Below are 508,648 nucleotides of genomic sequence, written 5' to 3' on the forward strand. Positions count from 1 at the left end.
TTTATTTGAATGGACCCAGTGGGAAATCTCCTCCTGATGAAAGAATATGAGGACTAAGGCTAAGACAATGAGGTATCTTTAACATACATTTAGGAGGATGGAAAGGGATAAAAATAATCAAGACAAGAGAGGTAATATATTCCATGACTCCTACAGACATTTGTAACTAGAACTTCTCCTTGCCTCAAGGAGTGAGAAAGGAAGGAAAGCTTGAAGAAACTTAGTGATGCACTGGAGTTTTATTTCATCTCCTGTTTCCCTGCTTACCCCATTCAGACCTACCTGGGTTCAAATTCTAACGCTTAAACACTTGACCTTATACTTTTGACTATTTAGCTTTTCAGTTGCTATATGTGGAAACTGGAAATATGAATGTCTAGAATTCATTTTGTAAAAATCTTAGTCACTCAACATATGGTAGGAAAGATGATTCTGCTGTTGATGGGGAGTTAGAGAAAACAGGCAGTGTTCATCCTCAAATCTTGGGGGAAATGATGTTTTCTTAATTCTTCAGGCTATTCATTTGTTACAGAGAAGGCAATGGCACCCACTCCAGTACTTCTTGCCTGGAAAATCCCATGGACGGAGGAGCCTGGTGGGCTGCAGTCCATGGGGTCCCTAAGAGTCGGACACGACTGAGCGACTTCACTTTCACTTTTCACTTTCATGCATTGGAGAAGGCTTGGAGAATCCCAGGGACGGGGGATCCTGGTGGACTGCCGTCTATGGAGTCACACAGAGTCGGACACGACTGAAGTGACTTAGCAGCAGCAGCATTCATTTATTAAAGCAAAAATAGTTTGCTTTGCTCTGGAACTCTAATCTATGGCATTAGCTATTCAGATAAACTATAGCAACTAAGTTACTATACTGCTGAAGAAGGATAGATAGTAGATTCTGGGCAGATGATCAACACTAATTATGGTGGTAAATGGGGATAAGAACGGGTGAATTTCACTTTGTGGATGATGTCATGGTGGTTAACTAAATCTTCTTACACAAAGTATTTCTGAGTGTCTTCTGCCAAAATGTTCTGATACTGTACTTTGATGTGCCTGAATCTTGCATTCTCCCCAATCAATTGCTCTCCTGTTTTGTTGTTCATCCTTCAGATTCACCTGGGTTCAATTTCTTGATCATATTCAGAAGACAATTTGGAAACTAAATATTTTGAGCAGAGATCATTTTATCATTTTTATGATTACATCCAAGTACTGAATCTCAGACTCTTTCATTGACTATGATGGCTATTCCATTTCTTCTAAGGGATTCTTGCCCACAGTAGTAGATATAATGGGCATCTGAGTTAAATTCACCCATTCCAGTCCATTTTAGTTCTCTGATTCCTAAAATGTCAACGTTCACTTTTGCCATTTCCTGTTTGATCACTTCAAATTTGCCTTGATTCATGAACTTAACACTCCAGTTTCCTAGGCAATATTGCTCGTTACAGCATCAAACTTTTCTTCCATCACCAATCACATCGACAACTGGGTGTTGTTTTTCCTTTGGCTCCATCTCTTCATTCTTTTTGGAATTCTTTCCCCACTGATCTCCAGTAGCACATTGGACACCTACTGACCTGGGGAGTTCATCTTTCAGTGTCCTATCTTTTTGGCTTTTCATACTGATCATGGGGTTTTCAAGGTGAGAATACTGAAGTGGTTTGTATTCCCTTCTCCAGTGAACCACATTTTGTCAGAACTCTCCCCTATGACCTGTCTGTCTTGGGTGGCCCTATGTGGCATGGCTCACAGTTTCATTGAGTTAGACAAGACTTTGGTCCATGTGATCAGATTGGTAGTTTTCTGTGATTGTGGTTTTCATTCTGTCAGCCTTCTGATGGAGAAGGGTAAGAGGCTTATGAAAGTTTCCAGATGGGAGAGACTGACTGAGGGGGAAAGTGGGTCTTATTCTGATGGGCGGGGCCATGCTCAGTTCAATTCAGTTTGGTCGCTCAGTCGTGTATGACTCCTTGCAACCCAATAGACTGCAGGCTTCCCTATCCATCACCAATTCTCAGAGTTTACTCAAACTCATGTCCATTGAGTCGGTGATACCATCCAACCATCTCATTCTCTGACGACCCCTTCTCCTCCTGCCTTCAATGTTTCCCAGCATCAGGGTCTTTTCAAATGAGTCAGCTCTTCACATCAGGTGGCCAAAGTATTGGAGTTTCAGCTTCAACATCAGTCCTTCCAATGAACATGCAGGACTGATTTCCTTTAGGATGGACTGATAGGATCTCCTTGCAGTCCAAGGGACTCTCAAGAATCTTCTCCAATACAACAGTTCAAAAACATAAATTCTTTGGTGCTCTTTGTACTCCAACTCTTTATACTACAGCTTTCTTTATACTCCAACTCTCACATCGATACATGACCACTGAAAAAACCATAGCCTTGCTAGACAAACCTTTGTTGACAAAGTAATGTCTCTGCTTTTTAATATGCTATCTAGGATGGTCATAACTTATCTTCCAAGGAGTAAACATCTTTTTATTTCATGGCTACAGTCACCATCTAGAGTGATTTTGGAGCCCCAAAAAATAAAGTCTGCCACTGTTTCCACTGCTTCTCCATCTATTTTCCATTAAGTGATGGAACCAGATGCCATGATCTTAGCTTTCTGAATGTTGAGTGCTAAGCCAACTTTTTCATTCTCCTCTTTCACGTTCATCAAGAGGCTCTTTACTTCTACACTTTCTGCCATAAGGGTGGTGTCATCTGCATATATAAGATTATTGATATTTCTTCTGGCAACCTTGATTCCAGCTTGTGCTTCCTTCAGCCCAGCATTTCTCATGATGTACTCTGCATATAAGTTAAATAAGCAGGGTGACAATATACAGCCTTGATGTGCTCCTTTCCCTATTTGGAACCAATCGGTTGTCCCATGTTCAGTTCTAACAGTTGCTTCCTGACCTGCATACAGGTTTCTCAAGAGGCAGGTCAGGTGCTCTGGTATTCCTATCTCTTTCAGAATTTTCCACAGTTTATTGTGATCCACACAGTCAAAGGCTTTGGCATAGTCAATAAAACAGAAATCGATGTCTTTCAGGAACTCTCTTGCTTTTTTGATGATCCAGCGGATGTTGGCAATTTGATCTCTGGTTCCTCTGCCTTTTCTAAAACCAGCTTGAACAGCTGGAAGTTCATGGTTCACATACTGTTGAAGCCTGTCTTGGAGAATTTTGAGCATTGCTTTGCTAGAGTGTAAGATGAGTGCAATTGTACAGTAGTTTGAGCATTCTTTGGCATTGCCTTTCTTTGGGATTGAAATGAAAACTGACCTTTTCCAGTCCTGTGGCCACTTCTAAGTTTTCCAAATTTTCTGGCATATTGAGTGCAGCACTTTCACAGCATCATCTTCTAGGATTTGAAACAGCTCAATTGGAATTCCATCACCTCCACTAGTTTTGTTCGTAGTAATGTTTCCTAAGGCCCACTTGACTTCACATTCCAGGATGTCTGGCTCTAGGTGAGTGATCATACCATCATGATTATCTGGGTCGTGGAGATCTTTTTTATACAGTTCTTCTGTGCATTCTTGCTACCTGTTCTTAATATCTTCTGCTTCAGTTAAGTCTATACCATTTCTGTCCTTTATTGTGCCCATCTTTCATTAAATGTTCCCTTGATATCTCTAATTTCTTGAAGAGATCTCTAGGCTTTCCTATTCTATTCTTTTCCTCTGTTTCTATGCACTGATAACCGGGGAAGGTTTTATCTCTCCTTGCTATTCTTTGGAACTCTGCATTCAAAAGGGTATATCGTTCCTTTTCTCCTTGTCTTTTGGCTTCTCTTCTTTTCACAGCTATTTGTAAGTCCTGCTCAGACAACTTTTTGCTTTTTTGCATTTCTTTTTCTTGGTGATGTTCTTGTTCCCTGTCTTCTGTACAATGTCATGAACCTCTGTCCATAGTTTATCAGGCACTCTGTCTATCAGATCTAATCCCTTTAATCTATTTCTCACTTCCATTGTATAGCCATAAGGAATTTGATTTAGGTCATACCTGAATGGTCTGGTGGTTTTCCCCACTTTCTTCAATTTAAGTCTGAATTTGGCATTAAGGAGTTCATGATCTGAGCCATCGGAGAAGGCAATGGCACCCCACTCCAGTATTTTGCCTGGAAAATTCCATGGACGGAGGAGCCTGGTAGGCTGCAGTCCATGGGGTCGCTAAAGTCAGACATGACTGAGCGACTTCCCTTTCACTTTTCACTTTCATGCATTGGAGAAGGAAATGGCAACCCACTCCAGTGTTCTTGTATGGAGAATCCCAGGGACGGGGGAGCCTGGTGGGCTGCCGTCTATGGGATCGCACAGAGTTGGACACGACTGAAGCGACTTAGCAGAAGCAGCAGATCTGAGCCATAGTCAGCACCCAGTCTTGTTTTTGCTGACTGTACAGAGCTTGTTCATCTTTGGCTGCAAAGAATAGAATCAGTCTGATTTCAGTGTTGACCATCTGGTGATGTCCATGTGCAGAGTCTTCTCTTGTGTTGTTGGAAGAGGGTGTTTGCTATGACCAGTGCATTCTCTTGGCAGGACTCTATTAACATTTTCCGTGCTTCATTCTGTACTCTAAGGCCAAATTTGCCTGTTATTTCAGGTGTTTCTTGACTTCCTACTTTTGCATTCCAGTCCTCTATAATGAAAAGAACATCTTTTTGGGGTGTTAATTTTAGAAGGTCTTGTAGGTCTTCATAGAACTGTTCAACTTCAGCTTCTTTAGCATTACTAGTCGGGGCATAGACTTGGATTACCATGATATTGAATGGTTTCACCTGGAGACGAACAGAGATCATCCTGTCTTTTTTGAGACTGCCTCCAAGTACTGCATTTCAGACTCCTTTGTTGACTATGATGGCTACTCCATTTATTCTAAGGGATTCTTGCCCACAGCAGTAGATATAATGGTTATCTGAGTTAAATTCACCCATTCCAGTCCATTTTAGTTCTCTGATTCCTAAAGTGTCAATGTTCACTCTTGCCATCTCCTATTTGACCACTTCAAATTTGCCTTGATTCATGGACTTAATGTTCCAGATTCCCAGGCAATACCGCTCTTCACAGCATCGGACTTTGCATCTATCACCAGTCACATCAACAACTGGGGATTGTTTTTGCTTTGGCTTCATCTCTTCATTCTTTCTGGAGTTATTTCTCCAGTAGCATATTGGGGCATATTGGGTACCTACCAGCCTGTGGAGTTCATCTTTCAGTGTCCTATATTTTTGCCTTTTCATACTGTTCACGGGGTTCTCAAGGCAGGAATACTGAAGTGGTTTGCCATTCCCTTCTCCAGTGGACCACATTTTGTTAGAACTCTCCACCATGCATGACCTGTCAGTCTTGGGAGGCCCTACACTGTATGGCTCATAGTTTAATTGAGTTAGACAAGGCTGTGTCCCATGTAATTAGATTAGTTAGTTTTCTGTGATGTTGGTTTTCAGTCTGTCTGCCCTCTGATGGAGAAGAATAAGAGGCTTCCTGATGGGAGAGACTGACTGAGGGGGATAGTGGGTCTTGTTCTGATGGGCGGGGCCATGCTCAGTAATCTTTAATCCAATTTTCTATTGTTGAATGGAGCTGTGTTCCCTCCCTGCTATTTACCTTGAGGCCAAACTATGGTGGAGGTAATGTAGATAATGCTGACCTCCCTCAAAAGATCCCAGGCATGTACTGCTACAGTCAATACCTCAGCAGGTTACCGCTGATCCATGCCTTAGCCAGAGACTCCCAGACACCTACAGGAAAGTGTCTTGTGGGGTCAGTATTCTTTTCTCCTGGGTCCTGGTGCACAACGTCCTGTTGTTCCATCCAAGAGTCTATTTCCCAGTCCTATGTAAGTTCTGGCAGCTCTCTAGTGGGGTTAATAGCAACCTCCTTCAAGATGGCTTATGCCATACCCAAGTCTGCTGCACCCAGTAATACCCAGGTCTACTGCACTCAGCCATACCCAAGTCTGCTACACCCAGAGCTCCTGCCCCTACAGGCCATGAGGAGATAACTCATGTCCAAGGTCAAAGAAACCCAGCAAGATGGTAGGCGCTGGAGTGGTGGCTGCGCAGTGCTGGAGCGACTCTTTGGAGATACTAGTCCACTGCTGCCCTGTGCCTCCACAGGAGATGCTCAAACACAGTTCTGTCTCAGTCTCTGTGGGTTCTCTAGGTCCTGGTGCACACAAGGTTTGTTTGAGCCCTCTGAGCATCTCTGGTGGGAATGGGATTCTAAACGTTTGATTCTAAACTTGAATTTGCCCCTCTATCCTTTTGCTGGGGCTACTCCTTTGCCCTTGGATGTGGGGTAACTCCTTGAAGTCACTCCAGCACCACTGTCTTGCTGGGCTAATCTGACCTTGGGCATGGGGTATCTCCAAAGAGTCTCTCCAGCACTGCACAGCCACTGCTCCAGTGCCTACCATCTTTCTGGGGCTTCTCTGACCTTGGACATGAGTTATCTCCTCATGTACGCTCCAGCGCCACACAGCTACCTCTCCAGCACTGCACTGCCACTGCTGCTGAAATATCAGTAACTTCAGATATGCAGATGACATCATCCTTATGGCAGAAAGCAAAGAGGAACTAAAGAGCCTCTTGATGAAAGTGAAAGAGGAAAGTAAAAAAGTTGGCTTAAGACTCAACATTCAGAAAACTAAGATCATGGTATCCAGTCCCATCACTTCATGGCAAATAGATGAGGAAACAGTGGAAACAGTGGCTGACTTTATTTTTCTGGTCTCCAAAATCACTGTAGATGGTGACTGCAGCCATGAAAATAAAAGACGCTTGCTCCTTGGAAGAAAAGTTATGACCAACCTAGACAGCACATTAAAAAGCAGAAGCACTGCTTTGCCAACAACGGTGCGAATAGTCCAAGCTATGTTTTTTCCAGTAGTCATGTATGGATGTGAGAGATGGATAGTAAAGAAAGCTGAGCACCAAAGAATTGATGCTTTTGAACTGTGGTGTTGGAGAAGACTCTTGAGAGTCCTTTGGACTGCAAGGAGATCCAACCAGTCCATCCTAAAGGAAATCACTCCTGAATATTCATTGAAAGGACTGATGCTGAAGCTGAAGCTCCAATATTTTGGTCACCTGAGGCAAAAAGCTGACTCATTTGAAAAGACTCTTATGCTGAGAAAGATTGAAGGCAGAAGGAGAAGGGGTCAACAGAGGATGAGATGGTTGGATCACATCACTAACTGAATGGACATGAGTTTGAGTGTTCTTTCAACTTGTATGCCAAGTCACTTCAGTCGTGTCCGACTCTGTGTGACCCCACAGATGGCAGCCCACCAGGCTCCCCCGTCCCTGGGATTCTCCAGGCAAGAACACTGGAGTGGGCTGCCATTTCCTTCTCCAATGCATGAAAGTGAAAAGTGAAAGTGAGTCGCTCAGTCGTGTCCTACTCTCAGCGACCCCATGGATTGCAGCCTAACAGGCTCCTCCATCCATGGGATTTTCCAAGCAAGAGTACTGGAGTAGGGTGCCGTTGCCTTCTCCGTCAACTTGTATACACACATTAAAATGCCAGATTTGAACATATTTAAATATATTTGCTCATGTATTTTTTTTTACAAATTAGTTACATAATACAATTTTTATTAAAATATAGTTGATTTACAATGCTTCATGTATAAAGCAATGTGACTGTTCCACATATATATAGGTATATATATATATATATATACATATATTATTTTTCAGCATCTTTTCCATTATATGTTATTATAAGGTATTGAATAATATCCCCTGTGTTATACCACAGGTCTTATTGTTCATCTGTTTCATACATGGTAGTTTGTATCTGTTAACTCCAATTTTTTAATTTATCTTCTACACTTTCCTCTTTGATAATCATAAGTTTGTTTTCTGTATCTGTGAATCAGTTTCTATTTTATAAGTATGTTCACTGGTATCATTTTTTTTTTAGATTCCACTTAGAAATAATATCATATGATATTTGTCTTCCTTTGTCTGACCTCATTTAGTATGATAATCCCCGGGTCCATTCATGTTGCTGCAAGCAGCATTATTTTGTTTTTTATGGCTGAGTAGTATTCCATTATATATTTATAATGTATGTATTTATATTTATATATTCTTTATCCATTCATCTGTCAATGGTTACTTCTACATCTTGGCTATTATAAATAGTGTTACAATAAATATTGGGGTACATATATTTTTTTAAATTAGAGCTTTTCCCCAATATATGCCCAGAAGTGGAATTGCATAATCATATGGCAACTCTATTTTCAGTATTTTAAGGAACCTCCACAGTTTCCCATACTGGCTGCACTAACTTACATTCCCATCAAGAGTAAAGGGCTCCCTTTTCTCCACAGCCTCTCCAGCTTTTGTTATTTGTTGAATTTTCAATGATGGCCATTCTGACCAGTGTGAGGTTCATTTTTATTTTTATATTATTTTAATTTTCCATAGAACACATATATACAGCTGTTGTATCTTTTACGATGACGATAGTTTAAATGGTGCTGCCTGTTGTTCATGACCTTAACTAAGCCTATTCTTAATGTCTTTAAGGACAAGCTTTAGTCATCCCATATTTCTGAGACCACTGAAGATCTGTACTATGTGAGGTTTGAATGTTATTATTTTTATTATAATAAAAGCAATGCTGATGAGCAGTTAGCCCAATAACTCCACCTAAATGAAAAGTGCTATTTCTGTGATAGTCTACCATGCTGCTATTGGGATACATTTAAATGAACTGGAAGTCTTACCTCCATCAATTAGATTTAATCAACTAAACTTTTAAAAATACTTTCCTTAACATGAGGTTAATATTTAAAAGGCAATTTTAAACTCAGTGTACAGAAATTCAATAACTGCTTGACAGCAATAAGCTAGTAATAACAGCTGAATTTTCTGGGAAAAACAAATTCTTCACTTTACTACAAGGTTTTCAGGGATTTGTTCTTGACTTCATTTATATCTTCATCAAATTTAAATATTTCCTGGGGGTTATTTTCAAATATTTTACATATTATTTTCTGAACATTCATCACAGGCCTCTCTGCCTCAAATTGCCCACTCACGTTATTGTTGGTATTTTAGTCTGAAACTACTGAGCTATTCAATAATACAAATGAAGAGATCTTAAAGCCTTCTATGCTTTCAGGAATGTGTAAGGAAGTGTGTACTAAGGTTTGTTCACTGCCTTCAAGAATCTCAGAGACTGACAGGTAAAGATGGAAACAGAGGCATGCGGATATTTTAATCCCAGAAAATCTAAGGGGCAGACATCTTTGTCATATAACCCACAATAAAGAGAGAGTCCTTCATTTTCAACACCGTTTATATTAAAATTTGATCTTCTTTGACAAAAGCTTAAGTTTATGTTCCTCTATACAAATGTTTTGGAGAAGGCAATGGCACCCCACTCCAGTACTCTTGCCTGGAAAATCCCATGGGTGGAGGAACCTGGTGGGCTGCAGTCTATGAGGTCGCTAAGAGTCAGACACTACTGAGCGACTTCCCTTTCACTTTTCACTTTTATGCATTGGAGAAGGAAATGGCGACCCACTCCAGTGTTCTTGCCTGGAGAATCCCAGGGACGGGAGAGCCTGGTGGGCTGCCGTCTATGGGGTCGCACAGAGTTGGACACGACTGAAGCGACTTAGCAGCAGCATACAAATGTTTCCCCTTTCTGGTTTTTTTTTTTGGATGTACCATGTGGGTTGTGAGATTTTACTTTCCTTAGTCTTAACCAGGGATCAATACAGTGCCCTCTGCAGTGGAAGCACAGAGTCTGAATTACTGGACCACTAGGGAATTCCCCCTTCACCTTTCTGAACAAGTGTTTTTGCTATCTTCCCTCATGTTCATCAAATTTTATCACCTTTTCTTTTTTTTTTCAATAGTTAACTTGGCCAGCTTATAATATCATCTTGACATATATTTATTCCTTTTATAGTTCTGCCCAGTGAGTTTTATCTGTATATTTGATAAGGATATTTCCAATTTTTAAAGAGGGGTTACATAAGTTGTAAAATATAACACATTCTAGGACTAATTATTGTTACATTATATACATGGCCCTAGTTGGGATTGAGTTATTGATAATTACTTTAAAGTCAGCTATTTTTCAACCAAAATATTATTCTGAAGTCTGCCCTTTTGTTACTTATTGAGAAGAATGTCTTTTGAGATAGAATTGATCAAAGACTTCTTGGAAATAAGACAGATGGCTGTTATTGTTTCCATCTTGTTTCTATATTCTTGTACATTTTCACTGAAATAAATTAAACTGATCTAGGGAGATTTGTTCTTTTCAAAACCTTGTGTTCTAAAACCATAACATCTCATGCTACTTTAGGTTATCCACAATGGGTTATTTGATGGTTTGCTGGCTTCTTTTCCTTTTTCTTGTTTTATTTCTGACTGGCCTGTAATTTTTTATAATGTTTTTTCTCCTCTTAAGGACAGGTACCTAGGTTAAAATGCCGGGGATCATGGCCAAGACAATTGAAAGTCTGAAGGGCATGACATTGAATCCTGATTTAAATAGACACTGTTCATGGCTCTTTTTTATCTTTCAACACTGCGATTTGACCTTGCAACAAAACTGACAATTATTCTACTAAAAACATTCACATCCAGTCTCTTTTTTCAAACTGAAAGGTGAGTAAGTCATACGAACTCCAGGATTTTTATGGTTTTTTATTTAAGAGCTTTTTTTTTTTTCCCGAAAGGACACAAAACGTGTGTAAATTTTCACAAGCCACCCCCTCTTTTTTGGGGGGTTTTGATTAGCATTGTCTTGCTAGCTTTAGTCTTCCTATATTTAATCCTTAAATAGCCTTTCAATTGCTTTCTACTTAACTATTTAGTTTATGGTGCCTATTTCATTTCCAAAATAGAGATTTGGGCTTATTGAATTTGAGCCACCATATCTGAACCATTATTTTAGGAGCTTCAGACATGGTCCCCAACTTGAGTAATCCAGTCACCCAAAGCCCTGTCATTTCTCACTAGGAACTTAGAGAATCAGTATCTTACTACAGGTTTGGAAACTTAAAATTGGCCTATTGAGTCTTCTTATACATTGACATCATCTATGCCAAGCAAACAAAACAATATTTTTTTCTCCTCAATAATTATTTTCTTTAAAGTGACTTGGCCTAATTAACTTGATCATACAATTAAATGTAACAGCCGCTCATACCCTGTGGCATTTGCAAAAGTTTCTAACTTCTTTTGGCTCTCCCAAACCAAACTAGCAAGATTACAACAAAGAAGAGAATTTGTCATCATTCACATCTATATAAACTTTATGGATAACAAGTATCTTCATATTCCCAGCCTCTTCTTTTTCTAAAATTTTATTTTCATAGCAACTCTTTGAGGTAAACAGGAAACTGAGGTCAACCAGCTCATGCTAATCAAAGTTGTGGTCCAAAGGGACCCTCTGTTTTAACCCCTTGTCATTAAACTCACTAAAGAGCAGTCTTGATCTCTTTTGAATTCCATATCCCTCAGTTGAGTTCAGTCACTCAGTCATGTCTAACTCTTTGCGACCCCATGAACTGCAACACACTAGGCTTCCCTGTCCATAACCAACTCCTGGAGCTTGCTCAAACTCATGTCCATCAAGTTGGTGATGCCATCCAAACATCTCATCCTCTGTCATCCTCTTCTCCTTCTCTGAGAGTATTCAGAATTTCAATCTTATTTTCTATGTTTGTGTGCACATTTTAATGATATTGGGTGAAAGAAAAAGAGCAAATATTTTATATCTCCACTTCTCACACTAACAGAGGCTGGACTTTAAATTCAGTGAGTAATTTGTTTAATTAAGGAGTTAGCAAACTATGACCTGGAAGTCAAATCTGGCCAACTACCTATTTTTGTACAGCCTGTGAATGGAGCATGATTTTCCGCATTTTTAAGTGGTTGAAAAAAAATCAAAAGTAGACATGTTTTTAGTTTCAAGTCATGTGAAAATTCTATGTCATTTAAATTTCAGTCTCTAGGCATAAAGCTCTATTGGAACATGCTCACTTATTTCCATAGTGCCCGCAGCTGCTTTCACACCATAAGGGCATAGTTGAGTAGTTGTACCAGAAACTGGTCCTCAAATCCTAAAATATTTACTGTCTGGCTTGACTGTTTAATTGATGGATATTTTTTCCCCACTATAGGCTTGCAGATGTAATATTAATTAATATTTGTATTGCTTTATGTAGTTTAAAAAATGCTTTCGCATTTCTTATTTTATTAATTATTCATAACAACTCAGTAAACATTCCATACTCATCTGAAAAATTAGACATGCAAAGCTGAAAGTACTGATTCAACTCTCCCTGGTATATATAGCCAGAAAGGAGAGAGTTAGGACAGGTTGGGAATCGTCTGACATCAAATCCAACTTAACACTTGGTTGGACATGATATAATCTAAATATTACATAAAACCATTTCACTTTTACACATCTCTTGTTTTGCCACTTTTGCTTTCCTTACCCCTATGAAACTCTGATGTGACAGGTCATTTTTACATCTTTGCTGAGTTGCCTGTCATATTTGAATAACAACTATTTAACTTTGTCCTAAGCCATATTGAGCTATGTACAATTTCCTGAATTGGTATACTTGTTCTTGCCTTGGTGCCTTCTTTCAAATGCTATTTCATTTTTAATTAATTAATTAATTTACTTGGGTGCCTCAGGTCTTAGTTGCAGTACATAGGATCTTCCTTGCAACATGTGGGATATTTCATTCCAGACGTGGATTCTCAAGTAGGCTTCTCCAGTTGTGGCATACAGGTTTCATCGCTCTATGGCATGTAGGATCTTAGCTCCCCAAGCAAGGCTCAAATTGGCAATCCCAGCATTGAAGGTGGATTTTTAAGCACTGGACCACCAGGTAAGTCCCTCTCTTATTTTAAACCTAAATTTTAATCTTTCTCTAGATCTTCGAGACACCAATGAAACAACACTCACTTTGGTCAAAGGCATGGTCCCTTATCATTTTTGCTGCTCAGAATTCTGGGCTATTCACGGTAGCACCTGCTTTACAGCTTGTCCTTTACCTGATGGCTTCCCCAATTAGACCTAAGGATCTCTGCTAGAAGAGATCATGTCTTATTATGTGATTACTCCCATAATCTCACTTGAAATCCTCATCAAAAGAGCTCACCACTGTTTGATGAATGAATGAGTTAATGAATAAATGAGAGCGGAAACAAATGGTTAGCCTCAGATAATATACAATGGTGGTGGTATTATATATACCTTATGATATTAACACTATGAAGGTATCTTACAAATCCTAAAGGGTAACAGATTTAAAAGATGTGTTTTCATATAAGGTAAAACACTGAAGAACCTACATATATTTTGATCCCTGTATGTTTGACTTCTTGCAATTTGGTTTGTGTTTGCTTATTTTGTAAAATTTAAATCGAGAAGGCATAAATAGGGAATTCAACATCTAGCACGCTGCAGGTTCTTAATTAACACCACATACCATTCACAAGTGTAGGTTTATTGACTCCTTCATAGATCCAAAGGCCGGACCCACCGGAATTGGAGTATACTGTTACATGAGAGTACCACTTGTATGCCATGATGGGTAATGCCATTGATGAAAGATCTCTGTTTGATTATTGAGAGGGAGCATTTGAGGTTTACTTGGTTGAAAACTTACATGCTTCAAAATGTTTCCTATTGGCCCCAGTCTCAGGTTAGTATTATTCTTCCTAAAGAGAACATGTCTTTTTATGTATCCACAAAGAAAATATCAGCTACACTGCCCATGTCACCATTCACAAGGCATTGGCCTTGAGAGTAGTTGCATCATAGAGTGATTTTTCCAGGTACAAAATGATTCCTCAGTGCTAAATCACGCTCTACTGACATCTCGGTTTCATTGTTGATTAAATAGAAATTCTTCAAGCTTGAGAAAGCCTGGCTTTGGTATTTATGACTTCTAACAGCTCTCTTGGAGAAGACTCTTGAGAGTCCCTTGGATTGCAAGGAGATCAAACCAGTCAATCCTAAAGGAAATCAACTCTGACTGTTCATTGGAAGGACTGATGCTGAGGCTGAAGCTCCCATAGTTTGGGAAGGTTGACTCATTAGAAAAGACCCTGATGCTGGGAGAGATTGAAGACAGAAGGAGAAGGGGGTGACAGAAGGTGAGATGGTTGGATGGCATCAACGACTCAATGGACATGAGTTTGAGCAAGCTGCAGGAGATAGTGAAGGACAGGGAAGCCTGGCGTGCTGCAATACATAGGATCACAAATAGTTGGACATGACTGAATGAATGAACAACAGTAAGAACTCTCTTTGTGTGTGTGTGTGTGTGTGTGTGTGTGCCAATTGCTCAGTCATGTCTGACTCTTTGCAACCCCATGGACTGTAACCCTCCAGGCTCCTCTGTGCATAGAATTTTCCAAGCAAGAATACTGGAGCGTGTTGTCATGCCCTACTTCAGAGGAGCTTCCCAACCCAGGGTTGAACTCATGTCTCTTGCATCTCCTACATTGGCAGGTGGATTCTTTACCACTGAACCACCTAGGAAGCAACAACTCTCTTTACCATCTATTTATCTTTTTAGCTGTAGGTCTTCCTCTAGTGTCACTGAGCAGTAGAAGTCAGGAACAGAGTAGATGCACCAGCCCCCAAATATATTACTTGAATTAGTTCAAACAGCAGCTGGGTATAGGTAGGTATGATTTAAGGCCAAAGCATTTTAAATCTTTATTCCTTTTTACTCATATATATATTAATTTTTATGTTCTCTTCCCTTATGGTTTATCCCAGGATATTGAATATAGATCCCTGTACTATACAGTGGGACCTCATTTTCCATCCATGGATATAATACTTTGCATCTACTCACTCCAAACTCCCAGTCCATCCCTCCCTCACACCCCTCCCCATTGGCAATCACGAGTCTGTTCTCTATGTCTGTAAGTCTGTTTCTGTTTTGTAAATCAACCATACTTCACTAAAAGTAAATTTAAAAAGGATAAATTTCTACTCCTTCATTAACTATCTATGTGATTCTGTGAAATAGACATTAATATTCCTATTTTCCAAATGAGAAACTAAGACTCAGATAGGGTAAGAGGTTTGTCTTAAAGTGATATAGATAACAGACCAGGCATGGAATCCAAGTATTTGTGACAGAAAAAACTATGCAGTTCTTTTAGCAAATTAATTTTCTCATGTTGGATATTTTTATATGCACAGTGAAAAAAACAGCATCTCTCTTGTGGTTTTAGTGTGACAATAAGAAGGAAAGTGTTGCATGAAGTACCCAGCATGGACTTCCCTGGTGTTCCAGAGGTTAAGACTCTGAACTTGCACTTCAGAGGGTATGGTTGGATCCCTGGTCAGGAAAGTTCCACATGCCCTGGGGTTTGGCCAAGGGGGAAAAAAAAAAAAAATCCAACTCAACCATTAAGACTCCCTCATCAAGAAATTAATAAATAGTTTCTTTAATAAAATAAAAATAAAATAAAATAAACTACTTGACCTACAATAGGTCCACAAGCACTGGCAAGGTAATTATTTTATTTTTGCATTATTACTGCATGAGTATATTTGACTCATGCCAATCCTCCTCATAAAGCCCATAGCTCTTAAATGAGAGCTTTGCACACAACAAAGAGCCCTGGCAACCAAGGACAAATCGTCACACTTTCCAAACCAAAGTGTCAGGGCAGCGAGAGCCTCCATGTTGGCCTTTTGCCAGGGAGTATCTTCATGTGCTCTGGGGTGGTGGCATTTCTCCTTTCAGTGAAAGAGATGCTCTAAGGCAGCCTTTAATTATCCAAGACCTAGTTGAACAGTTGGGGCTCTCAGAGTACTCAGTTGAACTGGATTTGCCTTCTCAAATGGCGCTGTCACTAGCACTCCTGTGTCCTCCCCACGGATGGATTTCGTTTTCTAGGCTCAGCTTTCAGCAGCCCCCAGGTGTTGGTGTCAAAACTCCTTCCTCTACAGTTGGCGTGCCTTCAAAGTGCTTTTAGCCTGGCTCAGATGTGCAGATTCTGGGAGATCATTTGCCTGATCAAATTTGAGGCCATTGGGAATTTAAAGGTGTCATGAAAAATAAAATAGATTCATATATAATTTAAACATTTGCTATTAAAAATACGATGAGGGTCTCCCACACACACTTATTATATGTCTGTTTGGACTGAGAATCATTTTTCCTCTACAGACTTAAACCAAATACAGATATGAAGGCATGAACAGGAGGTTAAGATTAACAGAGTCCTTCATTACTTCTTGTACCTCTGATTATGTGACGTGAGGAGAAAGCAGAATCCGAAAAAGATATTTGGAAAACTGATATATATTTTAAGTACAAGCACATTGCTTTAAAATCTATTGAGTGATGAGGCTCTGAACCTCGAAAATGATAAAGGGCTTATCTATTTACTGTCTCTCAGCTACTAATTAGAAGAGTTGGTATTTGAAGGCATGATTGTCTGGCCAAATTCTTTAATCAGTTCCTCTGATAGCAAAAAGTATTGTCAAAGTTTAAGATACCTGACTCATTTCAGTATTTAGAATTGTGGACTCTCTTTTGGGCAGGTTGGGCCTCTCCAAAACATTGATGGTGGAGCTACAACTAGAATTCAAGACCTCTTCCTGGTCTTGTCTTGTCCACTTACAAACAACGTCTGAGCCCTCTTAAGAAGCAAAGCAGCACTGCCTTGTCTGTGCCTCCTTGTATTAAATTCTAGGTTATACGTGTTATTTTTTTCTACACAATAGGAGGTGGTAGGGTGATAATGATAGGGAAATTTTATGGAGGGCTCTGAAGATGATGGACCTGGCTACTTGGTTTGCATGTATTGTTTCATTTACTCCTAAAGATCTTTAAAGATTTTTGTTTTATTTTCCAATTTAAATATGAAAAAAGTAAGGATTATGGTGGGTCATTTAAGACACAAAACTAGAGAATGGATATTTTGTGATTTGAACCCCAGTGTGCCTGGTCCAGGTCTTCCCAGGTAGCACTAGTGGAAAAGAACCTGCCTGCCAATACAGGAGACATAGGAGACATAAGAGTCATGGGTTCAGTTCCTGGTTTGGGAAGATCCCCTGGAGGAGGGCATGGCAACCCACTCCAGTATTCTGGCCTGGAGAATCTCATGGACAGAGAAGTCTGGCAGACTATAGTCCATAGAGTCACAAAGAGTCAGACATGACTGAAGCTACTTAGCATGCACACATGCATGTGCCTAGTCCAAGTCCATGTATGTCCATACTCCTGGATTCCTTTAAGCCTTGGTCCTTGCCATCCCCTACCTTCTCTGTGGTGTCAGATGACTCCAAGCAGAATTTCCTTCCCATGTCTTTTGCAAGTGGCTCTGAAAAGGGTCTTGGATACCTTTTCTTGCTAAATATGTATTCTCATCTCACTTAGTTTCTCAACAGAGTTGAAGGACTGTCCATTTCTCCTTGATTAAGCACTTTGTTTTCTGGAACCCAGCTTACTCATCTGTTTTTCTTCCTCCCTCCATGTCTGGCCCTTGGTTCTCTGACAGATCACTGTTCCACTGTCAAAAATTTTCTAGTTATACTCACACTCTAGGCTATCTTAATTGGTCTCTCTCTCTCTCTCTCTCTCTCTCACACACACACACATATATGTATATGTCTATATCTATACATGTATATGCTTCCCTGGTGGCCTGGTGGTAAAGAATCCTCCTGCCAATGCAGGAGACAAGGGATTGATTCCTGGGTGGGGCAGACTCCTTGGAATAGGAAATGATAACCTTTTCCAGATTCTTGCCTAGGAAATCCTATGGTCAGAGGAGCCTGGTGGGGTCACAAAAGGTCCATGAGGTCGCAAAAGAGTAGGACACAACTTAGCCATAAAGAACAACAATAGATACATATAGGTATACATTATCTTCCACATGTCTCTCTGGACCAGACCTCACTCCTGAACTGCAGACGTATATATCCAGATACGTGCTCTGAATCCATAATCTATTACCTAGTTGGAATCTCAATCTTCACAAAATCCCAAGCTGGATTTTTTATCCACTTTTTCCACTTCACAGCCCACGCTCCTCTAAAACATACCTATTTGCTCCCACCCATTCAGTCACTTAAGCCCCAAATTCTCATCTTTCTAGATTCTTTGTTTCCCTCATGCTTTCTCTTTAATCTGTCAGCGAGCCCTATTGGTTGTGTTTGGACACAGCTTTATTACAACTTCCACTATGACAGCCCTGGTCCCAGACACCATACCCTACTACAGGCTTCTGAAGTGCATCCCAACTATTCTCTGCCTTTTCTTTTGTTTCCAAGGTCCACTCTCCACTGTGCAGTTTGATGAGTTTTTAAAAGTTAAATGTGAGTCTGCTTCATTGACAGGCTCATTTGTGCCATATTTTGGATTCCATATATAAGGGATAACATACAGGGTCCTACTGTAGAGCACATGGAGCTATATTCAATATCCTGTGATAAAGCATCATGAAAAAGAATATTAAAAATAATGTGTATATTATGCAAAACTGAATTGCTTTGCTGTATAGCAGAAATGAACAGAGAATTGTAAATTAACTACTTCAATAAAATAAATAAATTAAAAAAGAAAGCTAAATCTGATGTTGTCATGATTCTGTTCTGTTGAAAAACCATGTCAGTTTTCAATTTATGTTTGTTGGCTCCATACATAGAAATCTTAATAAACACTCAATGAAGTGAATTCCATTTCATGACAATGCATACTTAGTGTCTCAAACATATGGAATTAAGACTGTCTCTGATAAAAAGGGATAGCCAAGGAGAGGTATGGGGGATGGCTTCTGTGAGTGAGTGGGTGCTGAGGAAGGTTTAGGAGAGCACCCATCCCAGATTTCATGTGCATCCCTGAAACCAGAGTGACTCCTGAGCCTTGAACTTGACTTCTAATGAAGTCAGTGAGCTTGGTCTTGTATACATCTGAGCCAGTATAAACCACTGAGCTCTCAGAGAGCCCACAGCAGCACTTTTAGGCCTGGTAAAATCAATAAACCCAGAGAGTGTGAGGTTCATGTTTCTGCAGCAACCCCACAGGTCATGTTGTCTGGGAGTTAATGGTCTAAGGAATGAGAATGGGTGTTAAGGGATTAATTGTTTGACTCTTCATTAACCCAAGAAAACACAGTGAGACACATTTGTCTTCCACACAAAATCATACAAAATTCTCTCTTTATTAAATATACATTATTTACAGTGTAAGTCTTTCTTCTGTACAACAGGAACCATAGAAAACAAAGAAATCTAAGGCTAACTTTTATTTTTTTTTCCCCCATACAGTGTATTAAGACATGTTACATGGTCTACAAAACTGACTTGAAATGAGGCAACATCACTTGGGATTCTGTTTCAGGAACAAATATGGGAAGGTCAAAAGGAAAAGCTAGACTCCAGAAGATCTACAAAGAGAGGTGACCTGTTTTGTGCTTTTGCCATTATAGGTATCTGACATATATATTTTTGAAGAAGAGGTTATTTTGTATTTTAACATTTCCTTGTTAAAAATAATTTCCCTGCTCTTTCCCATTCTTCAAGAAGGAGGACCACTCTATGCCAGAACAAAACTGATTTTCCATCTGAAGTGGACATTGTAATATTGCATAACAAGGATCAGCAAACTATAGCCCATGAACCGAATCTGATATGTTGCCTATTCTTGAAAACAAAGTTTTACTGGAACATAGCCATGACTCTTTGTCCATGTTTGGCCCACTTCCTACTACAACAGGAAAGATGAGCAACCGCAATGGAGACTGGCTGTCCTATAAAGGCTAAAGTACTGACTATCTGGCCCTATGCAGTAAACGTTTGCTAGTTCCTTACCTAGCATATCCTGGAGACTTATCTGTGGTTCCTCCTCAGCCTGCATTCCAATTTCCAGTGACACCTCCAGTAGATTGAGGGGAGTGACAGCCCAAAGTGGCACAGCATATCAGGAGACCTATCAACTACCAGATTCAGAAGGAAAGCATTCTTGATGTTGGACCTCACTAAATACAAAGTCCCTCTTGCCTTATAAGCACACTGTTGTAAGCAAGGTTTGGTATTTTTGCATTAGTATTTAAGGCAGGGCAAGGTTACACAGATTGACACTGCCATTGAGAGAGAAGAGACTATAATTCCTGTGAAGACTGGGGGATGATGTTGGCTATAATTAGGATGTCTGACTAGGCAGAAGCTCATTAATACTATTCCTTAAGGTTTACTGAAAATTCTGTCTATGGGGAGGCTTTCCAAAGAGTCTGCAGGGCAATACAACAGTCTATTTCATCTGGTTTTCGTGTCCCCTGAGGCTACTTCTGGCATTGGAGGCATGGAAGAATATGATGTTGAGGAAAATTAAGACTAGGATTTAATCACTAAAACAACTAGCTTCACCTTTGATTGTGACCTAAGACAGCCCTCTTAATTTGTCCTGCTGTTTTTGCAAAAGTTCCCCTGTATAACTGGGGATGATTGAAGAAAGCAGTGTTCCCAGATAGTGTTGGGTGATAGGTCCCTGAAAGTATTCACTGTCAGGTATGGGGAGTAGCACATCTCATCATCATTCTGCCATGTCCACGCATGGCTGGACCAATAAGGGGGAGAGGAAGATCCCAAGGCTGATTTCAGGTCCTCGGGGCTTCTACCCATGGGGAATGCTGATTCAGGGTAGTGGGCCTAAGGAGCTTCCTCATAGCTCCTCTAACTGTTCAATCTGGGCAGATTAGATCATTGTGGTGATAGCTCTAAAGCATCCTAGAAAAATCCCAATGAAATACTAATCTAGAAAAAAAAAATGTGGTTGTTGTACTGGGAAGAGACAAAAATATTGTGCCAAGTTAAGTAAAGAATCCCTCATGCAAACCCCATGATATTGCCTCTTTCCCTAATGGGTAAAGTGAAGATCCAAATGCACTAAAGAGATTCCAGAATTAAAAGCCAGGAAAGTGGGAAGAGTTGCCACCAGTGAGGCTCTCTGGAAGCAGCAACCCTTCTGTGGGAAAGTCATCAGTTTTTATCAAGTTTATGCCACCTGTTCTCTCTTTCTCCTCATCCTGTTCCCACCAAGTGTGGTCAAAACACCCAAACCACTTTTGCTTTAATCTTTGCTCATGTCTGTTCTACTGCTTTGTAGACTATAAATGTTACAAAAGACAGACAACTCACTTACAAAGTACAGTAGTTCACTAAAAAAAATGTGCTTTTCTGTTCTCCCTCAGAGTACCTTAGTGCAAAGTAGACAAAAGTTACTCAAAAGCAGAAAAAAGAGTTAAATATGAAAACCTCCTCTGAAAGTTTCAAATAACTGTTGACTCAAAAGAAAATGTGTTTCTTCTTATCGAACAGAGATGTATGGAGGATGTCATAGAGGAAGCCTGTATATCAGCCCTATTTTGACAAAGAGATTATGTAGGTATGTGTTTGTGATTTTTTTTTTTCCCTTTAAGAGGTTCAAATATTTGGAATTTGTGAAGCAGAAATAAAAACGAAAGACAAGCAAAATCTGCAAATTAGATGACTTAACAAGTAAGAGTGTGGGTAAGGAAATGGAGGGTGGGTAAGAAAGACTCAAGAACAGAATAGAAATAATTCAATCACACTTTGTGTGTGTTTTTAACAAAACATTTTCAAACTGCATGAGAGACATGAAATAGCACTCAGTTGTCTTCCAAGTATTCTGAAAATTTTGAGTTTGATGGAATCTTCTTCCTTTAACCATCTCTGCATTGTCAGGAACAAGGAAGCCTCTTTATTGATTGGTCTATTCGGGACTTCTAGGACAAAGGAGGATTAAGTATGCCTCAGCCTTCAGGTTAAGAGCTATACACTGTGTCTCAGATTTCCTTTGGCAAGCTCAGGCTACAATATGGTTTTGATGGATTGTATCCTTGTAGAAATTCAAAAGATGCCAGTTATTGGTGGACAAGCTGTCAAGACATTTTATAGGAAAGAACTCAAGGGCCTGATTCCTATCTCTATAAGGGTCTTGGAGTCTCCCGGGGTAGCTCTTGTAACTGAATGAGCTTCTTGCAGAGATGAGAAATGTGTGATTTTTTTCAGAATTGGAAAAATCCCCCCAGAGCACAGATATGAGACTTCATTTAGATGGATGACACCTTTGAGTCAATGAGTTACTCAAAGCAGTGCTTCATCCAGTTCTCTGAGATCTTCCTAAATTGAGTCAATATGGTTCAGTAGGATGCAGTAGGGTTTTAGGAGAAGCTAGAGTAGGACAAAAATGCCTTAAGGAAAATCTGGAAGAACAAGGGCATGCAATAGGTCATGAATAAATTTCATAAAAGAACTGGGAAATGAAGAGGGGGAAAATGGAGATTGTTGTTTCCTACCCCAGATAGGGTCCCTGTGTGATCACTAAGGTCTGACCCTTAGAAGGAGGGCTTTCAGAATCCCCTACCCAGAGTTAAAACAAGAACGGAGAGAATACAGCTTCCCCAGAAGTACTCTAGAGATGGAGATCATTTATTCTTGTCCCTACAGAGTCAATCCATCTCCCTCCAGAGAAATATACCTGCAGAGATTGATACTTGCCTTAAGAAAGGAACACAAAGCAGCTTATTGAAGGCAGAAGTAATAAACAAGAAGAAATATATAGAAATATTTTCCAGAAAGTACCTGTTTCTTTCAGTCTCCAGCAAGTCTATGACAACAATACATGCCTCCCCTGCCAGATTTTGGCTTTCCAAGGGCAAGAACAAGGTGCAGTATATGTTAATATACTCAGTATCCAACACAGCCCTTAGAGTATTGGGTAATAATTACTCCATGAATGAAGTACAGACCAGTTTTCTTCTTTTGTTCTGATCCTGCTCCTGCTACCCTGTAGTGGGCAATAGTCTAACAAAAGAAGGAAGTCAGGTTAGTACCATCTCTGTTATTACTCAAGGGCATAAAAACTGTTTTGAAAAAACCAGCCCTAGGATGCTTAAAATAAATATTACATTTGCAGTTCAGAGTAGAGAATAAGTGAAGCTTTTCTTAAAAAATATATCTAGAGAAGTGACAAATGTCTAACTCTCTAGACAAATTCTCCTATAAACCATAGCATTCAAACCTATGCACATAAGGAATGATGCAGCATTAAATATGTTTACGGTAAGCAAACACACCACTACTTACATAAATAGATTTGTTTGGTGGGAATTATATAATTGAAATGGCCCCCTTAAAATGTGAAATTTCACAGGTGTTTTTGGTTTTCCTATAAAGCACATTCTATGAAATACTTTGGTAAACAGCAATTACCAAAGAGAGTTAAAGTATAGGATTATGGCGATCCAACTGGCCAACGTGTGCAGTCAGGAAACTCAAAGCAGAAAACTGTGGTTAAGGAGGCATCAGAATGCTTTCAAAGACTTTTGCTTTATATTATAATTGTTCAAGGATTGAAACATACAAATCAACAGTTGCACAAAACTCCATGGATTTTGGTACCAATGAGGAAATATAGGCAGAGTTCACACTTCTTTGTCACTGAAAAGTGTGTTTTCCTTTGGAAGGAGCAGCATGCTTGCTTTCCATATACATCTAGTGAAAGTTAGTGTTCTCTGGGGTTATGAAATATTCCAACCCTGTAAAAATAAGTTTTATTTAGCCCTGAGACTCTGCTTATAAGAGTGATGTGCTGATTGCACTGTCTTGGCATTCGTCATTAAGTCTGTGATACGTAGTATGTATGGATAGATAGTCTACAGATATGGGGAGGTTTGCTGGTAGATTCTGTAGTGGAGATGTGGCAAGGATGGAGTTTCCCAAAGTTTTCACCCTACAGAACTACCCACAAGCATAAGTAGATGAGAAAAACGAATACTCCAAATCGGCCTCTGTTAGTCCTCCATTTCTTTTATCTGTACTATGTCAGCAAAATGTAGTCCCTACTTCTCAGAGACTTGAATAACGAGCAGTTCCAGTTTTATTACTCAACCTTCTTTTTCTTTCCATTTCATTATTGGAGATGCTTCAGGCTAAACCCACTGCACTACATGATGACTTTTATTTCAGGGGACAGAGGACGATGTCGCCAAGCAAAAGGCTGATTTATAAAGTCTTTTTATGGAAATAGAAAATCCAAAAGTGAACATTGGAAGTAGGAGAGAACAGGGCAGGAGGAAACAATATTTTAAGATCTTTCCTGTTATGAATGGATCATTCATCTTATTAAAGTAAGAAGGGAAAAAAAAGCCCTTGTTAGAATTACTTTAAAATAAATTTGCTAGCAAAAGGATATAATGGAAATGATTAAGTAAGAATCCACATAAAATTTTTAAAAGAGAGTGTCTTTAGAACACCTACTATTTGAGAAATATGATTGCAAACGAAATCCTTTCCCCATGTTCTTTGACATTGAAAGCCTGAAATAGACCTGAAATGGGGTGAAGCTGAGGAGCCCCTCATTGTGAGCCTCATCATGCAGGAAAGTGTTAAAACAGTCAGAGGTGACAGACACAAAAAGGAAAAGATGGAATTCAAATTGAGTCTGTCTTGTAAAGAGAATCAGCAAGTACTTTCCACATCTGTGGCTCATTCTGTTTGCATTCCCAGCATACTAGAACATTTATATAGTTTCCTTTTTCCTGAAGATGGCCCAGAGGCAAAGAGTGAGGAATGTTCCTATAGCAAAACCACCAGGATTCTTACCACCACTTCGAGGATGAGCCCAATGATGTTGTTTCTTGAAGAAATGATGATGTTTCTCGGCTGTTTTGGTACCAAAATGATGCATACCCTGAAACATGTCACTGCCTCATCTGGGAGTTTATGCCTATAGAAGGAAGCATGTGGGGACCTTTATATACATAGGATGCAGCAGACTTGAATTGATGCGCTGTAGAACCTAAGGGCTCCTCTAAAATTATGAAAAGCAGTGGTAGCTTCCTGGAGCTAGTCAGAAAGCTTCATACGTCAGTTAATCCTAAACCTCCTAGAAAAAAATGGTTCAGTGGCAGACGTGGGTTATTTGTCTATTCTAAAATGTGAAACTTGTGTTTACGCTTTTCACCAGATCTTTAGTGAGGGGATGGAAGGAAAAAAATCTGTTTGGCATTTCTTTGCTTTCATGCAGTTTTTGTTTGTTGTTTGTTTGCTTTGCTTTTTGTTTTTGTCTTGTTTTTATTTTTCTTTAAAGCTGAGTGGAGATGATTTAAGCTCTTTCACAGAACCAAATACTATTTTAGACTTTGAGTTGCTTTTTGATGCAATAACTGATATATATATATATCAGTATAATAATCTCAGGAATAACCTAGCTAATATTTATTACAAAATTAGAAGAGGCATTTTCGAAGTTATAGAACATCTACTTCCTAGCAGCTGTCTTTTTACCTCCTAGTTTCAAGCGACTATTTTCCATGCTTCCCCTAGGTTTAAGCTATTGTGTGCTGTTCTAAAGTGTCAGCCCCAGGAGAGAGTGGTAAGAAAGGAACACAGTAATAGCTTATGACTATCAGGAGTCCTATTTTTGAAAATACTCAGGGGATAAGAGAGTGAACAATGATGATGAGTTAGGGCAATGGGCTTCCTATAGTAAGGAAAATTAACACACAACAAACCTCTCTTTTTCCTTTTAAAGTGCCACTGACACAAACCAGGCCCTAGCATCTTCCTTTTTGGTACCCTGAGTTCTCTGGTCAGAGTGGACTTGAAGTGGGGGAGGGTGTCGAGGATGATGGTTATATGCCGAAGTCACAGAGCTCAGGTTCAAGGTAAGCCTGCAAGACTGAATAGTTGCAGAACTGAAGGCTGCATCTTAGAAATCAGAAATACAGAACAGAATATGGACATGTGCACACCCATGTGTCTCTTCCTTGTCTAAAGTAGTCAAATCAATCTCTTGAGTGATCATTTTCACCATGATAAGTTTGTTAAAGAGGAAGGCAGTGGTCATAGCTGCCTAGTATTCTGGGCTAGTTTGAGGGGATAGATGCTCTGGTGAATGCAGGTATGTCCCCAAAATAAAAGGGAAACAGAGAAAGATAATGACCAAAATTAAAGTATGGGAGAAAGTGGATAAGGAGAAATCAAAAATAAAAAAGAATATGAGATGACCCTGCAGTTTTTCAGATGAAATATTCCCGCTTACACTCGCTCACTGTGTTTTGTAAATCAATGTCATTTCTAAAGGAACTGTCCAAATTTTCTGGATATTCCTTCTCCTTCATCTGGTTGGTGCGATGTGACTGCTTATGCTGGTAAAGGAAGCGGCTCATGATGCCAATGATCGAGAAGATGATGAATATCACCACTGCTATTACTCCTGTTGAGAAAGAGGGACAAGAGAGAAGGCAATTATCACAGATCATCTGATCAGGAGAAAGAATTTAAAGAAGACAACAAGGTCACTTAGGACAAAGAACCAAACAAAAACAAACAAGCAACAAACTCTGCCACATGTCCAGAAATAAACACAGGCTAAAATGTTTTCAGACTTCAATTAGCTAAAAAACCCCTCTTTCAGACTAGTGACAGAGCAAGGCAGTTTATATCAGAGAAGGTTATATTTAACAGACTAAGAATGTCATCAAATAAACATGAAATCAGACTAGAAAATGATCTCTTAATAAATTCCTTCAAGACTTGCCTTCAAGAATATGCCTGAATCACTTTTAATTAGCACACTTCTTTGTCACCTTGCAAATAAGTAAGTATCTTAGAACTATTTCAGCATCCTAGAAAATAATATTTAAGTATCTCACTTCCTGGTACATACACTATGGGTGTAAATTTGTTTGCAATATATGTTTGCTTTACTAAAAATGTCTTATTAATAATGAAATGCTTACTAAACATTCAGGGCATTTTACCCTGCTGCATACTCTGTAAGATGCAGGGTAGTCTGAAGATGGTACCCTTCTGTCTTCCAGAGTCAACTACAATAGCAAATGTCTGCCCTACTGTGTCACATTCTCCCCTACTTTGGATTGATTGTATGTGATTTTACCGGACCTACTTGGCAAGTCATCCTCACTGATCCTAAGGTCTTGACCCTACCTTTGGCAGGAATTCTCTTGAGAAGTGAATAGCAAAGTCAGCAAAGGATGGTAAAAATGTGGATACTGTCAAATTTCTAAAGAGAAAAAGAATCTATAGAAGAAAGAATGTTTCTCAACATTAAAATCTTTGAAAAATATTTATGATATTCAAAGATAAATTCATTCCTAATAAAGTATATTTTCTGCCGTTTTCTTATCTAAGTAGAATGACTCTTGAGACAAAATGTTTATTTTAAAAAGTAAGATGGTTTACTTTTTAAAATACTCCTAAACCATGATGTAACATTTTCCCCAACTATTTTAGAACAAGGCAAAGTAAAACCAGGTAAATTAACAAACCTAGAAATAAACTGGGTATAGTTAGTGATACCCAGGAATGGGCTGCAACTTTAAGAGATGAAATACAGAACTGGTTTCTACTTCTTCAGGACATGGAATATTTAGGGTGGGAGGCTGTGAACTCCCATGAATTTTCTTCAGGGGTTGGGGTGAATATCCTGTTCTTAGACTCAAGGAAGCCTATACACTAGTGGGAAAAAGTCAGCAGTCACTAAAGTCTTTTACTACTTGTCAAATGAAAAATTATGTGAAGAGAAATAGGCATCAAATGGTTTCCTATATTTCTTGTTGCAAAACAAAAATCAACTTGGACTTTATTCCTGAAGCAGGAATTCAGCCAGACATTTGAAGAACTTCGTTAAGGAAACGTGTGTATGTGTATGTGTGTGTCTTCCTCACAATCTTATTGTAATTATGCACCTCTGTGCTCCCCTTGCCAGTTGTGCTGCCTTCCTTAAAACACCACTCACTGGTTCTGTTGTTACCTGTTTACCCACCCCATCCCACCCGACCCCAGCCAAGCTGTGAGTTCTTACAGAGTAGCATCCATGTTTTTCGTCATTCTACTTCTATACTTAGTGCTGGTCCTGACCCGTAATGGGGCTCATTCCATAGATGTTAAATAAATGGTTACTGTTGATTTTTAAGAGCAAACTCCATCTGGTGTAGAACAGCTCATCTAGCCTGCCAGAAGGCAGAGATAGGGGCACTGTGAGGACCCTGGTTCTCAGATGGAAATGAATTCAGTCTCTCACAGGCATCTTCCATTAAACAAGGTTTGGGAGTCATTCTGTGTTGCAAGGCCCAGATGGACAAATCAAGCTCCCGGAGGTAGCAGCCAAGCTGAGGAAGAATACAAAGTGGAGAAACCAAGAGGCAGGGAGAAAATGGAGAAGTAAGGGAGGAGAAGGGAAGGCAGGGTTCACAGCAGAGCAGACAAGATCTGCCTCTGTAACCATATGTGTTGCTGGATTGGAAACTACAGTCCTGTGGGCTTCACCCTGCTCATTTGATCCACTTGGTGGAGAAAACCCGACAGGATGATGGCTTTGCCCATCTGTTTATGCCAACATGGCTTCTTTCCATATGTAGTTTTATTGGTTTGCTTTGTTTGTGCTTTAGGAAAAATGATAACTGGATGAGATCAACAGGATGCATGCTGCCTGTCTCGAAGTAAATTATCCAGCTGTTGACTCTGTGCTCAGCTGCCTGGTGGTTGAAGGGAAAGAAGATTCCATGGAGCTGCTGGTACCTGGCCTGGGGGAAGGGTGTCTTCGATCATCAAAGCATTATGACTATTCATGAAAAGGCTCACATTCTTGCAGATCATGCAGGGCTCTGGGTGCTGGATGGCCACAATTGAGGAAGAATTCAGATAATTCCTCCAGACCACAGAATCACTTATGTCTGTTCTGCTTTCAGCCACAAAGCATGGTTTACCTCCAATGATGGCCGAGTCACTTCGCACTGCATTGGTGAGTGGTTCCCGCTCATCTGTCTTCCCAAAAAGATCTGAAAGGAGTAAAAGACACTCAAAGTCCTAGCAGAAGGTCTACAATATGCAGTTGAGATGATACACCTGTGGGTTAGACCAGGTGATCTCAGAGAGTTAGTAGCTGGCATTTTGGAAGGAACCCAAACAAGCATATACAGAAAAAAAAAAAAAAGAGTATTTGAAGTACTCTGCTTATACCCCATACTTGCATGATTCTGTTAGATTCTATATAAGCTGTAATATAAGGGGTTAAACAAAGTGATGGTGGTATTATGTCTGCTTTATTCTACTGCTTACCTCTCAGCCTACTTTTGATGTCCTTTTCTGCTTTGCTGGACAGTTTCTATACATGACAACACCTTCTTCCCTCAATCACACTTGCCTCTGCTTCAGAGGTTTCTTTAATTACAAGAGATTTATGAGCTCATTGGCAGGAAAGAACAAAAGTGTTGGTGCATTAACACACCCAGGAAACCCTCACTAGAGGGTTTTACTAGATGTGCATTAACATATATGTTTTTTGTTTGTTTGTTTTTTAAAGAGCATCAAGTTTGAAGGCACCTGGACCTGGGTTCTAATCTTTGCTCTGACACTTATCAGTCTGGTGACACTGAACTATGTACATTTTAAAACAACAACCTGCAAAGGTATTAAAATGGGTTAATGATCCTAGAGGTATCCATATAGTGCACATAAAATTTTCAGGACTTACAGCACCTATCATTAGTACTGCTCTATCATTTAATTCTCTGAAAATGACTCCAACATGATTATTGTTTTTCCCATTTTCACAGATACCAAAGCTATTAAGTAACCTGCCAAAAGTTCCATAGTCTAGCATTGGAAGATTCAGAACACAAATCAAGCCCAGCCAAGTGTCACATTCACGTACTTTTCTAGGATACATACCTGACTGCTGCCAAGAAAACACCAAGATCAGTAATAAGAAGGTAGCAAAAAAACTCTATGCCCTTTCTTTGCTCATAATTCATAACTTATTTGGCAATTGATGAAGATACCTGACTAAATTAAATCCTAAGAGTACTTCTAGACACCTAGGATGATGGTGACTAATAAAGCTAGAAAAGGTATTTCAAGGAGTGGTAAAATAAGAGAAGATATGTGGATGATACTACCATGGGGCTTTCCTATTATTAAGGAAGGTTGGTTTTAATCACATGAATTTTATTAGTTCGAAGACCAGCTTACCTTCCTGTCCTCAAAACTCCTCAATCCTCAGAGCAGTAGCCACTTTAAATAGTAGTGAAAAAATAAATATACCTACATACATATATGGGCTTCCCTGATAGCTCAGTTGGTAAATAATCCACCTGCAATGAAGGAGATCCTGGTTCAATTCCTGGATTGGGAAGATCCACTGGAGAAGGGAAAGGTTACCCACTCCAGTATTCTTGGGCTTCCCTTGTGGCTCAACTGGTAAAGAATCTGCCTGCAATGTGGGATACCTGGTTTCAATCCCTGGGTTGGGAAGATCCCCTGGAGAATGGAAAGGCTACGCTCTCCAGCATTCTGGCCTGGAGAATTCCCTGGGGTCACAAAGAGTCAGACATGACTAAGTGACTTTCACTCACTCACTCACAGACATATATGTATGCATTTCTAACTACTCATTATATTAGAAGTTGTTGTTTGATAGCTAAATCCTGTCCAACTCTTTTTGCGACCCTGTGTACTGTAGCCTTCTAGGATCCTCTGTCCATGGGATTTCCCAGGCAAGAATATTGGAGGGGGTAGCCATTTCCTTCTCCAGGGGATCTTCCTGACCCAGGGATAGAACCTGCGTCTTCTGCTTGGCAGGCAAATTATTTACCACTGAGCCACCTCGGAAGCTCTATATTAGAAATAGGATTATTTAAATATATTAAATATCAATCTAAGAAACCAGTCATAATTCTTAACTGCCTGTAATCATACAAGGTAAGGAATTGATTCACGTTAGCCTTTAGCCTGAAAGCTTCTTGAAGACATCTAAGTAGTACTGGTGAAAGAAGTTTCATGGAGTATTTTCTTGCACACCTGATGAGGAATGCACCGTGGTCACCGCATTCACATCCGAATCCATCAGAGAGGCACAGCTGGATTCTATCAAGGCCCCTTGGATGGTTATAGGTGCAGTGGTAGAATGGCGCAGGGCTGCCTTCAGTGGTGTAATATGGTTGTATTGGACTGAGGCCAGACACCCAACAAAACCCAGGGCATTGGCTTTAGCAACTTCAGCATCCAATCCAAGATTCTCTGCAATGTGAAAAACAATTAGTTAAAAAAAAAAAAAAAAACTGCTCCATCTTCATGTTAAGTAATGTTTGAAATTACAGAAAGTGCCTTTTTATTCTTTGAATAAAGGAAATTGTCCTTTCTTTGTCTTCATCTACTTTCTTGAAAGTCTACCCAAAATATGTGTCAATACATCAACCACATATCACAGAAAATTGCTTGGGCTATTTTGCCTTGAGATAATGTTTCAAACTTCTAAATTTTCATTCATGTATTTTATGAACTGTAACAAATACTTAATAAATCTCCTCTACACTCTAGATGTTTTATATTACAGAATTTAGATCATTATCCCCATCACAATTTATTTATGGATGCTGGTGATTAATTCAAGCATACTACAATGCTCATTACAATACTTCACTCAAAATGATAGTAGGAAAAAAAGTGAAATGAGGCAGAGATAGGAAATTTAAAGTGATCCTCTCAAAAGTTTATCATGTTTGGTGTTTTCAGCAGCTTGTATACACTATATACTAATACATTTTCATACACTAATAGCTTGACCATATATTCAAGATTTTCACATGCTTAGTTCTGTCCATATTACTGACTGGTGAGCATGGATTTTCTATGACAGCACTCAATCTCCCAAAGTGTCTTTGAGTTTTTATAAAAGATAATGAGGGAATCATTTATGAATCATGGCGAGATCAAATGTCTCATTTTCTTCAAGATTTATGGTAATATTACTCAGTATGCCATTTCTTTATTTTAATAAGTATCATTTGAACAAATTTCTGTGATGCAATTGCATAAGATGACAAAGCAGGATGGACTTTTCCCCCTCTTTTAAAGCATAACAGTTTTAATAGACCTAGATGGTTCAAATAGTTATTTTATTATGATAATAGGCTTATTTTCTGGAAGAAGACAAGGACTTTCAATCAGATTAATTATAACTTACTTCCAGTCATTAATGATCAAAAAGTGCTTCCAAGGATCATCAAGCAAGCATTTTGTTGGCCACATTTAGGGAAGCTATATAGTGGACATATAGAGGAAAATTAGAAACTAATATCCCTCAACAATGCTATGTCTACTTTTGACCTTATTATTATTCCTTCCTGAGCAACGCCCATGTAAACCTCACTAATTTATCATCCCTCTTATCTTACAGGAAAATAAAAGAAATTATGTGTATTAATTTAATGTGGCTGTTGTAAAAAATTGTTGTTGATGTTGCTCAGTCACTCAGTCATGTCCAACTCTTTGCTACCCCATGGACTGCACCACTAGGCTTCCCTGTCCTTCACCATTTCCCAGCGCCTTCTCAAACTTATGTTCCCTGAGTCAGTGATGCCATCCACCATCTCATCCTCTGTCATCCCCTTCTCCTTCTTCCTTCAGTCTTTCCCAGCATCAGGGTCTTCTCTAATGAGTCAGCTCTTTGCATCAGGTGGTCAAAGTACTGGAGCTTCAGCTTCAGCATCACTCCTTCCAATGAACATTCAGGACTAATTTCCTCTAGGATGGACTGGTTTGATCTCCTTGCAGTTCAAGGGACTCTCAAGAGTCTTCTCCAACACCACAGTTCATAAGCATCAATTTTTCAGCAATCAGCCTTCTTTATGGTCCAATTTTCACATCCATACATGACTACTGGAAAACCATAGTTTTGACTAGACAGAACTTTGCCAGCAAAGTAATGCCTCTGCTTTTTAGTATGCTGTCTAGGATGGTCATAGCTTTTCTTCCAAGGATCAGCATCTTTTAATTTCATGGCTGCAGTAATAATCTGCAGTGATTTTGGAGCCTAAGAAAATGCAGTCTGTCACTGTTTCCATTGTTTCCCTATCTATTTGCTGTGAGGTAATGGGACTAGATGCCATGATCTTTGTTTTTTGAATGCTAAGCTTTAAGCCAGCTTTTTCACTCTCCCCTTTCACCTTCATCAAAAGGCTCTTTAGTTCCTCTTCACTTTCTGCCATAAGGATGGTGTCATCTGCCTATCTGAGTTTACAGATATTTCTCCCCACAATATTGATTCCAGCTTGTAATTTATACAGCCTGGTATTTCTCATGATATACTCTGCACAGAAGGTAAATGAACAGATTGACAATATACAGCCTTGACATATTCCTTTCCCAATATGGAACCAGTCTCTTGCCGCTGGAGACTCCCTAGCACTCACAGGAGAAGATGATTGCATGTCCTTCTACTTCACCATCTTGAAGCATTTGATCACATGGATCACAAGCCTTGTCTGACTCAATGAAACCATGATCCATGTCATATAGGGCCAGCCAAGATGGATGGGTCATGATGGAGAGTTCTGTAAATGTGGTCCACTGGAGAAGGGAATGGCAAACCACTTCAACCTTCTTGCCTTGAGAACCCCATGAACAGTATGACAATGCATAAAGATATGACACTGAAAGACGAACACCCCAGGTCAGTAGGTGCCCAATATGCTACTGGAGAAGAGCAGAGAAATTATAAGAAATTAGCATAAACTTAAACAACTTAGCATATAACAACACATGCTTTGTCTTACAGCTCTGCAGAAGTCTAATACAGGTTCCCACTGAGCTAAAATCAAGATGCTGTCAATTTGCATTTTTTGCTAGAGGCTCCAGGGGATAACCCATCTCTTTGTCTTTTCTTTTGTTCTCTTTCTTTAAATTTATTTATTTATTTTAATTAGAGGCTAATTACTTGACAATATTGCAGTGGTCTTTGCCACACAGTGACATGAATCAGCCACGGGTGTTCATGTGTCCCCTATCCTGAACCCCCCACCCACTTCCCTCCCATCCCATCCTTCAGGGTTGTCCCAGTGCACCAGCCCTGAGCGCCCTGTCTCATGCATCGAAACTAGACTGACGATCTAGTTCACATATGGTAATATACATGTGTCAATGCTAATCTCTCAAATCATCCCACCCTTGCCTTCTTCCACAGAGTCCAAAATTCTGTTCTTTACATCTGTGTCTCTTTTGCTATCTCACATATAGGGTCAACGTTACCATATTTCTAAATTCCATATATATGCATTAATATACTGTATTGGTGTTTTTCTTTCTGACTTACTTCACTCTGTATAACAGGTTCCAGTTTCATCCACCTCATTAGAACTGATTCAAACGCTTTCTTTTTAATGGTTGAGTAATATTCCATTGTGTATATGCACCACAGCTTTCTTATCCATTCGTCTGCTGATGGACTTCTTAGATTGCCTCCATATCTAGCTATTGTAAATAGTGCTGCGATGAATATGGGGGTACACGTGTCTCTTTCCCTTCTGGTTTCCTCAGTGTGTATGCCCAGCAGTGGGATTTCTGGGTCATATAGCAGTTCTATTTCCAGTTTTTAAGGGAATATCCAGTTTTCTATAGTGGCTCTACTAGTTTGCATTCTCACCAACAGTGTAAGAGGGTTCCCTTTCCCCCTCCACCCCACCTCCAGCATTTATTGTTTGTAGACTTTTTGATAGCAGCCATTCTGTCCAGTGTAAGACGGTACCTCATTGTGGTTTTGACTTGCATTTCTCTGATAATGAGTGATGTTGAGCATCTTTTCATGTGTTTGTTAGCCATCTGCATGTCTTCTTTGGAGAAACATCTGTTTAGTTCTTTGGCCCATCTTTTGATTGGGTCGTTTATTTTTCTGGAATTGAGCTGCATGAGCTGCTTGTATATATTTTAGATTAATTCTTTGTCAGTTGCTTAATTTGCTATTATTTTTTCCCATTCTGAAAGGAGAGAGTTGGCTTAAAGCTCAACATTCAGAAAACTAAGATCATGGCATCCGGTCCCATCACTTTATGGCAAATAGATGGGGAAACAGTGCAAACAGTGGCTGATTTTATTTTTCTGGGCTCCAAAATCATGGCAGATGGTGATTGCAGGCATGAAATTAAAAGATTCTTGCTCCTTGGAAGGGAAGTTATGACCAACCTAGACAGTATATTAAAAAGTAGAGACATTATTTATCAACAAAGGTCCATCTAGTCAAGGCTATGGTTTTTCCAGTAGTCATGTATGGATGTGAGAGTTGGACTGTGAAGAAAGCTGAGCGCCGAAGAATTGATGCTTTTGAACTGTGGTGTTGGAGAAGACTCTTGAGAGTCCCTAGGACTACAAGGAGATCCAACCAGTCCATCCTAAAGGAGATCAGTCCTGGGTATTCATTGGAGGGACTGATGTTGAAGCTGAAACTCCAATACTTTGGCCACCTGATGTGGAGAGCTGACTCATTTGAAAAGACCCTGATGCTGGGAAAGATTGAGGGCAGAAGGAGAAGGGGACGACAGAGGATGAGATGGTTGGATGGCATCACCGACACAATGGACATGGGTTTGGGTGGACTCCAGGACTTGCTGATGGACAGGGAGGCCTTGCATGCTGTGGTTCATGGGATTGCAAAGAGTCGGACACGACTAAGCAACTGAACTGAACTGAACTCTCCTATTCTGAAGGCTGTCTTTTCACCTTGCTTATAGTTTCCTTCGTTGTGTAAAAGCTTTTAAGTTTAATTAGGTCCCATTTGTTTATTTTTGCTTTTATTTCCATTACTCTGGGAGGTGGGTCATGGAGGATCCTGCTATGATTTACGTTAGAGCGTGTTTTGTCTGTTTTCCTTTAGGAGTTTTATAGTTTCTGGTCTTATATTTAGACCTTTAATCCATTTTTGACCTTATTTTTGTGTATGGTGTTAGAAACTGTTCTAGTTTCATTCTTTTACAAGTGGTTGACCAGTTTTCCCACCACCACTTGTTAAAGAGGTTGTCTTTTCTCCATTGTATATTCTTGCCTCCTTTGTCAAAGATAAGGTGTCCATAGGTGTGTGGATTTATCTCTGGGTTTTCTATTTTGTTCCATTGATCTATGTTTCTGTCTTTGTGCCGGTACCATACTGTCTTGATGACTTGTAGCTTTGTAGTATAGCCTGAAGTCAGGCAGGTTGATTCCTCCAGTTCCATTCTTCTTTCTCAAGATTGCTTTGGCTATTTGAGGTTTATTATTTGTGAAATTATTTGTTCTAGTTCTCTGAAAAATACTGTTGGTAGCTTGATAGGGGTTGCATTGAATCTATAGATTGCTTTTGGTAGTATACTCATTTTCACTATATTGATTCTTCCAATCCATGAACACAGTATATTTCTCCATCTATTTGTGTCATCTTTGATTCTTTTATCAGTGTTTTACAGTTTTCTATATAAAAGTCTTTTGTTTCTTTAGGTAGATTTATTTATTTATTATTTCTTTAGGTAGAAATATTTTATTCGTTTCGTTGTAATGGTGAATGGAATTGTTTCTTTAATTTTCTTTGTGTTTTCTTATTGTTAGTGTATAGGAATGCAAGGGATTTATGTGTATTAACTTTATATCCTGCAACTTTACTATATTCATTGATTAGCTCTAGTAATTTTCTGGTGGTGTCTTTAGGATTTTGTAGAGGATCATATCATCTTTATGTAGAGGATCATATCATCTACAAACAGTGAGAGTTTTACTTCTTCTTTTCCAATCGGGATTCCTTTTAATTCTTTTTCTGCTCTGATTGCTGTGGCTAAAACTTCCAAAACCATGTTGAATAGTAGTGGTAAGAATGGGCACCCTTGTCTTGTTCCTGACTGTAGGGGAAATGCTTTCAATTTTTCACCATTGAAGATAATGTTTGCTGTGGGTTTGCCATATATAGCTTTTATTTTGTTGAGGTATGTTCCTTGTATGCCCGCTTTCTGGAAGGTTTTTATCATAAATGGATGTTGAATTTCCCAAAGGCTTTCTGTGATCGATTGAGATAATCATACGGGTTTTGTCTTTCAATTTGTTAATGTGGTGTATCACATCGATTGGTTTGTGAATACTGAAGAATCCTTGCATCCCTGGGATAAAGCCCACTTGGTCATGATGTATGATCTTTTTAATATGTTATTGGACTCTGTTTGCTAGAATTTTGTTAAGGATTTTTGCATCTATGTTCATCAGTGATATTGGCCTGTAGTTTTCTTTTTCTGTGGCACGTTTGTCTGGTTTTGGTATTAGGGTGATGGTGGCCTCACAGAGTGAGTTTGGCAGTTTACCTTCCTCTGTTATCTTCTGGAAGAGTTTGAGTAGGATAGGTGTTAGCTCTTCTCTAAATTTTTGGTAGAATTCAGCTGGGAAGCCATCTGGTCCTGGGCTTTTGTTTGTTGGAAAAAATTTTATTACAGTTTCAATTTCAGCAGTTGTGATGGGTCTGTTAAGGTTTTCTATTTCTTTCTGGTTCAGTTTTGGAAGGTTATAGTTTTCTAAGAATTTTTCCATTTCTTCCAAGTTGTCCATTTTATTGGCAAATAGTTGCTGATAGTAGTCTCTTATGATCCTTTGTATTTCTGTGTTGTCTGTTGTGATTTCTCCATTTTCATTTCTAATTTTGTTGATTTGATTCTTCTCCCTTTTTTTCTTGAGGAGTCTGGCTAATGGTTTGTCTATTTTATTTATCTTCTCAAAGAACCAGCTTTTAGTTTTGTTGATTTTTGCTATAGTCTCCTTTGTTTCTTTTTCATTTATTTCTGCCTTAATTTTTATGATTTCTTTCCTTCCACTAACCCTGGGTTTCTTCATTTGCTCTTTTTCTAGTTGCTTTAGGTGTAAAGTTAGTTTATTTATTTGAATCTTCTCTTGTTTCTTGAGGTAAGCTTGTATTGCCATGAACTTTCCCCTTGGCACCGCTTTTGCTGAATCCCATAGGGTTTGGGTTGTTGTGTTTTCAAGTTCATTCGTTTCTATGCATATTTTTATTTCTTCTGTGATTTGTTGCTTATTCAGAAACATATTGTTTAGCCTCCATATGTTTGTATTTTTGATATTTTTTTCCTGTAGTTGATATCTAATCTTACCACATTGTGATCAGAAAAGATGTTTGAAATGATTTCAATTTTTTGAATTTACCAAGGTTAGATTTATGGTGCAGGATGTGATCTATCTTGGAGAATGTTCCATGTGCACTTGAGAAAAAGTTGAAATTCACTGTTTGGGGGTGAAATGTCCCGTAGATATCAATTAGATCTAACTGGTCCATTGTATCATTTAAAGTTTGTGTTTCCTTGCTAATTTAATTTTAGTTCATCCATAGGTGTGAGTGGGGTATTAAAGTCTCCCACTATTGTGTTACTGTTAATTTCCCCTTTCATACTTGTTAGCTTTTGCCTTACATATTGCAATGCTTCTACGTTGGGTGCATATATATTTATAATTGTTATATCTTCTTCTTGGATTGATCCTTTGATCATTATGTAGTGTCCTTCTTTGCCTGTTTTCACGACCTTTATTTCAAAGTCTATTTTATCTGATATAAGTATTGCTACTCCCACTTTCTTTTGGTCTCCATTTCCATGAGATATCTTTTTCCAGCCCTTCACTTTCAGTCTGTATAAGTCCCTTGTTTTGAGGTGGGTTTCTTGTAGACAGCATAGATAGGTGTCTTGTTTGTGTATCCACTCAACCAGTCTTTGTCTTTTGGTTGGGGCATTCAACACATTTACATTTAAGGTAATTATTAGTAAGTATAATCCCTTTGCCATTTACTTTGTTGTTTTGGGTTCGAGTTTATAAACCTTTTCTGTGTTTCCTGTCTAGAGAAGATCCTTTAGCATTTGTTGAAGAGCTGGTTTGGTGATGCTGAATTCTCTCAGCTTTTGCTTGTGTAAAGCTTTTGTTTTCTCCTTCATATTTGAATGAGATCCTTTCTGGGTATTGTAATCTGGGCTGTAGGTTTTTCTTTGTCACCACTTTAAGTATGTCCTGCCATTCCTTTCTGCTCTGAAAAGTTTCTGTTGAAAGATGAGCTGTTATCCTTATGGGAATCCCCTTGTGTGTTATTTGTTGTTTTTCCCTTGCTGCTTTTAATATTTGCTCTTTGTGTTTGATCTTCATTAATTTGATTAATATGTGTCTTGGGGTGTTTTGCCTTGGGTTTATCCTGTTTAAGACTCTCTGAGTTTCTTGGACTTGGGTGGCTATTTCCTTCCCCATTTTAGGGAAGTTTTCAACTATTATCTCCTCAAGTATTTTCTGATAGCTTTTCAGTCTTCTTATTCTGGGACTCCTATGATTGAAATATTGAGGCATTTAATATTGTCCTAGAGGTCTCTGAGGTTGTCCTCATTTCTTTTTTTTTTTTTCCCCCTCTCTGCTTCATTTATTTCCACCATTCTGTCTTCCATCTAACTTATCGTATCTTGTGCCTCAATTATTCTATTGTTGGTTCCTTCTAGAGTGCTTTTGATCTCAATTATTGCATTATTCATTATTGATTTACTCTTTTTTATTTCTTATAGGTCTTTGTTAAACATTTCTTGAATTTTCTCAATCCTCATTTCCAGTGTATTTATCTGTAACTCTATTTTGTTTTCAAGATTTTGGATCACATTTACTATCATTATTCTGAATTCTTTATCAGGTAGACTCCCTATATCCTCCTCTTTTGTTTGGTTTCATGGGCGTTTATTATGTTCCTTTACCTGCTGAATATTTCTCTGCCTTTTCATTTTGTTTAGATTGCTGTTTTTGCAGTGGTCTTTCTGTAGGCTGGAAGTTCGTGGTTCTTTTTTATTGTGGAGGTTGCTCCCTGTGGGTGGGGTTGGACTAGTGGCTTGTCAAGGTTTCCTGGTTAGGGAAGCTTGCATCTGTGTTCTGTTGGGTGGAGCTTTATCTCTTCTCTCTGGAGTGTAATGAAGTATCCAGTAGTGAGTTTTGAGGTGTCTGTGGGTTTGGTGTGATTTGGGGCAGCCTATATTTTAATGCTCAGGGCTGTGTTCCTGCATTGCTGGATAATTAGCTTGGTATGTTTTGCTCTGGAACTTGTTGGCTCTTGGGTGGTGCTTGGTTTCAGTGTAGGTATGGAGGTTTTTGGAATAGCTCTTGCCAATTAATGTTCATGAAGTCAGGAGTTTTCTGGGGTCTCAAGTTTTGAATTTCAGCCTTCTGCCTCTGGGTTTTAGTCTTATTCTTACAGTAGCATCAAGACTTCTCTATCCATACAGCACAGATGATAAAACATCTAGGTTAATGGTGAAAAGATTCTCCATAGTGAGGGACACCCAGAGAGGTTCACAGATTTACATGGAGAGGAGAAGAGGGAGGAAGGAAATAGAGGTGACCAGGAGGAGAAGAAAAGTGGAGAGAGCAATCTCGCCAGCAATCAATTCCCTGCATGCTCTCCACAGTCTGGAACACTCAGAGATGTTCAAAGAATTACATAGAGAAGCAAAGAGGGAGGAGGGAGAAAGAGGTGACTAGGAGAAGAGGGGGAGTCAAAAAGGGAGAGACCAATTGAGCCGGTAATTGGTCCCCTAAGTGTTTCCCACAGCCCAGAACTCCCAGAGAAATTCACAGAATTAAGTAGAAAAGTGAAGGGGAAGGGAGGAGATAGAGGTGACCTGAGGGAGAAAAGAGAGAGTCAAAAGGGGAGAGAGCAATCAAGCCAGTAATCACATCCCTAAGTAAAAATGGGTACTGAAGATTGGATTCTTAAAGGTACAAAATTGATAACAAAAACCATAAAGCAAAAATTAAAAATCTAGAGTAGAGGTTAGAGTCTCAAAAATACAATATTAAAAATACAAAACAAAATCAATCACAAAAATTATAATATATATATATGAAATTTGCTTTAGAATTTAAAAATGATAATAGTAAAAATATATCTAGGCATTTCTCTGGAGTTTTTGAGGCCAGTGTGGTGTCAATTCAGTTGCAGATAGTTCCTTGTTCCAGCTTATACTTTTTTTCAAGGTCTATAGGCTCCTTCCAATGCTTAGCCAATGTTAACTACAGGGTTTTAATCTGTTTCACCTGTCACTTCCAGAGTGGTTCCCTCTTCTTTATTTTGGCTTCCTCTGTTTGCAAGTCTCTTCAGTGTCTAATTTCTGCCCTGACACAAGAGGGTGAAGGTGGTCACTTATTTAGGCTCACTTGTTCAGGTGTGCTGTGGGGAGGGAGGAACACTGGAAAGAAATATCACTGGCTTGTGTGGGGAGTGCTCGCAGTGTATGGACCACACTGGGTTTGCCCCAGCTCACGGCAGCATGTGCTTTCCCAGCCTACAGTGCTCAGGCTCCAGGTTGCTCTGCAAGGGAACTGTCCAAAGCAGACCTGTGTTTCGTCCACTTTCCAGGTCTAAGCTGCTCAGGCTCAGGTTCTTGGGTACTCCACAAAGGCACAGACTCAGGCATGCATTGTGTGCTCTTCCCAAGTCTGAGCAGCTCAGGCAACGAGGTGCTTGGTGAGCACACTGACACACTGTCCCAGGTGGTCTGTGCATCTTAATTACCTCCCTGGTCCCAGCCACTCAGTTTCCCAGTGTGCCACAAGAGTGCCATATCAGGTGTGCTTTGTGTCTCCTCTAGGGAGTTGATCTCAGGCTGCGACCCTCCTGGCAGATGTCAACCGTACAGGATCCCAAGAAGACTTGGTTAGCAACTGGGAGCCTGCTCACAGTTTGGTGGAGGATGCCATCTCTGGGGCCGAGATTGCCCCTTGCCTTCCAGCTCTGGCTGTCGCCCACCTGCCTCTCTGCCTCAGGTGGGAGGAGGGGCCTGTCCACAGCTGGCTAGCTCTCCTTTGGTATTCGCTCAATTCTTTGTTCTCTGAGCAGGCCAGGCTGTGCCTTACTGAAGTGAAGTGAAAGTGAAGTCAGTCATGTCTGACTCTTCACAACCCCATGGACTGCAGCCTACCAGGCTCCTCCATCCAAGGGGTTTTCCAGGCAAGAGTACTAGAGTGGGATGCCATTGCATTCTTTGAGGCTGTGCCTTAGGTTAGAGCTTTTCACAGGGAAGTTCTCTCTCTCTCTCTCTCTTTTTCTTTTCTGTCTCTGGCTATCCCACAGTTTGGGTTGCTATCTCATGTTAACTCCCACAGATTGTCCTCAGGGCATTTACCCTAAGCAATGCAGCGTGTGCCTCTCTGTTCAGCCCCTGCTTGCTGGTGGTGGGTGCGAGCGTCTGGGCTACTTCTCCATTGGGAGTTATGGATATGCATATATTCTGTGTTTTTTTTTTTTCTTTGTTTGTTTTTCCTCCTGGTTATGTTGCCCTCTGAGATTCTAAAACTCCCCCACAGACCTGCTGGTGAGAGGGTTTCCCACTGTTTGGAAACTTCTCCTCCTTCACAACTCCCTCCAGGGACGCGTCTCCATCACTAACTCTTTTGTCTCTCTTTTTGTCTTTTATATTTTGCCCTACCTTCTTTTGAAGAGAATGGGCTGCCTTTCTGGGTGCCTGGTGTCCTCCACCAGCGTTCAGAAGTTGTTTTGTGGAAGCTGCTCAGCATTGAAATGATCTTTTGATGAATTTGTGGGGGATAAAGTGGTCTCCCTGTCCTATTCCTCTGCCATCTTAGGACCACCTCTCTTTGTCTTTTCTAACTGCCATAAACCACCCACATTCCTTGGCTTATAGCCCCCTTCCCATACTTTCAAAGCCAACAGTGTTGCATGTCTGTGCAACTTTCATCTGAAATCAGATTTAATTCTAATTATCTTCTTTTGCCACTTTCTTACACTTTTAAGGATCTTTGGGATTGTACCAAGCTGAGCCCTCCCTGGTGGCTCAGACAGTAAAGAATCCACCTTCAGTAAGGGAGACCTGGGTTCAATCCCTGGGTCAGGAATATCCCCTGGAGAAGGGAATGGCAACCCACTCCAGTATTCTTGACTGGAGAATTCTATGGATGGAGGAGCCTGGCAGGCTACAGTCCATGGGATTGCAAAGTATTGGATACAAGTGAGTGACTTTCACATCACATCCCTATTTTAAGGATAACTGATTAGCAAACCTTAAGTCTTCTATGCCAGTTAGCCTAACATGGTCACAGGTTCTGAGGATTAGTATTCAGCTGTCTTTTGGGGTCATTATTCTTCCTACCACTCTATTCTTCCAGACATGCTGCATCTGAGATTCTCTGAAAACTCTCCAGGTAATAATAATAAAAATAAAATAGAGATGTGAAGTGACACTTCTTCAAGTGTGAAAGAACATAGGGTGGGGAAGAAACTGCTCTCCTTCAAATATTCCAATAAATATCCTTCCAGGGTAGAACATATTTGTTACTTACTCATGAAAGCACCACATATGTTTATCTCTTATTCTAAGCTTTAAAAACAACATTATGAGGGTAAAAGACTGTTCAAACATTGTTATTCAACAGTCTTACACACCAAAAGTCTTTAATTAAGGCTAGGTGCTATTTGTTGAGTACCACAGAACTCAGTGTAATTCAGAAGATGCACTAGTTACTGATTGGTAGTTATTAAGGGGTAGTTAGAGATCAGAGGAATTTACAGAGAGAGGCAGAAGACAAGAGATGGAAAGCATGAACTGGCATGAGGTTTTTGCCTTGTAGAATTTCAAAGCAGTGGAAAGTGACATGTCATTGTAGCTAATGCTTTAAGTCAAAACTGTCACATCTCATGCCTAGAACTCAGTTAAAAAGAAGCCTATATCAGTGCCAATATTTCAAGGATATTGTTACTGTGACTACCTTGAACCCAAGTTCCAGGTAAAAGAAGTAGCACATGAATAAATAAGGCGACATGCCAGAAAATGACTACCTCTCTTAAAAGGAAGAAATATTTTGGATGAAACCTTATCTCTAGGAAAGCTTATTTATTATAGATATATGAAAAGCATGCAAACCTTGAGAGGTTTATGAGATGAAAAAAAAAAAAAAAGAAAACAAAGAGTCCTTGATAAGAGAAAATATTCTTAGTATGAAGTTGACATAATGACTTCTCAGATTCTTATATATATATGGAGAAGCAAAAAAAAAAAAAACCTGTTAGGATGATTCCAGATTGTATTTACCTCTTACAAACTTGTTAAATAATATGCCATAATAAACAATTATTTGCTAAAGATACATTTGTTCAATATTCAACAATTATTGAGCGCTGACTATATAATAATGCAATATTTTTAAAATTTTTGAGAAGTGGTTGACATAAAACATTATGGGTTTCCCAGGTGTGCTAGTGGTCAAGAATCGACCTGCCAATGCAGGAGACAGTGGGCTTGATCCCTGGGTCAGCAAGATCCCCTGGAGGAGGGTAAGGCAACCCACTCTAGTATTCTTACCTGGAGAATCCCATGGACAAAGGAGCCTGGTGGGCTACACTCTGTAGGGTTACAAAGAGTTGGATACAACTGTAGAAACTTAGTATGCACACACATACAATGTTAGTTTTAGGTGCACTATATTGTGATTTCAGAGAAGGCAATGGCACCCCACTCCAGTATTCTTGCCTGGAAAATCCCATGGATGGAGGAGCCTGGTAGGCTGCAGTTCATGGGGTCGTGAAGAGTTGGACACGACTGAGCGACTTCACTTTCACTTTTCACTTTCATGCATTGGAGAAAGAAATGGCAACCCACTCCAGTGTTCTTGCCTGGAGAATCCCAGGGATGGGGGAGCCTGGTGGGCTGCCGTCTATGGGGTCGCACAGAGTTGGACACGACTGAAGTGACTTAGCAGTAGCAGTAGCAGTAGCAGTAGCATATTGTGATTTGACATTTGCATATGTTATAAAGTGATCACCATGATAAGTCTAGCAACCATCTGTCCCATACAAATTTATTACAATATCATTTACTGTATTTCTTATCACCATGGCCCATTTATTTAATAACTGAAGGTTTGTATATCTTAAACCCATTCACTTATTTTGACCACTCCCCTAACTACCATCCCTCTGGAAACCACCAGTTTGTTCTCCATATGAGTGTTTCATTACTTTCTTTGTTTTGGCTTTTAGAAGTCACATATAAGTGAGATTGTATTTGTCTTTGATTTATTTTCCTCAGCATAATAGCCTCTAGATTCATCCATGTTGTAGTGTATACACACACACACATATATATATATTTGATGTAGTCTCATTCTTTTGTGTATTTTTTACACAAGTCTGAAAAAACTGAAATTATTAAAGTTAAAATATATACAGGAGATCATGTGGCAATGTTGAGATTTAAACCAAAGTCTTTATGACTTGAAATGCCAAACTCTTTATGTAAACTATGCTGTCTCCCTAAAAAAACCTTCCAAAAATATCCTAAGTACTTTTGTAAAACACCTTTACATAAATTAGTTAAGAAGAAATAGGTTGCAAAAACTAAGGAAATCATAGGTCATTCTGAACTCTTTGTTATATTAAAGATAATGCATGGTGGGAGAGAGTAATATTGAAACATGTATATTATCATATTTAAAATGGATGTTTCTGAGCATGCTAAGTTGCTTCAGTTGTGTCCAACTCTTTGTGACCCCATGGACTAAAATTCACCAGGTTCTTCTGTCCATGGGATTATTTAGGCAAGAATACTGGAGTGGGTTGCCATGCACTCCTCCAGGGGATCTTCCTGACCCAGGGGTTCAACCCATGTCTCTTGTGTCTCCTACATTGGCAGGTGTAATCTTTACCATTAGCACCACCTGGGAAGCTCATGTAAGGGATAGTCAGTGGGAATTTGCTGAATTATGCAGGGAACCCGAAGCTGGTGTTCTGTGACAACCTAGAAGGGTGGGATGGGAAGGAGATAGGAGGAAGGTTTAAGAAGGAAGGGACATATGTATACCTATGGTTGATTCATGTAGATATATGGCAGAAACCATCACAATACTGTACAGTAATTACTCTGTAATTAAAATCAAATTAAAAAAAGATAATCCAATTCTTAAGTCATTTTATTCAATTTTTAGATTACAGTCACATTCAAGTTATAAGGAATTAGGCAAAGGGACTACTGTGTGGGTTGAGCTACAGAATAAATATGGAAGACAAACTTCACAGTGAAGGCAGCTTTTCAGAAGCGGTAGAATGGGATTGCAAAGAAAGGCTCTACCATGGGAAAATGCCACTCTTCTTTCTCATTCTTCCCAAGGTTTTCTGCTCATATATAAAAGTATCACCTAATCAAGAACTGAAAGGTTTGTCTTCATATAATATATACCATCATCTTGAAAAACCATAAATATCTTACAAAGAAAAATCTTCAAAACTTCTTATTTAAAGCTGACATTGTTTCTACCTCCTAACACACTTTAAATATCACTGAAATAGTGTTTCTGATTCTTAATAGAGTTTGTCTCCCTGCCCTCAAATACATGTGTAGAAGCAGCATGGTGTGCTGAAATAGCACAGGTTGGAGGTAGTCTGAGCTGATGAATTATGCCCTTGAATATATGACTTGTATTTTCTCATTTCTGAGCTTCAGTTTTTTCCACTGTAAAATAGTGATAAATAGTACTGACCACATTAATTGTGATGGGAATAAATATAATAAGTATGAATTCCAGCTCAGTGCCTTTATATGCACTTATTATTATTATTTCTACTACTTATCCAAAGAGTTCCAAACTCCTTTGTCTACATTCAATGACCCTCAACATGCCCAAGTTCTAAACTCCTTTGTCTACATTCAATGACCCTCAACATGCCCAAGTAATACTTCATTTATATGAGAAAACTAAGATGTAAATCCTTATGTGCTTGCTGTAAAGACTGAATTTCCATTTCATACTGATGCATAACTTAATAAATGTAGTACTAAAACTTTGAATGACTCAGTTGGTTAAGTTATTATAGACTAACTTCTTTAAGCATCTAAAAATTTGACTATCTACATTAATTTGCAAGCACACCTTTCTTCAAAGCAAATCAATGCCCCTCTGTTGAAACAAGTGGATTTTGTTATGCCAAGGAAAAAAGCACAGAACCAGTTTTAGTCCCAGAAAGTCCAGCACTTTGCAGAGTCACAGTTGTTTGACACTAAGAGAGTGATAGAGTCCAACCAGGTAGGTGTTTTTTGTTTTTTTTTTTCTGGATATTAAAAAAAAAAAGATCAGCAATTTGCTAAAAACAGACATTGCCATAGGATGTACCATGACATTTGCTATATGTCAAAAGCCACAGAAGACATTTGAATCATGAAGTGTCAAAATACAGGTCATGCAGACCCACACATTCTGGACTTATGAAACTAAAATGCTGTATCTTCATAAAACATAAAGAAAAAAACTGATGTTAATGAAAAATATAAGTAATATATACAAGTAAAGAGTTTGCCCTCAAGAGTACTAAAAAGTGGCTTTCAGGTAAGAGACAAACAGTCTGATAATTTAGCTGGATATCGGAGATTATCCAGAGTCTAAAAACCATGTCCCTCAGATAAAGCTTTTAATCCTGAAAGAAGAATGTCAAACTGTATTAAAAAATAGCTGGCATTTACTTAATGCTTTTTTTTTTTTTGCTTTTCATGGAATGTACATTCATACAACCTGTGTATTAATAAATATTCATCCTTTTGTAATAAGAAAATGTAAGATAATTATACCCAATTACCAGTTAGGAAAGTTAAGACACAAGGTCAAGTAATTGTTTAAAGCAAGTTACCTAGTTCATGGCCAATTCAGGCCTGATATCTAGGTCTTATATATTCTGTACTTATTTCTTTCTATCATGCCATATTTAATACTTTTATGTAGGCATTTTAAAATTAACTTTTAGTGTAACATAAATTGTTTCATAATGTTGTGTTAGTTTCTGCTGTGAAGCAAAGTTAATCAGCAATATGTATACATATATCCCTTGTTTTTTGGATTTACTTCTCATTTAGATCACCACAGAGCACTGCGTAGAGTTCCCTGTGCTATACAGTAGGTTCTCATTAGTTATCTATTTCATTCTGAGTGTATGTATGTCAATCCCTATCTCCCAATTCATCCCATCCCCTTTCCTCTTTAGTACCCACACATTTTTTTGTCTATGCCTGTGCCTCTATTTCTGCTTTGAAAATAAGTTAATTTATACCATTTTTATAGATTCCACATATATGCATTACAATTGATTTTTTTTCTATTTATGACCTACTTCAATCTCTATGAAAGTCTCTAGGTTCATCTAGGTCTCTACAAATGGCACAATTTTATTCCTTTTTATGACTTGGTAATATTCCACTGTATAAATATACCACATCTTTATCCATTCTTCTATTGATGGACATTTAGGTTTCTTCTATATCCTAGCCGTTGTGAATGGTATTGCAATGAACTTTGGGGTACATGTGTCTTTTTAAATTATGGCTTTTTCTGGATATATGCCCAGGAGTGGGATTTCTAGGTTTTACTGATTGTTGATAAAGTGAAAAGAAACCTCAGCTCCAAAGCATAACTTAGAAACATTCACCAGCAAAATCCCATGAACCCATCCAGCCCCATTTGTGCTACATAGAACTGAACGGCTTCTTTCCTGAATAGTAGTACACATTCTCTCTGCCTGTAAGGCTCTTCTGTCCCTTAACTACCTGAGTAATATCCACTCCTTCTTTGTAAGACCTACATCTATTTATTAGCCACCTATGAGAACCACGCTCCTTGTGAGACAATTGTCAGCTAGAGGACATTTTCCTTATCTCTATGAGATTTCAGTCACTTTGGAGGATTAATTGAATAGACCAGCAATGATTTCAAGCAAAAGTCTTATGGCGGCACAGATGCTTATGGCTCTGGGAGTACAGATGAAACCCCTGACACAATCTAGGGCAGCAGGGATCAAATTTAGTTTGTAAAATAAAGTTCCAGGGATATGTATGAAAATTTCTATCTTTAGATTTCTACTCATTCAGTAGGTCTGGTGTGGAGGTACAAAATAATTTGCATTTTTAAAGTACATTCTTAGACAGTTATGATACGTATGATTCATGAACCACATTTTGAGGAACAGTACTTTAGAAAAGATGGCTTGGAATAAATATATTAGGTCAATAAGCATACATGAAAAGGTGGGCAGAGTGCTCCAGATACAAGCAAAGCCTGTACAAAGTCTAGAGTGCGAAAGACCATCACATTTCAAACATTAAAAAATTAAGTTAACTATGATTTAAATTAAGACAAAAGATGATGCTGAAAAAACAGGGAGGGACCAAGTCGAGTTAAGTAAGTCCTTCTCCACGTTCCCAAGGCATTTGCTTACTTTTATCACACGTCTTTTATTCCACCATTATGTTTACAATCTGTCTTCCAACTATATTGGTAACTTCTTGCTTTTGGGTAAACTGTCCTTTTCTCTTCACCCAATTAGGACACCACACCTAAGACACAGTGTTTCGTAAACTGAAAAAGGAATGAATAATTAAGAAACAAATGTTTCCAAATATCAACTATAATGCAACCTGATCAGTGATATTTAGATATATTTCAAACTTCTTTATTCTGGCCACTTATAAGCATTTAGTTTATTTACTTTTATAGTCACACTCACAACACGTTGTGTGGAATTCTCTTTGACAAGGCCCAATCCTGATAAGAATTTCATTAATAACTCTTAATGAAATTAAGATAATAGCTCTCCCAAGGGTACTCATCAAATATTTCTCTTCATTATTCTCAGTATTTTGTTATCTAAAATTAAATAAACTGCTTTTAGGGAACCTGAGTGACCATGTAAAGTGGATTGCTACACATCCCAGTGTCTATTTTCTTCATGACCCCACTGCCAAGGAAATACCTCCAAATGGTGCATGACAGACTCCTTACCTTTGGGTCCCATACTGAAAGCCCCTTCCTCAGCAAAGACATACTTAAACATCCAACTAAGGAGCACATACTCCTTCTGCAATTCTCAATTTCCAGCACGTTTGAAACCAGCTGATTTCCTTTCTAATTAATTGCATCAGACTTTGCAATTTTGTCTATGTGTGTGTGTATAACATTGTTTCACCTTTTAGGTACCACTCCAGACCATCTATTTTATGATAATAATGTCCTTATTTGTTTACTGCTAACTACATGTTGTTTCTGTTCAGTCACTAAATCATGTCTGACTCTTTGTGACCCCATGGACTGTAGCACACCAGTCTTCCCTGACCTTCAGTATTTCCCAGAGGTTGCTCAAATTTATGTCCACTGAGTCAGAGATGCTATATACTAACATATTATTTTAGCATAGAGGTTGCTAAACAAACGTCTTTTGGATGATTAATTGAGTCTGAATTGTACGGAACCTGGCATATGATAGGTATTGCATTACTTTTCTTTAAGTAAAAATATATACCTATAGATAAATAGAAGATAAATAGATGATAAATGATAATATAAGAAACATAAAAATAACCAAGGTGATTCAGCCAACAAAAATTCTGCCCTTTGAGAATTCATTATCTCCAGTGAACATCTCACAAGCTAAATTATATTATTCACTTTTTAATTGGGTTCCTTAGTTGCATGAATTACATAAAGGCAGTTCTGTGGATATACAACAGTGAGTCCTGGATAAATAAGACTTTAGCAGTATATCCAAAATTTAAACTTATAGATATCATACTCCCAATGCCAATTCTGCTTATTTTCTACAGAAAAATCACTTTTCTGAGTTTAAGACTGGAATGCTCAAGTTGATGTAAAAACTCATTCCTTTGGAATTGGAAAATTTTAAAAACAAAAACAAAAGATCCTTGTATGTTGATTATTTATTTGATGTCACCCCAGAACCAGATAATTCACATGTCTTGATTCATATCTCTGTTGTTTACTCTGTTAAAGGATATGAGCAAAACTAGAACACTACATGTCCCCAAAGAGAGTCTTTTAACAGAGTCCAAAAATAACCTATAGAAATATATTCTGCTCTGTTATGGAATTGCTAGCTGTGAAGTCAAAAGTACCAAAAGAGTAAAAGCCACACTGAGCACCTCCAGAGATCTGATGTTATTTCTTTTTGTTTGTTTGTTTGTTTATAGAGGTAGGCATACCTCTGCTGGAGGTTTTCTGCTGGAGGTCACAGAAAATCCAGTTTGCAGAGACTTAAACATTACAGGGAAGCTGTCTCAAATAAGAAGAAGTTAGAGACCAGGAGAGTTCTGAGCATGGAGTTTCAGGGCTTCTTCTGCGTGACTATCTCATATGCAGGCTGGAACAAGGGGTTGTGCAGTTCCAGGTATCACATCTAGATGCAATGATGTCCTGCTGCTGCTAAGTCGCTTCAGTCGTGTCCGACTCTGTGCGACCCCATAGACAGCAGCCCACCAGGCTCCCCCATCCCTGGGATTCTCCAGGCAAGAACACTGGAGTGGGTTGCCATTTCCTTCTCCAATGCATGGAAGTGAAAAGTGAAAGTGAAGTCACTCAGTCATCTCGAACTCTTAGCGACCCCATGGACTGCAGCCCACTAGGCTCCTCCACCCATGGGATTTTCCAGGTAAGAATACTGGAGTGGGGTGCCCAAGCAGTATATAAATACATAAACAAAAGCTGCTTCAATTTTATGCTGTTTTTCTTTTTGAGAATGGAGAATCCTTTCTCAGAACCACATACACACAGCAACCCTGCAGACTTCTAGTTGGCCATACTGTGTTCCAGGTTTGTGCTACTCCAATCACTGGCAAAAGGAAGGGACCATAAGCATTTGTTTAGATCAGCAGTTTTCAAGACCTGTTTTCAGTTTCCAGATCCATTTTCTGTATTCAAAACCTTGAAGAGATTTTGGATATCTATATTTGTTTTGTATATATCAGTATTCATTGTGTTAAAAATTAAAAACTAAAAACATTTTAAAAGAAGCCATAGCACATATGCCATTAGTTGACCAAGTGGTGATATCATTACATATCTTGGAGCCTCTGAAAAATTCTATTCTGCATGTGTAAGAGACAAGAGTGACAAAAGTTAGTTAATATCTATTATCAAAATGAAGATAACTTTGACCTTGTTCATCGCAGCACTGTTTATAATAGCCAGGACATGGAAGCAACCTAGATGTCCTTCAGCAGATGAATGGATAAGAAAGCTGTGGTACATGTACACAATGGAGTATTACTCAGCCATTAAAAAGAATACATTTGAATCAGTTCTAATAAGAAAGATGAAACTTGAGCCTATTATACAGAGTGAAGTAAGCCAGAAAGAAAAACACCAATACCGTATACTAACACATATATATGGAATTTAGAAAGGTGGTAACGACAACCCTGTATGCAAGACAGCAAAAGAGACACAGACGTATAGAACAGTCCTTAGGACTCTGTGGGAGGTGGGGGGATGATTTGGGAGACTAGAATTAAAACATGTATAATATCATATAAGAAACGAATCGCCAGTCCAGGTTCTATGCAGGATACAGGAAGCTTGGGGCTGGTGCACTGGGATGACCCAGAGGGATGGTATGGGGAGGGAGGTGGGAGGGGTGTTCAGGATGGGGAACACGTGTACACCTGTGGCGGATGCATGTTGATGTATGGCAAAACCAATACAATATTGTAAAGTAAAAAATAAATAAATAAATAAAAGTAAAAAAAAATAAAATAAAAAGTAAACTGTAGTGACATTAAAAAAAAAAGGTCAAACAAAAAAAAATAAAGTTGCAGCCAATGAATGTAAAAAAAAAAGTTATTTTTGATGAGTCATATATTGACCTCTGCAAAAATCCCCATGTCCAGGTTGAATGACCAAAATTTGGCTGCGCTATATGAGGAGAAAATGCACTATTCTCTAGGAATTGAATGGAGATTGGCCATAGGCAAAAATTTCCCTGCTGGTGATAATTATATTTAGTGCTACTCTCTATGTGTATGTGTTTGTGTGTGTGTGTGTGGTGCCAATTATCATCTATTCCAGTACTTATCTGTATCACAGGCCTCATACTACTTGACAATATTATATATCACTCAGAAAGACTTTTGAAGTACTGTCCCATAAAAATAATAGGAGATATTGATTACTGAGCATCATAGATTAAGTCGTGAAGTATCAGATGAAGGGCACACACTAGCTTTAAGACTTGGAAAAGACAGCAGTGTGGCATTATATCCATTATGCACATAAGGAAAATAATACCAGAGACATTTAAAGTCACTGTAGTGGAAATTCCTACCACTTCCATTATATATTTTTCTTTACAGGCATACTTATCTTTGAATCACAGAACAGAGCTTAACACTCAAGCCCCCAACTTGTCTATCTTTACAAAATGGCTCCTCTTGTCATTTTAGACAGTCAACTAATACAGATAAATCAGAATATGGTGGCTACAGAAAACTTCTTTGAGGAGGGGCCGTTCTCAAATCTCACGTGATAAGATGTGGATTTGGATGTGAGGAAAGCAACACATTGGGTACAGAGGCAGGGACAGCCTTGAACTCCCAGTCCTAGCAGTTCTATGTGTATAGCAATGACTAGTCCTTGCCTGGCAGCTGATCTTTCTTGGAAACTAACCTTTCTGTTCTGCTCCCAGGCCTGGGGAAGGAGAGAAGGCATATTTGTCTTTGTGTGTATAGATTATTATCCAACATATAATTGGTAACTTTTATATTAAATGAAAATAACTATTCAAATACTTCTAACATGATGATATAAAGCAACCCCTTCATCTCTCTAAGCCTCATATTCCGTGTAAGTAAAATTGATCATGTGTATGCCCCGAGATTTGGTTTACAAGACACATGGAATGGCAGAGAATAAGCTCTCTCTCTCCAAACATAGGAGAAGCCAATGGCACCCCACTCCAGTACTTTTGCCTAGAAAATCCCATGGACGGAGGAGCCTGGTAGGCTGCAGTCCATGGGGTCGCTAGAGTCGGACACGACTGAGTGACTTCACTTTCACTTTTCACTTTCATGCATTGGAGAAGGAAATGGCAACCCACTCCAGTGTTCTTGCCTGGAGAATCCCAGGGACGGGAAGCCTGGTGGGCTGCCATCTATGGGGTCGCACAGGGTCGGACACGACTAAAGCGATGCAGCAGCTCCAAACATATCCACATCCTAATTTCCAGAACCTGTGAATATTTTTTTTACTTGGCAAAGAAGATTTTGCTAATATGATTAGCATAAGTTACATTATACTCAATATGATCACAAGGATCCATATTAAAATGCAGGCAAGAAAGCCAGCCAGAAGTTGGAGATATGATGACAGAAGTAAGAGATTCTAGCAATTTGAGAAAGGGGCTACAGGCCAAAGAGTGCAAGTAACCACTGTAAGCAGGAAACAGAAAAGAAACAGCTTTTCCCCGATGCCTTCAAAAAGAACATAGCTCGGCTGACACCTGAATTGTAGCTTCATAAATCTCACTTAAGACTTCTAACCTCAAGATTATAAGATAAATTTATGTTGTTTTTAAGCCACCAATTTTGTAATAGTTTGTTAATGTACCAATAGGAAAAAAAATAAACGAAAGAACACTCTGAGAATGCTAAAATGGTTCTACACACTACATTCAAAATGTGTTCAGCTATTAATATTTTAGTGGCTATAAGGCAATAATAATTTTCTTATTTAAATATTTCTACTTAATAACATTAGCCATTGTAAACAGTCTCCACTTTGTCCAGGCCCAAAATGCATGAATTTCAGTTACCATGATTTAAATAACAGCAGTCCTCCAACAACATGATTTAAGCTTCAGCGACTATAATTTAAGCATGAGTAATTGCATAAAGTTCAAACTCTGCTGCTAGATCTTCAGCCCACAAATTAATATATAAATAACATATGCATATCAAGATTAGTAACCAATCATATTATTTCTTTCAAAGTCTGCAGGTGACTCGGCCACTGTGCCATTGCTTATTTAAATAATACACAGACAGCAAAATGCAAAATTATGTTGCTTCTTTGTATCTCAGTAATAGATCCATGTGACATTTTACAAAAAAAAAAGATAACTGAAAGAGGGAATTGGTCAACAAGATGATTTTATGGCAAAGAAACAGAAAATAAGAAGACTGTAAGTGAAATTTAAATGTAAATGGATTTATAGAAGAGCTGACCATGGAAATGCTGACACTGACAGTGTTTGAAAGACTGTAGATCTGCAGCCACAGGAAATTAGCGAAGGTGATGGGAATCGATATAAATGAGGTGGTTCATGACAAACAAAATGACAGTGTCCCAGAGGAAGTGATGCTAGCAAAAAACTTCACATTAAAGGAGCTGTCGAAGACATCTCATGACATTGAAAACACAAAGGATGAAATGTCAGAAGCTGATCCAAACTTTAAAAGCAGTATGACAGCTCACCAAGGCATAGAAAAGATGCTCCCTCCATATTCAGTCACACAGCTAGAAGGCAAACACTTCTCATATGCTTCTTGAGGTTTTTTCTGGCAAGCCTATGAAATACCCTAATTCTCAGTGTTTCTGATATTTTAGATTACAGTGTACTATGTTCTCATGACATTAAGATTTTTTTCCCAGTTTCAGTTTGTGTGGTCACTTTTTCGGCTCTGCCATATTGTGTAAAGGAAGGACAACTTCTATAATATTCATCATGAAAGGATTGCTTATTAACTGCCAAATGCTGCTTTAAGTGCCTTATAACACTTAATCCTTTTCTGTGTTATTATGCCCATTTCAAAGGTGAGAAAATGGAGACAAATGAGGTTAAACAATAAAAAAGGAACAACCAATAAGCGATGGGGTTAGGATTTGAACCCGGCCTAAGTAAACTCATTCTCAGACTGCAGGGCACTACCTCTGCTTGTGTAACTGCCAACACTCCTAAGACATCAATTATGTGCCTGTCTTTGCTCTGCTCAAGTCAGATAAACAGTTGTGTTGTGATGTGTGTTATCACAACAACTTTATAAAATAAGGACTATGTAATTCTCATGCCACAAGTGAATGAAATTAAGGTTTGCAGATGTGAAGTAACTTGTCCAAGGTCTCACAAGAAATGTTAAAACTTGATATCAGACAAAGAGGATAGGTGTGGCAAAGGTAGTGACACAGTATATTTTCTTGAATAACTTCAGTGTTTGACAAATACCATATGATATTATTTATATGTGGAATCTAAAAAAATGATACAAATGAACTTATTTATGAAACAGAAGTAGACTCAGACATAGAAAACAAACATAAGGTTACAAAGAGGGATCAGTGGGTGGGGAAGAGATATGGGAGTTTGGAATTAATATATATACACTACTATATAAAAAATAGATAAATACAAGGACCTACTGTATAGCACAGAGAACTGCATTCAATGTCTTACAATAGCTTACAATGGAAAAGAATATATATGTACATATTTTTGCTGTACACTTTTAACACAACACTGTAAATTAATTATTATGTAATTTAAATAATTGTTTTTGAAGAAAAAATGTGTTCAGTGATTGAAACTTGAAATTCTATTCTGCATGTGTTTTTTATAACCTCTGTAAATTTTTTTCCTGAATTTATTAAGCTACTTTAGCAAAGTGTGAGTCAAATTCTCTTCCCCTCTTCAAGTTAACTGGCTGGCAACCTCAGTTTTTAAATAAAGGGTGATGGCAAAGATAAGGATGGGACAGAAAATAGTAAAGTGTTTTCTTTTTTTTTTAAATCAAACCACCAGCACTGAGGGCAACTAGAAGTTAGTGCTGCCAGGAAAATTCTAGGAGCCACTGGGGAATACATACCTAAACAGGATTTATCCCCATGGATGGTAAGAAACTGGAATATTTATACACTAGCTCGCAGACATTAAGTCCTTGATACTTTGAGCTTGTGACATGAATAGACAAAGCATGTTTCAGTGGCCGGAGAAAGCCCTCAGCAAAATAATCCCAGGTGCTGGAACTTATAAATGACCTGCACTCAAGTGGTAAAGGCAAGAGAATAGGACAGAGCACCAGTAGAGTCTTCCGGAATAACTGTGGGCAAGTTACTGAAACTTAATTGAAGAATGTGCACCTTTGTTAAGTGAAAAAAAAATTGTACAAGGGCATATTTAATAAAACCAAAGACCTCCTCATATTTTAAGTCATCATTCTAGAATAAACCTTTGCTTATTGTCTAAAGTAATAAAGAAAACAGTACAAGGTTTAAAAAAAGTTACTAATTTTTAATTTCCTCTTCTCATAAATTAGGATAAAAAGAACTAATCCAAAAAGCAAAGCAATTGTACTGAATTCTATATACATTATTTTTAATAATTCCAAAGTCCTGCCCTTGTGGAATTCAGATAAAGAATAAAGTTGGGTAGGTAGTTAGGGTCAATAGATAATAATTGACTGAAACTCAGTCATTCTATTAAAAATAACAGTACTTAATTCTCTTTAAATATGTATTCCCTTCATCCTAGAAACAACAGAGATAACAGTGGAGATAATATTATCTTAGTTTAAATAACCCAAATAATGTAATAAAAGCAAAAAGAAAATACTAACAGGAAATGCCTTATATGAAAAGAAAAGCACCCAACTATCATGTTATTCTAGCAAGTGTTGCATTTGCAGTAACAGATAAGAGAATTTACATTTTTAATTTAACTGATTAAAAACTAGCTATGTTATATAAAAGCACTTGAGTATATGAGTACACAAGTATTACACAGTATGATCAAAAATATGATACCACAGCTTAGAAAAGAGCTCACTAGCTAGAGAAGACAAAGAAAGCTGTAGTTAATAATTCTATTCTTCTTTTTGTATCTCATCTGCCAAGTTTTCTTTCTGGTCTGAATTCCGAGGGAATTCCTTTTATTGTTTCCATTTTCAGATTCCCCTTCCATAACTGTGCCTCAACATAGCATTTAAATATTAGGCAGTCACTGTGCCCTAAGCAATGTGCATGCAAATACTTTGTACGTACATGTGCTTACACAAACACTGCATACACAATATTATTTAGCTATGTAGGCAATCATGATAAGTAGCAGTTATTATTACTGTTTTACAATACACAATATTGCATAGGAACCTGGGATGTGACAGGAGATGGCCAGCCTGAGCGTCAATATTTTAGGAATTAGTGAACTAAAATGGATGGGAATGGTCACATTTAATTCAGATGAACATTATATCTACTACGGTGGGCAAGAATCCCTTCGAAGGAATGAGATAACTTGCACAGTCAACTAAAGATTCCAAAATGCAGTACTTGGTTGCAGTCTCAACAATATTGTAAAGTAATTAGCTTCCAATTAAAATAAATAAATTTATATTAAAAATGACAGAATAATCTTTGTTCATTTCCAAGCAAACCATTCAACAGAGTAATTCAAGTCTATGCCTTAACCACTAATGCCAAAGTAGCTGAAGTTGAAGGATTCTATGAAGGCCTACAAGACATCTTAGAACTAACACCATAAAAAAAAAAAAAAAAAAAAAAAAAAAATGTCCTTTTCATCATAGGGGACTGAAATGAAAAAGTAGGAAGTCAAGAGATACCTGGAGTAACAGTCAACTTTGCCCTTGGAGTACAAAATGAAGCAGGGCAAAGGCTAACAGAGTTTTGCCAAGAAAATGCACTGGTCATAGAAAACACTCTTTTCCAATAGCACAAGAGATGACTTTACACATGGACAACACCAGATGGTCAGTACTTAAATCAGACTGATTATATCCTTTGCAGTCAAAGATGGAGAAGCTCTATACAGTCAGGTAAAACAAGATCTGGAGCTGACTGTGGCTCAGATAATCAACTAGTTATTTCAAATTTCAGTCTCAAATTGAAGAAAGTAGGGGAAACCACTAAGCCATTCATGTATGACCTAAATCAAATCCCTTATGATTATACAGTGGACGTGACAAATAGATTCAAGGGACTAGATCTGATAGAGTGCCTGAAGAACTATGGATGGAGGTTGATAACATTATACAGAAGATGGTAATTAAAACCATCCCCAAGAAAAAGAAATGCAAAAAGGCAAAGTGGTGGTTTGAAGAACCTTACAAATAGCATAGAAAAGAAGAGAGGTGTAAAGCAAAGGAGGAAGGGAAAGATATACCCAACTGAATGCAGAGTTTCAGAGAATAGAAAGGAGAGCTAAGAAAGCCTTCCTAAGTGAACAATGCAAAGAAATAGAGGAAAACAATATAATAGGAAAAACTAGAGATCTCTTTAAGAAAATCAGAAATACAAAGGGAACATTTCATGTAAAGATAGCACAATAAAAGGTAAAAATAGCAAGGACATAACAGAAACAGAAAAGAGTAAGAAAAGGTGGCAAGAACAAAAAGAAGAACTATACAAAAAAGCTCTTCATGAGCAATATGACCGTGATGGTGTGATGACTCACCCAGAGCCAGCCATCCTGGAGTGTGAAATCAAGTGGACCTTAGGAAGGATCACTACAAACAAAGCCAGTGGAGGTGACAGAATTCCAGTTGAGCTATTTCAAATCTTAAAATCCTAAAAGATGATGCTGTTAAAGAGCTTCACTCATTATTCTAGCAAATTTGGAAAACTCAGCAGCAACCACAGAACAGGAAAAGGCCAGTTTTCATTCCAATCCCAAAGAAGGGCATTGCCAAAGAATGTTCACATTACCATAAAATTGCTCTCATTTCACATGCTAGCAAAGCAATGCTCAAAATCCTTCAAGCTAGGCTTCAACAGTACGTGAACCAAGAACTTCCAGATGTGCAAGCTGACATAGAAAAGGCAGAGGAACCAGAGATAAAAGTGCCAACATACACTGGCTCATAGAAAGCAAGGGAATTCCCCCTCCTACCCCCCAAAAAACATCTACTTCTGTGTCACTAACTATGCTAAAGCCTTTGACTGGGTGGATCACAACAAACTGTGGAAAATTTTTAATGAGAAGAGAATATCAGACCATGTTACCTGTTTCCTGAGAAACCTGTATGCAGGACAAGAAGCAACAGTTAGAACTGAACATGAAACAACAGACTGGTTCCAAATTGGGAAAGGAGTATGTCAAGGCTGTATATTGTCACCATGCTTATTTAACTTCAGTGAAGAGTACACAATGTGAAATATGGGGCTGGATGAAGCACAAACTGGAATTAAGACTCCCAGCAGAAATATGAATAAACTCATATGCATATGATACCACTCTAATGGCAGAACGTGAAGAGGAAGTAAATAGTCTCTTGATGAAGGTGAAAGAAGAGAGTGAAAAATCTGACTTACAACTCAACATTCAGAAAACTAAGATCATGGAATCAGGTCTTATTACATCATGGCAAATAGGTGCAACAAATGTGGAAACAGTGTCAGAACATTTCATTTTCTTAGACTCCAAAATCAATGGATGGTGACTGCTGCCATGAAATTAAAAGATGCTTGCTCTTCGGAAGAAAAGCTATGACAAACTTAAATACAGTATTAAAAAGCAGAGACATCACTTTGCTGACAAATGTCCGTATAGTCAAATCTATGGTTTTTCCAGTAGTCATGTATAGATGTGAGAATTGGACCATACAGAAGGCTGAGCACCCAAGAATTGATGCTTTTGAACTGACTCATTGGAAAAGACCCTGATGCTGAAAAGATAGAAGGCAGGAGGAGAAGGGGGTGACAGAAAATGATATGGTTGGATGGCATTACTGATTTAATAGACAAGAGTTTGAGCAAATTCAGGGAGATAGTGAATGACAGGGAAGCCTGATGTGCTGCAGTTTAAGGGGTCACAAAGAATCAGACACAGCTTAGCAACTGAAAAACAATAACAATTTCTGTTTTACATTAAAAAAAAAAAACGCAAAACAACAAAGTGAGGCCTAGATAAAATGAGGAAGTTATTAAGATATTAACTGACCATCACTGAGCCAAGCTTCCAACTCAATCTTCTCCCCAGGGCCATTGCATTCTCCTGTTATTATAATCCACACAAGTTAAACTTCATTCAATTATTCAGATGAGTCTCTAACTGATGCTTAATAAATAAGTAGCTCTCTCCCAAATGACAAATATAGACTATAGACATTTAAGGAGGTGGGACCACTAACTAAGATATAAAAGTAAGTTAAACTCACCCTTCATTGTTCGAGGAAGCTCTAGATGGCATTCTTACATTGCTTTTGATCCCTGAAGATAGTTATCCATGAACCAAAGGACAGCAGTGGAAAATTTGAATTTGGTGCTTTTCAGTGTTACTAACATGCTGAAATGCAAATTGCAATTGCTAATAACATAGATGTTACTCATAAGATTTTAGAGCTTCCAGGAGCAGAGCCCAAGGAAAGATAAAAAGTTTCATACCACACTTATATATGAGGAAGAAGATTTTTCTGATTGGCTTCCTAGGGGAAGCCTAAATGGCTTGGGGCAGTTTCAGAACTCAATCCCTCACTGTATTAGTCACAGTTCTCCAGAAAACATATATATATATATACTTATATATTTTTTACATATATATGTATATATACACACATATATATGTATATATATTTTTTTCATCTTCCATCATCACAAGAGGCCTTATATAATGAAGAAAGTCCTCTTGTGATGACAGAAGCTGAAAAATCCCAAAATCTGCAATCAGCAAACAAGAGGAATGGGAAAGTCAATGGTGTGGTTCCAGTCCAAAGCCAAGAGGCTCCAGACCCAAGAAAAGCCAAATTTGAAAACCACAAAGGATCTAGAACCAGCTCTGCCTTTTTGTTTGATTCAGGCTTTTAACTGATTGGATGAGGCAATCTGCTTTACTTAGTCTACTGGTTCAAATGCCCATCTACTCCAGAAACACCTCATAAACACACCAGAATCATGTCTGACCCACTGTCTGGGTCCATGGATCAGCCAAGCAGACACAAAATTAACCATCATCTCCAATTTCTAAAGAAATCAACACATCCTCTAGCCTCCCTTAGCTGAAATTTCCTTTCCAACCTCACACAAAGGAAGAACTCTTACCAAGTATTAAAATTTCACAATAAGTCAATTACAAAGATGTGAGACGTATATAAATGGTACAAACAGAAGTTTTCAACCATAGAATAGATACCACCATGATCCTCTGATAAAGTTGATTGTAATGAAGTCCTGAGCAATCTTGAGACACAAAACTTATGACAGGGACAGACAGAGCACAGGGAACTGAGAAAGCTTGAAGTCCTGAGTCTTATTGGTGACCTCAAGTCTTTGGAGAGCCTTCTTCATCCCCCCTTTTAAATCCCTGGGCATGCCCAACACCATGAGTTCCATATGTCTTCAATCTGCCACATCTAAAGTAAAACTAAGAGCTTTAGGTGGCTTGTCATAAAAGTTCTAGGGGTTAGGAATTTGTGATCCAAGAGGCCTAAGGATTCTGAAAGCAATTATACTGCAGAATCCAGACCATGGTGAAAGTGGGTGACATGCATGCGTGTGTGCTGAGTCCTTTCAGTTTTGCCCCAGTCTTTGAGATCCCATGGACTGTAGTCTGCCATGCTCCTCTGCCCATGGGATTTCCCAGGCAAGAACACTGGACGGGGCTTCCATTTCATCCTGCAAAGTATCTTCCTGATTCAGGGATTGAACCCATGTTTCCAGTGGCTCCTGAATTGGCAGAAGGATTCTTTACCACTGAGCCACCTGGGAAGCCCAAAGTGGGTGCCATGTGACTCAAAATCACACAGATTAAGAAAAAGAAAAAGCTGAAGAGTAGCCAGGATGCCCACATGCAGAAGTGACAATATATTTCAAAACAAAATGATAATTCTCTGACAGTCCAGTGGCTGAGCACTTGTCTGCAGTGGGAAGTGTCAATGAACAGAACACAGTTATAGGAAACCAAGGATGTAGGCACGGTTCACAAATGGGTGCAAAGTACAAAGAACTGTGCCACCTATTGAGGTAGAGAGGGAAAGCTTAACATGAAAATGTTAAATATCATACAAATATACAAACTTCTGCTTAATATAATGATTGCATTCATGCCAGTATTTTAACTCAGAATTGCATAAAGTTCAGTGTCCTTTTTCTTTTCTTCATGTACTGAAAAGCATTTTTAATTACAGCCTAGGAGCTTGTCAATTTAGGTCAGAAAAATTGACTTTCAGTTGCCTTTGATTTTGTTTGTTTTGTTTTAATAGTGTGAAAAATGACTTTGACATTAGAATTTTTGAAAGACAAAGTTTATAAAATTTCTATATATCACAAAATCCTATAATGTTCAACATTAGAATAAACTTCAGAGAGCATCTGGTAGACCCTGACATTTCAAAGAGGATGAATTTCCAGCCAAGAGATTTTAAGCAGCTGCTGAATAACAACTCTTGTGATTTCAGACACTCCTCTGCTTCCAAGTCTACTCCCTGTTCCTACTCTGGTTGTTAATATAATCTCTGCATAGTACATATTACAAAAAAACTTTGGAATGTCATCCAGTGATTGTTTTTTATTTTAAATAATCTATATTTGAGGCTTAGCAAGGTAAAGTGCAGCAGCATGTTTTCCTGCTCAGAGATACACACAAGTATGGTCTTCAAAAGAATAAATACAACCAGGAGTCCTCTTTAAAAATGTCTTTGTATTGCCAAGGAGTGTGGTGAGAGTGCAAGGAACACAGCTCATATTGTAAGATTTCCTAAGTTGTTCCTGCTTTTCAAAGGCAGCAGTTTCCCTTCTAGACATGTACCTAAGAAAATCTAAACCAGCTATTCAAATAGATGCATGTACATACATGTTCATAGTAGCACTATTTACAACAGCCAAAAGGTGGAAATAACTCAGTAGATTAATGGATAAATGCAAAGAGGTAAGACCATACAATGGAATATTATTCAATCATAAAAAGGAGTGAGGTATTAATACATGCTACAATGTTTCTGAGCCTCAAAAACTAGGCTAAGTGGAAAAAGTCAGACATAAAAGGTCACAAAATGATGTGATGCCATTTATTGGAAATATCCTGAATAGGTGAGTCAATATAGACAGAAAGCAGATGGTTAATTGCAAAGGGTAGGGAGGAAGCGGGTATAGGGAGTAAGTGATTGTTGGTTCAGGGGAAACTTTCTGGGTAATGTTTTCAAACTAGCCAGAGGTAATGGTTGTGCAATATTGTAAATGTATTAAATACCTCTGTAGACTTTAAAATAATTAACTTTATGTTATGTGAATTTTACTTCAATAAAAAATAGAGAGAGAAGGTGAGAAGATGGTCTATTGATGATTCAACTTGGCTAGACCACAATACTGCTGCTACTGCTACTGCTAAGTCGCTTCAGTCGTGTCCTACTCTATTGTTCAATCAAATACTAATTCAGGTGTTGATGTGAAAGTATGTTGTCGATGTGAATAAAATCCACAATCAGTTGACTGATTGTCCTAGATAATCTGGATTGGTCTGATGCAATCAGCTACAAGGCTTTATGGATAGAGGGGCTCTTCAGGCTCTCTGAAGTATTGCTTACTGTTTGTCTCTTTTATATGTAGTAGTGTGTATGTGGGCTTCTCTTGTGACTCAGCTGGTAAAGAATCCACCTGCAATGCAGAAGACCTGGGTTGATCCCTGGGCTGGGAAGATCCCCTGGAGAAGGGAAAGGCTACACAGTCCAGTATTCTGGCCTCAAGAATTCCATGGACTGTATAGTCCATGGGGTTGTAAAGAGTTGGACACAACTGAGCAACTTTCACCCAGTGTGTATATGTTAATCCCAAACTCCTAATTTACTCTCCCCACCCCACCCCCACAGGGAACTATACACAATATCATATAATAACCTATAATGGAAAAGGATTTGAAAAATTATACACACACACACATGCGCACACACGCACACACATTTACTTCTCCAGGGGATCTTCCTGACCCAGGGATCTACCCTGGGTCTCCCACATTCCAGGCAGATTCTTTACCATCTGAGCCACCAGGGAAGGCCCACATATATACACACATATATATAAGCACTTTTCTGTTCACTAGGAACTAACACACTGTATTTGGACTTCATTTTTATTTTATTTTTTTAAATTTTATTTTATTTTTAAACTTTACAATATTGTATTAGTTTTGCCAAACATCAAAATGAATCTGCCACAGGTATACCCGTGCTTCCCATCCTGAACCCTCCTCCCTCCCCCCTCCCCATACCCTCCCTCTGGGTCGTCCCAGTGCACCAGCCCCAAGCATCCAGTATCCTGCATCGAACCTGGACTGGCGACTTGTTTCATACATGATATTATACATGTTTCAGTGCCATTCTCCCAAATCTCCCCACCCTCTCCCTCTCCCTCTCCCACAGAGTCCACAAGACTGATCTATCCGAGGGGAAAAAAAGAAAATAAAGGATTCCTAAGTCAGACAGTACTTGGGCCACCTCATGCAAAGAGTTGACTCATTGGAAAAGAATCTGATGCTGGGAGGGATTGGGGGCAGGAGGAGAAGGGGATGACAGAGGATGAGATGGCTGGATGGCGTCACCGACTCAATGGACGTGAGTCTGAGTGAATTCCGGGAGTTGGTGATGGACAGGGAGGCCTGGCATGCTGCAATTCATGGCGTCACAAAGAGTCAAACATGACTGAGCGACTGAACTGAACTGAACTGAAGTCAGACAGGGAAAGACAAATATGATATTACTTAAATGTGGAATCTTAAAAAAATGGTATAAGTGAACTTATTACAAAATAGATTCATAGATGTAGAAAACAAACTTATGATTACCAAGGGAGAAATGTGGGAAGGGATAAACTGGGATATTGGGGTTGACATTATACACTTCTATATATAAAACAGATAAAAATAAGGACCTACTGTATAGCACAGGGAACTCTATTCAATAGTCTGTGATGATCTATATGGGAATTGAACCTAAAAAAAAGAGTGAATGTATGTATATGAATAACTAATTCACTTTGCTGTACAGCAGAAACTAGCACAGCATTGTAAATCAACTATACGCCAATAAATATTAATTAGAAAAAAATTCCTCTTGTGGTTAGCCCACGTCTGACAGTTCCAGCTGCACTTTCTGATGGCCCAGCTTTTGTCAGACGTCCATAATCATCTGAACCACTTATTTGCAATGAATCTCAATATATTCTCTCTCACAAGTAGGCTTCACAGGTAGAATCCCAACTGATACAAGCAGATTCTAAATTTGAAGATTTGTCATTCAAAGGCCTTTGCTTTCTCTTAACCAGTTTTGCAACAATTCCCTCATAAAGATAGAAATCCTAGAGAAAGAGGAAATATTTCCAATCATTGTACTCTAGAACTTCAATCACCTGTAGGCATTGGAGAAATAAATGTTATGATGGGGTGGGATTATGACAGGTAGACAAGGAAATGCCTACAGTTGGGGTCAAGGATGATCACTGGAAAACAAACCAAAATAAATAAATAAATAAATAAGACTTGAAAGAACATTTCCCCAGCAGACCATTAGACCCATCCATCCTCCTTCGCAGACTGACTTTCAGAACCACCCGCCCTCCAAGAGGGAGATTGGAAAAGTCTTTCTTAGGAAATATGCTTATTCCAAGAAGAATGACTCAAAGATAAAATTGGAGTTTTTTCTATTAAAGACTCAGTGCAGCCTTTCATGCAGCCCCCAATCAATGCATTATAACCACTCCATTCTTAAATACAAGCAGATAGCTCAGGGTCATCAAAACTGTGATGAAATCTTCTAATAGGAGTGAGAAAGACAAACTGACACAACAGAAAAAGCAACTAAGGGAAAACAACTATGCAGAAGTAAGCAAAAGAAAGGCAGATATGCATGCACAGATTGTTAAATATACAGAAATGATATGAAAAGATAATTCAACCTTGAAACCTCATGTTTATATCCAGGAGCTAAGCTGTTTGCCACGTACAAAAGTTTTATTTATACCTTTCAAGAATCACCCTACTAACACGTGTATCCAAAGGTTCCCACCTCCCACAATACAGCAAAGTAACCACCACAGGACTGGAGATAATGTGAACTTCTGCTGGACTGGAAGATACAAATGAGATTTGGTGTTCAGAGATCTGGAGAAACTGATGCAATGTGCATTTGAGACACTTTCTAGTGCAAAAAACACTCTTGCTTGACATAGCTAGAAATGATTTGTTCATAAACAAGGAAGGGCCTGATCTTACACTCAAGATCAGTAGGGGAACAGTATTCTGGCTAAAGGTGGTTTTACTTTTGTATACATTAATCCCAAAGTCCTAATTCATCCTTCCTCCCATTGAAAGTGAAAGTGAAAGTTGCTCAGTCATGTCCAACTCTTTGCGACCCCATGGACTGTACAGTCCATGGAATTCTCCAGGCCAGAATATTGGAGTGGGTAGCCTTTCCCCTTCTCCAGAGGATCTTCCCAACCCAGGGATCAAATCCAGGTCCCCTGCATTGCAGATAGATTCTTTACCAGCTGAGCCACAACGGAACCCCTTCCTCCCATTATCCCCCTTTGATGACCATAAGTTTGTTTTCTATGCCTGTGAGTCTGTTTCTGTTTCATAAATAAATTCCTCTGTGTCATATTTTAGACTCCACATATTAAGCATATCGTATGATACTTGTCTTTCCTTTTCTGACTTACTTCGCTTGGTATAATAATCTCTAGGTCCATCCATGTTGTTTCAAATGGCACTATGCCATTCCTTTTTTACAGTTGAATAATATTCTGCTGTCTAAATGTACTACATCTTATCTATCCATTTCTCTATTGATGGACATTTAGGTTGCTTCTGTGTCTTAGCTATTGTAAATAATGCTGCTGTGTACATTGGGGTGCATGTAGATGGTCTTATATTTGATTTTTCTTCTTAATGTTCTTAGAATCTAATTTCCATGAGTTAGAGTTCCATTGTTTTATTATTTCTGCTTGTGAGCAACTTTATGTCCCTACCTAGTCCCCTGGATTTTTTCAGGGCAGAAATAACCACATGCCCTTCTCCAGTCATCTCAGCACATCTAGCTATTGGAATATGCATCCCAGCAGAGGCTTGGCAAGTGTCAGCTGATAGACTGATGGGTTAATTCTCACATCTCCTCCGGTCTCCCTTGGGTTGACCTATGGCACACCTGCTGGGATGGTGGCAGGTGGGCTCAGCTGTGACTGTGAAAAACAAGAGCTTCAGTTGCTCATCTGGTATTTGCCAACCACTGGATCCAGTTCCATTACTCCACTCAAAACCCCTAAACTAAGTGTGGTTTAGGGAGACTGAGTGCCCAGTGTTGTCCAAGATGGTTTCATTTTTAGCACTGATAATCCCACGTCCCTGGAAATGACTGAGTCTTTGGCCAACCATTCTGAAAACAGGCAATCTGTCTGTAATACACTAATCAAAAGAACTGTGTTTGTAAAACACACACAGAAAACAGAGCACAAAGACTTGTACTACAAGATGGTAAGTGATAAAAATGTGGATAACAGCACAGCTCTGCCTTCAAAGATTGCAGTTAGCCCCAGGGAAACAGTTATACCCAGAGATAAGAAATACAAGTCTGGGGATTGTGAGCAAACCCAGGGCAGGGAAGACATCCTACAAAGTAGTGGACTGGTCTGTGGCTCTTCTCCCTGTACTGGATGATAAGCATTTCACAAATCCCAAAGCAGCTGAGCAGGCCTGGGGTCTTGGCTTAAAGGAGGAGTACAAAGTATCAGCTTTATAATCCATTGTAACATGCCCTGAGTGGGTAAACATGGGCTCAGGCTTGATCAGAATGGTTTAATTTCCCTCTGCAATGACTACACAGCTACCACTTTTTCTATTCTCTTGTGCTTACCTTTCTGGTCTACCTTATACTTCAACCCACCCACCCAGTAAATTACCTAGTTCTTCCAACTCTTGTTTTAAATTTCACTGTTATTCCCTTATTTTGTTCTTTCCCACTCAGAGGATGGGTTTTAGCATAACCTCCACATCAGTCTCTCCATCCTGCCCACATTTGACCTGTTACCCACAAAAGAACCAAAGAACCAACAGCAGCTCTGGCCATGAGACTTCCCTTAGATGGCTTCTCCCATCTATGTAATGAATTCTGGACTCCTTTGCAGAGCCCTGAAGATTCTTGGGAATATGGTCCCAAGTGAACTTTCCTCTTTTCCATTCCTCTCTTCTCCATGGCATAAACAAGACCATCTGAAGATAGCCTCTTCACTGTTCCCAGCATACTATCTTTGTCTCCCTGCTGTCTTCTTTGGTCCATACCATCTATAATCTAAGCTATGGTTTTTCCAGTAGTCATGTATGGATGTGAGAGTTGGACCATAAAGAAGGCTGAGAGTCAAAGACTTGATACTTGCAAATTGTGGTCCTGAAGACTCTTGAGAGTCCCTTGGAAAGCAAGGAGATCCAACCAGTCAATCCTAAAGGAAATCACCCTGAATATTCATTGGAAGTACTGATGCTGAAGCTCCAATACTTTGGCCACCTGGCATGAAGAACCAAATCTTTGTAAAATACTTTGATGCTGGAAAGATTGAGGGCAGGAGGAGAAGGTACGACAGAAGACGAGATGGTTGGATGGGATTACTGACTCAATGGACATGAGTTTGAGCAAACTCAGGGAGATAGTGAATGACAGGGAAGCCTGGAATGCTGCAGTCCATGGGTCACAAAGAGTTGGACATGAATTAGCGACTGAACAACAATCCATCTTTCCTTAGAACTCACTCCATCTCTTAAGACCACATCTGGCTTTGAGACCAGGGTAGGAGTTATCTCCTCCATGAGACTCTTCTGAATCATCTAAGCCAGAAATGTTCTCTCCCTCATAAGAATTCTAACTTCCCTTGATCTGCATAACACTTACCAAAATTACTCATATTGTAATTATTAAATGTGTCTTGTCTCCATAGATATGGATTTTATTACTTCAGGAACAATGATCCTTAGGCTATATCTCTTTAAAGTGTTCTGAGTTTCACTTAACATCTTTTTTTTTTTTTAATTTTTTTTAATTTTATTTTATTTTTAAACTTTACATAATTGTATTAGTTTTGCCAAATATCAACATCTTGATTTGTACAAATAGTTTCTCAAATGGTATGCACTGAATGAGTTATCTGGGAATAATGCTAAGGAATCATTTTACCAATTTCAAACATTTAGATATTTTCTTTCAAGAAAGTTTTCACCTATGCAAAGCTTATACTCTATAGATACACATAGAGAAAATATACAGGAAAGGTAGAGCACATATCCAAGTTTGGGGGCAGATTCGAATAACCAGAAACTCCTCCTAAAGGATGAACTCAAACCAGGAATTTTCTCGATGTTCATGCTAATTTACTTATTTATCCTCCCAACAGGGAAGTCATCAATGTGCCTCTTTATCAAGGAAATAGTAGAGATCATTGGTATGTTAGCCACTGTTCTGAAATCTTGATTCTGATCACTGAGAATATCCTTGTGGAAATAAAATGGAAAAATACAGGGATTCAGATCAAATCTTTCCCAGAAGTGGATATCCTAAAATCACACCTGAGTGTAAAGGGGCTTCATGCTATTTTAATACTCCAAAAATTAAATCCCAATAGACTAAATGAATGGGGGCTTCCCAGGTGACACTAGTGGTAAAGAACCTACATGGTAATGCAGGAGTTGTAAGAGATGCAGTTTCAATCCCCTGGTCAGGAAGATCCCCTGGAGTAGAGCATGACAAGCCACTTCAGTGTTCATGCCTGGAGAACCCATGGACAAAGCAGCCTGGCAGGCTACAGTGCATAGGGTTGCAGAGAGTCGGACACAACTAAAGTGGCTTAGAACACACACACAGACTAAATGAATAACCAGTAATCAATGACTCTCTTTCTGCTTTGACTTCTTCTCTTTCTCCTTAAGAAAACAATCAGAATTCTAACCTATGCTGGCTCCACTAGTCCTTTTCAGCTTCTGACCCTTCCTGCCAAGCTTGGGATAGAGACCTAAAAGGCTGGTGCAGAGTTCATTAGTCTTAGCTTGGATCCTTTTCACTTCATTACCTTGTCAACACTGACATATTTAACACGGGTCCAGATTCCCCAGGCAAAGGATAAACAAATCAATATGGTGCCATTGGCAAGAAAAAGGAATATCAGCCAAAGAAAATCAATAGGCAGCATGGCTATATTATCTCAAGAAAAATAGTTGCTGTTTTCAAATACCACCATGTGTCCGATGTGTCAGACACTTTACACACCCTATGTGTTATCTTTATAACAGATTGATTAAAAAATATTTCTATTCCTTTACAGATGAGGAAACTGGAGCTCAAAGAGGTGAACATAACAGTGATATAGCTAGTAATGACAATTATAGAGTTCAAGCTGCCAACTGTCTAATTCCAAACGCATTTTCTACATTTTCTACATCACAACCAGGCACCATTGTGACAAAAATACATTGTGTCTAAGGAACCTAGAGATTTTTACCCAAGATCTATTTGTAGCTGACTGTATAGTATGGAGCCCGTTAATAAGTAGTATAATGACCTTTCAGCTCCTTCAGCTGTAACATCTACATACTACACTTTTTTTTTTCCTTCAAGAGACATTATAGGAGTTTGGGGTTAGCAGATGCAAGCTTTTATAAAGAAAATGATAAACATGGCCCTTGCTACTATATAGCACAAAAAACTATATTCAATATTCTATTACAAATAATAATGGAAAAAATATGAAAAAAATAATGTATATATACATATATATAACTGAACCACTTTTCTTTATAGCAGAAATTAACATAATATTGTAAGTCATGTATATTTCAACAAATTTTTTAAAAAATAATTAAAAAAACATTGTGAACACTTAATATGTGCCTGTAAATATGGTAGCAAGAAGGATAAAATCATAAATAAGATTCAGGTCCTCTCTTTGGAACTCCATGGTTACCTCATGCTGAGAGTGGGGAGGGGTGGAGGGGGTTGGCAACATCCTTAAAAGTCAGACTAGCCCCCACTTTCTGACTTACAGCTTTTTAGAGTCAGTCCCTACCATTCTCAGGATAAAACCTAGACTCTTAATATGGCTTGTGAGACTCACGGTGTTCTGGTTCTTGCTCACCTCTCTTGGCCCCATCATTTGTCCTCTTGCACTCTGATTCTCAGCTCCTGTGTCCAGAGATGCCACTTTTATTTATCTTTTGATCACCCAGGTAGAACTCACCTGGGTCCCTTCTCTGTTCATTCTCAACTTAGATTTCACTTCCTCCAAGGAAGTTTCAATGTCCCTTCTCCCTCTAGCATACCACACAGGTCACTCTGAGCTTACTTGTCTGCTTACTGGTCTATTTTCTCACTAGATTGTGAGTTCCTTGAGGGTACAGACTGTTCTTTACTTTCTGTATCAATAGTGCCTAGCTTGGTACCTTTCTTGGTGCACTTAGAAAATACTCAGTACGTATTTGTTTAATGAATACAAAATCAGACTACATCCCACACTTTGAAGCTTATTTGATGCACCAAGTATCACATGGTTCCAATCCATCAGAAGCAGCTTTAATTGTGAGAATATACATTCAAATAATGTCAGATATGTTTTCCCTGGTTTAATACTCTTAAGATGACTCTATTAGAAACCAAGAATTGGACATATGTGCACCTTCACTATTTACCAAGCATCAGAGAGTCAAGGTTACATAATGTCTACATTCATTCATTCCATCCAAGCAGAAAGGAAGAGAGAAATTCAAGCTTTTTATGCAAAGAATGAGTAGCCATCTTCTTTTTTTCCCCTGAGAATTCCCCTTTTAGGTCTGGAAGACATTAGAGTCCAAGGTCATTCTTGAGAGAAAAGTATTTGGGTCAGATGGGATGACTTCTTATGCACTTATTACTGTTACTGCAAACATTTAATGAGTTTCCATTATGCCAGGCATCATATTAGCCACATTACCACTGAGTCTTCCAAATAGTAACAGACATTATTATAATAAATACCTACATTCCAATTGAGAAAAGTAAAGCTCAGAGAATTAAGTTATTTGTCCAGGTCAATTAGTCAGTATTAGACTTTGATTGGAATAGAGGGTGGATTCCAAAACCTTACCTACAATAAATATGCTATTCCCCCTCCAGAATTAAAGCCTGGCCCTAGAGTCTACTTTTAAGCCCATCATGGCTAAGGCTAGGGATACAAGGCTTTAATTTAGGAGCCCTCAACAGAAAACAGAGTGTGTTTTGTTTTGTTTTGTTTTGTTAGTCTGGATTGTCTCATGTTATTACTTAAAAACCAAAATAGGGCAGGACTGATTGGGAGTGCCAGATCCAGATCTCAATGTATGACTTTACATGCCAAGTCCACCCCTGGCTGCTTTTGTGACACTAGACAAGTCACTTAACCTCTGTGACACATTTTCCTCATCTATAATATATGAGTAATAATAGTACTTATCTTCTTGGGTTTTGGAGGAGAGAAAATTAGTTAACATAAGAGCTTAGCAATCTAAGTGTCCATGGTCAAATGAATGGATAAAGAAGGTGCAGTACATATATTTACAATGAAATATTTATTGTTGTTGTCATTTAGTCTCTAAGTCCCCATGGACAGAGGAGCCTGGTAGGTTATAGTCCTTTGCTAAGAGTCGGACACGACTGAGTGACTTTACTTTCACTTTTCACTTTCGTGCACTGGAAAAGGAAATGGCAACCCACTCCAGTGTTCTTGCCTGAAGAATCCCAGGGATGGAGGAGCCTGGTGGGCTGCCGTCTATGGGGTCGCACAGAGTCAGACACGACTGACATGACTTAGCAGCAGCAGCAGCAGCAGCAGCAGTCTCTAAGTCAGGTCTGACCCTTTGCAACCCCATGAACTACAGCCCACCAGGATCCTCCATCCATGGGATTCTCCAGGCAAGAATACTGAAGTGGGTTGCCATTTCCTTCTCCAGGGGATCTTCCAGACCCAGGAATCAAACCCACATCTCCTGCATTGGCAGCCAGATTATTTATCACTGAGCCACCAGGGAAGCCTACAATAGAATATTACTCAGCCATAAAAAAAGAATGAAATAATGCCATCTGCAGCAACATGGATGGAACCTGAGATGATCTTACTAAGTGAAGTAAATCAGAGAAGAATAAATATATGTGATATCACTTACATGTGGAATCTTAAAAAAAAATGATATGAGTGAACTTTTTATAAAACAGAAATAGACTCACCAACATAGAAAACAAACATATTGTTACCAAAGGTGAAACAGGGGGGAAGGATGAATTTCAAATTTGAGATTAATAGATATAATATATAAAATAAATAAATAACAAGGACCTACTGTGTAGCATAGGGAACTATATTCAATTTCTTGTAATAAACTCTAATAGAAAAGAATCTGAAAAAGAATATGCACTATACATATATATGTTTGTGTGTGTATATATATGTGTGTGTGTGTGTATGTGTGTATAACGGAGTAACTTTGCTGTACACCTGAAACTATCACAATGCTAAATTAACTATACTTCAGTTAAAGTGTTAGTCACTCAGTCATGTCCACCTCTTTGTGACCCCATGAACTGTTGCCTTCCAGGCTCCTCTTTTCCATGGGACTATCTGGGCAAGAACTGGAGTAGGTTGACATTCTCTTCTCCAGGGAATCTTCCCAACCCAGGGATCAAACTCAGGTCTCCTGCATTTGAGACATTGCAGACAGGTTCTTTACCTGATGAGCCATCAGGAAAGCCCACACTTCAATTAAAAATAAGGTAAAAATAAGACATAAGAGTTTAGATCTAGCACAGAGCAGAGCATTATTAAGTAATAATAAGCAATGTTATTATTATTATTATTACTCTTTATATAACAGTCATGTCATTGGATTCTGGTAAACCACACAAAATAGCCTTTGCTAACACAGTCAAGAGAAGACATATAAAGTTTGTTAAAAGACATATAAAGTTTGGATTTTGCTTTTATAAAAAAATGCACTTGACTTTTACAAAGAAAGACAAGCATGCAGTAGGTCTGGGTTCTGATCATGCACTCATTCCTTTAAAATGTAAAATAAAATTACATTTTTCAGTCAGGAGATAACACACATTCCTGTTCCATGAGATGAACTAAATCATCTATTGCATATCCCATATTTTCTTCGTATTCCATGAAGAAAAATGAAGTTCATTATTTTTAAGAGAAACAGAAACAAATCCCCTGCAGCCCAGCTGTGATTCAGTGTTGGTTATCTTTAAGTTAGAAAGAATAAGATGGGTATTTAGGAAGTTGGAATGATTACTGAAATATGATATTTCTAGATCTTTTAAAACACTTCATTCACAGAGAGTTCAGATTAGATTAACCTGAATTTTTTTCTTTCTTGGGGAAACTATCATTAACCAAATTTTGGATATAATATGAGACAATTACCCACAATATCAGAATTTGAATCAGGAAGGACTGTGCTTTGGAGGGGCTGTGGTTTGGAGATCTTTATATTTGCTAAAGAACTGCTGCTGCTGCTGCTGCTAAGTCGCTTCAGTCGTGTCTGACTCCGTGCGACCCCATAGACGGCAGCCCATCAGGCTCCCCCGTACCTGGGATTCTCCAGGCAAGAATACTGGAGTGGGTTGCCATTTCCTTCTCCAGGCTAAAGAACTAGGAATGGCCAAAAACAAAGTGAAATATTATTTAATAAACCTATGCTTTCAAAATGAAATAATTTTTTCCAGGAGTCTCTTTGGAAGCTACAAACTTGTTCCAAAGAAGATAACAAGCATTTCTTAAAAGAGGGACTCTCAACTATTCTTTTTTTGTTGCAACACACTGGGATTGTTGCAACACACTTGGACTGTTGTTTGATGTATACAAACACAATGCAGTTCCCAAATTATGCACAACTCCAAGTCCATCTCTCCTGGTGAAAAGAGGTAGCAGAATGTGGATGAAGAAACCAGTGCTATTACTGGATTATTGTTGATTCCTCCTCTCCAGCAAGAATACTTTGGCTTCCTTTTGAGAAATAAGCATCTCCTTGTTCTTAATATGTGTGGTTGATATTGACCTGAACCCTTCACCCATCCAGAGCACAGTCGGGTGCATAATCCGATCATGAACACCCAGTGCATCCCCAATCCCTTGGACACTGTCATCATTTGCAACTGTCACTTGACACAAATTGCTCCTTTGAGATTCAATCCAGAATTTTTTCTGGAAATTTTAGAAATGAGAGGCTTTCTTTCCACCAGGGCTGTTGAAATAATAGTCATGAAGCATGGAACTGCTGATTCAACTTTTGTTACCATTGAAATTCTGCCTGAGAATAAAGTCCCATAGAGAGGTAAAGAGGGTAAGAGGTGGAAAGAGAACAGACAGATAGATAAAGGCTGCATCACAGTCACATTTGAACTCCTGAACCCAGCTGTGCCTGAAGCAAAACTTACACTCTGAAGCTTCCATTTTCACTAATTATCTTACAGTCACTGTTTAAACTGGTTAAAGCTGATATACCATTAAAATAGTCTTAACTCACTCCCATCTTCAAGGCTCACCATGGTTCAGAATTGCTCTTTTAGAACGCATTTGAGTCCATTTTGGAAGTTACCTTTATAACAACTTTTCTAGACTCATTAAAATAAAACTAGAAACAAAGCAAAATACAGTTATCCTCTATTTTGCCATGATCTTCAAAAATCAAAAGCTTCTAACATGTATGGAGCGTGTGCTAAATATCAAATACTTCAAATACTTTGTATATAGTGTCTTATGGAATGCTTACTTAAATCTATGAATTAAATGCTACCATCCTCATTTTACTGACAAGGGACTATAGACAGATTTGACACTTCACAATGGTCATACAACAGTAAGAAAGCCAAACATGAGTTAGTCTCTAAAAAGCTGCGCATGCTTCACTCTGTAATTTTGCTTTTAAATTTAATATCATTTGCACCGGTTTTGAATCAGATGGAGGGCCCAACTATTTAGAAAATTTAAAAAAAAAAGAGTACAGTCTTACAAAACAAGTACTTTGAAATAGCCACCTTTCCTTTATATGCATAAATTTTGCTGCATTGTCTAAAAATGGCAGCCATAACTCTTCACCTACAAAATGCTTGAGAAATGATTTAACGTGAGCACAATCACAAATTCAGACAACAATGCTCTGATATTGCAGAAAACACAGTAGGTGTGATGTTCAAAACTGAGGGATTTGGGAGAGTCAAAGAATCCTGTTCTCTAGACACAATCAGAATTCACTTCATATGGACAAGCTCAAAGCACAGACAAGTACTCACAGCTAGCCCTGCAATTCCTAGATTAACTGGACTTTTGCAGATTGAGAAGGAATTCTTCCAATTTCTACATGGCTTGTTAAGGCCAAGTGAATTTTGAAGCTACCTGGGCAAACAGTCATCAAAGCAGAAGAATAATGTCTCTGCCAACTGTGAGGTTTAGCCTACCAAACTGGCAAGTAGGCAAAAGAAATTGATAAATGAATAATCTTGTAAGTATGCCCTGAGTGCAATTAGCATTTGAATGTCTATGTGGAATCTGGCAGCTACAGTTTAAAAACAGTATACAATTCCTTTCCATATAAGCTTGAAGATGTTTCTATATTTTAAAAAGTAATGGCTTCTTAAATCTGCAGTAGAAGAGTCTCCGCTCAGGAAGAAAATAATAATAATGATAATAATAAATTCATTCATTTTTAGCTTCAATGCTATATATATATATATATATATATATATAAACTTTGCCATTAAATTTAATTATATACTCTGGAACAGTAAATTAAGAGAAACCAGGACTAAAAAACATAAAACAAAAATAAAAAGCAAACAAAAAATGTACAGTTCCTTTTAGAAGTTCCATACTTTCTAAATTTCTAAATCTGACTGAATGTTCCTGCACCAGTGCTAAATTGGATAGACATAGAAACATACAGGTAATTCACACTATCTGAATCTAAGGAATGTAGTTCTATATTTCTAAAGAGTTCAGTAATTTTTCAAAAAGATGATCTTGTTCAAAAGGGTGACTTCCCTAAATAAACAGATTTTTTTTCTTTTTAATGCTATTTTCCCTTCAATCTATTCATGTAATAGACCAGAAACAAGAAGTTTTTTTTCTTAAAAGTCAAAGAATGTCAGTAAACAAAGGAACAAAGCTAACAACAGCCCATGATTTACCAGGGGTAAACACACACAATGCAATTTTAACGTCAATGATTACGTCTTCTATTTTCCTCTATATCACAGGAATTTTCAGGAATGACATGCTTACTCATCTTGTTATCTATATAGCACATATCATGTAGAACCATCATTGGTGCTAAATAAATACCTTCTAGAATGATGAATTTGCCCTTTCTCTTAAAGAAAGAAAATGAATACATGAGTTGCTTTACAATGGAATGCTATTACTGAGGAAAACTGGAACAGATTTGCTATACTTACTTGCCTTTGGTATATACTATGAAAAAATGCCTGCAAATACTTGTTTTAGATTTGAAAATGTCCAACACAATGCTAGACATTTCTAAAGTTGTGGAGTAGGGTTGCATTTGTTATAAATACTACATACCCATTTCTGCACCATCCCTACCTACAGCAAATATTCCTACTCCAAATTCTTTCTGATGCATGAGGCTTCCTTTCAAAAGGTCTGCAGGACAGATGTCCCTCCTTAATAATGAACCTAATGTTCATATCATCTTCTCTCACCTCTAGATACAGACCTTTCAAAGACCAGAAGTATGGAGGTTAATTATGGATCCAAATGCTCTGCTCTGCTTGTAGCCATTTGGATGGGAAGAAAGGTGGGCAGGCAGGGGTTTTCCACACTTGGTCCAGTGAAGACATTTTATTGGATACTCTTCCTCAACAATAACCTAATCTTTTCTAAAACAAAATGACAAGCTGGCCCGCAATAATTTAGTGCGTGCTCAGTTGCTCAGTCATGGCCAACTCTTTGCCACCACAGGGACTGTAGCCCACCAGGCTCCTTTGTTCATGGAATTTCTCAAGCAAGAATAATGGAGTGGGTTGCTGTTTCCTACTGCAGGGGATCTTCCCAACCTAGGGATTGAACCCACATCTCCTTCATCTTCTGCACTGGCAGACAGATTCTTACCCACTGAGCCACCCAGCAAGATAATTTAGTACAAGGTACAGTAATTTAGTAACTCGCTTTAAATTTTCTTCCTTTAAGTCTTACATATTAGGGGTTTAGTTCAAAAGACAAAAATGCCATAGGAATGTCATACACAGTGTCAAGATTAACAGAAAGAAATTTTAAATAAGAGGATGTTTTTAGAGCTGCCATTGCAAAGCAGGTAACACAAAAACAGCCCAAGCTTGGTGAGCCTACAACCCTAGGAATCTCTCCTCTCAAAATTCTTCTGAAATGTGGATTCAGTGGCTCAAGATAAATTTAGGTATGAGGGGACATGTAATATACTAGATACTCAAAAAAGTAATTCTGCTTCATTAAAACCAAACAACACATTTTTAATATTTTGTTAAGCTACAGGAAACAAAGAAGGATCCTAAGCTTGGGGAAGATTTTAGGGGAAAGAAACGCAAAACCAAGACAGTAAGTCATCAGCCAACATTAAGTTTGCATCCAGGAGAGTACCAGAATCATCTTGAAGAACAGGAGTCCTGGCCTCGACCTGTTACTAAGTGAAGATAGTCAACTTAAAATATTCACATTGAAACCAGTGAAAATGGACAAGAAAAAGAAAATCACCTAACAGAAAAAAGAATAAGTCTGAGGTTTATCTAGTGCAGGTCAAAGCTAATTGAGTAGAGAGAATAAGAAAGAAGCATTAAAGAGATGCTGAGAATTTTTGAGAGCTAATGAATAGATACATATGAATAATACATATGAACTAGATACATAGAAACTAATGAAGAAATACAAGAAACATAAACATATCAACTAAGAGAATTAAATAGAAGTCTACAATCAGACATATGGTAATAAAACTATCAAACACCAAATTTAAAGAAATGACCTTAAAAATAGGTTTAGGGTGTTGGGTGTGGGGGTGGTCAGTGTATTTTCAAAGACAGGACAGACTGACAGCCAGCTTTTCAACAGTCACATCAGATGATGGAAGAGTAGAGTCCAGTGATGTGCTGGTGAGGGTTTAACCTGGCTGCCAAGGACCCCAAGGACCCTGATTTGTAGCATTTCTGAGATACATGGAATAGAAACTCCTAGGTTGGCCATTTTCAAACTACCATTGTGAAATCACCACATGCAGAATTGTGTAGGGATACGTATAACAGGGTCTTATGAGCCAGTGTGAGCGGGTCCATCACACCCACGAATAAATCCTTAAGATATAAGGGAAAGATGTCCTTCAATGTTGAATTACATGTCTAGCAAAATTGTCTTCCAGGAATAAAGGTGAAAAATGAAAGACTTATTTTCAGATAAAGGACCACTTATACGGAAAAAAATTCAAAAGAATTTACATCAGAAAGAAGGAAATTAAATCTGGCAGAAAGTAAAAGGTTTTGGAACAACAAATTAATGACTACACTGGTAAGTCAAAAAAGCAGTGTCTACATAAAGTAATAATTATTAGTAGTAGGAGGGGAAATAGAATAAGAAATAAACATAAAATTCAACCTACAAGTTGGTCAGTGTTGATTGGCTCATTCAACTGTCATTTTGGAAGGTGAAACTGACATTTTCCAGACCTAATAGCAGATAGATTTCTGGATGCACATTATGTTCTGGAAACTAGATACAATGTATGGATCTGGAAGGCTGTAGTGGGACAGGAGTCATTTTTTCTGCCTTTTCAGCTTTTTCTACTGGCCAGCAAAGTCATGGCAACTTGAAGTCTTTTCTCTGCCGCCATTTTAAAGGAGTTTTCCACCTATTGGATGCTAACACACAGCACTGCATCAGTGACTGCTTGGTAGTTAATGGCTTCCCATTCATCAGCTCAGAACTGCTGGGGAGTCACTCAAAAAGACTAACAGGAATGCACTCTATAAGTGCTGTCACAATGTTGTAAGCAAGTTATTTCCTGAGTTAAATACATTCCTGCTTAAAATGTTTCCAGTTATGAATGTTTTCTGCACTGTATTGTGACTGAGAGAATAGAAAAGAACATGCTAGAATCACAGGAAAAGTTGAACAATTAGAAAATAAAGAGGCAGAAACAAACCCAACCACCCAAAGAACCCAAAAATGCACAGGGGCTTACATTTGCCAATTTATAAAACAGAAGATGGCCAGATTGAATGAAAATGCAATATTTGTTTGTCTACTCTCCACAAGATCCTATATAAGGCTCAAAAAAAAAAAACAAAGAAAAAAAAGACTGAAAGGGAAAATAAGGAAAATGATAAACCATAAGCCAGGCAAATACTAACTAAAGCACAACTGAATTAGCTATATTAATAACAGACAAACTAAAGTACAGAGACATTAAAATTAAAAAATTTTACTTCAGTGTGAAAAAACGTTCATCAAGAAGATACAAAAATTTCAATCTTGCTTACACCTGATAAAAGTCATCATTTCATATAAAATGAAAATTGACAGAACTCCCTATAGAATAAAAAAAAGCATCCATTATTGTCGTAGGACAATCTTTTGAATTTTTGATGAATTAGGAAAGAGATTAAGGATTTATAGAGTTAAATAATTGGGTTGTAAATCCTTAATTTCTTTAAGTGAAATTTATGTGAATTTAACTAAAAAAATTGAGTAAACATTGTAAATAGAAATTAAGTAAAAAATAATTATTTTAGTGAATTGCTCTGTTCATTTATGTTACTCAAGATTCTATAAAGTAGATGTAAATGCTGGTTTCTGCTCCCTCCACACACGCTTTCCTGTCTCCACAGGACTCTTGGTCCTACGTGTTGGATGTTATCTAGATCTTGTTGCTTTTCCCTGAAGAAAGTTATTTATTATTTATTTTATCAAGGCCAGAAAGACATGGACTAGAAGAGCAAACCTGTGACTTTGCCCAAGGTGAGGGACCTCATAGCCCTGAACTCGACTTCTGGGGAGAAGTTATAACTGAGTCGGAGTTGTTGATCCATCTGCAAGAAAACAGAAAACAGAAGAGGCATCAGCAGAGGTCCTCACAGCCAAAGCGTAAAACACTCCTGTCTGAAAATAGCTGGAAAACACAGGCAGGGCAGACACCTCTCTGGGATTTTTCTCCCTGGAGAAATGAGAAATGTCTCACTAATTCTCCCACAATGCACATAAAATAACCCTTTCTTTCTTTATTGGTGAAATAAAGGCTTTCACGCAAGTCTTCTCCCTGGGAAATTCTGTACAGCTTTTGACAGGTATTTATCTCCCCACTGAGATTTTCTCACCAAATTCTTTGCTGCAAAGAAGCAAACAAATGAAGCCTTTTAGGAAGGACCCTGCAAGATTAACAAGAAAAGGAAAGCAGGTTTTCATTTCCAACTCTCCCTCCTCCCCATTTGGTCCTTAAAACCTTTACCTCCTCCTTTGCTCCAACTGACCTGGCCTTAGTCAGGTGTGCCCTGGGGGATTTTCCTAAGAGAATATATTTCAGTTTGACAAAAGGTTTGAGTCTGGGAAGGGGAGACTAGCTGAACAGCTGCCACCAGCATGAGCAGCTGATAATTCCATTTTGTAGGTGAATAAAAGCCACCAGGGGGATTCTTTGGAACTTTATTTCTGAGATCATCCTTTAGGGAACCTTCCTTTCCACACACGTTAATTCCAGTTCCGTCTCTTTATTCTCTCCATTTCAAGGCATGGTTCCCCATCCATCCCTAGGTTTTCCTTTCTAGTCAAAGCCTACCATTTTTTCCAGGGTCTATCACAGCTCATCTGTAGGAAGAGAAGACTAAGACCCCTTCAGCTGTGTGCCTGTCCCAGGGTTGCCTTTGGGGAGCAGCTGACTGGGAGCCTGGTATCCCTAGCTCCTACTGCTGGACCCTCCTTCTGCACCGACTCCAGCCCAGACAGACCCTCCTCCAGGAACCTCTGGGTCCTGAAGTAGTTTTTGCTGTGAAAAAAATAAGTGGCTATGACTTGTAGTATGTGATTGTAGGCTTTATTCCTTTTTCATACATGGAAATATGCTTTAATAATACTTGTTGTTTATTGAACACTTGGTATGTATGAGACATCATACTAAAGTATCTTTCAAAATGCATTCTTACCTAGAATACTGTGAAATAGACATTATTATCCCTCTAGTACAGATGGTGGAAATGATGTCACAGAGATCACAACTTTGGCCAATGCCACACAGCATTACATAGCAGGGACTCCTTGTCACATGGCCTGCCAACCACACAGTATGGCATTTACTTTACTTGTCCATGCCTCTCTAGATGTATGAGCAGCTGGTAGACAATCACTGTATGTTCTTATTTCTGAATTTCTACAAAATTCATTCAATAACCATTTGAGTATCTACTCTGTGCCAGACACTTTTCTAAGTTCTCCCATGCTCCCAGAGTTCATCTCCTCTAGGAAGCTCTCCTTGAAGCTTTAGTTAGATTAATTGATCCTATTCTCTGTTCTCATGGTACCTGCCCCCCGACCTCTAACCTTGCATTTAAGATGCTGTATTGTAATGACAGCAAGGAGATCAAACCATTCAACTCTAGAGAAAATCAACCCTGAATATGCATTGAAAGGACTGATGCTTAAGCTCCAATACTTTGGCCACCTGATGGGAAGAGCTGACTCATTGGAAAACACCCTGATACTGGGAAAGATTGAGGGCAAGAGAAGGAGATGACAGAGGAGGATTTCATTAGATGGTATCATTAACTCAGTGGATACCAGTTTGAGCAAACTCCAGGAGAAGGTGAAGGACAGGAAGCCTGGTGTGCTGCAACTTGTGGGGCTACAAATAATCGGACAGGATTTAATGAGTGAACTACAATTGTAATGATCTGTGTGCTCTCCCCATCTCATTTTTCTCCACTAAGCTATTGGCTCTTTGAAGATGTGGACATTTTATTGATACATGTTTTCTATATGGCCTATTACAATAACTGGAAAAGTAACTCCAAACAGATGTTTGCTGAATGAATAAATAGATATCCTGTGTTGATTCTCTTTCTATCTTGTGGGCTATGGAGCATCCAGTGCATCACCAGGATGCCTCTGGCTGCCCTGGTAGCCTCTACATCTTACATACAACACAGGGATTTTCATACGCATGGTCCCCATCTGTAATCTTTTAATGCTCCGATTCAGTCCTGCCTTGAAGGAGTTTTCTCCCTGCCTTATCTCAGAACTCTCACCTATTCTCTGGAATTGCCCCTTTCAGCAGGGGGCAGGGTTCCTCCTCTCATGATTTGTTACTTAGGTTGGAGAGGAGGCCAAAGTGAGTGGGAATTTCCTGCTGAGAAGAGAGCAGTAGGATTCTTAGAACTAAAGGCTGAGCTGAGATTTCTTTAGCTTCTGACTCTAACTTCTTCTCCAGGCTTCCAAAGATCAAGTGATTCCCTCAACATTGTCACACTGTGTAGAAGACCTAATTGTTCTAGTACAGGAGTCATTCCTGATCTACTGTTATCCTTTATGGGAACTTACCTGGTCCTTTCCACTTTAATCAGATGATAAACAAGGGTGAGAAGGAGGTGAGTGACACTCAATTATTTTGTTTCAGTTCGGTTCAGTTCAGTTGCTCAGTCGTGTCCAACTCCTTGCGACCTCAGGAGCCACAGCACACCAGGCCTCCTTATCCATCACAAACTGCTGGAGTCCACCCAAACTCATGTCCATTGAGTCGGTGATGCCATACAACAATCTCATCCTCTGTCGTCCCCCTCTTCTCCTGCCCTCAATCTTTCCCAGCATCAGGATCTTTTCAAATGAGTCAGCTCTTCCCATCAGGTGGCCAAAGTACTGGAGCTTCAGCTTCAACATCAGTCCTTCCAATGAACACCCAGGACTGATCTTCTTTAGGATGGACTGTTTGGATCTCCTTGCAGTCCAAGGGACTCTCAAGGGTCTTTTCCAACACCACAGTTCAAAAGCATCAATTCTTCAGTGCTCAGATTTCTTTATAGTCCAACTCTCACATGACTACTGGAAAAATCATAGCCTTGACTAGATGGACCTTTGTTGACAAAGAAATGTCTCTGCTTTTTAATATGCTGTCTAGGTTTGTCATAACTTTCCTTCCAAGGAGCAAGTGTCTTTTAATTTCATGGCTGTAATCACCATCTGCAGTAATTTTGGAGCCCAAAAAAATAAAGTCAGCTGCTGTTTCCCCTGTTTCCCCATCTATTTCCCATGAAGTGATGGGACTGGATGCTATGATCTTAGTTTTCTGAATGTTGAGCTTTAAGCCAATTTTTTCACTCTCCTCTTTCACTTTCATCAAGAGGCTCTTTAGTTCTTCTTCACTTTCTGCCATAAAGGTGGTGTCATCTATATATCTGAGGTTATTGATATTTCTCCCAGCAATCTTGATTCCGGGTTGTGCTTCCTCCAGCCCAGCGTTTCTCATGGCGTACTTGTTTAAGTATTAGATAAGGTATGGAGACAAAGGTACAATGAGTCAAAGAAGGCTTGGGATACTTTGGGAATGGATTCCAGTCCTTAAGTGGAGTGAGTGCACATGGGGGCACCCCTAGTACTGGCTCAGGTGCTGGGTTACCTATTTGAAAAGCTTAGCAAATGCACAGAGCAAAGGCAAAAGGCCAGGGGTGGAGGGGAGTGGGTAGTTACCATAAACATTTATTTCGAGGACATCGAATGTATGATAGGGGCTAGGCAATCATTGAAGTCTTCAGTGAGAAATACATTGTTTTGTTATACTTCTTTATGTTCATTCTATGTTTTAGTGTTGTTTTTCTTTTTAATTACTCTTGGTGAGGTGGTGAGAGAGTGAAGTATCACAATCTTTTCAAGCTTAGATGCCTAAAATTTGTAATCTGGCCTGGAGAAGGGCTTCCCTGGTGGCTCAGCTGGTAAAGTAGCTTTGTTGATCTTAGAACTGAGGATAGCAGTGGCCTTGTCAAGTCATTAAATGAGATTAAAAGAGATAGGAAAAGGAAGGAAATTGAACAAACCTTTTTCTTTTGAGTAAGCCCTAGACACCAGGCTTCATGCTTGGTCCTTTAGTTATGTTCTTGCTTTCCTATAATGGTTACCAGAACTGACTGAACTCAGCTGCATTTGTACCCCAGCCAATCCCCATAACATTCAAACTTTTTTTTATAGCTAAATAGACTGAGCCTCAGAAAGGTGAATAGCAAATCTAAGATCTTATAGGAGATGGAGCAGGAATTCACACACAAGTCTGTCCCGAACTAGGGATCCCTCTCTTAATCTCAGAATCTTCAACTCTCAAAGGAAGTCATTGATTCCATGCTTTCAAAATGTCGGGCTCCCTCCATCTTTACAGCTGGTAGTTGTGCTGGCATTTTGGTAAATGGGTTTAATTTGTTTAATGTCATTAATATATTTTAAAGAGAGGCACTGAAGTCTACCTCAACCACCATGGGGGCACATGTGCTTTTAAAACCACTGGTCAAATTACAATTCTCAAATTATTACCAAGGTTTCTTACTCTTGGCTGTAGCCCAGTCCCTACAGATTCCTTCCAAAGTCACATAGAGCAGAGAGGAGAAGGTTCAATAACTCAAGGTCCCGAGGTGGTAGGAGAATGTGTTCTTACCCACTGGAGGCTTCTGGCTGGCTGAGCATAGTGATAACCATCTACCCTCTCCTTATAACTGCTTCTGAATAATGCCTGAGACCAGGCAGTAGCTTATCCTTTTCTGTTTTTAGTAAACAGTTTGTTCTTTTATTTTCCCCATTGCTTTTGTTTGTTTGGGGGTTTTGTTATTGTTTTAATTTGGCTACCCAGAGGCATATGGGATCATAGTTCCCTGACCAGGGATTGAACCCATGCCCTTGGCAGTGAAAGCCCAGAGTTCAACCACTGGAAGGCCAGAGAATTCCCTAGGGCTTTTCTAAGTGGGGAGGAAGGAGAAGAAATAAGATGCGGGGGGTGGGGGGGGGCGGGGGGGGGGAAGTGGGAGTGTCACAGAGACAACTATGTTATGTGACTGTTTTAACAAATTGATTTAAATTTAAAAAACAAAATAGGTCTCTGCCTCCATTTCTTTCTGCTACTTTTGTGCTTTTGAAATCCTACATCTTCCACTGATTGTGCTTATCAACCACTGCTTGTGCTTATCATTGGCTATTAATTTGGCTGGTGGGAAATCTAGATGGAGAAGAGGGAATATCCCATTGTTCTCTCACCTCTCTGTTTGTGTTTTCATTGATGGAAAAGAAGACAGGAAATAGAAAAAGAGAAAGAGCCATTTATACAAATGCCCACCAACATGCACCCCAGGTGTCTCACCACAGCCTCATTCAAGACATCTTCCAACAAGAAATCATCATTTCATCTCTATCTTCTAGTCTGACCTCAATCCAAAGACCTTTACCACTTATTTTAAGAGTCAATGCTACAGTCAATGCTATTAAATTATAATCATTCAAGGATTGTGATTTGTCTCCTATATTTGCCAATTATTCATGAACTTCCAACCAATCAAGAAAATGAACAGTCAGTCTTGACTTGAGTCTTGACTCATCATCCATATCCAGAGGGTCACCCAAGGTTACCAATGTTCCGTCCAGATCTTTCTCAAGTCCTTCTCTCCTTGACTTCCCCACCACACTAGTTGAAGTCCTTATCTTTGCTTCTGGTCTGGTCTCTGTCCCATATCTCATCACTCCCAAATGTGTATTTCCATAGAGAGATCACAGTGAGCCCCTGGAAATGGAAATCTACTCATGCTACTTCCCCTGCCTAAAATCCAGTGGTTTCTCTTCCTCTCTCCCAGGTCCAATTTAATCTTCTCCATACAAGCCGAGAAAGAAATGGCAACCCACTCCAGTATGCTTGCCTGGAGAATCCCATGGACAGAAGAGTCTGACGTGTTATGGTCCATGGGGTTGCAAAGAGTCAGACATGGCTGAAGCAACTTAGAACATACAAGCCATGTGGGATTAATTTATTTAGTTCAAAAATATTTATTAAAGGCCTTCTGTATGTGAGATACTGCTTGACAAACTGGGGTCCCATGGTAATGTAAACAAACAAGAATCCCTGTCTTCATGAAGCTTATGTTCTAGAGGAGGGAGAAGGGACTTATCTATTAAATAAATAGATAATTTTTATTGATTGCTAGAACCATTTAAGTGGTTTAGGATTGAAGTCAAGGAGATGGGTTGCTATATTACATAAGGCGATTGGAGACAGGGTCCCTGAGTCAATTTTTGAGGGGTGTTCCAAAGGAAGTACAAGTAACAGGTAGCGATGCAGATATATGAACAACTGGATTCTAGGCAAAGCAAACTCTAGTGAATTCAAGAGCTCTGGAAAGAGCAAGGATGCATCGAGTGGCCTGAGTAGAGTTTGAGAGGGACCTGGAATAGGTGAGTGTGTGTGTATTTGTGTGTGTGTCAGTTAGGAAACTGCAGACAGGGGAGGCCGTCTATAAATTATACTCATTTTTGACTGAGTGGAGGGTCAGTGATCCTAACATCCCCTCCTTGTTCAGGGTGAACTGAACTGATGCCCAGATGAGGTGGGTGCCCTCCTCCATGCTCTTGCTTCACCTATCCACACTTCCCCCATAGTCCTCGCTGACCACTTGTGATTTCTTCCTTGCTTGTCTTCCTCATTATGCCACAGTTCAGAGGATGTCAAAACTGAACATGCAGCAGCATCATCTGCTGCCCCCTTCTTGAAAAAAAGCTTCAGATTAAGTAGATCTGACATAGGACCCAAGAATTGGCATTTCTTGCAAGGTTTCGAGAGATGCTTCTGGAAAGCAGGGTGTGTCCTGAGGACCCCTATTCTAGTTTTCCAAAGGCTGGGGCTGAGTATGATTAGTATGCATCCCCAGAGCTCGGCTGCTCACTTGGCTTGGGGGCGAAATTCAGAAAACTTGTATTGAGCACCCAAGGTACATTTGCTGGAATGAGAAGAAGGGAAGTAAGGTACCTGAATGGTAAGCCCTCTGCCCTCTCTGTTAATCTTCAAGTGATGCAGTCTTCTGTTGGCAAAGTTCTCTGTATTGATGGTGAATACATGGGTTTCTTCCTTGTTTAGCTGGGAGCGAACTTGTAAGCTTCCTTGAAAGAAAACATTAGAAATTAGAATTAAAAATAGACCAAATAGTGTAAAAAAGTAATCAGATTGCTTTTTAATTGATCATGGCTGTTTTATAGTGACTTATGCCATAACCCTTTCATCATTCACATTTTTAAAAGGTACTATATATGTCATGACTGTAGCATCTGGATCCATATTAAAACTCCTGAGTATAGATGAAATATGCATGTGTGTGTGTGTGTGTGTGTGTGCTATCAGAAAGGAAAATAATTTGATTGTGAAAACTTTAATAAGATTGTCCACAGTCTCTTCAGTTTCTACCACTTCCTAGAACTCCTTTTCTTCCTAATTGCCTTCATGGAATTTCAGAATATATAATGTGAAACAAGGTTGTAAAGTAATCTGAGGCAGAATAGGTGAGAGCAATCTGGAGCAGTGAGGTCATTACCCAACAGGGTCAGCCAATAGCAGAAGCTCCCTACAGTTAGCCCTGATTCCTCCTCTCCCTTTGGTTCTGATCATCATAGATTTTCAACTTGGGAGCTTATTTTCTCACTTAAAAATTAATAATAGCTCCCTGAGAGTGAAAGTTGCTCAGTCCTATCTGACTCTTTGCGACCTTATAGACTGTGGCCTGCCAGACTCCTCTGTCCATGGGATTCTCCGGGCAAGAATACTGGAGTGGGTAGCCATTCCCTCTCAGGGATCAAACTGGGGTCTTCTACATTGCAAGCATACTGTTTACCATCTGAGCCACCAGGGAAGCCAAAGAGGACTGAGGTGACTATATGAAAGTGAAAATGTTAGTCACTCAGTCATATCCAACTCTTTGAGACCCCATGGATTGCAGTCCTCCAGGCTCCGCTGTGCAAGGAATTCTCCAGGCAAGAATACTGGAGTGGGTTGCCATTCCCTTCCCCAGGGGATCTTCCTGACCCAGGAATCGAACCTGAGTCTCCTGCATTGCATGCAGATTCTTTACCTTCTGAGCCACCAGGCCTCATATAGGAAGCCCTAATAGCTCCCTAGAAATAGCATATTTGGTGCTGAGAGGCACCTTCGCCTGGGGCAAGGGGCCGGCCTGGGGCAAGGGGCCGGCCTGTGGTAGGGAAAGGGCACCCCTTATAAACTAGTGGGCTGTTCCCTAGCAAGCTCTTTCAGGCTTTTTCTAAGAACTTGGGTTTTTGATACTATTTAATGCAATGTACTATATAATATATAAATATGTTCCTAATATATCATGTATAAATTTTCTATGTAGTATATAAATATATATAATAATATAGCATACAAATTTTACATATTATATATAATTCAACCCAATAAAGTAAATCAGCATGTGATATTTATGTGTCAGGCATGGTAGTAAGGCACACATTCCTTGTAGTTATTTGGGATTCTTACCATTCCACTGAATGAGTCATTCATACACACATTCTGCACACATCTATCTATTTTAGAAATCACTTCCATTTTATACATCTTCACTAAAACTTGCCTAGGAACCATCCATCTTAGATGTTAATCATCTCAACTGAGACCCTGTCAAATAATTTATTCTGAAGCCTCTCTGACACTCCAATTTAGGTCTAAAACACCTCAACAATTTCTTAGAGCCGTGCACATACTGATCTCACCTACTTAGGAGGTTTTGATGCAATCAGTGCCTCTCAAAGCACCCTAAGAAGATATCCTGAAACCTCTTGCTAACTCATCTGCACACAACTCCTAGGAGCATAAACTCAATTCAAGACTTTTCAAAAATAAGCTTGTTACCATTAAAGGCTGACTTGCAGTCTTACAGGAGGCACTGGGGTGAGGTGGAAATGGTTGGGACCAGAAGTTCGTTCATCACCTTCCCCTTAGCGTCATGTTTAGCTGCTTGGTCAATGAGCAAAAAGACATGTGTCTCCTCAGCTACTCTGGTGTCACGAGGTTACTGTCACCTTCTTGGATGACACTGCCCTGGACCCACAAAATTCACTGCTCTTAAGCCCTCTTTACCTAATTTATATGCTTCATCTGTCTGCTTTCATTTACCTCCCCAGTGTCTCCCATCCATACCTTTGCTTCCAAAAGTGTTTAACATAATGGTGATCATTGCAAGTGTAGAGTCCCTTAGACAGGGAACTGACTGAGGCAAGATGCTCTGAATCTAATAAATGAACAAACAAACAAAAAAAGGACTGTCTGGTACATATATACAATGGAACTCAGCCACTAAAAAGAATGAAATAAGACCATTTGCAGCAACATGGATGGACCTAGAAATTGTCATGCTGAGTGAAGTAGGTCAGAAAGAGAAATAACTTATGACATTCCTTTTTATGTGGAATCTAAAAAGAAATTATACATATAAACTTATTTATAAAACAGACTCACAGATTTAGAGAAAGAACTTATGATTCTCAAGGAGGAAGGATGGGGGGAAGGGATAGTAAGGGAGTTTGGGATGGACATGTACACACTGCTATATTTAAAATGGATAACCAACAAGGACCTACTGTAGAGCATATGAAACTCTGCTCAATGTTATGTGGCAACTTGGATGGGAGGGGAGTTTGGGGTAGAATGGATACATGTATATGTATGGCTGAGTCCCTTTGCTGTTCACCTGAAACTATCACAATAATGTTAATCAGTTTTACTCCAGTACAAAAATTTAAAAAAAAAATTTAAAGGATCGCCTTAGCCAAATGTTCACTATAATTTATCTAGGAAAATGTATCCCCTCTTACGTGGTCTCGTTTTTTCTTTTCCGTTAGTATATGTTGACATTGTTACATTATAAACAGCATGCATTTACCTGTGTGTGTGTGGATATGGGCTGAAAGAAGATGTTCAGAGTATAGAAAGGAAATGAAACTGATTTGAGTCTCAGGGCTTTTCCAAATATGCTTCTGGAATAAACATATGTATAATGGAATGACCTTTTGGTCACCAGCAAGTATGCTGTAAAAGTTTCATTGCATCTTATTAATATTGGAAAATTCTAGCTGTATATGTCCTCACTCTTTTTAGGTCTCCAGGCAAAATTCATATCATTATTTTTAGAATTATACAAGTATTATCAATGTCATTTTAAAAGTGATGGAGAGAAATAAATAATCGCAAAAAATGTATTCAAATACAATGATAAAGAATCTAGTTTAAATCAAAGAGGATGTAGACATATTCTATTAAACATTCTTGCTACTTTCTGGACAGTTACTACCCCTTGGCTTCTCTCATTCTTGAGTTTCTTGCATATGACTCCTCTTTCATCTAGAACTTTTTTTGTTCCTTCCTTCATATGACAGGTGAAGGAACAGAGGTGAAGGAAGGTAAATAAATTTTCATCATTTATAGTAAGTGATTAACTCAGATTTAGAAATGAAATTGAGTTAGTTCTAAAGAGCATGATTTTCCCATGGAACACAAAGGTCCCATGTGTTCATCTCAGCCAAGAATAGGTCTTCCATTCCAACTTTTCCCATTAAGTTGATTCCTACTCAAACTCCAACATTAAGCATTCCGTTACCCCTTCCAAGAAACCTTATCTGGCTTTTCCAAGGTGCCGTCTTCTGCTCCTGTGGGTCCTGTGCTCACCTCTGTGTTGTCTGTTTACTTGCCTATTTTTTTCCTTCCTTCCTTGCCTCTCTCCCTTCTTTCCTCCCTTCTTTCATCCCTTCCTTCCTTTCATTCTTTTCTAAACTACATAAATTATTGTCTCAAATTCTGAAGGCTAGAAGTTTGAAATGTTCTCTCAAAGGATCTAGGCTAGGATTCTTCCTTGCTTCTTCTTAGCATTTGGTGGCTACCTCCATTCCTTGCCTGGAAGATGCTTTATTCCAATCTCCTTTTCTTCACATGGCTCCTCTCTATGTGTATTAGATAGACTGACATTAAGAGCTACTCTAATACTGTAAAAGGATAATTCTGTTCATTTTTTAGCCACCGATCTCCTATTTATATTTTTCTTGACAATCACCTACTTGTGAGAATGTGAACATTATGGACTAGAAATTCGAAATTTGAAAAATCCAACTACTATCTAGCTCATCATCTTGAATTGGGCCTCAGGATAAAGATTCTCACACCTCAGTTTCTTCAAGAACAACATTTTGTTGTAGTTTACTTGTTTCCACTTTGCCAATTATCCTATGCTAATCTGTCTTCCATACTGTCATTAGTGTCAGTATTCTAACACAGGCTTACTTGGCCACGTGATTCTACTCCAAGATTAATTTTACATGATACATTCCAGTGTGTAGCCTGACATGCAAAGCCTCCTTCTTAACTTTTCAACTTTATCAACACATACTTCCCATAACTGAATCATATCTAAACTAACAGAATTCCTTCAAATAATGCTCCTTCTTGATTTTTTGCATTTTATTTCTTCATCTGAAACTGCCCCTGCCTTCTCACCTGTATGCCAATCCCTTCTCATTTATTAAGACCCAACTGATATGACCCAGGTCTCCACTTTCCTTCAAGACAGGTATGATCTTTCCTTGTTGTATGGTCACTGTGCTCATTTTTGGTAACATTCTCAATGTATCAAGCTTCACTTGTCTTTCCCCTTGAATTTAAGCTTCTCTGATATGAATAGATGCTTATTCATCTTTGTGTCTTCAGAGAAGAGCACAGAGCCCGCTATCTTAAGTCACCAGAAGACACTTGTTGAATAAAATAGGCACTCTGTAGAACGTTCGGAGAAGGCAATGGCACTCCACTCCAGTACTCTTGCCTGGAAAATCCCATGGACGGAGGAGCCTGGAAGGCTGCAGTCCATGGGGTCGCTGAGGGTAGGACACAACTCAGCGGCTTCACTTTCACTTTTCACTTTCATGCATTGGAGAAGGAAATGGCAACCCACTCCAGTGTTCCTGCCTGGAGAATCCCAGGGATGGGGGAGCCTGGTGGGCTGCCGTCTATGGGGTCACACAGAGTCAGACACGACTGAAGCGACTTAGCAGTAGCAGCAGCAGTAGCAGAATGTTATTATCACTTTGAAAAATTATATACTAGCAGTTATTTAATGTTTACTCTGTGTCAGACACAAAATTAGCAAATAGTTAAAATGTTATAGTTATGTCTTTAAGGGATTTGTTATCTAGCTAAAGGGGACAAAATCAAGGTCATACTTTCTTGCTTATGTGCCAACCATGCATTATAACTTTAATTTGGTACTAAAGACTTTTTTCCCCAAAACTTCTCAGATTAGAGAGCTAAATTTCACTGAAGTAAAATCTCTACAAATAAATAATAATATAAAAGCAATTATTATGACATTCATAGTGAAATGGATTCAAACCCAGGAGGACAGAACATCAATGTGTGTGGTCCTTCCACTGTATCATGTTTCCTTCAAAGACATATTTGCTCAAGTATACAAGTGAGTTGATGAATAGAGAGATGTATGGTTGGGTAAAGGGAAAAGAGGATGATTATTTATAGACAATAGAGATACATGTTTTGTGAATTCAAATAATGAGCAGTTGTAAGAACTGAGGTAAAGAGAAAGAGTCCTCACAGAAAGAGATTTATTGAAGAAGGTAGAACTGAAATAGGCAAAAAAGAAAAAGAAAAGTACTATGCTTATGTAGCTATAGAGATATAAGCAGAGCAATGTGACTGATTTTTACCATGATTTGAATAGAACCAACCAGAGGCCAATATGGCTGATGAGCATCTTTATAGACAGTCACCCAACTGATCTTCTCATTTTGAAATATAGAAACACTAAGACTCTGAAACATGAGTATAGCTTGGAAGAGGGTGGTAACAAAGAGAGAAGTCACAAGGAGTAGCCTTGTACTAAAAGGGCAAAGAATTTGAACTTCTTATAAAGAAAGATCCCGTAAGGCACTAAACACATGCCTGACTGGGTTGATATACACAAGGTGATGGTTAAAGAAAACTAGCCTGGGTACCCCGTGTCCAGGTCAGATCTAAAAGGGAAGATGGAGGGCCTCCCTGGTGGCTCAGTGGTTAAAAAATCCACCTGCCAATGCAGGAGACTCGGATTCGTTCCCTCATGCAGGAGGATCCTACATGCTGGGGAGCAGCTAAGCCTGTTTGTCACAATTATTGAGCTAGTGCTCTAGAGCCTGGGAGTTGAAACTACTGAAGCTTGCATGCCTAGAGTCTGTGCTCCACAGCAAGAGAAGCCACAGCAATGAGAAGCCTGCATACCACACCTAGAGAGTAGCCCCCAGTAGCCACAACTAGAGAAAAGCCTGGACAGGAACAAAGACTCAACACAGCCAAAAATAAAATAAATAAATAAGAATAGAAGAGAAGATGAAACTACCAGTTCTTACAAACATCAAAACAAGAACTATTGAAGGTGCTAGACTGCTGCTATGGAACAGGAATCCACATAAACGCTGCTGTTAATATCGCATGTCAATTTCTTGCTTTATCATTTCACTTTGAAATAAGGAGCTCTTCTACATCTTGATTGCTGTCCAATCCTTAGCAGCCCATATCAACTACAGACATATGCACCTTTCTATGCAGCTTTTAGTGTCTACTAACCAGGCCACCCTCACTGATCAGCTTCTCTTTTATCTTCACTGCCCTACTTAGCGGTAGGTAAGGCAATTATTTCACTTCAGTTCATTCACTCAGTTGTGTCCGACTTTTTGTGATCCTATGGACTACAGCACGCCAGGCTTCCCTGTCCATCACCAACTCCCAGAGCTTACTCAAACTCATGTCCATTGAATCAGTCATGCCATCCAACCATCTCATCCTCTGTCGTTCCCTTCCCTTCTTGCCTTCAATCTTCTCCAGCATCATGGTCTTTTCTAATGAGTCTGTTTCTTTGTATCAGGTAGCCAAAGTATTGGAGCTTCAGCTTCAGCATCAGTCCTTCCAATGAATATTCAGGACTGATTTCCTTTAGGATGGACTGGTTTAATCTCCTTGCAGTCCAAGGGACACTCAAGAGTCTTTTCCAACATCACAGTTCAAAAGCATCAATTCTTTGGCACTCAGTTTTCTTTATAGTCCAACTGTTACATCCATACATGGCTACTGGAAAAAAGCTTTGACTAGATGGACCTTTGTTGGCAAAGTAATGTCTCTGCTTTCTAATATGCTGTCTAGGTTGGTCATAGCTTTTCTTCCAAGGAGAAAGCATCTTTTAATTCCATGGCTGCAGGCAATGGCACCCGACTCCAGTACTCTTGCCTGGAAAATCCCATGGATGGAGGAGCCTGGTAGGCTGCAGTCCATGGGGTCGCTAAGAGTCAGACTCGACTGAGCGACTTCACTTTCACTTTAATCTTTCATGCATTGGAGAAGGAAATGACAACCCACTCCAGTGGTCTTTCCTGGAGAATCCCAGGAACAGGGGAGCCTGGTGGGCTGCCGTGTATGGGGTTGCACAGAATCGGACACGACTGAAGCGACTTAGCAGCAGCAGCAGCAGTCACCATCTAGAGTGATTCTGGAGCCCCCAAACAAACAAAAAACGTATTTCACTGTTTCCATTGTTTCCCCATCTATTTGCCCATGAAGTGATAGGACCGGATGCCATGATCTTAGTTTTCTAAATGTTGAGTTTTAAGCCAACTTTTTCACTTTCCTCTTTCACTTTCATCAAGAGGCTCTTTAGTTCTTCTTTACTTTCTGCCATAAAGGTGGTGTCATCTGCATATCTGAGGTTATTGATATTTCTCCTGGCAACCTTGAGTCCAGACTGTGCTTCCTTCAGCCCAGCATTTTTCATGATGTACTCTGCATGTAACTTAAATAAACAGGGTGACAATATACAGCCTTGATGTACTCCTTTCCCTATTTGGAACCAGTCTATTGTTCCATGTCCAGTTCTAACTGTTGCTTCCTGACCTGCATATAGGTTTCTCAAGAGGCAGGTCAGGTAGTCTGGTATTCCCCTCTCTTTCAGAATTTTCCACAGTTTATTATGATCCACACAGTCAAAGGCTTTGGCATAGTCAATAAAACAGAAATAGATGTTTTTCTGGAACTTTCTTGCTTTTTTGATGATCCAGAAGATGTTGGCAATTTGATCTCTGGTTTCTCTGCCTTTTCTAAAACCAGCTTGAACATCTGGAAGTTCATGGTTCACATACTGTTGAAGCCTGTCTTGGAGAATTTTGAGCATTGCTTTGCTAGAGTGTGAGATGAGTGTAATTGTGCAGTAGTTTGAGCATTCTTTGGCATTGTCTTTACTTGGGATTGGAATGAAAACTGACTTTTTCCAGTCCTGTGGCTACTGCTGAGTTTTCCAAATTTGCTGGCATTTTGAGTGCAGCACTTTCACAGCATCATCTTTTAGGATTTGAAATAGCTCAACTGGAATTCTTTCACCTCCACTAGCTTTGTTCGTAGTGATGGTTCATAAGGCCCACTTGACTTTGCATTCCAGGATGTCTGGCTCTAGGAGGCACTTATTTACTTAGTGGTAAATAAGGACTCCTAGGTCAAGACTCTAGGAGTCCTTATTTTGTTTATTTCCTCTATAAGCTACATATGCCACACATTTAAGTCATCTGCAGCTCCCTGGTCTCTATAAAGTAAATCCTACGTCTCTGTACCTCTTTACAGCTCAACCATCATGCCCTCATCGTTCCATCATCATCTCTCACCAGGACTATTGCAATGCATCTGAACTAACTTCTCAGATTCCAGTCTTAGCTCTTTTCCCTCACACTCATACATTCTTTATTGGGCAGTCTAAATAAGCTTTCTGAAATACTTATCTGATGTTGCTACTTTAAATGTTTTAATGATACCCCAATGCACTTAGAATAAAATCCAAATTCTTTCTTGTAGATCCTATATAACCTTATTTCATTCTACATTTTCCCTCATTCACTAAACTCCAGCTACTGCATACCCACATTATGCTCCCATAATGTGCCAAGTCCACTCCTGCCTTAGAGTCTTTACATCAGCTTTCTCTAAAACTTGGAATGGTCCTCTTACAGATATCTGCCTGGAATCCCCTCCTCATTCATGGGCTAAATCCATGTAGTGATGTCTTCTGTAGCCATGTACTCCTAACTCAATACCTCCATCTAAGAGTGTTTTCCAAACTGCTAGTCATGATTGACTAGTACTTCATAGAATGAATAAGAGAATTCAGTATCTGTTATTACTAACTGCACCCTCTCTAATTCCAATTACAAGCATTTCACTCTCTGAATACAATATTCTCCCTTTCATTTTCCCTTCATCTAATTCCCAGATTCCCATAATATTTTTTTTATTTGTTTGTTTGTTTAATTATACTTGGTTTACATGCTATGTTTGTTTTAGGCATATGCAGTGATTTAGTTCATATTTATTTATAGATTATATATATGTGTGTGTGTGTATTTATTCTTTTTCGTATTCTTTTCCCTTGTAGATTATTACAAGATATTGAGTGTGCTATCCAGTAAGTCCCTTTCGTTTATTTTATATAAAGTAGGGTGTATATGTTAATCCCAACTCCTAATTTATCCCTCCTGCCATCCCCTTTGGTAATCATAAGATGGTTGCCTCTGTCTGTGAATCTACATGTTTTGTAAATAAGTTCATTTGTGTCATTTTTAGATTCCATACATAAGTTATATCAAATGGTATTTGTCTTTTTCTGTCTTACTTCACTTTTAGTATGATAATCTCTAGGTCCTTCCATGTTGCTGCAAATGGCATTATTTCATTCTTTGCTATGGTTGAATAATATTCCATTGTAGTATATACCATACATTCTTTATCCATTCATCTGTTGATGGACTCTTAGATTGCCTCTATGTCTTGGCTATTGTAAACAGTGCTGTAATTGAATGCATGTATCTTTCCAAATTATAGTTTTCTCCAGATGTATGCCCAGGAATGGAATCACTTGATTATATTGTAAAACATTTTAAAAAATGGGCAGAAGATCTAAATAGACATCTCTGAATAAGAATACAGATGGCCAACAGTCCATCACTAATAATTAATAATTAGAGAAAACATCATTAATAATTAGAGAAAATGCAAATCAAAACCACAATGATGTGTCCATTCACACCAATCAGAATGTCCATAATCAAAAAATCCACAAATAAATACTGGAGATGGTGTGGAAAGAAGGGAATCCTCTTGCACTGTTGTTGGAATGTAAATTGGTACAGCCAGTCTGAAGAACAGTAAGGAGTTTCCTTAAGAAACTAAAAAGAGTGCTATCATATGTTCCACAATCCTTATTATAAGGATTAATCTCACCAACTACTCAGTGCTCCTCAACCCCTTCATGTCCTCTCTTCTCTCCTTACCCAACCCAAATTGCTGGTCCATAAATATGACTCGGCCGAGAGAAGCTACCCCACGTCCAAGGTCGGGGCAGTAGCTGTGCTTTCCTGGAGCAGCTGTGAAGAGACACCCCATGTTCAAGGTAAGAGAAACACAAGTAAACACCGTAGGTGCTGAGAGAGGGCATCAGTGGGCAGACAGACTGAAACCACAATCACAGACAATTAGCCAATTTGATCACACAGACCACAGCTTGTCTAACTCAATAAACTAAGCCATGCCAGGTGGGGCCACCCAAAACAGACGGGTCATGGTGGAGAGGTCTGACAGAATGTGGTCCACTGGAGAAAGGAATGGCAAACCACTTCAGTATTCTTGCCTTGAGGACCCTATGAACAGTATGAAAAGGCAAAAAGATAAGACACTGAAAGATGAACTCCCCAGGTCGGTAGGTGCCCAATATGCTACTGGAGATCAGTGGAGAAATAACTCCAGAAAGAATGAAGGGAAGGAGCCAAAAACAACACCCAGTTGTGGATGTGACTGGTGGTTGAAGCAAGGTCTGATGCTGTAAAGAGCAATATTGCATAGGAACCTGGAATGTTAGGTCCATGAATCAAGGCAAATTGGAAGTGGTCAAACAGGAGATGACAAGAGTGAACATCGACATTCTAGGAATCAGCGAACTAAGATGGACTGGAATGGGTGAATTTAACTCAGATGACCATTATATCTACTGCTGTGGGCAGGAATCCCTGAGAAGAAATGAAGTAGCCATCATGGTCAACAAAAGAGTCTGAAATGCAGTACTTGGATGCAATCTCAAAAACAACAGAATGATCTCTGTTCATTTCCAAGGTAAACCATTCAATATCACAGTAATCCAAGTCTATGCCCCGACCAGTAATGTTCAAGAAGCTGAAGCTGAACAATTCTATGAAGACCTATGAGACCTTTTAGAATGAACACCCAAAAAAAGATGTCCTTTTCATATAGGGGCTGCTGCTGATAAATCACGTCAGTCGTGTCTGACTCTATGCAACCCCATAGACAGCAGCCCACCAGGCTCCCATCCCTGGGATTCTCCAGGTAAGAATACTGGAGTGAGTTGCCATTTCCTTCTCCTCATTATAGGGGACTGGAATGCAAAAGTAGAAAGTCAAGAAATACCTAGAGTAACAGGCAAATTTGGCCTTGGATTACGGAATGAAGCAGGTCAAAGGCTAATAGAGTTCTGCCAAGAGAACGAACTCTTTCAACAACACAAGAGAAGACTCTATACATGGACATCACCAGATGGTCAACACTGAAATCAGATTGATTATATTCTTTGCAGCCAAAGATGGAGAAGCTCTATAAAGTCAGCAAAAACAAGACTGGGGGCTGACTGTGGCTCAGATCATGAACTCCTTATTGCCAAATTCAGACTGAAATTGAAGAAAGTGGGGAAAACCACTGGACCATTCAGGTATGATCTAAATCAAGTCCTTTATGATTATACAGTGGAAGTGAGAAATAGATTTAAGGGACTAGACCTGATAGACAGAGTGCCTGATGAACTATGGATGGAGGTTCATGACATTGTAAGGAAAAAGGGAGCAAGACCATCCTTAAGAAAAAGAAATGCAAAAAAGCAAAATGGCTGTCTGAGGAAGCCTTAAAAATAGCTGTGAAAAGAAGAGAAGTGAAAAGCAAAGGATAAAAAGAAAGATATACCCATTTGAATGCAGAGTTCCAAAGAACAGCAAGGAGAGATAAGAAAGATTTCCTCAGTGATTAATGAGAAGAAATAAAGGAAAACAATAAAATGAGAAAAACTAGAGATCGCTTCAAGAAAATTAGAGATACCAAGGGAATATTTCATGTAAAGATGGGCACAATAAAGGACAGAAATTGTATGGACTTTACAGAAGCAGAAGATATTAAGAAGAGGTGGCAAGAGTGCACAGAAACTGTACAAAAAAGATCTTCATGACCCAGATAATCATTATGGTGTGATCACTCACTTAGAGCCAGACATTCTGGAATCTGCAGTCAAGTGGGCCATAGGAAGTATCACTACAAACAAAGCCAGTGGAGGTGATGGGAATCCAGTTGAGCTATTTCAAATCCCAAAAGATGATGCTGTGAAAGTACTGCAGTCAAAATGCCAGCAAATTTGGAAAACTCAGCAGTGGCCACAGGACTGGAAAAGGTCAGTTTTCATTCCAATCCCAAAGAAAGGCAATGCCAAGGAATGCTCAAACTACCGCACAATTGCACTCATCTCACACGTAAGTAAAGTAATGCTCAAAATTCTCCAAGTCAGGCTTCAGCAATATGTGAACTGTGAACTTCCAGATGTTCAAGCTGGTTTTAGAAAAGGCAGAGGAACTAGAGATCAAGTTGCCAACATCCGCTGGATCATTGAAAAAGCAAGAGAGTTTCAGAAAAACCTCTATTTCTCCTTTACTGACTATGCCAAAGCCTTTGACTGTGTGGATCACAATAAAAAATTCTGAAAGAGATGGGAATACCAGACCACCTGACCTGCCTCTTGAGAAACCTGTATACAGGTCAGGAAGCAACAGTTAGAACTGGACATGGAATAACAGACTGGTTCCAAATAGGAAAAGAAATATGTCAAGGCTGTATATTGTCACCATACTTATTTAACTCATATGCATAGTACATCATGAGAAATGCTGGGCTGGACGAAGTACAAGCTGGAACCAAGATTGCTGGAAGAAATATCAATAACCTCAGATATGCAGATGACACCACCCTTATTGGCAGAATGTGAAGAAGAACTAAAGTGCCTCTTGATGAAAGTGAAAGAGGAGACTGAAAAAGTTGGCTTAAAGCTCAATATTCAGAAAACGAAGATCATGGCATCTGGTCCCATCACTTCATGGCAAATAGATGGGGAAACAGTGTGAATAGTGGCTGACTTTATTTTTCTGGGTTCCAAAATCACTGCAGATGGTGATTTCAGCCATGAAATTAAAAGAAGCTTACTCCTTGGAAGGAAAGTTCTGACCAACCTAGACAGCATATTAAAATTTCAGAGACATTACTTTATCAACAAAGGTTCATCTAGTCAAGGCTATGGTTTTTCCAGTGGTCATTTATGACTGTAAGAGCTGGACTATAAACAAATCTGAGTGCTGAAGAATTTTTGCTTTTGAACTGTGGTGTTGGAGAAGACTCTTGAGAGTCCCTTGGGCTGCAAGGAGATCCAAACAGTCCATCCTAAAGGAGATCAGTCCTGGGTGTTCATTGGAAGGACTGATGTTGAAGCTGAAACACCAAAATTTTGGCCACCTGATGGGAAGAGCTGACTCACTTGAAAAGACCCTGATGCTGGGAAAGATTGAAGGTAGGAGGAAAAGGGGACAACAGAGGATGAGATGGTTAGATGGCATCACTGACTCAATGGACATGAGTTTGGGTAAACTCCAGGAGTTGGTGATGGACAGGGAGGCCTGGTGTACTGAGGTTCATGGGGGTCGCAAAGAGTCAGACACGACTGAGCAACTGAACTGAACTGAACTGAACTGAACTGAACCATGACTCTCCTCTCCTATAGACTCTCAACTCCTTTTGCCAACTCTTACTTCATTGAGAAGGTATTTGTTTGGCAGAACAATAACTGCTAAAATCTAACCTTCACTCTATCTTTGCAAGGTTCAGCTGGTAGAAAAATGTATAAACCCTGCAAATTGCTTATGAGCCACTTTAAATTATTCATGACCAAGTTCAAGTGGGGCTTTCTTGTGTTCCTCAACCTCACTGTATTTCCTAAGTCCATTCACCTACTGACTCAGAGAGCTATGTAATGGCATTAAGTCTTTGCTCAAATCTCCATCTTACCTTCTCCTTCTCCCATCTCAGTTAATAACCTTGACTCCTGCTTCTCTAAGAAAACTGAAGCAATCAGAAGAAAATTCCCTGAAACTTCTGCCACCATATTGAATAACAGATCATCTTCTGAGTCTGTGTGGTTTCTCTACCTTTATAACTTAGATGAATTGTCTGTGCTTTTACTTAAATGTATCCTTGCTTCACATTCTCCTGACCTGTTTCAAGCCATCACTCAAGCAATATCCCCTTTCTCTACCATTTTTTCTTCCTCTCTATGACATCATTCCCATTAGCAATTTTTTCCAGATTTCAATGGAATAAAAAGAAACCTCTTCAACTTTCTTAACTTATCCATGGCCACATTTCCCTGGTCTTCTGGCTTGCAAGGAAACTCCTGTTAGGCATCATGTTTACTTTCTGAATTCAATTCCTTTTTTCCATTTGCTCTTAAACTTCATCCAGTAAGATTTTAAGATTTTCCATGAAAATTTCTGTTGCCCAAATCATCAATAACTTTCATGTTGTTAAATCTAATTTTCCATTTGGGATCTGCAGTTTATTCTCACCAGAATTTTATCCAATCACTTTCTTCTCTTCTATAAAACTATTTGCTTGGCTTCCAGGACATGACTGTCTCCTAGTCATCTTCCCACCTCACTGGCTCCTCCTTCTTCCTCCCCATTTCTGAATCATAATTTTCTCCTTGATCTCTTAATGTTGAAGTTTCAAGGCTCACCCTGTGGACTTCTCTTCTCTATCAATACTCATTGCCTTGATAATTTTGTCTAGCATTATGGTTTCAAATACCATTTTTCTGGTTTCTTATGACTGTTGTAGCACATAGTTCTAGATGCTAGAAGTCTGAAATCTAAGTATCATCAGGTCCATGTTTCCACCAAATACTCTAGGGGAAAGTCTTTCCTTTGTTTCCTGTGAGTTTCTGGTAGCTCTTGGCACTCCTTTGTGTTCTTTGATTTGTAGCTGCATCATTCCCACAGTTGTCTCTATTGTTATGTTATGTGGCCTTATTCCCTTTGTGTGTCCGTTTATGTGTCTCTGTGTCTCTATATCCTTATCTCCCTCTTATAAGGACATTGGTGATTGGCTTTAGGTACCATTCTAATACAGCATGACTTCACTTTAACCTTGTTTCCAATAAAGTTCACATTCTGACGTTCCAGCTAGACATCAATTGGCGGGGGTTGGGGTGGGGAGGTGGGGGAGGTGGAAATCTATTGAAGCCAGTATAGTGTCTAACTACAGGCCAATTTCCAAATTAATATCTCCAGCTTGGTCATCTGCCCTCAACTTCAGACTCTTCTAATTAATCGTCTCTCTTCTTGTTTGGCTAATAGGCACCTCAAATTTAATACACCCAAGACTGAACTCATGATCTCTTCTAAACCTGCTTCTTCTATGACTCTTCCCTACTTAAGCACTGACAATCCTGTAAATTCAGGTGCTGAGCCAAAAAAAATCTTGGGTTCCTCTCTGGTGTCTTATATCTTGTGTCCAACAGGGAATGACAAAGTTTGATGCCCCACCATCCAAAATACACCTGAGTCTAACCACTTTTTTCATTCCTCACCAATTCCTCTATTGCTAATCCTCACCCCAGTCAGCCAGCATTTCTCATCCAGACTAATTCAATAGCCTCCTAACTACTTTTCTTCTTTTCTAACCCCCTGTGTACTATTCTCCACAGAGCCTCTAGAGAAATCCTGTTAATGTATAAATAAGCCTAACCACTTCTCTGCTTGTTCAGTGGGCCCTCATCTTTCCCAGTTTAGTTTAGTAGACATCTTTTTTTTTTTTTCTTTATTGAAGTATAGTTGATTTACAACATTGTTTTAATTTCAGGTGTACAGCAAAGCAATTAATATGTATATATGCATGTGTGTTAGTCACTCAGTCATGTCCAGCTCTTTGCAACCCCATGAACTGTAGCCCACCAGGCTCCTTTGTCCATGAAATTCTCCTGGCACAAATACTGGAGTGGGTTGCCATGCTCTTCTCCAGAGTATATATGCATATATATATATATATATATATATATATATATATATATATCCTTTTTTAATATTATTGTAACACAATTATATATTATTACAAGATTTTGAATATTTAATGTAGTTCCCTATGCTATACAGTAGATCCATATTGTTTATTTATATATAGTCCTGTGTATATACTAATCCCTAACTCCTAGTCTATCCCTTCCCACTTTAGTAACCATAGTTTTTTTCTTTTTTTTTAATATAAATTTATTTATTTTAATTGGAGGCTAATTACTTTACAATATTGTATTGGTTTTGCCATATACTGACATGAATCCACCATGGGTGTATATGTGTTCCCCATCCTGAACCCCCCTCCTACCTCCGTCCCCATCTTTCCTGAGTCTGTGATTCTATTTCTGTTTTGTAAAGAAGTTCATTTGTATCTTTTTTTTTTTTTTTTAAGTTTCCACATAAAGGTGATATCATACCTTCTTTGTATTTCTCTGTCTGGCTTATTTCACCTAGTATGATAATCTCTAGGTCCATCCATGTTTCTATAAATAGCATTATTTCATCCTGTTTATGGCTGAGTAATACTCTACTGTATATACACACCACATCTTCTTCCTCTATTCATTTGTTGATGAAAATTTAAGTTGCTTTTCTGTCTTGGCTATTGTAAATAATGCTGCTATGAACATAGGGGTGCATGTATCTTCAAATTAGAATTTTCATCTTTTCCATATATATGCCCAGATAGAAGGCAATTTCCTTGCTGTTATTATAAGGTCCAAAGGCCTCATATTTGTTTTTCCAGTAGTCATGTATGGATGTGAATATTGGATCATAAATAAGGTTGAGTGCCAAAGAATTGATACTTTCAAACTGTGAGGATGGAGAAGATTTTGGAGAGTCCCTTGGACTGCAAGGAGATCAAACCAGTCAATCCTAAAAGAAATCAACCCTGAATATTTATTGGAATGACTATTGCTGAAGCTGAAGCCCCAGTACTTTCCCACCTGATGCAAAGAGCAGGCTCATTAGAAAAGACCCTGATGCTGGGAAAGATTGACGGCAGGAGGAGTAGAGGGCAACAGAGGATGAGAATGAGATAATTAGAGAGCATCACTGACTCAATGGACATGAATTTGAACAAAATGTGGGAGATAGTGGAGAATGTGGGAGATAGTGGAGAACAGTGGAGCCAGGTATGCTACAGTCCATGCAGTCACAAAGAATCAGACAGGACTTAGTGACTGAACAATAACAAGGCCTTATATTACCTCTATTTCCTCATCAGCTACTACATTCCTCCTTGTCTCTGGATCCAGCCATGATGCTTTCCTTACCAGTTCCTAGAGAACATGCACACCTCTATTTCAGGACTTTGCATTCCTTATTTTCTCCAGAATGATCTTCTCAGGGTATTCACAGGGCTCCTCCACCCCACTGCCAACTCCTTCATGTCTTTGCTCAAATAGAACTGGTTTCAAGAGCTCTTCTCTGATGACCATGTCAAAACCTCCAAGATCCTTACCCCAGTTAAACATATCTTTAATTCCTTTACTTTGCTCTTTTTTCCCAATAGAGCTTATCATCTTAGAATATTTTGCTTCTTGTTATATGTATTATTTACTATCTATAGCTTTCCATTAGAATGAATGAGCGTGTGTGTGTGTGTGTGTTCATTTGCTCAGTTGTGTCTGAATCTTTGCGACCCCTTAGACTGTAGCCCCCCAGGCTCCTCTGTCCATGGAATTTTCCAGACAAGAATACTAGAGTGGGTTGATATTTCCTACTCCAGGGGATCTTCTCAACCCAGAAACTGTGCCTACGTCTCTTGCCTCTCCTGCATTGGCAGGAGGATCCTTTACTACTGCACCATGAGCCGCTATATATAGGGAAAACATTGTTTCAGACATACAAATCCATGCTGGATCACTATGTAAGAACATTTCTCATTGCATATTTTTTCCAGACATTGTTGGAAAGTCCAGGTCTTTCAAATAGCTATTTTCATAGTATTTATCACCAATCTACTCATTTGTTAATTTTTATATTTTAAAATTTGTTTAGTGATTTTCATTCCCCATTTAAATTGAAAGCTCCATGATAACAGAGCCTTACTTGTGTTTTCCCCTGGGATATTCTTAGTGTTAAGAAAAATACCTGGCATATAGTTGGAGTCAATGGGGGTCAAAAAATATTTATTGAAGTCTTTATAGAATGACTGAATAGGTAGTTTCAATGATATATGAAATATATTTCTTTTATCTCAAGCATGCTTAATTATATATATAATGTAAGCAATTATTTATGGGTTGATAACAATAATTGTAATAATTATAATTTTCTAGCTATTAATGTTAGCTACTGTCATTCTTATAATCAGTATCGTTAGAATTTCATTTATCGCCTATTTTGTTCTAGGAATTGTCTTAAATGCTTTTGTCATATTTCAACTTTAAACCTCAAAAATACATCCTACATATTATTATTATTGTGCTGATTGTACATATGAGGGCAATTTAGCTTGTCTAAGCTAGTTAGACATTTAAATTTCAGCCATTTCACACAGGCTTTCCTCCAGTCTAATTGTAATCTGCATTTGCCACCACCTCACAAGCATGGAAAGATAGTATCCAAACTCTGCATCTCTTCCTTAGCACCCAGCATATGAAGATAAAGCTTTTAATAAAGTTCATTTAAATGAAGGCATAATGTTTGTTTGATAATCCCACTTAGACTTCACAGAGGAAACATTAAAAAAAAAAAATTTTGTGGCTATTCTGAAACCAAACTCAATTGTTCAGAGCTTGTTGTCAAATCACCACAAGCAAAATTGAATGCTAAATTTCATGAGATGTCTCCAAGCTAAAAAAAAAAACAAACTTTTTTAAAAAATCTTCTTTGAAAAAGAGAAAGTTTGTACTTAAAAACTGCACACTCCATGGAAGATAAAGTCCATTTGCACAGCAAAGTTAAACATTATGTTTATTCTTCCCAAGTTTCTATCTTTGGCAAGGTAAGGACAGATTAGAACCCTAAAGAATCAGCCACCTTAAAAAAATATTCCTAGTTCTTTGAGAATTTCTCACGAGTCAGTAATTGCAATGCACTGCGGCTTCTCAGATCCATTCAGCTAAGATGATTTTCTACAGCTCAATTCATTCCTTATTCAAAAGCAACCTTGAAAACTCTCAGAGGAAGTAATAAACAGGTACCAAGTCTTCTAGCCTATTTGGTGATGGGTTGTGGTTTACTTCATTCAGCGCTATTCTAAGCACCTTCATAAGCAACAATTATCTTCTTCTATTTCAGCCTTTCTGTTTACATTTCACAAAATATTCCACAACCTCTTACCTTTAACTGAACAGTTGTTCACATAGAAAAAGAGCCCCATTAAAATGCAGACCAACCGCCCCTCTTCCATGGTAGTCTGTCCAAACCCATCATTGTTTCTCTGCATCATGTAATGTCAGCCTTTTTTTCAGCCACAGAAAAATACACAAAATTATGAAATTAGGAGTTTAATTTTTCATTTTCAATCAGTTGATATGTATGAATGAAACCACACAAGTTCCTCTGGTTCATGGTTGTCCTCTGAATTGAGTCTTTACAGCATGTATAAAAGGCACACACCACAAAACATAATGGAAGAAACTGACCGATGCTTCATGTGCTTGGAGACTTCATCATGGTACTACAGATCTATTTTCCTTTCTTCTGAGACCCAATTAGAGTTCACTTCCATTTAAAAACTCTCTCCCCTTATTTGTGTATGATTTACGGGGTTTGAAGGCAATAGTCATTAGAACTAGACATTGTAATTAGTCTTTAACGTATTCAGGAAGAGGCAGCTTTGTAAATTTTATGTCCTCTTTTTATGATCCAATTGCTTTTGAATATAGAAGCTTTTGATCACGGTACTTGCAATTTTACAATATTTGGAGCAAATGTTAGTTGTGTGTGTTTTTTAACATTTTTTAAAAGTTTTTGAGCACCACAGATCCTGGTGATATAAAGCAATGCCAATTCACAGAAATATTGGGTCACGCTTTGTGATTTGTTTCCTGGGTGGTGAAAACGCTGCTAAGCCCACTACGTACCTGTAACAAGGGGCTCCTACTTTTTTTATATACCTCCCCACACCCAGTGCTGAACTCCCCAAAGCAGACCCTCCATCAACACATGGCAAAGATCCAAGCCCACTGATGTAACAGGAACAGTGATAAAGACACTACCCAGAGAAGAAAGATTCAGCCTTTCTCCCAAGATGCACACAGCCTGGTATGTGACCCAGAAAAAAGACCATTACAATACAGGGAGAAGAGATGTTGGAAAAGGATATATACATGGAAGAAAACTGAAAAATCACCAGAGCCTTTCTAGGGGTGTTAAACCCTGAATCAGTCATAAAGAACACATAAAAGTTATCCACTAAGGTGAGAGGAAAGAAGTGGGTTTTCTAGAGGAAACAGTATGTCAAAGGGAGGGAAATGGAATAGACGATGGACTGCAAGTCTGTAGTTGAGTAGAAGGCAGCTATTACTATGGAGAATAAGTAGAAAGCAATACTAATACAAATTTGGGATGTGAAACATAATTGTGTTTTTAAGAAAGCTATCCCAGAAAAGGCAATGGCAACCCACTCCAGTACTCTTGCCTGGAAAATTCCATGGGTGGAGGAGCCTGCAGTCCATGGGCTCGTGAAGAGTCAGACACAACTGAGTGACTTCACTTACACTTTTCACTTTCAAGCATTGAAGAAGGAAATGGCAACTCACTCCGGTATTCTTGCCTGGAGAATCCCAGGGATGGGGGAGCCTGTTGGGCTGCCATCTATGGGGTAGCACAGAGTCAGACATGACTGAAGTGACTCAGCAGCAGCAGTAGCAGCAGCAAGAGAGCTATCCAGGTAGCACTAGTGGTAAAGAGCCCATCCGCCAATGTAGGAGACATAAGAGACATGGGTTCAATCCTTGGCTCTGGAAGATCCTCTGGAGGAGAGTACAGTAACCCATTCCTGTATCCTTGCCTGAAGAATCCCATGGACAGAGGAGACTGGTGGGCTACAGTCCATAGGGCCAGAAAGACTTGGACATAACTAAAGCAAAAGAAGAGAATTGAAAAGCAAAGTAGAAGAGGAAAGATATTCCCATTTGAATGCAGAGTTTCAAAGAATAGCAAAGAGAGATAAAAAAAAAGCCTTCCTCAGTGATCAATGCCAAGAAATAGAGGAAAACAACAGAATGGGAAAGATTAGAGATCTCTTTAAGAAAATTAAAGATACCAAGGGAAAATTTCATGCAAAGATGGGCTCAATAAAGAACAGAAATGGTATGGACATAACAGAAGCAGAAGATATTAAGAAGAGGTGGCAAGAATACACAGAAGAACTATACAAAGAAGATGTTCATGACCCAGATAATCACAATAGTGTGATCACTCACCTAGAGCCAGACATCCTGGAATGTGAAATCAAGTGGGCCTTAGAAAGCATCACTATGAACAAAGCTAGTGGAGGCGATGAAATTCCAGTTGAGCTATTTCAAATCCTGAAAGATGATGCTGTGAAAGTGCTGCACTCAAAATACCAGCAAATTTGGAAAACTCAGCAGTGGCCACAGGACTGGAAAAGGTCCGTTTTCATTCCAATCCCAAAGAAAGGCAATGCCAAGGAATGCTCAAACTACCACACAATTGCACTCATCTCACACACTAGTAAAGTAATGCTCAAAATTCTCCAAGCCAGGCTTCAGCAGTATATGAACCGTTAACTTCCAGATGTTCAAGCTGGTTTTAGAAAAGGCAGAAGAACCAGAGACCAAATTGCCAATATTCGCTGGACCATGGAAAAAGCAAGAGAGTTCCAGAAAAACATCTAGTTCTGCTTTATTGACTATGCCAAAGCCTTTGACTGTGTGGATCACAAGAAACTGTGGAAAATTCTGAAAGAGATGGGAATACCAGACCACCTGACTTGCTTCTTGAGAAACCTATATGCAGGTCAGGAAGCAACAGTTAGAACTGGACATGGAACAACAGACTGGTTCCAAATAGGGAAAGGAGTACGTCAAGGCTGTATATTGTCACCCTGTTTATTTAACTTATATGCAGAGTACATCATGAGAAACGCTGGGCTGGAGGAAGCACAAGCTGGAATCAAGATTGCCAGGAGAAATATCAATAACCTCAGATATGCAGATGACACCACCCTTATGGCAGAAAGTGAAAAGGAACTCAAAAGCCTCTTGATGAAAGTGAAAGTGGAGAGTGAAAAAGTTAGCTTAATGCTCAATATTCAGAAAACGAAGATCATGGCATCCGGTCCCATCACTTCATGGGAAATAGATGGGGAAACAGTGGAAACAGTGTCAGACTTTATTTTTCTGGGCTCCAAAATCACTGCAGATGGTGACTGCAGCCATTAAATTAAAAGATGCATACTCCTTGGAAGGCAAGTTATGATCAACCTAGATAGCATATTCAAAAGCAGAGACATTACTTTGTCAACAAAGGTCCGTCTAGTCAAGGCTATGGTTTTTTCAGTGGTCATGTATGGATGTGAGAGTTGGACTATGAAGAAAACTGAGCACCGAAAAATTGATGCTTTTGAACTGTGGTGTTGGAGAAGACTCTTGAGAGTCCCTTGGACTGCAAGGAGATCCAACCAATCCATCCTAAAGGAGATCAGTCCTGGGTGTTCTTTGGAAGGACTGATGCTGAAGCTGTAACTCCAATACTTTGGCCACTTCATGTGAAGAGTTGAGTCATTGGAAAAGACCTTGATGCTGGGAGGGATTGGGGGCAGGAGGAGAAGGGAGGAAAGAGGATGAGATGGCTGGATAGTATCACCGACTCGATGCACATGAATTTGGGTGAATTCCGGGAGTTGATGATGGACAGGGAGGCCTGGCGTGCTGCAATTCATGGGGTCGCAAAGAGCCAGACAGAACTGAGCGACTGAATTGAACTGAACTGAACTGAAAGCAACTTAACACACACACTTAAGACACGCACAGCTATCACCTCTATCAAGCTGTATTTTTCAACTCATCATTTTGCTTTCTCCAAATGATAAAGTTAATTACAACAAGGACCTATTATATAACACAAGGAACCATAGTTGATGTTTTATAATAACCTATATGGGAAAAAAATCTAAAAAACAATTATCTATCTTTATCTGAATCATTTTGCTGTACACCTGAAACTAATAAAACTTTGAAGATCAGCTATACTTCAATGTTAAAAAACAGTTCATTTCAACGTGCTGCTCTGGACGATTACTCAAATACATTTTCTAAGGCCATCATTCCAGGCAGTGGTGTGGGTGCCGATTTGCTCCAAGCATAAATGCATCTGTAGCACAAGGAGTAGAGTCATACTGCTTTCAATAATCAATAAATAATAATAATAAACTTTCAATCGTCTGAAAGTTATCCTTAGCATCTAACACCATGTGCACCACATAACAGAAGTGGCTAGGAAGCAACACTCAAAACGAAGCAAAAAAGTGGAGCATAAAATCAGGTGTCTGTTGTTGCTATTATTGTTTTTTAGTTTAAAGAGATGGCAAGTGTAGCATGGTCAGGGTGGTACCCACACTCTGAGCCTTTGTGGTTTCCTATTGTCTGCTGATCCCATGCTGACTGCCAAGTACAAGGATTACAAAGCAGTTTAGTGCTAGCTTCAGGCACTTCCATAAATGAAAATATAAATGATGGTCAATTAGAGATGATTTCCTAAAGCATTTTCTAAAATCATTAACAAAGAGTGTAACTAGCTCATGAATAACTTTAGGCACTTTTCACAATGCATAGTCATCAAGATATAACTATAGAGCCCTTGTTTAATGGCCCAGAGACAAACAGATGGAAGTTTTTCTTAGAGGCGGGGCTCCTCCATATTTAGCTTGTGGAATCCCACCTGTTTTGAAGTGAGGGTCCTGTCCAGGCTGCAGTCCCCTCCTGATTCCTTATTCCAATTCCATCGTTGGTCTTAGAAATGGAAATGTTTATTTGCATCTGAAAGATGGCCCTATGGACTGACTGACTGGTGGATGATCTCATCACATCACAGTTCACTTCCCTTACATCACTCATGAATCTGAGTCTAGCTCTTTCTCATCTGTAAAATATGGGGGATTAATTATGTGGCCTTTATTCCCTCCCCAGGACCATCATTAGTGTTTGCTCTAGTTTTTCCTGTAGGCTTACTACATGACATCCACCATCTCAGTAGCCAAAAAGATCACTTCTCTTCGGTTCCTATGGAATGTTTAATTCTTTTTTGAGAAGTTAAATTGAATAGTTAGGCAATAGTTAGGCTGCACATGTCCAAGTACTAACTGGGAGACAGTGTCTGTGTTAGTATATTGTCAGAGGGGAGAGGGAAGATGTTCTTTATTGTTATTTCAATCTTATTGTAACACATGTTCAGGAAGGAAGGAAGAATTGAGGAGAAAAATAGAAGGTATTCTGGACTGCTGCTACTGTCTTTTCTACTGTTTTATTTTAGATCAGCAAGCAAAAATCACTGGCCACTCCACCAGCTTCCTATCTACCCCTATCCACAGTATTGATTGGAGGAAGTTAATTAGGCTTGGAGACTTCAGGTAGATTTTAACTTTCTTGACCCAGAGGAAAGGTCCCAGATTCTGTGAGAGCATATAACAGGTGGAAAGGGGTCCATCTCACTCAAGGAGATTTCTCCACCCCAGTATTCTCCAATGCCAGAGTCAGTGCATGACTTTTGTATTGACCACCCTCTCTCTACCATCCTCCTATGTATCAACAACACATGTCCCTTCTTTCACTATTTCTGTGATAGTGTACATCACCGTGACCAAAGCTCCCTACCTATCAACATGACAAAGTCTAATGTTTTTCGTATATTCTCCAATTTGATCTCAACAGTTCTATTGTCCTATCTCCACAAATCCCCTTCCAGTGTCTTATACTCCAGCCAAAAGGGGTTCATAATACTGCAAGCTTTCTTATATTTCTTCCATTGTATATAGTGAGTGCTAAGGATTCTGATGTGGAGCAGTCCATGGGGTTATGAAGGATTGGACACAACTTAACAACTGAACAAAATCAACACTTAAATACCTGCCAAATGAAAGAATGAATGCACTTCTGAAAACCTAAGGATAAAAAGAAAACTAATCATTGAAAAAGCAAGAGAGTTCCAGAAAAACATCTAGTTCTGCTTTATTGACTATGCCAAAGCCTTTTCGAGTGGATCATTCAATAAACTGTGGAAAATTCTGAAAGAGATGGGAATACCAGACCACCTGATCTGCCTCTTGAGAAACCTATATGCAGGTCAAGAAAAAACAGTTAGAACTGGACATGGAGCAATAGACTGGTTCCAAATAGGAAAAGCAGTACGTCAAGGCTGTATATTGTCACCCTGCTTATTTAACTTATATGCAGAGTACATCATGAGAAATGCTGGGCTGGAAGAAGCACAAGCTGGAATCAAGATTGCTGGAAGAAATATCAATAACCTCAGATATGCAGATGACACCACCCTTATGGCAGAAAGTGAAGAGGAACTAAGAAGCCTCTTGATGAAAGTGAAAGTGGAGAGTGAAAAAGTTGGCTTAAAGCTCAACACTCAGAAAACGAAGATCATGGCATCTGGTCCCATCACTACATGGGAAATAGATGGGGCAACAGTGGAAACAGTGTCAGACTTTATTTTTTTGGGCTCCAAAATCACTGCAGATGGTGACTGCAGCCATGAAATTAAAAGACGCTTACTCCTTGGAAGAAAAGTTATGACCAACCTAGATAGCATATTCAAAAGCAGAGACATTACTTTGCCAAAAAAGGTCCGTCTAGTCAAGGCTATGGTTTTTCCAGTGGTCATGTATGGATGTGAGAGTTGGACTGTGAAGAAAGCTGAGCGTCGAAGAATTGATGCTTTTGAACTGTGGTGTTGGAGAAGACTCTTGAGAGTCCCTTGGACTGCAAGGAGATCCAACCAGTCCATTCTGAAGGAGATCAGCCCTGGGTGTTCTTTGGAAGGAATGATGCTAAAGCTGAAACTCCAGTACTTTGGCCACCTCATGTGAAGACTTGACTCATTGGAAAAGACTCTGATGCTGGGAGGGATTGGGCGCAGGAGGAGAAGGAGACAACAGAGGATGAGATGGCTGGATGGCATCACCGACTCGATGGACGTGAGGTTGAGTGAACTCCAGGAGTTGGTGATGGACAGGGAGGCCTGGCGTGCTGCGATTCATGGAGTCGCAAAGAGTCAGACATGACTGAGTGACTGAACTGAACTGAATGTGACTTTTTCACTAGGTCAAAAGTATTTGTTCACTAATGGACAAGTTGAAATAGAGACAAGTGTGTTGTTGTTGTTTTGTTTTGTTTTGTTGAAGGAAGAGTAAAATGCAATTGCATTTGAGTTTTCCCACTATCTAGCAAAAATCTCCAGAGCATCCCAGCTTCTTCTTATCATACAACTAGACAATACATTCTAGTTCAGATGAAAGGGGTAAGAACAAGAAGATTACTGACAGGAAATTCAGTCCCCCATGGAAACCTGGGACGGATTATTTGCTACAGTGCTTTGTATACTGTGGGCTTCCCTGGTGGCTCAGATTGTAAAGACTCTGCCTGCAATGTGGGAGACCTGGGTTCAATCCCTAGGTTGAGAAGGTCCGCTAGAGAAAGAAATGGCTACCCACTCCCGTTATCTTGCCTGGAGAATCCCACAGAGAGAGGAGCCTGGAGGGCTACAGTCCATGGCATCATACAAGTCAGATATGACTGAGCGACTTTTCGCTTTCACTTTTATACACTTTGCCATTGAGTTTTGGTTCATAGTGCAGAGGTTGAGTAGCCAGAAAAGGTGAAACTGAGCAGAACCCTGTGGGGCTCACAGGTGCGTATCCTTTCTGTGTCCTTCATAACTTTTTTTAAGTTCTAAAGTGAAAGTTTCTCAGTCATGTCCAACTGTTCTAAAGGACAGATTCAAATGGCTGCTAATCAGGCCTCTCTGTCAATGGCTTTATTTTTACATTTTCAGCCTCCAATTCTCTCTGAAAGTCCAGTCCCCACATTTCTTGCTGTTTGTTTGTTATCTTTATCTTTTTAATTTATAAAATTTTATTGAAATACAGTTGTTTTATAATTGCTAATATCTGCTGTATAGCAAAGTGAAACACTTATATACATACATATATATATACACACACATATACAGAAAGAATATTATATTCTTTTTCATAATGGTTTACCACATGATATTGAATAGAGTTTCCAGTGCTATACAGTAGGACTTTGCTTTTTATCCATCTTATATATAATACTTTGTGTCTTCTAATCCCAGCCTCCCACTCTATCCCTCCACAAACCTTCCCCCTGGGCAAACACAAGTCTGTTCTCTATGTCTGTGAGTCTGTTTCTGTTTTGTAGGTATATTCATGTCATATTTTAAATTTAACATATAAGTCATATCATAGGGTATCTATCTTTCTGATCTACTTCACACAGTATGATAATTTCTAGGCCTGTGCATGTTGCTGCAAATGGCATTATTTTATTCTTTTTTATGGCTAGGTAATATTCCATTGTATATGTGTAGTGCATCTTTATCCCATGCTGACGGATATTTAAGTTGTTTCCATGTCTTGGTTATTAGAAATATGGCTGCTATGAACATAGGGGTCCATGTACCTTTTTAAATTATATCTTTGTCTGGGTTTATGTCTAGGAGTATAACTGTTAGATTATATGGCAGCTCCATTTTTAATTTTTTGAGGAATCTCCCTACTATTTCCTTAATGATTGCAGAAATTTACATTCCCATCAACAGTACACAAGGGTTCCCTTTTCTCCACACCCTCTCCAGCATTTGTTATTTGTAGACTTTTAATGACGGCATTCTGACCAGTGTGAGGTGATAATTTGCATTTGTTACCAAAATCTCAGCCTCACTGTACACAGGTGCCAAATCAAATCTGGGAGACAATGTTTTAGGTGAAGTAGAGGAGGACAGCTTTATTGCTTTGCCAGGCAAAGGCAGTCACACAGGGCTTCTGCCTCAAAAAGCTATGTGTACCAACACCAGAGAACTTGGTGAGGGTTTTTATAATAGTAGATCAAAAGTAAGGTCTCTGACAAAATTAGGGTGTGAGTGAAGTTTACACTCTCTTAATTTCATTTCCTAATCTTAATGAGTTTCTCTGGTCCCTTTAATCAGGCCTCAGGTAATTTCTTTGCTCTTCCTCCCTTAGTTAGCAACTGTTCAAATCCACAATGGAATATCCACTTGGAACTCATGTAAGGTCATGTAGTCTAGAGTCTTGCCTACAAGAAATGGAGGACAGAAAGGCCTCCATGCCTGGGATCCCCACAGAGTCCCACATGGCTTCACATTTCTCTAATAATTAGTGATGATGAACATTAATGTGCCTGCTGAAGAAGATATTGCTTTATAGTTAATTAGAAATGTTGCCTTCAGGTCCGTTCTTCAATTCTTCAGGTGCCCAGCTCAAAGACTGATTACCTGATTATTGTGTTTGAGAATGACAACTTTGTTTTTTAATAAGATACCCCATAATCATTCCAGTGACAGAATATCATCCTTCTATGACACAGTGGCCCAGATCACATATTGAGTCTGTGTGCCTGTCAACATATTTTTTCAAAAGCAGAACAGAGCAGTAGGTATGATTACTCAGTCTGCCTTGGTCAGATCCCAATACCTGTACCTGATATCAGGGAGGCCCTGGTCAAATCAAGTGACTGCCCAGTGCTCCCATTCTGAGTAAACAAAATGGGTATAATTATAGTATATACTTCATGAAATTGAAGCTATATTAAATACTTTAAAAGTATGTGACATATAATGGTCATGCATGTTAACTACTATCATGATTGTTACTTTATTATTTAATCTCTCTGAAGCTACACTTGCAGGAATTCTATAAGGAAACAGTATAAAGAATCATCATCATCACTATTATCACAAGTTGGCTTGGCTTGATCCTTTATGTCATCATTTTTACTGTTAAAAGTGATTCTGAAAAGGGCATTCTTAAGGCAGTACTATATTTAGAAATCTTATTTACATGTAGTGAAATTGGTAACAATAACCCGGTGTACGAGACAGCAAAAGAGACACTGATGTATAGAACAGTCTTTTGGACTCTGTGGGAGAGGGAGAGGGTGGGAAGATTTGGGAGAATGGCAATGAAACATGTAAAATATCATGTAGGAAACGAGTTGCCAGTCCAGGTTCGATGCACGATGATGGATGCTTGGGGCTGGTGCACTGGGACGGCCCAGAGGGATGGTATGGGGAGGGAGGAGGGAGGAGGGTTCGGGATGGGGAACACATGTATACCTGCGGCGGATTCATTTTGATATTTGGCAAAACTAATACAATTATGTAAAGTTTAAAAATAAAATAAAATTAGAAAAAAAAGAAAAAAAAAAAAGAAACAAGTGTGGCTGAACACTGAAACAGCCCCTTGGAGAGCTAGTCTCCCTACCAATTGAAACCAATTGAATATGAACAATCTTCTAGGTAGCCAGCAGCCTAGAAGACTTTTGAAAAACCTAATCCTCACTGCAAGTTCAAGTTTATGCCTACTGAAAGGGAAATTTTAGAACAGATGGTTTCCTGGGAGAAGCAGGTTTATATAGAAACCTGGTTGTTCTTATTTATTTACGGTTTTGTAGACAAAACTGTGCCTAAAATATTGTACTTGCTACAGAATAATTTAATTTCATTTGAATTGCATGCTAAACCAAAAAATGCCCAAATAATTCTTCTACGGCTTTCCCAGGATGAAGGACTAAAAATAGAGCAAACTGTGAAACAAATAGGTCTATCACATCTGCATACATTTCATCTAGATAGCTCCCTTCACTAGGAAAAGAAATTAGTTATTTCAGCCAAAGATGAGATATAGTCACTAAAGTTCAGCAAAGCCAATAATTAACACTGAGGTTGCAATATTGCACTCCATGCTTTATTTACTCTCTCTCCCTTCATCTGTATTAATTAATAACAACTTCTGATAGTCAAGCTAAGTATAGAGCCATGGGTTTCCTTCCAAAAGTCACTTAAAGAAACTTAATGTCATCTATCTAGTTTTTTAAAATGCAGTTACAGTGCAGTTTTCTCTCAGATTCAAATTCCATTTGGGTAAAGTTCAACCTGTTAATAAACCACAGGTCCTTTTTACAGAAGAGAAATTGGATTCCACATATAAGTGATATCATATGGTATTTCTTTTTCTCTGTCTGACTTACTTCAGTATTTAGTATTATAATCTCTAGGTCCATCCATGTTGCTACAAATGGCATTTATTGTATCTGCACATCCAGGTTAACCACATATATCCATTTTGTAGACTGTTCTGAGCCTTTTTGGATTGCGAGGGTTTAACTCCTGATGGGGTGAAAAGGCTTTTATATGTAGAATGGATAAATAACAAGGTCCTACTGCATAGCACAGAGAACTGTATTCAATATCCTGTGATAAATCAGAATGGAAAATAATATTTTAAAAAGTAGGTATATGTACAACTGAATCACTTTGCTGTAAAGGAGAAATTAACAGAACATTGTGAACCAACTATAACTCAATAACAAATTGATAAAAAATGCTGAGAGAAGCATAAACTTAAATCCTTAGGGATAAGTGTGTTCAAAATCAAAAGCATTATTTATTGTTTGCAATTCCTATTTGCAAAAGTGCTTTGAGCTCCCTGGGAAAAGCCAGAATACAAACACTAGGTACGTGTATAATTAATAACTCTTCAGTAGGGATTATGGCCTCTCTGACTAAGAGTTATTTATACACTGACATGAAAAATAGTTCAACAATTTCCAAACAACTTAAGGCATATTCCCCCTGGATAGAGGGAAAATTCATTTGTATTACAGAATGCTCAAGAACATGGATGGGAGCTATCACAGACATGTCACATTTCAATCAGCTTTTATCCCAAGAGGCATGACCATGGGACATGAGTCCACTAGCCTTACTGAAGAACTGGTAGGAAGGAAAAGTAAAAGTAAATATGCCAATAATCATCTCCCCCCAAAATCATAAACCAAACCAAATGAATAACTGTGTCCAATTCCTCCTATGAATAGTAGACAATATCTGTCTATAATAGTCCACAAATGGACATGTGTGGTTGACATTAAAGTACAGATACAATAAATGTCATTTGCAGCAACATGGATAGACCTAGAGATTCTCATACTAAGTGAAGAAATTCAGACAAAGAAAGAGAACGCAATATGATATCACTTATATGTGAAATCTAAAATATGACCCAAATAAACCTATCTATAAAACAAAACCATACTCATAGATAAAGAGAACAAAATTGACATTGCCAAGGTGGGGTTGAGGGAGAAGTGTAGGGCTGGGAAGGACTGGGAATTTTGGATTAGCAGAGGCAAACTATTAATATTATATATCAGTTCAGTTCAGTTCAGTCGCTCAGTCATGTCCGACTCTTTACGACCCCGTGAACCACAGCACGCCAGGCCTCCCTGCCCATCATCAACTCCCAGAGTCCACCCAAACCAATGTCCATCGAGTTGGTGATGCCATACAACCATCTCATCCTCTGTCATCCCCTTCTCCTCCTGCCTTCAATCTTTCCCAGCATCAGTGTCTTTTCAAATGTGTCAGCTCTTCCCATCAGGTGGCCAAAGTACTGGAGTTTCAGCTTCAACAACAGTCCTTCCAATGAACACCCAGGACTGATCTCCTTTAGGATGGACTGGTTGGATCTCCTTTCAGTCCAAGGGACTCTCAAGAGTCTTCTTCAGCACCACAGTTCAAAAGCATCAATTCTTCGGTGCTCAGCCCTCTTTATAGTCCAACTTTTACATACATATATGACCACTGGAAAAACCATAGCCTCGACTAGACGGACCTTTGTTGACAAGTAATGTCTGCTTTTTAACATGCTATCTAGGTTGGTCATAACTTTCCTTCCAAGGAGTAAACGTCGTTTAATTTCATGGCTGCACTCACCATCTGCAGTGATTTCAGAGCCCAGAAAAATAAAGTAAGCCACTGTTTCCCCATCTATTTGCCATGAAGTGGTGGGACCAGATGCCATGATCTTTGTTTTCTGAATGTTGAGCTTTAAGCCAACTTTTTCACTCTCCTCTTTTACTTTTATCAAGAGGCTCTTTAGTTCTTCACTTTCTGCCATAAGGGTGGTGTCATCTGCATATCTGAGGTTATTGATATTTCTCCTGGCAATCTGGATTCCAGCTTGTGCTTCATCCAGCCCAGCATTTCTCATGATGTACTCTGCATAGAAATTAAATAAACAGGGTGACAATAAACAGCCTTGATGTACTCCTTTTCCTATTTGGAACCAGTCTATTGTTCCGTGTCCAGTTCTAACTGTTGCTTCCTGACCTGCATACTGGTTTCTCAAGAGGCAGGTCAGGTGGTCTGGTATGCCCATCTCTTTCAGAATTTTCCACATAAGATGGATAAATAACAAGATCCAATTGTATAGTATGGGCTTCTCCAATGCCTTAGTGGTAAAGAATCTGACTGCAATGCAGGACACAAAGAAGTGGGTTCAATCCCTGGGTCTGTAAGATTCTCTGGAAGAGGAAATGGCAACCCACTCCAGTGTTCTTGCCTGAAAAGTCCCATGGAGAAAGGAACCTGGCAGGCTACAGTCCAAAGGTTTGCAAAAAGTTGAACATGACCAAGAGACTGAGCATGTACTGTATAACACAAGGAACTATATTCAATATTCTGTGATAAACCGTAATGAAAAAATATGAGCCACTTTGCTGTACAGCTGAAATTAACACATTATAAATCACCTATATTTCAATTAAGAAAAAAACCTGGCAGGGGTGAGTTATCTGTGGTGTAAATGATTTCATTTTAGAGGTCACTTTTATTTTTAGATGACAATTTGAATATTTGCCCTAATATTATCTTCAGACTAATCCCATGAGTAATTTACAGCTGCATTTGTATGGAACTTTGTGCTTTACAAAGTACATGATTAACCATCCATTGACTCCAGAATCTTTCATGAGGGTTCTGAAGTGAACAACTTTCTTAAATCAGCTTCTAGCCTTTTTATCCCCTATAACCATCCTTTGGGAATTTCTAGACTTTCCCCAATGCTTCCCAGTTCTCCTTTCTACACTTTAGACCATTCTCTGGCTTATCAGAAGATAACGTAGAGGTTTCTTAGCATGGGATTCCACCCTAGGTTCACAATCTCCTGTTTATCCCTGTGATATTCTCTCAATCAGGTCCCAGGAAGGAAGGAGGTCTTATTGCTTTCACTGGGAGAGTGGATGGAACAATCTGTTTGCCATGACATTAAAGTCTCCCTTATTGATGACTGTGTGTGTGATTTGGGGTAACAGATGGAGCTGCTTGGGTTTCCTGGATAGCTCAGTGGGTAAAGAATCTGTCTACAATCAGGAGACATGGGAGATGCAGGTTCAGTCCTTAGGTCAGGAAGATCCTTTGGAGAAGGAAACAGCAACCCACTCCAGCATTCTTGCCTGAAAAATCCCATGGAGAGAGGAGCCTGGCAGACTACAGTCCAAAGAGTCGCAAAGAGTTGGACATGACTAAACGACTAAGCACAGGCAGAAGTATGTGGAGCTGCTCGGTACATCTGTGCTCAGTCAGTGGGAATAGAAAGAGCTGGGCAGCCATTTACTGTGTGAGCTTTGACAAGCCGCCTGACATCTCTGCTACCTAGAGCAAAATGAGAATAGTATCTATTTGACAGACATGTAAACTAAAGTGTGCTCCAGCCATGCACAGTGCATAGATAGACATTCAACAAATACTAACTGTATTTAGTATTCAGAAGCCAGACACCTAACATCATGCCTGGGGACAGGGTTGTGCTAAATGCCATAGCAGGGTTTTTTGTTTTTATGATTCGGACCTCGTGAGCACCACCCTACCCTTCCTGGAGTGGGTCTGGATATGGCCAGCCTGGAGGAGGCTCACCCCAGGTAGGCCCCTCTGAATTTTAGATGCTTAGCCAGAGGTGTCATGGGGGACATGCCAAGTTCTGCAACAACCCTCGCAATTTGGCAGTGTATAAATAAGGCCTTAACAAATGTACATGAATGTAGATTGAACAGTTTCACAAATAAGAATTTATCTGGGACAATAATTGAGGCCCCAGAGATTAAGCAGTAAGTAAATAATCACAACATTTAAAAAACTATAATATTAAGAATCAACCAAAGTATCCAACAATAGAGAACTATGGACAAACTATATAATCTAACACAATTTATCTGCTAGAATGTAACAACATGGAAAGATTTTATAACATGATAGTAAATGAAAATAATTCTAAACTAGTATGCATAATCTGATTACACTTGACTTAAACAGCGATGGATTAGAGTCACTATTAATTATGTTCTCCATACTAGACACTATGCTAAATGCTTTACCTACATTACCTTATCTAATCCTCGCAATAACCCTTCAGAGTAGGTATTAGTTGTGAGTCATTTTAAAGGTATCCTTAAGGCAAATACAATAGAGAAAGGTGTTGAAGAGGCCCCTGCTGGATTTGAAAGTGGTACCTTGAAGGCCATAGAGCATTGGAATCCATGGTTACGGCTTTGCTCAGTTTCCTTGAAGTGATTTAGGAGAACCCGCTGTCCTGTTACTTACAGATTGCACCATGCCAGTCCCTGCTTCCAGTGCCATTCAACAAGAAATATCTCCCGGCAGCTTGCAGAGGCCTGCTGCAAACCTCCTCTTTATAGCCTGGATATTTAAACATGAACTACCTCTCTCTGCATGAAACATCTGGCTAGGAAGCCTGTGCCTTAATTAGCCATTTCTCCTTGGGGATCTGTGCTCAGTAAATTCACTCTTCAGAGAAAGTACAGCTGGAGAGATGAAACCACAGAGTCCATTGTCTAAAAATTTGTCTTTAAGGAAAACATCATTTATGAATGTGTGGAGAGGGGTAGGGGAGGAGCATCTGCTTGTACAAAGACACCAAGACTTCTGACTCCAGATTGACAGCCGCTCAGAGCTGAAGTCTGGGCCATCATGGGCAAGAACACAAATTTTATTTTTTAATTCTTTTTCTAACTTAATTTCTTTTAAGAATGTTTTACTTTTTTAAGTTGAAGTATAGTTAATCGACAATGTTGTGTGAGTTTCAGATATACAGCAAAGTGATTCAGTTATAATATATACAGCTATTTATCCTTATTCAGATTCTTTTCCTATGTAGGTTATTATAAAACATGTAGTATAGTTTCCTGTGCTATAGAGCATGGTTATCTATTTTGATATACTAGTGTGTGCATCAGATCATGATTAGGCAGTTGAGAAGACAATGGCACCCCACTCCAGTACTCTTGCCTAAAAAATCCTATGGGCGGAGGAGCCTGGTAGGCTGCAGTCCATGGGGTCGCTAAGAGTCAGACACGACTTCACTTTCACTTTCACGTTTCACTTTCAGGCATTGGAGAAGGAAATGGCAACCCACTCCAGTGTTCTTGCCTGGAGAATCCCAGGGACGGGGGAGCCTGGTGGGCTGCCGTCTATGGGGTCGCACAGAGTCGGACACGAATGAAGCGACTTAGCAGTAGCAGTAGCAGTGCAGCGTCTGGAACAGATGGTAGTGGTCATGTGTTTAGTCACTAAGTCATGTCTGACACTTGCGACCTCATGGACTGTAGCCTGCCAGCCTCCTCTGTCCATGGATTTCCCAGGTAAGCATACTGGATGAGCTGACATTTCCTTCTCCAGGAATCTTCCCAATCCAGGATCAAACCCACATCTTCTTCACTGAAGGCTCTCTTACATTGCAGGCAGACTTTACCTCTGAGTCACCAGGGAAATCCTAAAAGATGATGTTAAAGTTCTGCACTCAATATGTCAGCAAATTTGGAAAGCTCAGCAGTGGCCAGAGGACTGGAAAAGGTCAGTTTTCATTCCAATCTCAAAGAAGGGCAATGCCAAAGAATGTTCAAACTACCACACAATTGCGCTCATTTCACATGCTAAAGGCTTTGCTCCAAATCCTTCAAGCTAGGCTTCAGGAGCACATGAACTGACAACTTCCAGATACACAAGCTGGGTTTAGAAAGACAGAGGAACCACAGAGGAACCAGAGATCAAATTGCCAACATTTGCTGGATCATGGAGAAAGTAAGGGAATTCCAAATAAACATCTGCTGCTTCCTTGAGTACCCTAAAGCCTTTGATTGTGTGGATCACAACCTACTGTGGAAAATTCTTAAAGAGACAGGTATACCAGGCCACCTTACCTGTGTCTTGAGAAACCTGTATACAGATCAAGAAGCAACAGTTACAAGCAGACATGGAACAATTCACTGATTCAAAATTGGTAAAGGAATACATCAAGACTCTTAATTGTCACTCTGCTTAACTTATATGTAGAGTACATCATTCAAAATCCTGGACTGGGTGAATCACAAGCTAGAATCAAGATTAGCAGGAGAAATATCAACAACTTCAGATATGCAGATGATACAATTCTAATGGCAGAAAGTGAAGAGGAACTGAAGAGCCTCTTGATAAGTGTAAAAAAAGGAGAATTAAAAAGCTTTCTTGAAACTAAACATTCAAAAAACTAAGATCGTGGCATCTGGTCCCATCACTTTATGGCAAATAGAAGGGGAAAAAGTGGAAACAGTTATAAATTTTATTTTCTTGGGCTCCAAAATCACTGTGGACAATGACTGCAGCCATGAAATTAAAAGATGCTTGCTCCTTGGAAGGAAAGCTATGAGAAAACTATATAATGTATTAAAAAGTAGAGACATCACTTTGCCAACAAAGGTCCATCTAGTCAAAGCTATGTTTTTTCCAATAGTCATGTGTGGATGTGAGAGTTCGACCATAAAGAAGGCTGAGCCCTGAAGAATTGATGCTTTCAAATTGTAAGCTGGAGAAAACTCTTGACAGTCCTTTGGACTGCAAGGCGATCAAACCGGTCAATCCTAAAGGAAATCATTCCATAGTATTCATTGGAAGGACTGATGGTGAGGTTGAATCTCCAATAGTGTGGCCATTTGATGCACAGAGTCGACTCGTTTGAAAAGATCTTGATGCTGGGAAAGATTGAAGGCAAACTGAGGAGGCAGCAGAGAATTAGATGGTTAGATAGGATCACTGACTCAGGGGAATGAATTAGAGCAAATTCTGGAATACAGTGGAGGATAGTGGAACCTGGTAGGCTGAAATCTATGGGGTTTCAAAGAGTAGGACAAAACTTAGCAACTGAAGAAGAACAACAAAGTGTGTGTATGTTAAACTCAAGGTCCTAATTTATCCCTCCACACTTCTCCTCACTTTGGTAACCATAAATTTGCTTTCTATGTCTGTGGGTCTATTTCTGTTTTATAAATAAATTCCTTCTTTTTTTTTTTTTGCACCAACAATGATAGACCAAAAGATTACCCTACTAAGTGAAGTAAGCCACACAGAATAAGACAGATATCAATATCATATCACACATCATGATATCACTTATGTGTGGAATCTTAAAAAAAAAAAAAAAAAGATTTTTAAAGCAGAACATCCAGTGCCAATCTTGGATCTGCTAATTTATCACCAATTTGTTTGAATCTACACCACCTAAGTTTCATGATCTGTAATTTGGGGTGGAGTTACTAGTAACTAATGTATAAGATAGCACTCTGTGCAATGCCAGGAATGCAGTAAGCATTGCATAATTGTATAAGCTTGTTCTTTTTAAATCTTTTATCCCTTGGGTTTGTGTGGAAGACTCACAGTGGGTCTTAGGGAAACATCTGTTAAACAAATATTTACATTGTACTTATAGAGAAGCTATTTCTCAGGCAAAATCAACTAATCTTCCCAGCATCACAACATGGACTTAGAAATGAAACTCAGTTGCTCATACAACTGAATTTTTTCACTTTATTGTGGGAAACATCAGGCATCTGAGTAAGATGTATCTCACGAAACTAGTTAATATAATCAATATTGTTTAAATGATATTATATGTAATTTATATCATGGGAAAGCAAAACACATTTGTACCACCTCATAAATGTTGATTGTAATTGTTATGTATAAGTCTATTTAGTTTTATTTTCTAAAGAACTATTTGTGAAACTCTTGATTTTCAGTAAAATAGTGTTATCAGGGAAAAAAAAGACCATGGAAAAACGAGCAAGAGAAGAAGGAATTTGCATTTTTGAAAACTTATTATGCGCAGGAATGATGTTAGGTATTTTACATATTCTTCCTTTTTCATAACACATTTTTTAAAAGGGAATTAGACTTCATTATCAAACTTTAGGGGCAGGGAAATGGTCTCTGAGACATTAAATAATTCACGTGAGGTCAGGGCTGTGGTGACCTCAGGGCTCCCCATATGATTTGTCACACACTGGTCCTGTCACCAAAGTCTGTCTGCCCAGTGCCTGGTCCACTATTAGAGCAACACACAGGAAAAGCAATGTGGGGCTGAATCGGAGACTATTTTTCTCCAACTTTACATCTGTTCCTGACACACAGGGTACAGTTTACCCAGACCAGAGACAATTTGAGACAGCAAGTTAAAGAACTCTCTGGATGCTAAGACCCTTAATCTGAGATGGCTGACAGCATGGAGGACAGGAGAAAATTACTGAACACAGACAAAGAGCATGCAGCTGCCTTAAGGATGTCTCTGTTACAGCATACAGTAAGCATGAGTGTTTATCATGCTTAATAGAACTACCTACACAAGGACACACCACGTTTGGGTGACAATTACCACAAAGATGCAAAATGTATTACACAACACAAACCCTGAAATAGTCCTGTTTTATGTAGAGATTGAATAAGGATATAAGTGGTCTCTGATCTCTTTGAATGCCTCCCTTTGTCCTCAGATGCTTCTCTACCTGTGAGAGGCCCAGGGTTCCAGACCAAGGTGCCATGTCTGAGTGAGTTGAGTCTCCCAAGTCAATGGGAAAGGAAGGTCTCAGTTACTGCAGATTATCCTGTGGGGTAAGAGGTCCAGTCTGGAAGGCTTCACAGTGCTCTAATCAGAATGTCTGTAGAGAAGCTGCAGTATTATGTAACCAGCCCAGGGATGTAAACCACCCCAGACCTGACTGAATACTGAGAAGACTGAGGGGACTTGGTGCTAAAAATCCCCATGGCCCATCAGTGAGACAGGAGCTGAGAGAGCAGGACACAAGTATTAAGAATAGGATACAATATAAACTGGAAAACAAGCTTATAGGTTTATAGGTTCTATAATATAGAATTAACGAGCCCCAAGATAGTGGAAGATTCAACTTCCAGTGGATCCTAAGCCTCAGTATATGCTCCTTGTAATACATTAGTTCTAAATGACACACCCACCTGCAATAGGAAAGTTGCAGAGGCAGACCATAAAAGGCCAGAAAAGTAGGCAAAGACCCAGTTCCTGGAAATCTCAGCCCCTTTTCCATGATAGTTGGACTATTGCTCCCACTCATTAGCCTATGAATTTATCTAGCCCATAAAAACTAACCACCCACACACCTCTAGGCTGCTCCTGTTTTCTGACACAGCTCACACTCTGTCTGTGTGCTGTGTGAACGCTAAGTCGCTTCAGTCATGTTCAACTCTTTGTGACTCTATGGACTGTGGCCCACAAGGCTCCTCTGTCCACGGGATTCTCCAGGCAAGAATACTGGAATGGATTGCCATGCCCTCCTCCGGGGGATCTTCCCAACCCAGGGATTGTACTCAGATCTCCCACATTGCAGACAGATTCTTTGCAATCTCTCTCTCTCTAAATAAACCTGCTTTCACTGTCCTATGACTTGCTTTGAGTTCTTTTCTGCCAGAAGCCAAGGACTCTCACTCGGTGGCCCATCCCACTCAAGACCTGGGATGTGACCATCCTTTCGGGCCCCAGTTTTCCCTCCTGCAACGTGAGTAGCACACAGGGTGCCACAGGACATGGCAGGAAAGGTTACCCAGTGCTTCTCGATCATAAGAATCCCCTTAGATGCCATTAGCAATCAACATATCTGGACCTCATCACAGACCCACTTAATCTACATCTTTAGGAAGAAACTTAGGAAGGTATATATTTAACCAACTGTCCATGTGAGGCCTATCACAGGGACTCTTGAAATGTTATATGGTTAAGATAGTTGTTCTCAAACTGGAACACACATGAGAATCACCTGTAGACTTGTTAAAGCACATTCCTGGGCCACATCCCAAATTTTCCAATTTCCAATTTGTATTTCTAACAAATTTCCAAGTGATGCTGTTGCTGCCCCTCCAGAAACTAATCTTTGAGAAACTCTGGGGTTAGATAACACAGCTGATCCTGCAGAAAATCAGAGGATGGGGTACTAGGAAAGTCTGAGCTGTGTTCCAGAATACAGAGGTCAAAGGTCAGGGTTTGGGGAGGGGCTAGAAAGTGGACTTGGAAGCCCTGCTGACCACCCTCTCTATACCTCCTACCTTACACGTTTTTTGTTTTCCTTGGCATCCAGGCTCCCACCTTTAAGCTCAATCCATCAACCAATCTGAATATCTATAGGACCCCCAAACTGACACTGAGAAAAGGTTATATAACAAACTTAAGATATTTGGCTTCACAGGTAATTAAGGGAAAGAGATTAACAAGAGATGATATTTTGGATAGATTTTAAACTGGGTAGAAATATGGTCATAAAGTTTCTTAAACTAAGGTACCTCTTTCCATTTTAAATATTTAATTCAGTGATACATCTCTGAGTAACATCTCAAAATCCAAATGATTCAGATTTTTTAAAATGCCACTTGAAAAAACTATGTTAACTATATGTCTTTTGTTGCTGTTTTTTACACAACTATTCTGGTTATATAGCAATAGCAAAGTATACTAAAAAGGAGAATATCCAAAATAGAAATTTAAAACCCTAATTCTCTATCTTTTAGTAAATAAATTGATATGATTAATAAAGACTCTTGAGCCTCTTTACATTTTTATAGTTAAAAACATTCATCTTTCAATTTTTTTTTAATTAAAATATGTTTTGCCACCATTTTACCTAGAGGAATTGCATTAAACCACACTCGCCACCTCTAGAGGTGGCCAATAGGTGAAAAGGTGTGGCTCAGCCCTGAAGAATTTTTGAGGTTCTTCATCCTGTCCACAGAAAAATCTCACACACATGCATGTGGATCTAATTCCAGACGTTCCTGGATGTGCTAGGGGGCAGCGAGGGCAGGAGAGGCGGGGGGAAAGCACTGTAGCTCCATACAGCAGGTCTTCTCAAGAAAGCATATTTGCATTCTTTCTCCCCAGATTCCAGAATAAAAGGAGACTCTCTTGATCAGTACCCACTTCCAGGCCCTAAATTATAACTATCCCCAGGATTTTCCATTTCAAAAGCTGTTTTGATTAAGAATAGTTTTGTGTTAAATAAAACAAGAAAGAACCTTTAGAATACATTCTTTCCTTCCCCCATGAAGGCTCTGCTTTCACCCCTGTAATGTCTTTACTCTCTCAGCTCTATCCACAGAGCAAGGGACTGGTGCACAGTCATCTGAACTAACTGAAGAGACTGCTCATAGCTTTGCCCTGTCACTTCTAATATCCTTCCTGAAAGTCAGCTTACCTGCGATTTCAGATCAACAATTATAAGCAAACATTCCCCATGTTCACATGCCTACCCCCTGATCCAAATAAAGACATTTTAAAGATGGGGAAAATATAAGAAAAAAAAACTCCTATTGGAGGCATAAATTACCATTTCTCAATTATTTTAAGAATGTGTGTTAGACACTCAGTTGTGTCTGACTCTTTGCAACCCCATGGACTACAGCCCGTCAGGCTTCTCTGTCCATGGAATTCTCCAGGCAAGAACACTGGAATGGGTTGCCATCTCCTCCTCCATATTTTAAGAATATAAACATGTTATTGTGACTATGATTAAGGAATAGAAATCATCCACATCTTTTACTCTGTGTGAGAGAAAACAGATGATAGGGAAACCTTAGCAGAATGTGGTATTTTAAAAAATGATAATAATAACATGAACTCTAAATGCACATTGCTTAAATAATTATGATCTTCCTTTATCTAATTCTTAGCTTTTGCCATTGTCTTCTTCATTGGCTGTTCTCCCACTTTTACTGTTGTTAAGATCATTTGAGTAGCTGTGGTATTTGTCTGTATAGAGGTCAATTGCTTTTCAAGGGAAAAAAAAAAAAGAGGAATGAGTGAGGAAGAGCAACATGAATTGAAACAGAGACTCTGTTTTAACCCTGAGATTTTGTAAACATATGTTCAATCTAGGAATATAAGAACTACTGGAAAATGGATACATTAATAAATGAGGCATCACATCTTTTGCATTACAGTCATGCAAGCAAATAATTAATTCAGGGGCTAGGGCCAGTGTGATCATCAGGGGACAGTTGTGCATGTATACCTCCATTCTGGAAACATGTCATTCATTGTGTCCACCTTCTAGCCAGCCCCAAGTAGTTCCCCAACTGTTCCCAGGCCAGATGTCATGAATCAGTGGGAGTTGCCATCTCTGGACAAGATAGTGTTTTAAATAATTGCCATGACACAGGTTTTCTCATGCCAACATTCGCTAGGTGCCAACACTGAGTGATGTGTCTCCTGACTGTTCTGCCTCAGGCACACTTCAGAGTGAACTTTTAACTAATGAACCCCCTTCTACTGCACACAATGGAGAAAACATCCTAGCAAACTGTGTCCTTGCAGCTTTTTGTTTATTCCTTTCAGTCAAACAGCCAGCACCTGTCAGCAAGCAAGCTACTTCCTGCTCGTGAATGCAGCAAGGCAATGAGCAGCAAACTGTTTCTGGCATTTTAGCAAGAACATTGAAAATGATGCAGATGGATGGAGAAAAAGGAATGATGACTCCCAGATAGTTCTGGGAAAGTGCATGGTCACTTGTCTAAAAGAACCTCAGAAGTGTTGCTCCTTGCCAGCCTCATGGTGTGGACAGCAATTATAGCAGTGGTACTAACTCATCACTGTATATTGGATACACTGTGGCGGACACAGCTGGAATTTGCCAGTTTGTACTCATCATTGCTGTCAGTCCACATAGCTGCCCTCTGTGGTTCTGCTGTTATGACAAATGGAGAACCTGTGGTTCAGACATGTGCATGGACTTACCCAAGGTCACTCAGATAGTGTCAGAGCTGGAATTCTCTACCTGTTTTCACCTGCTATACCACACTATAGTCTGATGGGGGCACCAAAGAACAACATGAGCAGGGACACTGCCATTTTCTTCTTGAGACCAGAGTTCACTTATTTGCAAAAAGCTACATATCTAGTTTGCAGTAAAGTCAGGGTTAAAATGCAAAAGCTTATACACTTTGTCACTCTACATTTAACCTTTAGGATATGGGATTACAGTGGTGAAAGTCTTTGCTAACGTGGAGTGTGTGAGGGGAGTCAGGGACAAGGCTGCTGGTGAGTCGGGGGACTAGAAGATTATCTCTACACCCAACACAATGGCTCATAAATAAACAAGTGTCCACTAAGTATCTGCATGAAGTATACTAGTTCCTTTAGCTCTCAATCTGGTGTCTCAGGTGCTTTCCCAGAAAAAAATTCCTCAAGGAGAGGTGGATTCTAAGCCTACTGAACACCTGTGGTTATTATTGATGTAGGTAGGGTGACTCTATAAGTGGTGTGCCAGGAATAGTGTCAAATTATATCCATTATGAGGGTCAAACTGTAATTAGCACATCCCTTTTACTGTCAGAAACTTCTCTGCATTGGTGATAAAGTATTGGTTGCACTAAGCATATCCTTTATGACAAAATACTGAATTTTCTTTTTTACGTTATTTCTACAGGAGGATTTCCCTGGTGGCTCAGATGGTAAAGAATCTGCCTGCAGTGCAGGAGACCTGGGTTAAATCCCTGGGTCTGGAAGGTCCCCTGGAGGAGAGCATGGCTACCCACTCTAGTGTTCTTGCCCGGGAAATCCCAAGAACAGAGGAGCCTGACAGGCTACAGTCCGTGGGGTCTTAAAGAGTCGGACACGACTGAGCTACTAACAGAATTACGAACTCCTGTGGTCTGGAAGAGCGCTTTGTGCACCTCGATGTCTCCACATTTCAGGATGATGTGGGGCACACATATGTATAGTTGGGGCTCAGTAAATATTGACTTGTAACAAATATCATCTTTCTAAAATTTTCACCTAAGAAGTACCTACTTCAATTTCTTCCACAGATCTAGTTTTTTTAATTATTATTATTATTAAAAATGTCTCTCAGCAGACAAACCACCCCACAACAGTTTCCCATTCATTTAAATTCCCTTTTAGCAAATGCTCTGGAAGTGAGTAAACATAACATCTGTATTTGCTATGTAAACATTACAGATTTAGAGTAAAATGACTCAGGGTTTGCCTAGAAACCATATGAGATGTTGATCTGTTTCTCTGATTTCATTGTCTGCAGTCTAGTTTTTTTCTTCTTTCCTTCCTTCCCTCCTTCCCTTCCTTCACTCTGTCTCTCTCTCTTTCAAATTCAAAGAAAAAACCAAATAACTTCTGGATACAGAAATACTTTTCAAGACTGGCAATAACACATCTACTTGGAAAGGAGTTTCTAATCACATAATGTTTTTCCATGAACAATTCACATCAAGGCAGTCATGTCGGCTCTTTAGATGATTTGTGTTCCATAAATACACTATAGTATGACTATAATTATTTGTTTAATAGATTGCTTAAAATTGCCCATAATTCTATTCTCAAAGGATGAGGGGAAGAGTTATACAGGATAATGTTGTAATGAAGAAAAGTAAAGGAAAAATGAATTTTTTCTTAATGGAAAAATGAAATCAGGAAAATCAGAGGTGCTCACTTCAGAACATGTATGCATGCTCAGTTGCTCAGTTGTGTCTGACTCTTTGTGACCCCATGGACTGTAGCCCCCTAGGCTCCTCTGCCCCATGGAAATTTTCAGGCAAGAATACTGGCGTGGGTTGCATTTCTTCCTACAAAGGATCTTCCTGATGCAGGAATTGAACTCATATCTCCTGCATCTCCTGTATTGCAGGTGGATTCTTCACATCCTGAGCTATCTGTGAAGCCCCACACTAGGAATCCCTATCTAAATCTCTCCACACCAACAGCAGATTAGTGGGGCTGCACCTGGGCTGAGGTTCTGAGACCCTGTATTAGCCAAGAAGATACTAAGTGATGAACCCTGAGGCTATGGTGCATAGCACAAAGTACCATGAGAGGTAAAATCATCATTGAATGTCAAGCAGTCAGTTGTAACAGACTAAATGGCTGGATGATAAGACAGAATCCAGATACTCTGCAAGAAGAAGACAACCCAGGAAAAGAGGTGGAGTCAGTAGACTTAGGGTGGAGCCTGAGAGCCTGCATTTCTCACCAGGTTCCTGCTGGTCTGTCGCCCACACTTTGAGTAGCAGGACCACAGCAAACAAAGCCATATAGAGCTTCTACAGCGTGCTGCAGTGTTAGCTGCAGGGGTATGCGGGACCAAACCCTGGTCCTCAGCATCTGATGAACATCAGAATCACCTGGGTCACCAGTTAAGCTGCAAGTGTCCTCAAAAATGGGGATTCAGTAGATATGAGGCAGAATCAACACTTTATATTTCCAAGTCCCGGGGAATGCTGTCACCATTGATCCAGGTATGACAACTTAGAAAACTACTGCTGTAAGGCCCGTTCAGCCTTGCCTAAGTTTCAGAGAGGTGCTGTTAAAGTTATAAGACCAATTCATCTAAGTTACTGTTTACTTTCCTAAATAAAACACAAAAAGAAAAGCTAATTTAGGAGTTATCTATTGCACCATGTTCTTCAGATGGAGCCTTAAGGTGGTGAGTTTTGAAATGTGATTCCCTGCACCAACAGACTCCGTTTCATCTGGGAATTTGTTAACAAAATAATCTATTAGGGCCCCACTCTGGACATAACAAATCTGATATTTTCAGAGTAGGGCCGATCTATTTATGTTTCAAGAAGCCTTGAAGGTAATTCTGATACCCACTAACGATTGAGAAGCACTGTGCTGTGCTGTACTTAGTTTCTCAGTCGTGTTTGGCTCTTTGCAACCCCATGGACTACAGCCTGCCAGGCTCCTCTGTTCATGGAGATTCTCTAGGCAAGAATACTGAAATGGGTTACCATGCCTTCCTCTAGGGGATCTTCCCAACCCAGGGATTGAACTCAGATCTCCCACATTGTGGCAGATTCTTTACTGTCTGAGCCACCAAGGAAGCCCAGAGATACTGGACTGGGTAGTCTATCCATTCTCCAGGGGATTGTCTTGACCCAGGAATTGAACCGGGGTCTCCTGTACTGCAGGTGGATTCTTTAGCAGCTGAGCTACCAGAGAAGCCCTTGAGAAGCACTATCTTAGGGCAAAAGGTAAGGCAGATGGGATAAAGAGATGGTAGGTAGATGTAAAATTGAAATCCATGGGCTGGAAATTAGATAATCTGAGACCCAGGCCAAGCTCTGTTTCTCTTCAGTTTTATGAGTCCAGACACACCTCTTCATCCATCTGTCCCTTGGTTTTCTTATCTATGAGAGAAATGGACCCACAAGCCTTATTTCCTTAACCGGGGACTCCGAATGAGGTGACACATGGAACAAAGTCACAGGAGGTTACCCACAGCCAGAGGAGCAATGTGAACGGTTGCTGAGGGAGCCATTGAGATCTGAGCTTTGTCAGTGGTGACAACAATGCTGATATAGTAAACAGATCAAAAGACAGAATGCATAGAAAACCTTGTGGAATAATAAATGGGGCCCCTATATTGAAGGGGGGATTCCAAAGACTTAGATGTCATTCCCAAATACAAATCCATCATCCACCCAAGGGGTGTTCAAATGGACCCAAAGCCTCCTGGAATCTTTCTTATAAATGGAGACAATCCTAATTATTATCGTGGTGAAACTCCCTAATATTCTGAAACTTTAAACATGCCTCTATGTTTGAAATCACACCTATGTTCTGGGTCATCAAACAAATGGACTAAAGGCTTAGGATAAGACACAACAGACAACAGCTTGACTCTGTGTGTGTTATAAGACAGAGGAAAGGGAAGAAACTGAAATGAACACTCATGGAGGTTCTGTCCATTTCTATAGGAGGCAAATTTTCTACTTTCCAAGTAGTTCCACTGGTTTACAAATCAAACTGGCCTTGAGATACTATGGTATTACACCCCTTGAGCTGGGTTTCCCCAGTGGTGCAGTGGTAAAGTATCTACCTGCCAATGCAGGAGATGAGAGAGATATTTGATCCCTAGTTAAAGAAAATTCCCCTGGAAAAGGAAATGGTAACCCACTTCAGTATTCTTCCCTGGCAAATCCCATGGACAGAGAAGGCTGGAGGGCTATAACCCATGGGGTTGTCAAAGTGTTGGACACGACTAAGCATGTGACATGACATGCCATGACTCCCCTGGGGTAAAATCCCTAGGAAAAGAGGACTACTGCATGGAGCAGAGTTTATATAGGAGAATCATGGTGACCAGGAAAAGAAATTTCAGGGGAAGAACACATGGTAAACAGATGGCTGTACCGGGTGAGTCAGCTCTGCCTGGACAGCTTCTGAACATGGCACAGTGGTATGAATGTTTACCCCTGTTTGTCTTCTTTTCTTCCTTTCTGTTTCTCAGGTTTTTTGTTTGTTTGTTTGTTTGTTTTTCACTTTTACTGTTCTCACATCTCCTGGTTCCTTTCATTTCCACTCATGTTTCTTTCCCTCAGTTTTGTACTGTCTAATCCAGTTCTCAAATTTACCTATGAAGATAGAGAAATAAATCTTTCAAACACATCTCAGTTCATCAGGTCCACTGACCACCTGCTACTTTAAGTATAAATTTAATTCTCTGATGGGCTAAATGCTGATTTCATGCAGGTGTACCATTCACAGCATTGCTGATTGTTGACTTTTTTAAAGATAAAATTATGATGTGATGAATAATTACAATTTCCAACAAACATCAAGCCATAGAGTCTAACAGACCCATGCTGTCATTTTAATAGTTAGACAATTTTATCAGTAGGAAACACCACCACCCCAGTGGTGATGATGGGGATCTCATAGGACTAAGAGAAAAGCTAAACTGAACTTTCAAGTATTAAATCAACTAATACTTGAGTGAACATCTACAATCTGCTGAGCACCATTCTGGGAACTGAAGACACTAAAGACAAAGTCTGTGCCCTCTGAAGTTTACATTCTAGTTTTGACCACAGGTGACTACAACACAAAAATAAATGTAGACTATAATGCTACAGAGAAAATTCATGAGGAAACAGCAAGAAGAGAAAGGCAGGGCCTCAATCTGAGACAGTGTAGTCCCCATAAATCCCTCTCCTTCTGGTCCTCATACTGGAGCCTCTGGTCAGGGAAGAACCCTCAGACTAGATGAAGTTTACAGGTGCTTCAGTGAAACTGAACAATGTAGCATCCAGTGAAAGGGAGTTGCAGAAGACAGAAAGTTAGTGCCAAGCCTAAAGCATAGCCAGATGGCACCTTCCAGGAACAGTGAGAAGGCCACTGAGCCAGACTTGGAAAGAAGGTGGGAGAGACTGAGAATGGATTCAGGAGACAGACTGTACAGAGCCTACTAGATCCAGGAAGAAACCTGGATTTCCTTCTGAGGGACAAGAAAATCAGTTCACAGTATTGAGCAGAGGAGTCATGAATAGCCTCATACTATGAAAGGAATCCCTGAGTGCTACGTGGGGAAAGGACAACCACAGGGCAGAGGGAGGGGGCCTTCTTAGGAGGCCATAGCAGCAGACTGAGCAAGAGGTGATGGGAGCCTTGACAAGACTGGAGCAGAGGAGGAAGTTATCAAGGCTGGAGTTCAGAATCTCTTCCGAAGCCTAAGGTAAAGGGGTTATCTGAGAATTATTAAACTCATTAAACTTGTGTCATGAGTTTGCCAATTTTAACCCAGGCAAGCACCTCTGGAAGCCAGTTGCCTAATAGTTTCTAGAGGTAACAATTGGTCAGTGGTGGTTGGAGGAGAAAGCATAGAGACGAATGAGGCCAGATCACATTCAGTGACCAGCCTTTTTGAAAATCCAGACTCCTTTAGAATAGACATTATTTTATCTGGGTGCACACCCATCTCCTCAGCTTCTTTTTCTAGCAAGGAGACTCAGTTCTTAGCTATTTCTGAAGCCTGGTGCTTTGCACCACTGCTGGCAGTGGTATAACAAGTCAGAAGTGATGGTGGAGCCATTGAGGTGGGCAAGAGTGTTGGATCACTGATAAAACTTAGAATGAGAGCTGCATACTGATTCTGCAAAGCAGACCATTTTCTCCTCAATTTGATTGTTATTTTCAAATTTTCTACAATGTGCCCCCCTTTTGCCCCTAGATGAAATTCCTACCTGGTCTGAAGGAACTTCCATATCAACAAGACAAAAATAATTTCTGAACTGAAAGAGTCTTTCTTTAAGAAAATAGAAGTTCACTGAGCTTGATTTGATTTTCCAAGGCCAAAACTTTGTAAGTGGAAGAATGTGTAGACTGAAATTTTTATTAATAATTTCATTTGATGCTGGACATGATGTGGAGAAAAGGGAACTCACCTATACTGTCAGCAGGAATTTGGATTAATACAATCATCATAGAAAATAGAATGAAAGTTCCTGAAAAACTTCAAAATGTAACTACCGTATGATCCAACAAGCATACTTCTGAGCATGTATCGAGGCAAAACTCTAATTCAAGAAGATACATGTCCTGCAGCATTCATTGCAGCACTATTTACAATAGCCAAGATATGAAAACAACCTAAAAGTCCATCAACAGATGCAGGGATAAAGAAGATGTAGTATATAAGCTATGATTTTTCTAGTAGTCATGTACAGATATGAGAGTTGGATCATAAAGAAGGCTGAGCACTGAAGAATTGATGCTTTCAAATTGTGATACTGGAGAAGACTCTTGAGAGTCCTTGGGACAGCAAGGAGATCAAACCAGTTAATCCTAAAGGAAATCAACTCTAAACATTTATTGGAAAGACTGATGCTGAAGCTTAAGCTCCAATATTTTGGCCACCTGATGCAAAGAGCCAACTCATTGGAAAAGAACCTGTTGCTGGATAAGATTGAGGGCAGGAGAAGGGGGCAACAGAGGATAAGATGGTTGGATGGCATCACTGACTCAGTGGACATGAGTTTGAGCAAACTCAGGGAGACAGTGAAGGACAGGAAAGCCTGGCATGCTGCCATTCATGGACAGTCATGCCAGACATGACTAAGTGACTAAACAACAATCCATTTATCTATCTATCTATCTATCTATACACACACACTATGGAGTATTACTCATCCATAAGAAAGAATGGAATGATGGCATTTGCAACAACATGAGTGGACCTAGAGATTATCATTCTTAGTGAAGTAAGTCACAAGAAGAAAGACAAACAATATTTGATATCACTGATATGTGGAATCTAAAATATGACACAAATGAACACATCTATGAAACAGAAACAGACCCTCAAACATGGAGGGTAGACTTGTGGGTGCCCAAGGGGAGGGAGAGAAGGCCATGGGGTGGGAGGTTGGGATTAACAGATTGTTATCACTGTCAGTTAATCACTAAATCAACCGATTAATTGTTTGACTCTTTTGTGACACCATGGACTGTAGTCTGCCAGGTTCCTCGTCCATGAGATTTCTCAGGCAAGGATATTGGAGTGGATTGCCATTTTCTTCTCCAGGGATCTTCCTGAGCCAGAGATCGAATCTGTATCTCATGTTTGTCAGGCAAATTCTTTACCACTGAGCTACCAGGAAAGCCCAGGATTAGCAGACACAAACTATTATATATGGAGTGGATAAACAACAAGGTCTTACTGAACTGCACAGGGAACTCTACTCAATATCCTGTAATGTAATATACTTGAAAATAATATGAACAAATATATACAATTATATATTATAAAAATGTAATATATACGTAATATTCACTATATATAATATTTATTATATATATATATATAACTGAATCACTGCTATACAGCAGAAGCTAATACAACATTATAAATCAATTATACTTACTTGTTTAAAAAAGAATTGTATTTGAGACAATTTTCAAAAGAATTCTGGGCACTTTACAGCCACCCAATGGCAGCCACCCAATGAGTTTGATAGGTTCATCAGTATTTTATAAAACCATAATTGCATCATGTCAAAAGGCCCTTAATGATCAACAAAGCCAACCCCACGGTAAGGATTAGAAGACTGACACTGTGGAAAATAAAGTGACTGGTCTAAGGTTACTCAGGGTTTTTGTTTGGTTTAGTTTTAATCTTTATTGAACTATAATGTGCAATTATGTTTAGAAACAGGAGACCCAAGTTCAATTCCTGGGTTGGGAAGATCCGCTGGAGAAGGGATAGGCTACCCACTTCAGGATTTTGGCCTAGAGAATTCCATGGACTACAGTCCATGGGGTCGCAAAGAGCTGGACATGACTGAGTGAATTTCACTTTCACTTTTCTTAGAAAAGCGTACCTGTCATTGAATGTGATGCTCCACACCTACTCCCTGATGGAATGCATCTAGTACAGGAGACAATATTCCAGCCACCCAGAGACACCCTCGGATTCCCTTATTGTTACTATGCCTCGAGTTAACCAGTATTATGCTTTTTAATTGCATAGATTAGTTTTGTGTATTTTTGAAAGATATAGAAATTGGCATTATAGAGAATGTACTTTTTTTTTTTTTTTAGTTCTACCAGTTTATTGCTACCAACCCATGACCCTCCACCCTCATGCACACATGCTCAGTCATGTAACCCCATGGACTGCAGCCTGCCAGGCTCCTCTGTCCATGGACTTTTCCAGGCAAGAATACTGGAGTGGGGAGAATGTACATTTTTATGTCTGGTTTCTTTCAACATTGTTTGTGAAGTTTATCAATTTTGTTTTCACATATACAAGTCACTCTTTCTTATTGTTTTCAAGGGAATATATAAGAGTATCAAGTTTTTGATGACCACAAAGCACTAGAAAAGTGGCTGGCAGACTCTAGGGTGGGTCCCATGTTCAGTCCCACATAGGACTGCAACCCTCGAATTTAAGCAAGACGAATATGAGATTTGCTTTTAACAAACAGAATATGTCAGAGGTAGTGGGATGCAACTCCTTTGACTAATTTTGAAGATTCAACCATTCATACATATGCTGCTGCCCCCTTGCTGGCCTGAGGGAGTAAGTTCTGAGGGTCCACAGAGAGGACCATGTGACCAGATACTTTTGGCTACCTTTGGGAGCTGGGAGCTGGCAGTAATGCCTTTCTGATACCCAGAGAGAAATCAGACCTTCAGTTCTAAAACCCTAAGGAGCTGAGTTCTGACAACACCAGAGAAAGCTTGGAAGCAGATGAGACTACAGCCCACCTGACACTTTGACAGCAGCGTGATACTCTGAACAAAAACCAGAGGAGCTGTGCTTGGATTCCTGACCTAAGGACACCCAAATGGGTACTCATTTAATCCACTGAGTTTGTGAGAAGATAGTAGTTAGCAATAGGAAACGGATTCATGAACCCAGTTCTCTGGCTTTTTAGTACAGTGATTTTTATCACTTTATGTTGCTAAAAGTAAACCCAACACTCTAGAAACATCTCCATATTGTTTCTCTGTAACCCATTTTAAACAATGATCAGTTTGACAAATGTTCATCACAAAGTACATTAGTCTTGGCTTAATAAGTTTAAATGTATGTGTGTGTGTATATATATATATATATATATATGTATACATTATCACATGTATATACAACATAAATCATATATAAAATTATAATATATAAGTATATAATGGGCTTCCCTGGTGGCTCAGTGGTAAAGAATCAGCCTGCAATCCAGGAGACCCTGGTTTGATCCCTGAGTCAGGAAGATCCACTCCAGTATTATCTAGGAAATCTAATGGACAGAGGAGCCCGGCATGGTATAGTCCATGGGGTTGCAAGAGTCAGACATGACTTCGTGACTAAACAGCAAAAACAATATGTACATAATACATTTATATATAATATATAAATTACATATACATATATACATATACAACTTTTATTTTAAAGGTCCCTTAACTTTAAAAGTTGGTGATTAATTGGTGAGACACAAATTGTGAAACACATGATAGAGGCTAATGTTGAGCATCTCTGAACAATTTCCTAGGAGGAATGATTGTCAAGGAGGAAAAGCAGAGAAGAAAAGTAAACTAGGGCTGTATAATCTCCTGATGCTATTTTTAGCATGTACTGCCCATAGATGCATCTTAAGCACTTTGGCACAGTGCCAATGAGGGTGCAATGTAGATATAAGTCAATATCATTACAATACAGGTGCTTAACAGGAAGACATGACTGATGCAATACACCTGCTCTTGGGAGAAGAAAGCTCGTCCGCTCTGGGGAAATAAGTTTCCAATAGCCCATTTCTATGCCTTTTCACTGTGTCCTTGATTTATTGCTTTTGCCCAGCTTCAGCATGACAAAGGCTTCAGCTTTCAGCACAAAATGATATTCCAGGCTCCACTAAATATATTTGTAAGACAAGGGCAGCCAACAAAATTAAACTGCCAGCACAAAGACCCGCTGTTATTTAATGCTGGAGAGAGATTACAGGGGATTATTACTTTATCAAAAAAATATTTCAGCTATGAAACCACTGTTTATTTCTCCAGTACCTTTGGCTGTGTGCTAATTTATCTCCCACCTTGCACGGATTTAGCTTTTCATTGTCAATTTATTGAAAAGCCTGACAAATGTCAATGGCCTCTGTTACAGGACACCCAGGCTTATTTAGTTATTGCTACAGAGAGCTGGAAATTAGGACCTTCACAGGGGATTTACGTGTGCTGTTTCTTTGATTTTTATTGTGCTTTCACTTGAACCATCAGGCATTTCTTCTTTAATCTCATTTTTCTTTTCACAGGTCCCACTTACAGAGGGCAATTCAAACAACTAAAATCCAATGGTATTTATCATTATAGACTTGGTCGCACTTTTTCCTCTATCTTTTTTAAATATGGAATTTTACCTGTATTAAATTGCATCCCTTTTAAGATATTTTTCCTCTGACCTTTAACAAACTTTGAGAGGAAAAGTACCTCTCAAAATTAAAAGTAAGAAGATAAGAGTAATCCATTTTTATAATTTGCTACTTAAATTTTTTATTTTCTTTTATTTTAGCTTCATTCATGATTTTTAAGTGAAGGTGTTACCCAATTTCATCTGTTCTCCTTGATTCTTAGCTGTACTTTAGTACAATACAAAAAATTAGACAGTGAAGTCTTTTAAAGATGAACCATTAGAATATACTTCTGAAAAGGCTCTTGGCTTGAAAAAAAAAAATTGTGCCCTATTGTCATTCAAAGCTCTTAAGCAATTTCACTAGAATATGTTGTCTGTCATGGTAGAGTATTTATCTTGTGTAGACACTGGGTCCCCAAATGGCACAAGAGCAGCGCTGAGTCAGTCCTTGAATTAGAGTCATAGCAGTGGATCCAAGAAATTAACAGAGGTTGTGACAATTTCTATAATAGGCTGTTGCATTAATTAAAAGGACACTTAACATAGTCTTTGGGAAGCGACTAGGAATGCTTCCCGGCAGTGACGTGAAACTTGGACTTGAAGAAATTAGTTGGCCAGCAAAGAAGTCCTGAAAGAGGGAAAGGAAAAAAATGCTTCGAGAAAAGAGCAAAGGTGAAAAGACCCAAAGTCCCAAAGAACATGATACACTCAATGATCTGAACGTAACTCAATATTGGGAGAGGGTAGAGTGAGGCATGAGAATAATAAGAATTAAAACTTCATAGAAGAGCAAGAATCTAGAATGGAAGAGAGTTTGGAAATTAGCCTGAGGGCAATGAGGAGCAATCAAAAACTGAGTGACATGAATACATTTGAAATTAAAAATATATATATCATCATGGTTAGAAGAGAGAATGGATTTAAAAAAGCACAGGCATAGAGGTTCTTGGAGGTATTTGAACACTTTTCAGTCTTATGATTCTGAGATTAGGGTGGCCAGAATAAGGATAATCATAGTGGGAACATAAAAACTGGATAGCTAGAAAAGAGGCTGAGGAAGTCAATGCAATGCAATGTAAAGTGATTGAATAACACTATGTGATTAATGAACTCTAGAGAGGTAAGAAAGAGGAAGATAAGGAGGGTAAGACATCTTCCTGACTTGGGCACTTGGGTAAATATAGAGCACATCTCTGAGAAAGGGAAAAGTCGAGGAAGCAAATCTGTGTTTTGGTAGGGGGGAGTAAAACTTGACGTCCGTTTGGAAATGTAGAGTTATATTGGAAAGCCAAGTGAAGCAGTTTAGATAATTCTTCCAAAGTCATGAATAGTCTACATAATCACTAACTGAAGTCATGAGAAAAGATGATCCTTCTCAGGGAGGGTTTATCTTTTCTCCAAAAGAGCCAGAACTCCCACAAGGAGGCCAACATTAAAAGGGCATGTTAGTAAGTCAGAAAGGTCACCATCAAAAAGTCACAAATAATAAATGCTAGAGATGGTGTGGAGAAAAGGGAACCCCCCTACACTGTTTATGGGAATGTAAATTGGTGCAGTCACTATGGAGAATAGTATGAAGGTTTCATGAACAGTATGGAAAGGCAAAAGATGGGACACTGAAAGATGAACTCCCCAGGTCGGTAGGTGCCCAATATGCTACTGGAGATCAGTGGAGAAATAACTCCAGAAAGAAGGAAGGGATGGAGCCAAAGCAAAAACAACACCCAGAAGTGGATGTGACTGGTGATGCAAGGTCCAGTGCAAGGCGGATGCTCTAAAGGTAATGCAAGGTCCAAGATGCAAGGTCCGATGCTATAAAGAGCAATATTGCATAGGAACCTGGAATGTTGCTGCTGCTGCTAAGTCGCTTCAGTCATGTCTGACTCTGTGCGACCCCATAGATGGCAGCCCACGAGGCTCTCCTGTCCCTGGGATTCTCCAGGCAAGAACACTGGAGTGGGATGCCATTTCCTTCTCCAATGCATGAAAGTAAAAAGTGAAAGTGAAGTCGCTCAGTTGTGTCCACTCTTAGCGACCCCATGGACTTCAGCCTACCAGGCCCTCCATCCATGGGATTTTCCAGGCAACAGTACTGGAGTGGGGTTCCATTGCCTGAATTAAGGCAAATTGGAAGTGGTCAAATAGGAGATGGCAAGAATAAACGTCAACATTCTAGGAATCAGCGAACTAAGATTTATGGGAATGGGTGAATTTAAATCAGATGGCCATTATATGTACTGCTGTGGGCAGGAATCCCTTAGCAGAAATGGAGCAGCCATCAGAGTCAACAAAAGAGTCCATAATGCAGTACTTGGATGCAATCTCAAAAATGACAGAATGATCTCTGTTTGTTTCCAAGTCAAACCATTCAATGTCATGGTAATCCAAGTCTATTCCCCGACCAGTAATGCTGAAGAAGCTGAAGTTGAAAGGTTCTATGAAGACCAACAACACCTTCTAGAACTAATACCCAAAAAAGATGTCCTTTTCATTATAGGGGACTGGAATGCAAAAGTAGAAGTCAAGAAATACTTGGAGTAACAGGCAAACTTGGCCTTGGAGTACAGAATGAAGCAAGGCAAAGGCTAATAGAGTTCTGCCAAGAGAACACACTGGTCATAGCAAACAGCCTCTTCCAACAACACAAGAGAAGACTGTACACATGGACATCACCAGATGGCCAAAAATGAAATCAGATTGATTATATTCTTTGTAGCCAAAGATGGAGAAGCTCTATACAGTCAGCAAAAACAAGACTGGGAGCTGACTATGGCTCAGATCATGAACTCTTTATTGCCAAATTCAGACTTAAATTGAAGAAAGTGGGGAAAACCACTAGACCATTCAGGTATGACCAAAATCAAATCCCTTATGATTATACAGTGGAAGTGAGAAATAGATTTAAGGGACTAGATCTGATAGACATAGTGCATGATGAACTATGGATGGAGGTTCATGACATTGTACAGGAGACAGGGATTAAGACCATCCTCAAGAAAAAGAAATGCAAAAAAGCAAAATGGATGCCTGAGGAGGCCTTACAAATAGCTGTGAAAGAAGAGAAGCGAAAAGCAAAGAAGGAAAGGAAAGATATAAGCATCTGAATGCAGAGTTCCAAAGAATAGCAAGGAGAGATAAAAAAGCCTTCCTCAGCGATCAATGCAAAGAAATAGAGGAAAACAGTAGAATAGGAAAGACTAGAGATCTCTTCAAGAAAATTAGAGATGCCAAGGAAACATTTCATGCAAAAATGGGATCAATAAAGGACAGAAATGGTATGGACCAAATAGAAGCAGAAGATATTAAGAAGAGGTGGCAAGAATACACAGAAGAACTGTACAAAAAAGATCTTCATAACCAGATAATCACGATGGTGTGATCACTCACCTAGAGCCAGACATCCTGGAATGTGAAGTCAAGTGGGCCTTAGACAGCATCACTATGAACAAAGCTAGTGGAGGTGATGGAATTCCAGTGGAGCTATTTCAAATCCTGAAAGATGATGCTGTGAAAGTCCTGCACTCAAAATGCCAGCAAATTTGGAAAACTCAGCAGTGGCCACAGGACTGGAAAAGGTCAGTTTTCATTCTAATCCCAAAGAAAGGCAATGCCAAAGAATGCTCAAACTACTGCACAATTGTACTCATCTCACATGCTAGTAAAGTAATGCTCAAAATTCTTTAAGCCAGGCTTCAGCATTACGTGACCTGTGAAATTCCAGATGTTCAGGTTGGTTTTAGAAAAGGCAGAGGAACTAGAGATCAAATTGCCAACATCCACTGGATCATCACAAAAGCAAGAGAGTTCCAGAAAAACATCTATTTCTGCTTTATTGACTATGCCAAAGCCTTTGACTGTGTGGATCACAATAAACTGGAAAATTCTGAAAGAGATGTGAATACCAGACACCCGACCTGCCTCTTGAGAAACATGTATACAGGTCAGGAAGCAACAGTTAGAACTGGACATGGAACAACAGACTGGTACCAAATGGAGAAAGGAGTACATCAAGGCTGTATATTGCCACCTGCTTATTTAACGTATATGTAGAGTACATCATGAGACATGCTGGGCTGGAAGAAGCACAAGCTGGAATCAAGATTGCTGGGAGAAATATCAATAACCTCAGATATGAAGATGACACCACCCTTATGGCCGAAAGCAAAGAAGAACTAAAGAGCCTTTTGATGAAAGTGAAAGAGGAGAGTGAAAAAGTTGGCTTAAAGCTCAACATTCAGAAAACAAAGATCATGGCAACCCATCATGTCATGGCAAATAGATGGGGAAACAGTGTGAATAGTGGCTGACTTTATTTTTGGGGGCTCCAAAATCACTGCAGATGTTGATTGTAGCTATGAAATTAAAAGACGCTTACTCCTTGGAAGGAAAGTTATGACCAACCTAGACAGCAAATTACAAAGCAGAGACATTACTTGTCAACAAAGATCTGTCTAGTCAAGGCTATGGTTTTTCCAGTAGTCATGTATGGATGTGAGAGTTGGACTATAAGGAAAGCTGAGCACAGAAGAATTGATGCTTTTGAACTGTGGTGTTGTAGATGACTCTTGAACATCCCTTGGACTGCACGGAAATCCAACCAGTCCATCCTAAAGATAAGTCCTCTGTTTTCACTGGAAGGACTGATATTGAACCTGAAACTCCAATACATTGGCCACCTGATGCGAAGAGCTAACTCATATGAAAAGACCCTGATGTTGGGAAAGATTGAAGGCAGTAGGAGAAGGGGATGACACAGGATGAGATGGTTAGATGGCATCACCGGCTCAATGGGCATGAGTTTGAGTAAACTCCGGGTGTTGGTGATGGACAGGGAGGCTTGGTGTGCTGAGGCTCATCAGAGTCAGATACGACTGAGTTACTGAACTGAACTGAACTGAATTGATGGAGGTTCCTTTAAAAACTAAAAAAAGAGTTGCCACATAATCCAGCAATTTCTCTCCTTCGTGTATTCTTGGACAACACTTTAATTCAAAAAGATACATGTACCCCAATATTCATAGCAGCACTATTCAGGTTACCCAAGACACGGAAGCCATTTAAATGCCCACTGACAGATGAATGGATAAAGAAGTTGTGGAACATATATACGATGGAATATTAGTCATAAAAAGAAATAAACAATGCCATTTGCAGCAACATGGTTGGACATAGAGATTATCATACTAGGTAATGCAAGCCAGGGGCTTCTCAGGTGGCTCAGTGATAAAGAATCTACCTGCCAGTGCAGGAGATGCTAAAGATACAAATTTGATCCCTGGGTCAGGAAGATCCCCTGGAAGAGGATACAGCAACCCACTCCAGTATTCTTGACTGGATAATCCCAGGGACAGAGGAGTCTAAGAGGCTATGGTCCATGGGGTTGCAAAGAATTGGACACGACTGAAGCAACAGCATACATGCATCACTTATATGTGGAATCTAAATTATGATACAAATGAACTTACTACAAAACAGAAACAGACTCATAGACACAGAACAGACTTGTGGTTGCCAAGGAAGAGGGAAGGTGGGAAGGAATGGATTGGGAGTTTGGGATTAGTAGTTGCAAACTAGTATATAGAGAATGGATAAACAACAAAGGTCCTACTGTATAGCACAGGGAAGTTAATATCCTATGATAAAACCATACCAGAAAAGAATATGAAAATAATAAAATATATTATAACTGAAATCTGCACAACAGAAACTAGCACAACATTGTATTTCAGTAAAATAAAATTTAAAAGTTGAAAAGAATTAAATAAATGCCAGCCTGGGGATAAGGTATCCATGAGGAAAACTGAGGAGAAATATCAAGCATTACTTTGGCAAGCTCATGGACTTGAAGACCTGAAACAGTTATAGCAATGAAGCTGCTTCTTAGTGGTTCTAGCACAGACTATCGAAATAAAGTGTGCTTAACTGTTAAGGAAGTAGAATCATTTGTTATATTAAATGATTTCTATCAAATAAGCTCATTCATTTATTCTTCCATTTATTCCTTGGAGGACTCAATTCACTAACTGAGAACATGAAAATAGGGTATGTGTGCAGCTGTGCAATAATTATCTAAAGTGCCTTCAACCAATACTCTTCACCTAGTTATAGGCATTTATTGGTGGGGAAAAGAAACAGATTGTTCTAATTAACAATACAGTACATTTCTTTCTTTATCTTCAAATAATGTATTTGTTTTATGTTCAAACATGCATTTGATGATTGTTTTTAAAAATCATACATTTTAAAACTCAAATAGTATAGAAAGAGGTGAGGAACCAAACCCTGCCCTACTCCTTCCTATTTCTAAGTCCTCCTCATATGCAGTTACTTTTAGTTCTGTGAGTTTTCTTCTTATTTTCCTTCAAATTTATTTTATTAAATATACTGCTAGTTCTTGACTTATAGATTTTAGACATTATATTATGCTTTCCCACATTGGACAATGAGTAATTCTCTTTCTTGTACCCTTATATCTATACCTATATCTATCTATCTATATCTGTATCTATCTATCTATATATATATATATTTTATTTTTCTTTTCTTTTGTGCTGAGTTGTATCCAACTCTTTGCAACACCATGGACAAAAGCCCACCAGGGTCCTCTGTCAATGGAATTTTCCAGGCAAGAATCTGGAGTGGGGTTCCATTTCCTACTCCAGGGTGTCTTCCTGATTCAGGGATTGAACCCACGTCTCTTGCGTCTCCCACATTTGCAGGCAGATTCTTTACCACTGTGCCACCTGGGAAGGCCATAGAGGTGTACTACTACACATTTTAGATAGGTTGCTTTTCAAAGTCTGTATTGTTGTATCTGATGTAAATATCACCCTTTGCTGGCATGTATCACTTGTGTGTTTTCTATAAGAGTTCTCATATTAAAGCCTTATGTTGATATGTTTCATTCAAGGCCAAGTTTTCTCAACCTCAAGCCTATTGATATTTTTGACTAGATTATTCTGTTTGTGTGTGGGGGCAGTTTACTGCCCTGAGTCTTTAAGATTTTTAGCAGCATCCCTAGCTTCTGTCCACTGTATACAGTAACACTCACTTCTCATCTTGACAACTAAAAATGCCTCCTAATAATGCAAAAGCTTCCTAGAGGGGAAGGAGTGGGCAAAAACTCCTATCCAGTTGAGACCACTGGCTACACTGTTGCTTACTAGGACTCCTGCATGCTGTTATCTGAAATGACTTTCCTGCACTATACCAGATGATTGTTTCCTAGTTCCCACATCTGTCTTTTTTAAATACTGCTTTCTTTGGGTAGAGCACATTATGGTAGGCTCTACAATGGCCTCAGTGATCCCTGCCTCCTAGTATCCATATGCAACCTCCTCCCACATCATAGGGTTCTATCTGTCCTTGCTGAGTTTAGACTGTCAATTGGGGGAAAAAAATGTACCACATGAGAGTAATGAGTTAAGTGTTACTTAGGGCAAAATGAAGATTATAGCCTGGGAGACAGCTTATCAGCTCTGAGAAACTGCTCTGAAGAGGTGGGGTAGAAGGTCAGTATTATATAAGATTTTATTGAAGTGGGGTATGTGCAGTAAAGCACATATTTTGTCACAGGCTCATTGCTAGTAACATGGAGCAGATGTCACTCTTAATGATTTTAGTACTTTTCTAGATACCAGAAGATGCAAGAAATTTGGATCATAAAATATTCTGAAAATGTCCAACTATTTGAAGGGTCATTCTGCCAGCTTTTCCCAAAGCACAGAGTGCCTCACATCTTATCTCCACACTGAACTCCCCTTAGGAGTTGTTGAAGGTCACTAAGTGTAGGGCTCATGATTTAATCCTTGTAGAGGCAAATGGAAAGTGCCAAGTTTTAGTTGATACTGCTGTAAGAGATGTTGATTTCAATATGAAGTACACTTATTTTGTGTACCTACCCAATCTTTCTCTCTCCCCTCCTTCCCTTCCTTACTGTTCTCTCAGGGGGAAGCCAACAGACTAAATTCAAGAATGATTGTTATGTAGCAGTAGATAACTAACAAATGCATACCAAGAGTGTTTTAATAAAGATGCCAAAACAGTTTTAAAGTACAATGTGAGATAACTCTGCCCTTTTATGTATGAATACATATTTATTTAGATCTTTGGATGAAAGATAGAGTCCTCACTTGAAACTCATTTTCCCTTAGAATTATGAATATGCATTTCCATTATCTTTGAACTTCCAGTGTTTCTGTTAAGAAGTCATATGCAAGTCTGAGTTTTGATCTCATTTTTAGCAAATTTGGGATTTTGCCTTTGTATGTCTTCTACTGTTAATTGTACTTTGTAGGGTAGTGAACACTCATGTGAGATTTCTTTTATCCTATAAAGTATTTTCAATTACATCTTTGCTAATGGCCCTTCCCCAACTATTTTCTCTTTCTTGCAAATCATATTGGACATTTTTTTTGGGGGGGGGTGATATGCTTGTAATGGAGGGAGGTACAAAAAATTGCTTTTTTTTTCAGGAAAGGCTTTATTGGGGCCCCTACTGTAGCCGTGGGAAAAGAGAACAACAAGTTCCCTTGTTGACAGTGGGTGAGTTGACTCCTTATACAGGGTGAGGAGTGTGTTCAGGGGTCAGGCTGGAAAAGTGGTTTCGGTGGTTTGCCCACCCCTTTAGTGGTGCCATCTACAGCAGACCTTGTACAGTACCCTGCTTTTGTTCCCAGTCCCCTGCTATTGGTCCAGGTTCCTCAAAATGGCAGTTTTTTTCCTTGATCTATTTTTTAAATTTTTGTCCAGAATTTGCCCCAACTGTCCAAGCATGCAGTTATTTTTATGGAGAAGTTGGGTTTGAGATGGCTGGATGGCATCACTGATTTGATGCACGTGAGTCTCAGTGAACTCCGGGAGTTGGTGATGGACAGGGAGGCCTGGTGTGCTGCGATTCATGGGGTCACAAAGAGTCGGACATGACTGAGCGACTGATCTGATCTGATCTGATCTGGGTTCTTCTATGGAAAAAACTTCCCATCTTTTGCACGGTAAAAGAAAATCCTCACCATAAGCTCTTGAAAGAGGGCAAAAATAAAGCTAGTAATTCAGCTCCCAGTGTACAGAATGCCACTTTATTTCTACGTTTATCCCTGCATCTCTCTCAACCTCGCCCCCCATAGCTTTGATCCCTATTGGTTCAATTCCTATAAGTTACACAATAAATGTCTAATCTCATGAGATGGAGGGGAAAGGAACTTGCTTCCTTGGCAGAACACAGAAAAGTGGGCCAAAAGTCAACATCTCCCTGTACAAATTTAACACCATTTGTCCCAACTTCATGTCTCAGTGCAGCCTCTGGAGCACAAACTAACCTGGGTCCGAACCTCCCCAGGATGCCTTCCTGTTAGTGTTAGCCTTCAAAGAGACCTGAAAGGAAGCAGTGTTAACCTCCATCTGTTGCCAATTTCCATCCTACCCTAAGCTCTCTCATTTGTCCTTTTTGTCTTTTTGAGTTCCTACATTTCAAAAATTTTAAATTTCTTTATGTCACAGTGGAGCAGTTTAAGAAGCGAGTAACAATAAATTTGTGCCTTTATACTTCACATTCAAATAAGAGCATGCCCTTGTTACATGGGATTTTTCTGAAAAGTTTTTTCAGAAAAGTTTTGCTGAGCCCTATTCCCTATTATTAATAATAATTGTAAATTCACTTGCTCTCAGGAGGGAGCACTCCCCCATGCACTATTTCACTTTGAAATTTCAATTGGGAGTGAATGCCAAGCTTAGCTGGCTAGTGTCAGTGCTGGGTCTTCAGCTAGTGCCTGCAACTTCAATCATAGAAAGTGGCATCAGTAAGGAATGCTATTTTTTCCCCACTTGATAGCCCTGCGTGTTTCAGTGGGCGCCACAGTGCAGTGTGCCAAATATGAGAGATACCTGGCAATGTCTTTTGTTGGCAGTGCATTCCCAAATATTCCAGTGGGGTTTTTGCACTCCTCTCACTTTGCCCCATCATTTCTATCTGGCCCATCTGTTTTATATTACCATTTTTACATTAAAGTATAATCAATTTACACTACTGTGTTAGTTCATGTGTATAGCAAAGAGATTAAGTTTTACATACACACACATATATATGCTATTTTTCAGATTCTTTTCTATTATAGGCTATTACAAGACATAGAATATAATCCCCTGTGCTAGGTCCTTGTTGTTTATCTATATTATATGCATTCTGAGTATATGTTAAAAGTTCTAATTAATCTCCACCCGTATCCTCTGGTATACATAAGTTTGTTTTCTATGTCTGTGTGTCTATTTCTGTTTTGTAAATAAGTTCATTTGTATCATTTTTTTTAGATTCCAGATATAAACAATATCATATGATAGTTGTCTTTCTATGTCTGACTTATTTCACTTAATAATATAATTTCTAGGCCTTCCTTTTAAATAGAGTCCCATAAGCCAGCAGAGAAGGCAATGGCACCCCACTCCAGTACTCTTGCTTGGAAAGTCCCATGGACAGAGGAGCCTGGTGGGCTGCAGTCCATGGGATCGCGAAGAGTCAGTCATGACTGAGCGACTTCATTTTCACTTTTTACTCTCATGCATTGGAGAAGGAAATGGCAACCCACTCCAGTGTTCTTGCCTGGAGAATCCCAGGGATGGGGGAGCCTGGCGGGCTGCCGTCTATGGGGTCACAGAGTTGGACACGACTGAAGCGACTTAGCAGACTTAGCAGCAAGCAAGGTGCTGTAGAGTGAATATGGCATTCGCAACAGTGCACACACATTAAATGAAAGCTAAAGCAAATACCAAAGAGAAACTAACAGGTTCTTGACAGTGGTGTACACAATTCGAGGAGAGGTCAGAGCATAGAGCGAAACAGTTTATAAAATAAAAGGTTAGCCTAGCAGTGTTCGATTTTCAGCCCCACTAGTTCAGCTGTGTATTGTTGAACAAGTCATTTAAACTTTCTGTGCCTAAGTATCCTCATGTATAAATGGAAAAATGACACCGACTCCATAGCTGTCGGATGAGAATTAAATGAATGAATGTATGTAGAGTGCTAAACTTGCAGCTCTGCACACATTAAGTGCTTTATAAAATTGGCTGCTATTAACTGTATTCTAGTCGAGAGGTTGAGGGAGGTTTCTTGATGATTGTGGTGGGAATTTAAACTAGACTCTGAGGTTTAGAACTTGTTCACCATTCCCCCCACTTCAGTGCTAGACAGAGGATCCAGTTTCCAGAGCTCTCATTTCTAGGCATCAAGAGGTCAAGCTACTTATTAAAGTGGGAACACATTTTCAATAACTTTAAATTAGGAGCAATAATGATAATCCAAGACTAGCTGCACAAAAGGTAATTAACTGCACGGAAAACTGAATGAGCCCTGGGCTTGGGCCTTCTGCTGAATTTGTTCCACATCTCGAGATAAAAGTATTTACAGGTCAAGTGGTCAAAGGAGAATAAAAACATGTCTTTTATCTGAGAAAAGCTTTCTTTGCACTGACTTCAACTACTTTCTTAATCTGTAAGCCTCTAATTAGAGTTTCTCAACCCTCTCCATTAGGCTTTAAAAAAAGAGAATCAAGGGGGCTCAGTCACCAGCCAGCTCTTTGGTCTGTTTAGTAATAACCCTTCTTTGTCTGTATCCCGTATTTTTCATCTGATTTCCTTCAGACCTTTTACAAACAGGATATCATTAATCCTCAAGAACACTGCTGTGAGACCCTTGACCACTGCAATTATCCCAAATTTACATATGAAGAAACCAAGGCACTCAGTGCAGGCCTTTCCTCTCCTTACCAGCAATGAAGCCTAAAAGCAGATAATATTTCTCTCGATTCTCACACTAAACACACTCATGACAGTTGTAAGCAACCAGCCTTGATGAAATAAACAGTTACTCAGTTCCTGGAACACTTCTGAAGAGTGGTTTAAACTTGGAAAGTACGAAAGTGAGAAGACAAAAGAAGCCTCCAAAAAAAGATAATCAAAGCAAGCCAGCTCCACAGAGCCCAGCTGCCCAAACAAGCTGCCACTCACAGGTGTATTACAGGGAACAGAGTAGGATCTCAGGAAAAACATTTTAAAAGACATTAATAGAATTTATATTTATATTCATGCCCATAATCACTAAGGTGTTTTCTGGATATCCTGGGAGGACCTGCCCAAATCACGTTCAACTCTTTGCAACCCCATGGACTGCAGCACACCAGGCTTCCTTGTCTTTCACCATCTCCCAGAGTTTGCTCAAACTCATGTCCATTGAGTTGGTGATGCCATCCAATCATTTCATCCTCTGTTGCCTTACTTCTCTTGCCTTCACCTTTTCCCAGCATCAGGGTCTTTTCCAGTGAGCTGGCTCTTGGCATCAGGTGGCCAAAGTACTAGAGCTTCAGCTTCAGCATTAGTCCTTCCAATGAATATTCAGGGTTGATTGTCCTTAGGATTGACTAGTTTGATCTCCATGCTGTACAAGGGACTCTCGAGAGTCTTCTCCAACACAACAATTCAAAAGCATCAATTCTTTTGCACTCAGCCTATGGTCCAACTCTCATATCTATACATGACTACTGAAAAACCATAGCTTTGACTATACAGACCATTGTTGGCAAAGTGATGTCTGTAAACCTATAAAGCCTATGGTAGTCTTTGATTATCACCCAGCACTTACTAAGTACATCCCTCTTTCTCCTACTAGATTCAAAATACATAATTCCATCCAAGAATACTGAGGCCAACTATGTGCTAGGTACTCTGTTAGGTGTTAACATTATGAAAATCAATTGTGTATGGAAACTAACCTCAAGAATCACCCAGAAGCCAGCTATATCATATTAATATTTTTTTTTTCAGTTTTTAGCATCAAGGACAGTTTGTCCAGTTCATGATAGTCATTAGGGACTGAAAGTCTGTATTCCCCTCAAATTCATATGTTGAAGCCCTAATCCTCAGTGTGGCTATATTTGGAGATGGACCCTGTAAGGAAGTAATTATGGTTAAATGAAATTACAAGGGTTGAGCACTGGTCTAATAGGAAAAAAAATGCCTTCTCTAGAGGAGACAGTGTAGAGCCCCTCCACTCCTCTCTGCTCTCTTTTACTGAGAAAAGGCCATGTGATCCTACAGCAAGAAAGTGGTGTTTGCAACCAAACAGATGACTCCCCACCAGACGTTAACCCTGCTGGCACACTAATCTCAGATGTTCAGTCTCCAGAACTGTGAGAAAATGCATTTCTGTAGATGGAGACATCCAGTTTGCAACATTTTGCTATGGCAGCCCCAGCTGCCAGTAGGTATTCAATAGATGTTTGTAGATTGAATTGTATTTTCTTATTTTTGTTCATCTTATTTCCATGTTAGTCTTTGATTACTTCTCTTCTCAAGGGCTTGGCACACAGAGTCAGTAGCTGCCATTCCCTCTATTTTGATTTCTTAAGCACTGCACAGGCTTTTCAGTCCACTCCACAGTCCAAGGGGTTTGAGGTGAGGGAGGGCATTTCCTAGGTACTTAACTGTGTCTCTACAGCTGTGTCCTGCTGGGACTGGTCTTTCAGGATGAAGAACTCTCTTCATCCATCCTATGCATATACCTTGCTCTTTTGTTTTATTTTGTTTTGTTTTGTTTTTTTTTCCTCTTTCTTTTAGAAACATCAGACAAGTTTCCCAAGGTCTCATTCAGAGGGCATTTGAGAAAGTTGTTCTTAAAGTTTTTGTTTTTTTTTTTCCTGATATCATGTTTTTGTACATCAAAAGCTGCCATCTGCACCTGGTATCAAGGGTGGGCACCCATCTTTTTCCTTCCTCAAGGGAATGCCCGATTCATCAGCTACTCTGACTCTAGCAAATGAACAATGTTTATGTCCTCTTTGTATTCAAATTGCATCCAAGTTATCTTGAAGCCTACAGTTCACATGCATGCTCCCCCAAGCATGCAGATAATTCATATTATTTTGTAATCATGAGTAAGAAAATACACAGTGTTTTGTGCTTTACAGTCTATGCAGCCCATCCTCTTGCATCATCTCATTTGATCTTTACCTTAGACTGATTGAGCTTCTATAACAAAATATTGTAGACTGAATGACCCAAACAACAAAACTTTATTTTCTCACAGTCCAAGAGGCCAGCAAAACCAAGGAGCCGGTCAATTCAGTTTCTGATAAGAAGTCTATTCGTGGTTCCCAGACAACCACCTTCTCACTGTGATTCCACATGGCAGTGATAGAAAGACAGAAAGAGATAGGGACGGAGAGAAAGAGAAAGAGGAGAGAAAGAGGGTGAGAGAGAAGAAAGGTCTGGTTTGGCACTAACCCTATCAGATCAGGGTTCCCCCTTATAGCCTCATTTAACCTCATTATCTCATTATTCTAAATACAGACAAAGTAGAGTCAGATCTTTAACATGCCTTTTATGGGGACATGATTTAGTCCAGAGTATTAATAATCCTCAAGGACTTCTGAGCACACCACAAAAACATTAAGCCCCTACAACAAAGACTAAAGACCTAAGAATCATGACCAAAATTCAGTTTTGTCACATCTCCATTTCTCCTCTCAGGTTCACCCCATGGCATGGTGGACTAACTGAATAATAATACTGGAGACACCATTTGCTCCTGCCTGTATCACTCTCCTTCCTCTAGAGGAAGTGACTTCTCAAGGTCACAGTCATATTATTGTGATGTGGAAGATAGAGGTCCAGCAGGACCTGATATCTCCAAGCAAGAAATGACTGGAAAGCTCAGAAATGTAGCAAATGGGCCAACCCAAACAGAGTCTGGGTGATATAAAAGGACTTGGGAATTTTAAATTCCAAGCAGCAAAGCGCTGCTTGATATAAGCCCAGAGATAAAAGCAATCGGGGTTTAGTAAGGCCAAGGAGACATGCCTTCAGATGCACGCTTTTCTCAAGCTGTTTATCAGAATTCTTGTGACTCTGAGGAATCTCGAGCATATGCCAGTGCCAGAGACAGGGTGATGGAGGTAGCATGAAACTTTGAAAGTCTCCCTTGAGAAAGTAGCCATAGTAGCCCTGGCTACAGCTGTTGAGGATTGTACTTTGAAGATACTCCCTCTCGGGATTCCTTTTCATCCCTATCTCCCTTGAGTCAGTCTGTTCCAAAGGTGAAGTGTCTGGGTTCATCATTATTCCCTCCAAGCTGTGTTCAATCACAAATGCAGACAGTGCATCTTATGAATATATTGACATATGGTAAAAAAAAAAAAAAAGAAAGAAAGAAAAAAAAATGATGAAAAGAAACTGCCGAAGGAAAGTCAGATAGATATACCATTTGGTGCTGGAGGGCAGCTGAGGAGCCAGAGGGAAGGTGACCTGGAGTCCTGTTTGGATTTTGTACAGAAGTGATTTCACCCCAGATTGATGGTCTTAAAATGATCACACATTTTAAATTTATTTTTTTTAAACCCGCCATCAAAGAGTCAAGAAGAACAGATGATAAAAGGGTAGAAATGGGAATTGATTGGTTAAAAAAATATTTCATAAGTACTGGGAATAAAAAGGAGAAAATGAGGAACAATCAAAACAACTTATTTTATTAACAAGTATGCTGCTGCTGCTGCTGCTAAGTGGCTTCAGTCGTGTCCAACTCTGTGAGACCCCATAGACGGCAGCCCACCAGGCTCCCCCGTCCCTGGGATTCTCCAGGCAAGAACACTGGAGTGGGTTGCCATTTCCTTCTCCAATGCATGAAAGTGAAGAGTGAAAGTGAAGTCGCTCAGTCGTGTCCAACTCTAGCGACCCCATGGACTGCAGCCTACCAGGCTCCTCCATCCATGGGATTTTCCAGGCAAAAGTACTGGAGTGGGGTGCCATTGCCTTCTCCAATTAACAAGTATAATATCGCATAAAGAACACTGACATCTTTCAGGGACCAATTTAAGAGTCACTACTTCCATGAAGGGTTTTTCGACCCTACCTCCCAGGAAGACTTGCTCACTCTACCTGAAACAGGCCTCTGTGCTAGCCATGACACATGACACATCATTGCCTTTGTTTGCTTTTTTCTTTGTCACTAAACTAGGCTGGTTAAGGGCAGGACAGGATCTTGTATATCTCTGTCTCTCCTATACATGAAATAGTGCCTGCCACAAGGAAGGTGCTCTGTGAATATTTGTTAAATGACAAGTTTGAAGGAGAACTTCCTGGTACTGAAAGCAGGCAGAGCCATCACTCAATAAAATGCTGTGAAAGTTAAATGTCTCTTCAGAACATTCTCATCTTCTCTAAACTCTTTTCCTGCTTCAACTGCTCCCTTTCCTCCAATTGCCATTGCCTGTGGTCCCAAACCCCAGGTTCTGGAAGCACAGTTGCTTTCTCTTTCCTAAGGACTCTCTGACCCCAAAATGTCTCCCATTCTGCCTCTGTTCTGTCATTTCAGAAATTAAAATCATTTTCTTCCTTTAGGAAGAAGTTGTTTTCATTTGAAAAGACAGCAACAGCTTAACCTGAATGTCTCTAATTGGAGAAAATTCAAGAACAATGATAAAGGACAAAGGAGAATTCTAAAGCTGCCAGGTTAAACCCTGCCAGGGAGAAACTTACAAGCATGGCTTTGAATTCCATTGCTCTGTCTCCTCTGGCCTGGATGCCCTTATTAAATACATTTGCAAGCCAGGAATTTGTTCAGTATTTATACAGCTCATCTACTCGTCTCCAGGCCCTGGCTTCTTAACCCAGAGTGCCAAAATTGAAGCCATTTTGTATGACATTGGCCGTGGGCATTTTCTTCCTCTTGGGAACAAAGAAAGACTCATTTTAGGAGTGACCCTCTCCTCATAATTGCCACTAGATTCCCAAGGGTGTCTTAAATCAAAGAAAGGTTAAGAAAGCTGTCCTAACAGAAAACATTTCCCTCCACCTCAGAAGGTGTGAATCAATCCTATTATAAAATCCTTTCCATTGCCGTACACCTGAAACTACACAACATTGTAAATTAACTATACACCAACAAAAAAGTTTTTAAATTCCTGTCAGAGACTCTCTCAAATTAACTATCTTTGTTTTCCTAATTGCTATTCCAAAGTTTACTATCTTTGCTGCCCTACTCTTTCTTCTTTTTTTTTTTAATCTGTAAGAATTCTTCACTTCCATTAATATTTTTGGAGGCATATTTTCCAGTGAAATGTATCAAAGTTGTATTAGAAATATTTCTAATTTGCTACAATTCAGTGTTCTCCGTATCTTTCACTGGCAATGAGATTAGTGACCTAATACTATGAACATACTGGGAACACATTGTAGGAACCCTTGTTTTCCCAGAATAAATCTCTTTTTATTGATGTTGCTGTGGAAGAAATGAAGGTAATAATAAAATCTTGGCTAGTGGGCTTACTATTTACAAAGCTGCAGTAATAATAATTGTATACAAATACTATATAGTCTTTTCTAATATCAGCAGCACATATCTACACAGTAATTCATCTTTCTTAATAACAGCTTTATGAAGGAGACAGGTATTGTTCTCTGTGACTAAGTGAAGTAAGTTAGACCAAAAGACAGATACTATACCGTATGATATAACTTATAAGTGGAACCTAAAAGAATAATACAAATGTACTTATTTACAAACTGGAAACAGACTCAGAAAACAAACTTATGGTTACAAAAGTGGAAATGGCGGGGGGGGGGGGGTGGAATATATTAGGAGTTTAGGACTAAAAGATGCACAGTACTGTGTGTTTTATACTACTACTATTTCATACTGTGTATAAAATAGATACACAACAAGGATCTACTATACAGCATAGGGAACTATATTTGATGTCTTGTAATAATCTATAATGGAAGGGAATCTGAAAAGAATAAATATATGACTATGCCTAACTAAATTACTTTGCTGAATACTGAAACTAGCACAACATTGTAAATCAATTATTTAGTCACTAAGTCACGTCTGACTCTTTTGCAACCCCAACATAAAATTAAAGAAAAATATTAAAGAATGCTATTAACTTAAAGAATATGTGTGTGCTAAGTTACTCCAGTTGTCTCTGACTCTTCACAACCCTATGGACAGTAGCCCACCAAGAACCTCTGTCCATGGGATTCTCCAGGCAAGAACACTGGAGTGGATTACCATTTTCTTCTGCAAGGGATCTTCCCTACTCAGGGATCAAACCCAAGTATCTTAAGTCTCCTGCATTGGCAGGTGGGTTCATTACCACTAGCACCACCTGGGAAGCCCAATTTATAGAATACCAATTCTTAACTCCTTATAGAAGCATTTCCAAGTCTATGAATGAAGCTCTAGTAAAAAGAAATATAAATGTAAGACTACATAGAAGCCGAAAAGAGAATCACAAAATCTAAAACTTGCCAAGAAATTAAGAGGTTATTTTTTTCTGCCATCCACTGCTAGAGTTCTTATTATAGTTTCTCTAACAAATCATGTAATTATTTTTTGAAGACCTCCAAGGACAAACTCACTGTCACACAACGTATTTTGTTGTTGTTTATTTGCTAAGTCATGTCTGACTCTTTTGTGACCCCATGAACTGTAACCTGCCAGGTTCCTCTGTACATGGGATTTTCCAGGCAGGAATACTGAAGTGGATTGTCATTTCCATTTTCAGGGGATCTTCCTGACCCAGGGATCTAACTTGCATCTCCTGCATTGGCAGGTGGATTCTTTACCAGGTATATTACTCTACAGTTATAATCTCTGAATTTCTAGTAAATTCATTCTTAAAGTTAGGCAAAATCTAACTTACAGCTAGATTGCTTGAGAAATATGGGCAACTGAAGTCCCTTTATCTAGATTGTCTTTGAAAAAGTTGAAGGTTGTGTTTGAGTCTCTCTTCTTTCTTGTTTTGAGACAGCACTGTATACTGTATCCTGCTTATTTTGGTCAGTCTCCCTAGGTCCTGATCCTCTGCAGGGGGACTAGTAATGACCCAGAGACACAGCAATCCCACTTCTGGACATATACCTAGATTAAACCATAATTCAAAAAGACATATACACTCTTATATTCAGAGTAACACTATTTACAATAGCCAGGGCATGGAAGCAACCTAAATGTCCATCAAGAAATGAATGAATAAAGAAGATGTGATATGTATAAACAAAACAATATTACTCAGACGTAAAAATGAATGGAACTGGGTAATTTGTAGAGATGTGAATGGACCTAGAGTCTGTCATACAGAGTGAAATATCAGGAAAATAAAACAAATATCATGTATTAATACATGTATGTTTAATGTAGAAAAATGGTACAGATGAACCTATTTGTAGGGCAGGAATAGAGACTCAGATGTAGAGAATGGATAGTGGACATAGGGGTGGAAGGGAGGGTGGGATGAATTGAAAGAGTAGCATTAAGATATGACTAGTGGAAACCTGCTGTATAGCACAGGGAGCTCAGCTTGGTTGTCTCTGATGACTTAGAGGGTTGGAATTGTGGGGATGAGAGGGAGGGCCCATAGGAAGGGGATATATGTATGCATGCATTCCATTCATTTTGTTGTACAACATTGTAAAGCAGTTATGCCTCAGTTAGAAAAAAAAGAATGAATGAATGAGCACCCATCTTAGTTGTTTCTCTGTAGGAAAAAGAGATAGCAGGAAATGTCCAGCATCTTGAATCACTGAGTCTTCCAGCGCTACCTACTTCACCAAGAGTTTCCTAGAACCTTGGGGTGGGATGAGGTGGAGGTGGGGAATACTAATTCTCTGAAACTGAGTGAGAGGAGAGAGAACACGCTATTTCTAACCACAGCTTGGAAATCCATTTCCTGTATATTAGAGTAACCTGTAAGACTTTTATACCAGCCCTGAGATTAAAGCTTAAGCCAACAAACACAGCATACGTATCTCCTTGCTTCCAGCATTTAGCCAGGGTTGCCAGCATGGAAATGCCTTTAAGGTAGGTAGAGCTTTCAGTGAAGTGAGGCTTTAGAGTATAAGAAAATAGAGGTTAAGAAAGAATTCATGAATGTCTTCCAACCAACAAGGACCTACTCTATAGCACAAGGAACTATATTCAATATTTTGTAATAACCAATAAGGTAAAAGAATCTGAATATAATAGATAATGTATAGCACAGGGAATTATACTCAATATTTTATAATAACCTATAAGGGGAAAGAATCTGAAAATTAATAGGTATGTATATATAATTGGGCTTCCCTGGTGGCTCAGAGAGTAAGAATCTACGTGAAATGAAGGAAACCCAGATTCAATCTCTGAGTCGGGAAGATCCTCTGGAGAAGGGAATGGCCACCCACTCCAGTATTTTTGCCTGGAGATTTCTATGGATAGAGGAGCCTGATGGGCTACAGTCCATGGGGTCTCAAAGAGTCGGACATGAATAAGTGACTAACAAACTAATTACAGAAAAGTGTTTAATATATATCTGAATCATGATGTTGGACACCTGAAACTAACACAACATTGTAAACCACCTACAATTCAATTATAAAAAAGAATGTCTTCCCAACTAAGTTTATTTAAAATGTGCTGCTTTTCAAGCAATTTTATATATATATATATATATATAAAACATTTTTAATTTATCCCTTAGGCTTCAGACTACCTACTAGACTTTAGGAGGAAAGACTGAAACCCAGCTCTTCTTACTGTGACATTTTAAGCAAGTTATTGAATGTCTGTCTACATGCCTTGGGCTTCCCTGGTGGCTCAGTGGTAAATCCTCAGACAGGAGTCTGGTGAGCTAGTCTTTGGGGTCACAAAAGAGTTGGATTTGACTTAGTGACTAAACAACAAAGAATAACAACTATATGCATTAGATTCTACAACCCTAAGATACTGATTATATTAATACCATGAATCACACAGGATTATTGGGCCTAAGTGATCTTTACATTAATTATATTAATTAATTAGAATAGTGCCCAGGTGTACAGTTTAATATATGTATATATAAATAATAGGGTATACAGAGTAATAGATATGTAATCTGATATATTTATTTTTGATATGCATTATCTGTATCCATAAGCAACTGTATCCAAGCAGATACTAATGTGCCCATAGAACCATAGCCAAAAGATGCTTTGGAGGAAATCTTTCATCTCTGTAACAGTCTGACTATAATTCAATCACATCAGAGGAGACTGATCTAGTTTAGAGGAAAGATTACTGATTATCCAGAGACCAGGCATCTGGTCCCAGCTGTCATGAGTTAGCTGGCTGGCCTAACTCATGGTTAATCAGTTAATCCATGTCTCCGTGTCCTCAGCCAGCCTTATTGACCTTACAAATATATTATAGTGGCAAGATTTAAAAACTGACATGTTTCTATAATGGTCCTAATCATATAAAACCTGCTAATAAATAAGAGGTCTAATAACACATAATGTTTTCCTTTTCTCTTGTAGAGTCTCTTAAGAGACTTGGTTGACCATTCATTATCCCTATTTCTCTCGTTTTTCTTCCCTTTCATGTTGCTTTTAGAATGAACGAGTCCTTTAGAGTTAGCCATTGTTACTACTATTGTAAATCAGGGCTGATTCAACCCATGGTCTAAATATTATTCTTAATTTTCTGTGTCATAAAAAGCTGGAAAGCAAGATGATACATAGAAGAATAAATCCAAGGAAAATAGAGGAAGAGAAATTTCTAGAGTTTTCATCTAAGGTCTAGAGAGGGCACAGGGTATCCCTGGCTTCCTGTATGCCACCCTCCCCACCCCCAGAGTCCATCCCTGTGGTGGATGGTCCAAAAGCCCAAACTCATCTCACTATATGGCAGGTTACAAGAGAAGAAGACATTCTCAATCATAAGAAAGAGTTCCTTGAGAACACAATATATGCTCTCCACCTCTGCCCTCTTGGACTGTTCTAACCATTCTCTAGGATTTTGATCTCAAAGTGTCCTTTGCCATGACTACATAAATGATTGTCATCACTGCAAGGTGGAATTAAGTCATATGAGGAGGAAACCTGACTTCTGTTAACAGACATCAAAATGTTCAATGTTGATGTCCATCAACATTCCTTGCATGAATTGGATTCTCATCCCTTTATTATTCTAATCTTTGCATATTTCATTTTTCCCACATTCTTTCCAACACCTGATTCCCAGCACCCAGCCCCATACTCCACAAGGTAATGACTCACTTATATTGCTTCTCTTTAAGACCGAGGCAATCACCTTCTATTAAAACAGCCTGCATTTACGCCAATTGTTTTAACAGCCCTCAGTAAAGGATCCTGCAGCATAGATGACAGGATATATGTGACGTGTGTCCTTCTGAAATTCAGACATGCTGATGATCTCCTTTATTCTTAATGGATTCCAGCACAGAATAAATACTAAAGAATGACTGCTACATAGTTAATGTAAATTAAAATCAATGCGTTTGTGACTTCAGCAGTGAATTGACATGGGTCCTGAGTACAGTGCAACTCATTAGGTAAAGCACAACCAAAGGTTGGTCTGGAGATCTGGAAATAAGCTGCCCAGTGGGACCAAATTAAAACTGAAATTATGCAGAGTTCTGGAGGGCATGCACTGGCTCTCCAGTCCAGAATGACACTCCACAGACATCATGCAATCAGAACTCACCATTCTTACAGAGCAGGACAGCCAGGAAGTCCTGAGAAGAAGAATTGATATACAGCAAGAGGCTGGGTGCCTGGGCTGTCACAAAGCTCAATGCAATGTTTTCTTTGGATAGGGCTGCATCTGCGTAAATTGCTGAGGAAGAGAGGCTCACATTCTTGGTCACTGGATAGGGTTCTTGAAACATGTAAGTCACTGAAGTGCCAGCCTCAAAAACAGCAGAAACCTCTGCAAAATATCAGAGAGGAAAGCACACATTGAAACATTCAGGAGAGTCATCATCGCTTGTTTACTCTTTATTTCCTACACATTGGTCACTGTGTGACGATTACATGAATTATAGAATATGCTTCCCACGATAATTTTAAAGCGGCAGAAATCATCATTCCTATTTACAAAGGAGAAACAGGAGGCTTGCCGGGGTTAATCACCTTGAACAAGGTTGCACAGCTAGAAGAGAGAGCTCAGATGTTCATTGTGAAATGTAGGTCTGGTTTCACATATATTTGCGGAATAACTACCATGTGCCAGGCTGATTTCTTTAGAAACGAAGATGAGATGTCTCTACCTCCTGCACAGTAGAAATAAACTGCGCTGGGATTATCTTCCCTTCAAAACTGAAATCCTTACAATTTTTATGTTTTTCTCATGGGTCAGGAGGATGTTGAGTGGGCGCAAAACTACTGAGAGTAGGATACTGGGAGAAAAAGTAATTCTCTATGATATTGCGTTAAGTCTGAGGACCAACAGAAATGGAGGAGAGGAAATCCGTGGAAACAGTAGGAAAGGCACAGGTATCCAACTCCTGGGTCAGTTATTTCATTTTACTTATCTGAATGAAGGATAGTTGATTTATAATATTGTGTTAGTTTCAGGTGTACAGCACAGTGATTCAGTTATACATATATGTGTATCTAGTCTTTTCAAATTCTTTTCCCTTATAGGTTTTTACAAAATACTGAGTATAGTTCCCTGATATACAATAGGTTTTTGTTGGTTAAAGAAAAACATGTGAATCTATATTAACATGATCAATTTCTCTTTTTCCTGAATGATAGGTTGACTATCCCTATGAAATGCTCTGATTGAATCGGTGGCACCTAGAACATAATCAGTCTGGCTTTTGTGTCCTAATTCCATTGCAGATTTGTTCTACATTTGTGAAAATTCTATAACAATCTGTAATGGTGTCAAAAGAAAATTAAAGTGGCATATTTATGTATATTGCTTAGCAGGTTGGGAATACCGGTTCCTTTTTCACTAAAAGTTCAAGAGAAGTGTTTTGTATTTCTCATGCAGATTAGAACAGCATCAGTACTCCTCATTACAGAGATATACACAGAAACTGGTAACTGGGAGGATTCTAGCTGATCATCAGCTTGATTTAAGCATGTTTTTTCTTTTTGTTCAAGCTCTTTTCATAAGTGAATCTTTTCTAGGACATGTGGCATGCATTTTGAGCTACTATCTCCTAGTTAAAATAGTAATGACCTTTATGGGATGTTTGTGTGTGTGTTCAAATATAAGTAAAATTCAAATCATTCTGTATATTAAATACTAAGTATATTAAATGGGAATTCATATTACATTTTTCTTTATACTTAGGACAGTAAATTATAATGAAAAACACTTTTTAAACTAGAGTTGTCCTATCTGAAAGAGATGGGAATACCAGACGACCTGACCTGCCTCTTGAGAAATCTGTATGCAGGTCAGGAAGCAACAGTTAAAACTGGACATGGAACAACAGACTGGTTCCAAATAGGAAAAGGAGTTCATCAAGGCTGTATATTGTCACCCTGTTTATTTAACTTATATGCAGAGTACATCATGAGAAATGCTGGACTGGAAGAAACACAAGCTGGAATCAAGATTGCTGGGAGAAATATCAATAACCTCAGATATCCAGATGACACCACCCTTATGGCAGAAAGTGAAGAGGAACGAAAAAGCCTCTTGATGAAGGTAAAAGAGGAGAGTGAAAAAGTTGGCTTAAAGCTCAACATTCAGAAAACAAAGATCATGGCATCTGGTCCCATCACTTCATGGGAAATAGATGGGCAAACAGTGGAAACAGTGTCAGACTTTATTTTTCTGGGCTCCAAAATCACTGCAGATGATGACTGCAGCCATGAAATTAAAAGGCGCTTACTCCTTGGAAGGAAAGTTATGACCAACCTAGATAGCATATTCAAAAGCAGAGACATTACTTTGCCAACAAAGGTCCGTCTAGTCAAGGTTATGGTTTTTCCTGTGGTCATGTATGGATGTGAAAGTTGGACTGTGAGGAAGCCTGAGCAATGAAGAATTGATGCTTTTGAACTGTGGTGTTGGAGAAGACTCTTGAGAGTCCCTTGGACTGCAAGGAGATCCAATCAGTCCATTCTGAAGGAGATCAGCCCTGGGATGTCTTTGGAAGGAATGATGCTAAAGCTGAAACACCAGGACTTTGGCCACCTCATGCGAAGAGTTGACTCATTGGAAAAGACTCTGATGCTGGGAGGGATTGGGGGCAGGAGGAGAAGGGGACGCCAGAGGATGAGATGGCTGGATGGCATCACGGTCTTGATGGATGTGAGTCTGAGTGAACTCCGGGAGTTGGTGATGGACAGAGAGACCTGGTGTGCTGCGATTCATGGGATCACAAAGAGTCGGACACGAACAAGTGACTGAACTGAACTGAGCCTTAGTTATAAGTATTTTTATTACTTAGACATTGTGAATTTCAATTTAAATTCAGCAAAACACATGAATTTGATTTATTTCGTTTCTTTACTTTTACAATCTAAGAGTTTGAGTTCTCTGATCGTATTTAAGCCCTCTGATTAATCTGAACATCTGAAACCATTGGGCTAAATGGCAGAAAAATCTTCACTTGAAGGTGATTATTAATAACCATCATAAAACTCTAGGATCACAATCACCAATATAGCAACATCCTTTTAGCACTTACATCATGGAAAGAACTGTGCTGATTAGATTTGGAGAAGAAATCTAATCACACAGAACACATGTGAAAAGAAATAAGACTGATGGAATGTGGCCTTGGATATGATGTGTGAATGACAAAGACAGTGACTCCCAGAGGTGGATCCTTCTGTGGTCAGGAGTAGCCTGAGAAGACTTGAAAGAGGAGCTTGGTAATGACTAGGTCTGAAAGTGTGTAAGGAATTCAGAGGAGGTGCTAGGAGACAAGGTGATGCTGGAAAGGACTTGTTCCCCTGGTAGCCTCGGAGCAGATTAACCTGGGCCTGGACCCTGGTGCTATGACCTTCTCCTGCTCTCAAGTGACGCTCTCAACCTCAGACTAACACAAACAGGAATGAATTCAATCTCATGGTGAGGAGAAGGGTTGGGAGAAAGGATGTAAAGGAACAGCACATAGTAGGAATTCAATAAACAAATGGTCTTAATAATATAAATAGATTTAGAATTAAAGTATAAAGATTAGGCCTTAATGAATAGGCTAGCAGTTCTATAGAATCAGGCTATACTTGATTTAGAAAAACTTCAAACAAACTGAAAATAAATGAAAGAAATGAGAATTTGAATGCTGAGTGGATAGTTCACACTATTCAAAAATCATTAAAATTTTCTTATTAATACCAGTCTTGTGGATACATGTTTTTATGAGTTCTTATCTTTTAATAATACATATTACAATATTTACAGAAGAATTTATGTGATACCTGGAATTTGCTTCACTATAATAAAAGAGGAGGAGGGATGATAGCCTATAGATGAAATAAAAATGATCATGAGTTAATAACAGTTGAAGCTAAGTAAGAGATGCCTGGAAGTTCTGAAACCTTTCTCTCTATTGCAGTACATAATTTAATTTTTCTGCAATAAAAAGTAAAAAAAAAAAAAAATAGAAGTTGGCAGGAAGGTATATATTGTATCATTTTTTCAATAAGTTTTTGACAATTGCTAAATTACTAAATCTCCAGTACTCTTGCCTGGCAAATCCCATGGATGGAGGAGCCTGGTGGGCTGCAGTCCATGGGGTCACTAGGAGTCCGACACGACTGAGTGACTTCACTTTCACTTTTCACTTTCATGCATTGGAGAAGGAAATGGCAACCCACTCCAGTGTTCTTGCCTGGAGAATCCCAGGGACTGGGGAGCCTGGTGGGTTGCCGTCTATGGGGTCGCACAGAGTTGGACACAACTGAAGCGACTTAGCAGCAGCAGCAAATTACTAAATATATGTATACTATTTTTCATTGAAATTCCATTAATAAGGGAATAATCAATACATATGCTTATCATAGCATTGTGAAAGTGAAGTCGCTCAGTCGTGTCCAACCCTTTGTGACCCCATGGACTGTAGCCTACCAGGCTCCTCCATCCATGGGATTTTCCAGGCAAGAGTACTGGAGTGGGTTGCCATTTCCTTCTCCAGGGGATTTTCCTGACCCAGGGATTGAACCCAGGTTTCTTGCATTGCAGGCAGACACTTTACCATCTGAGCCACCAGGGAAGTTCTACAGCATTATTTGTGTACAAAATTTGGGCTAATCTAAAATAATGATGATACATTATTTGGGATGATTATTCCCAAATAATGATACGGGCAATTTACTGACACTTTATGTGCCAGGCATGATCTCAGTTGCTTTGTGAAGTGTTTGTTAAATTTCCATGACAGATTTTCACAAAGAATTTCTAAATTTTTCACATATTACAGGTGAAAAAACCATGGAATCATGAGGTTGAATTACACAACCAGCATCACACAGTGTAGACTGTAGATGAGACAGAATCTGAACACAGGCAGGTCTGGTACCAGAGTCCTACTATCACTTCACTAAAATGCTCCAGTGATAGAATGGGTTAAATACACAGAAGCAATTCCACCAGATGAAATATACTGCAATCATTAAAACTGAATTATATAGGAATGTTTATTTAAAACATTAGATAATATATTCGGAATTCTATTTGAAAATATACTCAGAAATCTAGAAAAATAAAAACCAATCTTATCGTTCAAAAACAACTACCAAAAAGAAAATCCAATTTTCTTATAGTTCTTTTCTTTGCATTTAGTGTAGCTGAGAAATTTTGTCTATTCCATTTTATTAACATATTATGGAGTGCTAATAGTTGTGTAACTTTGTAAATATAGTAAAAAAAAAACTGAATTGCCCATTTTAGAAGCATACATTTTGGGTATGTAAATTACATCTCAATAATAAAAAAGAGAAACACACAAACAAAACAATAAAAAACCTTACATATTTGAATCCTATTACCACATTCTTGTGGTAATAGGATGAAATTAGGGTCAAAAAGTGTAAGTCACTAAACCAATATGACTGTCAGAGTTCTCATGTGTTAAATGCAATATTACTTCTTCCTTCATACCTTGGCATAAGGAATAAATGCTGCAGTATGTAAGTACTAGCTAATTTGTGATTATTACTTGTTTATATCCAGATCAGAAACATAAAATGGGTCAATAGATGGTGGTTCTAGGCCAGTCACTGGTCATGGACAAATGGCCTTAATTTCACCCTAGATATTTCCTAGATTTGCATCTCCTAAAATATACATGGAAGGTTAGCATAGAAGCCTCCTCCAATAGAGAACAGCCTTGTCCAGGACCATCTTGGACCTAAGTGTTCCCATTTCAGTCCAAAGCCACATTTCCCAGAGTCAACTGATATGGCTCAAAGATGTGGTTAGAAGGTTAATCTTACATACTTTGCAACTACAGAATATAAAGGGAAATATTTCCTTAGATTTATGAGATGGGGAGAAAGTTCACAAACAGTGAAATATGAAGCAAGCTGAAAAGGCTAAGTACATATTTGTCCATTTTTCTTATAGATCACACTAAAATGTAGGAAGAGAGCACAGCAGATATTTCAACAAATACAGTCAAAAGATGCAGTGGCATGGACAGAAGATAATGAATAGGAGTTGTTTCAAAGAAAGGAACCAATGGGAAATTAGGCTAAATTTAGAGTGAGATGATCTATGAGATGTTTGAAAAATGTCTCTGGAGAAATGCATAGAGTTCTATCATTTTTCTTTATATTTTATTTTTTTCCCAAACAAACACTTGGTTATAGATCTTATAAAATAATGCTAGCAGATTTTAGGGACTTGGGCTTGATAGTGTTTATTCTGCTTAGTGTTATTTGCTTCTTCTAGTCCATGGGGTCACTAAGAGTTGGACACGACTGAGCGACTTCACTTTCACTTTTCACTTTCATGCATTGGAGAAGGAAATGGCAACCCACTCCAGTGTTCTTGCCTGGAGAATCCCAGGGATGGGGGAGCCTGGTGGGCTGCCATCTATGGGGTTGCACAGAGTCGGACACGACTGAAGCGACTTAGCAGCAGCAGCAGCAGCATGTAGAGCCAGTCTAAGGATGACATTCCAAATTTCAGGGGAAATTATTCCACAGACTTCCACCAGTGTTAAAACCCAGAAGCTGACATGAACAGCCTACCAACACAGGACCTGCTTTAGTTCAATCTTCCATGCAGGCCTGCCACTCTGCTGGCCCTAAAATTTGTATCGGTAATTTTCTCCCAAGGAGCACAATGCTTTCCAGCAACAATAAGCAAATGATTCAAACTAACTGGGGAGGAGGCCAGCGTCAATGAATGAAAAGCTTAAATTACAGTCTTTTAAAAAGAACATTGAGCGTTGTTTTTTTTTTTTCTATTATTTTTAAATTCTAAGAGTAAGTTGAATGAAATAAAACACTGTTTGTTACTGGTGCTTGAAAGATGTGTTTTCATGAACTGACAAGAATTATTTGCAATTCCTATCATTGTTTGTATGTAAATGGTGTTTCAAAGTGATTAAAACATTTTATTTTAATAGTTTAAATGCTGCTCTTGAACTAATGTTTACATTCTTTGTCCAACAATCTTTATTTTCCATCAATAGAATAAACTTTAGAAGATTCTGCAAAGATTGATAGCAGACCAAATCGTTTGTCCTTCTAGTTGAAAAACACTAGGTATTGATACTGAATCGTGAATTTTTATAGTTTGTAGTCAGTTTTAATTTATCTAGAGAATTTACACCATAAGCATCAGTCCTTGTTCAAGTGTGTGTATCCAACATGATTAGCTTTTCCCAATGAAATTAATTTATAGGATTAGGAAGGGTACTAGGGCAGGGGTTTTGATGCCTGTGCTCCATTCTTAGCCACCTAGAAACTAAATGTGAATCCCTGGGCAAGGCTTTTAAAGCCTCAGACCCCACTCATGTCACCTGCAGAATTGAGAGATTTTATTTTTTTAAATACATGATATGGATTTTATTAACTTACCTATACTCTCCCTATTGTAAAAATGATTCATGATGGCTTCAAGGTCTCTCAAGGTTTTCCAAGGCTAGATTCTATGATTATTTGATCACATTTGTGGATGAAGAAATTGGAATTAGGAAAGTTAGTACAACAGAAATGACAGCCACCTCTCCCAGGGCTCAGCTGACTCTAGGCCACATCAAGTGTGTTTTCCCGTTACTACCTATCCTATTCAACTGTACTGCCAGGATCCACAAACATGCTGCCGCTGCTGATGCTAAGTCGCTTCAGTCGTGTCCGACTCTGTGTCACCCTATGGACTGTAGCCCACCAGGCTCCTCTGCCATGGGATTCTAGGCAAGAATAATGGAGTGGGTTGCCATTTCCTTCTCCACCACACACATGAAGGATGTGTATATGAATTATGTTGAGAAGCAATCCAGAGAGTATGCAGAGAGGGAAATTGAGAGAGAGTAAATGAATGTTTGAGGATTCTCTAAGGGCATGAGTTTCCTGTGACATGAATACAATATGTAGGCACTAAAACACAACCTGTAGGGAAAACATAGATTTCTATTGTACCTTTTTTGCAAAAGGGTCCTTCATATGGTGAACTGGTGCAATCACAGAAGTATCCACTGTGCTTCTCCACACACTTGCCCCCATTGTGGCAGATGCTGCCATAACTGCTGCAATGGCCCGGGCATCCTGGCCGAACTCCAGACGTGACTTTTGCCCTCTCCTCCAGGTCCAGTTTCTGCCCATTCAAGTGTAAGGAGCGTATGCATCCTAGGAAGCCTTTCTGTCTTGATGATGTTCCCCCTGAGCCGTGAAAAATAAAAGGAGAAAAAATATTAGGTACAGTGCTCACATTTTTGAGGTTTAATATCCCCAAAATGATAATACTTAATTAGTAATCTGTTAGCATGATGTGTTGGACTTTTCCATTAAATTTTCCAGTGAGAATTAGGAATTCAAAGAACCTGGGGAAAAGGGCATGTGTTTTCAGGCTGGAAAAAGTACTCCCCCACTCAAAAAATAAATAAATAAATAAATAAAATAAAAAACTATGGTTCATGTGGAATCTTCCACTTGACATGTTTAACATAGAAACTTCAGATGACTGGACTCCTTGCAAATGAAATAAAATGTATTCTTCCTCTAAAGTGATGTGAAAGTTGCTCACTTGTGTCTGGCTCTTTGTGACCCCATGGACTACAGTCCATGGAGTGCTCCAGGCCAAAATACTGGAGTGGGAAACCTTTCCCTTCTCCAGGGGATCTTCCCAACCCAGTGATTGAACCTAGGTCTCCTGCATGCAGGAGGATTCTTTACCAACTGAGCTAACAGAGATGCCCCAATCTTTGTCTATAGCAGACATTTATCTGAAGGTAAATGCACAGAGTGGGACTGTCCCTCCGGCAATGTTAGAAGCAAGCTGTTTGGCGCACTGAGTTAGAAAAGGCAACAAGCTTTGTAAAGCTTGGGCTCCTCTGGTGGCTCAAAGGGTAAAGAATCTGCCTGCAATGCAGGAGACCTGGGTTTGGTCTCTCGGGGAGGAAGATCCCCTGGAGGAGGGCATGGCTACCACTCCAGTATTCTTGCTTGGAGAATTCCATGGAGAGAAGAGCCTGGTGGGCTACAGTCCATGGGGTCACAGAGTCAGACACGACTGAGCACCTTCCACTTTGTAAAGCTTATGCAGCATTGTGTCAAGTACTATAAAGAGATGGATGTTAAGACCAGACAGACATGGCATCAAACTCCATGCCAATAGCCATAAGACCTAATGACAATAATGACCACATGATGACTGAATCCCCTAAGCCTCAGCTCCTTGATCTCTAAAATAAGAATCAGTCTATTTCATGTGTTTATTTACAAGGCTTAGTTAAGATTATGGAATATGCTACATCCTTAATCATTGTTCTTTTTTCTTGAGCCTCACAATGATTAGAACTAGTAGACTGTGTGTGTGTGCATGCATGTATGTGTATATATATCTCCCAGTGATTACCCCCAAATCATTATTTTGAAAATAAATTTCTTCTTCTATAATGCAGAAAAAAATTGCAACCCAACTTTCTCCTGAGGGTACATCTCGAAGGCTTCAGAAAGAGTTGCAACGCTTGTTGCAAATTAATCAGGAACAGAGGAGATTCAAAGTGACAGAGTGTTTTGTCACTGTTGGAAACCTAGAATTCTACCAACCTAAACCAGAGGATATAAGAAAAATGTGTGCAGAGAGACAATAAGCCAAGGATTAAGCCAAATTCCATCAGTAGTTATTGATTTGGTGTTGGGAATTCTGGGAGAGTTCAGAGAGGATACAGAGTCAGCCTGTCCTTACAAAACACAAATTCTATTTCAAGTTCAATGCTTTGGCCTAAAGCCCATAGAAGTGGAAAAATGGAGGACACATTAAAGTCTCCAAGGTCTACAGAGTGTCCTAATGGAGAAAAGGTAAGTTGGAAAACAATGGCGGTAATGAGGTGGTATTTGTTTATTGTATAAATCATCTCTCCTTTCTGAGCCTCATTTATTTGTAGTCATTCATGCTATAATTTTATTAAATCCTGGTCCAGCAAGTGACTCAATAAAAATATATTCATATCAAAGTGGATACAAATATGAATTCTAAATATGTTATCTCTGACCAGGAATATCACAATAAATAAGAAACAAAGCTGTAAGTTAAATAAATGAATATATAATGTGAATAAAAAATCTGCAAGCCTGGCAGGGTAGACAAAATGTTAATTAGCAATAGGATTGAGGGACTTCCCTGGTGGTTCAGTGGCTAAGACTCCCAACTCCCAATCAGGGATACAAGGTTCAACCCCAGGTCAGGGAACTAGATTCCACATGCTGCAACTAAGACCTGGTGTAGCAATATAAACAAATAAAAATAAACACATAAAAAAGATTTTCAAAAAGCAAGAGTTGGAAGTGGGGAGAATTCTGCCATCTCTGAATCACACCAGGTTATCAGATCCATAAATATATATACAGTATTCACTGGCTGCTTCTGCAAGATTGAGACAAAATGTTTCTAAAGAATTAATCTAGTGTTTTATTCTGAAGGAGTGATAGAACTCCACTCTGTTTTCAGTTCTGATAAGTGATACCCAAGCAGGCCAGAAGGTCAAACCCAAATTGCTTTCTCCTGTCTGTCTCAATTTTAGTGAGTAAATCTCCTTTTAACCACAAGATAAATCAATTATAAACACAAGCAGATCATGAAGAAAGGTTCATTATTTCTTTCCTAGAGATGGTGTAGAATAAAGAGAGGAGACCTGATGTAGGTAAATGTTTTGTTTTATTATTCCTCTTATTTTGTAGTCACTCCCTGTGGTGGATTTGTATAACTCTTCATATATCTTGTTAGTGGCATTTTTCTTCTAGGAAGAGATGGAGAATGCAAGATCTATTGCACACTTGCTTGTGTGTGACTTAGTCAACACGTTTATAAATGAAGAAGTGGCTAGGGTGGTGTTTCTAGCAGAAATACACTCCTTGGTGTTTGAGACATATAAAGTATGGTGAGAATGACCGGAAATAAGGGGTCATTTCAATTGCAGATGCTGGTAAAACACAATGACACAATGAATATGAACCAAATTGCACAATGAATTAAATTTCCATTTTCGCCTGGCTGCTTTTTATTCTTTAAGAGGGAGAAAAACTAGAGGTTAGGCTCCTTTTTCTTATGGAGAGGTAATATTGTAGACTAAGAATAGAGTGCTTCAAGAAAGATGCTCCCCACCCACACAGTCATGCCCAATCAGGTGGTAAGCACACTCCCTTTTCTGACAAGGTCACCTATTTTGTGTTGTGTTGGTGGAGGTGTGAATCTTTCCTGAAACTTGAATACTGTACAGAAAATGCTGCCACAATCTTCACTCCCCTTTCTCACTCACAGTCCTTCTCCCTCAGTCCTGTCCTATTCATCTGCACCCTTAATTATCTCTGGATCCATCAGCATCTCTCCACACTAAGAGCCACAGTCTTGAATTCTTCTCACCCTCACTTTAATTTCTTAAACTGAGAAAAGCTGGGACCTGGGATAATCATTTGCTGCAGTGCTTGCACCCGGAGAAATGTTTCCTCAAGCAACAAAATACAAAGAAACTGTAAGGGACTGAAAATACCTGTGTGTGTTCACAATTGGGGCAAATTATGGATGTGGGTGTGTGCTCAGTCGCTCAGTTAGGTCTGTCTATTTGTGACCCCATGGACCACAGCCCATCAAGCTTCTCTGTCCATGGGATTCTCCAAGCAAGAATAATGAAATGGGTTGCCATTTCCCACTCCAAATTTATGGACAACAAGATACAAAAAAAACCACAAAAGAACCCAACTCCCACTTCTGAAAAATCAGAACAGGATACTGTACATGCCCCCTGCACACAACACCATCTATTCAATTCAGTCACTCCACTGTGTCTGATTCTTTGTGACCCCATGGACTGCAGCACGCCAGGCTTCCCTGTCCTTCACTATCTCCCAGAGTTTGCTCAAACTCATGTCCATTGAATCAATGATGCATCAAACCATCTCATCTTTTGTCACCCTCTTCTCCTCTTGCCCTCAATATTTCCCAGAATCTAGGGTTTTTCCTACGAGTCAGCTCTTGGCATCAAGGCCAAAGTATTGGAGCTTCAACTTCAGCCTCAGTCCTTCCAGTGAATATTCAGGACTGATTCCACCTAAACCATCCCTCTGGCCTGACTCCTGGACCTGTCCCTACCCTCACTCCATATAAGAAATCAGCTAGATCTCTACTCCGGAAGTGAGCAAGGGAACATACTACTTATTCTCACTCTCTCCTGCTACAGCAGGAGACCCAATAAATACTTGTTTAAATTTCTTGTGGGTGCTATGCTCAGTCACTTCAGTCACGTCCCACTCTTTGTGACCCTATAGATAGATACACACTACTATTTATAATAGGTAACCAACAAGGTCCTGCTGTATAGCACAGGGAAGTACACTCAATATTTTGTAATGACCCATAATGGTACCCCACTCCAGTACTTTGCCTGGAAAATCCCATGGATGGAGGAGCCTGGTAGGCTGCAGTCCATGGGGTCGCTAAGAGTCGGACACAACTGAGCAACTTCCCTTTCACTTTTCACTTTCATGCATTGGAGAAGGAAATGGCAACCCACTCCAGTGTTCTTGCCTGGAGAATCCCAGGGACAGGGGAGCCTGGTGGCTGCCATCTGTGGGATCACACAGAGTCGGACACGACTGAAGTGACTTAGCAGCATAACAGAAAAGGATATGAAAAAAATACGTATGTGTATAACTGATCACTGCTGTACACCTGAAACTAACACAACTTTGTAAATCAACTATATTTCAACTTAAAAACAAAAAAGACCATACCCTTATTTTGGCACTGGGCTTGGCCCAGAGTAAATAAATAAATAAATATGAATAATTTTAAAAATTCTAGTAAGTCTTCCATTGAAAAATCTGAAAACCTGTTAAAAAAGCTACTTCCCTGATTGACAAAGCTCAGCTGCCCTGGGATCAGTTCATTTACGACAAGATAAGAACTGTCCACTTGGCCCCATTCCTTACCAGGACAATTTCATTCTTTCAGACTGCCTTTCTGGCCCTTGAAGGTGTTTGAATTTTCAGCTGTTGCTCTCATATATTTTTAGCTTATTTATCTTTTTCTTGCCTAGAGTTTACTATAAAGTTGGGAGAAGAACAATAAGAAACATAGCAATAAAAAGAAGTTATTCTTAAAGTAGCTGAGAATTATGTTTCTGATGCTTGCACTTAATCTAGATTAAGCAACATGTTTAAGAATCAGAACAATGCTTCTAATTCTAAAAAAAAATTCAAACATACTTACTATATGCTAGAAACTGTATAACTAACTCATTTAATATTCATTTGGAAAAAAGAAATTCTTCATATTATTCACATTACAGAGTTGAGGAAACTTAGTGACAAAGAAATTGCTTTGGCCAAAGTCAAGAATCAATTCCAGAGCCAGGAGTCAGACTGGGATCTCTTGACCTTCAACGCCTGGATACCTTCAAAGCCCTAAAAATCCCAAAATGAGCTATTTGATTAGAGTATTTTGAAATGGAGCAGGGATGTATGGTCCTTCCTCCCCCACCCCATGTCCTCTGCCTGCCTTTGTCTGTAGAAAAACCTTAGTCACAGAATAAATTTAATCAGAGAAGTGAGAAGATGCAGAAAGAAAGGAAATCAGTCAAACAGGACAAAATAATAGTTTAGCCACTAAACAAAATCAAGGACCTTTAGTTCCTTCTCAGGGTATATGATAATATTCTAAGCCATACCCTATGAGCTGTCTTGTACATACTGAAAGCCTCACCAGCTGGAAGTTTACTACATGAAGACCAGATTGTAGCCATTACCTAAGTTATCACAGTTTGGAGAACTGGTCCCAAAGAAATGGGAACAAATCTACCCAAAACTGAAGATAATTTTACCCAAAACAATCAAGATATTGCTAATCAGACCACTACATGACCAATTTCAAATGACTGTCAGAACTGACTGCTGTTTTTGCATGTAGCCCCCTCCTTCTGCCTATACACCCCTGAACCTCTCCTTTAAAAGTTGTTGAGCACTGATTGTCACTTTGGACAGGGGTCTGTCCTCTCCCCAAGTTGGCAACCTCCAAAACAAAGAAAACTTTCCTTTCTACCAACTTTGCTCTCCAGTATTGACTTTCAAGCAGTGAGCAGCCAGACCCCACTTTTGGTAACAGTTTGGGTCAGTACTACAACTAAGTGCTGCTTCCACTTTCTTCTTCTCATCTCTTCCGTGGATTCTCCCACCAAGTAGTATACACATGTGCATTTATTCTCTCTTCCATATCAATCTTCTGGACAGCCTAAACTATTAGTTCACCAGCCTACATAGAAGCAATTTTATATGAATCTCTTCTGTTGGCCCTTGGTATTAAGTGTCTTCATTATGATAATGTTTCCTTGGACTGAGTATGAATCAACTCTTAAAAAGGTTACCATCATCATTCTAAATCTGTCTTAGAAAATTGCCCTGTGTCAGCTCAACAAATGCTCATTGCTTCCAGAAAAACATCTCAATTCCTTGTACCCTCCCTGAACAAGAGCCTCTGTTTCTCTCGTGTGGGCCTGCGGTCTGGATCACACACATTCAAATAAAACTTCTTTGCTGAGGACCTTTTTTCTGGAACAACATTGAATGTGCCAGGTCAGGGTCCTGTTTCACAAAACTACGCAGTGTCATACTCTCCCTCTCACACTTTCTCTCTCCTTGAACTTGGAGCAGCTGTTATCTATACAAATTACTTTGCCTAAAGTCAAGAATTAAGTGTAGATGCATTACTACACAGATTTCAAATTTTTCGGTAGCAGCAGGTTTAGCATGTACTTGTTAAACAAAACAAAGCAAAACAAAACAAATGTGCTAACCATCAGTGACTTTTTCTTTTGTTCCTGGGCCTTCAATTGGCAGAATTCAGGTACTGGAAGGAAATCCTAGTGGAAAAGACCCTGATGCTGGGAAAGATTGAAGGGAGTAGGAGAGTGAGACACTCATTTTAATTCCAAAAATATCATTTCCTTAAGGATAAGGCATGTGTCTGTTTACCTTCTGCTAGAAACAGAGATTGCTTGCTTAGGAATCAATAAACACACACTAATACAGGTGGCACTAACTGGATGTCTACAAAGTAAAATGGGGATTTTGTTGTTTTTGTTTTTCAGTTGCTCAGTCATGTCCGACTCGTTGTGACTTCATGGATTGAAGTGCGCCAGGCTTCCCTGTCCTTCACTATCTCCCAGAGTTTGTTTAAACGCATGTCCATAGAATCAGTAATTCAATCCAACCATCTCATCCTCTGTTGTCCCTTTCTCCTACTGCCTTCAATCTTTCCCAGCATCAGGGTATTTTCCTATGGGTCGGCTCAGCATTAGGGGGCCAAAATATTGGAGCTTCGGCTTCAGCATCAGTCCTTCCAATGAATATTCAGGATTGATTTCCTTTAGGATGGATTGGTTGGATCTCCTTGCACTCCAAAGGACTCTCAAGAGTCTTCTCCAGCATCACAGTCCAGCATCAGTTCTTTGACACTCAGCCTTCTTTATGGTCCACTCGCTTTATGGTCCATGACTAGTGGAAAAATCATAGCTTTGACTATATGGGACCTTTGTAGACAAACTGATGTCTCTGCTTTTTAACATACTGTCTAGGTTTGTGATTCCTGTGTTGGGAAGATCCCCTGGAGAAGGGCATGGCAACCCACTCCAGTATTCTTCCCTGGAGAATCCCATGGACAGAGGAGCCTGGTGGGCTACAGTCCATAGGTAGCAAAAAGTCAGACAAGACTGAAGTGACTGAGCACACAGCACAGGTTTGTCATAACTTTCCTTCCAAGGAGTAAGTGCCATTTAATTTCATGGCAGCAGTCACTTGTCCACAGTGATTTTGGAGCCCAAGAAAATAAAATCTGTCACTGTTTGCATTTCTTCCCCATCTATTGCCATGAAATGATAAGCCTGAATGCCATGATCTTATTTTTTGAATCTTGAGCTTTAGGCTAGGTTTTTCACTCTCCTCTTTCACCTTCATCAAGAGGCTCTTTAGTTCCTCTTCACTTTCTGCCATAAGGGTAATATCATCTGCATAGGTGAGGTTATCTGATATTTCTGATACATATGATATTTCTCCTGGCAATCATGACTCTAACTTGTGATGCATACAACCAGGCACTTAACATGATGTACTGTGCATAGAAGTAAGTAAGCAGGGTGACAATATATAGTCTTTTATTTTTTTAGATTTATTTATTTTTTAGTAAATTTATTTATTTTAATTGGAGGCTAATTACTTTACAATATTGTATTGGTTTTACCATACATCAACATGAATCCGCCATGGGTGTACATGTGTTCCCCATCCTGAACCCCCTTCCCACCTCCCCCCACCACCATCCCCGTACTATCCCTCTAGGTCATCCCAGTGCACCAGCCCTGAGCACCCTGTATCATGCATCGAACCTGGACTGGCAATTCATTTTACATATGATATTATACATGTTTCAATGCCATTCTCCCAAATCATCCCACCCTCTCCCTCTCCCACAGAGTCCAAAAGACTGTTCTATACATCTGTGTCTCTTTTGCTGTCTCACATACAAGGTTATCGTTATTATCTTTCTAAATTCCATATATATGCATTAGTATACTGTATTGGTGTTTTTCTTTCTGGCTTACTTCACTTTGTATAATAGGCTCTAGTTTCATCCACCTCATTAGAATTGATTCAAATGTATTCTTTTTAATGGCTGAGTAATATTCCATTGTGTACATGTACCACAGCTTTCTTATTCATTCATCTGCTAATGGACATCTAGGTTGCTTCCATGTCCTGGCTATTATAAACAGTGCTGCGATGAACATTGGGGTACACGTATCTCTTTCAATTCTGGTTTCCTCGGTGTGTATGCCCAGCAGTGGAATTGCTGGGTCATATGGCAGTTCTATTTCCAGTTATTTAAGGAATCTCCACACTGTTCTCCATAATGGCTGTACTAGTTTGCATTCCCACCAACAGTGTAAGAGGGTTCCCTTTTCTCCACACCCTCTCCAGCATTTATTGCTTGTAGACTTTTGGATAGCAGCCATTCTGACCAGCGTGAGATGGTACCTCATAGTGGTTTTGATTTGCATTTCTCTGATAATGAGTGATGTTGAGCATCTCTTCATGTGTTTGTTAGCCATCTGTATGTCTTCTTTGGAGAAATGTCTATTTAGTTCTTTGGCCCATTTTTTGATTGGGTCGTTTATTTTTCTGGAATTGAGCTGTAGGAGTTGCCTGTATATTTTTGAGATAAATTCTTTGTTCGTTGCTTCATTTGCTGTTATATTCTCCCATTCTGAAGGCTGTCTTTTCACCTTGCTTAGTTTCCTTTTTTTTTGTGCAGAAGCTTTTAAGTTTAATTAGGTCCCATTTGTTTATTTTTGCTTTTATTTCCAATATTCTGGGGGGTGGGTCATAGAGGATCCTTCTGTGATTTATGTCGGAGAGTGTTTTGCCTATGTTCTCCTCTAGGAGTTTTATAGTTTCTGGTCTTACCTTTAGATCTTTAATCCATTTTGAGTTTATTTTTGTGTATGGTGTAAGAAAGTGTTCTAGTTTCATTCTTTTACATGTGGTTGACCAGTTTTCCCAGCACCACTTGTTAAACGGATTGTCTTTTCTCCATTGTATATTCTTGCCTCCTTTGTCAAAGATAAGGTGTCCATTGGTGCATGGATTTATCTCTGGGCTTTCTATTTTGTTCCATTGATCTATATTTCTGTCTCTGTGCCAGTACCATACTGTCTTGATGACTATAGCTTTGTAGTAGAATCTGAAGTCAGGCAGTTTGAGTCCTCCAGTTCCATTCTTTCTCAAGATTGCTTTGGCTGTTCGAGGTTTTTTGTATTTCCATACAAATTGTAAAATTATTTGTTCTAGCTCTGTGAAAAATACCGTTGGTAGCTTGATAGGGATTGCATTGAGTCCATAGATTGCTTTGGGTAGTATACTCATTTTCACTATATTGATTCTTCCGATCCATGAACATCTATTACTGTCTTCTTTGATTTCTTTCACCAGTGTTTTATAGCTGAGTGCCGAAGAATTGATGCTTTTGAACTGTGATGTTGGAGAAGACTCTTGAGAGTCCCTTGGACTGCAAGGAGATCCAACCAGTCCATTCTAAAAGAGATAAGTCTTGGGTGTTCTTTGGAAGGAATGATGCTAAAGCTGAAACTCCAGTATTTTGGCCACCTCATGTGAAGAGTTGACTCATTGGAAAAGACTTTGATACAGGAAGGGATTGGGGGCAGGAGGAGAAGGGGATGACAGAGGATGAGATGGCTGGATGGTATCACCAACTCGATGGACATGAGTTTGATATGAACTCTGGGAGTTGGTGATGGACAGGTAGGCCTGGCGTGCTGCAATTCATGGGGTCGCAAAGAGTCAGACACGACTGAGCGACTTAACTGAACTGTACTGAATTGATATATAGGTCTTTAGTTTCTTTAGGTAGATATATTCCTAAGTATTTTATTCTTTTTGTTGCAATGGTGAATGGAATTGTTTCCTTAATTTCTCTTTCTATTTTCTCATTATTAGTGTATAGGAATGCAAGGGATTTCTGTGTGTTGATTTTATATCCTGCAACTTTACTATATTCATTGATTAGCTCTAGTAATTTTCTGGTGGAGTCTTTAGGGTTTTCTATGTAGAGGATCATGTCATCTGCAAACAGTGAGAGTTTTACTTCTTCTTTTCCAATTTGGATTCCTTTTATTTCTTTTTCTGCTCTGATTGCTGTGGCCAAAACTTCCAAAACTATGTTCAATAGTAGTGGTGAAAGTGGGCACCCTTGTCTTGTTCCTGACTTTAGGGGAAATGCTTTAAATTTTTCACCATTGAGGATAATGTTTGCTGTGGGTTTGTCATGTATAGCTTTTATTATGTTGAGATATATTCCTTCTATTCCTGCTCTCTGGAGAGTTTTTCTTGACTGATCCCTTTCCCTATTTTGAACCAGTCCATTGTTCCAATGTCCAGTTCTAACTGTTGCTTCTTGACCTGCATACGGGTTTCTCATGAGGCAGGTACTGTAGACTGGTATGCCCATCTCGTTAAGAATTTTCCACACTCTGCTGTGATTCACACAGTCAAGGGCTTTAGCATAGACAATGAAGCAGAAGAAAATATTTCTCTGAAATTCTCTTTCTTTTTCTACCATTCAATGGATGCTGGCAATTTGATGTCTGGTTCCTCTGCCTTTTCTAAATAAAGCTTGAACATCTGGGAGTTCTTGGTTCACATACTGTTGAAGACTACCTTGAAGGACTTTGAGCATAACCTTTCTAGCAAGTGATATGAGTGCAATTGTATGGACCTTTCTACCACGTGAAATGAATACAATCACAGGGTAGTTTGAACATTCTTTGGCATTGCCTTTCTTTGGAACCAGAATGAAAACGATATTTTCCAGTCCTGTGGCTACTGCTGAGCTTTCCAAATTTGAAGGCTCATTTCAAATATTGAGTGAAGTGATTTAACAGCAACAACTTTTAGGATTTGAAATATCTCAGCTGGAATTCTATCACCTACATTAGCTTTGTTCATAGTAATGCTTCCTAAGGCCCACTTGATTTCACAATCCAGGATATCCACTTCTAAGTGAATGATATCATCGTGGTTATCCGAGTCATTGAGATCTTTTTTTGTACAGCTCTTATTCTTGCTACCTCTTCTTAATCTCTTCTATGCCTGTTCAGCTCAGTTCAGTTTCTCAGTTGCATTCAACTCTTTGCGACCCCATGGACTGCAGCACACCAGGCCTCCCTATTCATGACCAACTCCCAGAGTTTGCTCAAACTCATGTCCATTGAGTCAGTGATGCCATCCAACCATCTCATCCTCTGTCAATCCCCTTCTCCTCCCGCCTTCAATCTTTCCCCAAATCAGGGACTTTTCCAGTGAGTCGGTTCTTTGCATCAGGTGGCCAAAGTACTGGAGTTTCAGCTTCAACATCAGTCCTACCAATGAATATTCAGGGCTGATTTCCTTTGGGATGGACTGGTTGGATCTCTTTGCATTCCAAGGGACTCTCAAGAATCTTCTCCAACGCCACAGTTCAAAAGCATCTATTCTTTGGTGCTCAGCTTTCTTTATAGCAACTCTCACATCCATACATGACTACTGGAAAAAACATAGTTTTCACTAGATGGACCTTTGTTAGCAAAGAAATGTCTCTGCTTTTTAATATGCTGTCTAGGTTGGTCATAACTTTTCTTCCAAGGATTAAGTGTCTTTTAATTTCAAGGCTGCAGTCATCATCTGCAGTGATTTTGGAGCCCCTCAAAATAAAGTCTTTCATGGTTTCCACTGTTTCCCCATCTATTTGCCATAAAGTGACAGAAAGAGTTGACTCATTTGAAAAGACCCTGATGCTAGGAAAGAATGAAGGCAGGAGGAGAAGGGGACAGAGTATGAGATGATTGGATGGCATCACCAACTCAATGGACATGAGTTTGTGTAAGCTCCGGGAGTTGGTGATAGACAGGGAGGCCTGGCGTGCTGCAATCCATGAGGTCGCAAAGACTCTGACACAACTGATCAAATGAACTGAACTGAACTGATTGGACCAGATGCCATGTTTCTGAATGTTGAGTTTTAAGCCAATTTTCACTCTCCTCTTTCGCTTTCATCAGGAGGTCTTTAGTTCTTCTTAGCTTTCTGCCTAAGGGTGTTGTCATCATATCTGAGGTTATTGATATTTCTCCTGGCAATCTCGATTCCAGCTTGTGCTTCTTCCAGCCCAGCGTTTCTCATGATGTACACTACATATAAGTTAAATAAGCAGGGTGACAATACACAACCCTGATGTACTCCTTTCCCAATTTGGAACCAGTCTGTTGCTCCATGTTCAGTTCTAACTGTTGCTTCCTGAACTGCATACAGGATTCTCAGGAGGCAGGTCAGGTGGTCTGTTATTCCCATCTCTTGAAGAATTTTCCACAGTTTGTCATGATCCACACAGTCAAAGTCTTGGCATAGTCAAAAAAAACAGAAATAGATGCTTTTTTCTGGAACTCTCTTGCTTTTCCATGATCCAATGAATGTTAGCAGTTCGATCTCTGGTTCCTCTGCCTTTTTGAAATCCAGCTTGAACATCTGGGAGCTCACAGTTCATGTACTGTTGAAACCTGGCTTGGAGAATTTTGAGCATGACTTTACTAGCATGTGAGATTAGTGCAATTGTGCAGTAGTTTGAGTGTTCTTTGGTATTGCCTTTCTTTGGAATTGGAGTGAAAACTGACCTTTTTCAGTCCTTCGGCAACTGCTGCATTTTCCAAATTTGTTGGCATATTGAGTGCAGCACTTTCACAGCATCATCTTCCAGGATTTGAAAGAGCTCAACTGGAATTCCATCACCTCCACTTTGTTCATAGTAGTGCTTCCTGAGGTCCCCCTGACTTTGCATTCCAGGATTTCTGGCTCTAGGTGAGTGATCATACCACCATGGTTATCTGGGTCGTGGAGATCTTTTTTGTATAGTTCTTCTGTGTATTCTTGCCACCTCTTCTTAATATCTTCTGCTTCTGTTAGGTCCATACCATATCTGTCATTTATTGTGCCCATCTTTGCATGAAATATTCCTTTGCCATCTCTAATTTTCTTGAAGAGATCTCTAGTCTTTCCCATTCTATTGTTTTCCTCTATTTCTTTTCACTGATCACTGAGGAAGGCTTTCCTATCTCTCCTTGCTATTTTTTGGAACTTTGCATTTAAATGGGTATGCCTTCCCATTTCTCCTTTGCTTTTCACTTCTCTTCTTTTCACAGCTACTTGTAAGGCTTCCTCAGACAGCCATTTTGCTTTTTTGCATTGCTTTTTTGGGGGATGGTCTTGATCCCTGTCTCTTGTATAATGTCATGAACCTCCATCCATAGTTCTTTAGGCACTCTGTCAGTTCTAATCCCTTGAATCTATTTGTCACTTCCTCTGTGTAATCTATATCTGTTAGCTCCTTACTGTTTCTATCTCTTATTATGCCCAGCTTTGCATGATATGTTCCCTTAGTATCTCTAATTTTCTTGAAGAGATCTAGTCTTTCTCATCTATTATTCTTCTCTATTTCTTTACATTGTTCTCTTAAGAAGGCCTCTTATCTCTCCTTGCTATTCTTTAGAACTCTGCATTTAGTTGGGTGTATATTTTCCTTTCTCCTTTGCTTTTACTTCTCTTCTTTTCTCAGCTGTTTATCAAGCCTCCTCAGACAACCATTTGCCTTGTTTCATTTCTTTTTTCTTGGGGATGTTTTTGATCTTCCCCTTCTGTACAGTGTTATGAACTTCCATCCTTAGTTCTAGTTCCCAAAATAAAAATGGCAAGCTATTCCAATCAAAATAAATATATAAGAATGTGGATGGGTATAAATATCAATATACAAAATCAATAATGTTCCTATAGAGCAACAATAACCAATTAGACCATGTGATAGCAAGAAAAGAATCTTATTCATCAACAAAAGCAGCCAAACATCCAGAAATTAACTTAAGATCTAGGACTGTAAAGGACTGTAAAAAGGAAAATAAAAAAAATTTACCTTGACTCATTTAGAATAGATGGAACATGCTTTGATATAATTTAGGAATGTATAGTTATTCTCTTCAATGCAATAAAATCCCAGAGAATAACCCAAGAAAAATTATTTTCATATAACATGAAAAGCTAATTCTAAGAACCATAAAGAAAATAATTATTAGTAGTTAACAGAGTGTTGAAAAGGAATCATCTGTCCTTATGTTGGCGGGGTGGGTGAGCAGAGAGGGATGTTCTATTCAATATTAAAATATGCCCTATAAGTATAATGTTGAAACAGGACCTGGAAAGAAAACTACATAAATAAAACAGAGCAGGAAATTCAGAAACGTATTTTTCTTCCTTTTTTTTTCCAATATCTTTTTATTGTAATTTTTTAAACAGCAAAAACATTTGCATTGGGATATATGCAATTAACAATGTTGTGATATTTTGGGGTGAACTGTGAAGGGACTCAGCCATACATATACATGTCCATTTCCCCCCAAACTCCCTGCCCATCCAGGCTGGCACATAACATTGAGCAGAGTTACATGTGCTATACAATACGTTTTTGTTGGTTATCCATTTCATAAACACATTCTGTATAGAGAGACATTTCATACCTTATTTTATATATATATATATAGAGAGAGAGAGAGAGAGAGCTAGAGAGAGAGATTCTAAGTAGCTAGGGAGAGAAAGAACCATGAAATAAATGGAGATAGAAATAATATTTTGGAAAATAAAGTTACAATACTACCTCAAACAAATTCCAGATTAAATGAAGACATAAAAATAGTAGAAAACAAAACAATAACATAAACAAAAGCTAAAAATATGAGTAAAATACAATATAGCAGTTTAAAGTCATATGCGATTTATACTGACATGCTATGTTTCCCATGGCATATATTAAACAAAAATGCAAAAAAACAAAACTAGCAAGCACACTGTGGTATAACACATATAAGTATACTGCTTATGTAAAAAAGAAAAAAAAAAGTGAAAACAGTGAAAGTGTTCGTTACTCAGTTGTGTCTAACTGTTTGCAACCCATGATTGTAGCCTGCCAGGCTATTCTGTCCATGGAATTCTCTAGGCAAGAATACTAGAGTGGGTTGTCATTCCCTTCGCCAGTGGATCTTCCCGACTCAGTAATGTAACCAAGGTCTCCTGCATTGCAGGCAGATTCTTCACTGTGTGAGCCACCAGGGAAGCCCTGCTTATGTAAGTACACAAATAATAATACTGCATGGTGTTTCCTTAGTGTATTTAAATGTATGTGACTGCCTCGAATGAGGCCAGGAAAGTATCACAGTGGCCTAATATCAGTTGTCTCTAGGAAGAGCACTAGGATTATTATTGAATAATTTTATAGCAAACATGTATTTGTGTATTGACGGAATAATTTAAAATAAATTTTCATTTATTATGTGTATTATGCATAATGCTTCCAATCTTTTTTGAGTAATTTAAAAATTATTTCAAGTTTCAAAAAAGAACCACCTTGCTATATCTAGAATTGTGTATATTTATAAAAATCCTTTATTAATCTATGTGTTATTTGGACATTAGCAAACATCCTTCTCAGAATCAGCATGTTTGTGCCTGGTGTGTGGATTGGAGTCCATATGTAATATTCGTCTTGGTTTTCTGTAAAGGTTTCCCCCCGCCCCCTCAAGACCACAAGCCAAAAATAAGCATTTGCCTTCTTTTTAGCAGAATGGTGACAAGGCACAAGATTTTGCCTAGTAGAGTGGTATATGGGTATTTTATGGAAATCCCCATATGGTTATTATTTATAATTCAGGATAAGGAGAAAGAAACAAGCAAGCACTTGAATTATTCCTGTTTCTGTTGCCTACAGAATTGTGGAGCAGTAGGGACAACTCCCAACATAGTTCTAGGTGGTTGACTTAGTGGTCCAACTGTCTTCCCAAAGAATTCTCTGAAGTACAGTTTTGCATCTCATCTGGAGATACCCCTGAGAGAACATCATTTGATAGGGCAGGCATCTGCAGCAACATGGATGGATTTGGAGATTGTTATATCAAGTGAGGTAAGTCAGAGAGAGAAGGACAAATACCATATGGTATCACTGACACATGGAGTTTGAAATAAATGACAGAAATGAGCTTATTCAAAAAACAAAAATAGACACACAGACAAGGAAACGAAATTATGGTTACCATTGGGGAAAGGGAGGAGGCATAAATTAGGAGGTTGGGATTAACATATACACACTGCTGCTGCTGCTGCTGCTAAGTCGCTTCAGTCGCGTCCGACTCTGTGCGACCCCATGGACTGCAGCCTACTAGGCTTTTCCGTCCATGGGATTCTCCATATGTAAAACTAGAGAAGGGCATGGCAACCCACTCCAGAATTCTTCCCTGGAGAATTCCATGGACAGGGGAGCCTGGCTGGCTGTGGTCCCTAGCGTCACAAAGAGTTGGACAAAATTGAGCGACTGACTAAACGATAATGGCAATATGTAAAATAGATAACCAACAAGGACCTACTGTGTGGCACAAGGAGCTCTACTCAATACAGTGTAATAATCTACATGGGAAAAAAATCTAAAAAAAAGTGGGCATATGTATGTATAACTGAATCACTTCGCTGTACACATGAAAATAACACATAGATTGTCAAATTATGTCAAATTATTGTCAAAGATTAACAGATTGTCAATCAACTATACTCTATTATAAAATAAATTTAAATTAAAAAAGTAAAAAATGCTCTTTCAAATGATTTTAAAAAGAAGACAATGAGGCAGGAAAGTCCACCATAATCCTAATCAGAGTATGGAATTGCAACATGAGCCATTTTGACTAAAAGGATCATCTCCCATCTCATAAAAAGGAAAGCCAATTCACCCCTCACTGTGCTTCCTTCTGCCACAGTTTTTAAAGATGAAGTATCACCAGTAAAGTCACTATCAAAAATAGCCTTAAACCAACTTATTGCAATAGCAATATGAGCCCCAGGTCTTTTCTAGAGTCAGCCAGAGAAGCTATTCACTTCTTCCAGGCTGGCTGCCAGGCCAAGTCATTACCTGACTGACAGCAGTTTCAGGGTTTCCTGGATGTTAGGGCCCTGGAAATCTGATTAGTTTTCTCCTGGGAGACCCTGCTGAGAACAGAGATTACCTCAAAAGTTGAACCATAGGCCCATTCAAAGAAATTAGTCAATAAATTTAAGTCTGTAATTATAAGCTTTAAGAATTTTCCCTACTAGTCCCAGCCACCCCAGAGTGATTTTACGGCTAAGCCCGGGAGACCTTGAAATACAAAAGGAGCCTACAATTCACTAAAAGAATAGGAGCAAGGGCAATTCATGACAAACAGTTCTCACAATCCAATATACTAACATTGCTGTGACATTTTGATGCAATTGTGCAGTAATCACTTTGGGGTTCTTTCTTATTCCAGCTTCCTTTGTGGAAGTGGTGGCTGCCATGTGACTAGGGACACATCATCAACACTGTCTTATCAGCAAAAATAAGTTGAAACTTGGAAATAAAACAAAAAGTCATAGATGACATTTGTCCAGTGGGGATGCAGGTAATTTCTTTCCAGTGTAACAGATACCTCCAAAGATGGCATGGTAAGCAAGAGCTTCATATCTAATATCACAACTTTGTCCTCTCTTTGTTGTTAAATTCCCCACACCATATCCTAGCTTTTTAGATGTTCTCTGAACTGGTCATGACATCTTAATGGCTTCCTCATTAATTAATGAGTGAAATAAAATCTTTGACACGTTCATTTTCTATTTGCCTGAGACTCATGATTTTAGCTTTTGGAAGATTTGATTTTTAACACACACAACTAGTATCAGTTAAAATGGTGCTGTTCATCATTAGAAAGTAAAAACTGTTACAGGAAAGATCTTAACCCCACAATACATAATACTTAGGACAAATAATAATAAGAAGAAGATATTTAAAGAACTTTTTTAATCTTTTGCATCATCAATGAAGAGGAGTCTGCCAGGTAAATTGAGGGTAGTTTGAGGGAAACTCAAACTCAAACCCATCCTAGTTTGAGGGAAAATACCATTGGAAGACTATGAGTCAGAGACTTCCTTGATAGTCTCATGGTTAAGACTCTGCTTCCAATGCAGGAGATGTGGGTTCAATTCCTGGCCCAGTAATTAAGATTCCACATGCCGGGCCACCAAAAATAAGAGAGAGTATGAATCACAACAATACAAACTTGACTCTAAGGAACCCATTAAATTTAAAGAGTACTTTTAAGAAGAAAATGGGAGAAGAGTAGGCAATATTTTATGGCTAATGCCTGGGAGGAATGAAAAATAAATTTCTTAAATCAAAGACAGTTACTTTGATTTTAAAAAGTGTGTGTATGTGTGTCTCTGTGTATATTTTGCACAATAAATCCATGTCATTCTGCCACTGCTAGGGTTCTCCAGAAAACAGGCTTGAAATGAAATTAAAGAGGCATGGTGTTTTTTAGGGGGAAACTTTAGGAAACACATCTTTGATCCAGAGGGGAAAGAAGCATAAATGGGCAGAGAAGTGAGCTCTGGGACAGGTCTGACCATCTAGAACAGCCCCACGGAGAGTGGCAGAGCAAGAAAAATAGATCAGAGATTTGCTTCCTTGGGCCAAAATGGTTGGGTCTTTGTATTCTGGAGTCAACTGACTGTTGTCTGGGTGTATCTTGGCAGCAGGTGCAGTAGCTGAAAGGACAGACAGAGAAAGACTGTCTTCCAACAGCACTCCCAGTGGCAGAGCCTTCTTGAATGGGTACCTGGGCAGAACATCCCAGAGACTGCCTACCTCAGGTTCCTCAGCCTCTCTACACATCACAGATAGGGCCTGCGATGACCCTTAATCTTTAGCCTGAGACATGGATGATGAAGCAGGAAGCTGAATTAAAACATGGCACTTTTCACCTCTTCCACAGAATTGTCTTCCCCAACACAAGTGGCGCTGAAGCCAAATTCTTTTCTCTCTGAATCAGAAGAAATTTGATACTACAATGAGACCAGAGTGTAAATCTGCCAGTCACATGTTCAGAGGGTTTGATGATGTCTTCTGCTCCATCACTCTCCTCCAAGGCTTTCTTCTCTCCCCTTCTTAGTCATCAGCTTTGTTGCCAGAGCCTTGCAGATATGAAACAAGTTATAGGCAGCATTGCAGCATCAGCATGCCTGGCTGGGTCCATTCTTTTCTAAACTGAAGCTTCCCTGGACGTCCTAGTTACATAAGCTCAATAGCATCTTGGCTTTGGAAAAGACAAGCAGCTTCTCATTTCCCTCAGTTTAGGTCCTTGAATGTCCAGAGAGTACTGTTTTATTTCTCAGAAAGGTCTGGCTTGAGTTCCTTTTTATAACTATCACCCTGGCTCCACATAAACAGTTCTGTATTCATGTTTTGTTTCTTTACTGAGTTACAGATTTTGATGACCGGAGGTGCCAGGGTAATCGGAATGACTGCTTCCATCATTGAGTTTTTGTTGTGGTCCAAATCTCAGGGCTTTTCTCCCTGGGCTGCCTGAGAAAAATGATGCCATGTTGTACTTCTTTTTTAAAAAAAAGATGGCATGCTTTGAGATATGTTTTCTCAAAGGCAGAATTAAAAATTTAAACAGTGAAACCGAATAAGAAAAGTCTACATTCTCCATCAATGGCCCATTAACAATCCAATGCAGCCAGTATGTGACAAAATGAGCTTCAGTTAAAGTTTTAGAGATTGTTGATAAACATTTCCAAAAGGGTTTTGGAATATTAGGAGCAGAAAAAACTAACATGGGCTTCAGGGTGGGTTTAACAATGATCAACAACTTCAAAATGAGGCATCATGTAGTGGAAGGAATCATTTGCTTTTTTGTTTTTTCTTTTTCTCTTTTGGCTGTGCTGCACAACATTCAGGATCTTAGTTCACCAACCAGAGACTGATCCCCTGCTCCATGCATTAGAAGTGCAGTGTCTTAACCATTGGACTGCCAGTTAAGTCACTGGAAGAGTCATTTAATCATTTACTTCTCTGTCAATAAAAAGAACTAGTGTTTTTTTTTGTTTGTTTGTTTGTTTTTTTAAGTATGTTCAAATTCTAAGAATCTGATTTTGTGGAGCATATATGGTGTTGGGGAAAAAAAAAGTGCAAGAGGAAGCAGGTGGCTCTTGTTTTTTTCTTTACCATAGAAGCACTGAGGAAGCAAAGCATTCATAGGACTTGCCTGCTAGTGTACTGAGGTCTGCTATGAACTTCTTAAATGAATCAGGACACCTCCTCTTACTGAACTATTACAAGAAATATTAGAAATCCTGTATTAATATTTTTTGCTAAAATGATTCAAGCATACTTGACATATTTAGCTTTGAAAAAAACTTTTGGTAAATCAGACCTTATCATCAGAAAGTATAGGATGTAAAAGACAATGATATCTTCACTTCTCACCATTGACGTCCTTCACACAACAATGGTTTTGCGTAACAAATATGCTTAAAGGTGATTTCCTAATTCTTCCTTAATGTGAAAAGGATGTATATCTCCTCCTGTGCAGACATACATCTTTTCTTTTTTTTTTTTTTTTTTGGATTCCATGAATTTCTAATTGTTTCAATCTTCACAGTTTTTTTTTTTTTTAATTAAAAAAATTTCAGGTATACACGTGCTCCCCATCCTGAACCCTCCTCCCTCCCCCCTCCCCATACCATCCCCCTGGGCCGTCCCAGCGCACCAGCCCCAAGCATCCAGCATCGTGCACTGAACCTGGGCTAGCATCTCGTTTCATACATGACATTTCACATGTTTCAATGCCATTCTCCCAAATCTTCCCACCCTCTCCCTCTCCCACAGAGTCCATAAGACTGTTCCATACATCAGTGTCTCTTTTGCTGTCTCGTATACAGGGTTATCATTACCATCTTTCTAAATTCCATATATATGCGTTAGTATACTGTATTTATGTTTTTCCTTCTGGCTTACTTCACTCTGTATAATAGGCTCCAGTTTCATCCACCTCATTAGAACTGATTCAAATGTATTCTTTTTAATGGCTGAGTAATACTCCATTGTGTATATGTACCACAGCTTTCTTATCCATTCATCTGCTGATGGACATCTAGGTTGCTTCCATGTCCTGGCTATTATAAACAGTGCTGCGATGAACATTGGGGTACACGTGTCTCTTTCCCTTCTGGTTTCCTCAGTGTGTATGCCAAGCAGTGAGATTGCTGGATCATAAGGCAGTTCTATTTCCAGTTTTTTAAGGAATCTCCACACTGTTCTCCATAGTGGCTGTACTAGTTTGCATTCCCACCAACAGTGTAAGAGGGTTCCCTTTTCTCCACACCCTCTCCAGCATTTATTATTTGTAGACTTTTGGATCGCAGCCATTCTGACTGGCATGAAATGGTACCTCATAGTGGTTTTGATTTGCATTTCTCTGATAAAGAGTGATGTTGAGCATCTTTTCATGTGTTTGTTAGCCATCTGTATGTCTTCTTTGGAGAAATGTCTATTTAGATCTTTGGCCCATTTTTTGAAGGAAACAATTCCATTCACCATTGCAACGAAAAGAATAAAATACTTAGGAATATATCTACCTAAAGAAACTAAAGACCTATATATAGAAAACTATAAAACACTGGTGAAAGAAATCAAAGGGGACACTAATAGATGGAGAAATATACCATGTTCATGGATTGGAAGAATCAATATAGTGAAAATGAGTATACTACCCAAAGCAATTTATAGATTCAATGCAATCCCTATCAAGCTACCAACAGTATTCTTCACAGAGCTAGAACAAATAATTTCACAATTTGTATGGAAATACAAAAAACCTCGAATAGCCAAAGCGATCTTGAGAAAGAAAAATGGAACTGGAGGAATCAACCTACCTGACTTCAGGCTCTACTACAAAGCCACAGTTATCAAGACAGTATGGTACTGGCACAAAGACAGAAATATAGATCAATGGAACAAAATAGAAAGCCCAGAGATAAATCCACGCACATATGGACAGCTTATCTTTGACAAAGGAGGCAAGAATATACAGTGGATTAAAGACAATCTCTTTAACAAGTGGTGCTGGGAAAACTGGTCAACCACTTGTAAAAGAATGAAACTAGAACACTTTCTAACACCATATACAAAAATAAACTCAAAATGGATTAAAGATCTCAACGTAAGACCAGAAACTATAAAACTTCTAGAGGACAACATAGGCAAAACACTCTCTGACATACATCACAGCAGGATCCTCTATGACCCACCTCCCAGAATATTGGAAATAAAAGCAAAAATAAACAAATGGGACCTAATTAAACTTAAAAGCTTCTGCACATCAAAGGAAACTATTAGCAAGGTGAAAAGACAGCCTTCAGAATGGGAGAAAATAATAGCAAATGAAGCAACCGACAAACAACTAATCTCAAAAATATACAAGCAACTCCTACAGCTCAACTCCAGAAAAATAAATGACCCATACATCTTTTCTGATAGAAAACTCTTCTGGCCTGTGTCAGGAAAGCCATCCTTGTGGGGCACTCTCAAGAGTAAATGTGAGTAACTATTTCACAGAGAGACTTTGGCACCATGACGTGTCAGGGCACGGAGCAAATGAGCACTGCTTTGCCTGCCTTCACCGCTGACCTCGCCACGTTTGACATGCTTCATCTGAAAATAGGAATAATAATTCCCAACTGGTGTGGAAGCAGGCGCAGCATAGAGGGGCAGGGTGAGACTCTGCAACTTTATGATTTATCAAGTTAATGTGATATTTTCCCCAAGGAGTTCTAAGTGGGAGTTACTTCAATTTATTTTGATACAAATAAAGCAGCTGAGCCAAAAAAAAGAAAGAAAAAGAAAAAAAAAGGTTCATGAAAGGCCAAAAAGGTAAGAAAAAAGTAAAGTAACACAAAATAAGACTCAGTCTCACAGCTCTACAAAGTGTCTAGACTATAATTCCAACATATTAGGAAAGATTAGACGTCAGATTTGGGGACAATGAGATATTTTCCTTGCTGTTACATACACACAGGCATGAGGGTAAGGATAATTGTCATGTCTAACATACACATGGAGATGATAGCATATCCACAAGTTGTAAGAGTTCCATTACCATACGCATCAATTTCATTCTGCAAATAAAGACAATGTGTCCATTTAGACTAGTTGCTTTCCTACTAGTGTCCCAAGATCTGATGGCAGTTGACCTGGAGTTCAAACCTAGATCTCTTCATTTCACTTTTAGTAAAAGGTGCTACTTCTTAGATTTCTCTTGCCTCATCCTCATATTGACTTGAAAAGCTAGAACATGCATGCTAAGTCACTCAGTCGTGTCCAACTCTTTACAGCCCTATGGACTGTAGCCCACCAGTCTCCTCTGTCCATGGGATTACTTGGAGAATCCCATGGACAGAGGAGTAAGGAATAGCAAAAGAGAGGGATTATGCAGCCAAGCATTTTAAAGCTGAAACAATCCCAAGCTTGCTGCGTTCATCTCAGGAGCTCGTGCTATGAAATTTCTCCTACTCTATTCAAAAGATGCCACCACTGAAATGGCATGGTTGCAACTGTCCCTAACTACCAGGGAAATAAAAGTCTGCAGTTACAATATTGATTCTGGGAATCCAGCATGCATTGACTTGGGTATCAGCACTTCAACATTTCACATTCCAATGACAGGAGCATTGCTAAGAGGTGCATCCATTCTATAAAATTCAATCTGGTACTTAGGAAGCACTCATGGACACAACAGCAATACCAGTGATTACCATGCTGAACAACAGTCTGTTTTGATTGAAAGATCCTTCAGTGGTTAAAAGTGTCTAGACAGACATATCCAAATGAATATTTAAGTAACGTCACATTCAATCTATCCAGTTAACCAAATGATAACCAACAAGGACCTACTATATAGCACCAGGGACTTATACTCAATATTTTGTAATAACCTATATTCAGAAAAGAATCTGAAAAAGAATGCCTATATGGATACGTAGAATGGTGTCACTTTGCTATACACTTGAAACTAACACGACATTGTAATTCAACTATACTTCAATTTAAAAAATTAAAGGAAAAAAGCACACAGCAATCATAGTTTTTCTGCCTAGCAAATATAAAAATCCAGGGACAAAATTTCTGAATGATAGAGAATGCAATTAATTTTGGCTGCTCTAGCTAAGTAGAGGGTTTTTTGTTTGTTTGTTTGTTTGTTTTTTTAACCCCTGAACCATACAAAATGGAAATATCAAGACTTCAATTTTTTTTCTTTTTTTGCCACCCAACATTTCTAAGCAGACTGAACATTAAACAGCAAAATTCAAACCAACAGACTAAATGACCTCCAATGGCATTTTTTCTTCTTCAAGTATATTAAGCCAAATTCAATAAAGCATAGTAACATCTGAGATGGAACTTATTAGAAAGAAACATAACAGAAACAGGTGCTCTTGCAGTAGCTGACCTTGGCAGCAGCTCGAGCAAGGTGTCTCCTCCAGACCCATAGACAAGCTTTTATTCACTGCATTTGTGATCAATTCAACAGAAATGTCTAGAGATTAAAACCTGCAAGAAACACAGCTGCCTCTTTTCACTTTCAACTTGCACAAAGTTTGTCACATTTTCAAGCTGTATGATAATTTCATAACTACATGAAATTTGCATGAAGGGATTGAAAAATTCCATCTTTATACACACCTTTCAACCAGAAAGATTCATCAATATAGCCTGAAGATAAATTAAACTTTGGCATGGAATATAATTTATGAAAATTGCGAAGTACTTGAATTGATTATACCAAAAAAGACATTAAATCTTGATGACTAGCAAACTTATTCAGAGCAATAAAATGTTATGTTTAAATAGAATTAAGACATCAATATAAATTAAAAATATACACTTTAATAGTAAATCATATCACTTATGTAGGTTAATTAAGTGAATGCCTTTTCATCATCATTCATAAAAATGCTCTTAATCACTTATGTCTTAGCTTCTGCTGAATATGTAAAACATGATAGATGAAGAAAGAAATATGATTACTGTTGGAAAGACAGATTACATATTCTGTTACTTCTTTTCTTTTAGTTGGTGTGTTCTTAGTGACAACTTTCCTCAGAGTTAAAAGTTGCATAGACCCGGATTTCAAGAAAGCAATTAAGATACATCCATTGATAGTTGATGACATTTCATTACTAGCAGTAAAGCTATATAGTGTGAGCTGATAAAATAAATACATAAGGAAAAAAACTTAAACCTGGGTATACTGGCAAATTTTGGAACTTATTGGTACTACTGTTCTAAGCATCTGAATTTCAAGTTTCAGATAAGAGCAGTGTCTTGGCTTTGATAATAATACAATATACCTAACATTTACAGCTCTGTTTTGTACTTTAAACCTATATATGCCCTGCTCAACCTAATTTCAAAGAATCCCTCCTAAATTATAGCAATAATGTGAACCTTTCTTTTCCTATATGGACTAATGTGGTGAAATTCTCTCTATTTCTGTCTCTCTGTCTCCCACAACACACACACACACACACACATACACACACAGTGAGCACTTGAAAAAGATGTTTTATTGCATAGTCATCTTTCAATTCCCACCATCCAAAAAGGAACCTGATTTGTTTTTGGTATTCACTTAATATTTATGGAAAGAATGAATGAAAGGCTCAGTGAAAGATGTTTGAGCCCCCCAGGCCCTATTGCCAGCAGTGGCAGTCAGCTCAGATGAGCAACTTATCTAAAGGCTGATTCTGAGTCTCAAGGAGGGAATGATCAGCGGGGAGATGTATGCTTGGGGACCAGGCTATTTTTCTGTGCAAGTATCAGGCAGCCACCTAAGGGATGTGATTTCTGGGAGTATTAAAGAAGTTCTTAGCTTAAAAACCTCTAGTTCCCTCCCCTGCCATATTGTTGATTCCCCAAATCCCTTGAAGATGCTATAACATATATCATTACATGGTTATCAAAAATCATCAGGAGTTAGGTGTCACTAAGAAAGGTGAATTGTAGCCCACTGACAGAGTCAACATCTAAAAAGGTTTAAATAGCTTGCACTCCTTTTTCTGAGAGTATATTTTGATTACAAGGATGAAAAATAATAGGAGTCCCTAGACATCTAAAGGTACAATATGAACAAGGAGAAAAGATACAAAAAGAGTCTGAGACCCCCGCAAACTTTGCTAAGCAATGGCAATCCTTCATTCTTGAAGCTGATGAATCTAGAAAGGAAGAATTTGTAAAATTACATCTGTAATTATAAATACTTTATGAAATACTGTAATCATTTCTAGGACTAAAATAAAATAGTAATACTCCTTGGGCCCAATTCCACTGTGGTCATGTAGGGTTTTTAGCACAAAGGGCACCTTAAGATGTCCCCTACCTACAAACAGCTGGCTGTTGAGCTGTAACCGGAAATGGCCCTCTTCTGAGGTCTCCCTGGTCATCCTTGGGAGGTCGTCCACTTGGAGCGAGGTCTCCTTGAGGTTCCTCTCTGCCCGGACGTAATGCCATTGGTTGTCATTCAGAGAAGAAGGAGACTGGACTATGAGCTCTATGGGGCCATTCCCAACATCAATAGCAAAAGTGATCTCAGAAGGAGCTGAAACCAAAAATGGAAACAAGTAGAAAGATGAAGGGAGTTGTCAGTGCATTTAAGACACAAGCATATTCTGAGCGAATGGTAAAACGATTATAAATGCTAGGTAGGGAGGACTTCAGTTGAAATCCCTGTAGTATTGAAATTTCCATTGATAATAATAACTACCAACTACTAAATCCCAAGCTCCATCTTTTTCCCTCATTGGTTCTCATTGTGAAAATTCAGGAAATAGAATAGAGACCAGGGCCACTGATGCCAATCTGATAAAATACACCAGTGCCAAGGTGCTAGATTTTGCAGATCTGTTCTGACTTCACTTGTGTGCTTATAGATAACTATAGATCCTGGGTTAGCTAAGACGACACCCTCCTACAGAGAGAAGAGCACACTCTGGAAAGTCCACTGCTTTGCTTACTCATTATGTGTATTATAGTAATGCATTTCATATATTTATAACATTATTATATGTATTATATATTCTTATTCTGTAATGTATTATTTTTTCAATACATATGATACAAGCATTCATGCTATCCCTGAATTTTTTTTCAAAATGAGGCTCAGAAATTTTAAGTGCCTTATCTGCATCACTGGAATTGGCAGTATCTAAGTCAAATACCACTCTTCCTCCCCCTCAACTCCCCACACAGGGATTTTTTTCATGACTCTTTCTACCCTTCTAAAATAATCTGCTTATTGTATTGGACAAGAAGCAGCTCCTGGGTATAATGCACCTATGATGATGATGATGATGATGATGATAGGAAGATAATGGTGGTCACGATGGTGGCAGAGGTGGTGGTAATGATGGTGATGATAATGGTGAGGATAGTGGTTATGGTCATATTGGTAAGGATGGTGGTGGTGATGACGACAGTGGTGGTAATGATGTTTGAAAGGATAGTGTTGGTCATACTGGTGAGGATGGTGGTGAGGAGAGTGGTTATGGTCATATTGGTAAGGATGGTGGTGGTGATGACGACAGTGGTGGTAATGATGTTTGAAAGGATAGTGTTGGTCATACTGGTGAGGATGGTTGTGGTGGTAGTGGTTTTGGTGGTAGTGACAATGTTACTATCATCCCTGAAAAACAAAAAGAAGTAGCAGCAGCACAGTACATACAGTGAACTCTGCTGAGCACTTTTCTAAGCACTGACCATAGATGCTCTCATTTTAATCCTCAGAACAACTCTATGAAAAAAAGTATCATTTTTAACTTCCATTTTATGGGCAAGAAAATGAAAGTAGAAATAATTTGTTCAAAGATTCCTCAGTAATTAGAATCTTCATCATTTTTCTTTAATTTAGTATATCTTCTTGTATTTTCCATTATTATGTAAGACATCTACATCTGAAGGATGTGTAGAAGAAAATAATAAATTGAATTTGAGGGGAAGACAGTCCCCTTTCAGGAACAGGAACCTTCATATTCCAGACCTTCCTTTCTTCTCAGAACCTTTTGATGGTCCCCCCTTTTTTACTCCCAAAATAGGATACGTGTATTTCTTTGACAAGATCATCAACTAACAGATCTGAATTTTCAGCAATACCAAAGGTCAAACATCACCCTGAATCATACCATCCTCAACCTTTAAATTTTAATAGAAAGCAGATCTTGATAAAGAATATTTCAGTATGAGGATTTCAAATTTGAGAGAATTTGATTTTCCCTCCTGGTGAATGTGAACCATGACCCCAAAGAGAGGCAATAAGAAAAAAGGTTTAAAAATGAGATTTGAGGGCTTCCCTAGTGGTCTTGTGGTTAAGAAATTGCCTGCCAATGCAGGGGACAGGAGTTTGATTACTTCTCTGGGAAGATCCCACATGCCATGGAACAACTAAACCCGTGCAACACGACTATTGAGCCAGTGCTCTAGAGCCTGTGAGCCACAACTACTGAAGCCCATGCTCCACCACAAGAGAGGCTACCACGATAAGTACACTCCACACAATGAAGACCCAGCAAGCCAAAATACAGACAAATGAATAAATATTTTTTTAATGGGATTTGAGACATAGACTCTGGAGCCATCATAACCTAAGGCAAGTTTTCAAGCTTGTTAGCTCTTAGTCTTCTCCTTTGTAAAATGAGAACATTATCATTTAGTCTTCTCCTTTGTAAAATGAGAATAAAATATTAACTAGTTGTCAGGTTGTTTATAAATTCATCCTGACAAAGTTGCTAGAACTGTGCCTGACATGTAGGATGAACTCAACAATAATAGCTATTGTTACCAACATGATTCATCAACCTAGATCAATTGTCTTTGCCTCATAAATCTATGCATTAAAGGAAACAGAATTGAAGGGAGCAAATCTGATTCAACAATGAAAAGATTAAATAAGAACAAAGTTGTCCCATTGAGCCATTTCCTGTTTCTTATCAGGCCGCCAGTGCCACCTTGAAGTTCTGCTCATCCAGAGACCAAATAAACAATTACTGAGAGGGTGAAGATAAATGCATTTCTCTTTAAAAACACAGGTAAGGACTGGTGAGACTGATGGGGAGGGCTGCTAAAGATTTTGCTAAAAGACTTTCTGCAAAGCTGATCTTGTGGATATTAAGTTTCACACAGACAGCACATCTTTGTGGAGGGCTGGCTGCACAGGTCTGTCTGCTCTCCACCCCCTGCCATCCTTAACTCCATGTTATGTTTCCAGACTGTGCTTATCTCTACTTCAACATTTATCCCTTTGTTGTATAATGATCTGTTTATGGTCTGTCTCTCAGTTAGTCTGAAAACTCTAGATGAATACCTCATTTATTGGAAAACCAGAACCTAGGACTGGGCCTTGTATACAGGAAGCTCTCATCAAACTAAAATTTCATTCATTAAAATGTTACATTGCACATACTACATCCAACTTTGCGATTTTCTTATTCTTTTAATTTTACATCAAGATATTAAGTCCTTAAAAAACATCTAAAATTATTATTATTTAACTTTATTCAAGTCACTACTAAAGACTAACTATGCTTAACTCATTCTTAGAACTAGGGAAGGATCAGTGAAATGTAATAATAATAGCCAACATTAATGAGTGCTTACCATGATCCAGGCACTCTGCTAAGCAGTTTTCATTAATCAACTCATTACAATCCTATGAGAAAGGAGGGAACTGATCCACAGATAGCTGATAAATTACTCCAACCCAGAGTCGGCAGAGTTGGTATTTAAATCCCGGTGATGTGTCTCTGGAGCTCACTTTTTAACCCACTTGTCCTGTGACAAATCGTTCATCCTCAAAACCTATGCAAGCCCTACCTGGGCAGTCAACTCTGGATATAAATCAGTATAATATAGGTTCTTCAAAAAAACTGAATGAAATAAAAAAGTGAATACATGGTGATACATCCAACATTGGCTAGTGACTTGGTGGACTGGACACTTGAGACCAACATGAACTAGCTCTTATTTTCTGGGGGGATAGACATAGCCCAGTGGCCCAAGATGGGAAAGCTGGTGGCCCTGTGGTAGCATTACCTTTATCATTAATTTACCTTCCTGCCTTTCCTTTTCCCAACAGTCTGACAAATATCCTCCCTCATTATTTATACCGTATGGTTCAAGACAAAGGAGTTACTTGAGTCTTTGGGTGGGTTTTTACCAAATCAAGCTTGTGCTAAGCAGAGACAAATGAAACAAAATGAGCTCATGGTGTACATTAGAGAAGACTGGCAAAGAAGGGGCATGTCAAGTGGAGGAAAGTACCATAAGCATGAGCAATTGAATACCCAGTACTCCTAAGCAATTAGAAAAACTATCTAAAGCTTCTATACAAAGCCCTTGCTTCCTTGAACTGTGACACCAACTCTGTGTCCTTAAAGTCAGGCATGTGAGACATATCAGGGACCATAATGGAATAAAGAAGAGGCAAGATCTTACTGTAGTCCATCAACCTCTCTGACCTCTCATGTATTCACCTGTAAAATGACAGCCATAAATGAAATGAAATATTGTTAAAATTTTTTGGAGGCATGGACTCTCTGAGAATCTGATGACAAACATACCTCCAGAAAAAAGAAAAAAGCACATACAATTTTGCATTCAGTTGTAAAGACTTGCTGAATGTCCTATGCTTCAAAACAAGAAGGAAATTAATGCTATTTTTTCGATTTCTAACATTCTTGGTCTTTGAGGTAGTTTGGCAAAGCAGAATAAGGAGTTGTTTAAATGAACAGAGAATTGAATCCTGGATTCTGAATCTTACTGGGTGACTCTGGGTGTGTTATTTACCATCTCAAGATTTATATCCTCATCTGCATTTTGGACTATGAGTCAAACATAATATTATACATAGGATAATTTGAAAGCATAATTAAATAATGAATATAAAGCATTTAGTACTATGGCAGAAAGTGAATAAGAACTAACGAGCCTCTTGATGAAAGAGAAGAGTGAAAAAGTTGCCTTAAAGCTCAAATATTCAGAAAACTAAGATCATGGCACCAGTCCCATCACATCATGGCAAATAGATGAGGAAGCAGTGGAAACAGTGGCTGACTTTATTTTTTTGGGCTCCAAAATCACTGCAGATGGTGATTGCAGCCATGAAATTAAAAGATGCTTACTCCTTGGAAGGAAAGGTATGACCAACCCAGACAGCATATTAAAAAGCAGAGACATTACTTTACCAACAAAGGTACTTCTAGTCAAGACTATGGTTTTTCCAGTGGTCATGTATGGATGTGAAAGTTGAACTATAAAGAAAGCTGAGCACCGAAGAACTGATGCTTTGGAACCGTGGTTTTGGAGAAGACTGTTGAGAGTCCCTTGGACTGCAAGGAGATCCAACCAGTCCATCCTAAAGGAGATCAGTCCTGGGAGTTCATTGGAAGGAATGATGTTGAAGCTGAAACTTCAATACTTCGGCCACCTGATGTGAAGAGCTGACTCATTTGAAAAGACCCTGATCCTGGGAAAGATTGAGAGCAGGAACAGAAGGGAATGACAGAGGATGAGATGGTTGGATGGTATCACTGACTCAATGGACATGGGTTTGGGTGGACTCTGGGAGTTGGTGATGGACAGAGAGGCCTGGCGTGCTGCGGTTCATGGGGTTGCAAAGAGTCAGACATGACTCAGTGACTGAAGTGAACTGAACTGAACTGAACTATGTTTAATCAAAGTAAATACTTAGCCATTTAGTATAGAAGTACTCATTATTAGTATTAACATTTACTGTTCTCGAAGGCTCTCAGATAGGCTTGATAAAGGACAGAAATGGTATGGACCTAACAGAAGCAGAAGATATTAAGAAGAGGTGGCAAGAATACACAGAAGACCTGTACAAAAAAGAGGTTCATGACCAAGATAATTACCATGGTGTGATCACTCATCTAGAGCCAGACATCCTGGAATGTGAAGTCAAGTGGGCCTTAGAAAGCATCACAGTAGCTTTGTTCATAGAGATGCTTTCAAAGGCCCACTTGACTTCACATTCCAGGATATCTGGCTCTAGGTGAGTGATCACACCATCGTGATTATCTTGGTCATGAAGATCTTTTTTGTACAGGTCTGTGTATTCTTGACACCTCTTCTTAATATCTTCTGCTTCTGTTAGGTCCATACCATTTCTGTCCTTTATTGAGTCTGAGATGGAATTCCAGTTGAGTTTCAAATCCTGAAAGATGATGCTGTGAAAGTGCTGCACTCAATATGCCAGCAAATTTGGAAAACTCAGCAGTGGCCACAGGACTGGAAAAGGTCAGTTTTCATTCCAATCCCAAAGAAAGACAATGACAAAGAATGCTCAAACTACCGCACAATTGTACTCATCTCACATGCTAGTAAAGTAATGCTCAAAATTTTCCAAGCCAGGCTTCAGCAATACATGAACCGTGAACTTTCCGATGTTCAAGCTGGTTTTAGAAAAGGCAGAGGAACCAGAGATCAAATTGCCAACATCCACTGGATCATGGAAAAAGCAAGAAAGTTCCCGAAAAACATCTACTTCTGCTTCATTGACTATGCCAAAGACTTTGACTCAGTCAATCACAATAAACTGTGGAAATTTCTGAAAGAGATGGGAATACCAGACTACCTGATCTGCCTCTTGAGAAACCTATATGTAGGTCAGGAAGCAACAGTTAGAACTGGACATGGAACAACAGACTGGTTCCAAATAGGAAAAGGAGTAGGTCAAGGCCGTATACTGTCACCCTGCTTATTTAACTTATATGCAGAGTGCATCATGAGAAACGCTAGGCTGGATGAAGCACAAGCTGGAATCAAGATTTCTGGGAGAAATATCAATAACCTCAGATGTACAGATGACACCACCGTTATGGCAGAAAGTGAAGAGGAACTAAAAAGCCTCTTGATGAAAGTGAAAGAGGAGAGTGAAAAAGTTGGCTTAAAGCTCAACATTCAGAAAATGAAGATCATGGCATCTGGTCCAATCACTTCATGGGAAATAGATGGGGAAACAGTGTCAGACTTTATTTTGGGGGGCTCCAATATCACTGCAGATGGTGACTGCAGCCATGAAATTAAAAGACGCTTACTCCTTGGAAGAAAACTTATGACCAACCTAGATAGCATATTGCAAAGCAGAGACATTACTTTGCCAAGAAAGGTCCATCTAGTCAAGGCTGTGGTTTTTCCAGTGGTCATGTATGGATGTGAGAGTTGGACTGTGAAGAAGGCTGAGTGCAGAAGAACCGATGCTTTTGAACTGTGGTGTTGGAGAAGACTCTTGAGAGTCCCTTGGACTGCAAGGAGATCCAACCAGTCCATTCTGAAGATCAGCCCTGGGATTTCTTTGGAAAGAATGATGCTGAAGCTGAAACTCCAGTACTTTGGCCACCTCATGCAAAGAGTTGACTCATTGGAAAAGACTGATGCTGGGAGGGATTGGGGGCAGGAGGAGAACAGGAGCACAGAGGATGAGATGGCTGGATGGCATCACCGACTCAATGGACATGAGTTTGAGTAAACTCTGGGAGTTGGTGATGGACAAGGAGGCCTGCTGTGCTGAGATTCATGGGGTCGCAAAGAGTCAGACACGACTGAGCGACTGAACTGAACATTTGTTTACTGCTGAATCTAACCAGAAATAAACTATCCCACCAATTCTGTACTTAGTCACATGCCCTGGTACCAGTGGATTCCCATTCTTGTGTTTACCAGTTCAGGGTGAATTTTTTTTTAAATTATAGTCAAATGTGTCTAATTGGCATATGGGTGCCACCAATTCCATCTTGCACAAATAAGCAATGAAGAGATGAAGAACTTCTTCACAATTTATAGCTCAAGAAACAGAAAATAGAATCCACACTGCATTATCAACAATAGTCTCTTTTCATGATGCCAAACTGTTCTCAACAGCCATTTTCTTCTGCTCCCCTCATGTACCCCAAAATATCTTTTACCCACACAGCAATTGTGAGCTAATTGTCAAAATAGCTATTATTTTTGTCACATTTGAAACAAATCCATTAAGACTTGAGGACATAAAGTATCTTGTGTTTCATATAGACTAATCTCAAGGTTACAAAATAAAAATGAAAGATCTTTAGTTGGAAGTGACCCAGAAGGTAATAGATTGAGAATTTTATGCAAACTTGTTCTTCAATGTTCAACAATTTGGACACATCAATTTTGAAAACTTCTGTTCAGATAGTTACACAGTAACATTCCTTTGGGAGGAGAGAAATCTACTCTGAGAAATCTACTACGAAGGCTATTTTCTTTCTAAGAAGTTGACATGTAGAAGAATCCCTGGGATGAAAATTCCATCTATATAAAAAATATAGTGGAGATTTCCCTGCTGGTCCAGTGTCTAAGACTCTCTGCTCCCAATGCACGGGGCTGAGTTAGATCCTTTGTCAGGGGACTAAGATCCCTCCTGCTGCAACTAAGAGTTTGAAGGTCTCAGCAAACGATCCCCCATGTTGCCATAAAGATCCCACATGTGGAAACTGAGACCTGGTACAGCCAAATAAACAAATAAATGAGAAAGGCTTCTTATTTGAGGAAGGATTCTCAAAGCACAAGAAGATCATAGCCTAGCAGAAGGAGGACATTTAAAAAAAAAAAAAAAAGGACATAAAATGAATGAAGCTGTTAGTAAGAAATGAAAGATCAACCCCCCTTCCCCTATGCTTGTTTGTTTTTCCTTTTAAATTTATTTATGTATTATTTATCTTGGCTAAGTCAGGTCTTCATTGCTGTGCACAGGCTTTCTTTAGTTGCAGCGAGCAGTTGGGGCTACTCTGTAGTTGCAGTAGGCAGGCTTCTCATTGTGGTAGCTTCTCTTGTTGCAGAGCACAGGATCTGGGGCACATGGGCTTCAGAAGTTGCAGCTCTCAATTCTAGAGCACAGACTCAGTAGTTGTGGTACACAGAATTAGCTGGCCCACTGCATATGGAATCTTCTCGGACCAGAGATTGAACCCATTTGCCCTGTATTGGCAGGCAGGTTCTTAACCACTGGACCACCTAGTAAGTTCTGTTTTTCCTTTCAAATAATAATCATAAAACAAGATATTTTGAAAAATATGAGGCTTTGTACTTTGAAAAAGTTTACATAAATCTTAGTTTGAAAAACACATGTTCTCTGATCTGGTGAAATGTGTACACCAAACAATGACATCACTGGATTTTAAATTTCAATCAGATTTAGTATCATTTGCATTAAAATAGTTTTATACAATATAATAGTAAAACAAAAAGCATAAGAAAGAATCATGTAAAAGACAAAATATAGTACCAGAAAGTACAAACAAATCGGACATTGAAATGTAATTAATACTAAATCATAGCTCATTACCTTGTGATAATATGCCATTTGCTGCTGCTTTAATGAATTGAAAGGCCTTAGGGCTTGATTTTTATTGAATTTACATTGAGATTATTATATCCATATTATTAAATGTTTGGCACTCAACTCCACATATTTAGAACTTGCCCAAGGTAGATATGAGGGATCTTATTTCTCACTAAAGCCACAAGAGCTTCCTCCCATTAACAGCCTAAATCACTGGAGTAAAAGAAGGTTAAAACTATCAATTAGAGAGATCTTTTTTTTGTACTGTGCTGTAACTGCAGAAGAAACACTTAACTGTGTCATGCTTTGCAGGAGACTTACACAGAGACTTCAGCTATCTTTTCCAGCCAGCACTTTTGTATCTTTCTCTGGAGTGCTCAAATTTCTAAGTTTCTGTTGCTAAGACATTACTTAAGCTTCCAAGGGTATTTCATATAGTCATATTACTACTGTAATACAGTCAATTGCATCAATCAAACCAAAGAAAATATCCATTTGGATCCACATAAATGAGATGCCTAATGAAAAGCACACATCTCCCTAATCATGACTTTAATAAGGGCAAGATAGTGGGAGCAGTCCAATTTGTGTATGAGAAAAAGGGGCAGAAGAATTCTTCACTGAAGGCAGAGAATCAGGAAACTAGCAAGAGCAACTAAAAGATGGGTTTTCTATTATTGCCATACACCAATAATTCTAAATAACGCCAGCAATAAAACGTTCCTCTGCCAAGAAAAAAATTTGTAACAAATGCTGATGTTGATATTACTTTTTAATAATGTATATGTAAGATTCAAATAGTACATTGTCTACCACTTAATACATATTATATTCAAGAGGAAAGTTAATAGAGAGAACTCCTGACTTATTATTGGCTCCTGAACATGCAGACTAAAATATGTGTTTGTTTTTAAGAATAAGAACTCAAGTTTTGATTTTCTGTTTTTACAGTTGCTGTACTATCACTGTTTAACTTAGTTCTACTGTTGAAATAGGTGAACATATAGTACCACAGGGACTGTGAACACAAATTGCACCTGAAGAGAGCTTGTGTTAATCTTTCAGTCATGTCTGACTCTTTGCAACCCCATAGACTGTAGTCCACCAGGCTCCTATGTTCATGGAATTCTCCAGGCAAGAATACTGGAATGGGTTGTCATTCCCTTCTCCAGGGGCTCTTCTCAACCCCGGGGCTGAACCTGGGTCTCCTGCATTGCAGGTGGATTCCTTACAGTCTAAGCCACCAGGGAAGTGCAAGAGAGCTTAAGTAATTCCAAGTCCTTAGGAAATATGTAAGGCTTTACCAAATGGAATAGTAACCCATGATGAATTTTCTAATACAAGTATTTTAGTGAATTTTTTTTTAATTTTGGAGATATTTGAAATTGCTAGCATTGGTGGTGAAAAAATAGAAAGCATTGCAGCTTCTGAAATTTATTGTAAAATGTAATTTTTATGAATGTCTATCAAATTTAGCCTTGTTTAAAATCAATCTTTCCTAAAATGTATATATCTATTGCTTAATGTGCAACATATTTTAAGTTTAAAATTAATAAAAAGTACCCTTTGATCAGTATGAGAGATGAATGGATAAATCTCATTATGCTCCCTTTTCAACATGAACACGCAAAGAAAATCAATTTTGATGACATCACTCACAAAATTGCACAAACCAAGCCTAAGAAACAGAAATTTTAATGTTACTACTATTCATGTGACAGATCAATATGTAGGTATTTTCCCTTTTACATAAAAAAATTAATTAAGGTGATTAAAATTATTGTATTGTCTTTTTTCTACTGGAATTTTTTATTGGCGTGATTACATACAAAGTTTCATTAATAAAACATTTCTCCATCTGCAGTTCTATTACCTTTCATTTAACTTCATGATTATTTCTGAATATACTTTGTTTATAGGAAATGGAATGTTAAATAATTATCCATATCCTGACATAAGATTCACTAGATACACCCCTGTTCATGGTGAAGTGGTAGAGAAACAATGATTGTGTAGGCCCAGACTCCTGATGATGGGAAATAGGAAGCACCTTGCGGAGCAAAAGTATAGCAACAAAGTTGACCCTAAGTATAAACAGAATGCAGAATACTAGTGTTCTCATCATTCCATAGAGATTGTAGTGGTGTGAAAACTTTAAAAAAATGTAATAAATGCCCATGGATCAGATAAAGAACACTGCAAATAAATATCTATGGGAATTTAGGGGATGCACTAGTTTGAAGAGAGGATGACTCTTTAAATACTGCTAGGTAATAATAAAAACTATAAGAAGAAACTAGAAATTACCATTGCTAATTTCACAGATACCCAGGGAGATTAACTTGATGGTTGAAATATATACTAGTTGCTTGTGGAAAAGATAAGATTAAAACTTCTGTTGATCAGTTACATTAGATTCATAAATGAGAAAACTTACAGCTTATTTCCAGTCGGATGAAGTCTTTAATGCCAAGGTTTTCTAGGAAAACTCCAGATAAAGCCGTGGTTTTAAAAAAGAAGGAAATATCAGCACTGAATTCCGCATGGAAGGTAGGAAAGTGGAGGTAAGAGGCTTCTGTATAAAATGATACCGCATTCCAAAAGTGTCCTGCAAATGAAAAAGAAATTCTTAAGCATGGAATGGGTTATAGGAAAGCACTGGGCATGTGGATAACTTCAGGACTAGGGGACACTGCTGGGGAAAAGGATAAGGGAATAAAACATCTTGAGCTTATGTAAGGAGAGAGAAAGCTTCTTTCAATTTAGTACTCACGGTCGCCATAGCAACGCAAGGGACCAATTCTCCAAGCAGCTTCTGAGTTTGTTCTGTCCGTATCAGTGATAACTATCTGAGTGACAGGCAAGTGGTCTTTGAAGGAAAGAAAGCCAGTATCATTTGTCCTGCAAAACATAAATTTAAGAAAAAAAGAGGAGAAAAACGTGGATAATCTAGGAATTCTTTACCAAGCCTCCTCTTTTCAAAAGTGATTTAGGTAGTTGCAACAGGGTGAAGGCAGAGCGGAGACTAACAGAAGGCCTTTCATCTATGTGTGAAAGTCTGGGATGCCAATTACAAAATCCGTGGCCAGTTTCCAAAACAAGTAGATTTTACATCTTCCTTAAGTCTTTCCAGAAAAGTAGATAGCTTACAGAGCTTGTTGCTGCTTTTTGTAGCTTGAGAGCACCCCACCTGCCCAATGCAGCACTGAAAGAACATGAAATATTGCCTCTCTTACTATGAAGAGATCAGCTATCTCAGTAACAAATTTGAAACAGGCATCACAAAACCCCTTGAAATCACTCCAAGGACTCGTTTCAGCCACCTGCCAACAGGTTTTAATCAGCTTAGGATGTTTCTTATCACCTTTAAACTCTAGGTAGTTTGTTGCTTTTCATTTTTCTCTTCTGCGTTTTAAAGATTTTGTTAGTTAATGACTCTGGCTTTGTCTCTGTTAATTATGCAACTAGGAAACTGATTAGTCAGTCTTTGACAAGAAAATTAAAAATGAATGGGGTTAAGCTATACACACCCTCCCCCCCTCCTTTTTTTTTTTTTTTTTTTTTGAGTTGTGACTGTGGATGAATGGCAAGGACATACCATTTAACTGATAATTTAAAAAAAAAAAGTAGGTAAGAAACTGGCATTGAATGAATATGCAGCTATTTAGAGCCAGAAATATACTGCTGCTGCTGCTAAGTCGCTTCAGTCGTGTCTGACTCTGTGCGACCCCATAGAGGGCAGCCCACCAGGCTCCCCCATCCCTGGGATTCTCCAGGCAAGAACACTGGAGTGGGTTGCCATTTCCTTCTCCAATGCACGAAAGTGAAAAGTGAAAGGGAAGTCGCTCAGTTGCGTTCAACTCTTAGCGAACCTCTTAGCAGCCTACCAGGCTCCTCCGTCCATGGGATTTTCCAGATAAGAGTACTGGAGTGGGGTGCTATTGCTTTCTCCAGAAATATACTAGGGGATCTGTAATACCCTTGTGCAATGGGTACCGTTATTTCCATCACAAATGAGGAAACTGAGGCTCAGAGATATGGGATAACTTGCCTATGGTCACATGGCAGAAGGGGCAGAGGTCTAGTTACTTAGTATATAGCTCAACCTTAAATTTAACAACTATACATCATCAATACATCATTAATGTTAATATGAAATGAATTGAATCTTATGAGGCAGTTTGAAAATTACACATGGATGGGCTGAACTCCCCACCTATGTAGATTCAGGTAAGCACAAGCTGGATCATCTTGTCTGTACCTAAGAACTGACAGGCAGAACACCATGGCACAATGATCAAGGAAAAGTATCTGATGCAATAGTTTTTTTATAAGAGCACAAAGGAGCAAATTAATAGTGGTCTTCTCTCTGTAGTTACAAATAATTCAACACAGCTGTCAAAACATTCAAAATCAATGTTGTATTTCATCACCATTCACATATTATTTACAGCTCTGAGTCTTGAGACAAAGAAAATAATATGTCTAACTATGAATTGGGGAAGTATGGCAAGGACCACATAGTGTGATGTAGTGCTTTAAGGATAAAGCTTTAAAAGCACGTGGATTTGTTCTGAAATCCTAGATCCCCAGTTTCTAACTATGCTACTTTGGGCAAATCATTTTATTTCTAAGATTCTACAGTATCTTCAGTTGAAAAATGGAAGTAATGTCTATATCACAAAAGAATAGCAAGAATTAAATGAGATGATATAGTCACTTAACATGGTACCTGATCTGTGGTAAATGCTCAAAAATAGCAGTGTTAACACTCATTTGAGTTCTCATCCTCGTCCCCAAATCACTTTGCAGCCTGAGGCAAGTCTATTCATCTTTTCATACACCTAGTTACAAGTCTGTCTTGGAGGTCTCCATACTACACAGAATGTTGTAGAAAATTAAATGTTAAGATTAGGCATCCAACTCCTGAGATTTGTAGAAAAATGCACTAATTCACTTTGGTTATAAACAAATCAAATATTTACCTGTATATATACCATTATGGACTTCCCTGGTGGCTCAGACAGCCACCTGCCTACAATGCATGAGACCCGGGTTCGATCCCTGGGTGGGGAAGATCCTCTGGAGAAGGAAATGGCAACCCACTCCAGTACTTTTGCATGAAAAATCCCATGGATGGAAGAGCATGGTAGGCTACAGTCCATGGAGTCACAAAGAGTCAGACACAACTGAGCGACTTCACTTTCTTCATATACTGTTATAGTCATATATATATTATATAATATATAATATAATGATATATAATAATGATATATTGATATATTAATAATTTATAACTTAATTATATTAATATATTATTATATAATATATAATACATTAACATATATAATATATATAACATAATCTAATATATATAGTCTAATCACACAAAATGTAAAGAAATGAACTGTTATCCATAATTTGAGTACCATATTCAGAAACTAATCAGAGGATATGGAATAAGGTTTTTGTGTTTATTTGAAAGCACATCTATGAATGTTAGACAGACAGTATAAAATTTGAATCTTCATGTTCCAATATTTTTTCTAGGAGACATTGCAAAGCAAATTTCAAGTGAACAAAGTAGAATAAAGACCAAACCCATATAGTCTCCTGAAGAAACTTAAATTTAAACTCTAAAGGATTTTATTTCTCCACGTTTTTTTTTGTTTGTTTGTTTGTTTCATTCTCAAGGTGGAAATGGTAGATTCTGGAGTCTGTCAATCAATGTCAACCACGGCTTCCCTCATACGCTATGGCATGTTTTCTACATCAATTTGATGTCCATCTATCAAAGTGTTGGAATACACAAAATCACTCTAAGAATAAAAAGCTCTTTCAAATAACAGAAAGAAAGAACTTCATAAACTCAAATGACTACAGGGGCAAAAAAAAAAAAAACAATAAAAATGAGTGAAGCCACCTTTATGTTATGATAAGTGGAACCTGACACACAGCTTCAGTATCACGTGGGAAAAAGAGGGAGAAAGAGAGGAAGACTGGGATAAAGATGGTGTTCTGTCTTCAGGAGGCAGTTATGACCATTTCTAACACGTAATTATGCTCTTCACAAATGTAAGACCAGTGGGCCAGACTGGAATAACAATATAAAACTACTCAATTTTTAAACCTTAAAAATGGATTTAAAATTCTTAAAAAAAAAATAAGTGTGGTAGTAACCAACATTCCACTGGCCAATAAGACAGGTGAGGGGTGTCTTGCAAGCCCCTCAGGCATCAGAGGACTTTTCAAATTTATTCATGCACTTAGGGTGGCACTGAGAATAAAACTGGATTTAATTCAATGTGTGAATGACAAGACTGATTAAAACACTTCAAAGAATTAATGGGTAGAATATTTGGGGAGATGGCATAAAAATGATACAAATTATGGTGTACCTATTAATAGACAGGAAGTATGCAGCTGCAGAGTTGATGTTCTACATACAAAGTTGTTTTTCTTTGGCTTTTGAGAAGAGCTTGTCTTCTCAAGGTCAAACACTTTACAGACTTTGTCTTTCTTTGGAACAATATACAAGAGTCTTCCTAAAGGGTGCTTATGTACTTTTTAAGTACAGAAATGATTTTGTTGTAGTGGGAAGACATTGCAATTAGGCTAGAGGGCACAGGTTAAATCCATGTGCCTCAGCACACTATTTGTATGATGTCATGAGGTCACTGGGGGACTCAATTTCCTAATCTCTTCAGTTCAGTCACTCATTTGTGTCCGACGCTTTGTGACCCCAGCACACCAGGCTTCCCTGTCCATCACCAACTCCCAGAGCTTACACAAACTCATGTCTGTTGAGTTGGTGATGCCATCCAACCATCTCATCCTCTGTTGTCCCCTTCTCCTCCTGCCTTTAATCTTTCCTAGCATCAGGGTCTTCTCAGATGACTCAGTTCTTCACATCAGGTGGCCAAAGTTTCAGCTTCAGCATCTGTCCTTCCAATGAATATTCAGGACTGATTTCCTTTAGAATGGACTGGTTAGATCTTCTTGCTAACCCTAATCTCTTAAATGGGGATAATAATACTAATTTGATATTGTTGTAAAAAGTCAAAGTAGATAATGTATATAAAAGTTAGCAAGTCAACTATTGCATAATAGGGATTCAATAAATAGCTATAGAAATTCCCAGTCACATTTGAAATAAAAATGTTGGCAGGGAGTTTGGGGGAGAATGGATACATATATATGTAGGGCTGAGTCCTTTTGCTGTACACTGGAAAATATTGCAACATTGTTTGTTAATCAGCTAAACCCCAATACAAAATAAAAAAAGAAAAAAAAATTTTAAATACAAAGAATTTTAAAGGGGAAATAAGAAAAGAAGCCCACAGCTGGCATGACTGAGCAGGCCAGTCAGAGTCCCAGCTATGGAAGCTCAAAGGGCACAAAGAATATACTAGAGACACATTCTATATGTCTATACAATTTCCAGGTAATTTGGTATGTCATGGTAATTTCCAGGGCAGGTATAGACATACAGAGGTAGAGAATGGACATATGGGCTCAGGGAGGGGAAGGGGAAGATGAGATGAATTGGGAGATTACAGTTAACATATTTACACCACCACACTGTTGTTCTTCAGTCACCAAATCATGTCTGACTCTTTGTGACCACATGGACTGCATCCCTGTCCTTCACCATCTCCCGGAGTTTGCCCAATTCAAGTCCACTGAATTGGTGATGCCATCTAACCATATCCTCTGTCACCCCCTTCTCCTCCTGCCCTCAATCTTTCCCAGCATCAGGGTCTTTTCTAGTGAGTCAACTCTTCAAATCAGGTGGCCAAAGTATTGGAGCTTCAGCTTCAGCTTCAGCATCAGTCCTTCCAATGAGTATTCAGGGTTGATTTCCTTTAAGATCCACTGGTTTGATCTCCTAGTTGTCCAAGGGACTTGCAAGAGTCTTCTTCGTCACCACAGTTCAAAAGCATCAATTCTTCAGCATAGGTCCAGTTCTCATCTCTGTACTTGACTACTGGAAAGACTATAGCCTCAACCATATAGCCCTTTGTTGACAAAGTGATGTCTTTGCTTTTTAATGCACTGTCTAGGTTTGTAATAGCTTTCTTGCCAAGAAGCAGTTGTCTTCTAAATTCATGGCTGCAGTCACCATCCACAGTAATTTTAGAGCCCAATTAGAGGAAATGTATCATTGATTCTACTTTTCCCCCTTCTATTTGCCATGGAGTTATGGGCTTGGATGCCATGATCTTAGTTTTTTTAATATTGAGTTTTAAGCCAGCTTTTTCACTCTCTTCTCTCACCTTCATCAAAAGCCTCTCTAGTTTCTCTTTGCTTTCTATAATTACAGTGGTATCATCTGCGTCTATGTAAAGTGAATAGCTAGCATAAAGCTACTGTGTAGCACAGGGAGCTCAGCTCAGTGCTCTGTAATGACCTGGAGGAGTGGGATGGGGGACGGAGAGAGGTCCTAGAGGGAGGAGATATACGTATACATATGGCTGATTTCCTGGTGGTTCAGACAGTAAAGAATCTGCCCACAATGTGGGAGACCAGGGTTCAACCCCTACCTAGGTCAAGAACATTCCCTGGAGAAGGGAATGGCTACCCACTCCAGGATTCTTGCCTGGAGAATTCCATGGAGCCAGGAGCCTGGCAGACTACAGTCCATGGGGTGACAGATCAGACACTTCTGAGCAACTAACACTTTCATTTTCACCATTTCCTCCAGGCAATGTGAGGAGCAGGGGAGGGGTATGTGGATATCTACATGACTGATTTACTTCACTGTACAGCAGAAACTAGTAAAACACTGAAAAGCAATTATATTTTATTAAAAACTATAAAAATAATTCAAACAAAGACATGCATGTGTTCTAATGATAAAACATGAACATTAAGAAAAAGACTCAAATTTTCTCAAGAGCAAACTTATGGCATATAATTAGCCAAAGTAGTCTCTTTTTTAGTTTTACTATCTGAATCTGAAGAATTTACCAAAATCAGGACTGCAGAACAGAGGTCACTGATTTCTTAATGTGTCATTAAAGTGTAGCAAAACTTATATGCTGCCATTTTTCCATCAGCCAGTTTTTGGGTAACTGCTGCAATTATTTTATAACATCACTTGGGTGACTGAGCTGATTAAATGGGATTTTTTTTCCTTTTTATATTCTTCTCTCAGTCACTCAAATGTAACCAATAACATATTATTCATAAAGTAGATAAACCTAGAAAATTATGCAAAGAACTCAAGACCTCAGGTCCCTCAGAAGCTCTTGTTTGAAACTGAATGGACTGATCTCAAGAGACTCTGCACACCTTTCTGTTCAGTGGGTTACATAATACTGTCCATTTGCTGTGGATGTGAAGGAAGAAAGGCTGTTTGATGCCCACAAACAACCTAACAACTCTAAATACCATATTGATATTTGCCAGAAATTATAACTTAACTTTGGTTAAGACAGTTATTTCCTTCTTGTCTTCCTTATTAAGACTTCCAGATAAACACAAACAACCTAAGGGATCAGATGACAAGAAGCTCCAGGGTCACTTGATTGACAAAAAAGCTCCAGGGTCACTTGGATGAAAATGTGAAAACATTGACTGTGGTCACTGTAGTCTACCCCAGAGGATAATATCCCTTCACTTATGCCCCTCCTCCACTGATCAGGCCGTATCTATCTGGAGTCTTTATTTCAGTTCCTAGTATTTCTTTTTTGGGGGAGGGTGTATAGAGTTGCTTTACAATATTGTGTTAGTTTCTGCTGTAAAACAAAGTGAATCAATCACACATATACCTATATCCCCTCCCTCTTGGACCTCCCACTCCCTCCCCCATCCTACCTATCTAAGTCATCACAGAGCTGAGTTCCCTGTGCTATACAGCAGGTTCCCACTATCTACCTATTTTACACACTGTAGTGTATATATGTCAGTTTCAATCTCCCAATTCATCCCACCCCTCTGCCCCGCTTTGTCTATGTATCTGTTCTCTATGTCTGCATCTCTATTCCTGCCCTGTAATATTCATCTATACCATTTTTCCAGATTCCACATATATGCATTTAATATGCATTATTTGTTTTTCTTATGCCCATGCTTCTTACATGAAGGGCAAAACAAAACAGTGTTGGCATATATTTAATATTTTTGGAAACTGTATTTTTTTCTATAAATATTTTTTTAAACTTGAAGGCACAGGGCTCCTCTCACGTAGATGTGAAAAAACAAAATCAGGTCTTGGTATATGAATACAGTCAAAGTTTACCCAATGCTACTTCATTAGTAAGAAATGCAAATGGCCTTACAGAGCTTATGAGTATAAAATGGAATTTTAAAAGTATTAGCAAGGATTAAGGTTTTTGTAGTCATCATTGATTAACCTGTTCCTGATAGCACAGGAAAGGAAAGAAGATTCGGTAGTGCCATAAAATCTCTTCACAAAATGTCTGCATACTTTTTCTCCTCTCTCACCCTAACCAAAATTAGCCTTTTCTCCTTCCACGCCCATGAAATGTCACTGAATTGCTCTTTTCCACAGAATATGGCAGCGTCCGACTTATTCCACATGTTGCAGCACTTTAGTGTTGCCTTCTTTCCTATTTCACACACACATGCTCACACGCACATGCACACACTCACATGCATTTTGTCATGAATACATACTCATTCAGCTGTCTACAAAACATCTTTTTACATGTCAATAGTTATCTCTAACTCATTTGCCCAAACCTCCTCCACTGGTCACCTTCCCAGGGATCGGCCACCCTACTTGTTACTCTGTGAAAGACTTGGCCCTGGGCTCCCCAGCTGCTGAGGCGGAATACCTGTGGGGCTTCATTTCTCCTCTTTTCCTCAGTTTCTCCCTCATTGTTGATCAACAATGTCCATCAAGCTCCCTTTCTTTACACCGCTATTCACTGCCTTATCCTCATCCTCCTGGCTTCATCCTCTGAGGCTCAGAGTCTGCCTGGGCCCAGGTGAGAGTTACCTGACCTGCTTTGGCTGCTCCTCCCTCAGCCCTGCCCCCTCTCACACTTCTCCACATGCTCAGAAACATACACATACATGTGGACAAGATGTGCTTCATTGCTTCAAACCTTGTAAAGAAATCTCTATCTCTTACAGGAAGGGTCCAAATTTCAAAATATTTAACATATTAGAGTAGACAAAAATTGCTATTTAAAGCCACCCTTGTCTTTTATAGGAGGAGTTCTTCCTAAAAGAAAAAGGCCCATAAGATAGAGGCCCTGCGTGGGTGTGGGGCTGCTATTCTTAGACCCTACTGCTGGCTCTGGGATTCCGCTGAGCATCTCACATTGCAGGACCTGAGATGGGAGCCACCTCTTGCCTTTCCCTGGCCAGGCGAGAACACAAATAAGAGTTTTACATCTGTTATCATTCCACCCTCACAACAGTCCTACGACGGTGTTATAACATTGCCTGCTTGTAAGCAGAGGAAACTAAGGAAAGAGGTGACCTCTCAGGGGATGGTGTTGGCAAGTGGAGAAGCTAGTGTGTGCTGACTCGCTTCAGTCATCCCAGACTCTTTGCAATCCCATGAACCATAATCCACTGGGCTCCCCTGTCTGTGGGATTTTTCAGGCAAGAATATTGAAATGGGTTGCCATGCCCTTCTCCAGGGGTCTTCTCGACCCAGGGATCAAACCCACATCTCATACATCTCCTGCATTACTGGTGGGTTCTTTACCTGATGAGCCATGGGAGAAGCCCAGGAGAAGCTAGGGTAGAAACCAAAGTTTCTGCTGTAACCAGCGTGCTTTCCTATCCTCCAGGCCTTGTGTGCTGCTTACAAAGAGTGGCTGTCTCATGAGTGGAAGCTGTGCTTCCCATGTTTATTTAATATCTCCAGAGAGAACCAGAATAACCCAGTCCTGAGTCCTTGAGCTGTCCTCCTGGCTCTCAGGCTGACTCTCCCATTCTGTTCACACAGGCTTTCTCCACACAAGATACACTTCAATTGATTAAGTTTCAGTTTTATAATTTGCAATCATTTTCCAGCCCTGTATTCTCTGAGATTACACATAGGTCACCTTGACAGGAATTCTGGGAGCCCACAGACTCTTTGGTGACACGTTTAGCAAGCAGTCTTCTGGTTTATCTCTAGCTCACAGACCTAGCCCCAACCATGACAGCATGAGTTTTACCAGTGAACTTTCAGAGGGCAGCCCAATTCTGGGGAGAGAGGTCTTCAGTGCTTTTTCCTTATTTTACCTAGAGTGTGATGGATGAATGATATATTTGATTACTCTGATACACTAGTTCATTTTCTTATTTTATTGCATATAGGTATGTACAGTTTTTGTAGAAGTTAATTAAAGTAGTTAACTAATGATAACCTACTATACAGCACAGGGAACTCTACTCAATGCTCTGTAGTGACCAAAATGGGAAGGAAATCCAAAAAAGAGGGGATATATATTTGTGTGTTCATTCATCTTGCTGTAGAAACTAACACAACATTGTAAAATAGAAAAAACTATACTCCAATGAAAATTAAAAACAAACCAAAAGAAGTTAGTCTAAATTCTATAAATTGATATTGCCTCTTGGTTTAAGATGCTGTAAAAGTAATAAAATAATAATAAAACCAATGACTAACACATTTTTGAGAACTAAATATCTGGTAGATCTGCTAGATGAGCAAATTCATGCCAACTCAACCAGCACTCCCCAGAGATGGGCATTCTTTTCTTCTGTTTCTTTCCATTTTCTTAAATCAAATAAGAAGCTGAAACTCAGAGAGGCTAAATGATAGTAAGTGACAAATTCAGGATTTGATCATCCCATTACAAAATAAAATATGACATAGAGATAAATCACAGTTTAGATACAGAAAATGAGAGTGCAGCCAGAATAAGTAGCCATAGTTATGTGTGTTCTGTGTATTTATTTCATATATTACTTTGTAATATTTTCACTACAAATCTATAAGACAGGTTTACAAAAGAGAGAAAATTAATTCTTCCTTTTCTTTTTCTCCTCCTTACTCTCTCCTCTTTCTCCTCCTTCTACTCTTTGAAAACAAGGCCAAGACACTGGGGTTTATCTGTAAATAGCAGGAATGTCACTTGGAACACCAACAGGCACAGTAGAAATGACAAACGCAGAAAAAAAAAAAATTTAAAGGAGGGTCCAACATCATCAGGGTCCACACCTGGCAAAAGGTTCTAGAAATTTCTGAGTGAAAAGAGGTTGTAATAAATGTCTCCCTGTGTGGCTCTGTTTTTGTTTTTTTAACTTTTTATTTTGTATCGGAGTGTAGCCAATTAACAATGTTGTGATAATTCCATGTTGACAGCAAAGGGACTCGACCATACATATACATGTATCCATTTTCCCCAAAACTCCCCTCTCATCCAGGCTGCCACATAACATTGAGCAGAGTTCCCTGTGCTATACAGTAGGTCCTTGTTGATTACCCATTTTAAATATACCTGTCCATTCCCAGCTCCCAACTATTCCTTTTCCCCATCCTTCTCCTTGGCAATCAAAGTTGGGTCAATTGAAGGGTCTGTGTGGCTCTGTTTTGACGCTAAGGAATTCTGCAGGTCTAGTGAGTTCTGTGGTAAAGCCACCTGCTCACCCCAGGGTCAGGGAGGCCAGCTCTGAACTGACACCTTTGTGGTCTGTATACAGTCCAAAGTCCCTTCTGCAATTTGGCCACATCTATCAACGTAGAAAAGTGGATGATTTAACAATCTTACACTAGAAAGCTATGCAATGGAAATGCTAATAATTAAATCTTTTTTTAAAAGTATGTCAAGACTTAGAAATGTTCATTGCAACACTTTTTCTAATAGTAAAATATCATTTACAAATAAAATGTTTATAATGCTATGACAAGCTATAAGCTATGGTACAACTATACCTTACAGCCATTAAAATGGACAGGATGCATTCATGCTTATGCTTATTTAAAGATGCTAAGTCAAAGCTCTCTGAGACATATTTCATATAGAAAGCAAGTTGAAGAATGATATGTTTTGTATTAAAACAATGAAAAATGAATAAACTTTAATATTATGACAAATACATAGGAAGATATTTTATGTAGATGTACCCTACATGTGGGCTTCCCTGGTGGCTCAGACCACAAAGAATCTGCCTGCAGGGCAGGAAACCAGGGTTTGATCCTTGGGTCAGGAAGATCCCCTGGGGAAGGGAATGGCTACCCGCTCCAGTACTCTTATCTGGAGAATTCCATGGACAGAAGAGCCTGGTGGGCTACAGTTCATGGGGTAGCAAAAAGTCGGATGTGACTGAGCGACTAACACTTTCACTTTCACACTTTCACTGAACATGCTCCACTATTACTATCTCAAGGTAATATGTAAAATGTTAAAATTTTACATATTAGGTATAAATAAAATAATTCCTGTGATGATAAAGGAGGAGCTTCTTTTTTATTTACTATTTCTGCAATATTTGAATATTTATAATAAGGATATAATAAACATATATATTGTGATTTTTAAAAATTTCTAAATTTTAAAAATCAGAAAAAATTATTCTCCCCACACATTGCTAAGTGAGTCAAAACTGACAGCTATAAGCAAACTTAAAGAGTGTCCAAAAAGGTAAGCAGCTCATTTAATTTTATTCTAAGGCTACTTTTAGGGGAGTAATGCCATATACTGAGTGATAAGTCAGCACATTAAAATAGAAGCCAAAGACTCATTGCACTAAGTAGAATTATAATATTTTGGTATACAATAATGGCCCACATCAAAATGTTGTATAAAATTTACTAAAGAAATGCAGATTTTTAACCTTGACATTGACTTTGAGTTCTATCTATTTCGGATACTCACAGTTCTTCAATTACCCAAGAAATGTGACTCTACATAAAATCTAGAGATGATGAAGTTGTACAGGTGGACAGGTAACGGAGGCAATAGAAGCCTCAGTCTACATCTTTGATCTTTATAATTGTAAAAAAAAAAAAAAAAAAGAAGAAGAAGAAGCATATCTCATAGCTATGTTTTGTTTCCTAGAACCAATAGGTCTTAAATTGCCTATTAGATATTTTGAAATTAGATGTTATTAATAGAATGGTAGCATTATTGAATAAAAAACACAAAAACAAAATTATCCCTTAATGCTACCCTTGGCAAAGTATTAACTATTGTACTCCATCTAGATTTCTATAAAGTGGTGATGTGATATGTTAGTTTTAAAATATCAATCCCTGATTATAAGTTGTGCTTTCCAATTTTTGTATTGTTCCTTTTATTCTTCAGTGTGTGATGCCTTCTTTCATCTCCTATCAGATACACTGCAAAACACTCTATTTAAAAACAATCTGAAACCCAGTCATATAGGGTTGTTAGTATAAACAAGTTAGTATCAAGTTGCTCCAGGATATATGCTTTCAGTGACAATTTACGGAATAAAAGAGCAGAACATAACCAGCAAGGAGAAGGCATATTTGTCCAGGATGAGAGTATGGGGAGAAAGGAAAAAAAAAAAAACTCATTGATTCACTCATTCACTCAGAAGTTAATGTATGAAGAACTTTCCATGTGCCAAGCACACTTTTTCCAATGCAAGGCTCTGGCTCTGATTATATTGCTAGATGCACATGGAAATCGAGGACTGAGAGAGTAAAAACCCAGAGAACCCTTCATAATCACTGGAATAGTTCAAAAACAGATCTATGAATAAAAAATTTCTTCCAGTAGAGATTGTACAGTACTATTTTTTAAAATAAGAAATAGAGTCTTTCTTTTCCACATTTCAGAATTCCTGCCCCATCTTATGACATTACCTAGTTTGAAGCACCATCGCTTCACTGAGGGTGGGAATCCCAGAGGCAGTGGTTTTGGGGAAATCAAAAGAGGTCTGAAAGATCAAAGAACAGCCTATGTGAAGAAACAGCAAAACCATAAACCCTTGGATGTAACCAGCATCATTTTCCCCAAGGCAATTGTCTCATTAAGTCTCCAAGGTAAGGAGTGAAGGGCCCTTGTGAAGGTCAAGGTTCTTGGACTGGATTAGACCTGTCTTTACAAAGAAAACAGCTCAAGGCAAATGTATAAAAATATAGCTTTGGGATTGGCGTGTCCACTTCTGACTGCTTTGATAGCTGAGAGAAAATCAATCTGCAGCAAAAAAGTTTAAACTTTGAGTAAATATTTCTGGTGAGAAAATAAAAGGTGGGTAACAGTCAACATTGCAGTAAATATCTGTTAATCTTAGAATGATCATAGCCCAATTTGCAAAAAACAGAGAGGTAAAAATGCCTTTACTGGAAGTCATTCACCCATTATACATTCATGGCTTCAGCACCATTTATTAGATAATTTCTTGGTGGCAGAGAGTGCAATCAAGGGCTAACAGTGATTTGAAGCTCCAGGATGCCACACACTGAGTAAAAAAGAATAACCTAAATATCCTGCTTAAAAAAAAAAAGAACAATAGATTTCTTTTTTTCAATGATCAGATGACCAGAATATAAACTTTATACCATTTTCCCTTTCTATTCTGTGCCATGTCATTTATACAAGGCAGAAGTGAAGACAAGAGGCAAAGAACAGAGTGATTGAAAATCACATAAAATATCTACGCTTGCTTATGAATAAATTCAAGTATGTCCTGCTGTTAGAAAAGAGAGCTTCATCTTAGTTCTACCTGGTTAATTGGATGAGAAAACTTTTTATCTGGGTCCGGAGCCATCGAGAGGAGGCACACTTTGGACCATCTTTCTGCTCCTCCATCTCAGCACCCAACATTGTTTTTATTGTGCTACAACCATCCTTTGTGTCCCAATTTGTTCCCTTCCACCCAAATGACTGTTTTTCCACCTCCAAATGCTGTCTTGTGAGATCTCTAGGCATGAGCTGTTTGCCAACCTCCCTTCCTGCTCTCAGCAGCCCATTCGTCTGAAGTTATTAAGTCAGAAAACCCCCGACTGAGAGGAGGTCTAGAGGCTGAGTCATTCTATTGAAGAGAAGTTCCTGTGCAAACAATCATTCACTGTGAGACTGTTATTCATTACAAGTTTTCTCATTTCTTTCTTTCTTCCTTTTTAGTTCTTCGACAGGGATGGAAACCCCTGCAGAAGTCAGCTCTATAGTACACCTGTTCAGATGTCTCTCTGAGGCTTCCCTTTATTCAAAGGAATCATGTTCCTCCCTCCACTCTCATCCATCTTCGGAGCTGCTTTACTTTCATCTATACCCAGAGCATACTCATTTTTTCTTATTCACTTGGCACCCATCAAACCTCATCAAAGGAAATCAACCCTGAATATTTATGGGAAGGACAGATGCTGAAGCTAGAATACTTTGGCCACCTGATGCAAAGAGCCGACTCATTGAAATAGACCCTGATGCTGGTAAAGATTGAAGGCGGGAGGAGAGGGGGATGACAGAGGATGAGATGGCTGGATGGCACCACTGACTCAATGGACACGAGTTTGAGCAAACTGCAGGAGATGGTGAAGGACAGGGAATCCTGGTGTTGCTGCAGTCCATGTGGTTGCAAAGAGTCTGACATGACTTAATGACCAGACAACAACAACACTGAAATATATGATAGCAAGTAACTCAGTTACAGAGGTTGCTCAAAACAGAATAAAATATCAATTACTAGAGTCTTGGAAGACAGTTGAGGCTCTACTTGGCTTAGCAGAAAGCAAAAAACGCCTTGCAGTGATTATGATTTGAGATGTCCTGGGAGGGGTCTCTTTGGCATCCTCACTGGCTGCTATACAAAATGCAAACTCAGCAACTCCTTGGATGCAGTCAGCAAGGGTACAGATTTCTACCCAGCTGGAATTTCCCACTCTAGCCCCTTAGACTTTATCCATGACGCTTAGCATTTCAGAGCCTTGGTTTCCTTTTCTGAGGCAAAGAGATAATAAAACCAACCCCAAGTGTTGTTGAGATAATTATATGAGATATAGTGTATACAATGCTAAGAAGACTTCAGTATATGAGACTTTTCCCCCATTTCTTTTATTTTTAATTTAATTTTGTTTTATGATACTTTTAAAAATCAAGTTTGATCCATGAAGCAGGGCACCCAAAACCAGTGCTCTGAGTCAGCCTAGAGGTATAGGGTGGTGAGGGAGGTGGAAGAGGGTGCAGGATGGGGGGACAAATTCATGTTGATGTATTGCAAAAAACATCATAGTACTATAAAGTAATTATTCTCCAATGAAATAAATATAAAATGTATTGAAATATAGTTGATTCACAATGTTGTGTTACTTTTAGTTGTTCAGTTCAGTTCAATTCAGCCGCTCAGTCATGTCCGACTCTTTGAGACACCATGAATCACAGCACGCCAGGCCTCCCTGTCCATCACCAACTCCCGGAGTTCACTCAAACTCATGTCCATCGAGTCGGTGATGCCATCCAGCCATCTCATCCTCTGTCGTCCCCGTTTCCTCCTGCCCCCAATTCATCCCAGCATTAGGATATTTTCCAATGAGTCAACTCTTCGCATGAGGTGGCCAAAGTATTGGAGTTTCAGCTTCAGCATCAGTCCTTCCAATAGACACCCAGGACTGATCTCCTTTAGGATGGACTGGTTGGATCTCCTTGCAGTCCAAGGGACTCTCAAGAGTCTTCTCCAACACCACAGTTCAAAAGCATCAATTCTTCCACGCTCAGCTTTCTTCACAGTCCAACTCTCACATCCATACCTGACCACAGGAAAAACCATAGCCTTGACTAGATGCACCTTTGTTGGCAAAGTAATGTCTCTGCTTTTGAATATGCTATCTAGGTGGGTCATAACTTTCCTTCCAAGGAGTAAATGTCTTAATTTCATGGCTGCAATCACCATCTGCAGTGATTTTGGAGTCCCCCAAAAATAAAGTCTGACACTGTTTCCACTGTTTCCCCATCTATCTACCATGAAGTGATGGGACCAGATGCCATGATCTTCGTTTTCTGAATGTTGAACTTTAAGCCAACTTTTTCACTCTCCTCTTTCACTTTCATCAAGAGACTTTTAGTTGTACAGCAAAGTAATTCAGTGATATATATAGATACAGATATTCTTTTTTAGATTTGTTTCCACTATAGGTTATTATAGGGTATCCATTTCCTTTATAAGTTATTACAGAGTATAGTTCACTGTGCTATATGGTAGGTCCTTGCTGATTACCTATTTTATATATGGTAGTGTGTATATGTTAATTCCAGACCCGTAATTTATCCCTCCACCACCTTTCCCCTTTGGTAACTATAAGTTTGTTTTCTAGATCTGTTTCTCTTTATAAATAAGGTTATTTGTGCCATTTTTTTCAGATTTCACATATAAACAACATCTTATGATATTTGTCTTTCTCTGACACTTGACATTTTTGGAAGACAATATTATCTAGGACTTGTAATATATCATTGTGCTATCTACTAAATGCTATACCACCCCAAGTCAGAATTCTGACTAACTTTACCAAGAGCAGAAACTTAAGGGAAGTTTATGAGGTAAAAATGTTTGAGCTTTCTTACAAACACTCAGACACCAAAAGGAACACGCCTGTCTGAAACAAAAATTTGAAATGCAAGGAAAGCCGGCTTGACCACATGTTATCTAAGAATCAGGTTGGAGGAATGTTAAGGAACATGATTATTCCCCAATGGTGTTAGATTTTGTACTTTAAATAATAATGAACACATTTCAAAAAAGCTATGCCAGGTTTCATTCTGAGTGTATATTCCACGTCCACAATCCCTGTTATAGACAAAGCTGTTTCATTGTTATTTCACATACAATGAGCTTCATGATCTGGATTTGATCTTCTTCCCTGTCTACATATCGTGTAAATTGCACACATGAAAACTGCAAAAACTACACTAAGATACCTGTATTTTGAAGAAGTAGCAATTTTTATATTATTACATTTCTGTGTATGAATAAATGGTAGCACTTAACTGTACTATACTACCTTTAGTTACTTTTTCTGTTTCTTCAAAACTTACCTATAATTTTCCTTGAAATTAAACTATCCCAGCCCAAGTGCATCCTAAGTCTGACAAACCTGTGCTTATATGTATAATGAAACTTATCACACTAATGCATTTATTGCTAAATAATTAGCCTCTACTATTCCACTGCCCTGAAAGTTCCTCAAGGGTAAGAATTATATGCCCCTGGCTTTCTCTGTAAAGCAGACTGTCTAACTGCCCAGAGTAGGCATTCTTTCGACAAATGATTTAAGAGTAAATGTCAGATGGAACAGTATGCACAGTTGCCTGTATAACAAATTATTTCCCAGAATCACTGATGACAGATTATAGCTTGTCCTAAGAAAATGAAATCTAGAAGAGTTAAATCAGAATCTGCTGGGACTTGCCTGGTAATCCAGTGGTTAAGACTCTGTTTCCAAAGCTGGGGACACAGATTCAATAGCTGGTCAGGGAACTAAGATCCTACATGCCACAGGGCCAAAAAAATTAGGATCTACTCTCTTATGAGAATGATAGAAGGAAATTCCTAATTTCACCTGAGTTGGAAAAGTGAATCAGAAAGCTAATTTGGGCAAGAATTTCATTTAGTATATAGTGATTTACTATATTGCAACCCCTAGATAATATTGTCACTTAACAATGTTACCTATCACATCCTGAAAGGTTCTTAGTATTTTATATATATACTATATATTAAATATATATAATCTATATATGAGATGCTCAACATAACTCTAGGACATTCTCTTGATCCTTCATAGGTTAATTGTTGAACAAAACCTACATCTAAAATTAAATGTTTATGCTGTTATCAAGGTTACTTGCCACATAAAATGGCACATGATAAAACTTTCCCCCCTGGCTTTAAAGGGACAGTAAAAGGTTATGAAATATGCCATAACTTAAGTTGGTGGAGGTATGATGGCACCAGAGTTGAGGAAAAGTTTTCCTGAGCCTTGATGATGAAGTTAAGTCAAGAGGAGGGCTTCAAAGGCTAGTGCACAAGTGAGAAGGTCAAAGGAAGGAGATTCTGGAATGAGAGTAGATGAAATGATTGATGGAAAGTCCTGGAGAAGGGAGGGTAGAGGCACTTCAATACTTGATAGTCTAATTTTCCACTTTTAAGTGATGTGATGTGATTCTCTCCCTCAGTGTTTAGTAAATTAAGTCCAGCTCTGGTCATTTGTTCCCTAGGAAGGGATGGCACTAAGGCAGCATTCAGTATGGGAAGGGCTTCACCAAAGGAAAAAGTGAGCGAAGATTAAGCATTCAACCAAAAAAAAAGAAAAGAAAATTGAAGGCACTCAGGAGAAACACTTTCCTTTCTCAATGACTCTTTACATTCTAACCCCCCTTACTATCTTCTCTGATGATACAGAATAAAACAAAGGTGTTTGCACGTAAGTCTATAAATTCATACATTTCTAATGTCAGCACACAGCAAAAGAAAGTTAAAGAATCAAAATATAATGAGTGAATCAAACTGCTGTTTGCAGAGGATTTTGATTATGTTTCCCTGGCCACACAATCATGTCACTTTTTCACATGTCTCTCAAGCTTGTAGTTGCTATTTTGGGATCACTTCTCCTCAAAGGTCTATTACATTCATCTATTCAGCTAGCTACCATCAACTTATACTGTACAAAGGATAAGACTTTGGGGAAGTAATGTTAAAAGAGACTCAATATTCAAAAAGAAGGAGAGTTATTTTTTATTTGCAGATCTATAAGATGAGATAGAAGGCTCTGCAGATAGAGTGGAGACCCCAAAGAATGGAGACATATAGTTAACTTTATCTGATTTGCCATGTTAGGAGAAGGGACCCAGGTGACATGACTCAGGACCCAAGCAGCCTAAAACATTCCGAAGCCATGGACCATTTAGTGGAGCCTGATGGAGCCATATGTTTGATCTTTTCCTCACTGAACTAAGGTTTAAAGCAGACCTAAAATTTTATCTGAAACAGTCCTTGGTGTTATCAACTAAAACAGTGAAAGAAAAACATTTAAAAGTCATTTCCACTAGGTTGGGAGCAGTTTGACACAGGAATTCTTAACTATACTTGAGCAGTACTTGATGAAGCAAGCACAATTTACAAAACCAAAACCAAAGAAGGTCTTAAATTTTTCAAAACCAAACTGTCTTTGGAAATGTTCTGTGCATATTTGCATCATCACTACAGTGAAAAAACAAGCAATTGAATAGGAGGGCAAAGGAAAAGTAGATGTCATGGCCATGAGAACTAAAAACTAAATTTATCTACAAAAGTAACCTGGTATTGGGGAGTTCAAATTCTGGATCTCCCTTTTAATAGATGAGTGAGAAAATAATTTAATTTCTCTGTAATCTACATTCCTCAACTGTAAGATGCCAAAGTGAGAGGATCATAAAAAATTAATAGGTTTGCTTTCTTTGTAAAATTTATGATTACTGAAGAGGAAAGGGGGAAAGGATAAATTAGGAGTTTGGGATCAATGGGTACACACTATTATATATAAAATGGGTAACCAATAAATAACTACTGTATAGGTCAGGGAACTCTACTCAGTATCCTGTAATAACCTGAATGAAAAAGAACCTGAAAAATAATAGCTATATGTTTATGTATATCTGGGGCTTTTCCCTGGTGGCTCAGCTGGTAAAGAATCCACCACCAATGCGGGAGACCAGGGTTCAATCGATCCCTGGGTTGAGAAGGTCCCCTGGAGAAGGGAACAGCTACCACCTCTAGTATTCTGGCCTGGAGAATTCCATGGACTACATAGTCCATGGGGTCACAAAGAGTCAGACACAATTGAGCAAAGTTCAAAAACAAAATATGTATAACTATATCACTTTGCTATACACTTGAAACTAACACAACATTGTAGATCAAGTGCACTCCAATATAAATTTTTTAATCATAAAAAGGATCTACTGTATATTACAGGGAACTATAGTCAATAACTTGTAATAATCTATAAGGAAATAGAATCTGAAAAAGATGTATGTGTGTGTATGTACGCCTGTGTGTACTGTACTGAAACTACCACTACATTTTAAACCAACTGTACTTTGATAAAAAATACAAAAGAATTAATGGGTTGTTATGAAGGTTAAATCGATGTTCAATAAGCGTAAATTCTCTGTTTTTACTGGCAATAATAGGGTTGGCTGGTGGCTGGGTCATTCATCAGTGAGGCAATGCAACGATAAAGAAACAGTCTGTATAATTACACATCCCTATCTCCCATATTTTTTCCCAAAGCCTATATTCTACACATTATAGAAATGCCAGCTAAATTGCAAAGCTAAATATTACATTTCGTTCTCACATTGAAAATGGAATGTTGAGAATATAAGATGATGGTGTTGCCACATGCTTTATGTTACAAACTTTAGTAATAGCCCTAAAAGTACTAGGACTGGCAATTTCCAGAGTTAAAAACGATCACCATCATTAAGAAGCCCTAGTTCATATGGAATTTCTCGTTCATGTCCCTTTATTTTATGGGATATTCTATGCATCTCTTAGTGGGCTTCCTCCACAAGTGCAGAGAGATCAGCATCCCCATTACCATTCATCCTTGTCAGCGTCACAATTGCAAAAGTGTCGAATGTCCAGGCAGCTCTCATCCAGGCCACAGTCGCATTGCTGAACTCCAGGAGGGGCGCCTCCCCAGTAGGGTTGCCTTTCATTGGACCGCCCAATCCACCAGGTCAATGGAGTTCCATCTGAAAAACAAGATGCTTCACAAGTCAGAATGGAGCAAGCTTGACATAGCACAGATGGTGTCACAGAAACTGAGATGAAAATGTCTTGAAGAATATATATACATTGAATGTACATGCGTATAAATACATTTCATGAAAGTATTTATATGAGTATTTGTGTATAGATATCTATGTGTATACATACATACATACACACACACACATATAGAGAGAGATGCAAGGAAAGAGACAAAGAGATAGGAAAAAAGAAAAAAAAAGGAAAGAAAAGGGGGAAGAAAGAACAGAATAAAAGCAAGCAAGGAAGGAAGAGAGCAAAGGATATACATATATAGTGTGTGTGTATATATATACACACACACATACTTCCCTCCCTCCCTCTCTTCCTTCTTTCCTCTCTTCCCTTCTGTTTTTTCTTCCCCTTTCTTTCTTCCTTTTTTTTTTTCTTTTTTCCTATCTCTTTTTCACCTTCCTCTTTCTTGGTCTCACTCGCTCTCTCTCTCTCCCTGTCTCTCTCTCTCTATACACACACACACACACACACACACACATATATATAGAGAGAGAGAGATATCCGTACACACATATATATATACACTTTTGTGAAAAGTATCTCTAGAGAAGAATACTGAGTTTTCACAATGTTCAGACTCAGAGTCACAAGCTCAGAGGCTAATCAAATCTGGCAGGCATATCACAATTGAGTACACTGGGCTAGATTTTAGACCAACAAAATTGAATATATAAAAAAATTAATTTTTTTTTAAGTTACAAAAGGATAAACAATAGCATGAGGGCCAAAATTAGCCTGAACTTAGTTCTCAGTGGGGAGGGGTACACATGAAAGTTGGGGACGGAATGTCGGCTCAGAGGACAGGATGGCTCTGTTTTACCCCCCACTGATTTCTGACATGACAAAGACTAGCTCCAAGGTTATCATATCTTTTGAATTTTTTAAAAAGTCATAATATTTCAAGTACAAAGATTTGGACAAAAATATTATGAAAGTCAATACTGCATGGGTCAATGAAATCCCTTTGTATGTCATATCTAACCCATACAAAGCTAGTATGTAACCTCTAATTTGTGGTTTATGTAATTAATAGAAAACTTTTTTTTGAGTCTTGTCCCTGTCATTTTTTTTCCTTTGCAAAGTTTAGTAATATATGTTGAAGTTATCCTCTATAATTGAAAAATTTAAGCAGATAAAAATATTATCCAGAAGATGATAATACATCCAAAACAACAGATATATATAGGCAGAGATGTAGGTGTTAATACCTTAGGTTGAAAGAGGTTAGGCTTAGGTTCTTTTTGGGAATAGCTGATCTGTTTCTGTTTGGCATACAATAGACACTTAATGTGTATTTATCTTTTGAAAATGAAAGAAATGATTATTGAAAGCTATTTTCATGATTTATCATTTTAAACAGAATAATAACATTTATCTGAGAATGATATTAGCTTAGAATATTGCCTTGTCAAGATTTGATTTCATATACAACTCCTGATGTACAGATATATAATTTATAAATTATTCATGTATACAAATAGAAACAACTTTCTCTGAATTGTATTAACTGCAAATATCCTTATGGAAATCACTGAGGCAAATAGGAAGAGAATGACAATCTAGAGCTTCCAAGAAACTTCAAGTAATGAGAAAAAGATAAAATGGGTACTATGAAAACCAAAAGCATCTTAGGGATGCTGAGTTGGGGAAAGACAGACTGAAGGACTGTCCTCACCTGAAAAATACTACTCTTCACTCTAAAATGTTTCAATTCCCATAGGTATACTCATGTGGATATATGGCAGAAACCAACACAATATTGTAAAGCAATTATCATTCAATTAAAAACAAACAAAATAATTCTTGCATTTCTAACCTCATAGAACTGCTCTGAATAAAATTATGTACACAAGAAAAAAATAAAATAAAATGTTTCAATTACCTTTATTACCTTTTAAATTAGAATTCCAGTTAGAGATGTCTGTTAACCACCGTCTTCTTTTTAAAGAATAATTCTAAATCCATTTTACTTTGTTCCAATCAGCTGTAAATCATTGGACACTAGTTCTAATGAACTGCTTTCGTTCTGACCACTAGCTCAGATAAGCCGTATTCAAGTGGGTTTATTTAGAGCAAAATGCATTTTCAGGCCTGGGGTAAGCTTAAGTGGATCATTCCAGTGTGTGAGTCCAGGTAACGTAGGGGTAAAACATTGTGTGTTTAGACTTTCCTGGTGGTATAGTGGATAAGAATCATCCTGCCAATGCAGGGGACATGAGTTTGATCGCTAGTCCAGGAAGATTTCACATTCTGCAGGGCTACTAAGCCCATGGGCCACAACTACTGAGCCTGCGTGCTGCAACTTCTGAAGCCCATGTGCCTAGAGCCTGTGCTCCCCAATAAGATAAACACCCATAATGAGAAACCCATGGACAAAAATGAAGGGTAGCTTCTGCTTGCTGGTACTCCTGTGTACAGCAGTGATGACTCAGAGGAGCCAAAAGTAAAAACAAACCAAAAAAACCTTGTGTGTTTGAATAAGTTTTCCCAAGTTGGCTTTAAGTACAAAAAATGGGAAGAAATCTCTCCACTTCTCTCTCTTGGCAGTGTCCAAACCTCTCCTCCATTGTGTAGAATCTTGATCATAGTGAAGTTCAATGTCATCATGGATTATTTTTATTTGTAAGCTAAACTAAGGTTGCAATCATATTAATAGTGTTATTATCAGCAGTCTTAGTTCTGAACAACCATCTTGTGCATGCAAGCTGGAGCAAATGTTGCCTTTTAGTAGTTTCATTAGCTCTTATTTGGTACCTTATTCCCCTAGAGGCGCCATTAGCATCCCAAGATTTTGTTTTGCTTGGAATCTATCAGTGCCTGTACCAGTGAAACTTGGGGTCCCCTCCTCATATATGGAAATCATTATAAAATTTGCAAATTCTTTTGACTGATTGAATACCAGTGAGCAAAAATTTAAGGATGGGAAACATAGGAAATAAAGACAAAACCACAAATTTGAAATCAGGAACTTAAAATTATGGTTTAATTTTGGCCTTCCCTTGTAGCTCAGTCGGTAAAGAATCTGCCTGCAATGCAGGAGACCTGGGTTCATTCCCTGGGTTGGGAAGATTTCCCCTGGAGAAGGAAATGGCAACCCACTACAGTATTCTTGCCTGGAGAATCCCATGGGCAGAGGAGCCTGGCAGGCTACAGTCCATGCAGTCACAAGAGTCAGACACAATTTAGCAGCTAAACTACCACCAATTATCTTCTTAGATGTCCCATGTTTGTGCTTATTCCCCTGTAGAGTACAAGTTGAAATACAACAAATGGAGAAACTGAGGATTAAAAAGGGTGACTGATTTGCCTTCATTCAAGGCCCTAGTTAATGATGTAGTCAGGAAGAGAATTGGCACCCCTTCTCCACATTTTGGGCATTGAAGAGATTGGATTCACAGCATGTGATATCATGGGGCTCTTGCAAGTGCTAAATATCCCTGCCTCATTGATGTCTTCATCTTGCTACTTGCTTTGGTCCCTGGAACAAGGGTGGGATGGGGTGAGAGGTGGGAGGGAGGTTCAAGATGGAGGGGACATATGTATACCTATGATGGATTCATGCTTATGTATGACAGAAATCAACACAATATTGTAAAGCAATTATCTTCCAATTAGAAATATTTTTTTTAAAACAATGAGGTTATATCAGCTTTGAGTCTAGACCTTAAGAAGCATGCATGTTTCCACTGCTCCTGGGAGCGGGGTGTCTCTGACATGGCGGGAGAACATATTTGAGATGATCACAGCCTCTCCAGGGGGACCTCGGGATGTGGCACATGGAACACCTGTCGTGTGTGACACTCAGACCTGTGAGCATCAGTCCTGAGCATTGCATGCCACTGAGTTTGGCAACAGGCAGCATAGCATTATTGTGACAATCGCTGATCAAATACAAATCAAATATCAACGACATTCAAAAATTCTGTTGGATGATGCAGAAGTAAACACAATAATCAACAATGGTCCTCCTTTCAATTGCAATTTGGTTGGCAACATGAATAAAGAGGCACACCAGAGGATGAGGAAAATACAGAGAAACATCAGTTCTGTTATGGCCCAACTAATTTTCTATCTTCTGAAGCATAAATGGAAGCAGTCAGAGCAGACATTTTAGCAGCTGCTCAGGAAGTACCTTTCTTTACTCTCACATGTTCCTTACTTGAACCTAATCTGGGAATTAGTTACTCCTAGTCTGTCCCAACTCAGTTCCAATTATTGGTAGCATAACCCTGACTCTCAGGCCACCTTTGCCCCCTTCAAACATGATGCTTGGATCTTTCTGCAATTTAGAGAGCAGTTTCCCCCAACGGTCATCAGTCTCAGCTCTTGTTTCAATGCTCTCACTCATGCGTTACTTTGAAGTTCTTCATAGAACTTTGGAGAAACTATTCCCATGGCTGATCACTGGCTGTCACCTGCCACAGCCTCCACCCACAGGTGATGTAAGAATTAAGCTTTATATATGCATATATGTATCTGGGATGGAGGTGGTCTCCTGCGCTTCAGGCAGATTGTTTACCGACTGAGTCACCAGGGAAGCCACTGTATATACACACATATGTAAATAGACATGATTTATAAAACAATATGATTAAATAAAATGATATAAATTATTAGTGTGCACTACATTATATTATATATAATCATTCCATTCAATTATTTCTTAAATCTATGCTGTAAACGTCAAGGGGATATATCCTAATTATATAAAGTTCAATAGACTTTCATTGTCCCAAGGGGGTGCATAACATTTAGGGAAGAATGTTATATACACAATTAAAAGAAACGCAAGTCAAAATGAGTTTAGAGTCAAAATATAGCAATTAATAAAATGGTAGGAAAGTCCACAAGAAGAAACCATAAATTCTGTCCAAGATTCCTGAAAAATGTTTCACAGAAATTGTTTAAGTTCATGAAAATGGAAATGGTAAAATTTGACTGGAGGCTTGGTGTTGTGGGGACTTCAGCAAATGGTACCACCAGAGAAAAAGATATGAACAACAGACACAAGGAAAGGAATCCAATTTTCCCTACAGCATCATTAGGAAGCAACTGTTTGAAATAATGAGATTTCTGTACAAACTAAAGATATGTTATTTCACTGATGATATTTAAAGCATTTTTGAGCTTAAAAATAAGAGGAAGGAGCCACCAAAGTTGTAAGGACAAATAGTTACAGTGATCACACCCAAATGTTTCATTTTATGATCAAAACATCAAAATGCTGATTTAGTAAAAAAGATTCTGAAAACCAAAGTCTTTCACATTATCTTTCTTTCTAAAAAGAATGTAATCTATAAGAAAACATTTAGACAGAAAGAAAAACAACCTCATCCATATCACAAAATAATGTTAGGCATTCATCAAAGTCAATCTTGGTCTTACTGCTTGCTGGTCAGGATCATTAAACCAGAACATATGTCTAATAGTGTGATTAAGAGCTAGTCAGTGACATTAGAAATTAACATTTTTATAATGTTGTTCAACATTCTCTTCTCCCTGCCTATTTAATTGAAGTGAGCCCCAAAAGGAGGGGTGTGCAGAAAAGATTAATGATACCGCCTCTCAAAACAAATGATAAAAGTCACTTTGCCGAGGTCATTTCAACCTAAACTGAACAAACCGCTCTAGAATGTGCCATAGGGATCCTTCATGTTGCGGCAAAGAGGTAGACAAAATGATTCATTTAAATGATTCTATCTGCATTGTTTTAATTTTGTGGAAGAATATAATGACTCTTGGCATTTGGATAGTATATTTTATTGGAAGAGTTGTAATGAAGAATCCTAGCAAGGTTAAAACTTGTTCAAAGTCACATAGTCACTGAAGGCAAATCTGGACTCAAGGCTCTGAGTCCCTGAAACCCTCATGTCCTGAACAACTATCTTCCCCAAAACTCACAGACCTTCTGACTTTTTAATGTCCTAAAAACATATGAAGATAATGTGAGTCTTTCAGGGAAAAATGTCAGCTAGTGAAAATGGCAATTGTTATAAATTAATAAGAACTGATAGTACTAAATGAACACTGTATCATGGCAATGTGACCTTTAGTTTGTTACACAATTTCTCTGATAGGACAAACTTGAAAGCAGTAGTTTCTAGAAGTGGGGTGACAAGAATGGTGGGGGATTTCTGTAAACACATCAAACTAATGTGAGAAGAAAGAAACCATCATTGTGTTAAGACCCAAAGACTTGGGGAGAAGCTTAGTATGAGTTAACCAATATTGATCAACATACTAAATAATTAATGAATAGGAAACAAATTTAGAAAATAAGATAACGTCTGCACATGCTCAGAAAGAAAGAATTGCAAGAAAAAAAAATCTGTCTATTAAGACTCACGAAGCTTCCCTTGTGGCTCAGCTGTTAAAGAATCTGCCTGCAGTGAGGGAAACCTGGGTTTGATCCCTGGGTTATATGGGCACAATAAAGGACAGAAATGGTATGCACCTAACAGAAGCAGAAGATATTAAGAAGAGGGGGCAAGAGTACACAGAAGAACTATACAAGAGAACAATAATGGTGTGATCACTCACCTAGAGCCAGACATCCTGGAATGCGAAACTGGGCTTTAGGAAGCATCACTACAAAAAAGCTAGTCGAGGTGATGGAATTCCAGTTGAGCCATTTCAAATCCTAAACGATAATGCTGTGAAAGTGCTGAACTCAATATGCCAGCAAATCTGGAAAACTCAGCAGTGGCCACAGGACTGGAAAAGGTCAGTTTTCATTCCAATCCCAAAGAAAGGCAATGCCAAAGAATGTTCAAAATACTGTACAATTGCACACATCTCACATGCTAGCAAAGTAATGCTCAAAGTTCTCCAAGTCAGGCTTCAACAGTACATGAACCGTGAACTTCTGGATGTTCAAGCTGGATTTAGAAAAGGCAGAGGAACCAGAGATCAAATTGCCAACATCTGTTGGATCATCAAAAAAGCAAGAGAGTTCCAGAAAAACATCTATTTCTGCTTTATTGACTATGCTAAAGCCTTTGATTCTGTGGATCACAACAAACTGTGGAACATTCTTAAAGACATGGGAACACCAGACCACCTTACTTGCCTCCTGAGAAATCTGTATGCACGTCAAGAAGCAACAGTTAGAACTGGACATGGAACAAGACTGGTTCCAAATTGGGAAAGGAGTACATCAAGGCTGTATATTGTCACCCTGCTTATTTAACTTATATGCAGAGTACATCATGTGAAATGCCAGGCTGGAGGAAGCACAAGTTGGTATCAAGATTGCCAGGAGAAATATCAGTAACCTCAGATATGCAGATGACATCACCCTCATGGCAGAAAGTAAAGAAGAACTAAAGAGCCTCTTGATGAAAGTGAAAGAGGAGAGTGAAAATGTTGGCTTAAAACTCAACATTCAGTAAACTAAGATCATGGCATCTGGACCCATCACTTCATGTCAAATAGATGGGGAAAAAATGAAAACAATGAGAAGCTTTATTTTCTTGGGCTCCAAAATCAGTGCAAATGATGATTGCAGCCATGAAACTAAAAGATGCTTGCTCCTTGGAAGAAAAGCTATGACCAACCTAGATAACATATTAAAAAACAGAGACATTACTTTGCCAACAAAGGTCTGTCTAGTCAAAGCTATAGATTTTCCAGTAGTCATATATGGATGTAAGAGTTGCACTATAAAGAAAGCTGAGTGCCAAAGAATTGATGCTTTTGAACTGTGGTGATGGAGAAGAAGCTTGAGAGTCCCTTGGACTGCAAAGAGATCGAACCAGTCAATCCTAAAGGAAATCAGTCCTGAATATTCATTGGAAGGACTGATGCTGAAGCTGAAACTCCAATACTTTGGCTACCTGATGCCAAGAGCCACTCATTGGAAAAGACCCTGATGCTGGGAAAGATTGAAGACAGGAGAAGAAGGGCAGAGGATGTAATGGTTGGACGGCATAACTGACTTAATGGACATGAGTTTGAGTAAGCTCTGGGAGTTGGTGATAGATAGGGAAGCCTGGCATGCTGCAGTCCATGGCGTCACAAAGAGTCAGACATGACTGAACTGAACTGAATTGAAGGCTCATGTGTCTATTTTTTATTAATAGTCCTCATTTTTAAGAAATCCAGCACCAATTGAGCATTTAACTATTCCAGGAAGTTATATTCACTTCCTATATCCTACTTCAATCAACATTATCTAATTTTGCAGATGAGGAAACAGAGCTATTAGACAGATGTTGTATTACTTGTCCAAGGTCACACAGGAGTCAGTGGCAGACCTTTCCCAAAGCCACAGTGTTCTCTTGTAGGTGATTACAATATGCTCTTGTCCCACGTCATAAAAGGTATTCTTATAGCATGAAACAGGGTCTTCAACAGTCTGCATCAGATAATTTGTCTCTCTGATTAAAATCTTTCAGGTTTGCTGTCTCTACCCAAATCCAGCTTCTCATGGGTTTTTACAGTGGCTGATCATATTCTGTCATGTTCTGAAATTTGATCCTGAAATTAAATCTCACCCTTTCCCAGTTGACCTTATTTACATTACTGAAAAGTCACTCCACTATTTTTTCAGGTGTACTTATGACCGCCTAAAATCATACTTTTGTTTGTTTGTTGTTCATTTGTTTAACACGGTCCTCATATGTCATTAGAATTGTGGCAAGAGCTTTTGAATCTTGTCCACTACTATATCTTCAGCATGTAGAATGTTCCTGATTTGTGCAAAGAATTAAATATTTGGTGAATCAAAAAATAACTAAATGCTATTAATAAAAAAGAAAAGAAACATCAGTATAGAAGGATTTCACACAAATCCTATAATTTTTTTTTTCAGAAACACATTTAATTATGCTGCACTTAGTCTTTATAGAAATATATGCATCTTTGGAATTTTATGCCATCATTGAAGACATCAAGCATTTTGTGTCATTTTAGTGATAGACCCAGAGCATGACACCTATCATGCCTATAAATGTGCCATAGAAAGAGATCACAGAACATAAAAGTGTCCATGTACCAATTCATTTGTGTATTTAACCAAATGACATAAAGTGTCTGGACAAAACACTTGTCTGGTTAGAGTATAAAAATACAGAACAAATATAAACCCTGCCATTAGGATCCTCATAATGTAGTAGATGAGGAAAAAAGTTAAAAATCACTTTTAATACAAGTTAGAATAAAATAAATTTGAAGTAGAATTTTAAGCAACATGTGAAAAGTCAGGAGAAAAAAAGGCTCATGTTTAGTGAAGAGGACAGTTGTGGAGAAAACTCCAAATTCATCCCTATATTGAAAACACTTGCCATTTCTGTTTTCCAACCAGCAAAATAAAGTTGGTTTTCCATATCATTAGCCTTCAGAAGCAGGTTCACACTGTTTGTCATTTAGCTCTCCTAACAGCTCTGTGAAGTTTTTCATTTTTATTTTACAGAAAAATTGAAGCTAACAAAGGATTAGTACATTTTTCAAGATCACACAGATAGGAAGATGAATTTAGATCTTGTGGGTCAAACTCCAATCCTGTTTTTATTGTATGTTATAAAACCTAATCCTATGATAGACTGAAATAAAAACACATCATAAATCTTCACAGAAATTGTTCTTAAATTGAGATTATGAGTATGCATCAAATAATTATTGGTAAAACTACAGGGTATTATTGCATATGTATTCCCACTATCTTAGGACTATTTCAAACTGCATTGTTTTCCTATTTATTATTTATCTAACAATCAAACAAAAGTGCCTGCAAACACAGGCGTTCTAATGATTAACATTGTTTCCAAGACTGATTTACCCAAACTCCTATAATTTTGCTTAATAACTACCTAAGGAAGTGACAGGCCAATCTTATAACCAGGAACCTACTGAGATTTCTCTCTAGAAATCCTAGTTTCTCAAAATGTAGTTGCTGTCTGACTTTAATCAAAATAATCTGGTGTGCTTCTAAGATTATAGGTTCACTGCAGCTTTTCCCAGACACTTAGGGAGTGAAGTCCCCAATTCTCTGTTTCTATCATACTCATAAAGTGATGCTAAACTACTCCACACTAAAATTTTAGAATCACTAGTTAGAAGGTTCATATTCAAACTGCTACAATAATCCTTTTATTTTTGAAAAAAAATTGTATTTAATGACATACAGATTGTTAGTACTAGTAAGCTTAGCCTCAGATTTATTTCCATTACAAAAACACACACAGTAGGTTGTATTTGTTCCAGCTAACAAAAGATATCATGATAGGAGAAAATGAATAAAATGTATAACAGAAATTAAGCTTAACTTGTAACTGAGAAAAAGGTCACGGAAATTTTTATGAACTAATCCTTATATTTTGTCTTTGTCTAATAGAAAAATGGTTAGTGTGCATGTGATGCTGCTAATCATCTCTTGAATCCCCTAGAAGCTTCCTCAGAGAATCATCTCCAGTTTCTCTAGCCCCTCAGAGAAGTACCTCCCACAGTTATCCATCCCTCTCTAGCCCTCATCTCCATCCCATTCAGTTCCTTTTATTTAGCAAGTTCTGTTTCATACTTTGGAAAGATGAGGGAGGGTCAGTTCAAATTCTCTTAATTTTCTTCTACTCTGTCTCACAAAGAAAAAAAAAAATGGCCCTTTCCACTTCCTATGTCAAATGTCTCCCATGCTCACTTTGCATCTGCTTTGATGAGAAGATGATGAAACTAGTCCTCTATCTATTGTATTCTTTTATATGTCTACTCATTGATCTTTCCACTCATCCATCCCCTTAACTGTTTTCACCAGAATCCTTCCCACTCACAACTCTTTGATGGGCCTGACGCTTGGACATATGAAACATTTTTCTTTGTCTTTCTTCATAGATATTTCATCTATTACTTATACATGAATGTCTAAAAAGTTTAGATTTCCCAGACCTCCATTCTTTTCTGGGTTGTTTGGTGGACACAACAGTTCCATCAGTATGTTCCAATATTTCTTACAAAGCATGAAGAGTATTTATTACTTGTTATCCTATGTGTATATATGTAAAATATGCACATAGAAGTATTCACATATTCATATTCCCCAATAGCTCCTGATCTTTTATGAAATAAGGCACTCAATAAATCAATAATTGTGTGTTAAATAAAGTGAGAAAGAAGTAAATGTTGTGTTGCTGATCAAAATGCCATTGTGATCAGTGATGTTGATAAACCACCTCTAAATCTTTGTTACTGTTTAACAAGGCAACAACTAACCCACTGAGGTTTATAGCATGAATGTTTCAACTATATTATAAACTCTTCCTGAGGATGACATATTTTGTGGGACTTCTTGTGTGAAAAACTTGTAACAGAGGGAGAGAATGCTGATGATGTAAGGCACTTTATCATTTTCTATTGTTTAATCAACTAAAACAAATTCCATGTAAACTGCAGAAAGTTAGAAATAAACAAAGATAAGAAGATTAAAGAAAATGAAAGACCTAACCTGAACCTTTTATGTAAATGTCTACATGAGCAAGTTTTTCAAATTATAATAAGTCAGCAAATTCATCAAAGAGAACATGAAGGAGACAAAGTGAGCTTGCTTTGCACAGTGCTAATGAACCAACAACAAACCCCTATTCATTTATTTCTGTACATAACTGATGGTTGTAAGTCTCATATTCATTAGAGGCCTGAACAAGACACAGACAGAAAGTTGATGGAGCTCACAGATCACACCCATTAGGAAGGGTTGGAAACAGTGCAAGGCATCAGCATAAGAAGAGTGGGCACAGAGAAGCTCTTGTAATGAATAAAATATGAAGAACTTGGCAATTACACAGACCAGAGAGAAGTGGCCAGAGGATCATCAGCATAATGATAGCAATAAAAACAGGATTTCATGCTTGTATCTCCTATTTCACATCCCCAAATCTGAATAATATTTATTAACCACTCTCCTGTTTATGGTTTTCTGCAGGGTACATAACAAAAAATAAAGCAAGGCTATCAGTTTCCTGCCTTCAAGATTTTTTTTTTTCTGTTTCATGAGTGCCCACAAAGGTCATTTAATTATTCTGAAAGATATTCTACAATAGGAAAATATATGAAAGTGGTAATTTTGGTTTGTGAGTAGGAATGTGCCATTTAAGAATGCTTTGTATTTTAAACATTAGATAAAATGACCAGTTGAAAACATCAATTAACCATTTTGTCCATACATTTCTAAATAAGAAGTGAAAAAAAATTAGCTAGTGGCACCCCACTCCAGTACTCTTGCCTGGAAAATCCCATGGACGGAGGAGCCTGGTAGGCTGCAATCCATGGGGTCGCTAAGAGTCAGACACGACTGAGCGACTTTACACTTTTCACTTTCATGCATTGGAGAAGGAAAAGGCAACCCACTCCAGTGTTCTTGCCTGGAGACTCCCAGGGATGGGGGAGCCTGGTGGGCTGCCGTCTATGGGGTCGCACAGAGTCGGACATGACTGAAGCGACTTACAGCAGCAGCAGCAGCAGCAGTGTTTACTTAGGACTTACAATGTACCAGTTGCTATGTCTCCTCAGCATAAAAGGTGGAAAGCAACCAATGATATTGCAAGAAGTTGACAGTAATCTACCTAAGGGCAGGGATAATAATTAGTAATCATTATTTATCCACCAAATACTAGACATTAAGCAATTCTTTAAGTAACAATTGAATATATGTATATTACACATATATATTATATTATACATTTTTTTGATTTCCCAGAGTGCTCATTGGTAAAGAATTTACCTACCAATGCAAGAGATGCAGGAAGATCCCCTGGAGTAAAAAATGGCAACCCGCTCCAGCATTCTTGCCTGGAAAATTCCATAGAGAGAGGAGCCTGGTGGACTATAGTCCAGGGGATCACAAAGAATCAGACATGGCTGAGAGAATTGAGCACACCCATAATTCTACATTTATGTTTGTAGATATATATGTCTATACACACACACAGTATTTAGTGAACTATCCTATTTAAAATATATTGCAGTATAAACACTCTTAAAGGTAATTCCAATATTATTAATTACCCCAAAGATTAATTATTTTACCTAAGATTTGAGACAGGAGCATTATCAAGAAATGTGTTGCTGTATTACTCCCAGCCAAGCACATATTTCATCAGCTAACATGATGCAGGGCTTCCTCTTCAAGCGTCACTTTGTTGCAATCAGGAGGAAAAGCTAAGTGATTGGAATAAAATGTGATACACTACATCTAGACACAACTCCGGTGCTGGCAGACCTCCTCCTTGTCTCCTATCAGGATGCACCATTAATGGAGGTGACTTCTAGGATCTCAGTCAATAGGAACAAGTCAATTAAGGGCCCTTTCAGTTGACAGCTAATGCACTGTTGGCTGCTCTTTGAAGTCTAGAATCAAATTAAAGAAATGAGTATATTACTGAGGGGGAAGTAAATACTTCCAAGGGTTAGCAGGTTTCTAGGAGCGATTAAAGTAAGACCTAAGACCCAGGCCTCATTTTTGGTTATATGGAATATATTACAAAATAGAGGATATTATCATATCCAAAGTATCTCTAACGATTCTGGAATTGTGAATAACAACTATTTCAATCGCTATGTATAATAAGTCATGTCATTGTTTTATGTACCACAAAAACTGGAAATCTACTACCAGTTCAACTAAGTGAGTGAAGTGAGTGAGTGAAAGTCATTCAGTCATGTCTGACTCTTTGTGACCCCATGGACTATACAGTCCATGGAATGCTCCAGGCCAGAAATGGAGTGGGTAGCCTTTCCCTTTTCTAGGGGATATTCTCAACCCAGGAATCAAACGCAGGTCTCCCACATCACAGGCAGATTCTTTACCAGCTGAGCCACAAGGGAATCCCAAGAATACTGGAGTGGGTAGCCTATCCCTTCTCCAGCGGATCTTTCCGACCCAGGAATCAAACCAGGGTCTCCTGCATTGCAGATGGATTCTTTACCAGCTGAGCTATCAGGGAAGCCCAATTCAACTAAAATACACCATTAATTATAAGATTTACTCCAATTCCAGAGATACTAAAAACGTACAGTGAATGCTGGTTTTGATATAGTCAAGCCTCCCATGACTCATTTCATCTGCAATTAATCCTCCTTTTTATTTAGTCAAGAAAATTACCTAGTATTTATTTATGCTTGTTGTACATATAAGAAAGATAAATAATGTCTCCAGCAGGAAACAATGACAGAAAATCCATCAGGATTCTAACAGATTTCTTATGAACAATAACTACTGTTTACCTTAAATTATACATGTAATACCAATATTTTGTAAAAATATCTGAACACTAGAGTTATCAAATAAGAAAAGCATAATACATGTGGTGATTTCAAAAGAGGGTCTGAAAAGTCTCCAACACTCCCCTTCCTTTAAATAAGGGTGGGCTTGTGCCTACTAAAACTAAGAAAGCAGGATAAAAGTGACATCAAGTGACTTGGCAGACAAGGTCTCAAAAAGCCCTGTCCAGTAGGTGCTGGACTATGATTTCATGAGAGACCCTTGCTGATTACATCCTAAAATACCCTTATCCTGCCTGCATACCAAAGAAGTGAGGAGCCCATGCACTAGTCTGAGACTGTCTTTTTGATGGATAAAAGAAAAATAGCCGTTACAAACAGGATTATCATTTGGTTTAGTTGAAAAATTAGATTATAAAGAACTATTCAACTATCTTTTGGGGGAGTTACTAGACTCCCCAGATTTAATTCAGAAGATTCAAAAGGACTTACAATGATCTTAAAGTTTTTAATTTAATATTTCTATGCCTCATATTTTACTAAAAATGTCACTTCTTCCGTGAAGCTTTCTTCAATTAACTATAGATAGCTCCTACTCCTTTAGAAGTTTTGTGATAACAAACAAGTATCTGTAATAAAATTCTGTATTCTAAAGATAATTTTAAGTATCTTTGGAGAAGAAATAATATTATTTATCTCTCTTCATTTCTCTGATTTCAGATGGTTTTCAAAAAGAACATGATCAATTAATTTATAATAAAATATAGATTAGAATTATCTTCTTAGGACAGAAAATGAAATGATAGAAATAAATTATCTTAAATTCTACTCAATATTTTGCAATGACCTATATAGAAAAAGAATCCAAAAAAGTGGAGATATAATATATATATCTTCTTTACTTTGCTGTACATCTGAAATTAACACATTGTAAATCAAAACTCTATTCCGATAAAGTTGTTTTTTTAAAAGGAAAACAAATTCTATTTTGGCAGTAAAAGTACCAAAAAGAAAGATACCATCAGTTCTACATATCTTACAAAAAGAATTCCAATCCTCAAGTGAGATATAAGTATTTTTGAACATTGAGTTTTGAATTAATTTTCCATATGAGATTCTTTATGGGAGAACACAAATGAATCTACAGGAAAATGCACTCAATAGCACACCTACCAAAAAGGCAATACATTAAATTTCACATGGAGCAATTTCTTGAAGGTCCTGTGTAAAAAGCTAAGGAACTAATGTTGACAAATCAAGGTATTACCATCAAGGATGAGCCCTAAAATGACTGGCTTGATGGAAAAGACTGAAATTAAGGAATGAGTGGATGGCATGGCTTTCCTCCAGCCCTCTCATTCCCTAATACTCCTTTTTTTTAGCTGGTCTTTGGGTGATTGCTTGAGAGAAGATTCTTTGAGGATACAGTGTTTAATAAGGGCTTGTGGTGTGTGGTGTGGCTTTGAATTTGGCCTGGATGTTTTAGAGAAGAGCTGTGCTGTGCTAGGTCGCTTTAATAGTGTCTGACTTTTTGCAACCCTATGGAGAGTAGCCCACCAGGCTCCCCTGTCCATGGGATTCTCCAGGCAAGAATACTGGAGTGGGATGACATTTCCTACTCCAGGGGATCTTCCTGGCCCAGGGACTGAACCCATGTCACTTAAGTTTCCTGTGTTGGCAAGGCAGGTTCTTTACCTCTAGTGCCACCTGGGAAGCCCTGGGTGTCTCAGATGGTAGTCAGCCTGCAATGCAGGTAACCTGGGTTCAGTCCATGGGTCAGGAAGATTACCTGGAGAAAGGAACGGCAACCCACTCCAGTATTCTTGCCTGGAAAATACCATGCATGGAGGAGTCTGTCTGACTATAGTTCATGGGGTCACAAAGGGTTGGACACGACTTAGCAACTAACAGTTTCACTTTACAGGAGAGTTGAGATAATAATTCCACATCTATCCTATATAGCCAAATGGGGGAGAGAAAGGAGAAAAGGAATAAGTTGGACTTTTCAGCTCTATTTTCACTCTGCTTTCCCACATACTTTACTGTTCAGATGATTTGAGCATAGCAGGCACTCAGAAAATATTAATTGATGGTGATATGTAATTCTTGTTAGCTCTTTACAACTGGTGTAGGATGGATTGTGTCCTCCTGAAGTCCTGTTGAAGTGCCAAATCTGAATACCTCAGGATGTCTTCATATTTGCAGACATGGTCTTTCAAGAGGTAATGAATGGCTCAGACAGTAAAGCGTCTGCCTGCAATGCGGGAGACCCGGGTTCGATTCCTGGGTCGGGAAGATCCCCTGGAGAAGGAAATGGCAATACTCTCCAGCACTCTTGCCTGGAAAATCCCATGGATGGAGGAGCCTGATAGGCTATAGTCCATGGGGTCGCAAAGAGTCTGACACAACTGAGCAACTTCACTTATGAGGCTTTTAGGGTAGGAGCCTAATCCAATGTGGTTAGTGTCCTTATAAGTTCTCTTCATTTAAAGAGACACAGGGGATGTGTGTCCACGGATGGAAGACCACACGGGGACACAGCAAGAAGGTGAGCGCCTACATGCCAAGAGGGATGAAAAACTATCCAATCCTATATCTCCACCTTGGACATCTAGTCTTGAGAGCTGTGAGAGAGCAAACTTCGGTTTTTAAACCACTCAATCTGCAGTATTTTGGCAGAGCAGCCCAAACAAACACAATCAGTACCATTTAGATCCTCACTGAATTTTGAGAGTTTTGGATTCTAAAATCCCTAACACACTGAAGAAAAGCTATAATGACCCTGAATGACCAAAGGGAATAGTGGTATTCATGAAAGGAAATAGGGCAAGACAAATTCAATTTGTCAGCTTGTTTTCTAAAAACTGCTTACTTTGATGTCTTCTGTGATTTTTGCTGTGGTTTTGATTTAGTTTGGTTGTCCGTTTCTTGCACCTTTCATTTGAGTCTTACATATAAACCAAGTGGACATAGGTCCTTCTGGCAATTCTGACTACTGAGATTTGCCCTCCACCCAGGGTGAACAGAAAATTAGGCAGAGCAACAATGAATGTTGAAAGATACTTTTTTCTTCTTCTACCAGTTGAACAGGATCTGCCATCTTCACACATGGGGAAATATGTTGACTTTGGAAGAACACGGAAATGGAAGCAGACAACTGTTCCACAGAGGATGGAACAGCATTGTTTTTGTTGGTAGTGGAAAAAAAAAAAAACAATTTTTGCCACCTTAAAATATATCAAAGAAGAAAAGAAAATAAGAGTTTAGAAATTAAATTCTCAATATTGTCTGGTAAAATATAAACTTATAACTTGCTTTCCAAGAAGTTTAGCATTCTATTGTCATACCTAAAAGAATATAGACACATTCTTTGCGACCCATGGACTGTAGCCCACCAGGCTCCTCTGTCCATGGCATTCTCCAGGCAAGAATACTGGAGTGAGTAGTCATTCCCTTCTCCAAGGATCTTCCCAAGCCAGGCATCAAAACTGATTCTCATGCATAACAGGCAGATTCTTTACCCTCTGAGCCACAAGGAAGCCCCACAAAAAATGATATATTGTGTCATTTTGGGGGAAAATACAATAAATATATTTTGCTATAGCAAGTTGATTTAAAGTTCTCATTTTAATTTCTGAATGTTATTGTGTTTCGTATTTTCAAATTTGCTAGCAAGACTTGTTCAGGGAAAATGAACTTGCCTCTTTGCTCTACCTTTTCTCTATGTCCCTTTGCTCTATGTCTCTACAACAAATAGCTCTAATTGGAGTAGGGTCCCCTAAAAGTTTAAAATACATTAAAAAAATCTATCTTCTGGGTCACTTAAAAATTGGAGACTGGAAAAAAGAAGTTGTTCTCTAAAATACCATCAGCTGCTAGGTTATTCCTCGTGTCATCAATTACACTGTAAACTCATTGGAGCAGGAGGATTGGGAGAAACAAACCCATGTGATTCCAGCTTCCAGGAGAAATGAGAACACATGTTTTCAGAAAATATTCAAAGAAGGAAACCATTAGGGATTTCAAGAGCTTGACTGACAATATTTAGCACTGAGTTAAAATACTTTCACGCCTCACTAAAATGCTTCAAATACACACTCTGAACACAATTCATCAGTTAGTCAACATAAGACATCTTAGGAAGTGCAAAGGCCGTGCTCTCAGATGGAGTGCAAGCCCAGTTTTGGGGACTGGCCTTGAATATAGTGTCAACATGAGAATGAGTTCACTCTGGCACAGAGGCAGCACTAAATTCACATATAATCTGAATCCAGCTTTGAATTAATGGTCTCACTACCGTCCTCATCTACATGGGCCATCTGTGTATCTGCAATTCTTCATTCATCCCTGAAAAAAATCTCACTTGTCCAAGAGATCACCTTTTTTTCTTTATCCATGAGTTCTTCTCAAAGAAATCATCTGTTTCAAACAACGAAAACTACAAGCAGTCTCCCAGCAAAATTTTGACCTCTGGATTTTTGCTTCCATGACCAACCTCATTTTTTCCTTTGAAAATCTCAGCTGTAAGCTCTTGGCAGGAACAAACTTTCTAGAGGAACAATGGCAGTATTTTCTAAAGCTTTACAACTCTAAAGATCTTTTTTAAAAAGTTCATTTTATTGAAGTATAGTCGATTTACAATGTTGTGCTAGTTTCTGCTATACAGCAAAGTGACTCAGTTTTATACACACACACACACACACACACAGTTCTCTGTGTTATATATACAGTGGAGCCTTATTGTTTATTCAATTAAGATCTTTTTAAATAACTCTTGAAAAAAAGTATTCATCATAGTATTATTCAGAGGGGAAAAAACGAGATATAATCTAAATTACCTCAATAAAAGAATGATTAAAAAAATATCACACAATCACATAAGGAACCATTACAGAGCCATGGAAAATCACCTTAGGCAAAAGGTTTTCCAATGAACATTGGGAAGCATATATCTTTTCAAGTTATGGTTTTCTTGAGTAGATGACCAGGAATAAGATTACAGAATATTACTCAGCAAAAAAAAAAAAAAGAAAAGATGACATCTGCAGCAACATGAATAGACCTAAAGAGTGTCATACTAAGTTGAAGTCAGAGAAGAACAAATATCATATGATATTGCTTATATGTGGTATCTAAAAAAAAATGGTACAAATGAATTTATTTATAAAACAGAAATAGAATACAGATGTAAAAAACAATTTTATGGTTGCCAGAAGGGGTAGGAGGGGATAGGTAAATTGGAACTGAAATATACATGCAACTATATAATATAGATAACAAATAAGGACCTACTGCCTAGCTCAAGAAACTACTCAATATTCTGTAATGACATATATGGAAAAAAGAATCTAAAAAAGAGTATATATATATATATAACTATATAACTGATTCACTGTGCTGTACACCTAAACCTAGCACAAAATTGTAAATTATACACCAATAATTTTTTTTTCAAAAAATGAGCTTTCCAATTTCTACAGTGAAATTGCAATAAAAAAAATTTTGCCATTTTAAAATCCTTTTTAATAACCAGATATCAGATCAGATGATATTCCCTCCATTTCCAATCCCATGATAAGCTTACTATCTGGTCAGGCCGCTTTTTGTGTGTGTGTTTTATATTACTTTGTAGATTGTTTTTGCACTGATAGACAACATTTGAACACTTTGTGTCAAACACAGTACTAAAAATCTATATATCCCCTATGGTATATGCGTGTCACAAGAGGCAGTGAAGAATAAACATTGCTTAAACATGTATTATTTGCTAGCAATTGTGGGTGGTGATTTAGATATGTCATCTATTTAATCCTTTTAATATTTTCTAGAGAGAGTTTTACTTTACCCACATTATAGATGGGGAGACTGAGACTCAGAGAAGTTAAACAATCTGTCCAAATCATACGGACAGACCTAAATTTAAATCTGGCTTTGTCAGAGTCCATCTATGCTCTTATCCACTTTAGGGCCCTGTCTCCCCACTAATTGGGGGCACTCAGTAATTTCTGTTCAGTAAAGTCCCTGGCTTGACCTCTAATGAGTCCATGTCATTCCTTTAAGTTACTGATGTCATGCCACTTCCTTTCTTTCCAGGGTCTAGAATATTTATACATTTGGCCCCAAAGGAAGCAGAGTATGAAAACTCCTCCAATAGGATTATATTCAGTGTTCATAATCATCAACAGGAGGGGAAGAAAACTAAAGGCAATAGTTGGATTTTTTGTTTGTTCTCCCAAAGATGAACAGTTTGAGCTCTTTTCTTTATTTCTCTTCCATAATTTTCACTCTGACACACTGTAGAACAGTTGAAAAAAATGCCACAATAGAGAAACAAGATAAACAAGTGTTGGGAAAATTCATGGATAGGAGTTTCTGGTGAAAACTGAAGTTTGTTCAATTGATTTTTATAATTTTTTCTAGGTGCAAAGGTGGGTTTATTAAATGGAAGTAGGAAAAGGCATCCCTGTCTGTTACCAAACCCAGGTAGGACAGCTTTCTTAGGCACAGGAGCTTAATGAATATTAATTACTTTATGTTTGTATTTTTATATTTTTCTAAATTTTTTAAAATTAATTTTTATTGAAGTATAGTTGCTTTTGGGGAAGGAAATGGCAACCCACTCCAGTATCCTTGTCTGGAAAATCTCATGGACAGAGGAGCCTGGTGGGCTGCAGTCCATGGGGTTGCAAAGAGTCATCCATGACTGAGCAACTAACACACTAACACCATAGCTGCTTTACAATGCTGTGTTAGCTTCTACCATACAGCAAAGTGAATCAGCCATTCATATACATATATCCTTTCTTTTTTTGGACTTCTTTCCCACTTATGTCACCGCAGAGCATTAAGTAGAGTACACTGTTCTATACAGTAGGTTTTCATTAGTTATCTATTTTGTGCAGAGTATTGATACTGTATATATGTCCTAATTTAAAGTTTTTATTTCCATATCTTATCTGGTCAGAATGAGGCACGGTTGGAAATTTGGGCATTTAGGTGAGAACAGTCAAATAGCTGCCCTTTCTGCATTTGTTAATCTTCTAATTATTTGGAAAGAAGATGTGAAAAGACTGCTATGGATAGGCTATAATATCTGTGTGATTAGTGTTGTCAAGGAAATTGGATAAATCTACATTCAAACTCTAATGTTTTGTTTTTGTTTTGTTTTCCCCAGAAGTGGGCAAGTAATTTGGAGCACTAGGTTATCTCAAGCCATTTGTTGTTGTTGTTCAGTCGCTAAGTCGTGTACAACTCTTTGTAACCCCATGGACTGCAGCACACCAGGCTCCCTTGTTCTTCACTATCTCCTGAAGTTAGATCAGACTCATATCCATTGAGTTGGTGATGCTATCTAACCATCTCATCCTCTGCCACCCTCTTCTGTTTTGCCTTCGATCTTTCCCAGTATCAGGGTCTTTTCCAATGAGTAGAGTCATGGCATCAGGTGTCCAAAGTATTGGAGCTTAAGCTTTAGGATCAGTCCTTCCAACAAATATTCAGGGTTGCTTTCCTTCATGATTGACTGATTTGATCCCAAGCCATAAGGAAAGTCTAACTTCTACTACAGAACAGCCTACCTTATTTCCTCCTGTAAGACCTCATATTAGCATAATCATATTTGTATCTATCAGTCAAACAAACATAAAGAGGGGCTAATCAGCTGCTTCTGTGGAAAGTAAGAGTCACCTGAGAAAATCTCATCCTCATTTTCCCTTATGTCTCACCATTCATTGAAATTATCATGGCTTACCTTGTTGATTCCCTATTTCCCAATATTCTGCCAAAGTTGGCATCTATGTTTGAGTTCCAACAGACTTGTGCATAGCTGTGTTTCAGTGATGTAAATGGTAGATTCCAGGGTCTTAAGTCGCACTGACTGAATCAGAATTTCTGGGGATCAGGCCAAGAAATCAACATTTAGCAAACTCCCCAGATGATTCTTATGCACATCATGGTTTGGGGGATACTGTGTCAAGTCAATGCTTTATTTTACAATTGCCTGTTATCATCTATTTAGAACAATGCTTATTGATTGCCTCTAGGCTGGCTTTACCATTCTGCACACTCATGTGCAACATGCAGTACTACTCAAGTATGCTCTAAATGTTGAAATGATATAAATTCCACAATTCCATTCTGAAATGAAAACCTTTCATTGAGTAGAAATGATGTCAACCTGGCAGCGTGCAGCCTCTGAGCTTCATTGTGGCAAACACGGTATATGTTTGGCATAGCACTCTCCTCCATCCCCTTGGAGTCACCATCACACAGCAAATCAAATTGGATTCTAACCATTTTAATTTTATTCTCTGCTCTGGAAATGGCATCATTTGCTATCCTGCATAAAGGAGATGGTGCTCCTGATTAAAATAATTACATCCTGGGAGCTTGGCCAAATGAAAATAAAATGTGGGGGATGATCCTCCAGAGATTCAGAAGCGTGTTGAGGAGAATAAGCACCCAGGGTATTAAGGCAGAGGGTGATTATGAGTAACAGGAAAGAATTAGGCAAAGGAACATTTCCACTGAACATGACAGAAGTTTTGCCAAACCAGCCCTATTTTAGAGAAGGATGATTTCCCAAGAGATGAATATTTATCCACAGGTTGTTGGAAATTGCAAAGCGACCAGCCGTCTAATTTTATTTCCTCTCATCCTAACTAGCTACCATGTCAGAAAAATCTATCAGCTAATCAATATCTATTTAATCTTAATGTAGTAGTTGCCTATTCTTTAAAAAGTGTATGTTTGTGTTTTCTATTTACCTTAGAAACCCTAGTCTAACATGGGACTTTGCACATGGCAGGTGTTTGACTGCTGTTTAAGGATGGAAGCAGTACAGAGAAATAAAGTATTTTTCATTTCTCTTAAGTTTGCAGTCTAATGTAACTAAAAATCAAATGCACATGGATAAGATGATTGTCTATTAAAGATATATAGAGTTTTCAAGTCTTGTACAAGTGAAAGCTTCTTCTAATACTGCTGCCACTGATCCACTTAATTTGTCCAGAAATTTCAGAGAGGGAGGGATTCCATAAGAGAATTTTCCATATAATAGATGTGGATTCTTTTTTATATTAAAAAGGTTTTTTTTTAAATTGGACTATAGTTTATTTACAATGTTGTTTTTATTTATGAAGGTGTACTGCAAAGTGAATCAATTATGCATATACATTTATCCACTTTTCAATATTCTTTTCCATATAGTCCATTGCAAAGTATTGAGCGAAGTTTCCTGTGCTATACAGTAGGTCCATATTAGTTATCTATTTCATACACAGTAGTGTGTATATGTCAATACCAATCTCCCAATTTTTCCCTACCCTGTTTTCCCCCTGGGCTTCCTTGCCTGGTGGATCAGACAGTAGAGAATCTGCCTGCAATGCAGGAGACCCAGGTTCAGTCCCTAGCTAAGGAAGGTTCCCTGGAGAAGGGAATGGCTACCCACTCCAGTGTTCTTTGGAGAATTCCATGGTCAAAGGAGCCTGGCAGCCACAGGCCATGGGGTCGCAAAAAGTTGTACACAACTGAGTGACTAACACTTTCAAAGCACTAGTAACCATAAGTCTCTTTTCTACATCTGTAGCTCTATATTTGTTTGGTAGATAAGTTCATCTGTAGCTCCTGTTTTTTTAGATTCCATGTATAGGTGACATCATATAGTATGATATTTGTCTTTCTCTGTCTGACTTACTTCACTCAGTATGACAAGCTCTGATTCATCCATGTTGCTGCAAATGGCATTATTTCACTCTTTTTATGGCCTGGTTTGAGCTCCCTGAGTTATATAGAAAATTCCCACTGGCTATCTATTTTACGTATAGTAATGTATATGTTCCCATGCTATTCTCTCAGTTTGTCCCCTCCTCTCCTCCCCTCACCGTGTACGCATGTCTGTTCTCTATGTCTGTGTCTCCACTGCCGCCCTGCAAATGTGTTCATCAGTTCCACCTTTCTAAATTCCATATATGTTTATTAATAATATTTGTTAGGTTCTTCTACATCAGAGCTGATTCAAATGTGTTCATTTTAACAACTGAGTAATATTCCATTGTATATATGTATTACAGCTTCTTTATCCATTCACCGGTCAATGGGCATCTAGGTTGCTTCCATGTCCTAGCTATTGTAAATAGTGCTGCAATGAACACTGGGGAACATGTGTCTTTTTCAATTATGATATCCTCAGGGTATATGCCCAGGAGGGGGATTGCTGAGTCAAATGCAATTTCTAATTCTAGTTTTTTAAGGAATCTCCATAAGGTTCTCCATAGTGTCTGTATCAATTTACATTCCCACCAGCAGTGCAAGAGGATTCCCTTTCTCCATACCCTCTCCAGCATTTATTGTTTATAGATTTTTTGATGATGACCATTCTAACAGTGTGAAGTGATACCTCATTGTAGTTTTGATTTGCATTTCTCTATAAATGAGTGACATTTAACATCTTTTCTTGTGTTATTTAGCCATGTCTATGTCTTCTTTGGAAAAATGTCAGTTTAGGTCTTCTACCCACTTTTTGATTAGAATGTTTGCTTTTCTGGGATTTTTTTTTAACATTTTATTTTAAGAAAAAATAAATACAGTGATATTTCTAATGGCAATTTTCAACTCTCCTGGGCTTTCTTTAGTAAAATGTGGCTCAAAATACTCTGGGAATCACTGTCCCACCGAGGTAGGAATACAGCAGACAGTTTTGGCAGCCAACCCAGCAACTCTTCCTTCCACAGATTACTCATAAAACCTGTACTTAGAAGAGTATAAGTAGATAAAGAGAAAACTCTGCATTATGCAGCTTGTGTATAAATCCTTGTAGCCATGTCATCTAGTGCAAAATGCTTAAACTTTATATGCTTTCGTTTTCACTTATGTAAAATGGAGATAAAATGATTTACCAAATATGGCTGTTGTGAGGATTAAATGAAATAATTACAAGCAAATAATTACAACAGCATCTGACATGCTCAGGTTTAGCCATCATCATCATTATTGTTGTTGTTGTTGTTATTGGCTGAGCCTCAATGGAGGTGGGTCCTAGAAGAAAACTAATATTGTAACTGCTTAAAACTTATCAATATAATTCAATTTATTTTATAGTAGTTGTTTCAGACAATGGTGTGTTATTCAATTCTGGCCAATAATATGCAAAAGAATATCAGACCAGGGAATCAAAAAGAGTGGCAAGGAAGATCTTCTTCTGCTAACAGATGTTATTCATTCTGTCAAATTGCTGAAGCTTCTACAAACATCAGGGGATTCTGAGTGTGAAGCTTGAACAATAGAAAGAATCTTGTTTGTACTGACATGAAGTTAAACGATCCTTCTGCTGCTACTGTTGCTAAGTCACTTCAGTCCTGTCCAACTCTGTGTGACCCCATAGACAGCAGCCCACCAGGCTCCCCCATCCCTGGGATTCTCCAGGCAAGAACACTGGAGTGGGTTGCCATTTCCTTCTCCAATGCATGAAAGTGAAAAGTGAAAGTGAAATCGTTCAGTCGTGTCCGACTCTTAGCAACCCCATGGACTGAAGCCCACCAGGCTCCTCCGTCCATGGGATTTTCCAGGCAAGAGTACTGGAGTGGGGTGCCATTGTTTTCTCCATAAATGATCCTAGAACTATCCAAATGTAAAAGTTTTTGTAAATGAGATAATTATTTTTATTGTGTAAATAAATTTGCAATAAGCTTTCTGTTACTTGTGACCACAAGCATTTTGATTGTTAGAATTAATACAAAATAAGAAGAGCCTTGATGAAAGCAGATAGAGACAGGGTAGAGAAGGTGGTTTTGAGAACATCAAAGATATGGACTGTAAGGGACCCAGTGACTATTTGCATGTTGAGGACAGGACAGAGGGGAGCGTCTGTTGATGCCACTCCAAAGAGTCACACAGGGGAAAGGGAACTAACAATGTAAAGAGATGGTACACTCAAAAGGACTTGGGAAAGGAAGAAAGAGGGATCGCCTAGAAGACTCATGTGTAGTAGCAGTAAGAGGAAAAGCAGCAGAGGACACTTTCCTGGATACCCAGAGCAAGACTTTCAAAGAAATCAGGACAGACTCAAATGCCACAGAAAATTCAGGTTGAATAAGGTCTAAGAATTATACTTACCAATGACTTGGTCCCAAATTTCCCTAAAAAACAGTTTTAGAAAAGTACTAAAAGGAAACCATTCTGCAGCAGATAAAGGAGGAAGCTGGGGGTAAAAAAAATAAGAAGCTGGAGATTGAGAAATCTGGTTATAAAGCTTCAAGGAGAGATGAAATCATATTCATGTTCATAGCTTCAATACAGCACTTGGCATACCATCTGTGTACAAGAGATATTTGCTGGGTGGATGAATAGATAAATGAACAGGCAGACAATGGATATTAAGTCCTCTTGTAGAACTGAGAACACTTAAGGATTCTAGGCTGAAACCTTCAAATTTATATAAGGCAGATACACTAGTTTTCTATCCCAGGTCTTGTACAAAGGTATCTAATAAACTAAAATGTCCTTCCAAAATCTGTCCAATTTAACTTTAGCAAGAAGTTACAAGATGGAAGCTCCCTGAACAGAGGTAGATTGAAATTGTTGACCAAGACAGTGTTTTTAACTTTTCAAATTAACTTGCCAACATTTAAAAATCAAGAGATTTAACATAAAAGACTGGATTTCTGGGCTTGCTTGGAAAATCAGAAGTCCTGGAAGTACTCGCCCAAATTTCTACAAACTAGTTTTTCCATGAAGGATATATTTGGCCCTCCAAACCCTCTTCCCATCATTTCCTGTCCAACTCATCACTTTCAGGCACTGAGGTCAAGCATCAGCAAGGGTGACCAAATAAAAAAAAAAAGAGAGAGAGAGAGATCTGGATGCATTATTCTTTTTTGTTTGTTTGTTTGCATATTCTGTAATTTTGTAGATGAATTAAAAGGAAAATAACTATTTACTTTACTATTTTACCTATTAAAATTGGGAAACCAAAAAAAAAACCAGGGTGGTTATATGGTTTTTAAAAAAATAAAGAAGAATATGGCAAGTTTCTTTGTTAAGTAAAGTTATTTGAAACTTTGAAATAAGACAAAAGGATGACTGATATACTTTCAAGGTCATACTAAAGCAGTAGTTAACAGGTCCATCCAATACTTAATTATCTAAAAGATAATTTAATTACCTAGGTGATTCATTATTTCTTTAAGGGCTCTATCTTTATTTGACTTGCTTTTAACTATTGATTAAGACAACAATACTTGCTAACTTGCAGATTTTTTGCCTAGTAGAAACAAACATGATTTCTGAATCCAAAAGTTATAATTTTATTGCCGTATACAACATCAACAACTGTTATCTCTAACAAGCTAAAATAAGCATGGTTTACTGACTAACTATGTAAATCTGTGTTCCTCGAGGGGTCTTCAAACAAACATCATCACTCTGCTGGTTCTCTTATTGATGATTTGCCTAAATTTTTATCATATTTGTTCTACATTTGTATACGACTCATAGTTTTAACTTTATAAAAAAATATAATTTGACAACTTTGAGAAAGGCAGACTTTTATATATGTTTATTGTTTACAGGCATCACTGACTCGATGGACATGAGTCTGAGTGAACTCCGGGAGTTGGTGATGGACAGGGAGGCCTGGCGTGCTGCGTTCATGGGGTTGCAAAGAGTCAGACATGACTGAGTGACTGATCTGATCTGATTGTTTACAGAAATTGAGTCTTTCTAGAAATAATATTTTCATTTCTATTAGATGGTTGATGCACACTTATTTGTGATCACTATGAAAATGAACACACACACAAAGCTAGGTATTTTTTTAAGCAATTTTTTCTACTTAATCTCAGTATAAATGAATGTAATAAGGAATTTCCAAGAAAACTTGTTACTTCTATCCAAGCCTGGGGCAGAAGTAATTTCAAATGAAAGTGATGCTAGCCAAAACATGGAAGCAACCTAGATATATAATGAAAGATTACTCAGTCATGAAAAAATGAAATAATGCCATTTGTAGCAACATGGATCAACCTTGAAATTATCATAATAAGTGAAGTAAGTCAGAGACAAATATTATATGATATCACTTATATGTGAAATCTAAGAAAAAGATGCAAATGAATTTATTTACAAAACAGAAATAGACTCACAGACTTAGAAAACAAACTTACATTACTGAGGGGAAAGAGTTGAAAGGTAAATTAGGAAGTTAAGATTAACATAAACACACTACTATATATAAACTAAACAACAAAGTCCAACTGTATAGCACAAGGAATTCTACTCAATATATACATTGTCTATCTGGGTTTCCCAGGTGGTGGTAGTAGTAAAGAACCTGCCTGCCAATGAAGGAGACATAAGAGATGTGAGTTTGACTCATGGGCTAGGAAGATCCCCTTGAGAAGGCATGGCAACCCACTGCAGTATTCTTGCCTGGAGAATCCCATGGTGAGAGAAGCATGGGGTCACAAAGAGTCAGACTCAACTGAAGCAACTTAGCATGCATGCATGCATCATCTATCTATCTATACATATAACTGAACCACTGTTCTGTATACCTAAAGGTAAAATAATACTGTAAATCAAAACTGTACTTCAATTAAAAAACAGACTAAATAAATAACTAAATAAAAATGATGCTACCTACTGACCACTTTACAATTCAGTCCATAAGACACTCTTTCTAGTGGACATAGTATATGGTGACCAAGTTATGATTACAATTTAATGTTCAAAAAAGGATGGCCCAAGCTGAACTCTTCCCTTGTTGCAAAAATGAAAGAATCTTTTTTGAAGCTTCTCTGTAGTAAGGTAAGAAAGAAATTCTCACATTAAAGGGAAACTGTACATAAATAATTGTGGATTCACCACAGTTGGCAACTGGTGAGTATTGAACGCTAACAGTTAGGAATCCACTGTTAGTCTAAACCAAGAGTCACACTCATTCTTAAAAACAGCATAGCAGCAAGAAGACTACATGTAGCCTCCTTACTCTGTGAATGCCAGGGAACTATTTTACAAATGCAGAGCCAGTAATGCCACATCAATGCCAACCTGACTTAATAATAAGCAGCAATGTGATTTACATCCCTCTTGTGAGTTACTCTCCTTATACCTCCAATCACCACGGTGTATATTCTCTGTCTTTGCTTTCCTTTCTTTGTGTTCTTGGAAGCTGCTCCCACAGACTGCATCACCCAAATTCCCATGTCTGTTTGCCAAAGGAAACACCAGCAGGAAGTTGAAAGGAAAAGGGGGTTAAGTGTATTTCATTCTGCCTTTCTCTGTTTCATTCTTGCTTCTTCTCTGCTTTGATGGAACTACCCATGGTTGAGCTTCTTAACTGAATGCAGCTTTTGTCTGCAAGCTCTCTTCCACCACCCCAGCTTCATCTGCCCTTCAGCTCCAGGAGTAGTGATGCCCCCCACTTTTGCTAGCATCTGGGTGTCTTTACACCATATGCTGTTATCTCCAAACCCTGCTGTCACCACTGTAAGCAGCTCTTTCAGTAAAGCCTCTTTATTCTGACTGAGCTGAAGTCTAGATCCTACAAGACTAATTGTGATAGAAAAGTTTCACTGAATGTAAGTATCACGTAACTATAAACTTAAATAACACTGTAAGCTCAATTGTAATACTCAGATGGATTAAATAACAACCACCACAAAAGCACCATATGGGTCCAACTAGTTACTTGATATGTGAGTTACGTGTACCCAACTGAATAGGTTTGATTGATATCATTATTGATATAATTTTGGTTGAATTTTATCCTGCCAGCATTGGCTCATATATGAAACATTACTGATCCCCACTTATACTTTAAGGTATCCAAATTGGAATAATAATTTAATGTAATTTGCTTGCAGGAAAAGGGCATTTATAATACTTGAGCTGATATGGGAGGCTTTTTAATTGGAGTACAGTTGCTTTGCAGTGTTGTATTAGTTTCTGCTGTACAACAAAATGAATCAGCCATATGTATAACATATATGCCCTCTCTCTTGAGACTCCCTCCCACCAACACACATCCCACCCATCTAGGTTATCACTGAGCAACAAGCTGAACTCCCTGGGCTATAAAGCAGGATCCCACTAGCTATCTGTTTCACACATGGCACATAGACACCAATTCCAAAGAGAATTTCACCAAAGAAGACACACAGATGAGGCACATGGAGAGATGCTCAACATCACTGATTATCAGAGAAGTAGATCAAAACTGCAATAAGGTATCACCTCACATCAGTCAGGAAAAGACTTTTATAGTAAAGGCTGGAGAGGATGTGGAGCTTTTTTTTAACAATTGAATTTGTTAAAGGAAGATATACTTGTTTTATGGAAGGTGAGACAGAGAGGAGTTAGGAATCCTCATAGCCACTATAATATTAAAGCTAGAATCTAGTGCTCCCACCTCTATTCACCTGCCCCCATTCCTGACCATGATCTAAATGTGACTATTTTGTTTGTACTGAGCCTTCTAAATGGCCAAGAGAGAGCAGTAATGGGGCAAGTGGAGAGAGTGAGAGATTATTTCTTCAAACTTTATTTATATTTACTGGATCGTGGATTTATTGATATGATACAATACCATATGTAATACAGCTCAATAAATAAGCAAGTCTTACACAAGTATTTTTACTCCCAGTTAATGACATTTGTTCATATCCAATGTTCATCTATTTTAAATGTTGATGACTTTTTAGAGAAGCCCAAATCTTTCTCTAACCTCTGCACTCACGTCCCTCACCAGGACACCCATCAGGATCATTGCTGAGGATGGACAATCCTGCTCCCTGCTCAGTGTCACTGGATAGTTGTTAAGTTTCCTCTTCTACCCTAGGACACTTGGAGGGCCATGAAAATCATGAGAAGTCAGCAATGGACTAACAATGCTTTGGGAGAAAATACACGTAAGATCAAATTTTCATACAAATGTCAATTCTTCCCAAATAAAATTACCCTGAAATTAGTGATTCACATTAGATTTTAGCTGTGGCCAAGGGGAACAAAAGGGTTGAGACCACATAAAGCTTTGCATTCTCTTTTCCTTTATTTTCTAAACTGAAGGACATTGACCCCCAAGTGACACAAAACCAATTATTTCTAACATTTGGAAAGGAAACATTGGCTTTTTGACACCTCTGTTACCTCCCAGATGAAATCTCAAAGGATGTGAAGCAGTAACTTACAATTCGAGCTACCACTTTCCAAGTTTTAAGGCCAAACCCGAAAAGACTTCTGGGCCCAGCACCTGTTGTGCAGATAGGGGAGACCAGACCTAGGAAGAGTGATGTGTTAGATATTTTTCCCTTCACTTGGGAAAACCAGAGGCCTGCCTGCAGGGAAAGAACCCTAAGTGGGATGAATTGGGGGACTGGGATTGACATATGTGCACTGCCCTGCATAAAGCAGATAGCTGGTGGGAGCTCATCTCAGTGCTCTGTGATGACTTAGAGGGCTGAGGGGGTGGGGGGCGGATGCAAGGGAGGTGCAAAGGAGATGGGACATACATATACTTATGGCTGATTCTCAAGATTCTCTCAAGAATCTCATCAAGTCTCTCAAGTCTTCTCAAGTCTCTCAAGAAGACTCTTGAGACTCCTTAGGACTGCAAGGAGATCAAGCCAATCAATCCTAAAGGAAATCAGTCTTGAATATTCGTTGGAAGAACTAATGCTGAAGCTGATATTTTTGGCTACCTGATGAGAAGAACTGATTCATTGGAAAAGACCCTGATTCTGGAAAAGACTGAAGGTAGGAGGAGAAGGGGACGACAGAGGATGAGATGGTTGGATGGCATCACTGACTTGACGGACATGAGTTTGAGCAAGCTCCAGGAGTTGATGATGGGCAGGGAAGCCTGACGTGCTGCTGTCCCTGGGGTCGCAAAGAGTCAGACACAACTGAGTGACTGAACTGAACTGAATTGAATGGCCGATTCACTTCATTGCACAGCAGAAACTAACACAACATTGTAAAGCAACCATATCCCAATTTTTCAAAAAGTCCATAGATTCTCAAAGTGAAAAGTATCATGAACGGTGAGAGGGTAGTAAAGTATGTTTTACTCATAGTTACTTTATTCATTGCAAAACCAGTCTGTTTTTTGTTGTTGTTTTATAGTTGCCAGTGTGTCTGACTCATTGAAAATCCATGGACTGTTGTCTGACAGGTTCCTCTGTCCATGAGGTTTTTATGATAAGCATATTGGAGTGGGTTGCCATTTCCTTCTTCAGAGGAATCTTCCTGACCCAAGGATCAAACTTTTAAACCTATGGCTCCTGCATTGGCAGGCATATTCTTTTACCACTAAGCCACTTGGGAAGCCCAAGCATTTGAATATCTTAAAACTTTGCTCTAATTTTTATACTATTCATTTTATTATACAATAGACATTTTTCCATTTTTAAAGAAATAATATTGATCAAATTGCATTGCTCTGTTTCTATTACAAATCATCCATCATGCCAAGCCTCATCCATTCATCCAATATTTAGAGAGTGCCTGGTGCTCAGATGTTCCATTGTGTCCAACTCTTTGTGACTCCATGGACTTTAGCCCACCAGGGCTAATCTCAGCTTTCTTATCCATTCATCTGCGATCATTTTTTTTTTTTTTTTTTGAGAGAAAAGATGGTCTCTTTCTTGGCCGTTTGAGGACACAACCAGACATTGGGTCTCTGCTCCTGGATTTTGGACTTTCAGGCTTCCAGAACTGTGAGAAATATAGGTTTGTTGTTGAAACAATCCAGTCTATGGTATTTTTGTTATAGTAGCGAATACATTTGAATCAGTTCCAATGAGATGGATGAAACTGGAACCTATTATACAGAGTGAAGTAAGCCAGAAAGAAAAACACCAATACAGTATACTAATGCATATATATGGAATTTAGAAAGATGGTAACAATAACCCTGTGTACGAGACAGCAAAAGAGACACTGATGTATAGATCAGTCTTATGGACTCTGTGGGAGAGGGAGAGGGTGGGGAAATTTGGGAGAATGGCATTGAAACATGTATAATATCATATATGAAACGAGTCGCCAGTCCAGGTTCGATGCACGATACTGGATACTTGGGGTTGGTGCACTGGGATGACCCAGAGGGAGGGTATGGGGAGGGAGGAGGGAGGAGGGTTCAGGATGGGGAACACAGGTATACCTGTGGCAGATTCATTTCGATATTTGGCAAAACTAATACAATATTGTAAAGTTTAAAAATAAAATGAAATTTAAAAAAAGATCTCATTTGTGGGTGCACCACTCTTATGACCCAATTACTACAAAAATCCCTGCCTCCAAATATCATCACATTGGGGATTTAGGCTTCAACATAAATTTGGGGGGACATACATAGTTCATCTGTAGCAAATGAATATTTGAGTCAAGCTCACAGGAGGTAAGGAGATGCACAGAGCACCTATAGATGGGGAGAGGGTCCAGGCAGTGGCAACTGCTGGCACAGAGATGTGACCGAGAGTGGAGGAACAACAAACATGCTGGTTTAACTTGGGAGCAAGGGAGAGTGAGGAGGGGACAGTGAGAGTTTGAATAGGGAACAGAGGAAGGCTGCAGGTTATGTAGCTATTTGTAGACTACTGCAAAGAACACCACAACTGGAAAATGACTGCAAACATTTCTCTTTTTTTATTTGAGATATAGTTGCTTTACAATGTTGTGTTAGTTTCTGCTGTACAACAAAGTGAACCAGCTGTATGTATACCTATATCCCATCCCTCTTGGCTCTCCCTCCCACCCCTACATCCCACCCCTCTAGATCACCAAGGAGCACCAAGCTGAGCTCCCAATGCTTTACAGCAGGTTCTCACTAGCTATCTCTTTTACACATGGCAGTGCACATATGTCACATGAAGCTCACTATCAAAAAAATAAAATAAAATAACAACAACCCAATCAAGAAATCAGCAGAAGATCTAAATAGACATGTCTCCAAAGAAAACATACAGATGGCCAAGAGAAGCATGAAAAGATGCTCATCATCACTAATTATTAGAGAAATACAAATCAAAACAACCACAAACATTCTTGTATTTCTCCTCCTGACATTTTTTCTATATTTACACACCTACGTGGTTTCATAAAATGGTAAGCATATTTGAGATACTCTGTCCTATCGATTAATGATATTTTAAAATTACTTCCCCAAGATATGAAAAACATTCTGTATCAACACATTTAAAGTCTGCAAAGTATTCTATATATCCTTCCAATGGACATGCTTGAAAACACTGATTTACTCCTGGCATATTCCTGGATTAAAGATACAATGAGTTTCACACTTTATATCCAAACATCTCTTGTTGTGTCTGTTTGATTTGAGGAAACTAAGAAAAAAATTTTCTTTAAACCTCATTTGGGAATTAATGATCTTTTCAGTGTGGGTCTTCTACTTTGCCAGTCAATGAATCCCCCCTGAGGGCCACCTAGGGGAATAACTCAGTACAACCACTGAGTTAGATGTGCAGTCACCAGATCTGTCCCTGTGAATCAAGTTATCTTCAATAAAATTCTTAGGGTGAACACTGCACTCCTTCATGTGATTATCATAGTAAACAACACAGAACTAAATCAATTTAATAGGGGTAACCCTTGTTCTTCTGCCTGGTGTCTGACAACTAGAAAAAAATCCCAAGAAGCAGTGCTATTCTAAAGGTGACAGCTTCAAAATTCATGGATGTGCCTACAGGGATGTAACCAGTCTTTCACAGCTGTGGATGGAAACTTTAAAACTCAGACCTAAATCTGGGACAAATTCCTTAAAGTCAATTTTGTCCATGAACAATAAGAGCATGGTATTCACTAACTCGGCAGACACCGTCAGGCACTGATCTATGATATATCCAGAAATAGCAAATATTGTTACAAGAAACCTTGACTTATTTTCCAAAGAAAAGAGAAAGGAAGTAGCGAAAGTGCCATTTATATGGATATTTGAGAGCAAAGAGTTTTAAAAGCTTTGTTTTATTTTTAAATAAAATGTATAGATGTGTATTGTGACATAAGGACAGCTGGCAAATTTAACATAATAATGTAAACATCTGTTCCTATTCGTATGTCAAAACAAGCACATCAGATGGTAATGTTTAAAAACTCAGATGCCTCTTAAATAGTGCTCTGAAGTAAATGACACAATCATAAAGAGGGAATGAGCAAAAGGAGCAAATAACTCCTTGAACTGTGCCCCCAACTCTCTTTAATGTCATATCACATTCCTTTGCCAATCATCTTAAATTCAGTTGCATTTTAATAGCTGCTTTTACATAATGGGAAATTTCCTTTCAGTTCTCTTTCCCCAGTGCTGTGCAAAATTGATATAGGGCAGACATTGCTTGACATGCAATTCTCCAGCCCCTTCTGAAATTCTGCTGAACTTTCTCTTTAGAGCAAATAAAACAGGTAAACTCAATGGCCATAGAATTGGAACTATTAAATTCAGCGACATAAAATAAGGCTCTAAAGGAGATAACTTCCCACTCAGAAAGACCTTTAAAAAAAGTCCACATCCTTAAGCAATTACCTTGGCAGTTGGAGCACAAACAAATTTGAGGGTGGCAATAACGGTTCTTTTCACCTGACAAACACACCCCCAGCAAAAGAGAAGGCATTGCTAATAGATGCACGGAAGGGCATCGTTCTTCTGAATTTGATATAATTTCAAGGACACATCTGTTCATGCCAAATGTAGCTTTTTATGAGAACTTATTGGACCCTTTTATTCAGATTTACAAAGTAAATATTCTCATTTGGAGGAGAACAATTTGGTCTTTTCTTTTGCCCTTAGTCTTGGATGGATTAATGCCTTTGTTTGTATTGAGAAAAAGGAGTCTTAACTTTTAGGAAGGAAGAAACAGTACCCTGAGTCTGCCACCTTTGACCACGTGCTGTCTTATACTAGAAATACACAGCAGGCCCCAGTGAGATTTGAACTCAAAACCCTACCATGTGATTCAGCAATTCCACTCCTGGGTATATATACCAAAAAAAAAAAAACCCACTTATTTGAAAAGGTGTATTCACCCTGATGTTCAGTGAAGCACTATTTACAATAGCCAAGACAGGGAAACAGTCAAAAGGTCCACCAACAGATGAATGGATTAAGAAGATGTGGTACATATATACACAATGGAATATTACTCAGACATGAGAAAAATGAAAAACTGTCATTTGCAGCAACATGGATGGACCTAGAGATTATCATACTAACTGAAGTGACACCGAGAGAGACAAAAAATATCATATCACTTACATGCGGAATATAAAAACAATGCAATGAATGTGTATGCAAAACAGAAACAAACTTCTAGACGTAGAAAACACACTTCTGGCTACCAAAGGGAAGAAGGAAGTGGGGAGAGACAAAATAGGGTTATGGGAATAAAAGATACAAACTATTAGATAAGCAACAAGAATATACTGTGTAGCATGGTGAATTATACATGATTTTGCAACAATCTATGAAATATAATCTGCAAAATTACTAAATCACTATGCTGCACACCTGCAACTAACACAATATTTTAAAGCACCCATACTTAATAAAATATAACAAATTTAGAAAGACAGATAAAGATTGCATTAGGAATATCCAGAAAGACTGAAGGAAAGGAAAAATAACATCAACAGATTCCAGTTGCTTTTTAATAAAATAAAATATTAATTGTAAACAAATGAATAAGTATATGAGAGGTCATGACACAATTTTTAATTGCTTATATATATTTTTAAACTTTACAGTGAGATGTTATAAAAAAAATAGAATCAGAAACTCTCTTTTAGTTAATCATAAAATAACATAAAAAGATAGCCTGTAGGGTAGGACAGAATATTTTCAAATAATAGATGTGACAAGTGTACAGTATCAAGAATGTATCAAGAACTCTTACAACTCAACAATACACATACAAATAATACAATAGAAATGATAAATCCTTTGCTATGAAAAGATGTTCCACATCATTAATTATTAGGAGAATATAAATACAAATCACAGTGGCATGTCAATTCACACCCACTAGGATGACCATAATAAAAAAGAAAAACACTAACAAGTGTTGGCAAGAATGTGGAGAAATTGGACCCTATCAATACTGCTCATAAAAATGTAAAATGGTAAAATGGAAAACAGATTGGCAATTATAAGTTAAACACAGAATTACCATATGATACAGCTATTTCACCTCTGAGTGTACATGCCAAATTACTGAAAACTTATGTTCACTCAAAAGCTTGCATGTGTTATATATAGAAGCCAAAAAGTGGAACTAATTCAAATCTTCAGTTACTGATAAAAAAATAAACAAAATGTATATGCAAAGGAATATTATTCAGCCATAAAAGGATGAAGCACTGATAAATGTTACTGCATGAATAAATCATGAAAATGTTATAAGTGAAATCAGAAACAAAAGGCAGTGTATATCTCAGTTTTATATTTAATAAATGTCCAGAATTGGCAGATCCGTAGACATAGAAAGTAGAATAATGTATGAAAGGATTTTGGTGTAAAGGGGAATGGAGAGAGATGGTATGGGCTTGGAGTTTTATTTAGGGTTGTTCTGAAATTAAAGATTGATAATAGTCAACTGAATATATTAAGATAATTGAAAATGGTGGATTTTATGGGATTGCGATACATCTCAGTAACGGAAAGAAAGAAAAAAGAAAAGTCAAACACAAGCATCTAAAATTGAGAAGAGTATATACACAGTCTGGAAGTGACTTTATTGGCCTGACCATAAAGATGGTCATTTAGCTTTGGCCATGTCAGTCAGTTAATCTTACAGGCCCAAAAAAGATGATGCGTATGGTTCTTCAGCAGATGTTTGGAGGAAGCAGCATGAGACAGCAGAAGAGAGGATTTGGATGTATAGACAGAATCTTTCCACCATCACAGAATGGTCCACTGGACCCACTGGGATAGACAGAGGCAGAAATAGCAGGAGAAAGAGAAGAGATATTCATCCATGCACGGGGAGAGGACAGAGTGGGTCTGTCTTGCACAGGCTGAATGATGAGCTGGGAGACAGGACACCCTCAGAGAGAAAGACTTCTGATAGACCTGGAATGCCACACCCTGGGCCTCAGCACTTCTAGTGAAGACCTAGATTTTGGTCCGCATCACCCAGGAGTCAGTAGTGGAAGCATTTGCCTGGACAATGAAAACATTACCTTAAAAAATAAATCTGAATAGGTTGTATCTGTTTTGATGTGAATAACTCTTTCATTATGACTTAGGTCATCAGGGAAAGATCTATGACATTAGGGTGGCCTGAAAAAGTATCTAGGATGCAGCTCTGATCAGCCTGCTGGGCCATCAGGTGCCACTTACTCCTCTTGAATCTGCACGCATGTTGAAGTGCTTGCTACTTTTCTAAAAGTTCATCCTCCATCTTTTCTTTGGATCTCAGCACACTTTGCATCCTCAGATGGGTGCCTTGGTTTCCTCATGTAAAAGGAGGTAGTAATAGACCCTTCTTCATAGGGTTACTGTAATGACTGATAAAGATAAGTGCGTGGAACAGTATACAGTTGTTGTTGTTGTTGCTCAGTCACTCAGTCATATCCGACTCTTTGTGACGGCGGCACACCAGGCTTCCCTGTCCTTCACCAACACCCAGAGCTCGCTCAAACTCATGTCCATTGAATCAGTGATGCCATCTAACCATCTTGTCCTCTGTCATCCCCTTCTCCTCCTACCCTCAACCTTTCCCAGCATCAGGGTCTTTTCTAATGAGTCACTTCTTCACATTAGGTGGCCAAAGTATTGGAGCTTCAGCTTCAGCTTCAGCATCAGTCCTTCTAATTAATATTTAGCACTGACTACCTTTAGGATTGATTGGTTTGATCTCCTTAAGAGTCTTTTCCAACACCACAGTTCAAAAGCATCGATTCTTCAGCATTCAGCCTTCATGGTCCAACTCTCGCATCCATACATGACTACTGGAAAAACAATAGCTTAAGGAGTATAAAAAAAGATTACAAAGCAGCTGTGCTAGATTGTTAACAAATGAAAGAGGGCTAAAGTGCTGCCTCAGCTAGGGGAGCATCTGAGCTCCAGAGACCATTCCCACATGAAGGATTAGATGTTGAGGACGTGTATGCCTTATACCAGGCTTCTGGAAGGATATGGCCTTTCTTCTCCTTCTCCACTTCCTCTCCCTCCCTCCTCCCCTTCTTCCTCCTCCTTCTTCTCCCTCTCCCCCTCCTTTTCTTTCTTCATTTAATTAAGGGAAAGTGTTTTTTCTTTTCTTTTTAATTAAAGGAGAACTTTTCAGATCTATTCTCAAATTACTCATTAACATTGCTCACTTAAGATAAGATAAGCTTCACTGAAATTGTCAGAAAAGTCAGCATTGAATAAGTGGAGAGATAACTTTGGATTCAAAATCAGGGCATCCAGCCTATAAAATACCTGACCAGTGCTTCTCAAAACTGCCAAGGTCATCAAAACCAAAGAAGAGCCAAGAAACTGTCAGACAGGAGGAGCCTTAAGGAGACATGACAAGCAAATGTAACATGGGATTCTGTTTGGGATCCTGGAGCAAAAAAAGACATAAGGTTGGAACTAAGAAAATCTAAATAAATTCTGAGCTTTTGTTATATCAATATGGATTTATAACTAATGTATCATGGACATTAATAATAGGGATCCAAAGTATATGGGAACTCTTTTAATTTAGATTTTTTTTCCTGAAAATCTAAAACTATGCTAAAAAATAAAGACTACTAAAAAATTAGGTATTCATAATTGCCAAAACTTGGAAGCAAACAAGGTGTCCTCCATTAGGTGAATGGATAAAGAAAATGTGATACATTAATTAAAATACAATATTATTTGGCACTAAATTGTCCTAGAAAGCCATGAAAAGACATGGAGGAGACTTACATGCATATCACTAAATAAAAGAAGCCAATCTGAAAATGCTACATAACTGTATGATTCCTGAATGTGTGGTGCAGGAGGTATTTGGAAAATATTTGTACTTTCCTTTCAACTTTGCTATAAAGTATAGTTCTAGAAAAGAATAGTCTTTAATACAAACAGAATATCTGAGTTGTATAAACACACCCACCACTGCAGCAAAGTAGGTGCATGACTCTGTAGCTTAGACTCATCAACCTTCCTGAGGTGATTTCCTCATGCAAAGTCATAGTTGAAAGGAACAAAATTTGCTTTTTCACAAAGTTCTAGAATGTCATGATTTTAAAGAGAGAAAGGAAAGACTCAACGCATAAATAATGAACTAGCTGTATCAGGAAACAAATCTTACTTTTTTGGAACCAAGTCTTGATTTGGAAATTGAGAAAAATGTACATGTGTATGTGTGTGTGTGTGTGTTTAATGATAAGATGCTGTCAGGGATCTGAGTAGGTTTCAGCCTTGAAGAATGTAACTTCTTGACTCATACATTTATGATGCTTCAAAGGTTGAGTGGAGCAAGACCATATGAGCCGTGGTTGTCACCCTGAGTTCATTGATTCAGGGTCGAAGGAAATATTTTAGAGAACTTTTATGTTTTTTCTTAAAACCTATATATATATATATATTTTTTTCTAGGAGTTTCTGATATAACAAGTTTCTGCAGTGTTTTGCCTACAATTTTTTTAATTAATTATTTTTTTAATTGGAAAATAATTACTTTACAATATTGTGGTGGTTTTTGCCATAGATCAACATGAATCAGCCATGGGTGTACATGTATCCCCCCATCCTGAGCCCCCCTCCCTCCCCATCCCATCCCTCTGGGTTGTCCCAGAGCACTGGTTTTGAGTGCCCTGCTTCATGCATTGAATTTGCACTGGTCATCTAATTTACATATGGTAATATACATGTTTCAGTGTTATTCTTTAGAGAACTTTTAAATGAACTCAACATCATTGCCCTTTCAGGAACATGCAATTCAATGACTCAGACCAGAACAGAGTACCTCAAGAGAGGTTAGTAAATAAGTAAGTAAAGTAGCTCAGTCGGGTCCGACTCTTTGCGACCCCATGGACTGTAGCCTACCAGGCTCTTCTGTCCATGGGATTTTCCAGGCAAGAGTACGGGAGTGGGTTGTCATTTCCTTTTCCAGGGGATCTTCCCAGCCCAGGGATCGAACCAGTATTGCAGACAGATGTTTTACCATCTGAGCCACCAGGGAAGCCCAAGAGAGGTTAGGCAGGGAGAAATTAGCTTTTTGCTGCTGCTGCTAAGTCACTTCAGTCGTGTCCGACTCTGTGCGACCCCATAAATGGCAGCTCACCAGGCTCCCCCGTCCCTGGGATACTCCAGGCAAGAACACTGGAGTGGGTTGCCCTTTCCTTCTCCAATGCATGAAAGTGAAAAGTGAAAGTGAAGTCACTCAGTCATGTCCGACCCTCAGCGACCCCATGGACTCCAGCCTTCCAGGCTCCACCATCCATGGGATTTTCCAGGTAAGAGTACTGGAGTGGGGTGCCATTGCCTTCTCCGAATTAGCTTTTTACTGGTCATTTAAAGATCACTTTTCACTGAAAGGCAGGAAGAAAAAAAAAGAAAAAGTCAACTTAGATGAGATTGGAATTTAAAAGATTTATCTCTCTAGGACAGAAAAGATTCTAAGCCTGTTCGAGTCAAAATTCTGAAATGCAAGATGAAGAGGTGAAATCAGGGATATTAATCCATAGTTTCCTTCTTCGTGGACTAGTCTGCAAAGGAACCCTTGTTTAGGGGCAAACAACCAAAAAGCTTTTCAAAATTTTCTATTCAAACCAGAACCTCAAAAGCAAATGCTCCCTAATATACCTAACTTTCTACTGATGATTTTTCTTTCCTTTTAATAGGAATCATTCTGTGGTTCTTCTCCAGACTATCTAAATAGTCCTTAGTGACAGCAAGACATGTATTGACCACCTGGGAGGATGTTGAGTACTTTTCTTATGTCTAAATCCTCAGATGAAAGAATGGAGGCCCTAGAGTTCCCCCTCCAGGTTAACATTCTGGCCTTACTTCTAAACAGATAAGTGATTTTGAGCAAATTACTTGGCTTCTCTTCTACCTCAGTTTCATTGTCTTAAAAATGGAAGCAATACTTTTATCTAGGAAATTTGCCTTAACACAGCAGAAACCTGTACAAAGAACCCACAGCAGTACTCAGCACTCTTCACTCCCTTGGAATGCTCACTCAGGAAACAACTGAAAGTAAAAGCTTTTCACCATCTGTTCAACAAGGACAACCTTGGGATGAGGACATTAGCATTCATAGCACGTTTGCCCAAACTCCCTGTATCTGGACCTAGTGTGGATTTCTGGTTCCTAGGCTGAACAGCCCCATTCTGAGTAACAAACACATCATTACTGTCCATATGCTTTATACCCTACTTGGTTTGGGAGGAGTTTGATCTCTTTGAGATGATTTGAAAATACTTAGGTGCATATTTTAAAGGTTAATTCACAATTGAGATTTTATTTTTTTCTATATTCAAATTCTTCAGGTACAACCAGAGGGGTTCTGCAGTCAGCTTGTCCTGGCTCAAGATGGCAGATTGGTAATTGTTCAGAAACTTTGTGAACTGGTTGTGAAATAGAATCATTACTAAAATCTAAATCATATAAACTTACAATAAGTGAATCAGAATAAAAATAAAAAGAATATTCAAACTATTGATTTTTCAATTATTTTATTGTATTTCATAACTACCTGTGCTCTTGAGGTTATTCTTTCTATTTTAAGTATGCAACATGAAAATCATAGGACAGTGGTGCTGCCTGTCTTGAACCAGCTCCACCTTCAGTGGTATCACATTGATAGCATATGATCAGACACAGTGAGTACCTCACACCACGGTGACTGACAGCACTAGAAATAATCACCACCATCATTGATTGTCTAAATTTCAGAAAGTATTCCAGACAGAAAACTATAATTCGAAAAGATACATGCACCCCAGTGTTCATGGCAGCACTGTTTACAGTAGTCAAGACATGAAAGTAACCTAAGTGTCCATCAACAGATGAATGGATTGAGGAGATGTGCTACATTTATACAATGGAATATTATTCTGCTATAAAAAAGAATGAAAGAATCCCTTTTGTAGCAACACTTGTATGAGGCTAGAGATTATTTTACTAAGTGAAGTAAGTCAGAGAGAGAAAGACAAATATCATACGATATCACCTACATGTAGAATCTAAAATAATGGCGCAAATGAACTTAGTTACAAAACAGAAATAGATTCTTAGACATAGAAAACAAACTTATGATTACTAAAGGAGAAAGGGAGGAGGGATAAGTCAGACATTTTGGATTAACAGATACACGTGACTATATATAAAAATATCAACAGATAACCAACAAGGGCCTATACACAATATCCTATAGTCTATAAAGAAAAAGAATCTAATGAAGACTATATATAATATGTATAACTGAATCACTTGACTATACATCTTAAACTAACACATTATAAATCAACTCTAATTTAAAAAATTAAATTAAATTTTTAAAAATTTGGTCAAAAAAGTATTAAATAAAATGCAATTATACAGATAAAGCTTAGAAGTGTGTCATACTTCATCTATTACATTTAAATAGCACAGAAAATTTATGAAATGTTCTACTACCATTTGAAAACTATTATGATTCACCAAAAATGTTGCTCATACCATTAACAAACAGGTAAAGTTTCAACATCTGTCTTCATTGTTTCATATACCTCTTAGTCATTAACATGAATGAAAATATCAACCAATATTCATACTTTTTTGGAGCAATACTCTTTTATCAACTGTAACCACAGGTTGACTATGCATATCAGAATTTGGCAAAGATCAACAATGAGTCAGACATGACTGAATGACCGAACTGAACTGAACAAGGACATTCCATGATTTGAAGAGTAAGATATACATTTACTATTGTCTATAAGTATGCATTTGCTATGCATTCTTAGATAAGTAAATTTATAATAAACCCATATATATCCCCATGTGCACATTTTTGGAGAGTTTGATTTTAAACATTTACCATGGACACTGAAAAAATTGTGTCTGTATGTTATTTCCATACATTATAGTGAAATGATTCATATCTTTTCAACTATTATGATCTTTACCAATATTTCTGTCAAATCATACAGATACAAGATCATTTCAAACTGTGTCCATGTATTTGGCATTTTACTATAGAAAGGGGCGTGGGGTTTGATATTTCAATATATGCAGGTGAGCATGGTGATTTGCCAGAAATGGGTATGTTCTAAAGACAGCCTGCTGGGTTTAAATCCCAGCCCTGCCATTACAAGCTAATGTCTACAGGCAAATTACTCATTCACTCCAAGACACATCAAAATATAAAACAAAAATTCTGGAGCTTAAGAATCAAACAGACAAAATTTTAAATTACAATGCTGAGTCTATTTATTTGCTAGGTCAGGGAATACTCATTTGTAAAGAAATTCATTAAATAGTGCACTGAGAAGGAGAAAGTGGGAGTGTTTTTCAAGGCTAGAAAGCAGAGGTTGCGGATTGTGCCAACTCAGTAATGAAGTCCAGGCCTGGGAGGAGGGGAATTAGCCTGTAAGTCTACACATGGTGGGTTATAAGAAATCCCACTTGTTCATGGTTCAGACAAGTCTCTTCAACTAGGTTCAGTAACAGTCATTTAAAGTCCATTGTCTCTTATCAGCTTCAGCTGATTAGAGTCACTGGCGTGGAAACACAACAGTCAAGTCTCTTGTGTTTTTTTCTTATGTTTCTATGCTTTGTCATATGACATCACTTGAAATGATATATTACCTGGATAAAACTCTAATTTGAAAAGATACACGTACCCCAGTTTTCATAGGAGCACTATTTACAGAAGCCAAGACACAGAAGCAACTTAAATGTTCATTGACAAGTGAATGGATAAAGAAGATGTGATATATACATACAATGGAATAGTACTCATCCATTAAAAAGAACAGATAGTGTCATTTTCAGCAATGTGAATGGACCTAGAGATTATCATGCTAAGTAAAGGAAGTCAGACAGAGAAAAGCAAATACTGTATGATATCATTTATATGTAGAATCCAAACAACACAAATGAGCTTATTTACAAAATAGAAATAGACTCTCAGACAATTTATGGTTACCAAAGGGGAAGTGGGTAGGGCAATAAATTAGGAGTTTGGGATTAATAGATATACAGCACTATATATAAAATGGATAACCAATAAGGACTTAATATGTAGCACAGTGAAATATATTCAGTACTTCATAATTAAGTATAATGGAAATGATTCTGGGAAATATATGCATATATTCAGAATACATATACGTATATTCAAATGTTTAAAAATTGGATTGAATATATATATATGTGTACATATATATTCAAATGTTTAAAAATTCTAGAAGGGAAACATAGCTTCACTCTATTGAAAACAGATTAGCCTAAACCAGTGATGTGACAGGAGGCCCAAAATTATCAGCAAAAAGTACAGCTATGGCATATGTGTGTCACATCATAGACTACATCAAAATATCAGGTATAAAGTCACTAATGTATATAAAATGCTTAGAACTAAATACATGGTCTACACTTGGTGGGTGTCAGTTGTTTACATTATTATTTCAGAAAATGCTGAATAAAATCTAGCCTAATTCTACATCCTAGTAGACCTGAGAGTTAACACCTCACATTAAAGAGAGTTCCATCACTTAATGATGTTCATCTTTGTAATTTCAGAGTTTGGCACAGTGTCTTGGACATATTATGTGTCTTGGACACATTCTCAGCAAACGATAATCACTGTTAAACTGTTCAGCAAATGGTTTCACTGTTCCCAGTGTTATTCCTGGGATTTTTATTTTGAACATTGACTGAGATCATCTTCAAACACAGGAAAAAAATGCATCTTCATTATTTTTAAAAAATGCAAAGATGAATTTACTAAGAACACAAAGATGAATTTACTAAGTGATGACTATATTTTCATTTTACCCACATTTTATAGAAAAGTGATGTACATACAGGCTCCTTTTCCAGGTCCAATAAACAGGTAAATGGTGTAACCAGGAATTGAACCAATATCTGTGGAACTCCAAAACACATATTCTTGCCACTATGGACTGCTGCCTTCTTTAAATACTCTAGAATTTGTCTGTGAAGAATTTCAGAATTCATTAGAAAAGATTTATGTGTCATAGGAAAAATATTCTCTAGCTAATTTCAAAAGAAGAGATGAATGTCACCTTTGGGGAATCACAAGGAAGGACTGAAAGTAAGTAAAAGAAGCTAAACACATAAGGAAAAAAAAAAAAAAAGAAAAGCCTATTCATCAGCCAGGATATTCCCCAGACACAGTGAGAGTTGACTCCCCTGGCCTCTCAGCAGTTCATTTTGGATTCCATTTGATAATGTCAGAAGATAATACCTTTAGCAATTTTAATCCCATCACCTGCACATAATTGGGGAATATTTTTTACTTAATTTCTCTTACTCTGTGTTAATATTTTCTTTTCCCACATTAGCAGAAAAGGGAAAAAGGAAACGCTCTCAAACAAATAAAGTATTGACTTTTCTTTGTACCAAGCTTCATGTACTAGGCTTTCATTACCATTTATACAAGGCCTAACCTCATATCGCTTGTGACATATTCTTTTTTAGAATTTATTTTATTGAAATACAGCTAATGTAAAATGTTGTGTTAATTTTTACTGCATAGCAAAGTAATTCCACTTTTTTTAATAAATATAAAAATAGTCATTTTTTTCATATTCTTTCCATTATACTTTACCACTGAATATTGAATATAGTTCTCTGTATATTAAGACCTTGCTGTTGGATAGTCTCTATAAGTCGTTTACATCTGATAACCTCAAACTTCCAGTCTGTCTCTCACCCCTTCATCCTTGGCAACCACAAGTCTGTTCTCTGTGAGTCTGTTTTTATTTTGCAGATAAGTTCATTTGGGTCATATTTTAGATTCCACACATAAGTGATATCATATGGTATTCGTTTTTCTCTGACTTACTTCACTTAGTACTCTAGGTCCATCCATGTTGCTGTAAAAGGTACTATTCCATTCTTTTTTAATGCCTGAGTAGTATTCTGTTTCACACACACACACACACACACACATCCCACATCTTCTTTATCCATCATTTGTTGCTTCCATGTCTTGGCTTGGCTTCCAGGTGGCTCAATAGTAAAAGAATCCGCCTGCCAATGCAGGAGATGCAGATTCGATCCCTGGGTTGGGAAGAGCTCCTGAAGGAGGAAATGGCAACCCATTCCAGTATTCTTGCTAGGAAAATCTTGCAAATAGCTGGATATGACTGAGTGACTGAGCACGTGCACACGCATGTCTTGGCTACTGTGAATAATGCTACTATAAACATTCAGATGCACACATATTTTTGAATTACAGTTTTGTGTGGTATCTTTCTTTACACCTTACTCCTCTAGGGTTCAGCTGATCTCTGAGAGCTTGCATTTCAGTTATCTATTCAGTAGTAACTCAGTAAACTTTGCCAAACTTAGTGCCTTCAAAGGCAGATCCCCACATCTTCCTTAAAGGGCCAAGAAATTCATATTTCAGACTTCTAAAGCTGTATGTTGTCAATCATAAGTACTCTACCCTGGTGGTGCAAAATCATCAACAGACAATATATCGACAAAAAAGTTTGTCTGTGTTCCATTACACCTTGATTTACAGAAAACAAGCAGAAGGCCACATGGGCTCTAGTTTGCTGACTCTTTGCTCAAGCCAAACATTTATCATTCCTCACACTTTTCTAGGCTATTCTTCTCTATATGTGGTATGGACTATGACATCATTAGTCAAGGAGCCTGGCCGAGGTTCAGTTCAGTTCAGTCGCTCAGTCGTGTCCGACTCTTTGTGACCCCATGAACCGCAGCATGCCAGGCCTCCCTGTCTATCACCAAATCTGGGACTTTACCCAAACCCATGTCCATTGAGTCGGTGCTGCCATCCAACCATCTGCCATCTCATCCTCTGTCGTCCCCTTCTCCTCCTGCCCTCAATTTTTCCCAACATCAGGGTCTTTTCAAATGAGTCAGCTCTTCGCATGAGGTGGCCAAAGTATTGGAGTTTCAGCTTCAACATCAGTCTTTCCAATGAACACCCAGGACTGATCTCCTTTAGGATGGACTGGTTGGATCTCCTTGCATTCCAAGGGACTCTCAAGAGTCTTCTCCAACACCACAGTTCAAAAGCATCAATTCTTCAGCACTCAGCTTTCTTTATAGTTCAACTCTCACAACCATACACGACCACTGGAAAAACCATAACCTTGAGTAGATGGACCTTTGTTGGCAAAGTAACGTCTCTGCTTTTAATATCCTGTCTAGGTTGGTCATAACTTTCCTTTCAAGGAGTAAGTGTCTTTTAATTTCATTGTGCAATCACCATCTCCAGTGATTTTGGAGCCCAGAAAAATAAAGTCAGCCACTGTTTCCACTGTTTCCCTATCTATGCGGGAATCCAGCTCCAGCAGCCAGGGAATCAGCCTGAAGGGATGGGTGGTGTCGGCGAGAAATGAGGCAGCCTCTCAGTTTTATTGGACTGCCTATTTATTTCAAGCTTAAGATTCTCTTTTATACTTTTACAAAAGCATTAGGTCAGAGGTTTGACATTTTCAGTTCCCCCTGACCCAGATTTGTTGTCTCCATAAATCATTGTTGCCCCTCAAAAGGAGTTCCTACCTCAGCGATTCTCTTATCTACTTCTTCTCATGTGTCCTTGTGAATACATGGTAACTCATGTTAATGTCTGGGCTGCATACCACATTCCTCAATTTATTTCTTATCTTTCTAAATCCTGTTTGCCCCTAGTATCCTGAGCTCACTTTCTCTAAAAAGGCTTCTAACCACTAATATCTCCAAAATTCCTAATCTCTATAAGCTATAGTAAAATATGCTAACATTACAACATTCCTTAAATCTTTGGCTTCTATTTTAATTATCCTAAGCCCTAAATGCAGCAAACTCCTTTGCCATAAACATTTCGCTCACAAATAGGTTTCAGATGGCAATCCCTCCCATGGCCTCAAGCTGCAGGCTACGTGCTCATCATGGAACACTCTTTTGTAAAGGTCCTTCAACGAATGTCAATGATTAACTTTATGAATTATTCTCTGAGCACAGCTGCAGAAGGCTTTGTGCCTTCTCATGCTCCTCTCGAGAACAATAAGCACCTTAATATTCTTTTCAGTCAACTCAGCCAAGGAGAAGAATAAACAAGTCAGAATCACAAGGCCTAACTCCTTCATCCCGGGTCCGTGCCTGCAGGACAAGGACAGGGAGTTAGGGCTGTGCCTCCATTTTGTCAGTAATGCCTAATGTGGCTCCCGACACATCTACTTGCCGTGAAGTGATGGGACAGGATGCCATGATCTTAGTTTTCTGAATGTTGAGCTGTAAGCCAACTTTTTCACTCTCCTCTTTCACTTTCATCAAGAGGTTGCTGCTGCTGCTGCTGCTAAGTCACGTCAGTTGTGTCCGACTCTGTGTGACCCCATAGACGGCAGCACACCAGGCTTCCCCATCCCTGGAATTCTCCAGGTAAGAACACTGGAGTGGGTTGCCATTTCCTTCTCTAATGCATGAAAGTGAAAAGTGAAAGTGAAGTCACTCAGTCGTGTCCGACTCTAGCAACTCCATGGACTGCAGCCCACCAGGCTCCTCCATCCATGGGATTTTCCAGGCAAAAGTACTGGAGTGGGGTGCTATTGCCTTCTCCATCAAGAAGTTGGCACATGCCAAAAAGCTTCATTCATGTCTGACAGCTCAACTGGGTGGGTATAGAACAGCTGGGGACTTTCTGATCCCATTTCTTCATGGGGTTATGTGTCTTTCCAGAGTCTAACTCACACATCTTCACATGGAAGTCAGACAGATCCCAAGAGCATGGATATAAAAACTGTAAGGCCTACTTACAGGTCTGGGTCTAGAGGGAGAACTGCCACAAAAATAAGTGGTCAAAGCAAGTCATAGCAAGTCAGCCTAGACTCACAGGAAAGGGAAATGGATTCTGCCTTGTTATGGAATGAGCAGAATGCTCATCCAGGGATGTAAGGGGTTGCCAAAGCTTCCTGCATCAACAACCTACTGAAGCACTTACCACTGAGTCATATAATTTATCATAAGACAATCCTGAATATTCACTGAAAGGACTGGTGCTGATGCTCCAACACTTTGCCCATCTGATGTGAAAAGCCAACTCACTGGAAAAGATCCTGATGCTGGGAAAGATTTAAGGCAAACGGAGAAGAGAGCAGCAGAGGATGAGATGGTTAAATAGCATCACCAACTCAATATTCATGAATTTGAACAAACTCCAGGAGATAGTGAAGGACAGGGAAGCCTGGTGTGCTGCAGTTCATGGGGTGGCAAAGAGTTGGACATTGAGCAACAACAACAATGGCATGTGCAGACATACTAGATCACAGAAGTTCATGGTTTCATTGAAGAGAAGTGGGGCCAGTGAATGTATGGAAAAAATAATTCATTCCGCAAATATTGATTTAGTTTCCAATAAGGGCCACTCACTGCACAACACATCAGGGATGCCAGAAATATGGAGGGACTTATCTCCATCTTCAAGTTTACAGATAAGAGACAGAAAGTCTTGAAGGAAAGTAATTATAAGCAACATAGTACATTCTAAACTAAATATCTGAATAATAGAAGATCCCTGGGCTCACACTGAAGGGGACTCTGTGAAGATATAAAGAAGGCTTTGAGGAAGAAATCCTACTAGAACAAAAGCTGAATGAAAAAGGAGAAGCTGGCATGATGGCCAGATGTGGACTGTTATAAATTCTAAACAGAAGGAACAGTATGGAGGTGGGAAAAGGCCTCAAGAGCTTGGCTTCTTCCTCGGGAACCAGAAACCAACAGGGCAAGAATGAGGCTGGACAGTCCAGCAGGGAATGAAGTCACAGAGGCTTTGAGTGACATGGGGAAACATCCCACATCCATTCTGTAGGAAAAATTGATCTGATGCAGGTTCTCGGAATGGTAAGAATTTTAAGCAACTCCATGGGACAGAAATCAATGAAACAAGATAAGTGATAGAAGGCCATTATAGTACTGCATGTAGTAATTGATGATGAGTTACAGGGGAAAAAAGAGAAAACATTTTGACCCGTTTTGTCAATTCCTCTGCAAGGCTGAAGACTGCTTCAGAAGACCGACTCAGAGGAAGAACAACGCAAGAGGAAGAAAGTCCAAAGAAATAAATCCAGAGCCTGTTGTCTCACAGTAAGATTGCCTAAATAAAACTGTTCTGGATAAATGCAAAGAAATGAACTTGACCTTCAAGAATTAAATCATAGTTAACTTCAACAAAGGGCCATGTAGTGACACTGAATACAGTTTTAATCAATACAATAGCTGTCTTTTTTTTTTTTTATTCCAAGCAAGAATTCACATTAGTACTGAAGATAATGCTTTTAAACATGTTTTAAAAGCATTTCTTGTTTTTTCTCAAGTTCTATAAGTAATGCATATTTATTCACAATAGAAAAATGTTCCAGTAACTGCAGATGAAAGAGAAATAATAAAGAGGAGGTGTGAGAAGGGAAAAAAGAACTCCTTTAGCACCTCTTAGATTTTCACTTCTCTCTCCCCCTTTCCTTCTTCTGAAAAATGTTAAGATTCATTGTCCTATATTGGGCACAAGTAGACAAAATGGAAACAAAAAGAAATGGCAGTGTTAATTTTACTTCTTCCGGACATCTCTATTTAGTGTTCAGAACAAAACCAATTGAATTACAAATAAAAATGCCATGGAAAAATGTAAATTTAGACCATAATGCCTTCTGATCTATACTCTAATCAGCTACTTCTGGTCACAATTCACTGTCCCCAGCCACAGAGATGCCACACACACACACACACACACACACAAATGCATACACATGCATGCACACACCCACACATATTGTATGCACACATGCAAACTCATGTATACACATTCGTGCATACACAAACATATACACGCAATGCTGTTTCCCACAGCAGGATCTTTGCTGATGACCCTGCTTCACTCCCCAGCCATAGATATCCTTGGTGTTCATCTTAGGGTGGCTAATTCCCACTCTTCCTTCAGCAGTTGCTTAAATGTAATTTTACTCAAGAATACATTCCCAGGGCTAGGCTCTATAAATACCTCCACCCTAAAAACAGTGATTTGATTTGAAATGGTTTGTTTACTGATTTATCTCCTCTGATAGACAGTGGGTACCTGAGGAGCAGTGCTCTTGTTTGCTTACCATTATATCCACAGGAGTTAACATAAAACTGGGCAAAGAGTAAATGCCTGATAAATGGTTACTGAGCTCAGCGAGGTGGAATGCAATGCAGAAGTAGTTTTGGCACTAAGAACAATAATATCTTAGCTCCCAGGAGCAGGATGGTGGCAAGGGTTGATGTCTTCATTTAAGAGGACCAGTCTAATGAGTCATTCCTTATATCCTAAGTGTGAACATTATTCACCTATAATTATCTGCCTGCTATTATCAAAATACATTACCACTGATTTCAATGCTTTCCCCACCTTTTATTTTTCAACTGTTATACAGCTAACTTTTACCTGTGAATTATTCATAATACATTTTAAACGAGTATAAGATAATTGACCTTGTCTGTAAGAGGCATATAAAATCTCACCCTGTAATAATTAACTCTCAGACATGAGCCATTATTTAAGGGTAATGACTTTTCATCAGTTTGGCAATACATTATGGCTTCACAGGTCCATCCGATTCTATATTTCACACCTTCGCTTTTTAATTTTCCCCCAAGATGTAACACTTGCTTGTCCCAAAATGAACTTGGCGCATTTCCAATCACATCAGGGCATCTTCCTCCCCTATGAGTTCATTGCATTACCATTTACCATTTTCATGAAGCCAAAATTCTGGAAGCAGTTCTAGAACTTCAGGCCATTCTGTCTTCTTTTCCCTACACTCTCTGTTTCCTTAAAAAGCTATCAAAGCTTACTGACTTTCTTGAAATATTCCCCATCCTCCCTCTCAGCTATATGACCAGGGTCAGGCCTCTGACTCAGACTACAAACCAGGCTCCTAACCCATCTCCCCTCCTCAGCTTCTCCCTTCAAATCCTTTCTGCTGAGAATTCTAAAGCATAAACCACACCCTGTCACATGACTGATTAATCCATTCTTCCACCCCAAATAGCCTCAGGCTTCTGCTTGCTTAAACAAACAAACACTTAAATGACCAGTTCCAAAAACACCACTTCCTAAAGGCTTGATCATGATCCCATTTCAACCAAACAAAAAGCAATTAGAATATTTGTTGTTGTTGGCCACCAATATATAGTTGTTCCACAATGGGCTTTGGGGTAGAGATTCCTATAAAAATCCTAGCACTGAATATCTTATAGATAGCAATGTTTCCTCCCATATTTACAAGAAAAACTAAAGTCTAGAGAGGATGTGATGCTGAGAATCCTGCACAATTTTCATAAATATAGTAGTTTCATATCCTTGGGCCACGTAAATTATTGCTCATAAAATACACTTGAACAAATTCCTCAATCTTTTGGAATCAACATTTTAATAAGTAAATGTTTAACTCAGGAAAAGCAAACAGGCTAAAATTAACTTACTAAAGGGACACAATATAATATTTCCTAATATTTTAATACTTCAGTTGTATGTAAATAGTTTCTAACAACTACAAATGATTCTCTATATTCATTAAAATCCTGAGTAGATATGCAGAAGAGAATATACGTTCTAAAGTAATAGCTATTTTTTATGATCGACTTCTTGTAATTCAATCAGATCTTTCTGTCTGCCACTTAACAGTTTTCTCTGTAGTTTCCATCCACAGGAAGTATCATTTTTTTCTGAATATAGAAATTGCTTCCTATGATTACCAACCACCTTTCCCATCAATATTCTCTAAGCTTTCAAAGGAGGAACTTAAGAAAAATGTAATTCTGCTTGAAAAGGGAACCCATCCACCCATGAGACTTTCAAATCAGTGCATTTTAGATATTTAAAAAAGTGTTCTAAGAATGTTAAATATATCTAATGAAATAGTTAATAATTGTTTAACAAAGTTTGATTAAACATGCATGGATATGTAGGTAAATTGAATGATCATCAAAAAAGGAGAACAAATTATGGTTACCAAAGGGAAAAGAAGAGTAGGAGGAGAGATAAACAACGAATTTGGGATTAACATATACACACTACTATACATAAAGTAGACAAACAGCAAGGACCCACTGAATAGCACAGGGAATTATACTCAATATTTTTAATAGCCTATTAGGGAAGAGAATCTGAAGAATAATATATATTTATATATATATATATATATATATATTTATGCATATATATATATATTTATGCATATATATTGGGCTTCCCAAGTGGTGCTACTGGTACAGAATCTGCCTGCCAAGGAAGAAAACATAAAAGACACGGATTTGATTCCTGGGTTGAGAAGATCCCCTGGAGAAGGGCATGGCAACCCACTCCAGTATTTTTGGCTGGAGATTCCCGTGGACAGAGGATCCTGGCAGGCTATGGTTCCTATGGTTGCAGAGAGTCTGACATGACTGAAGCAACTTAGCATTCATGCACATATTATGTATATTTATATATACACATATATAACTGAATTGCAGTTTTGTACATCTGAAACTAACACAATATTGTAAATCAACTATACTTCAATATAGATAAATTATAAAATAAATTAAAAATAAAAATAAAGATAAATTAAAAATAAATTTTAAAAAGAGTTTTGTTCAGGAATTGTATCTTTATTCATATCAGCTTGGATCCTTCTTATAATTCTGCTCTTGAGCCCTTTGCACAGAAGAGCTGGGGTGGGACATTGTTAATAGCACCCCAACTGTATGTACCACATTTTGACATACACTGATTCTGTTTTTAGCAGTAACTATACCACTCCCCAGCCCAACCTCAGCCCTCATCATCCAACTAGCCATGTGCCACCAAGAAAGAATATAGTCATGAGGGCAGCTGATCTCTAACCTAGCAACTTAACTTCTAGGTTGTAAAAGCCAGGCACCAGGGATTAAATTTCCAACATCCATTGGATCATAGAAAAAGCAAGAGAGTTCCAGAAAAACATCTACTTCTGCTTGACTGACTACACTAAAGCCTTTGACTGTGTGGATCACAACAAACTGTGGAAAGAGATGGGAATACCAGACCACCTTAACTGCCTCCTGAGAAACCCGTAGGCAGGTCAAGAAGCAAAGCTTAGAGCCGGACACGAACAACAGACTGGTTTCACATTGGGAAAGGATTCCATCAAGGCTGTAAATTGTTACCCTGCTCGTTTAATTAATATGAAGAGTACATCATGAGAAATGCTGGGCTGGATGAAACACAAGTTGGCATCAAGATTTAAGGGAGAAATATCAATAACCTCAGAAACGCAGATGACACCACCCTTTTGGCAGAAAGCGAAGAGGAACTAAAGAGCCTCTTAATGAAATTGAAAGAGGAGAGTGAAAAAAAATGGCTTAAAACTCAACATTCAAAAAACTAAGATCACGGCATCCAGTCCCATCAGTTCAATTCAATTCAGTCGCTCAGTCGTGTCTGAATCTTTGTGACCCCATGAATCGCATCACGCAGGCCTCCCTGTCCATCACCAACTCCCCGAGTTCACTCAGACTCACATCCATCAAGTCAGTGATGTCATCCAGCCATCTCATCCTCTGTCATCCCCTCCTCCTCCTGCCCCCAATCCTTCCCAGCATCAGAGTCTTTTCCAATGAGTCAACACTTCGCATGAGGTGGCCAAAGTAGTGGAGTTTCAGCTTTAGCATCATTCCTTCCAAAGAAATCTCAGGGCTGATCTCCTTCAGAATGGACTGGTTGGATCTCCTTGCAGTCCAAGGGACTCTCAAGAGTCTTCTCCAACACCATAGTTCAAAAGTATCAATTCTTCGGCACTCAGCTTTCTTCACAGTCCAACTCTCACATTCACACATGACCACTGGAAAAACCATAGCCTTGACTAGACGGACCTTTGTTGGCAAAGTAATGTCTCTGCTTTTGAATATGCTATCTAGGTTGGTCATAACTTTCCTTCCAAGGAGTGTGCGTCTTTTAATTTCAAGGCTGCAATCACCATCTGCAGTGATTCTGGAGCCCCCCAAAATAAAGTCTGACACTGTTTCCACTGTTTCCCCATCTATTTCCCATGAAGTGATGGGACCAGATGCCATGATCTTCGTTTTCTGAATGTTGAGCTTTAAGGCAACTTTTTCACTCTCCACTTTCACTTTCATCAAGAGGCTTTTTAGTTCCTCTTCACTTTCTACCATAAGGGTGGTGTCATCTGCATATCTGAGGTTATTGATATTTCTCCTGGAAATCTTGATTCCAGCTTGTGCTTCTTCCAGCCCAGTGTTTCTCATGATGTACTCTGCATATAAGTTAAATAAGCAGGGTGACAATATACAGACTTGATGTACTCCTTTTCCTATTTGGAACCAGTCTGTTGTTCCATGTCCAGTTCTAACTGTTGCTTCCTGACCTGCATATAGGTTTTTCAAGAGGCAGGTCAAGTGGTCTGGTATTCCCATCTCTTTCATAATTTTCCACAGTTTATTGTGATTCACACAGTCAAAGGCTTTGGCATAGTCAATAAAGCAGAAATAGATGTTTTTCTGGAACTCTCTTGCTTTTTCGATGATCCAGCAGATGTTGGCAATTTGATCTCTGATTCCTCTGCTTTTTCTTTTTTTTTTAAATTTTTATTATTATTATTATTTTTTACTTTAGAATATTGTATTGGTTTTGCCATACATCTACATGCATCCACCACGGGTGGAACACGTGTACACCTCTGCCTTTTCTAAAACCAGCTTGAACATCTGGAAGTTCACGGTTCACATACGTTCAGTCCCATCACTTCATGGCAAATAGATGGGGAAACAATGGAATCAGTGACAGACTTTATTTTCTTGTACTCCAAAATCACTGCAGATGGCAGCTGCAGATATGAAATTAAAAGACATTTGTTCCTTGGAAGAAAAGCTATGACAAACTTAGTCACCATATTAAAAAGCAGAGACATTACTTTGCTGACAAAGGTCCAACTAGTCAAAGCTATGGTTTTTGCAGTAGTCATGTATGGATGTCAGAGTTGGACCATAAAAAAGGCTGAGTGCCGAAGAATTGATGCTTTTGAAATGTGGTGTTGGAGAAGATTCTTGAGAGTCCCTTAGACTGCAAGGAGATCAAACCAGTCAACCCTAAAATAAATCAATCCTGAATATTCATTGGAAGGACTGATGCTGAAACTGAAGCTCCAATACTTTGGGCACCTGATGCAAAGAGCCACCTCATTAGAAAAGACCCTGATGCTGGGAAAAATTGAAGGCAGGAGGAAAAGGGGACAACAGAAGACGAGATGGTACCACCAACTCAATGGACACCAGTTTGAGTAAGTTCCAGGAGTTGGTGAAGGAAAAGGAAGCCTGGCACGCTGCAGTCCATGGGATCGCAAAGAGTTGGACACAACTGAGCAACTAAACAACAACATCATTATCCTCCCCTCAAATATATGCACTTCCACAGCTTTAGAGCTTATATTTTCCAATATTGTAGTTTCAGGTAGTTATTTACATTGAAGTTAATTAAAATCAAAAAAAGTTTAAAATGCAGCTCCTTATTCGTCTTTACTACATATTTAGTGTTCCAAGGCTACTGTAGCAAGTGACTACCATATTACAGCATGTAGCTAAAGAAAAGCTCACCATTGCAACAAGCCCTACTGGACAGTTCCAATTTAGGGAATTTATTTAGAATCTCAAATAAAGAAAGAAGAAATCAATAAGTATGACATTATTCCTCATAACTTTTGGTGCCTATAATTCATATCTATTTTTACAAATTATCCAAGCTCTACCATTTCACATATTCATTTCTGCATAACAAACCATGCCAAAATTTTGTGGCTTTAAATAATTACTCTACTCTTCCTCACAGTTCTGTGGGTTGATTATATCTCATCTAGATGATTCTTTTTCTAGTCTTACTTGAAGTTTCTTATACTTGTGATGCAATGGCAGCAGAAGTTGGGATGTCCAAAATGACTTCAGCCCCATGACTAGCATATTGAAAGATTCTTGACTTCACCTCCATGAAGGGAGGTATACTGGCATATTGGAAAGGTAGGGTTCATAGGGAGCAGAGGGAAACTGGTCCCCCTCTCATCCTTCCTGCCCCTCACTTCTCCATGCAGCCCCAGGTCTTCTCCTTCTGGAGGTGGGCCATTTTTGGAGAACATTTAATTCATCCTTTAATCACATTCCTCCACAAACTATTCTACCATTTGAGTCCACAGTTGTATAAATTTCCACAGGACTCTGGTGCTTCTAGCCTTCCTTGTCCATGTAGATGTCACATTGTCTTTCAAATCTTTCCTGAATTCATGCCTCTTTCTCCACGCCCACTAAACCAAAATATGTAAGTTTATTAAGTGAAGGAATTAGGTCTCTAATATCTTTGTACTACCCCAGACTTAAAGAACTTAGCTGTGTGCTCTGCACAAATTAATAATAAAATAATAACAAATAAATAAATGAACTTAATTCAACCTCCACAGCCACCTGTCCCAGATACCGCTGTGTCTGTTCAAAAGCAGAAAGGTGTCCATCAGTTCCTATGCAGGACAAAATGACAATGAACTTCGGAGTTACATGAACTAAGGTCCAGTGTCCAGATCCAGTGTCCCATTATTTCATATCGCTTCAAAAACAACCATAGGAGCTTTATAATATAATTGTGGAAAGGCCATAAATCTATGAAAAGCTGATTACAGAATAAAGAGTAAAACATAGTTCAAGACAATTCTAGCGAAAATAACTCTTAGAGGAATTACAACATGAGACTTCCAGTCCATATACTGCTAAGGAGTTCAGCCATTCCTTCTTTTTCACAGGAAGACTCAGTCTTACACACACATACACACACACACTTATTTTAGGTGTTGAATGCCTCTAGACTCTTTAACGGAGAAGGCAATGGCACTCCATTCCAGTACTCTTGCCTGGAAAATCCCATGGGCAGAAGAGCCTGGTGGGCTGCAGAGTCCACCCTGGTCGGTCGTGAAGAGTCAGACATGACTGAGTGACTTCACTTTCACTTTTCACTTTAATGCATTGGAGAAGGAAATGGCAACCCACTCCAGTGTTCTTGCCTAGAGAATCCCAGGGACGGGGGAGCCTGGTGGGCTGCCGTCTATGGGGTCACACAGAGTCGGACACAACTGACGTGACTTAGCAGCAGCAGCAGCAGTAGCAGACTCTTTAAAGGCGTTAACCATATAGAAAAATTGTCAATGAAGACTGCCTGGATAATAAATTGTGCACATTTAAAAAATCTCAGCTGTAAGCATTGCAATTTGCTTTACTGAAAATCCAGATTTTAGTGATTCAGGATTGAACACCATAAAACTGCTTTTGTTGGCAGTAAAAATATTTTCACTACCTCAAGTCATCACAAACACCAAATGTAACTATTTTTCTTTCAATGCAGAGATGCTGGGATACTCAGACTCATAACCTACAAGGAAAAAATTTTATCAGCTGCCTTAGCCTTTGACACAAATATTTCTATAGGTGATTGAGATGATTTATGAGGGTACTAAGAAATAAAGTGTAAGCAGAAATAAGCCATTTTACAGTATTTATTTTGCACAGCCCCCAAAAGAGTGAATAAGATGAGATCTCAGACAGGAAAATGGAAATAATGTGTCTTCTTTAATTTATACAAGAGGCAAAAGGGAAATGAACCCCTTGCACTTTGGCAGTTGGAATTAAAAGAAGCATACGAGGGGATTTTCACCCAGGTGCATCTCAGCTCTCAAGTAATTTACATTTTGAAGATCAAGAGGCTTTATTAACCTATTTGAAGGTTGTGTACCTCAGAGGTTAACTAGAAATGTACTCAAATAGAGTTTTAATCCCTATGGCAGATATGAGAATTGAAAGCAGTAATAAAAGCAAAGGAAGGAATTTGACATTGGGTGAGTGCTAATATTTACAAATGCAGTAATGCCTTTTGCTGCTGCTGCTGCTGCTAAGTCGCTTCAGTCATGTCCGACTCTGTGCAACCCCAGAGACAGCAGCACACCAGGCTCCCCTGTCCCTGGGATTCTCCAGGCAAAAATACCTGAGTGGGTTGTCATTTCCTTCTCCAATGCATGCATGCATGCTAAGTCGCCTCAGTCATGTCCAATTCTGTGCAACCCTATGGACAGCAGCCCAGTCAAAACTGGTCAGGGTCTAGGGCCACGCATAGTAGATCAGAAGTCCACTCCATCACTGACTTGCTGAGGTGATCGTGAGCAAGTTGTTTGTCCTCCCAAATCTCACTTTCTCCAAATGTAAGACACAGGTAATAAGAGTTCATACCTTATAGGTTAGTTGTAAGAATTAAATGACATAATGAATTTAAATCAATTAGTGTACAGCCTGGCACATACTAAAGAGTCAATAAAGGTTATATATAGATTTTTTTTCATTTAATCATCACAATTAAAACCATCCACAAGGATGTTATCAGCACTTTACATCTAATGAATCAAAACTGCAATGAGGTATTACCTCACACCGATCAGAATGGCCATCATAAAAAGCTTATAAATAATGAAAGCTAGGGAGGGTGGGGAGAAAAGGAAACCCTGCTACACTGTTGGTGGGAATGCAGATTGGTGCAGGCACTACGAACAGTATGGAGGTTCCTTAAAATTAAAAATAGCATTTTCCTGTGATCCAACAATCCCACCCCTTAGCATATATTCAGAGAAAAGTAATTTGAAAAGATACATGCACCCCTTGTGTTCACTGCAGCACAATTTACAACAGTTAAGACATGAAAGTCATGTAATTGTCCACTGATAGATGAATGGGTAAAGAGGATGTGGTGTGTGTATATACAGTGGAATATTATTCAGACATAAAAATGAAATGATGGTATTTGTAGCAAAAATGATGGACCTAGAGGTTATCATACTAAGTGATGTAAGTTAGAGAAAGACAAATATATGATATAACTTATATGTGGAACCTAAAAAAAAAAATGTCATACAAATGAGCTTATTTACAAAATAGAATAGACCTATAGACGTAGAAAGCAAATTTATGGCTATCATAGGAGAAAGGGCCATGGGGGGATAAATTAGGAATTTGGGATTAACATATTCACAGTCTACATATAAAATATAAAATAAATGACCATCAAGGACCTACCAATAACTATAGGGAACTATACTCAGTACTTTATAATAACATATATACAATCCCCCCAAAAAAGCTTCCCAAATTCATACTGCCATCAGCTGACTTGCTTGCAAAGTCCATGCTTTTAGCCAATGTGGTCCAAAGTTTTTAGCTAGGAAGTCTCTAGCTTCCAGTCTGCATGAGAGAGTTAGCTCTCCAAGTAGAGAACAGTGGCCCCCTCCAGGTTCTGGTACAGAGTAAGGGGTATTAAATTTTCAATACCACAAATATTCAGTAGATAACTGTTGAATAAATGAAGAAATAGTAAAAACAGGTCCTGACACTTCTATTGCAATACACATGCACACATGCACAAGATTGCCTGCTCTAGTCATAAAGCCCAAGAATTTGCCTCTACCGAGTATGTGTTCAGACACCGAGGGGACCGTTTGTTAAAAGCAGTTTGTGGGCTTCATCTGAGTGACCACAACCCTCCACCGCAGACAGAGAGTTCCTGTCATTTCAGGGAGCGTCTGTTTACACATTTAGCTTTCACTTCCTTTCCCCAACCCAGATTCTAAACTATGACAGTGGGTCTAATGGGCTGTTACACTTTGCTAATTTACCTATTAATTTTGCAAATGGCCTGTTTCACGGAAGATAAACTTTATCCTTTGGAAACATGACATTCTTCAATAAAATCTGGCTATAAGGATCCAGGCCTTGTGCAGAAAAAGAAAATGAATTGTCCAAGGTGGCATTTAGCAGCTTACTGCCTCCCTGGTGGCATTGTGTAGATAAAATGATTACTCACTCAATGAAGTAAGGTGATTAGTCAGTCAATAAATGCTAGCTGCTGAACATTTCAAAGGATTGACTTGAGGGCTGTTTTCTTTTTCCTTTTCTATCATGAAAATGGTAGAAAACAAATGCAGTACACAATATAACCTACTGTGTCCAGAATTCAATAGGAGGTAGAATTTAAGATGAGCAAAGTCACACATATTCCCATGATTTCTAGTGATTAAGCAAACAGAAAAAATTAACATTAATAAAATTATTGGAACATGCTCAATAGACTTCCCTGTTTAAAGTGTTCACAGTGGATAACTGAGCAGTCGAAGTGCTCACCTACATAGTGTTTGGGGAAACGGGGGGCACACCGTTCCCCAGGTCGATGATATACACATTTCAGCCACACTGTATTTACAGAGACTCCTCAATTATTTAGATTAACTGGAAGAAAAACCTTGATTATCACTTTTGGGTTCTAAAACTAGTGGATACTAGCCTGCAAAATGTCCTCAAGTTAAAACAAATGAACCGAATATACACACACAACTATACGTATGACACTCTACTACCACCTATTTTATAACAACCAAAATCTGTAAAATCATTTTCAATAGATGAGAAAGTTTATGATGACCACTCCAGTTGTTTGGCTATAAGTAAATACTGAGTGACTTCACTTTCACTTCTCACTTTCATGCATTGGAGAAGGAAATAGCAACCCACTCCAGTATTCTTGCCTGGAGAATCCCAGGGACCGGGGAGCCTGGTGGGCTACCGTCTATGGGGTTGCACAGAGTCGGATACGACTGAAGTGACTTAGCAGCAGCAGCAGCAAATATTGACAAAGTAAAAGAATCAATTTGCTTTGTTAAGTATCCCAATGGGTTGTATATTCTTTTTGCATCACTAATCAGCAACATCCTTTCCAGTAGCTGGTAACAAGGTGCAATTACTGCTAAACCCAGCCTATACTCTCCCAAGTCCAACATTGTAAAATTAGCACCTCTTCGAAAACGAGAAGCCTGGGCACCATAACTGGAGAGTAGCTCTCGCTTGTTACAACTAGAGAAAGCATGTACACAGCAACAAAGATCCAGCACAGCCTAAGCAAATTTAAAAAAAAAGAAAAATAAGAACTTAAAAAACTAGCAGAGAACTCCTCACTGCAGAAAATACAAAACACAGAATTAGTCTAAGATTGTTACTAAATGAATAAGCAACAACCAGGAAAATAGCAATAACAAAAACCCAGCAGAAAAACACAAACCTAGGACTGAAGAAAAAATCCAATAACAGAGTTGTTACAGCATGTTATCTAAAATGTCCAATTTTTAAAGAAATATATGAGACATGCCAAGAAACAGGAAAGATTGCTACATATGCAGGAATAAAAGTAATCCACTGTAGTTGCCCCACGGGACCTAGATGTAAACTTAGGAGATATGAAGCTAGTGGCCTAGAGAATTCCTACCAAAGGAGGCACTTGTAGGACCTATGTCTGATAACTGGAAAGATTAACTTTGGACATCTGGAAAATGCTCTCAGGAGCCCACTACATGGCAGGCTTTTGGCAGGCACAGAAATATGGATGGGAAAAATAAATCTTGGCTTTCCTACACATCTTACCCATGTAGCTGACTCAGACCAATAAAGAGAAGGTGAAAACACAATGTCGCAGGGAACAGCAGCAAAGAGTGATGCTGTCAATGTTTCTGTAGAGAAAAGTACAGGAGGCCGAGGAAGGCAAGAGAAAGAGCCCAATCTAGGGAGTCCTGAAAAGCTTCCCAGAAGACACACCATCTGCTCTGTACTCAGTCGCGTCAGACTCTATGGGACCCTTTGGCTGTAGCCCACCAGGCTCTCCTGTCCATGGAATTCTCCAGGCAAGAATACTGGAGTGGGTTGCCATTTCCTTTTCCAGGGGATCTTGCCAACCCAGGATCTCGCCAACCTGTGTCTCCTGCATTTCCTGCACTGCAGGCAGATTCATTTACTACTGAGCCATTTGAAAAGCCCTGGACACCTAAGCTGCATCTTAAAGGACAAAGAGAAGTTGGGCTGAACCTCCTACAAATGAGAAACTTAGCATAGAGCCTGGAGATCATCTGACTAGAAGAGATATACTCTTTTTAGGATGCAAATTCAATAATCAGAGAAATTTTCTACTTCATAAAAACTTCAAAGTTACAGCCTGTAGCAACTAGTTTGTCCACAGACTAAATAGAAAATAGAGAGAGGGAGAGGCAGCTGCACAACTGGATGGATACTAAATCACCTGAAAATCTGAACAGCCATGTACCCAAAAGAATTAGCAAAGAAGTTCATTTTGCTTTAAACCCAAAAGAAGTAATTTTTTTTTTTTTTTTTTTTTAATGGGACCACTTTCCAGAAAGCTGGGCTCTAGGCTCGGCTCTGGGATTTTCCCCAGTGGCTCAGAGGTAAAGAATCTGCCAGCAATGCAGGAGCCACAGGCAATGTGGGTTTGATCCTTGGGCCAAGGAGATCCCCTGGAGGAGGAAATGACAACACACTCCAGTATTCTTACCTGGAGAATCCCATGGACAAAGGAGCATGATGGGCTATGGTCCATGGGGTCTCAAAGAGTAGGACACGACTGAGCATGCACGCACCATCAGGCTCAGCTCTTCCTCTTACCTTGATTAATGATTTGGGGAAAGTTCCTTGACCAGTTTTCTCCCTTGTAAAATGGAGAATAAAGATTCCTGTCCTTTGGCCCTCACAATAGGGCTGCTCTGAGGATCACCAGAGGTGATGGTTTGGTAAACCTTGAAGTGTTTTAGAATCATTAGCTGTGAGCTGATAATGGTGGTATTTTCAATAGCCATGAAAAATTGAGGTGGCATGGCAAGCTTTTCTTATTAGGAAAGGATAAAACTCCTCCTTCCTAGATACTGCATTCCCCAGTTTGTACATCACCAGGAAGGGCCAGAGTTTAGCTCAGCTCAGCTACCTGAGATTTGTCATCTCCCAGGTTTATTTGTCTCCCCCACCACAGAGGTGCCTCCTAAAGTGGAGGGTGGTGAATTCTGCTGTGCCTTCCCAAGGCTTGCCTGGTTTTTGTGGTTTTGCCTCTGGCCTTTGCCACCTCGAGTAAGGACTATGTGGGTCAGGCAGACAATTCTCCCTTCTTTGTTATCCTGCTTGAAATGGGTTTGTGACAGTGATGTTGCCATGTGTGTGGGGTTCTGATGAAAGGTATACAATGTTCACTTTGCTTTATAAACATTTACTGAGTGTTTACTGTGTGCCAGGCCCTGATCTGGGGCTACCCAGGTGGCACTAGTGGTAAAGAATCTGCCTGCCAAAGCAGGAGATGCAAGTCTCCTGGGTTTGATAGCTGTGTTGGGAAGATCCCCTAGAGTAGGAAGTGACAACACTCCAGTATTCTTCCTTGGAAAATTCCATAGACAGTGAAGTCTGGTGGACTATAGTCCATGTGGTCACAAAGAGTTGGACACAACTGAGCACATGCACACACAAAGGCACTGATCTAAGCTATGGGGATATGAAGAGATGATGTTCATGTCCTGGAGGAAGCTTATTTTCTATTTAAGGTATACAGAATCTTGAATATTGAAAATCCTAAGGAATTAAACTTAAAAATTTACAGATTGAATAAATGAGTTTAAGAATCCAGCAGGACATAAGACAAATATACAAAATTTAGTTGTATTTTTATATGCCAGCAATGAATAATCCAAAAATAAAATGAAGAAAATAGTATATAATAAAATAAATATATACATATATATAAAATAAGATATTTATAATAGAATCAAAAAAGAAAAAAAAAACTAGGAATAAATTTAGCAGAATAATTTCAAGATTCATACACTAGAAAACATTGTTGCAGTAAATTAAAGAAGATCTAAATAAATGAAAAAAACATCCCATTGTTAAGGATCAGACAATTAATGTTGATGAGATGGCAATAACACTCCAATTGACATATATATCAGAACAAACCTTATCAAAATCAAAGCTTTTTCTTTGCAAAAATTGACATGCCATGGGAATTCTGAAATTTACAGGGTAATTCAAGGGACAAATGAGAGCCAAAACAATTTTGAAACAATATTAATAAAGTTAAAGGATGCTTACTTCCCATTTGCACGACCTAATAGAGCACTATAATACTTGAGGCAGTGTGATGTTGGAATAAACACAGATCAATGGAATATAAATGAGATTCCAAAACGAGGCCTTTACATTCATAATTACATCATTTTAGACTAGGGTAATTCACATCTATGCCCCGACCACTAATGCTAAAGAAGATGAAGTTGAACAGTTCTGTGAAGACCTACAAGACCTTCTAGAACTAACACCCAAAAAAGATGTCCTTTTCATCATAGGGGACTGGAATGCAAAAGTAGGAAGTGAAGAAACACCTGGAGTAATAGGCAAATTTGGCCTTGGAGTACAGAATAAAGCAGGGAAAAGGTTAATAGAGTTCTACCAAGAGAACGCACTGGTCATAGCAAACAGCCTCTTCCAACAACACAAGAGAAGACTCTACACATGGACATCACCAGACGGTCAACACCAAAATCAGATTGATTATATTCTTTGCAGCCAAAGAAGGAGAAGCTCTATACAGTCAGCAAAGCAAGACCAGGAGCTGACTGTAGCTCAGATCATGAACTCCTTATTGCCAAATTCAGACTGAAATTTAAGTAAGTAGGGAAAAGTACTAGACCACTAGGTCATTCAGGTATGACCTAAATAAAATCCCTTATGATTATACAGTGGAAGTGAGAAATAAATTTAAGGGACTAGATCTGATAGAGTGCCTGATGAACTACAAACAGAGGTTCGTAACATTGTACAGGAGGCAGTGATCAAGACCAGCCCCAAGAAAAAGAAATGCAAAAAAGCAAAATGGCTGTCTGAGGAGGACTTACAAATAGCTGTGAAAAAAAGAGAAGCGAAAAGCAAAGGAGAAAAGGAAAGTTATACCCATTTGAATGCAGAGTTCCAAAGAATAGCAAGGAGAGATAAAAAAGCCTTCCTCAGAGATCAATGTGAAGACATAGAGGAAAACAATAGAATGGGAAAGACTAGAGATCTCTTGAAGAAAATTAGAGATACCAAGGGACCATTTCATGCAAAGATGGGCTCAATAAAGGATAGAAATGGTATGGACCTAACAGAAGCAGAAGATATTAAGATGAGGTGGTAAGAATACATGGAAGAACTATATAAAAAAGATCTTCATGACCCAGATAATCACGATGGTGTGATCACTCACCTAGATCCAGACACCATGGAATGTGAAGTCAAATGGGCCATAGGAAGCCTCACTATGAACAAAGCTAGTGGAGGTGATGGAATTCCAGTTGAGTTATTTCAAATCCTAAAAGATGATGCTGTGAAAGTGCTGCACTCAATGTGCCAGCAAATTTGGAAAACTCAGCAGTGGCCACAGCACTGGAAAAGGTCAGTTTTCATTCTAATCCCAAAGATAGGCAATGCCAAAGAATGTTCAAACTACCGCACAATTGCATTCATCTCACATGCTAGTAAAGTAATGCTCAAAATTCTCCAAGTTAGGCTTCAACAGTACGTGAACCATGAACTTCCAGATGTTCAAGCTGGATTTAAAAAAAGGAGAGGAACCAGGGATCAAATTGCCAACATCCGCTGGATCATGTGAAAAGCAAGAGAGTTCCAGAAAAACATCTATTTATGCTTTATTGACTATGCCAAAGCCTTTGACTCTGTGGATCACAATAAACTGGAAAATTCTGAAAGAGATGGGAATATCAGACCACCTGACCTTCCTCTTGAGAAATCTGTATGCAGGTCAGGAAGCAACAGTTAGAACTGGATACGGAACAACAGACTGGTTCCAAATAGGAAAACGAGTACATCAAGGCTGTATATTGTCACCGTGCTTATTTAATTTATATGCAGAGTACATCATGAGAAACGTTGGGCTAGAGGAAGCACAAGCTGGAATCAAGACTGCCGGGAAAAATATCAATAACCTCAGATATGCAGATGACACCACCCTTATGGCAGAAAGTGAAGAACTAAAGAGCCTGTTGATTAAAGTGGAAGAGGAGAATGAAAAAGTTGGCTTAAAGCTCAACATTCAGAAAACTAAGATCATGGCATCTGGTCCCATCACTTCATGGCAAATAGATGGGGAAACTGTGGACATAGTGAGAGACTTTACTTTGGGGGGCTCCAAATTCACTTCAGATAGTGACTGCAGCCTTGAAATTAAAAGACACTTAATCTTTGAAAGAAAAGTTATTACCAACCTAGACAGCATATTAAAAAGCAGAGACATTACTTTGCTAACAAAGGTCTGTCTAGTCAATGTTACAGTTTTTCCAGTAGTCATGTATCAATGTGAGAGTTGGACTATAAAGAAAACTGAGCACCAAATAATTGATGCTTTTGAACTGTGGTGTCGGAGAAGACTCTTGAGAGTCCCTTGGACTGCAAGGAGATCCAACCAGGCTATCCTAAAGGAAGTCAGTCCTCAATATTCATCAGAAGGACTGATGTTGAAGCTGAAACTCCAATACTTTGGCCACCTGATGCGAAGAATGGACTCATTTGAAAAGAACCTGATGCTGGGAAAGATTGAAGGTGAGAGGAGAAGGGGATAACAGAGGATGAGGTGGTTGGATGACATCACTGACTCAATGAACATGAGTTTGAGTAAACTCCTGGAGTTGTTTGTGGACAGGCAGGCTGGCGTGCTGCAGTCCATGGGGTTACAAAGTTTCCTATACAACTGAGTGACTGAACTGAACTGAGACTAGGATAGTTGGACTACTGAATAGTCCAACTATAAGCTAGTTCAATTTTCATAATCTATCCAAAACAATTAACTTGAACCCTTATCTTGCACCATAAACAAAAATAACTTAAAAAGAATCTTAGATCTAAATTGAAGAGCTAATACTATAAAAATCCTGGAAGAAAACACAGGAATAAATCTTTATGACTTTGGATTAGGTAATGGTTTCTTACATATAACACCAGGAAACACAAATGACAAAATAAAAAATAAAAGTGTAAACTGGATATTTTTAAAGAGCTGAGCATCAGAGGACCTCATCAAGAAGTGAAAAGATGCCACAGAATTGGAAAAAATATTTTCAAATCACATACAAATGTATCTAATTTTACTAGGCTTTGCTTTTTGTGCTTCATGCTATGTTTTTTGCACAACTGAAAGTTAGTAGCAACCCTTCTGTTGCCAGATAATGGTTAGCATTGTTACCAATAAAGAATTTATTGTATAAAGTATGTGCATTTTTTAGGTATAATTTTATTGCACACTTAATAGACTACAATGTAGTATGAACATAACTTTTATATTCACTGAGAAGTAAAAACTTCATGTGACTTGCTCTACTATGATTTTTCTTTACTGCAGTGGTCTGAAACTGAACCTATAGTATCTCTGAAGAATGCCTACTTCTGATTAGAGAATATTATTCAGAATATATTTAAAACTCTTACGCATCAACAATAAAACGATAATCCAATTTTAAAATGTACTAATAATTTGAACAGACATTTCTTTAAAGAAGATATAAAAGGTCCCAATAAGCATATGAAAAAGTGGTCAGCAACTAGTGATTAGGAAAATTACATGGTCACAATGAGATACCACTTCACACCTACCTGAACAGTGAAAATACAGACAGAGGATCAGAAACAGCATGGATATGTTAAAACTGGAACCTTCATACACTGCTGATGGGAGTGTAAAACAGTAAAGCGACTTTGGGAAATGGTTTGGCGGTTCCTCAAAGTGCTAAACACGGAATTTCTATATGACCCAGTTATTTCACTCCAGGTATATATCCAAGAGAAATTAACACCTATTTCTCTTCAAAAAGTGTACATTAATGACTATAGCAGCATTATTCACCTTAGCCAAAAATGTGGGAACAACTTAATGCTCATAAGTTGATAAATGGATAAAGAAAACATGGTACATCCAAATATCAATAATATGTTAATGATTAATATATGGAATATTAATTGACAACAAGAGAATTAAACATAGATACATGCTACCACATGGGTGAATTTTTGAAATGTTATGCTAAGTAAAAATTTCCAGTTATGATAGATCATATATCATATTGTATGATTACATGTATGTGAAACGTCTAGAATAGGAAGGTAGATTAGTATTTACTTGTCATTGGGACATTGTGAGTGGTAAGGCAGTTTGGAAGCTAGAATGGAGAATATAAAAATACATAGGGTATTATTTTGGATAGGTTAAAATATTCTTAAAAATTAGACTGTAGTGATATTTTCAACTTTATGAATATACCTAAACCAGGAACTATAGACTTTGAATGCACAAATCTTACAGCATGTTACATACATTTTTATAATTTTTTTAATAGCACCTTATTATTGTGAAGATGTTTTAAGGCTTTGAAGTCAGGAGAAAGAAAACTGAGTTGATATCTCTACTTATCCCACATAGCTAGCTGTGCAACTGTAGCAATTTCTACTTCCATTTGTACCTCAAGGGCTTTTCTACAAAATCAGAAAAATAGTATGGGTGATGATTAAAACATTACTGCACAAAGTAATTAGCCTGATTTTCTAGCACAGAGTAGGTGTTCAATAAATGGAGGTTGCTTTTATTATCCTGGTAGAAACTTTATTTTGTACACAACGTGGCCCCCGTGAACTAAGCTTATTGAGAATATTAAACATAGGTTGGCTGAAATATTTAGAAAATCAAGTTAAGAGCCAGAAAAAAATGTAACTCACAAATATCTTTACCTTGTGATGTTAATTACTGATACCCTATAAGGAATTGCGGATTTATCACTCAGTAGTTCTCATTTTACCCACTCCAGTGTTCTTGCCTGGAGAATCCCAGGGACGGGGGAGCCTGGTGAGCTGCTGTCTATGGGGTCGCACAGAGTCGGACACGACTGAAGCGACTTAGCAGCAGCAGCAGCAGTTCTCATTTTAATAATCATCATTGGTACTACCACCACCACTATAATCATTAAGTTCAGTTCAGTTCAGTCACTCAGTCGTGTCTGACTCTTTGCAACCCCATGAACCGCAGCACGCCAGGCCTCCCTGTCCATCACCAACTCCCAGAGTCCACCCAAACCCATGTCCATCGAGTTGATGATGCCATCCAACCATCTCATCCTCTGTCGTTCCCTTCTCCTCCTGCCCTCAAACTTTCCCAGCATCAGGGTCTTTTCCAATGAGTCAGCTCTTCACATCAGATGGCCAAAGTATTGGAGTTTCAGCTTCAATATCAGTCCTTCTAATCATTGTTAGATGCATTAAAAAAAAAAAAAAGAACACATTCTATGCACAGGTTAAGTTTTTTTTGTTTTTTTTCTTTAATGATTCAGTGCTTTAGAACTGTGTACTCCCATTGTTTAAGACAACAGAGTTATTATTACCAATAACCTTAATATTCCTTACAGTAGCTACCATTTAAATTATGCTATGCCTGGCTTACTAGCAAATGAAATTGAGCATACAATCCACACTGTGAGTGTCTCCTGGGGAATGATTTTCTTTAATCCTCATAGCAACCCTTTTTGCAGATGAGGAAACTGTGGTTCTGAAAAGTTATGACATTGATGCAAGGTCATAAGCTCAGTTCAGAAGCAGTGATGCATTATCACTGTTTCTTATGCCCATGTTTTTTGAGCCAAAAATTGGGTTACATTGCTCAATTAACTTATTTTTAAATTGAGTGTCCCGAAAAACCCCAAATGTGTGCTTCTATAGCTATAATTAGCTAGGCCCCAAGAGGAAGTGGAAACTTTCTAAATATTGCTGGATAGTGATGATTTTGCTGATAATTACGCCAATGATGAAATAACAGCTGAAGTCAAAGACAAGTGAGGAAAGGGGCATAAAACTGCTTATACACAGTAAGAATCACTCTCCTGGTAATAAGCTGAACTCCTCTGCAAACACCTCCCCTGTAGCCAGCTCTGCTCCAGATGTGGCAATATGAGAATTTGTAAGCAGCCACTTGTCTGTGCCTTACCGACATAAAGTTTGGAAATATGCATACATAATTAAGTAACATATCATATGGAAGTAACTGATGAAGTAAAACATTGGGGCTAGGGAGTGCTGGGTCAAGGCAGGCTTCCAATTATAAACATGATAAAGAGAAAAGGTTTATATTTATGCCAAGTTAAAGGAGCAAGGCATGTGGTAAATTGGAAAAGAGCTCTGCATGTGGAGGAACAAACTCAAAAGCTCTAAGGTGGATTTTAGTTTTGACATTAAAAGTACAAACAGCAAAAGAAAAATACAGATAATTGGACTTCATTAAAAACTTTACATCAAAGGATGCTATCAATGAAGTTAAAAGACAAACTAGAGAATAGGAAAAATCATTCACAATCATATATCTGAGAAGAGTTTAGTATTTAGGATAGGTAAAACACTTAACAACAAAAAGACAAAAACCCAAATAGAAAATGAACAAAGAATTTGAGCAGACATTTGCCCAAAGAAGATATACAAATGATAACAAGCACATGAAAAGATTTGGGACATCATTAATTCTTAAAGAAATAAAATTCAAAACCAAAAAGACATACCACTCCATACCTGCTAGGAGCAGTATAATTAAAAAAAAAAATGTGGGGGGAAGTGTTGGTGAAGATATACAGGGGTCAGTTGGGTCCAAATTATGGAGGCCTTGGGCAGTCACTAGTCTTTCGTTAAGTGAGATGGGGAGATTTTGGATCTTTGTAGTTGGAGAAACACACTCTGGCTTTTAAGAACAACTGGAGAATGAAGGGAAACGGCAAGAAAATCCATCTTGGAGGAAATTGTAACAATCCAAATTAGAGATGCTGCTGCTTGGGTCTGGGGAAAGACCAAGTGGTGGTGAGAGTGGTTTACTATACTGGGATCACAGCCAGCTGAAAGAAGGCATGCAGCAGAGGGAAATCCAGGAAAACTCCCAGGTTTCTTGGTCTCAGCATCTGACAAAATGAGCTGCCATTTACATGTCTGGGAAAGCATCCTGGAGGAGCAGATGTGGGAAAAGATCAGAAAATTATTTGTGAGCATTGCGAAACCAGGAGGCAGGTGGTTATATGAATCTTGCATTTAGAAAAGGAACCTTGGCTGGAGATCCAAATTTGGATCTTCAGCATGAGACTGAATTAAAGCCTCAGGGGAGAATGAACAGAGGAAGAAGAGAACCAGGGCAGAGTCTGGAGACTGAATCCTCACTTTCAGGGTGAGGAGAAAAGAAAGAACCAATTAAAAAGATACTGAAAGCATTATCAGGTAGAAACTAAACTGGTGAGTGTTGAATATTCAAAGTCAAGAGAAGTACATATTCCAAAGATGAGAATGTGATCACTGTGCCAAATCATGAAATCATTTCTAGGTACCACCACGGGATTGAGCAACTGTGGAGCTGTTGACTCTTTTAAGAGAAGTCTGGAGAAATCATATAATCAAAACTCATCATTTAGCATCTGCTATATTCAAACCCAGGAGAAGGCAATGGCACTCCACTCCAGTACTGTTGCCCGGAAAATCCCATGGATGGAGGAGCCTGGTAGGCTGCAGTCCATGGGGTTGCTAAGAGTCAGACACGACTGAGCGACTTCACTTTCACTTTCCACTTCATGCTTGGAGAAGGAAATGGCAACCCACTCCAGTGTTCTTGCCTGGAGAATCCCAGGGACAGGGAAGCCTGGTGAGCTGCCGTCTATGGGGTCGCACAGAGTCGGACATGACTGAAGCGACTTAGCAGCAGCAGCATATGCAAACCCAGGTGTTGTGAATGTAAAATGAATACTGTTTGCATGCTAGTTCTAGGTATACAATTGGCTAAAACAAAAGTGGATAAATAATACAATGAAAAGATGAAGCAGGTATAAAGGGAGTGGAGAAAACAGACACTAAGTTGGCCTGCATGAATCAGAGTAGGCTTCATGGAGGAGGCAGCCTTGGAAGGGAAAGAAGAAATGTGATCAGCAGTCATGCATGAGAAAGGTCCCACTCTGAAAGTGGGACCAGAGGTGAGACATGGAAATATAACAGATCCTAGGCTTCCAGCAGAAGAAAAAGCATCCTAGCACTTCCTAACCTTCTGCCATAGCAGAACCAGCTTTGAGTTTATGACCATATCTTCCTACACTATTATTTATTCATATATTTTATTTTTAACTTAACTGACCTTAAACATACTAACTTCCTTTTAACTTATACTATGTTCTTACTAACAAGAGTATTGAAACCATGAATTTGATGTGGTAATTGTATATATATATATCTCCTAACATATGTTCGGGCTTCCCTGGTAACTCAGCCAGTAAAGAATCTGCCTACAATGTAGGAGGGCCCAGGTTCAATTACTGGGTCGGGAAGATCTCCTGGAGAAGGGAATGGTAATCCACTTCAGTATTCTCACGTGAAATATCCCATGGACAGAAGAGCCTGGTGGGCTACAGATCATGGGGTTGCAAAGAGTCGAACATGACTGAGCAACTAAGCAACATATGTTCAAATTAAAACACAGATAATGTCTTTTAAGTCCATCCATGTACCATATAAAACATTGTGTTTCATGCTGTGGGAAACCCTGAGCTCAAAAATGGGTCAGAAAGGATCCATGGGGACATATAAGACAATAAGTAGTATTTAAATAATGAGAAATTATTTAATAAATAATATATAAAATAATAAATAACGAAATAAGGGACCCATGAAGGGAAGATAAGCTGGAGCCTGCCAAATCTTGACAAATAAAATATTCTGAAGGTCTCATTCCATATCACCCAGTTCCCTGGGCAATATTTTTTTTTCTACATATTCGCTATATATTTAATTTACCCTTTTTCCCTCAATGTCTCTGGAACAGACATGGAAAACAATTGCTCCTAAACTTTCTAGTTTCTAAAGGTCTTTCAGCCCCTTGGCCCTCTGGCAGAGAGCCCCTGAAGGAAAGTGTGAAGCTTAGTGCAACTTCTAGGCTTTCACTGTTTCCTCCATATGCAATTGACTTTCTGGCTAAATGCAGGACTAACATATGCTTTCACTGATGGGATTGAGGCCCTAATGGTTGCATATACATTGAAGCAGGGTAAGAGGGCCTGATACCAGGCAGCATTGGAAGGCCAGAGAATTCCATACTACATCACCATCAGTCACTTATTTTAACCTTTACAAAATTCATTCTCTACTGGAATGACCTTTCCATTCCAGGATGAAAGAAAAGTTGACATTTTGTCATTTGATGAACAAGCACCATCCTCTTCATCTGCAGCACAGTTTTCACCACAAATCCCCATCCTCTGGACCTGTTCTCATATGGACTGTTTTTGATCAATAAACCGACCTGTCTCAAGGATGCTGCCCTCAGCAGTGGAAGAATAAGATAGAGACAAGCAGGAACCGTTATCACTTTTTCTTTTTCATCAATGTAGGTGCCATTGCTAGCATCAGATTTTCATTAAGGGGTGTAGGAAGAAAAAAATCAGAAAGAGAAAATAGACATGGAAATGGCTGGTCTTAAAAAATGAAGCCATGGGGAGTGCTTTCCATGCACTATTAATGTTAATGGAGTGGAATTGCTCCATCGTCTTAATTAGACTCATAATTCTTAACCTTTAGGTAAACTGTGTATTCAGACACAGTGGAGGATGAGAAATGAAATTAGCGTTGCCCTGAGGCAGGAAAGCACACATCCACAAAAGACCCAAGGGCACTGATGAATAACTGGGGGAGGTATTATACTTAACTTGATCAAAAGAGCACCACAGAGCAGGTGTGACGGAGCAGGCTTAAGTGCATGAATCCTTGGCTAGTCGTTGATGAAGACATCTTCATATTTAAACTGTGAAAGGCATGGCATTACTAAGACATTGGAGACCTGAGTTATCAAATCAAGGACATAGAACTCTGTGACACCCAGAGAACATGTGTGTAGATTAAAGAATCCACTGAGATAGCACAGAGACTGTCCTTCATTTACCAGGAGATAGGACTGCTTTTCAGGTGGCAGTCAATCAGAACTATAGTTCTCTTAGCAGACCCTATAGAGATGTGTTCAAAATGCCTACAGCATAAACCACCCCAGGCAGCATTTTTCTTTAGCTTTCTGTTTTCATTTATTGGTTAAAACTTCTCCAACTGCCAGATGCTTAAAATCCTTTATAATATCAAAGGATTTCTACCAATCTAACTGCCTAGTCATTTTCATATGCCCTATTATCTTTTTTCAGACAGCACATCTAGCGGCCATAAAGTGTTTTTTTTAAATAATCCAGAGTAAGTGTCTTCCTTTGGTTCTTTGCTTTAGTCCATGTACCAGCACCTAAATATCTTTGAGTCTTGAAGGATCAAAACTTTCACAAACATAAAATATGAAGCTGCAGAAGAAGCCACAAAAGAAGGCAAATAACCCAAGCTACTGGGGCGCACTCAGTGCAAATTGGCCAATGGCATATTCACCTCCTTGGGCACTTGCAGTAATGGCGTGCCAGCCATCACTGCTAAGAGTAGCACTGTCTGCTTAGCCAGCTCTACACGTGCCAGATTGAAGTGGGTCAGCATTCAGAGCATGAGGGAAAATATGCCAGCACTGCACTGTGGTGTGCTGTTTCATGCTTACATACAAACACAAACATATGGTCAGTATTTCAGAGGCAATAGATTCATAAAAGCAGCACTAGATGGGACATTGCATGAATGGAAAACTATATCATGATTTTTTATCTACATGCCAACATGTGCCTATAGAAACAATTTTGTCCCCATGCATACTCGGGCTTTGTGACTAATTGCAAAATTAATTTGGAAAACTTGCTTTGATATTCAAAAAAAAAAAAGAAGGAATAAAATAATACTTTCTAGATACAGGTTTTCCAAGTAAAGTTGATATTAGCATAAACTAACATGAAAACTCTGCTGCTACTGCTGCTAAGTTGCTTCAGTCCTGTCCGACTCTGTGCGACCCCATAGACGGCAGCCCACCAGGCCCCACCGCCCCTGGGATTCTCCAGGCTAGAACACTGGAGTGGGTTGCCATTTCTTCCTCCAATGCATGAAAGTGGAAAGTGAAAAGTGAAATTGAAGTCGCTCAGTCGTGTCCAACTCTTAGTGACCCCAGGGACTGCAGCCTACCAGGCTCCTCCGTCCATGGGATTTTCCAGGCAAGAGTAATCAAAACTCTAGTAGTAACTAAAAGTAACTAAAATACAAAAGCTAATTTTGATATTAATCAAGTATTTTCAGCTAAAATTAAAATTCAGGCTACAGATATTCATACATATGTGAAAATGTATAAATTTAGATTCACAGGTTTAAAATAGATCATCAGAGTTTAGAGGTCTGGTATGTTTTTCTTTGCTGTGCCCACAATTTAAAAAAATAAACAAAATAATACACTTTATAGGATGAGAAGGATAAAGCAACATGGCAAATGTCCTTTTATTCCAGTGCTTCTTTGGGTATGACTGTTTTTCCTGTTTGTTTGTTTTTTTCCTATTTTCCCCTGTGTTATGAACACTAAGGTTACATTTGTTATTGTTGTTTCTTCATTTTCCATGCATATAGTAGGATTAGGTATTTGATGAGGAGAATTTTAAGGATAGGACACTATGCCTCTCCAAAATACACCATTTAGCCTATGGATCATTTTGAGCTGAAGACAATGGAGAATAAACAGAGACAAGGGAGTTCTCTATCCTCCTCTATTTGCCTAAAAGCAGGACATGTTTTCCAAAGTGTCCATTTCTCCTCTCTACCAGGAAGTTAATCACCTGGAGACAACTTTAGAGTCTGTCAACCTGGAGATGGCCTCCAGAGGAATCTACATATCAAATATTAATTACTGGCTTCTATCTTTACTGTTGGAAGCCTAAAACAACTGCCCTTTTGTCACAAATTTATTGTTTGTTGAAGATGCTGCATGAGCTGGAGTTCTAAGCCATCTCTTTGAGTTACTCATTTTTCCTTGGGTATCTCCCATCAAGATAAGAGTTATACATTTTAGTAAACTTCTGTTTGTTTTCCTTTTGTTAATCTACCTTATTACAGGGGTCTCTGCCAAGAACTCAGAAGCTTAGAGGAAAAATGATCTTTCCTCTCCTCCATACTTCCTTCTGGGAAATATGTCTCTTCCAGGTTGTAGCAGGTTTGAGGGATTCCAGAGCCCTCTCTTCCTCTTTCAAGGTGACAATTGAGAGACAAACTACTCTATAATTTTGGCTCCTTGAAGGAGAACACATGGCAGAACTCCTTCCCAGCCAATGTATGATGATTATTTGCCCTATTTGAAAAATGGAACATTGTTTTAAGACTGAGATGTTGTAACTTTCCCTTCCTTTTTTCCTTTTGCCTTTTTATTTTTCCTTCTTGGAGAAGGAAATGGCAACCCACTCCAGTGTTCTTGCCTGGAGAATCCCAGAAACAGGGGAGCCTAGTGGGCTGCCGTCTATGGGATCACACAGAGTCGGACACAACTGAAGTGACTTAGCAGTAGCAGCAGCTTGTTATGGCAACATAATTTACCTATCCTGTATGACATAGGATTATAAACTAATGTATTAATATAAACTAAAAGTCGTTTTAGACCATATTCTTATGATTTTTACATATAAGAAAGATTTTGTGAACACCTACTTTGTACCAGGTTCTAGAAGGATACAGAAATGAAAAAGACTCAGTAGTTATCCTTGAAGTATTCAGAGTTAGAAAAGTCTCACTTGGAGAAGAAAATTTTATTTCAATTTTGCCACTTGGGAAATGTATGTCCTCTATGACTCTTGGCCAACAAATGACCAACTCAGGATCCAAATACCACATATCTCCACCTCTTCCTAGAAAATTCCTTATGCAATAGCACAGTTTTGAATAGTTGCATCCATTGTATAATTGGACAGTTGTTTTTAAACTTGAGGGCCTTGAGACGATCACAGGGGCTTAGTTTCCTGTCATGCTTCCATGTTGAGAATGTCTTTATCTTCACTCAAGATGCTAAATGAGACAAAATATAGGACCTTAATTCATAGACAGTTATCCAAAAGGTTTCTTTCCCTCTCTTCCTTCCTTCCTTATTTCTTCCTTTCTTCCACCCTTCTTACTTCCTCTTTTTTCCTAATCCTCCCAAGGTGGAATCTGCAACTACGCCAATATTGTGACATCTTATCTTTTCTAAACTTAATCCAAAATTTTTGCTGAATATACAGATGGATTGTTAGAGTGTCAGCAACTTCATTTCTGATTTTCTCCTTATCTGACTTCTTTTCCCTGTCAGTGATGTGTTCACAGAGAGAATTAGTTTTCTATTCTTGGGAGCATCTTATGAAATGATTATCCAGATAGATTTTGGAATGACTTCTGACTGTGTCTATATAATACAGTTTACTAGGCAAAATCCCATCTTGACTTGATTCAGTTCAAGAGAATGTTGTATAACTGGCATCTGGGTAGTTGATGACCTGGCAGACTCAAGCAAAGTTTGTTTTTGCTTGTCCATAAAGCTGAATTTAGGCAGATTTTAAGGTTCACGTGCATTTCTACAGATGGGGTAGAGTCACATGGTTCTTTACTTAACGTCTTTGAACCTCGGTTTGTTTTATTAGTAATAACCTATACCTCAAGACAGTGTTCAATCCCTGGGTTGGGAAGATCCCCTGGAGGAGGGCATGGCAACCCACTCCAGTATTCTTGCCTGGAGAATCCCCATGGGCAGAGGAGCCTGGCAGGTTACAGCCCATGGGGTCGCAAAGAATCAGACATGACTGAGTGACAAAGCACAGCACACAAGCCACTGTAAGAATTAAACAAGGTGGTTTTACAATTCATCTTCCTTGTGGCTCAGCTGGTAAAGAATCCGCTTGCAATGAAGGGGACCTGGTTTCGATCCCTGGCTTGGGAAGATCCCCTGGAGAAGGGAAAGGCTACCCACTCCAGTATTCTGGCCTGGAGAATTCCATGGACTATATAGTCCATGGGGTCACAAAAAGTCAGGCATGGCTGAGCAACTTGCACTTTCACTTTTACAATTCATCTGTGCTAAAAACACTTGTAAAAACCTGACACATATCAAGTATTAGATTCAAAAGCTATGCTGAATATTGTCTTTTCTTTTCCTTTTCTTCTAGTTTAAATGGTTTCTACACAGAGATTATTATGAATCTGAAAAGAAAAAAAAATATATATATTTATATATAGGTATACACAGAAAATTCACATACACATTATATATATATACACATCATATAATGTATATATGTGTATTTACACACATATTGTAAGCAGGTATACATAGGAAAGGCTGTGTTTTATACATGTATATAAATATGACAGTTTGTGACCAGCTGTATCTATCATATATAAACATGACTTCGTCAGTAATCACATCTCTCCTCATTTGGTAGAACTATCACACCAAACAAGGTATCTGGACTCAGGATCTCAATCTTGTTTTTCCTTCTTCCCTTCTTGACGTCTGTGTCTGACTTCTACTAGTCATGGGCTTTGAAGTTAAATCTCCTTGGATTCAGTTTCTTCTGATATGATCTAAGGTATTTTGTTTGCATGCATTCTCAATCACACCCAACTCTGTGACCCTATGGACTGTAGCCCACCAGGCTCCTCTGTCCATGGGATTTTCCAGGCAAGAACACTGACATGGGTTGCCATGTCCTCCTCCAGGGGATCTTCCCGATCCATGGATCAAATCCATGTTTCCTGCGGTTCCTATTGGCAAGTGGATTCTTTATCACTGAGTTTCCATTTCTTCATTTATAGGACTAGAATAATAACATCCTCCAAGTTAGGTTAACATGTTACCCATTTTGCGGATAAGAAAAAGTGCAACTCAGCAACTCAGATTATATGACCTGATGATTGCTACTCAGGGAGAAGGAACTGGCAACCCACTCCAGTACTCTCACCTGGAAAATCCCGTGGACAGAGGAGCCTGGTAGGCTGCAGTCCATGGGGTCGTTAAGAGTTGCACACGACTTCACTTTCACTTTTCACTTTCATGTGTCGGAGAAGGAAATGGCAACTCACTCCAGTATTCTTGCCTGGAGAATCCCAGGGATGGGGCAGGCTGGTGGGCTGCTGTCTATGGGATCGCACAGAGTCGGACACAGCTGAAGTGACTTAGCAGCATGGCTACTCAGCAAAGAAGTACAAGAGCATTGGGGTTCAGTTATTTTTTGCTTCAAAATCTAAAATATCTCCATTGTGCCAAACTGAGCTTATAGCTTAAGAATCCCCACAACACCTAGAATATAGCTTGGCATTTTTCATCAGACCCTACACATACACACACACACACACACACACAAAAACCACACATGTATGAAAGAAAGTGCACAGAAGTAAAAACACCATAATGCGCTCACCCTTACCTTTTAGCAAAAATGAGAGGACAGTGAAAATTATAAATATAAAAATACCTCTGTCATTTAAAAGAACTTAGGTAAATTGAAAACTTAAATTATGAAGGCTACAGGTGTCCAACCATGTTTATCCTTCCAACGATATTCCAATGATATGGGTGCAATTAATGTTACTTTTATCAACTTCATTCTTTTTGATGAGGAAGCTGAAGCTTAGAGATGTTAAGGACCTTACCTAAGGTCTCATGGCTGATCTGCAGTGGACCAGGGGCATGGACAGAGTCAAATGATACCATGCCTTAGGCTCCTCACTGGACTCTGCTGCTTTTCTCTGGCACCGTTATCATGAGGACTCCAGGCAGGAAGGAAATACGTGCTTAGCTCTGAATCCCTGGTAACAAGCTATGAGATGCCATTATAGTATAGACTGATGGGCTTCATCTGTGCAGCTGGCATAATTGTATTCTCATGTCTACCTTATAACCACCAAATATATTATAAAGTAAATTATGTAATTGATACATAAATATTCTATGAAGTTAATGTTTTTGAAATAATGTCATTTGCAGTAATGTGGAAGGACCTTGAAATTAACATACTAAGTGAAATTAGTCAGAAGGAGAAAGACAAATACCATATGATATCACATATATGGAGTCTAAATATGACACAAAGGAACCCATCTACAAAACAGAAACAGTCTCACATGTGATTGTCAAGGAGAAAGGGACATGGAGAAGGATAGACTGGGAGTTTGGGATTAGTAGGTACAGACTATTATATAGAGAATGGATAAACAAGGTCCTATTGTATAGCACAGGGAGCTACAGTCAATATCCTGTAATAAACCTTAACGGAAAATACACAAAAACAATGCCTATATTTATATGTATAACTGAATCACTTTGCAGTACAGTAGAAATTAACACAACATTGTAAATTAACCATACTTCAAATTTTTTTTTCTAAAAAAATAAGTTAATGTTTTTGCTATTCTTGACTTGTTATGACCTTGGGAAAGTTTCCTACCTTCTCTGCACATTCACTATTACCATATGGAAAGCACATTCTGAATAGATCAGGTGCATGAAGATGCCAAAAATACCACCTCCTATTAATATATAAATAAGTTATCATGTTTCATGGCCTTAAGAGTCTCAGAAAAGTCCTTCTCTCTCTATTTTCTTGATTTATTTGTTTTATCAACTCTTCTTACTCCCTGTGATAAGAAAATAATAAGCTGTGACATCCATTTTTAACTCACTTTATGTTGGTTAGTACAGAATTGTCAGGGCAGAAAGGACACTTGGAGAGCATCACATAAAACCTGAGAGGATTAAAGATGGGAGAATTGATGCCTGTAAAATGTAAGTAACTTTCTCGAAGTCACAGAGAGTCTATGGTGGAATCAGAGCAGGACAGCAGCTCCCATCACACAGCCCAGCCCTTCCTATTTTATGAAGCTTCTTTCTACTTATAAGAGTCCTTGAAACAGACTTAGTCAAATGCATGTGTTTCACTGTGTGTCTCCTGATGTAATATGACTACTAGCAATACTTTTTATTAGTTGGGGAAGAATTTTATATTCTTTCAACTACTATATACCAAATGTTTACTGGGTGCCATTTCTCAGCATTCTGAGGTTAAAAAGGTAAATGAGATAAAGAAGTTCCCTTTTTCATGAAGTTCCCATTCTCCTGACAGAGGTAGACAGTAGACAAACAAATTGGAAGAAAATATCAGGAACTAATAACTTCTATGCAGAATTTGGAAATAAGGTAAAATGAAAAGAACAAGGGGATGGATACTTTAGTATATGTCAAATTTAAGTTAAGCGGGAAGAGGAATGAAGCCTCTGAATATTGAAAATAGCTAGAACCTCACTATTAAGAAGTGGCGGGGGCAAGTTTGGCGAGAAACAGAATAAAGGGAAACAGAGTGAAATTTAATGGACAGATGGGTGAACAGGAGCTGGGTAAGTGTCTCAGCTGGCAGAGCTCTGTTAGCCACTTTGAAGAGTCTGGGCTCTATCTCAAGGGCACTGAAAAGAGTTTGAATCCCAGTTGTGCAATCTTGTTCTGGAAAGATCATCCCTTTGGCTATGTAGCAAGAGATCTAAAGCACAGGAAGTTGGGGGTACAGGGTGGGGTAGGAGAGGAAGCAGGAATTAGATGCACTTGTTTGGTCTGGAGATGATGGTTTACATTCAGGGAGTAACAGTGGAATCAGAGAGCACAGGCTGGAGGAGAGTGAGCTGTGATGGATGAGTGTGAGTACTGGTTGGGGTTCCAAAGGGGAAACAGAGGTAGTGGGAAGGGATGAGTCCTAGGTTGTGCCTTTAAAAAGCTAGATAGATGGTTCAGTTCAGTTCAGTTAGGTCGCTCAGTCGTGTCCAATTCTTTGCAACCCCATGAATCACAGCACGCCAGGCCTCCCTGTCCATCACCAACTCCCGGAGTTCACTCAAACTCATGTCTATCAAGTCAGTGATGCCATCCAGCCATCTCATCGTGTCGTCCCCTTCTCCTCCTGCCCCCAATCCCTCCCAGCATTAGAGTCTTTTCCAAGGAGTCAGCTCTTCTCATGAGGTGGCCAAAGTATTGGAGTTTCAGCTTCATCATCAGTCCTTCCAAAGAACACCCAGGACTGATCTCCTTTAGGATGGACTGGTTGGATCTCCTTGCAGTGCAAGGGACTCTCAAGAGTCTTCTCCAACACCACAGTTCAAAAGCATTAATTCTTTGGCACTCAGCTTTCTTCACAGTCCAACTCTCACATTCATACATGACCACTGGAAAAACCATAGCCTTGACTAGACGGACCTTTGTTGGCAAAGTAATGTCTCTTCTTTTGAATATGCTATCTAGGTTGGTCGTAACTTTACTTCCAAGGAGTAAGTGTCTTTTAATTTCATGGCTGCAATCACCATCTGCAGCGATTTTGGAGCCCCAAAAAATTAAGTCTGACACTGTTTCCCCATCTATTTCCCATGAAGTGATGGGACCAGATGCCATGATCTTCATTTTCTGAATGTTGAGCTTTAAGTCAACTTTTTCACTCTCCACTTTCACTTTCATCAAGAGGCTCTTTAGTTCCTTTTCACTTTCTGACATAAGTATGGTGTCATCTGCATATCTGAGGTTATTGATATTTATCCCGGCAATCTTGATTCCAGCTTGTGCTTCTTCCAGCCCAGCGTTTCTCATGATGTACTCTGCATATAAGTTAAATAAGCAGACAGTATACAGGCTTGATGTACTCCTTTTCCTATTTGGAACCAGTCTGTTGTTCCATGTCCAGTTCTAATTGTTTCTTCCTGACCTGCATACAGGTTTCTCAAGAGGCAGGTCAGGTAGTCTGGTATTCCCATCTCTTTCAGAATTTTCCACAGTTTATTGTGATCCACACAGTCAAAGGCTTTGGCATAGTCAACAAAGCAGAAATACATGTTTTTCTGGAACTCTCTTGCTTTTTCCATGATCCAGCGGATGTTGGCAATTTGATCTCTGGTTCCTCTGTCTTTTCTAAAACCAGCTTGAACATCTGGAAGTTCATGGTTCATGTATTGCTGAAGCCTGGCTTGGAGAATTGTAAGCATTACTTTACTAGCGTGTGAGATGACTGCAATTATGCGGTAGTTTGAGCATTCTTTGGCATTGCCTTTCTTTGGGATTGGAATGAAAACGAACCTTTTCCAGTCCTGTGGCCACTGCTGAGTTTTTTAAATTTGCTGGCATATTGAGTGCAGCACTTTCACAGCATCATCTTTCAGGATTTGAAATAGCTCAACTGGAATTCCACCACCTCTATTAGCTTTGTTCATAGTGATGCTTTCTAAGGTCCACTTGACTTCACTTTCGTAGTACCATTTATTAAATTTGAGAAAGGTAGACAGGTGAGTGGATTTGAGGGGTTGGTAGAAGAGAGGACATAGATACAACTTCAAAAGTCAACAATGCTCTTGGATAGGTAAATACCACATATATAATAAGTAAAATATAGTTTAGAAAATAAGTTTGTCTACAAGCCAACAGGAGACAAATCCCCTAATTGAACTATTTCACCAGGTATATCATGGGATTCTGAGACACCCTCCTGGTAGCCAAGGGAGCTAATATTCCCCTTGCTCTTTGGAAAAAGGGATAAAACAGTTGCTAAAACAACAGCAGTATCCTTAATATCTATGCAACTTCCAACATAAACTTATTACAATTATAGTCAAGGGAAATGAATCTTACAAAACCTATGTAACTTGCCCAAGATCTTCCAGCTAATAAGTAAAAGACTTATTAGCAGAATTGAAGACCTAGTTTCATGATTCCAAAATGTAAGGTCATTTGGGGTTGCTGCCACTGTACTACATCTTTGGATTAGAAAACAGGATCCTTCTTCCTGTAAATACATTTGAGGCAAACTAAGTGAATATGATCTTTCATGGTGTGAGGAGAAAAATAAAAACTTCTCTGAATATAGGGTCCACATGTTTTGACACGGGTTATCTGTATTGACTGTTTAATGACTAATAAGTCTGAATGGAAATTCACTTGCAGCCACATTCAAATCATGTTTTGAATTTATGTAGTAGTTTTATTTCCCTTAGATACACCCATATTTCTTCTTTCATTAAGTGCATGTCTTCTTTGTAAAATCCACCTACCTTTAATTTTGACTTTATGTCCTTAGTGAAATACAATGACTAAGTTATTAGAAGATTTAGAAAGGTGGCTTTAGCACACAGACTTGCACTGACTAAAATGCACAGACTTGATTAATGTGATGATATTTTTATATTTTTTTAAGACCTGTGGCAAACTTTTATAAACCTATTTTAGCTGTATTACATTACGGGAGACAAAAGTTCCTAAAGGGGACACATGCAGAGTCAGACACATTTCCAGGCTGAATTAGAATTGATCGATCATTGGCTGGCAGGATATCAGAGTGAAAGAACCTGCACTGAACTGTGTTTGACTCCTGCTTCTCCCATGCATATGCTGGGCTTCCTTAAGCCAGTTGACTATACAAAATTTTGAAGACGTAGTAAACATGTATTTTACTTTTAAACATGTGCCTGCTGCTGCTGCTGCTGCTGCTACACTAACCCTATTACAAGACGGAATAACATTTGCCTCCCTTTGCACAATGACTAGCCTGAGTGACTGCCTTCTAATATTTACAAAGTTGCAAAATTAATACTGTTTGACTTGTAATACTAGCAAATAAAATGCAATATAGCTTTCACCTGATTTACTCTGCTTATTGGGATGTTGGTCCCTGAAAACTACCCATTGTATTATGAGAAAGCCACACCACAACAGAGAAAGAATGTATATTCAGTTAAGGTCCCAGCCCAGAGCCAGCACCAATTGATGGAGTGAGCCCCAGTTCTAGCGCCAGGCAATGTGGAACAGAGCAGAGACACTACATGCTGCTGGACCCTGTCCCAGCTTCAGATTCAGGGGCAAAATGAATGGAGAAAACATCTTCAAATGATGCCACCAACAAGAAATTAATTTCAAGACTATACAAATGACTCATAAAAGTCAATATTAAATAAACAAGCCAATTGAAAAAAAATAGACCGAAGATCTAAATAGACATGTCTCCAAAGAAGACATACAGATGGCCAACAGGCATGTGAAAAAATGCTCAACATCAGTAATTATTTAAAATTGCAAATCAGAACTACCATGAGGTGTCACCTCACACCAATCAGGATGGCCATCATCAAAAAGTCAACAAATAATAAATGCTAGAGAGAGTGTGGGGAAAAAAGGAACCAGTCACTGTAGGGAACGGTTTGTAGATTCCTTAAAAACTAAAAATAGAGTTATCATATGATTCTGCAGGGGCTTCCCTGATAGCTCAGCTGGTAAAGAATTTGCCTGCAATGCAGGAGACCCCGGTTCGATTCCTAGGTTGGGAAGATCCCCTGGAGAAGGTATAGGCTGTCTACTCCAGTATTCATGGACTTCTCTGTTGGCTCAAATGATAAAGAATCCACCTGTGGGATTCTGGGTTTAATCCCTGGGTTGGGAATATCCCCTGGAGGAGGGCATTACAATCAACTCAGTATTTCTGCCTGGAGAATCCCCATGCACAGAGGAGATCGGTGGGCTACAGTCCATGGGGTCACAAAGAGTTGAACACAACTTAACAACTAAGCAAAAATGATCCTATAATCCCACTCCCCGGGCATATGTCTGGAAATAACTATCATTCGAAAAAACACATGCACCTCAATGCTCATGGCATCATTATTTTATAATAGACAAGATATGGAAGCAATCTAAGTGTTATTTAACAGATAAATGGATAAAGAATATCTGGTATATATACAATGAAATACCAGTCAGCGATAAAAAAGAATGACATAATGCCATTTGTAGCAACATGGATAAACCTAGAGATTACCACACTAAGTGAGGTAAATCAGACAAAGAAAGACAAATATCATATGATATTGCTTATATGTGGAATCTGAAAAAAAAGCTACAAATGAATTTATTTACAAAACAGAAATAGACCCACAGACATAGAGAACAAATGTATGGTTACCAAATAGAAGCAGGGGAGGGATAAATTAGGAGTTTGGGATGAACAGATACATACTGCTATATATAAAATAGATAAACAACAAGGACTTACTGGCTAGCACATAGAATTACATTCAATATTTTATAATAACCTATATGGGACAAGATTCCAAAAAGAATGAATATCTGTATAACAGAATCATTTTGCTATACACCTAAAACTATCAGGATATTGTAATCAACAATATTTCAATTTTTAAAAATTACTATTGTTTAAACCACTAAGTTTTATGGTGGTTTGTTACATAACAGTTGATAACCAGAACACAAGATAAAACATTTATTTGGATACTTGTATTTTTATATGATTATCTTCCCTTCCTCTTTGAAATGTTTTTATGTTTTCTGGGTGTTATTTTGGAATTTAGATGGAAGTGAAAGCTAGAGAGACATGTATTTGAAATGGTATCCAACACTTAGTGGCTAGAAGACTGTGCATGACCCTCATAGTTTCTTAGAGCTTCCCCTTCTATCAATAAAACTGAAAATAATACCAACTTCATAAGACCATTGAGAGCATTAAATGAAATAACGTTCAAAATACCTGGTGCACAGAAGGAGCTCAGTAGCCAAGAGTCAATATCATCACCACCAGTGGTGATATCAAAGAGTATGCAATACAGGGACCATGAGTTTCTTTATAGATTAGATTCTTGCTGTACATAAAGTAGAAATAGTTTTTTATTAAAGAAATTTCAAACACTGCCCTGGTATTTTGTCTTGCAGATGTTACGGTATAGTTTTGTGGTTTTGATTATATTGCTCCTATGACAAAAGTTGTTTTTAATGGTATGGTTGACAGCCTGGTGTAATGAAAAGACCATGTGCTATGGGATCAGTTCTACCCCTGTATTTTGTGCACAAATGTGCACAAGTGTCTTTGGTTTGTTTCTGTTATCCCTATTATAATCATGAGGGCAGAAATACTGGCTTTTTCACTGTTTAATTCCCACTGGCCAGAAAAGTATGTGGCGTATAATGGATAATCAATCAATAAAGATTACTTAAAAGAAAATACATTGTCATCATCTGTTAATGATCTTGTTTGGTACAGATATTGGGGACAAAGAGTTTTCAGTTTAGCAAACACCAGCGCACCTTCTAGTGCTATTTCTTTTATCTCAGTAATTTGATTTTTTGGCCTCATCATTCCTTACTTAGTTCTAAACCTAAATGTTAGCTTTGTACACACTGAAAGTTGAATATTGCAGATGGTCATGAGGGTTTCTATACACAAGTGCATTTACAGATCTATTTTGACATACAAAGATTATATAATGAGCATATATAGGGCTTCCTAGGTGACTAGGTGGTAAAGAATCCACCTGTCAAGTAGGAGACACAGGTTCAGTTCCTCGGTAGGGAAAATCTCTAGAGAAGGAAATGGCAACCCACTCCAGTATTCTTCCTGGGAAATCCCATGGACAGAGGAGCCTGGTGGGTTACATTCCATGGGGTCACAAAGAGTTGGACATGATTTAATGACTAAACAGCAGCAGCAAATAGAGTATAAATAATGCATATTTTTAATACATATTATAGTGTGTATATCCTGGAGGAGGGCATGGCAACCCACTCCAGTATTCTTGCCTGGAGAATCCCTATGGACAGAGGAGCTTGGCAGGCTATAGTCCATGGGGTCACAAAGAGTCAATTGAGCAACTAAGCACAGCATATAGTGTGTATGTATGTATATAGTAATATATATATATGGTCTAAATTATATATTATGTGTTATATATATGGCTAGCTAGCTGTATGTTCACTAAAATATCATTAATTAAGGGGAATTTGAGAATTTAAAGTAGTGTAGGGAAAGTAGGATTTTATTACCTTCAAAGTCATGGGAACATTACTAGCCATAACAATTGACTTCAGGTGGAAACCCCTCATGACATGCCTGCATGAATAAATGAATAAGAACCTATTTCTGGGAGAGAAGTAGGGGTTCTGAGGTGCTATCAGGCACCCCATCATTAGTTCTTCTGAGGAACTTAAACAATCCTCACCACAGACTTGTTTGTAAGACTGATTTGCTTGAGGTCAAGCTGTCCTATAGATATTAGATTTCAAAGTAATGGAGTCTGAATGTCCAATGATTTTATGTTTATCATGACTGACTTCTTATCTCTGCCTTAGTAAGCTCACAGCTTTATTGGGAAAGGTATTCCCAAACAGGATTTCAGTACACAGAGTGCTAAGTGCAAAAACACACATACCACCTAGATACTTAGACTGTGATGAGTGAATTCAAGGTGAGGATTCTAGACACCATGGAGATGATTAAAAGAAAAGGTTGGGGACAGATAGGACTCTCAGTCCCCATTGCCTGCAGGGGCCTGGCCACCCCAGGAGGTCTCCTTCCTATGCCCCTCTCAATCTTGTCCTCCTTCTAGGCTGACGGACTGTGGGTTATGGAACAAATTGGGTATGTGATTAAAGTGCTTTCTCAATAACTTTTTCTTCTATTCCCTGTGTGCATCCAGAACTGGATCCTTTTTCATTTCATATGCTTATGACATGATACCTTCAGATCTTGCCTAAGGCAAAATTCCTATGGAAGTGCTGACCTTGAGAAAATGCCTGAGCTCAGCCAGCACAGCCCTTGTCCCTGGGCACAAATGGCCACCTCCTAGCCCTGTGGCAGGGCACTGCTGAAAACTGGCTGACTGAGTAATGCTGTCTTGGAAACGTCTCTGTAGCACGGCGTCTCAGCCCTGCATCAAGCTCAGGGTAAGAAGTAGCAAGCAGATACAACTACAAAGATGTGTGGGAATAACACAGACACTTTTCCCATGGACCCCAGTGGTTTGGAATTCTTGTCCATTGCAGAGTTTCTAGTATAAACTTTCAGTTAAAGAGACAGATGACACATTTCACTGGCTGGCACTTATCAGCAGCTCTGGGGGACAATATCAGAGGAAACTGTCAGAAAATGACAGTGTCATGGTTCAGTCACTAACTAAATGAAAAAGACACAGTGCTGAACCAAGCCTGACCTTATCCTGCTTGTCTTTCTCCTCTTTCTGCTTCCATTGCCGTTAGAAGAACAGAACCAGAGCCAGAGGCAAGAGCAGACAAGAGACAGAGGAGACTTTGGTGACAATGTTTGGGATACACAGAGCCATATGGAGGGGTGTGTGGGCCCTAGAAGCTGCAGCATGTGAGCAAGGACACTGCCAACCTGTGAAGTTGCCCAGGAATTGCCCTCTTCAAGCCACCTTGACAATCCCACAGCCTTAATATACATGACTCTGGCAGCTGACTCGTCTCTCCATCTAATTTTCTTACAAAATAAGGAAAGTCATACAAACTCACATATTCCCTGATGACCTGATATCCTTATAACTTTTGGTTCTTTGAGTTTTGCATGATTATCAGAGATCATATCCTCACTTTCTCCTTTAATTTTGATTGGTATCTAATTTATTTACAATGTTGTATTAGTTTCAGGTATGCAGCAAAGTTATCAGTTATGTATATCAACTCTTTTTCAGATTCTTTCCCATATAAGCCATTGCAGAGTACTACATAGGCCTGTGCTATACAGCAATCCTTATTAGTTATCTAGTCTTTGCTTTGCCCTGAGGCAGAGCAGGGTGCAGGTCTGTCCCTTGCCAACTGTGTGGCACTGATCAAGCATCCTACCCTCTCTGAGGTTCTGTTTCCTAAAATGCCAAGTAGGATAACAACCCTTCCTGAGTAGAACTGTTGTTTGGATTACAGATCATGCTTGAAGACATCTTCAAATATGAGAAACACTTAGTCACTGGCAGCCATTTAGAAAGTTACTTATTTTTCTCATCTTGCTGTCTTTCATTTCCTCCCTCTATTATCTATTGCGTATAGTCTGGAGGAGGATCTATAGCAAGAAGGCATCCTTCACATTCTTCTCTTATTGATCTGAGTCCACTGTAGCCAAAATGTACAATATGGTATTTCTTCTACTAATCCTGGCTGCCTATAGTTATCTCCTTCCAATAAGCTATGGGAATCAGACTACATATTTTTTAATTAACCAAAAATATTTAAAATTGTCTTGATCCTCTTCTGCACTTATCAGATTGCCAAAATTGAAGTAAAGTGTTAATACTTAGTGCTGGGAGATGGGCACCTGAGGTCTCACAGTGATGTTTGGAGTATAAATTGCTCTAACTGTGACCCACTGCAGATGTCAAGATGGCAAAAGTCTTCAAAATATGTACATACTTTGACTTGGTAACCGCACCTCAAGGAACTTATCCTAAAGACATTATATCTGTGTGCAAAAATCTTTTCGCAGCATGTATAATAATGAAAAAGAAGGAAAAATCTAAATGTCAAAACTAGATCTGTTCTGTCTGTCCATTGTGATACATCCATATAATGGAAGACATTAAAAAATTATGCTATAAAATCATATTTACTGATACAGAAAGATATTTGTATTCTGCGTGTGTAACACATACAGTAACTAAAACAGTTTCAGTGGGGGGGCCCTGACTTAAGTAGATAAGGGGAACCCTTCCTCAGCTCTTCTAGAGAGCAGATTAGGGAGGAGATGATGATCTCTAGTCCCTCCTCTGCTCTCCCTGTCTCTCACCAGGGGAAGGGATTTCCATAATGGTTAGAGAAATTAGGTAAATATCCCTGTAGGTGTGTGCCTGTTGTGGACTAAATGTGTGTGTCCCTCCAAAATCCAAATGTTGAAATCCTAACCCCCAATTTGATGGCATCATGAGGTGGGGACTTTAGAAGGTGATTAGGTCATACCCTCTCTCTAGAACGTGCTCAGAGAATTTATAACAGTTGAACTAGACAAAAAGCACATGCTATTCACAATAACCAAGATATGGAAGCAACCTAAATGTCCATTGACAAATGAATGGATAAAAAAGATATGGTTATATATATATATATGATGGAATATTACTTAGCCTTTAAAAAGAATGAAATAATGCCATTGTAGCAACATGAATGGAACGTAGAGAGTGTCATACTGAGTGAAATAAGTCAGAGAAAGACAAATACCATATGATATCACTAATATGTGGAATCTAAAATATGATACAAATGAACTTATTTACAAAATAGAAACAGACTCACAGACATAGAAAACAAACTTATGGTTATTGAAAGAGAGGGAGTAATAAATTTGGAGTTTGGGATTAAAAGATATGTACTACCATATACAAAATAGATAAACAACAAGGACCTATAGTACAAAGGTCTTAGCTATGTACAGTTTAACACAGGGAACTGTACTCAATATTTTAATAACCTGCAAGGGGAAATATATATATATATATATATATACACACACACTTTGATTTAAAAAGAGAAGCATATACAAGACAATGATAAAGTCAAGCTGATATCACAGGATGTATATACTAAAGGAACCCCAAAACATAATTTAAAAAGACACATCTATACCAATGTTCATAGTAGCACTGTTTACGACAGCCAAGGCATGGAAGCAACCTAAATGTCTATTGACAGATGAGTGGATAAAGAAGATATGGTACATATGCATGATGGAATATTACACAGCCATGATAAGGAACAAATTGGGTCATTTGTAGTGATAAGTCTGTCATACAGAGTGAAGTAAATCAGAAAAAGAAAAATAAATATGGATGGTATGGGGGGTGTGGGGGAAAGTCCCAGAGAGAAGGGCGATATACACACACACACACACACACACATCATACCATACGATATCACTAATATGTGGAATCTAAAATATGATACAAATGAACTTATTTACAAAATAGAAACAGACTCACAGACATAGAAAACAAACTTATGGTTATTGAAAGAGAGGGAGTAATAAATTTGGAGTTTGGGATTAAAAGATATGTACTACCATATACAAAATAGATAAACAACAAGGCTGATTCATTTTGTTTTATAGCAAAAACTAACACAACATTGCAAAGCAATTATACTCCAATTAAAAATAAATGAATAAATGAAATTCCATAGTCAGAATGAACATAATTCCATTTTCCCTAAAGTTCCACCAAACCAATTGTTAGGAAACTAGAAGCAACACAATGAGAAGAGGGTAGCATGGTTTTCTAGACACAGCCTCTGCAAAGAGTGCTGAGAGTGACATGCAGGTTTGACAGTCAGGAGACAGGGAATCTGAACACATACAAACATTGACTCTCTGAGGACACTGGTAAAAAGGGACACCCAGCAGGGCCTCTGATCTAATCGACCCTGCGGGCATGGCTGAGTCCATGAAGACTAAAATAACTGATTTTCACAATGATGATCCCAAGTAATCAAGAAAAGGTTACATTTCACGTTCAGAATTCTCTGCTTAAGAAGGCAAGGGAGCATGTAATCCATTTGAGAAACATTTTCATTTCAAATAGTTAAAAATTCTTTAAAAACAGTTTGGGTGCTTAAAGGGATAACTGACAGTTACCTAGAAAATTCACTTATGTAGAACAACTTCTTCCCTAAAGACTCTAGATCAGTGAGGCGGTGGGTAGCTGTATTTAGTTAGGTTTCTAGCACTTCTTCTTTGACATTTCATTGTCTAATTTCCTGAAGCCTTTCAAAATTCCTCACTTTCAAGGAACATAAATTCCTTAAGGCTAAAGATTCTGACACCCTTTCTTGGATATTCCACATCCCTGTTATACTTGGGCTTTTTTTTTCCCCTGTCACAAATGATGAACTGACATTCACAAAAATAACAGACCCCAAAGGCATGCATCAACTTTGACCAAGCCCTCTTGACATTTTGCAAACCCTTTTGAATTATGGTAAGCAATCCTAGAATCGTCTTTTGCAATCCTTTATCAACCATTTGATCTAGAAAATACAGAAGAACAATCAATATATAAATAAAGTTAACATAATTTTTTTAAAAAAACCTTTATTTTTTAAAGTCATTTCTCCTTGTTTAGGAAAACATCTTAGGAATTCCTGCAGAAATCAGCAACTTTTAGAAGATGTCTGCTCTCTTCTACTAATCCTGGATTTCAGCTGCAGTATTTACAGCCTCCAACCAACTCTGCTTGCTTCAGGCTGGCCTTCACAATCCAAACTGACTCTGGCCAGTCTATCCTGTTACTGTTTGTCCTGAGTTCAGTTGTTTTTGCATACCGACAGACTCCCTTGATTTGTCTCAATTCTAGAGTCAAGGGGAGATTCTGTCAACAACCAGGGACCTCTGTTCAGTCCCGAATGGTAGGTTTTCCCTCCATTTCCAGGGCTTGTCCCTATACTTGTGCTCCTAAGTGTACCATTAAATCCCCTGGATTGTCTGGTTGTTGAATATAGTGTGCAGTGTTAAATACATTGCATCCTTAGAGCTATTTTCCTTTCTATCTTCATTTCAAAAATCTGAACATAAAGCTAGCATGTACTTGAACTCTTGGTGAAAATTAAATGGTAATAAAGTAGTATACCCTTTAAAAAAAAAAAAAAAGAGTCATCTCAATTCAGGCCTGCACTTTTCAGATAACATGAGTACTGTAAACACACAGGATGTGCCAGCCTGCCCACTGAGCTCATTGCCTAATACTGCCCCATTATGCATCCTTTCCCCAAATATAACTCACTGCAGTTTGGTGAATGAGCTGAAATCCTTGATGCTTTCTAATCTGCCAGAAAAACCATTTCCTCCTTCACACTTTCTAAATCTAGTTCAAGAGTCATTGCTCTCAAGAAAATTTCCATTCTCACCAGTATTGCAAAATGGGTGTTGTTACTGTCCCTTTTTTGATTTGAGGAGAAACACTTGAGAGGCTACAGAACCCCCTTGAGGTCACGGCCTGGGCACCAGAGAAAGAACTAGCCCAACAAGTGTCTCTCCTGGTGGCATTTTTCTCATGTATAGGGAACCATGTAGGTGCAGTCCCCTGGTTGGCAAACCTTTCTCTCCTTGATATTCCAGGGTTGGGGGCCCATGTGTCACACCGTGGTCCCCCAGTATGGCACATGCAAAGGGGCCCAGGAGGGGTGTTTCTTACCTGGCGTGTTGAGCAGGCGAGACCTCTTGCAGTGGTAGGCTACCTCCTGCTCACAGTGCTCGGAGCCATCGATCACTGCTTCCAGCTGCTCCAGGCTGCCTCCATAGTCCAAGGTCATGGAGTAGGGCTTCTCAGGGTTGGCACCTTGCACATGGGTCAATTCTGTGTTGTTGTGCTGCATCAACGTCCAGATCTTGTCCTCTGCCCAGAAAACACAACCCAAGCAAGGTGAAAAGATGATCATGCTTAAAGGCCTCCAAAAAGCTGGAAAAATGAAACAGGATTGTGTGAGCAGTGTGATGTTTGGTGGCTGCAGGTACATCAGTTAATTGCCACTTGAGTGCTCTACTCATAAGAATTTAACCCGAGAATTTTTTCTCCTAGAGTTCCACCCAGAGGTAGTGTGGGGGTTAATTATCTTAAGAGCTAAATTTGTGAAGCCCTTACTCCACAAGTTCTATGCTTAATGTCCATTATCTCATTGAAAATGGACATGATTTATGAAAAGTCATAAAACAAAAATAGAAACAGACAACAGAACAGGAATAAAAGGAAATGAATTCATCAGTTGTGGGAAGGACAATTTGGAACGGGAAGAACTTAGAAATGAGATATTTTGTGATCAGAAGTAGAATGTAACTAAATATGCTCAAAGATAACTATCATGGTGATCATATACATAGAAGAATATAGGTCACTGACAAATTATCAAATGTACAACCTGTCGGTAATTAAATGAACAAAAATAAAATGTTAAACGTTTCCAATTAATAAATAAATTAAACTGACATCATCTAAATCAGAGGGAGTTGGTCCTGCCGTGTTAAAAATGAGGGAAAAGTGAATAAGGAAAACCAGGCAGGTTTTCTAAGATTATATAGTTAGTTAATGACTAATTGAGAATTGGAACCCAGGATGTCTGACTCCAAAGACACTACTTCCAGATAGTGATACACACTCTTCCTCACAAGAGAAGCACTAGCATAGATCATTTTCTCAGAGAACCATAAGCACCACTTTGAAAATAAGACCTATTCACAGAAAGCATGTGTGACATATACATCATAACAAGGATGAGAATGTGTAATACACACATACATGCAAGGCACTTAACTGAAGCTTGTTATTTATTCTCCATGGTACTTCTACTTACCAAAAATATTTTAAGAGTTTTACATTAAAACAGCATGCGGAGATGAGGGCCTAAAGATCAGGGAAGGAGAACATGCTTTGCCTTCTATCCGTAAGAATGGAAGGTGAAGAGAGAAGAATTTTATTTTTAGAGCTTGGGAGATCTGGACTTGAAAGCTATTCTATGAACAACAAACTTGGGCAAGTCACTTCACTTTTGGAGGGGCTTAATTTTATCATCAGTTTTAAGAAAAGAAGTTATGAAGTCACAAGGCATTTGGGGATGCATCCGACATTCTGGAATAATAGACTGAAATATTTTCAGCAATCAGACATAGAATTGAATTCCGAATTTGCTCACAAATAAAGTGAAAGAGGAAATAGGAGGACTTGAAAAGCTTTTGTCATCTGAGAATCTTGCCCACATAATAACATCATTACTCTTCATAGATGCTCAGAGATGAAAAAGAACCTTGCCCAGACATCATGTGGTTTCCGTCCTCTCTCTCTCACTCATTTAGTTTCACAAATGAGGAAACCAGAGTCTAGGAAGTAAAGGAATGACCCACAATATATCTATTAGATGAGAATGGTAAGCATATACACTGCCACTGTGACAAATATTTCTAGTTACAGTATATAACCAGCACTACTTAGAAGCGTGATGGTGGCAGCTGGCCAGGAAAAAGAAAATAATATTAAAAACAACTGGCAAGCAGTATCCCTGGTTTTACCTTCTCTGTCTCAACTCTGTATATGAGTTAGGATAAGTAACTTCATTGCCCTGAACTTCAGTTTCAATATATTTTTAGAAAAGGGAGGAAGAGAAAGTTTGATCTTCACAGTTCCTAAATGAGGAAATATTTATTGCAGCAGAAAATTAAACCATGCTCAAACATTCTGATTCTTCTTAACACTCTTTTCCGAAACCAACCCCCTGATAGCCCATATCTCCAATGTTTAATTGAATGACATTTTCTATAAAGTCTAAAAAAATCAGGTTATTGGATTTTGGTTTTGAAAGCAAAAATAAGGCTTGATTCATATTGGTAAAAATAATAATGTTACACAAACAATGAACCAGAAATTTCAAAAATGTTGGTACCAGTACAGACAAATGTCGATAAAATAAACAAAGTAGTCATTCAATAATACAACACTGCAGAGGGAGAAATAAAAACTGCCAATTTTGAAATGTCCATGGTACTTATAAGAAATGGAACTCTAATGAGATGCCATGTTACTGTTCCATTCTAAGATATTTTACATACATTATCACCAGAACTCATAACAATCATGGTAGATATCAATATAAATATAGAAACAAACATAGATATTATAGGTATCCATATAGATACAGACATAAGAAGGAAAGAGAAAGTAAACTTGTCCCCAGTCTCAATGTGTCCAATCTGTCTGACTCCAAAATTGTTCCTCACAGCATCACTAAAGTACACAAATTTGGATTTCCTTCTAAATGTACACTGATTTTCATACCTTTGTCCATCCAGTGTTCATACACTACTTAAACAATTTGCTTATTCATTTACTCATTAGCTCATTTTTTTTCCCAAAATCTTACTCTATCTTTGGCAAGAGGGAGAAGAAAGAGTGGTATCAGAGAGACAATCTTTTATCCCAAAGCCACGAATATCGCAAACCCCTCCTTCTGGGCCCAGAGAGTGAAATGTTCAGAGTTGAACTCTTGGCACTTTTTGATATATGCAATAGACAGAAGACACAAAGGAACAACTAAGGGCTCCAAAAGCGCCCCTCAGTTCACTTAACACACGTCACAAGCACGGTCTGACCAACAGGAAGAGAGACGATTACTCGAAACCTAGGGTCTCTTAGGTGGTTTCATTTCAAAGACAGCCTTTGTCATCTCATTATTTTTCTCCTGGGTGATAGAAACATAAAGACTAAAAATAAGAAGAAAACTGGATGTTATCTTTTTCTCACTTTCTATTTTTTCTCCCACTTCCTGGGTTGCTGTGCAGATTAGGCCCTGAAACTGATGAAACATGAAAAGCCAGGGGTCAGTGCCACTCAGGAGAGTCAGCTTTGATGGCTGATGTTCCTGATACATGGAATAAAGTAGGGACAGGTAGTTTTAGCTAGGGAAGGTGTAGGTGAAAGATCTCAAGTATCATTCATTTTGAATAGGCTTTTAGGGGGACAGAGGGTGATCCATCGGAGAAGGAAATGGCACCCCACTCTAGTACTCTTGCCTGGAAAATCCATGGACGGAGGAGCCTGGTAGGCTGCAGTCTATGGGGTTGCTAAGAGTTGGATACGACTGAGTGACTTCACTTTCACTTTTCACTTTCATGCATTAGAGAAGGAAATGGCAACCCACTCCAGTGTTCTTGCCTGGAGAATCCCAGGGATGGGGGAGCCTGGTGGGCTGCCATCTATGGGGTCGCACAGAGTCGGACACAACTGAAGTGACTTAGCAGCAGCAGCTGCAGGGTGATCCATGCATGGACCTACATATACTATAAATAAAACTGGACTCATGAGCTAAATGTTCAAGATGGTAAATTTAGTCAGTGGGCAATGGACAGAGCGTGAATTTTGGCCTCAGAAAATCTAGATTTGTAAGTCAGCCCTACACTTATTGGCTAACCATACTTGGTCAAATGATTACTTTTCTGAAGTTCAGTTTCTTCATCAATTATGCTTTAAAAAGCAGCAATGATGCCAACTGTAGAGGATGGTTGTAAAGATTAAGAGAGGAGATCAGTGTGAGGAATTCTATTATTAACTAAATAATTAGGTATTTAATAGGGATCTGTGTGTATCACTTAGAAAAAGATATATGACATCTCCAAATCCAGGAGCTCACAGATGTCTGATGCTGATATTAACAGAAGCATTAAAAACAAGGAGAAGATATGACTGGTCTCTTGTGGTTCTCAGGATAGCCTGCTTCAAGAAGGTTGTTTCCCAGTCCAGAAAGGAAGATCCACAAACATCTAGAGGAGAAACACACTAAGCTTGACCTTCTCTCTGCAGATCCATGGGGAAAACATACCAGATTCAAGAGTCCCAGAATGGAAAATGCTTCCCCCTGGTAGTTTGTGAACTTGGATTTTCACACAAGAAAACCAAACAGGTTTCCCTCTAACTCAAGTAAGTACAGTTTCATGCAGAGACCAAGGAGGAAATCAGCTAAAAGCTATGATTGGCAGAGCATCATAAAATCCTCCAGGCTCCAAACACCACCTCAGCTGATGTGCCTCCAGCACCATCCCTCTGCCACATGGCATCCACCCTAACTGCTAGTCTCTAAAGATGCATTTAAGGCTTCAAGGTACCATGAGACAGCCTGGCTTTAGAAACCCACCCATCTGATGAACGTCTATGTTCTACTCTAGTAGGAAGACTTTGCACAAGTTATATACATCTCTAAAGTTTCCTCATTGGTAAACAGTATATTTATATTAATCGTTCCATCCATGATGATAAAATGATCCAGTATCATGTTTTACATGGACACGTAACTGGTTGTCTGGCATGCAAAAGAGTGAAAAATCTTTATATTCAAACTTTTCTATGACATTAAAATGAGCACTAGGACTTCAATCCTTAGAGAGTTAGGGGTAGGAAACTCACCCTGCAAAGGAGGTTAGCTAGCAGACTCCTTGTGATATAGCTGCTGCTGTATATAATAAATGATTGTTATCTTGTTGAATTACCTTTTCACTCTGAAATAGCCTCATGTGTTTCTAGATTTATTTTCATTCCTTGCATTTCAGAAATGTCTACAACAGAATATGTCATTTAGTCCTCATAGACCCAGAAACCTAGAAAATCATTGCCCTTGATACCACAGTTTGCTACCCAGGTCATTTTCTATCGTTTCTTCTACTGTATTCAGTCCCATGATGGGAAACAGAGCCACTCTTTCTAATTTGCTTAAAGGAATACAAGTATTGAGTTACTCAAGACAAATTGTCTGCTTAAGAGAGGACTGCATTTGAAGATTTTTTGAACTGGCAGAAACTTATGCAATTCACTAAGGATCTTAGTTAGTCTAAAATAAGTTATTATGCATTTTAAATGTTTATTATCCAATAAATGGCTGGCAAATATTTTCTCTAATTTCCGAGACTGCTTTTTAATTTTGTTGACTATTTCTTGTGCTGTACAGAAGCTCTTTAATCTGATGTAGTCCCACTTGCTGATTTTTTCTTTTGTTTCTTGTGCTTCTGTTGTCAGAGTAAAAAAAATCATTGTCAGAATGTCAAAGGGATTTCTTCCTTATGTTTTATTCTAGGTTTTTATGCCATCAGACATTCTGTTGAAGCTTTTACTCTTTTTCAAGTTAATTTTTGAGTAGTATAAGATACGGGTCTGATTATTTGCCTGTCCAGTTTTCCCCACACCATTTGTTGAAGAGATTATCCTTTACTCTTGAGTATTCTTTGCTCCTTTGTCAAATATCAATTGATCCTTTATGTGAGAGCTTATTTCTGGGCTCTCTATTCTGTTCTACTGGCATATGTGTCTATTTTTATGTCAATATCATGATGTATTAATTACTGCAACTTTGGAAAAATGGATAGATGTTTAAGTGCACAAACTTGTGATTAGCAGATAAATAAATTCTGGATATCTAATGCACAGCTTAATAATTAGTCAACAATGCTGTATTATAAACTGCAAAGTTGCCAAGACACTAGGTCTTAATCGTTCCCACCAGAAAAAAAGAAAATTATTACATGACATATAGAGATGTTAGCTAAGCATGGTAATCATACTGTAATATATAAATGTATAAAACCAACACATTGTACATCCTAAAATTACACAAAGTTGTATGGCAATTATAAGTGATCACTCACCTAGAGCCATACATCCTGGAATGTGAAGTCAAGTGGGCCTTGGGAAGCACCACTATGAACAAAGCTAGTGGAGGTGATGGAATTCCAGTTGAGCTATTTCAAATCCTGAAAGATGATGCTGTGAAAGTGCTGCACTCAATATGTCAGCAAATTTGGAAAACTCAGCAGTGGTAACAGGACTGGAAAAGGTCAGTTTTCATTCCAATCCCAAAGAAAGGCAATGCCAAAGAATGCTCAAACTACTGCACAACTGCACTCATCTCACACGCTAGTAAAGTAATGCTCAAAATTCTCCAAGCCAGGCTTCAGCAATATGTGAACCATGAACTTCCAGATGTTCAAGTTGGTTTTAGAAAAGTCAGAGGAACCAGAGATCAGATTGCCAACATCCGCTGGATCATGGAAAAAGCAAGAGAGTTCAGAAAAACATTTATTTCTGCTTTATTGACTATGCCAAACTCTTTTACTCTGTGGATCACAATAAACTGTGGAAAATTCTGAAAAAGATGGGAATACCAGACCACCTGACCTGCCTCTTGAGAAACCTGTATGCAGGTCAGGAAGCAACAGTTAGAACTGGACATGGGACAACAGACTAGTTCCAAATAGGAAAAGGAGTACATCAAGGCTGTATATTGTCACCCTGCTTATTTAACTTATATGCAGAGTACATTATGAGAAACGCTGGGCTGGAAGAAGCACAAGCTGGAATCAAGATTGCCGGGAGAAATATCAATAACCTCAGATATGCAGATGACACCACCCTTATGGCAGAAAGTGAAGAAGAAATAAAGAGCCTCTTGATGAAAGAGGAGAGTGAAAATGTTGGCTTAAAGCTCAACATTCAGAAAACTAAGTTCATAGCATCTGGTCTCATCACTTCATGGCAAATAGATGGGGAGATAGTGGAAACAATGGCTGAATTTATTTTTCTGGGCTCCAAAATCACTGCAGATAGTGATTGAAGCCCTGAAATTAAAAGACACTTATTCCTTGAAAGGAAAGTTATGACCAATTTAGACAGCATAGTAAAAAGCAGAGACATTACTTTGCCAACAAAGGTCCGTCTAGTCAAGGTTATGGTTTTTCCAGTGATCCTGTATGGATATGAGAGTTGGACTATAAAGAAAGCTGAGCACTGAAGAATTGATGTTTTTGAACTGTGGTGTTGGAGAAGACTCTTGAGAGTCCCTTGGACTGCAAGGAGATCCAACCAGTCCTGGGTGATCACTCCTGGGTGTTCTTTGGAAGGACTGATGTTGAAGGTGAAACTCCAATCTTTGGCCGCCTGATGAGAAGAGCTGACTCATTTGAAAAAGATCCTGATGCTGGGAAAGATTGAGGGAAGGAGGAGAAGGGGACAACAGAGGATGAGATGGTTGGATGGCATCACTGACTCGATGGACATGGGTTTGGGTAGACTCTAGGAGTTGATGATGGACAGGCATGCTGAGGTTCATGGGGTCACAAAGAGTTGGACACAAATCAGCGACTGAACTAAACTGAACTGAAAAAACAAACTGTTTGCTTTTTAAAAGCAGCACTCACCACAGAACATTAAGCACAGTTCCCTGTGCTATACAGTAGGTTGTCATTAGTTAACTATTTTATACATATATCAATAGTATGTATATATGTCAATCCCAATCTCATAGCATACCCCATTCATCCCATTCCCTATTTTCCTCCTTAGTGTCAATACACCTGTTCTCTACATCTGTGGCTCTACTTCTGCCTTGCAAACTCTGTAGTGACCTAAATGATAAGGAAATCCAAAAAAGAGGGGTATATGAATGCATGCTGCTGATTCACCTCTCTGTACAGCAGAAACTAATACAACACTGTAAAGCAAATAAACCAGAACTAAAAAAAGAAAAGAAAAAAAAAAAAAACAGCATTCAGTCCAGTGCACTTGCCTGAGTATAAGTGATGCTGTAAGGTATTATGCCATCTTTAAGTATAAAGAACTTATGAGTTATAGGCCATCAAACAGCATGTGTTATAAAGATCCAAGCTTCATTTCAAAAACATGACAAGGGTTGTTATGAAGACTAGTACAGCATTTCTTATGTTGCTTTGTGGATTTAGCTTTCAAGTCTATCTTCTTACAAACTTGAGACCTCCCAGGATGTGAAATGTATCATTCTGTATATACTGTGTGCTAGTCCTCAGGGCACAGACACAGGAGAATAAAGCATGCTGAACTCTTTCAAAATCTTACCATCATTTGAGGGGAAAAGTGGCATATATGAGAACCACAAATGCCTCACACTAATATAAGCACTCTTGAGATTACGAGTAAGTGAGGATGCCCAGAGATCTGCTGAGGCTGGGTTGGAGCTGATGATAGAGAAACTGTACTCTGTTTCCCTTGAGAATGGACAGGTCAACACTGGTCTTTCATCCATGGACCATCAGTATCTTGGCTAGCACTAAGCACCCTGTAAGACTTCAGGAAATCTTTATCAAGAGGAGGCTAATCGTCAGCATGTACAGTAAGTCCCCTACATATGAATGCTCAAGTTACAAAGATGTAAACGTGTGTTCCATCAGGGCCAGGCATGAGTAAATTGCAGTTTGCCCTCTGTCTCCTATTGCTGACAATTCTTCACTTTACTATATCCCACCTCCTCTCTGTCCAGTCAGTAACTCTTCTTGCCTGTTCACTTGATGCCAGGCACTGTATGCCAATTGTTGTACTGTACTACTGTATGTACTTTCCAAGGTACTGTACTGTAATATTAAAGATGTTTATATTTTTGTGTTTGTTTCTTATGTATTATTTGTGTACTGCTACTGCTGCTGCTAAGTCGCTTCAGTCCTGTCCAACTCTGTGCGACCCCATAGACGGCAGCCCACCAGGCTCCCCCGTCCCTGGGATTCTCCAGGCAAGAACACTGGAGTGAGTTGCCATTTCCTTCTCCAGTGCTGCCATTTCCTTCTCCAGTGCATGAAAGTGAAAAGTGAAAGTGAAGTCGCTCAGTCATATCCAACTCTTAGCAACCTCATGGACTGCAGCCTACCAGGCTCCTCCGTCCATGGGATTTTCCAGGCAAGAGTACTGGAGTGGGTTGCCATTGTGTAACAAGTATTCAAAACCTAGTACAGTCACCCCATGCGAAGAGTTGACTCATTGGAAAAGACTCTGATGCTGGGAGGGATTGGGGACAGGAGGAAAAGGGGACAACAGAGGATGAGATGACTGGATGGCATCACCGACTCGATGGACGTGAGTCTGAGCGAACTCCGGGAGATGGTGATGGACAGGGAGGCCTGGCATGCTGCGATTCATGGGGTCACAAAGAGTTGGACACGACTGAGTGACTGAACTGAACTGAACTGAACAGTATAATGCATATAGATATAGCTGATTGTGTTAGTTGGGTACCTAGACTAACTTTGTTGGATTTATAAACAAACTGGGCTTATGAATGTGCTCTCAGAATGGAGTTTGTTCATATGTAGGGGACTTATCGTATTATATAAGCGTCCACATGTAAAATAATTTTCAAGTGATAAGATCAAAACACACACACTCAACAACATCAATAAGAGAAAAGTAAATGAGGTTTCACAGAGTGCCAGCAGGGTATCAGTAGCAGGATATTCCAGAATAGTTCATATCTGTATCTTTCCTGTGAAATCTTTCCTAGTCATCACCCCAGGAAAACTGTTTCGGAACCTTCATCCTGGAGCTTTAGGTGATCCACCTTGATTACTCTTGCTTTCATTTCAGAAAATAAATTCTTTACATACAGAGCAAGCGTTTAACTCTCTTATTTTGGTTCTCATTCTATCTGATTGGTATTATTATTGTGATGATCACTATTATTAATAGTAGTCCTTACAGATGCTATAAAATATTCCATCTGTTACCACGGAGATCACCACTAAGAAGAAAAAGCAAACAGAAGAAAAGTGAAAAAAGAGACAGAAACACGTGATAACTCTGATTAATAAAACCTCATTCTACACACATATCTGACTCTGCAGAGCAAGGAAAAAACTGTAAATTTTCTCTCACAATGCTTGGAAGGAAGAGAGAAGTCTACAGATTGTCAATACCCAGCTTAATTGAACTTAAATCACTGTGGGGAGCTGCTTACAGTCCTTTGAAAAATGTGCCAATTCACTTATACTCCTGTTGCAATAAAACAAGTCTATATTAAGGTCACCAGGGTCACTTCTGGTACAGTTATCTAAGTTGACAAAGTGAGTTTTCTACGCCAAGGGTAAAGATAGCTTAAATAATTCTCAAAGCACTGTCTTTACCATTCATTTACCATCTATGCCATTTCTTGTCATTTTGCACTGACAGTTATTTAATTTTTCATATGTTTGTCCCTTATCTCCCCATTTAAATCTTAGGCAATATCTACCGAGTAGATATCGGCTTGGGAAGGGTTTCTGTGGTTAGTGAAGGCAGATGTGATGGAGGAAAGCAAGGGCTTTGGGATCAACAGATCTGGCTGCCAGCTCCGCCACTGACCAAATTCCCAAACAAGGCAGAGACAGGGAGCCTCCCACAGCCTCAGTCTCCACATCTGTAAACTGGATATACCCATTAAGCGGTGATGCTCTGAGCACTGAATCAAACTCACAGCACTGAGCAGAACTCAGAGGCTGACTCAGGGTGCTGGCCTCGAAATGAGAGTTGAACAGCCACAAGCCCTGCTGATGAAGTGATTCAGGGAGGAGCAGAGGCATCATTTCATTGTGGGAACAGTTCTGGGAACTTCTGATGAGGGGGTCCGTGAACCTTCCCCTCAACCTTTAAAAGGAAGGAAGACAAGAGGTGAAAAACAGTTTTCAACTTCTTTAAAAGGCTTCAGAATTTCTGCAAGAGTTTTCACTCTCTTGTGGCTCAGCCCAGAGGCTAAGGTGAGCATCCTCCTTGTCTGCTAAAACCACTGAAGATATGGTTGCTTTTAGTGTCTGAGCTTCTGCTGTTTGGAAGAGGGAGAATTACTGATTTAAGGCTCCTGATGGAGTCACCATGCACGGTGCATTAGCTGGAAGTGGGCACTGCAGGCTGCGTGGGGGTGGGGAACCTATTCCAGCCACTGCCGTTCCTCCACCAGCCCGCATGGACCACACACTTTATGACTTCCATACAACATACTTGGCCATGATTTATTGCACTACTTTGCTGAGCCTTTACTTCTTATATACCTTTGGTGGGTTATTTTTCTTTTCCTTTGCTTTAAAATCAGTGGCATCATCAAAGAGGCCTGGGGAATCTGTTTTCTGATCTTGGAGGGGGCGTGATCTTGAATGGATTTCATGTGCAATTGCATGGTGCTTGTTTGTTTCTGATTAACTGGTTTATCCAAAGAAAATTCATGAAAAGTCTTGTGTGTGCAGAACACACTTAGGAGCTGAGTATCTTGAGGGTTACCAGGCTGAACACCATCCTGGACCCTGAGCTCAAGGGATTCATAGGTGCTTCTGAGAAAGAAGTTCCCATGGAAATTAAAAGATTCACAGCAGCATGTATGGGGTTGTGGTTTGATCCCTTTGCTGTACAAGGGACTTTCAAGAGGCTTCTCCAGCACCACAATTTGAAACCATCAATTCTTCAGTGCTCAGCCTTCTTTATGGTTCAGCTCTCACATATGTACATGACTACCAGAAAAACCACAGCTTTGAGCCTGTGCCCACCTCCTGGGCAGGGGAAGAAGGGAAAGTAGACTGCAAATCAAAGTCACCTCATGATCAGGGAGGGGCTTTGGTTGCTATGAGACATTTTCACGAGGTCTTTAGGAGCATCTTTGTGATAAGCACTGTTGTGGTGCTTTCTGAGGGAAAATCTAGGCACTGGATCTAACTTGAATTCAATCCTTCCATTTGTCAGTTACTAACAGAGTGATGCTGGAATGCTCTCCAACCTCTATGAACTTCTGTTTCCTCAAAATGCAAATGAGAGACAATTTCTACCTCATACTTTACCATGTGGATTTCACTCTAAGAGAATATTACCCAGTACCTGAATCACAAGTATACAGTAAATAGTAGTCCCTGGGCTTCCCAGGTGGCACAGTGGTAACGAATCTGTCTGCCTATGCAGGAGGTGCAAGAGATGCAAGTTCAGTCCCTGGGTTGAGAAGATCCCTTGGAGATGGAAATGGCAACCCACTCCAGTATTTTTGACTGGAAAATCCCATGGACAGAGGAGCCTGGCAGACTACAGTCCAGAGGGTCACAAATTGTACATGACTGAGTGACTGAGTACATCCTTTTTTTAGAAGAGTTAAGGTAGCCAAGATGGAACTCACAGGGTAAGAAGCTGATTGCAAAAGGTTTGCCTTAGTCCTGCAGCCAGGAAATTAAAAGACACTTGCTCCTTGGAAGAAAAGCTATGACAAAACTAGACAGTATATTAAAAAGCAGAGACATCACTTTGCTGACAAAGGTCCTGTATAGTCACAGATATGGTTTTCTCAGTAGTCATGTACAGATGTGAGAGTTGGACCATAAAGAAAGTTGAGCACGGAAGAACTGATGCTTTTGAATTGTGTGCTGGAGAAGACTCTTAAGAGTTCCTTGGACAACAAGGAGATCAAACCAGTCAATCCTAAAAGAAATCAACCCTGAATATTCATTGGAAGTACTGATGTTGGAGCTGAAACTTCCATACTTTGGCCACCTGATGTGAAGAACAGATTTATTGGAAAAGACCCTGATGCTGAGAGAGATTGAAGGCAGGAGGAGAAGGCAGTGCCAGAGATGAGATGGTAACATAGCATCACCAACTCAATGGACATGAGTTTGAGCAAACTTTGGGAGATAGTGAAGGACAAGGAAGCTTGGTGTGCTGCAGTCCATAGTGTCTGCATGGGTTCAGACTTAGTGATTAAAAAACAAGTCCTCAGGAAGGATACCCAACATTTATGTTGCCTCTCTCCAGGTCACAAAAGTAGACAAGCTTTGTGAAAATGGAAGAATCTACTTCTTCTTCCATGGATCCTAAATTCTGGTTTTGAAGGTGATTGACAAAATGAAAGCTCAAGAAGAAAGTGAAATTATTCATCTTTCTTTCATCACAGTATCAATGATATACCAACTTTATCTCCAGAGAGAAAACTTTTCTAACTCCACCAGCATCCCGTGTTTGTCTCACTCAAGTACTATTACGCCAACTTGTTTACTCAGACCCTCCGATAAACTGCAAGCTCAGCAAGGGAAAAGAATGTCTCATAAGTCTTTGCCTTCCTAGCCCCTGACCCACAGTAGGTATTCACATATCACTGAACTAAACCTTCAACAGACTACCAGTATTTTTACTGGCTTCAGTAACAGTACATAAAATCAACCACAAAGTGATATGATAGGAAACTATGTTTTGATATGTACTTGAAACTCTGCCATGCAGCCCAGAATATCTATTGCAAAAAGCAGAATATTGGAAAAAATATAAATATCTACCAAGAGCTGTCTGATTGAATAGAGGATAGTTAATTGACACAGTGAAATACTGTGTAACCATAATAAAGACCACATAAGATTTCTTTAAACTGATCTAGAATTATTTCCAGGATAGACAGAATCATTTCAGGGTAACAAGGTGCAAAAGACTATGCTATGGGTTTTGTAAGAATAAAGGAGAAATAGGGCTACAGACAAGGATAAACTAAATGATTATATAGAGCAGATTTGTAAGAACAGAGTGAAGACTATGAGAGAGAACAAGATGTAACCAGTCAAACATTGTAGCTATATTTGATTTTTGTAATAAGAAAATATTTTACATTTTTAAAACATAAAATTAAATCATAAAGATGAAAAGAGACAAACACCACAACTGAATATTAAAAAAAAAAAAAACAAAAAAGCCTGACTATATATTAAATAGATAAGATAACCACAAAGGAGAAAAAAATAATTAAAGTAAATTTTAAAATATAGTATTTTGTTCAGCTATATATATCCTGAGGCTATAGTCTAAAAAACAAAATGGAAAATTCAAGTCAATCTTAAACTTTACCTTGTTATCAGTAGTGACATTGCTATTTGATTCTGAATCTGTTGATTAGTATTATAGGATAGAATAAATTATAAAATATATTTTTTCAATTTTAAATTTATTTATTTTTAAATAAAAATAATTATTTTTAATTGAAAGATAACTGCTTTACAGAATTACATTAGTTTCTGCCAAACATAAACATGAATCAGCCATCAGATCAGATCAGATCAGTCGCTCAGTCATGTCCGACTCTTTGAGACCCCATCAATTGCAGCACGCCAGGCCTCCCTGCCCATCACCAACTCCTGGAGTTCACTGAGACAGAGAGTTCCAGAAAAACATCTATTTCTGCTTTATTGACTATGCCAAAGCCTTTGACTGTGTGGATCACAATAAACTGTGGAAAATTATGAAAGAGATGGGAATACCAGACCACCTGATCTGCCTCTTGAGAAATTTGTATGCAGGTCAGGAAGCAACAGTTAGAACTGGACATGGAACAACAGACTGGTTCCAAATAGGAAAAGGAGTTCATCAAGGCTGTATATTGTCACCCTGCTTATTTAACTTATATGCAGAGTACATCATGAGAATCAGCCATAGGTATACATATATTGATTTTGTTGGGATAGTTTCTCAGTATGTGAGAAGAGAAATACATATGGATGATGGAATGATGAGAAAACATCTGATGGTGGTGGATTTGCATTAAAGTTAAGTATATAAATTCATAAGCACACACACACACACACATGCATTTTTTTACCTGTGTCCATAAAAAAGACGGAGAAGCAATAAGCAAACCAAACATCTAGATTTTAATTTTCAAATACCATGTGCTACAAAAAGGAACTAGGCTTCTTTGGGAAAACAGTTGAGTCTGGGTCAGGCAGGGAAAGTTCACGGTAACATCTTGGAACATCTTGGACTAGAAAGCATGCAAGTGTTCCAAGATTAACGGGGTCACTCACAAAAGACATAGGAACAGAATTAAAGGGATCATTACCAGCTATACATGGGACAATCTGAGCATCAATAAATATAATAATAATAGTAAAAACATATTAAAGTAAAATAATTTATAAGTTTCAACTGATACAAGGGGGTTTCTCGGGTGGTACAGAGATAAAGACTCTCCCTGCCAATGTAGAAGATGCAAGAGACATGGGTTCAATCCCTGGGTCAGGAAGGTGATGTGGAGGAGGAAATGGCAGTTTACTCCAGTATTCTTTCCTGAAGAATTCCATGGACCGAGGAGCCTGGTGAGCTACAGTCCATGAGGTTGCAAAGAGTTGGACATAATATATGAAATATATATGTGAAAAATATTCTTTTCCATTATGATTTACCACAGGATATTGAATATAATTCCCTGTGTTAGACAATAGGACCATGTTGATCTATTCTTTGTGTAATAGTTTACATCTCATAACTTCAAACTCCCACTCTATCCCTCTCTCACTGCTCTCCTCTTTGGAACATTTTATTTACAACTGGTTTGTACTCTTCAAAAACTTAATGTCTGTCATGAAAAATGACCAAAACAAGATGGTGTGGGGGACCTGGCTTTCTAGTTAAAAGAAATTAAAAGGACAGGGCAATTAAATCCCACATATAGAAAGTGCTTGAGAGTCAAACAAAAAGACATTGCTATAAAAGACAGTGTAGGGACAAGATGAATTATATATTGGATAACATTCATTAAAGTGATCTTTATTGTTCTTACTATAAAAATAAAACTAAACCATAGTTTTAGTTTTGTGCTTATATAGCATTGTCTGTATTGTTACAAGTGAAGTCTTCAGATTTAAATTATCACCATGTCTACAGTTTGCTTTCAAATAGTTTAGAAATAAACATTTTTCTATGAGGACAAAGAAAGGACAGGAGAGAGAGAGGGGGAGAGGAGCTAAGAGTAGCACAGATGTGGGTAAATGGGGGCAAAATGTTCATGTTTGGAGAGTTTAGGTGAAAAGTTTATGGATGCTCATTTTAGTATTGTCAACTTTTCTGTAGGTTTGAATTTTTCAGAATAAAAACTTTGAGGAAAATAAGATAGAGCTTCACACAATGCTTCACATGTAGAAAAGGCTCAAAACCATTCTACTCTGCCCCAGCAAACCCATGTGAATGTGCTCTTACAACCACACACACACACACACACACACACAGCTAAGAACAACGGACTAAATAGTTTTCCAAGAGCAAACACTATTTCCAGGATGTACCTGGTGGTACAGTGGTTAAGGCTCAGCACTTCCACTGCAGGAGACATGGGTTCCACTCTTGGTTGGGGAACTAATATCCTGTATGCATGGGGCACAGCCAAAAATTAATTAATTAATTAATGTAATAAAAGTTTAAAAGTATTATCAAAGTCAATCATCCATGCCATGGTAGCTCTTCCATTTTCAAATGGAAGTATTCGTCATTGCTGTTGGATTAAGTTGTAGGGGCGCTTTCAAGGCACCAGGTGTTACACATTCCTGAAGTTTATTAGTTATTATTTTCATCATTGTTTCCCTTGCGGCTCAGCTGGTAAAGAATCTGCCTGCCATGTGGGAGGCCTGGGTTTGATCCCTGAGTTGGGAAGATCCCCAGGAGAAGGGAAAGGTTAACCATTCCAGTATTCTGACCTGGAGAATTCCATGGACTGTAAAGTCCATGGGGTCGCAAATCGTTGGGCACGACTGAGTAGCTTTCATTCTTACTTTCATTTTCATCATTGCATCCCAGAAACACCAAGAAGCCAGTGTCAATGTTTCTGGGAACAGAGTGATGAAAATAATTTTATAAACTAGTATATATTGGGTATATAATGCCAGAAAATGATTTTCTTGTGGTTTACAATGATTAACTCCTATAAAACTCACAACAGTCTCATACATAGGCTCTATTTGTAATGACCAAGAAGGCAACTAAGGAACAAGGAAGCCAAGTTATTCCTTGGATCACATAACTTGACAAAACTAGGAAGTGTCAGTGCTGGGATGCAAACCATGCCCAAGCACTTGCCGCCGATGCTGGATTGGGCAGATGTTTACTGATTATGTGGATTCAAGGGGGAGCCATGAGAAAGGTGAAGGACAGGAAAGTCATAGGAGCAAACAATAAGGGCCCAGTCTATAGAAGGAGATGAGTACATATCATTCCAGAACAAAATCATATCTAAGTCATAAGAGTTAGCCAGGACACTCACAGCTGGCAGGGAAAATACCATATGGAAACTGTCACCACAGATGGTCTACCCAGCCAATGTCTCTTATCAGCTCCTCTTTACAAGCAGATACAAATAGAACAGAGTCAAACTCTGCACAGAGCAGGCATGGCTGATTGGTGCTCATGAGACTTGAGCTCACCTGCTGTGAAGCTTCACGAAGAATAAAAGCTCCTAGACCAAGGGTCCCTCTGCTTCCCTTGCATCACAAAATGTGGAATCACAAACTGCTAGTACCTTTTGGGCTTTTTTATTCTTTGAAATGTATAGACCGACTTTGACTCATCATCTCTCCCCAGAATTCTGGGCTCAAAGCAAAAGCAAGATTTCTAGGAGAAACCTTTGACTCCCACTTGTTATTTCATTCTCCTGAACAAGAGAAGTGTTTGCCCAAAGGTAAGACTGTATTAAAACACACGGATAAGCCAAGAGCCTTCAAACCAGTCAAGGAGCCCTTGGGCACAAGCTCGCTGCATCACCACATCCATGATGTCCCTGAGCTCATCAAGATTGATTTTTCCTCTTTTCTCTTCTCTGCCTAACTCAAGACACATATGTTTCAACTTCATAACTAAGCTCTATGCCTCCAACAAAGCCTTACTTAATTGCTTCTGTCCCTTATTCCTTCAACATTTAGATCTTCCCAATGGCTCAGCAGTAAAGAATCTGCCTGCCAATGCAGGAGATATAGGAAACCCAGGTTCAATTTCTGGATCAGGAAGATCCCCTGGAGGAGGGCATGGCAACCTACTCCACTGTTCTTGCCTGGAAAATCCCACGGACAGAGGAGCCTGGCAGGATGACAGTCCATGGGGTCATAAAGAGTCAGACACGATGGAGCACACATGCACACCGTTCATTATGATTACAGAGGCACAGAAATGTGGGTTTGATCCCTGGGTCAGGAGAATACACTGGAGAAGGAAATGGCTACCCATTCCAGCATTCTTGCTTGGAAAATTCCATGGACAGAGGCATCTTCTGGGCTACACTCCATGGGGTCGCAAAGAATCGGACATGTCTGAGCATACACACAAACAAGACGATGGAGCTGCTTGATTGTGGCTTCTATGTTAGAAGCTCTTAGAGAATGCTACATATTGTACTGAGCACATGAGGTACATTGTTCATTTAATTTTATTTAACCCACACATCAACCCACTGAGGTAAGATTAACTGATCATTCCTATTATACAGATGAAGAAACTGTCTTATAGAAGTGAACATGCTTGATATCCCTGGTGTTGAAAATCTACGGGATAACTGGACAAATTAAATAGAATGACCTAAAGGGAAAGGTTTTAAGAGCTGGAAGTTGAGCATAAGTCCTAGAGCACAAGGGTCAGTGGTTTATAGTGGCTTATACAGCATGGAGCACAGAGGAGCCTCAATAAATACTGGTTGTTTGGACTGTGTCCTGAGCCCCGTACACCACGAGGAAGGGCTTTCCAGGTACCCACAATAAAAAATGTGCTGTGAAAGTTCCATCAAGAAGGGGCAGGATAAGCCTTGTGTTCAGGTCTTAAAAAGAGCAGCTCTTTTAATCAGTGACTAGTTCCCCCACCCTACTTAGAAGTGGGGAGACAAAGAAGGAAGGCAATTATTAAATGCTGTACACTGTGATAATCACCTTAATATAGATATTTCGCAAGATCCAAAATCTTCAGGTGCTTGCTAAAAATGTCACGTTTATTGTAGTCCTAAACCTACTGAATAAACATTGCTGGGAACAGGCCTAGAAAATTCCATTTTAAATGTTTGTCTCAGTTCATTTTTAAAAGAAAGAAAACTTAAGCAACTTTATTTCATATAATTTTCATCAAATGCTTAGAACAATTAGGGGGTGACAGAGGATGGGATGGTTGGATAACATCAAAGATTCAATGGACATGAGTTTGAGCAAACTCTGGGAGATAGTGAAGGACAGGGAAGCCTGTTGTGCCGTAGTCCATGGAGTTGCAAAGTCAGACACGACTTAGTGACTCAACAACAAAAAGTGACAATCCAAGAAGGAATGATACAGATCTTCTCCCTGCAGGATCACTTGCTGGAAAAGCTTTCCACCGTGGCCTTCACCAATGGATGGCAGGAACACAGGGATAAGAAGGGTCTGCCTGAACCGACACTTGTGTCTTCATTGGCCTCTGAGCATTTGTGTCATCTGGGCTAGGAATCCAGGAACGGGAATCACAAATTAGATCCAACTTCACTGTTTGCTCCTGACAAGAACTTGGACAATTTATTTAGCTTCTCAAGATTTCAGTGCCCTGCTCTGTAAAATGGAAATAATGATACCTTCTTCACATGATTTCTAAAAAACCTGAATGGCCTCATGAATGTAAAGTGCCTATCATGGCATCTCCAACAAATAGAAACTTGATTAAATGTTAGCTGTTTCTAGCATAAGATTCAGCTCAGAGGGCATCTCTTCAAGCATGTCTTCTCTGAGCACTGTCCCGTCTCCATGCACCCCTTGATATAACCACTGCCTCCTTTGTACTCTTTTTGTACTATTGGTTGCTACTCTATTTTCCATACCAGGTGTAAAAACTGTTACAACATCTGATTCCCTCTCTGAACTGTGAATTTCTTGAGAATAACACAAACATCCATTGTGGAACCTTGGTGCTTAGTCCAGCCAGTGCTCAAAGGTTATTTTAATGGCTTATCATAAATAACCAGCTGAATAAAGTAAGTGCCCTAAATATAAGCCTTCAAGTTGCACACCTTCAAAGATGAGAACACGTGTGCCACCTACCTTAGCCAGCCGTTAAACTGTACTACTGTACTTTTCAAGGTACTTAATGTAAGAATAAGATATTTTATTTTTTGTGCTTGATTTTATGTATATATTTATTTTTTATGCTTGTTTTTATCTATATATTTATTTTTTGTGCTTGTTTTTATGTATGGTGTGAAAAATACAGTACAGTACTATATATCTGATTGTGGTACCTAGGTTAACTTTATTGGACTTATGAACAAATCGGACTTACAAACGTGCTCTAGAAACAGAACTCGTTCATATGTAGGGGACTTACTCTAAGTGACTGATTGATTGAATGAATGAGTAATGTGTAACTAGGCTCCTCTGCCGGAGAAGGCAATGGCACCCCACTCCAGTACTTTTGCCTAGAAAATCCCATGGATGGAGGAAGGCTGCAGTCCATGGGGTCGCTAGAGTTGGACACGACTGAGCGACTTCACTTTCACTTTTTCACTTTCATGCATTGGAGAAGGAAATGGCAACTCACTCCAGTGTTCTTGCCTGGAGAATCCCAGGGACGGGAAGCCTGATGGGCTGCCATCTATGGGGTCGCATAGAGTCGGACACGACTGAAGTGGCTTAGCAGCAGCAGCAGCAAGCTCCTCTGCCCATGGCATTTTCCAGGCAAGAATACTGGAATGGGTTGCCATTCCCTTTTCCAGGGGATCTTCCTGACCCAGGGATTGAACTCTGATCTTCCACATTGTAGGCAGATTCTTTACCACTGTGCCACCTGGGAAGCCCTGTCAATAACCAAGCCCATGAAAAAATAAATGCAAAAATAAATAAATGACAGAATTAATGAATGAGTAAATAAACATTTAATAAAATAACCCAAGAAATGAGTTAGTAAATGGATGTGCATTTATGAATGAGCACCTAAATCTATGAAAATCACATTACAATCATTTCCCCCAACTTTGTCATGTGCTTTGTGTTCTCACGCACTTTGGCTGGAATCAACTGGCCCTGCTAAAGTGGTGTGTGTGAAAGGCATTTCTCTAAGTGCCTGTGAAAACTCTTGGCAATTCAAAGGTGACAATGCTTTAATTTCATGGTAATTCTACAGCTTTACAACTTAGTAGTTTTATTTAATGGCCCAATTTAGCAGGACATTATGCAGTCTGCCGCTAGTCCAGAGAGACTACTTTAAAGCTTGGGCCTTCCACACAAGCAAATCTACTCCCCAGCTTTACCTAAGAGACCAGCCTTCTAGAAGCTGTATGTGGTCACTACGCCTTGGCTGACAGTGTGGTGGTGGTTTTGTTACTAAGTCCTGTCTGACTCTCTGAGAGCTTATGGACTATAGCCTACCAGCTCCTCTGTCCATGGCAAGAACATTTCCCAGGCAAGAACATTGGAGTGGGTAGCCATTTCCTTCTCCAGGGGATCTTCCTGACTCAGGGATTGAATCTGCATCTCCTGCACTGGAAGGTGGATTCTCTACCACTGAGCCACCTGGGAAGCCCCTGACTGACAGCATGATGTATTAAACAGGGAGACTGACATTTTAAAAGTCTCCTGTCTTCTAAGCAGTTGGATGACCATCCTTGTTCAGTTCAAAAAGTCCCCTGGAAAACACTTCTTTGGTCTACAGAAAGCAAACTGTCCCTCTGGAATATTAGGTTGGTGCAAAAGTAATTGTGGCTGGTGCAAATTCATTGCAATTGGTGCAAAAGTAATTGTGGTTGGCACAAAAGTAATAGTAATTGCAGTTGGTGCCAAAGTAATTGAGATTTGCACCAAAGTAATTGAAGTTAAAAAGTTATTATGGCTGATGCAAAAGTAATTGCAGTTCTCACAAAATAGTAATTGCAGTTGGTGCAAAACAGCAATTGCGGTTGGTGCAAAATAATAATTGCAGTTGGTGCAAAAGTCAGCCACAATTATTTTTACACCAACTACAATTATTTTTGAATCTCAATTACTTTTGTACCAACCTAATAGAAGCAAAATACAGGCATTATTCCAACTGATTAAACTGCTAATGAGCCACAGTGCATATGTCACTCATGAGTGAGTCCCAACCGAGCAACAATAACTGGACGATCAGGAGACATAGTCTGTAGCATCCTCCCTGGATTGTGATGAGCCTGCTGTCCACAGACAAGGGACACAGTTCCAAGGGAAGGGGGGCGTGGAGTTAAAGAGAAAAACCTCAGTTTCTTAGGAGTCAGTCACTCTCCAACATTGTTTAAACATTAATTCATTTAACTTGACTACATCTCAATCATAAGAAGACATCATCAAACACTCCATTTACAGAGAGAGAGACTGAGATACAAAGACAAGACTTGTTTGTGGACCCAAGGGAAATAACTATAATACATAATAAACATGATAATTTGGAGGATGAATATGTACCAAAAATCGTTCTAAGAGTTTGAATTAATGCATATGAATTCATGTATCCTGACAATCGTGTCCTTAAAAAATATAATCCATGAATTAAAAGCTTGCGATTTGCACAGGCAGGATAAAGGGGTGAGAAGGTATGGGCAGACCTGTTTTTAAAGCATCACTCTTGCTGATGTATGAATTATGAATCAGAGTGGGAAAGATTTGGGTGTTTTGTTTCTTTTTTACCGCAAGGACTTGAGATGATATATTCTGTGGAATTCGGTGACCGTATCTGAATCTTTTCTATACTTTAAGTGCCTTGTCAGTGCCTGGACAGAGCAAACAACCAATGCATATTGATTCAAATAGAAGACGATTGCCTTCCATGCTTTCCAGTCCTTTGATAAGAAGTATGGTGAAGTAGGCAGAGCCAAAGACTTAAATCTGCTGGCTCTAGTTGGAATCCTCTTTCTATAACTCAGTAGCCTTGGCAGTGGCACCCCACTCCAGTGCTCTTGCCTGGAGAATCCCAGGGATGGGGGAGCCTGGTAGGCTGCAGTCCACGGGCTCGCAAAGAGTCCGACATGACTAAGCGACTTCACTTTCACTTTTCACTTTCATGCCTTGGAGAAGGAAATGGCAACCCACTCCAGTGTTCTTGACTGGAGAATCCCAGGGACAGGGGAGCCTGGTGGGCCGCCGTCTATGGGGTCACACAGAGTCGGACATGACTGAAGCGACTTAGCAGCAGCAGCAGCAGCAGCAGCCTCATTAACACATTTGTAAAGAAAAGAACAATATTTCAAAGTAATGCATCTCGAACTAGTCTCATGACCAACAGATATTTAGCACAGTTTTACCCGGTCTGTAATCAAGTCACTATATTTTGGCAACAGTACTTCTGCCACGATGGCAGAACCTAGAGAACTTGAGCCCAGTCCAGCTTCTACAAACTGTAGAAGAGTTTGGCAGATAATGGAAGCTAATACTTCCTTTTTGGTGTGTGTGTGTGTATGTGTAAACTGGAGTGTTTGGGATAGAAATCAGCCAACAGGAGATACCAAGACAGAACTTGATTACAAATACATATGGCACCAGAAACTGAATTCTACTCCTCTTGATGTAAAATACAGCTTCAACAAATTACCAATGTACTACGAAGTTTGGGGGAAACAAATGTGCCATAAGTGAGTGGTCCCATTGTGTGTCATGAGTAACTGTTATTTCCTCTATACTGACAGACTCTTGTGCAGTCCATACGTAAGATTGTCACCTCAATGACATTGCTCTAACTTTGGAAAGCAAAGCCAACAACTATTAGACTTAACTGAATGGGCATTTTTTTTTTCTTTCTGTCAATGACTTGGATGATAATCTATTACCTGCAATCCCACTGCACAATTATGTGCAGGAATATTAGAGAGATTTCAATTGCAGCTTGCCTACCTACTCCATCATGCATGCTTTGATGAGTTTTAATGAAAACAGAGCCTGTTGCCAAAAGAGTGAGAAACAGAGCATCATAACAGCAACAGTAATAAGACATAGAAATTCCCAAGGTGGCTTGCAAATGAATTAGGAGCTATTTGAGAAGGAAAACAAGTTTTGCTTTCAAGATTTGACCGTATCTTCCTTGCAAACTTCTCTTTAGTGCCTGATGGTCTCTGTACAGGTCTAGCCACGTGAAACAGGTTTTGTATCCATCAAGACAGGAAATAAATGTGTTTTTGTTAGTGGTTCTAGACAACTTTGCATATCAATATGCAATTATACTGCACAGAGGAAAAACTGTGTGGCTGGAAAACATATTTTAACATGTTGACAAGGTGTCTTGTTAACAATTCAAAATGGCAAAAAGTAAATAGTAGAGTCAGTTGAAATGTCAGGTTCTAGGGAAAATCTTGTCAGAGTGTTTCTTCCTTCTAATTTTGCTTTATTGATCTTGGAAGTTTCCCCTCAGACATGCTCCCTCCAGGCTTCTAAGGTCTCTGAAATTTGTGGCAACACAGAAGGAATAAAAACACCATTGCTGGCAAGAGGAAATGGTTACATTTTACCACTCAATTATCACTGCAGATGGTGACTGCAGCCATGAAATTAAAAGACGCTTTCTCCTTGGAAGAAAAGTTATGACCAACCTAGATAGCATATTGAAAAGCAGAGACATTACTTTGCCAACTAAGGTCCATCTAGTCAGGCTATGGTTTTTCCTGTGGTCATGTATGGATGTGAGAGTTGGACTGTGAAGAAAGCGGAGTGCCGAAGAATTGATGCTTTTGAACTGTGGTGTTGGAGTCCCTTGGACTGCAAGGAGATCCAACCAGTCCATTCTGGAGGAGATCAGCCCTGGGATTTCTTTGGAAGGAATGATGCTGAACCTGAAACCCCAATACTTTGGCCACCTCATGCAAAGAGTTGACTCATTGGAAAAGACTCTAATGCTGGGAGGGATTGGAGGCAGGAGGAGAAGGGGACGACAGAGGATGAGATGGCTGGATGGCATCACCGACTCAACAGACATGAGTCTGAGTGAACTCCAGGAGATGCTGATGGACAGGGAGGCTTGCATGCTGCAATTCATGGGGTCTCAAAGAGTTGGACATGACTGAGCCACAGAACTGAACTGAACTGAACCACTCAGTTGGGGGCTTCCCTTGTGACTCAGTTGGTAAGGAATTGGCCTGCAATGTGGGAGACCTAGGTTCAATCCCTGGGTTGGGAAGATCCCCTGAAGCAGGGAAAGGCTACCCACTCCAGTATTCTGGCCTAGAGAATTCCATGAATAATCCATGGGGTCGCAAAGAGTCGGACATGACTGAGCAACTTTGACTTTCATTTTCACCACTCAAATGGCCATATAGGTTCTATCTATACTACTAGGAGAGCAGTAAGAGTGAAAGAGGTCATGGTTAGTATTACATCATGATATCTGTCTACTCTGTTTCATGACCATCTACATTTTGGGACAAGGAACTTGCCATATATAACATATTCCTCAGATTAATCTCAAAAGGCAGACAATTTTATCATCTTCATGTCCCTGATAAGAAAACCAAGATCCACTGTGGAGAACAGTGTGGAGATTCCTTAAGAAACTGGAAATAGAACTGCCTTATGGTCCAGCAATCCCACTCCTGGGCATACACACTGAGAAAACCAGAATTGAAAGAGACACGTGTACCCCAATGTTCATCGCAGCACTGTTTACAATAGCCAGGGCATGGAAGCAACCTAGATGTCCATCAGCAGATGAATGGGTAAGAAAGCTGTGGTACATATACACAATGGAGTATTACTCAGCCATTAAAAAGAATACATTTGAATCAGTTCTAATGAGGTGGATGAAACTGGAGCCTATTATACAGAGTGAAGTAAGCCAGAAAGAAAAACACCAATACAGTATACTAATGCATATATATGGAATTTAGAAAGATGGTAACAATAACCCTGTATACAAGACAGCAAAAGAGACACTGATGTATAGAGCAGTCTTTTGGACTCTGTGTGAGAGGGAGAGGGTGGGATGATTTGGGAGAATGGCATTGAAATATGTATAATATCATATATGAAATGAATTGCCAGTCCAGGTTTGATACACGATACTGGATGCGTGGGGTTGGTGCACTGGGACGACCCAGAGGGATGGTATGGGGAGGAAGGAGGGTTCAGGATGGGGAACACATGTATACCTGTGGTGGATTCATTTTGATATATGGCAAAACCAATACAATATTGTAAAGTTAAATAAAATTAAATTAAAAAAAAAAAAAAGAAAACCAAGATCCAGAAATGTTGAATGACTTGTCCAAGGTCACACAACTAGAACGTGCCAGAGCTAAGATAGGAACAGCAATGTGACTCCAAAACCTGTGTTCCTTCCACCAGTGACACTTATGCTGGGAGAAGAATAGGCCTTGGGGATACAGGAGAGCAATGATGGATCTTGGAACAATGATGGATCTTGGAACAATGAGGAGCAGCAGGACACTTTTCACTCTTGGACTTGTAGGAAAGGTTACAAATAGCAGGAGTGACTCAAGCTCAGTTTAGAATACAGTAAGCCCCCTACATACAAACCTTCAAGTTTCAGACTTTCAAAGATGCAAAAGTGTGTTTCATCAACCTCAGGTGTGAGTGAAATTGCAGCTTTCCCTCTGTCTCCTATTGCTGACAATCCTTCACTGTACCTCCTCCAGTCAGTAACTCTTCTTGACTGCTCACTCAATGCCAGCCCCTGTATATGAGCTGTTGCACTTTACTACTGTACTTCTCAAGGTACTGTACTGCAGGTTAAAAATGTTTTCTTTATTTTTTGTGCTTGTTTTTTTATCTATTATTTGTGTGAAAGTATTATAAACCTATTATAGTACCGTACTGTATAGCTGATTGTATTAGTTGGGTGCCTTGACTAACTTGTTGGACTTATGTACATATTGAAGTTACAAACACAGTCTTGGAACAGAACTCGTTTATATGTAGGGGACTAGACATGAAGGTAATATCTGTTGTTTCAAGCTGTCATTGATGGAATGGACCACAGCCTTAGTCTAAGATAAATTATGGGAAGTGGAAAAAATAAAAAAGGAGAAAGGCAGAAATTAATGCTTAATGTGGCTGTGATTTCTCAGAGTTCCATGTACCCTGGGCTCAACAGAGTCTGTGTAACAGTAAATCTAGGAATTCCTGACACTCTGTTTCTCATTTTCCATCTAGGACCATGGAACACAAAAGTAAAGAGTGGTTATAATGCAGTGTGATCAGTAGAAATATTCAAAAAAATGAGAACAAACCACAGAGAAGGGACGCCCAACCTCTGGGTACCAAGTGCATGAGTCAAGGTTCTCCAGAGAACAGAACCAACAGGATATATATATATATATATATATATATATATATATATACACATACGTACATATATATATACATGCTAAATTCAGTCGTGTCCGACTCTGTGTGACCCTATGGACAGCAGCCCACCAGGCTCCTCTGTCCATGGGATTCTCCAGGCAGGAATACTAGAGTGGGTTGCCATTACTTTCTCATATATATATATATATATATACATATTTTTTTTTTTCCCCCCCAGTGCCTAATTGGTTCCCAGGATATGGAGGATAGGCCAGTAGGCTGGAAATCTGGTAAACTATAGCAATTCAAGCAGAAAGATAGTCTGCTGGGTGACTTTCTTCTTGCTTGGAGGAGGTCAGTCTTTGTTTTGTTGAGCCTTCAGCTGATTGGATAAGGCCAATCTGGCTTTTTGGAGGGCAATCTGCTTTATTCAAAGGGCACTGATTTAAATATTAGTCTTATTTAAAAATCCTCTTTACAGAAGTATTCATGATAATGTCTGATATCATCTGCACATCATGACTCAACCAATCTGATATTTCACTCACCACATTTTTGTGTATCAACAACACACACTTCCCGCACAGGTACTTTGGATGTTCACTCATTCCAGCTTCTTACTGTGCCCTGATCTTTCTCCACTCCTGTCTTGCTCTTTGCATTGTTTCTAGTGCCCAGCACTTCCTCACTTTCTGATGGCATCTAACTCATTCTGTGAGTCTACCTTATTCATTTTCACTAAGCAATTTAATCCCAAGTAGAACTAGATTCCTTGTTGTCTCAAATACATTCCTCCCTACTGGCCCAACTAGGCTGTTGCAGCCAAGGATGAACACGAACTTCACGTCATTGTCTAAAACTGTCCACATTCAGGCTAAAAGACTTAGATAGAGGCATCAGATAGAGGCATGGGTCCCAGGTGTCCCTTTGAATAAAACATTACATGTTAGTATATGTCACTGTTTCTCTTAGTGGTTCACTTGTCCTTAATTATTCATCACTTGAGTGGCTTACCAACTTTGAGAGTCAGCTAGCTCTCTTAATTGTCTCTTTCATGAATGTTCCTTGAATCCATTCTAATCTCACTTTCTTTGAAGCTGCAAATGAAGGTTCTTTCTGCTTCAAATGGGAACCTAATGAACAAATTAATACTTCATATATTTGCATGGCTTGTGGATTTCATTCACTGATGCTACTTCACAACCAACTTTCATCCTTAATGAATGCAAGTAACTTTTCCCCCTGGGTTTCTTTGGACAGTTCTTTAACCGGGATATTTTCCATTTGCTCCACTGGATGTACTCTCCACCCTTCTACAGCATTCTCTGTGCCCGGGAAAGCTGACTAAAAGCCTTACCTAAGTACAGTAAGTTGTCTACAAACAAATGAGCTCCATTCTGAGAGTGAGTTCATAAGTCCAATTTGTTCATATGTCCAACAAAGTTGGCCTAGGTACCCAACTAACACAATCGGCTATATAGTACTCTACTGTAATATTGTATAAGAATAAGCAACATTTACCATCTTTTCCTGATCTTCCAGATGTTCAAGCTGGATTTAAAAAAGGCAGAGGAACCAGAGATTAAATTGCTAACAGCCATTGGCTAATAGAAAAAGCAAGAGAATTCCAGGAAAATATCTACTTCTGCTTCATTGACTATGATAAAGACTTTGACTGTGTGGATCACAACAAACTGTGGAAAATTCTTAAAGAGATAGGAATAACATGCAAATCAATCAAGTGATACAACACATTAACAAATTGAAAGATAAAATCATATAATTATCTCAATAGATTCAGAGAAAGCCTTTGACAAAATTCAACATCCATTTATGATAAAAACACTCCAGAAAGCAGGCATAGAAGTAACATGTGAAAAGTGAAAGTGAAAGTCACTCAGTTGTGTCTGACTCTTTGTGACCCTATGGACTATACAGTCCATGGAATTCTTCAGGCCAGAATACTGGAGTGGGTAGCCTTTTCCTTCTCCATGGGATCTTCCCCACTAAAGGATCGAACCCAGGTCTCCCACATTGCAGGCAGATTCTTTACCAGCTGAGCCACAAGGGAAGCCCATACCTCAACATAACAAAAGCCATATATGATAAAACTGTAGCAAACATTATCCTCAATGGTGAAAAGCATTTCCCTTAAAGTCAGGAACAAGACAATGGTGCCCACTTTCATCACTACTATTCAACATAGTTTTGGAAGTTTTAGCCACAGCTATCAGAGAAGAAAAAGAAATAAAAGAAATCCAGATTGGAAAAGAAGAAGTAAAACTCTCACTGTTTGCAGATGACATGATCCTCTACATAGAAAACCCTAAAGACATCACCAAAAAATTACTAGAGCTAATCAATAAATATAGTAAATTTGCAGGATATAAAATTAATACACAAAAACCCTTTGCATTACTGTACACTAACCATGAGAAAACAGAAAGAGAAATTAAGGGAACAATTCCATTCATCATTGTGATGAAAAGAATGAAATACTTAGGAATAAATCTACCTAAAGAAACCAAAGACCTATATATAGAAAACTATAAAACACTGATGAAAAAAATCAAAGATGACACAAATAGAGAAATCTACCATGTTCATGGATTGGAAGAATCAATATAGTGATAATAAGTATACTACACAAAGCAATCTATAGATTCAATGGAATCCCTATCAAGCTACCAATGGTATTTTTCACAGAACTAGAATAAATAATTTCATAATTTGTATGGAAATACAAAAGAACCTAGAATATACAAAGCATTCTTGAGAAAGAAGAATGGAACTGGAGGAATCAACCTGCCTGACTTCAGACTATACTACCAAGCTACAGTCATCAAGACAGTATGGTACGGGCACAAAGACAGAAATATACATCAATAGAACAAAACAGAAAGCCCAGAGATACATTCATGCACCTATGGACACCTTATCTTTGACAAAGGAGGCAAGAATATACAATGGAGAAAAGACAATCTCTTTAACAAGTGGTGTTGGGAAAACTGGCCAACTACCTGTAAAAGAATGAAACTAGAACACTTTCAAACACCGTACACAAAAGTAAACTCAAAATGGATTAAAGATCTAAATGTAAGACCAGAAACTGTAAAACTCTTAGCATAAAATATAGACAAAATACTCTCTGACATAAATCACAGCAGGATCCTCTATGACTCACCTCCCAGAGTAATGAAAATAAAAGCAAAAATAAACAAATGGGACCTAATTAAACTTAAAAGCTTTTTCACAATGCTGGAAACTATAACCAAGGTGAAAAGACAGCCTTCAGAATGGGAAAAAATAATAGCAAATGAAGCAACTGACAAATAATCTCAAAAATATACACGCAGCTCATGCAGCTTAATTTCAGAAAAATAAATGACCCAATCAAAAAATGGGCCAAAGAACTAAACAAACATTTCTCCAAAGCAAACATACAGATGGCTAACACACACATGAAAAGATGCTCAACATCACTCATTATCAGAGAAATGCAAATCAAAACCACAATGAGGTACCATCTCACACCGGTCAGAATGGCTGCTGTCAAAAAGTCTACAAACAACAAATGCTGGAGAGGGTGTGGAGAAAAGGAACCCTCTTACACTGTTGGTGGGAATGAAAACTAGTACAGCCAGTATGGAGAACAGTGTGGAGATTCCTTTAAAAACTGGAAATAGAATGGCCATACAAGCCAGCAATCCCACTGCTGGGCATACACACTGAGGAAACCAGAATTGAAAGACACATGTGTACCCTAAAGTTCATCGCAGCATTGTTTGCAATAGCTAGGGCATGGAAGCAACCTAGATGTCTGTCAGCAGATGAATGGATAAGAAAGCTGTAGTACATATGCACAATGAAGTACTACTCAGCTATTAAAAAGAATGTATTTGAATCAGTTCTAATGAGGTGGATAAAACTGAGCCTATTATTCAGAGTGAAGTAAGTCAGAAAGAAAAACACCAATATGGTATATTAATGCATATATATGGAATTTAGAAAGAGGTAATGATGACCCTATATGCAAAACAGCAAAAGAGACACAGATATAAAGAACAGACCTTCGACTCTGTGGGAGAAAGAAGGCAAGGGTGGGATGATTTGAGAGAATAGCATTGAAACATGTATATTACCGTATGTGAAATAGATCACCAGTCCAAGTTCAATGTATAAAACAGGGCACTCAATGCTGATGCACCGGGACAACCCTGAGGGATGGGATGGGGAGGGAGGTGAGAGTGGGGATTCAGGATGGGAGACACATGTACACCCATGGCTTATTCATGTCAATGTATGGCAAAAACCACTACAGTATTGAAAAGTAATTAGCCTCCAATTAAAATAAATACATTAATTAAAAAGACAGAGAGGTGGGGATACCAGACTACCTTACCTGCCTCCTAAGAAATCTGTATGGAGGACAAGAAGCAACAGTTAGAACCTGACATGGAACAATGGACTGGTTCCAAATGAGGAAAGGAGTATGCCAAGGCTGTATATTGCCACCCTGCTTATTTAACTTGTATGCAGAGTACATCCTGCAAAATGCCAGGCTGGATGAAGCACAAACTGGAATCAAGTGTGCCGGGAGAAATATCAATAACCTCAGATATCCACACAACATCACCTTATGGCAGACAGCAAAGAAGAACTAAAGAGCATCTTGATGAAAGAGCAGAGTGAAAAAGTTGGCTTAAAACTCAACATTCAAATAATGAAGATCATGGCATCTGGTCCCATCTACTTATGGCAAATTGATGGGGAAACAATGGAAACAGTGACAGACTTTATTTTCTTGGGCTCCAAAATTACTGCAGATGGTGACTGCAACCATGAAATTAAAAGACACTTGCTCCTTGGAAGAAAAGCTATGACCAACCTAGACAGCATATTAAAAAGCAGAGACATCACTTTGCCAACAAAGGTCCATGTAGTCAAAGCTATGGTTTTTCCAGTAGTCATGTATGGATGTGAGAGTTGGACTATAAAGAAATCTGAGTGCTGAAGAATTGATGATTTTGAACTGTGGTGTTGCAGAAGACTCTTGAGAGTCCCTTGGACTACAAAAAAATCAAACCAATTCAATCCTAAAAGATATCAGTCTTAAACATTCATTGGAAGGCCACCTAATTCCAAGAACTGACTCACTGGAAAAGATCCTGATGCTGAGAAAGATTGAAGGCAGAAGGAGAAGGGGATGACAGAGGATGAGATATTTGGATGGCATCACCATCTCAATGTTTGAGCAAGCTCCTGGAGTTGGTGATAGACAGGGAAGCCTGATTTGCTGCAGTCCTTGGAGTTGCAAAGAGTCGGTCATGATTGAGTGAGGTGACTGACTGACCATATTTTCACCTCACTCCACTCTCTCATTTCTATCATTATCACTGAGCAGTTAGCAGTTCCAGCTACATTGCTGCTGCTTTTATGCTTGCTTCTGGACATTCTGGGCTTGAAGTAAAGATAGTGAACTACTGTACTGTATATAGTACAGTACAGTAAAGTACATAAAAGTGCAACCACTTGTAGAGGATGCATGGCAATGCATGCCAGACACCTGAACTAAGTTACATGATGGACATGCAAAAACAGGTTCACTTCTTTGAAAGTTTGCAACTTGAACGTTAGAATGTAGAGAACTTACAGTACTCTCGCCTTCTAAAATCTAGCAGAATTTGCTACATGAAGATGTAGGAAAGAGACTGAAAGGCACAAGGATAGACTGAAGTTATTCCACAGGCTCCTTGCTGGCTTTTGCCACGCTGGAGGTCATAGCTGTCTTAAGGCACAGATTCTTCGCATCCTGACCTCCTTTCTGCTCTGGCCACACTCCTTCCCCTCACCTGAATAAGCCTGACAGTGGTAAAAGTTACTTTGTTAAAAGGTCTGTAGTATAGTGTATTTCCCTAATTTCTTCTTGTGCATTCACCCCTTTTTAAACAGCCCCTAAAGTAAGCAATCCATTTTCTAGATCCAGTCCTCCAGAGTAGAAAACAGTGCCAAAAACTATCTATAACCTGAAAACTGGCTTGTTGTTGGTGCTCGGAAAATTGTTCAAGTATGGATGTCCCTTTAAAAAACTAAAAATAAAGCTATGACCCTACAATCCCACTTCTGGGCATATGTCTGGAAACAAAAACATGGTCCAAAAAGTTACATATACTCCATTGTTCATTGCAGCACTGTTTATAATAACCAAGACATGGAAGCAAACTAAATGTCCCTTGACAACGGAATGGATAAAGAAAACAGGACATATACACAATGGAATATTACTCAGCTATCAAGAATGAATTAGTGTCATTTGCAACAACATGGATGGACCTAGAGATTGTCCCAGTGAGTGAAGGATGTAAAACAGAAAAGCAATAATACCCTATGGCATCCCTTATATGTGGAATCTAAAAAGAAGTAATATAAATTAACTTATTTGCAAAACACAAAAAGATTCATAGTCTTAAGAGAATGAACTCGTGGTTGCTGGGGGAAAGGATGAGGGTAGAGATAGTTAGGGAGTTTGAAATGGACTGGTACACTCTACTGTATTTTCAATGGATGACTACTGTGTAGTATAGGAAACTCTGCTCAATGTTATGTGGCAACCCAGATGGGAGGAGAGTTTGGGGAAGAATGGACACATGTGTATGTGTGACTGTGTCCCTTTGCAGTCCATCTGAAACTATTACAATGTTGTTAATCAGCTATCCTCCAATGCAAAATAAAAAGTTAAAAGTAAGAAAAGTTTTCTTCTTTCCTTTGGAGATAGGTAAATAGTCTGGCATGCTCAAGAATTATCTGTGATAAAAAATTGAGTTTGGGATTAGCATATACACACTACTATATATAAAATAGATAACAAGGTCCTACTGTATATTCTGTAATAACCTATATGGGAAAAGAATCTGAAAAAGAATGGGTATATGTATACGTATAACTCACTCTGCTGTATACCTGAAACTAACACAACACTATAAATCAACTATACTCCAATTAAAAAATAAAAAGTAAATTGAAGAAAAATCTTTATTTTCCCTAAAATTAAGATAGCAGATTTCCTTGCTGACAAACTGTAGTTCAGATGACGGATTTTCAAAAACTTCTGTTTTGTTCCTATTCAAGTGAGTTTTATCTTTTAATTTTTTAGTCATTCAGTTTCATGTATTTTCCAAATGTTCTAAACTAGAAACTCATCTGGTGAGTTTGGGCCCAAGAAATGTGCAGGATCAAGGTCCCCTGGAACCTTGTTCTGACATTCATTTGCTCTTCCTGGAAATGCCATCCTTTGTGTCTTTTTTTGGTCACTTCCTACTCTCCATCCAGGTCTTAGAGACATTACCTGTCTGCCTGATAGCTCTTCCAGGAGAGGCTGGGCTAGGTGCCCCTACTGCATGCTCTCAGCACACAGCACATAGGTACACCCTTGACAAGACGTTTTCATTACCACTGTGTCTTTTCCATGATTAGCCTGTAAAGGAGACTGAAACGATGCTGTTCTGTGCTGAATTGTGTCCCCGAAAATGATCTCTTGAATACCTAATCCTCTGCACCTGTGAATATGCAAGGCTTTAATGAGAAATAGATTCTTGACAAGAGTAATCAAATTAAGATAATATCATACTCCATTAGGTTGGACCCTAATCCAACATGACTGGTGTCCCTATAAGAAGAAAAGAAAAAGATACACAGATGAATAAAAGGAAATGGTTACATGTGATGTGGTGGTCACATGGAACCAGGGAGACAGTCTTCAAGAGGCAGAGACAGGGGCTACTGCTAGGAGCCCAGAAGTGCCCACGGGTCAGGCAAACTGCCAGATGCTGAGAAGAGGCCGGGAAGGACTGAGTCTCCCCAAAAGGTATAAGAGTGGTTGGGCCTTGCTAGCACCTAGGTTTTATTCTTCTACCCTTGAGAACTGTGAGACAACACACTCCTGGGGTTGTTATAGCCGTCAATCTGTGAAATGTTGTTAGAGCAGCACAAAGACACTGAGGCAGACACACTGTGCATCCTTTGCAGTTTGCACATGCAGTGCCTGAAATGTACACATTTAAATTGAACCAAAATGAACTGTACATCATTTAGAGATAAGCTAAAAGCAGGGCAAACATGTATTCCTGAAGAAACATACTCTGTCTTTCTCATCTATAACTTCACTCAGTCCTCCATCTAAACACTGGGCCTTCCGTCTCTCCCACCCCCTAGTCCTGTGGTAAAAAGCGAAAGTGAAGTCCTGTCTGACTCTTTTCGATCACATGGACCATAGCCTACTAGGCTCCTCCATCCATGAGATTTTCCCAGCAAGAGTACTGGAGTGGGTTGCCATTTCCTTCTCCAGGGGATCTTCCCAACCCAGGGATTGAACCCGGATCTCCCGCATTGGAGGCAGATGCTTTACCGTCTAAGCCACACAGGGAAGCCCAGTCCTGTAGTGAAGTTACTTAGAATATAGCCTTGGGTATGGCACCCTGTTGAAATCTGTACAAGCCTACATTTAGTCCACCCTACACATCAGCTTAATCACACCCTTAGTTTCTCCTATAATTTGCCCTACCATCCCAGGCAGAGATCACACTGCTTTCCACCAAAAGGGGTACTTGGGGACCTCATCTCCCAAAGATTACCCTGTAGTAGGTGAGATGCTGTTAAGTTACCTAAGTCGGGCCTGACTCTTTGCAAACCTATGGACCATAGCCCACCAGGCTCCTCTGTCCATGGAATTCTCCAGGCAAGAACACTGGAGTAGGTTGCTATGCCCTCCCTCCTCCAGGGGATCTTCCCAACCAAGGGACTGAACCTGCATCTCTTAAGTCTCCCACACTGCAGGTTCTTTGCCACTACAGACTTAAATTTCCCAGGAGGGGTAAAATGCCACCTCATCTGTAGAAATGGGTAGCATACACTGTAAAGAGACACATTGTATCTGGGATTCAGATTTACAGTTTTCCATAAATAAAACCTGTTCATCACCCTCAAGATATCCATTTACAAGTGTCTTCAGACTTACGAGAAACTTTTCTTTTTCCCTTTCTTTTGAAACTCAAATGATCTCTCTGAGCCCCCAGGGAACCCCACCCACCCACCCACCCAATGATGTCTCAGGGAGTTCTAAATGAGGAAGACCTGTGGGACCACTTGGCTCCAGATTCTTATTTTGGAAATGCACAGTCAGGCCAAAGCACTCAGCCAACTGGCACAAGGAAGAGAAGAGAGAGAACCCAGGTTCCCTGCCTCCCAGCATTGTTCATACTTTCTGTGTTATGACCTCAGGAATGCCTCTGAAAAGTGTGGGAACCAGTAGCTTTGTGCTTTTAAAAACCACAGTGAACATGTGTCCCCCACCCTGTTCACTCTGGACATGTACACCCATAGCTGATTCATGTCAATGTATGGCAAAAAACCACTACAATATTGTAAGGTAATTAGCCTCCAATTAAAATAAATAAATTAATTAAAAAAAAAAACAGAGTGAGACACAGAGCATGTCTTCTCTGACGACTTCCACCTTCCCTCTCCTCCATCCCTGGCTCCCTCCCTTGTGCATCCCTTTCTTCCTTGAAGCACTTTGTCACACTTATCCTGTGTCATAAGTCAGTCTCATTTAATAACATTTAAGAACACTTAACATTCACAAACAAAAAAAATGTACTTGATTACCATTATATTATGCATTAAAAATTTTTGTCAGTTAAATATGAGAATTATATAATTCAGCCTACACAGAATTTGGCTTCTATTTCTACAAGTATCTTTAGGAAAACAAAAACCAAACCAAACACCTATATATTTGCAATTGATGTGACCAAAAAGCATATTTCAAAGAATTCCTCAATCATGCACAAAACAGCCTATCAATTTTGGGACATAACTCAGAGGCCTTGATGCCTTTAGCACCATATCAGCAAAACAGCAAACTTTAATATAAGTAAACATTCATCTTTAGCCACTCATGAACAAATATCAAACATAAATCCTGAGAGAAATCTTTCCAAAGAGGGATAGAGCATTTCATGTAAATGAGACACATGAATCAGTCATACATGGTGTGTTATTATATTTATATTATTTGGGGGAGTTAAATTTGTCAAGCTATATTCAACATATATATATATATATATATATATATATATACTTCAATAAAAATAGGATTAGTCTGTGCTTATCTATTAAATTCATAATATAAAATATATATCTAAAAACATAAACATTCATAGAAAAACACACATATACATTTATATTTAAAAAGCCCCAAGGAAAATCTAATAATAAAATATCAATAGCAATCTCTTGATTGTGGTTTATACATGACCTTATATTTCTTCACACTTTTTTTTCCCCTTAAATTTTCTGTAATTAGCATTGATTACTTTTATTACAAAAATAAAAACAGGGTTTCAAGCAAAATAAAAGCAATACAAAGTATACAATTAATGTTTCAGTGATATAGATTATTGCTGCACCAGAAGGTTTTGCTTGCTTCCTGAGTCTTGACTATAACTTTCAGGATTTATTGTCTAGCAGGTCATGAAATTCTCATATGCTCTTTCCTTCTATGTAATATATAAAGAGTTAAAAGTATCTACCCAGATTTTTGTTGCAAAGAATTAAAAGACATGATATCTGCAAACTCTCAGTTCAGTTCCCAAAGATGGCAGAAGCTGAGTAATTGATGCCATGACCAAAAATCCTATTATTATATGTCACACCCATCATTCAGCTGACACTGATCTCTTTTGCCTCATTCTGTAACCAAATCACTTCCTCCATTTTTTCAAATTGTGGACTGAGGACAAATTACATCAGAATCACTTGAAAAGCTCAGTAAAATGCATTTACTGAATTTAGAATTTCTGACTCTGGGAAGTCTATTTTTAACATTATTCCCCAGAGATTCATATGTTAATTAAATTTGGAAAATAACCAAGATCTACTAAGAAGTCTACTTCTTGACCAGGTTGTTGAACATTACAGGCTGGCATAACCATGAAAAGAAAACAGTAACACAGTTTCTAATTATGTCATAGGGCTATTGAGAAGCAGTTAGCATACATTTTGGAGAAATGAAGTATTATGGAAATGGAATGAAATGACACACAATTCCATGTAACTAGCATTTTCTGCAGAAAAAGTGTGGTCCTTTGTATTCAGATGGGCAAATTATTGCTAAATGCCCTTCATCACTGTTTTGGCAATGGTTTGTTTACATTTCTACCTGTAATATTGCATGCTGTTTTTCCTGATTTTACTGCCTATGAATGACAATGACTATGTCTTATTTCTCTGAATATCCTGGGTCCCCAGGACAGTGTTTGGCTATGGAAAGAGCTCCACAGATGTGATGCGGTTACCCAGTTGCAATAGAGCCTGGGGCCTAAGGACTCAAAGAGCCTTGATAGACTCCTACTTTTCTGCTTCATTACATGATTCTGCTGGCATTTTCAAAGGCCAGTGCTCAAAACAAACAAACCAAAAATGTGTATGTGCTGATTAACAATATTCACAACAGAGTACTCATATTGCTATATTTTTAAATAACTATTACACCAGGTTGTGGTGTGGAATTGTTTTTTTTTTTTTTTAAAGAATAAATTAGTAATCACATGCTGTTTCCATATAGTAACTGGCTCTTAATATGTCCTTAGACTACTTTTAGAAAGAAGTTACAAGAGGTTATGAGATTGCCAGGGAAAATAGAATTATCCCAGGTTTTGATTAGGCATCTGCAGGATAACTGGTCAGTTGCACTAATATAGAAGATTTTGTTTAATCCCCCCAACTCTGAGAGGTTTTCTTTTTGTTTTTGACTTCTAAGAGAGAAATGACCTTGGTTAGCTCTGCAAAATATGCTTGATAATTAATCCTTGGTTCAGTGGAACCTTGTCAAGACCATTATCACATTCTCTTCTCTCATGAAAATAAAATAGTTGCTAATTCCTATTATTTACCTAAATACAATCTCCCCTCTGAAGTTGGTCTTTAATTTTTTTTTTATTTATACAAGTGTTCCCTTCCAGTGGGTTTTCCTTTGCTGTGTACCATCACGTAACGACATGAAGCATGAGTGGGAATTTTACACCCTTACCTGTGATGTTGCAGTACACTTGGAAAGGTCCCAGGGGGCCGCTGCCATCTGAGTCGATATAGAAGAAACCAGCCGTGTTGCCTTGGTGCCTGTACACCTCGCAGGATTGCTCATAGAGGGCTGGAAAGACATAAAGGCAGCAGAGAGGAAACTTTGCTTGGTTCTGCATGTCCCTTTGGAGGATCAGTAACTCTTACTGTATTGACTTCCAATTGTGATTTCTTTCCCGTCTCCTATAATCTTATTTCCCTCTAAGCCTTCAGAAACAAGTAGCCCAATGTTTGATGGAACTGTCTCCGGCATTCATCCTAATACCCATTCTTCTCAACAGCTCCTAGGTTACAGTCTCTAAAAAATCTCCCCTTTCCTATTATACAGCCCTTCCCTATGCTGATGTATTGTCCTTCACCTACACTCACACAGCTGTGAAGCTAGGACATCATACACTATTCCATCTCCTGCAATGGTTACAGAATCTAAGTGGTGACTGAGTGCAGTTTGCGGCTGTGTTTCATCACCTAGTAGGCTGTCACACTCACAATGGGATACAAAAAATTAAAAATGTACAAATAATAGATGCTAGAGAGGTTGTGGATAAAAAGGAGCTCTATGACACTGTTGATGGGAATATAAAAGGCTTCCCTGGTGGCTCCTGGGGTCTCCTTCCAGCCTGCAATGTAGGAGACTCAGGTTCTATTCCCCCAGATGTGAAGATCCCCTGGAGAAGGGAATGGCTACCCACTCCAGTATTCTTGCCTAGAGAATCCTATGGACAGAGGAGCCTGGTGGGTTATAGTCCAGAGGATCACAAAGAGTCAGACACGACTGAGGAACTAAAACTTTTACTTTCATGAAGGAGAACAGTATGGAGGTTCCTTAGAAAACTAAAAATAAGCTCTAAAAATAGAGCTATCATAAGATCGAGAAATCCCACTAATAAAGTAAAATGACATTATCTTATCTCTGTATACCCAGAGCTCAGAACAATAACTATCACCCAATAGGTGCATGTAGGGAAAGAGGAAATTAGCCAAGGTGGCATGGTCAGGCCCTTTTGCCCCATAGCTTCTCGCTCTTGCTGCACATTTTGAAATAGTGACTATGTAAAAGCTGAGATCACTTACAGCACTACACATGCGCATCAGGAGGTACTCACTTGGTCACAGGTGGCTGTGCATGGTACGGCTGTATGAGCTTCACCATAAAAGCCCTGACTGCTGCCACATTGAGACTACATTGGAGTGACACCATGGTTATGTTATAAGAAGTTATGCTATGGTTCCATTATGGCTATATTATAGTTAGGTTATGGTTGCTGCTACAGGCGCTATGTCAGCCAGGAGAGAGGCTGTGTTATGACTGCCATGCCTGACAAGAGAGAATAAATGTGTCTACAGTTCCTATGGCTCCTGGATTCTCCTTCCAGCCTCTTAGCTCACACCTTCCCTATCCTGGATTCAGCGAAGAGTACTAACAGTGTGAACAGCAAGATGATTGGCATCACAAACAGGATCATCAAAGATACAGTGCCCAGTAAAGTTTAATTCAGTTTGACTTAAGAAGCATTTACTGAGTCCTTCATATATGTCAACACTGTGGTAGCCAGTGAGTAAGTAACAGACCAAGGATAAGCCAGAGTGTCTGTGCCTTGGGAGGTTACAACCTGGTTACAGCCACAAAGACCCTTATGTGTTCAAAGAGAGGCAGACACAGCTGTCCTGAGATGGGACACTTTGAGCAATCTGCAGATAAAAGAAATTTATAAATCTCATTTCACCACATGAATGAAGCTGGTGGGGTGGAAAGCAGGCATCTGCCATCTCATGCATGAGAAAATAGAATGTCATTGGATGCTTGAAACAAAATAACATAGCTCAGAGCAGTAGGTACACATCTAATTATGTCATCCTCCATGCCTAAAACACTTCAGTGGCTCCTAACAACTTTAAAGGTAGAGCAACAACTCCTCGCCTTAGACAACGTGCCCCTGTGACTAATACCCCGTCCCAGGAACACGAAGCTGCAGTTTGTCACAATCAAGTGTGAGGGCTGCCTCAAATAATTCATTACCAATAAAGTTCTAAAGCTTCAGAGGCTTTGACTTTGTGTAAATTAGAGTGATTTCAAGGTGATCCTTGTTCTCATGTAATTCTCCCTTGAAGTCATGTACTGTTTCTAAAGCTGGGGGGCCGATGGGAAGATGAAAGCTTGTACCCTACATACTAAGCATGACATATAGCTTATTTCTATTGGCTTAAACTGATAACACACCATGGTGTGTGTCACACATATGAAAATATGCACAGCAACCTCTAAAATAACTCACCTAATCAGCACTTCTTGAAATCCATACCCTCCCCACGAGTATAGGCTGGAATTAAAGATTTGCTTCTAACCAAATATGATGTCATTTTCAAGACCAGATTGTAAAAAGACAAGTAGTTTCCATCTTGGGTGCTTTTGAAGTACAAGCTTTCAGAGATGCCAACTGCTAGGTCCTGAAGAAGCCCTTTGAAGGGATCCACAGGGTGAGTCTGGGAGCTCCTGAGGCATGTTGTGTACGTGAGATCCAAAGATCTCTAGAGTTAAACACCTGTGTGACAACAGACCCTTAAGACTGAACCAGAACTACTCAGCCAAGTAGCTTAAGGACCCAGACAAAAATGGGTCCTTTTAATCTGATAATGTCCATTGCCTCCAGTTTTGCTCAATTGTGCAGCAATACATAGCTAATAAAGCTTCAAAGCATTAATTGTCTCATGTGGTTATAGGTATAAAGTGAGTCTATGTCATATAATTGTAGTAAGGATTCAGAGATAATCCATATACAACACTTAGCATAGTACATGACACATAGGAAGAACTTGATGAATATAAACTATCATTATTAAGTTATTTCATGCTATGTTTCCTCTTCTTTTTTTGGTCAATTTTCTGCTTATTTGATTTTTTTCCCACTTTTTGTAATGAATTAGTGCCTATCAAGAAAAACCAATAGGCGCTACCTCCCTTCTGTGCAGAGGCTATGACATTTATTTCTCAGTTTATTCTTTGGGTATTAAATATTTTATCTCTCAATTGCATGTCCATATTACTACTTATAATATATTTATAGGTTATCTATTTGTTTATCAATGGGAAAGATGAGAACTTATCTTTTTCATCATGTCTTTCCACATGCAAAGAATTTTCTGTTTCCCTATACTTCCAATATAGGAGGATTGCAATTTTAGCTAGATCAGTAATCACTGTTTATGGTAAAACAACAATATGCATGATATTCACAAATAGCAAGCGTAATAGTGTGGTTGTGTTTCCTGAACAAAATTTTCTTTTCCTTGAAATTAATGATTGTCTCATTATCTCTGTCATAGCCCTTATTTTTATCTACACATATATCACAAATTTAACTCCAGACTTACTAACAACTCTCCAAAATACTTTCCAAAATATTCAGGTAATAACTACTTTAAATACATACCTTGGAGAAAGAAAAGGGGAGAGTAAACAGTCAAAAAGCTAGGCTTTTCTGAATATATCATATTTTAAAATTTGAAATGATATATTTTAAATAACTAAAAAACAAAATTAAACATATTATTAGAAAATTTATGACATGCAATTCCTAAATATTGAAAGGAAATTAAAATAATTTATAAATTATTTCAAGTGATATTTAAATTCAGTGTTTTCTTTTTTACTTTTTATGACCCAAAAAAGTCATATACACACTAAGAGCACAGGGAGTAAAAACAAAATAAACTTGATATCACAATCAGTTTCAATAATAGTCAGTATTTGGTAATCTTGTCTTTTCTCTATTGCTAGATAACAAACCACTACAGAACTGTCTTAAGACAACAATCGTTTCATGATTCTGTCCTTGATAATTGAGGCTGGGGAGTACTTGGCCAAGCTTGGACGGTCTTTATAGGGTTGCCCAATTATCTGAAGTCAGTGCAGAGTCAGAGGAACTTGTTGATCACAAGCTGGGGTACTCTCCTGCTAACATCTCTCGAAAGTCAGCAGGCACATTTCTGTGGTAAAGACTCTAAGAACAACAAGAGAGCAAGTGTTTGTCAGGCCCCTGATTGAATGATGTTTGCCAAAAAAGCAAGCCACTTAGCCAATACAATCCAAACAGAGGATCCAGGACCTGAACAGAAATGGAGCTACAGGACAGACATGCACTGTGTCACTGACCTCATAGAGCAGGTCACATTGCAGTGTGACATGAATGTAAAAGAAACATCTTACTAATAAGGCACCAAGGATTACGGTTCATTTCCAACCTTAGTAACCCTGCAATTCCTAATGCACGGTCTTCTTAAACTTTGGTTCAGTTACTGGGAGGCCCGGTAACAAACATTTCTATTTACAGATACTGTAAATGAGTTCAAAAATATAAGGTCAAAGACATATCAGCTGGTAAGCAGTTGTTATATCATTCCTTAATTTATTAGTGGGAACACTTGACACAAATAAATTATCAGCCATCAACTAGTTGGTTTCTCTAAACTACAAGATTGCATGGGAAAAACAAGATAAATACTTGATGTTATCCCTTTAATTCATAAGTTTCAAAATACCGAAGTGGTTCCTAGTATCCTCCAAAAATGACCGGTTAGAATATTTTTAGTTTTATTATGAACTCATGGATTTAAACATGTTTAAAGTTAAAACAATAATATAACTACTAGTAAACAGCAGAGTTTTTCTAATGTTTCTGACCAAAAAGAATCTGCATGCAATTCAGGAGACCTGGGTTCAATCCCTGGGTTGAGAAGATCCCCTGAGAAGGGAATGGCTACCCCCTCCAAAGTTCTTGCCTGGAAAATTCCAAGGACAGAAGACCCTGGTGGACTACAGTCTATGGTGTTGCAAAGGGTCTGACATGACTGAGTGACTATCACTTTCACTATCAAACACAGGGTATAACTATCATAAAAAATTAAACATAATAAGAATCTTAATATATATTAACTAGCCTTATCATTAATTAATACTGCTAAGGATTTATTAGACTGTTATATATATCAAGAAAAAGCTAATAACTAATTATGTTACTGACTTAACAATGGTCTCCAATGTACTGATTGTTAGTACTAAGCAAACGTTTGTGGTTTGCTTTCCATGGGCTTTATTGTAGGGTTAACTGGCTGGACAACTTAGTAAGAAATCATGTTAATGTCTTTAGGGCTTCTCTCTTGGCATTGCTAGAGTCCACCATTTAAAGGAATATTTTACATTATATTTGGAATGTAGAAATGACACTGCAATGTGTTTGGGAGTTCAACGTAGGACATGAGGTGCTACTGCAGATAATACACATTGTCACTTATCTGCTGACTTTAGTTGTAAATATGGGGCAGCCAAGCCAACTATTACTCCAGATAGGCTAGCTCCTCCTTTAGCTTCCCTAACTTCTGGCCAGGTACACTTTAGATCTTTTATGATCACGTTGTTATTAAAGTTGAAGGTTAAGAGGTGGTAAGAGACAAGATGTTTCTATGATCAGCTGCTGACAGGACCATTAAAAAATCAATTATGTGAAGTATTAGAAGGAGATGAAGGTAAATACACATGTTTAATCCACCAACTCTTCCAGGAAGCACAAATATGACAGTTGCTGATTGAATTGTTCTTTCTCTACCACTTGCCAGTGCATTGTGTAACAAATACTCTATACACATTTACTGTATGACTACTAATTTTCAGTAATTCTAGCCTTTGAGAAAACTAAACAAAAGAGTTATGGTTATGATCTCAAGTAATTCAGGGTCTCAAACTCATCAAAACTAGTACTGATTCAGATGGAAAATTTTAATAGATACTTTTAAAAGACCAACACTTGAAAAAATAAAGAGAAAAATCATTTAAAGAGCATCCTAAGGAAAAATACAGCAGGATCCAATGTTTCCTCAAGAGAATCCTTAAAAGAGCAGATAATTTTAATCCTTACAAATAAGTGTGAAAAGAAGAAAAGCGAAAAGCAAAGGAGAAAAGGAAAGATATAAACATCTGAATGCAAAGTTCCAAAGAATAGCAAGAAGAGATAAGAAAGCCTTCTTCAGCGATCAATGCAAAGAAATAGAGGAAAACAACAGAATGGGAAAGACTAGAGATCTCTTCAAGAAAATTAGAGATAACAAGGGAACATTTCATGAAAACATGGGCTCGATAAAGGACAGAAATGGTACGGACATAATAGAAGCAGAAGATATTAAGAAGAGATGGCAAGAATACACAGAAGAACTGTACAAAAAAGATCTTCATGACCCAGATAATCACGATGGTGTGATCACTCACCTAGAGCCAGACACCCTGCAATGGGAAGTCAAGTGGGCCTTAGAAAGCATCACTACGAACAAAGCTAGTGGAGGTGATGGAATTCCAGTTGAGCTATTTCAAATTCTGAAAGATGATGCTGTGAAAGTGCTGCACTCAATATGGCAGCAGATTTGGAAAACTCAGAGGTGGCCACAGGACTGGAAAAAGTCAGTTTTCATTCCAATACCAAAGAAAGGCAATGCCAAAGAATGCTCAAACTACGGCACAATTGCACTCATCTCACATGCAATGAAGTAATGCTCAAAATTCTCCAAGCCAGGCTTCAGCAATATGTGAACCGTGAACCTCCTGATGTTCAAGCTGGTTTTAGAAAAGGCAGAGGAACCAGAGATCAAATTGCCAACCTCTGCTGGATTATGGAAAAATCAAGAGGTTTCCAGAAAAACATCTATTTCTGCTTTATTGACTATGCCAAAGCCTTTAACTGTGTGGAACACAATAAACTGTGGTAAATTCTGAAAGAGATGGGAATACCAGACCACCTGATCTGCCTCTTGAGAAATTTTTATGCAGGTCAGGAAGCAACAGTTAGAACTGGACATGGAACAACAGACTGGTTCCAAATAGGAAAAGGAGTACATCAAGTCTGTATATTGTCACCCTGCTTATTTAACTTCTATGCAGAGTACATCATGAGAAACGCTGGACCAGAAGAAACACAAGCTGGAATCGAGACTGCCGGAAGAAATATCAATAACCTCAGATATGCAGATGACACCACCCTTATGGCAGAAAGTGAAGAGGAACTGAAAAGCCTCTTGATGAAAGTGAAAGAGGAGAGTGAAAAAGTTGGCTTTAAGCTCAACATTCAGAAAACGAAGATCATGGCATCTGGTCCCATCACTTTATGGGAAATAGATGGGGAAACAGTGGAAACAGTGTCAGACTTTATTTTTCTGGGCTCCAAAATCACTGCAGATGGTGACTGCAGCCATGAAATTAAAAGACGCTTACTCCTTGGAAGGAAAGTTATGACCAACCTAGAGAGCATATTGAAAAGCAGAGACATTACTTTGCCAACAAAGGTCCATCTAGTCAAGGCTATGGTTTTTCCTGTGGTCATGTATGGATGTGAGAGTTGGACTGTGAAGAAGGCTGAGGTCCGAAGAATTGATGCTTTTGAACTGTGGTATTGGAAAAGACTCTTGAGAGTCTTTTGGATTGTAAGGAGATCCAACCAGTCCGTTCTGAAGGAGATCAGCTCTGGGATTTCTTTGGAAGGAATGATGCTAAAGCTGAAACTCCAGTACTTTGGTCACCTCATGCGAAGAGCTGACTCATTGGAAAAGACTCTGATGCTGGGAGGGATTGGGGGCAGGAGGAGAAGAGGAGGACAGAGGATGAGATGGCTGGATTGCATCACTGACTCGATGGACGTGAGTCTGGGTGAACTCTGGGAGTTGATGACGGACAGGGAGGCCTGATGTGCTGTGATTCAGGTGCTGTGTCCGCAAAGAGTCGGACACAACTGAGTGACTGAACTGAATTAACTGAACTGAACTTATACTTCTCCAAAAATCTTCCAAATGTGTTATATGAAATAAGCATAAAGGTGATTCTAAAACTTGACAAAGATTCCACCAAAAGAAAAAATTGCAGACTCAGTTATAAATATAGGTTTAAAAATTACAAAAATAGCAGCAAATGAAGCTCAACACAATATTTAGAAAGAACATAAAAACCAAATGGGGACTTAGTTCAAAAATGCAAGTAGGTTCAATGTAGGGAAATTTAGAAGCATAGATAAAGAAATAGGTTTATCACAATAGGAAGAAAAAGGATATTATCTGTCCACTCATTTAAAAGATAATTAATGTAAAAACACTTGCTAGAATTTCCCACTCAGGTCAAAAAAAGAACAATAGCAAGCATATTTTAGATTGTGTTAGAGTTTCAGCCATAGACATTAGATAAGAAAAAACAACTGGAGGCATACAAACTAGAAAGGAAGAAATAATACTCTTTGTGGATTATCAGATTACATACCTAGAAACACTAAAATAATCAATGTAAAATTAGTACAAACAAAAGTTGTAAGCCATAAAATTAACATATGGAAATCAAAAACTTCATCTATACAGGCAACCTTAGTTTAAAAATAGAGGACACTCCTTTATGACACTGAAGGGAAGGAAGGAAAAAATGAATGAAGGAAGAAATGAAGAAGACATACAAGAAGGAAAGAGAAGGCAAGAAGAAAGAAAAACGGGCAAGAAGGAAGGAAGAAAGTCAGAAAGTTAGGAAAGGAGAAAGGAAGATCTCCAAGTGTAAATTTTATGAGAAACATGTAACAGCAAAATAAGGAAACTATAGCACATGCCTAAAAACACAAATACACTTGAACATCCTCTTAAGATAAAATTTCTCTCATAATTAATGTGTACATTTAACACAAATTTAACCAAAAGACCATTAGGTGTTTAGTTTGTGTGCTTGTTTTGTTTCTTTGTTCTAGACAAATTAATGATAATGCTCATTTGGTAGAAGAAATAAGCAAGTCAATTGAGCAAGGAAAACACTGAAAAAAAGAAGTGCTGAGGTCGGTTCTACTGGCTCTGCATCAAACGTGGATGGATGATGGATGAATGCATGGAACAATAGAACAATGGCCAGAACAGAATATCCAAAAGACATCCCGGTGCACAGCGAAATTTAGTATATGATAAGGGAAGGCATGACTGAAGCCATGAAATTAAAAGACACTTGCTCCTTGGAAGAAAAGCTATGACCAACCTAGACAGCATATTAAAAAGCAAAGACATTACTTTGCCCACAAAGGTCCATCTACTCAAAGCTATGGTTTTTCCAGTAGTCAGGTATGGATGTGAGCATTGAACAATAAAGAAATTTGAGAGTCGAAGAATTTATGCTTTTGAACTGTGATGTTGGAGAAGACCCTTGAGCGTCTGTTGGACTGCAAGATCAAACCAGTCCATCCTAAAGGAAATCAGTCCTAAATAGTGATTGGAAGGACTGAGGCTGAAACTGAAACTTCAATACTTTGGCAACCTGATGTGAATAACTGACTCACTGGAAAACCCTGACTCTGGGAAAGATTGAAGGCAGGAGGAGAAGGGAACGACAGAGGATGAGATGGTTCGACAGCATCACTGACTCGACAGACATGAGTTTGATCAGGCTCCAGGAGCTGGTGATGGACAGGGAAGCCTGGCGCGCTACAGTCCATGGGGTCGCAAAGAGTCGGGCACAATTGAATGACTGAACTGATTGAAAGGAAGGCAGCACAAATCAACAGGGGAAAAATGACTCTTTAATAAGTGTTTCTTAGAAAATTGGGAAGCTGCATAGTAAAAGATAAAACTGGTTCCACTCCTCATACTGCAGACCAGGATAAAATTCCAAACAAAGAATTTAAATATAAAAAAATCAAATATATACGAGTATTAGAGGAAAACAAGAAAGAATTTCTTTACAAACTGGAAATGGCAAAAACTTAACTAACAATAATCCAAAATCCAAAAGCAATAAAAATAATATGGATGAACTTATTTATATAAAAAAAAGTTTAATGAAACAATTTTCAGATAACATAAATAAATTAAAAAGACAAATTGACAAACTGGGAAATATAATTTATATCATAAAGTATTAACATTTCTTATATACTTTAAAAATTAATATAAAAATGAAGAAGTCAACAATACATGGAAACATATGTTGAAGACAAGAACAGACAGTTCACAAGAAAATAAATGCAAATAAACCTAAAAGCAGGGAAAATATACCTGACATTGCTCACAATAGAATAAATGCTAATCAAAACTTGTCATTTTTCACATATCAAGTTAGCAGTAACCCAAAAGATCAAGAACATATTCCAGTATGTGGGGAAAAACACACTCCAATATATGGGTAAGGGCCATAAAAATTGTGTAAATGCTAAGTGTGAAATTTAGCATTATCTAGCAAAATTACATGGGATTTACACTTTGACCTAGAAACCTCACTTTGGTTCAAGTATCACTGGCCGTGGAGCTTCCCTGGTGCTCCAGTGGCTAAGACTCCATGCTCCCAATGAAGGGAAACCCGGATTGATCCTTGTGGGGAAGTAGATCCCCTGCGGCAAATCTAAGATGTGGCAAAGCCACATATATATTATATATATACTATATATATATAATTATATATATAATACATAATTATATATACAATACATATAATATATATATTTTTTAAAAGAAACACTGCTCTTTCCCCACATTTTTTAATGTATTATAGACTGAGGACATCTTAAATTCATATATTGAAGCCCTATCCTTTCGATGTGATAGTATTAGGAATTAGGGGCTCTGGGAGAAGTAATTAGGTCTATGTGATATCATAAGGGTAGAGCCATCACAATATGATTAGTGCCCTTATAAGAACAAGAAGAGAGACAGAAGAGTTTTCTTTCTCTGACAAGACACAGTGAGCAGAAGGCCATTCACTAGTCAGAGGACAGCTATCAGTAGGAATCAAATAAGTTGGCATCTTGATCCTGGACTTTCCAACTTCCAGAACTGTGGGAAATAAATGTCTGCTATTCAGGTCACCCATTCTATGGCATTTTGCCATAGGAGGCAGAGCTGACTAAGACAAAATGCATTCATAAAGATATTTTTACATCATTTATACCAGCAAAATGAGAGAACCATCTGAAATGTCCCTATACTGGGGACTAAACTGTGGTATATCCATACCATAGAATATACGTGAGTTTGAAAATGAATGAAGCTTTGCACATAATCCTACAATGTGAGCTCCAGAATATATGGTTATGAGAGAAAAACAAAGTGGAATAAAGCATGTATAAAATGCTAACGTTTGCATAGGAAAGGAGGTACAAATTTGTCTTTTTGCTTCACAAAATAACCACATTCTATAAAAAAAAGGTGATGTATAAGGAGCAAGAGGGAAGTGGGGAGGAATAGAAATAAGACTTGTTTCAATATATTTATTTGGTTGGTTTTAGTGGGGAGTTGGAGAAGCAATGGCACCCCACTCCAGTACTCTTGCCTGGAAAATCCCATGGACGGAGGACCCTGGTGGGCCACAGTCCATGGGGTCACTAAGAGTCGGACACAACTGAGCGACTTCACTTTCACTTTTCACTTTTATGCACTGGAGAAGGAAATGGCAACCCACTCCAGTGTTCTTGCCTGGAGAATCCCAGGGACGGGGGAGCCTGGTGGGCTGCCATCTATGGGGTCACACAGAGTTGTACACGACTGAAGCGACTTAGCAGCAGCAGCAGCAGCAGTGGGGAGTTGTATACATATTTTACATAATTATAAGGTTATTATTTTTTTCTGCAGAGGTAGGATAGACACTATCATGGCTACCACCTTCAAGCTAAGTTTTAAAAGTTGAGTAGGTGTTTACCATGTTGAATCAGATAGCTCCTTCTAGGCAGAGAGCAGCTTGGGCACAGTGACACAACATAGTCACATGTGGATGCATGAGATGTGTGTCCTTTGGGACTAAATCCCAGAGTCCTTCCTCCAGAAAATCTCCCTTTACCCAGCCTGAGTAACAAAGTCTTCCTCTCTGACCAGTGGAGCCTCAGCATATATCATTCATTTCTATCCTATTTTTCATTGTGTATGGTAATCCTTGGATTCACCTTTTGGTCTCCCTGATAAATCTTAAGTTCCAAACGCACAAGAACTTTTCTCTAAATCTGAAAGGTAAACATTTAATGAATATTAGGTGAGTGTTCCCATTGCTTCTAAAGATTGAATTGACCCTAACGTGAGCAATTTTATGGCAGTTTTTTTATTCTCTGCAAAACCCATTCAAGCTAAAAACAAAGAGACCTCCATCAACTGCATATGAAATGACCTGATGTGTCTTTTACAAGAGCTAAATGGTCATTAGAAGTCATCTATAAGAGAACCATCTCATTTCCTATTGGGAAGAAGATGGAAGTGTGAAGGGAAAAAAAGAAGCTCTTTCAGTATCAAGACTTGTCTCCATTAATACTACTCAACCATGAAAAAGAATGACATTATGACATTTGCAGCAATACTGGAAAGATCTAGAGATTATCATACCAAGTGAAAAAAGACAAAGAAAGACAAATACCATATGATATCATTTCTATGTGGAATCTAAAATATGACACAAATGAACATATCTACAAAAAAAAAAAGACTCAGACACAGAGAACACACTGGTGGTTGTCAAAGGGGAGGTAGGTAGCAGTAGATTAGGAGTTTAGGATTAGCAGATACACACTATTATAAAAACTATTATATAACAAATGACTAAACAAGGTCCTACTCTATATAGCACAGGGAACTCTACTCAATATCCTATAATAAACCACAGTGGAAAAGAAAATAAAAAATAATGTATATATATATAACTGAATTAATTTGCTGTACTGCAGAAATTAATACATTGTAAATCAGCAAATTTGGAAAACTCAGCAGTGGCCACAGGACTAGAAAAGGTCAGTTTTCATTCCAATCCCAAAGAAAGGCAATGCCAAAGAATGCTCAAACTACTGCACAATTGCACTCATCTCACATACTAGTAAAGTAATGCTCAAAATTCTCCAAGCCAGGCTTCAGCAATATGTGAACCATGAACTTCCTGATGTTCAAGCTGGTTTTAGAAAAGGCAGAGGAACCAGAGATCAAATTGCCAACATCCGCTGGATCATGGAAAAAGCAAGAGAGTTCCAGAAAAACATCTATTTCTGCTTTACTGACTATGCCAAAGCCTTTGACTGTGTGGATCACAATCAACTGTGGAAAATTCTGAAAGAGATGGGAATACCAGACCACCTGACCTGCCTCTTGAGAAACCTGTATGCAGGTCAGGAAGCAACAGTTAGAACTGGACATGAACAACAGACTGGTTCCAAATAGGACAAGGAGTATGTCAAGGCTGTGTATTGTCACCCTGCTTATTTAACTTATATGCAGAGTACATCATGAGAAACGCTGGGCTGGAAGAAACACAAGCTGGAATCAAGATTGCTGGGAGAAATATCAATAACCTGAGATATGCAGATGACACCACCCTTACGGCAGAAAGTGAAAAGGAACTAAAAAGCCTCTTGATGAACGTGAAAGAGGAGAGTAAAAAAGTTGGCTTAAAGCTCAGCATTCAGAAAAACAAGATCATGGCATCTGGTCGCATCACTTCATGGGAAATAGATGGGGAAACAGTGTCAGACTTTATTTTTCTAGGCTCCAAAATCACTGCAGATGGTGACTGCAGCCATGAAATTAAAAGACACTTACTCCTTGGAAGGAAAGTTATGACCAACCTAGATAGCATATTCAAAAGCAGAGACATTACTTTGCCAACAAAGGTCCGTCTAGTCAAGGCTATGGTTTTTCCTGTGGTCATGTATGGATATGAGATTTGGACTGCAAAGGCTGAGCACCAAAGAATTGATGCTTTTGAACTGTGGTGTTGGAGAAGACTCTTGAGAGTCCCTTGGACTGCAAGGAGATCCAACCAGTCCATTCTGAAGGAGATCAGCCCTGGGATTTCTTTGGAAGGAATGATGTTAAAGCTGAAACTCCAGTACTTTGGTCACCTCATGCGAAAAGTTGACTCATTGGAAAAGACTCTGATGCTGGGAGGGATTGGGGGCAGGAGAAAAAGGGGACAACAGAGGATGAGATGGCTGGATGGCATCACTGACTCAATGGACATGAGTTTGAGTGAACTCTGGGAGTTGGTGATGGACAGGGAGGCCTGGCGTGCTGTGATTCATGGGGTCGCAAAGAGTCAGACATGACTGAGCGACTGAACTGAACTGAAATCAATTATACTTTGTAAAATAAATTTTAATAAAAAGTTTGTCACCACTAAAAACATCAACTAGTAAATGCTCATGCTACAATTAAAGGTCTAATATAACAGATACACCCAAAGGTATGTATTCTTTGATGAAAAGGACAATGATAGACCTATTAAGGCTCTTTAGAATAGATTTTTATATTAATATAAACAGATGTATTATGTAGCTGGACAGGGCAGATGGATCTGTGTTTTCATAGTTAAGGAAAATATTCTGAGTCTAGTTCTGGCAGCTAATTTATTACCTAAGGAACAATTTGAAATGTCCTTGTGATGCCCACTTTCATTAAAGATAATGATAGTATTCAGGCAGAAAAATAGTTTTATTTAGACCTCACCTTTTCAAGTGCCAAGGTCAGAGCAATACTTTCTCTGCCCCACCATTTATATTCCTATTGTAAAACTGTAGAAATAGACAAGAAATTTACTCAGTACATATTTTTCAGGCCTTAAAAATGTTTCCATGCTATTTTTTCCTCCCTCCCTCTGTCCCCAGCAATCTATTTACCACGATTGCAAATTTAGTTGCAGATCTACATACACAGCCTACAGATATAAATAAGATCAAATTAATTCTAGTAATTAAATAAATGCTTGTAAAGCATTTTGCATTAACAGCCACTTATTTAATTAAGTTTATCAAACCTCTTGTGCAGTAGATTTGAGGGACTCTATCTTGGCCTGGTTTCAGTGAAGAAAAGAAAAAAAGAATTTGTTAAAACTGATTGCATTGCTGAAATTAGTTCAAAAAATGTGTCAAGGGATTAAATTAGAAAATAGATCTTTTGATGTCCCAGTCTGCACATAGCTCATACAGCCTGAAAATAGACACACATTCTGTAACATTTTCATTACTTTAAAAAAGGTTACTGAAGATGGAAACAGATTCGTGTTTCTTAGAGGTTAGGGATGGGGGAAGATGGGTGTGGCCTTAAATGGATAGCATGAGGTTTCATCTTGTAATGACAACAATTCTGCATCTTGGTTATGGTGGCAATTACACAACTGTATGCAAGTGATAAATTGCACAGAACCACACACACATGCACACACATCAATGCATGTCAAAATGGAGGCATCAGAATAGTTCTGTGTACTTTATAAAAGTCAGTATCCTGGTTATGATACTGCATCACTGTTACGTAAAACGTTCCCATTGTAAAAAGTACACAGGACATTTGGGAACTTTTTTTTTTTTCCAATTTGCTGTAAATTATTTCAAAATAAAAAACCTTAAAAAGGAGAACAGGACCCAATAGTTTCATTCCCAGGTACATACTCTGTAGAAAGGAAAACACGTGTCCACATAATAACCTGTGCATGAATGTTCACAGGAGTCTTTTTCATAAACAGCCCACAATGGAAACAACTTAAGTGCTCATCAACTAAAGGAAAAAATATGTATTAGAGTAAAATCTTATTAGGGAAGGAATGATGTGCAGATACATACTACCACAGAGGTGAAACTTGAACCTTGAAAACATTGTGTTAAGTGAAAAAAGCCAGTCACAAAAGATCATACACTGAGTGATTCCACTTATGTGAAAGGTCCCAATAAGGCAACACTGTATAGCTAGAAAGTGCATTAGTGGCTGGTAGAGGGGTTGGGGTGGGCATTGGGGCTGGGGAATGATGGCTAATGTGTACCGGGTGTTGAAATAATCTACAACAGGTATGATGATGGCTGTACAACAGTGTGAATGTATTAAAACCCACTGGAACGATCAATTTAATTACATGAAACTTATGATGCAAAAATATGGCTTAATAAACTTAAAAAAAAGTCAAGGGGCTGGATGCAATACCCCAGAAAAGGCCCTAGAGGTGTTTTGGGTATCTGCAGGACACACTGCTCTGGACCTCTAGCATATGTTGTTTTATTTGGCCCACAGGGTCCAAATGGAGCACCATTGCCATCAGATGACCTCTGATGAGTTCCAAAGGCTCCTCCTCTGCCTAAGATCACAGCCAAGATTAGGAGATATTCTATTCTCTCCTTAGAAACCACAACTTATTCCATTAAAAAAAAAGGAAGTGAAGCATCAGTTGCTAAATTCAAATTGAAAATCTTGTAACTACAGGCCCATTAGAGATCACATCACTCTGGCCCTCTGTGATCCAGTGAATTAATCCATAAAACACACAGTAATTATCCTTAATAGTGTGTTATGTTATATTGCAATATAAAATATAAATATAGTTAGGGCTTCCCTGGTGGCTCAGATGTTAAAGAATGTGCCTGCAATGCAGAGGACCTGGGTTAAATCCCTGGATCTGGAAGATCCCTTGGGTCAATATAAAGTAAGTATATAAATGTCCTTGGTACAAACCTTTCTAGGAATCTAGATCTGAATTAAGTCTAGCTCACCAGAGGCATGAAAACAAAGCAGTGGGAATCTTGAGGCCTGTGTGGCATGAACCTCAGAGGGCTTTGCTTCTAAGCAGTGATTCTCTGAATGTGGTCCTCAAACCACAGCAACTGTCATTACTCTGAGCTTACTAGACATGCAAATCCATAGACTCCATCCTAAATCAGAACCTCTGGGTATTAAGTTTGTGTAAATTGTGTTTTAACAAGATCTCCAGGTGATTCTTTAGCAAGTTAAAACTTAAGAAACCTTGTTCTGGAAGAAAAAAAAAATTGAAAGCTTTCCTTATTAAATAGTAACAGATACCATGAGTCTTCTTTTTTGTATAATTCTGTCTCATTTGCTGAAAACTTAAGTTTCCGATACATATTGGCACACACGCAGTCAAAATAATGATTTCAACTTTTGCTCAGAATGGTGCCTCTGTGTATTTTTCCCTTTTGGTTTTGCCTGGGGTTACTGTATGTCTTTGGGGCAGTGATATTCATCATGTATCTATGTGAATCAAGAACAATTACCAACTCATACATTAAATTAACTCGATTAATACTGTTATCACTTAAACATTTGATGTCTCTCTGGAAAGACTTTGGAAGCTGGTAACCCTGAATTCAGACACCACTGATGCTTTACAAAGACTTGGAAAGTTTCCTAATCGCATGAGTTTTATCTTCTTTGTAAGGTTTTTATGAGAATGAGATAAAGTATGGAAATTGTTTTACCCGTTTGAACTGTGGTGTTGGAGAAGACTCTTGAGAGTCCCTTGGACTGCAAGGAGATCCAACCAGTCCATTCTGAAGGAGATCAGCCCTGGGATTTCTTTGGAGGGAATGATGCTGAAGCTGAAACTCCAGTACTTTGTCCACCTCATGCGAAGAGTTGGCTCATTGGAAAAGACTTTGATGCTGGGAGAAATTGCAGACAGGATGAAAAGGGGACGACAGAGGATGAGATGGCTGGATGGCATCACTGACCTGATGGACGTGTGTCTGAGTGAACTCTGGGAATTGGTGATGGACAGGGAGGCCTGGTGTGCTGCGATTCATGGGGTTGCGAAGAGTCGGACACGACTGAGCGACTGAACTGAACTGAGGCATTCAGTCAATGAGGCCTATCCAATTGCTATCACATGTAAATACTCTAACTATTTAAATAAGAGGAATTGAATACATTTACATAGTTCTTCAAAGAAGTTTTCAAATATGCACCATACCCAAAATCTGAATTAGTCATAGATGCTGGGCACACAAAGATGAATAAGGTATCACTCTTGCTCTCAAATGCTAAGTCAGATGAGGGAGTAGGTTAAATTGTATACTCTGTTTCTAGGATGAATATTTTTGGAAACGGATAGTGAGTACCACTGTATTCTCAGTGACTCTCCTTGTCACAGTAGGTGTTCCACAAATGGGTGTTGGTGAATTTAGAAACATATACATTGAACAAGCTGGAGAACCCATGTGGGAACCTGAGGACCACACATGCCTTCAGAAGAGGTCTTTCAAGAGACCTCTCTGCAAGCTGGGGCAGAACTGATAGACTGAGGGCAGAAAGATAAGTGAGGAGACTTGCATTAATACTCTGAAGAAGAAATAAAAGATAAGCCAAGGAGAGACAAATGTAGGTCTTTCTGTATGGTCCACTAATCGCTCTCCCAGACACACATCCAGAGAAAACTATAATTCACACTCCTAAGACTATGAACATGTACCCCTATGTTCATAGCAACAGTGTTTACAATAGCCAAGAAACAACCTGTGTCCATCAAAAGATGAATAGATTAAGAAGATATTGTACGTATATACAATGGAATACTATTCTGTCATAAAAAAAGAAGCAATGCCATTTGTGCTACATGGATGAACATGGAGATTATCATATAAGTGAAGTCAGAGAAAAACAAGTATCACATGATGCCACCTCTACGTGGAATCTAAAATACAACACAAAGGAATTTATTTACAGAAACAGACTCATAGACATAGAGAACAGATTTGTGGTGGTCAAGGGGGAGAGGCAGTTTGAGATGAGCATATGCAACCTATTATATAGAGAATACTATAAACCTGTTGTTTATCAAAGTCCTGCTCTATAGCACTGGGAACTATATTCAATATCTTGTGATCAAACATAATAGAAAAATAAATAAATAAGACCTAAGCACAATCCAGGGTCATTTTTATGCATGTTTAAAATAAAAAAAAAAACTATCATATAGCTCATCTAGTACTCCATATTTATTGAAGAGCTTCCCCAATGGCACTAGTGGTAAAGAAACCACCTGCCAATGCAGGAGATACAAGAGACTCAGTTTAGATCCCTGGGTTGGGAAGAGACCCGGGAGAAGGTAATGGCAACTGACTTCAGTATTCTTGCCTGGAGAATCCCATGGACAGAGGAGCCTGGCACGCTACAGTCTGTAGGGTTGCAAAGAGTTGGACATGACTGAAGCGACTTAGCACACGCTTTGCATAGCTTATTTAGGAATCCATATATGTAAGAAACAATTAATCAGACATAATTTAAAGAGAAATGGAAATATTACTTTTTTCTGGGGCAAAAAAAAAAGTTTCAATACAGTGATGAGTGAGGTCTTACATGTATGTTTTTGTAATCCAAATGTCCATTTCAATATACACAAAAATTCAGAATCAGTCCAGGACACCACATCATGAGGAAGCATACAAATGCAGGGGAGAAATGTATCCAGCATAAGGAAATGGCAATGAAACAGAACACTAACTCACATGATGGTTATAGTTACTGTCTAATATTATATATGTTGGCTACTATGTGCTGGACACAGGCATAGCCTGACACACATCACACACAGGATGGCTAACCTCACACAGCAATGTCAGCCTCAGTTTTTGTTTTTGTTTTTCATAGAGCATAGTGTTGTATTACTATCAGATGTACAGGTAAGTGATTTAGTTATACATATACATATATATATATATATTCTTTTTCAGAGTATTTTCCCTTATAGGTTCTTACAAGATACTGAGTGTAGTTTCCTGTGCTATACAGTAGGACCTTGTTGATTATCTATAAATATAGTAGTATGTATACCTGGAATCTAAAAAAAATGATTCAAATGAATTCATTTACAAAACAGAAATAGATAGAGTCTCATTTATTCTTAAAATATGGGTACATGTTACTTTATTGATGACACTTGAAAACATTTCTTTAATGAGGTAAAAAAATATATATATATATATCTGAAATTAGATTACTGCTATGGTTTCTGGAGATGGAAATGGAAACCCACTCCAGTATTCTTGTCTGGAGAATCCCATGGACAGAGAAGCATGGTGGGCTATGGTCCATAGGGTTGCAAAGAGTTGGACATGACTGAAGGGACAAGGCACGCACGCGTGATGGTTACTCAACTCTGTGAACATACTAAAAAAAGCACTGAATTGTATGCCTTAAATGAGGAAGTTACATGTTGAGTAAATTATATTCCAAAAAAGCTGCCTTAAAGGAGGGAAAGAAGGATCTCTTTAGTAAGAAAAAAATCATTGTGATTTGACCATGAAAGAAAAGGTAACTGCAGCTATAATAAGCTACAGTTAATATCAATTCCATTATTTTTTTTAAATTGAGGTATAGTTGCTTCACAACATTGTGCTAGTTTCTGAAGTACAGTGAAGTGAATCAGCTATCACTTCAGTTCAGTTCAGTCGCTCAGTCGTGTCCAACTCTTTGTGACACCATGAATCGCAGCACGCCATCAGCCATATGTATATGCATATTCCTTCCTTTCTGGATTTCTTGTGTTGTGGGCCGTGCTTAGTTTCTCAGTTGTGTCCCACTCTTTGTGACCCCATGGACTGTAGTCTGCCAGGCTCCTCTGTCCATGGGGAATTCTCCAGGCAAGAATACTGGAGTGGGTTGCCACACCCTCCTCCAGGGGGTCTTCCCAACCCAGGGATCGAACCCAAGTATCCTGCAATGCAGGTGGATTCTTCACCATCTGAGTTACCAGGGAAGTTTTCTGAAGGGGGAGTAAACAGAGGCTCAGAACAGTACCCTAAGTCCTCTGGGCTCACACAACCATCACCTTGGGAGTTGGAATCTGAGCCCAGCCATGGCTATGCTCTGTGTATTCTCTCCTTAGTGGAGGGAGGTTCTTGCATCTTATTGGAATACACTGAATATGGAAAATCAAATATGATATTCAAGACTTATTTCAATATCAGAGTCTCCAGCAAACATTGACAAACTTTCCCATGCTCCCTGTAGTTAGCTCTGCAAATACGGCTGCCCTTAGCTCCAGAAGTTCTCCAAGGTCCTTGGAAGGACCTCCTTGCTTCCTAATCCTGGCTCAAAGAAACCCTTTAGACTGTGGCAATACTTGCCTCTGAGAAAGCACTCCTAGATAATATTTGTGATTGCATTTGTTTGGGACTTCTGACAAGATCACATCACTAATCTTTCCCTAAGCTAAAAAAGTGAAGCTTCTAAGAAGATACAGGACTAAAAGGAATATTTTACTCTCCATTTTATATCTAAAAACAAAACTCAACCAAAATTGAGGACCAGAGAGGTGAAATCACGAGCCTTATGAACAAGCCAGTGTCTGTTTCAGACTGGTTTCCAATGGGGCTAAGCTGGTCTCTCCTTCTATACCCAGTGGATTCCAGAACCCCTAAATCATGGCATTCCTGCCATCAGACATGGAACAAAATTCACTAACGAAATAGGTTTAGCTGCTGTGAATGGATCCATGGTGAAGGTAAAAAATTGGTTGATTCATATAACGGGAACATAATGCCAACTAAAAGATAGCCTAGCTCACTCAGTGACATTGGCTTGGCTCTTAAAAATGCCATAAGTGAGTAGGACCTCCACATGAAGATCTCCAATCTGTTCTGCCAGGAATAAAACAGAACAAAAAGCTTTGCCACATCTAGCCCCACAAGGCCCAATGCAGGCCCACATTTCTCTGATCTTCCTGCTCCTGATTGCAGTCAAACACTGGGAACTAGATTCATGTCACATTTGGAGTGGTTCAATGTTTGTTTCATGCAAGTAAGCCTTGACTTCAAAACCAAATGTTCATTTCCTTGAGAATAGTGTTTGTTGGGAACAGAGGAAAAAGAGAAGTTTTTAAGCCAGAAAGTTTTGAATTAAAATCCTAACTTTGCTGCTTATGAGTTTTATGAGTTTTCTACACCTAGCCTCACTACTGTTGAAAGTTTCATTTTTCTGAAACATAAAAGGATGTTCACAGACCTACTGGAGGAGCCTTGTAATAAATTTCCAAGCAAGCACACAGTTAGAGCTCAAGAGTAGTCAGTTCCTACTCCTCTTCTTAGCCCTGCACTGCAGAAAAGTTTCCACCACATGTTTTCATCAAGGATTGACTGAGAACATTGCAGCTCAGAGTAAACATGCCCAGGATTCAGGTTCTGGATACATCAGAAGTTTACAATAAGTGAGTTAGTCGTTCAGTTATGTCTGACTCTTTGTGACCCTATGGACTATAGCCTGCCATGCTCCTCTGTCCATGGGATTCTCCAGGCAAGAATACCAGAGTAGCCATTCCCTTCTCCAGGGGATCTTCTGGACCCAGGGATTGAACCTGGGTCTCCTGCATTGCAGGCAGATTCTTTATCATCTGAGTCAAGAGTTTGATCCCCAGGTCCAGAAGATACCCTAGAGAAGGGAATGGCTACCCACTCCAGTATTCTTGCCTAGAAAATCCCATGGACAGAGAAGTCTGGCGGGCTTCAGTCCATGGGGTTGCAAAGAGTCAGACACAACTGAGCAACTAACACTTTCACTTTTGTTTTTATATTCAGTGAGCATTCTGACTGGGTGAGCATCTCTCTAGTCTCATTAGTAAATGTCCTTTCTGCACCGCCACATGCTCTATATTCTACATGTTTCTTCTGCTCTGCCATTATTATACTGATAACTACATGATAACTATACTGCTTTTCAGGGACTTTAGAAGAAAACAAATCTGTTTTCCAGTAGAATAATGAAGAAACCATGCCACCATTTACAACAAAATATGATGTGGAAATATAATGATGATAAGGAAATGTACAAAATCTAGTTTACATTTGGTAAAAGAATAGTCGGGCCTACTAAAAGCACTAGTTTGATGGCACTTGTCAGTCAGTCAGTTCAGTCGCTCAGTCGTGTCCGACTCTTTGCAATAGCACTTGAGCTGGGTCTTAAAAGTTGTAGAGAAGTATCCTAGGCTGAAATCAGTCCTGTAACATTTCTGGGAGTGGTGACAGCATGATTTTTTTTTTTTTAATTTTATTGATGTAAGGTTGACTTACAATGTTGTATTTAATTTCTGCTGGTCAGCAAAATGACTCAGTTATGTGTGTATATTTATATAATTTCTCATATTCTTTTCCATTATGACTTATTACAGAATATTGAACATACTCCCCTATACTATGCAGTGGGACCTTGTTGTTTATACATTCTATATACAATAGTTTGCAATCCCAAACTCCCAGTCCTTCCCTCTCCTACTCCTCTCCCCCTTGGCAACCACAAGTCTGTTGTCTATATCTGAGTCTGTTTTAGTTTCACAGATAAGTTCATCTGTGTCACAGTTTAGATTCCACATATAAGTGATATAATACAGTATTTGTCTTTCTCTGACTCATTTCACTTAGAATGATAATCCATAGGTCCATCGGTGTTGCTGAAAGTGGTATTATTTCATTCTTTTTTGTTCTTTTTTAATGACTGAATACTATTCCATTGTATTGGGTTGGCCAAAAGATTTGTTCAAGTTTTTCCCAAATGAAACTTTTAGCCAATGCAGTTTATATATACCACATTTTCTTTATCCATTTATCTGTCAATGGACATTTAGGATGTTTCCAAGTCTTGGCTATGGTAAATGGTGCTACTGTGAACATAGGAGTGCATGTATCTTTTTGAATTAGAGAGGAGTGGGATTGCAGGGTCACATGGTGGCTCTATTTTTAGTTTTTTAAGGAATTTCCATACTGTTCCTCATAGTGACGGTACCAATTTACATCCGCACCAATAGCATAGGAGGGATCCCTTTTCCCCCTACTCTCTATTGCATTTATTATCTGTAGACATTTTAATGAGGGCCATTCTGACTGGTGTGAGGCGGTACCTCACTGCAGTTTTAATTTGATAGTATGTTTTAAGAGTCGCAGGCAGACAGCATGCTATGTGTGAGCTACTAAGAGCACTTAAGTGTTGCTACAGCAGAAATGGGACAGGGAAATGAGTACCACTGCCAAGGTGAACCTTAGAAATTTCCCATGTGTGGCTCTCACATTCCCCCAGGTTCACAGAAGGCCCCAACGATTCACAAGAAGGTGGAATTATAAAACATAAATGGACTGAGTCCGCATGGAACAGCCTAGGTGAGTCATACTACCCTGTGATATGATCTGAAAAGCAACCTATTTTGCTAAGTCATTGAGGTTTGGGATGGTTTGTCACTTTACTAAGCCTACCTTTCCCTTGCTCCTTAAACTTTACCTCAGTTACTGGGAGATCTGAGTGATAACCTTGGTAAGACACATTCCTATTTATGGATAATGCAAATGAGCTCACACAGTCTTAGAGCTTTGCCCAAAGTCATCCCATGTGGTAAGATGTAGATCAGAGAATCTGATATTGGTTGCCTGACTTTAAACTCCTGTTCTTCTCCTCTAAGTGCTGAAAATAAACACAAACTCATAAAATAGTTATATTGTGGTCATAAGTTTATAAAACTGGTCTCAAGTAGAGTAATAAGGACAATTCTAGAGAAAGCTCTTTGAAGGCATCCTTGGAAATAATTTCAAAATATTTATCTGACTATATTTTGTCATCATGGTTAATGAATCCAGAATTCTCTGGGAAGAGGCCACCCTGGTAAAATAATTATTTTGCATTTGCACACCATGAAGAAAGTGTCTACCTATGTTAATTGGTGAATGACAATTTTTTAAGCTGTACAAAGGCACTTTACAGTGAAAACAATGTGTGATTGTATTAATAATATGCTCAGTTCACATGATTTGTGACACCAAGAGATTGACAAAAATGCTCTAAGCTACTCCTACTGAGAGGATCCTTAATTCTGTCACTCAGTACAGCTCACGTTGGTGCAACATAAGATGCCACTTCTATCCATTAAAGTGTGAAAATGTTAGTTAGTCATGTCTGACTCTTTGTGACCCCATGGACTGTAGCCCACCAGGCTCCTCTGTCCATAGGATTCTCCAGTCAACAGTACTGGAGTGGGTAGCCATCCCGTTCTCTGGGGCATCTTCCCAACCCAGGGATCAAACCTGGGTCTCCTGCATTGCAGGTGGATTCTTTACCATCTGAGCCACCAGGGAAGCCCATTAAAACACATTGTGATTCTTCCTATCAGATTATGCTTACAAATTCCTTCTCATCATCACAGAATTCAGAAAATATTAATCACCAAGAAAAAACATGACCAACAAAGAGGAAACTGAGACATAAATTTGTGGCACAGAAGACAGTGATCTGGAGGAAGAATCCAGAGGAGGTAAAGCAGCCTTACTCCACGAATACACAGCGAGTATGAATGCCAAGAGCTGCTGCATCCCTTCCCCTATTTCCAACCTCCTCTTGTATCTCTACTATGCTGTCCACTTAAGTGGAAATGCATTGGAAAGAAATTCTGGGGAATATGGTTCAGCCAAACCAAGTTGACACATTATAAGGCTACCACTGGAGAAGGGAAAGGCTACCCACTCCAGTGTTCTGGCCTGGAGAATTCCATGAACTATACATGGGTCACAAAGAGTCGACATGACTGAGCAACATTCACTATCACTAAGGCTACCACACTTTGCAAAAGTGAGACATTATAATGACAAGTAGTTAACATAAGATCTTTAAGTGCAACTGGATAATTCAGCTCTTTCTTTTGCCCGTCTTGTTGTCACACTTCTCCTGCCAGGTAGCCTTGGAGAAGCCACAGAGAATTTTAAGATCTGATTAAGGACAAGGTATGTGAGGATACATAACTGGTTTAGAGTGATGGGGTGTCACCATATGGTTTGTGGCCAACTCAACTATATAGTTATTGCCAGTCACTAGGATTCGGGAATTGCCCCCATGAAGACTCCTGCTGCCTCCTATGCAAATCTATGCAGGAGTGTCACCAGATGGTGCAGGGCCAGAGGTCGCATCTCAGTAGAAACATTGCCGGCAGCATCCAGCGCCAGAAGTGAGTATGTCGTGGAGGAGAAGCCAAGTTTGAAGGGTATACAGCCAAACACTAACCTGTGGGAATTCTTTTAAATCTTACATCTCATTTGTGAAACTGAACAGAACTGAAATTTTCCCAATTTCAACCATGCTCACAAAAGTTTATATGGCATAAAAAATGTGTGTGGGGAAATGAAAGTTATCATTTAATGTGTAAAGAATTTAAGTTGTACAAGATGAAAAGCCTCACACTGATAACAAATTTAATATTACTGAACTGTACACTGAAAACTGGCTGACAAGATCACTTTTAAATTATGTTATCTGAGCATAATAAAAAAAGATAAAAACAAGTTTAAATGTTTGACTATAAACATCTGTAGATATTCCTAAAAATAGACATATTTAGTAGTTAAATATTAAACAACATGCCTAAAATTGTGAATATTTAGCATCCAATATATTAAGTAAATTAGGTAATCAGATAAGAAAATGACATATTTAAAATTTTTAATTCTATTTGCATTGCCTTATAGTAGGTAATAAATAGATATTTTGAAAGTTAATGAAATTACCAATAATAAAATGGGAAGCTGAAAAAACTGTTTCCTAAATGAGGCAAGTTTTTAAAATTATTTTGCTCAAATTTAAAGAAACCTGAATTATCATTTTCTTATGAAAAAAATGATAAAAATGTCATGTAAGGAGAAAATCAAAGGGAAAGTAGCTAAAAGATAAGACAAATGGAAATACTACTAAATTGTGTCAGGAAATAAAATATTATTAATTTTTAAAAATTTTGAAATGTATGTGATACTTGCCACATTTTTGTAATTTATAATGATTTATTTTATCATTCTAAAAACAATTCAGAAAAAAAAATCTTAAATGGGATCCCCAGAATTACATAAGTTCTGGGCTTTTTGAAACTTCAGTCAGTCTCAGCTCAAAGCATGGAGACTGAGCCCAGCCTCAGAAGCCCATTAAGGTTATGGAGCTAAGCTGGCAGCCCGCCTTTGACAGGGGTGTGTCTGAGCTCCTCACCCAAGTAACAGACTGGACTTTTGTCTCAGCCTGTGTGCTTGGTATGCAAGAATCCTTATTCTGCCTTTGAGTTCACTCTTTCACAGAACCTTTGTGTAGCTGTGTCTTAGAAAATGAAACCAGACAGATCCCCCTAGCCAGGCAAAGTGAGAGAGGCTATGCAATCTTGGCACTATGATTTCCTCTTCTATGTATTATCATAGCCATGTTTATCTCATGGGCATGCTTTAAAGATGAAATGGGATGGTGGAAATGTATGTATAAACTCTCTGAGGTATAATAGGTGCTTGATCAATAACCTCAGATATGCAGATGACACCACTCTTACGGTAGAAAGTGAAGAGGAACTAAAAAGCCTCTTGATGAAAGTGAAAGAGGAGAGTGAAAAAGTTGGCTTAAAGTTCAACATTCAGAAAACGAAGATCATGGCATCTGGTCCCATCAGATCAGATCAGATCAGATCAGTCGCTCAGTCACTTCATGGCAAATAGATGGGGTAAGTGGAAACAGTGTCAGACTTTATTTTTCTGGGCTCCACAATCACTGCAGATGGTGATTGCAGCCATGAAATTAAAAGACGCTTACTCCTTGGAAGGAAAGTTATGACCAACCTAGATAGCATATTCAAAAGCAGAGACATTACTTTGCCAACAAAGGTCTGTCTAGTCAAGGCTACGGTTTTTCCAGTGATCGTGTATGGATGTGAGAGTTGGACTGTGAAGAAAGCTGAGTGCCAAGACTTGATGCTTTTGAACTGTGGTGTTGGAGAAGACTCTTGAGAGTCCCTTGGACTGCAAGGAGATCCAACCAGTCCATTCTAAAGGAGATCAGTCCTGGGTGTTTATTGGAAGGAATGATGCTAAAGCTGAAACTCCAGTACTTTGGACACCTCATGCGAAGAGTTGACTCATTGGAAAAGACTCTGATGCTGGGAGGGATTGGGCGCAGGAGGAAAAGGATACGACAGAGGATGAGATGGCTGGATGGCATCACTGACTCAAAGGACATGAGTTTGAGTGACCTCTGGGAGTTGGTGATGGACAGGGAGACCTGGCATGCTGCAATTCACTGGGTCACAAAGAGTCAGACACGACTGAGCGATTGAACTGAACTGATCCATGGAGTAGCCATGATAGTCAAAACAAGAGTTGGATGCAATCTAAAAAATGACAGAATGATCTCTGTTCATTTCCAAGCAAACCGTTCAATAGCACAGTAATCCAAGTCTATGTCCTGGCCAGTAATGCTGAAGAAGCTGAAGTTGAACGGTTTTATGAAAACCTGAATCAAGATTGCTGGGAGAAATATCAATAACCTCAGATATGCAGATGACTCCACCCTTATGGCAGAAAGTGAAGAGGAACTAAAAACCTCTTGATGAAAGTGAAAGAGGAGAGTGAAAAAGTTGGCTTAAAGTTCAACATTCAGAAAACGAAGATCACGGTATCTGGTCCCATCACTTCATGGGAAATAGATGGGCAAACAGTGGAAACAGTGGTTGACTTTATTTTGGGCGGCTCCAAAATCACTTCAGATGGTGATTGCAGCCATGAAATTAAAAGACATTTACTCCTTGGAAGGAAAGTTATGACCAACCTAGACAGCATATTAAAAAGCAGAGACATTACTTTGCCAACAAAGGTCCATCTAGTTAAGGCTATGGTTTTTCCAGTGGTCATGTATGGATGTGAGAGTTGGACTGTGAATAAAGCTGAGCGCCAAAGCATTGATGCTTTTGAACTGTGGTGTTTCAGAAGACTCTTGAGAGTCCCTTGGACTCCAAGGAAATCCAACCAGTCCATCCTAAAGGAGATCAACCCTGGGTGTTCATTGGAAGGACTGATGCTGAAGCTGAAACTCCAATACTTTGGCCACCTCATGCTAAGAGTTAACTCATTGGCAAAGACCCTCATGCTGGGAGGGATTGGGGGCAGGAGGAGAAGGGTACGACAGAGGATGAGATGGCTGAATGGCATCACCAACTCGATGGAAGTGAGTTTGGGTAAACTCTGAGAGTTGGTAATGGACAGAGAGGCCTTGCATGCTGCGATTCATGGGGTCTCACAGTTGGACACGACTGAGCGACTGAATTGAACTGAACTGAACTGAACTGAGACTGAGAAGACCTTCTGGAACTAACACCAAAAAAACACGTTCTTTTCATTATAGAGGTTTGGAATGCAAAAGTAGGAAATCAAGAAATACCTGGAGTAACAGGCAAATTTGGCCTTGGAGTACAGAATGAAGCAGGGCAAAGGCTAATAGAGTTTTGCCAAGAGAACACAGTGGTCATAGGAAACACCCTCTTACAACAACACAACATAAGACTCTACACATAAACATCACCAGATGGTCAACACCAAAATTAGATTGATTATATTCTTTGCAGCAAAAGATGGAGAAGCTCTATACAGTCGGCAAAAACAAGACCGGGAGTTGACTATGGCTCAGATAATGAACTCCTTATTGTCAAATTCAGATTTAAATTGAAATAAGTAGGGAAAACCACTAGACCATTCAGGTATGACCTAAGTCAAATCCCTTATGATTATACAGTGGAAGTGAGAAATAGATTCAAGGGATTAGATCTAATGGAGTGCCTGAAGAACTATAGACCAAGGTCTGTGACATTGTACAGGAGACAGAGATCAAGACCATCCCCAAGAAAAAAAAATACAAAAAGTGTATATGTTACTCTCCATTCGTCCCATCCTCACTTTCCTACCCACCCCTCCACCCGTGTCCACAAGTCTCTTCTCAATGTCTGCGTCTCCATTGCTGCCCTGCAAATAGGTTCATAAATACCATCTTTCTAGATTCCATATATATGCATTAATATACAATATTTGCTTTTCCTTTTTCTGACTTACTTCATTCTGCATAATAGGCTCTAAGTTCATCCACCTCATTAGCACTGACAAATAGTCCACTGTATATATGCACCACAGCTTCTTTATCCATTCACTGTCAGTGGACATCTAGGTTGCTTCCACGTCCTGACAATTGTCAATAGTGCTGCAATGAACATTGGAGTACATATATCTTATCCAATTATGGTTTTGTCAGGGTTTATGCCCAGTAGTGGGATTGTTGAATCATATGGTAGTTTTATTCCTAGTTTTTTAAAGGAATCTCTATACTGTCTTCCATAGTGGCTATATCAATTTACATCCCCACTAACAGTCTAGCTCAGCTTTATATCTTGTCATAACAAACAACATTAAACAAGTCCAAGATATACGTATTCAAGGTAAAACACACACATATACACACACAGATCAATCACACAAGGCCATCAAGTCATCATGGCCTTGGCACTTGAGAAGGGATTCTTATCATCAAATGAGTCCCAGCACTGGTATCCCAGGAAGGTAGGCATTTAATCTTTACTTTTAACATGAACATTCTTTACTTCTGGTCAATGTGCCTTTTTCTGTAATAATTAAAACTGATGTACAATGTACAGTTGATAGGCTACAAATGGGCTATTTTAGTTAGCATCAAATTCAAGTTGAAATATGTAAAAGCCAGAATGGCTTCCTTATATCTCAAAATGTGAATATTTCTCTTACCACCAGCAAGGGGACCCTGGAGCCTGATCTCATCATTCTCTGAATCTATTTTCACCTTTTATAAGTATACATACTAAACTGAATTGAATTCAAATTCCAGGCTGGACTGAGTCTTCCATTATCCTTCTGTCCTTAGAAATCTTGAGTTAAAGATGCTGTGGGAAACTGTTTTGAATGGTAACTTGACTGGGGAACCCTGCCTGCCTCTTAGAGTCATACGCTGGTTCCTGAGTAGACAACACAAGGTGAGCAGGAATCACTCACACTAGAAAGCTGTCTGCATGAGGCTGCTCCCTGCCCCTATTTGCCCTCTCTTCCCTAATCACTTGCCTGCAGACTGGCAGAAAAGGGACAGCCACTGAGGCCTTCTGACCCAAAGAAAACAAGCTCATTCTGCATGGAATGTGACTCCTTGACATTGAAAAGTATACCAGATTTACTCAGTAACTTCCATTTATCATCTGTCTAGATTGCTTGCATGTCAGTCTTTCAAGTTTCACAGTAAGGCAGATAGAACTCAGAGAGGGACAGTTCACCATTTCTTTTATTTATTTATTTTTTTCTGTTTTCTTTTTTTTTTTTAATTTTATTTTATTTTTAAACTTTACATAATTGTATTAGTTTTGCCAAATATCACCATTTCTTTTAATAAGTCATTTTAAAATCTGTTCTAAAGCCATGCCTTCCTGTCTGTAAAAAGGGTCCCAGATTAAAAACATGCCTCTTTCTTGGACTCATAAATAGCTTCCCTGCCATACTATGTACTATAGGGCAGTCCCCTTGGGGGATGGGTGTATCTGCTACAATGGGGTGGCTTTCTCTTCCTAGAGATCAGGCTCCACATAGCACAGCATCTTCCTTTTCCTGACTGCCTGTGACTTTCTCAAGCATCACCTCACATTTCTTCCTATCTGTTTTCCTCCCTGTGCCTACTGGGTCTTTGGGTTTGAGAGGATGTCTCTTGACTGATCATTGCCCAGGAGTCTTCTTTTTGTTCAGTTTCAGCTTCCTTAAAGCTTAAATCTGAAGTTACCCAATTTTTGTCCAAACTTTCAAGCATTTCTCAGCCCTGGCTGCCTGAACTCTGCCTAACCTTTACCAATGTTCCACCAAGTTCTTAATGAGATTGTTTCATGTTGTCATGCTAGAAAATTGAAAATGAAAGAGCTTTGATTTCTTAGAGGAATCACATAAGGGAGTCTGTGCGTTCCCTTTTATTCTTTATCTTCTAATTAGAAGACTGGAGTTTTTTAAGCAGAAAGAATGAGGAGAAGAAAGAAGATTATTACAAAGACAGTATTTCAAACTTCACATTTTTTCCCTCTTTCACATTTATTCCCACCTTCACAGGACTCCAATTTACAATTAAGAAACCAGAAATGATTTCTACTCATAAAGAAACCAAAAGATCCACGTCATTCAGAGAAGAGTTTTGAAAGATTTGGAAGGTGTCCCTGCCCCAAACTGCTAGTAACATTCAGCCCATCCCCTCCCTAAGCAGCCTACCCAGTCAACCTGACCTCCATACTCATTCTTGAGGCAGCTAAATGAGCTTCCCCCTACTGTCTCTATCAATAATCCATGATACTTTAGGAGGAGCCCTTATGGACCCAGATGTTCCCACCTGCCACCAAGAACTCCTATACCTCAAATATTCCTCATTTTGTGCAGACATCTCCATCCCATAAAGACTTGACATTCTCCTTATCTAAAGATGCCCCAACCTTGGGGCATCCCATATGGTTCTGAATTTTAGAATTAGGGTTAGGGTGTGTATGTATATATACATATCTATATATACAGACAAATAAATAGAGGATAGATACAAGCACATTGTGTAGATGATATAGATATAGGCATGGATATAGGCATAGACAGATTCCCAGGTGGTGCAGTGTAAATAATCTGCCAGCAAAGCAGAAGACATGGATCAATTCCTGAGTCAGGAAGACCCCTGGAGAAGGAAATGGCAACCCACTCCAGGATTCTTGCCCAGGAAATTCCATGGACAGAGGAGCCTGGTGGGCTATAGTGCATGGAGTCACAAAGAGTTGGACACAAATTAGCAACAAAACAACAGCAACAATAGATACAGATATGCATTGCATACTTTCTAACATCAAGAACAAAGAAAGAACACTGAAGGCTGTAAAGAGGAGAACCAAACATTCATAGAGCTCTTCTACCATTTACTAAACACCACCAAGCCTTTAAAAATACTACCTCTATTTTCTCAAGAAATTAATTATCTGGTTGGCAAAAATCCAAACTTTTGACAACACTCTTTGTTAGTGAGTGTGTGGGAAAAACTGGACCTCTCATGCGTTGCTGGTGGGGGTGAAAACTGGCTCAAGGCCCGTGGAAGTCAATTTCGCAATTGACATGCAGCAAAATCACTTCTATCCTTTTGATCCAGCAATCCCTCTTCTGGAAATTTAACCTACAGATATGTTTGCAAGTGTGTGAAATGGCATATGTTCAAGTTTATTCATTGTGACTTTATTTGTATGGGATTAGGGAAAAAAAATCTAAAAAAGCCTATCAACGTGAGCCTTATGAAATGAATTATGGCACAACTCGACAATGAAATTCTGTGCAACTGAAAAAAGAATAATGAAACTCTTTATGTGCTGAGATGGAAAGATGAGCTCTAAGATAGACTATTATTTAAAAAAGGCAAAGTGCAAGGCAGTGTATATAACATGCATTTGTATTTGCTTGTATTTCTATAAAGACATTCAAGTGGAAGACACAAGTGACCTATTATATTCTAGTGGCGGGTCTAGGCAGACAGAATATAAGGTATAGAAATAAAAATTTCTCTGCATATTTTCATGTGGATTATTTTCTGATCCTGTGAACATACTGTTATTGTTGTTTGTCAGTAAGTCATGCCCAACTCTTTTTCAACCCAGGGACTGAAGCCCACCAGTTTCCTCTGACGCCTGGAGTGGGTTGCCATTTCCTTCTCCAGGGGATCTTCCTGACCGAGGTATTAAACCTGTGCCTCTTGCATTGGCAAGCAGATTCTTTACCACTGAGCCACCTGGGAAGATCATTCAAAATTCAAATTAAAGCTTCAAGCATTGTCTATATTTGAAATCATGCTCTTAAAACCTATTGAGGGACTTCCAGTTCAGACAAGATGGTTTAAACTCGTTTCTCCGTGATCTCCATTGCTAAATAAACTCTCAACCTGGAAAACAATACAAGAAGTAGCCAAGGACAACTCTGAAACCAGAAAAGAGGAAAGTCACATGGTTTGGGACCTCAGGATTGAAGAGAGAACACAGTAGCAGTGTGTGTGTCTTGGCCCAAGAAGGTGACTCAAGTCCAGCATTTCCTGACCATAATCTAGCAAGAAGGCAGCCCAGGTGAGATCTCCTCCTCCTTCCCTGACCCCATTGAATCAAAAGAGATTACCTCTGACAACAGAGCTCCTGTTCAAGGTTACGAACCTCCATCCATAGTTCTTCAGGCACTCTGTCTACCAGATCTAGTCACTTGAATCTATTCGTCACCTACACTGTATAATCATAAGGGCATACCTGAATGGTCTAGTGGTTTTCCTAGTTCCTTCAACTTGTGCCTGAATTTTGCAATAAGAAACTGATGATCTGAGCTACAGTCAGCTCCCAGTCTTATTTCTGCTGACTGTATAGATCTTCTCCATCTTTGGGTACAAAGAATATAATATAATTCGGTATTGACCATCCGGTGATGTCCATGTGTAAAGCCATCTCTTGTGTTGCTGGAAGAGGGTGTTTGCTATGACCAGTGCCTTCTCTTGGCAAAACTCTATTAGCCTTTGCCCTGCTTCATTTTGGCCATGGGATAAAATGGTGGACAGCCTGAAGAGGCATTGGCAGCCTGGGAAGTGGCTTCTCAGAGATCACGGAGGAGGGAGTCGGGTAGTGACTAGCACCTCCATTTCCCAGTGAGGAGTTGGAGGACAGGAAAAGTGGTAGCAGCAGATTGGCTTCAAGATGGCCAGGGACTCCTGGACAGAGGAGAGGCAGGGATGCCTTCTGCTCCCAGGCAGCAGATCAGCCCCAGGGCAAATCTATGGGCTTCCAAGTCAGTACTAATGGTAAAGAATCTGCCTGCCAAAGCAGGAGACACAGAGACATGAGTTTGATCCCTGGGTTGGGAAGATTCCCTGGAGGAGGAAATGGCAACCCATTCTGGTATTTTTGCCTGGAAGATTCCATGGACAGAGGAGACTGGTGGGCTACAGTCCATGGGGTCTCAAAGTATCAGACATGACTGAGTGTCTAAGCACATACAGTGGAATCTATAAAAATGATATAAGTGATCTTATTAAAAAAAAAAAGTGATCTTATTTGCAAAGCAGAAATAGAAAGCAGCTGATTCTTAAGCATCCTGTCAGGTTGCTTGCTTTGGGGTCAGTATCTGTCCTGGAGGTACTACCTGGCTTGCTAGCATCTTTTGGCATGGGAGATGACTGTCAACCCTAATAGTGAAGATGACCTCTTTCCCTGGCCATTTGCTGTTAGTGGGGCTGCTGATGGACCCCCTTTTGGTACTTGAAAGCTTATGTGAGCACTGAAAAATTGTTTTCCAATTGTGGTGCTGGAGAAGAATTTTAAGAGTCCCATGGAATACAAGATTAAGCTAGTCAATCCTAAATCCAAAGGGGAGGGATATATATGGTAAATAACCCACCTGGATAAGGAGACATAAGAGAAGCAAGTTCAATCCCTGGGTCAAAAAGATCCTCTGGAGGAGGACACAGCAACCCACTTCAGTATTCTTGCCTGGAGAATCTCATGGACAGAGGAGCCTGGTGGGCTACAGTCCATAGGGTTGCAAAGAGTCCGACACGACTGAAGGAACTTAGCACTGTATATATTTATGTGTATATATATATTTATATATATATGTGTATATATATATGTATATTAGCCATATATACATATATAGCTGGTTCATTTTGCTGTGCAATAGAAACAAACACAACTTTGTAAAGCAACTATTTTCCAATAAAATTCTTTTTCAAAAGAATCAGCTGCTCTATTTATCCAGAAACACAAACTGTAATACACACTTATGGGATTCAACTGAACAAAGAAAAAGGCAACAATCTTATTCCTCCACATATCCCTTCCCTTTCCACAGGTCCTCAGCTGCCACTAGTCTTTTAGAATCTCATCTTTCAATGAAAATTGAAGTATTGATGCCCATCTTAACCTGGGATTTTTAAATTCTTGTACTGGGTATATATTTTGTGATATAAAGGAATCATAAGAATGCATCACCCATGAGTGAGAAAATAATCCCAAGAAGTCTTACCCAAGATTGAACCCAAAGGCAAGTAAATTATGTTCATTAAATAAAATTTAAAGCAAGTATATAAGACAAACGTAGAGTGCTGTTTTGATTGCCTAAACTATCACATGTTCAGCACCTTAGTCACATTAGAGGAGCTGATGAGGATAACACTGTGCTAAGTGTTACCATTAAAGTGCTACACAAACCTGAATGATGCCAACTGTGTCCAGGAAAGTTGTATCATGTGAAGCAGAAGGATGTTATGTCAGGCAGAACTGCAACTAGTATAATAAGGGAAGTAAGTCAGACAGAGAAAAACAGATACCGTATGATATCACTTACAGGTAGAATCTAAAATATAACACAAATGAACTGATTTATGAAACAGAAACAGACTCACAGACATAGAGAACAGACTTGTGGTTGCCAGTGGGGAGGGGTTAGTGGAGGGAGGGATTGGGAGTTTCGGATTAGCAGATGTAAACTAGTACATGTAGAATGGATAAACATTAAGGTCCTGCTGTATAGAACAGAGAACTATATTCAGCACCTGTGATAAGCCATAATGGAAAAATATATGAAAAAGAATATATATATTGTAAATCACTGAAGAATATATATATTCATATATATATATATATATATATATATATATATAGACAGAGAGAGATATATACTGAATCACTTTGCTGTACACCAGAAGCATAAACTGTAATTAAGATTGCTGGGAGAAATATTAATAACCTCAGAAATGCAGATAACACCACACTTATCCCAGAAAGCAAAGAGGTATTAAAGAACCTCTTGATGAAGGTGAAAGAGGAGAGTAAAAAAAGCTGGCTTAAAACTCAACATTCAAAAAATGAAGATAGTGACATCTGCTCCCATCACTTCCCCAAATAGATGGGGAAACATTGAAACAATTACAGACTTTATTTTCTTGGGATCATAAATCATGCCAATGGCAACTGCAGCCATGAAATTAAAAGATGCCTGCTCCTTGGAAGGAAAGCTATGATAAACCTAGCCAGCATATTAAAAAGCAGAGATATTATTTTCGCAACAAAGGTCCATATAGTCAAAGCTATGGTTTTTCCAGTAGTCATGTATGGATGTGAGAGTTGGACGATAAAGAAATCTGAGCATCAAAGAATTGATGCTTTTGAATTGTGGTGTTGGAGAAGACTCTTGAGAGTCCCTTCGACTGCAGGGAGATCAATCCAGTCCATCCTAAAGGAAATCAGTCCTGAATATTCACTGGAAGGACTGATGCTGAAGCTGAAGCTCCAGTACTTTGGCCTCCTGATGTGAACAGCTGACTCACTGAAAAAGACCCTGATGCTGGGACATATTGAAGGTAGGAGAAGGGGACGACAGAGAACAAGATCATTGTATGGTATCACTGACCCAATGGACATGAGTTTGAGCAAACTCGAGGAGATGATGAAAGACAGGGAAGCCTGGCGTGCTACAGTCCGTGGGATTGCAAAGAGTCAGACACAACTGAGTGACTGAACAATAACAGAAGCTAGGAACTATAAATTGTAAATCAACTATGCATGCATGCTTGCTAAGTTGCTTCAGTAGTGTCTGACTCTTTGCAACCCTATGGACTGTAGCCCTCCAGGCTCCTTTGTCCATGGGATTCTTCAGTCAAGTACACTGGAGTGGGATGTCATGCCCTCCTCCAGGGGATCTTCCCTACTCAGGGATCAAACCCACGTCTCTTATGTTTCCTGCACTGGTAGGCAGGTTCTTTACTACTAGCACCACCTGGAAAGCCCAAATCAACTAAACCTCAATTTAAAAAAAGAAAAAGAAAAGCAGAATTTACAAGGCAGAAATTTCCAAACACAAAGAAAATAATGGAAGCATAACTAAAATAACTAAATACGGTTAAAGGAGATGAATACAGGTACAGCACTGACAAATGGGCAGACTGGAATAATCTGTTTTATGTGTCAAATAAGCTGAACTATAGTCCTCATAGCTGTGAAGGTATTTTGTAGATATGAAGAAAATCCATAGTCAGCCAATTCTAAGTAATATAAATTATCCTGAAAATTATGGATGGACCTATTTTAATCAGTTGAATGGCCTTAAGAACAGAATAGAGGCTTCCGAGAAGAAGAAATCGCCCCCAAGAACTGCAGTTTCAGCTCCTGCCCTATATTCCGCCCACCCCTCCTGACTGCCTGCCCTGTGGACCGCATACTTGTCAGATCAATTCTCTCAATCATATATACCATTTTGTGGTAAGAAATCTCTCAATATCTACCTCCTCCTGGTTCTGTTTCTCTGCTGGGACTTTGCCTGACTGATTCCAACTTTGTTTCTTATCATTATTCCTCTAACCCCAACTTATGTGGGTCACTGTCTTTCACCCTGTATTCTAACCATGCCCCGCTTCCTCTGCTATACAGATCACACAAAGAGACCAGGTTTTGCTCAAATGCAGCACAACCGAGCTCTCCCTCTCTTCCTGTCTCATCTTGTCCTGCATGCCTTGTGCCTGTATTTCTGTCTTCAACTTTATTCAGCTTATTCTTTGATCCTATACAATCTTGAATTATTTTTTGAGTGGATAATAGAATTTTCCTCTCCCATCCACCATTGTTGCTAGTTTTAAAGATCTTGAGAACAGAAATAGAATCTTCAGGTTGCTTTAGTATAATTCTGGTGGACCCAAAGTAGATACTTATTTATACATGACTGATGTAAACATATATTGTGTGGAAGGGTGATGTGAAAAGAGGGGAGATTCACTAGACTTCATGCTAAATGAAAATAAGCATCCCAAATAAATCTCAACATAACAGCAGCCAGAATAGATTGTAGAATCATCTATGTTTACTAACTTGGAGACCAATTACAATGATTAAACTATGAGAATGAAAAGTGTACATATATTGGGTCAGTAGCTTAGTCATGTCCAACTCTTTGTGATCCCTTGGACTCTATAACCCACCAGACTCCTCTGCCCATGGGATTCTCCAAGCAAGAATACTGGAATGGGTTGCCATTTCCTTCTCCAATACATATATTAATTATATACAATTATATAACTAAGTTAAAGCACATTCTTATTTTGATTATTACCTAAGTACCTCCTGGAATCCAGTGATTTCAAGAACTGTGATGCCATCAACATTCTACTTTATTCCAGGCAACTGAGAAAATGATGATATGTCCATTCTTTGGGGGACTTGTGAAAACTGTGCAAGGAGACCTTACCTGGCAGGCTGTCTATGATAGGGTCATTGCAGATACAACAAAGACTAAATACAGAATGTTAGAAGAAGGTAGATTGTATCTTCTAAGAGAAACCTTCTAGCCATCAGAGAAGCAAGATGTATTAATTAACCTGTTTCTAAAGCATCAACTTGAGGAAGGATGCATGTAACATATGAAAATGACTTGTACTAAAAGATCCCTTCTAAACAGAAATCAGTATTTGTTACCAATTTAAAATTTATCCATAAAAGACCAGAAAAAGAAGAAGTGTAAAGGATTGATGAAGCAGAATAAATAAACTGAGTGTGTCTTACTTACACAGGCACCACACTAGATGCTCTAGATGTAACCTCTTATTTCATCATCAAAAATTCCTAAGACACTAATGATATTATTTCTCCACTTAAAAATGAGAAATCAAGGTTCAGAGAAGTTGATTAATTTTTCCCAGGTTACTCAGTGAATCATTGCTAGAACGTAGGACTGAACTCAAGCCAGACTAATTTTCGAAATCAATTTTCTTTTCATACACCTCCATAAAAAGTGTTTAAACACATTTATTTTCTACTTCTTTTCACAATCCCCTAGGGATGTTATTATTAAGATGTTATTAAGAAGAGGTGGCAAGAATACACAGAAAGTGAAAGTGAAAGAAAGTGAAGTCGCTCAGTCATGTCTGACTCTTTGTGACCCTGTGGACTGTAGCCTACCAGGCTCCTCCGTCCATGGGATTCTCCAGGCAAGAGTACTGGAGTGGGTTGCCATTTCCTTCTCCAGGAGATCTTCCCAACCCAGGGATCAAACCTGAGTCTGCCGCATTGCAGGCAGACGCTTTACCATCTGAGCCACCAGGGAAGAACTATACAAAAAAAGATCTTCATGACCCAGATAATCACGATGGTGTGATCACTCAGATAGAGCCAGACATCCTGGGATGTGAAGTCAAGTGGGCCTTAGGAAGCATCACTATGAACAAAGCTAGTGGAGGTGATGGAATTCCAGTGGAGCTATTTCAAATCCTGAAAGATGATGCTGTGAAAGTGCTGCACTCAATATGCCAGCAAATTTGGAAAACTCAGCAGTGGCCACAGGACTGCAAAAAGTCAGTTTTCATTCCAATCCCAAAGAAAGGCAATATCAAAGAATGCTTAAACTACTGCACAATTGTATTCATCTCACACACTAGTAAAGTAATGCTCAAAATTCTCCAAGTCAGGCTTCAGCAACACATGAACCGTGAACTTCCAGATGTTCAAGCTGGTTTTAGAAAAGGCAGAGGAACCAGAGATCAAATTACCAACATCCGCTGGATCATCAAAAAAGCAAGAGAGTTCCGGAAAAACATCTATTTCTGCTTTATTGATTATGCCAAAGCCTTTGACTTTGTGAATCACAATAAACTGTGGAAAATTCTGAAAGAAATGGGAATACCAGGCCACCTGACCTGCCTCTTGAGAAACTTGTATGCAGGTCAGGAAGCAACAGCTAGAATTGGACATGGACCAACAGACTGGTTCCAAATAGGAAAAGGAGTACGTCAAGGCTGTATATTGTCACCCTGTTTATTTAACTTCTATGCAGAGTACATCATGAGAAACGCTGGGCTGGAAGAAGCACAAGCTGGAATCAAGATTGCCAGGAGAAATATCAATAACCTCAGATATGCAGATGACAACACCCTTATGGCAGAAAGTGAAGAAGAACTAAAGAGTCTCTTGATGAAAGTGAAAGAGGAGAGTGAAAAAGTTGGCCTAGAGCTCAGCATTCAGAAAACTAAGATCATGGCATTTGGTCCCATCACTTCATGGCAAATAGATGGGGAAACAGTGGCTGAATTTATTTTTCTGGACTCCAAAATCACTGCAGATGGTGATTGCAGCCATGAAATTAAAAGATGCTTACTCCTTAGAAGGAAAGTTATGACCAACCTAAATAAAGAGCACATTAAAAAGCAGAGACGTTACTTTGTCAGCAAAGGTCTGTCTAGTCAAGGCTATGGTTTTTTCAGTGGTCATGTACGGATGTGAGAGTTGGACTATAAAGAAAGCTGAGCACCGAACAAATGATGTTTTTGAACTGTGGTGGTGGAGAAGACTCTTGAGAGTCCCTTGGACTGCAAACAGATCCAAACAGTCCATCCTAAAGGAGATCAGTCCTGGGTGTACTTTGGAAGAACTGATGTTGAAGCTGAAACTCCAGTACTTTGCCACCTGATATGAAGAGCTGACTCATTGGAAAAGACCCTGATGCTGGGAAAGACTGAGGGCAGGAGGAGAAGGGGACAACAGAGGATAAGATGGTTGGATGGCATGACCGACTCAATGGAAATGGGTTTGGGTGGACTCTGGGAGTTGGTGATGGACAGGGAGGCCTTGCATACTGGGGTTCATGGAGTCGCAAGATTCAGACACGAATGAACGACTGAACTGAACTGAACTGAAGGATGTTATTGGACCCAAGACTTTTTTTTAAGTAGAAGCATGAGAGTATGTGTCCTTCCTCAGCCTGTGAGCACCAGGGATCCCCAGTTTGCAAGTTATATTACTGTTATTCCATTGAATGCCCATTTAGACAACATGTAGCAATAAAATCAGATGTTAGCAGACAGATTCACTTGCTTCCACTTCCAATCATCACAGCCATGGGATCAGAGAGACAGGAGTGAGGGGATGATTGCCAAGGTTTTCATCATCATATTAGCTGCCAGCAGGAAATCTGTGCTGCCAAAAATTGACTTTGACAACTCTTCTGTTTACAGACTAATAAACTCAGTTACATGTCCTTCTATGACGATGGACAGCTTTATTTTCGTTTTATGTTTTCAACATATATTTACTTATCCAAACACTCTGTTTCAGCTAGTATCTTAAAATCACGCACTATAACTGTGCTGACAGAAAGATGATTTACTGGCCAGTTTGAGAGCTAACAGGGGACTTGATGTGGGGATCTTTAAGAAATGTGCTTTGAATTCAAAGCAGGAGCCTCAGTTCTTCCATCCAATTAAAAAGGAAGCCTAATGGTTGCCGTGGGGGTGTCAGATTATTTATTGTTTTCTGCTTCTTTTCAATGCAGAAAATATACAACTACACCTTAAGGAAGTGCCAAGTTGAATTCCATTCACTCAGCCCTTGTTTTGTGTGTGCAGTGTGCCTGACCTGGTACTTGGTCTTAGGGACAGATGCATGACCTCAAGAAGCCAAAGAAGGATCAAAAAGTGAATTATGGCAGCCACTTATGCACATGAAAGGTACTCAGGCAAAGTTCTGGGACAGGATAAAGAATGATCTGGAACAAAAGTAAGGAAGAAAGTTCAGGGTCTAAAGAACGGAGTGATACTTCTATAAAATTGTACATCAACTCTACTTCAATAAAAATAAAATAACACATTGACACACAAAAAAAGAATGGAGTGATAAACTCTACTCAATGTTCTGTGGTAACCTAAATGGGAAGGAAATTCAAAAAAGAAGGGATATATGTATACGTATAACTGATTCATTTTGCTGTATAGCAAAAAATAACACAGCATTGTAAAACAACTATACTTCAGTAAAAATTAAAAAGAATCTAATGCATTTAAGGAATGAATAGTCAGTGAGTACCAACATAACTTGACCCATATGGGAATGCAACTGAAAATATTGGGGTTTAGGAGGATGCCATGTGATGAGCAGTCACACTTACTGAACTGTGTGTGTGTTAGTCGCTCAGTAGTGTTCGACTCTTTGCAACCCCATGGACTGTAGCCCACCAGGCTCCTTTGTCCATGGGATTCTCCAGGCAAGAATACTGGAGTGGGTTGCCATTTCCTTCTCCAACTGAACTGAGAAGCAAGGATTTTCTCAATGAGATAATGTGGATAATATACGATTTGAAGTTGAGCAGTAGTAGCCTCAGAATTTCTTTTAGAAAATAAGTTACATATATGATATCATTTATGAAACGAATCGCCAGTCCAGGTTCGAGCATGATACTGGATGCTTGGGGCTGGTGCACTGAGATGACCCAGAGGGATGGTACGGGGAGGGAGGAGAGAGGGGGGTTCAGGATGGGGAACACGTGTATACCTGTGGCGGATTCATGCTGATGTATGGCAAAACAAATACAATATTGTAAAGTAATTAACCTCCAATTAAAATAAATAAATTTATATTTAAAAATAAAAAGAAAGTAAGTTACAAAAAAAAGTGTTATCCACTCAGTCATGTCTGACTTTTTGCAACTCCATGGACTGCAGCCTTCCAGGCTCCTCTGTTGGTAGAATTCTCCAGGCAAGAATACTGGAGTCAGTTACCATGCCCTCCTCCAGGGGATTTTCCCCATACAGGGGTAGAAACCAGATCTCCTTCATTGTAGGTAGATTCTTTACTGTCTGAGCCACTAGGGAAGCCCACGTAACAAAAATGTTAAATCAACCTTAGAAGTTCACTAATAATTCATGTTTTTTGGAGCATGATATAACTGGAGAACCTTTTGAAGGATACTCACACTGACAAAGTCAGAGACAATAAGAACATCCAGGTTTGAGTCCTACTCATCTTATCATTGAACATTCTTGGGCTCTCCATCCTAAATTACCCTTGGGTCCTTCCTATTAATACTTGCTTTGTCCTCATCAAGGTTATCTTGGGAACAAAATGATGTAAATGTATAGGAAGAAGGAATCTGTGAGGAAGGATTAGAATCATACTTGTCAAAGGGATTTCATGCCCATTGATTCATGAGTTTATTCCAGTTGCAATAAGGGACAGAGTCTATTATTTTCCTCTGTTATAAGGCACAAGGAGGGATCAAATCAGTGAAATTACTTGCCATAGGTCACAGTGTTATTGCATTACAGAATTTTAATGGATAAAGGGATATTTTCTAAATTTTGTCTCTGAATTACATATGCAAAATATGTCCACAAAATTCAAACTGAGCACACTGAGAAATCCTTTCTTTCTTGACAATTTACAAAGTCCAACCTCACTCTATTATTTAAAATAGAATTGGTAAACTATATTAAACAATCACACTTTCTCTCATTCTCTTATTGCTCATTATTTTTATTATTCTTTTAGTTGATTCATTCCAAATAATAATCACAGCAGTTCAACTCAACCACAAGCTTCAATGTAAGTAGGCAAGAGCTTGAAACATCTGAGACCTTCATACCCCTCATGTTTCCATTTTTTGCTTTTCAAGATTATAAAAGTAACATCATGAAAGAGTACTCAATATTGTCTAAACCATAGTCAAGAGATGGGCAAATATAATCTGAGCTAGAATATCAGAAAATGGCAAAGGTGAGAAAATGAAACTTTACAGTACGATAACAAGCTATTGTGAAATGTGACATCACACTATGGGAAGTCAACACATTTGTTCTGAGTCATACAACTGGAGCAAATCAAAACTTCTTTCATAGTGACCATGTATGCTGCTGCTGCTAAGTCGCTTCAGTCGTGTCCGACTCTGTGTGACCCCATAGACGGCATGGGCTGCCGTCTATGGGGTCACACAGAGTCGGACATGACTGAAGAATATATATAAACTTCATATATTAAGTTTAATATGTATGTATCCAGTCCAGATTACTTCTAACTCATGAGCTATACCAGAGCTGTCTATTTCTATGGAGATTAGTTTTTGATTGAAATACATTAGAAATAGATGTACATTTTCCCCATTCAGTGTTCAAAGTAAATATCAATGGTTTCCAAAGAAAGACAACATCAACAATTAAATTATCCCCAGTTAATTATCTACTTTCATATTTTGGGATCTTTTGTTGCTTCTAAGGATTTGGAATAAAGTCAATTTTGTGATTACATTTTTTTGCACATTGTCAAACCAACGTAAGTATTTGAAATTAGCTTTACTGCAGCTTCAGTTAATGAGGGCAAGGGGAGGTGGAGGGAAAGAGGGAGAGAAAGAGGAAGGAAAGACCAAATAAAATAACTCACCATGAAGGAAATGACTGTGGGAAACTTAAATTGTTAATGATGTGTTCAAAAGGAAGAGAATCGATCCAAGGTGAATATGCAACATTCATTCCTCCTCCTCCTGTTTAAGCAGAAGTCTTCGTATCCATTTGTTTATAATCCTACCATGTTCCATAAAATATTTAAGCATGATCTTTATTCCACTGTGCATGCGAAGTGCTTCAGCTGTGTCTGACTCTGTGATCCTGTGGACCAAGGTCTTCTGTCCATGGGATTCTCCAGGCAACAATACTGGAGTGGGTTGCCATTTCCTTCTCCAATGCATGAAAGTGAAAAGGGAAAATGAAGTTGCTCAGCCGTATCTGACTCTTAGCGACCCCATGGACTGCAGCCTACCAGGGTCCTCCTTCCATGGAATTCTCCAGGAAAGAGTACTGGAGTGGGGTGCCATTGCCTTTTATAGATGACCCTTTTTGCAAAGTGGAAATAGAGACACAGAGGTAGAAAACAAATGGGTGGACATCAAGGGGAGAGAAGGGGGTGGGATGAATTGGCATATTGGGGCTGACATATATACACTATGAGATAGATAACCAATGAGAAACTACTGTTATAGCACAGGGGAAAGAAAGAAGGTTCAATCTGTTTGTAGGACATATATTAAGCTAACCTTAAAAATACATTCTGATATCCTGTAGGTGCAGACAAATGCTGTTTGATTCCACTTATATGAGGTACATAGAACAGTCAAATTCATAGAGTCAGAAAATACATTGGTAGATACCAGGGGCCAGAGGGGTAGGGAGGAGGGATGGGGAGTTCATATTTAATGGGTATACAGTTTCAGTTTAAGAAAGTGAAGAATTCTAGAGATGGATATTAGTGAGAGTTGCACAACACTGTTACTGTACTTAGCATCACTGTACTGTACAGTCAAATATGGTTAAGATAGCACAGTTTATATTATGCTACTTTATCACAATAAATTTTTTAAATGTTTACATTTGTTGATTCTCAGCCAGTAGGGACCAGATATAAACAAACAAACAAACAAAAAATGGCAGTTTAGGAAGAAAAACAGGAACTAAATATTTACATTTGATATGGTGGAATTAATTATGTGTGAGTGTGTGGGTACTAAAGGGGCAAAGAGAAGCAGTGTCTAGGAAAGATCTGGGTAGGCTTCATGCAGGAGGTAACAAAGTTGCTGGAGCAAAGAAAGCATAAGAAGAATATCTGGTCAGGAGATTGGCACATGTGAAGACCCTGATATTTCAAGAAATCACAGCCCAACAAGGTCAGGGCTAGGGATGTGAAGGAGCCTCAGAGAGTGAGGCGAACTGTTTAAACTGCCCAGTCCAGTGCATGACACTTAAAAGAAGCTCAATGAATGTTCTTTCTCTTGCCCTTAGGCTGTGCCTTGAGTGAAACTCAAACATTGTCTGTGCTCATCCTTATTTCAAATCATTCCTTTGATTCTCACCCTTGAAAAACACTCTCCTAAGACTTCTCTGCCGACCAAGTCCAGTCCTTGTGTTCAGGCCTGGTCACTCCTCCAAGCCTTCCACTTCAGTTCAGTATCTTCTGATCTCCCTTTTTACAGACTAACAGGCACCTTGCAATCAGACTCAAGCACGTGACTGCACACCTCCTTGAATTACTTGTTTATTAACAGATGCAAAGATATCAGTCCTTCCTCCTGAAGGGGAGGAAAATCATTCCAATGGCATATAATGATTTTGAATCACCTGAATCCTGATAACACTTAGACAGTTAACAAGCAACAAATTCTCTTGAAAAGAGGATACTCCAACAGAGTTGATGGGACTGCAAATTGGTGCAGCCACTATGCAAAACAATATGGAGGTTTTCCAAAAAATGAAAAATAGAGTTGTCCAACTGTACCAAAAATGATCCAGCAGTACCACTCTTGGGCGTATATCTGGACAAAACTCTAATTTGAAAAGATGCATGCACCCCTATGTTCATAGCAGCAGTATTTACAATAATCAAGACATAGAAACAACCTAATTGTCCATCAACAGGTGAATGGGTAAAGAAGATGTTGTGTGCATGTTCAACTGCACAGTCGTGTCTGACTCTTTTGCACTCCATGGACTGTAGACCACCAGGTCCTCTGTCCATGGGATTTCCAAGGCAAGAATACTGGAGTGGGATGCCATTTCCTTCTCCAGGAGATCTTCCCAAACCAGGGATCGAATCTGCATCCCTGGCATCTCCTGCATTGGTAGGCAGATTCTTTATCATTGGCACCACCTGGGAAGCCCAAAGAAGATGTAGTACATATATACAATGGAATACTCCTCAGCCATAGAAAAGAATGAAATAATGCCATTTGCAGGAACATGGATGGACCTAGAGATTACCATACTAAGTGAAGCAAATCAAAGACAAGTATCATATGGTATTGTTTATATGTAGAATACAAAAAATGACACAAATGAACTAATTTACAAAACAGAAATAGATTCACAGACATAGAAAACAAACTTAAGGTTACCAAATGGTAAGGAAGAAGGAATACATTAGGAGTTCGGGATTAATATGCACACACTAGTATACATAAGTAAACAGCAAGGTTCTACTCTATGGCACAGGGAACTATATTCCAGATGAGATCAGGCACATTCAGGGTGGTATGGCCATAGACATGAACTATATTCAATATTTTGTAATAACCTATAATGGAATAAAGAATCTTATTAAGAATATGTGCATGTGTGTGCATGTGTAACTGAATTACTTTGTTTTATATCTAAAACTAACACAACAATGCAAATCAACCATAGTTCACTGAACAATTAATTAGTTAAAAATAAATTTTACAAAACGGTGTCTTTCTTTCACTTACTGTGTTTTTCTCCAATTTCTTACTTAAACATCCAGCCAGTCATTCAGCTATGACCCTTCACCATGATGAAGAAGTAATCTTGGGAACATCACTTGGATATTTCTGTTTATAATCTAATCTTAGAACAATTCTCTTCTGCTTTTTAGTTTATCGCTTTTCTTATTTCTCCTCTTTTCTTTCGTCACGCTTCCTTCTTTAATTGTAGCTCAGTTGTATGTCTTCTTGAGACCCTTAAAAGTCTTGGAAGTGAAGTTTTACATTGTAGGTACCAGACTTAGTGACCAATATCTGATTGACTTCATCTACTCAAAAGGTTTCAACAACTATATATCCAGTGATTCTGATCTTCCCCTTGGATGACCTGGTTCTGGGATGTCTACGTACTACTGCACTGGGAGCATGACTTCAAGGAACCATCATGTCCCAAACTGAACTGAAGATGGCATCTGCAAAGTCTTCCCCTCTGTCTCCACATCCTCTCTCTGTTCAAATGATCAGAAACCTTGCATTTGCCAGGCACCAGGCTAAATACTTTATGGGGATTCTTTTATCTAATCCTCATGATACTTCCATGAGGTGGCTGCTAGTTTTAGCTACGTATCACAAATAAGGACATTAAAGCACACAAAGCTCACAAAACTTGCCCTAGGTTATACATCTTGTAAGTTGCAGAGCCTGGATTTGACACAGGCTGTCAGGCACAGACCAACCTGGGGACTTAGTCACCACATCCTTCATTCATGAAGTCTTCCAAGTTACAAAGCTAAAAGTCATCCTTCTCTCTGCTGCATTTGATTTGGTTTGTCTTCAAGTCTGTTTGATCCAATTATATATATATATATATATATATATATATATATATATATAATCTTTCAAGTAAGGTCCCTTCTTTCCAGCTTGTTCTCACTCTCATTATTTGCTGCTCACACAATTGCAAATAGCATTGTATTTCTCCCTTGCACCCAACACATACCCGCCTTGTACCTTGACACCCGGCATGAAGTTGTCTTCCAACTTCAGTGCATGCTCTACAATACCATCACAGTTAGAGTCCCAAAAAGTAACTGATGAGTAAAACAACAACAAAATAATTATTAGCAAGTTAATTCTCAGTATGAAAACAAAACCAAAATACCATGGTTGGCTTCAAGGTGCTCAACAGAGAAACAAGCTCCCTTTCAATGAATCACCTATCTTCTCTTCTTTCTGCAAATCCTGTCTCTCTCTTCCTCCGTTTCACCCTAGATTCCAGCTGCACTAAGCATCTCATCATCCTCTCTGCTGCATGAACTTTCACGTATCTCTCTGTCACTTCAACTTGTCCTTTTTCTCTCTTATCCCTCAAGTTTCTGCTTGTGTCAATTATTGTGAAAACTTTCTCACCTCCCCCAGAAAGGGACAGTACCCTCACCCTAGTAACTCCCCGTTACTGTGTGCACCTATCTGATTTATCTACCCGTGTGTACAGCAAACAGCAGATATCTATGATGTGTCACAGATTAGACAAAAGATTGGCGACATAAAGAAGATTCAGGCACTATCCTTTCCTTATGGAGTTTCCATTTAATGTCACACCAAATTATCTTTTTTTCTGTTTAACTGTCTGTCTCAGCAATTACATAACATGCCCTTTATATCACAAATTCCTTGGATATGGTTAGTATAATATAAGCAAGACACAGTTCTTCCTTTAAGCAGTTTATCATCACTGCAGAGAAGTTAATATGAATAAAAATTGTGACACTGAAGATGGTGGTTAGTGTCATAAAATGAAGCAGGGTGTGGACTCAATGATTCATTACTGTTTTTGCTTTCTTTTTCTTCTATGTTACATATCTAGTTACATCTTGGAACACTTGCTGTTGGCTTTCAGAGTCAAGCATGGAGATGAATTTTCTTTAGATCTTCTTAGAAAACATGAAGAATACTAGAATATGAGTTGATCTGAGCTAAGAGATATGAGTCCTGCTTGTAAGTAAAACTCCTATTAGTAGAATCCCCTACCCTCTTCTAACCTTTTGTTTCAACTATGAAATATCATGTAGCAAGAGGACCATTTACCTACTGCTAAAACAGCTCAAGTGTTATCCCTCTGTAATGACTACCTTAGAGGCTGAGAGCCAGATGACTTGATATGCTCCCAATCAATACCTGGCTATTGATTGCCCAAAGGGAGAGGCACTACATCAAGCTTAGGAGAGCAAGAAAGCTGACATCCTCTTGCCAAGCTGAAAAGTGAACACTAGAGGTATTGTTAAGATGTCAGAGAGGCTACGCTGTGAAACAGGATTAGCAAAGGCCGAGAAAGGGTGAAGAGACCCTGCAAAGGGGCCATGTGAATGTGATCAGACAGAAGTGCTGAGAAGATCAAGGATGGCCCCACTCATTAGGCAACATATGGAAGATGAGAAGTAAGTACTTGGATCATTTACTGAGTCCGCTTAAAATGAGAGTAATTGTCCATTGTGTGGTTACTGACATCAGATGTGTTTTCAAAAGGTACTTATTATTGAATGGTTAAATACAATTCTGTGGGGACAATCTTATTTCTATTGTAATTCACCTAAAAACCCTCTTTTTCTTCCATCTTCCCCTTTCTTTCTTCATCATGAGAGTCAATAATAATTTCCATTTCAGGATACTAATATTTTAGTAAAAACACATGCAAAATGGTTTTATAACATATAGTGAACAATTCTGGCTTAGAAGATGAAATAAGATATCTCAAAAAATACTGATCAGTGTATAAACTGTAGCAAGATTTTAGGAAAACAGGTTGAAATATGAATCAAGACCTTTAAAATGATTCATCATCTTTGACTCAAGAATGCCATTCCTATGCCAGTTCAAGAGAACAAAAAAACATGTGAGGTTAAAATTTATTTAGGCACAAAGAAGCCCACTGTGAGGTTGGTTATAATAATATTTGGAAACAATACAGGGTTCATCATCCCCCACCCCCAAAAAAGATTAAAATAGTTGAATAAAAACAAAGTCATGAAATAGGCTATTTATTATATAGTCATTAAAGTGGTATTTATAGATACTGCAATAACATGTGAAAAGCTTTGGTAATAACGGAAGTGATCTCAGATTTCCCCTAGGGGAAAGTGCTTTATAGGAACACCATTTGGGCTTTAGCAATGAATAAAAAGAGCTATTTATTTTCCCTTTCTTGAGCCAGCAAATAAATGCATTGTCCCAAATCACAGTTTATGTATATTCTACCATCACATTTGGCTCTTGCCAATCTGTTTTTAACAGGCTTCCCTCATCCTTGTATTTAGTTTAATTTGAGCCATCTTTCAAGTGCTAACTTATCCTCTTTACTTCCAGGATGATTTCATTATTATTCTAGAACACAAAACTGTTCTCACCTCTAAGTCTTCTAGAACTGAATTTTCTGTTTGGTATCACGATATTCTACTGGGTGTCAAGTAATATGAAGGATATCATGAATGTCCCATCACTAATTCATATAAAGAGGTTTTCAAAATGTCTTATTGTTTGAGAATAGATGTAAGATATAGGATTTATCTTACATCCCAGTCAGATTCCCTCCATTCCAGTCCCAGCTCCTTCATTTGCTATAAATAGTTATGTTACCTTGAGTGACACTTTTGGGCTTCAGTGTGCTCATCTATAAAATGAAGAGAATAATAATATCTATCTCCCTTTATTGTTACATTGTAGATTGATCTATGTATTAAGCTCCCATAACCAAATTTCATTTTAATCTTAACTTGGATTCATAATATATCATAACAGATCTACATTAATACATTGAGTACTCAGTAATTTGGCTTCAATTACACAATCTTCTAAACTTGGACATTTTAGAAAACCAATAACTGTGGTAACTGTCTCTGGTGACTGGAAGATCTGATCAGTGGGTGGGTTGCCAAGACTTAATCTGGACTGAATGCATTTGAGTCAGTTCTGATAAGGTGGATGAACCTAGAATTCATTATACAGAGTGAAGTGAGTCAGAAAGAGAAAGATAAATATTGTATTCGAACACATATATATGGAATCTAGAAGAAGGATATTGAAGAACTCATTTATAATGTACCAATGGAGAAACAGACATAGAGAATAGACTTATGGACATGGAGAGAGGGGAGGAGAGGATGAGTCTAGGGAAAAAGTAACATGGGAACTTACATTACCATATGTAAAATAGAGAGCCAACAGGAATTTGCTGTATGGCTTAAGAAACTCAAACAGGGGCTCTGTATCAACCTAGAGGGGTGGGATGGGGAAGGAGATGGGAGGGAGGTTCAAAAGGGAGGGGATATATGTATACCTATGGCTTATTCATGTTTGACAGAAAACAACAAAATTCTCTAAAGCAATTATCCTTCAATAAAAAATAAATTAAAAAAAAATCTGGACTGAAAATACTATGTCACCTCCAGTCATCCTTCTGGTGAATAGTATACCACTCGGGATAAAACTGCTAACCAAAACAACTTACAGAGATAATAATATTTAATGTCAGTTTACTGGACAAATGTTGATTTCACATTTCCTCCTCCTATGAGGACCCTGCCACAGATGGGAAAGGACATGTCCTTTACTTATCAATTCTTTCTAAGCAGGAAGTTTTGAACAAAGTGTGTTTGAAAAGTCACAAAACTTGCATGCCCAAGTTCTTTATGTTTCATCAGATGAAGAGGAAAGAAAATTGAAATGGAATCATGACATATCTACTTGTAATACTATGCCTACTATGCTTAAAGACTTTGAGAATTCCCGTTGTACCATTCTTCAGAGTTCATCATGCCCTTCATTAAGCCAGACCCCTCTGTTAGCCACAAAGCTAGACAGAAAGAAGCAAATTCTGTCTAAGTCAGCCCTATTGGTTCACATTTACTAGGATGCACCAAGAATGAGGAAACCAAACTAATCCTGAAGAGAATGAAAAGACAAAAGACCAGTAGTCAAGAAATTATGTTTTTAATATCATCAGAAATGTTTTAAAAATGTGAAGGTCTTTCATCACATTTCAGAACATTTCAAAAATGTTCTGATTATGCATGACAGTTTCAAGAAAATAAACCCCTGTTGAGCAAGGACATTACCATTTCCACACAAGCAGGGTTGTGAAGTTGTTTGTTTTGCTTTTACCTGTCTTCTGTATTTTACCAGCTCTCGTTTCTGATCCCCCTCATTCAGAGCACATGCTTTATGAAGACAGAAACGCATGGCTTGATTTATTCAATCAACTCAAATCTGACTCAAAACAGTGCTTCTCACCCATTTGGAGGAGGAAGAGGGATTAGTCAGAGGAGGACAGTTCTTAAACTGCACAGACATCCAAGGTATGTGTGCCAAACCTCACAGCCACCCAGGCACCTCTGATCTGCCCTGGCTGGGTGCCCAGAGGGAAAGAATGGGTTTAATAGTATTGCAGCCAATGGTATAGACATTGAGCAATGTTACAGAAAGGAAGATTGGAAGGTGTTTAAAATAAGGAATGGTATTTTTAAGGCTTGATATGTTCAGTTTCCTGCTCATCAACTTTGACAGTGTTCCTTTGAAAATCAGAACTTCACTTCCATCGACTTTCAAGTTCACACTACTTTTATAAAGTTGGAGATCTATTTTTAGCCTGATAGATGTATAAATTTAAAGGAGGAGAATATCTGTAGAGATGGACTTAACGAAATATTGCTGAAAGTGAATAGAATAACCTTTAAAAATCTTAGGAATCTTATCCTGTGACTTGGCAGATATTTGGGTAATTTTGACTTAAATCTTCAGGCTTATCTCATCTCACTATTAACTTGACGGCCATTCGTTTGCCTCTGAGTTTCTTACAGCAGCACTTCAGTACAAACTAGACAGTCTTGTATGTGTCCTATAACGTATCTGTACAATTACAGTCTTTTCTTTAGGGATACATTTCTGGAACCAGACTCAACATTTATAGATTTGATATTTATTGAAAATCTTAAATAAAATCTTGCAATTTTAGCCTTAAAATGGTCTCCAAGATCTTGGTGCACACCCCGTCATGTCTAACTCTTTGCAACCCCATGGACTGTAGCTCACCAGGCTTCTCTGTCCATGGAATTTTTCAGGCAAGAATACTGGAGTGGGGTGCCATTTCCTACTCCAGGGGATCTTGCTGACCCAGAGATCAAACCCACCTCTCTTCCATCTCTTGCGTTGGCAGGCAGATTCTTAACTACTGAGTCACCAGGGAAACCTCTATACTACACTTGATCTTAGCCAAAAGGCTGAGAAGCAATTTAGTTAGCTTTCCTTTATAGGATCCACAAGAAAACTGAGGTCTGGAGTGTCAAAATTGTCTTCTTGTTCAAGTGCAAGAGCTTGGTCAAATTTAAATCTAATCTCTGTCAGTCTAGTGTTCACTATTCCAAATATCTAAATAGAAAGTTTTAAGAAATTTATATCATTATAAATCCAGGCAGTGTTTTTCTCTTCCACAGGCAATTAATAGCAATAACATCATCCCACAATGGCCATTGGGCTACTTCTTCTCTGATTTGCTTAGACTCCTCTATGACCATCATTGGTGAATAGTCAATTCTAAGGTATAAAAGAGGCTATAGAATGACTCAGGGGTCTTAAAGGATGAGAGCACCAATGCTGTTCATCCTGGACCAGACCCAGCTGGCAATTCCCTTTCCCTTTCTGCATTCTGTGTGCCATCCCAGGAAAAGCGGAGACTTAAGAAACACCAGTGAGATCAGGCCCTGAGGGATAGTCTCCCTATAGTCCTGAGAATAGCTCCAGCCTTGGCTTGGCTCTTATATTAGAAGGCCCTTCTTACTAGAAGGCCCTTCTCCTATGCTTCTACCTTCTTTTTTTTTTTTATGCCCTTTCATGAAGTCCAGCTGCAAATCCACCTTCAGGTGGTTTGAAAAATCTACGTTTTTGATTAGGCAAGTTACCTCCTGAAAAATGCTTCTACCTTCTAAGTCAATTTCTAAGTCCATATTTTCTGTGAAGTCTCCTACAACTGAAGCCAGCACTTTCCAGTCATGCATGCGTACTCATTCATGTCCAACTCTTTGTAACCCCACGCACTGTTGCCTGCCAGGGTCCTCTGTCCGTGGAATTTTCCCCACAAGAATACAGAAGAGGGTTGCCATTTCCTCTTCCAGGGGGTCTTTCTGACCCAGGGATCAAATCTGCAATTCCTATATCTTCTTCATTGGCAGGCAGATTCTTTGCCACTGAGCCACCAGGGAATTCCCCTTCCAATCATATATTTCTCAATTAAACTTCAGTTCATGTCATACAGCTTACAAACAATCCTCCAAATGTCAAACCTTCTCTATTTCAACGTGTGTTTTTTATCATAACCCTGACGAGAATATAAAATTGTGGGAATCAGGACTCACGTTCTTCCTTTACTTTTTCCTCCTCACTCCTTATTCTTTGTGTGCTCCAATCTCCTCAGTTCTGCTTCCTTTCTTACTATTTACTGTCAGCATTCTCCAGCTATCTCCAAATAATTGCAGATTCCGTTTCCTTTTTCTTTTCCTTGTCTACCACTTCCCTACTACAGGATCAGCTCAAACCTTCCATCTGAAGCCTCCCTATCATGAGCATGCAGACAGTGTCAGTACTTATCCACAATCTGCGAGTTCCATTGCCTCAGATCCCATGGTAAGGGGAACCCTCTTTCCCTCTTGACATTAGGTACCCACATGACTTTGCCTGGCCAATGGAATATGAGTAGAAGTCATGTTTGGCACTCCCAGGAAGAAGCTTTTTTTTTTTTTTTTTAATCTTTGGTCACACCATTTGGATGTAAGATCATAATCCCAGGGATCAAACCAACACCCCTTCAGTGAAACCATGGAGTCTTAATCACTAAACTCCCAGGAAAGTCCCAGGTAAAAGCTTTTAAAAGCACATGTTTTCTTGGGCTTCCTTCTTCCTGCCATAGCAGTATTCCAGATGATGAAGTCTCTGTCAGCCTCCCAGAAGGAGAACGCCTTTGGAAGAGTTGGTCCCCTGTAGACCTGTGCTATGTAGGTAACATAGGCATGACTCAGCTGCTTATTACTTAGGCCACTGAGATTCAGGCTGCTTATTGAACAGCCTAATTTAGCCCATTTAGACAATGCAGTTGACTTCATAGCTCACCTTTATATGCCTACAGCACTTTGACTTGTCTCTGGCTCAACAATTACCTGACTTTCTGTCTGTCCTCTTGGTAAACCTTGAGCTCCAGAATGGCATGGCTTTGTACCAGTGCATCCTCCATGCTCTCCACAGTGCTTGCCATAGAGTAGCCTCTCAAGAAACACACAGTGAATGAATGAATAAAAAGTGCCCACCCTATGTTGAATATATTAATATTCTGACACTATTCCTAGCATTCCTGGAGTTTTGCCCTAGAATGGGGAATCTGGGAATTTTGCCATAGAATCTGTGGGGAATCATGAGTCTACTCACAGTTATGGCAGGTGGCACCTACGTAACCTGTGTCAGTGCAGTTACAGTAGAAGGTCGTCCAGGACTGGGAGCAGCTTCCTCCATGCTCGCAGTAGTTTGGCAAGCACCTAGTGAGAGATGGAGGAAAATCAAATTAAATAAACCAAATCAATGGAAATAAGGCGGGGGGATGTCTTATATTCAACTGAATGAGTTAACGGTGAGAGTCAGTCGGCTACGCTACTATGCCTAAGTGAGACTTGAATATGTGAACATAAGACAAGAATTTCCCCACAGAGGTGGGGTCCTTTACAGTGCCTGGTTCTCCTGGCCAAAGGAAGGCTCAGAGCTGATTTAGGCAATTAAATGAAGCATTTCAACATGGGGGCACATTTTCATTGACTTGAAGTTAATTTGAAATAGTCAGAATTTGTAAGGTTTTTCATTTGCCATAGAATAAAATGGACAAAGAGTGTAATTTTGCATTTTGGAAAGGTTTTACATTTTTAAAGGTAAGGGGAAAGGGGCAGATAATTGAGGTCATAATCCTCCTGCTTCTCTGTTGGGTGACAGACAGAAATCTATTTTAAAATACTCATGAAATTTGAATAGATGCTACATGTTCAGTTAACATACAAGGAAACTCTATAATTATTAAAATAGCCAATAACACCCTTAAAATGAGGCCTTAACTATTTGTATTGAAAACAGTATGATCATTTTGAAAAATATTTCACCATACACTTTAAAAACTTTCTGAAACACTCATGTAATTTGACCCAGCAATCACACTCAGATGGCTCTTTCTTAAGGATGTATCTAAAACTATAAAAACTATATGTACTAATTGTCATTATTCACAATGATGTTATGATGAATCCCTGTACTTTTTCTACATAAGATTTCTTAGGAAAGTTGTCATAATTAATATTAATAGGCTATCAAAAAGTCACTACAAATGAAATTAGCAAAAGGATTATAACAGACTGGGACTGAATTAAGTAGAAATTCAAGATATGAAGCACAGCCACAGTGAAATAAAACAAACACTTTATAGTGAAAAAATAACTAGAAGGACAAATGTTAAGTGCCATTTGGTTAATGGGAGTGAAGGCAACATTCAGTCCTTCTGGACAAAGACCCAGCTCAGCCATTTATACATGGTGTCTGTAGGTAATTCTCTTCACCTCTTACATACATATTTTAAATTCTCTACACGGCAGCCACTGTTGCTATTAAAAAATAACCAGCAAGTTTTCAACATGTGTAATAAACAAAATTAAAAGTAAAAGCCATGATAAATACTGAAATGTTTGAAAACAATCTTTATGGGAAGAGTAAAGTCTCACGAATTTCACCAGGGACAGGACACAAATGGTGAAATTACAGAAATGGTATAATACAACAAAAGGACTCATTGTGGAGCGTCTAAGAATGTGGGGCAAGAAAAATTAAAATGACTTACCCTAAATGTCCTATATAAGTACAAAAACTTCCAGCAATGATTACTTCAAAGCCCAGAAACTAATATTCCTGCCTATGTTCAGACATATTATTAGAAATTTTCTGCTCACTACAGCAAACATACAATTGTGCCAATAGGGCTTCTGTTTGGGAAAAGCTTATTGATAACGCCATAGTATCCAGCCATGGTTTAGAAACAGGGAAAAAAAGGGAGGGAACAGGATGCAGTAATTTTACTCTAGAACATGATCAAAAAATCCAACCAATCAACGAATAAACCAAAAACGGGCCCTTGCCGACTCCAAATTCTACCCTCTCTCTGGGTCCCATACACCTAGGTAGCTGGAAAAGAAAAGACAGTCTTATTACTCAAGACTGGCACATGTTTCCTCCCTCAACTCCACTAACTTCATGCTGTGGGGAATTTAAACTTGAAACATCAATGTCCTCATGAACAAAAGCCAAGCAAGAGCCTCTGCCTCTGGTTGTGCGCTGATGGACAGCCTGAGAAGGCCTCCCTGCCTCCACAAGTTTTCTTTTGACTCCCAGAGCCTCCTCATTTCTGAACACTGCTGCTCTGCAGGGTGATTTTCTCTAGCCCTGTCCCCTCTAAAATGCTCAAATTCTCACATGACATCTCTATAGCTGCTCCAACCCAGCCCATCCTACTCCACTCCCCCAATCACACAAACATACACACATACACTCACACATAGATTCAGCGTCCATGAGTGACAAATAATGGTATTACTGTTCCTCTCCCTCTGCCAACAAAAAGTTAATTGCTTTAAAGATGGAAAGCTGAGCAAAACCAGGTCAGTAGATATTTATCCTATAGTTCTTCTGGTTTTGGCACCAAGAAAGTTTAGATCAGCCCCTTTTTTGATGACTGAAGCTAAAAGGAAAAAACTCAGAAGTTCTCATTGGCCATGTTTTCAGCCATGAGAAGAAAGCTTATCTGCAGTGAAAGAAAGAGAAAAAAATGCTAAGTTTCAGAATGCAGAAGAAAAGAGAGGAGAGCATCCTGACAATGGTCATTAGTATATCCCTATTGTTTCAAAGATTAGGCTGAATCCCTGACCTTTCTGAGGGCCTGACTGCTTTAATCTAGCTTAGATTCTGTGAGACAATCCAAGATCTTTCTAGGAAAACCCCAATTTTAGTCAGGCTAGCTTGAGTTGGGACTCTCACATTTCCAACTAACAACCTTAACTTTTTATAAAACCACATCCTATAAATACAAACAGAAATGGGAACACATTTTTCCTTATAATTTTACACTTTAAATATTTTTAAAATTCAAGATTGCCAGGTTATCCCGGGCATGTAGGGAGAGAGATCTTATGGAAAACTGTAAGAACAACTTGGTTACTTTGAACATATGTAAAAAGCCTCACACAGACTGTGTTTTGTGTGTGTGTGTGTGTGAGTGTGCACACGTGCACACACTCAGTCGTGCCTCACTCTTTGCAACCCCATGGACTATAGCCCATCAGACTCCTCTGTCCATCGAATTTTCCAGGCAAGAATACTGGAGTGGGTTGCCATTTCCTTCTCCCAGGGATCTTCCCCACCTAGGGATCAAACCCACATCTCCTATGCTGGCGGAGGTTCTTTACTCCTGTACTACCTGGGAAGCCCCACAGACTTCGTATTGCAGCATTAATAAACTCAATTTACCAACAAATATGTAGGCTAGAAATTCATTTGCTTACGGTCACTCAAAACTGATGTATTTCTGAGAGAGAGAAAGGAAAAAATCTAATATTCCTAGAACAAGCAAGAAAATGAATGAGTACTTACAGGGCTGCCTTTGAGCTTGGTTCATTTTGGTTCAACACACACTGTAATTAGAAAATCTCATTTGTAAAGTAGACATGCAAAATAAAAGATGTATAACCTCAATTTGCTTATTTAAAAAGGGCAGTTTTAGGAGTATAATTTCCTTGTTCTTTAATCAGTTCATTTTAACTGGTGTTTTGTTTCTTTTTCTCTCTACTTGGCATACACTGAGCACTTAAGACATGAACCTTTAAAGAGGTCAATGTGGAACTACGGATGTGAAAAGAACTCATTAAATGTGAGGACAGTTACAATCTTAGGTGTAAGGTGCTGAATTCAAATTGCTAAGAGATAATCATTCTGAATAGCTACCTTCTAAAATCTTAATGATATTTCATATATAGCTGAATTGGATGGATGTGCCTTCCTGTAGTGTATGATGTTTAACACAGCTTTCAGCATAAACACAACTGTTGATGTCATACTCTTTAGAAGCCCAAAGAAGCATCAAGATGTGTGCCAGCAAAGACTTGGAGGGCAAGAGAGATGCATCAGAAGCTGTGTGCCTCTTTATAGGAGAAGCTTGTACATAATATGAAGGGGGTTGAATGAAAGAGTTGATGGAAAGGCACAAAAGAGTTAGAAGTATAAGAAGGAAAACATAATATAACAGGCACAAAAGTTATATATGAGTTTTATATAAGAATGTATATTTTCCACCCAAATCAAAACTTCTTCCAAAAGAGAAGGATCATTGCTAGTTGGGGCTGGAAACAAGGCAGGTAAGAGATAAAGCTGGAGGAAGTGTCCATCCACAATGGCCCATGGACCTCATTAATGGTCCCATCCAGCCTTCAGTGGTATATGGTTCTGGCTTCACTGTTGTTTGGCAGTGTGCTTTCTTGTTCACAGTGAGAAACGAAGGGGGAAAAATGTCTCCTTAACCATGCATAGCAGGGGAAATAGATAAACTGCTTCAAAGAAGAGCGTATTTTACAGAATATTGAGAGATTGATCTACCTGAAGACTAGAATCCCATTTCAAGCATCCTGGCAAGCATATTTTCTGCAAAACACACCTCCTCCGCATTGGAATTGTGAAGAACAAAGGGTCCCCTGCCATTTTCCTTGAGAAAGATCACAGTGATTCTCTCCCTAACTTAGCTTTCCCTAAGGCCAGGTACAGCTTTCTAGCTGGAGCAGATCACATCTCAGGGAAAGCATTAGGAAAGCAATGGTACTCAACATAGTTTTGAAAAAAGCAGTCAGTGTGTTTGCAATTTAGAACGTTTCACAGAATCAATATAAATTATTGGTTTCCCTTAAATAAAAATCAGATTACTGAGAATAGCCATAGCAAATTTCTTGATTTTCCATGCCAAATTTATATTTTGAGTTTAGTCTTTAGTAACTTCAAATTTTTATTTTGAGTTTTGTCTTCTCTTTTGAATTCCAGACCTATAAATCCAGCTGTCTGCTTCATAGTTCCACTTGAGTGTCCATCAGATGTTTCAAACTGCATGTCCAAACCTGAATTTCTGATCTCTTACCTTGCCTCCTGACCCCAACTTCACTACCCATATTCTTCACTATCTGAGGAGGGCAACTCCACACTTACCACTGTTCAGACTTCAACACTTGCAAGCCCTGCCCCCGCCCCACTTCCTTCGTAGCACACACCTCACGGACAAGCACGTGTCTCTGACTCCGCTTTAAGACTCTATCCTGCATCTGACTACTTCTCAACACCTTCTGCCACCATTCTGGTCTGAGTCAACAGCATCTCTTGCCTAAACATCTGTGTTTATCAGCCAACTGGTCTACCAGCTCCATCTCTGATCCACTCAGCACATTCCCAATACAAGAGCAAGAAAGACCATATTAACATCTAAGAAATATAGTATTGAAACCCTTCAAGGGCTTTTTGTTTTTATCAAGATAAAAGCAACATTCTTAAATGACCATTTCTTGCTGATCTGTACTTCCATCACTTCTCCAAATTCATTCCTAATCTTTTCCCTTTTCTACATCTCCCCCAACCACGCTGTTATCTTTGTTGTCCCTAAAGCACACAAAAGATCCTGCTTTGTCAGTGTCTTTGCACTGAGGTTCTCTTTGCCCAAATGCTCTCCCTCACATGTCCAGACAGACCATGATTCACCTCCTTCTTGTCTCTGTTCAAAAGGCACCTTCTCAAAGAAGTCCACAACAGTCATGCTATTTAAAATTGCATGCTCCTGCAGTCCCACTGCTGGACATTTATCTGAAGAAAATTTTAATTCAAAAAGATACATGCACTACTATTCACTGAAAAAAGATTCTTTGCAGCACTACTTACAATAGACAAGAGGTGGAAGCAACTTACATGCCCATTGATAAATGAATGGATACAGAAGATGTTGTGTATGTACATACAATGGAGTATTACTCAGCTGTAAAAAAGAATGAAATAATGTCATTTGCAACAACATGGATGAACCTGGAGATTATCATACTAAGTGAAGTAAGACAGATAGTGAAAGACAAATATCATATCATATTGCTTATATGTAGAATACTAAAGAGGATAAAAAGGAACTTGTTTGCAAAGTATAAATTGACCCACAGATATAGAATACAAACTTATGGTGACTAAAGTGCAAAGCGAGGAATAAATTAAGAATTTGGTATTAACATATGCACACTACTATATATAGCATAGATACACAACAAGGACCTATGCATAACACAAGGAATACTACTCAATATTTTGTAATAGCCTATAAAGGAAAAGAGTCTTAAGAAATGAATATGCTGCTGCTGCTGCTAAGTCACTTCAGTCGTGTCTGACTCTGTGGGACCCCATAGACGGCAGCCCACCAGGCTCCCCCGTCCCTGGGATTCTCCAGGCAAGAACACTGGAGTGGGTTGCCATTTCCTCCTCCAATGCATGAAAGTGAAAAGTCAAAGTGAAGTTGCTCACGACCCCATGGACTGCAGCCTACCAGGCTCCTCCGTCCATGGGATTTTCCAGGCAAGAGTACTGGAGTGGGGTGCCATTGCCTTCTCCGAAAAAAAAAATGAATATAGGTATATGTATAACTGAATTACTTTACTATACACCTGCAACTAATGCAACATTGTAAATCAACTATACTTTAAGTTTATAAAAGTAAAATAAAATGAAGTTGCAACTCTCCTCCTCTCTGCAACACTAATTCGTTTTCCCAGCCATTCTCCTTTTTCATTCTTAGCACTTCCTAACTTCTAATTCAATATGCACTCTGCTTATTCATTACTCTTACGATTTGTTACCTGTGTACTTCCCTGGTGATGTGTACTTCCCTATGTCTCAGACAGTAAAGAATCTGCCTGCAATGCAGGAGACCCAGGTTTGATCCCTGGGTCAGGAAGATCCCTGGAGAAGGAAATGGCTACCCACTCCAGTATTCTTCCCTGGAGAATCCCATGGACAAAGGAGCCTGGCGGGCTACAGTCCATGGGGTCACAAAGAGTCAGACACTATCAGTGCTTTGTTACCTGCCTTCCCACAAAGGAATGCAACTTCCATAAAAGCATAGGTTATTGTCTATTTTTTTCACTGAGTACTTGATGTAGTAAAGAGAGTAGCACTCAATAAGTGGCTGTTGATTGAATGAAACAACATATAGTCTGGGGGTACAATCACCAGCTAAAGCTATCTTTATTTAGCTTAACCTGTCCAGTTAACCATAGACCCTCTGACCTTTACTGTTACCTTCCTGACACTGAGCAGCACAATAAGAGCTGACTGGAGTAGAGGGGAGACAAAGAGCTACACCTTTTCTTTTTTTTTTTAAGTGGTGAAGAAATATTGAGACAAGTAAAGGGAGCCTTCGGTGCAGCCATAGGCAAGAAGCAATTTAGAGGCGGAAGAGAGAAACAAGGTACACAAGGGAAGAGGTAAGATGGACACTATGAATGGGATCCTTTTTGGTGGCCTTCAAGGATGCAAGTAAATTCTGCAATTCCTTTTTATTACTTGTATTTTGGAGTCCTGACAGCTCTATATCTGAAGCAGTTACACAGATAATTTTCTGCAAATTGGTCAGAAGCATATGCTTTTTAAATGAGGTGAAATAATGCAACTTAATGTTCCTTTGAGGGCTTCCCAAGTGGTGTTAGTGGTAAAGAACCCGCCTGCCAAAGCAGGAGATCTAAGAGATGACGGTTTGATCCCAGGTCCCGGAAGATCCCCTGGAGAAGGGAATGGCTACCCACTCTGGTATTCTTGCCTGGATAATTCCATGGACAGAGGAGTCTGGCAAGTTACAGTCCATTAAGTTGTAAAGAGTTGGACAAAACTGAGTGACTCACACACACAGTGTTCCTTTGAGGACATATCTAGCATTCTTGATAAAGCTGAGTACAATCTTTGATACACTTCATTGAGATTAAAAAGTCTACTTTGGAAATTCAATTTCCCTATCTAGCTTTTGTTATCTTTAACCATATATTTTTTAAAGTGCAATGATCTGTAACCACTTTGTGACTAACCTAAGAATGTTCAACCAAACATTCTTGGTTAGTCGACAAAATATTTCCACCAAGGGGCAATGAATGTGGATTTGGCTTTCCTGAAGTCTTTCCCCTTGCCAATAAGCTTGAAAGGAAGCTTCAATTCAAGCTTATAATCATATCTGAGATGTAGCTGTAAGGTATGTTTTTCTCTGTTTTATAGACAAAGAAAGTAAGACAAGTCTAAATAACTTGTCCACGTGTGAAGTGATGGAACCATACCACCTGTCACTGAAGCCCGTAGTCTCAAGCCCTGTGCAGTCTTCCCACCATCAAATGCCTTGTGATGAGTCTCCTTAAAGTGAACTCGAAGCATGATCTTAGCGCGTTAATTCTGAGAGGGAAGAGAAAGGGGCTCACATAATTTCCCATTGATTCTAGAAACTAGTTAGCAAACTTGGAGCTGTCAGTTTAGAGTACTTAAAAGATCTTTTGGGGACTTTCCTGGTGGTCAAGCAGTTCAGGATCTGCACTACTCCTGCAGGAGATTCGTGTTCGATCTCGTCAGAGAAGATCCTGCATCCTGCATGCCATGTTACCAACAAGAAAATTTCTTGACCTGAATAAAAATGAAAATACAACATATCAACTTTAAAAAAAAGAGATATTTTTGGTGGGAGAAGAGGTATAGATGGCCATGGGAAACTCAAGTATATGTTCATTATATTAGCACAGTGATATATAATTTAGTCTATAAATCTCATACAGTGATGAAAGGTTGGGAAAGAAGGTTTTGATTCTATTTCACTCTTTATTACTAATCTGTGAAATCTTTGAAATAATAAGTAAGAAGATATCCTCTGTCCCTGCTCTGCTCTTGTTTTTATTTTTTTTTCAGATAATGAAGACTTTTCCTACATTTTCTATGTCTATCTGAGTTAATGTAACTGCTTCCACATTCTGCCTGCTTTAGGAAGAAGGAACTTATAAGTTATTAATTCAAGCCAGACAAAGCCTTTTAGCCTATTCAAAAATTCAAAATTGTACCCTTTTTATTAAACATAAATTTAAGAACTAACTAATCACAGTTGGTAAAGAACCTGCCTGCCAATGCAGGAGATGCAAGAGACATGAGTTCAATCCCTAAATTAGGATGATCCCCTGGAGTAGGAAATGGCAACACACTCCAGTATTCTTGCCTGGAAAATTCCATGGACAGAGGAGCCTGGCAGGCTACAGTGCATGGGGTCACAAAGAGTCAGACACAGCTGAATATGAATGCAATAATCTTACAAATACAGAAAAAATTCAGAGACTCATCAAAGTCTTAAACAAAATAAAAAATCCATTCAGGATTCATCTTTTGTCTTTGCATACAAGAGTATGGGCTTCAGAGTCAGCCCACTAGCAATGCTATGGAGTCCTTGACTGAACACAGCGACCAGGGTATCCCAGAAGCATCAACAACAAGGATCATGCATGCATCTTCATATCTTAGCATAAGTGCTTACTGTAGACATAAAATTTCTAAACCCCAATGTTTGTGATCTCAGTTTCAACAAAAAGATAATCAAAACCTCAGTATTTATATTGTGGGGTGAGGAAGGAATATGATACTGAGAGAAAATTAAAAATGATCCCAATACTGATCTTGGTCAGAGACTTCTACATAATTTATCTTTCTGGGAAGAAACTGACACTTTTGACTTTGAAAAGGTGCTTCAGCATATTTATAGTTGATTTTAATAAGATTAAGAGCAATGTTAGTCTATTGTCACCCTTAAGAGGAACCTTACCTAGGACTTTGAACAGTCTTACATCAAGTCAAGGAGTTTCATAACATGTCTAACAAGGAATATTTAATTCTTCCTTTTTCATAAAATAGGGCCTGCCAAAAGTTGGGTATTTGAACTGATCTGAGATAGGTTTTTTCTCTTGTAGCAAGATTGTATTAAAACTTTGAAAACATTTTGTTAATAATTATTTGGTATTTGTAATTTTTAAGAAAATTCAGCCTACTTTTTTTTTTTTGCTTAGAAAAACATACATACAATAAATGACATCTTAGAGTTTAAAAGATTTTTAAAAAAGCATAATGTAACTGATTTAGACCTTAAAATTTTTCCTTATTAAAACATCTCAGATAAATTGGGTTCATCAAAGTTAAATGTTCGTGTATCTGGATATTTAACTTTGATAGGTATTTGGTATTCTTTTTTAATGTCATAACTTGGAAAGTAAATAAAACATAAATGCAATTTAAAATATCTGAAGGTATTTAAATAACTAAATCCATGAATGGCATTAAGCAGTATTCAAAGTCCTTTAGACCTGATTACTAATACTTGCTAGACTATACATAGAATACAATTTTATAAGCTGAATTAAAAAAAATTAAAGAACAGAATTTTGAATCTGTAATTTTGAGAAATTGAATATCAATCTTTGAAACCAAAACTAAACCTTCTGAACCATCTGACCTGCATACAAAATTCATCCTTTGTGAGCACCACAACGCTTTCACCAGCAGCTGTATTGACTTCCGTTCAGATTTTGGATTTCCCCTTCACCCTGCTCTTCCATCAGGCTCTGCACAATGCCTAGAGCATCCCCAGGGGTGGCTTCCATTTGCTGAGCCTGAAGCATGAATTCTGTCTCTAACCCCCTGCTTCTGGGTCTTTTTTGTCACTTTAGTATTTTTTGGTGCAAATAACACATTTTAGGTTCAATCTGCTAGACAAACTTTCCTCCCAAATGCTCTGCTGCTGCTGCTGCGAAGTCGCTTCAGTCGAGTCCAACTCTGTGTGACCCCATAGATGGCAGCCCACCAGGCTCCCCCGTCCCTGGGATTCTCCAGGCAAGAACACTGGAGTGGGTTGCCATTTCCTCCTCCAATGCATGAAAGTGAAAAGTGAAAGTGAAGTCACTTAGTCGTGTCCGACTCTTAGCGACCCCATGGACTGCAGCCTACCAGGCTCCTCTGTCCATGGGATTTGCCAGGCAGGAGTACTGGAGTGGGTTGCCATTGCCTTCTCCAAATTCTCTAAACTCCCCTAAAGAATATTTAAATGAAACTGCTTCTGTAAAACCAGCCAACCTTGCATTTTATTTTTTCTTAATGTACCAGTGGTAGAGGAAGAGCATTACTTCCTTTTACTTGCCTTTTTTTTAAATATTGGAGGGTCACTCATTTTGTATTTTGGTTATATTTTCAGGATATTTCTTCTCATTTTATATGTTGCCCCTACATAGCCTTGGTCAGTCTTTCTCTGTTATGTTCCTTACTGTTCATGTAACGTGCAAGGACCATTACTATTAATATAGTGGCATTTCCTGACCTTAAATTATATATCTGCTTCAACCTACCAATTCTAGTTCTTGGAATAATGTCCCAGAAATGATTTTTCACATGCACAAAGATATATGTAAAATTATTATTATTATTAACAATTAGCAAAAAGGGCTGCAGTCCGTGAGTTCGCTAAGAGTCAGACACAACTGAGCAATTTCACTTTCACTTTTCACTTTAATGCATTGGAGAAGGAAATGGCAACCCATTCCAGTGTTCTTGCCTGGAGAATCCCAGGGACGGGGGAGCCTGGTGGGCTGCCGTCTATGGGGTCACACAGAGTCAGACACGACTGAAGCGACTTAGCAGCAGCAGCAGCAAAAAGGAACTAAAAAGTCTCTTGATGAAGGTGAAAGAGGAGAGTGAAAAAGCTGGCTTAAAACTCAACATTCAAAAATTAAGATCATGGTATCCAGTCCCATCACTTTATGGCAAATAGATGGGGGAAAATTGGAAACAGTGACAGATTTTATTTTCTTGGGATCCAAAATCTCTGTGGATGGTGACTGCAGCCATGAAATAAAAAGACACTTGCTCATTGGAAGAAAAGCTATTGCAAACCTAGACAGCATATTAAAAAGCAGAGACATCACTTTGCTGATGAAGGTGCATATAGTCAAAGCTATGGTTTTTCCAGTAATCATGTACAGATGAGAGAGTTGGACTGTAAAGAAGGCTGAGCTCAGAAGAATTGATGCTTTCAAACTGGGATGTTGGATAAGACTCTTGAGAGTCCCCTGGACAGCAAGGAGATCAAATCATTCAATCCTAAAGGAAATGAACCTTGAATATTCATTGGAAGGACTGATGCTGAAGCTGAAACTCCAATACTTTGGCCACCTGATGTGAAGAGCCGACTCACTGGGAAAAAACCTCATGCTGGGAAAGACTGAAGGCAGCAGAAGAAGGGGACAACAGTGGATGAAATGGTTATATGGTGTCACCAATCAAATGAACATGAGTTTGAGCAAGCTCTGGGAAATAGTGAAGGACAGGGAAACTTGGCATGCTGGAGTCCATGGGTCACAAAAAGTCAGACATGACTAAGCAACTGAATAAAAACAGCAACAACTCCATTGTTTTGGGAATGTTTACATAAATTATGGTACATCCACACTAGGCATGCTATGAAGGAATTAAATATGCACCTCTATATGTAAGTATATTAGAAAATTTGTCATGCATAATATAGTATGAATTACAAAACAAGACATTGCAGAGTAACTTGTATAGTGTCTGCTATGATTATCCTTGTTGTTAAAGAGAGAGAAAAAAAAAAAAAAACCTCGGGAAGGAAATAGATCAAATTAAAATTTTTTAATAGTGGTTAATTGTGGGAATTAAGGTACCATCTTACTCTTTATATATTTCTGGGAGCAATCATGGTTTATACAATGAAACTAGAGAAACATATGGCTGGGCTGCTATTCATATTTTATTTTGCTATTAGAGAAGAGAAAAGAGAAACTCATTCTACTTGGAAAATGGTCACTAGGAAGAGGTAGTCAAGCTATCCCAAGACACAGTCTTAGTCCAGGGGTGCTATTCAGCTGGACCAGAGAAAATATCCAGGTGAAAGTCTTCTTATATACATAAAGCTACAGAAGTTCAAGTAGGTTCCAGTTAACCAACTCGTGCAGAGCAGGCATTTACGACTGTGTCTTAATAGATCATTCTCCACTTCCTTCATTGAATTCTGGAAATAAAACTCAGTGGGTGAACCCTTTGCTCCTTTGGAACAAAGCCCATCTGGTAATACACTCCTAATACTCACCATTCATTATGATCCTCTATCAATCTATGACTATTTTAAATCACTTGTAAAAATTTAAAGAAAATGGTCTTTGTCTAAGAAAATAAGCCCAATGGTTAACTGTATATGCTGAATGTTTGCCTTTCTACAGCAGTTATTTAGATATATGTAATGTTTAGAAACAGGCATGCTCCCTTAAAGAATAAACTTGAATGAATCTAAAGAAAATTACCTGTTAAGATAAGTTGATGTAAAAAATACTCAGTATATTTATATAAACACCTATAGAAATATTTTTCTCACTATTAAATTTCTGTCTTCTCCATTTCCCATAATAGACTGAAATGAGTAGAACATCTATCGACAGGCCTCTGAAATTCCCCAATGGTCAGATAAACAGTTATCTATAAATGAGTCTGAATGTATTTATGCTCCATGGAGTTACTTTCCTTTTTAAGAATTCTCATCTCTCCTTTATGCAGTTGAAGGTCAGTTTCAATTTCTATATGCTTTCCTTAGAGACAAAAGAAGAAAACATTTCAATAGTCCTCAAAATGCAAGCTGACTAATGTAAGCCTTTTAATGAAGCTCATACATTAAAAATCAGCTAGGTTGCCTTCTTTCCTTTGTCTGTTTGCTTTAATTAGCAACCAACCGCATTGATCTTGTTTTGGTCAGATAACTTTTCTGAAAGCTTTTGAAACCTATTTCTGTGCCTCTCCATTCTAACAATTACCATAATCCCATTTTACCCCCACAGTTGGATTTTCATTATAATTGAATTTTGTTGTAATTACAGCAGATGTAGACATTAAGGAATTAAGGGAATAGAAAGGAAAGTGTCAGAAGTCAGTTTTCTAAATTTTCCATGGTCTAGTTCACAGCAGGGAGTTAATTGTCAATGCTTTCTGAAAAAGATCCCTAGATAATGGACAAAGCAATGATGATCAAATAAGTTTGCAATGCACATCAGTGATCCCAGGAGTACTGCTGTTCAAGACAGAGCCAGGCACACTACACTTCTTTCTCCTCCTTGCACTAGACTTTGATTACCAATGAATAGAAAAATGGGAAGGACCTCTCTTTACTTTCCTGTAAACCTTTAGCTTTTGACCAAGAGAGGCTAAGCTGTTCTCAAAATCCATTCTTCAAAGACAGCACATCCAAACCAAAAAGAATTGATCAGTTAGCCATTCCAATACTTGTTATTATGAGAAGCATACAGAGGCCAGGAATCTAACAGCAAATAATTGCTACCTGGTTACCTTAAAAGCAGAAATACATACTTCCTTTCTCCAAGTAACAAAGTAATATGTTTTTGTTTTGTTTTGTTTTTTTTAATTCACAGGGAAGAAAACTCCTTATTTGCCTGATGTGTGTCATTTTGACTAAAGAACATGGAATCAAATTTCTCTAATCAATCCATTTGTCTCCATAGCATAGAAGCACGTCCTTGAAATGGAAACAGCACACCATTTACAGATGGGCTCTGCCTTTCATAGGATTGAGAAATCTGCTTTGGTTTTTCTACCTCATTACCACTAAGGTAAAAGGTTTTGTGTGCCTTGCAGGAGAATGATTTTGTTTAACATCATTTAGAGGGTACCTCAATTATTATGTTCTGTTTATGCAGAAAATGCAAACAGTAGAGCTCTCCATTTTACTAAAACTGTCTTATTCTTAAATTTTAGGACATCGTTCAAATCCCAATATGAATGGAAACAATCTTATCATTTGTTTCAGGGCTTCTCAAAATTTGTTTAAAATGTAAACTGATATAGTAGGCCTGGGGTAGAACCTAAGTTTCTGCATTTATAATAAGCTCCCTGGAGATGCCAAGGCTGCTGATCTTCACACTGCTATGAATAGCAAGGCTCTAAATTCCTCAGAAGAACTAAAGAGCATCTTGATGAAAGTGAAAGAGGAGTGTGAAAAAGTTGGCATAAAGCTCAACATTCAGAAAACTAAGATCATGGCATCCGGTCCCATCACTTCATGACAAATAGATGGGGAAACAGTGGAAACATTGGCTGACTTTATTTTTCTGGGCTCCAAAATCACTGCAGATGGTGACTGCAGCAATGACATTAAAAGACACTTTCTCCTTGGAAGGAAAATTATGACCTACCTAGACAGCATATTCAAAAGCAGAAACATTACTTTGGCAACAAAGTCCGTCTAGTCAAGGTTATGGTTTTTCCAGCGGTCATGTGTGGATGTGAGAGTTGGACTATAAAGAAAGCTAAGTGCCAAAGAAATTGATGCCTTTGAACTGTGGTGTGGGAGAAGACTCTTGAGAGTCCCTTGGACTGCAAGGAGATCCAACCAGTCCATCCTAAAGGAGATCAGTCCTGAATATTCATTGGAAGGACGGATGCTGAAGCTGAAACTCCAATACTTTGGCCACCTCATGCGAAGAGCCGACTCATCTGAAAAGACCCAGATGCTGGGAAAGATTGAAGGCAGGAGGAGAAGGGGACGACAGAGGATGAGATGGTTGGATGGCATCACCAACTCGATGGACATGTGTTTGGGTGGTCTCCGGGAGTTGGTGTTGGACAGGGAGGCCTGGCGTGCTGTGGTTCATGGGGTTGTGGGGAGTCGGACACAACTGAGTGACTGAACTGAACTGAACTGAACTGAAATTCCTCAGGGAGATTATGAGGGACAGGGAAAGGCCTGGCATGATGCAGTCCATGGGGTGGCAAAGAGTTGGACGTGACTGGGTGAATAACAACAGCGTATTGTTTTAGATAACCATCCTGCAAAGATGATTCAGGGGGTGGCAAATGGTGGTGGTCGCCACCACACACCCTTTTTTTTTTTTTGTAAATTTAAGCTTTTTTCAAATTTTATAGTAAAATATTACAGCTTTCCAATATGTCATGTATCAGATTTTAACACACTGCCCAAGCAATATGCTAGTTTTTGGCACCAGGTTAACCCTGGAGACTTTGCTGTGAATCATCTGCTTCCCCTGTGTGATCATGAGACTAAGGCTATGCTAGTGTTACTGGGCTTCCCTGGTGGCTGAATGGTAAAGAATCCACCTGGTAATGCAGGAGATGCGGGTTCAGTCGCTGGTGTGGGAAGATCTCACATGCTGTGGAACAACTAAGCCTGTCACCACAACTACTGAAGCCCCTATTCCACAACAGGAGAGTCCACTGCAATGAGAATCCCAAGCACTGCAGCTAGAGAGTAGCCCCTGATCTCTGCAACTAGAGAAAAGCCTATGATGCAACAAAGACCCAGCACAGCCAGAAATATAGGTAAATAAATAAAATTTTTAAAAATATTATACTACTGTTATCAATGGGGAAGGATGTTGCACTGCACCAGCCAAATCTCTTCCAGTCTGCACAGACGCATGCACACTACTCAGCCACCCCAGTGGCTGGGGTGGGGGTACACTGCTACACTTAAACTCATTTAAATCCACTTTAACCCAATCAAGCCCAGGAACATTTACTTGCCACATGCTTTTTCCCTGAGTAATAATGGAGCAACAACAAGTGAATGGATGAATGTGACATCAAAATAATTCCATATCATAACGGGGATGAAAAATCTAATGCCATATTAGATCTCTTCCTGTTGCCTATGCATAGTCAGGCTGGCTCTGAACCTTTTGTAAAAGAATGTTGCCTATAGCCTGAAATAACACAGGATTGCTTGTTGTCAAGGCTCTGATCTTTAAGAGTCCATTTATACAGAGATAAAAAGTTACAGAATAGAGAATAACACCATCTTGCTGGAAGTTTACAGGAACATTGTAATCTGATCTATATGGACAGCTGCAAGAACAAAGGATTCCAACACCAAGAATTTTGCAACAACTAACCATACCCCTCACTAACCTTGCCTTTAAAAGTGCTTCGCTGAAACCACTCAGTGAGTTTGGGCTTTGGGGTGCACAGGCTGCCCAACTCCTCCTATGGCCTTGCAATAAACATTTCTCTGCTCCAGACTTCAGTATTTTGGTTTGTTTTCCCCTGTGTGTAAGGCACACAAACTTCCATTTGGTGACAATACTATAGAAAGTAATGACACTGACTAGACATTTACCTGACTTATGTATTTGTAATGAATACACATATTTCTCAAATTTGAAATAAAAGGGTATACCTGCTCTTAACACTTCTGGATAAATCTTAAATAAAAATATCTGCTGTTACAAGCAAGGTGTTCAAAACTTGTATCAGTTGGCAACTACTTTCTTGTGTGAATCAAGATTTTCTAAATATTTAGCAACCAAAACAGAAAAGCCATATAAAAAGAGTGCTGAGGATAACATCAGACTATAATCTATGACTCTTGGGTCAAAATGCTCCTATGTCTTCATAGACCAAGTTTAGAAATATTTAAGTTAATCTTCAAATATTGTTTTCGTCTGTTGTAAGTAGCCCTACAATTTTATTTGTTGGAGTAAAAGGTTTTCATTGTCAAAAAAAGAAAGGAAAAAAGCACTCATATAATACATGCAAGAAGGACACAGGTTTTAATTGGGTTCATCAATCACCACTCAGGTTTTGTCATCCAGTCTCCTCCAAGGCTATATTTTCTAGTGGAGACTAGTACTGTCCAAGAGAGCCCTCAAGGCTGTGGTCATTGCCATGGCCTCCAGACCCCAAGAACAGTGTTACCAGACATGACACAAGCATGGACTGCATTATCCAGGATGCTGAGCCATGCAGACATGTTTATAAGGTCCCCTTATTTCTACTTTAAAAGTCATCTAATTCATAATAGGGCTTCCCTGGTGGCTCAGATGGTAAAGCATCTGCCTGCAATGCCGGAGACCAGGGTTTGATCCCTGGGTAGGGAAGATCCCCTGGAGAAGGAAAAGGCAACCCACTCCAGTACGCTTGCCTGGAAAATTCCATGGACAGAGGAGCCTTGTAGGCTACAGTCCACGGGGTCACAAAGAGTCGGACACGACTGAGCAAGTTCACTTCACTTTAATTCATAATACCTATCATTACGGAAAAGGGTTTTGAGCCCTACGAATCCTGGATACATACCAAATTCCTACATGAAACAAGGCATTCAAATTACTCTGCAGAAAAATAAGCAAAAGATGAGAATACTCACTTTTTAAAAAAGGAAAGCATTAATATATTTATGAAACTTAACCTCCTCGGTGGCTAAAGAAATGCCAAGTAAAATAAGAACAACTTTGCAAACAAACAAACAAGCAAAATCATTCAATCCAATGAAACTTGAGTTGATGTTTGAGAACCAAAGACTCAGGAAGTCCATATGCTCTCATTCCTGAGCACAGAGACTTCACTGTAATGGACTGAGGATTTTTCTGGGATTATCCTCCTGTGTCCTAGTTAAGTTCTAGTGAGGGTTCCTCCACAGAGGTGAGAGGGTGCCCTCAAATAACCCGTACTTCAGATTAGAGAGACCTAAGTTAAAATCTCAGTTGAGTAACTTTCTAGCTGGCCTGATGCTTGAAATTATTTATGACTCTAAGTTTTAATTTCCTCTTTAGTCAAGTCAAGACTAAAACAATCTTAAATCATTCAGAGAAGGAAATAAGTTCTTGTAGGATGTGAATAAGTATGAATGCATTATTATTTCCATGTACACTTGCAGGTGGTTTGTGACACAGATCCAGACTGTGTTTTTTTCTTTTCTCTTTTTGCAGCAGATACTTTTCCCCCATTTCATGGAGAGAGAGCTTTGGTCTGAATATTGCTTAACTCAGTTTACTACTCATCCTGTCTGTGCAGAGCTGGCATTTCCATTCTCTTGTTAACCTCAGGAGCTGCTAAGAAATGTCACACTTCATCTTTGCTCATATAAGTTTCAACCGTGTCCTGACCGTTTAGCAGCAAATCTGGCTTCTTTGAGAGAAATGAGCAGCCACCACTCTGCTTTGAGTTCGGATTTGCCTCTAGGGCTTGAAGAGGTAAAGCAGCAGACACCTGAACCACTCTTTGTGGCCATGCACTTCCTCACGATAAAACCACTGATGGCCAACCCACTGATGTCCAAAGTCGAAGCTCTGGATTTCGACTACAGCCAGTCTTCATTGGCCGCTGACTTTGTGTCTGTTCTAGGAATAGGTTCTGAATTCAATTTGAGCTAAAATTCTAGGACATTTGTACATGATGATTTCAGAACCAACAAAAAAAATGCTAAATCCTTCTTTCCAAAATGATATTCTTTTCCTTTTCAACTTGTTTAGATTTTTTTACTGCCAGACTTAAAAGTGTGGAAAATATCTTCTATCTTATACTAATGAAAATGGTAGTTGCTGCTGCTGCTGCTAAGTCGCTTCAGTCGTGTCCGATTCTGTGCGACCCCATAGACGGCAGCCCACCAGGCTCCCCCATCCCTGGTAGTTAGGAATATTCAAAATCCAAAGTTAAAAATCCATGCCACAGTACAACACTTAGGTATTCATCAACTGAATTTTTATCCAGTTGGACTAAATAACATATTGACATTCAGTCTAAGATGACTGAGGCCACCTCTCATTCTTGTGTTTCATTTTTCCTTGCATGGCTAAGAAAAAAGTTGGGAGTCACTTCACTTTCACTCCCTCCTACTGCTATGGCAAAGACCACCACGCACCCACTATAATCTTTCTCTGCAGCACCTGAACACTGCCTCGGAATCACTTGGAATACTGTCCGAAGTATTAACCTTGGTAACATCATGGAGGATACCAAAATTACAGCCTATTCTCCATCTCTAGGGTTTTAGGAAACAAATTATACATTGTGTTTGTTCCCTTTTCTTCCTGAATTTTCTCTGAAAACTTTATACATATGAAATAGCTTTAATCTGAGTACCTTTTTAAAAAATATATATTTTTTTAATTGAAGTATACTTGATTTTGGAGAAGGCAATGGCACCCCACTTCAGCACTCTTGCCTGGAAAATCCCATGGATGGAGGAGCCTGGTAGGCTGTAGTCCATGGGGTCGCTAAGAGGTGGACATGACTGAGTGACTTCCCTTTTACTTTTCACTTTCATGCATTGGAGAAGGAAATGGCAACCCACTCCAGTGTTCTTGCCTGGAGAATCCCAGGGACGGGGGAGCCTGGTGGGCTTCCGTCTCTGGGGCTGCACAGAGTCAGACACGACTGAAGCGACTTAGCAGCAGCAGCAGCGTACTTGATTTACCATGTTGTCTTAGTTTTAGATGTGCAGCAAAGTGGTTCAGTCATATATATATATAGTTGTTGTTCTTGTTCAGTCGCTTAGTCATGTCCAATTCTTTGGGACCCCATGGACTGCAGCATGCAGGCTTCCCTGCCCTTCACCATCTCCTGGAGCTTGCTCAAACTCATGTCCATTAAGTCAATGATGTCATCCAATCATCTCATCTTCTGTTACCCCCTTCTCTTCCTGCCTTCTATCTTTCCCAGGATCAGGGTATTTTCTAATGAGTCAGCTTTTCGCATTATGTGGCCAAAGTATTGGAGATACAGCTTCAGCATATTCCAATAAATATTCAAGGTTGATTTCATTTATGATTGACTAGTGTGGTCTCCTTGCAGTCCAAGGGACTCTCAAGAGTCTTCTCCAACACCACAGTTCATAAGCATCAATTCTTCAGCACTCAGCCTTCTTTATGGTTCAACTCTCACATCAATATACGACTACTGGAAAAACCATAGCTTTGACTACTTGGACCTTTGTTGGCAAAGTTGTCTCTGCTTTTTAATATGCTCTCTAGGTGAGTCATAGTATTCCTTCCAAGGAGCAACCATCTTTTAATTTCATGGCTGAAGTCACCATCTGTGTGATTTTGGAACCCCAAAAAATAAGTTCTGTCCCTGCTCCACTGTTTCCACATCTATTTGCATGAAGTGATGGGACCGGTAGCCCATGATCTTAGGTTTTTGAATGCTGAGCTTTAAGCCAGTTTTTTCACTCTCCTCTTTCACCTTCATCGAGAGGTCTTTAGTTCCTCTTCACTTTCTGCCATAAGGGTGGTGTCATCTGCATATCTGAGATTACTTATATTTTTCCCAGCAATCTTTTCCAGCTTGTGCTTCATCCAGTTCTGCATTTCACATGAAGTACTCTGCATATAAGTAAAATAAGCAGGGTGACAATATACAGCCTTGACATACTCCTTTCCCAATCTGGAACCAGTCCATTGTTTCATATCTGGTTCTAACTGTTGCTTCTTGACCTGCATATAGATTTCTCAGGAATCTGGCACTCACATATCTTTAAGAATCTTCCAGTTTGTTGTGATCCACACAGTCAAAGGCATTAGCATAGTCAATGAAGGAGAAATAGATGTTTTTCTGGAATTCTCTTTAATTTTTTTATAATCCATTGGATGTTCGCAATTTGATCTTTCATTCTTCTGCCTTTTCTCAAACCAGCTTGTACATCTGGAAGTTCTCGGTTCATGTGCTTTTGAAACCTAGCTTGAAGGACATTGAGCATGACCTTGCTAGCATGTGAAATGAGTGCAATTGTGTGGTAATTTGAACATTCTTTGGCATTGCCTTTCTTTGGCATTGGAATGAAAGCTGACCTTTTCCAATCCTGTGCCCACTGCTGAGTTTTCCATATTTGCTGGCATATTGAGTGCAACACCTTAAGAGCATCATCTTTTAGGATTTGAAATAGCTCAGCTGGAATTCCATTACCTCCACTAGCTTTGTTCATAGTGATGCTTCCTAAGGCCCACACTCCAGGATGTTTGGCTCTAAGTGAGTGATCCAGGATAACCATATGATTGTGGTTATCCAGGCCATTAAGATCCTTTTTTCTATAGTTCTTCTGTGTATTCTTGCCACCTCTTCCTATTATCTTCTGCTTCTGTTAAGTCTGTACCATTTCTGTCCTTTTTTGTGCTCATCTTTGAAATATATATTTTATTTTCCCTTACAGGTTATAACAAAACATTCAGCATAGTTCCATAGTTCCATGTGCTTTACAATACATCCTCATCGTTTATCTATTTTATACATAATAGCGTGTTTTTGTCATTCTCAAGCTCCTAATTTATCCCTCCTCCTCCACACACAAGAATTACCTTCATGAGTGAATGTTTGTTTTGTTGAGAAAAGGGGAAAAAGAAAGCTACTGTTTGTGATGACTCTCTAGTTCTCTGTAATGCTAGCTTTTGAAGTCACTTTGTCTACACCACTGACTGCCTCCTGGTGTTTAACTATGATGTTATTGTATCCCAGAACAACATTCCAAACGTGTACTATGTGGCTAGTCTGTGGAAAGAAGGATCTCATGGTCAAGCATATTTGTAAAATTGTGAACTGCTTCTCAGCAAGTCCCTTCTTGCACAGTTTATAAATGTATGCATATGCACACACACACATTCCCACACACGCACACACACACATGCTGAGAAGTCCTGCAGTAATGAAACCCATTTAACTTCACTCACTCGAGCATTTCTCAAACTTATTTGAACAAAGAAGTCATTTCTGTAGAATACCATTAACATGAGGCAGAACTAGGAATCTTGTTCCCCACTGTGAAGAAAAAATTTCAGTGAGACTATATTCTGATGAACTCATTTAGGACACTTCTCAGTTTAATCTGCTGACTCAATATTTCTGAAAGACGGATCCAGAGGCATCCTGGAGTGTTTGAGAAGCTGTGTAGATTCCAAATCTTCATCTCAAATGGACTTAATCAAAATCACTGGGGTTGTAGGGTTCAGAAATCTGCATTTTAAAACTGTTTTCCAAGTGATATTTGTTCATTCTAAAAGTCGAATTTACTATCCAGTAAGGTTGGGGTCAAATCTTAAGGTATGCTTCAACCCATTGGTGCCACTGAAAAGTGTGCTATGTTAAAATCTGCAATCTGGTATCTGTCTTTCCTTGAGGGCATCTGTGTGAGTACAAAGACTCAGGTGAAGTCAACTATGGCTACAAGCATCCCATTAGGTGACTTTGACCTTGAAATCCTATCCAAGGTTAGGCTCTCAACCTGAAAAGCATTGAAATCCAAGCTTGACATATTTATAGGACCCTTAGTCACCAGGATTGTGACTCAGGTAAGTACATTCCCAATAAACTGATCTGTAACACTAGAATTGCAATTTCTGAATTTACATGGAAAGCTACGAATTACAAAGGGCCCAATATTTCCGGATTGACTAACTAATTACAAAGGGCCCAATATTTCCAGATTGACTAACACATCCTCTTCCTTTAGGTAAACTTCATTAACTTGCAAAATATTAGAAAGAAGTCAGTAAACTTGAAATTAGAACAAAGATATTTCTGGGATTTCTGGGTTCAGTCAATTACTCCTTAACAGATTGACTGATCCAAACCCACACTAGTGAATGAATTCACATAGATTTTACTAGTTTCACAAATTACCCTTTTACTCCAAGTTGTTCAGATAAGGACAGGCAGTGTTTAGAGATCTATCAATAAATATATACATATATTACAATATTTGGAAACAATTAAAGAATTGTGGTTTTCTGTCACTCAGTCGTGCCCAAAATTTTGCAATTCCATGGACTCCAGCACACTGGCTTCCCTGTCCTTTACTAACTCCTGGAGTTTGCTCAAACTCATGTCCATTGAGTAGAAGATGTCATCCAACAATCTCATCCTCTGTATTTTTTTTTTATTTTATTTTCTTTTTAAACTTTATATAATTGTATTAGTTTTGCCAAATATCAAAATGAATCCATCACAGGTATACATGTGCTCCCCATCCTGAACCCTCCTCCCTCCTCCCTCCCCATACCATCCCTCTGGGTCGTCCCAGTGCACTAGCCCCAAGCATCCAGTATCATGCATTGAACCTGGACTGGCATCTCGTTTCATACATGATATTTTACATGTTTCAATGCCATTCTCCCAAATCTTCCCACCCTCTCCCTCTGCAACAGAGTCCATAAGACTGTTCTATACATCAGTGTCTCTTTTGCTGTCTCGTACACAGGGTTATTGTTATCATCTTTCTAAATTCCATATATATGCGTTAGTATACTGTATTGGTGTTTTTCCTTTTGGCTTACTTCACTCTGTATAATAGGCTCCAGTTTCATCCACCTCTGTATTATCTTTTAAAAACTAGAAGCCAAAGCGTTATATATGCTCTAAAATGAGATAATTTTGTTGTTGTTTAATCACTAAATTGTGTCCAACTCTGTGATACCATGGACTGCAACACTCCAGGCTTCCCTGTCCTTCACTTTCTCCCAGAGTTTGCTCAAACTCATGTCCATTGAGTAAGTGATCCCATCCAACTATCCCATCCTCTGCCTGCCCACAATCTTTCCCAGCACCAAGTTCTTTTCCAGTGAGTCAGCTCTTTGCATTAGGTGGCCATAGTTTTGGAGCTTCAGCTTCAGCATCAGTCCTTCCAATGAATGTTCAGAGTTGATTTCCTTTAGAATTGACTGGTTTGATCTCCTTGCTGTCCAAGGGACTCTCAAGAATCTTCTCCAGCATCACAGTTTGAAAGCATAAGTTCTTAGGTGTTCAGCCTTCTTTATGGTCCAACTCTCACATCCATACATGACCACTGGAGAAACCATAACTTTGACTAAATGGACCTTTGTTGGCAAAGTTATGCTTCTGCTTTTTAATATGCTGTCTAGGTTTGTCATAGCTTTCATTCCAAGGAGCAAGTGTCTTTCAACTTCATGGCTAGATGGTAAGGTACAGGATTATTCAAAATATATCCCGATTTAGAAGGCAACATTGAATTGGTCAAGAGTTACAGTAAAAGGATACTTGAAGTTGTAAAGTCATCTTAGCAATCTAAAGTTTTGACAGTTTGAATGTAAAATAGTTAAACCTCTGGTCTGTTGAGATCTTGGGAGAATAAAAGGCAAAAAGCAGTGGTATTCTCTTTTGATACAAATGACATTGTTAAAGGCAATATAAAGACCGTGGACACACGTAGCTGGGCTGTGATGATGGGCATCACATCTACCCACCGGGTCTGAATTCCAAGGTCCAAATCTAATATTTGGAATTATCACAGGTGCAGCCCCACAATGCTGAACTAGAAAAAAAATCTATGTCCAAGAGTACTGGCTCAAGCAGAAAGTCTAGCTTTCTACTATGTAATATGGCAGTCACCAACCACATGTGACCAGGAGCTGACTGTGGTTCAGGTCAAGAACTCCTTATCGCCAAATTTAGACTTAAACTGAAGAAAGTAGGGAAAACCACTAGACCATTCAGGTATGATCTAAATTAAATCCCTTATGATTATACAGTGGAAGTGAGAAATAGATTTAAGAGACTAGATCTGATAGACAGAGTGCCTGATGAACTATGGATGGATGTTCATGACATTGTACAGGAGACAGGGATCAAGACCATCCCCAAGAAAAAGAAATGCAAAAAACCAAAATGGCTGTCTGAGGAGGCCTTACAAATAGCTATGAAAAGAAGAGAAGTGAAAAGCAAAGGAGAAAAGGAAAGATATAAGCATCTAAATGCAGAGTTCCAGAGTAGCAAGGAGAGATAAGAAAGCCTTCCTCAGTGATCGATGCAAAGAAATAGAGGAAAACAACAGAATGGGAAAGACTAGAGATCTCTTCAAGAAAATTAGAGATACCAAGGGACCATTTCATGCAAAGATGGGCTTGATAAAGGACAGAAATGATATGGACCTAACAGAAGCAGAAGATATTAAGAAGAGATGGCAAGAATACACAGAAGAACTGTACAAAAAAGATCTTCATGACCCAGATAATCATGATGGTGTGATCACTGACCTAGAGCCAGACATCCTGGAATGTGAAGTCAAGTGGGCCTTAGAAAGTATCACTGCAAACAAAGCTAGTGGAGGTGATGGAATTCCACTTGAGCTATTTCAAATCCTGAAAGATGATGCTGTGAAAGTGCTGCACTCAATATGCCAGCAAACTTGGAAAACTCAGCAGTGGCCACAGGACTGGAAAAGGTCAGTTTTCATTCCAATCCCAAGGAAAAGCAATGCCAAAGAATGCTCAAACTACTGCACAATTGTACTCATCTCACATGCAATAAAGTAATGCTCAAAATTCTCCAAGCCAGGCTTCAGCAATATGTGAACAGTGAACTTCCAGATGTTCAAGCTGGTTTTAGAAAAGGAAGAGGAACCAGAGATCAGATTACCAACATCTGCTGGATCATGGAAAAAGCAAGAGAGTTCCAGAAAAACATCTATTTCTGCTTTATTGACTATGCCAAAGCCTTTGACTGTGTGGATCACAACAAATTATGGAAAATTCTGAAAGAGATGGGAATACCAGACCACTTTACCTGCCTCTTGAGAAACCTATATGCAGGTCAGGAAGCAACAGTTAGAACTGGACATGGAACAACAGACTGGTTCCAAATAGCAAAAGGAGTACGTCAAGGCTGTATATTGTCACCCTGTTTATTTAACTTATATGCAGAGTACATCATGAGAAACGCTGGGCTGGAAGAAGCACACGCTGGAATCAAGATTGCTGGAAGAAATATCAATAACCTCAGATATGGCAGAAAGTGAAGAAGAACTAAAGAGCCTGTTGATGAAAGTGAAAGAGGAGAGTGAAAAAGTTGGCCTAGAGTTCAACATTCAGAAAACTAAGATCATGGCATTTGGTCCCATCACTTCATGGGAAATAGATGGGGAAACAGTGTCAGACTTTATTTTTGGGGGCTCCAAAATCACTGCAGATGGTGATTGCAGCCATGAAATTAAAAGACACTTACTTCTTGGAAAGTAAGTTATGACCAACCTAGATAGCATATTGAAAAGCAGAGACTTTACTTTGCCAACAAAGGTCCTTCTAGTCAAGGCTATATTTTTTCCAGTGGTCATGTATGGATGTGAGAGTTGGACTGTGAAGAAAACTGAGCATTGAAGAATTGATACTTTTGAATTGTGGTGTTGGAGAAGACTCTTGAGAGTCCCTTGGACTGCAAGGAGATCCAACCAGTCCATTCTAAAGGAGATCAGACCTGTGTGTTCTTTGGAAGGAATGATGTTAAAGCTGAAACTCCAGTACTTTGGACACCTCATGCGAAGAGTTGACTCATTGGAAAAGACCCTGATGCTGGGAGGGATTGGAGGCAGGAGGAGAAGGGGATGACAGAGGATGGCTGGGTGGCATCACCAACTCAATGGACATGAGTTTGAGTAAACTCTGGGAGTTGTTGATGGACAGGGAGGCCCAGCGTGCTGCAATTTGTGGGGTCGCAAAGAGTCAGACACGAATGAGCGACTGAAATGAACTGAACTGAACTACATGTGACTAACTAAATCTACATTGATTAAAACAAACAAAATATTCAGTTTCTCCATTCATAATATACTTATTTCAAGTTCTCAGTAACTGCTAGTGACAAATTGTTGGACACTATTAGAAAGATGAATTCCTGAGATTCTACCTCACACCAGTTGAATGGATGTGTCTTAGCAGTATTTTTTTGGAACTGTCACTTCATGCTTGCATACATGCTCAGTCGTGTCCAACTCTTTGCAATCCCATGACTACAGTCCACCATGCTCCTCTGTCTATGGAATTTTCCAGGCAAGAATACTAGAGTTGGTTGCCATTTCCAACTGCAGGGGATATTCTTAAACCAGGGATGGAATCCACATCTCTTGCATCTCCTGCATTGGCAGGTGGATGCCTTACTACTGGCGCTACTTGGGAGTCACACCAATCGAATGGTCATCATCAAAAAATCTACAAATAACAAATGCTGGGGAAGGTGTGAAGCAAAGGCAAACTTTCCACACTGTTGGTGGGCATGTAACTGGTGCAGGTAATTTACCTCCAACAGTATGAAGGTTCCTCAAAAACCTATAAGTACAGCTACCATATGATCCAGCAATCCCACTTCTGGGTATTTATCTGGTGACAACTCTAATTTGAAAAGATACTTGCACCCTTATTTTGATAGCAACACTATTCACAATAGCCAAGTCACAGAAGCTACCAAATGTTCATGGCCAGATAAATGGATAAAGCAGCTGTGGTAGATACATATATAATGGTATATTACTCAGCCATTAAAAAAATGAAACAATGACATTTGCAGCAACATGGACGGACCTAGAGATTATCATACTGCATAAAGTGAGTCAGAAAGAGAAAGACAAATACCATATGATATCACTTATGTGTAGAATCTAAAATATGACATAAATAAACTTATTTAAGAAACAGAAAGAGACTCATAGACATAGAGAACAGACTTGTAGTTGCCAAGGAGTTGGGTAGGGGAGGTATGACTGAGAGTTTGAGATTAGAAGAGGCAAAGTATTACATTTAGAATGAATAAACAAAGACCTACTGTATAGCACAGGGAACTGTATTCACTATCCTATGATAAACCATAATGGAAAAGAATATGAAAAGGGGGGCTTATATATGTATAACTGAATCACTTTGTTGCACAGTAGAAATTAACACAACATTATAAACCAACTATACTTCAATAAAACAATTTTTTTAACAAAGAGATCATTTCCTCATATCACAATGTTCTACTGGACAGTTAGTATTTGATTAGTTGAGGAAAACACTTATATTCCATCCCCATAGGCTATATTCATAGCTGAGAAGAAATATTTGAATCCACAATGATCTTTCCTCTGAGATCAGAAATGCAGGGTTGCAGGGTTGTACAAATGATGCCATTTATACCTCTTCTGTTTGAGGCTACCCTGGAGAAATGGGCTGCTTCTTTTTTGTAAGTGTCTGAGGTTAACAAGGTCTTAATTTATTTCTTCAGCTACAATAAGTTTACCTATTTGATTTTTCTTATTTATGATTCAGTATCTTCCCAACCTACTTTTACTTGACACATTCTTTCTTTAGATAGTAACATCAAGCCAGGCATAGTCCAGCCTGGCCTAGATTTTATGTATATCTTCAAGATAATCCCTTAAACTCCATTAGATGTTTAGTTTCACTTTCAAAGGGCAACATTATTTCTTTTACTTCCAGGCTGTTTGGGGCCCATTTACTTCCAACTAAAATACCTGCTGGCTATATAACCTTGGAAAACATTTAACATCCACAACAAACTTCAGTCCCCTCCTTTGTAAGAGTAGAAGAGTTTACTTTAAACATTTTCATATAGCTCTCCATAGATTTGAACAAGATAATTAGTAGCAGAAAAAACCTAGCAAGGCACCTGGCCTGTCACTAAATTCCACTAAACTTAGGTGACTCAGGGAGAATAAAATGTAGAAACAAGTAAAGAGAAAACCTCAGAGGAGAATAAAAAAATAATAAATCTTCTATATGCTTTTTTTTTTTTTTTTAACAAAGAGGCTTTAGATGGCATTTGGCAAAAGTTGGAAGGTGCTCTCTATGTTAGGAGACACTAGAGAATTTGATATAACCAAATGAATAATAACAATGTTGTTTAAATCTCTTCCAGGCACTTTTGGAAAAAAAAGCAAAAATAGAGACAGTGACAGAATATGGATTGTACATGATTTCAATCCCACTCTCTGGGCTCACAGGAAACTTTTATTCTTCTTCATTAACTTCACTTTCAGATAAAGAGCTGACACATTTACAGACACACTGGCACCTTTCAGTAGCACTTGGTTTCATTCCATCCCTTCCACAGGTAAAAAATGCCAACTTCCCAGGCTTTTCCAACTCAGCCTCCAGCGAGCCTTTAGAGGGTACAGTCCCTAGAAGCTATTATGGGGAGACCTCCTTCCACAATTACTAAAAAAATCCTGTACATTTCTCTGTATCTGCCTTTCATTCCGAGTCACTTTCTCTTCCAGAGTTACCCCCTATTTTTCCCTTAAAACACAAGATTGTAATAAGGATAATGCACTGGTATGCTTGCTTCCACTGTAATATTTATAGACTACATTGCTTAAATACAGTGTGGTGGTTTGCTTGTCTAATTTTATGATGCCCTTGCTAAACAAAAATACTCTTTCTCGCTAGTGCTTACAGAAGGAGCATTTCACACCATGTGAACGACGACAGCTGGCACCAGCTGCTTTCATTAGGCACTCTTGCTCTTCAAACACAGTGATATTTGGCAGGAACCACATTGGGGAGTTTTCCAGATGAGAAAGAGGTGAAGGATTTTACCTCTCAAATCTTAGACAACGGTCTCTAGAGTTTGGGATGTGATACTAAACTACAAAGATACTAAAGATGATTAAGTTCACTCCTATCTTAAAGTAGTATTACATCCAGCACCAAGTGGCATGTTGAGTTTCATAAGCTCCACATGTGTTAATGAATGTAAGTTTTTGTGCCCTGTGAGGCCAAACAAATCGAAAAGCTTGAGACCAAATTGAAACAGAGGAGTTTGTAGCATAGAAAGGTTTACAAAAGGGCCAAGCAAGGAAACAAGAGACTTGTGTCCAAAAAAACAGAACTCCAGAGAGGGTTTCAGCAAAGCACTTTTAAAGTCCAGATGAGGGAGGGACAAGATTCTTTGTTGCAAACTTCTTGGTATCAAAATCCTTTGTTCTTGCAGTTGTCCTCGGAGGTCAGGTCTTGATGTTCCTGTAGGCTTCCAACAACACAAATGTTTCTGAAACATTTTATCTCTACATGAATGGACTCAAAAGGTCAGAGCCTTGAGAATGGACTATCTTGTGTATTTCAGTCTATGGCAACATTCTTTTACAAAAGGTGGCAGAGCCAGCATGATTCAGCATAAGCATCAGGGCACAAAGCTTAAGGTAAAAGGAACAGATCTAACATGGAGTCAGATTTGTTCTTGCCTATTACACATGCAGTTCATCAGTAGCTACCATGAACAAATGCTGCTAAAGTTGAAATAATTGCAAAGCAAGTGCCCTCAACTTGTTACAGAAAAGAAAAATCTGACTCTAATATTGTATCTACTCTGTGAGAGATTAAAAGCTGCAAAACAAAATAACCTTATTCTCATTAGAGGTTTACAGGAACATTGTGACACATCTAAGAACAAAGGATTCCAGCACCAAGAAGTTTGCAACAACCAGCTACAAACCCTTCCATTTTAGTTTAAAAGAAACCTAAATTCTAACTTGGAGAGATGGTTCTTTGGGGGCACTAGCCCGTTATCTTCTCAGTCTGCTGTCTTTCTGAGGAAAATCACTATTTCTTGCCCCCAAAACTGTCTCTCAATTTATTGGTCTGTTGTATGGCAAGCAGTACAAGCCTGGACTCAGTAACAGCGTCATTCCCCTCAGTGCCAGGAGATTCTCCATGTAAATTGCCATGCTTTCTTGTCTAGCTCTCTTGTTGAGTTTTTGTAAGGCAGAGACTTTATACACACACACACACACACACACACACACACACACACAGGAACATCACAGATGCTCAGTAAATACATATAGTTGAAAGGATGAATTAATATCATAGGAAATAAAGGTGAATAGGAAAGGAGAGGTGAGGTCATTGGAGACCTCAAAAGACAAGCCAGGGCATTTAGACCCTTGTATTTAGAGCCTCAGGTTCCATCATACACTGGAGGGCATGTGAAATACATGTCCAGAATCTGAATATCACAGTAGCTAGAGCTGTAATAAAACATATATGGTAGGAAATGGGAGAGCGGTCTGAGGCAAATTGCCACTGAGAGAATAGTTCTTAGCTATTTTATTTCCTTACCTAAAACATGGTTCATATTTAAGATAATTCCATCAAGAAAAGTTGTGTTATGAATTCACTGTGATGTAGGGAATGAAACAGTTGCAAACGGAAATGGTAATGCAGTCAGGAACTCATCTTTGGGGTCTCTCTGATGGGTCCCCATTCGACTGTACAGCCTGTGAATTTAAAGGAAATACATCATGGAATGACAGGCTTTCAGAGCTATGAGGACTTGACCTGCTCTTTATCAAGGCTTGGCTGTCCTCTACTTTTCAGATGTCTGGGACATTGAAGAACTAATATCATTGAAACAATAGTAATTTGTATTATTCACCTTCCCATTTGCTCAGGTCCCTGCAAACCACGTGTTCTCATTTTCCCCACAGTGTGCGGGATGTCTCACATCAACTCCACAGTCACAGCTTAATGTGAGTAAGCATGGTAATTGGAATGACCTTTAAAATGCATATTCCTCCTGTCACTTTCAGCATCTCGGGCTTTACAAAACTGCCTGCTGAAATATCATTCCCACCTTTATGCTGGTGTTTATTTTAGGTGGGCAGACATGGCCTTTCTTCTGTTGTGCTAAGTGTAGGTATAGCCCGTATGTTATTAGTGATGAATTACTAGAGGGTAAACCCTTTAACCATGGCAGTCAGGATGGCGGTGTATGGAGGGTGGGGGCTGTAAAGGGATGTTACTAATGGTAGACAGAAGAACTCTCAGTACATTCATGTTTAAAAAAAAAAAAAAAAGAGGGTATTTGTTTTCACCTAAAATCCCAGTTAGAAGGCCCTTCCTACAAAAGATACCAGAATTTTGCACTTGTTATCTGCTTAGCCCTCTTTCGCCAAGCAAACAGTGATTTCAGCAGAGGACACACACAGGCAGGAAACTGAGATCAGAATCTCCAGCCAGAAATTTGTAGGCGGCAGTGCACGGTGCAAACACTGAGTAATGCAGGACAGCTACACCTGCACAGCATTGAGGATAACACGCCTGGACCTCCCTTTTCCGGTGTACAGTCCTCACCCCTATAAAAACCACCTTTCCTCTCAGATTCTCTCCTAGTGCTCTGCGTATGTGCTTCCTGCCTCTCATATTTGGGAACATAAATGTCTATTTATATACACGTTTATTTGATCAAACAATCATGTAAATAAACATATGCTTCTGAATATGAGATTTTCCAAATAAGGAGATGAATGGATGAATGGCCCATAATAGTACAGGGCAGGCCCAGGGTCCAAGGACACAAGGAAGTAGGAAAAAACCAGCCACTCTCTGAATTGTTCACTCCTGAATCCACAAGACAAAAAACGTGCCTTGCACACAGTAGATGCTGAGAAAAGATTTGTATAATGAATGGTTGGGTCACAAAAGAAGATTAGTAGACCTTGGGCAGCCCCTCAGCAAGTGAGAAGGTCAAATACACCAGGACTCACTGGACACTGCCATACATGTGCACTGTGTGTGACCATCTGCATATGTACGCACACATAAAGGCTGGAGCTTGTAAGTTCGATTCTCATTTCAGAGTGTGAGGTTCTGTCATTGTAACACAAGTGTTTGGTCCAATCCATAAACCTTGCATTGTTTAAGAACCACATCTGAGATTTTATGTTTTTCTGAGCAGGGTTAGCTCCCTACCTAATTACGACAAAGAAAATTATGTTTTTCAGCATGTAGTTGGCAAGTATAAGGTGATGATAACACCTTGTCATAATAAAGTTAACGGTGTTCCTGATGCTTTCACAAGAGTTTACACACTAAAATCTGACACATTTAAGTTCTCTTGTGTAACTGTCTCCTTCAGGTTTGTTTTCTCCCTCTGCATTTTCCACATATTGAGATCTCTCTTCGTTTGGTCCACAGATCTCTCTTAACATATCCTAATGTTAAGAGAGACAAGCCCTGCCATTGACTTAGTAAATCACACTGAAGGAATTTTTAAGATGAGGCACAGGAATAAGATACAGAGGTGGAGAAGGGACATGTGGACACAGAAGGGGAAGGGGAGAGTGGGACAAATTGGGAGAGTAGGACTGAGTATATATACTCAGAGGGAAAGAGAGAGAGAGAGAGTGTGTGTGTGTATATGTATACACACACACACACACACATATATATATATATATATATATATATATATATATATATATACACATGGACTTCCCTGGTGGCTCAGATGGTAAAGCGTCTGTCTACAATGCAGGAGACCCAGGTTTGATCCCTCGGTTGGGATGATCCCCTGGAGAAGGAAATGGCAACCTACTCCAGTACTATTACCTGGAAAATCCCATGGATGGAGGAGCCTAGTAGGCTACAGTCCATGAGGTCGCACAGAGTCGGACACGACTGAGCAACTTCACTTCATATACATACATATATACATATGTATGTACATATATATATACATGCTGCGAAGTCACTTCAGTCGTGTCCGACTCTGTGCGACCCCATAGACAGCAGCCCACCAGGCTTCTCCATCCCTAGGATTCTCCAGGCAAGAGTACTGGGGTGGGTTGCCATTTCCTTCTCCAATGCATGCATGCATGCTAAGTCGCTTCAGTCGTGTCTGATTCTGTGCAACCCCATGGTCAGCAGCCCACCAGGCTCCTCTGTCCACTGGACTCTCTAGGCAAGAATACTGGAGTGGGTTGCCATTTCCTTCTCCATATATATATATATATACTACCAGGTGTAAAATAGATAACTAGTGGGAACTTTGTGTAGAGCACAGGGAGCTCAGCTCCATGCTCTGCGATGACCGAGAGGGGTGGGATAGGAGAGAGGGAGGGAGGCTCAGGAGGGAGGGGATATGTGTATACATACAGCTGATTCACTTCATTGCACAGCAGTAACTAACAACACTGTAAATCAATTACACTCCAAAAATAAAATTTTTAAAAAAGAAACAAAAGAAAATTATGAGTTTTGAAAGGAAAAAGATTTTACCACATATATTTAAAAATAAGATGAAGCAAAAGCTGGAGGGAATATTTTAAACCTATAACTTGAACAAAGTGCAAATATTAATCATTTATCTGAAAAATAAAATAGGTTATATAGGTAGGTAAATTATTCAGAAAGGTGTCATTCTTTTCTGCCTGTATATGGGTTATCTAAAAATCTGAGACATGTACAGCCCCATCCATTTCTGTCCATCTTACTTTTAACTTTAAGAACTTTCATCCTCCTAATCTCAGTCAGTCCTTGCCTAATTCCAAGAGGGAAGCAGTAATGGTATCACCTAGTTCTTATTTTACAACCTGTAGTGATAAAACAGATGCACTGTCCCCATCTGACAACTGAGGGAGCCGAAACAGGAGGGAGTTAAGTCCAACGTTAGGGTAAAATGTAAACATAAGGGGTTCACCACCTTGAGACCCTGAGTTTGCTTTCACTTGGAGGTAAATTATTAAATATACATTAAAGTCTGTTTCCTCACCTGCCAAGCTGGGAAGCCAATATTCACTTTGGGCGCTGTGAGAGTTGCATTGAATGGCATATTATCACACTGCCCATGTCCTGGAAGCAGGGAGCAGAGGGTCTAACTCAGCATTCAGAAGTCTATGTCCCTGGAAAACCTAGGAGGCTGGATTCCTGTCCTGTGAACTTCCTGTGATATATCTTAATACAAGATTAAAATAACATAGGGCTAATTTTAAATTTTGGTTTCACTGTAGAAATGGGTGAGGACATTTTATCAGAGGTCAGATTTGCTTTTTTTCCCAACTAAAATCATATTAAGCTCCTTTTCTCTTCCAAATGAATCTGTAAATGGTACTTACAGTACATCACCAATGAATTCTTTTAGACTAAATAAAAACAGTATTCAAGGCTACTGGTACTTCACCTCAGCATCCTAGCAAGTGGACATCCATGCAGAAGAGAAAAACCTGAATATGACATTGGCTGTGTAGAAGGACACTCTTTGGAGAATGGGAAAATGGATGGACAGCCCTTATCAGGGTTTTGGATGGAAGTTAAATAAGATCATGATTGGGACTTCCCTGGCTGTCCAGTGGTTAAGACTCTGTGCTTCCAATTCAGGTGGCACGGGTTCAGTCCCTGGTTGGGGAACCAAGATCCCACAAACTACATAGCATGGCCAAAACATTTAAATTGGTAAAAAATCATGATTGATAGAATGGATAAACAACATGGTCCTAGTATGTAGCACAGATAATTATATTCAATATCCTGTGCTAAGCCATCACAAAAGTATTTTAAAAAGAATATATATATAAAACCAGACATGAAATAATGGACTGGTTCAAAATTGGGAAAGGATTATGTCAAGGCTGTCACCTGATTATTTAATTTATACACAGAGTACATCATGCAAAATGCTGGACTGGATGAAGCCCAAGCTGGAATTCAGATTGTCGGGAGAAATATCAATAACCTCAGACATGCAGGTTGACATGCAGATGTCAGACATGCAGATGACACCACCTAATGGCAGAAAGCAAAGAGGAACTCAAGAGCCTTCTGAAGAGGGTGAAAGAAGAGAATGAAAAAGTTGGCTTAACACTCAACATTCAAATAATGAAGATCATGGCATTTGGTTCCATCATTTCATGGCAAATACATGGGGAAACAATGGAAATAGTAACAGACTTTGTTTTCTTGGGCTCCAAAATCATTGCTGACAGTAACTGAAGCCATGAAATTAAAAGACCTCTTGCTCCTTGGAAGAAAAGCTATGACAAACCTTGACAGCCTATTAAAAAAAGAGACATTACTTTGCCGACAAAGGTCCATATAGTCAAAGTGATGATTTTTCCAGTAATCATGTAGGGATGTTAGAGTTGGACTACAAAGAAGGCTAAGTGCTTAAGAATTGATACCTTTGAACTGTGGTGCTGGAGAAGACTCTTGAGAGTTCCTTGGATGGCAAGGAGATCAAACCAGTTAACCCTAAAGGATATCAACCCTGAATATTCATTGGAGGACTGATGCTGAAGCTAAAGTTCCAATACTTGGGCCACCTGATTCAAAGAGCCAATTCACTGGAAAAGACCCCAATGCTGGGAAAGATTGAGGACAAGAGGGGAAGGGAGGGAAAGTGACAGAAAATGATATTGTTGGATGGCATCACTGACACAATAGACATGAGTTTGAGCAAATTCCAGGAGATAGTGAAGGACAGGGAAGCCTGGGGTGCTGCAGTCCATGGGGTCGCAGGGTCAGACATGACTGAGTGACTGAACAACAACAACCATATGTATAACTGAATCACTTTGCTGTACAGCAGAAATTAACACAACACTGTAAGTCAACTATACTTCAGTAAAAAATATTGATCATGATTGCATGAAAGGAGTAAATATGGAAGAATCTTTTCTTATTATTAATTTAGAAATGTTTTCTGCAGGCTTAAATATAAACAGTGCCTCACAGATGTAACTTAAGAACCTCAAACAAGCTTTTATTCACATTTCATTTTAGATCAGAATTTTTCCTTGCCTGCTGCGTTGTCTGAAACATCAGCCATTCTTGGACAGTTATTTCTTAGGAGGAATGATCCAAGCACCTATTTGTTCAGAGCAGCATATTCTTACCCGCATCTGAATGCAGACATCTCACCTCAGCCTCATTCCTAGAGCTGTCGGAATGAAACCCTCATCTTTGGAAGAGCTTGTCATTATTCACGCAGATCTTGCTCTGGCTTTGTTTTCAGCACAAACATTTCAGATGACCAGTTGGCAAGGGAAGAGACTCACCATCTTCAGATGGGACAGAATGAAGTGCTAACCTTGATTTGTCAGCATAATTATACATGAAGCAAAGGGACCCTGATGCCCTTCCCCACACACAGGGAGACCAGTGCTGTTTTCCATCAAGATAATGATCCCATTTTCTTATGCAAATGAGTGATGAGAGAGATGAGCTTGGCCACAGAACACAGATGCAGTTGTTCAAAGTCATTTATGCAAATCAAACCCAGGCATCAAGTCCTCCAAAGCCCCTATTTCCTGCTGACATTCAGCTGAGTCTAAGAGAGGTGAGGGGAGTTGCCCTTATTAAAGGTGTGGATGAATAAACCAGTACTTTCCCTGTCTAGTTCTAGATGGGGAGGATGTTCTTCCCAAATCAGCTCAAAATCTACCAACCCAAGACGGCCCTGACAAATTAGTCCTGAGGTGGCTCCTCTATTCCTTAATCAGCCCAAAGAAAGAGAGAAAGGTGATCTCTTGGTGGAAGCTTTCAGCTTCTGAGTCTCTTTCAGTGTGCTTGCTTCAAGGTTCTGACAAGGAACGGCATGGATGACAACCCCTCAGGCTTCAGTGCTGGCCCATCCGTCGTAGCTCATATCCCTTCTCCTCCTGGGTTAGTACAACATTTGTGACATGAATGCAAGAAGGAAACACATCATTTTCTACTTTGCAGTCCTGCTGAAGCATGTAGGATGCCTCCTAGCTAAAAAGTCAGAGGTAGTGCAGTGAAGGGACAGGTCTGATCTCTTCCACGAGACTCCTTGGTCTGTAGCCAGGCTCTGCCATAGACTTGCTGCGTGACCTTGGACACATTACTTAGTGCCACTCTGCTTCAATCTCATTCTGTAAAATGGAGTTAACAGTCTTACCTACTTCATTGGTGGCAGTAAGGATCTGTGTATCTATCTACCTACCATCTGTTATCTATCTGTCTATCTATGATCTACCCCCCCCTCTCATGCGCACACACACACACACACATTTATGAGGTCCGAGCACACAGGAAGCATTATTTAAGAATTAACTACTAATATGATCTGTTATTCAAATTTTAAACTGTGTGCTGCCAAGTTCCCTATGGCTTTGACTTTAAGTTCTTGTTTACACACTAATGTCAAAGCAGCCTTTCCCATCAAGGCAAACAAATGTATAGCACGCCACCCATTCAGAGGCCCAGACTTATGCTTTCCACCCTACCTGGAAGAGTCCTACTTTACCACCCTAAACCCAGTCCATGTTCCCAGTTCCTCTTGAAACCTCATTTCCTCTGTGATACTCCTGTGACCTCCTCTGGCTCCACAAGCCTGTCTTTTCTCTTTCCCTGGCCTCTAGGTAATAAACCCTCTATATGAATATGCATTGAAGGATTGGAGAAATCAAGATTCGAATCCTGGCTCCATCAAATACCAAAAATGTGACCTTGAGCAGATAACCGAATTTTCATAAGCACTGGAAGAGCTCTTATTTCTTAAATAATGCTAATGAATAAACCAATGGCTCTTAAATCTGGGTGTGCATCAGAATCAGCCCGGGGATGGCAGCACTCAGGCTGCCCCCCATGCTTTTGTTCCAGAAAGTATGGGATGGGTCCTCGGGATATGCAGTTAGGGCAATTTGCCAGGTGATTCTGGGGCTGTTGGTCTGGAATTACACTTTGAGAAGAACTTAGAGAATCTGGCAGAACTGTGGAGTGAATTAAATGAAATCATACTCAGAGAATGTTTGCTCAGTAACTGTTATGTAAAATATAACCTTTCCATGTCCCCCATGAAATAGACTACAAATGACAAATAAAAACAGCAGAAGTGCTCTTGTTTGGATTGAGGGCCCATCCCATGAGATAAGGGAGAACACACCATATTGTAACATTTCTCACTTTGGAGTTGGAAACTTAGATTGTGTGGGCTGTGCCCTTACAGTAGTTTTTCTGGCACCCAATGTACAAGCTTTCAATTGGAGAGAAAATGGAAAACATATGCATTACCCTGCTATGTAAGATTTTTATGTAGCCTACTGTTTTGAACAAACACACACACACACTGGGTGGGTTTTAGCAGAAGTCTGTTTGTTAGAGGTCATCCCACTGAACATTTCCCTTTGTTCAGTGTTCACGACTCCCAACTCTGAACCAGGAAGGTAAGAATCTTGACCAAAGAGTTGAGCATATGCTATGGGCTTCCCTTGTGGCTCAGCCAGTAAAGAATCTGCCTGCAATGCAAGAGACCTAGGTTTGATCCCTGGGATGGCAAGATCCCTGGAGAAGGGAAAGGCTACCCACTCTAGTATTCTGGCCTGGAGAATTCCATGGACTGTATAGTCCATGGGGTCACAAAGAGTTGGACATGACTGAGCAACCACCAAACTGTAGGAAGTTTCTTAAAAGAATGTGTGTTGGAAGAAAAGGAAATCATTATGGAATGAGAAGCTACATTTCCTAACTTATTTGGCTGTAGGAAACTTAAAGCAGTTTCCCACATGGGATTCACTTGCTGGAACAAGCAAATTGTTTATTATTTTTTAGCTTTATACTTTATATTGGACTATAGTTGATTAACAGTGCTGTGTTAGTTTCATGTGTACAGACAGGTGATTCAGTTATACATATACATGTATCTATTCTTTTTCAAATTCTTTTCCCATTGAGGTTGTTACCTAAGAATGAGCAGAGTCGATATAAGTGAATTTACCTATAAAACAGAAACAGACTGACAGACTTAGAGAATGAATTTATGATTACCAGGCTAGTGGGCTTCCTGGGTGGTGCTAGTGGTGAACCTGCCTGCCAGTGCAAGAGATGTAAGAGCTTTGGGTTCAATCCCTGGGTTGAGAAGATCCCCCGGAGGAGGGCATGGGAACCCACTCTAGTACTCTTGCCTGGAGAATCCCATGGACAGAGGAACCTGGTGGACTAGGGTGGCAAAGAGCTGGACACAAATGAGCACATACTCACTGACCAGACCAGAAGGGTTGGGGGAAGGGGGAAGGAATACATTGGGAGTTTGGGATCGACATGCACACACTGCTATCTTTAAAATGGATAACCAACAAGGAGCTACTGTATAGTACAGATTGTTTCATTTTAGAAAATGTTAAGAGCAAAACTGTCTCTACAGGAAATTACAGCAAAGGCCCCAGGAGCAGAGGTCCCTCTTTGGTACCTGTCTTTGCCACACTCCACAAAACAGTTATCTCCTTCTATGAAAAAATCTAAGCTGTGTGATCTCCAGGGAACATCTGCAATATCACCAATAAGGAAGGAACACAGGAAATGGGACCCATTTCCAGGAAACCTTTACCAGGCACCAGAAGACCCAGTGTGATCAGCAGTCTCTGCCCATTTTCTTTTTAGAGAGATTTCATCTATTTATTTTTAATTTATTAAATTAAAAATAAAATAAAATAATGTATAATTTTTTCTTTGGATGCATCAGGTCTTAGTTGTACATGGGATCCTCGCTGCATCATGCAGAATCTTTTGCTGTGGTGCACAGACTCTTTAGTCGCCCTGCAGCAAGAGGGATCTTAGTTCCCAGACCAGGCACCAAACCCAGGTCCTCTGCATTGCAAGGTGGATTTTTAACCACTGGGCCACCAGGGAAGTCCCTCGGTTGATCTTTACTAAGGTTTTTGGCAATATTTTTAATGGGTGAGGTCACTCTTATTTTTATGGTGCCACACCCTCCCTGACCCCCACAAAAGCTGAGCCTAATCTAGAAGGAAAAACCAAGCTCTGATTTTCAGAGGGACCAGCAAATAAAATAACTGTCCTCAAAATAACAAAAAGACAAGTAATGTTCGTTGGCAGCTGGAGCTGCCCAAACTCTGGCATCTCCTCTCTGTGCTTGGGTTCTCAAACCCAACCTTCCTTCCTCCAAAAACAGCCCTTCACACAAACACCTCTGAAGATCTGACTGTTTTCGTTTGTATTCACAAAGGTATTGCTTGTAGTGGGAAGCAGAGGAGAGGCTGAGTGCCAAAGGGAAGTCTGGAGGAAGATGGAATTCAGTTGCCACCAAAAGTGTCCCTTGGACTCATTTCAATGACCTTTGAAGAGGAAGACTGAGATAGAGCTTCTGGAACTTTCTAGAGGCCCTTTAAGACTCTGATCAGGAAGGCAGCTCCTTGAGAGCCCAGTAGGAGCAACACCTAGATACTTGCTCCATTATTATAGGCAATCCTTGCAATCACACTGCCTCTAGGATCGGAGGGTTTAGGCAGTGCTTCTCAAAGTCTGGTCCCAGTAGCACCCTGGAGTTTGTTAGAAATGCAAATTCTCTGGCCCACAGTAAAAATCAGAAATTCTAGGGGTGGAGCTCAGCAATTTAGGTTCTAACTACCGTTCCTAGTGATTCTGATGCAGTCTGGGATCTGCCAGTAAAATTTAAGGAGGGGTTCATTCCCAGGTTCATGTAAATTCAGAGTCTGCAGGCATGAACAGGCATGAACCTGGAAATAAGAATCACCTCCAATTGTGTGCCCTGGACACATCACATGCTCACCTTACCCTACCCAGGCCCAGTGATTCTCCTAAAGAATCTCTGGGTGATCTCTTCAGGAAAATCCAGAGATCACTGGACCTGGGCACCAAAATTAATGGATATCTTCCTAATAGGGAATGGTTGGTGCCTCAGAGGTGTAGCTCAAAGAGAACTGAAGCCCAAGGAAAATCACTGAGCATTGATCTGAGGGTACATATGAGGTCTCTCTGGGCTTCCCTGTTGGCTCAGATGGTTGGGAATCTGCCTGCAATGCAGGAGACCTGGGTTCAATCCCTGGGTTGGGAAGATCCCCTGGGGGAGGGTATGGCAACCCACTCCAGTATTCTTACCTGGAGAATCCCCAGAGGATCCTGGCAGGCTACAGTACATGGAATCACAAAGATTTGTACATGACTGAGTGACTTAAACACAGCACAGCACATGAGGCCTATCTATGGGCATCCAGCGCAGAAACTACTGGAGATACCTTGGCCATAGTGGGGAAATATCAGAGGGAGACCTGAGCTTCTCCTCCCCGTGTAAATGGGAGAGTTAGCAAACCATAGGCTCTAGGAATTCACATGGCAAAATCACTGAGCATCTACTGTCTACTGGACACACAACTGAGTGCCTGACTTCTTGTGCTCTCTCATTTAACTCTCAAGACAAAGGTTCTATTATCCTAGCTTTGCAAAAGAAGAGACAGACAAAAAAGCTTAAATCCTATGCATCCTATTTCAAGCTGACAAGTAACAGACAGGGAATTAAACATGCTCTCGTGCCTCTCAAATCCACTGCCACCTGCACTGGAATTGATGACTTTCTCCAGGTGTGACTTCCACTTCCCCACTGATTCATCAGCATCCCTGTTTGCTCCTCTAAGTTTGGCTTCACACTTTGGATCCTTTTTCATCTTGGGATGAAGTCTTAGACAGCATTTGGTGATTAGTTTCTTCGGCCCTGGACGTTGAACCCTGCAGGACCGGATATGGCTCCCGGAATTAACTGCTTGGATTCTTCCACATAAGTCCTAGGAAGAAGCATTCCTTGACCTGGGCCAGCAAAAGTGGGACATCCTTACATCACTAAATCCTTGCCTGAATAGAGTTCCCTAATATTCTGCAATAACCTAAATGGGAAAATAATCTGGAAAAGAATAGATACATGCATATGTATAGCTGAATCACTTTGCTGTACACCTGAAACTAACACAGCAATATAAATCAACTATATTCTAATATAAAATAAAATTTATAAATAAGGTACAAAGATATAATGTACTACATGGGGAATATAGCCAGTATTTTATAATAATTATAAATGGAATGTAACCTTAATATTGTGATTACTATGTTGTACACTTGCAACATATATAATAAAAAGAAAAACTGTAGATTAAAAAAAAAGACCTTGCCTGACATTGCATACCAGTTTGAATGCCTCCCTTTTAAAAGGAAGCTCATTGGGCACCTAAGGTTTACAAGAGATTTAATATATGGCACATCCCTGAACAACTTTTGTATGAATATGAGGTTACCTATTTAGATCCACAGGCACAAAGTGACTTCCATTTCCAGTTCAGATCCTTTTGGGTAGATAGTACAAGGGATAGAACCCTGGCAGTGTCTAACTCTGGATTGAAATTTCAGTCCTACGACCATGAAAAAGTGGACATAATCTCCAGATCTTAGTTTACTCCCTTGAAAAAATGGGATATTAGTGTTCTCATGCCCTCCTGCCTTCTATAGCTCTTACTACATCCTATTCTACTAAAGTATATATTGATACAATAAGAATGCCTCTTATTATTATTAAGATGGCCACTCACTTAAAAGTGTCTGTCACTCACTCAGTGTCTGTCTATGAGGTCAAATAACCAAAGGCATGATTCCGCTGTAAGCATACTTTGCTTGATGATGGTTTATAATACCAAGTTTGGCCTACTTTAAGCCCAAGAGCGTGCAGGAGGTAAGTTTAGCCCATGAAGAACCATGTTTTGGGGTGTGGAGAACATGAGACTGGAGATTTAGCCTGCAAAGGACAGATGGTGGCTGAGCATCGTATTCTAGAGGTATAAAGAGTACTGAAGGTGGTTGGGGTCTGTCAAGTCCCAACTGTGATTTCTTCAAGGGTTCTCTCAACTTGATCTTGGACTGTCAGACACTGGGCAGTCCTCCAAAGAGCCTCCTAAAGCCAGCATGTTCCTTGCTGCCAGGGCTGCTGTGGGCCAGTCCAGTTCCTCCACCTCCTTTCTTCCTCAAGGCCAGAAGCTTCAGCAAAGTGCCCATTATGGAGATGCAAATTATTGGTTTAAATCCTTCAGTCCTTGAGAAGGAACTCTCCCAGCTTTTACTCAAAACTTCAGCCATAAAAAAGAATGAAATAATGCCATTTGCAGCAACATGGATGGACCTAGAGACTATCACACTAAATAAAGTAAATCAGAGAGAAAGAAAAAGATCATATGACATCACTGTTATGTGGAATCTAAAATATGATACAAATGAACTTATTTACAAAGCAGAAACAGACTTCGTTGCTTTTCAGTGGCTAAGTTATATCTGACTCTTCGGGACCCCATGGACTTAGCACACCAGGTTCCTCTGTACTCCATTATCTCCCAGAGTTTGCTCAAATTCTTACATATAGAGAAAACAAACTTACGGTTACCAAAGAAGGAAGAGGGGGGAGGAGAGATAAATTTGGAGTTTGGGACTAACACATACATACTTCTATATATAAAACAGGTAACCAACAATGACCTACTATAAACTCTGTACTGTGTACTATACTATACTCAATATTCTGTGAGAACCTATAATGGAAAAGGTTCTGAAAAAGAATCAGCTATGCATATGTATAACTGAATCACTTTTCTGTAACTAACACAATGTTGTAAATCAACCATATTCCAATATAAAATTAAATATTTTTATGAAAATAAAATACAACTGTACTCAAAGTATGACATTGGAATGTGTGCTTATTTGCTCATTGTTCAACTCTTTGTGACTCTTTTGGACTGTAGCCCACCAAGCTCCTCTGAATATGGCATTGTTCAGATAAGAGTACTGGAGTGGGTTGCCATTTCCTTCTCCATGATATTTGAATATATTTTCATCAAAAGCATATATTAAAGGTAGGAAATTTAAAAATCAAAATTATTTGTTGTGTTTTCACAAAATTTTCTTCTGAAGTGTTAAAGCTCACTGTCACAAATAAAAGATAAAATAGGAATCATAGTTAATGAAAACTAACATTTTTAATCAAAAAGATTTAAAGTATCTAATGTTTTAAAGTACTCATTGAATTTCATTAAACCTCACTAAATTTTTCTGAAAAAAGCCACACACAGCCAGACTGTTCTCTACCCCCACGTGTCCCCACAAACCCCACCCCCACCCCAAGTGGCAAGCTCCTTGAAGGCACAACTTCCTTCGCACTTGTCCTTAAATCAGGTTCACATCGACTAGCATGTTAAAAATAAAATGCAAAACTCAGAAACCACCTGTTTTTCTAACCCCAACCCCCTCTCCAACCAAATGTTAAATAGAAGTTCAAGAAATAATTAATTAAGCAAAGCCTTTTACCAGTTTCCCTTCTGTTAGAGAGACTGTCTGGTAAATCAAGAAAAATGTCCCACTTACCCACTAAACTAAACACAATCCCTTATTATACAATTAACCAAAACACTATTGTATGTAATACAATTATACAGTCTACAATTACACAAAAGTAATGATGCAAAGTAGATGGCAATGGCATCCCATGTAATCAAAAATAATGAAAGCACCCTCAGTTAGAAATTAACTAATCATAAGAGATCCCTATTGATAAATTTTCCATCAATCTACACTTTGCAAAAGGCTGTCCTGTCTGATGAAGTGGGATACCCCCCAATCCCTTATCATTAATAACGACTATAGGAATGACAACCATTCTGCAAGATATCTTTTATTCTGAGATCTCTAAACTGGCATATTCTAATGAAGCATGCATTTTATTACCCACTTTTCCAGCTGGCCAAATAGGAAAAAAATGAAGCAGAAGAGCCTGGAAGTCTGTGTGATTTGTTGACAATCCCATGTGGAGTGGTATTAACAGAGAAACATGCATATAAAGTTCCACCGAATTCTATCAGTCATTCCGAGCATGAGAGGAGATTATGGTCTGCAGAGCTGATTTCTGTGATGCTCAGTACAGGCACCTACTATTTCTCATCATTGTTCCCCCAGACTGGAGCAGTGACCTCTCTGTCTCTTGGCTGGTTCTTTTCCAATGCATCCTTCTCACTTTTCCTGAATACTCTTTTTACCAAACAAATCTGACTGCCTTCCTTCTTGAGTCTTCCTAGGGCATCAGGCTAAATGCCATACACATGCAAAGCTCTTTATAATTGACGCACATCCCCAGCCATATTCACATCATATGCTCTATCACCATGACCTATATTTTGTGGAATCTAAGAACATTTACTGTAAGACATGACATTATTTTACAGGCTCCTAAGAAAAATAAACAGCCAATTAAACTACTATAAACCTTCAAAGGTAAGATGCATCACCATATTAGAGGTTTTTAAGTGAAAACTAAGCGTCTTGGGTAGACGAAAGGCTTGCAAACCATGATCCCCCTATTCTTATGGCATTTTGCATGCCACATCCTTCCAACTTATGAGTTACCATCACCCCCGCCCCTTAGCCAAGCCTGCCCATCTTGTAAGACTCAGCTCAACATCACTTCCTGAAAGCTGTCCTGACCTCCTCTGCCACTGTCATAGATCTCACAAATAAAGGTATACTTCTTGGATATTGATAGCATTTTATGGTGATGTCTAATTAATTCCCTGAAACATAAGCAGAGACTCTATACCAGCAACACAGAGGCAAACACTTAACACGTATTGCTAACTCATTCAGCAAAGGGCATCTTGACCTGGGTGAGTAGCACGGGCAGAAGGAAGGAGATAAAGTGCTAGAGAGAACACATGGGCCCCATGATTAACTTTGCTGAAAATTCAGAACCCCTCCTCTTTCATTTCCTGCAACGAGTCTCTGAATCTCTTATTCAAAATCTCAATTTCAGAAACATCAAATAAAAGAGGAGCTAGAGCCCAGGAGAAATGAAGAGGGAAAGGGAAGTGTTGCTAAAGGTGTTAAGTTGTGAAATAGAAGTGCTGCTCTCTGTCCAGGGTCTGATCTCCTCCGGTAAAAGAAGCAGTGGGTGAGGGGTGGTAACAGCAAAGATCAGGCTTCCAGGGAGTCACCGAACTACTGGACACTGTCAAAACCTCTGTTACAGGTATCCCAGAGGGCTTGATTTCATCTGTCTGTGTGAAGGGACACACACTGCTATTCCTAACTGCAATCCCTCCCTCCTTTTCACTTCCCTCTTAACTTCAAAGTAATCAAATGTTGTTTATGCATAAAATTTTAATCCTTTCACAAATTTGTATTTTGATTTAATTTGCATATCCCATTTACTGCAAGTGAAAATCAACTTATTTAAAACATTTTTCCCTGGGCCTGAAATCCTTTTAGAAATATATTCCATTAGGCGACTCAATTATATCTAATGTGGCTGATGTCAGTGGATTTGAATTTTGGTGAAAGAAACTCATATTTAGAACAGTGAGAATGGGAATGGGGTGGGAGAACAGAGGAGAAGAGACAATAATTACCTGTCTTTGATGCTACACAGATCAATGTGTAAATCACTAAAATTCCCCAGGGAACCTTGCTGAACTGAAATGAGGTCCTTGGGCTGGTTATCAATAAAGATGAGCCTCATGCAGCCTTGGAAAGCCTTAATAGGATTTAAACATTGGGAATCGGTGAGATTGTCAGGGCACCCTGTGGGACAGAGAAAAAAAAAATAAGAAGAATACTGAAATGATCAGTCATTACTTTAGTGACCTATTGACAGAAGACCTTAAGGTCTAATTATTTCAATATTTTTTCATTCACAGCAGTGCACACATTTTTTGTTGTAAATCATACCATTCTCAGAGACGGGACAAAACTGGTACAAAATGGGGCATATTTAATCACTGTATAGAACAGAAAACAAAATATGTTACAGGGGATACTGATGCCATTGCATTTATCTCATTCTTATTTCTTTTTTCCCTATTTGTAAGCCATTTGCTATTGTTTTGTGTGGTATACTTCACTCAGCCCAAGAAAGCAACATATCATAACTACTTGGGAATTTCAGTTCTGTCTTAAAAACACACTTTTAAATGAACAATTCAATTCTGAATTACACATTCAAAGAAAATTACGCTTTGGGTAAGAACGGTAGCAGAGTAATTGTCTGGTTAATTGTCAGCATTATCAGGCTTAGTTCCTGAGAAAAGTATATACAGGAACATAACTGGAATTTTGAAGTGATATGCAAAGCAAACCCAAATGCTAAAGGAACTAAGAGTTTAAATGCACAGTTATAGGGCTGTAATCACATATATGAAAGTTTAACACCATAACCTTTTTAAAGGGTGTTGTTTTAAAAAATACGCATCACACTAATTGAGCATAGCTTGCAACCAGAGAATAACTACTTCTCATTGCCAGGTATAGAGTCACAGACGTGCATGGGTGCCTGTGCTCTTTATAAACTCCATTCCAATGGTTTTAATAGGTTCAGAGCATATGGGAATGCAAGCTTGAAAACATGGCAATAACCCATAAATAATTGGGAATTATTTCAGCCATCTCTAATAGACAGTCACTGCTGGGCTGAAGCCCAGCAGCTGGTTAACAGCTCACAGGCACACTATAAAATGAAGAGAGACGCTACAACTTCTAATTGAAGCTGTAGAGAGAATTTATGTAAGTTGACGATTATTACTCAAACTCATTTTTCACTTGCCTTAAGTTTACAGTCTACGTGTGGGGCGTTTGTTTAAACACTGTTCAGATCTCAGATAAATCTTCCCTCCTCAGCCTGGAGTCTCACAAGACCCGCGTCTAAAAACACTTCTACTGGGGGAAGGGAGCTATTTTGCCTTTGAGGCATTTTGGATACTTAAGTCACGTAATTAATTCAATGTTATTTCCCCCAGAAATAAATATAAGATTGCTTTATTCTGTATCAATGAAACATTGCATATGATGCGAAATTATACATTCTGTGAGACTTATCTTTGGGGCCCCCAAGACCCTTTTTTTGCCGTCTTTAGAGTACGTCCTTCTGCTGTCACTAGTAGGGCATGGAGAACTCAGATTTAGGGTTAAATCCTGCTTCTACTACTCACACAAATTATTTCATCTCTGTAAACACCAGTGTTACTATCTGTAAAATGGAGCTCAAATTATCTACCTCACAAAGTTAGTGCCTGAATTAAATGATGTAAGGCACATAAAACAATTACAGAGGATGAAAATGTTCCCTTTCTAAAGGAATTTGTTATCTGGGCATAATATGGAGATTTGGAGTGAAGGACAGAGGCTCTGGGTCCTAAAATCAAACCACAAAGGAAGCACTCCAGTCAGCTTCCCTCCTAGGACACCCTGATGTGTACACTGCCTCTTTGCCAAGTCCCTTTTATATTTCAAAGATAACCCCATGTCAAAGGTATGAGAGAAGCGATTTACAAATTCTATTTCAAAGACTGTACTTTTTACAGGATACTTCTCTTTAGACCAGGCCAAAGCAGATGCCCATATTTACAAAAGGTGAAACCAGTCTGCCCATTCTAATGTAGAAAGCACGATGTTGCAGGTTTAACCTTGACTCACTGAACTCTCCCAGCAATTCTGCTTTGTTTCCCCACATTCTGGATAAGGAAGTTCAGGGACCATGAGTGTGTTACTCAAGGTCAGACAGCTGCTGAGATTAATTACTCGTTAAAGACTGTTTCTATAATACCAACAATTGACAAAGTAGGCATGGATAGTTTTAATGAAAAAAAATACCCTTAAAATTAGATAAAAATGCACATATGCTATAAAAATAAAGCCTAATTATATATTTCTCCTCCTTACCAGATTGCCCTTGCCTTTTCATATTTGGCAAATTTCCTAGCATTGGAGGGGGCTGCTCTTTGTGGAGCTATAAATTCATGGCCCTTCTAGGTCTTCCTTCTAGCTGCCCTCCATGAGCATGGCCTCCAGGGATGTGAGGAAGGGATGGGTAGGGCATTAAGAAAGCAAATCAGCTGAGAAGTGATGGAGAAAGCTGAGGATGCTGGTTGTGCATTCCCATCTGGATTTTTTTCTCTTTCAGGTACTGCTGACTCTCGGTAGACTTTCTCTGAGTTTTCAACTGAGTTTCTACTCTGGAATATGATCACAGAGTTTGGCATGGCTACAAAAAATCTCCTTTGGATGTGTTACATAACACGAGCTCTTATAGCTAGATTTTTTTTTTTTTTCCCCTCAGCACTGACCTAGATAATTTGTACAGCTGTGAAAAGTTTGCTTCTCATTATTTTGAGCTTGAGGATAGGGATGTGGTGTGTGTGTGTGTGCGCATTGGGAGAATGGTCAATTTGACACAGAAAGAATCATTGTAGTGAAATAAGTGCCCACTGCATTCTCCCTCCCTCCTTTTTTCAACCGCAAAAGCTGGGGAATTTACCTCCAAAATAGTAGCGATTTCCAGAATAAATCTGCATCCTGCTGGTGTCCTGAGCCGGGGATGCTGCATCGTTATCCAGCGTGAGAGTGATGCGGTTCCTTCTGGCATTGATGCTAACTGAATGCCACAAGCCGTCATTCAAGTCCCTTCCTGTAAAAAACACAGGGAGGACAAGCGTAGTGATGATTGACTCGGGCAGGTTTGCAAAGAGTAAGGGAAGTTCTCTTGCCTGCTGTGGTCCATGTACATACTTAGAGTGGACGCTCTCTTCATTTTGCAGCTTCCCGGGAGTCATCTTTTTCTTTTTACCATTTAATTCTATTGTTTGTTTTTTTAAATGGGAGCTGAACCATAGAATATACCTTCACACTAGGTCTCAGAGCCTAAGAAGAGGATTATCAGATACCTTACAAGTAGTCTCAGTATTTAGCCTGCATGCTTGCAGTAAAATAGATAGTACAGTTAACAAGTTTCTGCCCAAGAGCTTTCTTTTAATCAATACAATGGCAATAAGGCCTTAAAAACCTATAAGTTGTTTTCCACACAGGCCTTCAGTTGCCTAGATCTCAGCTGGTTCTGCTGGTAAGTTGGGGAAAGAGTAACCCCTGACTCAGACAATAAGTTGGGGAGATGGAATGCCAAAGACTGTGAGGGTGCCACTCATTGTAACAGCTGCTGTGCTGTGAAGTTGCCATTAGGGAAAGGGCAACAGTACAGAAAAGGCCTTCCATCTCAAGCACCAAGGGACACTGAGAAGAAATGACAATTTGGGAGGAGCTTCGAGCAAATAGTCACAATGTACTAAGCTATAAAATAAACTCATCTATGCCTAAAATAAAGAATGTTGCTTAACCACTTCTAATGTTTGGTTTGAAAAAATGGGCAACACTTCTTCATATACTACAAGGCTATAGAAAACATTTATTGACTTATTGATATATAAATTCAGAGTCAAAAGATTTTAAAAAAATTCAAAATGTTCCCAGTGTTTTTTAATCTCTGAGTAGTGGAATTATAGGCAATTTTAGTTTTCTCACATTTTTCTAAACATGGCATATATATGTTTTAGTAAAATAAAACTGCTTTTAGAGGCAAAAGTAAATTAGGAAAGCTAGAGATTCCAATGATACACCAGGCAGAGGAGCCTCCTGTTGTTGAAAGGGACATAACCGACTAGTTTAATTCCAGTCTTTTTCCTTAACTAATTATGTGACACTGGCTGAGTCACCTACCTTTCCAAGCTCTGGTTTTATCTCCTGTAAATATAATTCTTACTCTATGTCATTGGTAAGGGATCCACTGAGATCAGGCAGGAAAGCTCCCAGGGTATGTAGCTTGTAGGCATAGTGGGTGTTTATTTATAGTATATTTCTCTCTTGTTCTTTTGCCCTGGATGCCTTTGGTTCACACTACACCACACTGCCAACGTCCTTTGTTGAGGAAAGTGCCTTGGGAATTAAGTCACGAGGGTTTCAACTATTTCCTACAAAATTGTTAGTGTTACTTGCTCGGTTGTGTCCAACTCTGTAAGCCCATAGGCTGTGGCCACCAGGCTCCTCTGTCCATGGAATTCTTCAGGCAAGAATACTGGAGTGGGTTGCCATTTCTGGAGGGGATCTTCCTGACCCAGGGATTGTACCCACATCTCCTGCATTGGCAGGCAGATTCTTTACCTTCTGATCCATCAGGGAAGCCCTCCTACAAAATGTTTATCATCTATTAAGGTTCAGTCTGTGCAAAGTGTTCACTGAAAGAAACATAGTCCTAATACCTAGTCCGGTCACAAAGATTTGTTTGTAACCAGAGCAGAGAGCCACCCATTTCTTCACTCAACAGACACGTGTTGTGCCCTGCTACGCGCCAAGTTACCTGCCTTTCCTTATTGACTCAGTTTTCCTCCCCTGAAAAATAGAGAGAATGAGTGTACTTCTAGGGTCTTGGGAGAATTATATCCATTAATATAGTAGGACCTGTAGGACAGCCCATGTCACAAAGTAGACAATAATGTTTGCTAAAACAAAAGAACAGAACAGCAACCATAAAACGCATGCCTCTCCCCTGCCCCTGTGTTTGGGAGAGTGGATAGTCACTTCATCTGGGATAATCCACAGTTAGATGGAAGAGACTTAGGCAAAGAGGTTTACAATACTGTCCTTGGAGAATTGCAGGCTAGTGGCTTAGAGAAGCAAACAGACAACAGCCCTGCTTGCAATTCTGGGTGAATCAGTAGTACAGGGATACAGAAGAAAGACCTAACTCAATATAAGGGTCTCAAAAATACTTCACAGAAAAAGTGGTGACAATTTTAGGAATTTGTGAAAACTGAGCAAGAGTTTCTCATTTCTCAAGAGTTCCAGGGACCAGAGCGCCTAAGGTCTGGAATGAAACATAGTACAGGACAACAGGAAGCTATATGGAAAGAGGGTCTGGTCACCCAGGGGCCTCATGTACCAGGTTAAGGAAATGTTTCACCATTATCCTGGGACAAAGAATTCCGGAGGGCACTTTACCCAAGATTCTATCAGAATCTCTGGGCAAGGGACCTTGGGCATCTGCATTTTTTAAAAGTCCCTTGAATGATTCTAATATGCAGCCAGGAATGAAATCACTGATCTAGAATCTGGTGGCTCAGTGATAAAGAATCCATCTGCCAATGCCGGAGATGAGGGTTCAGTCCCTGAGCTGAGAATATTCCCCTGGAGAAGGAAATGGCAACCCACTCCAGTGTTCTTGCCTAGGAAATCCCACGGACAGAGAAGCCTAGCAGGCTACAGTCCATGGGGTTACAAAAGAGTCAGATACAACTTAGCGACTAAACAAGAACATCAGCATGGGGATGACCTGGCTGGAGGCACACATTCAAAGACTCTGGTGACCGAGGGCAGGAACAAGGAGCAGCAAGGACGGAAGCAGAACGGGGCGTGGGGTGGGGGGAGGCCTGACATGTGCACAGGCCCCAGGGGACAGAATGATGGGGGTCTCAGGCAAAGTAGCAGCTGTGAAGATGGAGAGGAAGGGACAGATAGGAGCTATTTCTGGAGCTCAGTCTTTAAAGTGCCTACTGGGACAGTCCCTGAGAAACCAGCTGGGGAGAAAGCACTGAAAATCAGACTAGAGGTCTGCAGGGCTTCTCAGAATGGCTACTAAAGAGCCCTTGCCTCTGAGCCATCCAATGGCCATAGAAGCTGCCCCCAGGAAAGCGCAGCACCAGGCTCGAAGCCCAGCTGTGATACACAGGGGCAGCTGTGCTCCATCTGTTCTGAATAACCCAGATGTAAGGGCCAGCTCCCTCCCAGCCAGTGTTCACTGCAGCCCTGAACATTTGCCTGGGGTGGAGAGGAGAACACAGAAGCTGCTCAGCCTGGAGGCCCTACTTCCCCCCAAAAGGCCAGTGGGGTCCAGCAACAGGGATTCTGCTAATGAGGCAGAGGGTCTGTAAGGTATTTCCTGGTGCTGAACATTTGACTTCTGTCAAGGGCATTGGGCAGCATAGCCAGGGGTGGGTCTTTACTCCTTTTACTGCTATTTGCATACCAATTTAAATACCTCTGCATAACAGATGAGATTTCATTTCAGGTAAACCATAGGCTAGGCTAAAAGGGAGTCAGTAACTAGCTCAACAGATAGGGTGAAAATAGCTCCTAAAGTGAAAAAAAAAGTTAGTCACTCTGTCATGTCTGACTCTTTGAGACCCACAGAGTGTAGCCCGCCAGGCTCCTCTGTCCATGAAATACTCCAGGCAAGAATACTGGTAGTGGCAGCCATTCCCTTCTCCAAGGGATCTTCTTCCCTACCCAGGGATCCAACCCAGGTCTCCCTCACTGCAGGCAGATTCTTTACCATCTGAGCCACCAAAAAATATCCTCTAAGTGCCCAGCTAAACATTAGGGACAAAGTAGGAAAGAAGATACAGACAGAGGTCAGGGGGAGTGTGCCGTCGAATTATAGACCCATCATCAGGGCGCTGTACAGAAGACACAGGGCTGAGGAAGCAATGTGCTCAGTGTGGAGGCAGGACTGGAGCTAGGGCTGGGGCTGTAGCTTGCATGTTCTGTTTTGGGGTCCCCACCCTTTCCCAGGTCACTATCTGTCTTTAAAAGCTTCAGGTTACAATAAGGGATCACTTGGTTGGTGAGTTGTTTTTTCTTTTCTTTCTTTTTTTCTTTCTGGTCTGCTTTTCCTTTTGATTTGATCTTTTCTGATCTTTTCCTACAAGGTCCCTAGTCCCTGCAGGGGGAGCCTGTGTGAAATCTTAGCTCTTAGAAGAAAATTATGTGAACAGTAGTTCTTGCTGCTGACCACACAAAGGGATCACCTGGGGAGCTTTTGAAAAGACAGGTCTCTGGGCCCCACACCAGGTTAATTAAGGCAGACTTATGGGGTGCCCACAGGCCTTGGAAGTTTCAAAGATCTCCAGAGATTCAATTGTGCAGCCTGGGTTGAGAAGTAATCCATGAGTGGTTTCAAAAGAAGAAAGAAAGAAGCTAAGAAAAACAAGACCAGCTCTGAAGAGCTGACCTGGGCACAGATTCCAAGGTGAGTAAAGTGACAGACCTCTCTCCAAATATCTGCTTTCCCTGGGCTCTCTGTCCCCATCCTTCTGTTCATGGATCCAAAATAACACCCCTGGAGCCTCTTCAGGTTTATTTTTTAAGAACAGTCTATTAAAGGCACAGGTTTAAGTGTTATTAATTATTCACAAATTAGGGAAAATCAATTCTATCAGGTTGCTTTCCTCCAAAAACCTCTCTGAGATAAACAGGTCTGAAAAAAATAGAAATTTTAAATGAAGGGGACAGGAAAGCATTACCCTTGAGGAAAGGAACCTCCTTGGGGAAATTTCTCTGGGCATAGAAGAAAAGGGTTTTTAGGGCCACTTTGGGGTGATTTAAAAGCTGAGACTTAAAAGGTGGGGCTTGGGTTCTGCAATGATTGTTGGATGATAACAAACATAAAACTTCTGAACTTTAAAGTGATATTAAATAATATTTGTCATCTCCCAGACTGGCAAAGAATAGAAAATTTTATATATATATAAAATTTATATATATATATACACACTTTATTTTAGTGAATATAGAGGAATCAGGCAATTTCAAAGGTTGATACATTCTTTCTAGAAGGCAGTATACCAACAAGTATCAAAAACCCTAAAAATATAATGCCTCATTTCCACGAATTTTATTTAGAAGAATCAATCCTAAAATAATAACAAAACTGCAATCAAGGTTTATGGTGAAAAGAGTTCATGACATCATTTATAATATCATTTATGATAGCAAAAATTCACAACTGCTAATATTTCCAATAGCAATAATTTAGGTGAATCAGATGTATTGTATTTGATAATACAGAATACAACCCTGAATGTTTGCTTTTCTATATGAATTTTAGTATAATGCATCTAATGCCATAAAATAAACTGTTATGTTACTACAGAGATTATATTAAATTTATAACTAAGGGAGAAATGGTATCTTTATAATGCTGTTATCCATTCAAGAATGGGATATATTTTTACATTTGTCCAAGTATTATTCAGTGCTTTTCATGAGTGTTTTAACATTTTTCTTGTATGGTTTTGCACATCTCTTGTCAAATTAAATCCAAAGTATTTCACCCAATGGCACCCCACTCCAGTACTGTTGCCTGGAAAATCCCATGGACGGAGGAGCCTGGTAGGCTGCAGTCCATGGGATCGCTAGGAGTCGGGCACGACTGAGCAACTTCACTTTCACTTTTCACTTTCATGCGTTGGAGAAGGAAATGGCAACCCACTCCAGTGTTCGTGCCTGGAGAATCCCAGGGACGGGGGAGCCTGGTGGGCTGCCGTCTCTGGGGTCGCACAGAGTCAGACACGACTGAAGCGACTTAGCAGCAGCAGCAGTCACTATTGTAAATGAAAGTTTCACTACCATTAATAATAATTATATGAAATATAATGTAGTCATTAAAATCATAATTCCAAGAGTGGTAGTGATATCTTATTAAGTGAAATATAGTATATAGGATATTGTTCCCGTTTTGTTAAAAATGACAACAAAAAGCTTCTGCACATCAAAGGAAACTATTAGCAAGGTGAAAAGACAGCCTTCAGAATGGGAGAAAATAATAGCAAATGAAGCAACGGACAAGCAACTAATCTCAAAAATATACAGGCAACTCCTACAGCTCAACTCCAGAAAAATAAATGACCCAATCAAAAAATGGGCCAAAGAACTAAATAGACATTTCTCCAAAGAAAACATACAGATGCCTAACACACACGTGAAAAGATGCTCAACATCACTCATTATCAGAGAAATGCAAATCAAAACCACTATGAGGTACCATTTCACACCAGTCAGAATGGCTACGATCCAAAAGTCTACAAATAATAAATGCCGGAGAGGGTGTGGAGAAAAGAGAACCCTCTTACACTGTTGGTGGGAATGCAAACTAGTACAGCCACTATGGAGAACAGTGTGGAGATTCCTTAAAAAACTGGAAATAGAACTGCCTTATGATCCAGCAATCCCACTGCTGGGCATACACACTGAGGAAACCAGAAGGGAAAGAGACACGTGTACCCCAGTGTTCATCACAGCACTGTTTATAATAGCCAGGACATGGAAGCAACCTAGATGTCCATCGGCAGATGAATGGATAAGAAAGCAGTGGTACATATACACAATGGAGTATTACTCAGCCATTAAAAAGAATACATTTGAATCCATTCTAATGAGGTGGATGAAACTGGAGCCTATTATACAGAGTGAAGTAAGCCAGAAGGAAAAACACCAATACAGTATACTAACGCATATATATGGAATTTAGAAAGATGGTAACAATAACCCAGTGTACGAGACAGCAAAAGAGACACTGATGTATAGAACAGTCTTATGGACTCTGTGGGAGAGGGAGAGGGTGGGAAGATTTGGGAGAATGACATTTAAACATGTAAAATATCATGTAAGAAACGAGTCGCCAGTCCAGGTTCGATGCACGATACTGGATGCTTGGGGCTGGTGCACTGGGACGACCCAGAGGCGGGGTATGGCGAGGGAGGAGGGAGGAGGGTTCAGGATGGGGAATACATGTATACCTGTAGCGGATTCGTTTTGATATTTGGCAAAACTAATACAATTATGTAAAGTTTTAAAATAAAATAAAGTTTTAAAAAAAATGACAACAAAGAGAAAACACTGGAACTAGCTTAAATGCGAGAATCACAGATTCTTTTCTCTTATGTAAAGTCCTAGAATTTGTGAAGTTTCTAAAAACCTTGTGCAACATTTGTAATTATTTTTTAATACTATCAAACTGTTCAGGCTGAGATAAAGGATAGGAAATGTTTTCATTCTTTTCCACTTCTCCCTCTACATCCCCCCCACCTCTCATTACTTAAAGTAACTGCTTCCTAGTTCCAGAATCCAGCCTAAGGCAATGGTATAAAAGGTCTTTCACAGAGAGCATTAAAGAGGTTTAGAAGGTTTTCTTCATAAAAAAATATAAAAATAGACACTTTCCATCCTTGCAAAACCAAACTTGCAGATGAAATGTGAGACACGGCCCAATTGTAAAAACAGCTAACAATACACACAGTACTGAATATGTACAATGAGCCAGGCACTTTGAATATGTAATTCCTAATTTGCACAATGTTCCCAGAGGCCAAGTTTTAGGGCCCTCATGTTACACAAGGTTAAACAAAATTGGAGAGGCTGTCCAGGCTCATATGGCTACTGTGGGGGTAGACCCAGAATTCAAACGCAGGGGTCGGGCACCCAGGCTGAGCTGTCAGGCACCCAGGTTGAGTGCTTTCTGCTCTCCACACTCCAAAGCAAACCCTGCTTTGCTCCAGGAATCATTCTGATGGCCAATTACCTCTACCTCTATTTTCTGCTGTGGAATTTAACTTTGCTTTTATTTAGTTATATTTTTGAAACAGCTTTATTGAGATAAAACTCACAGACTATACAATCTATCTGTGTAAAAAGTACAGTTCAGTGTTTTTAGTATAGTCACAGAGTTAGGCTGCCATTACAATTAATTTTAAAATGTTTGGAGCCCTCAAAGAAATGCTGTAACCTTAGCTATCAGTCTCCAATTGCTTGAATCCCCCACCTCCAGCTGTGCCAACCAATAATCTGCTTTCTGTCTCTACGGACTTGCCTGCGGAGATTTCCTATAAATGAAATAATATGTTATGTTCCCTTTTGTACTGGCTTCTTTTGCGTCACATAATGTTTTCAGGGTTCATTCTAGGTAGCAGCTTGTATCCGTCTATCTGTATCAGTCTATCTATCTACCTATATGGCTGAATGTTGTTGCATTGTGTGGACAGACCACATTTTGTTTATCCTTTTGCCAGGTGATGGACATTTGAGTCACTTGCACTTTGCTGATATTATGAATAATGCCGCTATGAACATTCCTGCACAGATTTCTCTGAGGACTTAAGTCTTTAATTCTCTTAGGTGTGCACCTAGGAGCGGGATTGCTGAGTCATATATGGTATCTCCATATGTAACCTTTTGAGGAACTGTTTCAATGTTTCCTAAGTAACTGCACCACTTCTGTTCTCACAAGGCAACCTTCCCTTTGACAAGACTGAGTTCACACTTTAGTTCTGTCCTTTCATGAAACTTCAAGTTTCTATTGAATTAAAGCACAACTCAACTTTCGTTTCTCAAAATGTCCACTTAGATCTGACCTTGGACCTTTTCTACTTTGATTTTATTTTTCTAGATAAATATCATTACCAAGCATTCTTGTGTGTTTTTTAATACCTTTTTATAATGAGACCTTCACAACAGTTTATAGTTCACACTTATTAAGACTGAGACTCAGGTGGCTAAGAAGTAGTGCAACAGCCTGAATCTTTTCGTTTAGCAGTAAGCTTTTGCCTTGGGAGGGAGTAGAATTTCTCAAATTTGGGACTGGATAATTATTTGTTGGGGGTGTGGTGTCCTGGACTATGCTTTTCTATAGGATGTTTAGCAGCATCCCTGACTCCCGGGATGCCCCCATCCCCAGCACCAAAAACATCATCAGACATGGAGTTATATAAGCTGTTTGTATATTTTAGAAATTAACCCCTTCTCTGTCACAAATATTTTCTCCCATTCTGTAGGTTGTCTTTTCATTTTGTTTATGGTTTCCTCTGCTGTACAAAAGCTTTTAAGTTTAATTAGGTCCCATTTGCTTATTTTTGCATTCATTTTCATCACTCTAGGAGATGGATCCAAAAAACATTACCGCAATTTGTGTCAAAAAATGTTCTGCCTATGATTTCCTCTAGGAGATAAGGATTAACACATATACACTATGATATATAAAAAGAGAACCAACAAGCACCTGCTATATAGCAGACACAGGGAACTATATTCAATATCCTGCAATAACCTATAATGGAGAACAATCTGAAAAAGAATATATATATATGTGTGTGTGTGTATATGTATACTATATGTAACTTTGCTGTATACCTAAAATTAACACCACGTTGTAAATTACCTATACTGCAATTAAAAATGAATAAAGGGAAAAAAGAATAATACCACCAAACTCAGAGTTTTACAAAAATAAAATGATAAATGTATATGAATATTCTTGTGTGTTAGTAGCTCAGTTGTGTCTAACTCTTTTCAACCCCATAGACTATAGCCCACCTGCAGGATCCTCTGTCCATGGAACTCTCCAGGCAAGAATATTGGAGTGGGTAGGTAGCCATTCCCCTCTCCAGGGGATCTTCCTGACCCAGGGATCGAACCCAGGTCTCCTGTATTGCAGGCAGATTCTTTACTGTCTGAGCCACCAGGGAATATACTTAGCACATTATTTGGCCATGCTGAAAGACTATAAATTAAGTTTGTGCTTTAAAAAACAAACAAAAACAAAAACAAAATCATCACCAGACACTGCCAGAAGTCCCCTGCCTGAAAATGTGGGAATGGGAGGTCAGGATGGATGGGACTGGAAAATTTCCCTTGGTTGAGAATCACTGGTTTCAAGGAATAACTTGAGGTTGCAGAGTCTCAGAAAGCAAGCACTTGATTTCTGTCTGTTTCATTCCCTTTTCTTCTCTCATTCTCAGTCCAGTTCCTAACAGGTCTTTGCATTTCAGCCTTCATCTGATTTCAGGGTCTCTCTTTACGGATTGAAGACAGAACCTTTGAAGTCAGGTGTCTGTCCCAGCATCTCTAACCATCAACCATACAGCCACACTGGGATACACAGAGCTACAGTCCAGGCCAGAGCACAGTCCTGAAGACTCTATTTCCAATCCTGGAAATAACCTATTACAGATCTCCCCATTTCATTTATTCACCTGTGACCCTTGCTCAAGGCCCTGCCACTTATAATTTCTAACAATCTAGACAGATTTCTTAATCTCTCTCAACTCCTTCTTCATCTGTAAAACAAAGACACAACTGCCTGGCTTGACTTAGAAGTTTCTAGGCTTTATCTTCCCCAGAAAACTCAATTCAGCTGTTTTTCTATATCCTTTCATACCAACCTTTACTTAACAATTCAAAGGTAATTTCAGTGTTTGAGAGAACAAAGTGGGGAATATCTAAATAATTGAATAAGGCAGTCTTAAAATGTCAATCACAGCATAAAAGAGCATATTCTAATTATTAGCACCATTATGCCACAATTTAGGTCCTCTGTCCTCTTTTTCTTGAATACCATTTATCCATCAATTATCAAATTCTATTAACCCTTTCCTTCATATGGTGAATTAAATTCACATATTTCTTCAAATTTCCTCTCCAACTTTGATTCCATCCCCTATCAGGGAGCTGGGAATCTTTCTGATGGGTTCCCTCTTTCTCCCAGCCCCTGATCTCTTTCTGGTACAAGACAACTTGCTAGACTGAACTATTGGAAGAGCAAGGTTATTATTAAAACTTACAGCAAAAATCCCTCCAGTGTGTCAATAGAGCCCAGTGAAGGAAAGTCAAATACTTGTCTTGATGCTTGATGCCTCTGTAATCTGGTCCCCATCGGTCTTTGCCATCTTATTTCTCAGTACGCCTACACAAATTTATTACTCTAACTGGGCTAGCATACTCATTATGCTTCTAGTGAATGCACTAAACTAACGTACTTTTCCTCCACCCTCCACCTCACCCATATGCTATTCTCCCAGCTCTCTGACTATTCAAATTCACCTTACTATCCTCCAGTGCCCAGTTTTTGTCCTAGTACTTCCTCTCCTTAACTCTAGGAGCAGGAAGCTTTTTTTTTTTTTTTTTTTTAACTTCCTATTGCAGTCACCTAGCACAGACTTGGACACAACTGAAGTGACTTAGCAGCAGCAGCAGTAGCAGCAGCAGAGTACAGGACGCCTAAAAAGAACTGAATGGCTGAAACAGTAAGTTAATACACCAGGAAATGAAAAAAGAAAGTTTTCCTAGGCAAGATCTGTACATAGAGATTTCTTCTTTTGGATTCTAAAAATATCCACTGTCTGATCTATTCATTTAGTTCATATTATTTACCGCCTTGTACTATTAATTAACAATCCATCTCTGTCAGTGTTATCTCCTTGATGGTGTTCAAAGTTCCTGAGGGTCAGAGTCTGCATGGTGATTTGGTATTCCCCTCGGTATCAACAGGTATCAACAGAGCAACATCCTGCCCTCTCCAAACGTTACTTGATTGATTGAGTGTCAGACTAGCTGAATCTCCACTGCCAAGTGTCAGCAGCTGGGCCCTCCTGGCACCTGGATGATAAATCATAGGTTAAACCTTTCCTAGTTGTGAAAGGCTGGCTCATGTGTTAAGATAACCTGGATCCTCAGAACCTTTGGTCAGCATCTGGAAGGAGAACAGCTGGGTTTGACATACACTGGAATCAGATAAAAACTGTGATATGTTCATAGTTGATGGTGAAGATACAGTGTCTCTAGAAGAGACTTGAATGCTTGGTTCCAAAGTCTACACAGTAAAAATGAAGGTCAGCTCCACAGCCAGATACAGCTCCTCCCTGTCAGGAGGAGGAGCTCCTCCCTGTCACCTTTAGGAGACAGCCAAACTTTGGATCCCTGACCAAAATTATGGTTCATATTTTGCCTGTGCTTCTTTGTATCTGTGACTGAGCCACCTGTGGAGTCTTAGACATCCAGATCTCCTCCTATTTCTCTCCTCTTATTGGCACATCCTTCCCTTCCTTATTTGTTTAATGAAATTCTATTCATTCTTCAAAATCGAGCTATGTTTTCCTTGCCTCTAGGAAGCCTTCACTTTCTCAGCCTTCCTGGTCCCTCTTCTCTTATTCTCCTACTGTGTTCTAAGCATCTGTCCAATTGCATAATCAGTGCTCTATACTGTCCCTTTCAACAGCACCTATGAGCTTTTGGAAGCCAATCCCTCCATCCTCTGGAGAAGGAAATGGCAACCCACTCCAGTACTCTTGCCTGGAAAATCCCATGGACAGAGGAGCCTGGTAGGATGCAATCTATGAGGTCGCGAAGAGTCAGACATGACTGAGTGACTTCACTCTCACTTTTCACTTTCATGCATTGGAGAAGGAAATGGCAACCCACTCCAGTATTCTTGCCTGGAGAATCCCAGGGACTGGGGAGCCTGGTGGGCTGTCGTCTATGGGGTTGCACAGAGTCAGACACGACTGGAGTGACTTAGCAGCAGCAGCAGCCCTCCATCCTCAGAATTGAGTACAGTACCAGCAGAGCACAGATGCTACAAAAGCTTCCTGAATTAAACTGTGTAATAGGGAAGAACAAATCTGACTCCATACTAGATCTGCTTCTTTTACTTTAACCATTGAATTCTATTGCTTTTATTTTGAGTTAAGAATATTGCCTATAGCCTGAAATATACAGGATGGTCCAGTCTCAAGGTTTTGACCTTTAAGGCATGATACCTTTCCATTCACAGAGATAAAAAGTTGTAGCACAGAGAATAACAACTGTGCTGGTGGAGGTTTGCAGGAACATCATGACCTGGCCTATGTGGCTAGCTGTAAAAGCAATGGATTCCGACACTAAGAAGTTTGTAACAACCAACCATGCCCCTCCTTCACTTGGCCTTAAAACAATGGTTTGCTGAAACCTTTCCAGGAGTTTGAAGTTTTGTGGGACACGAGCCACCTGTTCTCCTTGTTTGGGCCTACAGTAAAACTTTCTCTGCTCCAAACTCCAACATTCTGGTATTGTTTGGCCTCATTGTGCATCAGACACAGGAACATGCATTCAGTAACAGGTAGAGGCAAAGTGAATTATATGAGAGAATTATTAAAGTATAAAACATGAAAGACTAAAGAAAATGACAACAGTTTTGACTATGAGATATTTCCCTATTAGACAAATCTAGTTCCCTGTTTCCCGTTGGAGCAAGCTGAAGAAGAATGTAGAGTAAGCTAAGAAATAAAATATTTCTGCCATTATTACTGAGACTTTAAAAAGCTATGGAGGCCCACCAGATCACTCCTTTAGTAAATATTCCCAACCTCTGCTTGATATCTTGAGGCTAAGGCAATGGCATGTCTCATTTCACATAAAGTGGAATGCCTCATCATATGCTTGTTTTCTGAAACTTGAACTATGGGCTCCGTCAGACAGCTTGTTGAGACAGCCATGGCCCTGTGGCTATCTACTAATATTTGTTTGTCCTTACCAATGGGATTTTCTCAACATTATCTTAGCTAAAACACAGGCATTAATGACAGCTTAATTGAAGCAGAGGATGAGGTTCACAAAGTCATCATGTTTACTTGATGTACAGATGGTGGTGATATAAACATATTCTATGAAAAAGGACAATATTGGGGAATGCTCTGCAAACTCCAGGGCTGCAGATTACAACCATCTGGTCATAAGCATCAATAGGGTGAGCACTTTCAACCTTCATGACACAGCTCTCCCTGCCATCTCCCACCTCTGGGAGCCCCACTGGCCTCTATCTAATTAGTATCTCCCCTGAGTACAGCTCATTCCTGGGCTTGACACATGGTGCCTCATAGAACTGTTGCAGCATGGATGTTGGTTAAAAACCATTGTGAACTCTTTTTCCAATGTTAAAATGAGATCCTTCAGAAATGTTTTGGAGGTCATTTCTAGTAGTTCATTTATTCAGATGCTTGCTTATACATAAGACAAATAGTTATGGAAGACCTATTATAAACAAGGTGTTAGACTAGGCCTTGGGCAAATAGTGGTGAGCAAGGCAGGCAGTGATGTTGTTCCCATGAATCCTTACATTCCATGGTGACAAGAACATTGAGAAACCAATTGTAGAGATATATGATTAATACAGGGTTCCCAGGTGGCTCAGTGGTAAAGAATCCTCCTGCCAGTGCAAGAGACACAGGGGATGCAGGTTTGATCACTGAGTGAGGAAGATCCTTTGGAGTAGGAAATGGCAACCCACTCCAGTGTTCTTTCCTAAAGAATTCTATAGACAGAGGCACCTGGCGGGCTACAGTCCATAGGGTTGCAAAGAGTTGGATACAACTGCACACACGCATGCCTGTACACATGATTAATATATTTTTCATAAATTATCTTATTGAAGTATAGTTTATTTAAAATATTGTGGTAGTTTCTGCTATACAGCAAAGTGATTCAGTTATACACCTATACACATTCTTTTCATATTCTTTTTCCATTATGGTTTATCACAGGATACTGAATAGAGAATACTATCCTACATAGTAAGACACTGTTGTTGATCCATTCTACATACAGGTAAGTCCCATACGTATGAATGAGTTCTGTTCTGAGAGCACATTCATAAGTCCAATTTGTTTATAAGTCAAAGTAACCATAGGTACCCACATAACACATTTGGCTATATAGTACTGCACCGTAATAGGTTTATAATACTTTAAAATACAAATAGCATATAAAACAAACAGAAAAATAAAGAAATTAATTTTAATCTTACAGTACAGTACCTTGAAAAGTACAGTAATACAGTATGATAATTGGCATACTGTTCTCATCTTTGAAAGTTGACAATTTGAAGGTTCACATTGAGAATTTACTGTACAATAGTTTGCATCTGCTAATCCCAAATTCCCAATCCATCCCTCCCCCACCCCTCATCCCTCTTAGCAATAACAATCTGGTCTCTATGTCTGATAATACACCTTCTATTGGGCTGAATTGTGCACCCCCCCAAATCCATATGTTGAAGTCTTAGCCCTCTCCCCATACCTGAGAATGTGTCTGTATTTAGAGATAAGATTCTGAAAGAAGTAATAAAGGTAAAATAAAGTCTTATGAGTAGGCCCATAGCCAATATGACTTGTGCCCTCACAAGAGAAAGGCATTAGGACACAGATGGGCACAGAGAGAGAAGATTATGTGAGGACACAGGGAGAAAGCAGCCTCTGCAAACCAAGAAGAAACCAGCCCTGACCACGCCTTAAACTTCTAGCCTCAACAACTGGAAGAAAGGAAATTTCTGATAGGTCTCCTACAGAGTGAGTCTGACTTTGTGATTCTACGGACTGGGGCCCATCGGGCTTCTCTATCCATGGGATTTTCCTGGCAAGAATACTGGAGTGTGTTACCATTTCCTCCTTCAGGGGATCTCCCAACCTGGGGATCAAACCGGCATCTCCTGCATCTCCTGCCTTGTAGGCAGATTGTTTACTACTGAGCAACTGAGGAAGCCGATAGGTCTTCTAATCCATGGTATTTTGTTATGACAATCCTAGCAAACTAATACATATTTAGGCCAAAGCTACAAAAGAAAATAACCAGAAGACTAGATAATGGGGCAGTTGGTTGGCTTTAGGAAGGTTTATTTAAAAAATATCAATTGATATAAATTTTAAAAGAATAAGTGAAATGATGTGGACCACAGCTGTAGGAGGATTTATTTAAATAAAGGCAATGTTAAATAATCATCCAATAATATCCATGATGGTTGTGGATCAAAGGCTATGCCATTAAAATTTCATCCCATGTTCAGCTATAGAAAGAACAAGTCAGCCCCAACATTCTTCTAAATATAGAAAATTAATGACTGATTAGAATGAATTGTTTCATAATTAGTAATTCTGGAATGCCTGGTGTCTACTGGAAAATGTAAGGTGGTTGAGGATGCTGAACACTATTACTTGTATGTAAGGATTCAGTGGAATGACCTGAAATTGTCTCTCCAGCAAGCCATCTGCCTCCACTGAAAGCATTTTTGTAGCATCTGTTTGATTTCCGGATCTTTGCTCATCATGTGTTTTTTGGCCTAGGGATTCTGTCCTGTTCCCCGTGATTGGTTTTCTCCTTCTGTCTTTCCTGCTTATAATCGTTTTGCAGGTCCCTACTGCCAGGTTAGATCTGTCTGAAAATTCCCTCTCCCATCTTCTGGGTTCTGTTCAATTGCGCGGAGACTCATTTCTTACTACTGAAAATTCCACCCTGGGTTTGATGCCTCTAGTACATCAGAGCAGTAGACTGTGTGGCTATGTGCTCTGGATAGAATATTCTCTAATGAAAAGCCATTAGACAGTCTCTCTGCCATTTGGCCTTACTGGGGTGTGTTCTATTTTCTGCAGTGAAGCAAACATAAAAATTTTCATCTGTGATAAAGTCTGAGGTGAGGTGAGGTGAAGTTGTTCAGTTGTGTCCAACTCTTTGTGACCCCGTGGACTGTAACCTGCCAGGCTCCTCCGTCCCTGGGATTCTCCAGGCAAGAATACTGGAGTGGGTTGCCATTTCCTTCTCCAGGGGATCTTCCCAACCCAAGGATCGAACCCAGGTCTCCCGCATCAGAGGCAGATGCTTTAACCTCTGAGTCAAGTCTATCTCACATTCAAAGACCCTTATTATGACTGTCTTGTTTTCTCTTCACAATCAGTAGGTCTGGTACATACAACTCTTTCTCTACTAACATTCTTTGAAAGTCCTACATATCCTGATAACTTTGACACATATAGAGTATCCTAGTGTGAATTAAAGATGGTTAATAAGACAAAACAAAACACAACTTCTCAGATTTAGATCCTTGGCACCTAATTCTATATGGATCACAAAGAAAAACATGCAGGACTTTTCTTGGATATTCAAGCATTTCATTCACAAAAATCACTGTATGAAAGAAGCCCAGTTTACCATTCTTCCTCCCCAAAATGCACCACAAAATGAGGAGTTGAGAAAAGTGATCTTTGGCAGGGAGATTGGCCCTGCTGAATACATGTAATTAAGGGCACTTATTCCATTGTCAAAAGAAGACTCTGGAGTTGATGATTTCCTTGAAGACATTGTTGACCTCCTGTTTTACTTTAGGAACTCATGAAAGTTTAGAAGGAACTTAATTCTAGACCAGTTCTCTCTTTCAGCTACAAAGTACAGTGTAGTCTAACAGAATAAAACTCAGATTCTGCATCTATGCAGAACACAGTGAGGTTGTTGTCCTGGATGCTAAGGCCTGAGTTCAAGGACTTTGCCCAGACTAGCTTTTTGGTGGGAAATTGATGTTTTGTGGGGTGGTGGCTCAGAGGATAAAGCGTCTGCCTGCAATGCAGGAGACCTGGGTTCGATCCCTGGGTTGGGAAGATCCCCTGGAGAAGGAAATGGCAACCCACTCCAGTATTCTTATCTGGAGAATCCCATGGACAGAGGAGCCTGGCGGGCTACGGTCCACGGGGTCGCAAAGAATCAGACATGACTGAGCGACTTCACTTTAGAGCAGAAAAAAAACATACTTCCAATTTTCAGGACTGAAGCCCCCAGATCTCTTTCTTCCTATTCTTATTCCCCATTCTTCTCCCATCAGCACAAGAAAAATAACATTGAAATGGCAGGCCACTTGCAGAATAATTATAATGGTGCCAGCTTTTCTTCAGAAGACTTAATGTTTCACTTGCAATTCAAAACACTCTGCTTGACCAAGCCAAGTGCTCTCCTTTACTTTTACACAAGTTCCTGTTCTTAGTCATCCGGATTAGTCTGGACAATAACATCTACATCCTAAGCATATTTTTAACAGTCTTTTAAAATGGCAGCCATCCTCCATTCAAAAATAGAATCTGTTGTCAATCATTTCAGGAGCAGGTGTGACCTGAGAAAGTGGTCCCCAAGACATGCGGTTCCTGGGGAGAAGTGATGAGGAACTAGGGTTTTAAATGCATAAAGGAGGAGATCCAGGTGTGTATTTATTTAAGATTTTCGCGATTGACTGCTCTGATTCTTAAAGGGGGAGATGATGCTCCTCATCTGGCAGCAAGACTCCTGGAAAGCTTCCTGTCCATTCCCATTCAGCCTTCAGATTTCCAGCTGGGGTTTGCAATGCAGAGGTGGCACGAATATGGGTAAACTGTCCTGTGCATGGCAAAGTCTCTGGAAGCATCCAGGCTCTTACTTAGTGCCCTTCGTGCATGCGTGTGTTCTCGGTCATGTCCAACTCTTAGCGATCCCATGGACTGTGGCCTGCCAGACTCCTCTGTCTATGGAATTTTCTGGGTAAGAATCCTAGAGTGGGTTGCCATTTCCTACTCAGGGGATCTTCCTGACCCAGGGATCAACCCGTGTCTCTTGCACTGATAGCCGGATTCTTTACCAGTGCACCTCCTGGAAAGCCCAGTTCCCTTTGTACTTATGTGATGTACATAAAATTATGTGATAATTTTACTAAGGAATCATCACTGAGCATTTAAAAAGGTCTGAGAAAATCATGTCCCATATATTCAATGAACAGTAGCATACATGTGTGTTAGGTATGCATAACTTACATTATAATTGTATACAGGCAATGTCAGCTAAAGTCTACAAAGACAGTGGATTCATCATCTGTTCTCAACCCATCTAATTCCCAAATCTGTCTATTGATGGGGCCACCAAGTAAAATGTTTTGGGAAAAGCCAACTTTAGATCCTATGCAGCCTACTTTCTTTAACAGCCTATTGTCATTTCATCTTTCAGCTAAAGCAGAGTTTCTTTATATTTGAATTCTTTAAGCAACTGGTATTGGGCTTCCCTGATAGTTCAGTTGGTAAAGAATCTCCTGCAATGTGGGAGACCTGGGTCCAATCCCTGGGTTGGGAAGGATCTTCCTTCTTTCCCTGGAGAAGGGAAAATCTACCCACTCCAGTATTTTGGCCTGGAGAATTCTGTGGACTATAAGTCCAAGGGGTCACAAAGAGTCGGACACAACTGAGCATCTTTCACTTTCAAGCAACTGAGAATATCAAAAATCAATGTAAGAGTCAGCAAGACACAGTGTGAAAACTGTGGACCTAGGAGTGCAAAGGAAAAGCCTGAGCTTGAACACCTTCTTGGTCAAGGGAGCTTAATTTCTGACTCTCAATTTTCTCTTACGCATGTTGGTAAAATAAGAATCACTTCATATGTTTCATGAGTTTTTTGTTTTTTTCTGTAGTATTATATGATAAGGTCCTAGCATAATGCCTGACCTGCAAGAGATCCACAGTGTTTGTTGATTCTAGTGTCAACATCACAGTGTTTGTTGATGTAAGTGTCACATCACTTACAGTGAAAGGGTGCCCTTGACTCTTCCTCATATCCACACAAAGCTTTCAAGAAAGAAGATGACAAAAATAGAAATCAAAGTAGAATACAATGGAGGGATTGTACTACTGTCTTTCATCTTCCTGAAACTTAATTCCTAACAAATAAATTCAGAACCCTTTTATTTTGAGAATGACTTAGTTTGGACTTCTCTTCCTGATCTTCAATGCAAAAATGCACGAAATAATCTGCCTCCCCAAAGCTTGCACACTATATGAAGCTCTGGTAATAGTAGTGAATGTGCCAGGCATCCATGATCTGCCCTTTCTGTGGGGTCATCCTTTCTTTTAGATTCAGGACATTAGAAATACCTGAACTAATCTCAAGTAGATCTTTAAATATCTGGATTCCTTGTTCAACTAATAAAATGTGGTGCTAGTTTCTAATTTCCATGGAGTACCATGTGTCAAGGGTAGTCCCAAGGGCCCTCAAAAACTTTCAGAACAACAGTTATTATTTTCTAATTTCTCACATGAGCTTTTCACTTCTTACAAAGCCAATATGATCTCAAGTACTTGGAAAACAAGTTTCCTCAGAAATGTAAGGGAGGAAAAAACCGGTTTTGTTCTTTTGCTTTTTTTGTTTACTTGTTTATCTGTCTTTTACCTGGGATAGAAAAACACCAGGAGACAAAAAGCCTTGATCCATTTCAAAGAAAAATGAAAGAAATTCATAATTTCCAAAATTCAGGAAATTCTTGGGGAAAGAAGCAAACAAGTTTTCTGAGATAGACATCAGAATGTTTTTAAAACTTTCTTTTCCTTGTCTGATCCTTTTGAGAGGCAGGTAAAAAATACCCGATGATTTTCTTTTTCTCCCTGTGTAGCTGGGTAATGGGGCAGCTTTTACCAGCCTGTCTCTCAGTCATAAACACATTTTAATGGACTGACACATGCTTAATAATACAGGTAACACCTGAATGCTTTAGAGTAAAGTGCCACTGGGGCCTGTACTTTATTAAAACTGTATTTTGACCTGAGGCATACAAGTCTCTGCACTCAACCATCTCACCAATTAAAGAGAAAAAGCCCAGTGCCAGCTCACCATTTTTCTTCTTCACATAAGGATTGAGGTTTAAATTTTCTAACTCTATACATGAAAACTGGTATGTTTCTAAGAGATTAACTCACCTTCCATGACTGGAAATCTTGGAAATTTTATAAAAGTCCCAGGAGTGTGCAAATTCACTCAGTTTTTATGACTCTGAGGAGTGAGGCTTATTTTCACCAGAGATCCTGAGTTGGTGTGGAAGAAAGAGAAACTTGCTAAATAGCTTCTCAGCACTGTGTCAAAGGTTTGATCCATTTAATCTCATGGTGCTTTAGATGGTAAAGAGTCCACCAGCAATGCAGGAGACCCAGGTTTGATGCCTGAGTCAGGAAGATTCCCTGGAGAATGGAATGGCTACCCACTCCAGTATTCTTGCCTGGGGAATTCCATGGACAGAGGAGCCTGGCAGGCTACAGTCCATGAGCTGTAAAAAGTTGGACACAACTGAATAGCTAACACTTTCATTTTCAATCACCATCACTGTCTTGTAATATAAAGATTTTTTTTTTCCATCTCCTATTACAGGTAGATGCTAAGATGGTCCCAATAACCCATGACTCCTGCTGTGTAAACATTTGTATAATCCCCTTGACTTGAGCAAGGGTTAGATTTATTTTCTTTTCTAATGAGCAGAATATGTTGAAAATGATGGGATGCTACTCTTGCTATGAGATACACGAACACCATGGCATTGTCCTGAGGATTCTTTCTCACTCTCTCCAAAGTCACTCACTCTAGATTAAGAGTACTGCCCTATCAGTGAGGCAGCCTTCTGGAGAGGCCATGGGGATAAGTTTGAATCTTCTGAGGCCTTTCAACAGCCATGTGTGTTAGCCTGCAAGCAGAATTAACCCTGGTTGAAACTTGAGATGGCTGTTGCCCCTACTAACAAGCTGATTGTAGCTAGAACTACCTAGTCAGGGGGCCTCTGGATTCCTGACTCTTAGAAACTGAGACATAGCACGTGCTGTTTTCAATCACTACATGTTGGCATAATTTGTTATGCAGCTATAGGTACCTAATACACTCTTACATGGGAGACAAAGTTAGGAACTTAATCTAGGGCCACAGACTGATAAAGGGAAGAGGCACCTGTGGACTCTCCTGATTGACTTGCAGACCCAAACTTCTGTCATTTACAGAGGTTCAGTGGGTTTTTTGTTCATCCATTGACTCTGAAGATTTCCCATAGTCTGACCTGATCTTAACTATTAAATTATGTCTTTTGCTCCCTAACTCATATTTCTCTAATTTGTTTGGATGACAGAGCTCACAGTCCAGTGGCGAAAGAAAGATATTTAAATTAAAGAAAGATGCAATATCATGTAATCTGGGATGGATATTGGCCCAGAAGAGGGGGTTTGATTCAAACTGTAGAGCCAGGAGGGCTTCTCAGAGGATTCATTGACCTAGCCGCCTGCCTTAGCCTCCAATCCAATGCCTGCATGTAAGTCTGACCTCTGTAAGTACTTGTCGCTAAGTGAACATGCTGTTTCTGGAAGGACAGTAATATAACAAGTAGAGAAGGAGGGAGAAAATTTCATAGCTCCATGTTAAAGGAAAGGCAGATAGAAGAGCCAGGGTATGGTTCATACCTCTGTTCCATATTGCCACACATTAGGGCCTAATTTATCCTGCTGTAAAAGGAAGTCCTTTCCAATCTTCATAGATAAAGTTTAAGTGATCATATGAAGTGAATTAAGTCAAACAAAGAAAATATCATATGATATCACTTATATGTGGAATCTGAAATATGACACAAATGTAAAAATCTACAAAACAAAAACAGACTTATAGACTTGGAAAACAAACATGGTTACCAAAGGGAAAATTTATGGAGGAGAGAGGGATAAATTAGGAGTTTGGGATTAACAGATGCACACTACTATATATAATGATCAAGGACCTAGCGTATAGCCCAGGTAACTATACTCCGTACTCTGTAATAACCTAGATAGGGAAAGGATCTGAAAAAGAATATATATGTACATATATATATATATGTATATGTATACGGTATATGTATAACTGAATCATTTTGGTGTAACCTGAAACTAACACAACATTGTAAATCAACTATACTACAATATAATTTTTTTTTTAAGAATAAGAAAACTGTTGGATCTTCAAACCTGAAGTTTGTGAAGACTGATTATCCCACATCCCTGGGAGCTAGAGCCTGTATGTTTTGGTCAGAATCTCAAACATGTGTCGACTTGGCTGAATAAGAAAGTGATCTAGAAGTTGTCAGCAGACAGTACCTGTGAGGATTTCAGCTGCACGTTCTGTCATTTTCTGAATCACGAGTCTCAGGGTTCCATCCTCCAGACTCAGCAGCAGGGTCCCCGAGCCCTCAGAGAGCCTTGTGGACAAAAGGAGACCATCCTTGTTCCAGGTTCGAAACTGGAAACTCACTGAGAGCCCATCGATTTGGGGAGTCCCAGGCAGCAGCAAATAACTGCTGCTGGAGTTGACAAATGTGATGGGAACAATTTGTGGTTCAGAGCAGGAAAAAGTGACATTGCCCTGGAAAACAATAAAAATCAAATATATAAAAGCCATTTTTTATTCTGCAATCTGACAGCTGATATAAACAATCACCCGGAGCTGACCTTAATTTCAGGATTATTCCACATTCAGCAGTAAGATCTTAAAGGGAAAAATATGTTAGCTTTGTTCAGAAACACCCACAAGATAGTTTTCCATTCCTATTTTCTGGATCACAGTGCTATCTGCAAAAAGAGTCATCAAAGACCTAGGGCAATGGAGGGATAGGAAACATCAGAAGTTTCTAGGGATCCAGAGATAAAAATAATAACATTTGTTCACGGAGTAATGATGTACTGCAAGTCAGCTAATGCCAAGACCTGGGATACTTTTCAAAGTGGTGCACTTGAGAAAATTTTGTTACAATGTGGAAAGCCACTGACACCAGCTCCCAGGGAAGCCTGGGAAAAGAAATAGCTAAAAGAGCAAAGGTTTCATAATGAAGGTGATGCTTTCCTGGAAGGAAGTGGGGAAGGACAGGAGCGAATGTCCAGCCAGCCTTCTCAGTAAGTGGCATGGTATTTGCAAAAGCTTGGAGAAATTAACAAAATGGCATTCCTGAAAAGTGAGTCATTTCTGAACTTGAAGTGGGACAGAGAGGGCCAGGGCTATGAAGGAGGTGAGGCAAGAAAAATGAGTAGAAGTAGAGTTTAAAAGCCTTTTATGCTTGCCAAAGTTATCATACAAAGTCAGAAGCAGTAAAATGACATTGGCCATATTTTTAACATATTAAGAGTATTTTAAGTAATATGAAGATTTGAGGGGTGCATGAGAGGACCAGAAGTGGGGAGTATTAAGTGTGTATATATATAGTAGAAGAAGGAAGAAGATTATTCTTCGCATAAGTGTGAGAAAACAGGTCAGTTTATTTGAGGAAGTTACAGGAAAATAAAGACGTGTGTGTGTGTGTGTGTGTGTGTGTGTATAGATATATATACACTCAGCTGAGCCATGTGCTGAGTCACTTTTACTAGATGAATAAGGAGAAAGCCTGGAGCACCTTCTAGATTCTGAATAGCTATTACAACATGAAAGCCATTCGGAATTTTTATAACCAACAACTTCTCATTTAGCACCACTACCATTTGTCTTTTTTAGATTCTAAATTAATCTCTACAATACTGTCAGTATATTATTCAGGTAAGTGTAAGACAATATTCTCCTCTACACAGTCATGGACACATCTTTTTTGGGGGAAAAATGTATTTTATTGAAGTATAGTTGATTTGCAATGTTGTATTAATTTCTACTCTACAGTAAAGTGATTCCATTACACATGGGTGTGTGTGTATATGTATACATATATATGAATAAATAGATATATAGTTCATTTTTTTCCATTATAGTTTATTACAAGATATTGAATATAGTTCACTGTGCTATACAGTGTCTTGTTGTTTATTCATTCTACATATAGTAGTTTGCATCCATTAAACCCAAGTTCCAAATCCACCTTTACCCGCACCCAACTTCCCCTTGGCAACCACAAGTGCGTTCTAGTCACAGACACATCTTATTCCCTAAAAATCTCTCAAGGCCTCTGAATGATGCTGACTCTGACTTTTAGAGTCATTCCTGTAGCCTGCACCACTTCAGGGGGTGGAAATGGCAGGAATTTCCTAAAGGGAATGCCTTGGGTTGCCTAGCTGCCTGAATTTAACTTCCCACAGTGGTCAAGTAGTGAGGTTAGACACCTAGTACAGCTTCTAGTCCTAGAGCAGGCTAATCATTCAGCTCAAACAACCTCCTAATCCAGGAAAACATCGTTAGGTCCCAATTATGCTTGTTAGTGATAGTCCTGCACTTCTGAAAACAAATAGCAGTTACCAAACAAACTTCTATCAATAATGGATTTCTACTGATGTACTCATCATCAGTGGAACATAAGCATATTCTTGCATTGATCATTTGTTGTGGCTGTTTAGATGTGTTCTCTTTAGGCTAGATTCCCAGAAGTTAACTGACGTGTCAAAGAATAAAGGCCTCTTATATCCATCCATCAAGAAACTGGCACAAATAATGTATATTAACACATATGTAGAATCTAGAAAAATGGTATAGATAATCTTATTTGCAAAACAGAAATAGAGATGCAGACATAGAGAACAAACATATGGACATCAAGGCGTGTAGGGGGTTGGGATGATTTTGGAGACTGGTATTGACAGACATACCCTATTGATACTATGTATAAAATAAATAACCAATGAGAATCTACTGTGTAATACAGGAAACTCTATTTAGTGCTCTGTGGTGACTTAAATGGGAAGAAAATTTTAAAAAGAGAGGATATATGTATATTCATAGTGATTCACTTTGCCTGTAGTAGAAACTAACACAGCATTGTAAATCAACTGTACTCCAATAAAAATTAATTGAAAGAATAAAATAACAAAAAAAATTGCCCACAGTTTATACTGTCCCTGGCATTAGGTTAAGTGCTCACATGTGTATCTTATGTATTTTACAGAATGACACCAAATTCATTTAAAAAACTACACAGATTGAGTTTGGAGTAGCTGGGCAATTCAAAAGCCAGAGTCCTCCTTCCCAGTGACAATGGGGGAAAAAACCTATGTTTGTGTGCCACAGATGCTTCTGTCAGCCATCTCTAAGAACTTCCTCCTGTGTCTTGGGTACCACTTTTTAAAAAAATCTACTAACTTGCTTTTCACATCCCATGGCTGTTTTAATTTGCATTTTTTGGAATTCTGGTTGATTTCCTTTCAAGATGAAATATTCCTACTGATGGCAGATTAACTGAGGCAAGGCTGTCTTTTTCAAGCAGTCAGGAATGCTCCCACAGGGACCCTGGGAGACAGCAGGACAGCAGTAACTTTTCTTCCCCTTTTCCTTTCCTGAGTTAAGCATCACCTCTGGTAACAATTTGCCAGAACAAAGCTGCACCCAAAGTTTGAGGCTGTGTAGAAGGGGGAAAGGATGACAAGAAGCTTAGAACTTTGTAAAATGTCCCTTCCTCATTATCTTAGAATCCAATGCTTGAAATGCACAGACATAGAGAACAGACTTGTGGGTGGCAAGAGGGAAGGAGGTAGAGGGGGGACAATTGAAAGTTTGGTATTAGCAAATACAAACTATTATATACTAATAGGTAAATAACAAGGTACTACTGTATAGCACAGAGAACTATATTCAATATCCTGTAATAAGCCATAAAGAAAAGAGTATTTTAAAAATGTATATATGTATAACTGAGGCTTCCTAGGTGGCTGTAGTGGAAAACAACCTGCCTGCCAATGTAGGAGACTTAAGACACATGGGTTTCATCTCTGAGTCAGGAAGATCCCCTGGAGGAGGGCATGGCAACCCACTCCAGTATCCTTGCCTGGAGAAACCCATGGACAGTGGATCCTAGTGAGCTAGTCTATATCATTGCAAAGAATCGGACATGACTGAAGTGACTTGGCATGCACACATGTATAACTATATGTGTGTATAAATATATCAATTCAGTTCAATTCAGTTCAGTCTCTCAGTCATGTCTGACTTTTTGCAACCCCATGGACTACAGCACGCCAGGCTTTGCTGTCCATCACCAACTCCCGGAGCTTGCTCAAACTCATGTCCATTGAGTCAGTGATGTCATTCAACCATCTCATCCTCTGTCGTCCCCTTCTCCTCCTGCCTTTGATCTTTCCCAGCATCAGGGTCTTTTCCAGTGGCCAGATTGTCTTCCCATCAGGTGGCCAAAGTATTGGAGCTTCAGCTTCAGCATCAGTCCTTTCAATAAATATTCAGGGTTGATTTCCTTTAGGATTAACTAGTTTGATCTCTTTGTGGTCCATGGGACTCTCAAGAGTCTTCTCCAACACCACAGATCAAAAGCATAATTTCTTCAGTGCTCAGCTTTGTCTATGGTCCAATTCTCACATCCATACATGACTACTGGCAAAACCATAACTTTGACTGGATGGACCTTTGTTGGCAAAGTGATGTCTCTGTTTACATCATGCTGTCTAGGTTTGTGATAGCTTTTCTTCCAAGGAGCAAGCATCTTTTAATGTCATGCTTGCAGTCACCACCTACAGTGTGATTTTGGAGCCCAAGAAAGTAAGGTCTGTCACTGTTTCTATTGTTTCCCCATCTATTTACCATGAAGTGATGGGACTGGATGGCATGATCTTCATTTTTTGAATGTTTAGTTTTAAGTCAGCTTTTTCACTCTCTTTCACTTTCATCAAGAGGCTATTTAGTTTCTCTTCACTTTCTGCCAAAAGAATGGTGTTATCTGCATATCTGAGGTTATTGATATTTTTCTCAGCAATATTGATTCTTGTTTGTGCTTTATCCAGTCCAGCATTTCACATGTTGTACTCTGCATATAAGTTAAATAAGCAAGGTGGTGATATACAGTCTTGACATACTCCTTTCTCAATTTGGAACCAGTCTGTTCTATGTCCAGTTCTAACTGTTCCTTCTTTACCTGCATACAGATTTCTCAGGAGGCAGGTAAATTAGTCTGGTATTCCTATCTCTTAAAGAATTTTCTATCATTTGTTGTGACCCACACAGTTAAAAACTTTAGCATAGTCAGTGAAGCAGAAGTAGATGTTTTTCTGGAACTCTATTGCTTTTTCTATGATCCAATGGATGTTGACAATTTGATCTCTGTTTCCTCTGCCTTTTCTAAATACAGCTTGAACATCTGGAAGTTCACAGTTCATGTACTGTTGAAGCCTAGTTTGGAGAATTTTGAGCATTACTTTGCTAGAGTGTGAGATGTGTGCACTTGTGCAGTAGTTTGAACATCTTTTGGCATTGTTTTCCTTTGTGATTGGAATGAAAACTGACCTGAATATATGTGTGTATATATACACACACATATACACACACATAACTGAATCACTTTGCTGTATGTCAGAAGTTAACACAGCATTGCATATCAACTATACTTCAATTAAAAAAAAAACTTTAAAAAATCCAATTTTACAATGTTTAGCTCCATCTAAACCATGTAGCAAGTATTCTGTGTGGATAGACAATCACGAAAGATGGTCCTCATGACAGCAGGGATCTAGAAGAACTGAGATTTTCCCCTTCTTTGATCAGTTCTCCCACATCTGATGAGAGGCCAGGCTGCTTCATTCCACTGAACATATAATCTTACTTACTGAACATATAACCTTACTATCTGTAAAGAGACCAGGGAACCCAGAATCCCTTGAGAGGCCTTCAGGGGACACACAAAGTCCTGAGCAAGATGATGATGGCAAGAACTTCAAATAAACGCCCCAGAGATTCTGTTAAAATAAGGCTAGGTGTGGGGAACAACACTTTGCTCACCAGGAAGCAGTATAACTTGGAAATGCATTGTCTTTGGATGGTTTCTCTGGGTCACTTCAGGCCATGCTCCTTCACTCCCTTCCCCCACATTCTCCTCCCACTGTCCTCTGTTGTCCTGTGTCCAGGCAGCCACCTGAACTGTCAAAATTTTCTTTGTTTTTCGAGCATCTCCCTGCTGTGTTCTCCAGTGTTAGGTCCAAGGGCAAGTAGGAGAGAGAGATGGGAATGGATAGGAAATAAGTTTTACCCCAAATCTGACCCAATTCTCCCAGGAAGGGTTTTTGGCTCAGCTTCCTGTCACACAACTGCTGGGCAGCCACCCTTGTCACACATCTGTCTTGCTGTTTCTCACTGTGCATGCTGTTCGCTGAACCCAGGGTAGGCAAAGTGCGAGTGGGGAAGCTGGAAGAAAACTCGAGGAGCCATAGAAACTGCAGGTTTATTCTCTCTGGGCTGGCTCAGCAGCTGTGCAGTAGACATGTTGTATTCTCTTGTGTTTGACCCAGTGAATACAGCCATAATGCAGCCATAATGTGGACTCAAGGGCTTTTCAGGTGGAGCTTATATATGTTTACAGGACAAAAGTGGCCCATGACCAAGTGGGTACATCATCACACACATGCACAGTGCTATGTGATCTCAGCTGTTACATAACCATGTATTTACAAAACATGGGGCAAGAGCAAGAGACCGTGGGGCAAGAGAGCCTGACCACCACCATCTTGGCAAATTTGCTCTTTCCCTATATTTCACCCCTTCAGGGTCTCTCACCTCAGAATCTATGCTCAATCCATCTTCCGTGATATTCCCTTGGCAAGTAACTCTGACCCTTGAACCCACATTCTGCAACACCAGTAGATGGTTTGGTAACAAACAGTTACATCCCCAATATATAGCAAAACCCAACACCAGGTATCACCTGGAACTCATTTTGCAGTTCTTCCCCTCATGGGGCTAGAAGAGACAGCCACCGCACATGGAGCGCCTTTATCTTCCATTGCCAAATCTCGTCCACCATCTGTCCTTGTGAAATTGCATGAAAGCCTCCACAGGGGCAGCTCCACCCCTGCAGGGTTTTTTATTAAGGACCTGCAAAATATTAAGGACCCCAGAGGCACTGGGCCCATTCCTTCAAGGAGGGCATTTTTGCAGTGTTCACAGTCTACCTACATGATTTTACTTTTCTAAATCTGAGGACACAGCCTTTACAGTACACTGTTCTAAATCTACACCATAGGACATAGCCTAAATCTTCATCATTTGGTTGCCATAGCCATGAATGTGTGCACTAGAACCAGGAAACTGCTCTGGCTTGCCGTAAACAGGTTTGCATTCAGCACCAGTATCAACCAGGGCCATTACTTTCTGTATATTACCTAGTGACCTGGTGGCTTAGATGGGTAAAGAATCTGCCTGCCACGTGGGAGACCTGGGTTCGATCCCTGGGTTGGGAAGATCCCCTGGAAGAGGACATGGCAACCTACTCCAGTATTCTTGCCTGGAGAATCCCCATGGACAAAGGAGACCTAGTGGGCTGCAGTCCATGGGGTCACAAAGAGTCGGACACGACTGAGTGACTAAGCACAGTTAATTGCAAGTTCACACGGGCCTCAGGTCCCTGCCTGGGCTGTTTGGGCAGACACCTTGGCCTGAGCCCTATTCAAAGCCAAAAAGGGCATCTTAAGGAACATCCTTGGGAGCCATGTAATCTTCTAACTGAAGCACCTGTATCTCTTGCTGTGGGCGCTTAAACTGCTACTCTGCTCTCAGTTGTACGATGGGCCTAGCTAACAAGCAGAGACCCATGGTCTCATAATGTTCTACAATCTTTAACTCAATGAGGGGAAAGTGGTTATAGATGACAACAGTTCTATTTTGTCCCCAGAACAAATTATAGCATCCACCCCTGTGCCTCAGAGTTGCAAAAGCCATTCTGCCAAGGATTCCCCTTGTTTCTGCCGAAACTGCTTACCCAAGTTGACTAACTCTGCCTGAGTATATGGTTGATACATCATGAACTCAGTCACTTTGAGGGCCCCTTGAGGATGCCCCCCTGGGCAATAGGCTGCTCATGCTTCGCTTTCTGCTGCACAACGGGCCATGCTACCAAGTGGGGACCTGTGGCCTCACAATGGTCATCATCACCGTCCCTCACTACCTCATAGTTTGAGGTGCTGGGTTCCTCACGGCCACACATCTCTTGCTCCAGCATGTGGATACACCGCTCTAGCTCTTCCTCTCATCTCAAGAACTTGCACACTTGTGTAGCATGACAGAGAACACTATCCATATTCACCTGCAGGGCAGTTAGGAAAATCCACCCCACGGGGCCAGCCGCAGTCCATGCCACCCCGTCCTGCAAATGGGAGCTCACTGCCTGTGACACATTTTCAATGCTATCTGGTGACCCATCCACTGCTTCCCAGTCTTCCACTGGGGCCCACACCAAGAGGACACGGCTACCTAATACCACAGGCTATGTGGTAGCCCCTGGCTTCCTCCATTCATTGGAGCCTCAGGCTCCTCTATTTGTTGGGTATCCTGCTGACTATGCCAGTTGTCTTGCTATTCACACTGTTTGCTGAACCCAGGGTTGGGAAGATAAAAGAAAACTTCCAACAAGCTGGGAAGTTGGAAGAAAACTCAAGGAACTGTAGGAACTGCATGTTTATTCTCTCCACTCTGGTGCAGCAGCCAATGCAGCAAATATGCTATATTCTCTTGTGGTTGACGCAGCAGACACAGCCATAATGTGGCCACAAAATGGATGCAAGGGCTTTTCAGATGGAGCTTATATATATTTATAGGACGAAAGTGGCCCATGACCAAGTGGGTACATTGTGATGTGCATGCACAGTGTTGTAAGTGATTTCAGCTGTTACATAGCCATGTATTCACAAAACCTGGGGTAAGCAAGAAGCTGTGAGGCAAGAGAGTCTGACCACTACCATCTTGGTTAATTTGCTCTCTCCCTACAATATCCATCTCAGCTGTGCTGGTGGCTGACAGAAATACCAAGGTGTCAAGAAGCATTGATACCCCCATCCACCACAGTGGAGAGAAAGGAGAAAAAGTACTACTTTTGAAATCAACATGAATCATTTTCAGTATCACCATTTGCAACTTCAGAATCCTTCTCAAGATAGCAATGGAGGGAGACCTCAGCAATGATTTAGAAAGAGCATGCAAGAAGATAATATTACTTAACCATTAAAAAGAATAAAGTAATTCCATTTGCAGCAACAAGGATGGATCTAGAGATTATCATACTTAGTGACTTAAGTCAGAAAGAGGACAAATACCATATGATATCATTTATGTGTGGAATCTAAAAAAGTGATACAAATGAATTTATTTACAAAATAGAAATAGACCCACAGAAATAAAAAACAAACTTATGGTTACCAAAGGGGGAATCTGAGGGGAGGTAAATTGGGTATTAACATATTCACACTGTGAGCATGTGCTGTCACTTCAGTCCTGTCTGACTTTTTGTGACCCTGGACTATAGCCCACCAGGCTCCTCTGTCCATGGGATTCTCCAGGCAAGAAATCTGAAGTAGGTTGCCATGCCCTCCTCTAGGAGATCTTCCTGATCTTGGGATCAAATCTGCAACATTTGTGTCTCCTGCATTGGCAGGCAGGTTCTTTACCACTAGTGCCATCCATAGTCAAACTACTACATATAAAATAACCAAGAAGAACCTCCTGTATATCATAGGGAACTATACTCAATATCTTATAATAACCCATAACAGAAAAGGAATACACACACACACACACACACACACACTAACACAACATTGTAAATCAACTATAGTTCAATTTCTTTAAAAAGGCATGAAATGATAAAACAAAATAAGAAGATAATGTACTTTAAAATAATGTCAAAAAGAGGCAAAAAATCAGCCACCATATTCTCTCCTATATACCAGCTTAAAGTATTGCTTCAACTTTCATCCTATTCCCACTAAGAAGGATGCTCCATATCTCAGGCTCTCTCCATTCTATTCTACATTTAATTCATTAGTGATTTCAATGTACATTTGATAGTTCTCCAACATTGTAAAACAATGTGTTGAGCACAGGAGTTTATAAGTTTTATATATATATGTTTATATATAAACATATAGTTTTATAGAGTTTATAGTTTTATAATAATATGTTATAAAATATATAATAATTAATATAATATATATATATTTAAATAGGATCCTATGTCTTTGAGGTCTATAGTCAGTAAATGTACATTTCTGATTGTAACTGGTACAAAGTGTCCCTGACAAAATTATGCACACACATTGGTGGTCCAATCTTCAAGGTAAATCAACCAGCCCTGGTCCTACAGAAGAGACTGAAAGAAAGTCAGTATTAGCACCATGGTCCCTTTTCCACTACAAATCTTACTAAAGCTACAGGGTCTTTTATTGTCTCAAAAGAAGGTCCCTCTACATTGGAGAGCCTAACTCCTGTGTGTCTGATGTGCCTCTCCTGACAGCACCACCATGTCCTGGTTGGATGGCAACCCTCCATGGGATGATAACCTCACTAAGCCACAGGACGCTGGTACCTATAAGTGGGGCCTCTCTGTCCCCAGCATGGCAGTTCTTAGTGTCCTGTGCCTCCATGCTCATATATGTGCATCATCCTCCATGATATAAGGTATCTGGAAGTGTTGGGCTCATCTGTCCTTTGGGGAGCACCAAACCATGTCCAGTTTCCTTCTTTAGGATCCACCATAGTCTTTTCTTTGCAGTTGTAAAATTTAAAAGTTCCCATCCTACCACTTTTCTCAGAAAAAAAAGAGTTTGATTTCTAGGGATGAAGCACAGAACTTTGAAACTCAAAGATTTGTTCATAGACCATCTTAGAGAGACTGTCCATTTCTATGGAAATACACTTCACTTTGTACCATTAACAACAAGAGTTGTCCTGTTCCTCATCTGACTTAGGAAGCTCGATGAGCTCCTAAGAATGGTCAGGACCTTAAAACACAAGAAACAAGTTTGTATCAGTGGAGGAAGCAAGCCCTACTCATTGATTCATCCTCTTCAAGGTGGCCTTCCCTTTGAAGGGCAGAGGAAAACTTCCAGGCCATTCATTCCTGTGAAGAAACAGAACATGAGGTCTCACACAAAGGAAGCCCGTTCTAATCTGGAGGGTTACAGAAGGCTTCCTTAGGGAATGACATAGGAAGTGAGATTTTACAGAAGAGCAGGTGTAACTAGTTAGAGAGTGAGGAGGAGTGTCATCTGCGCAGAAAAGGAAAGCATTTTCTAAGGTTGGAGGCAGGAAGGTGGGCGACATATACAAGGATCTGGCAGAAGGCCAGTAGACAGCTGTCTGGAAACTAGCATAAAAGCAGGGAAAGATGCAGTGGGAAAGACAGGAAGAGATGCAATCATTAAACCTTACACCATGTGGAAGTACTAGAACTTGACCCTGTGGAAGAAACGGAATAGGAAGGGGTGAAGAGAAAATTGATATAGAAATAAGGCAGTATGGTCATATTGTGCTTCAGATGCACCCCTCAGGGAGCTGTAGGTAGGCAATAGAATGTGCTGGATGTAGGGAGGAGAAGGGACAACAGAGGATGAAATTGTTGAATGGCATCATTGACACAGCGGACATGAGTTTGAGCCAACTCTGGGAGATCGTGAAGGACAGGG

At 39.1% G+C, this 508,648-nt stretch overlaps 1 protein-coding gene and 1 long non-coding RNA gene across 3 annotated transcripts; one reads left to right on the forward strand and one right to left on the reverse strand.

The window, feature by feature from the left end:
* Nucleotides 1-26,084: 26,084 nt before the first annotated feature.
* Nucleotides 26,085-485,633, reverse strand: CNTNAP5 (contactin associated protein family member 5). 2 transcript variants are annotated; one of them, XM_086367026.1, is made up of 17 exons: nucleotides 485,495-485,633; nucleotides 474,595-474,744; nucleotides 471,695-471,866; nucleotides 424,468-424,574; nucleotides 368,349-368,468; nucleotides 329,142-329,342; nucleotides 232,710-232,866; nucleotides 212,004-212,131; nucleotides 211,668-211,838; nucleotides 200,240-200,458; nucleotides 173,307-173,546; nucleotides 165,451-165,675; nucleotides 88,670-88,800; nucleotides 81,641-81,728; nucleotides 30,898-31,116; nucleotides 28,806-28,877; nucleotides 26,085-26,290 (listed from the first exon to the last, which is right to left on the reverse strand). In XM_086367026.1, exons 2-17 carry the CDS (start codon nucleotides 474,629-474,631, stop codon nucleotides 26,094-26,096), a joined length of 2,484 nt encoding a protein of 827 aa, XP_086223152.1. In that variant the 5' UTR covers nucleotides 474,632-474,744; nucleotides 485,495-485,633; the 3' UTR covers nucleotides 26,085-26,093. The 2 variants fall into 2 exon arrangements, with proteins under 2 accessions (XP_086223152.1, XP_086223151.1); XM_086367025.1 differs by lacking the exons at nucleotides 26,085-26,290; nucleotides 28,806-28,877; nucleotides 30,898-31,116; ... (2 more) ...; nucleotides 165,451-165,675; nucleotides 173,307-173,546 and adding an exon at nucleotides 199,406-200,075.
* Nucleotides 421,201-440,359, forward strand: LOC147378136 (uncharacterized). Its single transcript, XR_015151425.1, has 4 exons — nucleotides 421,201-421,352; nucleotides 431,511-431,612; nucleotides 438,708-438,815; nucleotides 438,961-440,359. It is a non-coding gene; the product is annotated as an uncharacterized LOC147378136 (long non-coding RNA).
* Nucleotides 485,634-508,648: the final 23,015 nt, after the last annotated feature.

This window comes from Bos grunniens, chromosome 2 (assembly GCF_055505025.1).
Source record: "Bos grunniens cultivar Pamir isolate PY7600 chromosome 2, Bosgru_T2T1.0, whole genome shotgun sequence".
Lineage (NCBI taxonomy): Eukaryota > Metazoa > Chordata > Mammalia > Artiodactyla > Bovidae > Bos > Bos grunniens.

What these genes read in the sequence shown, in the direction of transcription:
- CNTNAP5 (XM_086367026.1), bottom strand. Translation starts at nt 474,631, where the DNA reads ATGCAGATTTATTCTGGAAATCGCTACTATTTTGGAG. An exon ending in AAATCGCTACTATTTTGGAG is followed by an intron (nt 471,867 to 474,594) that starts GTAAATTCCCCA and finishes TCTGTCCCACAG; the next exon opens with GGTGCCCTGACAATCTCACC. An exon ending in GACGCTGACAAGGATGAATG is followed by an intron (nt 212,132 to 232,709) that starts GTAATGGGGATG and finishes TATGTTTTGCAG; the next exon opens with GACAAATGATACTGGCTTTC.